The 571,707-nt window shown below is 39.3% G+C and overlaps 38 protein-coding genes, 4 long non-coding RNA genes and 9 pseudogenes across 61 annotated transcripts in view; 25 read left to right on the top strand and 26 right to left on the bottom strand.

Annotated features, from left to right (window-relative positions):
• Positions 1-52,062, bottom strand: part of LOC110062436 (uncharacterized) — an 88,721-nt gene extending 36,659 nt beyond the window's left edge. For 2 of the 4 annotated variants that reach the window (XR_016208552.1, XM_089294009.1), the window contains exon 1: positions 34,765-34,785. The gene's annotated coding sequence lies outside the window, so the exon portion shown is untranslated. Of the gene's footprint in view, positions 1-34,764; positions 34,786-50,287; positions 50,343-52,035 lie in introns of those variants that run through there. The other 2 variants (XM_089294011.1, XM_089294010.1) reach the window with 2 other exon arrangements.
• On the top strand, positions 8,444-11,245 carry LOC149109722 (uncharacterized). The gene has a single exon (XM_089294037.1). It carries the CDS (start codon positions 8,459-8,461, stop codon positions 10,853-10,855), a length of 2,397 nt encoding a protein of 798 aa, XP_089150163.1. The 5' UTR covers positions 8,444-8,458; the 3' UTR covers positions 10,856-11,245.
• On the bottom strand, positions 14,234-16,012 carry LOC149109721 (uncharacterized). Its single transcript, XR_016208556.1, has 2 exons — positions 15,887-16,012; positions 14,234-15,090 (listed from the first exon to the last, which is right to left on the bottom strand). It is a non-coding gene; the product is annotated as an uncharacterized LOC149109721 (long non-coding RNA).
• On the bottom strand, positions 19,789-34,852 carry LOC149109719 (uncharacterized). 2 transcript variants are annotated; one of them, XM_089294017.1, is made up of 10 exons: positions 34,765-34,852; positions 34,041-34,080; positions 33,105-33,302; positions 29,760-30,035; positions 28,249-28,404; positions 27,259-27,327; positions 26,899-26,985; positions 24,126-24,215; positions 23,438-23,551; positions 19,789-22,529 (listed from the first exon to the last, which is right to left on the bottom strand). In XM_089294017.1, the coding sequence occupies exons 3-10, from the start codon at positions 33,160-33,162 to the stop codon at positions 20,092-20,094; spliced, it is 3,288 nt and encodes a 1,095-aa protein (XP_089150143.1). In that variant the 5' UTR covers positions 33,163-33,302; positions 34,041-34,080; positions 34,765-34,852; the 3' UTR covers positions 19,789-20,091. The 2 variants fall into 2 exon arrangements, with proteins under 2 accessions (XP_089150143.1, XP_089150142.1); XM_089294016.1 differs by having other exon boundaries at positions 34,041-34,112; positions 34,765-34,850.
• LOC149109720 (uncharacterized) lies at positions 24,136-26,497 on the bottom strand (annotated as a pseudogene).
• On the top strand, positions 41,610-44,703 carry LOC149109718 (uncharacterized). Its single transcript, XM_089294021.1, has one exon. It carries the CDS (start codon positions 41,623-41,625, stop codon positions 44,695-44,697), a length of 3,075 nt encoding a protein of 1,024 aa, XP_089150147.1. The 5' UTR covers positions 41,610-41,622; the 3' UTR covers positions 44,698-44,703.
• Positions 44,896-47,305, top strand: LOC149109717 (uncharacterized; annotated as a pseudogene).
• Positions 49,279-66,802, bottom strand: LOC149109716 (protein maelstrom homolog). Its single transcript, XM_089294038.1, has 17 exons — positions 66,339-66,802; positions 62,453-62,569; positions 62,243-62,327; positions 60,835-60,981; positions 60,420-60,461; positions 59,185-59,315; positions 59,045-59,099; positions 58,438-58,597; positions 57,567-57,629; positions 57,215-57,438; positions 56,541-56,840; positions 53,281-56,064; positions 53,037-53,111; positions 52,036-52,120; positions 50,967-51,005; positions 50,288-50,362; positions 49,279-49,375 (listed from the first exon to the last, which is right to left on the bottom strand). The coding sequence occupies exons 1-12, from the start codon at positions 66,480-66,482 to the stop codon at positions 55,793-55,795; spliced, it is 1,740 nt and encodes a 579-aa protein (XP_089150164.1). The 5' UTR covers positions 66,483-66,802; the 3' UTR covers positions 49,279-49,375; positions 50,288-50,362; positions 50,967-51,005; positions 52,036-52,120; positions 53,037-53,111; positions 53,281-55,792.
• Positions 66,803-67,459: 657 nt separating this feature from the next.
• On the bottom strand, positions 67,460-71,103 carry LOC110043567 (beta-1,3-galactosyltransferase 6-like). The gene is made up of 2 exons (XM_020749036.2): positions 70,320-71,103; positions 67,460-69,839 (listed from the first exon to the last, which is right to left on the bottom strand). The coding sequence occupies exons 1-2, from the start codon at positions 71,083-71,085 to the stop codon at positions 69,586-69,588; spliced, it is 1,020 nt and encodes a 339-aa protein (XP_020604695.2). The 5' UTR covers positions 71,086-71,103; the 3' UTR covers positions 67,460-69,585.
• A 71-nt stretch (positions 71,104-71,174) lies between these two features.
• Positions 71,175-80,756, top strand: LOC110043659 (FMR1-interacting protein NUFIP1-like). Its single transcript, XM_089294040.1, has 10 exons — positions 71,175-71,676; positions 73,068-73,196; positions 74,021-74,083; positions 74,457-74,533; positions 75,018-75,110; positions 75,712-75,959; positions 77,413-77,565; positions 78,065-78,246; positions 79,049-79,096; positions 80,578-80,756. Exons 1-10 carry the CDS (start codon positions 71,362-71,364, stop codon positions 80,731-80,733), a joined length of 1,464 nt encoding a protein of 487 aa, XP_089150166.1. The 5' UTR covers positions 71,175-71,361; the 3' UTR covers positions 80,734-80,756.
• A 421-nt stretch (positions 80,757-81,177) lies between these two features.
• Positions 81,178-87,517, bottom strand: LOC149109715 (nuclear cap-binding protein subunit 2-like). Its single transcript, XM_089294052.1, has 4 exons — positions 87,430-87,517; positions 87,159-87,340; positions 83,890-84,028; positions 81,178-82,975 (listed from the first exon to the last, which is right to left on the bottom strand). Exons 1-4 carry the CDS (start codon positions 87,466-87,468, stop codon positions 82,862-82,864), a joined length of 474 nt encoding a protein of 157 aa, XP_089150178.1. The 5' UTR covers positions 87,469-87,517; the 3' UTR covers positions 81,178-82,861.
• A 195-nt stretch (positions 87,518-87,712) lies between these two features.
• On the top strand, positions 87,713-100,222 carry LOC110043660 (uncharacterized). The gene is made up of 13 exons (XM_089294039.1): positions 87,713-88,716; positions 89,271-89,410; positions 90,227-90,321; positions 91,873-91,946; positions 92,103-92,181; positions 92,909-93,015; positions 93,389-93,506; positions 94,492-94,550; positions 95,217-95,280; positions 96,425-96,568; positions 97,113-97,243; positions 98,320-98,437; positions 98,876-100,222. Exons 1-13 carry the CDS (start codon positions 88,430-88,432, stop codon positions 98,990-98,992), a joined length of 1,533 nt encoding a protein of 510 aa, XP_089150165.1. The 5' UTR covers positions 87,713-88,429; the 3' UTR covers positions 98,993-100,222.
• An 8-nt stretch (positions 100,223-100,230) lies between these two features.
• On the bottom strand, positions 100,231-114,461 carry LOC110043661 (uncharacterized). The gene is made up of 16 exons (XM_089294033.1): positions 114,162-114,461; positions 111,897-111,961; positions 110,132-111,010; positions 109,462-109,585; positions 108,712-108,739; positions 108,342-108,430; positions 107,292-107,498; positions 106,169-106,373; positions 105,188-105,325; positions 103,862-104,134; positions 103,108-103,196; positions 102,680-102,802; positions 102,304-102,407; positions 102,103-102,225; positions 101,866-101,931; positions 100,231-101,301 (listed from the first exon to the last, which is right to left on the bottom strand). The coding sequence occupies exons 1-16, from the start codon at positions 114,277-114,279 to the stop codon at positions 101,221-101,223; spliced, it is 2,712 nt and encodes a 903-aa protein (XP_089150159.1). The 5' UTR covers positions 114,280-114,461; the 3' UTR covers positions 100,231-101,220.
• A 156-nt stretch (positions 114,462-114,617) lies between these two features.
• LOC110043662 (selenoprotein T2-like) lies at positions 114,618-121,879 on the top strand (annotated as a pseudogene). Its single transcript, XR_016208555.1, has 5 exons — positions 114,618-114,816; positions 117,491-117,734; positions 119,142-119,229; positions 119,349-119,449; positions 121,449-121,879. The product of XR_016208555.1 is annotated as a selenoprotein T2-like (transcript).
• On the bottom strand, positions 121,577-127,000 carry LOC110043738 (uncharacterized). 2 transcript variants are annotated; one of them, XM_089294048.1, is made up of 7 exons: positions 126,342-127,000; positions 126,147-126,205; positions 124,761-124,924; positions 124,258-124,341; positions 123,491-123,564; positions 122,860-122,909; positions 121,577-122,255 (listed from the first exon to the last, which is right to left on the bottom strand). In XM_089294048.1, the coding sequence occupies exons 1-7, from the start codon at positions 126,497-126,499 to the stop codon at positions 122,248-122,250; spliced, it is 597 nt and encodes a 198-aa protein (XP_089150174.1). In that variant the 5' UTR covers positions 126,500-127,000; the 3' UTR covers positions 121,577-122,247. The 2 variants fall into 2 exon arrangements, with proteins under 2 accessions (XP_089150174.1, XP_089150175.1); XM_089294049.1 differs by having other exon boundaries at positions 126,585-126,996.
• A 423-nt stretch (positions 127,001-127,423) lies between these two features.
• LOC110043768 (uncharacterized) lies at positions 127,424-147,091 on the top strand. 2 transcript variants are annotated; one of them, XM_089294008.1, is made up of 7 exons: positions 127,424-127,711; positions 127,824-127,909; positions 137,467-137,531; positions 138,260-139,000; positions 141,712-141,894; positions 142,265-142,327; positions 143,683-147,091. In XM_089294008.1, exons 4-7 carry the CDS (start codon positions 138,286-138,288, stop codon positions 146,331-146,333), a joined length of 3,612 nt encoding a protein of 1,203 aa, XP_089150134.1. In that variant the 5' UTR covers positions 127,424-127,711; positions 127,824-127,909; positions 137,467-137,531; positions 138,260-138,285; the 3' UTR covers positions 146,334-147,091. The 2 variants fall into 2 exon arrangements, with proteins under 2 accessions (XP_089150134.1, XP_089150133.1); XM_089294007.1 differs by having other exon boundaries at positions 137,467-137,553.
• Positions 147,092-147,400: 309 nt separating this feature from the next.
• LOC110043664 (uncharacterized) lies at positions 147,401-159,203 on the bottom strand. Its single transcript, XM_089294034.1, has 10 exons — positions 159,028-159,203; positions 157,454-157,570; positions 156,153-156,249; positions 154,927-154,966; positions 154,293-154,387; positions 152,950-153,048; positions 152,033-152,106; positions 151,312-151,345; positions 150,612-150,762; positions 147,401-149,822 (listed from the first exon to the last, which is right to left on the bottom strand). The coding sequence occupies exons 1-10, from the start codon at positions 159,081-159,083 to the stop codon at positions 148,276-148,278; spliced, it is 2,310 nt and encodes a 769-aa protein (XP_089150160.1). The 5' UTR covers positions 159,084-159,203; the 3' UTR covers positions 147,401-148,275.
• A 1,502-nt stretch (positions 159,204-160,705) lies between these two features.
• LOC149109714 (cilia- and flagella-associated protein HOATZ-like) lies at positions 160,706-163,278 on the bottom strand. The gene is made up of 6 exons (XM_089294825.1): positions 163,086-163,278; positions 162,905-162,967; positions 162,729-162,799; positions 162,450-162,509; positions 161,430-161,479; positions 160,706-160,913 (listed from the first exon to the last, which is right to left on the bottom strand). Exons 1-6 carry the CDS (start codon positions 163,246-163,248, stop codon positions 160,808-160,810), a joined length of 513 nt encoding a protein of 170 aa, XP_089150951.1. The 5' UTR covers positions 163,249-163,278; the 3' UTR covers positions 160,706-160,807.
• A 1,778-nt stretch (positions 163,279-165,056) lies between these two features.
• On the bottom strand, positions 165,057-167,374 carry LOC110043600 (uncharacterized). The gene is made up of 3 exons (XR_002296012.2): positions 167,274-167,374; positions 166,511-166,607; positions 165,057-165,406 (listed from the first exon to the last, which is right to left on the bottom strand). It is a non-coding gene; the product is annotated as an uncharacterized LOC110043600 (long non-coding RNA).
• A 4,193-nt stretch (positions 167,375-171,567) lies between these two features.
• On the bottom strand, positions 171,568-177,001 carry LOC110043599 (BAG family molecular chaperone regulator 1-like). Its single transcript, XM_020749071.2, has 7 exons — positions 176,912-177,001; positions 176,686-176,817; positions 175,982-176,064; positions 174,558-174,671; positions 173,853-173,960; positions 172,693-172,755; positions 171,568-172,084 (listed from the first exon to the last, which is right to left on the bottom strand). Exons 1-7 carry the CDS (start codon positions 176,958-176,960, stop codon positions 172,022-172,024), a joined length of 612 nt encoding a protein of 203 aa, XP_020604730.2. The 5' UTR covers positions 176,961-177,001; the 3' UTR covers positions 171,568-172,021.
• Positions 177,002-177,030: 29 nt separating this feature from the next.
• On the top strand, positions 177,031-188,682 carry LOC110043597 (endonuclease G, mitochondrial-like). The gene is made up of 9 exons (XM_089293496.1): positions 177,031-177,183; positions 179,443-179,552; positions 181,085-181,164; positions 182,484-182,593; positions 182,677-182,783; positions 183,587-183,695; positions 184,422-184,458; positions 185,430-185,516; positions 187,022-188,682. The coding sequence occupies exons 1-9, from the start codon at positions 177,068-177,070 to the stop codon at positions 187,181-187,183; spliced, it is 918 nt and encodes a 305-aa protein (XP_089149622.1). The 5' UTR covers positions 177,031-177,067; the 3' UTR covers positions 187,184-188,682.
• On the bottom strand, positions 188,557-197,106 carry LOC110043598 (uncharacterized). 4 transcript variants are annotated; one of them, XM_089293498.1, is made up of 3 exons: positions 196,974-197,106; positions 190,164-190,350; positions 188,557-189,382 (listed from the first exon to the last, which is right to left on the bottom strand). In XM_089293498.1, the coding sequence occupies exons 1-3, from the start codon at positions 197,034-197,036 to the stop codon at positions 188,826-188,828; spliced, it is 807 nt and encodes a 268-aa protein (XP_089149624.1). In that variant the 5' UTR covers positions 197,037-197,106; the 3' UTR covers positions 188,557-188,825. The 4 variants fall into 4 exon arrangements, with proteins under 4 accessions (XP_089149624.1, XP_089149623.1, XP_020604728.1 ...); XM_089293497.1 differs by having other exon boundaries at positions 190,164-190,365; positions 196,974-197,090; XM_020749069.2 differs by lacking the exon at positions 196,974-197,106 and adding an exon at positions 193,605-195,746 and having other exon boundaries at positions 190,164-190,365.
• A 9,541-nt stretch (positions 197,107-206,647) lies between these two features.
• On the bottom strand, positions 206,648-216,013 carry LOC110043721 (uncharacterized). Its single transcript, XM_089293963.1, has 4 exons — positions 215,814-216,013; positions 214,209-214,307; positions 211,313-211,424; positions 206,648-207,575 (listed from the first exon to the last, which is right to left on the bottom strand). The coding sequence occupies exons 1-4, from the start codon at positions 215,874-215,876 to the stop codon at positions 206,911-206,913; spliced, it is 939 nt and encodes a 312-aa protein (XP_089150089.1). The 5' UTR covers positions 215,877-216,013; the 3' UTR covers positions 206,648-206,910.
• A 3,813-nt stretch (positions 216,014-219,826) lies between these two features.
• LOC149109713 (renin receptor-like) lies at positions 219,827-229,627 on the top strand (annotated as a pseudogene). The gene is made up of 14 exons (XR_016208757.1): positions 219,827-219,973; positions 222,846-223,019; positions 223,433-223,520; positions 223,702-223,751; positions 224,894-225,022; positions 225,513-225,644; positions 226,029-226,065; positions 226,473-226,503; positions 226,694-226,767; positions 227,276-227,346; positions 227,715-227,795; positions 228,209-228,283; positions 228,459-228,518; positions 229,109-229,627. The product of XR_016208757.1 is annotated as a renin receptor-like (transcript).
• A 7,013-nt stretch (positions 229,628-236,640) lies between these two features.
• On the top strand, positions 236,641-250,284 carry LOC110043552 (uncharacterized). The gene is made up of 11 exons (XM_089293066.1): positions 236,641-236,899; positions 239,379-239,492; positions 240,514-240,612; positions 241,792-241,890; positions 242,259-242,357; positions 242,992-243,102; positions 243,778-243,840; positions 244,782-245,417; positions 246,004-246,189; positions 246,891-247,869; positions 248,591-250,284. The coding sequence occupies exons 1-11, from the start codon at positions 236,849-236,851 to the stop codon at positions 249,811-249,813; spliced, it is 3,660 nt and encodes a 1,219-aa protein (XP_089149192.1). The 5' UTR covers positions 236,641-236,848; the 3' UTR covers positions 249,814-250,284.
• LOC110043732 (acid-sensing ion channel 1-like) lies at positions 239,489-267,797 on the bottom strand. 2 transcript variants are annotated; one of them, XR_016208230.1, is made up of 8 exons: positions 266,927-267,797; positions 263,929-264,149; positions 263,389-263,545; positions 260,666-260,734; positions 259,795-259,984; positions 258,839-258,930; positions 255,910-258,043; positions 239,489-240,121 (listed from the first exon to the last, which is right to left on the bottom strand). XR_016208230.1 is itself a non-coding variant. In XM_020749232.2 (7 exons), the coding sequence occupies exons 1-7, from the start codon at positions 267,498-267,500 to the stop codon at positions 257,868-257,870; spliced, it is 1,479 nt and encodes a 492-aa protein (XP_020604891.2). In that variant the 5' UTR covers positions 267,501-267,797; the 3' UTR covers positions 254,831-257,867. The 2 variants fall into 2 exon arrangements, 1 of the variants encoding a protein (XP_020604891.2); XM_020749232.2 differs by lacking the exon at positions 239,489-240,121 and having other exon boundaries at positions 254,831-258,043.
• Positions 251,891-254,872, top strand: LOC149109712 (uncharacterized). Its single transcript, XM_089293067.1, has 2 exons — positions 251,891-251,920; positions 253,623-254,872. Exons 1-2 carry the CDS (start codon positions 251,891-251,893, stop codon positions 254,814-254,816), a joined length of 1,224 nt encoding a protein of 407 aa, XP_089149193.1. The 3' UTR covers positions 254,817-254,872.
• A 736-nt stretch (positions 267,798-268,533) lies between the features above and the next one.
• Positions 268,534-282,362, bottom strand: LOC110043669 (acid-sensing ion channel 2-like). The gene is made up of 7 exons (XM_089293068.1): positions 281,465-282,362; positions 279,756-279,976; positions 278,296-278,452; positions 276,334-276,396; positions 275,390-275,570; positions 271,284-271,375; positions 268,534-270,439 (listed from the first exon to the last, which is right to left on the bottom strand). Exons 1-7 carry the CDS (start codon positions 282,039-282,041, stop codon positions 270,327-270,329), a joined length of 1,404 nt encoding a protein of 467 aa, XP_089149194.1. The 5' UTR covers positions 282,042-282,362; the 3' UTR covers positions 268,534-270,326.
• A 3,737-nt stretch (positions 282,363-286,099) lies between these two features.
• On the top strand, positions 286,100-293,744 carry LOC110043670 (acid-sensing ion channel 2-like). The gene is made up of 7 exons (XM_089294962.1): positions 286,100-287,200; positions 289,163-289,383; positions 289,993-290,149; positions 290,682-290,744; positions 290,890-291,082; positions 292,024-292,115; positions 292,690-293,744. The coding sequence occupies exons 1-7, from the start codon at positions 286,555-286,557 to the stop codon at positions 292,797-292,799; spliced, it is 1,482 nt and encodes a 493-aa protein (XP_089151088.1). The 5' UTR covers positions 286,100-286,554; the 3' UTR covers positions 292,800-293,744.
• Positions 293,745-295,315: 1,571 nt separating this feature from the next.
• LOC110043572 (acid-sensing ion channel 4-A-like) lies at positions 295,316-303,659 on the bottom strand. The gene is made up of 7 exons (XM_020749041.2): positions 302,643-303,659; positions 299,961-300,178; positions 298,932-299,088; positions 297,805-297,867; positions 297,055-297,244; positions 296,524-296,615; positions 295,316-295,926 (listed from the first exon to the last, which is right to left on the bottom strand). Exons 1-7 carry the CDS (start codon positions 303,274-303,276, stop codon positions 295,817-295,819), a joined length of 1,464 nt encoding a protein of 487 aa, XP_020604700.2. The 5' UTR covers positions 303,277-303,659; the 3' UTR covers positions 295,316-295,816.
• Positions 303,660-306,617: 2,958 nt separating this feature from the next.
• Positions 306,618-312,222, top strand: LOC149109711 (uncharacterized). Its single transcript, XM_089294663.1, has one exon. It carries the CDS (start codon positions 306,913-306,915, stop codon positions 312,220-312,222), a length of 5,310 nt encoding a protein of 1,769 aa, XP_089150789.1. The 5' UTR covers positions 306,618-306,912.
• Positions 312,223-314,043: 1,821 nt separating this feature from the next.
• Positions 314,044-314,788, bottom strand: LOC149109710 (uncharacterized; annotated as a pseudogene).
• Positions 314,789-315,547: 759 nt separating this feature from the next.
• On the bottom strand, positions 315,548-317,636 carry LOC110043619 (uncharacterized). The gene has a single exon (XM_020749097.2). The coding sequence runs from the start codon at positions 317,549-317,551 to the stop codon at positions 316,175-316,177; it is 1,377 nt and encodes a 458-aa protein (XP_020604756.2). The 5' UTR covers positions 317,552-317,636; the 3' UTR covers positions 315,548-316,174.
• Positions 317,637-317,719: 83 nt separating this feature from the next.
• LOC149109709 (multidrug resistance-associated protein 1-like) lies at positions 317,720-346,358 on the top strand. Its single transcript, XM_089294837.1, has 27 exons — positions 317,720-317,909; positions 320,181-320,341; positions 320,869-320,930; positions 321,762-321,896; positions 323,618-323,860; positions 324,395-324,587; positions 325,579-325,833; positions 326,859-326,924; positions 327,446-327,583; positions 328,470-328,610; positions 329,484-329,562; positions 330,242-330,314; positions 330,539-330,665; positions 331,214-331,390; positions 332,591-332,758; positions 334,165-334,248; positions 334,587-334,680; positions 335,418-335,569; positions 336,791-337,303; positions 338,977-339,176; positions 339,788-339,914; positions 340,514-340,615; positions 341,237-341,383; positions 341,789-341,947; positions 343,483-343,649; positions 344,315-344,509; positions 344,964-346,358. Exons 2-27 carry the CDS (start codon positions 320,228-320,230, stop codon positions 345,070-345,072), a joined length of 4,020 nt encoding a protein of 1,339 aa, XP_089150963.1. The 5' UTR covers positions 317,720-317,909; positions 320,181-320,227; the 3' UTR covers positions 345,073-346,358.
• A 978-nt stretch (positions 346,359-347,336) lies between these two features.
• LOC110043671 (multidrug resistance-associated protein 1-like) lies at positions 347,337-375,781 on the top strand. 2 transcript variants are annotated; one of them, XM_089294838.1, is made up of 27 exons: positions 347,337-347,576; positions 349,558-349,719; positions 351,396-351,457; positions 352,231-352,365; positions 353,165-353,407; positions 353,996-354,188; positions 359,093-359,347; positions 360,345-360,410; positions 360,977-361,114; positions 361,913-362,053; positions 362,892-362,970; positions 363,384-363,456; positions 363,872-363,998; positions 364,174-364,350; positions 364,830-364,997; positions 365,584-365,667; positions 366,029-366,122; positions 366,339-366,490; positions 367,141-367,653; positions 368,292-368,491; positions 368,957-369,083; positions 369,670-369,771; positions 370,416-370,562; positions 371,610-371,768; positions 372,470-372,636; positions 373,394-373,588; positions 374,895-375,781. In XM_089294838.1, the coding sequence occupies exons 2-27, from the start codon at positions 349,606-349,608 to the stop codon at positions 375,001-375,003; spliced, it is 4,020 nt and encodes a 1,339-aa protein (XP_089150964.1). In that variant the 5' UTR covers positions 347,337-347,576; positions 349,558-349,605; the 3' UTR covers positions 375,004-375,781. The 2 variants fall into 2 exon arrangements, with proteins under 2 accessions (XP_089150964.1, XP_089150965.1); XM_089294839.1 differs by lacking the exon at positions 347,337-347,576 and having other exon boundaries at positions 348,965-349,719.
• On the bottom strand, positions 355,456-356,789 carry LOC149109708 (uncharacterized). The gene is made up of 2 exons (XR_016208805.1): positions 356,460-356,789; positions 355,456-355,694 (listed from the first exon to the last, which is right to left on the bottom strand). It is a non-coding gene; the product is annotated as an uncharacterized LOC149109708 (long non-coding RNA).
• Positions 356,824-358,622, top strand: LOC149109707 (uncharacterized). Its single transcript, XR_016208806.1, has 2 exons — positions 356,824-357,061; positions 357,502-358,622. It is a non-coding gene; the product is annotated as an uncharacterized LOC149109707 (long non-coding RNA).
• Positions 375,782-386,817: 11,036 nt separating the features above from the next.
• On the bottom strand, positions 386,818-387,945 carry LOC110043672 (alpha-1A adrenergic receptor-like). The gene has a single exon (XM_020749151.2). The coding sequence runs from the start codon at positions 387,943-387,945 to the stop codon at positions 386,818-386,820; it is 1,128 nt and encodes a 375-aa protein (XP_020604810.1).
• A 3,572-nt stretch (positions 387,946-391,517) lies between these two features.
• On the top strand, positions 391,518-393,617 carry LOC149109706 (uncharacterized). The gene is made up of 2 exons (XM_089293076.1): positions 391,518-391,981; positions 392,437-393,617. Exons 1-2 carry the CDS (start codon positions 391,626-391,628, stop codon positions 392,513-392,515), a joined length of 435 nt encoding a protein of 144 aa, XP_089149202.1. The 5' UTR covers positions 391,518-391,625; the 3' UTR covers positions 392,516-393,617.
• A 1,154-nt stretch (positions 393,618-394,771) lies between these two features.
• On the bottom strand, positions 394,772-412,628 carry LOC110043673 (UV radiation resistance-associated protein-like). Its single transcript, XM_089293075.1, has 19 exons — positions 412,490-412,628; positions 410,931-411,063; positions 410,424-410,458; positions 409,972-410,035; positions 408,118-408,215; positions 407,331-407,420; positions 407,070-407,135; positions 406,200-406,234; positions 405,278-405,383; positions 404,700-404,781; positions 404,515-404,559; positions 403,291-403,375; positions 402,772-402,859; positions 401,897-401,966; positions 401,441-401,606; positions 401,287-401,365; positions 398,012-398,100; positions 396,587-397,248; positions 394,772-395,431 (listed from the first exon to the last, which is right to left on the bottom strand). Exons 1-19 carry the CDS (start codon positions 412,544-412,546, stop codon positions 395,235-395,237), a joined length of 2,247 nt encoding a protein of 748 aa, XP_089149201.1. The 5' UTR covers positions 412,547-412,628; the 3' UTR covers positions 394,772-395,234.
• LOC110043769 (mediator of RNA polymerase II transcription subunit 14-like) lies at positions 412,620-443,840 on the top strand. 4 transcript variants are annotated; one of them, XM_089293072.1, is made up of 38 exons: positions 412,620-412,816; positions 414,961-414,987; positions 415,191-415,296; positions 416,225-416,319; positions 417,087-417,165; positions 417,534-417,663; positions 417,816-417,856; positions 418,270-418,357; positions 419,451-419,479; positions 419,638-419,716; positions 421,166-421,202; positions 421,475-421,570; positions 422,362-422,396; positions 422,782-422,894; positions 423,748-423,816; positions 424,962-425,007; positions 425,159-425,287; positions 425,682-425,760; positions 426,080-426,239; positions 427,330-427,651; positions 428,370-428,413; positions 428,824-428,982; positions 429,417-429,837; positions 430,054-430,145; positions 430,951-431,100; positions 431,708-431,785; positions 432,376-432,452; positions 432,982-433,031; positions 433,511-433,578; positions 434,159-434,438; positions 436,424-436,664; positions 437,801-438,074; positions 438,655-438,790; positions 439,767-439,819; positions 440,227-440,334; positions 440,951-441,073; positions 442,384-442,600; positions 443,625-443,840. In XM_089293072.1, the coding sequence occupies exons 1-38, from the start codon at positions 412,620-412,622 to the stop codon at positions 443,684-443,686; spliced, it is 4,590 nt and encodes a 1,529-aa protein (XP_089149198.1). In that variant the 3' UTR covers positions 443,687-443,840. The 4 variants fall into 4 exon arrangements, with proteins under 4 accessions (XP_089149198.1, XP_089149200.1, XP_089149199.1 ...); XM_089293074.1 differs by having other exon boundaries at positions 421,166-421,209; positions 421,482-421,570; positions 436,610-436,664; XM_089293073.1 differs by having other exon boundaries at positions 421,166-421,209; positions 421,482-421,570; positions 436,439-436,664.
• Positions 443,841-452,359: 8,519 nt separating this feature from the next.
• LOC110043674 (collagenase 3-like) lies at positions 452,360-457,677 on the bottom strand. The gene is made up of 4 exons (XM_089294501.1): positions 457,520-457,677; positions 456,880-457,265; positions 455,603-455,937; positions 452,360-452,445 (listed from the first exon to the last, which is right to left on the bottom strand). Exons 1-4 carry the CDS (start codon positions 457,616-457,618, stop codon positions 452,441-452,443), a joined length of 825 nt encoding a protein of 274 aa, XP_089150627.1. The 5' UTR covers positions 457,619-457,677; the 3' UTR covers positions 452,360-452,440.
• A 9,034-nt stretch (positions 457,678-466,711) lies between these two features.
• On the bottom strand, positions 466,712-475,961 carry LOC110043676 (ryncolin-1-like). The gene is made up of 3 exons (XM_089295032.1): positions 475,652-475,961; positions 467,846-468,232; positions 466,712-467,016 (listed from the first exon to the last, which is right to left on the bottom strand). The coding sequence occupies exons 1-3, from the start codon at positions 475,827-475,829 to the stop codon at positions 466,754-466,756; spliced, it is 828 nt and encodes a 275-aa protein (XP_089151158.1). The 5' UTR covers positions 475,830-475,961; the 3' UTR covers positions 466,712-466,753.
• Positions 475,962-491,887: 15,926 nt separating this feature from the next.
• LOC149109705 (uncharacterized) lies at positions 491,888-493,522 on the top strand. The gene has a single exon (XM_089294508.1). It carries the CDS (start codon positions 492,049-492,051, stop codon positions 492,937-492,939), a length of 891 nt encoding a protein of 296 aa, XP_089150634.1. The 5' UTR covers positions 491,888-492,048; the 3' UTR covers positions 492,940-493,522.
• Positions 493,523-512,916: 19,394 nt separating this feature from the next.
• LOC149109704 (uncharacterized) lies at positions 512,917-514,587 on the top strand. Its single transcript, XM_089295015.1, has one exon. It carries the CDS (start codon positions 513,196-513,198, stop codon positions 514,162-514,164), a length of 969 nt encoding a protein of 322 aa, XP_089151141.1. The 5' UTR covers positions 512,917-513,195; the 3' UTR covers positions 514,165-514,587.
• Positions 514,588-520,106: 5,519 nt separating this feature from the next.
• Positions 520,107-521,549, top strand: LOC149109703 (ryncolin-1-like; annotated as a pseudogene). Its single transcript, XR_016208605.1, has 3 exons — positions 520,107-520,396; positions 520,692-521,075; positions 521,225-521,549. The product of XR_016208605.1 is annotated as a ryncolin-1-like (transcript).
• Positions 521,550-532,812: 11,263 nt separating this feature from the next.
• Positions 532,813-536,191, top strand: LOC110043742 (microfibril-associated glycoprotein 4-like). Its single transcript, XM_020749240.2, has 3 exons — positions 532,813-533,443; positions 534,348-534,731; positions 535,205-536,191. Exons 1-3 carry the CDS (start codon positions 533,158-533,160, stop codon positions 535,486-535,488), a joined length of 954 nt encoding a protein of 317 aa, XP_020604899.2. The 5' UTR covers positions 532,813-533,157; the 3' UTR covers positions 535,489-536,191.
• A 3,161-nt stretch (positions 536,192-539,352) lies between these two features.
• LOC110043677 (techylectin-5A pseudogene) lies at positions 539,353-540,840 on the top strand (annotated as a pseudogene).
• A 1,455-nt stretch (positions 540,841-542,295) lies between these two features.
• Positions 542,296-546,872, top strand: LOC149109702 (fibrinogen C domain-containing protein 1-B-like; annotated as a pseudogene). The gene is made up of 4 exons (XR_016208756.1): positions 542,296-543,517; positions 543,983-544,366; positions 544,568-544,847; positions 546,473-546,872. The product of XR_016208756.1 is annotated as a fibrinogen C domain-containing protein 1-B-like (transcript).
• Positions 546,873-551,394: 4,522 nt separating this feature from the next.
• LOC110043678 (ryncolin-2 pseudogene) lies at positions 551,395-555,743 on the top strand (annotated as a pseudogene).
• Positions 555,744-558,200: 2,457 nt separating this feature from the next.
• LOC110043698 (UDP-glucose:glycoprotein glucosyltransferase 1-like) overlaps positions 558,201-571,707 on the bottom strand; it is a 43,747-nt gene continuing 30,240 nt past the window's right edge. The window contains exons 32-47 of one of the 2 annotated variants that reach the window (XM_089293492.1): positions 570,842-570,893; positions 570,103-570,209; positions 569,080-569,165; positions 567,679-567,760; positions 566,903-566,991; positions 566,354-566,473; positions 565,152-565,236; positions 564,162-564,271; positions 563,887-563,959; positions 562,815-562,918; positions 562,279-562,335; positions 561,817-561,889; positions 560,653-560,694; positions 560,171-560,287; positions 559,384-559,531; positions 558,201-558,579 (exon numbers count right to left, since the gene is read on the bottom strand). In XM_089293492.1, coding sequence (XP_089149618.1) covers positions 558,548-558,579; positions 559,384-559,531; positions 560,171-560,287; positions 560,653-560,694; positions 561,817-561,889; positions 562,279-562,335; positions 562,815-562,918; positions 563,887-563,959; positions 564,162-564,271; positions 565,152-565,236; positions 566,354-566,473; positions 566,903-566,991; positions 567,679-567,760; positions 569,080-569,165; positions 570,103-570,209; positions 570,842-570,893 — 1,377 coding nt within the window. In that variant the 3' untranslated portion in view covers positions 558,201-558,547. The remainder of the gene's footprint in view (positions 558,580-559,383; positions 559,532-560,170; positions 560,288-560,652; positions 560,695-561,816; positions 561,890-562,278; positions 562,336-562,814; positions 562,919-563,886; positions 563,960-564,161; positions 564,272-565,151; positions 565,237-566,353; positions 566,474-566,902; positions 566,992-567,678; positions 567,761-569,079; positions 569,166-570,102; positions 570,210-570,841; positions 570,894-571,707) is intronic. The other variant, XM_089293493.1, reaches the window with a different exon arrangement.

Genomic DNA, 571,707 nt, shown 5'->3' with positions numbered 1-571,707 from the left:
GTGTGCCGCATCGCTAAAGGCGCGAAAACACGTCAGTGAAAAAAAGATATAAATGGGCAAGAATCTTTAACCCAGGCATTGTCTAAAGCGACAGACTTCTACAAGTAAAATACACGAGTGTAGATTTGACAAACGGTCAAATGTAGCATCTTTAAAAAGTCCAGTAAACATAGTTTCAGATCACGACACCAAAATCGCGAGTGTGGCGCATCGCTAAACGCGCAAAAACACGCGAGAATAAAAAAATATAAATGGGCGAGAATCTCCATCCCAAGCATTGTCCAAAGCGACAAACTTCCACAAGTGAAATACACGTGTGTAGATTTGGGGGAGGGCCAAATCTAGCCTTTTTAAAGAGCCCCGTAAGCATACTTAGGGATCCCCACACCAAGAACGCGAGTGTGGCGCATCTTTAATCGCGCGAGAAGGTACGAGAGAAAACAAAGTTGACATGGGCGAGAAAGTCTCATCCAAGCAGTGTCTAAATCGAAAGACTCCCACAAGTAAAACATACACGTGTACATTTAAGAGAGGGCCAAAACTAGCATCTTTAAAAGCCCGGTGAGCATAGTTTAAGATCCCGACACCAAAAGTTAGAGTGTGCCATACAGCTAAACGCGCATGAAAAGACAAGGGAAAAGTAATTTGACATCGTTAAAAATATCCACCCAAGCACTGTTCAAATCGATAGACTTCCACAAGTGAAATATACGTTGGAGATTTGGAACAGGGCTAAGTCTAGCATCTTTAAAAAGCGAGGAAAGCAAAGTTTAGAATCCCATATCTAAAGGCGAGTGTGCTGACTCGCTTAACGTGCGAGAAACACGCGGGAGAAAAGAAAACTGACATGGGAAAGAATATCTTACCCAAGCACTGTCAATATCGATAGACTTCCACAAGTAAAAGACACTAGTGTAGATTTGGGAGAGGGCCAAAACTAGCATTTTTAAAGAGCCCCGTAAGCATAGTTTAGGATCCCCACACAAAAAACGCGAGTGTGCCGCTTCGCTAAACGCGCGAAAAGACGCGAATGAAAAAAAATATATAAATGGGCGAGAATCTTTAACCCAAGCATTGTCCAAAGCGACAGACTTCCACAAGTGAAATACACGTGTGTGATTTGGATCAAGGCTAAAAGTAGCATCTTTAAAAGGTTAGGTAAGCATTGCTTGGGATTCAAGCACCTAAACCGCGAGTTTTGTGCATCTCTAAACGCGCGAGAACTTACGAGAGAAAAGAAAGTTAATATAGGCAGGAATGTCCAACTCAAACAGTGTTCAAATCGATAGTTTTCCACAAGTTAAATACACGTGTGTAGATTTGGGGGAGGGCTAAAAGTAGCATCTTTAAAAAGTTAGGTAGGCACTGGTTGGGATCCCCGCACCTAAAACGCGAGTGTGACGCATCTCTAAACACGCGATAACTTACCAGAGAAAAGAAAGTTGATAGGGGCGAGAATCTCTCACCCAAGCACTGTCCAAATCGAAAGACTTCCACAAGTGAAATACACGTGTGTAGATTTGGGGGAGGGCTAGAAGAAGCGTCTTTAAAAGGTTAGGTAAGCATTGCTTGGGTTGCCTGCACCTAAAACGCGAGTGTGGCTCATCTCTAAACGCGCGAGAACTAACGAGAGAAGAGAAAGGTGATATGGGCGAGAATCTCCAACCCAAACACTGTGCAAATCAATAGTTTTCTACAAGTGAAATACACGTGTGTAGATTTGGGGGAGGGCTTAAAGTAGCATCTTTATAAAGTTAGGTAAGCATTGCTTGGGATCCCTGCACCTAAAAACGCGAGTGTGGTTCATCTCTAAACGCGCGTGAACTTACGAGAGAAAGAAAGTTGATATGGGCGAGAATCTCTCACCCCACGAGGGAACGCAAATGACTTCTAGTGTAAGTATATCTTCCTGGTGTTTTTTTTTTTGTTTTTTGTTGTTGTTGTTGTTGTTGATGATGATTCTTTGAGAACAGGGCTGTATTCCTCTAAGGCTGTGGGTCTAATTCGTAAAAACACTAGGTTCTTATAAATCGTTTAGAAATGACTCGATCCAGTTCAAATTGATGTTGCTGGCACACGGGTTGGCACTTAATATGTAGACCGCGATGTAAGATACCTTAAACTATTTTTACTGTTCATGATGCACTGCTACGTTAGTCTGCTTTATAAATATTTAACTGCTCTTGTCGAGTTTTTACTTTCAATATGATTAAACGTTCTTTTCATGCGTTCCTGTTAAAAATGATGCAAAGTTGTCAATTTTAGTAATTTCAATTTGAAGAAAAGGTCCTGTTAGTACCTTCTTGATACTTGATGAAAATTTTGCGGGGTTTGTTTTACCAGGGCGCTTCATGACGCATCCTGGAATAAGCCATACCTTCCCTAGTTGAATCGTTATCAGTTTGTCGTACGTTATTCAGGTTATTGATTGGAAAAATAATTATACTTTTGACCTTAGTTCCTCTATTTTCAGGGGATGGGGGGTGGGCTGACTTCTTGCGGAGGTCGTTACTTACGGACTTTTACGATTCGTTGCGTGTACGAGCCATTGGCCAAGCGATTGGCCAAGCGATTGGTAGCCGTGCATGGTCACTTAAAGCACTGACAATCTATCTTAGCTTCGTTTCTCCTCGCGCTTTTATTATTTTTTTTTGCCCTCAGCTGTGTGATTGTGCGATATTTTCTACACAATAACTTCAATTGCCGAGCATAATAATACTGCACGTGGCTCCCACTGCCAACGACATACTCAAACAAGTATTCCAGATCATCTGGGTTTTTATTCCTTAAGATCTGTGTTAGATTGATTAATCAAAGGCTCCTTTACGTCCGGACAAGCATCTCGATGCAAGTTCAGAGTTTATTGTGATGGCTTTCATTGGGTAAACAAGACATTTACGTCTGCTCGCCGCGCTCAACACCCATTTGTAGGCACTTTGGTATCTTTAAGTTCAGTTCGTAGATCTGAACTTGGTTCAGGGGGAGAAGCAGAGGAAGGTTCATGTGTAATTCGTTCATCATTGCGGGATTACTTGATTTATTGGCATTCCCCGGTTTGTCCGCTCACGTTTTTTTCCTGCCCAAGTCTTTCTTCACGTGTGTTTAGACGTGATCCGATATATAATGACCTTGTTTTGTTCCAGATTATTGGCGTCGGTGGAGTCCGCCATCATTTGAAAGCATCGGGAATGACTCGAACGCACTATTTACTTTTAAAGCACTATTAATATCGTGACTTCATTTTAAAGCTTGTCTCATATTCCATCGGCCCTTTCTGGTTTATTTTTTATTTAATATCATCGACATATCACTGAAACAGATTATGACGCCTTCCCTGGCCGCAAGACGAAGAACCCTGGTGAGTATGTAAGGAATGCTGGGAACATTTCCTACCATTTTTCTGCGGTACTTACAGTAGAAGCCCCGTGCTTCCCGTCATACTTCCCCGCCCCTCGAGATCCAATTTGCACCCCATCCGCAATTTTTGGCTTGTTACATTTGTAAATGCCAAATCCATCATGTAAGAAACTTAAAGTGCATTTTTCTCAAACGTCTACTTTTGTACCGACTGACTTCACGCTATTGTAAGATAATGGTTTGGCATTGACTGTTTCGTTCAAGACGTTTCTTCATCAGTTGAAATATTAGCGTTAGTACGCGTGATTCAAAATATTCAAAAAGCAGCACGTCGAACGCACGCTGAGGAAAATTCCGGGTGAAGTTTCAAGGAAATGTAGCGTGAGACTTACGCGCGTGCCAAAGACTTGCAGACTTCTGGGATGGCGATGTGCTCATTTCCAGGTTGCGGATCCTTTATTGACATCCAGGCTTCCATGAAGAGTCGCTCGTGAAAGTTAGTTAGTAGTTAGCCTCATTTTTTGAAGTGTCAGAGTTGTTGGATATCAGGCTAACTTTCACGAGTGACTCTTCTTGGAAGCCTGGATATCAGTAAAGGATCCGCAATCTGGAAATGACCTCATCGCCATCCCAGAGGTCTACAGCGTGTATGCTGAACCTTGCTTTTCTCTTTGTCACGTGGCCCAGCAAACTCTTCCCTCGCGCACGAACCTCCAACACGTGATCTTTATTATCCGTGGAGTAAGGTCCAGTTCAGACGCCGAACTTAATTCTAATTTGGACCGACCCAAATGATTAAAAGTACGCCTGTTGATTCGATCAGACGTCGAACTTAATTTGCGGAACTCAATTTAATTTGAACTAAAACACATCAAAATGTCAGCCGTTCTCAGGGGAAGTGTAAACCGCTTGTAAAATAAGTTATATTATGATATAGTTAGGATCCTGCGCGCGCTTTGATTGGTCAAAAACCCAGAAATGTAGAAAACACTCGCCTACGGCTCGTGTTTTCTACATTTCCCTCATAAAATGTCCGTCGTGTTTTATCACAGTGTAATACACGGCTTAGGCTTCTTTATTTGTTAAATAATTGGTGCATTAGGCCCGGTACATGACAAGTTCGACGTCTGAATCAAAGCCGTTCCTAAGTCGAAATTCCTGGCTGAGCATGCGCAAGGCAGGAAGAACGCTGAGCCGTTCCAAATTCAAATAGTCGTTCTTAACTGATTCAGACACCAAACTTTTCATTTACTTAATTCAAAGTATTAGGTTCTGCACGTGAAAACGTTCGGTGTCTGAAGTTGGCCCAAGTCCCTGTTTACAAGCAGGTAGGGTCAGAATTCTCCGTTTCATCTTGGACCAGTTTTCCATGCAATAAAAGCCTGAGCCAAGAAACAACAATGCAATAACAAAAAGCTCTCCGCACAGCGATGTAAACTTAAAGAGAGCGCTGATTCGAATCACTTGCGAGTAAAACTTGATCAGCACGGAGTTTGCAGTCGATAGCGGATGTACGTGCTTTAGTTCAGAACACTGTATGTAGATATAGCACACTTTATTTAAACTGGCTCTTTAGCAAACATTACCGGTAAACGTGAAATAGTTTCGCGAGAATTTTTTTTAAATGTAACGCAAATATAAATAATAATCATAACAGTAACAATAATGATAATGATAATGATAATGATAATGATAATAAGAAGGTCTCCCTGATTCATAGTTTCAAAGAGACGTTAAAACGTATAAGGTAATTATAGAGTTAAAAGCTGTGCCAATATTAAAAACTAACAATACAATCTATCCTATACTGAAAACTAACAATACAATCTATTTGAAATCAAAGAGACATCTACTTACAAGGCATTTCTTGAACCTCTCTGTATTAACATATGGTACCTGGTAAGGATGCGACCTATCGCGTAGGGTCCTGTGGTAGGAGAAGATCCTAAAGAGGATGCGAAGGAGTGTCCACAAGACTATTCCACAGCCTCAAATCCCTTTCTTTAACTATCTGTTGGATCGGCGTCACTTGCTGAATGTACCCGAATCTAAATTCCCTTTTCTGTAGCCTATCAATTTGACTCAAGTATTTAGTATAAGGAGCCACACGCCACACCCCACACATTGATACAATAAGTAAAGAGTGACATAATGAAAGAATCGAAAAGATAATGAAGCTCAGATAAACTATAATCATTGCTTTTACACATTCTAAGTATATACATACCTTTAAGGGTTCTTTCCATCAAATCATTAAAATGCATGTCTCAGTTGGTAGGACTATCCTGAAATGTCACTCGTAGAAGCTTCACAAGATTGTTCTTTCCTTTATACTAAGTTCCTTGGCTTTAATCAGGTTTAATTTCATCAAATAGACTCAAATATTATCTACCTACTCAGAGGCATTGTCATTGACATTAGGCCCAACGAGTACACAAAACGTAATGTCATCCGCATATTTAGTTTTCAAAGTATCCTGGGAGGTGGGACTTAATCATTGACCATGATGGTAAAAAGTGCAGTTGACAGAGTAGTGCCCTGCGGCACACCTCGATTGACAAGCAGGAATGGAGCAATGACATTGTCTACACACCCTTTGCTGCCGATCTTTTAAAAACTGAAGTTAATAACCCAATTAACAATAGAAGGGTTAATGTCGATCACTTTCTTAAGTTTATCAATTGCTATTCTATGGGAAACTGAATCAACGGCTTGACAAAACTCTGACAAAGTTCGCTAGGCCATCAAGCCATCTCATCCAAAAATGCTGAGTATATAATAGGGCAGTCTCAATTCCACAATTTTTCTTATAGGAAGACTGATTTGAATGGATAAAGTGAGAAACCGGTTTTAGAATTCGAAATCCAGGACTAATCTCTAAGAAGGTCTCATTAAAATGTCAGTGATTGATATCGATCAAAGCTGGTTAAAAGTAAAGATATTTGTTTCCTTAGGAATAGGTCGCACATTTACAGTCTTTCAAATCTTTGGCACATACTGTGTAGCCAAGGAAACATTCAAAATATGTGTCATTAGAGGTGTGCGTTACGTTCCAAGGCATACTCTTTCCAAAACCAAAAAGGTAATTTATCCGAGCCAGAAGAAGTCTTTTTCACATGCAATAATGCCTTAAAGACAGATATTCCGTGAAACACAGGAACTTTATGATACTCCATACTTAAAGGGCGTCCTAAAAGAAGGGTCTTTTGATGACATTTTGACGCATATAAAGGAAAAGTTGTTCTTGGACTCTTTGGCTGCGTTTTCATTAGGCCAATTAACTAGCTGAACATTCTTTCTAGGTGTTGGTTTACAGACCAACATTTGCTAGTTAAACGTCACATCTGTTTTCACTGGAGATTTAACGCAAGAGATTCAAATCACGAAAGCGCGCAACTTTCAAAAAAGGCTGAGAGAGGAAGCGCTTTTCTAGCTATCTTTATCCGAAGGACAAGGCATTTCTTCCAGAGGATGCGGTTAATGTACTCAGAAATGAGGGCTGCGGATGCGACGAAATATTGTAATGCAGGAACTCGCTGCGCATGGCGACTCACTGTCATAAGTAGGGTCCTGGCTGAGGAACTGAAGAATCTAACGGGACCGTTGGAATGGTAAACCGAAATAAATGAGAGCGACTGTTGAACTCTTCTGCCGTTTTAAAAGTTCAGTTTCGCAAACTGACCAAACTGAACCGTACAGTACGAGCGTCTGGTAAATACTATTGCCAGATTCTTTGGCAGTTATGCAAGCGTCTGACACTACGCAGAATGTCATTGGCTGCGGCATTTACCAGGACAATTTATACCATCTCACGAGGTAGTATAACTTGGCGTGAATTTACGGTCATATTGGCGAGAAAATTGCTTGTTTTTTCCGGTGAAAACAGCGTGCATTTTTAACTCGCTTAACTCAAGACGAGCTGTTTTCACTAAATTTCCGGACTTTTTCGACTTTACCTAACCAAAATTCACTGTACTAGTGAAAACAAAACCTTTGTAGACCACACAATAAAACGTGTCATTAACGATGGCGATGACATCATCTTCGGCAAGGACAGCAGATCAGTCAATGGCCTTTAGTTTCAGCAACATTAAGCTCAGGACTCCTAAAGACCTAAAAATCATCTAGAGTAATGAAAAGAAAAACAAGGGAGAAAAGAAAAAAGAGTGGAGGAGAAAAAGACTGACATTGCTTTGAATTTTCAGTATTGGCTACTTTCTATGGCAAGAGAGGAAATAACGGGCCTAACGCCAGGGTGAAATTTCATTAGCGCTCTTTTCACAAGTTCAGACTTTTATACAGCCACAAATATCATGTACACTTCATTGTCCCCCATCTTCCACCCCTAATTTAAGTTACGCCACCCCTTCATAAATAGTTATTGATCAAGCGTGAGGTCAAGATGTCTTGATATTGGCCAAGTTCTTTTTTGCGTGTTCATGATGTGAATAAAACAGGTTCTTGCTGGCGGTAGAAGGTCTGTATGTTTTCAGGGTAACTTGGAAATGGCCTACCACATTGTAACTTACCTGTAACGAACCCATTTTCTCTTTTGTGCTAATTCTTTTGGCCTTCCTTTTTTTTCGAGAATTTCAAAAGTGAGTAAACGCGAATCTCAGAATTGTCCGCGGGAACCTCATGGTGTCTTCCTAGTAAATGATGTTTAATTTCTTTTCAAAAGAAAGGCACTGTGAGAGGAAAGTGTCTTACCCAAGAACATAATGCAATGATCCCGGCCCGGACCGCTCGATCCGGAGACGAGCGCAAAAACCATGAGGTCACCGCGCTTCCCGCATTCCTCTTGTCAGCGCCCCCGTACATATTGCCATTGAGCCCAAACCTCTCGCTCATCCCTACCTGTGATGTCGTTTATTGTTTCCCATATTTTTTTTCTCTTCTAGCTCAAGAAATTCAGCTATTAAAAACTCGACTTGGAACGACTACTAAAGAAAACAAGCTGTTGAGAGATTTATTAAAGAAAAATAGCATAGCTATTGCAGGAAAGATCCCCACAACAAAAACAACATCATCAACAACAACAACAACAGATTCTACCTCATCTGGGACAGTCGCCACAGATACAGCTGATGATGCTATTGCTATGACGACAACAGAGGTCACAAAATCGAGGGAATCACCGACTGCAGCAGTGACAACTGCGTCGATACCACCACAGGTTACCAGCCAAACAACAGTGATCAGTAATGCGACTCAGCCCACTACTGCAACCACTGCTGTGCTTAATCATTTGCCAATCACTTCGGCTTCTGTCGCGAAGGAGCAATCGAAGAGAGAATCAATTGCTTATGTGGCCCCTTTTATTATAACAACTAATCCAGTTTCTGCAGCAAGTAGCACAGCGTCTGTTTTTACTCCAGTGACAACATGCTCAACAACATCTGTCGTGCACAATAGTGCAAACAACCTTGGCCAACTTGAATTAAACCAGTCACAGGGAAACATTAGCAGTTTGTCGAATCCTAATCCATCCTTTAATCCCCCTGTTGTACAGTTTGGAAATAACGTGCCCTGCTCTATAACACAGCAACCGTTACAGACTGTTAGCACGCCAGTCAGCTCTGCTTCTCAAGTGTTGCAGTCTCAAGCAGGCTACTCAAGACACAGTGTAGCAGCCATCATGAAAGTTGCACTACAACCGGGTACATCAATTTCACCGATAAGTGTGGTGAATGCTGTCCCACTTGTTGCTCCTGCAACGGGGCATAACACTGCCGCTATCCTGAACCTCCAACCAGCTGTGATTAACTCATGTGCTGTTGTTCCCACTGTAGTTCAGATGCCAACTCCTCTTGTCGCTGCGCCAGTTCCAAACAGCCTGGGTAATCCACACACCGCAGCTGGAGTCAGCAACACTGTTGTGACACAGAGCACCAGCTTGCCGGCATTCTATGTGACTGCTACTCCAAACCAGAGTATAACTGTGTCCAAAATTAGTCAGAACAACGAGAGTACTCCTCGTCCAAAGGCGTCGACAGATGCGAGCAAAAACCAAGGGGGTTGTAAAGCGAAAAAAGGAGGGCCTGCCAACAAGGGTCAGAAAAAATCGGCGGTTAATACAAGCCGAACTCAAAACACGAATAGAAATTCCCAAAACAAACCTTTGTTAGAAAATAAAGCGACGTCAGCCTCAAACAAACGTGGAGCAGCACACTTAACTGTGAGAGACAACACCAGGATGGCAAAGAGAGCGAGCACTTGCGGCTCCCAGGAACCACCAGGAAATATTAGTATTTGTCAGCCTCAACCGGAGATAATGACAATACAGACTTTTAACGTCAATTCTCTGATCCCAGGTATTACCACTCAGGTGTCAGTTCCAGCTAATACCATGCCAACTCGAGTAGATTGTGGTAAACCAACTGTACAAGTTTCTAGTATAGGAATGAGTCAGGCTGGCCAGATACCACGCCTTTCTCACAGTATTGCATCTTTAGCTGGTTTACCTCAGAGCATGGAGCAAACACAAACGTCAGATTTGCAGCAACACCAACAAGTTTCGCAGCTTGGCTCTGGCAGCCTTAGCTTCTCTGCCGAATCTCTGCTTGCCTCAAGTGAAGTGGTTCTGCCGAACATTCCACACATAACGACCGCATCTGTTAATTCTGACAGCAATCCAAACCAACAGAGCAGTTTAACAATGGCCGTGGCCCCGTCAATTCACAGTACACCCAGTGAACAAGGCCATGCTCAGAGTTTTTCGAATTACTCGGCAGAGGCGCTGATTGGAGGAAACGAACTGATGGGAGATTCAGTTATGACACAGGAATCCCAACTTCAAACACGGCCATCCAGGACTACTTACTCGGATTTCTCGGCCGAGTCTCTAATCGGCTCTAGTGATTTGAACTCAAGTCTTTCCTATGCCATTGATAATCTCATCTCGTCGCGCTCAGATGCAAACTACAACAGCACCGCTATGGTGTCTGTGAATCCAAACTTACTTCACTCTGTTAAGTCGAATGTCAGCCATGATGCCAGCACAAACAACCCATTGCGCGCACTTGCAGCCATGCCAGATCTTGTAGAACAGAAGGCAACTGCCCCCAGTAGTCAGTCAGCGATGCTCTTTAGCGGGCCTACAGGAAACAGTGCTTACAGAATGTCCCCGCCAAATTCTGCAGCTTCGCAGTTCACATTCGTAACTCATAACTCCGCCAGACGGCAAACAGATGGCGTAACACCACAGCAAGGAACAGGGCAAGCTGTAAATTCAACAAACAATGTTTCTGTTCCATCTACCAGCTTTCTAAAACATTCGGTGGACAGTATTACATCTTCGTTTTATGCAGTCAGTAATGCTGGCTCAAGTTTCTCATTGGGATCAAACTCAGCGCCTGGGATTGCATTCCAGGGACAGGCTCCATTTGGTTTAGAGCCTTTTTCAAGCAGCCAGCTTTCTTTTGGTTCAATGACAAACCCGTTTTCACCCACAAGATCGTTTTTCAATCATGGCTCGACCATGGGAAGTTTTGTTTGACTTTTACGTAATTTCAAGTTCAAAGTAATGACTAACGTAAAGTTACGAAAGTGTAGTAGTCTTTCAATGGATGCCACTTTCTAGTAGCTAAGTCGGCGGTCGTATTTTTACCAATCTAACGTAATAAAACGGTTATGTTCTCAGGTTAAAGAGAGCTAAAGTTTAGTACTTGTTCAAGAGCGTTTGCGCGAAAATCTTCCAAGACACCACACGGTGATTGAGTTACTCTTGTTAGAAATGTAAACAAATATGGGCGTCAGGGAATTCGGTGCGGAGATACAATGTCCGAAAGACCACCCTTACTCTGAAAAAAGTGGTCTTCGTTCTTGAATATGGCTCCAAAGTCTGCCAGTCAAAAATATCACAAATAAAACGCTGATATGCAACTTACTCCGCCAATAATTGTGTTCCTGGGTCTACAAGGCAAATCTATTCAACCGGTAACGTTACTTAAAGTAAGGGTAAAGTCTGCATACGAGCCAAGTGGTCAATCAGGCCAGTACTTATCTCCGGTTTCTGTAGAATGAAGCGACTAGGAGTAAACCCCTAGGTGGAGAGAGGCACTGTGGGAGTAAAGTGTCTCGCCCAAGAACACAACACAATGGCTACGGCTTGAACCCGAACCGCTCGATCCGGAGTCAAGCGCACTAACCATGAGACAAGCATTTAGCGACCACACTTCCAGCGACCTGACAGCGATGCCGCGTGGGTGGAAAAATTGGAAATTCTTGAACTTTCCCAAACTTTCTTTTTGTTCAGTCTTTTAAAGTCTGTCGATAATTGGAAAAGGAAGTTATTTTCCGAATAATTAGGGGGTACCAACCATTTAAGAGGGTAAACTGCGGGCGAAGTTGACGTAGCCGGTACCAACCCTATTCTCGTGTACTTCTCATTTCAAGTGTAATTTGTCCTTTCTACACTTCTAATCTTTCACCCCTCCCCTCTCCCTTTTCCAATGTTGTTACCTAGTAACAGCATCGCTAAAGCCTGTTTCAACATTGATTGGGCGTGTGGGGGGGGGGGGGAGGGGGGAGGGAGGGGTGGCTATTGACGTACTTAAGGTGTTTTTTTCTATCACGGAAGTACGGATCTCTAACCAAAACATTTCAATTAGCAAACATATCTCAACGCTTTTGTCCCTGATTGTAGGTGTCGAGAAAATTGCCTATTTGTAAACACCTTGTTTTCACTGCCATGATAACACAGATAGCAATCAGGCAAACGTTTTTGAAGACTCCCTACTATCTCTAGTATCTTTAAATGAGCCTGTCCGAACAGACAGTTATCGAGTTTTGAAAGTTAGGATGGTGTACGTCTGAAAGGTCGACGATGGATCTAAAAGCTCTTAGTCTTACCTTATCTGTATTCTTTGCAGATGTTTGCTTCTTGTTTTGAAAAAAAAAGCCCTCCATTGATGGACTGTGCTGTGTCTTAGAGGACTTGCAATAAAGTAATAGCTTAAGTAATTTGAATAAAACCAAATTCTCGAACCTGATTGGTTTTCAGTACATCCTATCTTTTTATTTACCAAATTGGAGCTTGACTAGCTCAGGTGTCCAATCAGTCGAAAGATCTCTATTAACAGTTTCCATTAAAGTGCAAACAAAAATCGTTCGTAAAGCGCGCTTTATTGGAATGATGATTTCCTCTATATCATTTAAACTTTTCAGAAATGGCCCTTTCCCAGCGCGTCATAGTATTCGTTTACTTGAACTCTTGTAAAGAATACTTCCTTTTTTAAATATTAATTTTTTAGAGTATCTACATTTCTATCACTGCTCGTGCTATCAGTGAATGTTACGCTACAGTGTTGGATGTTAAATCACAACTCCGAGGACCTTTTAAAAAAATCTTTCATTATTTCAGTTCCTGCTTTTAATACGATGTCGACTGGTGGAAAAGCCGAATACAGAAACACGCGAACGGAGTGAGCCGAGCAGGGTCTAGTGCGAGCGGTTTGGGGACGAAAAGCCCATTAAAGGAAAAGCTCGGACATCCTGGGGTGGCTTAGCTCGCCGAATGTTTTCTGCCTCAATTTTCGGGAGCCTGATTAATGGCCAGCGCAGACAAAAATATTTACCCCTTAAAAATTAAAAACCTTGGGAGAGTTAGGAAAAACTCGAAACAGATGTGGGAAAAAATAGGTTGTTCATTCCTGTTCTTCCAACTTCCACATGTGTTCCTATTTTACAATTCCATTACGAGACCGAATTTTCTGAGTGAGCACTTTGCCTCATGTTTTAATAAATTCTCTTAGGAACAGTTAAGTTATCTCGAGAACAAGGTGCTGTTCCTACAAGAACTATTAACCCTTTACCCCCTTAGGCCAACGACAGTTTATCCTAAATCAGCAAAAAAAGGCTCTCTGCCTGTGTACAATATACCATTTGAAAGCCACTGATCAGCTTATTTAAGAACTGACATCAGCAGTTATGAAAGAGGTAGTCATGTTCAGAGAAATTGTTTTGAAATGTGAAAATAAAAAGCTTCCAACACGTATCAGTTCTCAAATATCATAGGTATGCTCCCGATCCGTGGCTTATTTAGCAGGTCTTGGTACAATAGTACAAAGCTTAATGTGAAACAAGTCTTGCATTCCATGTGCATCTCAAAAAAGAAATTGTAAAATTATGGGGGTGGTCAACCATATCTTAGATAGGAGGGGGTCACAATTTTAAGCCTTCAATGAGCAGATCTTTACAAGACAATTTTCATGGCAAAACTTCATAAAAATATCTCAAATATTCACAACGTTTTTAAGTTGTGTGCCAAATGGCACTCTTAGAGAGTAAAGGGCTAAATGGTAGCTGGCTCTATGAATCTTCGTTCACAATTCAGCAAGTGCATAAATTATGCAACACGTGCCTAGCGCGGGAAAACGCGCAAAAGCCAATTTAAGATTGCTTCTGATTGGTTGAAATAAGAGCACCTTCTCTTCCCTTTCTGCGTTAAGATCCAGAGGCCATCAGGTCGGCGCATATCCCAAGTTTCTGTAGCATGAAGTGATTAAGAGTATTTCCCCACCCCACCCTGGATGGGACACGAGTCCTCTAAAGGGTTACTCAAAGCATAGTTAATAGAGGGGAATGGTTATGAAACCCGACAAAGTTCTTTGTTGTATGTTTTTGTTCGCTTTTTTGGCCTTGACGGTGCACAAAACACAATAGTTGTTTACACCGTTCTGAGGAACTAACTAATAGAAACGTGTTGGTTATGTAATTCATGCATAGTGCATGAGCGCAAAACAAAAGATTGTGCACTGTCGTGGACCTTCCAACATAAATCTTGGCGTCTTCGTTTGCTCCTTTGATGTTTGCCGGGCTTCATAACCAGTCCCCTCTATTAACTATTCCCAAAGCATTAAATTTGCTGGTAAAATACATACAAATTAATTTATTAGGTTATGAACAATACACAGTTAAAGATATCAGGCAAATATATGAACTATAATCATTTGTAATAATTTGAACTCGAATATGAATTTCTTTACAACTTGAACCTTAAACATTGTAACAGAAACGCTCGATTTTACACGGGAACATTAGAAGTTGCAGTTACAACTTAATCGAAGTTAATTTGACGACAGAAAATGTCGACTTAACTTCTCTTGAATTAGATCAAAACGAGAATTCTAAATACTGTAACCTTGTGATGTCACTCATTAACTCAATCCCGAAATGCCCAGTGGCACATAGGGCCTAACGTTCTGATGTAAAACGCAGTAATTTGATATCACGAAGGCTTTCATGATCAATAGTTTCAACAAAAACGACCGAACAGTAGAGCTGGAAAAAACATTTAAGTTCTTAGCTTGCACTGCTAACATGATAGAGTCCCTTAGGACAAATCTACTGAAAGTTTCAGATTGTTAAAAGTCAATATGAATATCTACAGAATGTGCCTCTTTGTCTTCGCTCCACAACACTAGTTACTGGTGGCTTGGTTTGGATTGCACGCTTTCATGTGCTGTCTGAAGAGCGTCTTCTTATCAAGCCTGACAGGGTGCTATGAGTCACAGTTGTTCGCAGATTACTTTTCAAGTGATCCTCTCTCACACTTTGCTGCTGAGGGAGACAAAGTGAGAATCAAGTCCAGTAAAATAGGACAGTCCCTGACGTCATCTAGCCTTGAAGCAAGGAGGTTGGTAAACGCCTTATTTGGGTTGATAATCTTCTGCCTTAGTAGACTTGTACGCAGGACAGGCCACTGAATAATAACGCTTGTCTTCTCTGCTTCTATAAGATAATAACTGAAATATGCAAATCTCACAAATATACCCCTTCCCTCCCTACCACACACAGTGTTGGTTTGTTTTACTCATCCATGTCATCCATGTTTGCCGAAGCTATACGATATTGATGATGGGGGAGGGATAGGGGTAGGAAGGAAGTATAAGATTTGTTTTGCCAATAAAGTGACATCCACGTCTTCACAGCAATGTCCAAAAAAGCCTCTCTTCCATTTTCTGATTATCCCCCCTCTCCCAAAAAAAAAAAACAAACAAAATTGAATTTTCTCAAGTTTTCAGGGCATGAATACTTTAGTTCTTAGTCATTTAATTCTGGGAACATAGGACAGACCCATAGTTTCTAGATTTCATTGCTTGAGAATCACAACCGCACGTAATCTCTCACAGTAATGGCACAGCCAAGCAATCCAGCAGCCTTATAATGATCTAGAACGCCTTAAATATAGAAAACCTCTCTCGCTGAAAATGTTTATAAGATAATATGTGACAAAAGGAACCAACGCCCACGTACATTTTCTCTTGACCACTCATCACGCATTGTTAAAATAAAAAAATCAAAAGTTTCTTGACAAGGCAACCACTAGGATGTCACGCTCTTAAACGTAAACGAGGTCCTTTGTCCAGTCCCAGCACCCTCCCCCACGTGATTTCTGCAAGAAACTGATGTCGTTTAGAACACTTAATCACAATATCAAACGATAACCCGAGAAAAGACACTTGGTATTCGTATAATAAAAGTTCTTTGCTAAATTAATTTCCACGAGCGTAAATTAAATTCCTACCTCTCCTCATCTCGCATAGCATCCTGGAAGCGCAGTCAACCAGCAACTTCGGCACGCGTCTCATCTCGGTCGAGAAGGTGGTGCGTCCGGGTTCAGATCTGATGATTGTTGAGTTCTTGTGGGACTGTTGCACGATAGCTTTAGTGGCAGATGGGCTGGACGGGTCTCTCAAAGAAAGATTTCGCTGCACGGGGTTTCACGGAACGCATGACTCCATCACGACCATTAAACAGGTGCACTGCCATCCCAATCAACCACTTGCCACGATTGCTTTCGTCTTCACACAGATTGACTACATCACCGATCCTCAGGGTTTCTGGCCAGCAGACTCCGATGCAGTTGTAGCGTACGCACAAGTCCAGCGTTTCCCCAGCACTTGGCGGGAATTATGTATAAACCCTGCGATCCAGGCGCAGGCCCCACGGGCCTTTAGTAGATCATGCCGTTCAAGTGAATGGTCATATTCATCTGGTCACCAATCCACCGTAGCTGCTTCTATCATCTCGTGTACTATTTTGGACTTGACTTTGCATTCTCTACTGGTTCTAGTCACAGGGTTTGGCCGCCACGCATTTGTAGCAGTAGCCACTCGGGTCTACTCCACAAAATGCTGCATCGGTTACGGAATCTCCACGCCTGCTGAGATAAGCAGTATTCTGATGAGACGGAACATGTCTCCACTTATCAATCGTATGTTCCTTGATTTTCCTCGCGTGCAAGACATGCTTTTGTGATTATCATTACCTGTTCTTTTCGCGTCATGTCACACGTATGCGGTTACCTTATGGTTAGTGCGCTTGTCTCCGGTATCGAACCCTGACCGGGGACATTGCGTTGTGTTCTTGGGCAAGAAACTTCGCTTTCACACTACCTCTCTCCACCCAGGTATATAAATGAGTACCGGCGAATTTAATGCTGGGGGGTAAGCCTGCGATGGACTAACATCTCATCCAAGGGCAGTAGAAATACTTCTAGCCGCTTCGTGCTACAGAAACCGGTATAAGCTCCGGCCTGATGGGGCACTTGGCTCATATGTGTCCATGTGTCCTACACCATGTCACGCAGAAAGCCTGCACAGTATCCCTCCACCTTGTCCTTGTCCTATGGCTCCTTTTGAGATTCTCTCCCAGAGAGAGGAGTTGAAGCCCGCTCTTTTCCTGTGGTTCTTCGCCAGGTTATTTTGAGTCTTCACGGCTTTTTGACAATCACCATACCACATGTTTTCCAAGAATCTTGATAAGTAAAGGCGTAAACTGCTGCGGCAATACAACCCATTTGCGTCTCCGAAGACATTGAGTTCTACTGCGCTGATAGGACGCTACCGTGCGCTTTACCACCATGTTCACGAGCAGGTCAGTCTCGCATCGCTTCATTTTGCTGTAAGCTCATGAGGTAGAGGAGCGTCCCAGGCTTGTTGTTATTTCAGCTCACAAGCATTTCAAGAGTAGTAGTTCCTTGTAGTCATGTGTGGCAAACCAGACCGAGGAATTCATTGGTGCGACATAGTATTCCTAGAATCCTCCTTTTCATCAGTTCAGCATTTTCGTGAGGAAACGAATGGAACACCTTTACAGACTGCCTGGCGTTTGTAAGGCCAAAAACTCCCGTCTCTGGAAGCAGCAGTTCCTAACGGCTACTTAGCGAAGGCGGCTTGATTGTCGCTAGAATCCGCTCGAGTGATTTCTTCCAGCTCCAGTACCTAAGATTGCTATTTATGCAACTGCAAAAATGCCACTAGAGAAAATTGCATCTCTTAACAGAAAGGAGAAGGAGTGAGACAAGAAAGTGCTCTGGTGAACCTCAAGATCTATATTTCGAATTCTGTGGAGTGCAAATCCCACAACCAGTTTATCGCAGAACATCAGGCTCACCCTCCCTAACGCGCGTTCGCAGGGATGTCTTTTTCATGTTACAGCAAACGCAACAGAATGAAATCTAGCAAGAACCGAGACGTGGTGAATCTTGTTCTTGAGGGCGAGTCCAGTCGCAAGGCAATCATTCAGAGAGGGCGTTTTCTTTCCTCCCGCATAGTGCAGTCATAGACTACACGCATCTCAGCAGGCTGTGCTGTTTCCCTGATGACATGCTCAAAGCGGCATGTAGAACTCTCGGTGGGCTGTCGACTCAACCACGTCTTCATTAAGCTAATCATGGATTATTTCATCGCATCCCGATAGCTTTTCCATGCTGAGTAATTTGGATACCAGCCTTCTTGACGATGTCGTGCCAGGTGCTAGCGAAACTCTTTCTGGACTCCTTGTTGATCACGAGCGAGAGTATCTACCAACCCCTGAAGATGTAGAGCGCATAGATGATCATAATTGTTGATCGAATTGACCGCGAGAAAGCCAGCAGCCATATCAGTTTTGATCCTGGTGCAATAAGAGCCCAGCCAAACAGGTAAATTCAGAAACAGGTTCTTTACGACGCGCAGAACGCGCTTTCTCGTAGGGATCTGCGCGTACCCTTTGCACGTAGGATGATGTGACACCGGTAGAGGGTCTTCCAATCACTGATCTCCTGACTTGACTCCTAACAGATGAGATATCTTGGCAATTCGCGACCGCTCTACATAATGAGGGCTGTCTAGCATCAATAATTATCTCCTTTCTGTCAATTTCCCTGGCACGCGTGCTCAACGCGAAGTCTCTTCTAATCGCTCGCAAGCACAAGTCGTACTCCAGTAGCGTTCGTGTTCTGAGCCACGCGACGCGTTATATTTTTTGACTGCGCGCAACTGAGTGAGATCAACCTGGACGGCACTTAAGAGTGACTCGCCCCACCCCAGAGGAGAGCAGGGACTTTTCTGACCATTGACGTCAACCATGACTAGCGGATGAAGGTTCCTAGGATTGATGGTAAAGGGAAGTATGATGTCTCCAACGATAAACGCGACATGAGAACTTTCGAGGACATTTGCTAACGCTATGCTGACCCACTATCCACTTAAAACACAACCTTTTTCCCCGCCAGAAATGCATTACGTTCAGCACGAGTAGAAACTTGATTACAGTCTGAAGAAACATGTCCCCGGTGCTAACAAATAGATGCAATCGTTGACAAGTTGATCCTACCAGTGAAATTACGATCATTTGGAAGTGTAGAACGCTAAGGGCCGTTACTTTTGTCACCTGCTTTAACCATCGCATTTGTATCTGTCCACTTACGTTCACCTTCCAGTAAATTCCGCGAAGGGCCACGGAAACTAATCACAAGATCCGAGCTTGCATCGACGAAACTACTCTACAATAACATAATAGCGTTTTATAAGACCAGTTTTATAAGGCCACGTTTCTCTCCATTATTGCCGGCATCTCGAGAAGATTGATTAGATAAGTTCCCGCTACTTTCAGGAGTCTGAATGGCCGTACTTCTTGCGTAAGATATTTCACAGCTCCCTTATAACCCTCTTGATTGAATGGCGCACCATGCGAACTCCATGAACCATTAGTTCCTTGAAATCTGACAATTTAATTGTGTTACCGCCGAATTCCACCGTCGCATGGAACCGATTATCAATACGCACCCAGGCTATCACGACCCTTTTAGACGGTGTGACAGAAGGATTGGGAAGTCTTCTCTCCTAGCTCCTTTGGTTTCAGGGCTACTTGTAGCTTGTTCTTTGTAATCCAGATCCTTTTTATGTGTTTCTTTGGTACTTCACATAGGGTTGACCTCACTGCGTCTTTCCACCTTGGACAGAATTGTCCAGGAAAATTGTTATGTTTTCCCGATCGTGATCTAACCCAATAAGAGCACGCGACAGCCAAGGAATCCATCACCTTAATCTCATTCGCTGGAAATGTTTAGCATATAATTCGTGAGATAATGAAGCAATGCCCACACATATCCATTCATGGCGCATAAAATATTCACTTGACGATACAATCAATATGACATGCTTTCAAGGTCTTGAACGTAGTAGAATTTTCTTTATTATACAGTTCCGACGCCACTTAAGATAAAGAGGTGATATATACTGATAGAAAAAATACGACGGACTCGTATAACATCGGACAATGACAATCAAAAAGAACTTGAAATGAAATTATCAGTAATGCAGTACACATCAGAAAAAACCCGATAATGAAAACAACCCATCTATTTACATCAGTTATAATACGTAAAAAAAACTTGATTAAAAAAGACAGCCATAGCTGTTTTCACTCAGAACAACAAGCAAGTCTTCATCATATGACGATTGTTTACCAAACGATGATGACATGATCATCGTGTTGCAAGCGGAGGAGTTCAGTGAGTACCATTTCACCAATGTTATTGCGATACAAATTCAACTTTGTCAGCGTTGAATTTACTTTGAGTGCTTCAGCAAGACTAGTAGCACCTTGATCACCAATGAGATTGCCATCCAAATCCAACACTTCCAGCGTTGAATTTACTTTAATTGCTTCAGCAAGACCAGTAGCACCTTGATCACCAATGCCATTGTCATACAAATGTAACTCTGTCAGCGTTGAATTTACTTTGAGTGCTTCAGCAAGACCAGTAGCACCTTGATCACCAATGCCATTGCCATCCAAATTCAACTCTGTCAGCGTTGAATTTACTTTGAGTGCTTCAGCAAGACCAGTAGCACCTTGATCACCAATGCCATTGCCATCCAAATTCAACTCTGTCAGCGTTGAATTTACTTTGAGTGCTTCAGCAAGACCAGTAGCACCTTGAGCACCAATGCCATTGCCATCCAAATTCAACTCTGTCAGCGTTGAATTTACTTTGAGTGCTTCAGCAAGAGTAGTAGCACCTTGATCACCAATGCCATTGCCATACAAATTCAACTCTGTCAGCATTGAGTTTACTTTGAGTGCTTCAGCAAGACCAGTAGCACCTTGATCACCAATGTCATTGGCATCCAAATTCAACTCTGTCAGCGTTGAATTTACTTTGAGTGCTTCAGCAAGACCAGTAGCACCTTGATCACCAATGCGATTGAAAGCCAAATTCAACTCTGTCAGCGTTGAATTTACTTTGAGCGCTTCAGCAAGACCAGTAGCACCTTGAGCACCAATGCCATTGCGATACAAATTCAACTCTATCAGCGTTGAATTTACTTTGAGTGCTTCAGCAAGACCAGTAGCACCTTGAACACCAATGCCATTGCCATCCAAATTCAACTCTGTCAGCGTTGCATTTACTTTGAGTGCTTCAGCTAGAAGACCAACGTCACCCTCACTAGGTAATCGATATCCGAGATCAAGACTTTGAAGTTTGAGAAATGAGCCAGAAACACGTGCCATTTTAAGATGAAAACTGCTGTCTTCTCTTCTACATTCGGAAATGCACCCAAGCAAGGTAAGAAAGAATTCTTTGTCATTCACTTGAACCGTTATACTCTTGATAAGGGCTTCTGCTGTTTCCTCGCAACGTGCCGCTACCATACCACATGTAAATGAAAGGACCTCTTCAAGCTCTTCAAGGTATCTTCTATCAGCAGCGAACTCGTCGACACTGATCTCTTTATTGAGAAGCTGACTACACAGATAGATTGCCGCGAAGCATTCTTGAAAACTCTTGTGTAGAAAACTGTAGTGTCGACGGGGTCTTAGTTTACTGCCTCCGGTCTGAACTGACAAAAATCCGAATCCAGGTAATTCATCTGTATGACTTTTCAGCTCACTTTCCTCAAAGTCCAAGTTGTCTTCAAGCAAACCATTCAAAGCTATCTGGCCAAGATGTTTCAGTTGAGCGTCGTATACTTGGACGAGGTCCTCGTTGGTTTCTGGTAATCCTTTCTTGTTTCTGTATCTTCTAAGGATACATTCTATGATTTCCACGTACAGTTGGGTCCTACTTTCTGGGAAAACACCTTCACATTCTTCACAAATGAGGCAAAGGAGCACAGTGTTAAGAGGATTTTCCGCCATGTCTGTCAGGTTTGCATCATATTCCAACTTGAACAGGAGCTTCTCGGCCAAATTCGTCATGTTTTGAAAGTACTTAAAGATAAACTCTTCTGCGTCTTCTGTGGTAAATCCTTCAATTTGCAGCAGGGTGTCACAGTGTATTCGTAACTTAATCCCAGCCCCGTGCCGTGCCGTAGCAACCACGCGACACTTTAAAAGTTCTCTGCGACCCTGAATGATTTCTTTGAACACTGGCAATTTACTTGTGGGAACCTCATCCAATCCATCAAGTACAAGCAAAACGTTAGACTGATTCTGGCGGATGAAGTTGAAGAATCTCTCTCTAACGTCTTGTTCAACATCTCGAGGGAGAAGTTGATCATCAATGGCCTCCCATAGGTTAGACTTCATATCACGACACTTCAGCAACAACACTGTTTCGAACCTTGGAAAGCAATCTTCTACTTCTTGTTTTCCTGTAGCCCAGTCATATACCATCTTCTTGCAGTAAGTGGTTTTCCCCATGCCAGGTTTTCCTTCAATTAATACTGTTCTTGGTTGTGGACATTCTTCATTTGGTTTAAAGATCCCAGACATGTTGACGATGTTGTCTGTCACTGTTCCTCTTGTTTTTTTCCTGCTGACCACTTTGAGTCTGGTAAAAATACTATCAAGATGAAAGTGAAACTCTTCACACCAAGGAAACGGTGTGAGCCATCCCTCGCGGACTCTGTACAGTTGGCGAATTGCGTCGATAATCTCAGCTGGATCAAAATCATCTAGAGGTAATCAAAGAGAAGCTACTTCAAGTAACTTTTCTGTCCAGACAGATAAAATAAGGCGGCCTAAAACCGATCTATTTCTTAAATTAAGGCGAAAATGCAAACAATCATTATCACATAGATAAAAGAAGGAAACGGGAATTAATTTGTAATTGATAATTTTTGTAATATATCTGTTAATTTCTATCTCGATATTTTCCATATTCAAGAAACATATTGAGCATTAACTATCTTGGGACATTTACAAGAGAAACATCTGTTACTAGTTTTTTTTCAATTTTGTTAAAGAAATTCTCTGATATGTTTCTGATTTCACAAATTGAGTTTCTAGTTTTCACGGAGAAAGGCTATAATATTGTCAGTTTCAGTTGAAAATCTTAGGTCACCTTCACCATAAAGCACAGTGCAAAACAGCCTTAATTTTCATAATAAAGATCGGAAACTTTTAAAACCTTTTAATCTTTTGCCATTTCGCACCGAATGATAGGAAGTCTTTCAAGCCTCCTGACATCTTTATATGCATATATGTGAAACAATACTTTGGCAAAACGAAAACGGAAAAGCAGAAGATAGAAGAAGATCTCTTATAATTTAAAGGAGTTTCTGTCACAACAACAGTTACTAGTTTTTACTTCAGGGCGATCGTGATAAGAAAACAAACAACTACTGTCATTGGTAAGGTAACATTTTCTATGGGCAGATTGATAACCACTCTGTCCCAAAAAAACCAGCAAAACAGTGGGGCTCATAAGCGTAATATAGAACCAAGGCGATAACTTGAATAACTTAATGAGTCCTTTATCCTCTTAATAGAAAGTTACACTTATACACAACCCTGAACCGAACGAGAACCACAACAGCTGTCCAATTGTCCGCCACGCTCCCGCTAAAAAAGTAGATCTTACCTTCCATCTTCAGTTTCTTTTCTTCCAGAGGAAGTCGGTTCAATAAAGTGTCCAACTTTTCTTTGATGTCTACAATTTCCTCTTTCACCTGCTCAAGGTTGTCTCCGCTGTTTCCTAAAAATAAACATTCTATAGTCTTATCAATCCTTAATTCACACTTTTATGTAACCAGCAACATATTCCTGGGTGTTTTTTTTTATTCAAAGAGTGGTTTGTATAGTTACAATACGCGATATAAATATCACAATATAAAATATAATTTGCCGGCAACTACTATTTTATTTTAACTTTAACAAATACCACGCCATGAAATGACGATATGACGCAAAGTGACACAGGAAACAACGGACTAAGGTTGAGTTGTCACTGTCTTTTTCCTATTTCCCAGTATTTTTTAATGGTGCGGTAATAAAGCAGAGTTGGGGAAAAATTAAGACGGACGTTGATTTGGCTAATAGAAAATTTCTTTCCGCACGTTAGATCGAAGGCATCAATCACCCACCCAGCAAATGATAGAACCTGGCATATATGGGTAAGAATATCAGTTTTCCATCTTGAGTAGATGATATAAGTGTTATCACTTAATTTTTCTTTCATTCCGACAAAAGAGCTCCGTACAGTTCTACACATTATCAACTTGTTTCACTTTTTCGAGAGGATCAATAAAATCGCCATATAAAATCTATACCTTCTTCTCCTGATGTCACTTGACTTTTCAGTTTTTCAATGATGGTTCGCATGTCCCTTGTCATCTCCTTGAAATCATCTCTCGTATTGTCTGAGAATAAAGCGTTGTACATTAGCTTGAGTTGAAATATACAATCAAGCCAATCCATACAAACAAGAGAGTCATGTAGTAAATGGTTTGAACCCAGGAGTATCAGTAGTTCGTATGGTGTAATTGTCCGGGTGAGTGTAGTTCTGAAAAGAACTGTTGTTGGTGACTGACGTCTCTACAACCTGAGCGGAAATCATCTGCAGAGTCAAGTGAATAGTGTTTGTCAGTCGACGATGTTATGAGTCTGGTCCGTTGAACGTAATTGGTCAGTTTAGCCATGATGGTATTGGCTGTAAGACTAGTGTAAAGTTTGTCATCAGTCATTGGTCGGTTTCGATCCGTCTATTGTCAGTCAAATTGGTCGGTTTTTGGTCCGTCTATTGTTAGTCAAATTAAGTCGGCCTGTTAGAAGTCCGTTTGTCGGTTTCGTTTCCCTCGTGGATAAGCCTTTTATAAGGCGCTGGTAGTTGTTGACATCTATTAAGAGGCGTTTGTTCTGGGTTAGTGTAGTAGCTTTCCAGAGTCAGTCATTGAAAATAGTTTGTACTGTAGGTTAAGCACCGAGCAGAGTCCCAGTCACTGTTGTGGTTTGTCAGTTGATGATGTACAGCAATGTGATTGTTGGCATCACGATTTCTCGTGGCTCTTTTGTGTTCAGTCAGTCTTGTGTTAAGGTTTCTGCCAGTCTCGCCAATGTAGGAAGCCTGGCAGTCGGAGCATTTGATCTTGTAAACCGCTCCCTGTCTGTTGCTGGGTTTGTCCCTGTCTTTAGCGTTGGTCAGTAAGTCTCGTAACGTAGTTGTAGGTTTGTGGGCTACACGGATGTTGTAGGGCGGTAGGATCCGTGAGTGCCCCTAATGTAAGGTATAGTCACTGTAGTAACAGGTGTTGAGTTCCTGTTATCAACCTTCATAATCTTTCAGAACAGACAAATTCATTCATAAGCCCATGAAATACCTCCATTCACGACATTTCAATAACAATTATTATTTTTTTCAGTTAGTACGCGCGCTGTGATTGGTCAATTTAGCGGACCGTATTCTCCTGTACGGCCCGCTAAAATTTAAAGCTGTTTTTGTTGCCAAAATGTTTCGTGATTTATCGCCAAGTGTTCTTGACATTTTTAACAAGTAAAAGTTTAAAACTTTCTTTTACTTCTAAAATTGTGTATTGAAACCTGCTAACGACGTAAGAGTCACTTAACAATGATTTGAAATTGAGTCGTTTTGCTTTCGAGGTGCGTCAGAAATTTGAAGCCGTTCCGCGTGAATAGAAATCGTTCCCGAGCCCGTCAGACACACAGTAGAGATATAAAAAATATCTTATTAACCTCGTTTTCTCGGTCCGTTCTGTAAGTTACGGATCCTCGTTTTCCCCTTCGATTTATGGCCGGCGCACTCGGTCCGTAACTTACAGTACGGCCCTCGAACTCGCTTAGTAAGAGGTATTACGAATCGCTCAAAATTGAGTTTGACGTGGCTCAAAACAGTAATATTTCCGGGAGACACCTGGGCTCTAGCATGCACTTCGGTATGAGGCATCACGCGATCATTCGAGGGTTTGCGAGATAGCGCGCGAGATTTAAAGTTCACAAAAATAAAAAAAAAACACGGCGGCTCGAGGCCTACTTCGTAAAGCTTTGTTTCTGCCAGGTTTAGTAAGCTGTTTGCGTGATCACTTATTTTTAACTTGGAAAACATCCATCCTTCAGGCAATTTCAAAGGAAAACATCCTTTTAAACCGCTGTGCTGCAACGTAAACGATCGATCGTGCCGGCTATCAATCCAAAAAACTGCAGGAAAAAAACTACTCTTCAGGTTTTCTTCGTTCTTTTGACTTTGCTAGTCTCACCTCCGGGTATTTATGATACTCTTCTTCGACCGCTTAGGCTGCTAACGACAACAGCTAAAAAAACACTTTTCGCGGACTATTCCCGTTAATTCGCGTGGAATTGCGGGCTCTACTGATCAGCGGACCGCCTTCTCGCATGCGCAAGGGGCGATCTTGCATAGTCGAGATTTTAATTTTGCGCCTAGAAATAAACTACCTTATCCACGAAGCTAATATCTCAAAAACCGATCCGGTGACCCTGCTTTTTTAATGCAAAAAAATATTCAACAGCAAAAGCGGAATGCACATGCGAAATTGTAAGAAAAAACTGTGGAAGCCTTGGAAATTTCCATTTTTCTTAATTTAAGAAAAATCCACTCCACAGAATTTTGTATAATTTTGTCTGTTTCTTCTTCTGTGTTTAATAAAAAGATTTTTATAAAAAAAATATGGGGTCACTGGCTTAGTTTCTAAGATAGATGCAACTGATGGTAAAAAGTGGGTTAGGTTTGTTGCTATGCAACCGGACAGTCCAACCTTAATTTATGACAATGAAAGGCACAGTGGAGAGTTACCTTAAAAAATAGCACATCCATTCAAAACAGTACAGTTCCAAGCCTGAAAAATCACACCTAGTTCTAGAAATCTCAAAAAAACAGAAAACTGGTTTGAGCCACCTTAAGCCAAATTATTTCCTTTTTCACTTTCGTCAGAAATGTGTCTCTTGCTAGCCTGTATAACAGCCTCCCTCTCCAAAAGAGAAAGGGCGGCTGTGTCACAGGCTAGTCTTTCGCTGGATAAGCTGTTCTTTTACTGTTCAAAAACTGCATGACAGTTTTTATTCAGAACTGACCTTCATCGTCGGTCTCTCTTCGTGCTACCAAAGTGTCTAACTTCTCACTCATGTTCGCTATCTCACTTTTCATCTGTTGAAGTTTGTCTGAAAATTAACATCAGCTTTCGCTATCATTGCCATAGCTATGTCAAAATATATAGATAGACAAATATCGACGTTGGAAATTATCAAATTTCTGCCAGTTTGAACATGCAATAATTTACCAACATTAGTTGCTCAACAGTCATCCTGTCGCTTTTTCCGTTTGTTTATTAATGTATTAGTTGCTGTTTACTGCTGAAGTTACAGGAGAACCTTTTTTTCTTGCCAGTGATAGAATCTTTATAACTCCAAATATCTCAATTGACAACTACTGACCTTCATCTAGGAGTGATCCCAACTTTATCACTTGATTTCCTATTTGCTCAAGAGTCTCTTTGAGGTTTTCTGCGGTGGAGCAAAAGTCAGACTTAGTTTCAAGCTTATACAAGTTGCTCTTTGCACTCACGTTCAGTTTAACCATAACTTTATTTTTTCGTTTCCTTTATTTTCGGAACCGTTGAAAACGTTGCTTAGTATTTAAAGCGATCATCATACAGGAGACAGATAAGCTGCCAGGAAATTATTATCAATTTACACTTCTTACTTTTGGTACAGGCTGTTAAGTAACCTTAAGAGAAACTTGATTAGTGGCATGAAAACAATTGTTTATTGGTGCCTGGCATTACCCTGTCAGTTAACACCCGGATGAAGAGAAAGCAGCCACCTTTCGTTTTTAAAAAGTACCAATTATTTAAAACTCTCTGTACTTGACTAAATTGTCAAATTCCCCATCCTCAGGCAACCCTTTGCGATCAAATGCCCCCATGGTGGGGACCTACTACCAGTCAAATGCCTCCCGGAGGGGTGTGGCATGGGCGGGCTTGGAATTAACAGAGCCATTATTGTTTTGAGTGACTGATTACTATCAAGTTATAATGGAGCTCTGCTTTTACACATAAGGCTTAGCTAAATCTATTTGCACAATGCCATAGAAAATACAGCCAAACAGGATACAGGAAAGCTGTGGTATATTTGACGATAACAAATTCGACCTTCCCATCATGCGCCGCGCATATGTCACATTGATTGTGTTGGGCACTGTATTTTCAATGGCGTGGTATAAAATAGTTACGCAAAGCTCTCTCCTGGTATAACATGGAAGTCATGGAACATCCCACTAATGTAACTTGTATTTTCTTGGTATATTACACGCTCGTCCGTCTTAATTATAAGACTCGTGTGTATACCAAGAAAATGCAAGTGACTCGTGGGATATTCCATGGTATACCATTCAAAAACACTGCATAACTAATATATATTACATACCTCGTTCAGGATCTGGATCCGAATGTTTCCGTTTAAGAGTACTTCTCGCTCCAGTGGAATCTCCACTGTCATGTGTACTTGCAGTGGCACTAGAGACTTCTGCTGTTACTCTTCCTGCTGGTATTGCACCAGCGGGCTGCTGAATGGCGAAAGGTCCTATAAAGATACGCAAAACGACTTAAATGAAATGAATCATCAAAGGGACCTAATGGTCCAAATGGGTTCCAGTGGATATTATACACTTACTGGTCCCAACGGTAATGGATAGTTTTGTTTTACCGAGAATCTTGATGTTCCCTGAGACGAAGTCAAGGAAAACATCGAACCCCATTAATCCAGTCAACAACAGGCCATAAAACCCCGTATGAGGGGTTCTTTAAATAAGAAAATGACTGACTCAGAGCTTCTGTTCAGGCCACTTCAAAGTGGACACAATACAGAGGTGGCTGTATTAATGGGGTGGCTGTGAGGCAGGGTTCCATTCTAAAACTGCAAAAATCTATGCTAATTTAATCCAAACACCATCTGGTCATGATTTCCTTGTTCAAACTTAAAGAATTATTAATGACATGGAGAAGGATTTATCCCAAAATCCTTACTTCAATCATCAATTATTTGTCTTGTTTCTAAAATTCTTTACATTTCCTCTGATGTTATTGAAACCAATTTTGGAGCTGTTCTGACAGTTCTCAGAACAAAGTTTAAATCCAAGATGATAGAAATTTGCAAATGTGGCATTTACGTGCTATGTGATATCATGAAAAACAATTGATTTAATCACTTAAGTAGACAAGTATGAATGCTTAACATGCGATTTAGGTTAGGTAACTATTGAGGGACCAGGGAGGGGGAGGGGCATAAAATTACCTATCTTACAAAAGGGCAAAAGGCTAAGTTAAGTAGGGTATTTTTTTAATATTTTTAAAACTTCAATTTTAGGTTACTATATTTATAGCACTGCCCATTTAAAGTAGCCATTTTCTTTAAAGGAATGTTACTTTGTACTGGCAACAGTGTAATCTTTGGTGAAACACGTCAGTGTGACTCAGACAGGAAAACCTTTGAAAAGTAATTGAAATCTTTGGACATCTTGAGAAATATTTGAGTTACCTTCATAAGGCCTGGCACTCACAAGCTTAAAATCTCATGCATGTGAGACAAAAGGAAAAAAGTTGGCAGGTATATTACGCTGCAAGTGAGTGATATCTTGACTTGAGCTACTAAATTTTCATGCAACTGATAAATTCCTTCAAATTAAGTTGTCACTGAAAATAGTAACCTTAAGGGAAACTTGATTAGTGATGAAAAAAATTGTATGTTGGTGCCTTGCATACAACACCCTGTCAATTAACCTTTAATTTGCACCTGGATGAAGAGAGGTGCTGTAAGAGCAAATTTTGTTGCCTGAGAACATGACAAATTAACCCCATCCAGACTTCTTGATCTGGAGTACATCACACTTAAACCATTAGACTACTGGAACAGCACTTAACATTGTAAAAAATACTTACCATTAACGTAACAAAACTGCTCTGCCAAGTCTTGGCGCTGCACAAGTTCGTGGCTTAATGCATCACACAAGGCCTTGTAGGTTGCTGCTGAAGAACCTTTTCCTTGTTTCCAGTGCTTTAACATCTGGTATACCTTTTCAGACAGTTGGTTGTGAGCTTGATTTATTTGTTCAAGCTGTGGATCACTGAGCCCAAGGCGACGCCCAAGCCTTTTCCAGTTTACAATTTTATCACCCAGTACTTCTAATTCATAATCTGTGGGTGTGCCATCTCTTACTACAAAGAGAAATAATGGTTCAAATTTATAGCTGAACTGCTGTTGTTACTCACAATACTTAAAATTAAGGCTTTGACCTATTTCAAGTGATTAAATATTTTTATCATCACACAGCTACCTCAGTGTTTTTACAGAATTTAACTAGGAAAACCTGAATATATATATTTGGCTGAAGAAGAAAACAAAATCTTTGTGATGTCAGAATTAGTTGCCATGACAACAAACGGTACCATGTTTAAGCTATCACAACTTTAAAATTAGTAGGTGAAAGTTTATTTTTACATATGTAAACATTTTCATCAAGTTGACTTGTGAGCTTCTCTTCCAAGTCCAATATTGGCTTAAAGCAACAAATCACAACCTCCCAGATGAAACCACCGAAACAACCAAAACGAAATTACTGAAACAAGCCACACAACCAACACAAAACCATGAGCTAGCCAAAGGAGAAAAGTCAAGAAAAGGTTGATTTCACTTTCTCTTAGATTTATGAATTTAGTCAGAAATTATTGACTATGTTATATTTTTATATCTTTTATTGTAAGCAATCATTTTAATTTTGTGTGCTTACACTTTAACTAGTTCATATTTTTTTTGTTTACTTGTTTATAAATTAATGTATATTCATGTTATCTTAATAGTGGGCTTTCTGCAAGGACGCTTTTTAGCTAAGCGGAATTTGTCAGTCTAAATAAAGAATTTCCCTTTTTTACCTTCAAATATAACCTGTCCAGTATCAGCCCTAACTTTAATATTAATAACACCTTAGGTTCCTAAAGTATAATAACCTAAACGCTGAACAACATCCACATCATGCAACAACATTTAATTTAACTATTAATATAAATAAAATAGAAACAAAAACAAAAATGTTTCAACCTTTAAATAACTTAAGCATTGTTAACTGTAACACATTGGTTCTGACGTATTTCTATCTTTGGATCAATTTACATGGTAGGCCCTTTGCAGCTAAGCTATCAGTGTGACCTATTTTTCACAAAATTACAGGCTATATCACTGAACAAATGCCAGAAATGGAAAAAGCATGTCGAAAATATCAAAATGGCCAAGTTTGAGGGCCCTGTCAAGAGAGATTGAGATTTTATAATGGTCTGAAGATTTGTATGGAAAAAGCTGTTGGAGAGAAAGGCCTTGCTCTCCAGCAACATTTTCCATACAAATCCTCTAAATCCTTTTGAAAATTCGAACAGTCATATAAACTTTAAATACTCTTTAATTCCAGGGGCCTCAAACTTGGCCACTTTGTTATTTTTGATATGCTCTTTCTAGACTATTCCATTTCTGGCAATCTGAAATTTACAGTCCATAATATAGATTTTTTTTTTTCAGGGAAAATGTGGTCATGCGATTTCAGCTGCATTAAGGGCCTATTGCAATGGCGGGATATCTTGCTTGACTCTCAATTGCAAGGTAATTTGAAAACCTCAATAAGAAACTACAGTACCACTAAGCTAGTATACGTAATCATACGGTTTCAAGTTCAATTTGGAATTAATTTGCACTTGTGAGTTTTTCAAAAAGCTGAAATTCCACTAGCCGTCTCGGCGAGTGCAATTTCAGCCTTTTGAAAAACTCACAAGTGCAAATTAATTCCAAATTGAACGAGAAAAACCGTATGATTACTTAGTAATAATATAAACATGAAAAAATTCGCGTGGAGTAAGTGACGGAAGATCTTTCTGAAAATCATTTTTTCTCTTTCAAAGTTTCCACACAAAATATTCATCATCATTTTACGTGATATCATTTGCTTAGAAAATTTCCTATTGTCTTTCAGCCAATCATTATCCAGAATTACGATGTGTAATTTGCACTGGTGTTACACCTTTTGCACTGGTTTTACACTTGAACTGCACTGCTCTCAGCCAGTCAGAATCGAGTAATTTTTTCATGTATATTTAATATTAACAAAGAAATGAACTTAAAAGAAATTAAAAGGGACGGTATCAGTAAGTTGTGCATATGCGAGCTTTCAATCCAGAGTTTGAAAACGTCCAACAATGATTAATTCTCAATCTCATATGCAAAATTCAAAATGGTGTCCACAAGTGGAGACTATGCAGTAAATGTACCTTGGCCAGTTGAGCTACTCAGTGCATCTTTACCAAAAAAATCATAAATTTCTTAAGAACCTGCATTCACTTAGCTTTCTACCGACGAATTGAACGTGAAAACAAGTATTTATTAATTAAACTAACGTTGGAAAGATGCGTGGATCATGTTGGAATTTGATGGCAATTTTGGTTTAAGACAGCATGCATTTTTGGTTATTTATTGTATCAATTCGCCTCTAAATCTTAACATACTGCGGAATCTGCACTAAGTTAGCTTTCAAATGGGGTAAATTAACTTCGCAATTTTCAAAGATGTTATGGAGAAAAAATTCTTTACACGAGGTGGTTAGCCCTGTGAAGTTGACAGATAAATGGATTGTGTTATAATTCAATGGAAAGTAGGATGAAATACAGCATGATTTTTTAGCTGTTTAATGTATCATGGCTGCTGAATCATTACGTACTGAGAAATTAACATTCATGGCTAGCTTTCAAATGGCGCATTTAACTTAGAAATCTGTATAGTGGAGAAAAAAATTACTTACATGAGTTGGTTAGCACTGGTAAATTTAGGAACCTGTCTTGATCACGCCGCGATCCGATAGGTCAGAAACACGGCCCGTCATTATAAGTTATTTTTAAAAAACTCAAACAGACCTAGAAAAAACTTAGTTTTGACAAATCTGCTTTCCCTTCGCTACAAAATAAAACAATTTACATTAAAAATACCCTCTAAAAGCAAATATTTTAGCCAATATGAAAAATCAATTTCACACTGATGTGCAGCTCATGATACTGTCCCTTTAAATAATTGAATAATTTTTTTCTGTTGGGGACATGTGGAAATCTTACTTGAAATACCTCTTTCCCTTCCAACTCCTTGTGCATATTACTACGTGTGACTCTCCTTGGTGGCCACTCAGACCCCCAATAAAATCTAAAACAACTATTATGAACAAACATTAATTAAAAATAATACAAATTCATACTTACATGTACTTGTTCCAGGTACAGCTTCCATTGAGGATTGGAGAGGACAAATTTCATCCATGTCTACAGCTGCGCAGGTATACAATTGATCAGAAGTGCTAATGAAGTCGTTGAACAAACTGAAAGTTATTTATGCACCATCTTTCAGGAAACGCTGTCCTTCTTCTCGTGTCAACTTCAAAGACCTCACATCAACTTGACCTGTCCCAATGTCACCAATAAAAGTATATAGACCATTAAGAATAAGAAAAACAAGTAAATAAACCTCATTTGCCTGTAACATTTAAGCATGGAGCTTTAAAACAAACATGATAATAATGGGTTTAAGGCAAAGCTGAAGATTCAACATACAATTGTCTGGCAAACAGGCATGATAAGGAGGATGTAATGCACAAGTACTAGTGAACACCGAATCCTTTAAGCCTGCAGTGACCATGACTGATCACCGATAATACACCACAAATGTACATAAAAAGCTTGAGCTGCAATTTTTCTTCTCATGTCTGTCCGGATACATTCGTTGTGTAATGAAGTCTAAATAGGGAGATTAGTTACAAACTCTTTCTATCGCATTTTGCAAGTTACAGTCTTTCAAATACACTTGACAACTGCTGGTCTGTTTATATCGTCAGTGTTTAAAAGCTTTCTGTGCTTAAACAGTGAAGCTTTAAAATGCCTTTGCTTAGTCTTGTAATTGTCTCATTAAAAATAGCTTAGAACTGTGTTGAATATAGCGAAAGTCAGAGAGTACTGCATCAAAAACACAACTTTGTTAAAAAAGGTATCCAAATTGAGTGAAAAGCTTTCCACCTTTGTTGTTTTAGACCAATTAACATAATGCAGACAAACACTCCTAAATGAAACCTACCGTAATAATCACACAAACTACTAAATACATGCCATGTGATATGAGAATTTTTGTTTTCACAATTTTCTTACCTAGAGAAGTTGTGAAGTCGTGGAGTTAATTTTTTAAAATCTGTTGGAAATGACACAGTATCAGTCAGTCACCTGAAGGAGTTAATACAACAGTAGAAATAAATAGGTTGTCTATCATTTATGCATACTTAATTGGCCATCTTTGGTTTAGTATTTCTACAACAAGAAAAGTCATGTGAAAATGAAATCCACTGGATCAGTTGTTTTACAACTATCAGTCTATTAAAGAACAAATATTCATTTCAACTGGGCAATTCGATTTCTCTCCGAGGCTTTAAATCATCTGAAGTAAGGTGCATATTTCGTAGTGTTCAGTGAATATCACATTTTGCAAGTTATATTCTTTCAAATGTGCGTGATAATTACTGCTTGACTCTGTTGATATCTTAAGCCTTCGGCGCACTACAGTGATTAGCTACTGTTGTTGCTCAGTTGTTGCTTAGTTGTTGCTTCAGGCTCACTGAAACAGCTAGAACTCTCTCGGTGAACATAAAGTCACACTTATACATAATCACAAAACAGGATTATTTCATTGGCCAGTTAACAAGCATAGCAAATCAAGTTTTCGACAAATTGTTTTCTCCAACAAATTGTCAAAAGCAAGTGAGTAAAACAACATCCAACTTTGCTGTTTTAGACCCATACATAGGCAGACAAACACTGCTTAATATAACCTGTTTAAATCACACATATTATAATTGTTTCCATAATTGATTTTTCTTACCTTACAGAGAAGTTCTGTAGTTGCGCAGTTGTTTTGAATTCTCAGGGTTGAAAATGGCTATGTGTTAGTCAGTCACCAAGGAGTAACAACTGTAGAAACAACAGGTTGGCTCTTAAATCTCTTAGGTAACATATAAAACACTTGCTCTATTAAAACAGCACAACACTTAATCGAGAATAACTCTGGAAATATTAAAGCAGTGTTCTTCAAACTTGGCACCAGCAATGTACATCACAAATCAAACAGAATGGCACCTGCTATGTTGTTGCCATGGCAACACTCTTGGCTTCAGTCTCTTCCTGTGAAAAACCAAATATCCCCATTTGCAGCCTTTTAAAGTGGGACAGAGGGTCTTGCTCAGAACACACATGGTTCCCATGTTGTTTTAACTCTCCCCATTAGATTGTTGGGAGTGGATGATCCTTGTTTAAGATAAAATCTGGGAATTTAGTCTTAATTAAAACAGAACCAGTGGCATAATTGTTGTCATGGCAATGGCATGACGGGTGTCATTATGTTTCTTTAGTGATGTACATTTCTCGTGCCAAGTTTGAAGAACACTGCTTTAATATTTCTAGAGTTATTCTTGATTAAGTGTTGTGCTGTTTGAGTAGAACCACCTATGATGTCATCACTTTCCTCATCTGCATAATACAAAAATGTGAATATCCCTAAGACGCAAAAAGATATTCTGAAAAGGAAAATGCCATTCTTCTTTACTTTGAAAAGCCTTTCAAATAAGCAGCAATTATTTTTTACTTCATAGGCACTTTAAGTAAAACCAAGAGAGCCTCCAGCAATGCAAATTACTTTTAATGAACATGCTGACAGGCATAAACTATTTCAAAGGAAAAGATAATTTGTCAAGAAACAAGTGCAGTGCCGTTGTCAAACTTTCTAACACACAATTAAATGCTACGATCTGTTAAAGTAAAAGCAATAACGTTTGAGAGGACATTACCCAAATACAATCAATATTCATGAAGAAGAAAGTTATTCTGCAATTTATTGTGTGCATATGTTAACAAAAATCCCCTGGGCTCCGAAATAAACAGGAATACAGCTTGCTGACATTTGAAAACATTATAATTATTTTATTATATAACTAGCACATTATGAACTTCAAAGATAACACTACTTACTACAAGCATTAACTGTATAGTTTGCCGGACTACATCCGAGAGCTAAAGTTAGCGTTGTTCGACTTTCTAATGGTTTCCAAGTGTAATGTTTTCCTGTTAGTGCTGTAGTTAACTATATTTTGTTGAAAAAATATCTCAGGATTTATTTGAAACAAATCGGTCTTTCATACTGTAAAATACTCTTTCCTCGATGAAATAATTGTTTATCAAACTTTCTAAAGTGCGTCACTCATGTTTAGTTTATGCTTTTGCAAGGAACTAGTTCTGTGTTTCAACACGCATTGGCAAGTTGCTTGCCCAGTGTTTATTGTCTGAAGCGTTTCGTAGATCCTAGTCGAAAAAATGATAACTCCAGTTTTATTTGACACAAATCTTTCATTCAAACAGTAAAATACTCTTTCATTAATAAAAGGATGGTTTATCAAAGTTTCTAAACACATGCCCACTTTCAATTAGAGTTCGTACCCTTTTTCAGAAACAAATTTCCAGGACTTTTCCAGGACTTTTCCAGGACTCAGATTGATTTTTCCAGGACTCTAAAATTCACATTAACCCTTTCACTCCCATTATCTTAATGTTAATTCTCCTTACTGTCTGCAATACATTACATGTTTTTTTACTTGAGCTTAAGAGATTTCCAGGACTTTCCAGGACCAGTAGCCCTTTTCCAGGACTTTCCAATCTTGGAAAATGCCACAATAAAATTTCAGGACTTTCCAGGTTTTCCAGCACCCATACAAACCCTGTTAATTAATTTTTCTTCAAGGGAAAGCTTGGTGTTTCAGCACGTGTCGGCAAGTCGCTTAATTGAACCAAGTTTACTCTCTATCGGAAAATGTTATCTGTCAGTTGTGTTTGGTCTATGAAGATGGGATTGTTGAAGCAATTATCCCCGGTTCTTCTTGACAGAAAGCAGTATTTTTTATTCAATGGCCAATGTTAAGTAAAAAGGTTTTACAAGCAGCCCATATTGCACAGGGTAAAAAGCCATGGCTGGTTTTTTAAGTTTTACAAATATGATCGGCCATCGATCAACTGAGCCCATTATGGCAACATGGCGTGGGGAAAGAGAGATTGGGGAGAGTGAAATGAACAATTACAAAAGACACAAGCCTATAACAAACACCCATCATCCATGCCATCCTAGATCAAAGGTGACATTATTTTTATTCCTCTGGCAATTTGTAAATACATTTCAGACCTTTTTGAAAAGAGTATTTCGGAAAGTGGTGAACTGACAATTATAAGCATTGGCGAACTGATCCAGGACATTGGCAAATCAACTTCATCAATAATTCACTGGGCAAAAACGATTAATCGCTAGGCTGTATTGATATTTCATTGGGTGAAAATAATATATCACCTGCAACAAATGATAAATCGCTTGGTGGAAACAATAAATCGCTTGCTGCAAACAAAATGTTGCTTGGTGCAAACCATATATCGCTCGGTTCAAATGATAAATCACTTGGTGCAAACGATTAATCACTCGGTGCAAATGATAAATCACTTGGTGCAAACGATTAACCGCTCTGGGCAAATGATAAATCACTTGGTACAAACGATTTATCACTTGGTGCAAATGAAAAATCACTCGGTGCAAACAAATAATCACTTGGTGCAAACGATAAATCACTTGGCGCAAACGATTAATCACTCGGTGCAAATGATAAATCACTTGGTGCAAACGATTAATCACTCGGTGCAAATGATTAATCACTTGGTGCAAATGATAAATTGCTTGGTGCAAATGATAAATCACTCGGTACAAACGATTAATCACTCGGTGCAAACGATTAATCACTTGGTGCAAATGATAAATCACTTGGTGCAAATGATAAATTGTTTGGTGCAAACGATTAATCGCTCGGTGCAAATGATTGTTGGTGTAAACAATATATCGCACAAGACTCAGTGAAATATCGTAACAGCTACAACAATAGCTCCACGATATCTCCGCGATATATCATTTCAAGCTAATCATCGTTCAAATATCGCCGATAAATCGAAATTATTGCGATATTCATTGATTGTCATTTGCATTAGTTTTGCACAATACTGTACAATTACCGTATACAGACATACACTTCTAAAGAAAACCAATAATCACATAAACTACTGAATGCGCATATCAGAATTTTGTTTTCATAATTTTCTTACCTAGAGAAGTTCTGCAGTCGTGGAGTTGTTTTCAAATCCGTTGAAAATGGCACAGTGTCAATCGGTCACCAAGGAGTTAATACAACTGTAGATATAAACAGGTTGGCTCTAATCTCAAGTGATATATAAAATGTTTGCTTATGGTCAAAATTGAAAACGTTCTGTGAACAAAGCAGCAATAAGAGAGATATTGTGCTTTTTTGCATTGGGTTTATCGCTCTAAAGCACACAAGAATAATAATTCCTTACACAGAAATCGTATCTACCAACATTTCAATCAAGCTTCTTGCTTTCACCAAGGACAGGAGCTGAGTCATTCAGTGTTTACGAGTCAATATTGATGTGCTAGAAGCCATTATGAATTTCATATTTACTAGTAAAAGAAACGCAAATGCAAACCAAACTGTAATGCATTAGGGAATATCGACTTTTTAAAGCCTAATCATTACTGATAATCGGCAGAAACATAAAAAGAGCTAGTTAATTTTCTTCTCCATCCAGATACATTTATTGTCTATTGAAGTCTGTGGAAATTGCCTACAAACTCTTTCTATCGCATTTAATTTTGCAAGTTATTCTTTCAAATGTGCGTGATAACTGCTTGTCTGTTTATATCTTTAGCGTTGAAGCTTTCCACACTACAGTGACATGAAGCTATTGTTTTTGCTTAGTCATGTATGGCTCCCTGAAACAGTTACAACTCTTTTGAATATAAAGAAAATCTCAGTGTACAGAATCCCCCCCCCCCAAAAAAAGGATTATTTTATTGGCCAGTCAAAGTGGTACTATGATCAAATTTTTCTTCCTTGATTTTTTAGGTGTATCACATAGAATTCCATGAAAGATTAAAAACGCCATTTACCATTTGCAAATATCTGCACTAGTTCCGGAGATATTTAACTTTGAAAAATGTGTAAAATATGCAAATGAGATGACTGATGACGTCATACACTCAACCCAATTTTCTATCAAGTATATAAATAGAGCTATCTTGGTAAATTTGCAGCGCAGACCATTGAAACTTGGTAGGCTAATAGTTCTACAGGAAACACACCTACTGATGTAAAAAATTCTGTTCCCATGGCAACTCACGCTCTTCCAGTCCCCACCCACTTGATTTCAATATGTTAGTGATTTTCAGCTCGCAAAACATTACACGAGGCCACAAACTTGAGCTAACATATTTATATGCTTGCTGGATCAAGCATATGAGGCACCATTTGCAAATATCAAAATGGAACACCAAAGGTGGCAAGAAATGCCTTTAATATTGGGGAGGTCTGGAACCCAGTATGTTGCCATGGTAACCAAACTGTTAAGCTCATATTGTGGAGCACATTTAGTAGAATCTTACTACAAAGAATCAAACATTTCTGATTCAAATTGGCTGAGATACCTTTTTTCATTATCTTTGATGAAAATTTGGTGAGTGTATGACATCATCACTGGCCTAATTTGCCTATTTTAAAAACTTGAATATCTCTGGAACGAAAAGAGATATTTGAATATAGTAAATAGCATTTTTCTTCTCACACAGGCTACTTATTTATGTTTTAAAATGGCTGCGATAGGAAAGATGCGATTTTCGTCATAGTACCACTTTAACAATCATACGCTGTAAATGAAGTGTTCGACAAAATTAATTGAGAAAAGCAAGCGAGCAAAAGCTCTCCAACTTTGTTGTTTTAGACTCATACAGATAAAGACGAACACTAGCTGCTAAATATCACCTTTAAATATACTTGCACAGACTAGAATGCACATATCAGATTTTTTTCATAGTATTCTTACCTTGCAGAGAAGTCGCTATGCACTTGAAGACGATCGAGCCAAAGTCAGTCAGTCACCAAGGAGTTTATACAACTGTAGAAACAAACAGGTTGGCTCGCATCTGATGTAATATTTATGTCCTTAGCAAGACTGTGCTCTAGCAGCACCCGTTGCCGCATGCGACCGGCTTCCACCTTCGGGTGACAAGAAAAACATACCTGGTCGCCCAGCCGGGCGACCTCCTTTTACAGGTGTAACTTGGAGATGACATCAGTCTTACAATAATTTGTCTTTTACTTTTTGATTTCTTGTGTTGTATTGAAGTTTACAAGGCAAAATGGCTCAATTCACAATGCTTAAATTCATCTGTGAAGTGCTCAAAACATCGCTCGTTCAGTGACTTGGTTCCATACGCTTAACTTAACACTGGCCTGTAGTCATACGGACAGCAGTTTCCTTTATAACTCATATAGCGTCAACAAAAAGTCTTCTTAGTTCTTATGGTTTGTATAATGTCCATGAAAAGTCCCTAATAGACCAATTTCGATATATCAAAACTCAGCCTAAAACAATAGACCTCAGTACGAGGCTCTGGGGAATAACTACAGAGTTTGTGGGTTTATTCCCTAGAGCCTCGTACTGAGGTCTATTGTTTTAGGCTGAATTTTAATATATCGAAAGTGGTCTATTGAAGGAGAATGTGAACTGAATTATCAGAAGCAACAGGCTAGGGTAAAGAGGGAAAAAGGACTAAATTTTTCTACATATATCAACCATTCTAACTCAAAAAAACATGTAAATTTTGTCTCTCTTTGTGGACTCTTGACAACAGTATAACAAAAAGTTACATGTGAACAAAATTTATCTTTGGCATCTGTAAATAGGATAAATGCCCTAGAAACAATGTAAGACAATTTTATTTGAGGGTCAATCAGTTATCATATATATATCAATTAATAATGTTATTAGATAATTATAATTAATCAATTAATTAACTATTTATTTATTTATTTTTCATTCAGGGTACCAAGCTTGACTTCTGGGCACCTTAGCCTACATATAGTTGGGTGCCTGAAGGGCTCCCTAGAATTTTTCTTAGAGCACAGCCTTGATTAGTCTAAATTGAAAATATTGATGTAAGCAAAGCAATGAGATCGAAAATTTAACGGTATAAGTTCACCTATAAGAAAGATTTGCTTTTCCGTGTTGGGTTTATCGCAGTAATGCGTCAAGAGAAACCTTTAACAACTTGAGCCAGGCAAAAAACCAGCAATACTGATTACTACCAAGTTATTGCTTAACTTACTGCTCATTAGTACATCCTGATTACTGATGAATAGTCCATACTCCCCGGTTTTAGGACGTTGTAACATAAATTACGATAAGGAAACCCTATTATAAATCACAACAGCAGATCATGTGTCTTCAATCTATAATTATTTTTTTTAATTTAAATCTAAGAATCGAGTATGTCTGAAACCTGTAGTTGCGTTACATGTCACGTATCTTGTCACATGCTTCAAGTTGATTGACAGATAAGTCATGTGAGAGAGGGTGAGAAGGTGCTAGATTTTTTATTGTAAACTGTGATAGAGAACACGAACTCGTGTGTTGAAAAGATTGTCAAGATTGTGAAAGTACAGAAAGTATACAGTCCTCTGAAGGAAATAAAGATTTGTGAAGTCCTAAGTTGTGTGGATTTCTATCACAGTGGTCCTTCGAGCCGGATAATCGAGTTTGAAGACGTCGACAAGATTGAACACGTGCGCGGACTGAAAATGCTAGTATGTCGGACGCCGAAGCCATAGCAAAGAAAGTTAAAATCAGAGCTGCCCGTAGAGGATCTGCGACGAAACTTCTTAATCGTTTGAAAGACAGGCTGAGTGATGAAGAAAATCCAGTGGATAAATTCTGGTTGAAAGAATCAATTCAGTCGATGCGACTGAAGACAGAGTCGCTCAAAACATTGGATGACCAAATTATTGACCTTATTGCAAGTACAACGGCCGAAGGTGTCGAAGAGTATATCAAGAAAGAAATTGAGAACAGTGATGGAGTGAGAGCAGAATTGAACGATATCGTGATGGGAATGGAAGAAATGATGAGTAAATTTGATCCGCCACCGCCAATAGTTCAGCCAAGTGCCTTGTCACCGCCAGCTCAAGTTCATTCAAACATGGCGTCAGGAATCCCTCCGCAAAGCAAGGCAAAAGCAAGACTCCCCAAGCTCGAAGTATGGAAATTTCACGGGAAGATCCAAGAATGGCAAGAATTTTGGGACGCTTTCGAAAGTGCCATCGACAAAAACGAAAGTCTAACAGCCGCCGACAAATGCTCCTACTTGCGAAGTTTAGTCACTGAACCGGCCAGAGCCACCATCGCGGGTTTCTCCCTGACAGCAGCAAACTATGCGGACGCCGTTGACATTCTGAAGAAGAAGTACGGTAAAGAAACTGCCATACAGCGTGCTCATGTGAATGACTTTCTAAATTTAGCGCCGGTGTTCAGCGATAAAGATACATCTCGTTTGAGGAAACTATACGACAGTTGTGGCGCTCATTTTAGAGCCCTGAAGGTGCTTGGAGTAGACGAAACTACCTTCGCAGCAGTGGTAGTTCCCGCCATTTTGCAAAAGTTGCCTGAAGCATTTCGCTTGACCATCACGAGGGGAGCCGACTTTCTGAACTGGTCAATGGAGGAGTTGTTGAGCGCGTTCTTAAAAGAGTTAGAACTGAGGGAAGACCATTACTATGCAGTGTCTTCAGGTGGAAATACGCAGAAAAGGAAGGAGAGCAACACCTTTTACACGAAGCAGGAAGTTGAGAACTGCGCGTTTTGCCTTGGGAGACACGCACCAGCGAACTGTAAGAAAGTGAGCGATGTGAATGCACGTAAGAACATTTTAGTTAAGTATGGTAGATGTTTCAAATGTGTGCAAAGGGGACACCGAGCCCAAGATTGTAAGTCGATTGAATTATGTAACAAGTGTGGGCAGTCCCACCACATTTCAATTTGTGATAAGCAGGATAAGCCAGCAGTCAGTGAATTTGAAGTTAGACCAGAGGCTAACCCTACCACTACTAGCCCCAGTAGTTTTCATGTTGGTGCGGGGGATCGTGTAGCCCTACAGACTGCCCGTGCAGTCATCACTGGGGAGGGTCAGCCAGAGAGGGTTAGAGTTTTATTTGATGCCGGCAGTCATCGTTCCTTTGTCACAGCCAGAGCTGCTCGGCTTGTGCGGCTTCCCGTAACCAGGCAAGATTGGCTTGCAATTAGTACGTTTGGGCAACGCTCAAGGGATATGAAGCTAAGGGATGTCGTCCAAGTCAAGGTGAGTCCTATAGGGGGGGGGGGGGGGGGGGAGAGTTTCATTAACATGGAGGCATATGTAGTTCCAGAAATTTCTAGTATACCAAATACCCATGTAGAATTAGTAAAATCTGATTACCCCCACTTGAAAGGGCTGTGGTTCTCCAATGTGAGTAAGGAAAGGGATGAGATGGTTATGGATGTATTGATTGGGGCAGACTACTTGTGGCAATTTCAGAAAGGGTGCACAATTAGGGGTAAGTTTGATGAGCCTGTTGCTGTAGAAACGGAGTTGGGATGGGTCTTGTCAGGACCCATGAAGGGCCATGACACATGCAGTGATGTACACTTCACCCAGGTAAATTTCATTGCAAGCTCTGTTGAAGAACAAGAAAGTCTAGAAGATGTTCGAAGATTGTGGGATCTGGAGACACTGGGTATTAGAGAGATTACTGACCAGGTTCATGAGTCATTTGAAAATAGCATCTCATTCGATGGGACCAGACACTCTGTTCGCTTACCTTGGAAGGAGGGGCACCCGGAACTACCCAGTAATTATCAGTATCGTCTTAAAACTCAGATGCGAAGACTAGAAAAGGATCCTGAGATTCTCAAAGAGTATGGGAACATCATACAGGACCAGCTACGAGTGGAAGTGATAGAAAAGGTAGCAGAGTTGGAAAAGGCCCCCAGGATTCACTACTTGCCTCACCAAGCAGTTTTTCGCCAAGAGTCAGCTACTACAAAGGTAAGAGTGGTATATGATGCTTCCTCGAAAGAGAGTGAGAGTGTCGCATGTTTGAATGATTGTTTGCATGTTGGACCCCCTCTGACCCCCTTGTTTTACAACATTTCGCTTCAATTCAGGGAAAATAGAGTGGTCTTGGTAGGGGATATTGAAAAGGCCTTTTTAAATGTGGAAGTTGACTCAGAGGAGAGAGATTGTCTGCATTTCTTGCGGGTAGAGAAACCCTCTGATTTGTCCCAAGTTGTTGTCTACAGGTTTTGTAGAGTTGTATGTGGGCTGAATGCATCACCTTTTTTATTGAATGCTACACTTCGACATCATGTCAAAAGGTATGGAATTTCTGACCCAAGGTTTGAAGCGAAGTTGTTGGATTCGTTTTATGTTGATGATTTTGTTGGTGGTGGAGCAACAGCGCAGGAAAGTATGGAGTTGTACCAGAAGACTCGGAGTCGAATGGCTGAAGGAGGTTTCAAACTCAGGAAATGGCTGACAAATGATTCACAGGTAAGGGCCAAAATGGCAACTGAAACCCAGATTGGTGATAAACAAGATGTGGTGACAGAGGAAGACATTAGTTATGCTAAGTCTTCTGTGGGCATGAAGTTGGGAAGCAAGGGCCAGAAGGTGTTAGGGTGTGAGTGGGATTACGAAGCTGATGTCATCACTCGTGATCTGACGTCAATTGCGCAGCGTGCCGAAGGCTTAGCTGCCACTAAGCAGAATACATTAAGGCTACTAGCAGGAGTCTATGACCCCTTGGGACTAATTAGTCCAGTTACGGTGAGTGTCAAGGTTATATTTTAAGAGATCTGTCGTCAGAAGTGTGAATGGGACAAGCAGCTAGAGGGAGGGGCCAAGAAGGGCGTGGAAGATTGGATTAAGGGCCTCATTGACTGTCATAGGATTGATGTAAAGCACTGTGTTTATGACCGCCCTCATGAGGAGGTGGTGGAGTGCTCACTTCATGGTTTCGCAGATGCAAGCAAGAAGGCCTACTGTGGCATGGTTTACCTTGTTTATAGAACCCAGGTAGGTAGATATGTACGAATGTTGTCTTCAAAAACAAGAGTGGCACTGTTGAAGGAGCTGTCAATTCCAAGGCTAGAACTTATGGCGGCACTTATACTAGTGAAACTTATGGTCAATGTTGAAGATGCTCTTACCTCGCAGCAAAGTGTTAAGCGTTCGAAACTGTGGCTGGACAGTCGACTGCCTTGTTCTGGATTATGAACAGAGGGGAATGGAAACAATTTGTCAAGCACCGTGTGAACGAAATTTTGAAGCTGAGTGACAAAGGAGATTGGAGGTACTGTCCAAGTCGAGAGAACCCTGTGAACATTGGGTCGAGAGGAATGTCTGCATCCGAATTAAAGCAGAATGTATTGTGGTGGCAAGGTCCCGCTTGGTTAACAGAGTCAGAAGAGAGTTGGCCTTCAATGTCACCAACCACTGAAAGATCAATGTCACCAACCACTGAAAGTCGAGAAGAAGAGAGGACGACCAGCATCCTTGTGGCCCGAACTAACCTGGTTGTTGGGAATGACAAAGTCATTGAAATTGACAAGTATAGTTGCATAAGGATGGTTTTGAGAGTGACAGCGCGGCTTAAACGGTTTTGCTTCAATGTGGCCAAGAAGACAAGGTCAGAGAGGAGGCCTGGACCACTATCCTTGCAAGAGCTCACTGAGGCAGAGATCGACTGGATAAAAGCAGCACAAAGAGAGTTAAAGTGTCAAGAGAACTACAAGCAGCTTTTTAACAAGTTTGGTCTGACTGAAGACAGTAAGGGTGTGGTAAGATGCAAGGGACAGCTAGAGTATGCTGATTTGCCTGCGGAAGCAAAGGAGCCAATAATTTTACCCAAGGACCACCATGTGACATTCCTAGAAATTCAAAGATGTCACAAGAAGGTCCTTCACTGCAGAGTAAAGAGTACTCTTGCAGAACTGCGCACCAAATTCTGGGTCCCCAAGGGGAGACAAGTTGTGAAGAAGATATTGTCCCGGGGTGTGACATGCAAGAAGTGGGAGGGTACAGCATATACCCAACCAGCAACAGCAAGTTTACCAGAATTTAGGGTAAATCCGGCCCTGCCCGTCTCAAAGGTTGCGGTAGATTTTGCCAGGCCAATGTATGTCAAAGGCCAAGGGAAGCAGTTAAAGAAGGTTTATGTCTGCTTATTCTCATGCTGTGTTACTTGGGCACTGCACCTGGACTTAGTGGAAGATCTCTCGACTCCCACATTTTTGAGGTGTCTGAGGAAGTTCACCGCACGAAGAGGAACTCCCACCTTGATCGTGTCTGACAACACAAAGATGTTCAAATGGGCAGAGAGAGATACGCACACTTTTTGGACATCCTGAGGTAAGAGCAGAACTAGAAAACAAGGGTAGCGAGTGGCATTTTAACGTAGCAAAGGCCCCATGGTGGGGAGGCTTCTTCGAAAGGATGGTGAAAAGTGTTAAACAATGCTTGAAAAAGGTCATTGGAAATGCAAGACTTTCCTTTGACGAGATGTTGACAGTCCTTGTGGAGGTTGAAGGTACCCTTAATTCAAGGCCCCTGACTTACGATGACGACAACCCACCAGAGGAGGTTCTTACCCCATCCCATTTAATTCATGGAAGAAGGATTCAGTCATTGCCAGAGGTACTAGAATCAGAAGAAGAGTTTGGAGAAAGTAGTGTATCATATACCAGGAGGCACAAGTACCTGACTAAGAAGCTGCAGCATTTTTGGAAGAGGTGGCAGCGGGAATATTTAACTGCCATACAGGAAAGTCACGAAAGCAAAACTGCTGAGAAGGGAAGATCACCTAAGGAAGGAGATGTCGTGGTAGTACACGAAGATGGAGTGAAGAGAGGCCTCTGGAAGATGGGAGTGGTAGAAGGGTTGATTTGTGGACGCGACAAAGAGGTAAGAGGGGCACATGTGAGGGTAATCACCAAGGGGAGGGATGTTCATATAACTAGGCCTGTACAGAAATTGTATCCAATTGAAGTTCATGCTGGGCCGAATGCAGGTAAGAGACAAGACAGAAATCGAGTGCAACCAGCAGATCTGCAGGGGAGCAGTCGGCCTCGCGGAATGGCAGCTTTGGATGCTGCTAGAAGGATAAGCAGCCTGGCAAATCAAGAGAACGACTGACCTTGTGGTTGTATTCTTGACTCATACGAGTCAAGAGGGGGGAGAGTGTCTGAAACCCGTAGTTGCATTACACGTCACGTATCCGGTCACATGCTTCAAGTTGATTGACAGATAAGTCATGTGAGAGAGGGTGAGAAGGTGCTAGATTTTTGATTGTAAACTGTGAGAGAGAACACAAACTCGTGTGTCGAAAAGATTGTCAAGATTGTGAAAGTACAGAAAGTATACAGTTCTCTGAAGGAAATAAAGATTTGTGAAGTCCTAAGTTGTGTGGATTTCTATCAGAGTATCTGCAAAATTATGTGGCCCTCGTCTTTTGTTGTGAAGTAAACTTTTGCATTATTTTGAAAATGCAACTGAAATCACGATTTAGGTTGATTTGATTTTGCTAAAGTTCGCTGGCAATTGATCTACTAAGGTTCTACCCCTGGAGATGAAACTGTTTCCTGACAAATGCTGATGAGTTTGATTAGGATAACCGAATCAATGAAGATCAATGTTGAAGAAACGTAGAAACGGGTTAGATTTCACATTCCACGACCTCCCCTTTAAGTTCTTTGAGTACGTACGTGTTTCGTTGTATATAATCTTGGAACTAAACTGCTCATTATGAATGAAAGGCAGCTCACAAATTTTTGGATATTGAATTAAAATCATCTCAACAATTAACAAATGTGTGTGAAAATGTGTAAGGTGTTTACCGTCTTTGTTGCTAATGTTAGCGCTACCGAATTTTGCTCGTCCATCAAATGTGCTCACGTTTCATTATTTTATTTCACTCATCCTGCTTACCTGAAACGTTAAACCTTCTCTTCTGGCCAGAATCAGTCTCCTCTACGTATAACTGTGGCCATGAACACGAGATTCCTACATAGAATGAGAATCTACTTAGTAACTTAAATTAGAATCCCACTGTCGTTGTGTCTGCTCTAACGGTGAATCCGTCTAGTCACTCGAAATGAATTATTCTCAGAAGCAAATGTTCTTTTCCTGACCTGAAGTCCCTTCTAGAATCAGTTCATGTCCATTTTATCCACCGATAAAATAGAAAACCGTTCCTTCAGCAGACAAGGTGTTGTCTGAGCAGATCAAAGTCTGCAATGATCACGAGATCAGAAGCACTCAAGCGGAATCGAAGGTGTAATTTTACAATACGTTACGCCACCCCAAACTATCGACCATGATTGGTCAACCCTCAAAAATTTCGAAATCCGTGCGGCGGGTTAGGAATTGGATCAATTTGCTGACACATTCCTAGATAAATCAAATTTTAGAACTTAGAAATCTTCATAGAATGGTTACGTGGAAACACGAGGAAAGAGAAAAAATATGTCCTCGGCAACAAAGCATCGCTCGTGCCTCTCCAACACATGTACACGTAATGCCTACTACCTTTAGTCCACACTAGCAACAGATTGAAAACTTCCCTTGAATTGGATTGTTTTTAGTTGAAGAAATGTTGGAAGAATTCTTACCTTGCAGAGACGTTCTGTAGTCGTGCAGCTGTTTTTATTCTGTTGAAAATGACAGTGTCAGTCAGTCATCAAGGAGTTTACAATTGTAGAAATAACAAGTTGGCTCTAAACTCAAGTAACAGATAAAACATTTGCTCTTGGTCAAAACTGGAAATGTTGCTGCGACCAAAGCAGCAATAAGAGATCAAAAATAAGAAAGATATGCTTTTTCTCATTGGCTTCATCGCTCTAATGTGTCAGGAGAATATTCAATTCCTTACGTGCAAATTGTATCTGCTAACATTCTAATCAAGCTTATTAACTTTCACCAAGGAGAAAGCAGTCGTTCAGTGTTTACGAGTCGCAACATTGATGTGCTAGAAACCATTATGAATTTCATCTTACTAGTAAATAAAACAACGAGATTAAAAGACTTAAAACTGAAACGCAAATCGTCCAAATGCAAATCGAACTCTAAAAATTAAGAAGGTTCATTACAGACTACAGTTGTATTGCAAACAGGCATGATAACTCTTTTGAATATAAAGAAAGTTACACTGTACACAATAAAAAAATAATCAGGATTATTTTATTGGCCAGTTGACAAACATACACTGTAGTAAATTAAGTGTTCGACAGATTGGCGTCTACAACAAATTGAGAAAAGCAAGCGAGCTAAATCTTTCCACCTTTGTTATTTTATTGATCCATACATATACAGACAAACACAGCTAAAAACACAGACCGGAATGCACATATCAGATTTTTTTCATAATTTTCTTACCTTGCAGAGAGGTTCTATGGTCATGCAGTTGTTTCTCAACTCACTTGAAAACGAGCCAGTGTCAGTCAGTCAGTCAGTCACCAAGGAGTTTATACAACTGTAGAAACAAACAGCTTGGCTCAAACATAACCTGATTATATTTGCTCTTAGTCAAACTTGAAAGTATTGATGCTAACAAAGTAGCAATGAGATCGAAAATTTAACCGTATAAGTTAACCCATAAGAGAGATTTGCTTTTTCGCGCTGGGTTTATCGCAGTTGCGTCAAGAGAAACCTTTACAACTTGAGCCAGGCAAAAAGACATCAATATTGATTACAATCAAGTAACACATGCTTAACTTACTGCTTGCTAGTAAATGCTGACTACTGATGAATGGTAAATACTCTCCGGTTTAAGGAAGTACTGTACCATAAACTGAGATAAAGAACCCGATTATATATCACAACAGCAGATCATATATATATGTTTTCAATCTGTAATTAATCTAAGTATCAAGTATCTGGGAGTTAATGTGGCCCTTAGCTTTTGTTGCAAAGTAAACTTATGCGTTCACCGGTAAAAATACAAATAAAATCACAAGTTTAGGTTGATCTGATTTCGCTCAAGTTCGCTGGTAATTGAACTACTGGTATTACCACTGGTGACGAAATTGTTCCTGACAAACGCTAATGATTGAGTTTGTTTTCGACAACTGAGTCATTCATGATCAATCTTTGCGAAACGTAGAAACAGGCTAGATTTCACATTCCACAACTTCCTTCTTAATTGAGTTCTGCGAATGCGAACATGTCTGGTTAATTGTGTGTAAACTTGGGACTAAACTGTTCGTTATGAATGATAGTTAGCTCAAAAATTATTGGATATTGGATTAAAATCTTCTCAGTAATTAAATAACTGTGGAAATGACTAAGGTTTTTCCCGTGTCTGTTGCTTGTTAGCGCTATCGAATTTTGCTCTTCCCTCAAATGTGCTCACGTTTCATTATTTTATTTCACTCATCCTCCTTACCTGAAACGTTAAAGCTTCTCTTGTGGCCAGAATCAGTCTCTTCTACGTATAACTGTGGCCAAGAACAGGAGATTCCTACGTAGAGCGAAAATCTACTTAGTAACTTAAATTAGAATCCCACTGTCGTTGTGTCTGGCCTAACGGTGAATTCGTCTAGTCACGCGAACTGAATTATTCTCAAAAGCAATTGTTCTTTTCCTGACCTGAAGTCCCTTCTAGAATCAGTTCATGTCCATTTTATCCACCGATAAAATAGAAAACCGCTCCATCAGCAGACAGGTTGTTGTCTGAACAGATCAAAGTCTGCAATGATCACGAGATCAGAAGCACTCAAGCGGAATCGAAGGTTTTATCACACAAAATGTCACGCTCCCCCAAACTATCGTCCATGATTGGTCAACCCTCAAAAATTTCGAAATCCATGCGGTTAGGAATTGGATCAATTTGCTGACACATTCCTAGATAAATCAAATTTTAGAACTTAGAAATCTTCATAGAATGGTTACGTGGAAACACGAGGAAAGAGAAAAAATATGTCTCCGGCAACAAAGCATCTCTCGTGCCTCTCCAACACATCTACACGTAATGCCTACTACCTTTAGTCCACACTAGCAACAGATTAAAAACTTCCCTTGAATTGGATTGTTTTTAGTTGTAGAAATGTTGGAAGAGTTCTTACCTTGCAGAGACGTTCTGTAGTCGTGCAGCTGTTTTTATTCTGTTGAAAATGACAGTGTCAGTCAGTCATCAAGGAGTTTACAATTGTAGAAATAACAAGTTGGCTCTAAACTCAAGTGACAGATAAAACATTTGCTCTTGGTCAAAATTGAAAATGTTGCTGCGACCAAAGCAGCAATAAGAGACCAAAAATAAGAAAGATATGCTTTTTCTCATTGGCTTCATCGCTCTAATGTGTCAGGAGAATATTTAATTCCTTACATGCAAATTGTATCTGCTAACATGTTAATCTAGCTTCTTACTTTCACCAAGGAGAAAGCAGTCGTTCAGTGTTTCTTACGAGTCAACATTGATGTGCTAGAAACCATTATGAATTTCATCTTACTAGTAAATAAAACAGCGAGATTAAAAGACTTTAAAGAGAAACGCAAATCGTCCAAATGCAAATCAACTCTAAAAAATTCAAAAGATTCAACAGACTACAGTTGTTTTGCAAACAGGCATGGTAACTCTTTTGGATATAAAGAAAGTCACACTGTACTCAGCAAAAAAAAAAAAATAATAATAATAATAAGCAGAATTGTTTCATTGGCCAGTTATAATTAACAAGCATAAGGTAGGTAAGGTAAAGTCTGCATGCGAGCCAAGTGGCCCATCAGGCCGGAGCTTATCCCGGTTTCTGTAGCATGAAGCGACTAGGAGTATTTCTACTCCCCCCTGGATGGGATGCTAGTCCATCGCAGGGTTACCCCCAGCATTAAGTTCGCCGGTACCCATTTATACACCTCGGTGGAGAGAGGCACTGTGAGAGTAAAGTGTCTTGCCCAAGAACACAACACAATGTCCCCGGCCAGGGCTCGAACCCGGACCGCTCGATCCGGAGACGAGCGCCCTAACCATGAGGCCACCGCGCCTCCCTACTACACTGTAGTAAATTAACAGATTGACGTCTACAACAAATTGAGAAACGCAAGCAAGCAAAAGCTTTCCACCTTTTTATTGATCAGACAAACACAGCTAAAAACACAGACCGGAATGCACATATCAGATTTTTTTCATAATTTTCTTACCTTGCAGAGAAGTTCTATGGTACTGCAGTTTCTTTTTAACTCACTTAAAAACGAGCCAGTGTCAGTCACCAAGGAGTTTATACAACTGTAGAAACAAACAGGTTGGCTCGAATCTGACGTTACATTTACTAATTACATTTTCTCTTACTCAAAATTGAAAGTATTGATGCTAACAAAGCAGCAATGAGATCGAAAATTTAAACTTACAAGTTAACCCATAAGAGAGATTTGCTTTTTCTCGCTGGGTTTATCGCAGTTGCGTCAAGAGAAACCTTTACAACTTGCGCCAGGCAAAAAGACATCAATACTGATTACTATCAAGTAACATGCTTAACTTACTGCTTGCTAGTAAATACTGATTACTGATGAATAGTAAAACCTCTCCGGTTTAGGGAAGTAATGTACCATAAACTAAGATAAAGAACCCGATTATAAATCACAACAGCAGATCATATATATATGTCTTCAATCTGTAATTAGTCTAAGAATCAAGTATCTGGGAGTTTATGTGGCCCTCAGCTTTTGTTGTAAAGTAAACTTATGCGTTCACCGGTAAAAGAGCAAATAAAATCACGAGTTTAGGTTGATCTGATTTCGCTTAAGTTCGCTGGTAATTGAACTACTGGTTTTACCTCTGGCGACGAAATTGTTCCTGACAAACGCTGATGATTGAGTTTGTTTAGGACAACTGAGTCATTCATGATCAATCTTTGCGAAACGTAGAAACAGGCTAGATTTCACATTCCACGACTTCCTTTTTAATGAAGTTCTTCGAATGCGAACGTGTCTCGTTGTATATAAACTTGGGACTAAACTATTCGTTATGAATGATAGTAAGCTCAAAAATTATTGGACATTAAATTAAAATCTTCTCAATAATTAAATAACTGTAGAAATGACTAAGGTTTTCCCCGTGTCTGTTGCTTGTTAGCGCTACCGAATTTTCCTCATCCCGCAAATGTGCTTACGTTTCATTATTTTATTTCACTCATCCTCCTTACCTGAAAAGTTAAAGCTTCTCTTGTGGCCAGAATCAGTCTCTTCTACGTATAACTGTGGCCATGAACAGGAAATTCCTACATAGAACGAAAATCTACTTAGTAACCTAAATTAGAATCCTAATCGCCGTGTCTGGCCTAACGGTGAATCCGTCCAGTAACTCGAACTGAATTACTAGTTTTTTCAGTAGGAAATGTTCTTTTCCTGACCGAAGTTTTGTTTAAAGCATTTCTTCTATACACTAACCTTCTAGAATCAGTTCATGTCCATTTTATCCACAGATAAAATAGAAAACCGCTCCTTCAGCAGACAGGGTGTTGTCTGAACAGATCGAAGTCTGCAATTATCACGAGATCAGAAGCACTCGAGCGGAATCGAAGGTTTCATTTTACAAAATGTCACGCCACCCCAAGATTTGTCAACCCTCCAAAATTTCTAAATCCCTGCGTCGGGTAAAGGAGTTGAATCGATTTGCTGACACCGTCCGAGTTAAATCAAATTTTAGGACTTAGAAGTCTTCATAGAATGGGTTTTTGCTTGGTAACACGAGGAAAGAGAAACAATAAGAGTTCTTAGTAACTAATCCTCGCACGCGCCACTCTCGCACGCGCCTCTCCAACACGCGTGTACGTAATTGCCTGCTACCTCAAGTCCATATCAGCAATAGAATGAAAACTGTTGTTTTGCTTGCCCTGCTAGGTTTTCTTTTTTTTTTTTTTCTAGGTTTTCTTCCTTCTGTGATTTCTTCTTTTTTTTACCCAAAATAGAGGGGGGGGGAGGCCGGGGGCCCCCTGGGCCCCTCCCTTAGATCTGCCACTGAACTATATTTTGGCAATGAAAACAATAATTCTCGAGATTGCAGTTGTAAAAATTTTGAGCAACATTTCAGAATTAACCAGGAGTCCGGGAACCAGCCAATACTCGTACCCAAACCCTAAGGCTAGAACAATATAATAACCTTTAATAATCTATTTACCAAAGTTGAAATTAAATGTAGCACTAAAGTAAGGCATTCACTAGTGTAGACTGCACAACAACGCTTACATTGGTTTCAATAATTTCTTAAATTTTGTAAATAATTGTGATCAATCGTTTTTGATCCAACAATAACATAGTCAATGGCTAAATAACAGCAACATACCATACGTATTCTGTTACGCCCTCAGCAGGCATAGTCCTTTTAAAGATTTTAAAGAGGTTTTCCCAAACTTAAAAAATATCTCATCTTGTCTAGCAATTTCCCAGAAGCAAAACTTTGGTTTCTGTCTTTATGTGATAAAAATCGTAGCATGTTTGTGGCCGCTCCCTTGAATGTCTACCGGTAGAACAATGATAGACAGCTACTAGTTTATTATATTTGGCTGATTGAAACTATGACTGTGGCTCTGAGCTCTCTCCACACCTTGCCTTGATTTAAAAAGTCTGAACATGATCTTAATTGTATCAATAACAACATTCTTGATTGTGATTCGTTCTCCATGCGAGCAGGGAGTAGTTGTGCTCTTAATCTTAAATCAGCTTCACGCTGTGCGATTGCCCAATTTTGAAACTGCTCTCCTGTTTACCCCGGAATTGTACTCAACTCGGTCCAATTACTTTTACTTGTCACAGCAAAAAGATAAACAAATAGAGGTTTTATTCCCTAATGTCCACCAAAAATGAGAAACAGTAGTAGAAATGGTGGACTTGTAACACTTAAGACATTTCAGCAATAACTGTGTTCTTGTCTGTTAAATGATTTGTCTTTTGGTTTGCTACGTTGGGGATGGGCCAAGTTTACTCTACTAAAATTCCAACTTAGCTCCAAGACTTAGCACTGAGAATAATGCAAAAGAAATCACATTGACACAGAGGAATGAAAGCAGAATTGGTTTTGTTTGACTAAGTGCGACCTAAGAGCTAAGTTAGAATTCTGCCATAGTGGAAGGAGGAACCTCACAGAGAAGGAGAGGTATGCAAACAACTAGAAGTTCTAAACAGCTTGCTTATGAGTCGGAATAGAGAGTAGACCTTAAAATGAGTAATGTTTATCAGAGCTGTTATGGTAGATAAAACTTAGTAATTGCAAACTGGTAATAAAGTAAGGCTTATCAACTAATAAATATATTAATTAAATCAATAAATCATTTTACAGTTTGTGTAAGGGAACATTGCACGATACAAACGGAAACATCTCTAAATATTACAGCATCAATAATTACTATTAATCAAGGAGAGCTGTGGTTTTAGGGATATGAAATAATACTTATTTTAAAATACATCTGTCTTCTTTACTAGTGGCATAGTCACTGTAACAATGTTATTGACACAACTTAAAAAACAATATTGCTCAGAGACGGCGAACACAATAAAATGCCAACATAAGTAAAATAAATATGTCGTTGTGCCAACTTGAAGGAAGTCTACAGCTGACCCTTCAAGCCTTGTTGTCAACATAAAAACTCACCTAATTTCTAAGGACAATTCAGAGATGAAAATTAGAAGTGATCCATTCATCTAGGTAATTAAGTCTCTGAATGCTTTAAAGCAAGCACATTTTTTGGCATTTAAGATCACTCAGCCAGATGATGGGCACTGTAAAAATTACGTTCCAGTCCCATCTCTGAGATTTTGGTCACACAAGTAAATAAAGGCATTTCTCTTTGTTGAACAATTCCTAAGTCTTCTTCTTGGAGTGTATTCTTGGCCAAGAGGAGAAATGAGTTCAGAGCTTAAAAGATTAACCACGTGATGATTCAGCGACTACAGCATATCAATGTTAGCTATTCAGATTAAGAGAATTCATCTGTGATGCTATGCCACTTCCCCCTTGCCAGGTGGCCTGCTGTTGCCAAGCAGATGGAGGCATTGGGGCATTTCCTGGGGCTGGAGGATTCATCGCCCCAGCATAAACCTTTGGTCTGGTGGCAGGGGCTCTTAATGCCCCTCGTCCAGCAGAGTGGGATTTAGAATCTGCTCTGGCCCATGCTGGAATATTGCCTGTAGAGGCTGATGGCTGCTCAGAAGCAGCAATACTGCTCCAAGATGTATCTAAGGTTTAAAAAGCACACAAGGTTAAAGCATTAGGATTTCACCTACTGCTGGCAATGATGACAGTATTGATAACTACAATTAAATCATAGACAGTTTGCATTATGTTATGTTCATTTGCATTATTTGTTTCATCAGTTGGTTTCAATGGCCCTGAAAAGTCCCATTAGGGGAGTGGTCAATTAAGATATTTATTTCATTTATTTATGGTGAAAAATGAAAAAACCTAAGTGTACACTTTCAGTGCATGACCAAGCTCTTTTAAAAGTCGCAGGGTGCTTAACACCTATTAGTCAATGAGAATGCAGTAGATAGGGTTGGTTTTAAGGAACACTAACCTTATATAAGCAACGGTACCTTAAAAACATAAGTGTTTACTTTAAACTCATTCTTGTTGACCCAGTATTTATTTGGGGCCTGGTATTTAATTAACTGAAGCAAAAACTGATATGGCAAAATGGTCTTTCACAACTCACCTGGAAAAACAGAACCTGTCCCACCTCCGGACATACCAGGAAGGTTTGGTCGCCGAAGAGGTTGACTGAGCTGACTGCCTCGCCCTCTACCCCGTCCTCTCCCCACTCCAAAGCCTGACACAGATTGTGGAGGTTGAGATGATCGTTGAGACACCTGCCAGGCTGCAGCCTGTGGTGGTGCTTGTGCTTGTGCTTTGCTGTTATATTCAGTGTCGTCATCTTGTGCACTGTACAGACTCTGTTGATCATAGGTGGGTCCTGAGCGAGTATAGGCACCTGGATTGCTACTGGAAATGGGACCTTCAAGGAAAAGAAACACACTATAACCAATTATTTTATAAACAAATCTCTACAGAAAATCATCTTAAATTTCTGTGCAAAATTGATTAATGTGGTCTTGAACTTGAGAGCTTTGGATATAATACTTGTAGTTTTTGACAAGCTTTCAGCTATAGCTACTGCTGCTGGTTGTGGTTGTGGTTGTGGTTGTTGTTTTTGTTCTTGTTGTTTCACATGCTTTCAGCTACTGCTGCTGGTGACTCTTCTTTATGTGACCAATTCTCAGAAGAAGCTAAGAGTTTGTGAAAAGAAAAAGTTTTTTCTTTTTAACTCAAACACATCAAGACATACATGACTTGGACAGAAGACATTTGCTATAAATATAGGTACTGCACCTTGATTACTAGCCTCTTGGTTGTAGTAACGATAATCTCTTGAGGCAAAAGGTCCATTATCCGGTATGGGCCTTCTCATCCCAGGCTGAGTTTCTTCCTGCAAAGACCGGCTACTCTCTACTGGCTTGATTACAGTGCAGAATATTCCATCTGGTCTCTCAGGAAGATGGTTTGGAGTCAAGGGGATCCCGTAAACTGAGCATAGGAAATCTGACATACAGTAGCTGGAAAAAAATTTTAATAACTAAAGGGAAATAACTGAATCTGAGTCAAACATTATTTTGCTGATCAAGCTAATTCCTAAACTGACATTAAAATGTAGGAAGTGATGACAAAAGCAGTAATTTCTTACCAGTAGCGGAGGACTGTTCCCAGAGCACAAAATTTTACCTCTTCTTTTTCATGCCAGTCACACCTGAAAATGTTTCAGAACATCAAACAATTTTTTTCTTAAGTTCCCTCATGCATTCATATATTGACCAGAAAAATGGTTTTCAACTAGTGGTAATGGTGATAGGCCACTCTGGATGAGGTTATTAACCAAATTTATTATGAAACCTAACATCCACCGCGACAAAAAAAATCAATGACCTTAATTATTGCCACTTTTTGCAGATTTGTAACAGCTCTCACAAGCTTGCAATTCTATTTGTCATCGTACCAGCTGTTATCGTTTTAAGGAAGGGACATTGTTTCTGTTGTTTGTTCTATTGGTCTCTCAAAGGGTATCAAGCCATTCACGTGAGACCTTGCAAGAGCTACTGGCTGACCAATTTTTCTGTGCATGCATCTAAAACAGCAGGGGGTGGGGGAAAGGGGGGGGAGTCAGGTCTAAGTGCGACAAAGGAGGATCAGAGGTGGTCCAAGCACAGATTGGGTATGTCTGACATCAAGGTGTTTGATCATGGATACAAGTATTTTTGCAGGGTAGTGGTAAGGAGCCAGCTGCTGAAAACCACCATCCACTTTAAGATCTACTCTACTGTGTGACTCATCTAATTCTTTAGAAAAAGATGGCCCTATCAGATGCCTACTATGTACAGCAAATAAAGCTCCCTACTGCAGAACTCCATGAAAACTCTATTTAGGGAGGTGTTGAATATAACCTTGGACACCTAGACCACATTTTTCTGAGTTGAAGTAACCTCTTGGATGTCTGTCTACAATTTAATCAAAAAGTTGTAAAAACCCTAATGAGGAAAGATCAATATGTCAAAACATACCTTGAGTTAGGCTCATAGTCAAATATGGTACTGGAGAGAAGCTCTGTGGCCTTTGATTTTGAAATTCCTAAGGTACTTCCAGAAGCAGCCGTAAAATGAGCATGTAAATCACACACTAGTCCCTCTAGTTCATACACCTTCTTCAGTTTATTTGGCATTTCTAAATAACAAAAAAATGGCAGCACTTTCTCAATTCATAGATTAACTCTTTAAGTCTTTCCTAAGGCAAATGTCTTTTCTCCTGATATTTCACTCCCCTTTGAAGTTGTACAGGGCTGGAAAGCCAGCGAAGCTTTTTTATGACCATGGTTAATTCTTTCTCCATTGTGTCCCTGTCCCTATAATACTGTTCGAGTTGATCTGTACTGTTAAGAGTGCATTTTAAAATGGCAATTTCATACACCAGTAAAGTGAAACCTTGAACAGCCAAGGGACTGGCAAACTACCCCTAACAGGGTTTTGTTATATTGGGGTTCTTTTCCATATGTTAACTACTATTGGGGCAAAGAATATCGTTCATTATATGGAAGACTTTGTTATATAGAGATTCATTATATCAAGGTTTCGATGTATTACTCAAACCTTTTAGTCTTTCTAGTTCTCTAACCTGCATTTCGAGCCAACCACTGCAGACAGTACTCAGTTTGTTTTGTTTCTGAAATCTGAGAAGCAACAGACAAGAAGTTAATTAGTTTTTAATCTTGCAAATAATGATAATATCAAAATTCTTGGTCCTACAATACAAACCCTGGAATACACAGGAGGGAAAATGGCAGTCTGTTCTGGATTGACAAAGCGCAAGAGGTCTAGCCAGATCTTGCGATATGTGTCATCTTTCTTAGCCAAACCCTCTACCGGTATCTTATGAGTTCTCTCACCTAGAAATTAAAAAAAAAAATGTTACGTATTATCCATAGCAGTTATTATCGGAATTCAAGATATGAAAGGTGGATACATGTTCAATCTTCTTGGATGAAGGAGTGGCTGAAAGTCAATAGGCCAAATCATGCTTCTCGGCACCATCTTGACAGGTAGGCAAAGTGGTCAGAAATTACAGTGTTTGTATGGGAATCTGAAGGCAAATAACTTTTTTCAAAAATTGAATTTTACACAATTTGTGAATCACAGCATTAAAATACTAAGTAGAAGATTGTATTCACCAAGTTTGAATGATGTAGCTTAGCTAGAAGACACTCAGTTAATTTTTCTAATTTGCCATACATTTGCCTGTAAATTTGGCTACATTTGTATGTGAATTTGCTTAAAAGTAAAACACAGTACAACACTGAACATGGAAGTCTATTTCAATATTATTGCCCTAAGCAATAATGACGCCAAGGGGTTTTGTTAATTAAAATAAATCTTATACCAAGAACAAGGACTTTCCTGTAGCAGGGCTGTGTCAGAGGAGCAAATTTCTGCCTTGCTCTGAGGAGTGGCTGAAGACCAGTTATCTCATTTGAATCTACATGTATAACCAGTAACACCCATGAGGGGTGTCACTAGTCTGCGCTTACTGTTAAAGCTGCACAATAAGGGGACAAAACACAGAGCAAGGTAGGTCCTCGTAGCCATGTTACAGGGCTTGAAAAAAGTGCTGTCCAGTTATCCGGGACAAGTAGGTTTTCCTACCAGGCAAGTAACTTTTCATTCTCACTTGCCGAATGGGCAAGCAAGTTGTCTAACTAAATGAAAAAAGAGTAAACTAATACTTGCCTAGGGCAAGTTGGAATTCAAGTTTTTTTTCAAGCCCTGTGTAATACTCATTATACCTGAGCACTGAAATGCAACGGCTGACGAAAAAGTTATTGAGAGCCTCGGTAAGTTTACAACTGCTGAGCTACTCTATAAAAGATTTTAATTATTCCCTCAGGACCTTAGAGAGAAGTCCAAGATTCAAGTTGAGACACCATAAGAAATTAAGATGCAAAAAAGTCTCACAGAGAATCAACCATTTGCAGCAGTTTTTAAACAATACTCACTTGTACTCATGGCTGTATATCGAAGGCCTACCTTAATGTCACCTAAAAAAAAAAAAAACAGAAAAGCACCATTATACCAATATTTTAGTTTTGTACTCTAAAAGTGGACCTTCACAAACTTTCTGGAAAAAAACCTCAGGGCCAGCTGTTTTCAGATTTAGTCACCAGCAAAAGTATTTCAGTGAAAAGCGTGAAAAGTTAGTCGCCAGTTAAAAAAAAAGTTGGTCACACTGGCGACCCCAGCAGTTGCAACATTGAGCTTTGCTTCAAATTATAACTTGATATTATTTTCACTTACACTGGTCCCTATTTGAGAAATTCATGTTCACAAAAATTGCAGAACTGTAAGTTCTAATAGTAGAGTGTAGTACACCTGCTACACACATAATTAGTTTGTTGTTACATTTGGACAAACCTGGTTTGATAAAGTAATGCATCTTTCTTAAGATTCCCCCATTGAGAGAATACTCCACGGCACCAATTTCACAAGGGAGGAATCCTTCATCAGGAAGATTGTAACATGACATGAAGCCAACCATGTAGAATCTTTCATCACATACAGCTAAAAAATGTAAAAAATATCTAAATTCACACAACTGTTATTTAAGGGAAAAAGAACACATTTTCAGTGTGGGTTATCTTAAGATTCTGACTAACTAAGTTACATGTAGTAAGGTTCGACAGGAAATATTTTGTTAGGTACTTGGGACCACACCTATGGGCAAAACTTCCAAGAAAGTAAGAGAATCACCGTCCTTTACTGTCTTTTGAAGAAACATTCTTACAATGGGTCTAACATTATTAGAGTTAAGCGGATGTCGATCATGACTTGAATGCAACAACTAGCAGTATATACATATCAAACACACAGTTTTCGTTTTAATTTTATAGAATAATTGTTAGCATTCATTTGTTTCATATTTTAATTTTTTTTATAATGGTGTGTGTTGAAGTATTTTTATTATTAGAATCTTTATTAACTATCTACTGTAGTAGCTAGTGTAAGTTTTTAGTAAATATTTTTAATAATTTCTAGTTTATGTTGTGTCTCCAATTAGCGTCTATCATGCTAGATTAGAGCTTTGGCACATAAAGAAAGTTTCTCACTTACTTACTTGCTTGAAAGAATATAACTAGTGTAGGTTATCCACACACAATTAGACAATTTTATGTCTCTCATCACTAATCAAACCAAAAAATAGATCTTGTGCAAAAACAAAACCTGTTTTTTAACATCACCAATTCAATTTGAATTCAATGTGAATTCAAACTACATTTGAAAGTGAAGAATGATCATCGCAGTTAATTTTCCAATTTAAGCAATTGGAAAGAAGAAGCCTGAAAAAATCAGGGCTTCAACGGGATTCGAACCCGTGACCTCCGCGATACCGGTGCAATGCCCTACCAACTGAGCTATGAAGCCACACATTGGGAGCGAGGTCAATTAAATGAGTTCATATCTTCCCATGAGGAGTGAAATGATGTGAAGTTTATATGAAATAATTCATATATGAACTGCGGTAGTAGATGAAAGTGAAGAATGATCATCGCAGTTAATTTTCCAATTTAAGCAATTGGAAAGAAGAAGCCTGAAAAAATCAGGTGATGCTCTAGAGCATCGCACCGGTATTGCGGAGGTCACGGGTTCGAATCCCGTTGAAGCCCTGATTTTTTCAGGCTTCTTCTTTCCAATTGCTTAAATTGGAAAATTAACTGCAATGATCATTCTTCACTTTCATCTACTACCGCAGTTCATATATGAATTATTTCATATAAACTTCACATCAAACTACTTTTATTTACTAAATAGCTTGGGTTCAAACCTCGCCCAGGCAGCCATCCCCTCTTCACCTCCTCTCTCTCCTCCTTTCGTCGTTTCTCATTCAAGCTGACGGTATCCACACGTTTCTGTAAATTACAAGTCATATACAGAGTAGCTGTTGGTATCCTTTCTGATTGGCCAGAGTGAACACTGTGGTTTTGGCTTTACAACACTCAATTAAAAGCCCTTCTCTTGCAAAGAGAAAACTTACTGAAATGTACTCTCCAGTGCAGTCCATCCTATCATTCCGAGCAGGTCTATATCTCTTGTTTGCTTTATCCTGACGGGCCATTTCTTGATAAACTTCTTTTTCATGTTCAGGTAGTTCCTGAAACATGAAGGATAATAACTGGTACATTAACACATATCATTAACTAGTACTTTAAAGGTACAGTGAAAACCTACTCTCTGGACACCCACTTATTAGGGACAATTTTCTATGTTCTGACAAAAACTGATATACTTCTATGAACTCAAAGGAAAGAAGAACTGAGGGTGCAAATATTCCTTAAATGACCATGAAGGGTTAACTGTGACTGGACCAGCAGGACAACGGTTGGGTATTGTCACTTTGGAAGGGAGAGTGATTATTATAGTAATTTAGAAAACAGCCCTAAGAAAATATGCACGTCGATTAGTTAAAAATTGTGTTTCTATAACTTGATAGAAACACAGACCTAGCATGAGCTGTTGACGCAATGATGGTGTGAGCAAAGAGAATTTACATTTTGATGATCAAAGCAAACAAGCTGCTTTCCTTTTTTTGACGTGGTGTTTGGGAGAACTCGAAAAAGCTGTGGAAACACTTGCCTACAGCTTGTGTTCCCACAGCATTCCACGTTCTCCCAAACTTCCACTCGTGTTTCTATAACTCCATAGAAACATGGTATGTGTTTTCTATTTCTTAAATATTACATAGTATGCCTTCACTCGTAAGATGTTAAGTTGAACACAGAAAGAGATATTCTATATCTACACATTCAAGTTACCATGTATTACTTTGTTTATTACATAGACATACTGATAATGACATCTTTGACAATTTTCCAAAGATTTCTGACCACTTTCTGAAGATTTCTGGAGATTCTTTAAAAATCATCCAAGGGCCACATGAATGCTTCTGAACATTTTACAAAAATTTCCAAAGATAATTGACGAAGATTCCCGAAGATAACCAAAGGATGCTGAAGAATTTCAAGAAGACCCAAAGATGTTTCAATCATACATCAACAAATTTAAGTACATTTTAAACCCACTTTCAGTGTTATGTGCAAAGGTGACGTCTTTCGACATGCCATCTTTTGACATGCTATGTAACCTGGCCTATGTCAAAAATGTCAGCACAAGTGACTTCCTTAAGGTCCAACTCGAATTTTAGTGCTGAAAGATAGATTTATTTGACATCTAACTTAAGTTAGGAGTATCAAAAGTTATTACAGGAGAAATAAATCAACTGTTTTGAATGTTTACACCTTCCAAATATCAAAAGTGGCGACCGTCCAATTCTACAGAAAGTCACTGATGAGAACTGATCGACTACACTAAAATATTTTGAATTGTTCCATAAATCAGGAAATTCGCAAAGTCTGCAATCTTCTTCAACCATTTGGGGTCAGTAATTATCAGTTGTAATTTCTTCTACCAATAACTGGAAATATTGCCAGTTTCACAGTGAAATGGTCTTTCAGCCGTTTATATAGCATGATAAAAGATGGCATGTTGAAAGATGTTGCCTACGCACGTAACACTGAAAGTGGGTGTAAGGTTCAAACATGATATCAGTGAAGTCATCAATATCTTCAGAGGTGAAGCCTCATTAGTGAGGATATGGAAAATACGCCACCCAAGTCCCGGATGTGGTTTTGTTTGAATTTTACGCGTGGTGTATTTTCCAGCAAAACACTCAAGTTTATATAATAAAAGGGGTTAATCAACTTGACCTTTGAAATACACAATTTATTGACATAACAATATATTACAATGTCACTATTGAGGGTCCCCTATACTTTTTTCGTGATGCGTGAATGGGCGTTTTTTCTTTGCGTGAAGCGTGAATGAGGATTTTTTCCCCTGTGATTTGTGAATCTATATTTTTCCGTCCTCAGGAAACTAGTTTTCGATTTTTTCGTGATCCGTGAAAAATGCATTTACTTTCGTGTGATTTGTGAACTATCGACTTTTGTGGGAATAATTTTTCACATTTTTGGAGATTTTAGCATCATAAAAGCTTGTAAACTACACCAAACTGGATGTAAAAAGCATGACGGCCTGCCTTTCTTGACATCTCTCGACACGTGTGAGGATGGAGGACTGAGAACTAATCACAGCAACAATGAACCAGGAGGGCCTAGAATTTAGTCTGTCAAGCTGTGTCACACACGCGGGGTATCACGCCATTTCGATCGAGAAAAGGCAGAAAATGGAGGGTTCTGCAGAAAAGGTGAGTTAATCTGTCAGTATCCACACTCTATCCAGCCTTAACTGATGTCTGCTCAACCATCGCTTCGATGTCATAACCAAAATATGTCAACAAAGTGTTAATATGTCTTTTGGATTCTTTATTTTGTATTCACGAAGATAGCATTTGCATATTTTATTCATATTGTCATCTTTATTGCTTGGTGACCTCGTGAATGACCTAGCTGTGGTCTGCATTGTCAACCTTTATAGTTAAATGACCATAAGGTTTCCATAGTTTAATTTTACAGTTACATTGCAATCAAAACAACGTTTTGTTGCTGTAAAAAATGTCTGCCCTAGTCTTGGCATCAACAAAACATGTGTCCGTGACTTTTTATCTGAGAGCCCACTTAAGGTGGCTCCCTATAGTTTTACGATCGCACGCACGCTGAGGATGAAAGCTCAAGTAATCTGCGCGCTTGAAGGAAAACGTCACTGTTTTTCGATATTTTATTACGTCAACATGAGCACATCAAGCAAACCTGACAGTGAATTTTCTCGCGTTTCCTTTGGTGAAATTCCGTAAAACTTGACAGATTGGTACATTTCAGTATTGCCAGATACATTTTTGTAATGATTGTATTTGTATGTTTTGCGAAACGTGAATTGAATTTGCATTTTTACGTGAAACATGATTTAGCCTTCGCATTTTCGCGTGAAACGTGATTGCTTACTTTTTTCTGTGAACGTGAAGCTGTTTTTCGAATTTTTCGTGATGCGTGAAAAGGCCAATTACTTTTGCATTAAACTGTTTTCAGAAGAGGTATAGGGGACCCTCACTATTGTTCCACGGTTCATTCAACTTAGCCTGCGAACGCAGACGTATTTCCAGCTGTCGCTTGTCTCCGCCGAAAATGAGCCAGGAAACGATTTCTGTGATGTAACGACTTTTGTTTTCTCTTTGGCCAATCAGATTCCACGTGCTCCTCGCAGCGAATACCTCACGCAACAGTTCTGGGGCTATTTGAGCTAAACTGTGATTGGCTTAGAATTCCGACCTCACAGAAATCGTTTCCTGGCTCGGGTTTGCAGACGCTATTTTTCGGCGGAGACAAGCGACAGCCTGAAATACGTCTGCATTCGCATTCTGTTTATCAAGCTGTTTAATTCAATGTACAAAGTCTTCGTCGACCCTAATTTTGTACCTTTAACTTAAACGTGACTTCATTTTTTTTATGACCATATATAAAAAAAATGGCGGTCACAACAAAAAGATAAAAATGCAAACGCTTAAATGTTTTGAACAATCTTGCAAAACCTTCCGATCAAATACAAGCTTACATAAAAGCACTCCACTGAGTTTTTTGATTGAGAGAGCCATTGAAGAAACATAATACCGCCAAACGTAGAAAGAGGTTTTGAACTGTCTCCGAACCTTGCAACCGAGAAAGCGAAATCCCTTTCAATGAGGAACGATAATTGCTCAAAAAGTGCGCATTAACATTCAGACTTCGATCAGTTAAAGGTTACTTTATTTACTTATTTCCAGAAAATAAGTTTTACCACGTCACTGCCCTTTACAATATTACAGAAGGACTCAATCCTCTTTCAAACACAAATTCAACTCGCTTATTTTAGCTCCTGTACATGTAGAACCAAAGAGTTCAATATGGATTAATTAATTCGCACTGTCCTACCTTCCAACGAGGACCCGCTATTTCCGCCAATGACTGCATTCCATTTTCTAAAACCACTCCTTGTCTTTCTAGCTGAGGTCTTAGAGATATCATAAAAAAGTAAAAAGGATTCCTCGCTTGATTGTTTTTCTTCTTGTTGGGCATTTTGTCCTTGCAGTTGTACAGTCACTGACTCAGATAAGAAGGAAACGGACCGAAACGACCTCGGCTCGTTCCAGGACCGCAGCTGAGTATGCTGAAAAACGCTTGGAAACGAGGCCCAGCCGATGGCGGGAAAAAGAAAAACCTTCGAGAAATCAGGAATGAGGACAATTTCTTTTTTAACGAAATCTGAAGACATTTTGGGATATTGACGTCATCATTATTGGGATGCAGGGCTACAAATAATTTACTGAAAGCCCCATGCACAGGGACAGGGGCTACCTAGACCAGCATCAAAATTTCCAACCCTAAATCTCCCCCCCCCCCCCCCCCGCTCTGGAGGGGCAGACTCCCATATAAAAAGGACAGGGGTGCTCGTTGGAAATTTTGAAAAGAATGCCTAAGAGGTGCCAAGATCCTGTTTAGTGGGCACGGCTTGTATTTTTTTCTCCCCTAAGAGATACCAATTCTAAAACGACACATCTCCTGTCATATTTTTTTGGCCAGGAGCATGCTCCTGTTTGAGCTCAATACCCTAAAATGTACCACAAAAACTCCCACCATGGACCTTTTGAGGCTAAACACCCTGAGAGGTACCAAAACCGCTTTTCAAACCCCTAAAATGTACGACAAGTAGCACCCCCATCCTATCTATGTGAGAGTCCTCCCAACAGGGCTTCCCCCCACTACATGTTTGGCCTCCTTATTTACCGTTCGTCCAACCTTCCCTCCAACTCTAAATCACCCCATCCTGATTATTAGGCCTTCTAATTTGGTCCAAGACTTGTAAGTGTGCACTGTGGATGTTTTTTCATGTTCTAAATAAAATAGTTTCTGCTACCTGAGAAGGCAGACAACACTGAAACTCTTGGTTCTTTTGTTGGAAAAAGTTGGGAGGGGATGCTCGTCAGAAAATTTGAATTAAACCAATGAAGAGACCAATAAAGCTTTATGCAACCCCCAAAAGACGCCACTTAAAATTGAAATAAGGCGATTTTTTATTATTTCTTCAAGTGCATCCTAAAAGATACTTTGACAGCTAAAAATAGTGCCATTTCATCCTGAACATCCTGAGTGCGACCAAAAATCCGTGATTTACACCTGTAAGGGTGATGACAAACATCGCTGACCTTTTCATAAGGGATTCACCCTCTCCCTCAGGGAAAATATGTATATAATGGAAGCAGTGCTTAATTTATAGCCTTAATTCTACAAATTACAATCCGGTATAAATATATATCTATATAATATACAGCGAAATTTTAAATTAATATTCCATATATATTTAATAATATATGTCCACTCAAATTTCATTATATTTTGTCAGCAGTTACCATTCTTTTCGAAATAGTGATTACATGTAAATGATTGTATTTTCCTCTTTTTATATCATGATTCATCTTAGCTGACTTCTCATGAACTGGAGTTTGTTTTTACGGGTTACAGTGTGACTACTCAAACAGGACCATCTAGAAGAAAAGTAACCAATCAAAACGTAAACTGACGGCAAGTAACGGTCTGTTTGACATGAAGACATCAACACTATTGACTCCTCTGTGTTGTTTACACTCTCAGAGATTCATTCCTTGACAGCAAATTATCATGTTATAAAACTCATTCGAAAAAGTTAGCTTTTGTGACAACTAAACTGAAACTATTGAAAAGCACACAAAATTTAGGATCGAAACTAACCAATCAACAAATGGCAAAGTTTCCTGAGAGGTTTGCAACACTTTGATGGGTTTTCAATTTTGTTAAGAACTATTGCTTGTATTCTTCAATGCTATTGGTTTATTTGTTCTCAGTAACTTTCTGATTGGTTAACTCTTTGGTATGTGGCACGGCTCAAGTAGTCACACTGTTAAAGCTCACATCTGTGCATTATAATTGGTAGAATTCAGACTGACCTGTAGCCATTCCCTATTTATCTAGTTGAAAAAACGACAATGCTCTAGCTGAGGGCATCTTGTGCAAGATCATTTTGTCTCTTCCCAGAATGCCCATCACTTTGCAAAGTATGACCTCGCTCCAGGCACGCTAAGCTATATCAGCTGATACAATTGCAGTTTGTTGTATTATTCATTGCTTAATTCATTTTGTCAGTGACCATTGGACAGTGTCAAGACAAACATTAAGCAAAAGTTCTAACTCCATGGTGATGGCTGTTAAAGTTGAAAACATCAGTTTTTAAAACTCTTACCGTTCATTTAGCCCAATAACTTATTTGTAGAGTAGCATGGAAATTAAAAGTAATATATACAATTTGCACTGTGTACAATGTACAATGCACATGAAAACTGGAAGACAAATATTCAGTATTCTAATTTTAATAGGCAAAAAATAATCTTACTAAATAGGGGATAAATACCCTGGCGGGGGGGTGAGCCACAAATATTGAGGATGGGGTTACTCGTTGAACCTTTTAGGGCTTAGAAAAGAGGTTTTGGTACCTCTTGGAGTGTTCAGCCTAAGGAGGTCAGCAGTGGGAGCTTTCATGGTATTGAGCCGAAAAAAATATGACAGGAGAAATGTGTTGTTTTAGAATTGGTTCCCCTTAGGGGTGAAAAACATTTCAAGTCATACCCACAAAACAGGATCTTAATACCTTTTACGACAGGTTTTTTTTTTTTCAAAAATAATTCAGACAAGCACCCCCCATCCTTTTTACAAGGGAATCCCCCAGGGATAAATACTGGTATAGCTGTTATAGTTTTAATACCTGCAGGCAGAGTATACGATCATTTGGGAGAGTATTGTGACAATTTGTTGAATAACAGAGCAGTTTTCAATTGATTGCCACAATCTCAAAACCAAAGCAATCGCTCTGGCCACTCACAAAGGTCACCTACAATTCCAGTGAACCAATCAAACTTGACACAAATAGGTTTAGATGGCGTGAAGCATACCGAGCAAGTCACGATCAGTTTTGCTTTATTTCTGATTGGATGACAAATTGGACTGTAATGAAAAACCAACGAAATGCTGAAGACTTTTGATTCAAACTGAAAACTGTTCCAACTAGAAGTGCATTGAACAACTTTTTACATAGCTTTCTAAATTTTGCAGAATAAAATTTGGAAAATTTTTTCAATTATTATTTGTAAGCCTAAGGTATTCCACCAATTCTTTTACAACACTGTGTGGGTGGTAAATCCCAGTTGTAAATGAATGAATTCCGTAGATGAGTTTCTTGAAGACAAAGTTTTCCATTCTCCTTGAGCTGAGTGTGTTTTTGGTACATGTCAGCAGTTGACTGTTTGTGACTCACTATGTGAAGGTTGTTACATCCCCGTGAGCGGTATTCAGTGTCAAACCTGTAGTCATGAATGCGATTCACTTGAAGAGGAGCCAGCCATGTTCCTAAAATCAAGTTCAATGATTTAATGTTCTTGCACAACATAAAAAAGATAATTTAAAAAAATATCATTGTTATCAAGTCACATGGTGAATGTACCTTGTTACATAATGTAAAGGTAAAGTCTGCATACATCTCAAGCAACCCATCAGGCTGGAGCTTATTTCTGGTTTCCGTAGCATGAAGTGACTAGGAGAATTTCTACTCTCCCTGGATGGGAGGCTAGTTCATTGCATGGTTACCCCCAGCATTAAATTTGCCAGCACCCATTTATACACCTGGGTGAAGAGAGGCCCTGTACGGGTTAAGTGTTTTGCCCAAGAACACAACAAAATTTCCCCAGCCAGGGCTTGAACACAACACAGTGTCCCCGACAAGGGCTTGAACCCAGAATGCCCAATCCAGAGGCAAGCACACTAACCCTGAGGCCACCGTGCCTCTAACTGACCCGTGTTTTTTTGGTACAATGTGTGTTAACCACTTACCTACAGAAACATCTTCACTGTTGAATTTTTGCAAGAGATCAGCATTTCTTGCGATAAAATTTACCAAATCACTGGACAGTGTATAGCCACCACCTTGAGCATACGGCAAGTACCTATCACAGAGATGCCAGCTCTTTTCAGACCATGGTCCAGCGAATTTGACATGTGCATCCCCACGAAAGAAACCCCAATATAATCTCCTTGTGGAATAAGTGCTTTTGAGTTCAGAGATGATAAGATCAAGCCGAACAAAGCTGTCATCGTCCACTTTCAGAATGTATGAAGAATTCACATTTTGATCAATCCACTTGAATGTTTGCAATACTTTACTAGGAAGCTCTTTATAGGCATCTTTGAGTTCTGGAAGAAACAGAATATCATGATAGATGTTGTTTTCATCTTCCAAGTTTTTCATGTGTTCCGGAGTTAATTCCTTCACGCCAATTATAAACTTTGCAACTACTGGAGGACCAAGAGTTTCTACGTTAGACAGCCACGTTTCTCGTATGGCATTTCTTCTATCTTTGCCGTTTGGTGAAGTTAAAATCACAATGAAGAGAAAAGTCTCCATTTCTAGCGATATTGACTGCTCATTTCTTTTGATGTCAAATCGACGAAATGATTCCTCTTTGACATCACAGCCGACTTTCTGGTACATAAAGAATATAAACAAAAACGCAACTATTACAACAAGCAGCAGAAAACTCTCATTTCTTCGAAAAATTTGTCTTTTTACCAGTCGGCGACACGCAGATAAATCCGCCATACTTGAGCCCACGGTCAATTCATTATTGAAGTTACTTTGTAGGACAGTTAAAGTAAGTTATTTGAAGCACTACATAGCTGCCGAAGTTTTTCTCGGAGAGTTTCGTGATGAATCGCAACTTTTACGAAGTATTTCGATTCCGACTTGAAAGAAACAATCTAATGGGGCCAAGCATTTCGCTCTAGCAAGGTAGCAGATCAAAGTTTCTTGCGAAAAGTTTCATGTCCTCCTTGTTTATTGTCATTTAGGAGCTAGCAGCTACTCTCAGCAGTCAAGATGTCGCAGTTGCCTCCTCCAAACTTTGGAAACTTTCCGCCAGCTTTCAACACGAATGGATTTCCAGGATGGCCGATGGTTGGGGCGACAGCTCCATCGATCTTTGGAAGGCCACAAATTCCTTCACCAGGTTTTCCACCTAGATTACCCATGAACTCTTTTACTGGCTATCCAGGTTCTCAGTTTAGGCCGGGAATATGGCCGAATGTAAATCCTTTAGGTCCTCAGCTTAACCACGTGGTTGCTCAGGAAAGAACCGACGTTCACCCACCTTCCAAACAACAACAACGGAAACTGCGGGTCACCAATTTCCAGGTACATTGTAATGCCTGCTGACTAACTTGTAGTAACTGGAAATAAGCTTAATTTGGAGTTTTTTTCTCAGATCTCTGGAAAAAACATTCCTAACTCCTAGCTGGAAATACAGGGGAAGAGGGGTGGGGATTACACAGGGGGAGGGGGGCAGTTCTTCCTGAAAAATTGGGTCAGGGTTTGCGACCCTGCTTCCCAAAACCCTTACCTTACTGGTGACCGTTGCAGCTGGCAATGCTGCCCTAGACATAATTTATGAAGGGCTTTTGATGATGATCTTATCAATAATGATGAAAAAGTAGCTATAAAAGACTAAAGTGCAAAAACCATACCCCTACTGATGACCAAAATGGCTGAAAAACCATAACCTTTGGGGCCACACATACCTATATAGCCCATATAAGGGAATACCCGGTGGTGGATCTAGGAGAGGGGCCCCCCTGGCCCCCCTTATTTTAGGTAAAAAGAAAAAAAAAGAAATCGCAGAAGGAAGAAAAGCTGGTAGGGTTAGCAAAAAAAAAATGCCCCCCCCCCCTCCCTTTAGCTCAAGGTCTAGGTTCGCCACTGGTACCTCCTCCTGGATAACATTGGTTTGAAATCTTCATTTCAGTCGTGGGTTGGTAGGAATTCAAGACTGGGACAGGGGAGGGAGGGAGCATTGGTTACAACATAGTGGGGATTAAGGTGGACATTTGTTTATCTGTGAAAGAGATTGGAGTGATTTAACAATACCAGGCCACTTTTACATGTAAGAATGAGGCGCATAGAAAGAAACAGTTCCAACCATTCATATTCAGTGAGATGCAAATGATTGGCCTGGCATTCTACAATCTAGCCAGAAGATTTTGTCTGATCATAGGATCATTGGATTTACTGATAATTTCCTCTTACCCCTAGGGAAGATCATAGAGTTGCTTAACACATTTTAAGTCCCTCTGGCCAACAAGAGATTGACCTCCAGGGGAATTGAGCCACTGATATCTATTTGGAGGGTGATACACTTCATACATTGTACATTACACATGTTACTATGCACAGGCAGTGCAGAGAGTTTTGGTGGTAATTAGTCCCCAACTTCATTACTGTGACATAATTACTGATAAAAACGCTCTCATCTTTGGTCAAATCACCCTTCATGGATATTAACTATACAGCATCTACTTCTTCATGTAGATATATATATACAGTCACTTTTGCCACATCAAATTTCTTGTTACATATGGTCTGTTCACAAACCTGCAGCAAGACAGACTGATTGGCAGAGATTTTTCAATCCCTGATTGAGAATCTGAAAAGTTTTTTAATTACATGTAAACCAATTTATTCAGTTTATATTGTTCTATTTACATACCATTTCTGTAATGTACTTCTTACCTCTTGGCTTTGTTATGTAGGGAAAAACAAATGGAACGTCAGAGAATGGACAAACCTACCCTTTGAATAAAGACTATCGCTGTGATGCTTGCCAGAAAGATTTTACCAGTAAAGAGACACTAAATGCCCACTTAGGCTCCCATGTCCAGGTATGACCTTGGGTCAAAGTGCATAATACGTTGTGTACAGTGTAACATGACGCACATCATAGTAAGCTTTATTTTCTGTGTTTCTCTCGAGTTACTGAAACACGTGTAAGTTTAGGAGAATAAGAAAATGTTGTGTTAACATGAGCCAAGTTCTCCTCAACTTCCATGAGTGTAGATCTATTTAACAATTAGATTTATGAGCTTGAAATTTCTATCATATCATAGTTCTTGTGGGTGCAGCACGAGTCAACTATCACACAAAGAAATCATGAGCGAATAAATTATAATCTACATGTAACTGTCTTAGTATTAATCTACTAACTACATGTATCATCAGATAGACATCTTGAGCTCATAATCTAATTGTTTAATAGGAGAACCGCTTTTAGTGGGGGTTTCTTACAGGGTGTTTTCTACATGATGCTTTATTCTCTGCATGTGGTAGTTTTCATTGGTATGGTTCAGACAAGCAAACCTTTGTAAGTACATGTACAGGCAAGCTCTCGGAACATAACCCTTTGGGCTGGAGGAATGGGATTTCCAGACATAATACATGTTTTGATCTTGGAAGGTTGGTCTCAGATCTCGTACATCTCTCTCACATTAGGAATAGAAATTTTGGGCTTAAAGTGAGATGCGAAGTTAACTTAATGGTTATTTTAACTTTTAGGTTACAAAATGAGCCAACAATAATTATTAAATTTCTTCTACTTTGTGTCCGCTCTCTCTTCAGCAACCACTTGTTAACTTGATAATTTAATTATCATATCACTTTAAATTATTATGGCAGTTATATATGTTGTGTTTTAATTTTTTTCCAACAGTGTAGTTACGAAGGTTGTACTTTCAAAGCTGGAAGGAAGGTTCTCAAACTGCACTGGATACAGGTTATAACCCATGCAAATTATTTGTTCCTCATAATTTTACAGTAGCATATTTGTACTGCTACAAAATATTGTTACTTGAAACTACATATTATTAGTACTTTTATGTTAATGTCAGTTGGTAGCTGTGTACTGACACTTGCCTGAATAAACAACTATTTATTAACCATAGATATCTAGAACAATATCCATATTTTGTAGAGGTACAGTGGTCTTATGGTTAGTGTTTTTTCACCTCTGGATCGAGCAGTCCAGGTTTGAGCCCTGGCTGGAGACATTATGTTGTTCTCTTGGGCAAGACACTTTATTCTCACAGTGCCTTTCTTTCTAAGTGGATACTAACAGGTCTAATGGGAGTTTTCCATGCTATTTCCAGACTCATGAAACAGGCAGGATGAAGATCAAGCTTGATACAGATGAAGAAATAGCAAAGTGGAGAGAAGAACGAAAAAGGTAACTTGTTGTTATTTGCATTTTTAAGGGTTGTAGGCCATGTTGCTCTTTTATGAATACCTGAGGAGTGGTTCACTATCTTCCAGTAAAGGATTTGTTCCCCCACCCCTGCCCCCCCCCCCCCCCCCCAAAGCTCATTTAGTACACAGTGATTTAGAGACAATTGACAGCTCATCTGATTTACTCTGCTAGAAAATAGTCTTTTTCAAGTTGTAGTCGTTGGGTGAATTTCATTCCTTCCTCCACTTCGTGTTGGACCCTTTTTTGTCCATCCGCTGAACAATGCATGAGGCTTTTACACTCGTACTGGAATTTATTTCAAGTTATTCAATGTGGAAATGGCTGCCCTATATGCTGTCCTACATGCCAGCAGGCATAAGGGCAGTAAGAAAGTAATGTGGAAGTGAAATGATTTTGATTTGTCACTGTCTGACCAGTACTAATTTGTCACTGACTATTATTTGTTACCATCTGATAATAAAAGGAAGTATCCAACTGTTGCTAATGTGGAAAGAAAGATGGCAGAAGAAGCTAAGAGAAAAGCATCTGGCCATGTTTTGAAGACCAAGAATTTCAGGTAGTGAGATGTGCAATGTAGATGTGAACATAGACAAACCATGATCAACTACTGTAAACTTTAGTGTTTATTCTGCTTGTACATGAGGTGCCTTGAGAAAACTCTACTTCCGTAAGAACATTACACAGATGGGCCTTGATAAAAGTTAAGTAGAACTTAAGTAGAACTTAAGTAGTGAACTCAGGTTTGGGGTGGCCCTTATGGTCTACGTTCGAATAAAGGGGCCACCCATGCACGCACTCAAGACTAAAATAATAAATGACCTGTGCAGGGTACTCAGCTGGGTCACACAAAGCCCAGCAGTAACATACAATGCTATACTAAAACTGATGCTTGATAGAGGTCTTTGGTACTTGTACTAATAAGGCACTAAACTATCACATCCTGGCATGTACTATCAAGAATCTGGTTTGCATCATTTTACTTTCATTGTTAACTAGTTTTAGAGCAGTAGGTCTGGGCATTGTCGACTTGCTTTTATCAATCAAGAACTTAATTAGACCTGCAAGTCTGATGCTTTTTGCTTTTGCTGACAATGTTCACTTCAGCATTTCATCTATTTACACCGTTACTTAGGGAAATTTTGTACTTGTTTTCAAAGATACCGCAGAGGCCAGCGAGGTGGCAGAACTTTTCAAAGAGGTGGCAACAAACACTTCAACGATAGAGTTCAAACAAGGAATGATACTGAGAGTTCAAATACCACGGACACAGCAAAAAATCTTACTAAAGAACAGAGCCATGATGGAGACAATGAAAGCAAATCAGAAGATCCTACAACACTGGAAAATGGGGCAGATCCTCTTTCATTGGTACTTGATGGTTCTTATAAAGAAGAGGATGATGCAGGTATGTCCTGTATCTGATAGAACATGAAGGTGTTTCTTTCTGAAAACTTCTGCCAATTAACTGAGAGTCTTATCACAGTTGACCTTCTCTTATATTTAGTGGAAGTACTTTGGACTAGAAAATGTGTCCTCTAAAGAGTGGTTCTTTAATGATCACCATGATTGCTGCAAAAAATTCAGCAATCATCATCAGTGATAATATGGAAACCTCTCTCCAGGGATAGAAATGATCACTGTAATAATAGACCTTTTTACCAATGTCACACAAAATCAACAATTTCTTGTAATAATTTTTCAAATAAACAAAAAAACACCTTGGTCCATAGTTCAATTTACCATGATGCTGAATTTAGTAAAGTTTCATAACAATCCATGCATTGCAAACTCAGAAAAATATGGGACCCCAAACTTACAAAGAAATCATTGCCCCCTTGGCATACACTTCTTTGTAAAAATTAGCAAGTTGGGGTCCCATGTTTTTATGAGTTGGCAACAGATTCTAATGAAAGTAAGCATATTTACTAAATTTGGGACAATAAATCAAGAGGTGAGGTTTATTTTTTGTTTGAGCGAGAAGATCGGAAAACAGGGATCGAAAAAAACTTGAATTTCAGCTTGCCCTTGGGACAAGAAGCTCTCAAATTTTGCCTGCCCTGGACAACTCCTAGCTTTCTCTTTTAATGATTTAGTTGGCAGACGACACTCCTGATCCCTTGTCCACTGGGCAAGTAAGAATGAAAAGTTACATGTACTTGCTCAGGAGGAAAATTACTTGTCCTTGATGATGGGGTGGCACTTTTTTCTAGCCCTGGGAAATGCATGACATCGATAAAAATGTCCATTACTGAGATTTGGCTGTAAGGATTGCTCAACTTCTTTTGCAGTAATCACAGTGATCATAGCAATTGTAGTGAAACCAGCCTAAGAAGTGGAGTCTACTTATGGGCAGTTAAAAAATTAGAGCATTTGTAATGGATTGGACCATGACCAAGTGCTGCTTTTATGTTCATTATAGAACTAGTATAGAGAAGTCCGTTAAATCGTTTAAGGCTAAATTATGTAATACTATTCTTAATTCTCAGAAAACTAATGGAATTTTTTAACTCTTGTTATTTGTAGTATGTTTGAAATTGTAAGTCCAGTTTATTATTTGTAACCATTTTTAATAGTAGCTTAATTAAGTATTTTATTGTAAATAATATCATATTTTAGCATTTTATTGTAAATAATATATTTTTAGCATTCTGATTATTTTAAGCTGAGGGCCCCAAGTTTATCAGTAACTTAAGTTACTGTCACGGGTCACCCTCATTAAATAAAGTCTTTCACTTCACTTCACTTCACTCAGTTTTTTTGTTGCTTTGTTCCTGAATGAATTATTGTTTTTAAATGTACCACATGATCATTTTTTCTTGTTTGTAAGGTTTATAAACTATCTATTTTTGTGATTCCAGGGAGTGAAATTAAAGAGAGGTTACCTGCCCCAAAGATATTACCCAGCCCAACATCAGAAGCAGTTCCTTCCACTGCAATGTCTGGATTCTCTGGATTAGGTTCACTCTGTTCAGCATATGCTAGCGAATCTGAGGATGACCAAGCACCAGCAGGTATATTCAAATATGATCTACTTAAGGGTTAAAATTCTAATTTATTTTTTCCAATCCAATGGAAGGTCTCTTTCTTGCCTTCTTTTGTCCATGCCATTGGCCAAATTTATACCAGAGGTGAATTATCCGTCATATATAGATGAATATTATTCTTTGTCTGAAATGGATAATTTGTCTTTCAGTGGGAAGACAAATTATAGAGTAAAATTTCTCTGTGGCTGATACATCTGTCAGCATGCCTTCAAGATGAATAATTTGTCTAAGATGGATAATTCATCTCTAAACGGAAAGCGATTTTCCAAGAATGAAATGAAAGGTGTGTCAATTAACTCAAAGTCTTTCCTTGAGCTGTGATTCCAACAAGTTTTGAAGTCTGTCCTCCCACCATTTCTTGCTTCTGATCTCATCTCTACTTATTGTTTTCCTATCTTGGGCAAGATTAGCTATGGAAAATGGCAATATGAAGTTTTTTAAGTTAAAATAAATGTTCAACCAACAGAAATTAACAACAACAAACACAAAGATTGTTCCCTGAAGGAGAAACTCGACAAAAATTCAACAAATGAGCCTGAAGTTGGAAAAGCTGAGAGCAGTACACCTCATTCACGACATGACGTGAAACAAGGTGCACACGGCAGAACAAAGAGAACATGCAGGAGATCAAAGAAATGTATCACAAAGGTGAATGAAATTTCATTTTGTTATCAAGTCTTTGCGTTGTCAATGTTAACTTAAATATGATCTTGGTGATAGTCCAAGTTAAAGGGGAAACCAGTTGTTTTACCTGACAGCCAGTTGGCCCGAACTTTTAGTCTGTTTGCCCAGACTGAAAGTTCAAAGAAGGATGTGTTAAATCTTTTTTCAACAAAATGAATGAAAAAGACAACATTGTGGGTGTTATGAAACAAAACTACACAAAACATGTTTGTTTCTCATTCTTTAATCTGTTGACCTTGAGCTAACAGTCCAGGCAAACCAACTCACAGTTTGGGCGAACTGGCTTACGGGCAGAACCACCATGGTTCCTTAAAGGTACTCAAAAATACTCCAGACTTACTCCATTTTAAGTGATGTAAATAATGGTTTTGTGTTAGATGTGAATCCTTGTTTATTTTGTTAAAGGACTTTAAAAAGGACTTTTTTGAGACAGGTTTGTCAAATAGGTTTAATGCAAGTGAAATTACGTCAAATGCATATTTTTATCTGCTGGAGAAAAATTTGTAGCAGAAAAATCACAGTTATATGCACAACTTAATAGGCGACATTGCCAAAACAGACTTGAATGAGATTCAAATGCATAATGGTGCAAGTTTGGTGGTGCTCAATCGAAACTATCAAGCCAACTGGGAGTTGATCTTGGTGTGAGTTCGTAAAATACCCATAGCTGGCAAAGATATGCAAGTCAATACACTGCAAACAGCTGCCTTAAGTGTATTTAGTTACAAAGTTTGCACATAAAAATAGCTGCAGTTATGTCTTTCAGGCAAACTCTAAATCCATGGGAATAAGGAAATCAACTCTCTTAGAAAAGGTAATTAAAACCTATAGCTAATGTATTATTCTATACTTTCTTAGAAGAATTTTAAAGGCTGGTTTTCCCCAGCAACAGTGTTGTAGTCAGAGTCGTAATCAGAAGCATAGAATGATACGATCTAGTCAAAATCAAACTGATGGAGTCGGAAGCAGAACACCCTTTGTGATTATGACTCTGTCACTTTTGATCTAGGGAAAACTAATTGTTGGAGTCAGAAGCAGAAGCGGAATAAACCAATCACCATCTTGATTCCGGGCCTTGTGATTGGTTGGTGCTTCTGCTTCTGACTCCGACAATCTTGTTTTCACTGGATCATAGACAATGGAGTGGTAAACAGAATTGGAAGAAATGGAAATGTGCTGATTCTTCTGACTCCAATTTGGACATTCCGTCAAGCTTACGACTCCGATTACTAGTCAAATTTTTGATTTTCACAAGGTTGTAAGCTCTCTTACGACTCTGACTACAACCCTGTCACTAGTGAAAACCAGCCTTTACATACTTATGCAAATGCTGCAATCTCATTAGCTGAGCTTCCATCCAAGTTTCCTTGTTTTTCCAAAGTTTCAAAGCAACACTTTGAAACATCACTGGATAATTCAATTGTGAAGAAGACTAAATGAAGATCAATCACCAAATTGTTCTCACCTTTGAAAACCCAAAATATGTTGGATGATGCATATAATGCATACAAAGTCACTGAATATTTGTTCTGATACAGTGATTTGGTAAGTTGGATCAGGGCTTTCTGTGTTCAAAGTTACATCTTGAGTTTATTTCCCTTCTAAATTAGCATTTTTCAAGCATGAACCAAACAGAATGATTGTCAAACTTCCACAAATGGTCTCCCACGCATAGTGGCCACCTCTCTATGATGACCAAGATGTTTTGTCCTTACCATGTGCCAATCATACACTTAACTCAACTCAGCTTCCTTGAGGCTGATTACAAATTATGTAATTCAGCCACAGGATGGCAGCTGTAGAGAGTTTCAACTGTAATTCATGTGATCAAGCTGTTTAAAAACCATGCACTAGAAACATAGTTTCTGATAATTTCTTTTCAATAAAAATTTTATACCTGTGGAGTGTAAACCCATAAAATAATTTGCAAAAATGGCCTCTATCCACTTCCTTATTGCAACATTAGTACCTACTTGTGAAGCAAACAGGTAATGAGAATAAAACAATGATCAACTAGGGGACTATTCTCTTGATGTAACTGCAAATTCTCAACTGGCTGTTGTGGAGAGGTTATTTTCAATTGGTAGTTTGAGACATGCATTAGTAACTGTTACCATTGTGGAGAGGTGGTGGTTAAAATAAGAGCGAATGTATGGGCTGTCTGCCAGGATGAAAAAAAGTGGTCATTATAGGGAGGTGGCTGTTAGTGGATGTTCCACTGTGCAACAATCAATGGGGTGAAGAAACTGGCAAAGATTTAGTTTAATCAACTGATTTTCACTTTTTTCAACACAGCTTTTGGCCCCAGAAATCCGTCATGAAAGAAATGTGATTCTTCAGTGTTTGCGGCACATTGTGAAGAGGAACTTCTTTGATGTTGGAGACACTAAACTGCCTGCAGAAAATATTGTTAAAAATGAAATTTGTGATGACTTTGTAAATAAATCATGAAAAATAAATTACCACAGCAATAACTGTGAGCATGAAGTTACTGTACTATAATATTTAATTTTATAATCCGTCAAACATTTCATTTGTACTTGCTCATGCTTGGCCTAAGTGTGTCTTGTGACTGAATATGCTCCAGCTACACCCGGGGAATATCTGAGTGACATTCCCCAAGTTTCAAAAGATCCTCTGTGTTGCAAAAAATATTTCAAGGATTATAAATACAATAGCCTCCATTTGACTTTTCAGGTATTTGTACTAGGACATCATTTGTTCCTCAAAGCTCACAGTTTTCCTCAAGCTTTGTTCTTGGTGCAAATAATGTCTGCGAACAAAATATCCAAGCATATTTTTACACCACATGGAGGCTATTATTTATCTAGTCATTAACTAAGATAACTATTTTTTAATCTTATACTAACAGTAAGTTTACTCCACAGTCCAACATTAGCAATGCCAAAATTTTATTGAAAAGAAATGGTAGAAAAAAAAACTTAATACATAAAATGGTTATTTTAAAGTGGTTACTACAGCTGTGAGACTTTAACAATTCCTGATTAAAATATTACGCCGTACTAAACAATGTATTGATGCTTCAGCATGCTTTATGGAGTAATAACGCACGCGAGAAGTTTGGAGAACATGAAAGAAATCTAACAGTTGTTTGAGGTGCCGCTGAGAGCAACTCTTTTCTTCTTGAGTGATCTCTAAACTTCCCACATGCATCATAACTTGATGATGCACAGCCCAAAGCATAGCCTGCACTGCAGGTATTAATTTGGAATGGAACGCTCGATAGACCAGGTTTTTAATGCCACCATGTTGGATTGTAAATTGGACGCTTGACTGGTAGAGGGTTGGGGCAACCACAGATACCAAATCCAAGATGGTGGCCTAATACGAAAACTGCGCACTCACACACCAATAATACACCTGTGCTACAGGCTACCCAAAGCATGAATTGATTGTTTGAGAAGTAAAAGTATGACTAATCCAGTCATGCAAAAAAAAAAAAAAAATCTCTCTGGTGAAGCAAAGTTGACTTGGGTCACCCCATAAGCATGCATCACTTGGTTATGACACACACACTTACTTGCATTGAGTTTGATAGAGTGGGTTTGCTTGGTATGATGATTATGTTAAAAACAACCTTCAAGTTTAAGTGGAAATATAGCACATCAACTACACAACCAGCAATAATTTATGTCTAAGACAGGGATGGTGATTTAATGGACAGGCTCGGAGGCCACTATCACCAGAACCTAGTTTCCATGTCACAAAAAATACCAGAGAGTTGGGATTGTGACTTTTTCCCAACTGTCCCAGATGTACCCAATTGGCCATTTTGGAGTTGTGCAGGGAACTGGGGTGAGTATCAGATTTTAACAAATTGATAAACTTGACACTACCACCACATGAAAGATCACATTCTGATTGGTCACTTGACCAAGATCAATACTTTTAATGTGAACAGAGGCCAAGCTATGGACTTTGAAACATGGTTCAAAATCCATACAAACATCTCTCATTTTGAGACAGCAACCCAAGCGCCCCCCATCTCTTTTGGTTCATTTGTTGATTTTGGAAAATAATATTTTGACTTTGGAAAATACTATTTAATTTTGGTTCTGGTTCTGGCTGGTAATGGTAAGCTCTCCTGGCCTATTCCCGACATACCAGATGATTTTGGAAATCTTTAGGAGTCAGGATTGTCTGTGACAATCAAGAAACAAATATGTAAAGCCTAACCCAACATCATGGATGATTTTCCCAAAATGAAAACCAGCTTTAGCTGAGACACTGTCTGCCAAGCTAGTGAGCGATTATCGATGTAAACACGACAAGCCTGGGTTCCCTTTAAGGGATCTTCGCAAGTATTAAATTTCACTATTCTAAACCTGTTCAGTTAAAACTTGTGTCTGACCAAAGCACGCAACATAATCTCCCCTTAGAATCTTATACTGATAGTTCTTATGTTGATAGTCATTCTTGTAGTGGCCACATCATTACATCTTAAGCAGACAGCATGAGCAACATCAAGAATCCATTCCTGCCTACACATGCTTGAACAACACAGGTATCCAGATCTTGCGTTAACCGTCAGGTTACATTGAAACAACAGTGTATCAAGTCATCGTTTTGAGTAAGCGACTGGGGGACTAGTTATAATTCCTGAGGATTGCTGGGCCTTCTTACCAAAGCCTCCTCTGCCAGGGTCGTAATCACTCCGATACTCATCTCGCACCTAAAATGTAACGATTTCAGGATACGCAGTAACTCCATTTGTTAGTGGGCCCATGTCCTGTGCATCACAGCATTTTTGAGCTGTCATTACTCCCACAGTGCCTCTCTTCATCCAGGCGTGTACAAGGGTAACTGTGAATTTAAATAATGCTGGGGGATAACCGGGCGATGGACTAGCATCCCATCCTGAGGGGAGTAGAAATAGTCCTTGTTGCCTCTTCCTTCTGAGATGGGAGATAAGTGCTGGCCTGATGGGGCCACTACTCCTTTAGATTTGATACTAGACTATCATATACATGTATTCCCAACAAGCATTACATATAGGTTATTGACCGAGATGAGTGGATATTGGAAAAGTTCTTTTTTTGCATGTTAATGGACCAAGAAGGAGTCAGAGTCCAAAAACTTCTAAAAAAAAAGAACAAGGCCAATATCCAGCATCTTGACTGAACAGGCTTGGTCGATGAAAGGATTTACTACATGGCTTTTGCCATAATTTTTCTTGTGGGATACAACAGGTAGTCTATTAAAGGCTTATACTGTGGTAAGAATTTGAAGTGCTTTTTGTTTCACTGTTGTTCAGTACATTAGAAAGGCTTTATTATCAATTTTGTCAACAGTTGAAATTTCCACATAATCCAGTGTCTTTTCTGCAAAATTGACGCATATTCCACATTTCCCCTGAAAGAGTTCTGCATAATATTTTTTATTTTTTCCCGCAACTTGTCAGACGGCATGCAAATAATAAGATGGTGTATTACCCCAAAAGTTTGCCTGGATGGATCCACTTAATATACATTGTACCTGGGAAGAAAGAGAAACTATGGCTGCTAGGCCATTGTGGAACTTAAGGATGCAGCAGTCAGCCTAGCATAGCCCCAAGTGGTTTGTGAGAAAGGACCTAGAAGTTCTCACCTGCCCTCCACTCTTTCCTCGTCCAAACTGACGTCCCTCTACAAAACCAGCATCCCAATCTGTACGTATAATGCGGTCATCAAGTCTTGTGCCATTAATGTACCACATGGCATTTTGCGCATCTTCACGTGCATAATATCTACAGCAAAGCTAAGATTTTGTGTTTTTACTTGTACAAGTGCTTTGAAATACATGTAAATACTTTCTACTTCTAAAGTAAACAAGAAGCTGTAGAAATTCTGGATCATGTGTACTTATGGCATCTGTCAGCCGAGTATCAGTCAATATAATTGGCCGATATGTCGACCAAGCATCGGAAAACATATTGACTGAGCATCGGAAGACATATCGGCCAAGTATCAGCAGGTATATCGACAGAAACTCAGTCGACATATCGACCAACTCGCAAGTCGGGCGACACTTGGCCAATACTTTACCAACACTCAGCTGACACTTGGCCAACACTATGCTCATTTGGTCAGCTCTTGTTACTGAGTTCTATCTTCTCTACTCAAATCCTGGGGAGGGGGGGGGGCACTTTGCATATGAAAGGGTGGGGATGCTTGTCTGAAATTTTGAATTAAACCCCTACAGGACACCAATCATGGTGTGGCCCAGAAAAAAGACCATATTTAAAACATATTAAATATATATTTTTATACTTCTTTGCGTGAAACCTTAAACAAGACAGTCATGGTTACATATGGGTTACATACTGTAATGAAACTGATATAGTGATTGCACGAGCTATGATGCGCGTGCTAAGAGGTATAACGGTTGTATTTGAACGTATACTCGCAAGAGTTCCAAGACTAAGAGACGGTTATATGGTGAGTACGGGATGCGCAATGTACTCGTAATACAGCATATATAAGGGACTCATGTTATGGAGTGGCCTGTGTGTGTTAGTAGACTTGCCATGTACAAGTAAGCTAAACGTTGAGAGACGAGTAATTAAACCGTTGGCTGTTGGACTCCTTGACTGGAAGTTGTTGTCGCCCGCGCACGTTACAATATGATGACATTTTGCTAAGAGCACCCTAAGTGAAACCAAAATCCAAACTTGACACCCCTAAGCCAGACGAAGAGCATCTCCACTCCTTTCATATGCAAGTCCCCCCCCCCCCTTAACTCAAATATTGGATATCACAAATATTAAATAATCCTTACACCTTTGAGAGGGTCTTTTGGTGGCCGTCATCCGTTTTTAACATTTCATGCCAGCAACATCTATGTCAAAGACTCTTGATGGAAGTTTGAGCTGCATCCTTGCTCTATAAAATTTTATATATGAGCATAGGCGATAGAGACTCTTCTTTTGCGTCCCCTGTGGGTAAGGAGATGACTGCTATTTCAGCAAAACAACAGTTAACGATACACTGATACTACCAACAATTGACTGATACAGCACCAACTGTTGATCACAACATATCAGTCAAGGTGTCAGCTGAGTGTTGACTGACATACCGACCAAGTGTCAACTGATGATGTCGACCGACAGTCTATAGATCAACTTGAATAACATGCTGACCGATACTCGGCCGACTCTTGGCCGACTCTTGGCTGATATGCCAGCTGATATGTTGACTGACAGCAACAAAAATGCAGCTATTAGTGTTTGATAAGCTTATTGAAAAGCCACGTTTAACCAAAATTATAATAAAGTTTCCATATAATGTGCACTCTGATTGGCTGAAAGAGTGTGCTTTATCAGAAAACAGAGCACGGGTTGATTACAGTAAGTTGGCTTTCAAATTTTTGCTTCGGAATTTTGACAAATTTGCCAAATTAAGCATCCCTGTGATTCAGACAAACGCAATGGAAACGAGCTATTTGTCTGTAGTAAATATGCTCACAAAGACCATTGCTAGCAACAGTAGTGTCAAAACTGTACTAAAATAACAGGTTTTGCTAGGTTCCCGCTGACAAAACATAGTGAAATAAACAAATTCTCAGCCTAAACAGTGCTTCGATAAAAGACACTATATTTGTTATGAAGGCGGAAATTATACTTAAGAAGTAAAACAGCGACAGAAAACAACAATTGAACTGTCTCTGTTTATGACGAGAAGCTTTATTTTTGTGAAAATGCTCAATTGCTCAAACAACACTCACATGCAGTGTAGTAATACTCGTTCTCCAGTCATCTCAGCGAAGTGAACCGACGAGTGGTCAGTGCAAAGCTTGCTCTGGTATTCTCTTCTGTGCTCAGAGTAGAACCAGTGGGAGCCATTTAGTCTTTCTAACTTTTACCCCAGTTCAGGCAATCTTGCTGCATGCGGCTACAAGCTGTAAATAACTGTAGCTCCTTTCAAATTCAACTTGACATTTCGCATTTTCATCCGCAAGCTTTGAGCTCCGCGTTTCATAATTTCCACTGGAAAAGTGCATGTTTTCATGGGCCACAATACGGCCGGATTCCTCTGGACTATAAACCTTCACCTGCCTTTAGATCTATATCTAAAAATTAACTTAAAAGCAAACTTTGAAGGCATCGTTCTTCTCTTGAAAGCCACTCAAACTACTTGAAACTGAAAGCTTAGCAGAAGTCCAGTTTGTGATTGACAGTTGTTGCTTCGTTAGCCAATCAAATTATTTGAACAATTCTAACAAGGATTGTAATTGGCCTACTTTAGCGTGCTTTATTAGAGAACAGTGCAAGGCTTACGCCACTTTCGTTCGTTTGGAAAATAAAGTTTGGTTTGAAAATTAAGCCAAATGCGTGGGGAAATTATTGAATTCTTTATCATAAAGCAAATAAAGAAGCCTCAACTGTGCTCTGTTCTGTTGTAAAGCACTTACGAAGCGGTAGAGCACTCAAGAAGTAGGGAAAAGCACTCGACTACATCTTGTATTTTCCCCTACACTTCTTTCGTGCTCTACCGCTTCCTGTGTGCTTTACAACAGAACAGAGCACAGTCGAGGCTTCTTTATTGTTAAGCAATGGGCCATTCCTTTTAATATCTGCACCCCCTCCCCCCTAGTGATGACCTTTGAATTTCTTTCCTCAGAAAAGTAAATTTCCCCCGCAAAGAAAGGAAGATCAAAGTGCCGACACAGTTCCCCCTTTCTGAATTGAAAAAAGATCAAAGGCACCGACACAGTTACCACCTCAGAAGCGGCGTTTAAAGGCCTCCCGTTCCCCTCAGATTTCCTTAACAATGGCGGGGGGGGGGGGGGGGGGAACGGATAAAATCATGATAAAGTGTAAAAAAAACCACAAACTTTCATAGGCCATAAACAAACCTTATTTCAACAGAAAAGGATACTCAACAAAGCAGAATCCACAGGGAGTCTTCTTAACCTTATCCAGTCCCATAACAATCCTTTTTAAGTCTCCTGCACGCGAAAACAGCTCGTATATTTGTTCTTCAGTAGTGTAAAATGATAGATTTCCAACATATAATGTGCAACTTGTTTCTAGCATCCTTTCGAGCTCATTACGTGTGCCCTGGAAAAAGAAAGGACGAAAAAGAAACCCTTCATCCATTAGGAGAGTCCACTTGTTTAATGAAAAGGTAAAGGAAACAAGATTATTACCTTAAAATGCTGATCCCGATAAGCGCTTAGTTCCGCCATCTTGTTTCGGGAAGACAAAGAAGTAAATCCTTGATATATGGTGATTGTTTTGTCCTGGCAATGTTAGAGGGGAAACCGCTGACCACTCTTTGACATTGATTCTGATCATTGCGTTCGCAGGCTAGATCGCTGAGGTCAATAAGTGTAATTTCGTAGTTTGTTGTTGGTTCTCGCCTTGCTCCGAGGGTTTTTCTGCGAGTTCTCCGGCTTTCCTCCTTCCACAAAAACCATCGTCTCCAAATTCCAATTCGACCAGGATAGAGCACCCGCATGAAAAACAACGAAGGCTGGTGTGGCTTCCTACCTAGATATTGTTTTTTCTTTTCTTTTTTTTTTTTTTAATTTATCCAGCCCAGAATTGCCTATGAATGTAAGCCAAACTCCAATTTTTTTTTCCATTTAAAAATGATTAATTTAAATAGACAAGGTTGCGTAAAAGGATTTTTTAAACTACATTGTCTTCTATTTCAAATTCTTAGAATGCTCATTCAGCCTTTTATTTAATTTATTTTCTTTATTATTTTATTTTTACGCACTCTTAGGCCAGCTAGACAAGCTGAATTATAAGGGATTAATTTCGAGTGAAATGCTCGCAAACACAGTGGGTCACCGGTGGCGAACTATTCCTGTGGTTTGTTTTCAATTCAGCTAATAAATAATGCATACAATGAAAGTCAAATGTAAAGTCGTATTATTTTAACTGTAGCCGTAGTTTCAAAGCCTGAACGTTTCATTCACACAAAATTAAAATAAACTTTTTGTTTTATGAGGGAAATTCCTTCTCCGGGAAAGCCACTATTTTTGGCGGGAACGTTCCGACCAATCACGTCTTATAAATAACGTCATTTACAATTGCGGGACATGCGTGGCTGCGCGTTATCGAAACGAGGAATTCCTGTTTTTCGCATTTCACCTGCTTGAAGATAAATTTAAGGAAAATTTCCGTAAAAGTTTAGTCATAATGCCTTCAAATGGGATTTTAAATAGTTTGTGTATTATTGTAGGGATTTTAATTTCGTCAAAGCTCTGCTCTTCCGTTGCTGAAGTCGACGACGAAGATTGTTTATCTCGAGGACGAAATTGCACTTGGTGTTTGAGTGATGGAAATTGTGGATTTTGCGACAAATGCGGTGATCATTGCCACAAACCAGGAGCGATCCATTCGCTAGAGAACTGTACGAACTGTGCTTCTTGTATTCCTGGCAATCTTGCAGGTTCGAAGAAGGGCTATGATTGCAGGGCAGAATGGTGAGGAATATAAACTGGGCTAGGTTAATGTCGTTTACATTTCAAACTTCAACGCGGAAATTAAAGTTTATACTATCACGCTTGACTGGAAATCACATTGCGTGGTTTTCGTTTTTTTCTAAACTTCATCTTTATGTTCATGTGTCATTTAGAACAGTTTTCGTGACCTTACCACTTTGCCCCTCTCGGTTTGTTAGTGATGGCGTGAGTTCATCTCACGCCGTTTTCGAGTCTTTATTTATTTTACCGGTAGAGTTGTGATTTTCTTTCCGTGGGATTTAAGCTTAATATTTTAACACTGAACATTTCATGCCTGACTGAAACGTACCCAAAAATCAATTCTGGTGAAATCTTTCACTTTCTTTTTTTTCACAAAACCCCAATTCACATGACTCTTCATGTATTTTGACAGTAAGGTCCTTTGTTATTGTTGCAATATTCGTCACAGTATGGCATGGCTTGTATATCCTAAATAAATTCAGTTCCCAGAGTTTCAGGCATTAGTGAATAAAAAAAATGCACCATCTAGCCATTATTATTCATTTTCTTGCCAGGTATTATTATGAGAAATGCCCTGAGGTTGTCAGCGAGCAGAAGACAGTGTATGTAGAGATTGCTCTTTATCTTATCAATCTCCACTCTGTGGATCTGAAAGCTGGTACCTTCCATGCTGATTTTTATTTAAACTTCAAAGGTATGAAAATTATTTAAGAAATAGAAAACATGAAAATGTGTTTCAAGTTTTAGTATAAATCTACTAGCATTCTATCATGAATACCGTTCTCTGGTTGGCTATGCCACTCACTATCTATTCTGTGATAGATACTGAGTAGCGTAGCAGTGTGCGCTTGTTAACAAAATGACGGACGCTTCTGGGAGTTTTTGAAGTGTCTGTAAAGAGGATTTAGATAGAGTTTTAAACAGCTAGTAGATTTATACTGAAAGAATTAGATTATTCACTCTTGATTTCTATGTGTAATAGTTGACTTGGGCTGTGCCCTAGTCAACTATCACATGATAGAAATCTTGAGTTCATAATCTAATTGTTTAATAGAAACACCAGTGGAAGTCTGAAGAGAAGGAGAAATGCTGCGGGAACAGGAGCCAACAGGAAAGCATAATTTCCACAGCGTTTTTGAGTTCTTCCAAAATTCCAAAATAGAGAAACACGATTTTAAACCTGATCAGTATGCATGTTTTCTTTGGGCTATTCTCTAATCATAAATAAAAATATCTTCCTAATATTGATAGCTTAACTAAGGGTCATTACAGCCATCAGTGACAGACGCACTCAAAAGAAGAAGGGCCCTAGTTAGAAACAATGCTTTTTGGAAAAGGGGTCCTAATGTCTTACTCATAAGGGAGGTCCAGTTCTCCTGGACCCCTCTCTGGATTCTCCACTGCATGGCTGGCTCTACTGAACAGGGAAATAATAATTTAACAGCTGGGGTGATTTGACACAATCAAGCTAAGTATAAATTATTAGAAGACTTCTCTTTTGTGTACACAGTTCCTGAAGGTCAAACAATGTACACAAAACAGAAATGTAAAGATGGCCTTCGAGGAGCTTGCTTTGAGCTTGTTAATGCTGCAGGCCAAGCTGAGGTTAGTAGATGGAACGCTTATATTTTTCTTCTTTGCTCATCCTAAGCCTAGAAATTTAAACTCTTTGCTAATTTGGGTATATAAGGTACATTTCCTTAACGAACTTAAGATAAGAAAAGTGTAACATGTAGAATTAACAAAAAGGTTTGCAATATGTACATGTGACAACTGCATCTCTGCTTCAGACTCCCTGCTATTGTATGGTAATGGAAAGTAAATTCTTAGAGTCTACATTTGATTGACCTTACTCTGGAGCAATGTAACTCCATATAGCTCTTCAAGTGGGTATACTCTTTGATTTTGGATTATGCAGAATAAGTTGTTTTGGGAAATATCCATACCCCCTATCTCCCTTCCAGAAAAATCCCTCTGGAAATTCCAGTTTTTATTAATACTTAATCCTTTGCAAAAATTTGGTTTTTAAGACCCCCTCCCCTTTGGTATTTCCAAAACCGTTGGGGTGGGTATGGATATTTTCTGGAACCACACACTGTGTGCTAAACATTGACCACAACAAGTGGAAACAGAATAAATGATCTGGAATAAGGAGTCACAAAGACTTCTTTTTTGCATTAACCATTTTACAAAAACAATAAAAAAGGTAACCGTTGAATGGTTTATGGTAGTTCATGGTGAAACTAACAGTCAAACCTGCACAGAAAACAAACTGCTTTGCAAGACGTGTGGCACTCTATCTTAGACACTGAAATTAATGCAAAAAAGAGGAGATTTGTTTAGCTAAGAGAAGGCGCTGCCCAGATGCAGCTGAAAAGCAGACTTGTGTCTCAAAAGTTGCCCACATTCAAATTTAGTTGGTGTAAAGTCACCTTATCAGAATTTAAGCTAGAACTAGGAATTTTATTGTCTACCCTGAAAATGCAGATGTATTTCTGGTTGTTGCTATGTATGTATGTAATTTGTTTACCCATGGAGCACCAAGGAGTTCACAAGAACTCGTTCAGAAATGCCAGTGCATTCCCGGATCGAATTGGAACTTGGATATGTTGGTTTTTGAGGAGAGGGGAAACTGGAGTATCTAGAGAAAAACCTCTCAGAGCTGAGAAGAAAACCAACAATGAACTCAACCCACATATGATGCTGGGTCAGGGAATTGAATGCGGGACACATTGGTTGGAGGCAAGCGCTCTCACCACTGCGCCATGCCTGCTCCTTGTCTCTGCTGAAAGCAACAGCCAGAAATGTATCTGCACTTGTGAGCAAGGAATTGTCTCAATGCACGCTAATTTGAACTAATAATCAGTGTTAGCCTGTTCAAGGCTCTTGATTGTTCTGTGGGGAAGGTCAAAAAAGCGAGTGGGTGACAAGCGTGATCTGGCAGAGAAAAGGAGAAGGCAGGAGTGTGCAGAATAAGGTTTATAAAACAATGTTTACAGGCTCTTCCACCCTTTCTTTTCCTGTCCCAGACCCCGCTCGCTGCCTGTGCACTTTCTCAATTATCCCATTGACCGAAAGCCTGGAACAGGTTAGGTCAAAGTAAAATCACAGTTAAATAATATGAAATAGTGACAATGATGATTGAATTTCTTTCAGGTGTCTAGTCATGAAGGAAAGTATTTTAGGGTGAAATCAGCTTTTAACTTTGCTGCAGATCTTCAAGACTATCCGTGAGTGCACTAAATATCTTGCTTATCAGAAGACAACAACAGCTTTATTTATCCCTTATTTTTTTATTTATTTATATAAATTAAATTAAGATCAGGACAAGAGATAGTAGCTTTAAAAAAACCTGAAAATAATAGTATATTTGATTTTTGCATTAGCTATGACAACCAAACATTGAAAATTGTCATCCAGGACATGGAAATGACTGCAAAGGAGCTCAGGTGGAAAGTAATGCAGGTAAAAAATCTTAAATTTATGATTTATTTTCTCCATTGTCGTATATTGTAAACTGCCGCTTATAAGCCCTGGGCCTATACAACTACATAAGGGCTTTTAGATCAGCAAGTATGAACAGAGGGGCTTACATCCAAGGGAGGCTGATAATGGAATAAAAAACCCGATTGGAAACGAGCTATAGCAGAACATGTTGATCAAAATAGGTTTTTCATTTACTGCTAATTAAGCTTTAAAACATCATAATACAACGAATTCAAAACAAGGAAAGTTAGAGGAGGACTTATATCCGCGGGGGCTTGTAACCGGATGTAATTTCTGGTTTACACGTAGATAGGTCAATAACCAGCGGGGCTTATAAGTGGACGGGTCTATAAGCGCTAGTCTTCTTGCCTTTTTACAAAATGTCTAGCACAATGTTTTTGTTTTCTTCTCTAATTCTGTCTCGTTTTAATAGCTGCATGGGAAATAATTTTTTCAAAAGTACATCTTGTTTTAGAAAAGAGGAATTGAAATAATTTTTTTGTGCGCAATGTTGCACGAGAATGCTAGTTTTCACTGCTCAAGCTAACCTGTGATCAGGCGTTCTTTTTTTTTTTTTGATGAACGAAAGAACCCTTGATTGCAGGTCACCACATGCTCAATCCTATAGACACATGGTTCAGCAAACACTGTGAATTCCTGCGCCGAACGTATATGCCCTGTTAATGTCTTTTTAATTCCTTATTAGGGCTCCGATGACAGCGATTTCAAATATCGCGGTGGTGTATCTCCTACTCTTAACTACACTGGCTGGTTGTTTGACACTAACTCTTGGTCACAGATGGTGTATGAAAGGTACCTCTCTTTCAGCCCCTACCCACAAGAAACCTACAAAAGTTATCATACACAAAAATTCTATGATCTAAGATTTGTGGCGAATTTGTAACGTTTCGTTACCTTGGTTTTGTTTTGTCTTGTATACACGACTCGTGAATCCGTCACTCAAAATGTATCGTTAAAGTAAAAACATCGCAAAACTGACAGACGAAAACTTTAACACTTAAGATATTTTAAGATGTACCTTTGTTGTAAATCAAAACGTTGTAAACTGTAACAAAGGCTTCAAACGTCCCCAAAATGTCGAAAACCTCGTTGAATTCCCATAAGAATCTGAAAACTATGCTTAACGTTGACTTTACGTTTGTGTTTTTTTTTTATTGTTTTACAGATATAATCCATTTTTGGATCAAGGCGTTTCTCGTTACGAATTTCTCTTTCACATGAGAAGACACAAGCGAGCCGCGTTTTTCAAGATATTTTTACCGCCATTGTTTATAGTACTTGTGGTAAGTGTAGTAAAAACGTTGGTTAAGGCCCTTCTCTGCTCGCACGCGTGTGTCATAAAGTTGTGTATATTTATTTTGGGATAACCTGCAGAAAACACAACATTAAGTAGACAGATAGTTATTTACCTTCAAGCCCAAAGATCTTGAAATTTTGTGGAAGTAAAATCCAGAACAGAAATGTTTAGCACCGACTCTTTCGGTTGGTCGCGACTGATTCCGGTAAAATTCTACCATTATTCGGTGAAGGTCGTCTTTCTCATCTCATCTAAACCACATGCGAGTTGCAAAAAACTATGTTAGACCGTTTGGCATATTTCGTTCTTCAAGAGAACAGTTTTCTCTCAAATGCTTTAAAAAACGCCGTTTTGGGCCGTCTAGAGTGCTTTTTAAAGCTCTGTAGGCTAATTTTAGGCTGCGCTATGAATTTTATTATTTGTTTGGTGTCTTTGGTCATTCTAGGGAACTGAGTCCCCTCTCTTTTCTGTCCATTTCCCGAAAACCTTACCAACTGTGTCACCACCCCTACCCACGGGAATTTTATACTCTCTCCAGTTTCGCTCGCATCAAGAGATCAAGATGGCGGCCCGTCGAGCTCAACGATCGACATCTACGATCTCACGGAAAAATAGGGGACTGTGAACAGTCCATTGTCTTTCCAAAAATCATCGCTGACCTTTTTTCGGTCATTTTGATCAATCCGAAAACAACAACATATCACAAAAGTTCGAGGTGACAATTCTCTTAAGAAAATCTGAGGGGATTTAAGGCCTTCCGAACAGAGAATTTACCGAAACTATTCGCAGGGTGCCCCTGGAAGTCCAATTTCACTGAATGAATTTTACAGTGCGGAACATACAAGGGCGGAAAGATTTTTAATGAGTTGAGATATCCCATTTCTGTCACCGAATCAATGGCGAATTGTGTTACTTGTGTGGCTGCTGAAAGTTATATCCACTCTCGGTTTTTTTTCTCCTTTACTCTACAGGTGTGTTTTTCATTTTCTATTCCACCAAACGACGCTTCTATGCGACTGTGGATTGATGGGTAAGTTCAGTTGGATTTGGGTTTTTTTTTCTACTGGAAGTATCTGAAACGATTTGTCTCAGAAACAATTCTACGCTTTTTCTGTGGCTGAGCAAAAACATAGCAAACCTTCGGAAAACGGGAAATTGTTTTGCCACTATTTTAGGTGAACCACGAATATTTTACTGGAAACAAGGGCTGTAAAACGCGCCAAATTACAGCAGTTTTCAAGTGTTGAATGTAATTTAATAGGGTTTTGCTTTGTGTTACTGACACTCTATTGGTTCAAAGAAAAACTCGTGCACCATACTCAGTCTCTACCCAATCACAGCCATCATGCTCTTTTCTCGACCAATCCGGAGCAAAATCAAAGCCAACGTTGAATTGGCTTCCACCCGTGGCACGGATTGCATGTTTTCGCTTCGAGGCCTGATTGGTTCATTTCGTTTTCTCGGCGGACAAACGAGGAAAGCATTTGTTGCGGAAGAAATTTCTGAAACACTTTTGCTCATCGAAAACAATTGCGGCGTCCCGAACAAACCTTGTGTCAGAATTAAGATAAACAGAAACGCCATTGTACCTTAGTTAATCGCAGATATTCCCACAGCGATGTTTTCTTTTTCAGTTTAACGGTGACTCATTTGTCAATTGTTTATTCGTTGTTTTGTTTTCTTTTTTTTTTCGCAGTTCCTTGTTAGTGTCCGCCGTTATGTTTCATGCCACTGTCAGTGAACAAACTCCTGATACCCCGGTGAGTTTTCTCGTAGTGTTATATCTAAAAAATTGGAGTTACAACAATTGATAATTAAAAGGTATTACACGTGCGCCATTCGGATATGAGACCCCATCCACACTACACCGGAGAAATTTGAAAACACAGCTTTATTTCCACGGTTAAGCCTACCGTCTACACTAATCCGTCACGAAAACGGAATGTCTTCGAAAACACTCTTCAAAGCAGACGAATATGAAAACGCGGGCTTTACGTTTTGGTGTGGACGGAAAACATTTTGAAAACAGAGCTTTTCGAAAACGCTGACGTCGCGATAATCACGTGATTTTCCTGCCCGAGTTTTCCAGGACGCAAATCCAGAATGGCAGGTGATTGTTACGTTTTCAAATTTCTCCGGCGTAGTGTGGACGGAAAACATTCGATGTGCTTTCGGAATGAAAACACCGTTTTCAAATTTCTCCGGCGTAGTGTGAACGGAGCCTTAGGTGATAGATAGCCAACAAGTCGCGTAGCACCGAACTGGCTATAACATCTGACTTGATCCAACAAGGGCCGGTGGAATGACTGTTTTATTAAAAACTCCCCCAAAATATAGAAAACAAAATAAAAATGAAAACGGCTCCAGAAATTTCGCGCACGCTTACCATATTTGTAGAGCATGGTGTTATTACCAGAGAAATTATAAGAAACGCTGTTGATTATCAGTCTATTTTGCTCGCAGCAGAAAAGAAATCCCACAATAAGTATAGGTGGTATTATATTGTACGCGTAATGTTTGAAAATCTCTCACAATTGCAACCAATGTCGAAGAAATTGGAGAACATATTACGTCGATCACTGATATATCGAAAAAATTTGAACATGATAACATTTTAGTATAAATCTACTAGCGTTCTATCACGAATGCCGTTCTCTGGCTACGCTACACACTATCTATTCTGTTGAAGATAGTGAGCAGTGTAGCAGTGTGCGTTGGAGGCCGCTTCTTTGCGTTTTCTAAGAGTCTTTGAAGAGGATTTAGATTAAAGTTTTCTATCGCGTGATAATTGACGAGGGCGCAGCCCGAGTCAATTATCACGCGATAGAAATCTCGAGTTCGTAATCTAATTGATAAAAACATCTTCCCAGGCAAATGCGTGTTTTTGTGTTTTCTCATTTGCAGGAGCTGACTTTAGCTGACCGTTTTATGGTTGGAGTTTATAGCTTTATCTTCGCGTCGTTCATTGTGACAATAGTTATGTTGAGACTCCAACGAGAAAACTACTACTACTTTGCCGATGTATTTTATAGTTACACAGAATGGCTGGTAAGAATCATTTTGAATTGAATAGCTAAAGGTCGACAAGGGCTCAATTAACACTGCCTGAATTCGTAGTTAAAACGGAAAGTCAAGCCAGGGTTTTATTCCTGTCTTTTTTAAGCGTTCAGTTAAAGCTAGTATCAGGGGAAAGTCAGGGAATTTTGAAAAGTTATGTCTGTGGAAACCATGTCATTTGCGAGGTCTGGACCGATGCTGGCAGTCCGCCAAGGCTGCCCTATGGGCTTAGGTTACTGGTGCCCATTCTTCCTCTTTGGTGGTGAGAAAGTGACCAAAACGCATCAAAAAGTCCCTATTGAGCGCTCAGACTAAAGTTTTCCATCTTGAGTCCATCGTGTTATTTTAAGCATTAGTTTCCGCTTCTCAAACGGCTGACAAGTGAAAAATGATAAGATATCATCTGCTGGTAGACCGATTATCGGTTTGTCTTTTTTGAATGGCCAATTATATCAGAAGCACCCGACTGGCTCCCAATTCTTTTTTACAGAAGCTTGTTTCTGATATTTGTGTGTTGTTGTTGTTTTGTTTGCAGGTCTGGTTTACCGCGCCGACATTCTTCTTCTTTCTCTACTACGTGAATTTATCTCTGTACCATGTACTGCTTTATGAACTTCTTGTCGCTGTCTTGTCGCTCACACTTAACAGATTCGTCTCTTGTCTCAAGTAAGAACTTTGATCCAGTCGGGAGGGGTGAGGAAGCGGGGGGGGGGGGGGCGGGAGGAAGTGGTCGGTAATGGGGGAAGGAGGATGGAAAAAGAAAAGAGACAGTTTTCTGTTTCCGTTGTCGTGTGTAGTCTATTTTTGTTTTAAGGGATGGTTTCACGGCTTAGCCATTCGATTTCATTTCTTGAGGAAAAACCAAAAGCCTGCGAAAATTTTCCTTTGAAAATTTTATGGTCGGTCGAAAAAAAAAAACGCCGCAATGGATGTGATATCACTCATAGGAGCTCCGTTAACATGTCTTCCATTCACTACCCAATTCCATAGTTTGTGAGCCAATCAGGTGCGAATGATAAATTCGGCGTGCAATACTAACTGCGAAAATTCCTGCCTAAATCCACTGACATTTTCTGTGAAATCTGGGCATCAGTCATTCTGCGTCCAAGGTGACCTGCACCTCTTTAAAACCTAATTTTTTGTTGTTGTTAATCTTCACTTCTTTTGTTCTTGTGGCTAGAGGCGTTGTTTGTATTGGTTACTTATTGTTTCGTTTGGCCAATTATAACAAACCTTGTAAACGGTACAGGTCGCCCCCTGCGCGCGTCGACAGATTATAGTCTGTGCTTGGTAGACTACATATGATTCCGCAACAAACCGATAAAGGCACTTCATGCTCACGCAATAGCTTGCTTATGCATTGAACGGTGAAGCCATTCCTATAAGTGAAAGCATGTTGATGTTTTGAATGGATCGAAAAGGGACGAAAGAAGTCCAGACACGAATTCTGTCACCCCTCAAAAGGTACCTATTCTAAACCAAAAAGTTCCCGTGCGAGCGATGTTCTCTCTAAATTTCTTGAGTCATAGCTATGTAATTAATCTTTTATAACCAAGCTTGCTCGGAGCCGACAAGGGAGAATATCGGTCTTTGGTCTTTTCATGCTTGGCAAGTTGTCGCTGTGCTCGATCTCTCCTGTCAAGATGGCCGATGCTCTCCCAAAGTGGCCCTCGTGCTTGGTCAATGCTATATACACAAAACAGCTTGTCTTTTAATTCAGGATTGTTTATTTTTGTTCGCAGATCCCGTTTGTTCAGGTTACTAAGGTTTGACAGATCATCTGGTACGAGTTGTCAAACGCCACTGGAAGAAACTGCTAATACGCGAGGCGATGGGTATTTTCAACTAACACAAGATGAGGTGAGAAAGAAAGAAAAAAGAAAGAATCATTGCAAAGCTTTCTTGTAGAATGTAGATCCTGCAGCCAGGCTATCTTAGAATGTCATAATTGTGAAGGTGAGATAATTATCTGTTTGCCACCACCTCAAAGCGCCAACCCACTCGGATCCCGCCCAAAAAAGCCTCTGGCGCTCGTTTCCCGCCAAAAAAGCGCCTGCTGCTGATTCCCTGACAAATACTTTGTCCAATTAGAGAGTAGATAGTGCTAGCCGCAGTAAATTTGCTAGCAGCACTGCTGACGATACAATGTCAGCTTTTCTCGAGTTTAAGTCTGAAAATGGCCCTTACTTGCCCTGTATTTTTACGGTGAGATCTAATAAGCATTTCTCCCGTTACCACTTTATTAACATTACACGGAAACGCTCACCACTGTATTCTCTTTTTGGTGTTGTTTCATAGGAGTCGGAACTGTCATTAAATTCGGCGGCGTGTAAACCGTGTTTCCCTGGTAACCGTGACAACACGTGCGAATCTCCTTGTCCGAAACAGCAACCCACACCAAATAAGAAAGCTTGACAAACTGGACTGCGTCGAACAAAGGACGATTTAATTTCAATTTTCTTTCCTATTTTGGCTGGATGTGCCCCAATAAAGAACATCGAAAAATTAGCAATGGACACGAAGACTCTGAAAATTTGCAATGAGTATATTGGGAGAAACAAACAGGAAAGAAGAGAGGAGAGAATTTTCTCGCAACCCTTTGGTATTAACGAGAAGAGCGAGAAAATGGTCCTGATTTCTTTCTCTTCGCATCAGTGAACAACACAACTTTGAACTTTGAATGGAGAGGATCTTAATGTTATATAAAATCGAGTTGCCATTGTCTTTAATGTACGGAAACATGGCGGAGAACTTTGAACCGCGATGAAATATACGACCGAAAGTTTCTAGCTTCTTCATGTTGCAGGTGCTCTCACTTTTACCTTGTGCCACACCCCTGCAAACTGTCCTCACCTTGCACTTTACGGGTACAGGTTCGTTTTCAGTTTAAAGCGATGTGCTAGGTTTTGGTTCAACTATTACTAGCATGTGAATTAGATGATTTTGTTTATTGTGAAGCGACTTGGAGTAGTATTCCTACTTCCCCTGGGTGGGATACTAGTCGAACACAGGGAAACCCCCTCCTCTCTCCCCACATTTTTTGTCAAGTAGCCATGTTAGTTCGTAATTGCCTGATTTTAAGCCGAAAAGGACTAGGTACGAGTCTACAAATTATGGGATTGGCAGTTATTGATCCACATAGTCATAAAGTGCACACCAAACTTTAGAAAATCCCCAAGTTTGGTGCAAATAGACCCAATAGTGAGCAAGATACAACCATTTGAAAACATCAAAATTTACAAAAAATGTATCGCCATCCCGACGCTGTGTCCGGAGGACCAAATATTTGTGTAATTTTGGCGTTTTTAAATGGCTGTATCACAGTCAAAACTAGCCTGATTAACACTAAACTTGGGGATTTTGTGAATCTCGGTGTGCTCTTTCTGACTATGTGGATCAATAGTTGCTAATCACATAATTTACAGACTCGTACCTAGTCGTTTTCTGCTTGAAATCAGGCAATGACAACCAAATCCGATTAGTCCAATTCATGCAGTTCGTTCCCTTCTTTCTTTTTCTGCCAGAAAAAGTAGACCAGCGTCCTCTTTAACTTATCGACAGTTCAAGGAGGGTAGTCTGCGATTTTTGTTCCATTTCAGGAAAGATCTTAATTCTTTAAATAAAGATACACTTTTAAAAGAACAACTGAAACGTCCATTTTATCTTTTGTTTAATCACGTATAAATGATATCTTACATTTCTGTTTCTTACAATCGCAATCCGCTATCATAACTAAACATACTAGATACTATATACAAAGTGGCACAGGTACGGTGGGGTGGGGGTTACGAGTGCATGGAGTCGCAAGATGAGCTGTGGGAAAAATCTCATACAACCGAAGCTAGCAGATAATGAGTGAAATGTCCCCGACAGGAGAAACGTTAGACTTTGTTCTAGGAGTTAGCCCAAGTTCAAATGACGTCTCAAATCACGTGATCGTTCAAGACCGAAAAAACTGAACACCAGACAGATCACGTGTTTTTACAGTCCCATGCAGCGTTTCTGATTGGTTCTTTAATTCTCGTGCGCAAGTAACGACCAATCAGAAAGGAAAGGGATTTCTGTAGAGTTACGTCATCAGTATGGAATGTTTGAGGCCCAGTCCCAGATCTCTCTCAAGGGGAGAAAGAATTGAGTCCAGGCAGGCACCTGTTGTTTACTCAAAGTAGTTGAAAGGGAGCTTAGCAGAGTCAAAGTGAAGTAAGATGTCACGCAGGGTTTACTCCAAGCTTATTCTATTGGCGCGCTGATCTCCTTACGTAACAAAGCAATCAAATCTTAAGCCTTTATTTGCGGTGTCACGCAACGGTTTCCTCGGAAAATCGCTTCGTGACCATGGAAATAATTACTTCAAAGTTGCTCACACTTCCCATTTCACAGCCAATAAATATTCTAGTACCTAGGTATAAAGGAAGTTAAGAGGAATCCAACACCAGCCGATTCATTTGATAAACCGTAAAAGAAGTCTCTCTTTTCTTTAAAGTAATAAGCATTTCCATTCTCCATTTTGAAGAGCAATAGTGCGATGATCCTCCATGTTGAACTGTTACACCATTAATACGATGTTGAAGTGCTCTGTTTTGCAATTCACATTTTATATAAAAATACTGTCTGCGGTGTTTATCGCTATAAAATGACTACTTTTATTGGCTTTTCTTCTTGGGATTTCGTTTGTTCATCTGCTTTTGAATTATTTCCATGACGCGCTGCCTGTGATCCAGCACCTGAAGGAAAAAGAAAGAACAATTACAGTGGAACCCCGCCACCCTGTTAATACGGTCACCTTGTTATTACGGCTACTTTACTCTGGCCCGGAAAAAAGCTCAGTCAGTCATTTTTTTTTTTATTTACAGAACCCCTTTAATATAGCCACCCCGTTAATGCGGCCAGATTTTTGTGGCCCGTTGGTGACCGGATTAACAGGGTTCCACTGTAGTTTCGAGACCAAGTCTTCATTTATGAACGGTAATCAACAGTATTCTAGACAGTGTCTCTTCTCGCGCGCTCAAAAAAAATTTCTGCGCTCGAAAGTCTGGGAACGAGTCAAACATTCCGTTCTGATGAGGTAATTCTCGTCGTGTCTGTGATTGGTTGTTGCCGAGTTTTGAATAATCCCGCGCAAAAAACAACCAATTAGATACGTTGTTTTCTCTGATATGTTCAATACCGTCGATTTAGGACTGAACTTCTGAAACATCCTTATCTAATCCTTCCCCGCTGATAGCATTAGAAATAGCACGATAAACAACAGAAATGATACTCAGGAAAGTAAAGACGTTTCTTCTTACTTTGACCATAGATTTTCTTGAGTCTCCAAGCTGCTCAACAACCAGCTGTGATCTTTGAATATTACCCTGTAAAAAAAAAAAAGAAAAACAATCTTCTTCACAAGATCAAGAATATTGAAACGATTATGAATAACTGAGCTCAAATGAACAGATGTTGGGGGACAACTTCCGGTGTTCGAAGCTCAATTGACTTCCGGTTTAAAATTGACGGACCGTTCCAGTGTTTGAAATCCTCACCTGAAGAAGTTCGTTTAACATCACTAAATCATCCTGGAATTTTGTTTTCTGTCCAGGTTTAACCTTCGGGATTTTCTCTCTGAGTTCTCCCATCTTTTTCAGCACTTCTTGTTCAGCAGAGATCTGAAAAGTGTAAAAATGTAAGGTTAGGTTAAAGTTTCAATGGCCCAAAGGAGATTCTCGACCCAGTTTCCCTCTTACCAGCTCATCCACTTGCCCGGCAATGTGTTGGACCCGCCAGCCGTTTGCTCTCTGTACAATTCCCTTCTGACTGGCTATCTCTTGTATTGAGGGCTTTCTCTCCTCTGAAGAACAACAAATACAAACCGCACATTCAGATATCAAACGGAGTAAAAATTTCCTGGGGTAACTTTTGCTAAAAGGCAATTTTTGGGACTTATTTCGGGAGAAAGTGAAGGGAGAGGGGGTAGTGAGGGAAGGGCGGGAGTAAGGGGAAATGGGGCGTATCGTTGGGCGCTTTGCGTCTGAACTAAAGCGAGAAAAAAACTCGTGACGGCATTTCTTTACTCTTACGTAACGGTCTCTAAAGTGTAAATTGTACTTAGCTGCCCCTGACCTTTGACCTTGACATCAGAATACCGCTGGAAATGATTATGAGCCGCCTTTGTATTTATCTTGTAGTTAGCAACGATGGAGATCTTCGGTCTTTTCCGTAATATGAACTTCAAATCCTCGTCCGCTGTTAGAAACAAAATGAGAAATATTCACTTAAAGCATTCAGTGCAAAGAATTATTTGACAAGGATAAAATTTTGTCCAAAAGGGCAAGAACGCAAAACTCTTAGGAATCAAAACAGCGTTAACCGTGTCAAGGTTCTGTGTAATGTAAGTCGGCGCATTTTGTTGAAAGTAATGACGCCATTGCAAATTAGATCATTTTGATTGGGGGAATCACGACCATACATAGAGTTTATCAGGAACTGGAAAGTACAATGTTGATGAATTTGAGCACGGAGTGATTAGGTCAGGAAGTAAATTATTTTACCTTCATCTTGTTTCGCTTTCTTATCTTCGTCTGTCGGCGAATCGGGTTCCATGTTGACATTACTGCCATACTTGTCTTCTGTAGCGACCCTGAAAACAGGAGCATCCAAGATTTACGAGAAGTTAAAAATCGTACCAAGATTATAAAAAAACCAACAATAATGCTTTGATTTTGTAGGGGAAAGCTCCATAGATGAGACAAACCCATCAAGAAGTGACAACGGGTAACGTTCGCGAGGATGGTAATGGTCAGAATTAAAATGCGACGCTCGCGTTTTTACGTTTTATGAGGTTCCCTTAAAATTTGACGTAAGTCTTGTCGCAACGCAAAATCTAATCGTGAAAATATTGCTTTCAACGTTTGAGTAGAGTTTATAAAATTAGATAGAGTAACGGTTCAGTACATGCACTTTTTTACAGTCTTTGGAACAGAAGAGAAACAAAACGCCGAACAAATTGTCTCTCTTTCTTCTTCTCAAAGATTAAACCAATTCTAACTTCTCTCAATAAAGAACCACCGAATAGAACTGAACAGTCATTCGAACAAGCGGAAAACCGTCGCTTGAGCAGTCCTAGGATTTCCGAATCTTCTGATCCAATCACAAAACAGCGCGACTAGCCGAGCGCTCACGAAGTACACCGACGACAGCTGTCACAAAAGCACACGTTATGTTACTAAGCAACTGGTACAAACACCGCGGGCTCAATTTTCTACAACAACGTAACGCTATCTGAGTCATAACGTACACACTTACATATTCTGCTTCCGTGGTTTCTTTCTTGGCGAGGCCGCATCACTGCTCGTCGTGGTGACGTTGGCAAGCAAAGGCGCAGCAGGGGCCGATGAAGCGTTTCCATTCATCACAGCACTGGTGGTTACGCTCGACGTGGGCGCCGCCTCGCTGGAAGGTTCTCTCTTGATTTTGTTCGGTGACACCGGCGCAGATTGACTGACAGCTGGTGGTTCTGCTGTAGTGACGCTGGTCGTTGTGACTGCAGCAGGCTCGTTCGACTGACTTCCAGAATCACTGAAGGGTAAATCTCAAGTCACAAATGAAGAACTTAGCATTTAACACGTTGGGTGCTGAATTGTGTAGATACGTCCCAACTTATGTAGACCTGGTTTATACGAGAGGCAGCCTAAGGTATTGTACTATTGTATTTTATTGTTCAAAAGAACAGTCCTTTAATTTGTGCTTAACAGAGACGACAATTTTCATCTATTTTCCTCTAGTCAGACTTTGTGTACATCTGTGCAGCGTAAGTAAATGTACTCTGGAAGCATATTGTAAAGGCGCTCATTAAGAAGCTCTTTTCACGGAAGTAGTTGCATAACGACGTTTATGCTTTCTCCGGTTGGAAACCTTATATTCACTTTATTCCATAGCCACTAATTTGAGTTGCACTGGCTGCAAAAATCATCCTTATCCGGGAGGTGGTGTTTACTTTAGGGAGGTTAGGTAATTCTCGCGTAAGTTATTCAAGCGTCCTGTAAGCCTTCAGCTTTTATTGGGAAAGTTGCTATGCAACTAACTTCAACGCGTCAATTTATTAAATTACTCCTGAAACAATAAAAACTATACTAAGGCAAAGTCTGCGTCAGGCCAGTGGTCCATACAGTTGGAGCTTATCCCGGTTTCTGCAGCATGAAGCGACTAGGAGTATTTCTACTCCCCCCGTCCCTGGATGTGATGCTAGTCCATCGCAGGGTTATCCGGTACCCATTTATACACCTGGGTGGAGAGAGGCACTGTGAGAGAAAAGTGTCTTGCCCAAGAACGCAATGCAATAACCCTGGCTACGACTCGAACCCGGACTGCTCAATCCGGCTTACCGTACGTTAATCATAAGGCCAATGCGCCCCCCCCCCCCCAAAAAAAAAAAAATTGTACTAACAGCCCTAAAAAAGGTAAAAACCCACATTGACATCAACAACTCTAATTTATATACAAAACTAATCTAGCCTTTCAATACTATTTTAGAAACCTTATATAGTAAATAAATAAGTGAATAAATAGCTAGTGTGGTCTCAGAGGACAAAATCAACTATCAACTCGAAATTGTTCTTAGCTGGTACTTACCTTGCAGGCTTTGGAGAATTTTGTGTCGAGTGTGGCGCTGATAGTGTACTGTCGGATCTGGGACTGGCTGCCGCTTCAGTCTGAGTGGTGACTAGCATCTCAGCAGTGAATGGCAGTTGGCTTGGAGGTTTGCGTAACCTTACAAGAGAACAAACAACGTCAGGCCACGACCATAATAGTGAGTTCTGAAAGTATCTGTTTTCTTCTCAACCAAAATGAAGCAAAATATTTTGGCCCACACTAGCGTTTTCGTTTTGTTTTCACCTGTCCACACTGATGCTTTTTCATTCGAAAGCGGAGACGGTTTGATGCGTTTTCCGCTATCGTCCATACTAAAAACGCCTGAAAACGCTGATGGAAGCGACAGCATATGACGCTTTTTTTCATCACCATTTCCAAAAGCCTCGGTTTTCACACTAGAAACGGAACGTTTTCAAAACGCTCCACTTTCGAAACCGTTTCATCAGCGTTTTCAAGCGTTTTGGTGTGGACGATAGGCGAAAACGCATCAAAAAGTATGCATTAATGTGGTCGGGGCCTTAGTCTGAGACAAAGATTTCCAGTTCCCTTTCATACAGATATTATATCAGTTCACAGCTGGTTTAGCATGGTTCATGGTCATTTTCCACAGCCCGAATGAAGTAAGGTCCATACCCCATGATCACGGGCCAAATATTTCCCTGTCTAACCCTCCTATTCAGTCAATAAGCTAGTCTGATGCTCCTCCCTTGAACCCTCTTCTCAGAGAGGACAATAGACCGGACTAGAGAGAGCGGAGGAATTCAAGCCTATCAATAAGCTCAAAGTGTTCAGTCTGTCGCGGGGGATGAACAGACAAAAATTCGATTCCCTGAGGGAAACAGACCCACGACCTTCGCGTGCCGGTTGATTCTGGTCAGTTGACTAGACTTGGCCCTGAGTGCCAACTAGACTTGGTCTTGTCATAAAAAAAGTCAGTTTGTAATGTAGTTTTCAATATACCCTTCTGAGGTTCTTTTGCGCAGGATACTTGGCCTCGGAGATGTCGCATTCGGATTTGGAGCAGTAAGCTGGGCGGCCTGCATTCCAGCTGATTGAGGAACGTTAAAGATTGGCACGCTGTAGATGCCAGCTGTCGCACCACTGATGTCCATAATGCCTGCTGTCGCTGGAGTGTCTGTCCCAGTCAGGTTGGCTATCCCTGATGCTGAACACAGAAAATGAAAATAAAATGATTTTACAGCCTGAACCAGAAAAACTCTGAACTCTACCAATAATGGAAAGGTAAAGTCTGTATTCAACCTAAAGTCCCCCATGCTGCCAGAGCTTATCCTGGTTCCTGACGCATAAAGCAACTAGAAATGTTTCTATTCTCCCTGGATGGGATATTAGTCTATTGCGGGCTTACCCCTCCCCCTTACACAATGCAATGACTCCAGCTACAGCTCAAGCCTAAAATCACTTGATTCAGAGTCGACCACTCTTACTATTACACCACTGCATGTCCCACTACAGACAATGCAAGTAACTGCTATTAGGGGAATGTTTATCATGTTACTTGTCTACGTTTAGTGAAACAGCACAGACCAGGGGCACTTACCATTTACATGGGAAAACCGGAAATTACAGTTGGAAAATCAAATGGTTTGCGCCATTCCGTTTGGGAAGCTTCAGAAAATATGGGCTGTGATTTGAGTTGATGCTATTTTTCTGCTGTTTTAAGTCTCTCTAGCTGATGTGGATATGCTTTATAGTGATTCCCTCTCCCGTGACGTCGAATTTAATTGTTTAATGTTTACGCCTAAAATTTCCAACCGCATGGTTTTTGTAAATGGTAAGCACCCCAGATCAACAATGAAGCAAGACTTTCCTGGGGATGCATGGTCAAAACAATCACTGAGGCCTTACTAGACTGACTTTCATGCAACTCATCCCGGGCCAACCGAGTGGTTCACCATATTTGTATTCAGTGTATAAGATGGTCAACTTTCGTGAACAATAAACAGGTGCTTAATAAGATCGCCAACTATCAATTCCATTGGTTGCACAACTTCTTGCACGGTAACTCCACTTTATAAAAGTCCTAGCACATAGAGAAATGAACATTAGTCACACCAAAACATACCTCCCACACCTAGTGCAGCGGCTGAAGGCTGAAAAATGAGTCTTGGGTGATCCATTATCTGCATGGGATTTACTCCAGCTGCCGCTGCCGCCGCGACTTGAGCTGCAGCTGCTGCTGCTGCCGAGGTAGCAACACTCTGCGACCTAGCAAGAGACTGCATTGGACCAAAGGCTGGTGGGTGGTACTGTGCATGAAGACCTGGGTGTACTGTGGTATACAAAGAGAAAGACAGCATGCAAACAGTTCTTAGGAATTCTGTGTGTAGATATACATCTAATTTCTGTTTGCAAAATGGGGATCTTTGCTGACATTGAACATAGTTTACAACTTTTCATAGAGAAGGCATCATAAAAGATTCAAATTGACTTCAAAAATTTGAACAGAGAGGCTTGTGAAACCTGATAATTGGTTAAACTTTCTCCTCTTTGGGTGTAATATTGAAGGAGATACTGGCTTTTGAAGACTGCAACATTTCTGGTGGCAAAACTGCTGATGAGCTTATACATTTTTCCTAAAATTTCCAGTGTTAAACCCAAATCACAAAGGTTGTAGCTGAGCAAATAGTCTCTCGGCTAAGATTCTCATTGAGCCAGTGATCATTTTTGACAAGATACCTGGAGCAAAATTTTCATCCCCAATCTTTTGCAATGCCTTGAATGCCGGGCTACCAAGCTTCGCATTCCCAAGATGGCAGATGCAGTACACAGAAAGAGACCACCCTGAACAAGTGCTCAAAACAAGATTTTATTTCAATTACTTTACTCTTTATAGTGGCACCGATACTCAAGGTAGTCAGGAATTGATTCCAAACTTGTCATTTAGACGGTTCAACATGGTTCAGAAATGGAATGATTGTACGTGCATAACCTAAAAACCCTTTGTTGTTCTTTACCAAGTGACCACCCACCAAAATCCAGCCGGCAATCAACTCTTTCTCAGCCGGCATGTTTCACCACCAGCCAGTGCTTAGTGACAACCCTGAATCAATCACTATGGAGAATTGCTTTTTTAACCAGGCACTGAAAGTCTGAACCACCTTATGCGACAAACCTAATGCATCCTGATAAAACAGACCAGCCATTCCTGCCATGCCAGCCATTCCAGGGTGATATGGAAACTGTGGTATTGCTTGATGTGCTCTGAAGTTTAGAAAAAGGTTTTGTTGACAGAGATGTCACCACAAATCACAGTCATATTAAAGAGATCCTGACTGATCAATAAGATGAGATGAAATGAGATACAATTGCAGATGAGCTGCCATAGCCCTGACAAAGAGGGTGAAGGCTGCAACAGCTCACCAGCTACTTTACAGTAACATGTACATGTATTACACATATAAAAATATAAAAATAAAAATAGACAAATAGATAACATTATACAACATCAATGGTTTTGAAACAAACTGAATCTAATCCCTTACCTGTCCATTCGACTTTCATTTCCAACAACTGCAAATGAAAAAAAAACAAAACAAAAAAAACACAGCATTTACACGTACTTGAAAGTATTAAACAATTATTGTGTATAACTCTCTTCTGCTAAGAGTGTACTGTCAAGTCCACAGCAAGACTTGAAACATCACTTATCATAAAACATTATATATAAGTGCCATTTCCATTTCGTCCTGCGGAGGGAATAGTTTCTTGCTACAACAATTATGGCTGAAATCCACCAATTGCAGCTGAACATGATACAAATGCTGTCAAGAACCCAGTGAAGCTCATTGTCACATTAAGACTAGCAGCAAGCAGTCATGCTGTCATAATTCACATCCCAAATGACCACATCATGAGCTAAACAATAACAGGAATTATTATTAATTAATTATATAAGTTTTTAAGGCTGGAGCCTACAATAGTGAGAAGTGCAGTGGCCTAATGGTTAGTGCCCTCGTCTCCGAATCGAGTGGTCAGAGTTTGAGCCCTGACCATGGACATTGTGTTGTGTTCTTGGGCAAGACACTTTACTATCACAGCACCTCTCTCCACCCAGGTGTATAAATGGGTAATGGCAATATTACTGCTGGGGTAACCTTGCGATGGAATAGAGGGGGAGTAGAAATACTCCTAGTTCCTTCATGCTACAGAAGCCACGATAAGCTTCGGCTTGATGGGCCACTTGGCTTGTATGCAGACTTTACCAACAACAACAACAACATGACATGAAGTACCTGAGTTAAGTGATGGTCCTCCCATGTGTGAAACTGTGGAAATAGTGCTGGTATGGAGCGACGATACCGTTGCCGGGGATGCTGACCCACTGGGTTTATTTAATCTTGCGTGATCTGCAGGGTTCTATAAACAAAATAAATATTACAAGGAAACATTAGCACTTTAGAAGCTTGGAGTTACTGACTGGAGTTACTGACATGAGTCTCTCAGATACAAATTAAATCTCCTTGTCTCCTGTATAGGTCACCAGAAGGGAAGTGCTTGGAGTAAATTTTTCACATCATTTTATTTTGCTAATTTTAGACACTTTTTGATACAAATTTTGGAATATTCTAGATGCATTTTTTGAGATTAAATCAGTTGAGTTTTAATTTCAACAATGTTTTCTCCAGGTCAAGAAGATAAAATTGGCAATCTTCTGGATTTAGTCTACGTTGAGCTGTTACTTGCACATGAAAGTCCAAAATCATTCAAGAACAGTAACTGAGATCTTGATAGAGCCGCATGTATGTGGGTATTGGCATGGCCATTTTCACCAGCTTCATAAAAATAACAGCTCATAAAGGTATTTAGTAAAACTGTACATGTAGTTTTGTTACACATGGAAATCATAATATAATTTGTACCATAAAAAACATGCAAAAAAAAAAAAAATGTGGAGGCACATACCATGATAGAGTCAGAACTTGAAATGGGAGGTTGTCTTGGAGCAGTAAAAGCCAGATGATGAGGTGGAGTGTAGACTTTTGCCGTGGTTGTCAACAAAGCTGGTGTCACACTGACAGTATTGGATGGAAGCATCTTTGACTGCTGAGAAAGACCAGACAGACCAACGGCAGCTGACGGTGGCAGGTGAGACATGCTGCTGCTGACAGACGCCCCGACACCTGTAGCAGGTCCACTGGCATGTACAGAGCTGGGATGATGCGGTGGTAAAGTGGGAACCGATGGTTTTTGCCCTGGATGGCTTTGAGGAAGAGAAGCTGATGGCACAATGGAAATGACTTTGTTACTGACAGAAGCAGGAGGGTGGGTTGCAGCTAAAGGCTGGACGGTTGGTGATGCCCCTCTCCTTGCCAAATCAGACATCAAATTTGGTCTCGGCTCACGCATTTCACCAGCCTTGTGTTCTGTTCCTGGCTGATGCATGGATGTAGCTACTGCTACAGTAGCCACATGAGAAGTAGATGTCCCGGAAGAAGACGGACATGAAGAGCTTGTTGTCACAGGTGCATGTGCTTGTGATTGACCTCCACTGCCATGAGCTTGACTGGTTAGTCCTGCAGGTTTCACAGTAGGGGGCATTGCTGGGTTGCGTAAAGAAGTATTCCTGGGTGTCACCCCAGCAAGTGCACCAGCAGCAGCCCCTGCAGGAACATGAGAGAATGCAGGTGGCGGAAACCTCATCATTGAAGCTATAAGAGGATGGCCTGCACTAAAGCCTTGCATGCTATTTGCTACAAGACTCGGTGCCAGATGACTAGGAAGCATTCCAGTAAGTGAACCAGAAGCTGGAGCTATTGGGCGATTCTGAAGAGGCTTTCCAACCTAACAATTTGAGATAAAACAGAGCAAATCAATGATGCTATGTAATCAATGTCAAGCATGAGGTGGAATATTATTTAGTCAGCTGTCATGCTGCTTTCCGTAAAAATTGACCTTGCTACCTAAATTAGCAACCTTGCCTACATTCCTACACTTTCTACATACATTACCAAACTTACACCTACACATACATTACTGATTTTACCAACTACATTACCACCTATATTACAGGGCTCAAAAAGAAATTGAATTCCAGCTTGCTCTTAGGACAAGTAGGACTCAAATTTTGCTTGCCCTTGGCAATAGACTGTTTTCGGTATGTTAAAATTCAGCTTGGCAGTGAGGCCTAAAGGACACAAACGAAAGGAATTGAATGAGATGCTTATTCCTTTCTTTTGTTTGTGTCCTCTAGACTTATTGAAAGTGACCTATTTCTAAGTTTGCTGTTTTATTGATTTAGTTGGTAGATGGTTTGCCTAATCCCTTGCCCTTCGGGCAATTGAGAATGAAAAGTTGCCCAGGAGGAGAATCTAGTTGTCCCCAACAAGACAGCACTTTTTTTGAGCCTGTATTACTTACCATGCAAACTACATCACTGGCCTTCCCACCAACTTACCCAACTTACTGGTAACAAATATACAAGGTGTACAATCTACAATAACCAACCTTGCCATCCATATGCCCTTACATTTTTTGTTTTTTTTTTTGTTACAGTCATGGAAATTGACTGATGCAATTACAATCACCTTAAAAGACTGCTTTTCTCTCCTTTTGACTGTAAAGGATGATCTTTACATCATGGCATGACCTTATTTACTACCAGTACAACATAGCGCCTGCGTGATTGGATCTTGTAATAAAAGAAGGAAAAAAAGACTGTGGTCCTCACCTTTAGATTGGCTTGGTCAATTTGTGGCCTGTAAAAACTTCCACTCTCTGGGCCAGACATTGGAACTACATCATAGGAAAAACATAGCTGACAATGGTTATTGACACTCAAGAAACATGACGTACTGCAGAACTTACTACAGTTGTTATTTACCTGGTGTGAAGTCCTGATATGGATTATAAGGGAAGTTAAGCAATGACGATGGTGAAGGCAAGGACGATGCCTATTCAAAAGTGAATTTATATTTTACCTAAAAAATTTGCAATTGTTAGATCTGTTCAGTTTGCCAATGGCTCTCAAAAGGTGGCTAACTATGCAATAACAGTGTTCAATTCTAAATGCACATACAAAAACTTAGCTGCCAGTGTCAGCATTCCTCAGACTACACAGAGCTTGGTCATTTCACATTCTTGTTTTGCAGAGGACAGCAAAGAAATGTACAAAGATTTATAACCCATGTGCACAGCAACCGTTTTGCTCATTAAACCTTTTGTTTGGTGATGTTCTCATTGCTATCATCGTCATGGTTTTCTTGCGTTCCCTACTAACTGAGTCATTTTTTCTGTCCATGTGGGCCAAGGCAAAGTTGAGGTCCAATAATGCACAAAAATAATTACCAAATGAAACTTTTTAGTAAAAGGCAAGTTAAAACAGCCAGCCAGTACAGAGCTTTCCAAGTGATAATGAAGCAGGCACAGTTCAAAACCCTTATCAGTAAGGGGTTTTTAAAACATCTGACAATAAAAATAAACGGTAAAAGTTTGCAACATTTTGACCGCTCTTCGGTCATTATCAAGCAAAAAAAAAAAAAAAAAAATACAATAAAATAATTTAAATAGTAATAATTAATAATAATTTAAATTTAAATAATAATTTTAAATAATCTCTTTTTTTTGTTAATTAGTTTTACATGTTTTTTATTGTTTTAAGCACTACTTTGTAAATTCTTTTACATACTTTTTACATATTTTTACTTCATTAATAATTTTCACACATTCTTACCTCTTTGTAGCTATATATATCTATGCAAATTTTACTTCTTACATCTTGCTTGATAATGACCGAAGAGCGGTCGAAACGTCGCAAACTTTTACCGTTTATTTTTATTGTCAAACAGTTCAAAACATCTGGGATAATTTTCAAATGATCAGATTGCACATTCAATCCATATGGACCTCAAAAATTTACACCTCTCAGTGATAAAAACTGCATTAAGGCTAAAATAAGGAATCTGAAACAGTTCCTCTGAATTATAAATATCTGATAAATGTATGATCAACAGATTAGAATGTTACAAACTGAATCAAAGTAGACTGGTATTTGAACTTCCTTTAGTTGGGTAAAGTAAGAGCAATATAAACTGAGTACAGCCCTTTGTAATTAATTTAATAGCAATGACCAGTGTCATTGAGGTTTAATATGAACAACTTATTAACCAAAAGTGAGTTCTTTACAGGAAAATCTCAAACCAAAACCTTGCCATATTGACCGAGTGATAGCAAGGTCAACAAGGTAAGGCCGGGTTTTGAGATTTTTTTGTGGAGACCAAATGTTTGAGGTTAACAAGTTTTTACAGGCCTCTGATCAGCCCTTGGGTATTACAGGAGAATAATACCCTAGAATTAGCTAATCAGGGCATGCGTCATATCAGCTACAAACATAAGCCATATTACAATGAAATTTATTTCTTCTAAACACATGTAAAAGAGCTGATTTATATTCATTACAAAGACCACAAAAGGAAATACAATGTAACAGTGTTTTTAGGTAAACTTGCTGAAAGGTTTTGATTTTACTGACATATATTGATGTGCGAAAGAACAAGTCTTGGAAGAAATATTGCTGTAAGGTTGTCTTCAGATAACATACACTGCCGAAATATTTCATTTGCGGAAATATGCATGTATCAGCTTGGTTAAAAATTTTGGGTCGTGGAACTACAGTAATGAGTATAGTTAGTACCTGGCCGGTTATTCGACAAGAAGTACAACAAAAAGAAAACTTACCGCACAGATTGCCACACTGGCATATTAGAAAGCGAAGGGTGCATTAGAGTAATGAAGAAGCGTTTATTAGTGAATTTATCACACTATGTTCCTGATCTTGTCGGATCGGAGAAAATTCAAACATTACAAACCATATGGATGTTATGAAGTCTGCTTGGGCAAATTAACTGTCGGGCAAATGCCTCGAACGAATTGGATTTAATGAACTACAGCAAATGAGAAAAATTTAAAGGAAGGGAGTAAAAGCTAAGCAAAATACCTCCAGGATTAGCGCTCAAAACTTTAGATTTGTCGTGCTTTTCCATGTCTTGAGAAGGATTCCGTGCTGGGCCGCCAACTACATCGCGTTCGTGTCGATCTTCAGCTGGGTAACTCATCGTTTTTCATTAAAAGGTATCACATTGGGTGAATCTCAACGGCAGCGGTTCTCAATTTCCAGTAAAATCGGAAACAGGATCATGAAAACATTGAACAGTTTTGAAATTCGGGGGCAAAACGAGAAACCCAGTGATTTTTTCGCGAACGCTTCCTAGCGCATGTCATAGGAGTAACATTTCAGCGTAAAATTCGTAGGCTCAAAATATTTGAGTGTTTGGATGGAGAGTGGGGCGAACGTCTCTCTTTTTTTGGATGACGTCACATTCTCGTCCCCAGAGCCTCCGTTTCTTTTGACGAGATGGCGTCGATGACGTCACGACAAAGTCTTGACCTGCGTCGACCTGCGCAAGTCAATCCGACGGCTTCAACATGGCGTCGAATTTGTATCTTATCGCTGCAGTTTTATCGATTTTCTCCTTCATGACGGTAAAAGAGATTATTTTCCCCACCAACGTTCAAGCATCAAACCCGGACAAAATGGACAGACTACAGAAAGCCGCCGTTTTCACAGGACCAACAATCAAATTTTTGTATTGGTAAGTTTTTGCTTAGCAAGCTAGCTTTAAGCTTAATATTCGAACTGATTTGTTCAACTATCGAGCACGTTAAAACGCAGGCAACTGTACCATTCGAACTCGACTGTTGTTAGAAACCGTCATTTGCGAATGTTCACTCTCTCCGCTGATCTACGTTTGAGAGAAACTCTTAAACCACTAAGGTCTTTTGTCACAACTTCCCTCAAACAGGGAAGTAGTCTAGCCATTTTCCGGATGTTTGGCTTCCAGCGAAATCTGGAAATCTTAAAAAACCAGGACATCTTAAAATTTCTACTCCTGACGAAGCTATTTTCGAATTTGACCCAAGATTAGGAAGGAAAATATTTGGTCTGAACACCAACTCAGATGAAAACAAAATGTCGGTAGACTCACGTGGGTTGATTTACTGCGCCTTTCAATAACATGGGGACTCTAAAATTCAAAGCTCAATGGACAAATGCGTTTTTCACTACCGTCAATCAAATGTTTGGCAGCCCCCTCAGCTTTTGACCACTCCTGAGCGCGTGGTAATCAAATCATTGAGCACAGTTGAGACAATGATACAGTGCTCGGCAGTAGTCGGAAGCTGTGAGGAGCCGTGGAACATTTTATTGATGATAGCAAAAAAATGCATTCGTGGGTTGAGCTTTAAAGGTGCAATAATTTCACAAAACTTGATATTAGGGACCAATGGTTTATTACATCTCAGAGGGGCCTGGTGGTTTTCAAAAAAGTCTACCCCCCATTTTTTTCAGACAAAAATTATACCCCCTTCCCAATTCTTATTTTAAAAATGCCCCCTCTCCTGACAAGGCCATAATTCTCTTCTTCCGTCCTTACACCTGCAGATTTTTTAACTTGTTTATTCTATATCTTGGTTATTTTTTCTCTCATGTATTGTTTGTTATTCCTTTTAGCATTTTTCTTGTTTTTGGATACAGAATTCCTATCTCTGCCTTTATTTTTTAAAATGTTAGTAAACTTCTTAGCTGCTTGTTCAACTCTTGATAGTAATGAGGACATTTCGTTACTCATATCTGATAGTGATTCAAGCAGTCTGGCATTACTGATGTGATGAAACATTTGCCACTCATGCTTAGGATTCTCCCATTTGTATTAAACAATGACTGATCATGTGCCTTTATTTCATGAATTTGGCTTTCTACTTGATCTAACAAGTGATGTATTTTTTCAACCACACCAGCTAAAACATTCCCATCATTAGGGCGAGGGATGTAGCCTGTGAGTTACAAGGACAGAATATAGCAGGCTAAAAATCCAAGTAATCACATGCGTAGAACAGTGCGTAGTGTTAAAACGAACTCAACAAGAACTTCTGACTACGATGTAAACAGAGTTTAATTGACAGAGATCAATGTTCCATACAGACTCAAATGAAATGAATCACGTGCCAAGACGAAGGTAGAATTAAACCACGTGCTGTAAGCTTAGCCGTAAGTCGTATGATGTAAACCGTATGCCGGTTCGAACTGAAATACAATAACGAAAATAGGAGCTAACGTAACTAACATACCAAAGCATAAAGATAAAATAACACAAATGAAGAAACTATTGCTAGCATTCTCAATAATGTCCGTAACATGGAAGTGTAACATAATCGGCACTTATACTGATCGTACGGAAGGCTGGAAAACGATTAATAGGCTACACGGTGTGTAACTTGGACGGTACCTTTATGGCAAAATAACCCTATATTGGAGATATGGACCTAATCAAGCGCGATTCCGAGCATACAGAACTAACTAACCGATTTAGTAACGATAAAAGGAAACTCAACCGAAACAAATAACAATAGAAAACCTAAGAACTAACCCTAAAGAACAAGGAATAGATTACTCACTTTGCTTTGCACACGCACTGAACTTGACTTGATAGAATAGACAAGTAACAGTGTATAGAGAAACTATGGCCCAATGCCGAGTAGAAGTTGACGCAGTGAAATCTGCATTTGAACTGACCTAACCGAGGAAAACCTCGTGGATATATCTAACTGGAGAACACGTACGCAAAACCTAGCGGTTATGACTATTTCCCTAACGGACATAGCAGCTGAAGGCTGGTCAACCACAGTAGATTAAGTAAGTAAGTAAGGCCTTGTTTGAAAGTGACAATTACTTGATAACATCTACGGTAAAGTAAGTTCCTGCGACAAAAAAATGAATTAACATCACGTTTCAAAACCAACATAGCCTTCTTCCAGCTGATTACCAACAGCTGCCATATTTTCCGATTTTAGAAAAAAATAACTTTTAAACAAATCCCATTGCCTTAATTTTTCCTGTGTAAATTACTTGCAATAAAGTGGTCACTGAATGGCCTTTCAGGTTAAATAAAGTCTTTTATTATTTTTTTTTATTTTTTACCAAAAAACTATCTTCTTTGAGATTTTACTTGGAGGTACATTTAGAGGTCTGTAGGCAAGATAAGATTGGCCTTACTGTTACTTACCAACTTTTGTTAGAGGTGCAAGTAACCCACATTTTAAATAAGTAATGTAAGTACTTTATTGTAAATAGATTATTGTTAGTGGTGTAAGTTGCCCGAAATCTGTCAATGATCTGTCAGCAAGATCCTGTTTTTGAAATTTGAAATTTAATTGCATAGTTCATTGTTCAAATTTAACCCAGTCTGTTCACTTCTCTCTTTTTTTCAGTTATTCCTGAGGCTACAGAAAGGTGTTTGAAGAGTATGCACAATTCATTCACCAAAACTTTCCTATGGTTCGCATAGAAGGCGACAATTACCCCCCGCCCCGTCCCCGTCAAATGCTGGCCAGTGTTATCAGTGTGGTGAAGTTAGCAGTTATGGCTGTCGTTCTCCTTGGTGAGCGGTTACAGATTTGGGAAAACCTTAATATTGACCCCCCTCAAGCTTACATTTGGGCCACACAAAATAAGGTACGAAGAGAGTGTTTTTTGCCTTTTTTGTACATGTACTAGTTAATCTTTTGAAATCTCATGAGCAAGATAAGTCATGCTTAAAACTAAAAATGTTCTAAGAAGTTTTTTTAGTGGTTTCATTAAGTGCCAGCCACCGGGCAAAGTGAACAGCTGTGAGGACAATTTGGCTTAGTTGGTTTGACCATCTGGGGAAAGTTTTCCCATAAAAATGTTCAGTTCAAATAGTTTTGAAAACCAGTTAGCCTCCTGCTGAAATCATTAATGAACCCCGCTTTTTCTTAATTTTCTAATTACTCTTCGCTGAAGTCTCTAACCATTGTATCAATAAAACCAATGAAATAAAATTTGGGCTACATGTACTTTTTAAAAAAGGCAAAACTTCACATTTTACTAGTGTGCAAAACACTGTTCTGTAGCTTGTTTCGCATACCCAGGTCTTATACATGTTTCCTGTGCCACTAAAACTGATAAACTATTTTGTTAAATCATGATTGTATCTGCCTTTCCTTGATTATTTCATCTGGCTCTATGTAAAACCGTCGTGATCAGGGTTTGACAGTCATTAAAGCTGATAGAATTAAGTTTTGTACATAATTGCATCGACCTGAAAAAGAACCTTAATATACTTTTAAGAAATAGAAAACATGTACTGTGTTTTTTCGAGTTATAGAAACACAACTGGAAGTTTGGGAGAACAAGAAACGCTGTGGGAACACAAGCCAACAGGCCAGTGTTTCCACAACTTTTTCGAGTTCTCTCAAACTTCCACAATTGTTTCTATTTAGCAATTAGGTTATGAGCTTGAGATTTCCATCGCGTGATGCATGTAGCTGATGAGGGTACAGCCTGAGTCAACTATCATGCATGGAAATCGGGAGCGAATAATCTAATTGTTTTAGTATAAAACAGACACTTTGAAAAGGCCAGAAAGTGGCTGTCACTTTGTCAACAAGGACACACTGCCATGCTACTCACTATCTATTACAGAATAGATAGTGAGTAGCGTGGCCAATCAGAGAATGGCATTCTTGATAGAACACTAGAAGATTTATAGTAAAAAAGGACGGAGAACATCTTTTCTATTTCTTTTAGAAAACAGCACCTTGAAAAAAAGAAAACAACTTAAACCAACTAAATTCTCTTTACTTGCACCATCATTATGTCAGTTGACAGCTTGTAGTTCTGTGTTTCTATCAAGTAATATTAAAAAAAAACCCACGATTTTAAACCAATCAGCATGCATCTTATCGTAGGGATGTTTTCTAAACAATAATAATATTGAGCACTACTTGAAAACATAACTTTTACCAAAGTGGCATACATGTATATACATATCAATAATCACTAACCTTTACTTCAAAGTATTAAGCTTTTAAGTGTGGAATTATTTTGCTCTTTACCCAGATGTACGCCTGTATTCTTATATTTTTTGTTACAAACATGGTTGAAGGACAGCTAATATCCACAGGAGCTTTCGAAGTTTCACTTAATGGTATGTACATCTAATCACGGGTAAAGAGATTCTGACTTGAGACAATTTTGTTTAAAAAATTTAATCTTACAGTCATTTTGAAGCCTTTGTTAAGCGTGTTACTTTGCTTGTTTTCTTAGACATGCCAATTTGGTCTAAACTAGAATCTGGTCGCCTTCCAAACCCAAATGAGCTTCATCAGATCATTGAAAATCAGCTCAAGTTTAGTCCTGGACATTAAGTAGGTATTTTTTAACCATGACTGATAGCCTACAAAACCTGTAAATGAAGGGGAGTCAGGGAAGTGAGTTCAATGTACTGAAAGGTAGAAGTCAAAAGTAGGCTGGGTGTAACAGGACTCAAGAAAAGTGCTGCCTGGTGATTCAGGCCAGTTAGGTTTTCCTGCTGGGCTAGTAACTTTTCATTCCCACTTGCCAGATGGACAAGGGATCAGGCATGTCGTCTGCCTTGGACTAAATCATTAAAAGAGCAAATTAAGACTTGCCCGGGGCCAGCAAAATTTGAGACTACTTTTCCCAAGAGCAAGCTTGAATTTGAGTTTTTTGGAGCCGTGTGTGAGGTACAAGGGAAGAAAGTTTGAGAGAGGAATAGAAGAGGAGGTGGTGAGTTGGGGAAAATAAGAAGGAAGTTGGAAGGAGGAATGGTATGGAAGCTACAGAGGAGAAAAGAGAAGAAAGTTAGACAGGACAGAGAAGAGGAATGAGAAATGGAGGAGGAGAGGACACATTTAGCATATCATGACACATGTACATGTTCTGACTTTAGGAACTAGCTCTATTGCTCCCCCCAGGATGGGGTTTTAACCCATGACAGGTACCCAAGAATTTTGCGCATCTAGTTTCCATGCATTTAGCTTCCGTACATTACTTTCATATGAACAGTCGCGCAAATCAAACATTTAAAAGTTTCACACTGAAGATCAGCAATGTCCGAAATGTTAGTGATTTTTCACAAGATGACACTTTGACACATTTTTCTATGTTATCAGTTCTCAATTTTTGTTTTCTTTTTAAAGTTTATGTAATGTTTAAAAAACAAGCAGCACTGTTTTATCGGATTTAAAACACAAGGCTTCAAACTCATGCAGTGAGTTTTTTGAACAGCTTCAAAAATGTTTCTGGTAGATTTACTCATTTGTAGAATAATCCTTGGGTTTATTATTTTTCTGGAAAAAATTGGCTGCAATCACTCATTAAACATTCATTTCTTTTGTATTTCCTTTATGAATTATTAATGAGTTTTTGAAATCCATTTAAGTGTGACACATCAACCGTGGGTAACAATTTCTTTCATTTTTGTTCGTCTACACATTTGTCCACCCAAGAATTTTGTCCAGTTGTCAAAGTTTGCTAGTATTCCTTTTAGGGAATGTCCTTGATAAGGATAAATAAGCAATGGCCTCCATTTGGTGCAAAACTATGCTAGGATATTTGTCCGCGGACATTATCTGCTCTGAGAAGCAAGCAGTTTTCCAAGAGCATAACTTTGAACTGGTAATGTCCAAGGACAAATATCCAAGCATATTTTCATGTCAAATGGAGGATATTGTGTTTATTATCTTTCAAATATTTTTCGCAACTGACATAGTTTTGAAAATTGGGAATATCACTTGGATATTTATCAGTTTTAGCTGGTGTGTTTAGACCATTCGTGTGAGTGAAAATATTTGATGGATTGTAACCTCGTACATTTCTTTCTAACAATAAGCCTGTTGTCTTGCATTGTCTTTTGGGAAGAACTATAATTAACTCTTATTAACCAAACAGGAGGTCTGTGTGGGAGAATCTTGACTGAGGTCAAGATTCTCCCATACAGACTGACTGAGCTCGATTAACAAGATGTTTATTAAATGGCAAACAAGAAAAATTTAATTTGTTTAATGTAACTGGTTTGTGCTAGTGGACATTTTGCTTGTGAACGGTGATGCACTGAACTTAAATCTGCCAAAAACCGCCCGTTCTCTTTACTTTTGTTTTTCTTGTCAAGCTTTTTGGCACTTCTACTAATATTTTTGGAGGAAAATATTCAATATATTTGTATTTTAGTTTGCAACTTTTTCACCACAAAATGTAAATGGTCTAGATGCCAGTCTAGATGGGAAAATCTAGACCACAGTCAATATCAATTTCAGCCAATCAAATTCATAAATTCTGTAGCTCCCAGTCCTTGTGAGACACAGCCATATAATAATATCTGATAATTCTGTACTCTTTTAACAGAACTACGACTTTCAAGAAGAGGATCTCTGTATTATGATGTTTAGAGCACAAAGTGGATTTACCACTGGCCCTAAACTGATGCTTTTTGGGAGAATCATCTACTGAAAGACGAAGAATAATGACCAGGATTAAAACCCAGCTGCTGTATTATTTTATTCACATGTCAAGTGACCTACTGTAAATGTTTTTATTCATCTCAGAGACTAAACATTACCCTTAGTTAGGTAGTTAGGATATCACAGTGCTTGGTTTTCTTTCTTTTTTTTTTTTTATCATATTTGTAAAAGTTCACCCTTCACCATAATACAAATAGGTGATAAGCTAAAAACAAGTAATGTTTTTCTACTACCTAGCTTGTATGAATTACAATATTATTAGCCTTTAGTAATTTAAGTGAAAAATGCAAAATAAAAATGTGCTAACTTATAAAATATGTTTGCTATGTTTTGTGTTGCACTTGACTATTTTCCTTAACACATGCAGTCCAAGTGCGTTTTAGATTTTTGTGCCAAAAGTACAGGATATAAGTGCTGTTTCAACTCTCCTGAAGATGGAGAACATTTATCGTTATTCCTTTTGTCACAGTACCAATGCAGATGGACACACAGTAATAATAACAGAAAATTACACATCTACTGACAGTAGATTCTTTGTCTTTGATTTACTAACAAATTCTTGTATCTAATATGCACAGAAATATATAGCAGTGAGTAGGGAGAATTATTATTTTAAGTTTGATTGATTTCATAGAGAATTGGAGTCATTCTTGGATGCCTTTCACCTCCGCACCAAGTACTGTTTAATAACCTGTAAAAGCAATAGAAATTAAAGGAGGAAACATTGTTTTTAAGCAAAACATCACCAAAAAGTATTAACAGTTGGGAATGTCGTCTCCATTTGTATTATGGAAAGTTCTTATTGTGGCACGAGGGTAATGCAGAAATAGCTGATCTCCCAAGCTTGCGTGATCAGTTTTAATCCTGCCGATCTCAAGACAAAACCGATTTGGTCACTGCGTAAAGAGCTTTCTTTAAATCTAGTGTATGTGTTTAATTTCCATGGTTATTTGGCCGTTATTGTCATGTTCAGCACAAAATGATACATTCAAACAGAGGTGGTATGCCAAGAAATGCGTACATGCAACATGTCACCCCATACCACAATTGCCCACACAAAAACACCGAGTCTTGTCTTGACAGTTGCTTTCTTGTTACTCATAAATTGTGTGCACCCTGAACTGCAGTTGAAAGAGGGCATTGAAGAAAAGGGGGAGGGGGGGGACAGGTCATTGCGTATGGTGGTTGCTTTGAATGTGCATCTGGTGTTTGATGGAGGGGTGGGTAAGGATAAGGCTGTCACTGCAGCAACATGATGCCTGAGATTTAAAGCTTCCCAGTGTTATGTTACTTACGACTGTAGCTGTTTCTTTTCTCTAATTTGTCCAGAAACTCTTGGTTTTTCCTGTAAGCAAAATAAATGAAAACTTAATGCTGGTTTATGCTCTTTCTATAAGATGGGGCTTTGATTTAATACCTCTAAAAAATACTTCACATCACACATCATAAATACATCTTATCACATGGCATGACTGACAAACAAAATTATACACGATACTCATTGCCAACATTTAATTTTTTTCCCTTGGTGTGCATTGCTGATGTATTGTGTACTTCTGATCCCCTACTCCCATCAATCTACATTCCCTATCCTTAAACTCAATCAAACTGTATTATAAGTACACAAGCTAAATGCATTGTGAGTACAATTTCTTATTTTTCATTTTTTGACCTTGTATGGTCAAAAGTTCTGAAAAAAAAATGTTATTGTGAATTTTAATCCCAAAAGCTCTCTCTATCAAGAAAATAACCCCCAAAACCAAGTCTAATAATAACTGTTTATATGGCAATTCCTGATTTTTTTTTTCCTGATATAGTCTCATCATAATAGTACTATACTATTGTAAAATTTATGGTCAATTAACATAACTTTTACAGTGTAAATTTGTAGTTTTTCATTTCTTATTAACAATTTATGTGTATTACCATCTTTGGGCTTCTCTGTGTTTTTCCATCATCTCCTGAGCTCTCACAGCCTGCAAAACCTCATTCCTCTCTGCCTTTATTGGAGATATGTTTGAAAAATGAACTTCATTTAAGAAATAGAAAACATGTACCGTGTTTCTATTGAGTTATAGAAACACAAGTGGAAGTTTGGGAGAACAAGAAATGCTGTGGGAACTTGAGCCACAAGCAATGTTTCCACAGCTTTTTCGAGGTCTCCCAAACTTTCACAAGTGTTTCAATCTATAACTTGACAGAAACACGGAGAACATGTTTCTATTTCTTTCAGAAAACACCGCGACAAAAAAAAGGAAAACAACTAGTTCCCTTTCATTATCAAAATGTAAATTCTCTTTGCTCACGCCATCATTACGTCAACAGCTCATGCTAGTTCTGAGTTTTTATCGAGTTATAGGAACACGATTTTTAACCAATCAGCATGCATATTTTCTTAGGATTGTTTTCTAAAACTTAATGATATGGACGGGATTCTGCACATGCTCTGATAACATGGTGAAAAGGCTACTGTTTTGTGAGAGTATTTACTTATTTTTAAAATGGTGTGTTATTGTTTTGCAAGTGTTATGTTTAATAAAGCCTGCATGTATGATGTTGTGTTTGAGAGCACTTGAGTGATGTAGAAACATTTGCTGCAGATTGTACACGATGATTTGAACTGGTCAGTAGCTGTCAGTGTTTGCCATACAAATGAGACAAATGTCATTTAACAGTTCACATCATGCACTAACCTGTGCTCTTGCTTTTGTTTTCTTTTCTTGAAGTTCTTTTTCTTCCCTTTGCCTCTTTTCTTGTTGCCATTTTTGCCTCTTTTTCTAAACTCATGCAAAAGAGAGAACAATAATAAGACATTCATATCACACTGTTTCCCAGTGGTTCAACAGCACTTTACAGATATACAAATTCACTAAAGATTAACTAAAACCATGTAATTAACGTTTCAAAAGAACATATTGCAAAGACAATTTGCATTGCAGCTCCTGGCATCATGCAATAATAACAACTTTTCATGCTCTTTTGTGCATTTACAAACCTAAACTTTTCCTGGTAGCAAGGAGTTTCTGTGAAACCGCTAGAGAATAGTAGAGAGGTAACATGAAGTACTATTTCAACCCTCCCCACTCTTTTTTCAACCCTCCCCCACCCTCCTTAAGCTCACTCCCTCCTCAACCCAAGGCCTCAGCCCTGTTGTATGTACCCAATCAGACAATAACAGATTGTCTGAGAAGTTCACCTGAATTTCTAGCCCTTTGCTTGCTGCTGTAACAGCCTTCTGTTTCTTTGTTATTGTTGCAGAGTAATCTGCTGTCCCACCCACTCTGCGAGGTCTTTCATGAATGGGTTGAGACCGTCTTGCTTCACTGCGAGCCTGTGCAGCTTCACTTTCCCTCTTTGCCACTATAAAGAAAGCGAAGAAACGTCAAGTCTGAAAAACTTGGCACAATATAGAAGTAACTATCCTGGGGTACACAACTGTAAAGGAGTTCTTACTGGCTTGTGGAGGGGGTAGGGGAAAGGTCCACAAGGCATTTATAGAAACTGGAATACATTTTGTATTGCCTGCATGTCAATATTTGGTTAATAACATGCTGTTTTGGGGGTTTGGTGTACAAGCTCAGTTATTCAATATTTATACCTTAATCGGATCTTTTCTGGTATGCTTCAGTGACAAACCAGGCTCGTTTGTTCTCACCATGGGTATTTTGGCTCCACTGCATCTTATCAAAATACGAACCATGATCAACTCCAGGGGGGTACTCCCTTAAGTGGGCTATAATGGTATGTGCAGCCTCAAAGGATATATGGCTTTTTAGCTGTGTTGGTGAGAAATAGCGCATCAATTTTGGCTATTTTGGTCTTAAATAGGGTATTGTTTTTGCACTCAAGTTTTGAACTGGACATGTTTTGAGCAAAAGGCTATTTTTTCATCATTATCGACAACACCATCACAAAAGCCCTTCACAATGTCTTTAACATCAGTTTTTGATATATAGTGGGAGGCGTGGTGGCGTTATGGTTAGTGCGCTCGTCTCTGGATTGAGTGGTCCAGGTTCAAGCCCAGGCCGAGGATATTGTGTTATGTTCTTGGGCAAGACACTTCACTCTCACATTGCCTCTCTTCACCCAGGTGTATAAATGGGTACCAGCGAACCTAATGCTAAGGGTAACCCTGCGATGGACTAGCATCCCATCCAGAGGGGAGTAGAAATACTCCTAGTCGCTTCATGCTACAGAAACCGGGATAAGCTCTGGCCTGGTGGGCCACTTGGCTCGTATGAAGACTTTTTACCTTTTGATATAAGGATCAGGTCTCCAATATGGTATCAAATTTCGGTCAGGTGGCAAATAGGGTCAAGAAAATCGCAGATTTTGGTTGGCCTTAAATAGGGTAAGAGTTTTGGGAAGTGAGCCATACTCCCCCACCAAATTTTTCTGGGAGTACCACCCCCCCCCCCCACCCCACCCCCCTCCACCTCTCTCCGGACCAACCATGGCTCAACAGAGCTCCCGAAAACTCGCTTGATTAATGCCCCCGAAAACTCATTGAAACTAAGCTAAACTAGAATAATATTGTAGAGATAAGTTAGTGTCTATCAGCAAAAGTGTAAGTATTAAATACCTTCCAGTAACTGAGTTCGTTTTCTTTCGTCCGGTCTGAACATGGTAAGCCCATCTCTCCTGCAAGAAGTATCCATAAATCAACCGTAAACTCGGAAATTTTTCCAGGGAAGTTGCGAACAGGCAGATCGACAACGCTGATCTGATCTGTTTGCAATCAGGTTATAAGATATTATAGACTCTATAGCAATCTTGCCTCTCTTGCTTCGATATTTCTGTATGTATTTGATCTACTTCTTCATTGCTTCCTTCCCCGGTCTCGGTTCCTCCATGGCCTGCTCTCTGCCTTGCATTTATGTTCGTTTGGTTCATGTCAACACCATTTGAACGTCTGTACGTTCTTGAATAACTCATGGCAGGTACAAAATAAAAGCGATTGATGTTGCTTAGATCGGTTTCCTTGCAGTTTACGGCAGTAATGTCACTATCTTCTGTTTACCTCTATCCAGGCGCTTTCGTTTTCTGCGAAACCAAAATTGATTTTTCCGGGAAAACTCCCGCTCATCATCAAAACGAGGCAGGACCGCCGAAGCGGCTCGTGTAATTTCACCTTTTGAAAAACTCACTCGTGCAAATTAATTCCAAATTGAACTCGAAACCAATACTAATTTAAATAATCTGGTCAAAATGGTTAAAGGATTTCTTTTGCTATAAATTCATGGAAAACAAACCCGAAACTATGACGTGAAAGGCGTGCAACAGATTAATATCGGTATTTATCTAAGGACTAGAGCCCGCCTTAGCTTTATAATTATACTATTCTGTCCACAGACCCTCAATTTTGTCTTGAATTTGTCGAGATCGCAAAAACAAAATATTAACCGCGAGGTACAGGAACATGGCAAAATGCAAGGTGGTGGTCGCTCTTCGAGCTCTTCTTCGCTCGCGCTTGAAAAAAAACTCGAGGAAATAATAAAACAAATAGCCTGCGAACGCAGACGTATTTCCGGCTGTCACTTGGTTCCGCCGAAAAATAACGTCTGCAAACCCGAGCCAGGAAACGATTTCTGTGACGTAATGACTTTTGTTTCTCCTTGGCCAATCAGATTCCATGATAGAATGAAACTCAAGTGCTCCTCGCAGCGAATACCTCGCGCAGTAGTTCTGGGGTTATTTGAGGTAAACTGTGATTGGCTCAGAATTCCTGCGTCACAGAAATCGTTTTCTGGCTCGGGATCGCAGACGTTTTTTTTTCGGCGGAACCAAGTGACAGCCGGAAATACGTCTGCGTTCGCAGGCTATAAAACAAACGGTTGTGGACAGAATGTAATTATCCTGGCAAGGGCTTGAATAAGGACAATAAGCGTGCAATCTGAGAATTTTAGAGTGACATTTGACGGTAGCCCGGATCTTAGTTGTCATGATCTGTTAACTGTCCACTTGAGTGATTCTGATCTCGTGAAGCAGCTGCTGTCTCGTGATCATTTCAGAAACTGTATCTTCAGAATACGCCTTTCTGCTCGGATTTCGCTTTTCAGTGCATGGATAGATATGAGTTGATTCTAGAAGATCCTTGAATCGTTTCTGTTTGCATAAAAACATTTAACGAAACCAAACAGACCATAGGTAAGGAAAGACCGCTTTAACATTGAGAATTGTTCGCGTGATTAGACGGGATTCGCAGTGATGGGTCCCGGTGATGGGTCAACCTTTTGACTATCTGTTTCGTTCCATGCAGGGATACTGAAAAACATCTCTTCAGTGGACCACTGTTGATTTGTATTAACTGCGAATCGACTGCAAACGTAGAACAGGGTTTTACAGGTATGGTTATAGGATAAACTTTAATGTTGAAGTAAGCGGGATACGAAGAGAAATTACAAAACGCAATCTTATAAGCACATTCATATGACAAACGGAATTCTGTAGCGCTGTAAAGCCCCCGTAGCAGGAAAGAAGTTCTTTAATTTAAATTTTATAGTGGTCTTTAATTTGTCAGTAGGCTTTACTTCAATGTAGATGATCTGAAACATGGCTGATCAGTCATTCAGGGGCACCCAACGACCGTTTTCTCTCGAATGCTTTTAAACGCTGTTTTAGGCTATCTGGAGTACTCAGTCTTAAAGCTCTTTAGGTTAATGCTATATTGCGCTAAAAAAATTTATCTGTTCAGTTATTCTAGGGGGACTTGAGTATTCTCAAATTTATTAGGGCTTTTTTGTCCATTTCCCGAAAATCTTAGGTCTTATCCAGTCTTTATATCGCCTTTCCGAAAATGATAGCTGACCTATTTTCGGTACTCAAAACGACATTTTGAACAATCCGAAAACAACAGACGTTAAATCTCTCGTATCACGAAAGTTCTAGATGACAATTCTCGTAAGAAAATCAGAGGGGATTAAAGGTCTTTCGAACAGATAATTTACCGAAACGATCCGTTTTGCTGCCCCTGGTCATTCATAGCGAGCAGTTGTGTTCTGAGACATGAGTGCATTCGCGGAAGAACGGAAAGCGGAAGTCGTGGAATAACTATCCTGTTTGAAAACTTTCTGTTGATTCTATTCGTTCGCGTGTCGCTGAATCACTTACAATCGTCGAGCAAACGTATTCTGAGTGCGCTTCTCTGCCAAATTTGTGAAAATCTAAACACCCCTCAACACTATTCAGTACATTGTCGACGACTTTGAGGCCACTGTAGACATTGTAATGTTCGTTTCATGTCACACTTGTGCTTCGGATCAAGAAAAAACTAGTGAGACAGTCTCAGATAGTGCAGAGTGCAATGATGGTCACAGACGTCGCGTTCACTCCCGGTTTGTATTTACTTTGGTACTTAGGGCTTTTCCCCTTGCAGAATATGATCGGACAGAGACCTTGATAAGACAAAATCTAGTCACAATCCTTGTAGAGCGTATGTTTCATGTCTGTACTTTCATTCGATGTTCAATAATAGCGTACAGTTATTACTGTTTGTCAAGAGAGCGTTTAAATTTTACGTTGGTGGTTTACGTCTGGGCTCGAAATTGACTTTTGCGTTCGGGAGTCAGCTGGCGACTAACGGAAAAAGTTTGGTCGCCAGATCGTAAATTTTGGTCGCCAACTTATTTTATATAATTATAAGTTACACAAGAACACGATTTTATACGTTACTTTGCATGTAAGAAAAATGACAGTTGAAGAGCGAAAACAACTAAAAACAACACGAGTAACAGTTATAAAGCTACTGTTGTTCTCAGGTGATATGTCTCTGGTCCGAAGGTGATGGTTGTCTCCACAGTCATTTTAAATGAAGCGAAGCATAAAACGTTTTAAGAGTCCCTGTCCATAAAAATGGAAAATAACTCGGCATGAGTCGAAAATTCGATTTCGCTCATATTTTCATGGTAGATAGGCTAGGGCATGACAAAAACTACTGGATAGTTTTTTTGGCAAAATATCCTTTATGCTCTATGTTATTGCGTCTATTTGTAACTCCTTTACCATACAATGCAGTGGCTGCGCGTGGTTTGCTGGGAAGAACTGACAAAAACATCATTTGCCATTTTTTGGTCACCGAGGTGGCCGTTTATTTTTATAACAATAAACTTTTACTCTGAGAAACATTAAACAATCAAAATCATTCCCAGCAAAGGTGGGGGAGTACCCGCACAAATATTCAAAAAATACCATTTTCCCTATCCGAAGGGAGGGTGGTTGGGAAATTACGAACTGCGTGTAAAGCACGAGTGTTTGGGAAAAGAGGACAGTAGCCTGGTCTCGTCTGCTTAAATATAGGTTTTCCAAGGACCCGGATGTCCCCCCAACCCTTTGCTGGGAGACTGGCACTAACCAGATGCATAAAACCATTTATTCCCCGGTGGGGTGAATAAATCTCCCCTTATTTCAAAGAAATATGCAAATTACCAAATTCTGTTAAAATCGTCATTTGACGCACCATTTTATTGAGCAAGTTTGAGAGCCTCGCATGCAAAACCACATCATTCTTCCGTCTTTAAAACACTCAAATATTTTTGTGCAATGTTTAAATACGTACTGGGTTGATTTTAGGGAATGTTGCGTTGTCTTTTTGGGTGTAAAATAATTAAATTTCGAAGACATGTATTTCATTCAATTAAAAGTACCTCGTGAATATAATTAATTTTCACCATGTGCGAAACCTTCAAATTGATTAAGCTTCTGGTGGTTGAATCGCAGAAGGATGGTCTACAGATTCCTGTAAAAATTTCTTTGGGCAAATGATTGTGAGCGACGCGAGAGCTTTTCAAAGTACGTTAAAAATGCAAATATTTGACCATTCCTCGTCAAATTTCAATTTATGGGTTAGACGTATATTTTAGCATGCGCCACATGACTTGACCTATGTTAAGTTGAAATAGACACAGAGATGATAATTTCGAGTTGTTCTAACCTCATTTGCTATAAAACACAGGTCCAAAGCCGATTTGTCGTGTTTCTCTCACCATTCGTCGCACATAAAGCAGAAGTTTGCTTTTGTAACGTCCGATGTACATCGCCAACTGTCAACGTATTTAATGGTCGAATACCATGAATCTGTTACCCTCTTTCGACACATATGATCACCACTGCATCTAAGTTAAAAGCGGCTAAGTCATTTGTTGATAGTTGCTTGCTTTGCACTACACCAAAAGATTACGTTTGATCATCATGTTTTGATGGCTTGAATCCTTGCTTGCAGCGATTCCTTGTTCGTCACGCAATGCTGTCATCCCATTTTAGGGGGTAGGGGTAGGACAATTTCTATCCTAATACTTAAGGCTCCGTAAGGCTTGGAACCACTGGGAGCACACAATCGTGTTGAGTAGGAAGATATTAAATTAAGAAATGAAAAGAATGGATAGTTTACCATTGCCCCTGTTGTTATTAATCGCGCGGCTATAGGCCGAGCGCGGTTCATGATTTACCCGTGGTTTATTTATTTATTTTTTTTTAGTTTTTTTAACCGCGCGGCCATGGGCCGAGCGCGGTTCATGGTTTACCCGTGCTTTTTTTTTCGATTTGTAGGCGACCAGACCCAAGCTTTCACTCGGCCAAATTTTGAGTCACGCAACCTGTGATGTTTACTCGCCAAAAGCTGCTGAAACATTAATAAATCTGATCTCCGATACTGACTTTCACGGGAAAAAAATTAAAAACCCAGCGTTCGTCAAAAATTATATTTTTTTAGCAGAAATTTCGCTCAGAACATATATATATTTATATTCGTTTGAATCATCGATGAAATGACCTTTTCCGGATATTTTTTCCTTCGGGGTCAACAAAAACCACCGATAACAAAATCACGCCGAACCCACACGTTGCAAAAAAATCTTGTCAAAACCCTGATTTCGAAGCGATATATCACTTAAGCGTTAACAGCTACCACACATTGGCAGGCGGTAAATCTATTCCTGAACAATCCAGCTTTATCGTGTTAAAATTTCAGCGAAATCGAACAAAACCAGAATTAATTAGAATTTTTTTGTGACCTCACTCCCCAGACTTGACCTCACAAAGGAAGCCACGGTCGCCCATAGCAACCGAAAAACACGAACATAACAAAGCCGACGTTTCGGCCAAAAAACTCCAGAATTATCGCCTGAGAGCTTAAACTTGAATGGGAACATCTTTTTCGAACTTTTTTCAACTGATTTAGACGAAAGACTGGCCTCGGCGGGCTACAAAAAAGACCAAGAGAAAAAACAGAACAAGACAGCAGAACAAACCGATAATATTTCATCGCGTGGCTTTCGGCACGAAAACGAAAATACAGCTTACTTCTGGATAAATTCAGCCTTAGAAGCCAGCAACTGGTCCCAGATTACTTTCTGTATCCTTACAAATGTCCTGATTTCCATCGGCTTTTCACAACGGCTACGACTGATGGTGCAATAATAGAGTTTGTGTTGATCAAGTGATGTGATGTCTACTAGAAGAAAAGAATCATCAAGGACTGCTTTGGAATGTGCACTGCGTTGCGACTGTAGTGGTAAGCAAACAGTTAAATTTGAAAAGCGCGGTTATAAGATCTAACAGATCTTCTTGTTTTTTTGTTTTAGTTGTGTCGGTGACCAGACCCAAACTTCCACTCGGCCAAATTTTGAATGACGCAACCTGTGATGTTTACTCGCTAAAAGCTGTTGAAACATTAATACAAGGACAATGCTACGGATATTGGTTTCTTTACTTTAGGTAAAATATATTTTCTTTTGGTTTCAACGAAGCGTTGGATTCGAAGGGAAATAATAAATACGCTAAAAAAGACATTACGTCAGCCATGGAATGCGCTGACGTTGCAGCTTTCACTTTCGCTACGTGACGAAGGTCGTGTTTACTTTGCAAGTTTATTTCGGCAGAAGCGACGGTCATCAATTTATTTGCAATTTTGCGAGTATTTCTTGTGGTTTTTAGGCAAATGAAGTAAATTCTTGGGCTGTTTCATGGCAGCGAGTTCAGTGATGAGAAGGAAAATTAAATATTTGCAAGCCAAGCAAAGAACATGTCAGAACATGCAAGGATTACGTCATTGCTAGGGAAATAACCACCGTACTAAAGGTAGCGGTGGATAACGGAAGTCTTGAATTATGTGACTCGTGTGACTACTTTGCTATCCCTTTACTCGTGGAAAACACCAATTAAATTTAATCAAGACTTTTAAGAAAGAAAGCTGTTGTTAATAGTGTTATTATCGTATCGTTCATATCATTCATGCCCATACATATCCGAAAGAAAGTTCCAGATTAAGACCATTACGTCACGGGAGATTTCACAACGGCTACGACTGATGGTGCAATAATAGACTTTGTGTTGATCAAGTGATGTGATGTCTACAGTAACAAAAGAATCATCAAGGACTGCTTTGGAATGTGCACTGCGTTGCGACTGTAGTGGTAAGCAAACAGTTAAATTTGAAAAGCGCGGTTATAAGATCTAACAGATCTTCTTGTCTTTTACTCGACCACCGCTACCTACATGCCCTGAGTAATACTGTAACGCTAAACTCATCGCGATGTGCAATAATTTTTGGTTTACATGTAATACAGTGGGCTACCCTCGGGGAAATGGGTGGTGACCGCTTAAATAGAGGTTGGTGTACCTTGAATATTTAATTTTCTCTATCGGGCTATAAATTTCTCGGTGAACATGGAGTCAATTCAAGACAGTCATGATAGATGTGTGTTTGAATTATCACTCGTCGTGCACCTTCAATTTCAGACTCTTATCTGTCATCGCCCTTTCCAAAACAAAGTTTTTACATTTTGGGTGACCGCTTAATAAGGGTAAAGACAACAATGAAACCCTTATCGGAACGACAAATGGTGGCCGCGGAGGTAACCGGTCAATAGGTGTTTCATTTACAATATTTTACTGACAATAATTTTGGACTGTATTGACAACAGTCCTCTATTTTCTGTTACAAACATACCAATGCCTCGCCACTAAACAAACAAAATACGCCAAATAAAATGGTACGGCCAGGGCTATTTACTCACGAAATTACTAATTAAATTTAGTCTGTTTTTCTCACGATGGTCAAATATTTACATTTTTAACGTACTTTGAAAAGCTCTCGCGTCGTTGACAATCATTGGCCCAAAGAAATTTTTACAGGAATCTGTAGACCATAAAAAATAAAATGGTGCGTCAAATGACGATTTTAACAGAATTTGGTAATTTGCATATTTCTTTGAAATAAAAGGATATTTTGCCAAAAAACTATCCAGTAGTTTTTGTCATGCCCTAGCCTATCTACCATAAGAATAAGAATATGAGAGAAATCGAATTTTCAGCCCTTGCCGCGAAATTAAGAATTTGTCTGATTTTTACAGGCCCGCACTCTTAAGTCCGTGGTTTTCATTGTGAGACAAACACGGGTCCTTGCGTATATTCCCTTTGCTACTTCTTCGAAATGCCGTTCTTTATTTTCGACTTGCTTTCCTCGACGCCTTTCGCAGCCAACAAACAACGCCATGCTTGAATCTTCATTCCCCGCACGTAAAAACTCACGTATATTCCTTCAACTGATTGGTATCTGCCGCTATTTTCGCGGCAAATGAAAAGCACATGGTGTTGAAGTGCGCCTGCGATCCCAGTTTCGGAAGAAGCCGCTGAAACAATGTGGCGCGCCGCGAACGCAGTATATTACGCAGTATCGACGTGTCGAAATACATTCAGTTTTTTCGATTATCTTGTAATATTCAGACATTATTTTACTGGGGGCGGAAAGGTGAGTTGTGTACTAGCAATCATATCCGATTGATTTCCCAATATAAAGATTTAAAAACAAAAGTTGTGTCGTGGTTTTCTTTAGTTATTGGACAAAACGCGAGTCGCCAGTGCTCAATTTTTGGTCGCATTGGCGACCAGTGAGTCGCAATTTCGAGTCCTGATAATTTACGTTGATTTTTTTCACTTCAAAATTCAATAATACGTTGAAGTAGCAAATGTGACATTTTACTTTTTAACGCCAACGTTTGTAACTTGATACTTTTGTTTTCCTCGCAAAGGTACGTAACTTAAAACCCTTGTTTTCTTGAAAATTTAAGAGATAAATGGAAGAAAGTAAATATCTTATGAGGAAATGGAACAAAATTAAAATATCTTATGAGGAAACGAAAGAAGAACGATTTTGTTTTGTTCAAAACTTTTCACCGATAAACAGGAAGTAATTTAATTATCAAATAGTCACGGAATACCACGTTCTTATACAGTTGCCACCTCAGTGATATTGATTAATACAACTGAGAAGCGTTAGCGTTTCAACAAAAACTATTGAAGGTCTGCGCTACTCAGTTGACCGAGATTATATATCCTACATCGTGAAGACTGATTTACGCTTTCATGACGTGCCACGGAGTCTGCAGCAATATTTAAACACTTTCCTGGTTTCTTTTGTCGCAAATTTACAATTTGACAAGTTTTAATGCCACTAAATCGGGAAAGTTAGGCCAGATGTGAACTTCTTGGTCTCTTTCATAGAGACAATTGAAACAGAAATAAATAAGCCGCTAGGGAGAAGCAAAACGTTTCCATTCTTAATTTGAACTCTGGCAAAGTTTGATAATAGCAGATGATATTTGTTGAACCGAGCTAGGGGTAATTCTAAGAGATACTCAGTCACAGTAGCGTTTTTTGCACTAAAACGGAAAAGTGACGTTACCCGAAAAATAACTGCTGTCCTCGGTCATATCACATGACACATAAAAAACCACATGGCTCTGGGGATGAAAACGGCGTATATCACGCTAACAGTGCTGGAACGCATGCGCTTTACTTGTTGGGTTCTACCAAAAGGAAAAGCACTCAACATTTTCACTTCTTGTGATCTCAAATGAAACGCATCTTTCACCAAATATATAGTTCGTATAGTGTGATCGTCCGGGTGAGTGTAGTTCTGAAAAGAACTGTTGTTGGTGACTGACGTTTCGACAACCTGAGCGGAAGTCATCTTCAGAGTCAAGTGAATAGTGTTTGTCAGTCGATGATCTTATAAGTCTGGTCCGTTGAACGTGATTGGTCAGTATAGCCATGATGGTATTGGCTGAAAGACTCGTGTAAAGTTTGTCATCAGTCATTGGTGGGTTTCGATCCGTCTATTGTTAGTGAAGTAGGTCGGTTTTGGTCCGTGTATTGTTAAGTCGGTCTGTTAGAAGTCCGTTTGTCGGTTTCGTTCCTGTCGTGGATAAGTCGTTTGTAAGGCGCCGGTAGTTGTTGACATCTCTGTTAAGAGGCGTTTGTTCTAGGTTAGTGTACCAGCTTTCCAGAGTCAGTCGTTGAAAATAGTTTGTACTGTAGGTTAAGCACTGAGCAGAGTCCCAGTCAATGTTGTGGTTTGTCAGTTGATGAGGCTGCCAGGCTTCCTACATTGGTGAGACTGGCAGAAACCGTAACACGAGACTGACTGAACACAAACGAGCCACGAGAAATGGTGATGCCAACAATCACATTGCTGTACATCATCAACTGACAAACCACAACATTGACTGGGACTCTGCTCAGTGCTTAACCTACAGTACAAACTATTTTCAACGACTGACTCTGGAAAGCTGGTACACTAACCTAGAACAAACGCCTCTTAACAGAGATGTCAACAACTACCGGCGCCTTACAAACGACTTATCCACGACAGGAACGAAACCGACAAACGGACTTCTAACAGACCGACTTAACAATACACGGACCAAAACCGACCTACTTCACTAACAATAGACGGATCGAAACCCACCAATGACTGATGACAAACTTTACACGAGTCTTTCAGCCAATACCATCATGGCTATACTGACCAATCACGTTCAACGGACCAGACTTATAAGATCATCGACTGACAAACACTATTCACTTGACTCTGAAGATGACTTCCGCTCAGGTTGTCGAAACGTCAGTCACCAACAACAGTTCTTTTCAGAACTACACTCACCCGGACAATCACACTATACGAACTACTGATACTCCTGGGTTCAAACCATTTACCAAATAGATAGTCGGCACGAACGCTGACTAATCTGCGCATGCGGTTAGGGAAACTTGGTTTTGTTCTGAAGAGAATAATACCATAAGGAGGACAAGAGGTTTCCTACATCAAATATATAGCTTTGTGATATTGTAAGTACGCTAAGGTAGAGGATACACGTGTGTACGCAGTGCACATATGCACCTACCCTCCACTACCACGTTCTTGCCTAAAAACTAAGTAATTACTTAATGTTAATTAATCACACAAACGTTAATGTTTACCCCTTACTGCCATAGCTGCCATAGCCCCCAAACCATCCCAATAGTGTACTCTGCACTAAAAATTGCCATCCTATCGATGAAATGCTTATGTGCTTAATGCGTTCAAGTTCGGCTTTCAATTGTTTTCTGATCTCTCATTCTCCAAGCTGGTTTCGCTGTTTGCGGTTTCGTGTAAGCGGTGATAACTAGCACCAATGAGTCACTTCAAAATAAGATTTCAGGGTGCTAAAACTGACTTGGAAACAGCAGAATTGATGACATGAGGTTCTGCCCCCTAAGCAAAACAGGAAAATTTGAAAACAATCTTTGTTGAAAAATATCAATAGTGATGGTTCACGTTGTGCATGTGTTTTTGACACCTGGCGCTATTACTCAAACATTATTGTTCTCCTAAGTAAATGCATAGCTGTCCTTTTTTTGTTGTCCTTGTACAACCAGTACTTTAACTTTAATCGATATTAGTAATCTATTGTTGCAAATATTGTCGTCATTGCTGTTGTAGCGTACAGTGTTGATACGTTCGGCCTTGCTACTCAAGTCACACTGCAAACAAAACCGGGGCGTGCTCGCTAAGGCTTCTGTTTACATCTGGTTATGTAAACATGGGTGCCCTTTTCCTAAACTAATCTCGTGTTTGTTCTTTTCAGTTCCTCTTGAAACGAACTTTTTGCATTATTTCAGTCGCTGCCAGAACTCTTCAGTTGATACCAAGGTAGCCTATCTTGTAGTTCCAGGTGAGGTCTATTAAATATTTTGTTTTACAATAATTGTCTAATTTCTCGCGCGCTGATTGGCTCTTTTTTATCATCAATAAGAGTACAGACGGATAAAAGTTCCGCAGTAAACTTTGACAATGTTATGACGAAATTTATCATCAATAAGAGGACAGACGCATAAAAAACTGACGTCAATTTGTTTTTTATAATAACAAGACCCCAAAATGGTTAAATGCCGGGGATAAATGAGGGGAAAAGACGCCGTAAACTTGCCGTAAACAAAGATAAGCGAATTTTATTCAAAATGACGCGAACATCGTCAATAGCTTCTCTCGCTTTTTGATTGGCTACTTAAAAAAGTCCATAAAATCTCATTGGTTAAAAAGTTGACAGCTGAAAGTTTAACTTAAAAGCTTGCATAAATTAACATTTTATGATGAAAATGAGCCAATCATTGCGCGAGAAATTAGACAGTCGTTGTAAAAAAAAACCTTTGAAGCATTTGATGTTTTATACAGTGCAGCTATTGTGCGCATATGGGCAAAAAGAGCCAGGGTTTTTTCGTGGTGATAGCCGCGAAGATCTGCAAAGGATTCCTACTGTACGATGTACTGTTCAAAGCTGTAACTAACATTTGCAATCGCTCCACTGTTTGACTGTGTCAGTCATTTAATAATAATTATTACAATCATTGTAACTCTTTTTCCAATCTCTTTGCTTGTAGAAAATGCCTGAACACTGTTGACCACTATGTCCAGGGCAACAAAAAAAAGTGGTAAGAGATCAAAGGATAGTAAAGGCGATCCACCTGAGCTTAATATTGTTATTCCAAACCTAGGTGATCTTCCAAAAGCCACAAAGTGTCCAAGCCCTGAGCTCCCCATAGACATTCTGTTACTGACTGTCAAAGATTGTGAGTTTTTAAGTTGCTATGCACACTTAAAAAACCCATTGAAATGCCATATTTCTAGTCTCGGAACTTATGTTTACTTTGGTGATGTGGCCGACGACCAAGATGCAAAACTGAAAATTGGATTGATGAGATGCCATGAGGGTTCCACCGGTCCTGGCAGCTCTTTGATCACAGTGGAAAATGCCATCACGATCCTGCGGCCCAAGGGAGCCATTTCTGTGGGGTATTGTAGTGGTCTTAACAAGATCAAAACCAAACTCGGAGATGTCGTAGTTTCTGCAAAGCTAACAACATATGCCCCCAAAATCGTCATAGATGGCCAAGAACAATCCACTGGCACAAGAAATGTTGTGAGCCGACGTTTTCTTCGACTCATCAAACACGTAGCGGATGGTTGGGAAGCACCGTTGAAAAGTCCTGAAGTACGAGAAGTGAAAGTACACAGCGATGGTGAGATTTTGAGTGGCCCTGAGAAGGTTAGTGATGGTGGGCGACGTGACGAACTGGTTAAGTTGTGCCCCCAAGCGATGGCATTGGAAATGGAGGGAGAAGGTACGGTTGATGTATAATTTATTTTGCAATAAATTTAATTAATTAGCTGAAACAGCTGACAACTGCACTCACGTTCATGTATACATATTCACGTGGATCGTTACAAAGGGCACTAGTCAGCCACACCTTTGTTTTTGTTTACATGCGAGAGTGTGGTCGTTATATTTTACTCGGAGCATGTCGAAAGGAAGGAAATCACTGTGCAACTACGAAAGATCAATCATGTCTTCACCTCGAAGTTCGTCAAAAATACTCCGCTGCGCGTCACATTTTCAGCTCTCTTCTCGGTGTTTGGAAATGTGGTCAAACACTGTCCTTCGTGTTTGATATATTACAAGCAATATCAATAATTTCGATGGCATCGAAAATGACGGGGGCCTGTCTAGGGTCCTTTAATAGTAATACCGTTGGAACTGGTTAACTGGTGTTACCGTTGGAACTGGCTAACTAATTAAGGTCGACGGTGCCTACTGAATACAAAGGTTTTTGCGCCAGGTTAGGAACATGCGAAAAAAGTAGATCTTTGCAAGGGCTATTGGACTCCACAAAGAAAAATGGGGGTAGCCACGCATTTTATTGAGATAATTAGCCTTGAATCTTAAAAAAATGCTGACATCAGCATTTTTCTGAAAAAAGAAGGAAAGGAAATTTCTTCACAGATTTCTTTAGAATTCGCCTTTACATACAAAAAAGCAAACACATTTATAAAGATCTTAAAACTACATGGTAAATGGTAATCCAAAACCTTTTTGGTATGTTTTTAGTACCAAAATCGTTGCGACAGCGCTTGTAGCGTCTCTGACAGCCTTCCTCTGGTTCAGCTAAAATATAGTCTAAATACCTTTCGCTCACAACCAGAAACTAACCACATGTTGAATAGGTTTGCCACTTCCATTTCATAACATAAAATGTAGGGGTAACCACGCGTTTTATAAGTCTTTGATCTTTTCTGAAAACTTTTACGGTGCCCGTTACAATTTTTCCTGTCACCTTCCCAGTAAGTAAACATTTGCGTATCTCGCACTTCTTTTGCGCGCGCAAATATAATTTTCGACAGATAACAGCTAGTTTTTTAGCTGGAAGACGTTAACAGTTAGTGGTTAGCAATATGCTGCTATTTTGGTGTTTCTGGTTTAAGTACAGGTTCATTAAACTTGATTTGGTTACAGAAGAAAATTTTGCTTTCATTTTAGCCGTGTACTTGGTAGCGTAGTTGATTGCGTCAATGTCAACCCAGGGGCTCCGTTTAGTTTTACGATTGCGAGCGCGCATAGGACGAAAGGTAATCTGCTCGCGCTCAAAGGAAAACGTTTAGTGTTTTTCGATTTTCATGACGTCAAGTGGAGCCCAAAAACCAAGACTGACAGTGAATTTTCTCGCGTTTCCTTCGGTGAAGTTTTTTAAATTTGGTTCAGTTGTAACCACATACAATTCCTATAAAATACCCTGTTTTTGTTAAAACCTGTCAGAGCTAATCTAATATATTCACAAGATTGACAAATTACAGAATACTGGAAAAACCGTCTGAAGAACCTTGACTTTTTACCAATTCAAAATGTCAGGCAATATCATTTCCATGATGTGGCAAAGTATGAAAAAATTTCACCAAAGGAAAGTATAAATATTAAGGAGTTTAGGCCAAAATCAGGAATATATCTGCCTGTCATTAGATGATATGTTCCCATAGTAACGGCCTTAATCCAAAAATTGACAACCAAAAAATAAGCCTTATTTTAACAGTACCCATACTGGTAAATCTCTACAGGGAAAACTTTAAGAGGAATTAACTAAGTTTCCTTTTCTAACTCGCGCTCTATAGGGATGGTGTTCGTAAATACTCTAGGGAGCCACCTTAAACCATGCCTCGCGTGATGCACAGAGCGTGTGCGCACTAACAGAAGTAGACACCGTCCTTTTAAAAACTTCTAACTTGCCGAAACGACTCAAAACATTTCCCCATTTTCGTCAAATGTTACTTAACGCAGTGTTTGTTACCTCGAAAACGATCCTCAGAGCTAGTCACTTGACAGACTGAACTCACTTGAGCATCACTATACATCATTGTCCACCATTGTGAGTTTTTAAAGGGAACCCACCCATCACTGACCACCTAATGCCGTGTCCTCATTGAAAACGTAGCACTGAAGGAAGGCCAGGCTCGAAGGTCCCGAAAAGTTTTCGCACCTGGAAAGCTGTAGCAAGATCTCAAACCTTATGACTACAGAGCTGTTTTATTCACATATTCTTACTATGAACAGATGTTCTCTTCATACGAGACGTTTCAGGCGTATACACTTCCCTGTTTTTGGATACAGATTAACTGAAAATGGCGTTGCGGACCTGAAAAGTTTCCGGGACTTTCGACAAACGGGACCCAGGTCCGAAATGTGCGTAGAATTCAGCAATGCACTGAGTGGCATTAACTAGAGTAACCATTACTATAGTAATGAACTCAAACTACACAAACATATTCCAAAAATAATTTTTTTTCTTAATTCAGTGACTCTTGACTTGTACTCAAGCTGTTAACACGTCAGTCACCAACAGCAGTTCTTTTTTAGAAAGAAAGGCTATGATTGTCAAACTGACTGTGAGTAACAAGAAATAATATAGCTCCATTCTCTTCTGGCTTGCATAGCTGACTGAGTTATCAACGCACTGATCAGAAGCACTGTAATGCATTGTGTTCAAAAATTGCCTTTCTATTGCAGGTCTCTATGGGGCCGCATTTGACCAAGGCATAGAATGGCTTGTCGTCAAAGGCATTGCAGATTTTGCCGATAAATCGCCAACTGTTCCCTGCTGGCAAAGTTTTGCCAGTGTTATGGCAGCGTCTGTTGTTTTCAATTTTTTGAGTGATGCAAACGTTTTCAGTGACTGGCCCCACTACCAAGGTGATGACATAAAATAAGTTTTACTACATAAGAAATTTTAGTCTGGGGAAAGAAACTAACTTTACAAGCAGATGCGGTAAATCCTTTTGATACCCAATCCCTCTCCTAGAGTGACCGAAATAACAAGCATTTGCAAGATCAGCGTTTCGAAGGAATAATGTTATAGTACGAAAAACGTCTCTCCACAGAAGAGAAGTAAAATAGATGTTTCATCTCGAAAAGGAACTTTCTTGTTATTGAATACCACGAGTTATTCGCCCTTTTTGAACAAAGAAAGCCTGTGATTAGCTTCGTGGGATTAAATAGCGGTAATGTAAAGGTTGGGTGTGGATCAGTTTCGCTTAATCAAACTACGCCTTTTGGTTCATAGACAGCACCAGAGAAAAAGGCGAGCAGATGAGTACTCCTGTAAAAAAGATCCCCAGCATGGAAGGTAAGGTCTGTGCCTAGTACAGTCTGACCACCTGTTCTCCTAAATTAGAAAATCACAGACTTGTACACCGGTTAAACTGTAGTTAGATGTTGTGGTACAGGTCGGATTGAAATCTCCCTCAGTGCCGTCCCTGGTTCATTTGATGGTAGCCCCTGGATTGCAAATCAGCTTGAGAAGAAGCAATATAAATGATCTGCAGTAGTAAAAGCTATCAAAAGTGTTCTTAGCTGACAATGCCTCAAAATTGACAAGACGATAGGCTTTGGATGTTGCTTTCAGTACTTTCACTATTGCAAATAAACTGAAAATAAATAGTTGAAATTCTAAAGTCAAAACTGACAAACTGTCCTCTTGACATAAATTGGTTTCCAAGGTTTTCTACAGCTACCAAGAAAGTATTCCACGTGCTCTTTAGTTCAGTTAAGGATGGGGTATTTTCTTGTTCTAAAAGAATGGTGCAGTTACACCAAAGTCAGCCCAAGCTCGCAAATGAGCGTCCCTGTACATACAGCAGTACTCAGGCTACGCAACAGTCGAAATATAAGAATTTGTCCGTGAAAAACGGTTATATTCTTGAGCTTAACAAATACGAAGGGGTGTTGCAGAATAAAGGTAACTTTACCTTGCTCCAGGTGTGTCTTTCCTTGGTTTTTGTGAGGTTTCTAGCCCGATTTATGGCAATTTAGGTGGTTTTGGACAGATGAGTGAAGCTAAAAACTGCCTAAAGTGCCATGAATCGGCCTAGAAACCTCACAAGAACCAAGGAAATACATACCTGAAGAAAGGTATAGTTTTACCTTCATTAGGTACCCCGCCGTATTTTTTGTCTAGTGGTTTCATCCATACAAATCTTTGTATTTCGACTGTTACGTACCTGCGTACTACTGTATGTTCAGGGACGCTCATTTGCATGCGCAAGCTTGGGTAAATCTCCGTGTCGATTCAGTATTCCAATTTTTATTCGCTTGTGCAAACCAGCCTTTACAGTTCATTGGGAAGCGACAGAAGGATTTAAACCCTTTTGTTTGTAATTACGAGTGCACGTTACTATATCACGCTTTTCAAAACTTGCGATATTCTTGACTTGCTCTTTTCCTTAGTTCCAAAGGTTTTCCTCAGTCTATTTCTCAGTTCAATATCGTTGGCGAAAACGAGTTGGGAAGCTACCTGCTGACGACGTATTCGCTTCAGTAGTAGAAATAGGAAAATAAATCCTTGGACCATGATACTTTCCAGTTTTATTTTTAAATCTATGTCTAGCCGATTGTTTTGCATATCTCTTACTTCAGATAGATAAGGTACTTGAAGTAACCTTTATCTAATTAATTTATTGCTTCTCGATGTTTTAAATCCAGCTGAGCTTATTGACCAGATTCGCCAACTGTACAAAGTCCGCGAGGGATGGCTCGCACCGTTTCCTTGGTTTGAAGAGCTTCAGTTTCATCTTGGTAGTATTTTTACCAGACTCAAAGTGGTCAGCAGGGAAAAAACAAGAGGAACAGCCACAGACGACATCGTCAGCATGTCTGGGATCTTTAAACCACATAAAGAATGTCCACAACCAAGAACAGTGTTAATTGAAGGGAAGCCTGGCATGGGGAAAACAACTTACTGCAGAAAGCTTGCCTATGACTGGGCTACAGAGAAGTCGTGGAGTACAGAGAAGCCATGTAGCACAGGAAAGCAGGAAGAAGAAGATTGCTTTCCAAGGTTTGAAACAGTGTTGTTGCTGACGTGTCGTGATATGAAGTCTAACCTGAGGGAAGCCATTGATGATCAACTTCTCCCTCGAGAGGTTGGAGAAGATGTTAGAGAGAGATTCTTTAACTTCATCCGCCAGAATCAGTCCAACGTTTTGCTAGTACTCGATGGATTGGATGAGGTTCCCACTAGTAAATTGCCAGAGTTCACGGAAATCATTCAGGGCCGCAGAGAATTTCCAAAGTGTCGCGTGGTTGCTACGGCAAGGCACGAGGTTGGAATGAAAGTACGAATACACTGTGACACCCTGCTAGAAATTGAAGGATTTCCCGAAGAAGATGCGAGGAAGTTTATCTTCAGATACTTCGATACAACGAACTATTCCGCCGAAAAGCTCTTGTCAGAACTTGGAAGTGATAAAAACCTTAAAGACATGGTTGCAAATCCTCTGCACACTGCGCTCCTTTGCCTCGATTTTGAAGAAAATAAAGGTAGTTTACCAGAAAGCAGAAGTCAACTGTACCTGGATATAACACGATGTATCCTCAGAAGATACAGAAAGAAGAATGGATTGTCAGAGACCAAAGAGGACCTCATTGAGGTATACGACGTTCAACTGAAACATCTCGGCCAGATAGCATTGAATGGCTTGCTTGAAGACAAGTTGGACTTTGAGAAACGTGAGCTTGAAAGTCATGCAGATGAGTTACCTGGGTTCGGATTTTTGTCAGTTCAGGCCAGAGGCAGCAAGCTAGAACCGAGTGTGCGTTATAGCTTTCAACACAAGAGTTTCCAAGAATGGTTCGCAGCGTTTTTTCTTTCCTGTCAACTGAACGAGAAGAAAACCAGTCCTGAAAGCTTAGTTGCCAACATAAGATATGCTCATGAGTTGAAAGAGGTGCTTCCGTACACGTGTGGGTGGTTAGCAGTAAGATGCAAGGAAGACGTAGCAGCCCTTACCAAATGTATGATGAAAGAAGTGAACCAGGGAGATAAGGATGGTTGGTTGACTGTTGTGTTGGAGTGCACAAAAGAATGTAAACAAACACACAGCAGTTTCCAAGCAAACTTGGCTCGTGAGCTTGGCTCATTTCTTAAACTTCCAACTCTGGAGGTACGTGGTGGAAAACTCTGTGCTGCAAACGTTGTTGTTCTAGCTGATGTGCTTAAATACAACACAACAGTGACAGAGTTAAATTTGTATGGCAATGACATTGGTGATGCTGGTGCAGCAAGTCTTGCCGGTGAGCTTCAATCCATTACAACACTGAAGGTGCTGAAATTGTCTCGCAATGGCATTGGTGATGCTGGTGTAGCAGGTCTGGCTGGTGCGCTTGAATCCAACACAACGCTAACGGAGTTGTATGTCTCTGAAAATTGCATTGGTGAGGCTGGTGCAAAAGGTGTGGCTGATGCGCTTAAATCCAACAAAACACTGACAGACTTGGATCTGTCTTTCAATGAAATTGGTGATGCGGGTGCAGCAGCTCTGGCGGATGGTCTTAAATCCAACACAACACTGCTAGTGTTGTATTTGTCTTCCAATGGCATTAGTAATGGTGCAACAGGTCTGGCTGATGGGCTTAAATGGAACAAAACACTGTCGACGTTAAATTTGTCTCGCAATGCCATCGGTGATGCTGGTGCAGCAGGTCTGGCTGATCTTCTTAAATCCACCACAACACTGTCAGCTTTGAATTTATCTCGCAATGGCATTGGCGATGCCGGTGCAGCAGGCCTGGCTGATGCGCTTAAATCCAACGCAACACCGACAGTATTGAATTTGTCTGAAAATTCCATTGGTGTTGCTGGTATAGCGGGTGTCGCTGTTGGGCTCAAATCTAACACAACACTGTCAGAGTTAAACTTGTGTCGCAATTCCATTGGTGATGATGGTGCAGCAAAGCTGGCTGATGGGCTTGAATTCAACACAAAATTGACAGTGTTGAATTTGTCTGGCAATCAAATTGGTGATGCTGGTGCAGCAAATCTGGCTGATGGGCTTAAATATAACAAAAAACTCACAGTGTTGCATTTATCTGACAATGGCATTGGCGATGATGGTGCAGTATGTCTGGCTGATGTGCTCAGGGAATCCAACAAAACACTAACAATGTTGTATTTGTGCGACAATAGCATTTGTGATGCTGGTGCAGCAGGTCTGGCTGATGCGCTGAAATCATCCAACTCGACACTGAACAAATTATGTTTGTCTGGCAATAAAATTGGTGAATATGGTTTAGATGGTCTAAAAAGTACGCTTAAAACCAACAAAGAACTGACAGTGGATTTGCTTCCTCCATAATCAATTTCTAGCTGTTTTAGTTTTTTCGTTTTTGAAGGAACACTGACAGATCGTGTATGAAATAATTCGAAACCAACTGGTATCGAGGGTGAGTCACTTGAGTGAATTACCGCCTTGGTACCACTAGAAAGTCCAAGAAGTAATTATTTTTGTTAATCTTCACTACAGTGTTGAAGTGTATAATATTTCCTTCTTTTCTTAAATCAGGACAAAATGAATGCTGACTTGTGTTTATTGGCAAAATTACACGAGTATCAATTTAATTTCAGTGAATCGCTGAAAATTTCGCAATTATTGACCAAAAGAAAAACGTTCTAGGGCTAAAAATAAGAATTAGTACACTGGAGATCAGTCTCCTCTCTCGGAGTCTCTTTTTCCAGACGGAACTGTGCCGAGGGACTAATCGACTAGCTAAAGAAAATACTTTAAGAGAGATGCTAGAATTTCTGTATTGGTAATGTGCTTCATTGTTTAATGTAAAAACTTTTACAGAATTGTACCTGCTTCTGATAGTTTATCATGTTTAATGAATGTAAATTAATGATCATGCTTATCCGAGTTCGGTTGTAATAATCTTTATTTACTTAATAATTATACGTTAATTACTAGCTGTGGCTGCAAAATACACAAGCCCTGTTGCGTAAAGTAAATTACTACATTGGGCTATATTCGGAACGGTTGTTAGACGTAGATGTTGCAAAAGATGTAATGTATGAATGAAAGTGAATTGTTGTAATAGAGTTATTTTGAATCTGGAAGAGTTGAGCGCTTTTCAGCGACACGCTCAACACTTTAACGTTTCGGCCAGCCGTCAACTACACACTGCGCCGGAGAAATTTGATAAGGCAACAATCACAGGGGGTTGAAACTTTTGAGTGTGTTTTTAAGCATGCGCATAATAAGGGTTTGATTGAAGCCACGTGGCTATGTACCGGCTGGGTCACATGATTACATCACGTGATTATCTTGACGTCATCTTGAAAGTCGAGGAGTTGACACGGGTTCTTTCATCATGGAAACACGTATCGTAGATACAAAGTAGCATCAAAAATGGAAACCACTAAACATTTTCATGAATACTCGCTAGGTTTAATAGTTTCCCCATGAGAAACAGACTAACACATAACTTTTGTTCACCTCATAGACAACAAATCAGCGCTACATACAAGACAACAAATCTGTGTTAACAAACAACGTTCGTTACAAACAAGCAATGAAGTACTTCATTGTTTCTCAGCCATGCAGTATTAAAAAAGCCATTTCCTGTCTTACTCTCACTGTAACCGTAAAGGATAAAAGAAAAGAGCACAATATCTGACAAGAGTTTGACAGAAAAGAATTTTTTATATAGCGAAGCTTAACAAAGTACTAGACTTTCTAATCCTAGATTAGAAGTTTTATGCCCGCAGTGCGATGAACCTTGTCTTAGATTTATACACTACCGGGTCAAAATACGAAATGTAACTGAATAGGCCACTTCCAAATTACCTTGTGCCTCTGTTTCAAAACGAATCTTCGAGCAAGACCTTTCACATGAAAATGAGTTTGATTTGCATGAAAGTGAACCTGTAGGCGGAACACATTTTCATATGAATGGTTTCGCACGGAGACAGGCAAAAGGCAACTCGGAAGTGGCCTATTTGTCATGATCTAAGATCGTAATTCCAAGTGGCTCTTCACAGTCGACTGTGCTTATCGTTTCTGTCTGAACAGTTCACATAGTACCAAAACGAATTTTGATTTCTTCTGGAAGAACCCACTTTCTTAACAGTGCCAGAGAATCTTCAAGGAAATGATACTAATCGTCTTCTTTCAATGCAGCAAACATACACTAGTGAATCATCTTTCAGTGACAGATTTCAAAAGCTCTGCCATATCACGAATGGATATCAATGTTCCAATCTATGGTCTTGCTGTTACTAACGGGAGAAAGAAGAAAACGTCATTTCAAAGCATGGACTTCCTTTTCCGCAAGCGTGTTCTCGTCTGTCTCTTTGATTCTATTAATATTTGCGCTGTAGGTGTCGACTGCGTTATTGTCTTCTTCGCTTGAGCTCAGACCTGAGCCAAAGTCATTGGTCTCGATACTATCCTCGTCAAATTCCTCCTCACCCTCCCCTTCCTCGTCATCTAATTCACACTGAGTCAACCGGCCTGTAGTCGAGGCTAGTTCCCAGGCCAGGTCAGTCAATGTCGCCCGGTCATCCTCATCTTGGTCGGCCCTCTGGTCATCTTGCACGCTTTGGGTGCAGAGTTGCGCTAAGAAGTCGTCATCGCTGTCATCTGACCAGTGAAAGCTCGGAGGATTTGGGCTCAGGGTCAGGGGGGACACTGTAGACACGCGGTGTACTTGACTGTAGTCTTCATAGCCTTTGGGCATGTACGGCTGGGCTTTTAGGAAATCCACGATGCCGAAATCATGAATCTGGGCATCGTGAACAGTCTGGGCTTCACCTTCTGCTGGGGTAAAGATGGCGTTGGATTGCGAGTCTGGTCTATCACTGTTCTTATCTGACAAGCTTGGTTCGTGTAATAGAGGGATAATAGGGCGGGGGCTATCTTTAGGTCCCTCGCTCTGTTGTTGTTGTTGTTGTTGTTGTTGTTGTTGTTGTTGTTGTTGTTGCTGTTGTTGTTCTTGTCTATTGATCGTATCATCATTAGCAAAGACGCTTTCATGAGGTTTCCACACATTTTGTGACAGAAGACGCGTATTCAACTTATCGGGTTTCACTGAGGTCAGGTCAAACGAGGCGTCTCTCTCGCGAGACACTCTCCCCGAAGCCGATCCGTCCTGAACACCGGCGAGGAAAAACTCTGACAGACCTACATGACGTGGTTGTGGACTCCACACCCTTGCCGTCGACCCGCCGGCTTGGTCTTGAAGTTGGCCCACACGGGAATGCCCCCCTCTAGTATTCAGCCTTGACAAAGCTGCATGTTCTAAAGCGGGGCTGTTCGTGGATACTGGTGAAACATTCTCCAACACCAACGCGTCACTATCAGCCTGGAATCTTCCCGTGGGGGTCATACACATGATGTTGATTCTCCCGGAGCGTGACAAGGGTCTCGCCTGGGGGTGGGGGTGAGTGTCCTCTTCCTCTATAATACAAGTGGTTGTTTCCTCCCCATCCGAATCATCGTCGTTGACTTCTTCGATAGATATAACACTCTTGGATGGGGCCATGTTATTTCCTTTACTAGTTTTTCGGTTTGAGGCTCCAAGACTTTGAAAGATTTCTCTGTAGTTCATTCCTAGCCGGTCTTCAGTTGTTGGGCTGTTCGAAGCATCATTTGCGTTTGGTAACATTTCAGTTCCCTCACTCTTTGCCCCCTTAGGAGGTGTCTGTGGGGAGGTGAACGTTGGATCGCCATGGTGTTTCTTGAGTAACATGCGGTCAAGATAACTTAGTGACTTGTTTGGTCCAAAGTTCAGTTTCAGCTCTTGATACCTGGATGGCTCTGGGGTGGTGCTTGTGTCACGAGAATTACCTACAACGAAACGGACGAGATATTACATTAGTAACCCTTACTCGACCAACACCACCTGTAAAACAAGCTTCAAACCACAAATACTCACTCCAACGTCTCTCTCAAATTCTCGTGGTACCAGTTAGAGAGGTAGAGACAAGTGGCAGGGGTCATAAGTAAAAGCTCTACTGTTATCTTCTGTACAAGAAATAGAAAACATGTACCGTGTTTCTATCGAGTTATAGAAACACGAGTGGAAGTTTGGGAGAACGAGAAATGCTGTGGGAACACGAGCCGCAGGCGAGTGTTTCCACAGCTTTTTCGAGTTCTCCCAAACTTTCACGAGTGTTTCTATAGCTCAATAAAAAGACGGAGAACATGTTTTCTATTTCTTTTAGAAGATACCGCGACGAGAAAAGGAAAACAACTTGTTAACTTTGATTATCAAAATATAAATTCTCTTTGCTCGTGCCATCATTACGTCAACAGCTCGTACTAGTTATGTGTTTCTATCGAGTTATAGAAACACGATTTTTAACCAATCAGCGCGAGTGTTTTCAAAGGACTGTTTTCTTAAAACCAGTATTAAGAGGCTCACTTTCGCCCTTTCAATCTGAGAATGAGCATATGGATAAAGCGCTAGTAAGCCTGACCCCTCCCCACTTGGAAGTTTCTTTCCAAGCGAAAGAATAAGATGTGCTTATTTGTTTTAATAACAAAAAAAAAAACAAAACAAAACAAAAAAAAAATACTCTCCTCATTGACTAATTACTGGACTGTGAAAGAATTACTACATTCAAATTCACCTACCTTTTGTATCTGTAGGATTTGTCCACAGCTTCCCTTCTTTGCCAGAATTCCGCCAGGCCATAAGTGCCTCCGCAAAGGACTGTGCACTTTCCTGTTCATCGTATGAACCCTGTAGCAATGCACCACCATGCTGTCCAGTGGAATCACCCCCCTACAAACAAAAAAAGGGACTATTATTGATATAACAAACTTGGTCAGATAATTTCTATCCATATTGTCAATCATCCACAGAGACTGCGACCTGCGCTTTTAGTGTATAAATAACTTATAATACTTAGAGAGGAAGCTACATCGGCCCTGACTGGTTTGCGCGCGGGTCCTCTATCCTACTATCCTGATTACATTGGAATTTGGAGATGTTGGTTTTTCAGAAGGAGGAAAACCAGAGTACCCGGGGGAAACCCTCAGAGCAAAGCGAGAACCAACGACACTGGCCGGAATCAAACCCGGGCTATATTGATGGGAGGCGAGTGCCCTCACCACTGCACCAACTCTGCATGTCTGATACCTGTACACACTGATCAATTTTTCTCTGGACGGTTCTGATGAAACATTAGAAATTTGTACTGTTTGTTGAGCCATGCAATTTTAACTTCACATGAATATGACTTTGTGAGGTTTGGGTCACGTCTGAAATAATTATTATTACAACTTTGAAAAGAAAAAGAACCTTTAATACACAAATAATTAGAGTTCTTACCTGTGGAGACCTTGATTGAATACGGTTAGTTAACCTGTCAAAAAACAGATGAAAAAGATTTTGAATTTTGGCTCCAACTCAAGGAAAGAAAATTATAAAACCTATATTTTTACACTGACAGTGATTTTGGTCTCTTCATACTGAACCACTTGCCTTTTAGAATGATCACGTCAAAATGGACACTTTTTCTGGTAAATTCTGTAAATGTACAGTGTGTATACAGGGTTCAACTGTTGTAGTGTTGTTTGATGTCAAACTCTTAACAGGATTCTGAATGGCAACCAGCAGGGTCTGTCAGAGAGAAGTTGCTGACAAGACAAGTGGTGTCCAATAAAAACTTCAAAGAAAAGGTCTTGGCATGTCCGTGGGTTTCAATTTTACCATGCAATTCACATCCCTGTGGAATGGCTAGCTCCATGAACAGGCAACGTGAACCAAATCCTGTGCTGTGATTGGCTACCCGAGCAGGCAAGATGGTGCTATTTTACCCACTGTGTCCCACACGAAAATATTGCCCTTTTTCCATATAATAAATCCTTTATTGACCAAGCCTTTTCAGTCAAGATGGCTGGATATTGGCCTCATTCTTTTTTTGCAAGTTCATGGACCAACCTTGACTCCATCTCAGTCCATAAACATGCATAAAAGAACTTGGCCAATATACAGGGATCTTGACCTCACGCTTAGTCTATAAACCATATATACCGCATGGATTTTGTACCTTGAAGTATTTCTTGAAGGTGACATTCCAGGATTAGCATAACTCTCCTTTTCCTGTAATTTGTCTGCCTCATACTGTACAATGAGCAGAAAACACAGAATGCAGTCAGTTTTTAAACATCCTATCAAATCTAAATACAAATTATAAATTATTGGAATACTACCCATTGGAGCTTTTCAGCATCAAATAACAAAACTATAACCTCAACTGTTAAAGTTACTTATCAACCATGTACCCATGAAAGTTTTAAGTGTTTCCATTTCCTTCCACATCCAAAGCTATTCACGGGAATTGTTACAACCAAGTGGTTTTTTTTTATTCTCTCTGAGCCCAACACAGGAGTTTGAGGCTCAGCGAACAACACCTCTATACACATGTATAAAGCGACCGAGTAAATTCTTTGAATCATTATTAACCAATAGCATCTGAGTGTAAAAAAGATAGAAATGGTCGCAAATTTATGACTCTGTAGTGTGCAGCTTGTTTAGATTGATCTGAAAACTACTGTAAACACGAGTTTTCTTTTGTCAATGTGTGCAGAATTTTGCCCAGTAACATTGATTTGAGTAGTTCTCCTGTTATAGTTTATCTGGTGCATGGCAAGCAAGTCAAAATGGCTGAGAAGTAGCATGCTTACATGTTCTTATCCTTAAAGTACTGGTGCATTCATTTGAACACCAATATATTACAGTCAAACTAAGTGAAGCGTACCCCTCAAGATTACATCCATGATTTGACTATACGAATATTGAATCCGCTAGTTTTTCCAGATAGGACTAATGGGTTCAATAATCAAATAATCAATTCATTAATGTAATCTTGAAGGGTACGCTTCACTTGGTTTGACAGTAGACCTGCATACCTCCCCCCTCCCACCCCCATTACCACATGAGGAAAAAAAACATGACAGTTCTTACCTGTTCAAGTGTCAGGGTGCTGTGTTTCTTGAGTGCACCCTTTTGATGAAATGACATAAAGCAACTCACACAGTACTTTTCAGCACATTCAATGCACACCTACAGGTATAAATCAAACACAGTAATTTTAGTCATGTATCAGGTTCCGAAATTAACTTTTTTCAGTAGGCGCCAACTGGCGACTGAAATTTTTTTCGCAGTCGCCATATGGAAAAATGTGGTCGCCAAAAAGTGTCAATAAAATTTTTCCTTCACAGCAAAAAACAAACCAAAATTTTGGGTCACCACAGGCTTGCTGGCAAAATATTTGCATTCAATGTAATCAGGAATCAAACCAGTGCTGAAATCATCTTTTGACCACTTTGACAGATCTACATTTCCACCATTTGATGCCCACAGAATATCTAAAGTAAATCTTCATCTAATTTCTTCGCGGATGTTCCGTCTCCACTTTGTAATAAATTACGGAAACATTTCAGAACATCTTTGGACACCACATCGCCTGAATAAATATTCATGGCGAAAGAATGCATGAGGCCTCCTTTGCTCCCGCAGTATGTTATGTTATGGGAAACTGCTGAAAAAACATGGCAGCGAAGCTTCGCACTGCTTGCAGCTGTAAAATGTGTGGTAGATTTATGATAACAGGAAAATCGGTTTTATACTTCAAAAGCAGCGGCAAGGTAAAAAGGAAGTGACCAATTGGCGGGTGGCTTTGAATTTTATTTTTAATCGATTTGGCTGGAAATCAAAGTTCTTGTTTGTGCAATTATCGTAGCATGAAATAGTTAATCGCCTGCTGGTGACCAGTTGTAAAATTCTGGTTGCCAGTGCAAAATTTTTAGTCGCATTGACGACCAGGAAAGCACAATTTTGGACCCTGTGTATACCTGTATACACATTATGACCTGACAATTTGCCAGTGCCCATTTACTGCGGGTGGAGACAAACTGTGAAAGTGAGGTATCTTCCCACTTGCTAGCCCAAGAATAAGACACAGTAAGCTAAATGTTGAATTAAGTTAGGAAGAAGAGCAGTGTATAAATCAGCTTGGATCAGCAGTTTAGCTGGCCATGGTAAATGAAATGATCATTGGTTCACCAAGGGTTGTTTTATAGTCTTCTACAGTCAAATTTATATGTAACATGCCTTAGTTGTGGCTGCATACATGAGTGGTGCAGTATTTGAACTAAGCCTGGCACAGTTAATAAGGAAGCCAAAAGAAAATCTGAGACTTGCTATACTTAGTACTCATGATTTAGTTTTCAAACAAGCTTGTCAAACAACATTGACGCAACTCAGATATCAATACTGGGGCAAGGAAATAAAGTACAATATTTTACCAAAGTTGCTTTCACCCTCTCGCACTGACCACACCCTGAAGCACCAATGTTATCCGTTTGCTCAGCCCTTGGTGTTGCTTTCTTCTTGTAAGATTCTGAAATCAAGACAATCCATGTTGTAAGCATTTCCCATTACCTTAATTTTTTTTTTCACTTTGATGGAAAATTCCCAGATAATTATGGCTGACATTGCTTCCCAACAGTTGTATATGTCCTAAATTTTGGGTAAACGTGTAGGCAGCTACATTGTATTCTTGGTGACAAGGAAAACTTACAGAAAAATTGAGATAGTTCACCAGCAATCAACAAAGTCAGAAATGCCTATAGTTTAATTCATGGTCTATCTTCAATATGTTTGTTAAAGTTAAGATTGTCTGAGGCAGTTTGGAAATGAAATCCTCAACTGTCTGGGATCTTTAACATTGGCTTGTGAGAAATCCCAGCTTTACATGTCTTTGTTCACATGGAAACGTAGTCTGGAATGGGTTTAATTCATAAATGCCCTTAACTCCTTTTCGAAAATTTTTGCCTCTTAGATCTTGCTCTCAGAACTAACAAGGCTTTCCAATGGACCCACAGGAAGCTACTATGAATGATTTTACTCAAAAATACATCACACACATTATATACTCACGTAAAGGTTCATCTCCAAGAATCTTTATTTTCCTTGGAGCCTGTAAATGAACAAAACAAGACAATGCAATATGGTCAGACCATAACTACATTAATTAACTGTACCCAAAGTTGCAATTAGTCAATCAGAAGGTGTGTCTGCTGTTCTGATATCCTGTGATATCAAGTCACTGACCTGATATGGCTACGATATTGAGCTCACTTAGCCAAATCTGGGTACGGTAAATACCTAATGGTACCTTTTTGGTTTGTGTCAACGACATAACAGCCCTGTTTGGTCTTGCTAGGGGGTATTTTGGCTCAACTACATTTCGCCAAAATATAAACCATGGCTCAAACAAAGTCAGCTGATATGCCGCCAAAGTATAAAGAGGGAAGATTAGGCATAGGTTTCAAACATAACACACAGGCCTTCAGTGAAAAAAAGCCCATTTATAACTTTGTGATTATAGAACAGTGCAGGAAAAATGCATTCTTTCAATAACTTTTCATGCAGCAAACTTAGCAAAAAAAGTAGGACAACACCCCTCCCCCCGCCCCTAAGAATTTTATTCAATCATGATACACATTGAATAAAAATCTCTTTTGTTTCTCTCATAATCAAAACTTGCAGAAAGCCAATTTGAAATGCAGTGTTAGCATCATCTTATAGACATTTTTCATAAATGGCTGCCAATTTAAAATTCTTTTGTATGCATTTAAATTAGCCTCACTAAACTCGTTTGCGAGTGTAAATTCTTTTGAATTATCAACTCAAGAACGAGGTTAGTCAGGCTAATTTTAACACTTACAAAACAATTTATAATTGGCAGCCATTTATGACAAGGATCTATTGTGTGCTATCAGAAAAGGCTGTCTTGTTTGTCAAATATTTCTTTCAATATCATAACATGTTCAGTTCCCCGTTTACGTATCACACAGCGAAAAGTAGACAAACTTGAATTTACATATGTGCTGGACAGCACATGCCTGGTAACATGATATGTCCACAATGAAATTCTGACCTTGTTTCCAAGAAAAGTGCTTGTGTTTGTCTTCCCTGAGGAAGACAGAAACTAGTTCAGCCAATTTCATTCTGTGTACTAGCCAAAGTGGCTAGTGAAAATCAAAAACCTACCAGCCAAAACTAAATTTCTACTAGTCTGTGGCTAGCTGGCTACCGTTAGTGTCAAGCCCTGCTATCCCTTTTACAATAGAGTTTTCCTCTTGACTGATGGCTCAGCCTACCTTGTCAGCTTTTGCACTCTTCTTCTTTAGCACATCCTGAGCATGGCTGTTTAGTGGGCCAGACTTCCCTGATGCCCACCTTGTTCCACCTTGCTTTCTACAAAAAAACAAAAAAACAACAACCATATTACTCAGTACACTTTAACAATTATATCTGTGCAACAAACACAGCATATATGCTCAAGGGTTATACTGATGGAATGTCAGCCCTAGGTCTTTTCGAACAGATAGAACACAGCAAGGTTTTCACAAAAAGACCACAGGCAGATATTTTGCCAGTACAGTCCTGAGCATGTTATTATGTAAAGCCTGAATTGTAAGAAAAAGTATCACCATCAATTGCCTGGAATGACAAGTAAACTTCAAGGGTTAGCATAACCTCTGATTGAGAACTGACTTAGTATTTACTCACGACTGATGTTTCTAACACAAGAGAAAAGGGTGCAAAGAAAAATAATTTACAGGCTTTGCCCTTCAGGAAAGCTCTAACTATAGATGATGTACTAACCCGAAAATCATTCTCACTAGCCCTCAAAAAATTCATATCTTACAGTGCTTTACTCTGTAATTCAAATTTCTTGAAAAAATTTCCCCAAGAAACTTCACTTGCAAGTGACAGATAGAATGTACTAGTCTGACTGGAAAATTCACAAACCCTTGGCTATGGGGAGACTCTCTTTTCACATTGGAGTAGGATTGGGAAGTTGACGGGAAAAAAAAAGGAACCTTTCAGTGGTACCGTAAATCGTTGAATTAGCGTCCCCCCCCCCCCCCCACCTCGAACAAGCGCCCCTTTCAAATAAACATCCCTCCTATCGGCCAAAATTTGAAATAAGCTTCCCCCTGTCCAATAAGTGCCCCCTCCCCTTCCTTCATTTTGTGGACACGTAATTAGACAACAAAGGATGTATAATTTCACTCTCATTCAGCCTTTTTTCATACAGTCATTAGTAATTTACATCTTTACAATACAGGAAACATGTTTCTTTTCTTCTAAGTTGCATCCTACAACTTCTTGTTTCAGTACTTTGTGAACATGTTAAGTTTAGAAAAAAATTACAAGTACTAACGGTGCTGCAATTTAAACTGTAGGACCAGATTTTATGTCTATAAACAGGTTATGTTGTTATTCACATGCTGATGTTGTAGTAAAAAATGAAATTAAATAAGCACTCCCCCTTGAATAAGCGCCTGCCGTCTTCTCCAAAATTGATTCAAGGATTTAAGGTAAGTTATTCTTTTAGCAAAGTAAGCCATAAAATTACAAGGAAACTGCACAAGATCATTTTGATCAAACTTACTCTCTCTCTTCTTTTTCCTTGAACATTTGTTCCTTCAAAGCTCGTATCCTGTCCTCCATTTTCTTGGTTTCGATCTCCAGTTGTTGTGCATTACTGGTTTTGAGCTGCTTGACAGCCCTTATATTGACAGAAGAGAATGAAAATTATAACAGCAAATAAAAAATAAATTTTGCTACCATTTACACATGGCCAGTAATGCCAGAAGGCTTGTGTGGTCAAGATGGCTGGATATTGGCCTCGTTCTTTTTTTGTGTGTTTTTGGACCTCGACTCTGTCTCGGTCCATAAACATGCAAAAAAAGAACTTAACCAATACCCAGCCATCTCGACCTCACACTTGGTCAATAACCCATATTTGTTAGCATCTGCACACTCCTTTGGTTGTCACTATCTACAACAGAATAGATGGTGAGTAAATTGCAACAGTGGCTACCATTTTGTTGACAACGGCACAGTGCTTGGCTACTCACTATCTATTTAATTTGATAATGAGCTTGAGATCTCTATTGCATGATACTTGACGAGGGCACAGCTTGAGTCAGCTATCACGCATAGAAATCAAGAGCGAATAATCTTATTGTTTTGGTACAAATCTACTAGTCATTCAAAACTTTATCTAAATCCTCTTCACAGACACCTTGAAAATGCAAAAAAGGCGTCATTTTGTTAACAAGGGTATATACTGCTACTCTACTCACTACCTACAACAGAATAGATAATGAGTAGCATAGCCAAAGAGAGAATAGCATTCATGATAGAATGCTAGTAGATTTATACTAAAACAGAATTGATAGTGAGTAGCGTAGCCAATAAGAGAACGGCATTCATGATAGAACACTGATAGATTAATACTTAACTTCAAATACAGAAACACATAAAATGTTTTCAGTTTCTTAAATGGAATGCCTCACGAGCAATGACGGACTAAAATGAAATTAAAATAGGGACAATCAAATTTTAAATAACATAATCAACTTCATTTCGATGATATCAAGGTGACCCAAAACCGAAAGATTAGTTCAATTTCAATAACTGATCTTAAAACTGCGACAGAAATTTTAATAGGCTACAAGCTTGTAAAAAAACTTAAGCTTATACATGTGGCACAACGCTTGAGAGACAAGACACTTTTGAAGTGTACTTGACGCCAAAAATCTTTGTCATACAAACATTGATAACAGTTTTTCTAAATCATGCCGAGATTACTGAAAATTTCAGCTTGAATAAAATTGGTGATTTAAAACTTCAGCGTTAAATCCTACTAAGCTTAAACATGACCTTAAATATTAGCTAAAATCACGTTGAAGACAATTTAATTAATGGTAGAAAATCTGCTAATAATGGGCATAGGAGATTGGCGAACCAAAGCCTTTCCATTAAATTCTGAATGAACTCAAACACAAGACTTCTAGTGAATCCTAGTGAGCTACAAACTAAAACCTTTCTTATTAAATTCTGTATTGATTTCAAAGCTAAGCCTGTCTGAAAGACTGCAGATTCTATAAAGACTACATAACCTAATTATTAAGCTTTGAGTCTAAAAGACTTCTTCGATCAATGCAATAGACCACTTACTTTTTCCTTGCCTTCACGTAAGAGGCTTCGTATGACATCCTCGAAGCAATTGTCATTCCAATCAATGAATCCAAAAATCAAAGAAACTCTGACTTAAAAAAGTGGTATGGAAAGAAATAAATTTCCAGAATGAGCACTGTTTTGAACGACGGTCATGGCCGCGTATAGACAAAAAGTCACGTGACTTATGTGATGATGCTATGGCAACGGGTAGAAGACGGAAATGGCGGGAAAACTGAAGGTGGGAAGCGGGAAGCAGGAAGCGGGCCGGGAACCGGAAGCGCTTGGCTTGCAACCTCAACTCTTTTAGTTTGCTTTCAACTGGAAAACGATATTTTAAAAACCCACCTCCAATTCACCATGCCAAATTTGGTAAATATGCGAATTTTTGAAAGACTCTGTCGCAAACTGATGAAAATATGGGACCCCAAACTTGCATACATTTCTATATTTTTACAAAGAAATGTACGCCTGGAGACAAGCAGCAGTTTTCGCGCAAAAGAAGGTAGAAAGAGCACCTAATCATAGCGCGTGCGCACGTTTGCATTCTCGCACATTTTAAAATGAGTAGCAATGGAGATGAGAATGATTTCTTTGTTTAATTGCCTTTGCTTGAGGATCACAATGGGAATAGCTGTAGTAAGGAAAAATAGTCTGTTGTCTTGACTTGTTTAAGTGTTTTTTTCCTTAGTAATGGATGGTTAAGTATGTGTACTACAGTAAAAAACCTACACGTCAATGGTACTTTTTCTTTCCTCACATTTCCTTTGTTAGATGATCTGTATTAAGCTTTATATTTTAACTCAGTTGTTGTTCCATGTTTTTTCAGTTATGTTCAATTCACTTGTTACTCGCTGTTCATCTCCTAATCCACCGTGTTACATCAGAGGCTCCACAATTAATTTTGGTCAGCAGTGACCAAACGCCCTGTCCTCTGGGCAAATCAAAAAACGGAATCAATAATAAGCTAGAAAAACAATAGAACAATCACACCTTGTTGGTATGTTTCTGTAGCATCTCAAGCGAGTTCAGTCGATACCCTTGTTATAAAGACCAAACAAGTGTGATACACCACCAAATTATATTTAAACAGGTCTTGTAAGAAGTTATTCACCATACCTACACCGGACCTTAATTCTAACCATATTGAATCACAGACTTGATATCACAGGAATATAGGGCGGTGAGTAAAGCTTCTAATTGGTTAATTGCTAATTTGGGTGTGGTAGCTGTGTTTTACACCAGGCACCGAGGCCTGTTCGCCTATCATGTGCAAACAAGACTTAGTATAGATCAGGGCAGCCCACTGGCAGGGGTTGGGTGCACTAACGCACTTGACCCATGTTTGGGTGTGCAGTATTGCCAGAGTTTAAACGCTGCCAGTGATTTTGGTGAAAACAGCAACCCTATGTATGACAACATTCCCTATGCTACTGACTTGTCTCAAAGAAAGGTAAGGTAAGGTAAGGTAAAGTCTGCATACAAGCCAAGTGGCCCATCAGGCTGGTGCTTATCCCAGTTTCTGTAGCATGAAGCAGCTAGGAATATTTCTTCTTCCTCCTAGATGGGATGCCAGTCATTGGAGAGTCACCCCCAGCATTAAATTCCAAAAAAAAAAACCCAAAAGCCCAAAAAACTGATGCCAGCTGTGGTTACATATAGAAATTTAGAGGATTGATACTGTTGAAAACTAATATTGCCTTTTATTACAGTTTGAAATATTTACAAGATGCTATTGGATCCAAAAAATTGAATCTTAAATAATAACAGCGAGTTAACTTTAAAACTGTTCTGTTTTGATGGATTCCCTCTGTTTGAGAGTTTCTTCAAATTTATCAATCTCTGCCATGGCTTCTGCTATCTCCTCATCCTCATCGCTTGATTCTCTAAAGATTAAAATCAAATTAAATTACCAGTAAGTTGAAAATATATGGTGGAAAAATGTTACATGTGCAACACATTATTACATTTGCAGGGTTTGCACAAGTCTTGGAAAACCTGGAAAGTCCTGCTTACTGGTTGCAGGTCACTCCCCCACAATTTGTTAGGTTTCCCCAACAATTCACTGGTACTCATTTATACTCCTGGGTGTAGAAAGGCGCTGTGAGAGTTAAGTGTCTTGCCCAAGAACACAACACAGTGTCCCCAGCCAGGCCTTGAACCTGGACTGCTTGATCCAGGAACGAGTGCACTAACCATGAGACCACCATGCCTCCATGTTTTCCTGGTAAACCCCTCATAAAAGGTACCATATGCAGATTTGTGGAGTTTGAATGCATTATGAAGGATCTTGCATGACTTTTGTCTAGAAAAAAATTTACGAAAAGAAAAGATTGAACATGTATGTATTTTACAAGCAATTTTATATTGAAGTCACTGGATGGAAATTGTTTTGCACTTACGATATATTAAAAACTGGATCTCTGGGCTGGCGATGTGAAATTTCTTCTTTCTGTAAGAGAAGGAACAAACAACATTGTAATTTTGTTTGATTTGGCACTCTTTCAGTGCCTCTTTTCACTTAAGACTCTAAAAGACCTTCTACTGATCCTTAAAGATAAGGACCTATCAAGGATTCTTAAATGATTTCTGACAGATCTTGTAAAGGTCCTTAAATTAAAAAAAAAATGTAAATATTTCGGCAAGGATCCTCCAAGATCTTCAAAGATCTTAATAAGAGAAATTTCTTTGAAGATCCTTAGGATCCCAAAGTGGCCAGGATTATTGAGGATCTTGATCAAGATCCTTAATAACAACTTGTGAAGATCCTCAAGGAACCTCAAGGACCTTGCAAGATTTTCACTATGCATGTCTCTGTACGGTACCCTACATGCAAATTATGTTGAAAATTATTATGTTGTGATCAAGAATCTCAAAGCTGTTTACTTTTTCTTGTAATGGTCCCAATAATACTACAGCCGAACGTCCAGTTGCAACCACCTCTCATAAACGAAAACCTCTCCTCAGCAACCAGTTTTCCAAAATACCAAAAGTTGCCAAGTCACATCATTATACATGTATTTGGAACCTCTTGTAAGCAAACACCTCTCATAAATGGCTGTGACCACTTTTATAGCTAAAAGTTTGAACTTTTCTTTTGTTTTTAACTCCCTGTAATAGACCACTTGAGAGATAATAGAGCAGAAATTGAATAATAAGGTGTTGTAACATTACCGTATTCCTGAGTAGTGTAAGAGATGGAAATTTCTCAATGGGAAGAACCGGATTTTTTTCTCGAAAATTGACTTTTCACATGAATAAAACATTTAAAATGTGGGGTCTGCAATTCTGTAAGTCTGGTCTGCAGTTACCATATACTAAATGAGGCGAAATTTTGACTCAATATGGTCTAAGCTCTCGTAAGCGACAATCTTCCGTAAGCAACCACCTAGGCTCGACATTTTGGGTGGTCCCGTACTCACTTTAAATCTCTCAGCCTTTCTTTGGGCCAGGCTTTGCTGTGCTTCTTGCCTGAATAAAGTCTGCAAGATACAAACCCAGCAATAAGATGTTCGTGTTTCCCAATCCATTACAGTAGGAAATAACCTTACTGCAAGCTTATGATTCCGCTTGATCAGTAAGCTTAACTATCCGGCCGGATATTAAAGAGAGACATAAACAGGGAAGAAAGTTAGGATAAGTCTTTCAGAAATCGAATAACATCATAGAAATTTAAATTTATTACAATAAGATTAACTCACCATTCTCTGTATGTAATCTGCTTCTTCCTGTTCTTTCCTTTTTTGTCCATCCTCCAGATGTTTTTTCAATCCTGAAATCGAATTAATCAAGTGTCATTCATAGAAAGAAAAGCCTCAATAAACTTTTAATTAAAATTGCAAAATAAAATAAAATAATGGAGGTGAAGTGTACTCACTTGGGTCGTTTTCCTTTTCATGGAAATCTCCCTGAGTCCTATTAGTATCATTACATTTGTTCCCTGAAAGAAAATCACAACGGTCAATCAGTTTAAAAACGATCGATCGCGACGCAAGCAGAAGCTAAGCTAAGCATCGATAAGCAAGTTATTTTGCTCGGAATCGACACTGTTTACAAACCGTTCGGAACTTTAGCCGCTGTTTGAAGGCGATGATTTATTCCACTGACGACTAATGTAGATTTCGGCTCTGGAAGCGGTTCTATAGACTTCCAGAAAGCCTTGGCATGTTCGATAGTTTCTGCAGAGCTCCCTGAGAACATTACAGTTGACACATCCGCCATTTTGTTTTTGTCGTTTCCAGGGATACACGGCTAGCGATTAGCGAAGCACAGGACGACACTGTGATCTCAACGATGCCCTCAGTTATAACTTTTTCTCCAAAAAAAGACATTTTTTCGAAACATGAAGATTCAACATGCCTTACCATTTGCAAATCGTATTTTGAAACGATTTTGCCGTAATAACTCCTTGATTTACATTTAAATTAAGAAATATGCACATTGGTAGCTATATTTCAACTTAACAACACCAGTAGCAACACAGGCAGCCCAAGTTCCCTCTATGAACTATACGGGTTTATATGCGATTTTCTACAAGATATCCATGGAGGTAGTTAAAAGTGAAAAGTCTCAATAAAAATGGCTCACCTTATTCCATACGTGTGTTGTTTGCTCCTGGTGTGGTTATTTTGCCGATTTAACTTGATTTTTTGAATTCCGGTTGAAGGAAAAACCGGAATTCAAAAAAGTCGCTTAAATCAAGTTAAATCGGCAAAATAACCACACCTTGAAACTGTTACTAGCTGCTACTTTATCTCAAATTTTGTAATTATTTTGTCAGGAAAATTTAATGTTTATCAGGGAAACGTAAGTGAAATCTGCGACGTCCATGTTAGTCGGTACAGCGCATGCTCACAGGCTGTTGGCGTTTAATTTAGTTTTAATCAGCGATTATGGAAGTGGATAGATGAAAAATCTATATTATGATTAACGGACTGGCAATAACTTGTTGTTTTCTCCTCTAAAACTACCGCGAAGATCATTATTAAAGGACTACAAATTTCTCTGATCCAGTGGCTGTCACGAAACGTGGTTTCAATCCGGTCCAATTTTTGCCTTGTTTTTTTTTTTTTGTTGGGGAGGGGAAGAGGCTACTCTCTGGCCTATATAGTCGGGGAGGCTCCTCCCGAATGGTTCAGATTTCACAAGTTGAGTTATATGAAAGGGTACGCAACTGGTGGAGTATCTTGACTTCCGCCACAACATGAACTGAATTAATAATACTTGTTTTGGTTAACATCTCTTCTGATATTGCTTGGCGTTCTCCTATAATGTGATTCCTAACTTCATTCCAAGGGTTTAGAAAAGGTGTATGTAAGAGGTGCCTTTTTCACTAAAAGGTATACGAAAGGGGTATTTTTTCTGTCAAAGTGGAATACAAAACCAAAGGGGTTGAACCTCGGGGCGGAGTTTCCCCGTATAAAACTTTCTTGAGTATTGTGTTTAAAAAAGGAAAGTGAAGCCATTCATTGTTTCAGATGAATTCTGAATTAAACAGGCACGTTTTACGTGTTTGAAGAGGAACTTTGGATGAGTAAGTTATGAATCAGAGAAGACTATAATAATAATAATAATAATAATAATAATAATAATAATAATAATAATAATAATAATAATAATACGACGGTTAGTGAGAAAAACGTGGCGTTTATTTCAACTTCGTACCGACAGGAAGTTCAAACACATTGCTTGGTGTTCTCCTATAATATTTTTCCTAACTTCATTCCAAGGGTTTAGAAAAGGGATGCAGTGTTCTAAAGTAGGTATGTGAAAGAGGTACCTTTTTCAATAAATGGTATACGAAAGGGGTATTTTTTCTGCCAGTCAAAGTGGAATACAAAAGGGTAAGGGGTTGAACCTCGGGGCGGAGAGTCCCTGTATAAAACCTTCGAGAGTAGTCCCCTGGGGAGGTAAGGGTGTTTAAAAAAGTAAAGTGAAACCATTTTTTTCAGATGAATTCTGTATTAAACGGGCACGTTTTACATGTTTGAAGAGGAACTTTGGATGATTCAGTTATGAATCAGAGACGGTTAGTGAGAAAAACGTGGCGTTTATTTCAACTTCGTACACAGGACGTTCAAATACAATGAACATAAATCATTTAGTGGATTCTTCTGCAAGAAGCCTTCAGCTATTGTTTACTTCATTTGGCTACTTTACGGTTGGAATCTGGGTCCTCCTTGCTCCGTTTTACACAGGCCTCTTTGCATTCACTGAACGTGTCATCACAGTACTTGAAGCAACGTCGTAAAAAGCAATTTTGTGAGCAATGCTTGACTTCATAGTGACAAAGGCTCTCGCAGTCACTTAAGGAAAAGAAAGCAGTTGCCACTGGTACTAAAAACAGTACCATCACCACTAGAATGAAGTTCGTCTTCATCTGAAATGAAATCCATACATACAGTCTACATTAGCAGGGAGTGTCATCCGCCATTGGTACCTCAATCCCTTCTCATTTTGCTAAAGAGCAGGATGAGAGAAGCTACATTGCATGGTTACCTTTTAAGCTCGGTTTAAGGGTTTTCTCGGTTTCACTCCACCTGGACAAAAATCCTCCGAAAAAGGCGAGAACCACCAACAACAAACTCAACCTACAAATGGCACCTGGCCAGAATCGAGCCCTCAAAACTGCACCATCCCTGCTCCCCCAAAAAGTGTTTTGAAAAAGACTCTATGGAGCTTACGTACAGATTCAATATAGTTCAAACGTGAGTTTCTTAAAATTCAACGTAACGTCACTTATAAAAGAATGCAGTGAAGCCTTACGACTAAATCCTTCACTGATCTAGTTAGCATCCAGCTATAGAATATTTGAGGACGAAGTCCAAGAATTTTAATCAGTGGCTTAGCACTCTTCCATCTTTCCAGTAAATTCATTTCTAGCGCAGCCGGCTCAATGTTTTTTGAGGAATTTGTCTAACTCTCTACTCCCAGATCAACAATGTAATAGGGGTCCACCCCTTCGCTACTGGATACAGTTTTTTTTTTCTGGTGTCAGCATTTCAGTTTTCAGTGCAGGTCTTACAGAATAAACCTCAAATATACCAACGGCTGTTTTTCCGGAGGGGAGGGTTTCCCATATAAAAAAGGACGGACGGGGATGCTCGTCGAAAAGTTGAAAAGAGCCCTTAAAAGGTACCAAACTCCTCTTTTGTGGGATTGGCTTGAAACTTTTTTACCCTAAGATGTACCAATTCTAAAACGACGCATTATCTCCTGTCATATTTTTCTTCAGCTCAATACGCTAAAAGGTATAGCAAAAGCTCCTGCTGTGGACGTTTTGCGTTTTAACACCCTAAGAGTTACCAAAACTGCTTTTTTAACCACTGAAAGGTACGAAGAGCACCCCCTTCCTTTTTATATGGGAGACTCCCCCCCGGGCTTTTTTGTCCCTCCTTCGTCGAACTAGTAACTGAATGTCTAAAATTTTAACTAATACTTCGTGAAGAGGTGAAACAACAAAATTCAGCTGCAGAAAGCTTACCGTTTGGGTGTTCAGTGTAGAAACTGTGCAGGTGTGAAAAATTGTCGTCTTGTCTTGAACAGTTGACCAATCGAGCACGGGGCTTTCGAGATTGTCACTGGGTTGAATGTAAAAAAAGTAATTCTAACTTTGCTAGTACACTTTTATTTTATTGCACTATAAGTACAAATATGTAACTAATTAACAGCATGTGCAATTTAAATACCCCGTCAAAAGATCTTTCCCATTGTAGAGAAACGTACATTGGGACGGTCCATCTTAAAAAAAAGGTTTTGAATATATAGGACTTCGCGGAAGGAATCACTCTTTGTTTCACATATAGATATAAAAAGGGCGGAAGTTTTTAAAAATAATTTTTAGTATGTCATATCAGAGCAACACGCTACAGCCTATTGTATCTGCTTTAGGAGTGTCGCTATTATCGGAAGTGCTAACATCCATGAAATTAACGCCTCTTTGAGAAGTCGCTACATTCAAGGGAGGGAAGGAAGGTATTGCTTCCAAAAGTTGCTGTAATATTATGAAGTATAGATCCAATCAGAAAAGCAAAGAGGGCACGATGGTTGGAAGTCGTCCAAAATGCCATTTTGCTACTAATTAGAATGTTTCGTGCCTCTCTTTATGTCCCATAATAAGTTGGACTAAAGTTTGCATAGAAAATGGTTGCATGGAATTTTTTGATGATTGTTTCCACATGCAATCCACTGCAATTTCTGAAAAGTGAAGTTACAATGATACAGTGAACAAAATAACTGCTACTTACATTGTTTGTTAAACACGTATCGCAAATTGATGCAGCACAAATTGCTCTAAAATGGTTGCCACCCAGTAGCTGTGGTCCAAACTGAAGCAACGAAACTTATTGGGAAGGACACTCTCTTATAAAGCAAAAAAAGTTACCCAGGAGGTAAAATTACTGACACTGACGTCTTATTGCATCTCGTTTTGCGCATTTCCGAGTGACGATCCTCTTGTTTATCATAATATAATCGCGTTAAAAATAACTACTTAATCAATTTGCAATGGCTGTAGCGGAAACATTGTAAGTAGGGTTTACTTTAACTTCCCGAACCACCCTCATACTCACTTATGGATAACGAATAAGCCTTCTTGAATCAACACGTCGAAAGGCAAAAGTCCAAGATATATGTATGACATTGAAAAACGAAACGTAATTAAGGGTCTAGTGTTGGGATTTTTTCGAGTTCGCGGGAACAAATTTCCGGAAATTCCAGTTGGAAAATCAAATGGCCATTCCGTTTGGGAAGCTTCAGAAAATATGGGCTGTGATTTGAGGTGATGCTATTTTTCTGCTCTTTTAAGTTTCTCTAGCTGATGTGGATATACTTTATAGCGATTCCCTCGATCCCCCGCAACGTGGCATTCACTTGTTTAATGTTTATGCCTGAAATTTCCAACCGGATGGTTTTTGTAAATGGTAAGCACCCTAGATCCCACGAAAATTTCATGCCACACGGTACCTTTCTTCTTCGTGCTGAACCCCATGCTTTCCCGGGGGACTCCTATGTAAGAAGGACAGGGGTACTTCGCAAACATTTTGTAAAAACCCCCTAAGAGGTACCAAGATTCTGTTTTGTGGGCGTGTCTTGAAATTTTTTTCACCCCTAAGAAGTACCAATTCTAAAAAAAACCACATTATATTATCTCCTGTCAATTCTTTCTTTTCGGGTTCAATCCCGTAAAATTTACCGCGAAAGCTCCCGCTGTGGACCTTTTAAGGTTACAGTATACCTTCAGATCGGCAATTTTCTTCAAATTTGGATTTTTGGTTCAAACTAATGGTCGAAGAGTAATCTCTAATTTCTGAAAACAAAATTGAAAAAAACCTAATATTGGCGGAGAAATGGATGTTTTACGTTATGGCCGGAAGTAAAAGTTCCCTCTTGATTGACAGCCCTATAACGTGTATGCAATCAACCGAGACTACTTTCGCGGGAGTATTACCGATATGGATACCACGAATTGGCTGGCTACTCAGTTAATCAGCATTGTTAATCCTAGCATTTTTCGTATTAGATGTAATTCTGTTAAGTTATAAGTAAACATGGACCACGGAAAACTCCGTTTACCAGTTCGAAAAAGCGAAGAATGAATGAAAATACATCAATGAGTGAAGAAGCGAAAGTTGGCCTCGCGGATGAAGCTACGGACGTATCAAGCGGGCAAAAAGATCGAGTCAAGAGAAGAGAAAGGTTGTGTAAAATTTGGGAACTCGACAGCGATAACAGCGATGTTTACAGTGACTCTTTTGTTGAGTTCGATACCGATGAATCGTCCAACTCATTGAGATCCATTGGAATATTATCCATGCACATTTGCTCTGCCGCGCTTTCTTTTGTTTGTTCTCGTCGCCCAGCTACTCTGGCGTTCGTGTCCTTTTTCGTCTTCCCCATTTTGCCAAACCAGCTTCAAGAAAAACCCAGCTGCAGAAAAATTATCTCTCCGCCTTGAGCGCATTGCGAAACGCAAAGTTTTTTTGCAGATTCACGCGTAAATTTCACCGCCAGTTAATGGTAGTAAATTTTCCAAGCGCTGATTGGCTCAGTGATCTGAGAACCCAGTTGAAGGCGTTTGTGGGCGGAGTTTGTTTGCGAAGCAAGATATTTTTCTTAGCGCTGTTTTCTCGGATAAATTTTTTCGCTTGAAGCAGACACTTTAAAGAGTTACAACTCAAACGGAATTTGTTTGTTTGCCCTCAAATTTGGACAGTAGCTAGATTAACATATAAGAAACAAAAACGTGTCTGCGAATTGTTTATTTCGTAATATTTTTTCTCCGAGAGCGATTTTTGTACGATCACTTCACATTTTTTAAATCCTATTTCGAAAATGTTCTGTAACTTTTTATTACAATTGAATATGGAAAAACGCAGACACGCTTTTTTAGCGCTTTTTGTCCTGAAACCGAGGAAAAATATAAATTGGCGAAAAACAAAATTCGCTTTGACTTGTAGCTTCCAAAAGGTGATTAGGACGCTTGCATTTAGTGGCCGTGAAAAAATTGGCAATTCATTTTATTTCAAAATTTTTGGTATGGTTTGATAGCCAGCTCTTTAAGCTTTAATTTGATATGGGGGCTTAGGTATCTACAGCTTAAACCGGACGCGCTACATCGCTTGGACGCGAGACACCCCTGAAGGTATACGGTAACCTTAAGGCTGAACACCGCTAAGAGGTACCAAGACCACTTAATTAACTCCTAAAAGGTACCACGAGCACTCCCGTGCTTTTTATGTGGGAGTCCCCCCTGGCTTGCTTATGGGAGAGAGGGACCCTGAGAGCGTAACGTTGCGGGACAGTTACAGGCATGCATGAGGTTTTGATTTCCAAGTTCAGCTTAGCCGTTGTTATGGAAAAACCGCTACAAATTCAAAATAATTAAAGCTCTATTTCAAATACCTTCCTCTTGGTGTTCTAGGCATGTTCCGTGTTTGAGGACAGGAACTTATCAAATTTTAGCACTTGGTGGCAGAATGCAGGAAAACCCGCTTGAGTAGTTGACATGAGTGCTAGTTTATAGGAAGGAAAAAGGACTCCTCTGATTTCCTGCCCTCCCGCCTGTGTTAATTAAGTGGATATGCTTCAGTAATGAAAAATCGAATGATAGCTTCACTTCTCCCCCTTCTGTTACAAAGACGTTTGGTCAAACAAGAAATTCAGAAATTCAATGTCATGAAAGGTTGAAACTTAGTAAATGATGGTTTTACCTCTTTTGTTTCAACATTGAAAGGGACATTGACTTTCAAAACTGTAATATTTTTAAGTGGCAAAAGCACTCAAGAGCCCGGCTATACGGCTATACCTGACTTTCTGTTATGGTATTTCTGAATTCCATTTCAGTTATTCTTGCAGCTGTTTTTTGTTCTTCGAAATTTACAAGATTACATTGTCTATATATCTTCCGCATCAAGACGGTGAACCAAATTCTAAGCTCTAACATTGAAAAGAATGCATGCCGATCAATAACTAAAGAGATGTTTTACTTTGACCTTCTCTCTAAAAGATTGAGTTTCCACTTTTTACCAACAGTAAGAGGTCGAACGAAAACAAAAACATGTCTGAAGTTACAACTGAAAAAGAAATGCCACCAGAACTAAGTCAGTATTATTTTCAACCCCTGTAAAGTCGTTTGCAAGGCCCAAATTTGCAGGTCTTTGGCATGTTTAGTTCGTAGTGTAGTTTCAGGGGGAAAAAGATCAAGCTAGGTTTTTTCCTCCCTTCGAATTCTTTGGTGGTTCGGACGTTTGCGTTTTAGTTTGTGTTTTTGCTTTTGTTAATTTGTTCGGGCCCTCGACGATGTTTGAGAAAGTGCCGGAGAGAAAGAAGAAGTTCTTTGAAGAGAAATACGACAATGCATTGCATTGCATGAACGGGACAATAGCTATTAGAACTAAAATCAATGTTTCCTAAAAGAACTCCTGCGTTAGCACTACTTAGGATCCAAAAAGACCTCTATCTTCGATTTTTCAGTCGTAATTCGTTCATTACGTTGTTGCGTACGTGCTCCACATGAGCTTACACTGGTGCCAACAAACCATGCTACCACAAACTCAAAGACGCCCGACCTCATATACCGCAAAATTCCAAATGTAAGCCGTTGCAAAAACAAGGTCAACCCCGGACGCCCCACTAATATCCTTCCGGTAATAACGCCCTGCCCTCCCCCAAGAAGACAACCTCAGTGTCGCATTTGAGTTACAAAATTCGGTTGTAAAGATATTCGCCGCCGTGGTTCACATTCTCCAGGCTAAAGTACCGGTCAAAATAATAAGCATCATTAACATCCCCCCCCCGGGCATACCCCGGGAACTTGACTTGTCGATGTGCTCCCTGAGTACAAGAGTTTGGCGTTAGTGGTTGTTATGAAAGGGGGGGGGGGGGTGCACAGAATATGGGACGGGCAGAGGTAATTTGTGCAAGTTACCTCGAAATGATGACTTTTTCGCTTCTGTTGGGGAAAGTTTCCTGAAACAAGAGTGTAATTACTCAACATAGTAAATAGTGTAAAAAGAAGATATCATAAGCTGGTCAATGAGATTGTACATTGGAAGGTGCTATATTTTATTTTTTCAATAATCCGATCTTTCAGAGATCACTTCACAAAAACAATAGTTTGGTATTATTCTTTATCTGTATTTTAAAAATATGTACTTTCAAATTAGGCTTTACTAAATAAGTACGTAGTGGAAAAACCATTATATTAAACGTTCCAAATTCATCCTGCAAACAGTACTGCAAAAGGAAACAATTCGGCATTCCGGGCAATAAATAATTTCTCTTAAAATACAAGTTTCTTCCGACCATTCTCCTGTTATAACTTCCAAGGTGTTCTCCAACCTTGGTAAATGATGTTTTGGCTTTCCTTTCAAAATGTGGGTAATTTTTCGCGTAGCAAAAGAGAAACTAATGTAACAGTGACATAACTGCCTAAGGAAAGTGAAAGTTGTTCTTTTTAAATCTTTTCAAAATAAACTGAGTTTTCCAGCATTGGCTAAGAATTCTCTTTGAGGGATTCGATTCTAGTTGATGTTCTATCAGTCTTGTCCAGTAAAAGCTGAAAAAAAATAAACTAAACGTGAGAAAACCACATGACGTCTTTACATTTAGACTGCTTTGGAATTAACAGGAAATGTAACTGTGGATTAGTCATAACAGTAATACATGTACATACACACAGTTTGTGACAAGAACAGTAAACGTTGTCAACTATAGGGCACTCTCTATCACTTAATTGTCAAGGGTAAAGGAGAAGTCTGCTTCTGACCGTGTGTTCCATTAAAACACCAGAGTTTGTGGGCAAGACACTTGCTCTCACAGTGCATCTCTCCACCCTTATGAATAAATAGGTGAGAGCGATTTAAAGCTGGGGGGAGGGAGGGTTTGATCCTGCAGTGGACTAGCATTCCATCGAGATCGGAGTAGAAAGATTGCACCGTATTGAAAACTGGTATTACATCTGGCTATATGAAATTCTTTGGCTGGACGCAGACTATAGAGATACCAGATTGAGCTGATGCGATAAAGAGATGAACCAAATAAAACAAAAAACGTTGACTCTGTAATAATGTTATCACCCATCATCAGACAGAATTAGCAGGTTAAAATACACATAGATCTGCTATTTATAACAAAACTACCACTTATCATTGAAATGATACTGACCTGAATCCGCTGAACCAATGATTTCTTTTTTCCTCTTGCTTGCTGTAGACTGGGATCTATGAGCTGAAATTGTTGAGCATTAAATCAAAAGCTATTTCTGGTACTTTTTATTGACTCCAGACAGACAGACAAACAGAAAGACAGACACGCACACAGACGAATTGTATCTGTTAACTTTTTGGTGTTTAGAGTTGTACCCTGTGTGTCTTTTCTGGTCCATTTTTCTTAGTTATGTTTAACATAGCATTCAGTTCTGTGTCAGGTATCTGGTAGAACCTCCAACAAGCAACTCAGGACACTTTGCAGCTAGTGACCAGTCACAACATAAATTGAAGTAGATCACCAATACCCCCTCACATGATAATTACGTAGTAAATTGAGTGATTGTTCACCTTGGTGTGCACCTCGTTGTGGTGGTACAGCTTGTGTGCAACTAGTCCCCTGAAGAGTTTACATGAAGGGTCTGGTCGCAGGGACTTGTCCCAAGAACAGTTCACATGAAGCGTTTTGAGGAACAAGTCACAGGAACTTGTCCCAAAAATTCAAACTGGTTTGAATTTGTGGGACTAGTCGCAGGGACCAAATTTTAGTCCCTGCAATTAGATTTTGTGGTAAAAATGTCCAGTTCACACGATGGGACTTGTCCCCTGCGACTTGTTGCAGGGACCAGTTGCAGGGACTTGTCCCCTCATGTGTGCCGATCTTAAGAGCTCGGGGCTTTCATTAGGGGCTGGGAACCGTTCAAATTGACCAACTGTGAGGATGTTTTTGCCCACTTGCTTTGACCATCAAGAGGTAAGTTTTTCTTATAACGAAGTTCACCTCAAAACGTTTTGGCCACCTGTGAAAACCAGCTGAAAATGTTAATGAAACCCCTGAGAGCTATGCTGGCTGGGTCTTCCGTCCCTGGCAGGTCTAACCTTGCTAGATTACAGTCTGTAGTCAAGGGGTTGAGACCTGACAAAGATTAGCCCTTGATCCACCAAGTTGGGGATTGAGGTATGAGCTAATCACCCATTCCTTTAAAACAGCAATTAAATATGGAAACCTTGAGGTCTTATGTATCACTTGGCTTGATAGGGAAAGGTGCGAAGGTGAATTAAGTGACTGTTAAATGTTTGCAACATTATTGACGATTCCTCAACTAAGATTCCACTAACCAAGGCATCCAGGCCCTCAAGAGTTTTCATAAAGTCCTCACTAACTGCTTGTATTTTTCTTGATAGCTTATCCAGTGCCTGGGTGACCAGCTCTGGTTGAAGAAATCCCTGTTGAAGATATCAATTTGTAACAGAACAAGGCAATTAAAACTGAATAATTCTAAATACAGAAACTGAGAGAATAGGCCATATTTGTACGCTTGGTATCGGACTAGAACTAGCTTGGAATGGAGACTCATGCCAAATATAAATAACATTCATCTCTTTTAAATGATGTTCCCAGTGTTAGCTGTGTAGTGTAACAGATTTCTGAGGAGCTTCTGCTTATTTGGTCTATGTTTTCAGCCCCCAGTCCCTGCCCTTTACCCATGTGGAGGGTTCGGTTGCTGGGTTTGCCAGCTGTGGTTCAAGTGGTTTCCTGTCTGGGGATGGGCTGGTCTCAATGGGCCCCCAGACGTCCCAGGTTACCATCTTCAATACAGATTGATGCAGTCAGTATGGTTGTTAATCAGAAACTGCCAAATGTTGTAATTTGAAGGACATGGGAAGATCATAACAACCAGGTACAGGGGTTTCACAACTTGTCATCATTTTAGGGACAGCATTAATTTAACTATTAAAGAAATTATGAGTAATTAAATATTAATAAAGAAATAATAGTTATCTATTTCATTTAATTATCACAAATATGTTCAGTATTTTGACCTTTTCTATTCCTTGGAGTTCTTCTAGATTTTCGTTGAGTCTTTTCTCAATATCATCCACCTTCTTTTCAGCTGCCAGAATTGCTTTCATGTTTTCTTCAGCTAAAGGATCAAACTGTGCCAAGATGAACCAGAAATAACATCAAAATGACAGGAACAAAATAAATTCACTTGGCAACTTCAAAATACTTGGAAACAGTGTTTCTTAAAAATGACAGGGTATGCCACTTATTATTAACTTAACCATGAATCCTGCATAGGTTCTAAAACTGGAAGAATGACAATTGATCTATCATGTTGCTGAACTACAGGGTTGTCGCTAAGTGCAGGCTGCCGGTGAAATTCGCCGGCTGAGAAAGAGGTGATCACTGGCAGGATTTTGATGGGCAATCACTCAGTAAAGGACAACGAACGGTTTTTAGGTTACGCATGTACAATGATTCAATATCTGAACCACATTGAACCATCTAAAGGAAAAGTTTGGAATCAATTCCTGACTACCTTGAGTATCCGTGCCAGTATAACAAGTAAAGTAATTGAGGGAAAATCTTATTTTGGGCACTTGTTTAGTGTGTTGTCTTTCTGTGTACTGCATCCACCATCTTGTAAACATGAAGCTTGGTAGCCCTGCATTCAAGGTGTTGCAAAAGATTGGGGACAAAAATTGTGTTCCAGGTGACCAGCTCAATGAAAATCTGAGCCAGAACACTATTTTCTTATCTTGTATCTAGTACTTTTTAAATTTTATCTTCTATTTTTAAATTATCATGATGTCTTGTAATTTTAATTACCGGTATTACATTTTTAGTCCAGGGCCCCTCTGGATATCAGCCTCGTTGCTGAATGGGCCACCCTGGCTAAATAAAGTTTACCTTTACATTTACCTTTACAACCCTCCATCTATTAGATCAGTTTGATTGATATTTTTGTCTTGTAAATGCAACTTATCACTGCAAAGCTTTTGTAATGGTAAAGTCTGCAGCAGACCAAGTGGTCTAAACCCATAGAGCTTAATATCCAGGTTTCTGTAGTACAAAGTGACTGTTTCTACTCCTCCCTGGAGGGATGCTAGTCTATCAAAGGACTACCCCCAGCACTAATTCATTGGCACCCATTGGAGGGAGAGTGGAGTGGAGACTGAGACACTGTTAGAACAAAGTGTTTTGCCCAAGAACACATCACAATGTCCCCGGCCAGGGCTGGAACCTGGACTACATGACCCAGAGTATCCTACCCATTAGGCCATGGTACCTTCTGCTTTTGTAGGGAGTAGTTAATTGGGGAGTGGTTAATTGAGCACTGTACACCGTAGTGTACCGTACCTTCCAAAATTAAATCAGAACCAGGGAACTACACGTAAATATAATGAATAAAATGTAGAATCTTAAGATTCTCAAATGAAGGTTAAATGTGTGGCAGTCTGACCTTTTTGCCAATTAACATTATCCTACTTCCCTTCTTCACTCCAAGCAATTTTAATGGCTGTGGAAATTCTGTTAAAGACTGCCCTAAAACAAAGAAAACTTACCTTAATATTTGTACTAAACAATACTTACATACTCTATCATTGAGAAGGGGGGATTTTTTCTCCATCCAGTTTAAAATTATTCAAGTTGAGTCAAAGAGACCAGCAGAGGTTTTTGGATTTAATGCTATTGAATTCAGTCTGTCTTGCCTTTTAAAGCAGTGCTTTTGTAATATAAACTTATCTGAGGCAACTATTTGACCTGCATAAAATTAAACTCTTTATATTAGTTCTCATCTCCAGACATTTATCATGATAGAAATTACATCATTTCAACCATAGTCATTTATGAGGTCTTTTTGAGCTAATTATTATCCAAAATGTTTTTCACTGATATAACACTACAGTTGACCATATTTCTTAAAGGAGATACAGAAACTCAAGGTTTTTTGCTTTTCTATAGACCCCCTCATCATTTATATTGCGAAAATCAGTTTAAATTTCAAACAATAGAAATAATACAATAGTGTATTTCGAGATCGAAGAAATAAAGTTGAAAGCTGAATTAGGCTGCCTCGCCACTTACATGCAAGCTTACTACGAGTGAATTATATAAGGATTTTGTACAATGAGACAGAAATATTACATAGTATATGAACAGTACCTTTGAAAATTAGTCTCTGCGATCCTCGTGGAACGTCAGTCAGCTGAGCTGCAAGATTTGCCAAATCTTCCACAGTGGGTCCCTCACCATCACTGCCTTCCATCGGCAGCTCAACCGGGTACTTCTTTGCACCTAAAAGCAACGCGAAACGACCGACGAATGATCCAATTTTGATCAGGTATTGCCTGATGGAGAAATCAGCCGATGATTAATAAGCTTTTCTTACCATGAACCAACGTAAACTTTAGCATGTCTTCGTCGTTTCCGTCCGCCATCTTGAAATTTATCTCAATCTGCGCACACTCCGCAAATTATACCGCTACGCTATCGTTGACTGACTGCGGATTCATAGGTCTAGACGGAATGGACGGATCAAGCGAAGATGAAAGCAAAGCATTTTGTTGAATTTTTGAGAACGTCAATGCATCGTCTAGCCGTACCTGTGGTTTCAGTCGTAGCTGTTGGGATTGGAGGAACTCTTGGAGTTCTCTTTGAAAGGTAAAAAGCTTCGCCATGCGCTTTTTCATAATTTGTGGAAATATCGATCACTTATTTTTTCAGTCATTTCTTGCGTGGTACAAATTAAGTTTGTACCACACATGAAAATTATTTCGTTACTGGTCAAAATTTCAACTTCAGTTAACTTTGCATACTGTTGTCAATTGAAATGCAACCCTTGTTTTCTTTAAAATAATGTTTTTTTCAGAAACAGTTTTTTTTAATATAATAATATAATTTTGCAGGCTTAACACAATGAGAAGGGGGGGGGGGGGTGCTCCCATATGAAAAGAACGGGGGTGCTTGTCGTACCTTTAGGGGGTTAAAACGGCAGTTTTGGTACCTCTTAGGGCGTTCAGCCTCGAAAGGTCCACAGCATGAGCTTTTGCGGTACCTTTTAGGGTATTGAACAAAAAGAAAATATGCCTTGATATACAATGGGCACGATTCATTCGAACAAAATTCTAAATTTTGGTCTAAAACTAAATGGATTGGTTTGGTCCAACCGGAAAAGTTTTAACAATTGGTCTACCTTTTGAGGTGGACCACCTCCCTGTTTGGTATTTTCCTTGTACACTACAACATGGAGGAAAACACTTATCATTGCAGCTTTTACGGATTGTCAACAGCAGATTTATTAGTGTTACTCGAACATCCATGAGCAGTGACAACAGGTCTGTAGCTGCTTCGCAAACCAATGTATGTTTTGGCTGTTAACGGCTCTTAAAGACAATTTATTTCCCGAGAGAATTTGGAATGTTCTTTCCGTCATTCAAAAGTGGTGTTTGAACTCATGTGGCAAATATCCGGGAATGGTCTGCTCAAAATAACCCGTTATACTGGTTAAATTACTAAGCATGAAACAGCTCACACAACATCATTGATATCAACGTCAAATTCGTCATCTAGCTCTAACATGACCAATAGTGATCCTCCATTTTAAATGAGTGTGAAACTCATTTTCGGAGTGGAATGGGAGGAGACCCTCCAGACCTGTCCCAATCCATTTGACACCAGGAAATTTTTGAACCTCAACCCGTAAAATTTTGGTTGAATGGATCGCGCCCAATGTGTTGTTTTAGAATTGGTAAGAAATGTGTCACACATTTCTCTATCATACAAAAACTGCACTTTATTCCCTGGGTTTATTCTCAGTCTGCATCTTGTACCTAGTCTACCATCAGCATTTGTTACCTTGTCTGCTAATGTGTAACTGCAGACCAGGTAAAAAATGCTGTTGCCTAGCAACACTGGTGAAAGCCTTGCTGAGTACGAGTTATCATGACAGCTGTAGCTTTCCCCTTGCAACTTCAAAGTTCCCTTTGTCTGAGAGTTATCCATTTTTTAAATACGTAGTTGACTTCACTTGCCAATGGAAACACTTTGTTGTGGACCCAGCCACATACAAACACCCACTAGCAGTGTTTAAACCTCCACTAAGTGAACACTTTTTCTAATAAACAGATACTTTTTTCTGGTTCCTATGGTAAGGAAGTCATTGTATAACAGGTTTCAACTGTGTTCTAAGGACCATCATTTTGTGTAAGGTGTCAGTGCACTACCGTTAATTTAAAAGTCTCAACTATAAAATTTATAGTTGATAATTTTTATATCAAGGCATGCATTCAAAACAAGGCCCAACATTGCGTGAGCTGAGCTTGCATTCACGGTTATGTACTTTCTGATAAGGAACAGATTTAAAATATAAACAAACAGCCGTGTTGGATAAATCTGGCCATGGTTGTAGCAGGTTTAATGAAATCAAAGCTAACAGAATCACAACACATCAATATATGTAAACCGATTACAGTGGAACCTCGATTGAACAAAGTCGCTGGGGACCGGCCAAATTTGTTTGTTAAATTGAGGGTTCGTTATATTGAAAACCTTGATATAACAAATTTGAGGGGAAACGACCAAAATGTTCGTTATATCGAGGTCATAGTTAATGATTAATTTGTAACACAGGTGACTTGTGTCACGCAATTCAATGCAGTTTTTGTCACCCAGAAGTGCCGCGTTCTGAGATGCAATTCATTAAGCATGGTGGCTTTCAATATCAATTATTTTCACTTTTAAGCAGACGCGCAGCTTTTGTTTACAAAAGAACGACACTTTCAGAGTAGCGATTTAAGGCATGCATTCAAAACTAGGCCCAACACTGATAAGGAACAGATTTAAAATAATTATAAACAAACAACTGTGTTGGATAAATCTGGCCACGGTTGTATAGTTAATAATTTTTATTTTGTTTCACAGAAAGAGGCTTCAACACGGTGTACTTTCTGCAGTGCATGCAAAACCAAAACAAGATGTTGTTGATGGTCCAGGATCCAGATTGTCAGAAATAATGAGATTTGGATTTCCTGGTAGTTGAAATATAATAATTAATATTTATATGAGAAATTTTTATTCATTGATCACCAAAGAGTGTCAATTAAATTGTTGGTGAGATAGGGAGGTTTTTGACTGAGTGTTGTAAAACCAAAATCAAAGTCAAAGTAATCACTCTGGATAATCACAGTGACTATAAGAGGGGGTGGGGGGGGGGGGGGTGAATAGGGGTATGCAAATCCGTCGATCCATGCCTTTTTTTCACCAAATCCATCGATCTGCCAATATTTTTGTTCAAATCCGAAACCACAACCACATCTGAAAACAGAAGTGTAAAAGTTCAAATGTAAACTGGTAAATATGAATGCCATCGTTAGTTTCGCACAAATAGTAAAGAATGCAGCATGCTTGATGACTATAACACAGTACAATTCCAATTATTATAACAGTCTCACACCTGAGTTTAAATGAGCTTTCTTCGAAAAAAGAAATAATTTGGACAAGTTCATTAACATACTGACCAAGGCTGAAGAAAGATTTATAATCCAAATTTCATTGAGGACCCAAGATCCAAACATCAAGACAGGCAGAATCTGGAATCCGCCCCAAAATTCACAGCTGATCCACGATCCACTGTGTTTTCAGAATCTGCGAATCGGCCTGATTTACCACAAAAATCCACAATCTGTGCGCTTTTTAAGGCCAAATCTGTTGATCTGAAAACCTATTCAGCTCCCTCCTATGAGGACAAAATAGTGAAAAAAAAAACCCTGAAGGTAAATACATGTAGCCAGTGTGAAGTATCACGAAATGTATGCTATCACGTCACAATAATATTGCTTTTGGGATGAGTAAGTGGTGCAAGATTCTTCTACCAATGAGAAGTAACACAAGACCAAAGCACATGGAAATATGTTGGGCACTCAAGTAAAAACTGTTCCTTTGAAATCTTGTATTGTCACTTTGTTGTTGTAGAAAGTGTCCACATACCCCTTGTGTGGAAGGTTATTGGTTTGAACTACCCCTCCCCTATGGAAACTCTCAACAGTTCAGCTTCATATTTTGTTGTAGAAATGTTGGCTTTTGACACCCTCTTCCAGGACCTTGAGATTTCCATTATCTTTGCAATGGATTATTGCGTTCAAAAGATGATCAGCAGCAGTAATTATAGTGCAAGCATTTTACTCCTATAGGTAGTCGTATTAGAGTGGTTTTTCCTTGAGTGTTGAAAAGTAATTAATAGTTTTGCCTAACTATGCGACTTCACATCAGCTACATGCATTAAGTTCGAGTTTTGTATTATCTGTGCATGTGTCCCTTGTGATTGGCTAAAGTGATTGCTTTGGTTTTTGCTCCAAAAAGTTTTTTATTATAATTTTCTTTGTTAATTTTCGTGGCTCTGTAAAATGAACCCTGTGGGTAAATAAAGATTTTATTATTTAACATATATTATTACTTCATGACTGATTACTGTTACCACAGTTGTAGGAAAAACTCCAAACCTAGTACCAGTTGTCTGTCTCCAGTTTATAGATTAATTTTTCTATAAAATGTTAATCTTCCATAGGTTTTGATAATGTCAAGGCCAAGGATGATTATGTTCTTTCATACAACCGCCGTCTAAGACTCGCAAACTGGGTAGCGGAGGTAATGTTTTCGCTAATCAAATTTCTTTCCATGTTAGCCATTGTTCATGATACTTCTGGTGGTCCTATAAACAATAATTGTTTATAATTATTGTTTTTCTATTAAAAGATTTTGATTCACACGTACATGAGTAAATAGTTATTTTTGGTTTGATTTTTCTGATGTCAGTTTGTTACTATATTTTTTCTGATTCAACACTGCTAGTCCCCAAATAAACGTCGCGTTTGATTGATCTCCAAGGCATAGTTGTAAATACCCCCATCAAGCATTACTTTATTCATGGTATAATGAGATAGAGCTACAATCGCGACAAAAGTAGTCGAGATGGTTCCAACATTGCATTGTCAGACAAATTTGAAATTCATGATTATTATCAATATTGTGGGGTACTCAACTCTTCCCCCACTCCCCCTTTCAATGTTGTTTTAAGTTATCAACAGGATCTGAGTTCTGCATAACAACATTGATTAGGGGGTGGTGAGGGGGGCAAACTGGGCAGAATTACAATCAAAGCAATGGAAAAGTACTCTGAAGAAGTGAAATGTCTCAACACTTTTGTCACCGATTATAGGTATGGCTAATGAATAATTTTCTTTGTGTAATGAACACAAGGCTTAAATAAACTGTTGCTGTCAAATAAATGCTGGGTTCACAAGACCAAGTTTGAAATTATTGTTGGGGGCATTTGATTAATCAAGAAGATAACATGGTATTATCCACTTTTTTTTCATTCTGCTAACAATATTGGGCAAAGAAACACACACACAAATCAAACTGGTTTTAAAATTCCATTTGAACCCAAACCTTCTAACCAACAGCTGATGACGTAAGCCGTAAGTTTTATTTGGTAAGAAAGCAGAAAGCCGGTATGACAGACCAAAATATACTTTTACTGAGTGATGTAATATACCATAACAAATAACAGAAATCACATACACCTTAGGATTATTGACTTTTCTTAATAATCTTTTATGTGCCCCTATACAGAACAGTATAATTAGTTTAACCTGGTTATCTTAACCAGGTTAACCTGGTTAACCTGGCAGTAGCAGTAATTAAAATTAAGGGTGTGAATTAAAACACGGGGGTTTCATAAGGGCCACGTATTTGGGCAAATTGACCAGCTCTGTGGACAATTTTGCCCCCCTGGTTTTGACCATCTCAGTTCAAAAAGGTTTGCCTGCCTGTGAAAACCAGTTGCCCTCCCGCTGAAAATGAAATGAAATCCCTGAAAACATGGTTAATATTTTGAGTTGTGTTGCTGGGCAAACCCAAGTTACACCTCTAAGCAATGTTGTTTTCATACACCTTTTTTTCAGCACTTGACAGCTGTAAATGTGTACAACAGAGATCTTGACAGAGGGCGTTGTGAGTTTGTGGGTGATCCGTCAGTTCATCCCTTGTTTGCGACAACAAATGACGACTACAGGTTTGTGGTAATTAGGTAAATAGTACTGTTGTATTTTTAGAGTGAACATTAATTGTGCTAAATTTGGTTGTGGGTGTTTTCAGGAAGAGTGGATATGATAGGGGACATCTTGCTGCAGCAGCCAATCACAGGTCTTCCCAGAACTCGATGTGTGCCACGTTCTTCCTGAGTAACATGAGTCCACAAGTTGGTGAGCAAAGATAAATCATCAGCAATGTTGTGTCAGCAATGAGATGCCTGTTGAACCCAACATCTACAAATTCATCAAGTTAAAACTAAGGAAATCAAAACTGTGATGTTGGTTCAGCTTTGCGATATACATTTTATACCATGCCATAGGAAACACAGCCAATCAGAATACAGGAAAGCCGTTGTATATTTGACGGTATTACATACAACCTTCCCATCATGCGCCGTGCTTATGGCGCATTGATTGTGTGTTCATCACTGTATTTTTCTATGGCGTGGTATAAAACAGTTATACAACTCTCTCTCATGGTATACCATGAAATATCCCACTTGTCACTTGTATTTTCTTGGTATAAACAAACTCACCTAAAAGTTCCTGTGTATACTGGCAAAATACAAGTGACTTGTGAGATGTTACGTTGTATACCATGACAGAGTAATGCATAGCTATATGCAACATAGTTTCCAGTTCCATTAAGTTACCATGGTTTTCCCAGAGAAAAGAACTTGGAGCAAGGCAAGAACCAACAACAAACTCAACCCACATGGGGCACTCCTGGATTCAAACCTGGGCCACATTGGCGGAAGGCAAGGGCTCTCATCACTGCACCATCTTGGCTGCACATGTATTTTCAGATTTTATCTCTGCGTGTGCCATTTCATTATTATTGACAGTAATCTGAGTCCTAAAAACTATTTATCTCAAGGAATACACCTGATAAATCATCAATTAATGTACCTCATATCATTTAGTCTTTTTAAAAGGTGTTTAATTTTTGACACAAATTTCTTTTCTTAAGGCAGGTTCAGGATTTAACCGTGATGCTTGGGAACACCTTGAAAAGTATTCACGCCATCTGACGAAGTTATACAAGAATGTTTATGTTATCACTGGTCCTCTCTTCTTACCAAAGTAAGTCGAAAAAAGAAAAACAGAAAAAAAAAAAAACACTAAGTCCTCTTCCGCATTTCCTTCCATATTGGGGCTGGTCACCTTGCACCAGGAAGTCTCGCCACCAACGAACTAGCCAGCAAGCGAAGTCCCCTCGCCAACAAATTTCCAATGATCTAATAACGTTAACAACGGAACACATATCGTATCACGTCACCGACAACATGTTGACATCGAAGTTTGCAAACAGACAAGCTAACGAACTTACGAGTCGACTGACATTGTAGTCGCTCGAACAGGTGATACACTTTGACTACTTTACTCTAGTTTATCTTTTTGTTGGTGTTTGGTGGGGAGGAGACTTCTCTCGGTTTTTTTTTTTTTTTTGCTTGCCCTCCCGGCTTTTTGTCCTTCTGCGATTTTTGCTCGTCCTCTAGATTAGCACGTCGTTGGTCTCTGTTGCTGTTTGGTTTCTGTTTTGTTGATATATTTAATTGGATCGTGTTACTTATTTTTATTCTACAACAAGCATTTTTTTAAAATAAAAATGTTGCACGCCCTGAAAAAACAGTTGTCACATTTACACCCTTACCTCCCCACCTCCCCACATAACAGCCAGCTCTCTATAACAGCCACTTTTCTCTGTCCCCAAGGTGACCATTGTGGAGAGGTTCGACTGCATTATGCCTGTTCGGAAGGCACCACTATCATGGTCAATTTTTGTTAACTTATGCTGTTTCTCCACAGACTGGAAGCTGACAATCAACTTTATGTGAAATATAAGGTTAGTCTTAATAAAAATTACTATCGGCTATTGTAGCGTTTTGTTTTTTACGCGAGTAGAAAGGAAAAAGTGAATCGTTTGAAACACAGCCGAATATGCTCAACTTGTGATCGGTAATGGCTGAACAATCCACTCTGCTTTTTGAGCTATTTTGTGAGGAGAAAAAAGGAAACTGACCCTGTCCCCCCTACTTTTACTTGTTTTTGTGTACAGCACCTAACTATATACCAGAATACGTCGGCTTCTTTGTGAAATTTTCAAGAACGGAGAAGATGAGAAAATCCTTTACAAGAATTGGCGTCTCAGTCTGGAATTCCATCCTACATTGTGAAATTACTAATTAAATCCAAATTCCGAAATAACCTTAAGGAACTACTTGCTTCGATGCGTTTCAATGTGAAGATGATTACATTGAACTCTCCTAACTTCACTCTCTAACTCTACTGATAACAGTTTTCTAGTCGCTTGTGTATGTGTGCATTTATTTAACAAATAAAGAAGTCTAAGCCGTGTATTACACTGTGATAAAACACGACGCATTTGAGAACACAAGGGAAATGTGCGGCTCGTGTTTTCTACATTTCTCAAGAACATTTCTACATTTCTCTTTTCTACATTTCACGGCTTTAGCTCCTTTATGATATAGATTTTACACGCCGCGAGTGGTACAAAGATGGACAAACTGACGGAATTTAACACCAGTTAAGTGCTACGTGCCTCGTCTTCAAAACTTTCTGCTGCTTCGCAGAGAACTCCACCACAAATTTCTTCGAAAAGAAATGTTTTTCGCCGTCTCTAACAAAGATGTTGACTAGAGGTAATGGGGCGAAAAACAATAAAACACGCTTTTTCTATGTTTTCGTATACTCTGATGAAACATGGGTTTTTGACCAATCAGAGCGCGTGCAGGGTCCTATCTATATTGTAATTACTAATGCTCCATTTTCTTTGTTTGCATTGTTACATCTTAGTTGATTGGGCAGAATCGCATAGCTGTTCCCACACATTACTTCAAAGTGATCCTGGGCGAGACAAGGAATGACCAGTTAGAACTGCAGGTTGGTCTCTCTTCTGTGACAAGTCGGTGAAAATTCCCGAGTTCATAATGCCATCGAGAATTAACGCTCTGTGCTATTGTGGCGTTACACAGTACCTCACTGTTATTTATTTTCGCGGGAACTTAATTTCGTGAAAATGAAAGAGGCATATTTCGCGGGACTTAAATCTCGTAAATTGCCGAAAAAAAATACGTTAACAGGAACTAAATTTCGTGAAAATTGTCAAAACACCGATCTTCATTACTAGTATCAAACAGTTAGTCTCAGAATTGTCAGAACTGATTTTTATCTTCCAAAGCAATAGTTTCAAATAACACTGAACAAAACCATATAGCTATATATAGTTATACAGAGTACATGATACCAACTATTTGCGCTTACAGCTGGGGAGTGGTGGGGGAGGGGGAAAGAGCTGACTCATCCGGCCTTTATTACCCCAGCAACTCCTGCTTTCTCCCCTCTTGGCAATGTAGCGCGCTGATCAAAGAATTATATAGCAGAATATTAAATTTCGCGTAGTTAATTTTGGCGAAAACCTTTTTTAGACGGGTCGTAAGTCTCGGGAAATAAGTAACAATAAAGTAGGTCTTTGTTAAGGCTTATGCACTGGGATGATCTTGTCTGAAGCCCCCGGGGGAGGTGTTTCCCTTTATATCATGCATGCCATAGAAAAGACATCCAATCAGAATGCGGAAAAGCCGTTATTTACTCGACGGTATTTCACGACACCTTCCCACACCTTTCCACCGTACGCGTAGTATTTTGACCATTTTAGTCTGCAGTGGATCGTGGTTTTCACTCAACCATGGAATTGGGATTGAAGTGTAGATGAAACTTATTTTTGTGCCGTAAACATCGCGGAATTTGAAGCTCTTCTCAAATCTGTATGCAAATTCGTGATTAGCTGAGATCACGTATCAGGGAAATGCAGCAATTCTAGTGATCTGCAATAGGGTATCGATTTTGCGTAAAGTCTGAAATGGAGTATCGACAATCATATTTTGGTCTGAAATCTTGGAGAGTACCCACCAGGTTTGCAAGACACGTAGACTCTTTTCCCCAGATCTGACGTCTATGCGGATATTTACGTAGTAAATTTACATAGCAGTAACGTGTACATCACTTTCAAGTCCTACTTCACATTAAACTTTATGAGCACTGGACGTTTCATCAAACTCGGAGACCAAGGAAAGCTAGTCGGGACGACGCGATATTTTCGGGCGAAAGTTTGTAACAAGAGCGGGAGAGCTCCTGAGCACTTTTTCTTACCGAACCAGTTACAGAAGCGTTTGAATTCCCGCTGATCTAAACATCCGCCCGAAAATGTCGTCCCGACTAGCTGCCCCTGGGTCGCCGAGGATGACTTTTTACCAGCCCCCTGTGTAACATAACATCCCAGCCGGTAAATTTATCGTTTCTTGGACTTATGCCACTTGTGGTAATGCACATGTTGATCATATGTCAAGCACACACTGATCACGTGTTTACATGTCTTTTCGTTCCAGTCCTACATACTGCCTAACCAACCAATCAACGAGAAGACACCGCTACATATGTTTCAAGTCCCGGTGGAAACGATCGAGAAGGCCTCGGGCCTAATTTTTTTCGACAAGGTTCCGCGCCATGCTATTAATCAGATTCGGCCGACGATTGCCTTAAGCAGCTGACGTTGGTATTGCTAGATTCGACTTAGGTGAATATGGTGGCCATGATGGTTTTCGAGTTATAATGCTATTTAGCCATAAGGTCAGCGGAAGGGGGAAGGGAGGGGGCAAAGTGAAACTCTGGAAAGAAGACCGTTTTTGGAAAATCAGCTCGTCCCAATAGTCAAGCATCTCTGCCAGAATCATATTTCTGGGGCGGATACAGGAATTCAGAGAAGGGGTTCCGGTGGCATTCTCCCCCGGAAAATTTTTAAAATTGAGGTCCTTGGAAATGGGAAGTCCGGCATTCTGAGGTCACGTAAGCGTGTTATAATATCCCATTTCTTTTAATTTAGGGGTTTCAACAGAACCCCCCTAACCAACCCCTCAGATCCGCCCCAGTATTTGAGAAACACGTTATGAATAGGTAAAGTAAAATTAGGATCGACCTACGTAAGATGGACACCTGATGATAAATTATACCACGTAGTTTAGTTGTAGCGATAAGCATGTGATGAAAGGTTCGGTTAGCCTAGCTGGCATTTCGGTAAGCCTAAAAGCTCTCTGGGTAGCCTTAAATAGCACAACGATTAGCCTAAGCTAGCTGTGGAAGCTTGCGGTTAACCTGTGTATTGGGGTTAGGAAAAAGGAAGACAGCACGAACAATAACCATGTAAATTTTCGAAAATTTCTTCCCGGGAATTTCCGTTCCATGTAATTTTCCTCCAATTTCCAGAATTTTCGGTCGAATGGTTCAGATTTCGAAAAAAATGCAACATCTTTTCTCAGCACCAGTTGTCCTCGTTTTGGAAAGTTTCGGAATTTTTGATTGAATGGAAAACTCCCTTTGTGTCAACTACGGAGTGATCGTTGGTTTGGAATATATAGATACCCGACATCTTGACCACCAGTCTTGTGTCTTTTATAAAACCACCAAAATGGCCTAAAAAGCATGCTTCCTTCCCGGGGGGGGGGGGGACTTCCATATAAGAAGGACAGAGGTCCTCGTCGTACCTGTTGGGAGATAATGTGTTGTTTTAGAATTGCTACCTTTTATGAGCGAAAAAAAAAATTCAAGCCACGCCCACGACGCTTACCTCTTAAGGATTTCCGACGAGTACCCCTGTCGTTTTTGTATGGGAGTTCCCCCCCGGGGCTTCCATATGCAATACAGAAAGCATAATTATCATAGCTACAAAAAACGTATCAGGAATTTGTCGATTTTATCTTGTTTGCTCCTCCCCCCTCCCTCTCCCCCACCTCACAAATCACCAGCGCAACTTGCATAGACTTGAAAACAAACATGGCGGATGGCTAGCTGTTTGTGTAAGAAATTATTGCATTGTCAACGGCCCAGTTCCGGTTTCATCTCAATTTGCAGTCAACAAAACCGGTCATCATGAAATTTTCTTATCATTTAATTTGTTTGTAGTTGTAGAGCGGAAAATATACTTTGTTAAATTGTCACAATTTTGTCATTTGTACGAAACTTTCACATGAAAATTAAATGTCTTTTACTACAATATGCCTATTTGTTTTTTCTTTTCCTAAGCCCCTTATGTAAGTTAAATTTCTGAAAGTGCGGTCCTTGCGTGACTACGTCATACTGCCGTAAAATCCTTCCGTCAAGTGACGTTGCGTGACACAAATGAAGTCGCGCAAAACGTTACAGTACGTTTACATCAAGGCACTGACAAGTATTTATGTCGATGTTTTGGTTATTTGCCTTGCATTTGTCCTGGAGTATCTTTTTGCAATGACAGCCGCAGTTTTCAGCATCCCACTCTTTGTTGTGAGCGCAGATCTGTGGAGCTGTGTCACACTTGCAGGCACAAGTCTTGATATCCCAGCTTTGAGTTGCTCCGTCACACTGCGATCCATCCTCAATGCAGTTGCATTTACAATGGTCTGCGTTCCAAATCTGTATCTGCGGATCGCAATCACTGGCTGTCTGGATACAATCGCAACTGCATTGGGTGTGGCTATACAACTTCATACTCTTAAAATCCCACTGTTTGTAGATTATTTCCAAAACTTCAACATTGATGGCGTCTTGCGCCGTGACAGCGCAGTGTTGGGCGTCCTGCAACGAGCAACTTCCACCGCAACGATAAAGGATGACGAAGCTGGGATATAGGGAAGTACCAAATACCCTGGGTAACTCAATGATTGCTGGTCTTGGTTTACAGGTGGCGTCTTCCGGTATGACCGGTAGGTTATTTACTGTAAAAGAAACAGTTAGCACCAAAACCCGCTATCAGTTCAAACTTAAAGTGAGGTACTGGTAACGAGTTATTTAACGAGTTAATTAACCTAAACTTAACGTTGAAAAAAAAAAACAAATGGCGACTGCGTGACAGAAAGGCCGAACAGATAAAGCACTCACTCAAATGTGTCACGCTTTTACGGTTCCGCCGTTGCTGATCGGCCAACCTCTACTGGTCACAACATTAAACGGGACTTTTGAAATGGACAATCCGACTTACTTTGTAGAATAAAGGCCGAGGGCAGGGGATTAATTCCATATATAAGCTTTTTAGGTATGTGCCGCTGTGACGGGTATGGGTTTTAGGCAGTTTAGTCTGGGAAAGGGTAGAGAAATTAGACAGATTTGCTCTAGAATAGGGTATAATTTCAAGAACAGGGTTCTTTACCCAGGAAACTCGGAAGAGACCCTGAAATATTAGTTTAGCATATGGTAGACTACGATAGTGATAAAGTTTCGTCATGGAAAATGGTTAGTCTCGGATAGGATAGGGGTTTTTGGTGGCTGGCTAGTTTGGAATAGGATTGCAAAATCAAGCTGATCGTGGTCTAGTATAGCGTAAGGGTTCCAGTGTCCCAGCCGCACACCCCCACCCAAAGATTTACTGAGTACCCCCCTCCCCGCGGTAATGGAAACACTGTTAATACGAGAATTATGTACCACAAGAGAGCGGCGTCTAGTGCCCACGCGAAAAAAGAAAAAGGTATCCGTAGCCATCTGTCTAGCTAACATACTTACGTTCTGTAGTGTTAACTCCTCCAGAATGCTCCGGCACGTCACTGGAGGTCTGAGAGCTAGTCGATGCGTCATGCCGTATTACAGATATAGGGGAGGCGCCTGCTTTATAAGCCTGGTATCTCCTCATAAATTCGTCTCGTGGAATTTCCATCTTCTCAAGAAATACTGCAAGGCCTCTCGGCAGAGCCTGTTGATAAATGTGCTATTCAACCATTAGATTATTCGCACCCGATTCCTATCATTCTTAGAAATCGAGAGCGAATAATCTAATTGTTTTAGTATATTTCTACTAGTCCTTCAAACTTTATCTAAATCCTCTTCACAGGCACTTCTAATTCGAAAACGCGAAGAAGCGGCCGTCTTGTTGACAAGCTCACACTGCTACACCACTCACTATCTACAACAGAATAGATAGTAGCGTAGCCAATCAGAGAACGGCATTCGTTATAGAACGCTAGCAGATTTATACTTAAATTTGAGAGAAATTTTCATTGCTGAAAGGGATACCGGTAATTTCGCAAATCTATTTGACGGATTAGTGCCTAAATATGAATTCTGGAATTCTCAATTATAGAATAATGAATATATGAAAACCCTTGATTAGTTAAGTTCTTAGAAACCTGAACTAAGACAATGATAATAACTTAAGAATAATGAAGGCCAGTGGGATTCTTTTTATCAGTCATAAATGGAGGACGACTGGACGAATCTTCAAGGTTATCTGCTTGTTGTTTCTTGCGATTTCGCTCCTCGATACCCGGTCTTAATTAGCATAGATTTTGACGATTTTACTTCTCCCTTTACTCCTTAGTTTTTGTTTCGATTGAGAAGATATATCAAACACTCGAGATAATGTTTCATTGGCTATCCAAACACCTTGAATTTCGTCAAAAATACTCCGTTGCGCGTCGTATTTTTAGCTTTCTTCTCGGTGTTTGGATATCCCGATGAAACATTGTCTCGAGTGTTTGATAAATTGCCGCGGTCAATCGTTTTCGGGTCACGTGGTCAGGTGGGCGAAAAGTGTTATCCGGGCCATCTGTCTCGGATACGTCAACGAAATCGATTGTCTCTGAAGGCCTGGGAGAAAGCCGTGCAAGGTGGATTGGAAAGAACGTCCTGGTGCATAAATGGAATCTAAACCGTGTAAAATTGTGGTAAATGTAGTTGCTAACCGTCAAACATTGAAAGTTCAATAATACCGCCTCCGTCAACGGAAAGTAAGGTAACGTCATAGTGTAATCAGCGAAATGAGCCCCACCTTTTTTGTTGTCTAGGGGTAAATAAAAAATACGTTCGAACTTGATTTATGGCTCAAAAATGCACGTTCATCGTTGAAACTTGGTAAATAATGTTCGCACTTAGATCGAATTAGAAATTAACGATCGCAGGTGAATTAAAAAAACGGGAAGTCATCAATTTCGGACAATGCTTGGTGTCAAGATAACACTGACACAACTGATCTATCTAATCTAAAATTTAACAATCAACCTTCCAAGAAAAGTTCTCTTAAGATATCGGTCAAAGCTAACTCCGAATTTTAATGCGATTCATAGGTTTGCCTGAATAGAGTCGTTTGCGAGTTCAGACACCAATGAAGTAGATTTGCCAAAAGTCAACCTTTTCTTAATCCTTGACTTATACTTATCTTCCTCGAGCGAAGAGAGAGGGGAATCTTCGCGCGACGAAGTCAGGAGGGCAATCTCTCGCTGGTGCGAGCTCGAAACTAACAATGGAAATATTATTGGAAAGGACTTTTAGAAAGTCTACCAATAAAGCTGCTTTGGGCGACAAAGTCCTCAAAGAGCAAATAAAGTAAACATGACTACTGAGCCCTGCTGTGCTGGATATCATCAAAAAGGGGTGGAAGGGTAACAGAGTTCATCTCCCATATAGGCCTTATGCCTTAGGTAATCCATCTCAAGATATTTTTTTGTGTAATTTTTTGTTACCTAGTTCTTCTGCGCGCGGATAATAGAAGAACGCGCTTTGCGTGGATGTCTTCGTGGACCATGTATAAAATGCACGTGGAGCCGCTTGTGGTGTAAAAGTCCGCATCATAAGATTGACAATTTTTAGACTCTCCTGGGATTTCCAAAGCCGCGAGTGATCTAAATACAACTTAACCAACTTTAATAGTAGAGAAACATTTCGTTGTTTGAATTGTTGCCAATTTGCATCGTTTGAATAATTCTTCTTTTTTTGTACGCAATCATTTGACTTAGAAAGGTTTCTGCGAGATTTCTGTTTATGACAAGACTACAGTGATCGATATCTCCACCCAAAAGCGACGCACAACATTTGAACACTGGTATATAAACAGGAACTAGCTAGAGGCATTAGAGTTTTTTTTTGGGGGGGGGGGGGAGGGGGCGGTGGGCGGCCTAATCGACCTGTGCAATTCTAGAGTTTGTTCCATAGGCCACATTCGATATATCATCATTCTAGCATGGCTCCGAGGTCTTCAGGATAAACCTCTACATTTGGTGGTGTTTTCTTTGTATGCAAGTCTCTTTTGGGAACTGAAGGACAAAAGAAACTTTAAAAATTTGCAATTTTGACCCGAAAGCGTCGGCGCCATATATCGAACGTGGCGTATTCTCGACGAGAATAAATAATAATATCTGGAAAATATTTCGCATCTTTCAATCTCTTGCCGAAACATACACTTACGACAATGCTTGTATAGATATTTTGAATTAAAATTCAATGTTTCTTTACAATCCTTCATTGCTACGTGACGATAAAACGGCAAATAATTGTAAATTGTATTTTACATTTCCAAAAACAAACAATGCACCGCTTAATGTGTATGGAACTTGAAATTTTAATTAAAAATGTATCAAGCTTCCCAACCTATCAGTGAAAAATTAGGCAAGATTTACCTTCCGAGAAAAACAAACAATGTACCGGCAACACGACGCACGAAAGTCGGATATCGTAACTGTTTAAGTCAGTAATAGGGGTTAATTTTTTTTTTTTTGACTAAAACTTTCAAATGCTATTTAGTACATCTAATATTGTATGTGAGAAAAACTTCTCGATACTTTGTATTCAGCTGTGATGCAATTTCATTTTTGCTTCCGATTGTGGAAGTTACATGTTGGCTTTCTACGGGCTGTAGAAGAGATAAGAAGTTTTCAAACAATCAGGGAAGGGTTTAAATCCGCATTATGTTATTAAAAGGAAAATAGTTGAGATAAACGAAGAATGACAATTTTGCCTGAAAGTCGAAATCGTAAACTACTGCTCTTCGGTTAGAATGGGATTGTACTCACCCTCGAGTCTTTTAAATACTATTTATTCAGCTTAGGAGCGAAAGTCTGAAACTTGTCATAAATAAAGGAGAATTTTCTGTCACAAACCCAACCTAAACCATCAGAAATGATAATGTATTTAAGTTAATCGAAAGAGACGAGCGTATTGCCCAAATTTACTCACCATTGGGTCTGAAAACGAACACGACATGTGAACGGTGACGAAGATAATGAAGACTATGGAAACCATTGTTATTGATACTTGTGTGAGAGCAAAATATGACGGTGAGGGCTTGAACGGTGCTTTTAAACATTGTTGTTTCGCTCAACGCGCGGCGGAAAAGCGTCGTGGTCTATGATTGGCTTAAATCCTCGTGACGTCACGATATTTGATTGTTTCCCTTGCAATGGCATCACTTGACATTTGAAAAATGGTTCTTCAACCACTTCGTTTACAGCTAAGCAATACAACAGACCGAGAGCAATATCAATTCCGAGGTATATTTGTGGATAGGATAGTTGACTTATTACGGGTTAAATAAAATTAGCTCCATTCTACCGTATCCGGAAACAGCTTCATCTCGCTCACCAGCACAGGACAGTTACGGTCCAAAAGAACAACTTAGTTTATATTTAAACAGAAACCTTCAACTAATTATTCTTATTTTGTGTTGTATCACACTTCTACTAAAAGATCTGTCCACAGTAAGTTTTTTTTGTTACAGGCAACAATACAAACATGGACAATAAGATGTAAACAAGCAAGGTGAAGTCACTTTAACGAGAGGAAGAGAGTGTGAAAAACGAAATAACAACGGAAAACAAAAGAGTTAACTGTGGCTGTTACGTTTCCATTCTCAAGCAGATTGGTCTGACACTTTGATTGACAGTGCTTTAAAATGGGTTTAGAATAAAGTTGACTCCCTTTCAATCCAAAGCTGTCGAAAATTACAGTTCGTTCGGCTCCGTGAGTGGTCAGTTACGACGCAAAAGGAATGGAAAACAAAAGGAAAAGAAAAGAAAGGAAATTTCCATTTGGATTGACAAAAGGGCTTTATAGTTAACACTAATTTGTTTACTTAGCTGGACGTTTGTTCAAAGAATCGAATATCTGAAATGTTGGTGTCGTAAAAACTGAACAATATAAGATTATTACAGACTGAATTTCTGTTACAAAGGTTTTTCAAAGTCAACACCGTCTACTATAGTTCAGTTACAACTCTATTATTTGTTCATTGCCCTCTGTTCCTCTTTGAGACAACAACAGACTCAGCTAGCTATAGTTTACAATGAGAGACGGTTTAGAAAAGTCGTCGCATTACTAGCGGTTGTATTACAGTCTTGCGAAAATTATTCCCGAAATGTTACTTATTGTGCAAGTTTTTTATCCCCGGCCGGGGGTTCGATGTTCATTGCGGCTTATTGCATCACACCGGTAAAATATTCCCTGGGAGGAAAAAAAAAAATCCCCTTAATTTTACTCTGAAGACGAAGTTCTTTTATGGTATACTGTATAAAGAAGACTGAGAAGGTTACTCGGCCCTGATTTCGGTTGTTTTGAACTGTATGTTGCGTTGTTTTTAACTTTTCGTTTTATCAACTTTTCCGCGATATTAAACATATGGTAGAGATGAGTATTAAACAATGCAGTAATTCCGACCTGCTTACTTGTTAAAACTCACAAAAATTGCTTCCTCGTAGGAAATGTGAAGCGCAAAAACAAGAAAAAAAAAGAAAGTGCTTCTTAAAATTAAACTCATGTAAACATTTTGTTCTACCCTCCATCGTTAACCAGAAAACCGGTCAGAAGTTGACTTGATTCTCAAAATTATTTCTCGACGGAAAAAGTTCCCAGAAGACCACTTTTCCAGTGAAAGTTTCTTGGATACGACATTTATACCTAATATAACAAATTGGCTGAGCTGGGTTTCTGTTAATGCATACCTAATCTCGAAAACTGACTGCAATTAAGATTTTCTCCGCTACATCAATGTTCAGCTAAGTATCAAAAGTTACAAAAGTATTATTGACACAGTTTCAGTGTTCGTCAGTGGGAAATAAGGGCGGTTAAACCGCCCGGTGATCAATATATTTTCGATATTTTTTTAGGATCGCAGGGATAAAAAAGTTTTATCAGCCAGTGGTTTCTTTGCATTCCGCTGTTCTTTTTCCTGTTAAGTTGAATTCAAAATGTTTTCAAAGATAGTTTTCATATTTCAAATTGTACCGGATGCCACAAACCTTTCCGGGATAGCATTATTACGTAATCGATGCTTTTATAGGTTTTAAATGTTTTGTTTTGCCATTAGACAATGATTAGAAATATGTTAAATCGAAGAAGAACGCAACTGAAAGATCCTTGGTAGTAATTCGCCATTAGCCAATCAGAAGCCGTGCCTACTGTCCTGATATCCTGAGAAATGACGTCACTGACTTGATATGGCTACGATATCACATTTGGGTGTGGTAAATACTTATGTCGTACCTGTTTTTGGTGTGCTTCGGCGGCATATCAGACGCGTATGGGTCTTTTGGGTCAACCATGTCTCGCCAAAATACGAACCATGGCGAGACCAAACTCGCCAGATATGTCGACGACGATTTCATAGGTATAAATATTGGTCATAAGTGTCACGTTTTTTCCGCATTTTCGGACTCGATTATTTGGCAGATAAAACATCAGACACGAAAGGGCTTACTTAATTAAGACCTGCCCAGAACAATAAAGCAAAAGTGTGCAATAATCAGCTTCTCTTGCAAGTAAAAAAAAAAAAAAAAAAAATTATAATAACCCATAGATCTGAAAATTGATCAAGTTGAAATATCTGAACCGTTGAATTCGAATCTTGGCCGGAAGGAAGAGAAAACCTTTTCTAGTTGAAATTCGTGCTCAGATTCTCGGTAAAACAAAAAGAATTTAAAGTCCAGCTAAATATTTGTGCGGGGATTATTCAGTGCCATTGTGAGTCCCTGAGGGATAAAACTCTCACCAGAACAACAGATCCTTTCAACCTTTTCAATAACTTTTCTAAGAAAATGAGGATTAAATCGACAATTTTAGAGTAAAACCGTACACAAAAATTTGTGGAATTTTTGGTGTTGGTGGTAAAAGCCTGGAGTAAGATTTTCGTCTATACAAAACGCGATTCTTCAAAAATCACTGTTTCTCGAAATGGTGAACCGTTAAAACACGCGCCGCTCTTGAATAAGTCAATGACTGCTTTGTTCCTTCTGTTGGAATGCCATGGTTATCAAAACATCGCAACAGCGTTGGCAAACTTTGATTTGTCGTCTCCTGTCGTTTTTACTATCTTTTAAAATTATATAACTTTTGTAACGTTCAATTTATTTTTCAAGCCTGATTTTATGCAAAGAATCGTAACAGTTCAAAACCTTTTCCCCGGTTTGTTCACTATTATGCCTATGTACTGTCAAACGGCAAGTTGTTCAAAACGGTCACTTGTTTCAGCGCTTTCAATTACGCCATTTCTTTGAGCAGTTTTAGCTGAAAAGAACAGAAAATTTCTTTGGTATGGTTATCGGTGTGACATACCTTGGAGTCCACAGATGGAGCTTGAAAGAGGAGCGGAGATAACAGCAAAAGTATAACCAGCATACTTCAATCTTAAACTGAGTTATTCGAATTCGTGAAGAGTTTTATGCAAATCACAATTCAAATCACTGATCCGTGACATAATTCGGACGCAGTGATGACGTGGAGTGCGTGACGCTGCTCTCTGGTCGGCCATGTGTGACCGTATGGCACCTTCTCTCGACACGTTCGCCGGAGATTGTGGAATCTGCGAAGACTCTGCGAAGCAAAGAAATACTCTCCCTCGTTTAATTCTTCATCGGGCAAACAAAGGTAGTTAAAGCACACTTTTGCGGCTGATTGCGCCTCAGTTATTCACGTGAGCGGCAGGAGTAATAGTCAACTTTAGTCCCGTGAAAAATCGATCGCATAAAGACCTTTAGAAATCTTGACCTTGCAACCAACCGTGTCTAATTTTAAGCCTTCTCTGAGCACGTTCAGGGAAATAAAATACTCCTCCTCGATTTATTTTCACGTTTTCGCATTTCACATATATTTCAACGCTTTTTTTCTTTTTTTTTTAAACCGCGTTCTTCGCCACTGCAAATGAGCGCGCGCTCTTGTTATGCACCGTACTATTTACGGGGGAGGATAAAGTAGGTACGCAAAGCCTGCATTTCGTGGATTGTCGATTTATGCGTTTTGGGTGTTTTTTGGTTGTTGCTGTTGATATTCGTGTAAGTGGGAGAGAGCGACTTGTCATACAGACATGTTCTTCAAGCTGCGTACAACTCGCATTTCAAACGAGCAGTGGAATCCCGACTTTGCCACCACCTGGGTGAACAGAAATCAGTTATAAAATCAGTAGGGGGAGTAGGAACAAAGTGCCTCTGGGAAAATCTATTATAGTGAGAGTCCGTGATACAAAAATTTGCTTCTAAAATATATTTCATGAAATACACGATTCCAAAGTTTGAGACGCCTATTAGGAGGAAACTGACATTTTTACGTGTCCTTTAAATCAGTTGTGCCTTTTTTCCCGAGGGGAGGGGTACTTTGGGAATTTCTGAGTGGGGATGTGCCGCTGGGACCCTGGAACCCTTCATCACGAGCCAGAGCTAACCGGAAGCTCAAAAATTCGCCAGGTCCGGTTGCTATGGGGTGATGTCATTTATCTGTCAGGTTGCTGTCATCGCAAGACTTTTGCGGTTCTATTGTGGTTAGCGATAATTGCTTTCAGTGAGATTGTGTACAAAATTAACCTGGTTATTTTCAGATATGATCTGGCCACATAATTGATGTTTTAAAATAAATTTTCATAACGCGGGAATATTGCGCGGTCATATATAAAAAAAAGACTTCGACTTCGAATGAACCCGTCATCGGTCGTTAAAAACGGACACAAAACGAGATGTGCCTCTGAGTTAGAAGATATGGTGTCTCTCTGACGCATTTGTGCGAAATTGAGCCAGTTTCCAATCGAATTTGCCTTGAGGAGTTAAAGAAGGCGCGTGGGATTTCTTTTCACGGGAAGGGAAACAAAGGAGCTGCCCTGACTATACATTTGGATTGGTTTTCGCTTAAACCATAAAACAGTTGTTGAAAACCAAACGAAATCGCCAGCCACGATTGATTTATACGTGAATTCATTCACCCAAGAACGACGGAGAGAACCAGAAAGTGTTTTCAGCTTGCGCTGCCCGTGACCAACCTCCCAGAGAATCGAATCAAGACAACAGCTTCAAAACTCAACAAGTCAAACGCACCAAGTTAAGTCTTCCGATTAATATTCTATTTATATCATAACTTACACCCATTGTCATGCTTTTAGATTGTATGGGGTCTAGATAGCTACTAAAATGTTAAATCACTATTTTCATTCGTGGGTTAGACCCTAGACTGAAGTCCATGGTACACTAGTTTTCTGAAAGACGAATCCAGATGTATAGTAAAATCACCATGTAGCCACACATTATAAATCCGCTCTGGTTTTCCCACGCAAATGTCCTCGCAGTATTTCTACGTTACCGAGTGCTACAGGATATTTTACAAAAACCACATTATTTTTCAGTAATGCGTGACACTATAGGAAACAAAAACAACAACAAAATCGTCATTTTCCCTCGCTCGTTCATATCATACGAACATGTCACATATCCTTTCTGGTTCATCCAGGCTGAAGTCCATGCAATACAGTTGCTGAATACTTCGGGATAAGTAACAAAATCGTCATAGTTATTTTTCCGTCGTGCATGACATTATAGGAACATGTTACATATCCTTTTCTGGTTCACCCAGGCTGAAGTCCATGCAATACAGTTGCTGAGCACTTCGGGATATGTAACAAAATCGTCATAGTTATTTTTCCGTCGTGCGTGACATTATGGGAAAATGTTACATATCCTTTTCTGGTTCACCCAGGCTGAAGTCCATGCAATACAGTTGCTGAGTGCTTCGGGATATGTAACAAAATCGTGATATTGATTTTTCCGTCGTACGTGACATTATAGGAATCTGTTACTTATCCTTTTCTGGTTCACCCAGGCTGAAGTCCATGCAATACAGTTGCTGAGTGCTTCGGGATATGTAACAAAATCGTGATATTGATTTTTCCGTCGTACGTGATGTTATAGGAATCTGTTACTTATCCTTTTCTGGTTCACCCAGGCTGAAGTCCATGCAATACAGTTGCTGAGTACTTCGGGATATGTAACAAAATCGTCATAGTTATTTTTCCGTCGTGCATGACATTATAGGAACATGTTACATATCCTTTCTGGTTCACCCAGGCTGAAGTCCATGCAATAGAGTTGCTGAGTACTTCGGGATATGTAACAAAATCGTCATAGTTATTTTTCCGTCGTGCGTGACGTTATAGGAACATGTTACATATCCTTTTCTGGTTCACCTATGCTGAAGTCCATGCAATACAGTTGCTGAGTACTTCGGGATATGTAACAAAATCGTGATATTGATTTTTCCGTCGTACGTGACATTATAGGAATCTGTTACTTATCCTTTTCTGGTTCACCCAGGCTGAAGTCCATGCAATACAGTTGCTGAGTACTTCGGGATATGTAACAAAATCGTGATAGTTATTTTTCCGTCGTGCGTGACGTTATAGGAACATGTTACATATCCTTTTCTGGTTCACCTATGCTGAAGTCCATGCAATACAGTTGCTGAGTACTTCGGGATATGTAACAAAATCGTGATATTGATTTTTCCGTCGTGCATGACATTATAGGAACATGTTACATATCCTTTTCTGGTTCACCCAGGCTGAAGTCCATGCAATACCGTTGCTGAGTGCTTCGGGATATATAACAAAATCGTCATAGTTATTTTACCGTCGTGCATGACATTATAGGAAAATGTTACATATCCTTTTCTGGTTCACCCAGGCTGAAGTCCATGCAATACAGTTGCTGAGTGCTTCGGGATATGTAACAAAATCGTGATATTGATTTTTCCGTCGTACGTGACATTATAGGAATCTGTTACTTATCCTTTTCTGGTTCACCCAGGCTGAAGTCCATGCAATACAGTTGCTGAGTACTTCGGGATATGTAACAAAATCGTCATAGTTATTTTTCCGTCGTGCATGACATTACAGGAACATGTTACATATCCTTTCTGGTTCATCCAGGCTGAAGTCCATGCAATACAGTTGCTGAGTACTTCGGGATATGTAACAAAATCGTGATAGTTATTTTTCCGTCGTGCGTGACGTTATAGGAACATGTTACATATCCTTTTCTGGTTCACCTATGCTGAAGTCCATGCAATACAGTTGCTGAGTACTTCGGGATATGTAACAAAATCGTCATAGTTATTTTTCCGTCGTGCATGGCATTATAGGAACATGTTACATATCCTTTTCTGGTTCACCCAGGCTGAAGTCCATGCAATACAGTTGCTGAGTGCTTCGGGGTATATAACAAAATCGTCATAGTTATTTTACCGTCGTGCATGACATTATAGGAAAATGTTACATATCCTTTTCTGGTTCACCCAGGCTGAAGTCCATGCAATACAGTTGCTGAGTGCTTCGGGATATGTAACAAAATCGCCATAGTTATTTTTCTGTCGTGCGTGAAATTATAGGAACATGTTACATATCCTTTCTGGTTCATCCAGGCTGAAGTCCATGCAATACAGTTGCTGAGTGCTTCGGGATATGTAACAAAATCGTGATATTGATTTTTCCGTCGTACGTGATGTTATAGGAATCTGTTACTTATCCTTTTCTGGTTCACCCAGGCTGAAGTCCATGCAATACAGTTGCTGAGTGCTTCGGGATATGTAACAAAATCGTGATATTGATTTTTCCGTCGTACGTGACATTATAGGAATCTGTTACTTATCCTTTTCTGGTTCACCCAGGCTGAAGTCCATGCAATACAGTTGCTGAGTGCTTCGGGATATGTAACAAAATCGTGATATTGATTTTTCCGTCGTACGTGATGTTATAGGAATCTGTTACTTATCCTTTTCTGGTTCACCCAGGCTGAAGTCCATGCAATACAGTTGCTGAGTACTTCGGGATATGTAACAAAATCGTCATAGTTATTTTTCCGTCGTGCATGACATTATAGGAACATGTTACATATCCTTTCTGGTTCACCCAGGCTGAAGTCCATGCAATAGAGTTGCTGAGTACTTCGGGATATGTAACAAAATCGTCATAGTTATTTTTCCGTCGTGCGTGACGTTATAGGAACATGTTACATATCCTTTTCTGGTTCACCTATGCTGAAGTCCATGCAATACAGTTGCTGAGTACTTCGGGATATGTAACAAAATCGTGATATTGATTTTTCCGTCGTACGTGACATTATAGGAATCTGTTACTTATCCTTTTCTGGTTCACCCAGGCTGAAGTCCATGCAATACAGTTGCTGAGTACTTCGGGATATGTAACAAAATCGTGATAGTTATTTTTCCGTCGTGCGTGACGTTATAGGAACATGTTACATATCCTTTTCTGGTTCACCTATGCTGAAGTCCATGCAATACAGTTGCTGAGTACTTCGGGATATGTAACAAAATCGTGATATTGATTTTTCCGTCGTGCATGACATTATAGGAACATGTTACATCTCCTTTTCTGGTTCACCCAGGCTGAAGTCCATGCAATACCGTTGCTGAGTGCTTCGGGATATATAACAAAATCGTCATAGTTATTTTACCGTCGTGCATGACATTATAGGAAAATGTTACATGTCCTTTTCTGGTTCACCCAGGCTGAAGTCCATGCAATACAGTTGCTGAGTGCTTCGGGATATGTAACAAAATCGTGATATTGATTTTTCCGTCGTACGTGACATTATAGGAATCTGTTACTTATCCTTTTCTGGTTCACCCAGGCTGAAGTCCATGCAATACAGTTGCTGAGTACGTCGGGATATGTAACAAAATCGTGATAGTTATTTTTCCGTCGTGCATGACATTACAGGAACATGTTACATATCCTTTCTGGTTCATCCAGGCTGACGTCCATGCAATACAGTTGCTGAGTACTTCGGGATATGTAACAAAATCGTCATAGTTATTTTTCCGTCGTGCGTGACGTTATAGGAACATGTTACATATCCTTTTCTGGTTCACCTATGCTGAAGTCCATGCAATATAGTTGCTGAGTGCTTCGGGATATGTAACAAAATCGTCATAGTTATTTTTCCGTCGTGCATGGCATTATAGGAAAATGTTACATATCCTTTTCTGGTTCACCCAGGCTGAAGTCCATGCAATACAGTTGCTGAGTGCCTCGGGATATGTAACAAAATCGTGATATTGATTTTTCCGTCGTACGTGACATTATAGGAATCTGTTACTTATCCTTTTCTGGTTCACCCAGGCTGAAGTCCATGCAATAGAGTTGCTGAGTACTTCGGGATATGTAACAAAATCGTGATAGTTATTTTTCCGTCGTGCATGACATTACAGGAACATGTTACATATCCTTTCTGGTTCATCCAGGCTGAAGTCCATGCAATACAGTTGCTGAGTACTTCGGGATATGTAACAAAATCGTGATATTGATTTTTCCGTCGTACGTGACATTATAGGAATCTGTTACTTATCCTTTTCTGGTTCACCCAGGCTGAAGTCCATGCAATACAGTTGCTGAGTGCTTCGGGATATGTAACAAAATCGTCATAGTTATTTTTCCGTCGTGCGTGACGTTATAGGAACATGTTACATATCCTTTTCTGGTTCACCTATGCTGAAGTCCATGCAATACAGTTGCTGAGTACTTCGGGATATGTAACAAAATCGTGATATTGATTTTTCCGTCGTGCATGACATTATAGGAACATGTTACATATCCTTTTCTGGTTCACCCAGGCTGAAGTCCATGCAATACCGTTGCTGAGTGCTTCGGGATATATAACACAATCATCATAGTTATTTTACCGTCGTGCATGACATTATAGGAAAATGTTACATATCCTTTTCTGGTTCACCCATGCTGAAGTCCATGCAATACAGTTGCTGAGCGCTTCGGGATATGTAACAAAATCGTCATAGTTATTTTTCCGTCGTGCGTGACATTATGGGAAAATGTTACATATCCTTTTCTGGTTCACCCAGGCTGAAGTCCATGCAATACAGTTGCTGAGTGCTTCGGAATATGTAACAAAATCGTGATATTGATTTTTCCGTCGTACGTGACATTATAGGAATCTGTTACTTATCCTTTTCTGGTTCACCCAGGCTGAAGTCCATGCAATACAGTTGCTGAGTACTTCGGGATATGTAACAAAATCGTCATAGTTATTTTTCCGTCGTGCATGACATTATAGGAACATGTTACATATCCTTTCTGGTTCATCCAGGCTGAAGTCCATGCAATAGAGTTGCTGAGTACTTCGGGATATGTAACAAAATCGTGATAGTTATTTTTCCGTCGTGCATGACATTATAGGAAAATGTTACATATCCTTTTCTGGTTCACCCAGGCTGAAGTCCATGCAATACAGTTGCTGAGTACTTCGGGATATGTAACAAAATCGTGATATTGATTTTTCCGTCGTACGTGACATTATAGGAATCTGTTACTTATCCTTTTCTGGTTCACCCAGGCTGACGTCCATGCAATACAGTTGCTGAGTACTTCGGGATATGTAACAAAATCGTGATAGTTATTTTTCCGTCGTGCATGACATTACAGGAACATGTTACATATCCTTTCTGGTTCATCCAGGCTGACGTCCATGCAATACAGTTGCTGAGTGCTTCGGGATATGTAACAAAATCGTCATAGTTATTTTTCCGTCGTGCATGACATTATAGGAACATGTTACATCTCCTTTTCTGGTTCACCCAGGCTGAAGTCCATGCAATACAGTTGCTGAGTGCTTCGGGATATGTAACAAAATCGTGATATTGATTTTTCCGTCGTACGTGACATTATAGGAATCTGTTACTTATCCTTTTCTGGTTCACCCAGGCTGAAGTCCATGCAATACAGTTGCTGAGTACTTCGGGATATGTAACAAAATCGTGATAGTTATTTTTCCGTCGTGCATGACATTACAGGAACATGTTACATATCCTTTCTGGTTCATCCAGGCTGAAGTCCATGCAATACAGTTGCTGAGTGCTTCGGGATATGTAACAAAATCGTGATAGTTATTTTTCCGTCGTGCGTGACGTTATAGGAACATGTTACATATCCTTTTCTGGTTCACCTATGCTGAAGTCCATGCAATACAGTTGCTGAGTACTTCGGGATATGTAACAAAATCGTCATAGTTATTTTTCCGTCGTGCATGGCATTATAGGAACATGTTACATATCCTTTTCTGGTTCACCCAGGCTGAAGTCCATGCAATACAGTTGCTGAGTGCTTCGGGGTATATAACAAAATCGTCATAGTTATTTTACCGTCGTGCATGACATTATAGGAAAATGTTACATATCCTTTTCTGGTTCACCCAGGCTGAAGTCCATGCAATACAGTTGCTGAGCGCTTCGGGATATGTAACAAAATCGCCATAGTTATTTTTCTGTCGTGCGTGAAATTATAGGAACATGTTACATATCCTTTCTGGTTCATCCAGGCTGAAGTCCATGCAATACAGTTGCTGAGTACTTCGGGATATGTAACAAAATCGCCACAGTTATTTTTCCGTTGTGCGTGACATTATAGGAACATGTGACATATCCTTTCTAGTTCATCCAGGCTGAAGTCCATGCAATACCGTTGCTGAGTGCTTCGGGATATGTAACAAAATCGTCATAGTTATTTTTTCCGTCGTGCGTGACATTATAGGAACATGTTACATATCCTTTCTGGTTCATCCAAGCTGAAGTCCATGCAGTACAGTTGCTGAGTGCTTCGGGATATGTAACAAAATCGTAATAGTGATTTTTCCGTCGTGCTCTTTCCAGAATCGCTCGGCATTTCTCGAAAAGAATTACATCATGTACTCGAGATTTCTATCGCTCTTGAGAGCTTTGACATAATTTTTGAGATGATTTCCTGACTGCCCATAACATTAACTGATTTTCAAAGTGTCGGTGTACATGATCTTCGAATTCGAATACTAGAAAATTCAGATTATTTTTGGAATCGCTAAGCAACAAACATGTATACAAAGAATACCCTAAACAGGTTTCAATCAGGCTTTCCGCGGAAAATCTGAGAACATTTCTGACTCTCGGGCATTTCTGGGCTGCTGCGCATAGTCACTTCGCTTACTGAATAACAGTGATAACTGAGATTAGCGAAAACATTTCATCTATACGTGCTCCGTAGCTTTACAAGAGTAAGAAATGTATCAAAAATTCTAAGTTTTAAACTGGCGTTTGCGCCCCAACCTAGAAAACACATTGTTTCAACGTTATTTTTTCTTTTCCCGTATCGCCGACTATTAAAATGTTTTGTATCTTTCTGACACGATGGAATTGTCTTACAGTAAATATAATTTCACGCTTTAGGATTATGACACATTCGTGCAAAACTTGACGCGTTTTGTGGAACATAAACGATCACCGACAGGGATATGATTACACTGGAATGTTGTAAGCCACTGGATATCCCGTGGAGATGTAGGACTAAAAGTTGTACATCTCCACGGGATCCCAGGTCTGTTTTTTGGTTGCTAAGAACGTCTGGCTCGTTATGGCCTATACCAGAGCTAGTTCAGCTGAATTTTGCTACCCTATACTAGAGTAAACTCCCCAAATCCCCCCATCTATCGACACTGTTGAGGCTGATTTGCGTAAATTTAAACTTGCCGATTTGATTTTTTTATATTTTTGAGTGGCAATTCCTGGTTTCCTTAGTTTAGATAAAATCTTCAACCAACTAGTCAGTTTTGTGAAAAATTATACCCTATTCTAGACCCAAACGCTCTGATTTATATACCCTATCATAGAGTAAACTGCTTGAAAACCATACTCTTCACAGCGGCACATACCTATATAGCCCATATATGGCAGTGCCCCCCTCCCCGGGCTTTTTTCCCTCAGGAAATGTTCAGGGTAATGAGTCGAGTTAACATGTGTCGTCAGTTTGGCGAGAAAATTTTGTTTAAGCAGAACAATTTCTGAAGCTCCCGCGGGAAGTAAAAGTTGCAGTTAACAGGATGTCCGCACAGTGAGAGTTTGGCGGACTGGAAAAAAAACGCCCCTGATGTCCCTGAAAGAGTTTACAATGCATTATCAACTTAAAAAACACAACGTTAATGGTGAAGATCACACTTTTATTTTAAGTCTTGTTCTGGGATATAAGGTACTGACCGATGACAAACTAGATATACGTCTAATGATATACAACAGTAAAGATAGAATGCTCTTTTTCAAAGGAAACCGTGCGCGTTACATATTTTCACGGAACCTATTAATCAATATTGTGTCCTTTGCCTTAAAAATCACCCCTACTTCCCTTCACCGAAAATATATATTTAATTGTTTCACTTTGAAGTTTTCATTTTTGACCTCCACTTCACTTAGTACTCACGGAAGTGTCTATACAGGTGCAGTTGTACTTCAGGAAGGAGGTGCCAGCAGGGCATGCTGGTAATGGCTTTGGACACTCACACTCACATTTGGATTTGTTGAGCACTTTGCCCTTGCGATTACAGCGATCTTTTATTTTTTCCCTGCAGTCGCAGTCACAGATGTCTCGGTTCCATTCTTCATTATTATTGCGGCTGTCGCAATGCTTCGGTGCGCTGTTGCACTCACACTGGCAGGTCTTGTCGTTGAACCACTGTATACTGGTGTTACACGACTTGCTCAAGGCTTGTTTGCATTTACATTCGCAGGTCCCGTTTAAGTAGTCGTGGACGGCTGTGTTGCAGTCAGACTTGCGAGTTCTGCATGCGCATCCGCACTTTGTGTGATTATAGACTGTGATGTCTTTGATTGATGTGTTGGGAGGATTGGAATTTGTTATTTCAATCACCTTCAGCATAACCTCCTCCTGTTCCATGACTGTACAGTTCTGAATGTTGTGCTTTCCTAAACATTCACCCACGCAACGGTGAAGCAGCACTATTGAGGGTATAAGTTTAACGCTATCATCCGGCCAGTCCAATTCAACCATAGTCGGGTACGGGTCGGCGCATGCATGCTGTGTAGCCAGTGCTACCGTATTTTTCTTATCCCCTGATCATGTAAACAAAAAAAGAGGTTAAATAATCATTCTTTTGTTCCTTAAGTTTTTTCCCTAACACAATTTCTGTAAAAAAGTTGAATAGCCTACCTGCATAATTATACTCTATAAGCATTTACAAGCATTAAGTGACTATGTGCATAAGTAATGGTAAATTAATGTTTAAATGATAGTAATGTGTACATTCTAGGCAATTCCTACTCTACATTTCCCTCTTTTTAACAGAGGAAAGAATAAATGTCGTCGAAATGGCCATTGAACTAGTTTTCCTTCTTCTCCTTCTTTTTCTTCATGTCATTTTCTCTCCCATAATGCGAATACTTCAACAAAGACCACCCGATAAAATTTTTGTACAAATTTAACGAAAAAAACCCTTGGACGTTAATAGTTTTTCAACAAATTATTGCACATTACAAAGGCAATTTATGGTCATGTTTATTCGTTTTACACTTTAATGTCATTGGTCAATTTGCCAAAATTTGCTTGGTTAACCTAATGGGAAGTACTCTCACTGTAACGATTTTTTTGTGAGTTGAATGAAATTGTCTTAGCATTGACTTAATTGCTCAGTGGCATAGCCAATCCCAGGTTACCCTGAGCAGAGAGGCACTATGAAACGGTTGAAGGTCTTGTTCATAAACGCACGAGGGAAAGGCCGATGACAAGACGGAAAGACGGAAGAGTTTTCGTAATAGCCAACTGGAGCCATAATCAGGCATGGACACTGTAAGGTGGGAACCGTTCTTGGAGTGGTGGAACAAATTGCATTGTCCTTATAATTTGCATTTTTTTTTGCGAAAATAGGTTCACAGTACTTATAACTTCTGTATTGTTCTTCCCTGTTCTGGAATGATTGATTAGAATATTTCTAAATCAATGTTAGGCTTCCAAGCAGGCTCCTTGAAAAAAAAGTCGCCCACATTCATAACTTAGTTGCGACCGATGACCGGACTTCTGTCAGTCAGCAACCTTGATTTTATTTGTCTGTATTTGCGAATAAAGTTCTTAAAGTTACATCGATAGAAAATTAAATTTTACAGTCATTGCTACCTCGCATGCGTTGGTGTACTAAAGAGAATGTAAGGTGTTGTGTGTTTTTTGTTTCATAACTAAATGTAGCTGTATTTTGTCTGAGGAAGCAAAGAATACGACAGAGAATTCTGATGAGAGCTAACAGATTTTTCTCTCTGTTTTCTAGAATGTCTTGTAGTGTCATCCCAAAGCTTTATGCCTTAATAAACGGCACGCAATGCATGCAGAAGCGATGACGTTTAAAAATTAAAATTGTTCCTAGAAGATTGGAACATGAGCAGACAAACGGATTCTTAAACTTTTAGGTTAGACATTTTAGGGGTTTACATTTAGGGTAGTCCATTGGTGGTTCATTCAAGTAGTTCATGTACCAGGTCCATCTTGTTAGTCCATGTACTAGGGGTCAGCGAAATGTACCAACCCAAATAAAAAGCACTCCGCTGAAAAGTTCCTCTCTCTGAAATCAACACCTTATTATCTTTAAAGATATTTGGCAAAGCTAATTAATTACCTCACCGGAAATTAATTTGTTGTTTTAACCTTCCTTGTCCAAGAGAAGATCATTTTCTCTTGACTTGTCATATCGCGTGTTTGACCCGCTTGTCTATCTAAAATTGTATGTATCGAAGATATGTTATTATGAGTTTGCCCGTTATAGCAAATTTATCCGACACTGTATAAACCAAAATCCACCCCCAAATCTTCGTTTAAAAGCTGAAATTAAAAGCACTCCGCTGATCCTACAAACAACAAGGGAAAGCCGCGAAGTACAAGTTTCTCTCTTTGAAATCGACACCTTATTATCTTTAAAGATATTTGGCAACGGTAATTACCTCACAGAAAATTAATTTGTTGTTAACCGTATACTTGTCATCAATGAACATTCGTATTGTCTTTACCCTGACAAAACGATTATCGATTGTTTAATCACAACCACTTTTTCGTTGACAGAAAATATAAAACAGCACATTTCCAAAACTTCATAAAAAACTGAAAACTGCAAATGAATCGTACCCTGACTTCATTCTCACTACTGTAAACTGTATATTTCAGTGCTCATACAATGCTCATTCAATTCACTTCAAGACTGGCAAAAGTACAACTGCGCTACCAATCCGTAAATTTTATGTAGACCCTTCAGCTATTGCGTGTGCGACTTGCTTGTCTATCTAAATTTGTATGTATGTACGATATGTTCTTATTACGAGTTTGCCAGTGAGCGCAAATTTATCCGACACTGTATAAACCAAAATCAACCCCCCAAATCTTCGTTTAAAAGCTGAAATTAAAAGCACTCCTCTGATCCTGCAAACAGCAAAGGAAAGCCGCAAAGGCAACGCGCAAAGGAATGTTACTCTCTCTGAAATCGACACCTTATCATCTTTAAAAATATTTGGCACACTAATTACCTCAACGGAAATTAAGTTGTTGTTTTAACTGTATACTTGTCATATCGATTAAAAGCAGTCTACTGATCCTACAAACAGCAAAGGAAAGCCGCAAAGCCTTCACCTATCGCCTGTGCGACTTACTTGTCTATCTAAACTTGTATGTATGGAGGATTTGTCCTTATTATGAGTTTGCCCGTGAACGCAAATTTATCCGATACTGTTTAAACCAAATCCACCCCTAAATCTTCTTTTAAAAGCTCCAATTAAAAGCACTCCGCTGAACCTACAAACAGCAAAGGAAAGCATGCAGCAAAGGAACTCCCAGGGGATAAAAAGTGCGCGACATAAGCGCACGGACATAAGCGCGACAAACTATGCGAAATCACTATCCAAAGAAATGCATGTATGCCAGCATAAAGCGATGACGTCACACAATACGTCATCGCTTAAAAATACCTTACGCTTTTTCGTTTCAACGGACAGCTCGAAACGTTAAGGTGGCTCTGAACCCCATGTATATATTTTTTTAACTTTGCCAAAAGTTGCCTCTTATCCTGTTTATCAAAATTCCATAATAAGAAAAGGGTGCCCGAGCTCGTTTTTGAGTTATTTGCAGTTAAAGCTAAAATTAAGGGTGCTTTTTACAAGTCATACTGTTGCTATGGTAACCTATTGTGTCACGAAAATGATAACATGTTGCCCAATGATTGGACAGCTTTTTGATGCCATAGTTGTAGAATTAACTGATAAAAAATGGTTATAATGACCCATTAGAATCTAAGTCTTTTAGAGTGTAGGAAAACGCTTAGAGCCACCTTAATTTTATGTATAGATTGGAATTAACTCGGAAAAGAATCTCATAATGAGGTACAACATGTAACGGCAGTCTGCCATGTTTTTAGAACGTCTTGTAGCATTTGAATTGTTTGCTGTTCTGATTCACCAACGTTGTTGACATTTACAGTCTTACCTTAAAAAAAGTGAATTTTCTTCAAAGTAAGTTAAAACCATTGCTTAGTGCGCTCATCTCCGGATCGAGCGGTCCGGGTTTGAGCCCTGGCCGGGGACATTGTGTTGTGTTCTTGGACACTTTACTCTCACATTGCCTCTCTCCACCCAGGTGCACAAATAAATACCGGCGAACTTAATGCTGGGGGTAACCCAGCGATGGACTACCACCCCTTCCAGGGAGGAAATACTTCTAGTCACTTCATGTTGCGCAAATCGGGATAAGCTCCGGCCTCATGAGCCAGTTGGTTCGTATACAGACTTTATTGCTTACGTGACTTTTAAGACATTTATCTTACATTTAGCGGTAGTAGTCCCTTGAGGAGATGCAGCCACGTCACAGATAATAGATGTAGCTGTAATGGCGTCATCTAGCGCGACTCTTTTCAAATCGTCGGCAAATGCAAAGTCCTGCAAACAAATATATTGCTTATATGCTGTTAAATTGTCTTCAACGTGTTAGCGCTAAAAATGATAAACAAAATATGAAATTACATGAGGTAGTTTCAACTTTTGGTGCACATACAATGATTCTATTCAAACGTTAAAATACCCTGCAAGTATTTAGCCCGATGTAATCTTGCTTATTCTTGCTTTTTAAATTGGCTCGACCCTCACTGAGGGGGGCGTAAGGGTTTGCGGTGATGCGGTTTTGCGTTATTTTTGGTGCGGTTTTGCGGTAATTTTCGTTTTAACTCGCGGTATTGCGGTTTCAAAACACTAAGCGGTTTGCGGTTATTACAACATTTAAGTCACGGTTTTCGGTGAAAAAAAAATGTGTGCGGTGATAACACGCTTTAGAACAGTCGGCAGGCGGTCGGCATGCGGTTGTTTTGCAAGCGCGAGCCAAGTGTTTTGTTTTACAACGCATCAGGGTTCATTACATCAGCTTACAAGTTAACTCTGTGGTTTGCAATTAACAATCGTCTTCTCCACTGAACGTGAACTCTTTAGGAGACAAGAAGGTCACAATTCCAGAAGTAACATTTATTCCGCGTTCCACAACTAGCACAGGGTCGTCCAAGGTAATCAGTCACCCAATGCAAGATGTACAGGATCAGTGACAGAGTTTTTCAAAGTCAAGGAGATATCAGTACTTGTTCAAGTACATGACCCACATACTTGGCATTTGGTTAGTAGTAAACAGAGTATAATAGTGTAGTACAATATACCGTCAGCGTTATGATGGTATGTTTAATATTAACGTACAATGTTATCAGAATATATCACAAGTCTTTCTGACGTCAGCTTTCATATTGTGGCCTCCATGTACGTGCGGTTTCGGTATTCGGGAAAAAATCCGATGCGGTTTGCGGTTTTTTGGCGTATATCTGTGCGGTTTTGCGGTTTTCGGACTCCCCTTACGCCCCCTCCTCACTGTGGCCTTCTACCGGGCGTGATGTAGTCCAGTTCTGGTTCCCTCTCTGGCACGCAACGCTACGCTCTCGGGACAAAAGGACCCGCTCTCCCGAGAGCGTAACGTTGCATGACAGAGAGAGGGTCAAGGCGTGACGTTGCAAACGTTAACTAATGAAGTAATTAATCACCCAACACGGCTAAACTGACCCCTCAGTTTCAACGGACCAGAACTACTTTTGAGGCCATGGACAGACAAACATGCAAACTTTTCACTTAAAATGTCAGTCACTGACCAAAAACAGGTCATTTCAGAACGATCACAAAAGATGAACTACTTAACATCTACACGAACTCTGCTTATTCCAAAATGCGAAAGAAAAACGCCTTAGACTCTTGCTGAAGTTGAACAATCTGATTTCAAAACAGACACATTTGTTCGAGCTCTGTTCTAGCACGACCTAGTACTATTTTAACACCCCATGTCTTAAGTTAAAAAAATTATCCTCGCCAACTGTTATGGATGACTTTTAATTTAAGTTCTAAGAATTACATAGAAGATTAAGCGAGACTACGAGACAGTGTAGGACTGGAAAGGAGAAAGCACCATTCAAGGTCTCTTCCCAGTCACGCTAGCAACTTTTTCCTCGCCCTCGTCCCAGATTTTCTTCGGATCGGAGCTGTGTTTCGTCAAATTAACTCTAAACTCTGGCGGTAGTTTACTTGTTTTGCATTCTTTAGATAACTTCGTTGTTCTCATTGCCACTCTACTTAATAATGCAACAATGTTGTAAAGAGAAGATAAATAGAAGTTGTTGACACGAGAAGCAGCCAAGAGAAGATGAAGGGTGAGACAGTCGATCAATCATAAAGGTCTTATTATCAAGCTATTTTTAGATCACTCCCAGTAGCTGAAATCCAGGAGGGTCTCAAAATAGTCAATTTACGTGGATAGCCCAAGTGGCTTTACAAGCATTTTCATCGATAATGTTGTATGGATCGTGTGCATGAAGTGTTGCATCGGAAGAAAATGTAAAAAAAGTGTTCAAATTGCAAAAACGAGCAGCTCGTGTTATCGTGAATGCAGACATGGAAGAGAGAAGAGTATAATTTGAAAGACTTAATTGGTTGCCGCTGAAAGATGAAATAAATCTCTTAAAGTGGAATTTGATATTTAGGCGTATCATAGAGGCTGACCGTCCGAGTTACATAACAGAGCTACTATATGGAAATTCAGACTCGCATAGTAGGGTTAGTCGTTGAGCGAATTATAATTTAATGTGTCCTCTGTACGTTATTAGAGAAACGGATGGAGGCAGGACATTTCAAGTTCATGGCGCAAAGCTGTGGAATAGAATCCCTCTAGAAATAAGTGAAAAGGACACCATCGGTTCCTTTAGCTCAGCGATGAAAAAACAATTCTTAGCATAGTATTGTGAACAGAGATATATTCATATGCTTTGAATTAATTTTTATATACATTTGAACTGTAGATGGGTAGATGTTTTGCAATTAATATTCATACTTTGTACTATTCACCTCCACTTCGGTGAATAATTGTTAATTACTATATAACTGGTCGTAGATGTTTAGCACGCAGGGCCACTAGTTTATCAGTTCATACTGTCATTTGTCACCCTCTCTAAATAAATTTGATTATCATCATCATCAGCATCATTATTATTATTATTATTATTATTAATATTATTATTATCCTCCATATTATCTGGACTAGAACTGGGCACCATGTCTAAAAGTAGTTTGGAGGAGATTGCCTTGGAAATAAGGCGTACATGGGGGTCTCGTACCCGTCCTTCCCTCTTGAAGCAGCAGACTTACGTTAATAGCGTCCAGTTCCTCACTATCCTCTTGGATTTCTTCCTCGGCTCCTCTCAGGAATTTTGGCCCATCGACGTCATCGAGCCACGACTCCTGCAACTGAATTTTTAATTTAGAATTTTCAATCTGCATCTTGATGATAAACAGTAAGTTAAAACTTGAATAATGTGCTCAGCCTCCTTCGATTGGGATCGTTTTCTTGGGCCGTGATTTTAAAGCTTTTATTAAATATCATGTGAATAAATTCTATATTTACCTTTCGCGTACTAAACATGGAACCTTATGAACAGTAATGCATGGTATTATTTCACAGCCCTATTCTCAATGAAAACTATTCACATGCAGTCATGATCAACTTTTTCAAAGCGGACACCCACTGTATGAGCTATCGATAAACACCACTGATGTTAAGGAGCAGTAGTCACATGCGCACGTATTAAAGCTATTTTTAATACTCATTGATTATCGTGAAAGTGAACACCGAGAAAATTCAATGTGGCTTGTAACAGTCCCTGCACTCGGTCACTTCTCAAGGAGCTATTTTAAAACTGCGAAGCTCTTGTGGTTATGTGTGTCGTCGTGGAAACGGGATACTCCTTGACAGCGCTAAACTTTCGATCGCCTTTGTAACAGCGCGCACCAGGGAAGGGTCAGTCTGGGTAAAAGAAACTGAAGGACTAAAATTCTTTTCTTCACAAAGATTTATAATTATAAGCTTTAACAAAAAAATAGTTCGTGGTTATTTTGAAGGTCTTTTCGTGCCCGTGCGGAGAGGCAGGTCTAACACGTCTTTTGTCATTCAAATGACGTTCTAAAATTGTTGTAAGCATAGATACATCGATCCATGTAGTCAGTTTGTAGTTTTTAATAGCATAGAATTATATGATATTACATTATTCACATTCATAAACAACGGGATGAGAGAAAAATTAACATAAACGAAGTGTAGTCAAGTGTCAAATAGTTGATATTTTGCCTTCTTTCACCAAGAAACAGTCGCAGTGTTGGAAGATAGATCAAGGTAGGTTTCAAAACTGATGTAAAATTCTTACGTACATTCAGCCGTTTATAAAAACAACTGAAATGTTAAAATAACAATGACAGAAGGTAATAAATCGTATTACACAGAACCACCACATTCTTTGAAAGGTATACGGCTCTACTCTTTTAATAATTTTTATGTTAAAATCTGTCCCAGACCAATTCTAAAATTTATTCGAAATTTACTCAATTTTCTGCACTCAGTATTTTGGAAAAACTTGACTTTTTACAACTGTTCTCATTTGATTTAATTCGAATTATTTTTACAAAAATTATGCAATTTAAAGAAATTATGTTTGGAGTAACATGTAATGGTTTTACACACAAAACCACGAATTCATTCGATCGATCTTCAATTGAATGTCAAAATTATATATTTTATTTGTCACGTGACCGAGCTTAATGTGTTCCTTCAACAGATCTTATTTCTATGAATTTATATGCTAAACGAATTTTATGTCGCAAACCGCCTTTGTTTAGACCAAGGACTAGTCTTAAGTCTTGAAAAGAGCTACTGGATCGTCAATGAGTTCGGATTCGAATTGTTTAACTGTGCTATCTTACCTGATGTAAGCCTGATATAGTTGCGTGGAAAAGGAAGGCGGCAATAAACACGTATTTTAACATGTTGGCAAGACTTTGAAATTATCGCTCAACTGCTGCTAGCTTCCAGGGTAGTGAGTCCAAACCTGGACCATGTGAGGCTCTTTTTATGCATGCAAAGAGAAATTGATACTAAACAAGTGTAGCTTTTAAAGCTAATGACGTCACTAAATCTTATGACATCGGCTTTTTTTGTAAGTGATGGCCGTTGCCAAGAGCACTTCAATTTAAATTGTTACTTGTACGAATCCTCGATACAAAGAAGCGCGAATGGTTTCCCGTCGCACTTCGCGAACTGAAGCTTATCCTGTGACTCAAAATACGTAGATATGCTTCTGTGATGAATAAAATCATAAATTAGTTGGGTTCATTTTCATGCAGTAAGCGGGAAAAAAAAAATAAAAAAAAAAAATACAATAAAATAAAATAAAATAAAATAAAAAAAATAACAACACCTGGCCCATTGCGGTTTAATTTTTATTTCTCTTTGATAAGGAATACTTGTAACAAAAATACCATTAATAGAAGAACAATCTCTACTCAAATTGTTTATTTTAACGCAACTACAAAATGGAAAGGAACACTTTAACTACTAAGGAAACTATTTACTAATTACTACTATTTACTCTCGGCTTGTTACTGTAACTTAGAAATCAAAGTGATCCACGTTTTATGCAATCAAACTTAAGTGCAAACCATATTGTTTACAAGAGGAAATGCCGTGGAAATTTTTAAGCTCAAAAAGACAAGGAAAGGAGAGCCCAGCAAACTAAGGATACAGAGATTTTTAACAAACAATATCTGGCAATTGATAGTAAGCAATGTTGTCTTACAAGAAGTAGTATTTTGCGGTCACATAAACAGGATGTAAAATGATTTTGACATAATACACGTTTTATTTGAGAGGTAAACAAGTTCATTACGTCAAATCAAATGGTTGCCGGGAACCTCTTATTCTTCGTCGGATGTTACAAAGAGCCTTTTTGGGAAATCTAAGTTAAAACTCCTTCTGTCCCTTAATTATTATACAAACATTAAATGGGAAGAAGGTCACGTTTAAAGTTGTTAAAATACGCTCTCGCTAACGACAAAACACGCACTGTCTTTTCATAAATCCTGACCAGTTTTCGGTAAACATTTTATCTATCACATTGCCTTCAATCGTTTCTTGTGATTTAATAAACTTCTCACCTAATGTATTTACTAATTTTTTTTTTTATCATGTATTGCTTTTTTCTTACTTGTGAAACTTGATAATGAGCACGTTCCGGTGAAACATTAATATCAACTTCTTCCAAACATTCTGTAAACATCCTTTTTAGAATAGCTTTGTAATGCAGGTACAAGTTTACAATATAAAATTTATGTCTTCCTGCTTTTATCAGATTTAAATACTATAATAACTTCTTCCATATTTCCGTACGACTAATTCACTTCCAAAACATTTCTAAAAGTGAAATGATTAAGAAGGAATCCACCGCAAGTTCGAGTAAGAAGTGGACAAAAACTTTGTACAGAGTTTATTTACATGGTATTGCAAACTTCTGTGTGACTCTTTTAAATATCTTGTCAAAAAAAAAAAAATCATTTCTGAGAGCACCAAATGTCGAAAACATATCTTGAAGTTCATATGAAACACAAGATAGTACTGGTGAAATGAATCTGATGGTGAAATTTTACCTGTGTTTGAACGATTTCTCCGAACTTCGAAATTCATTTTCTCGAGTGCTAGTTCCCATAGGAAATTATTTTGGTGTTATTTCAGGCAACTATTCATATCTTAATCTTCTAGAAAATGCAAAAAGGGCTGTAATATACTTTAAATTATTCTGGTACAAGGTTTTTGCCCATTAAAAACGTAAATTGCTCGATTTCCTATCGGACTTTGTCTTATATTTTGGTCCTTCCTTTGTAGAGGTTTCTCGTATCAATAACAAATGCAATGGCAATTCTGATGACCGTAAAACTCCTCCAAATTTAAGAAAACGAGCTTCAAAATGAACTTGCCGGTATAACACGCTTTCTAGTTTTCCAGCTGGTACAGAGAAGCAAGGTTTATTTAAGAAATATAATTCTTGTACGACTATGCTCATTGTGATATTTATGACGAAACAAATAGAAAAAGTCAGGCTATCCCTATAAAAAAGGTAGTTTCGTTTCCCATCATCTGCTCTGCCCAATATTTGCTGTTGATCATGGCCTGGTCTCTTTTCTCGAGCGTTTCCCAGCTTAATATTCTTTGTATGTAGTTAAGCTTCTGGTACACTCTTTGACATGTAATATATTTTATAAGAATATCGATCGAGGCTAAAATTTACGAAATTTTAAGAATAAACCGGAGGCTGACATTTTGAAAAGAATGTAAATTTGTGTGTTGAAAATTTGTTAATGCAATACCAACATACGTTTTTAATGTGGCTGAAAATACTAAGCCGTATAAAATTTTTCCTTTCTCTAAACGGCAAAATTAGCCAAAAAGCGACAAAAACAGCTCTAGCCGTATGTTTGATGCTAATAACATTGCTGTAAGAGGCAACATTCATGCCTGATATGAAGAATGAAGAATGTCCTACCTCGAGGGCAAGTAACAGCTTGGAAAAAGTAGGTAACACTTGGACAAATAGGTAACACTTGGAAAAATGGGTCACACTCAGAAAAGTGGGTCACACTTGAAAAAATGGATCAGAATTGAAAACAAGAAGTTTATACTTGAAAAAAGGTTCACACTTGGAAAAATCGGTCACTCTTTGAAAAATGGGTCACACTTGGAAAAATGGATCAAACTTAGAAAAAAGGGTCACTCTCGGAAAAATGGGCCATACTTGAAAAAATGCGTCACACTTAAAAATTAGTAACACTTGAAAAAATCGGTTACAGTTGGACAAAAAGGTAACACTTGGAAAAACGGGTCAAACACAGAAAAGAAGGTCACACTTGAAAAAAATGTACCCCATTTAAAAAAAAAGGGTTCACACTTCCTAAAATGGGTCACACTTGAAAAAATGGGTCATATAGGGAGAAATGGGTCACACTTGGAAAACTGGGTCACACGTGGAAAAATGGCTCACACTTGGAGAAATAGGTCATACTTAAAACAAATGGGGTCACACTTGGAAATATGGGAACACTCGAAAAACTGGGTCACACTTGCAAAAATCTGTGACACTAGGAAGAATGGGTCAAAGTTGGAAAAATGGGTCACAATTGGAAAAATGGGTCACACTTGGAAAAATAGGTCACACTTGGAAAAATGGGTCACACCTGGAAAAATAAGTGACACCTGGAAAAATGGGTCACACCTTGAAAAATAGGTCACACTTGGAAAAATGGGTCACACCTAAAAAAATTGGGTCACACCTGGAAAACTGGGTCACTATTGGAAAAATGGGTCACACCTTAAAAAATGTGTCACACTTGGAAAAATGGGTCACTCTTGGTATAATGAATGACACTTGGAAAAATGGGTCACACCTGGAAAAATGGGTTATACTTGAAAAAATGCGGCACACTTGGGAAAATGTGTCACAATTGGAAAAATGGGTCAACCTTGGAAAAATGGGTCACACTTGGAAAAATACGTAGCACTTGGAAAAATAAGTCACACTTGGTAAAAGGCGGCAGACTTAAAAAAAAATGGGTCACACGTGGAAAAATGGGTGACACCTGGAAAAATGGGTGACACCTGGAAAACTGGGTCACACCTGGAAAAATAGGCCACAGCTGGAAAAATGGGTTACACGTTGAAAAATGGGTCACATCTGGAAAAATGGATCACACTTGGAGAAATGCGCGCATTTGTAAAAACGCGGCGCACTTGGTAAAATGGATCAAACTTAGTAAAATGGGTCACACTTGGTTAAATGAATGACACTTGGTAAAATGGGTCCCACTTAGAAAAATGCGGCAAACTTGAAAAAATGTTACATACCTGGAAAAATGCGGCACATTTGGCAAAATGCGGCGCACTTGAAAAAATGCGGGACACCTGGAAAAATACTACACTCTTGGAAAAATGCGGCGGACTTCAAAATATGCGTCGCACTTTAAAAGATGTGGGGGACTTGGAAAAATGCGGCACACTTGAAGAAATGGGGGACACTTGGCAAAATGGATCACACTTGGTAAAATAGGTCAACCTTGGTAAAATAGATAACAATTGGTAAAATTGGTCACACTTGGAAAAATGAGGCACACTTGGAAAAATGGGGCACACTTGGAAAAATGCGGCGCACTTAAAAAAAATACGGCGCACTTGGAAAAATGCAGCACACTTAAAAAAAAGGCGGCACACTTGGAAAAATGCGGCGCAGTTGGAAAAATATGGCGCAGTTGCAAAAATGCGGCGCACTTGAAAAAATGCGGGACACCTGGAAAAATACTACACTCTTGGAAAAATGCGGCGGACTTCAAAATATGCGTCGCACTTTAAAAAATGTGGGGGACTTGGAAAAATGCGGCACACTTGAAGAAATGGGGGACACTTGGCAAAATGGATCACACTTGGTAAAATAGGTCAACCTTGGTAAAATAGATAACAATTGGTAAAATTGGTCACACTTGGAAAAATGCGGCACACTTGGAAAAATGGGGCACACTTGGAAAAATGCGGCGCACTTAAAAAAAATACGGCGCACTTGGAAAAATGCAGCACACTTAAAAAAAAGGCGGCACACTTGGAAAAATGCGGCGCAGTTGGAAAAATATGGCGCAGTTGCAAAAATGCGGCACACTTGGAAAAATGCGGCGCACTAAGTAAAATGTGGCGCACTTGGAAAAATGCGGCGCACTTGGAAAAATGCGGCACACATGGAAAAATGCGGGACACGTGTAAAAATGCGACGCAGTTGGAAAAATGCGGCACACTTGGAAAAATGCCGGCGCACTAGGCAAAATGTGGCGCACTTGGAAAAACTTAATACACTTGGAAAAATGCGGCGCAGTTGAAAAAATGCGGCGCAATTGGAAAAATGTGGCGCACTTGGAAAAATGGGGCACACTTGGAAAAATGCAGCGCAGTTAGAAAAATGCGGCGCACTTGGAAAAATGCGGCACACTTGGAAAAATGGGGCGCGCGTGGAAAAATGCGGCGCAGTTAGAAAAATGCGGCGCACGTGGAAAAATACGGCGCACTTGGAAAAATGCAGCACACTTAAAAATATGCGGCACACTTGGAAAAATGCGGCGCACTTGGAAAAATAGGGCGTAGTTGCAAAAATGCGGCACACTTGGAAATATGGGGCACACTTGGAAAAATGCGGCACACTTGGTAAAATGCGGTGCACTAAGTAAAATGCGGCGCACTTGGAAAAATGCGGCACACATGGAAAAATGCGGGACACGTGGAAAAATGCGACGCAGTTGGAAAAATGCGGTACACTTGGAAAAATGCCGGCGCACTTGAAAAAATTTTAGACACTTGGAAAAATGCGGCGCAGTTGGAAAAATGTGGCGCACTTGGAAATATGCGGCGCACTTGGAAAAATGCGGTGGACATGGAAAAATGCGGCACACTTGAAAAATGTGGCGCAGTTGGAAAAATGCGGCGAAGTTGGAAAAATGTGACGCAGTTGGAAAAATGTGGCGCACTTGGAAAAATGGGGCACACTTGGAAAAATGCGGCACACTTGGAAAAATGCGGCACATTTGAAAACATGTGGCGCACTTGGAAAAATGCGGCGCACTTGGAAAAATGGGGCGCACATGGAAAAATGCGGCACACTTGGAAAAATGCGGCGCAGTTGGAAAAATGCGGCGAAATTGGAAAAATGCGGCGCGGTTGGAAAAATACGGCGCACTATGTAAAATGGTGGGCACTTGAAAAAATGCGGCCTATTTGGAAAAATGGGGCGCACTTGAAAAAATTGTGACGCACTTGGAAAAATGGGGCGCACTTGAAAAAATGGGGCGCACTATATAAAATGCGGCGCATTTGGAAAAATGCGCATAATTTGGAAAAATGCGGCGCACTTGGAAAAATGCGGCGCACTTGGGAAAACGCAGCGCACTTGGAAAAATGCGGCGCACTCTCAAAAGTGCGGCGCACTTGGAAAAATGCGGCGCACTTGACAAAATGCGGCACACTTGGAAAAATGCAGCACACTTGGAAAAATGCGGCGCGGAGGTTTGGTGACACCCTGGACTGTTTTTCGAAACCAAAAAGAACATTAAGGTGGTACTATGAAGGCACGTTTTTATAATATACATGCACAATTAATGAAAGCTGTTGAGCAGTACTTTCATGTGGTACTGTTTATTATATATGCTGTACAGGTGGTTCTAACTTTAAGGCTGTGGATGAAACCTTAGTGTGTGACCATTCAAATGAAAACTACTGAGCAGTACTTCCATGTGGTACTGCTTAAATTTTATTACAATGCACAAGTTGGTTCGAACTTTTACGTACGTCTAGGTGAAGCGCTAGAGTGTCATCGGGATTTTTCGATGAAAATGTGTTGATAATGACGTTGGTTAATGATGTTCTTTGTCACTGTCGTTTGTTCGTTTGTACCTGCCATGTTCGTAATCACTTAAAGTACATGTGTGTCACCTTTTACATACTACACGGCACACTGATTCTCGAGAGAAATGAAACGTGAATCGTTCTTAGTGAGATACGTCACGTTTCTCGCGAGAATTGTCTCGTTTCTCGCGAGGCGATATCAGTTTCCCTGCACAAAACCGCGCTTTTATAACTGAGTGAATTAAACAATAAATTGTAGGATGGGTCTTCTGCTTTCAAGTAAACTTCTAAAATTTCCATTTCAACGTCTTAGGAACTAGGAGACATGCCAGCTAGTCATGTGTTGCAAAATTGTCACTTCATTGGTTCTCGCAAGATACACTTCTCGTTTTACGAAAAACGAGGCGTGTATCGCAAACAAGAAGAGGGCAAAGTGGTCACCATTTAATCGGTAATTTAGAAATACCAGTAGGAACGTGAGGATTATTCTCAGCATACACTGAAAACTTTTCTTCGTCGTTGTATTTTTTAAGGATGGCGCGTACGTCGACGCGAGATTGTTTCTTTCTGTGCAGACTTCTGACGCTTCCAAGTTTATTGTCGCTCACAGTTCAAGCTATGTGACTTTTCTTCCAAATGCTGGCGCCTTTCCTTCGGATGAAATTTCCAATGTGATAGGGCTCGCGATGGGTTTCTCATCCACAAAGGTAGGCCGCTCTATTGAAGAGCGAGGAAATTTTGACCAGAAAACCCACGGCAGCACTTTACAGTGCTAATTTAGCTTCTTTTAAAAGAAATCTGATAAAGTTTTTAGTATAGCATATACTATAAATTTTATTATCATCATTTCTAGGTTAGTATACCTTAAATCCTTTTTCATTATTATCTTATATATAACTTATGATTTGTGGTGGCTCTCCAAGTATTGGGTCATGGGCTCCTTTGCGGGCCTCCAATAGCTACTTTTATCAAAGATATTTTTACACACTTTTTACTTAGTTATTATTATTGTCTTTTTTTTTCTGTTTGTACATTTTTGCGTTTTACCCTTCATTTCATATGTACATCTCTAACCTACCATGAATTGTAGTGAATAAGCTGTGCTTTACATAATCTTTAGGAGCTGAACTGGGCTGGCTTGTTAGCAGGAAATGTATTTCGCCGACCCAAAGCCAATGTTTTGATTACAATTGATGGCGTTACAAAAGGTAACTGTCATGAACCCTTTGGTGTCCTTTAGTCGTTTTATATTATGGCGTGACGAGCCAAAATGAAGGGCTGCTTCCTCTTCAGCGTTCTTTTGCGTCTTAGGCATTTTCGCAGCACCTTATGAGGCTGGAGCGCTCTGGCAAAACTTTTTTCAACGGACGTATTTTTTTGTCGTTTTAGATGACAAATCTGATGTACCCGGCAAAGCAGCGTCATATCCTGTCGCAGAGGTGAGTGGAAATTATTTTTATAAAACGAAACTATCTATACTTGTTGCAAACTACCACAAATTTGATGAACGATAGACTTTTGCGAGGAAAAAACGTCCATAGATAGTTTTAAATCAAAGTTAGTTAATAGTTATTAATATTCCATTGTTTTATTGTTATTCAGATCTTAACAGCTGGTGTGGTATCTCTCGATTTTCACCGACTTAACTAAGTGTAGATGTAAATGTAGATGAAGAAAAACTGTCGCACATCAATTGTCCGAGACCTCACTTAATTATGCCAGTTAAACTTTTAAAACTGAATGTTCATTTACAGTGTTTGAATTGTACTGTAATCAAAGACTCTTGGAGGTTCATGCTTGTAATCCTTTTTCACATTCGTCTACTTTACCATCAATGGTACCTTTTAACGACAATAAAAGTAATCTGTTTTTCTAGCAAACGTTCGTTTGCTTCCTCGTCTTGCCTCAAAGAGGAAGGACTCGAACCGTCTCAACTCTGATAATAAAACACGCATAAGTAGATTTAGTCCTATGAAACTGGTTAAAGGAGCTAGTCAAGATCTGGGAAATTACTGTTTTTCCGATAAACAAAGCTGCCTTCAAAATGGAACAAAAATCAAAATACCGTACTGGTCCACTCAGGTATAAATGCACGCGAGTGGTGATAATTAACCAAAACGTTAATTAAGACTGGACAAGATTGAGACAGATTATAAACGAGGAACTGGAAATGTTTAGTCTAATGTTTTCAAAATGAGCCATACCTGACCCGGGACCCGACAATGTTATAATTGTATTGTCTCTACGGTGTGCGTGTTAACAAGGATTTGAACTGAACAGCTTATTCAACCATCTCCATGCTAGGATGAGGATCGAAATGCACCAATAGCAGCGAACCAAGGTGCTACAAATAGCGACACGCAACAATGTGACCTCATTGCCTGATGAAGGCTAGCAGTATAGCAGTCGAAACGTCGCGATCTATATCTTAAAGTGACTCCATCGAGAGACAAACGAGTGAAAATTCATCTATCCTATCTTACACCACGATGAATAATGTACACATCTTTAATGACATATTCATGCTGTTTTGTTAAAATTAATCTCGCTTGTGTTCTTACGCCTCTCCTCGCCGTTTCAGTCCGAAGGTGCCTCCAGTTTGGGTGGAATTCTGTCCACGTCCAGTGTCACGCAAGAAAACCTTCCTACGCGCGTGACAGATGTTTTTGGCGGCAAATCGCTGACCGTGTCTGTCTCCGGAAGTGACCTCGTAAGTCACCTTGCATTTGACAACTGGGTAGGAAGAGGAGGTGGGGGACTGGGGGTATTTCAAAGAAAAGTTAAAAAGGAAAATAACACCAGCAAATACACTGTCATGTCAGCTACACGAGAGTACTTCAGCTTTGAGGTAGCATATTTTGGTGTCCATTTGTCAATTGTGAACTAAAAGGTCTAATTCTAAATCTTCATGAAATCCTCAGTTTTTCCTATCTTCTAAAACTCCACTTATCCCCCATGATTTTCTCCTCCTTTTCAGAGAACTTCTAATAAGATCATCATAATCTATTTTTTAACTATGACGGCATTTTCAGATTGAGACAATATCGTTAAAACGTTTGAAACATATAGCAATCAGGTATATTGCCTCCTAAAGATGGCCTTTGATCAGCATTGCCGAGGTTAAAGATTTTTTAAACCCAAAAACCTTTTGCGTTTATTGTTAATCCAGGTCCATGATCTGTTTTATTTCGAAATTCCAGTTGGCAGCGGGCGGTCATGCCGTAAGGACCAATAGTCACACCTCGTTTTGGAATCAGGTCGAGGAAAAGTTTGAGCAGATTGAGGAAAACAGTGTATAAGGTCTTGGAGACTTGACTGTTACCAAGGAGGAGGTAAGGTCTTGATTGAACGCTCAGCAATTTTAAGGATTTGGTAGCCGACTTTATGACATGCAGCGCAATTGCTTCTCACGACGTTAAGCCTCTGTTTAAGGTTATTTTGAAGGTTCTGGTTGTTTGTTTGTTTGTTTGTTTTTGTTTCTGCTCAGTGGAAACTCAGGGAATTTTTGTTCCCCTCGTAGTGTAGAGACCATTGATAATAGATTTAATGACCGAAATCAACAGCCCTCTGTGGTTATGTCCGACAAAAGGACGATTTTTCTTTACGACTACAAAATGAATGATCAAGAAAAATGCTTCAGTCTGTCAGTGTAGACACATATTTATATATATTTGGCCTGGTCATTTACAATGCTATCTACTGTTCTTCCCTTATAGATTTTAACGAGGTTGGAGAAAGTTGATTTTGGAAAAGGTAGCTTTTGTTTAAAGTAACATACATATACATAATTTGGAGAAAATCCCAGTGGACAGCGTTGTCTTTTCCTCCTCAACTAGTCTCTAGTTTTTGTTGTTCTCCACTTTAAAAACGAGAAAGAAATTTGGGTGAAGTCGCTTGTGGAACCATGTTGTTCTCAGTACAGCCATTTAAAACAACCAATGAATATGATGTAATGTTTTGTTTTTTTCAGTATTTTCCATTTATACTTTGTGTTCTACCTGTTGACTACGGTAGTTGGTATGACCTTCAGACGTGATTTATCAAGTCTAGAATTGCACCTATTGCGCTCCATTCTATTGCATCAGCAATAGAATGGCCTTTGTGTGAAAGCGCTAGACAGATGTTATAATATTATTATATTTATTTTTCATTGCTTTCAGCTGAACGCCAACCCCAGTGGTACCCAAGATGGTGTGCCTGATATGTTTATCTTAACCCCCTCCTCTGTCAAGGTTGGATTTTGTTTGCAACTGAGAAATTTACTACGAGATACGAATCAGTCAGTAGTTCAAGCTACTTAGAAAAACAGGAGAGAGTAGACAACTGACTGGAACGTATTAGTGCTTTTGTACTCCTAGTGTTTTCGCCATTTGTTTACCAGTTGTTTCGCTCAATGTTTCTTCAGGGCTTGCATCGTCGCTATGGTGACAGCTCCTTACAGGCTGAGGGTGCCGTGTAATTTTTGAAGGACGCGATTCGTATGGTGACAATCCTTTAATTTTTTCTGTCTTTTTGATTTTTTGGTTTGGTTGGGTTTGGTTTGCTCGTCTATTTCTTTGCTTGTTTGATGAATAGCTACAGTCATCTACAAAGGTCTTGGGCCAAATTTACACTTACGGCACTTTTGTACACACGCTACTCCCAGGTGCGAATACAACTTCGCCTGCCTAGCCTCTCCTCCCCCCACCCCACATACAGTGTTTGTACAATGTTGAAAACTAGTACCTACAATTTCTCCTAAGTTTCAACATTGTATTGGCTGGGAGGGGCACAGCAGGACAGCAGTGCTTTTTCAAAGTTCAGTTGTATAACACAGATGATTCGTTGCATTGTATCAGTGTCCCAATAACTTTTGTTCACGATTGTAGATTGGTTGTTCTTCTACGGTAGCTGTTGATAAAGGTTTTGTCGTTACATTTTCTTAGTATCTTGTTATTTATTGCCCGATTTTATTTCTTTTCAGATTGTAAAGAAGTTCGTCGATTTATACGACGGAAATATCCTTGTGGAAGTGTTGACTTTGGAGTGGTTTGGGTAAATCTGGCTTTTCTTTGTAAATTCTTAAGCATTGTAGCAAAGCATTTTGCAAATTTTCAAAAACCTTCCAATTAGCGAAGAGTCGTTGAAATCATTGATCTGTTACACCAAGAATTTTATTATTAACAAGCTGGTATAAAACGAAACGTATTGAAGGAAACCACTAATCATTAGCCACAGAAAGGCGCTTCAACTCAAATCCAAAAAGTTCTTCTGATTTTTTGCTGAAACGTTTTCTTACACAAGTGGTTATGTGTGAACCAAGAGAACTTTATCATTACTAACTAGTTGCTTCCCCCCCCCCCACCCCCCTGGACAGTGATCTTCATACCAAGTACCCACAGGAATTGCATGTTGTCTATCAGGAGGTCCAGCCTCATTTGTTGTCACAGTCAACGGACAGGTTTCATGATCACCTGCCTTCTGTTACACTCAGGCATGATCTGGTAAGTGTTCGGTTTATTTACACTTTCTAGGACTTTCATTGAAAGAAGTCGTAGAATAAGCTGCCTTTATTTTCAGGTTTGACGCAAGAACGCTTCTCTCCTCTAATCTCCTCTTCTCTTCTCTCCTCTCCTCTCTCTGCCCACCCTTCTCGTCTCCTCTCTCCTCTCCTCTACTCCCCTGTGCTGCCCTCTCCTGTTTTTCCCCCTCCCCCTCCCCTCCCTCCCCTCCCTTCCCCTCCCCTCCCTTCCCTTATTACTGTTTTCTTTTCTCTCTCTCTCTCCTAGTAAGAATTCAAGTATTTGTGTAGCAAAGAACAAGAAGAATTTGAAGTCAACACTAATTAGTTGTTAAAGTAAAAGACTAAAAGGATGAGGTTAAGTTCTTATTCACTTTCATTGTTACCGTTTTTTAACACGAAGAAACCGTGAAGCAGTCGTTGTGCGAGTCGCTGCAGAATAAACTTCTCTCCATACAGTCGCCATTACGGGTTTGTGTTTGTCAACTCTTTATCTATTTGTATCCGTTTGACGGCCATTTACATGTCACGTAATTACGTCAGCGTCGAAAGAAAAATGATATTTCCTACTTCAAGAAATTTCTGGGTACAGGAGACGATGAGTTGGTCTGTGCTCATTCTTTGCTTATCATTATTTTTTGCGTAGGTGTCCTGTATTGGAAAGCACAGAGAAGGGCGTGAAGCAGGCAAACAGGCCCAAGTCAAGGTACGAACGTAATAGTTCAACAAATTGTGAACGTGACAGAACGTAGTTAGGAGAATTTTAAAATATGCTATGATCCCTCAATAAAGTTCAGAAGTATGGGAGCAGTGGGATGTTATCCATAAACTGTGAACAACCTTGCACATCACGATAAACAGTACCAAATGAAATTACTATAGCTTTCATTTGAATGGTCACACACTAGGTTTTCATCCACAGACTTAAAAGTTGACAACACCGTGTACAGCATAATGAACATTACCACATGAAAGTACTGCTCAATAGCTTTCATTTGAATGGTCACACACTAGGGTTTCATCCACAGACTTATAAGTTCGAACCACCTTGTACAGCATAATAAACAATACCACATGAAAGTACTGCTCAACAACTTTTATTTGAATGGTCACACACTAGGGTTTCATCCAAGGACATCAAAGCTAGAATTACCTTGTGCAGCAATAATAATACCACGTGAAACTAGTAGCTTAGGGTTTCATCCACAGACTGAAAAGTTAAAACCACGCTAATTGACATGGAGGTTTACTAAAAAAGTTTTGTTAATTCCTGTTTGCGTTTTTTTTTTTTACCAGGCTGATCCAAACGTCGACTTAAACAAGGCGAACCTGGCACCAGAATACTCCGAGGACTATCCCATAATATTCAACTTCTGGCTGTGGTTGGTCATCGTCTTAGTCCTTTCTATATATGCGGTGTGCGTGATCATGTGGTACATGGACCCAGGCCGGGACAGCATTATTTACCGCATGACAAGTTAGAGAATCAAGACGGATTGACTCGCGGATCTCAGTCGAAAGGAGTTCGACAATTACAGAGTAAAACTGATTGATGCATGAATTATAACAAGTTGTAACTTGTAAGCGCTTGCAGGGCAAAAGTTTTTGCATCCCGGCAACGGATTTAATTTTTGCTAAGCGCAGTAGTTTTGTTGAAAGTAATCATAATTTCCTTGTGTTGGTAACGAGATCTTTTCAAGGATTTAAATTGTATTCGTTCGTAAATGGAGTACATTACTTCTCTTTTCTTGTTGCGTTTTGTTTTGATAAGAATCATGTGTGAAAATTCATTAAATTACATTTTTGTTTGGTTTACATTTGATTCTTTCATATACTCTTGATGCTTTATAGTAGTAATTGCCCTGTCAGCAACGGCTGGTTTTGTATTACAACTCAGTTATTTCTTAAAATTTCTTTTAGGCCACGCACTGCTGGATGATATGTCGTGACAAATGGCAAAACGTTCGTTTGAGTCTTTTTTCTTTGTTGGAGAGCCAACCTTCTGTATTTGGAAAAATGGGGCGCACTTGGAAAAATTCGGTCCATTTCGAGAAATGCGGCGCACTTGGAAAAATGCGGCGCCCTTGGAAAAATGCGGCACACTTGGAAGAATGAGGCACATTTGGAAAAATGCGGGGCAGTTGGAAAAGTGCGGAGGAGTTGGAAAAAGGGGCGCACTTGGAAAAATGGGCCACACTTGGAGAAATGCGGCACACTTGGAAAAATGCGGCACGCTAGAAAAAATAAGGGCACACTTGGAAAAATGCGGCACACTTTAAAAAAAGCGGCGCAGTTGGAAAAATGCGACGCAGTTGGAAAAATACGGCGCACTTGGAAAAATGCGGCACACTTGGAAAAATGCGGCGCAGTTGGAAAAGTGCGGCGGAGTTGGAAAAATGGGGCGCACTTGGAAAAACGCGGCACACTTGGAAAAATGCGGCGCAGTTGCAAAAATACGGCGCACTTGGAAAAATGCGGCAGACTTGGAAAAATGCGGCGCAGTTGGAAAAATACGGCGTACTTGGAAAAATGCGGCACACTTGGAAAAATGCGGAACGCTTGTAAAAATGCGGCAAACTTGGAAAAATGCGGCGCAGTTGGAAAAGTGCGGCGGAGTTGGAAAAATGGGGCGTACTTGGAAAAATGCGGCGCAGTTGCAAAAATGCGGCGCAGTTGAAAAAATAAGGCGCACTTGGAAAAATGCGGCACACTTGGAAAAATGCGGCGCAGTTGGAAAAATGCGGCACACTTGGAAAAATGCGGCGCAGTTGGAAAAGTGCGGCGGAGTTGGAAAAATGGGGCGCACTTGGAAAAACGCGGCACACTTGGAAAAATGCGGCGCAGTTGCAAAAATACGGCGCACTTGGAAAAATGCGGGACACTTGGAAAAATGCGGCGCAGTTGGAAAAATACGGCGCACTTGGAAAATACGGCGCACTTGGAAAAATGCGACGCAGTTGGAAAAATACGGCGCACTTGGAAAAATGCGGCACACTTGGAAAAATGCGGCGCAGTTGGAAAAGTGCGGCGGAGTTGGAAAAATGCGGCGCACTTGGAAAAATGCGGCGCAGTTGGAAAAGTGCGGCGCACTTGGAAAAATGCGGCACACTTGTAAAAATGCGGCGTACTTGTAAAAATGCGGCAGACTTGGAAAAATGCGGTGCAGTTGGAAAAGTGCGGAGGAGTTGGAAAAATGGGGCGCACTTAAAAAAATGTGGCACACTTAGAAAAATGCGGCACACTTAGAAAAATGTGGCACACTTAAAAAAGTGCGGCACACTTGGAAAAATGCAGAACCCTTGAAAAAATAAGGGCACACTTGGAAAAATGCGGCGCACTTAGAAAAATGCGGCGCAGTTGGAAAAATGCGGCGCAGTTGGAAAAATACGGCGCAGTTGGAAAAATGCGGCGCACTTGGAAAAATGCAGAACACTTGGAAAAATGGGGCACACTTGGAAAAATGCGGCGCACTATAGAAAAATGCGACTCACTTGGAAAAATGCGGCACATTTGGAAAAGTGCGGCGCACTTGGAATAATGCGGCGCACTTGGAAAAATGTGGCGCACTATATAAAATGCGGCTGACTTGGAAAAATGCGGCACACTTGGAAAAATGCGGGGTATTTGGAATAATGCAGCGCAATTGCTGGTTTTCAGTGTCACGCAATTCAAAATAGATCAAAATCAAAATCAAAACCGGTCAATAGATAAAGTTCAGAATCTGGGAAATGAAAGAAGGTAAATATGCAAAGACTCTCGCCAAAATTCTGGTCACAGCAATTTTTCTTATGCGAGATATGCGCAGAAATTTTTGTACCCAAATTTATAGAGATTTGTATGGAGACGCCATGCTGGTGCCCATCCGTATGGGAAAAAGGGGACACACTTGGAAATAAGTGTCAAACTTGTAAAAAAGGGACACACTTGGAAATAGGTTCACAATTATAAAAATGAGTCACACAGAAGTAACAGGTCATTTTCTAAAGAAAACATGATCACGTTCGTTCACTTGTTTACGTTAATATTTATTTTACAGTTCTTAAAGTAGGCAGAGGCCATGAACTGATCACAAGAACTCTTCGTATTACGAATTTCAACAGTACAGTCTGTGTCTTTAGTCATTTCTTCATTGCCAGTACTGACTGCTCTTAGGCGCCAACACCTCCGAAACCTCAGCAGACTTAACTTCAATCATCTTTTCATACTTAAATAAAGCCGTTTGACCGATGACTAGTCCGGTCCCTAAGTAGCTTCTCTTCTACACCTGCGTTAAATAAGCTAGATGCACAAGTTACTCTAAGACAGTGGCTAGTCTTGCGCTTAAAGCCTGCTTCTTTGCACAGCGAGGGTAGTATGTTATTGAGCGTGTTAATTCCCACAGGTTGTTTGTCAAAAGCAAAACGCTTAGAATTTGGCTTAAAGTAAAACGCTGTTAAGGTTACTTCATTCGAGAAAGCTTGCATTAAACCGAGATACATATGATATATTTCAACAAGACAACATTCGTGTTTCCCGTTTAAAGGATGACAAACGTGCTTTACTGCACGTGGCTAGTATTTCAAATCGGGAAGACCACCGTGAAAAGTTTTCACTACGTTTTCTTCGAAACGGATGAAATTCGAACCAACATCAAAATTTGCTACAGTTATATTTCTATGTTCTATGCTTTGGTAAATCACTGCCACCGCCATCCGGTGTGGCCATCCTGGCCAAAACAAGCCAAGCGCTCTGGGAAAGGTCGAAACTGGCTAAAAAACTAGAAAGGATCGGGGCCTCAGGATTACAGACGCAAGCGTCGAAAATGTCGCTACAGTTTTACGATGCTAACATAGTCAAGCGATAATGGATACGTTTGACAGAACCTGACCTGACAGGGTACAGGGCCGTTGCTATTCATTACTTGAAACCTGACACAGCTATACGCACAAAGATTCCTTTCTGTCCGGGTTTCTGCCAGCTTGCGGTTTCTGCGCTGCTTAATTTATCAGGTCACGAAAGAATTGAAATCCCGTATCCCCCTCCGTTCCCCTTGCGAATCTCACATCCCAACCCCATAACAACACGAAATCCCTCTCCCGCTTGTATTTGTAATTCCCGCTTCCCGCCCCCATTTTCTGCTCAAATCCCAAATATCACGGCGAAAAGAAGCCAAATCCCGCATCCCGCCACACCTATTGGGGACCCTCTTTTTAGGTAGATTTTGTGACTCACGTGCTGCCTTTCAGATTCACACGATGAAACAAGCCAGTTTTGGAACGTAGTAATAAATGGATCGATTCCGTCCGGGAATCAAAGTAATTTGAACTTAGTTTAAGATTGTTAGTTGTTTCGCTTTCTATTTTGGTTAGTTCAAAACTCTAATATGAAACAATGAGCTGTCCTTGTTTCAGGGAACTGACTGAATCTGCTCGACTTGTCAGTTCGTTTCCCAATGGTATCGAAAATTCATCAACGTCGTAGAAGGAAAATCAGCGCGAAAGCGCGCGTGTGAGATGACGTTTCCGTTATTGAAGACCATATGTTCTTCGAAAAAAATTACTTCTTGCCGGTTTCGGTTTCTTAGAAAAGTCGGGACAATTCGTTAAGTTTTCCGAAACTTTCTGTTCGTCGTGTTAGAGGTTATCTGAGGTCATTTTCTTGGTCTATACTCTCATCGACCATAGCACTTGGGAAATCAGCACGCTGATGTATTCCCTTAGGTATTGGAAACAAGAAAAAAAAAAAAAAAAAGAAAAAAAGAAAAAAAAAAAAGAAACAACATTAAAAACGCATTCGTGTGGTCGAGGTCTAAAAGTATTCGTTTTTGTTTTCGCAAAATATATATTTTTGCCCATACCAGTGTTTTCGTATCGTTTTCACCTCTCCACACTAATGTGTTTTCATTCAAAAACGCATGCTTTGCTTATCGTCCGCAATAAAACGGCCGAAAACGCTGATGGAAGCGACCGTATCGGACGATTTTTTCCTCACCATTTTCTAAAGCCTTCGTTTTCATCTATCTACAACAGAAACGGAGCGTTTTCAAAATGATGCGTTTTCGAAAGACTCCACTTTTGAAACCGTTTTCGAAAGTCTCCGGTTTCATCAGCGTTTCCCGGCGCTTTACGAAAGGCGAAAACGCATTTAGAAGTATGCGTTTTTAAACGGGAACGCATTAGTGTAGACGCGCAGAAGGTTTTCTCACTCCTGTATGCCGAGAAACTACTAGTTTCTCGGCAAAAAATCATGGCCAATATGGGCAAAGTGGATTTCCTCTATTCCTGACCCGACTACAGTGATACGACACGGATGCAAGGTGGTGAAAGATTTAGGAAGCTGTGATGCTTAAGATGTGTCGCCCTTTGCCAGCCTGTATGTTTCACATATTACACTGTGGAATGAAAACTAGCCTTCGTAGCATGCTAGCGATCCCGTACTTAGAGCCCTTTGCGCATTCTGGCAAATTGGAAAGGGAGCAAAGATATCGGTAAAGCAGGGAGTGGTGGATACTCCGGCCTTGTTTCGTCGATTTTTTTTCGCTTTCGCTCCAATTTGCGCACAGCCAGAATGGTGGAAAAGGCTCTAAAAAAAGTACCCGTTTCCGTCACAAAATATTTTGGACAACACTAGCGTTTTCGTTTTGTTTTCGCCTGCCAGTACACTAATCCATTTTCGTATGGAAACGCATACTTTTTGATGCGTTTTCGACTATCGTCCACAACGACTGATGGGAACGACAGCACGTGACGATCTTTTTTCGTCACCTTTTTTAAATGCCTTCAACACTGGAAACGGAGCGTTTCCAAAACGATACGTTTTCAAAAGACTCCACTTTTAAAATCATTTTCTAAAGTCTCCGTTTTCATCAGCGTTTTCGGCCGTTTTAATGTGGACGATAGGCGAAAACGCATCAAAAAGTAGGCGTTTTCTTGGCAAAACGTATCATTGCGTCTCCAAATTCCTCCAATTTTTTTTTTGTATGTGAGGTCAAACAATGAAAAACAAATCGGAATAATTTCACAGTGTAAACAACGAAACATATTTTTAACACCACCTGAACTGCCTCCGTAATTATTTTGACGGGTTAGCGCAGTGGCGGATCTAGGGTAGGGGCCCGGGGGTCCGCCCCCCCTATTTTGGGTAAAAAAAGAAGAAATCACAGAAGGAAGAAAAACCGGCAGGGCAAACAAAACAAACCGCCCTCATTCGCCTTCCCCCCCCCTCTTCCCACCCCCCGCTTAGCTCAAGATCGGATCTACATGAGGCTGGATATATAAGTAGAAACAATTTTTAGGCCTGATGCGTTTAGAAATGTACATGACTTTGTACGTCTTCTGAGCATCTAAAATTTCTACTTAAGTTTAATTAGATGACCTACATGTACCCTTGAAACATTTTATTCCATGTATGAGCAAGTTTTCATATTGATTGACAAGCTGTGGTCACAGTACGTACTTTTGCCCTCGAGAAACTGAAATTTGGATAAACATTTTGCTTACGGAGCTTAAATAAGTCAAGAGATTAATACAATTTCCCAGCCAAAAGCAGATAGCTATTTACATTGCTGATGATTCTTGTTGAATTAATCAGATTAATGCGCTGATGAGTCATGACAGATCCGAAATTAGCAAGTTGCAAAGTTCAAGAGTCGGCGGGCGACTCGTTGCGCTGTTTGTTTTTTCCGGTCTGGAAAAAAAAAAAGAAAGAAATATTCCTAAAAGGATATATTTGAAGGAGTAGTTTTCAACTGAAACGAAAATGGCTGCTGTCATCATAACCACTTGTACTTTGTACTTGAACAATTTTGTATGTAAATTACTTCCCGTTCTTCCGAGAAGCTAGGCGGCGGCTTTTTACACTTCCGGTATATTTCCGACTCGCTCTTTGGCATCCCCACGACTGACCTTATTACATGAAATTTTCGCGACACGTTAATTTCGCGAATTTCGTGATTTAAAAAAAATCGCGAAATTTAAGTGACGCGAAAATTAAATGTCGCGAAATTAACAGGGCGCGAAAATTAAGTGACTCACATTATGTCAATAATGAAAAGAGCGACTTTATCACCATTACACACGTTTATAACAATCATTTTCAACTATTCTGTGGTAATGTTCTGGTCCTCTTCATCACTACTGCTTTGCGTCTCCACTCCAGGTAGCACTTCTTTTGTACAATCCTCAAACTGTCCATTTACTGGCTCCTTGTGGTGCTGTTCCACCAGTTGCTTAAATTTCAATTGCTTCAACGTTCTTGGTAGATGCCTCCATTCTTACTGTCGCCTCTGGAAAAGAAGTGCTACCGGCTGTTGATCCGTATCAAGACATTTACGTAAACAATTAAACAGCATCAGTCAGGAAACTAAAAGGCAACATTTTCTCTTTGGAGTCTGCAGAAAGGAATATTTAATGTACATGGATAATGAGGTCAGTTGACCACTAAATGTCAAGCATGAACTACAAACGTTGACCACTAAAAACGTGACTTGAATTCAAGCATGAACTACAAACCGTGCCTTGTAGACACTGTGAAAACATCTTTCTTGTTATTGTTTACATAATCAGTTGCGTTTCTGTTTATTTGGACATTAAGTTGTTTGATCAAATTCAGGGACATGTTAAATAACATTGAAAAAGAAATAAAGTGTGTCTCACTCGCGAAAATTTCATGTAATAAGGTAGCTGGATTTTACCGACAATATTCGTGTAATGGTTCTATTTATTCTTTCACTACCCCGACGGCTCAAGATAGATTTTAAAGGCATTTTCTTTCCGCGTATTTATTTTACTCCTCAGCACATATGTGCTGTCAATTTCTAAAAATAGACGTTACGTACAGTACTATTGGGGTGTCCCAGTTTCCCATTCGTGCTGTACAAAAGCAATAACAATGCAAATTAAGGGACGGTGGAAGGCGAAGCAGCGTTGAATTTTGCGATTTCTTCTTGCTAACTGTTGATGATCTTCAGAAATAACTGTGATTGTTTATGGAATTTTGAAAAGCTGCTGGCTGTCTGAATGCGGGAAAGTGAAATAGTCTGAATAGTGCGAATCAGCGATGCAGTTCAACCGTCAAGGGTCGCACGAGTGCCCAGATTCAGAGAGAAAGGTAAGTAGCTTATAATGGCAAAGCTGACATAATTATTTTAAAGCTTCTTCAAAAGTGAGCTTCTGGCTTAGGATGTTATGATGCAGTTGTTTTCTCCTCGTAACATGTTCCTCTTTGGAAATATTGGGCTGGAATTTAGCTGTGAAATACTTTAATTGTTTTACAAATTTGTAATGTTTGAATATTTGAGAGTAGTACAATACGCATGTTGAATCGAAATGCTTTTCGCGTGGATGTCTCGATAGCTAGAACCTGACATGTACGCATCTCCCGTTGATCGAGCTATAGCCTGCGAACAGGCTCCCGGTGAGCCACAATAAAGCGAGAGAGCCCGCACAGGGGGTAACGCAAACACTGTATCAGCAGTAGAAATAAATGTGCTGTTATTTACCTGTGTTCCTGTGTCGTTTTGAGTCGTTTAGAAGGGATTTGAATGAAGCGAAGGCGGTTTACATTTCCGAATATTATCTCGCCTGCCGCTTTGTAATTAAGACGCTCCGATTACGCCTCAAGTCTCGATCAACGCCGTTAACTATTAACGCGCGACCGTTATGAAACCTGTGAATCTCTCCCCTCGCTAAAAACTTGCGACTTAATCGGAGCGTCATGATTACAAAGTGGCAGACGAGATAATATTCGGAAATATAAACTGCTGTCGCTTCATTCAAATTCCTTCTAAACGACTCAAAAAGACACAGGAACACAGGTAAATAACAGCACATTTATTCTTAAAGCTGATAATAGTGTTCGCATCCCCTGTGGATCCCCTGCCCCATTCCGATTGCTTCGCTCTCCGAATTCTTCTGTTTTGCACTCGCCAAATTTTTTTTCATCCTCGCCGGGAGCCTGTTCCTACAGGTTTCACCTGCTGTGTGACCGATACTATATCCCCCCTCCCGGGGGAAGGGGGGGGGGGACGGGGGTACTGCCAGAAAAATGGGGTATTTATGACAAAATCTGCGATTTTCTCTACCCTATTTATGACCTGGCAGGCACTGGGTGATTCCAGAAAATATCCATACCTTACAATGGGTGGCATGAACATTTTGACCTCCCTTGCCTTAGGAAATTCCAAAATGCTCTACCCTCCCATGCCCTCTGAATTCCAAAATCTCCTCCTCCCCTTTCAAATTTCCAATTTTTTTTTCATACCCTTTGGAATTCCTGTTTGACTGCCTAGAACTTCCAGCAAATGGGAAACTTTTTTCTCTCTCCAAGACAATTCTGCTCACAATTTTCGGTCAAGCAAACAAGCAACTCAAGTTTGTTAACGTTAAATAAAGTACACTGTAGCTTTCCCTTCTAAGTGTTATCTATAAGTTGGTTACCACCAAATAAAATTTTACAGCTCTTTTAAGCTTCATATTTTCAGGAGAGTAGATCATATTGATACCATTGGAAGACAAAAGTAAAGTTCACTATGTGCTGTCACCCGCCATCTTGAAAATTGCGTTCATTGAGTAATTGCTGACTGCTAGTAAATGCAGCATACAAATCTGTCAGATGTTCTATTTGGAAACAAGAGACTAGCGCGAGTTTTTCTCTCGGAACAAGATTGTTGATCGACAATTTTAGATTGGAAAGAAACACAGACTTGTGTTATGTTTTACTAATCTATCAACTGTAAGGCCTCTTCGATGTGGAGCTTCCTGTACCACCCATCTGCTCACTTTTCTGCATGATCCCTGACACCATCCTGATCGATCTTTATCCTCCTTCCATGGTCGGTTCGTGCTTGATGATTTATAAACTGGAACAGTTATCAGATCAACGATTTCAGGCGAAGCTTTCACCGTCTTCCCCCTCTGGAAATTCAGGGTTGAACGCCCCCCCCCCCCCCCCCCAATGAGTTTGGAATTCCAAACTGTGAGTGCCCTCCATGCCTTCAGAATTTCAGTCCAAGAAACCCCCCTCTCTCTTGGAATTCTAAGATGCCACCTGTGGTATATGGTACGGATATTTTCTGGAATCACCCATTGTGAAGGGCTTTTGTTCATGGTCTTATCGATGATGGTGAAAAAGAAGCTTCTTATAAGAAAACATACCAGCATTTCAAGACTAGAGTGCAAAAACCATCCCTTATGACCAAAATGGCCAAAATTGATGCCCTATTTATGACCAAAACAACTAAAAAACCATACCCTTTGGGGCCGCACATACCTATATAGCGAGATCGATATATAAGGGAGTACTCCCCCCCCCCCCCAGTATTGTTCTTGCTATTTTTTTCCTGAATCACTGGCTTGGGATTTGTATCATGAGGGAGGGTTTTGATTTGTGAAGAAGACAGCAGATCATAACTGAAGATGCCCAGAGATTTCTGAGTAAAGAAAGTAATTTGCATAATCAAATTGAAATATTTGTATTCAAAAGGCCATAATGGAAACCCTATTCAAATTGAAGATGAACACCCCTACTGGTAATTAATATATTGATTGTTCTCGAGAATATAGTCGTAATATAATTCTGTTCTCAACAGGGTCAGTTATTGAGTGAGAAGCTGTTTTATTCTGGAGAGAAAGGAGATGTGAACAGATGTTGGGAATTAATAAGAAATGGGGCAGATGTCAACTGGAGAGCAGGCAGTGATTTAGTAAGCTGATATATTTAAATTTTTAATTATCTCTGTCTGACTTTAGAATCATTAATTATCACTTTTTATGATATGGAGACAAGTATTTTATTGGAAAATATACTTTCTACTCACAAAAATTCATACAAAACTACATCCGGAACCTGAATGGTGTATTTCCATATCCTTACTAGTAGGGACATTGATGACATCATTTCCCGCTTTTTCACACTCAGTTGTTTGTGCTAAAAGACAGTAATTGTCTGTGTAATAAAAAGAAAATTATGTGGTGGCTGAAGATATGAATTTTATTTTCTCATATTTAAACAATGTTTTACTCACTCGCTGTGCCTTTTTGTAAAATAAAATTCATATCCTCACACCTCCCTAAGATATCCTCCATGACTCTATCTTATTATGTATATAGAAAATACACCACTTGTAAAATTCATACAAAACCACATCTGGGACTCAAGTGGCGTGTTTTCCATATCCTCACTAGTGAAGATGTCGATGATTTCACTGATATCAAGTTTGTCTCTTAAATGATGTACTTAATTTGGTGTATGATCAAAAAATCTTCGGGTCTTCCGTGAAAGTCTTTGGCAATCTTTGGCAGTCTTCGGCAATCTTCGGAAATCTTCATTAATCTTTGGAATAATAGAAAGAACGTTACATGTTAGCTCGAAGATATGAACTTTATGTTCCTGTGGCAAGAACAATATCTCACTTGTTCACTGCACTCACTTATGAGATATTGTACATGTTCTTGCCACTCGAACATAAAATTCATATCTTCTTGCCACCGTGTAATATCCTCTTGACTATGGAAACAAGATGTAATTTTTTTGCTGTTGTTGTAGACCCACGAAATAAATTAATATGACTTGTGATAATGCTAAAAAGTGTTCTCAGTAGAGGGGCAGGGAGGAGCGGGGGGAGGGGGGGGGGGAGAGAAAAAGTCTTTTGAGTGCTTCATGATGTATACAATGTCACTGGTAGACAAGACTTAATCCAACTTTGCATTCTTTTTTATTTTTAGTGGTTCAGGACTCCACTGATGCAAGCAGCAAAAAGTGGAATGACTGATGTATGCAAGCTGTATATAGAACATGGTGCTGACGTTGATGTCTGCACAGTGGTAGGTGGTTGTTGTTTTTTGGGGGTGGGGGGCTGGGCAGCCATGCAGGAGGGGGTGGGGATAGTAGGAGGAAGAAGACAGAGTCTTGAGCAAATTGGTCATGATCGATACAATGATCAAATGGTAATTGATCCTGGAAGTTTATTCTAACAGATTGCAGTCAAACCTCTGGTTCTGACCACTTCTCATAAGTGACTACCTCTCCTCAGCAACCAGTTTTCCTGAATACCGAAAGTTTTCAAGTCAAATTATGTTAATATTAATGAAACCTCTTGTAAGCGACAATTTCTCGTAAGCAACTGCAACCACTTTTAGAGCTAAAAGTTTGAAATTGTTTGTTTTTAACCTCTCATAAGTGAGCACTTGGCAGATAAGTAAACAGAGCAGAATGAACTTGTGGTGTAATTATTTAATATGTTTTAGATATACATTCCTTAATAACAATAGTTTAAAAGCATGTAAAAAATGTTATTGTTTTCCTTTAACTTATAACTTTCAAGTCAAGTCCGTAAACTCTACAAAACACTTGACCGTAAAAACCTTGCACACTCAGCCTCCGGCTTCACTTTGTGTGGCACAATGATCCGTCTAGAATTAAAGACAATCAAAGGAAAATTTTGTGTAGAAACTTTGAAAAAAGTGAATGAGAATGAGAAAAAATGGCTTCAAGAAAGGTCTTCCGGCACTTCCTCCACGCAAAGTTTTTCATGTTTATATTATTAATAAGTAATCATACGGTTTTCTTGTTCAATTTGGAATTTAAATTAGCACTTGTGAGTTTTTCAAAAAGCTGAAACTGCACTTGCCAAAGTGGCTCATGCAATTTCAGTTTCTTGAAAAACTCGCTCATGCAAATTAATTCCAAATTCAACTCGAAACCATATGATTACCGGTACAAACAATTATTTTTTAAATGTGTGGCAATTCCTGTAAGCAGTTATAAAATAGATTGACCCACCCTTCGTGGGTAGCTAAAAATGGAATAACCCACCTAATACCAGGGGCTCAAAAACTGATGACCCACCCTCTTACTGCTCCGACCCACCCCTCCAGTACTTTTTGACTGGTCCCCAAGAACACGGATGCTAAATAATTGAATAGTTAATTATTACAAGGTGTTCATTAATAGATTTTTCTATGCTTGCTGTGTAATGATAATTAATTATCTTTCATTTTCAGAGTAAGTACACAGCATTAATATTAGGAGCACGATATGGCAAGACTGAAGTATGTCAACTGCTGTTATCCAAAGGGGCTAATGTCAATAGTCAAACAAAGGTAAGTAAATGGCTAGACTAACATTTTTTGTTCTAATGAAATGTTGTAAGTAACTTAAAGATTCTGTATTCTTGTTGTTAGCAATAAGTTTTTTTTCAGTTTTTTTTTTCTTGTCAATGTTTACTTAGTAACTAGTATGATTTTTTTCCTTGCTGGTGGTAACTTTTTTGTTCAGGAGAAAACCTTCCAAGAATCCTTGTGGATCTTCTTTGGGATGTTATCAAGAATTTTCAGTGGGGTGGGGAAGGGCAAGAGCAAGGGGATTTTAAACCAAGATCCTTTTGTTTGTGGTGGAGTATGGATGATTCAGTCCAAAACAATACAGTGTGAAGAATTAATTGTCACTTTAGAAATTTGTTTTGTCACAGGAAGGTGAGACTGCGTTGATGTGGGCAGCCCATAATGGTCACTGTAACACCTGCAAGTTGCTCTTGGAGTCTGGAGCCAAAATTGACCTCCAGGATGTTGTGAGTACATGGCATCAACACCAGCCATGCATCCCCTCATCTGTGTATCCAACCCCTACAAGTGATTTAAATTATAATTCTCTGGGAATGGAAGTAAATTAAGGCCAATATATGATTAGTCAATTTTAATGAGTGACATTATTCTCTTTAAAATATTACTTGCTATAAAATTATCCTTGATCAATACACTGACAGGCATTCTATAGATACAGGAGCTTGCATTCATTTACCTGAATTGAGTGAAATATTACAGCCATTTCTATTCTTTGATTTATGATTAACTGTTAACAATCAAGAAGTGTAAGCTTTCTATAATTGTTTTGTTGGTGTTAGTTCATACTGGAATTAGTGTTGTACTTGAGTTATTTTCTGCAGTGTTAAGTGCTTTGTTAAAAAAAAGTCTAGAAAATCACGTAGTTAATATCAGTTTGGTGATTGCATGGAAATTTGGGCCATCAGTCCTGGCCAGGTTATTATTATTGTAATAAATAAAATTTAAAGCTATGTTGACCAGTGTTGCAGCTGCTAGTGGATGATGTTTTTTGTTGTTGTGAATATTTGATTCCCAACGGTAACCCCATCTTACATCCCAATTAATGTCTCATGCAGAATTTTGATCATTTTCAAACTGTAGTATGGCTTCACAGCACTGATTCATGCTGCTAGAGATGGTCATATGGACACTTGCATTGTTCTTTTGGACTTTGGAGTAGATGTGAATGCTGTATCCAAGCTTGGGAACATGGTATTACTAACAGTACTTTTGATATGAAACCTGAGTTAGTGGCCACTTTGGGATACTAAAGCCCTTACCAGGCAGTGTACTTAAGATCACAATAAACTTGATTTCGCAACCCCGTTCTAGACTTGGTGTTAAAAACGCCTAATGTAATCACCCAATCTGCCCATTATCCCTTCCCCCTATTTTCCATAAAGAAACTTTTTCACTGTTAATAGAAGTCCAACATAAGCTAACCAAACTAGTATCTTACTTGTCACTTGACTTCTGAGTTTCAATTTCAGAATAGAGCCCTGGGTAAAGAACCCTGTTCTAGAATTGTTTATGTACTGGCCACTTTATTGGTACATTATACCCTATTCGAGACCAAAACTGTCTGATTTCTATACCCTATCCTAGACTAAACTGCCTGAAAACCCCTTCACAGGAGCACATGCCCATATAGTTTGTATATTGGATTACCCTTCCCCCCCCCCCCCCTCCGTCCCCCACTCAACCCAGACCACCCTGCATTTTATATTTAGGATACCACAAATGTAATAGAATGATGATTTGCTTATAGAACATGAACACGGAAAAATGCTCCTGAGAGCAAAATGTATTCTGATATTGTTATGGAAAGTAATGGGGATTTAGAAGTTGATCATATCTATGGCTTAAAATGGTGTATTTGACTGACAGGTGTGGGATGCAGAGGACTGGGCAAAAGCCAACAAGCACCGGGACATTGTAAAGCTAATACAGGTATGATTCCCAAACAATCCTTGACGTCAGTTGTTCAGGCTCGACAGGTTATTTTTTTGTTTGTTCTTTGAATTGTAATGAACAAGAATTACTCACATTCATGTATACATGTATGCATAAATAATTAAGAATTAAAATCATCACATTAACAAACAAACAAACAAACAAACAAACAAACAAACAAACATTAAACGAACAGACACACGTAACAAGAGTCGAAATCACTAGGGGGAATGGGCTGGGTAGCAACGCTGATATATATACCTTTTTTGAGATCTTGTTTCAAAGTGAAGCTAACGTTTCCTTCCCCGGGTAGCCTGCGTAGAAGGCGTACATTTCCAAAAGCGCGCAAAAGAAAAGAAACTGTGAGCGAGTGAGATAAAATAATGAGCTGGAAATGCACCCCCTAACCCTTCTCCTCCTTCTTTTTTTGCTAACTCACTCCCCATTTCTAACCCCCCCCCCTTTTTTTTTGTTCACGTTCGGCGCGCTCATTTGCTCGCTCGTCGTCTCGTTTTTCCCGCTTGGAAAATGGAAAGGAAACGTCTGCCAGGCGGGGTACAGTCTACCTTCATCCCCAAACGGGCCGTTCGCAGCATTTGGCTTTTTTTAAGCAATGAACTGTAATTTTGCACTCTTGCGTCGTCGTTTTTGATGTTCATGTGACGCAAAGGTCACGATGCCTCATTTGACTAGCCATGAGGCCTCATGTGACAGATACGGGAGACGAGGGACCACGTGAACTTAATTTCCGTGCGCGTTTTTTTTTTTGCTATTGTACCTAAAAGCTATCCAAGACAGTAGTTAATGGACGTAATTTTGGGAGTTTTTGCTGACAGTGTTGCTTTTTGTTATTCTATGTTTTTTTTAAACTGGCGTTTCTCTTCAATACCTGTGTTCACTAGATAACTGTGCTTTTCCATTTTTTTTTTACCGTAAAGAGTTACAAGGTCCGTTGCTCCCTTCTCAAGGACGGATCAGACCCGCCTTCCTACGTCACTCTGAACGTCTGCGGCGCCGTCAACGCGGGAAAGACGACCCTCGTGGAAAAACTGCAAATGAGATCCATTCAGCTCCGATTCAGGCACGAACAACCGGACACAAGCCAAGATATGGCATCAAGAACTGCAGGGATAGAAGTTGGCATCATCAACGTACCAGGGGCTGGCAAGTTCCGTAAAATGGACATGGCGGGACATACATGGGCCTTCACAAGTAACGAATACTTCATTGGAAAGAAAACGTCAATTTCTCTGGTCTTATTCGACTTGAGTAAAAAGGACAGTGAAGTCGAGGATGATTTGTTTCATCATCTAGGATCCTTGAAGGCAAGGGAGACAAAATGCGGAGTTCTTCGTTATCGACCGGAGGTCGTCCTGATCGCGTCACACGCTGACAAGGTGGACGGTGATCCTCAGCTTCGAGCCAAAGCTTATTTCAGAATGGCAATGGATGGCTTCCAGGCGTACCTGAATTTTTATCCCAAAGTTATGGTGCTGGATTGCACCAACCCGGGTGGCCATGAATTCAGTGCGCTGCGTGACTGCCTCGGAGAACTCCGTGCGAAAATAATCAAGGTGATGTTTCTCTCTTGATTCATTAGCTAGGGCTTTTAACCAAACCACGAGGGCAACGGCAACGAGAACGCCACCAAACAAAAGGTTAACTGAGCAGATCAATGGCTGTGCACGTGCGTTATAAGTCTTTGTACATTTCTTAGCCGTTCTCTATAACATAACAACGTGAAATGACTAACTTCTGCGTCATTTTGAGAGCGCGAACGACGGCGGCTAATTTTTCGAATTTTCATTTTGTACTGAACGCTGGCATTACATTTTTCTTACACCGATGTGATAGGGTTCAACGTTTTCGTTATCACGTGCTTCCCTGCCAATCTGTCCATCGGATCCCTACATGAAAACATTGGTCAAATTTTATATTTCGTATCAATATTACGTATTTATTTCAAATTTCAGGGATCACGCCTTCTTGACATCTTCTCAAAGTGTCGATGTCTTATACAAGGGTAAAAGAGGCTCGGTCTTGAAGAAAAGACATAAATCTCGCGGTCTGACAACTTATCGAAATTATTGAATTCGCCACCTTTACACCCAAATGTGATTGATATCTTTTCATATTGTGGTTCTTTTGATCTCTCTCCAGACCTCTGAACGCGTACCTCGTTTGTGTGCCCAGCTGTTGCCTCATATTCGTGCGTGGGCAAAGGAGAGGGCCTCGTTCCCCGTAATATCTTGGCAGGATTTTGTCAAGAAAGTAAAAGAAATCAACAAAACGGCTGATGAGGAGGGTGCCAGAAACGTTGCTTTCTACCTTAATGAGAGTGCAGAGGTAAGAGAAAAGATAACTTCACAAACGACTACAAACAGCATTGTACTTGCAGTACCTTGGTTTAAAGAGGGTTTGCTATACACGTAATGATAGATAAGAGCATCATAATAGAAAATTATTTGATCAATTAATTAATTAATTTATTTATTCACTAGAGTTGTTAAATTAATAAGACTGTTTTGAAGGTAAATGAGTTCACTAGTGTTCAGCAAAGTAAAGCTCAAAATCAATTCTAAGACAAAGGGGTGATCTTTTGGCTAATGTAGCGGATATCAACATAGATATTCTGATTCTCCTTTGCATAGTGTATATTTTTTCGTTTTCTATGATGTTGGTTGTCCTTTTGAAACCTTTTCGACTTTCTATTTAATCGTGTAGTGACACTCAACTTACAAACACCAACAATGTTTAAAAACCACTCGAAGGCATTCCATTATAGTTGGAAGTTTAAAATAGCAGAATCACCTACAATATTATACCGTAGCACTACTTCGCACATAGCCATATCTTAGAAAGTGTAACGTAACCTTTTCAACTTCTTAACTCGTCTTCTTATTCCTGAATAATGACCGTCCTTCAATAGGTACTTTAGTATATCATACGTTTGCGATTAAAGTAATTCTGTCAATCAAAAAACAGAGAAATTAAACAGAACATGCGGCATACATCCTTTGACCCGAATACCGAACGTTTTCCGACAGATTGTGAATGACAACTCGCCAGAGCTTCGTGACAAAGTCGTCCTTGACGTCAATTGGCTGACGTCTCATATTTTTGGAATTGCTTTGGCGCCAGCCAACTTCCCCCGTTCTCTGCGGTTCGACAGAGTAAACGGCATGGTAGAAAAACAGGAACTGCAGGTCACGTTTCCCGAGTGCCCTTTGGAGCAACTTATTGAGCTGTTTGGACGTTTTGAGGTTTGTCTTCCCTGGGACGAACAACACCTGATCTGTGACAACTACCTCTTTCCGAGCCATTTGGAGCAGAATCGCTTCAATCTGGACGATGTTTGGCCGCAGTTTGGTACTTCAGGTGACAGCCTCTGCGTTGTTGGTCGTATTGTGGAATGCAAAAACAGAGTAGACACCCTTCCATGCAGCTTCTTTCCAAAGTTCCAGATTCGATTACTAAGGCGGTTTGGACACAAAAGTCCCGTTTGGCACGGTGGCATCAAGATTGCGGATGACGCGGTGGAGATCCTTGCTACGCTTTCTTCAAGCCTTAAAGCTGTGAATTGCTGTGTGTGGGCTCCCAAAGGATGCGAAGAGCGTTGCTATGACTACTTGAAATTCATCGAAAGCATAAGGGATGGACTACTCGACGAGGTTGCCGGAGGAGTCGAGGTTGTGCACAAAGCCGTCAGCATTAAGATGTTGCGCCAGAAGAAATTCGAGGGTTACCCATTGGAAGAAGTTGATCAAAAGCTGCATGAAGTCGGCCCAAACGCCAGAGTCGTTCTTGAAAGCTGTGGGATAAACGAAATGGCGGTTGTTGTGAGGTATTGCGGAATCAGGAGATATACAATGCCGCATGATCACATAAGCCACTTGAGCCTGAGAGAAAGAAAAGAGTTAGTCCAATTGCTTGACACCGGTACCGATTCAAACAACTTGGAGTCATTGTCAGAGCAGCTGGGGATCAGATCTCTACCAGTGGAACATGAAGACGTGGAAGTACCCGGTAATTTGCTACAAGCAGACAAGTCAGTCAGTCAGTTAGTCAGTCAGTGAATCAGTCAGTCGGTCAGTCGGTCAGTCAGTCAGTCAGTCAGTCCGTCCGTCAGTTAGTCAGTCAGTCAGTCAGTTAGTCAGTCAGTCAGTCAGTCAGCCAGTCCGTCGGTCGGTCGGTCGGTCAGTCAGTCAGTCTGTGTCACTCAGTCACTCACTCAGTCAGTCGGTCAGACAATCAGTCACTCAGTGACATAGTCATCACTCAGTCAATCAGTCAGTCGGTCTGTCAGTCTGTCTGTCAGTCAGTCAGTCAGTCAATCAGTCAGTCAGTCATTCAGCCAGCCAGTCAATCAGTCAGTCAGTCAGTCAGTCCGTCCGTCCGTCAGTTAGTCAGTCAGTCAGTTAGTCAGTCAGTCAGTCAGTCAGCCAGTCCGTCGGTCGGTCGGTCAGTCAGTCAGTCTGTGTCACTCAGTCACTCACTCAGTCAGTCAGTCAGACAATCAGTCACTCAGTGACATAGTCATCACTCAGTCAATCAGTCAGTCGGTCAGCCAATCAGTCACTCAGTCATTCAGTCATCAATCAGTCAGTCAGTCTGTCTGTTTGTGTTTCTGTCTGTCCGTTTGTCCGTCCGTCCATCCGTCTGTTCATCCGTCTGTTCATCCGTCTGTCCTACTGTGAGTCAGTCACATGTGTGGCGTTAACATCGAGCCCTTCTTTCTTTATTTCAGGTTTTACTAATGTTATTTCACAAAGTGAAGTTGATCGCTACCTTTCACGGTGTGCTCTAGAAAGTGACCTGAGAGCGAGAGACTTGGTTGAAGCTCTGGAACGCATCAACCGATTCGACGCTGCTACAGTTATTGGCAAATGGTTGTCAAGTGTCGACAGAATTCAACAGAATCTGACAATGCACAAAACAAGAGGAGAAAGCAGCGCCTCCGAAAGCAGCTGCTCCTTCAGCTCACGATCACGTGGAGCCAGCGGCCCGTCCGAACATTCTAGGAGTATGGGAGGAAGCAGTGCCTCTGAAGGAAGCCCTCTGTTGGCAACGCGGCATAGCTCAAGTCATGGAAGAGGACCGTGTTCGTGTGCCTGTTCACGGCACAGTTTTGACACGGGCACCAGGAAAGAAAGTGGCGCATCGGAGCATAGCCTTCCGCATGAGGACATAACTGGGGCTACGTCCAGAGGTGCGTATGATGTATCCCATGGCAGTTTCCCTGATGTTGGCTCTCAGCACTGGAATATCGATTTGCGACACGGCTGGAGGAGTGCAAGCTCGACATCTGCGCATAGCCACGCAACTGAGGAGTCGTACGCTGGATCTGGAGAGAGGTTCTCATGTGAAGAATCTCAGGTAATTCAGCCAACAGAACAAATTGTACCCCAGCCTCGTCTCCACATTCATCCGTGTAGCGACTGTGAATATTGTGGACCAAAACTTTCTGTGGAAGAAACTGGTGATAAAAAAGTATGTGTTAGCGTGGAAGAAACTTCAAAAGATACTCATGCACAGACGAGAGATGCAGAACTTAGCGTAATTTCGAGTCCTGTCCAAGTGTCTAAAAGTGATATCAAGGAGGACGTCTCAAGTCAGTCGACTGACGAATTGTTTCCAACGATGGAGACGGGCGTTACGGACGATAGAAAGTCTTTACCAGTAAGCAGTTTTCTTCCTGAACTTTCGTCGAGGTTGAGTCTTAGCTGGAGGCCGGTAGCATTTGATCTTGGGTTCAGAAGCTCTGAACTTGGATGCTTTGAACAGGCCAGCTTGCTTCGTGTTCAGGCAAGCGATATGTTGCACTCTTGGTTGTCTAAGAACAAGTGTACCCTCGAGTGTGAGTACTGCCAGAGGGTCATCTTGGAAAGACTTGAGGACGCGTTTGAAAACGCTCATCGATCGGATCTGAAGGATTTCCTACGGCATTCCAGGGAAGATTCCCAAATTTAGATTGGAAGCCAGTTGCGTAATAATACTATGAGAAAACGTTATCATCTGTACTGGCTATGAGATCAGTGTGAAATCCGACTAGATACGAGTCATAACTAGTCATAAATTCCGTACTTCTGAGTTATTCCACGTACCATTCTTTACGAGGACCTATGGATTGGTTTTGGGCTTTATCAATATCTGACAATGAACTACTGATGAACTACCAATCAAATAGAAATGCAGTGATCTAACAATGAACTAACTATGTCATTTATTGATATTTTTTCTTAAAGTATGCTGCTACATTTTCTTACTTGGTCAGCTTTATATTACGTGAAATCTTACACAGAATTCATATTTTAGACTGCGAGAAATAATCTTTGTCACGAAAGAGACAAATATCAAGGTTCTCGGCAAGCTCCAACACAGCTGGAAAAATTAACTGTACAATCACCTAATAAAGAGAAAGAGACCCTGTTCGACCCGAAATTTGGATGTTATTGTGAAGCCCTTTCTGAAATACCGCCTTCGAAGGCCGCGTGACAATCACAGCCATCATTCGTCTTGTCACGTCATAGTCGATCACAGAAACAGTGGTCCGAGGCAGTCCGAGAAGCGTTACTTTGAAAATAAAAAAAGAAACGGCCGTGTAACGTCATGAGATTGGTTTCCAGTAACGAAAATTATCAGCTGTCAGTCGTGAATGTCTAGCTTTAGCTCAAGATATCTCAGCGTCCACACAAGATTCTACCTTGTCATCAGTCTACGTCACTACGGAGTCACATGAGAAGCGCATGCGCGTTGCTGATCAGTGTGCTTTGCGTTTCGCTGGCAGTTTCACGCTGTGAGTATTTTTAATCCTTTAATCTTTGCAAATCTAAACCATCGCCGGGGTTTTCCACCTTTTACATACCTGGAGAGGAAGGTAAGGCTAAAATTGGATACTTATTGTACTTTTTCTTCTACAGCTCGAGCGATTCCTTTCCAAAATGTCTAATGAAAACACAGAAGCGTCGGGCACCTCCGACGGCTCTCCAAGCATGGTAGATTCACCTAATCTCAATAACCGAGATCTTGCGTTATCTCTAGATAACATAAACAGCAACATGGGGAAAATGGCTAGTCTTTTAGCTAAATTGTGTGAAAAGCCAGTCCCTGACGAACGCCCACAGGGCTTAAAGCGACAGTCAACATCCGCCGTATCGGATAATTCAGACTCTGAGTCTGAAGAAAACTCCCACAGACGACGGCGTCATACTAGTCTCTCGGATGATAATATTAGTCTTCACGCTAGTGATGATCTGGACGACGCAGATGACATTAAAATGCTCACCGAGTGTTCAAAGGCCACCGGCCAAAAAGAGCGGGAAATTCCCGCCAAGGAGACAAAGCTCCTTCAAGACTTTGCTAACAGTCTTGACGAGGATGACGCCACCGGCGACAAAATCCAGCAAGAGCTGGCTGATATTGCACTAAAACGATGGGGCAAGAAGCTGTCTTCTGACAAAATTAAAAGTTTCTCAGACAAATATAAACAGCCTCAGAACTGCTCTGACATAAAGGGTATAAAAGTCAACCCCGAGATATGGAGCCAATTAAATGCCAAGAAAAAGAAAACAGACCTGAAGATCTCAAATTCGCAGCAGGTTATCCGCAAAATCACTTTTGCGACGTTACAAATGACCAATGTGCTTATTCAAAATCCCTCTGGTTTAGAAAACAACAAAATAATGGCTAAACTAGTTGACACCATTGCAATGCTGGGACATGTAAATACGCAGTTGGCCCAGCTGCGAAGAGATGAAATCAAACCATCAATGAAAGCGGAGTACTCTGCTATTTGCTCGGCTGAAGTGCCCATCACTAGCCAATACCTTTTTGGGGACGACTTGGCGAAGCAATTGCGAGATGCCAAAGAAGCGAGCAAAATTAGCCATTCCTTTACATCCTCATCTAAGAATGGTCTCTTCAAAGGCAAACAGCAAAGTTCAAAACAACATGCCCATCATTCTAAAGGTCCTAGAAGAGATTTTTTATGGAAAGGCCAAAACCGGCACTACAACAAGAAAAAATCACCAACCACCGACAAGAAATAATGGAACAATTGCTTCAAATAAAGAACAGGGTAAGTGGCTTTGGAAATTTCTTGCCCAACCTGGTGAATTATTTACAAATGTTATGCAATACATTTCAGGCTGGGCAGGTGGCTGCTCATTTTGCAGCTTGGAGGACCCTTACTAATGACAAAATCCTATTATCGGATGTGTTGGGAGCAGCAATTGAGTGTACTGCCACCCCTGTTCAACACAAGTTACCTAAGCAAATCTTCTCAGAACATGAATATCCCATTGTTTGTCAAGAAGTGCATAAATTACTTGAGAAACGTGTCATCACAAAGGTGTCACCTGTATCTGGGCAAATTTTGTCCAATGTATTCCTTCGTCCGAAGAAGGATGAGACTTATCGACTCATACTAAATCTCAAAAGGTTTAATGAGTCAGTTAGTCATTATCATTTTAAAATGGATTCACTTTCTACCATAACAAAACTAGTTACCCAAAATTGTTATATGGCTTCTGTTGACATGAAAGATGCCTATTACTCTGTCCCCATTCGATCTTCAGATAGAAAGTTTTTACGCTTTATCTGGGAGGGGGAGTTATATGAATTTACCTGCCTTCCTAATGGGTTGTCGTGTGCTCCCCGTATATTTACTAAAATTCTTAAGCCCCCTCTGTCTACTCTGCACAAACAAGGACACATAGCTGTGGCACATCTTGATGACCTTTACCTGCAAGGGCAAACCTATGAGAAATGTGTCCAAAATGTTATAGACACTACCGTCTTGCTGGACAAATTAGGCTTGGTTGTGCATCCAGAGAAGTCTACTCTCATACCCACACAAGTGCTTACTATCCTAGGGTTTGTAATAGACTCAGTAGAAATGACAATACAACTGACCAGTGAGAAAGCCACTAGTTTACAAAATGTCTGTACTGAGTTATTAGAAAACTCTTCCCCTTCTATTAGGGAAGTAGCAAGTGTTATTGGGAAAATAGTTGCTAGCTTCCCTGGGGTGATGTATGGAGCTCTTTACTACCGATACCTGGAAAAAGATAAATCCCAGGCCCTTATTAGAACAAAGGGTAACTTTGATGACTTGATGTCTTTGTCCCCTCATGCTAAATCTGAATTACAGTGGTGGATTCAACATGTGGGAGACATGTACAATGTAATCAACCACCCACAACCCCAGCATCAAATAACAACAGATGCTTCCCTTATGGGTTGGGGGGCAGAATCTGCAGGGGTGTCCTTGGGAGGAAATTGGTCCCATTCAGAGTCTAAACACCACATCAACTATCTGGAAATGTTGGCTATTTTGTTGGGGCTCCAAACCTTTGCTAAAGACAAGAGCAACACACATATCAGAATAATGTGTGACAACACTACAGCAGTTAATGTGATTAATCACATGGGAACAAGCCACTCAGATTCTTGCAATTCGGTCGCTAAGAGATCTGGGAGTGGTGTATAGATCGCAAGATCTGGCTTAGTGCTGCACATATTCCTGGAAAACAAAATCTTATTGCAGATTTTGAATCCAGAAGAAACCAAAGAGAATCTGAATGGAGGCTTGACAAGGCATCACTAATTTGTGCTCTTGAGAGGCTAGACTTCAAACCTGATATAGATTTGTTTGCCTCTCGTATAAATCACCAGTTCCCAGATTATGTGTCTTACAGACCAGACCCCGAGGCTATTGCCATCGATGCGTTTAGCCTGAGTTGGTCCAACCTTAATTTTTATGCTTTTCCTCCGTTTAGTGTTATTCCAACAGTGCTGAACAAGTTGATGACCGAGGGAGCACAGGGGATTTGTGTGTTGCCAGATTGGCCCACACAACCATGGTACCCAACAGCTCTCCAGCTACTCAAACAGAAACCAGTGTATCTAAAAGCCAGGAAAGACCTACTCCAGCTGCCAAGCCATCCCAAGGAAAATCATCCAATCTGGCACAAGCTGAATCTCCTCGTGTGTCACTTATCAGGGAGGGACTAAACAAGTATGCTTTATCACCTGCGGCAAAAGATGTGCTAATGGCTTCATGGAGGGAAGGCACCTCCAAGCAATACCACACTTACCTTAGCAAATGGAATCAATACTGTCAGGACAATAGCATCAATGTTTTTCAGCCTGGAGTAACAAATGGCATTGAATTTCTCGTTTTTCTTTACAAATCAGGCTTAGGATACAGTGCTGTAAACACCGCACGTTCTGCGCTCTCTTCAATATTTGTTTTGGAAGACGGAGTAAAATTCGGAGAGCACCCGTTAGTAGCTCGCTGCATGAAAGGGATTTTTGAGTTAAAACCAGCTTTGCCCAAATATACTGAAATTTGGGACGTTCATATTGTGTTAGATTATTTGAGAGCTGCTGCACCCTTGAGATCCTTATCTCTTAAGCAGCTTACTCTAAATTTGACTATGTTACTCTGTCTCACTACGGGACAGCGTGGACAGACTATACATAAGTTTGATGTTAATTACATCCAAGAAATGGATGACCGCTACAGAATAACTATTTGTGAGAAACTGAAACAGAGTAAGCCTGGGCGACATCTAGCACCCATTGATTTAATTTCTTTCCAAAGTGACAAGAAACTTTGTGTGGTTGAGCATCTTAAGGAATACTTACAGCGCACAAAACAGTTGCGAGAGGAGCACTCACAGTTACTGATAAGTTATGTTAAACCATTTAAACCGGTATCCAAAGATACCATCTCCAGATGGGTTAAGCAAGTGTTAGAGTCAGCCGGGATTGACATTAACAAATACTCTGCTCATAGCAGCAGACCTGCATCAACGTCCAGTTGTAAGGCCAAAGGTTTAAGCCTAGCAAACATCATGAAGAGTGCAGGGTGGTCTAATTCTAGTACTTTTGCGAAGTTTTATGATAAGCCTGTCGTCACTGCCTCAGCTAATTTTGGCTCCGTGCTGCTGAATCCAGACACACTTTGATCTGTGAAACTGTATTTTCTTTTTCCTTGTTTGGGAATAAAGTTTGTTCACTGTTATGAGTTGCTCGTGATGCAGGACTTTGAAGTCTCATGTGACTCCGTAGTGACGTAGACTGATGACAAGGTAGAATTATCAGATTAAACGAGACTTACCTGTAAGTTGAAGTTTGATCAAGATTCTATCTTGTCATCAGTCCGGAACGAAGGAGTCACATGCCCTTATGTACCCCCCCTCCCATGTCCTTCGTTCCTATTTTCTCCTGCACCACTCACGTTGAATACTGATCAGCAACGCGCATGCGCTTCTCATGTGACTCCTTCGTTCCGGACTGATGACAAGATAGAATCTTGATCAAACTTCAACTTACAGGTAAGTCTCGTTTAATCTGATAATTAAATACGGGACGAGTTCTTAACGACACCTATAAATAAGCAATTTCCAATTTTAGTCGTTGATTGCCATCAGTTAATTTAAGGTATCATGGTAGGTGGATTTTTACGAAAAATGCGAAAAATCTTGTTTTGGCTGTTCAAATTGAGAAGACTGAGACAAATAATTTGCCAAAAAAATGGGGAAGAAAGGCTTTTTTACTTTTTAAGTTAAAGCATAAAAGCTATTTTTGAATATCATTAACCCCTTACAGCGCGTTGACATTTCAAATTAAAATTCACCGCCAGTTGTCACATGTAATGCGAATTGCGGTGTGATATTTCATTTGTGCACGCAACTACAAACTTAACTCATGGCAAGACAATGTTATCTGACGGCAAAACAAAATTAACTCACGGCAGTACACCATTAATTCACGGCAAAACAAAATTAACTCACGGCACAACACCATTAATTCACGGCAAAACAAAATTAACTCACGGCAGAACACCCCCAATTCACGGCAAAACAAAGTTAGCTCACGGCAAAACAAAGAAAACGAGTTGGCCAGCTCGGTCAGTAATTCAAGAAATATATTAGATTTTGACCGTCTAACACAGTGTGAAACGGGTTCACGGAGTGCTATGACGTAAGCAGTGTCTTCTCACGCGCCTATCGTTATTCGGAACTAAAAGAGATGCAAATACGAGATTAAGAAACGTACCTTTACCACAGTCTCTGCAAAAGTTGGCATTTTGATCGACTAACGAACCACAAGCGCTGCAAAACATCATGAGCTCGAGATAAGGAACACTGCACTAAAAATGGCGGTTTCCGAGCGAGCAGTGTGTTACTGTTACACGACATACCATTTGAAAAGCAAATGACAACCGCAGACCAACCGCTGACCAACTCGTTTTCTCTGTTTTGCCGTGAACAGGGGGTGTTGTGCCGTGAGTTAATTTCGTTTTGCCGTGAATTAATGGTGTGTTGCCGTGAGTTAATTTCGTTTTGCCGTGAATTAATGGTGTGTTGCCGTGAGTTAATTTTTTTTGCCCTCAGATAACATTGTCTTGCCGTGAGTTAAGTTTGTAGTGCCGTGACTTTTTGTTTTGCCGTGACAGTTGTGGGCTACCGATCTGGTTGTTTCATCGCAAGTTAGCTTTCGTTCTTGTTAAATTTTCTATATGTCAGGACGAAAAATTCTTGCCCATTTTCGGCACTGTAACCAAGAAGAATGGTTGAAGGAACTCGAGGACAATAGTCCCGCCAATGAAGCTAAAGGACAAAATACAACAAGTGCTAGTCGCACGAAATTGTTTTAGAACGGACACGATTCCGAAACTTCCAGAACGAGAGAGCCAAGCGCAGATGTAGATGTAGACAATGCAGATCTCGAGATTTCCTCTTTTTCATGCTTTTTGGCTTCACGTGGCATGGTTTCAAAAAATGTCTAGAGAACGAAGGAGCCTAAACTCAAGCAACATAATACCAATGCCGCCGACGAAATCTTTTAAGTAAAAGTAAACACGGCAGTTTAACTTGTAGTTTGTTGCTTCTCAGACGATTTCACTGCAACGGGTTTCCGCGCCAGAATATTAGTCGTCTGTTTATTTCAAGCTGTCATAACCCATTGTTGTGGTAAACTGACCCATGCCGACATCTGTCAGTGCAGAGGGGATTTTTAACACCTATTCATACCAATCTCATAAAAGGTTTTTCGTATTTTTCTCGATAAAATAAAACTGCATATAAGGATGAACATTTTTAGTTCGTTTAGCGCGTCTTCCGATGGAATTGGCTGAAAATCGGCAGGTATGTTCTAGGATACCCCCTTCGAAAAAGTGTGTCGGGCTTTGTTTAATTTCGCTTCCGTTTCAAAGTTATGGCCTCTTTAGTAGAAGGAAACGCCCGCATTGAAAATATCAAAGTTTGGGAGGGTGTAGAAAAAAAACTAAACCACATCTGGAAAATCGTTGACATGATTTTTGAGGGTGATGTGTGAGAAAACATTTCCGATGTAAATCACGCCGCTCCGATGATTCACGCGCGGAAGCGAACCAGTTTTAGCGAAGCCGTGTTTCTGAGTATTTCTTTCAATGTCACTGCGACAATAACTTTTTAGAAAATATCAAAGATATGATTGTACTCTATTACTATTAAGCTTTCAGAAAATGTATAGGTTGATGGGGTTTTCTTTCAAAGCGCCAGCGTAAGAGCGCGATTTCCAAACACCGTCAACCTACCTACCATGATACCTTAAAAGATATCAAACAGCGAATAGCAAATAATGAACTATCGACAAATTTAAAGATAACAAACATCAAGCAAATATGAAATATCAATCATCAAAACTAGCAAAATGACAAATTTCAATAATCAATTTAGTCTTCAAACAAACTCAACTCAACATAACCCAACACGATGGAGGGGAGGGCATTTACGAGTTGCTTTTTACCTCGGTTTCAAAGCGAGTCCGTGTGAACCTTTCAATGTCAAAAATGAGTTTGATTTGCACGAAAATAGACACTCAGATAAAACACATTTTCATATGAATGGTTTCGTGCGTAATAACACACTTGAAAAGATTACTCGATTCTGATTGGCTAAGAGCAGTGCAGTTCAAGTGTAACAGCAGTGCAATAAGTTAGAAAATCAACTGAGTACTATTTACAAATGTTGCTATTTAGCAGACATCGTTTTCTTTTTCATTGCTTTTCTTCGCTTTACTTTACGGTCTAGGAAGGCGTCTGCTGGTCCAAATCGTATCTTTAAAATCGTGAATATGACGTCACAAAACTCCACCACGGTCAGAAGACTGGCACCAATACAGAGGCCGAGCAGCCCGCCTATCTCACCTGTAAAGAAACGATCAAGAGACTGGATATATGACTTGCTAGCAAACATGTTGGGAAAGCTTTTTATGTGTTGACAATTAACAGAGAAGCTAAACAAATAGATCAAAGTGCAAGCAAAATTCAAACCATTAAAATGGGCTTTTTGCAAGCAGGTTACGTTTCTATTTGATTAATACGTTTTGTTATTCTAAAAATATATATTTTGTGAAAGCAAAAAAAAGGCCTAATTGGCAAAAAAAGTTTAAAACAACAATATACTAGGTCTAAACTATTGATTTTTGCCTTCAGTTCTCCTTTAAAGTCACAGAGTCTTCAGGGTGTCCGAGGGGTTTTGGGAACAGGTATACATTATCATCTATGTAAGAGAACAGGGGATATCTGCACATTAACTTGAACCTTTAGTGAGCGAGACAGTAAAACGAAATTTTTGAGGGATCAGGGGACATGTATACCCCCCCCCCCAAAAAAAATTAAAAATTAGGAGACCCTCAATCGCGTTCCATCTGTTCAACTCAGTGCAGTGAAGTAAAAACTTGGTCCATACAGAGAAAGTCCGTTTCAATACTAATGATCGAGGAAGTCGTGGCATCGATGCCAGCGCGAAATCTAATCGAAGCAAAGCCACAAGCATTTCTTCTTTCCATTGCAGGAAGCCCCCCCTGTCCTCCCGTCCCTTTTCTCGTCTTTCAAAAAAATAATTTGAAGGTTACTGTTTATACTCCTGGACCTGGAGAGACGCTGTGAGATTGCAATAAAGCGCTTTGCCTAACATAATAAGGTGAGATTAACACTTACCTAAAAGGCTTTGGAAATCGTACGCTGGTTGCTGTTTGATCAGCTCGTAGCTCATTTGTTGGAAATACACGTTTAGTTCAAGCCGGTTCTCACTTTCAAAAATGGGAGAAAAACGTAAAGAAAACAAAGAAGAAGAAAGAAACAAATTGATTTTTTTTGTCAATATATTCAACTAAGGTTAAACAATCTCAGATACCAGTTAATTGTTGAGATTTGTTTGCTATACTGTGAGAAATTATGAAAGATAGGAAACCTGTAGAGCAGAGCAATACGCCACCGAGAGTTCCTGCGTCATAAGCTGCTACTCAAGCGTTAATAATTTGTTCGTACTAGGTTTAAATGTGCCTGAGACTTCGAGATAAAAATTGCATTTATTTGTGACAACGTAGACCAGCAGGGATTCTTGTTATCTTTACAAGCAATATATCAAACACGAAAGACCGTGCTTGACCACATTTCTAAACACACGGAGAGAGAGAGTTGAAAATACGCCGAGTAGCACCTCGAGATGTTTTTAAATGAGGTCAAACACGGTCTTGAGAGTTTGAAATATCTTCTCAATCGAAACTAAAATTGTGAGAAAAGGGAGAAATAAAATTGTAAAATCTATTCTAATTAAAATCAGACGTCCATGGCCAAGCGCCGTCAGAGTTCAGTATATGGTTTCCTTCGTTTAAACTTGTAGAATTATTAATGAGTTTGAGAAAGTAAAAAGTAAAATAGCGTTTCAACCCGAGGACACTAAATAACTTAAGAGCCAACAAGTAACATGAATTAAGCGGCTTGGCGGCATATTCCAGGTATTAATTTATGTTCTTCTCCACGCTGAATAAAATGCTAAGCTATGATATGTGGTTACCTAACTCCATGTTTCATGACTGGAATTTTACGGCAAGTGGATTTGGGGACTGAATATAAACAGAGCCCAAGAGGTGACGGTCACTTGCAACACACACCTGTAGTTTTCATGTAGCGCATCAGCTATTCCATCGAGTCCTTCTTCAGTGTTTGGAAAATCTTGTCGTGCCTTGTCATAAGCGAAGCTTTTGCTAGGAAATGCACCGTAGGACAGGCTGGGTTTGTAAGAAATTGTCTCACAGGGCACTTGGCAATCACAGTCATCACCTTCGAACTTGAAAAAATTTTCTGAGAAAAAAAAGCGATTGATTTTTTGAGAATGGCATTAAGATAATGGCAGAAAAAAAAACCAACTATTTAGGAGTTCACCACAGTGTTAGTTAAGAAAGCGGTGAATAGAGATGGCGCCGTAAGAGCGCTCATCTCCCACAAAAATGTGGCCCAGGTTCGATTCAAGCCCGGTGCCATATGTGGGTTGAGTTTGTTGTTGGTTTTCATCCTTGCTCTGAGTATTTTTCCCCAAAGTGCTTCGGTTGCCTCCCTCGACAAAAACCAATATCTCCAAACTCCAATTCCACCAGGATAGAGGACAAACATGAATACCAGCCAAGGCTGATGTGGTTTCCTCGCTAAATATTGTAATTTAAAGTACATGATCACCTGCATCCCTGCACCCCACTTTTACGTTTAGACTTCAGTATTTTTCTTTGGCTCTTGGAGAAATGGTGAGCGGTTGTCCAATCTATCTCCATTCAAAACAATATCGCTAAAGTCGGCACGAAACCTTCAGTCGAAGACGGACACTTCAACTAGAATCTTGACTAGAGTCTAGAATCTTAATAAATCATCAGAGTATATTGCTTGAAATGAAATAAAACTCGAAGAGGACAGTGGTAAAACATTGCTGAGACGTGTTAAAAACGTAGCGTATGACCGGAAAGGCTCCTTATGTGCATTGTGGTCACCTACCCATTTCTCGAAAAACGCATGTCGCCGTATCATTCAGATCACATACTTGTACTTCATTATCTGTCAGGGCTTAAAAAAAATCAACAAGTAAATTAAACAAAGTTAAAAATATTTGAAGAATGGAGCTATTAAGTCTTGTACTTAAATTACTTTCCTTTGCTCGGATAACAGACTTGTTATGAAGCTAGTTCTCAAATGGAGAACTGGGTCCCATTTTGATAAGTTAATAAAGATGGTGAATTTTAAGCTCGGTAATGAAATGTGAAGGTGAATTAATCAACATGACACGAGCGTGGGACAAAGAAAAATTCTGAGTCCCCGACAGGAATCAAACCCATGACCTCCCGAACACCGGGCGGGCGCTCTATCCACTGAGCTACGAGAACTCATGGAGAGCAAGGTCATTTAACTGAGTTCATATATGATAGGTGTCCTGCATACTGCTAGGATCAACGCTATCGAATTCATCGTGAGTAGTGATAAGTTAATAAAGATGGTGAATTTTAAGCTCGGTAATGAAATGTGAAGGTGAGTTAATCAACATGACACGAGCGTGGGACAAAGAAAAATTCTGAGTCCCCGACAGGAATCAAACCCATGACCTCCCGAACACCGGGCGGGCGCTCTATCCACTGAGCTACGAGAACTCATGGAGAGCAAGGTCATTTAACTGAGTTCATATATGATAGGTGTCCTGCATACTGCTAGGATCAACGCTATCGAATTCATCGTGAGTAGTGATAAGTTAATAAAGATGGTGAATTTTAAGCTCGGTAATGAAATGTGAAGGTGAGTTAATCAACATGACACGAGCGTGGGACAAAGAAAAATTCTGAGTCCCCGACAGGAATCAAACCCATGACCTCCCGAACACCGGGCGGGCGCTCTATCCACTGAGCTACGAGAACTCATGGAGAGCAAGGTCATTTAACTGAGTTCATATATGATAGGTGTCCTGCATACTGCTAGGATCAACGCTATCGAATTCATCGTGAGTAGTGATAAGTTAATAAAGATGGTGAATTTTAAGCTCGGTAATGAAATGTGAAGGTGAGTTAATCAACATGACACGAGCGTGGGACAAAGAAAAATTCTGAGTCCCCGACAGGAATCAAACCCATGACCTCCCGAACACCGGGCGGGCGCTCTATCCACTGAGCTACGAGAACTCATGGAGAGCAAGGTCATTTAACTGAGTTCATATATGATAGGTGTCCTGCATACTGCTAGGATCAACGCTATCGAATTCATCGTGAGTAGTGATAAGTTAATAAAGATGGTGAAATTTTCCCGTAGCTCAGTGGATAGAGCGCCCGCCCGGTGTTCGGGAGGTCATGGGTTCGATTCCTGTCGGGGACTCAGAATTTTTCTTTGTCCCACGCTCGTGTCATGTTGATTAATTCACCTTCACATTTCATTACCGAGCTTAAAATTCACCATCTTTATTAACTTATCACTACTCACGATGAATTCGATAGCGTTGATCCTAGCAGTATGCAGGACACCTATCATATATGAACTCAGTTAAACGACCTTGCTCTCCATGAGTTCTCGTAGCTCAGTGGATAGAGTGCCCGCCCGGTGTTCGGGAGGTCATGGGTTCGATTCCTGTCGGGGACTCAGAATTTTTCTTTGTCCCACACTGGGTCCCATTTTGTAGAAAGAGTGATAAATTTCCGCTGCTTTTCAGAAAGTGACGAGAAAAAAAAAATGTTCCTGGTTAATTGGAACCTCTAACTTTCTACAACGTGTATGACACTAATGGGAATTTTTAGTTTTAATTCGTACACTGTACTGTTTTAAGTTTTAATATTTCTAATGTAATATGTATTTACCTTTTAGCTAGTCTGTCATGCATTTTCAACTTTTATTTACCAGAAGGTTCAAAATAATTTTACATATAGGTTTTTATATATTTTTAATAACAGCTGTATATTTAAGAGGGCCACAAGTTTATTAATTGTGTAACTATTAGGTGTTACCCTGTATAAATAAAGACTGAATTGATAGCATAGTTGATTGATTGATTGATTGATTGATTGATTAACGTTTTCCTTTTTCCGGCAAAGTCACATGACAACATTGGGCGATGGAAAGAATGCCGTCGTTTTAACATCGACCCTTCGGGTGAAATCGGTTTTGTTCGTTTTTGATCGGAAGCAACAATCGTAAAGCAAAATACAAAACTAAATCTTTGATAGCATGTATCGAAATATTACTGCAAGGGTAATTTGCACTTTTTAACTGAGAAACTCTTGTATTGATGGTTGAGGTTACTTGTTTGCTTAGGAAATTTACTTTCAGGTCATTTTTTTTGACTAGATATCGTTTGAAACCACCATAGTAAACCAAATCTTGTGCACCGCATTTTCAGCAATTCTTTTTTCTAACAGCAAACATGTCATTTGCCAGTGGCTTGCTGGTCAATTGAATTCGCTTGACCTCACCCAATAATTGCTTGCCGCTATATTTGTTCGCGGAAATGGGACATCACGACTTTTGTTTAGTTTTCAGATCCAGTAGGAAACGCTTGCTATAGTGGCCTCCTAGGAAAAAATTATTTTATGTTTGTCTTCATGCCACCCCTTGCTCGTCAGAAAGATACATGTTGTATACAGAGGAATCGTTAACTAGTTTTTAATCCTGACACTAGCGGGGTACCAGAATCTAGCTGTTATATTATCTTCTTTCGTTTAGTTAACTAACAAACACCCATTCCTTACCGGGCAATGTGATGTCTCTGCAGCCACACTTCTCCACTATATACTTTGAATGGCACGTCAGCATACAAGAAGAAGTCGTGTACTTAGAGAAACCAGGAATATTGCTGATGGTAGACATGGAACAGTTGGTTTCATATGGTGCCTCGAGGTTAATGACCTAGGAGTTAAGGTAATTTAAGGCTTACACATTCTACTTGAAAAATGAACTTATAAGGTGCGAGTGATAACCCGAAAAGAGTATAAAATTGGCTTCGGCGATCTTCACCCAACATAAAAGATAAAGTCAGCTTACGAAGCAACTCGCTCATCAGGCCGAAGCTTATCCCGGTTTCTGTATAGCAGGAAGCGACTAGGAGTATTTCTATTCCCCCTGGATGGGATGCTAGTCCATCGCAGGGTTACCCCCAACATGATATTCGCCGGTACCTATTTACACACCTGGGTGCGATACTATTTTATTTTGTTCGGCGCATGTCAACTCGTTTGTTCATGGAAAGTCCACCGGGAAATAAAATGTAAATGCTCTATACCAACAACTACCTTTTGTTTGCTGAGCGCGGCAAAAGTGGTCGTACCCGGGCCGACCGCGAAACCTAGTTCTTCAACCATAGGTGGTGTCTCTTGATCATGTATGAGGACCATGAAGCCAGCTTGATCCGCCACCAAACTAACATACTCATCTTGCTGTACATCAAGCACTAGGTTTAGTCCAAACTTGGATCCAGCATTCCTCACTCTTAATATATCTCGACCTTCCTTGCCTGGTGATGTTAATAAATAAATTATAAATGAATATATAAATTACAAATTACAAATTACAGCCTTAGCTGGTTTTCGCGCGCTTTTCACGCGCTGGTCGAGTTTGAATTTGGAGACGTTTTTCGGTGGAGGGCGGAGAACCGGGCGGCGGAGAACCTGGCTCTGGGAGCAAGGCGAGAACCAACAACAAACTGAACCACAAGTGACTCCGGGTCGAAATCGAGCCTGGGCCAGATTAAGGTTACCTAATACCTTTCAGGGGTGTTTCGCGTGAGAGCGATGTAGCGCGTCCGGTTTAAGATGTAGATACCAAAACCCCTATATCAAATTAAAGCTTATAGAGTTGGCTATCAAACTATACCAAGAAATTTGAAATAAAATGAATTGTCGAATTTTTCACGACCACTGAATGCGAGCGCCCGAATCACATTTTGAAAGCTACAAATCAAAGCGAATTTTGTTTTTCTCCAATTTGGTTTTTTCTTCGGTTTCAGGACCCAAAGCACTAAAAAAAATGTGTCTGCGTTTTGCCATATTCAATTGCAGTAAAAAGTTACAGAACATTTTCAAAATAAGATTTAAAAAATGTGAAGTGATCATACAAAAATCGGTCTCGGAGAAAAAGTATTTATAAACTATATAACCGGGGTTATAACCCCAGTTTGGTTTCACAACAGTTTGAGAAAGCCTAGTCTATTTCTAGAGAAACGTTGCTTCAACCTCAGCCTAAGGAGTCCAAACAAATTTTTCCACTGGTGCTTGATTTCAACCCTCGCTTACCCACCATTGGAAAAATTATGACGAAGAACAAGCACTTAATTTATGATTCACCATCTCTAAAAAAGATTTTTCCGGTAGGGTCCATCATTCCTGCTTTTCGTAGAACCAAAACCATGAAAGAAATCTTGAGCAGTAAACCTCGTGAGCAACATCGCGCGCCCGATAATCAGCGGGGTTGCTTTAAGGACGGTGCCTACTTTTTTTACTGCGCATACTTTCTGCGCATCACACAAGGCATGGTTTACGTGCCATGCGCGCGCTGGGGTTGACACTGACGCAATCAACTACGCTACCAAGTACACGACTAAAAGAAAGCAAAATTTTCCAACTGTGACCAAATCAAGGTTAATGAACCCGTACTTAGACCAGGAACACCAAAATAGCAGCATACCACTAACCACTAACTGTTAACGTCTTCCAGCTGAAAAACTAGCTAGCTGTTATTTGGCGAAAATTAAATTGAAATCCAACTGTAAACAAGTACCTGCAGATGGCGTAGTGCGCGTGCAAAGCAAGTGCGAAATACGCAAATGTTTTACTTACTGGGGAGGTGAGAGGAAAAAATGTAACGGGCACCGTAAAAGTTTTCAAAAAAAGATCAATAACTTTAAAAAACGCATGGTTACCCCCACATTTTATGTTATGAAATGGAAGTGGCAAGCCTATTCAACACGTGATTAGTTTCTGGTTGTGAGAAAAAGGTATTTAGACTGTATTTTGGCTGAACCAGAGGAAGGCTGTCAGAGACGCTAAAAGCGCTGTTACAACGATTTTGTTATTAAAAGCATACAAAAAATGGATTTTATGTTACCATTTACCATGCAGTTTTAAGATCTTTATAAATGTGTTTGCTTTTCTGTTTGTAAAGGAGAATTCGAAGGAAATTTGTGAAGAAATATCCTTTCCTTCTTTTTTCAGAAAATGCTGATGTCAGCTTTTTTGCTGAGATTCAAGGCTGATTATCTCGGAAAAATGCGTGGCTATCCCAATTTTTCTTTGTGGATTCCAATAGCCCTTGCAAAGATCTACTTTTTCGGCGTGCTCCTAACCAGGCGCAAAAACCTTTGTATTTAGTAGGCACCGTTCTTAAGTGCACAGCCATTAAAAAATGTGATCTGTGACGCAATTATTTAAAGGAAAGTAATTGCTTTACTAGCACTAGCACTAGCAGGACGTATCCAATTACGCAGATTCTTGGTTGTAAATCTAAAAATGTCATCTACTTGGTTACGTGCAAGAAATGCAATGTGCAATATGTTGGTTCCACAAGTAATGAATTTAAATTCGTTTCCGCAACCACAAGTCTTCTATGATCACTAAAAAACGTACTTGTGAAGTTGACATTCATTTTAACAAAGAACCTCATGCTCTAGCAGATTTTTAATTTTTAATTATTGAACAGTTATGTAACCTTAGCGTCAGCAATAATAGTCTTGATGATCGTCTACTCACAAGAGAGGCTTTTTGGTGTGCTCAATTATGCATCCTCAAACCACATGGACTTAACAAAAGGTGCGAGTTAAATTCCAGGAATAGGATTCGTTACAATTAACACCATCTTGCTGCTGTATTTTATTGTATTTTATTGTATTTTATTTGCTTTTTAGCGGGTGTTTTTACTATTTTTAATTATTACGTAATTCTTATGGGATTTTATGTAAAATATTTTAATTTCATTGTTCTCTTTGTTAGCTAGTGTTTTGTAATTTAAAGCTTTTTCACTTTTTGTAAATTTTATTCCGAGTATTGATATTTTTAGGGCTGAAGAAGCCCGAATGGGCGAAACGTCGATCTGAATTAAAGACCACAAACGAGAAAAGTTGGCATCTTCTTCTGTTTATTCAACCTATGATTTTTTAAAGAAGAAGCGTTGTGTATCCACTGGCCATGGATCCTTTTCTCCAAGGCATCATCGTGGGCAAACCAACATCGTTCACACATCTATATATATACATATATAGATATATTTATCTCAGAAACAAAGAATTACGGAACTTACCCGAATTGAAAGTGTGGCAAAGACCCATCGGCGTTAAAATTCTGGTGAAGTTTCTGGCATCGCATTCTTCTCCGCTCCACGAACATGTTTTCATCATTTCCTTGATTTGATGGCCTCCTTTCTCGTACACGTCCTTCATGCTGAGATTGCCAAATTCTTTCCAATTTACCACGCTCCGGTTTATGTTGGTCCTTAATGAAAACCATAAAGCTTGCTCTAACACCTTTTCAGCCTTATGCTCTTTCACGAAAGACTCCCTCAGCATGTTGAAATGACAAATGGTGACCGCGGGAAACTCAGGTGATTTCTCGTATTTCAGAGTTACCTTGGAGGTAACTTCGTAACTGTAGTATGTTTTCAGGAGCAGCGAAGACTTAAGTACAAAGAGCGCTGTAGCCATGAGGAGGAATACAGCCCATATTACACTTCCAAACTTCGTCTGGCTGTTAAACACGTATTGCAAGCCATGAAGAGTTGAGTTTCCGAGGAAGTGCCTCCATTTTCTATTTATAGCAGCGGCCCTAATAGTCTTTTCTTTCGGCAGAAAGCTTTCCTCGGGAGTCCCTTTTCCCATGTCTATTTTCTGCAGTACTTGCACATTCAGCCGCGTTTTTTATGACAGAAAGGAAGCCTTGGTCGATCCATATGTTCCCGCATCTAATTAAGGAAGTGATTGTATTACGAATTTAGATTGGACGATTTTGACAGAAAGCTTGCAAATGGTTATGTTATATGAAAATGCTGGACGTTTAAAATAGCGAATCGCTAGAAATGGTAAATCCTGGATTGTAAAACCAGATGTGACAAAAGCGCTCAAGGAAAACGGCCTGCTGACATTGTTTTAATAGCAATATGGTAAATGCGCAGTAAAAGGAGCTTGTCATGTTTTCAACATTTCATTATTTATTTGCAAACATCATTTATAAGAAACAATACATATTGTTATATAAAAAAGTGTATTGAAAATGTGACAGACGTTCCTTTCATTTTGTTAATTTATACGTACAGATGTCTTGACAATACCAGGAGGTTTAACGCTATATAGATGTGCATCCGGTTAGCTGCATGTAGAACCGATTAGTTCCAAACTCAAAATGCGCTACTTTGAAAAATATGGGATTTTCTGTCGTTACAGTACGTGCAATTTTATTTTTACAGAAACGTTGTAGCATTCTTGCACTATAAGGGCGAAGAAATAGAATGGCATCGGAAGCCGTTTTAAGGATAAAATGAGAGTAATTTCTGAAGCGAGTCGAACGCTGGAAGACCCTGAAATCCCGTGTCTTTTTCTTGCTTTGCTTCTATTAAACACAAGCTAGTACAGTAACAGCAGTGAGGACGCCCACAACACAGGCAAAAGCACTTTATAATGTGTACAATGGATAAATGCCTTATTTTCGGTTCCGTAACTCCTCGATACAGTAAAATCAATACTGAGGTCCTTTTGGCCCGCTTCGTGTCACTTGTTTGTCACTTGTCCACTGCTAAACCAAACAAGTGTAATATAAAAAATTGGTCTGTTACAATCAACATAATTCAAATCATCTCTTTTGAAAACTGAAAGCTACAAGTACAAAATCTTTTAACAAAATGGATCTCAAATGGTATAGGTTTAAATTACATTGTATTTAGAATAACAGCACGTTTAATCTAGATGTGATGTTTATTGTAATAATGTGAGTCATATCTTGGGAACTGTATGCACCATGCAGATAACTCTACGAGTGGAGGGAGTGCGCTTATTAACAGAATCTTATAACCAGGACTCTCATATTATACATCAGAAATGTAGTGCCCTACATTTTCATGTATACAGTTGACTCCCGATAACTCGAACCCTCGCTAACTCGAACCTCCCGCTAACTCGAAGTAATTTTCATTTCCCTTCAGGCCATTTTCTATATAATTTTACCCTCGATAACTCGAACTTCCGATAACTCGAACCTTTTACTATTTCTCCTGAAGGTTTGAGCTATCGGGAGTCGACTGTACATGGGAAATTACTAAAATTACGCCTATTTATTCTTACAGCATAGGTACATGTGCACTATAGCTCTGGTGGCTTGCGTTCCGACAAAGATTTCTGAAAATTGTTGTTATCCAAGTGTAACTGAATATTATCATTCAATACATTTTTTTCCATCCTTTTGATTTGCCGAGAGCCACTACGTGACCTGCGAAGAAATGGTCTGCTCATTCGTAGCACCGTCTTAATATTAATGTGTTTTGTTGCAAATAATGTTCTGCTCACGCGTAATTGTAACCACGCGGTCGTGTGAAAAATTGCGGATCGCTTCAATGAGCTGTCAGAGAGTGATTTATAGATAAAATCAAACTTGGTGATCGAATAATAAAACAATTCTTGAAGTCGGTTTTTGCAAAGTATCATGATTTGTTTGTGTCTCAAAATTCAATTATTTTTAAATAATACACTGACATATCACGATATTTTGCTCAACCTTGTCGAAAAACAGCTCATGTTGTTATTGTGCTTGACCATTTGGGTAAACACAACTGATAGCTGTACTGTTGTGTATAAATTAATGCTTAAGTTCTGGCAAAATTGTCATTAATAATTAAAGCATAGTTAACCAGAAGCCAACCAAATCTCTGAAAGCACCAACTAAAACATCAAGGAAAATTGATGCGGGTGATAGGTTAATATTATTTTTTACAATAACTGCAGAAATTCTCGCGCGCTCATTGGCTAATTGTTATTGTCAATAAGCGGACAGACACATGAATTAATAATTTATGCGATGCGTCAACCAGCGGATCCACTCGGCTATCGCCTCGTGGATCCACAGCTACTTTAACAATGTTATGAAGAAATTCATGATCAATAACCGGACAGACGCATGAAAAACTGACGTCAATTTGTTAAATTGATTGCGGCCACTCCCTATGGAAAAACATGCAATCACTTACGAAGTACACCGGAATTAAGATCTTACAATCAATTTCCTAAAAATCACAACTACTGACTATTGAAATGAAAATTTCAAGGAAGTTTGCCTGTAGTAATTGTCCAATTATTAGAGACCTTTAGATTGGACTACGAGTACGAGTAAGATTTTCGAATTTCAAACCAGTGACGTTTCCAGAGCCCTCGCGATGTCTGTTTGTTTGCCTGTTTGTTTTGTTTTGCTGTTTCTGTTGTTGTTGTTGTTGTTGTTTCATGTCGGTCACCATTTAGCAATTAGATTATTCGCTCTCGAGTTCTATTACGCATAGAACGGCATTCGTTAATGTAGAACGCAAGTAGATTTATCCTAATTGAGAATATATCTATCTTATCACGCTGCGAAAACTTTCGTGAAATTTTAATAACTGAGAGGATGCGGCGATTGAGTGCTCTTTACAGAAGGGCTACAGCTAATATAAAATTGGTGTGAGAACGTTATCCAGCTCTTCCAAACCGTATTTTCAAAATGGTGAATATAACGTCACAGAACTCCAAAATGGTCAAAATACTGGCACCAATGCAAAGGCCAAGTTGTCCGCCTATTTCACCTGACAAACAGAAAAAATAAATAAATAAATCCACTTGTGCAACTTATTCCGAACTAAAAACGGACAGATAAGCGTTAGTATTAATAGTGTCTCTTAAATTAACCTTTTCGTAGCTTGAGTATCTTTTTTGTCGTTTAATTCACGACATGTGTCGACTCATCTAGAATGGACTGTCCACGTATGTCTAAAGCCCGCTTAACAGTGCCGGCCATTCTTAGACCCTAGTGGGGTTTTGACCTAAAAACTAACTTAAAAGGAGTTACCTAAATTATTATACATTGAACTCACTATCTCTTTTCTGAATGGCTGAAAGCGTACAGTGAATTTTCGAAATCAGCGCCTGTGACGTCATCTAGCTGCAGATTATACAATAATTATGTCAAGGACACTCAAGGTCACGGGTAATCGTGTCGTGTATGACCGCGGTGCATAATTTCTGAGGGTAATCATGTCAAGTTCGCGCGTTTTGTGTTGCTTTCCGTCAGTGAAGAAACAAATACATGACTTAGATTCGGTTTTTGTGATATCCAGAATAAGCAAGGGCTCGGTAAAGGTTATCAGCCTTAGCCCTCGGCTTCGGCTGATCACACCTACCTCGACCTTGATATTATTCTGGATATCAAAAGAAAAACCTCATTCAATAACTGTTTAGAATAAGGCCAATATGGAGGACTAACTCCTTTACACTTTATGCCCTCTTGGTACATCTTAACTGATTCTAATTACCACGTGGTGCAGCCATGGAGTCATGAAAGAGTATACTTTTCTTTATCTGCATCTGGATTTATGTTTGCAGAACTTCCGTTTGGCTGGAAGTCAGAAACTATTCGTTCCCAACACTTACCAAGCAGACTTTCTTTACTGTAAGCGGGTTGTTGTTCGAGCACAAACATGTTCAGGTCTTGAAAATGCACGTTAAGTTCTAAGAAGTTTCCACTGTTGCGAAACAAAAGAAAGAAAATATGTCATAACGTGATGAAAATTAGAGAGGGAAGACGCGCTTCGAAGTTACTTACGGTAGCCTAACTTTATAGGGACCTTTAAAGGAATTACGTCACGGTTTGTGCTCCTTGAAACGTTAAGCCTAAATTTTTCAAGTTCTTCGTTTGTGATCTGTTTCAATCTTCTCCATCCTTGACTATCTTTGTTTCTTTGTGGTTTATCATTACCTGTTTGATGTGTTCTTCTATCTTAGAAAACTTCTTTTCCAGGGTTCCTTTAATTTAAAACTAATTTTGTACGTGACAAAAGTAACTCAAAATGCCGTGACTGAGCTCTCTAGTTATCAACTTCAGATTCATTAATTTAATCCTGGAAATGCCTGTTTTAAAAAAACGAAAACATGATATCTCCAGAAATGATAAATAGGGCACTTAGGGAATCGTTAAGACAACAGGAAAAAAAGCCTAGAATAAGCCTTTTGTGGTGAAAGTATCTATTCAAGGTTTGACGATTTATCAAATAGACAGGCGCTTATATCTGGCTTTCCATAGCATAGTCACTGCATGAAGTGACTACGAGGATTTAGCTCCTGTGAGGGATACCGTACATCCTAGGTAATCCTATCCTAGCAACTGGTATGCTGTTCTGACAATAAGCCATATTCGTTTTCTCGGTATTGGACTGGAACTAGCTTGCAACTGAGGCTAACGCGGGCAGTCTTTTCAAATGCAAATCATATTTATCTCTCTTTTTTTGAAAAAAAAAAGAGATAAAAACGATATAACCCATGCATAAACCTCCGCTGCAAGCTAGTTCCAGTCTAATACCGAAAATACTAATATATTCTATTCGTCTTCACTCTTTTAATGCGTTCGAAGAACGCAAGCCTAATTTTGACCTGTGGCTTTCCAGAGTTGTTTTTCCTGTGCACGGTTATAGGCCGAAAAAAAAACCACAATCCTGTAAGGACACCAAAATTGCCACCCCGCTTGATTTTTGCAGGGACATGTGCAGACATGTGATTACACGTGATGAGACATGGGGCGAACATGTGAGCATGTAAGCAGGCCATGCGAGCTCGTCTTTGCGCTGGATCTTTCTTTGACTATTCAGTCGCCGTGGGCTTCGCTATTTTGTGCTCTCAGCGTTGGATATTGGTGAATATAAACGCTTCGACGGTAGCATTTATCGAAATCTGAGGGAATTGTCCTTGTTTAGTTTCTATGTTAACGAGCACGACTTTGAATCGGCTTGGCTTTGGAATGTTTATAATTATAGGAAACCAGCTATATTTTGTTGATTAGTTCCAGTCGCGACAGATACATGTAGCTCAGTCTTTATCCGGTGAGTGTGCCTGAACCAAGGAACGGCAAATTATGTAAATGCTGTTTACTTTATTCATCAGGCGAAATACTCGAATAAGTCGCACGGAGTTTGTTTTACGCTGACGATAAACGAGCACACGATTGCAAATCTTTGCTTATATTTGTGCTTCCAGCTTAGAATAATGTATATAAAATATACTTTTTCAAATTAACTCTTACGCTTAAACATTACCAGTTATGTGAGAATACTTAGCACGAAATTAGCACGAAATTTGAGTCGACGGAAACTGGTGCTGTCACGCAACCAATCAACAAATCATAGTTAGCACAGGGACCTCTTAAACGGGCATGAATGGATGGATGGATGGATGGATGGATGGATGGATGGATTGAATGAATCAATGAATGGACTTTGACACTATGATATATCTGTCAGTAAAACCTCGGTTGTCTATTTTTGGCAATAGACAGAGAAAGTCAGCTAGTGTAACCATTTATTATATATATATATATATATATATATATATATATATATATATATGTATATATATATATATATATATATATATATATATATATATATATATATATATATGTCTGGATTTATGAAAACGGTGTTAAAGACTGAATCAGGTGTTTTTTGATTTTTTTTTTTTTTTTTTCATTTCTTTGTTTTTGTTTTCTGCTTTCGCTATGACAGCAGCTTGTAAATCTTACCTAGCATGAAATGTAGGAACTCCTTGCCGCATGTTTCATTTATTTAGGTATTTTTTTTCATTATTTATCGACCCTCCCCCCCCCCCCCCCCTTTTTCAATTTGCGTTAAGTTTAGCCCAGGCTACACTCGCCTGAATTCAGTTCGCGCGGTGACTCTGACAAGGAGCGACCGATTAGCGTTCTGTATTTGCTGTCTAAAGGAAGTCTGCCCGAGGACATCATTAAGTCCAATGAAGGCCCAAGTCTAACGATTTGCTAGTAAGCGTCGTCCATTATCGTACCTGAGGCGGGCCTGAGGACATGTGTAAACTGTACGGGTCACATTTAGTCCCGTAACAGAAGGCCGTTTGCCCTGTGGCGATAATGTTGTGCTTGCTTTAGACAGCAAAAATCTTTCGCCACATCAATTTAGGGCTTAGACGTGCAATGGACTAGACATTTCTAGCTGCTGTTGGCGTCATTTGCTTTGAACTTTGATGTAGCTAAAGACTTCGAAAAAAAATCTGTTGAAATCTGGATGTGCCATTCCGCGCTCGACAAAATTGAAGTACATCCGGGACATTGCTATTTGCGAGCAAAACATGGCCACGAGGAGAGAGAAGAACATGAGTTCAAGCGCTGATCGTGAGTAGAATTTCCTTGTTTTATCAATTTTAGGCGTTCTCGGCTTAGCTAAGTATCAGAACTGTCTGTGATTCGCTAGCGCGGAAGAAATTTATTTGCGTGGCTTCCGGGCGATAATTGACGTAACGACAACATGTTGAGTGTTCGCTTACTGCTAACTATGGCCTAGTTTGTCTGAAGTTCAATCGATTCTCGATGTAGGAAGCTCTTGTTCAGTCCATTTAGGACGATGCAGGCCTTTAGAAAGCGATAGATTAGCTCTCCGCCGCGGTTTTGATATCTGTACGTTCGTGTTGATTTAGACTCCAATTTCATGTTAAAAGCACTCTTAATTAAATTGTACAATTCATGATTCAACGAAAAGACGGTGAATTTAGTCTTCCTGGCTTCAAAAGGCATACAGGAGAGTTACTTGCTGTTATTTGAGCTACGATAAGCCTCGTGGAAAGCTAGCTCTAGGACAGAATTGTAGCAAGTTAGATTATCAGTGACAAGTCAAATTCTATGGCTATGTTTTTGCGAATCCGGTCAGATATTGAAATGAAATGTCACGTAACGGCTACTTTTTGGCTGAAATATAGAGGTAAATAACCGATTCCACTGCTTACCATGCTCTTGTTAGCGTGACTGGCTAATTTAACCCACAGTAAAGACATAGTGAGGTCATTTAGGTGAAATCGCAGAGGTTAAGCCTGTCTAAATTAGTGCCGCGGCGAACCAAATGATCAATTTAGCTCTAATTTAGTTTTGTTTGGCTCGTTCGACTCATTTTGCAGCGACTTTAAAGACTTGTATAGGCATGGTATGGACTCTATTAAGAGTACACGAGGTAGATAGCACTCTCGGTGCGACATGGCCATATTTATGTACATTTTCTAACCGTTTTTTCAAAAACATGCCCGCTATTTTGGTGCAAAGTCTTTAACACGGTTTTCATAAATTCAGACATATATATATATATATTAAAGTGACGGCGTCGAACGCACTCTCATAATCTTTGATTACCACTAGTATTTATTTATAGAAAGGGGCACAGTGAGAGTAAAGTGATCCCAGCCTATCACTCGATACTGACTTAGACTAATGCGCTAAGATTACTCCTCTGTGCCTCTTGTAGTCTCAGAACCCTTCAGGGGCCTGGGTAACGAATAATGTCCACTGGAATTTTTTATTAGCCAATAAAAATCAACAAATCAAAACCACGTGCAGCCCGGGACTATTTACCTTTGCCCCGTACCCTCTGTGGAAACACCAATTTTCCGTGTTTTACTCTTAGTATGGAACGAGGCGCTTTCTTACCATGCAGGCCCTTTAACATGATAAAATTATTTATAATACTTACGAGACCATCGAAATGAAATCTTTTATCTCTTCTTCTGTAGCATTTTTGACATTCACTCTTATCATTTCCTCTAGAAAGATATGGCTTGGGAAGGCAGCGTAAGACAGGACAGCTTTAAAAGACGTTATCTCACAGGGAACCGGACACTTGCAGCGTTCCCCAAAGACCTTATAGAAATCTTCTGCAAAAGAAAGCGAGATCAAAAACATATCATTCCAGTGTTTCTTTCTGCAAGTTGAACTAGTCTACTTTGATCATACTACTCCCCCCCAACCTCCCCCCCCCTGCCCCCTGGGTACTATGGCTTTCAACTGATAGAATTGTGTGAGCGAGGCCGCACGGGTCATATCGACCAAAACAATTATTCGAACAGGTTTTTCGTAATGAATAACCAAGGTATACCTGTACGTGTTATCAGCCGAAGAAGAACGCTCGACTAATGAAAAAAAGTCCCTGTAGATATGGACCAAGTTAGAGAGAGATATATAGGGATTGAGACTTCAATGTATAATAAGACAAGTTTTGTAGTCTCCCGGGCTAAGTGAGGTAGACACTTGTAGATTATCTGTTTTGAAAGTGTTATCGTTGATATAACACTGACCACCAGCAAATCCGCAAGCATACATTTCCTTACACATTTTTGCTCGAATTCTTGGGCTGTGTAATTATGGAGATAAAGGCAAGAAATAAACATGGCGACTGGTTTATTTACCCATAATTCTTAGCGCACGAAGACACAATGCTCATAAGACACGATGCTCATAAAAACGTACATAAAAATCTCTAAATCTAGCACACACAGTGTCGTTAGCACAGGGACAAATATGCAAAAATTTGGCTTTCCTTGTACTTTATAGGCTGTGTAAGGCTCATTGTGGTAAAATGTACATCCACCATCTTTTTTTCCTGCAAAGGATTGTTTTGTGTGAAACGATGCAACCTACCGTATTCACGAAAGAGGCAGGTTGCCATTTTGTGTATACCACATACTTCGGCGTTCGTTTCAGCTAAAAAAAAACAAAAAAACTGTTCAACACAACTCAATAGCATTCAACAGGAGAGCTTTAGCTTGCTTTTGACCACACAATAGCTGTTCATGTAATATATCAAACATGAAAGATCGTGGTTGACCACATTTCCAAACACCAAGAGAAGAGTTGAAAATACGACGCGCAGCGGAGTACTTTTGACGAACTTCGAGGTGTTTGGAAATGTGGTCAAACTCTGACGTCTTGAGAATTTGTTATATCTTCTCAATCGAAACCAATACTAAGGAGAAAACGGAGAAATAAAATCGCAAAAATCTATGCTGATTAAGATTAGATATCCAAACACTGTCACGGTCATGATTTACTTTGTTTAAACATGATAAATTACTAATGATTTTGAGAAGATGAGTTCCGGAACGGCTTAAAATCAATGTATCTTCTTTGACTCCTGCGTAGAATTGGCACCTGTCTTCCCTGATAAACAATGTTTGCTTCAACTTGAAGAAAAATCGGGAAATTAAACACCGCTAAAAGTATCTTTCAAATTCCCGGACATTATCCGTGACTTAAGCAAAATGTGCAATGATGGGGAAATCTAGAGCATGTTCATGAGAAAACCAGACAGAACTGGGCAACAGGTGATACAGCTTAAATCACCGATTTCGCTCAAACTTGCAGAAATGTTGGGTTTAGTGAGTGAATGATTACCGCGAAAAAGTAAGTCAAAAGGCTTTATTTCCATCAAGTTAGAGGGGACCCGTGCAAAAATGGCCATTTCTCATTAATTTATGCATATTTAATTAGCTCTCTTTGGTTTATAGTTTCTCTTCTACAAGAAAGGTTATATTATGTGAAAATAAAATCCATTGAATCATATTCTACAATTGTCAGTCTCAAAGCACAGATATTCATTTGAACAAGACAATTTGATTTCTCTCAAAATACACGTTATTCTAACATGGATAGTGAGAGCAATCACTAAAATTCTCAAAAAAGCCATTAAATGTTTGAGGACTTCAATTTTTTTTTCTGTGCTGGCGTAATCTTTACATAGAACATTACGAACTTTGATGCCCTTTCAAAGTGTTCTGTTTTAGTCATCTTTTCGTTTGATCGACGCGCGTCAATGAAAAACAAAACAAAACAAAACAAAAAACAATATCCATTGCCGTCCCGCTTTCACCATTAGAGATGTCAACAGGTTTTTCAACTGAAAGCTACTTAAAAGGCCGGCCAAAATCAAGAGCGAGCCGTAGCTGCTGCTTTTTATACAGATTTCGTCCAAACCCAACCTCGGAACATTCCGCCATCTTTGAGAATCATATTTCTATACAATTTGTATCACCATACATGACGTGCCTATTGAATTAAAGGAAGATCACCACTAACTTTTCAACGTCAAAGATGGCGGAGTGTCGGCGAAGTGTTTTATGGTGGGTTTTCACATGGCCTTTCTTGTTGTACAAATACTAAACTAAAGACCGGCAATTAATTAAATAAGCATAAATTAGTGTAAACTGGTTATTTTTGTTAACTTGAAGGGAATATAATCTTTTGACTTACATTTTATCCATAATCACTCGCCAAAGCCAACATTTGTACCAAGTTTGAGCGAAACCGTTGATTTCAACTGTATTACCATCTGCATGGTTTTCTCATGGACACAGTCTTAAATCCTTCATGGGTAAGGAAACCATTTTAACAGCTCCGAGCGCCAAGGATACAAACATATATATTTGTTATACTATACTCTTTGTTGTTTATGTTTTTGTTGTGGTTGTTCTTTGTGTTGTGATTGTTGTTGTTATTGTTGTGGTTGGTGTTTTCGTTGCTGTTTGTACTGCTCACTTTATCGTTGTAGTTATCGATGGGATTTTTGTCGATGTCGTTGTTCTAAGTCGACAAGCTGGTACTTACCAAGAATCCTCACGTCCCTGCAGCTACATTTTTCAACCAGGTATTTTGAGTGGCACGCCAGCATACACGCAGGCGTTGTATATTTACTGTAACCAGGAAGGTGTTCGATGGCATGGTCTGAACAATTCGTTTCATAGGGATGCCTCAGGTTATGAACCTTAAACATTGAATCAATATAGACAATCATTCAACAGTACTTGTATTTCCTGAAGCATGTAAAGAGAGCATCTAAAGTGTAAGGTGCTTCTCACATACAAAGGAAGTACGTCGAAAGAAACAAGCGAGAGAGGAGAGACCGGGAAAGGGTTGGAGGGAGAGAAGGGGAGACTGAGGTCGGAAGGAAAAAAGGCAGGAAGAGAGACAAAGAAGGTTGGAAGGAAGGAAAGAAGATTAATATGGTTGGCCATTTGTTTCAAAATTACGACAGGGTATACGCGGGTTTCTCTGCTGCTTATACTTGTTAACAAACCTTACGTATGGAATTTGGAGCAGAAGCAGATAGACCAGGACAAGACGTTTTGCACATGCAGCTAAAGACAGGAATTGCACCTTATTAAAGTTAGAGCTAACCATTTCCAAGTCAGCGCTAACTTAAGCTAACCGAAACGCTACTTAGGCTAACCGGAGTGCTGTTCAGGCTAACCAAAGTGGTATTTAGGCTAACCGGAGTGCTGCCTAACCTAACCGTAGTGATACATAGGCTAACCGGAACACATTTTAGTGTGATGCAATTCCTGTCTTTAGCCGCAAATCATTTTAACACTGCCGCCATATTGATGATTTCGAGTTAAAGTAATTTTCGTTGCCACCAAACATGAACAAGCCATTCCGATAAAAGTCACTTTCCGTTCTGGCATACACAATGTAATTTGCGTATTTTAGTACGCGTAGATATGGGTCCTTGTTGGACGCGTATATTTGGGCATTTATTTCGTGTGCATATCCCCGCGCTTGGGTTTACGACAATATATGACCATATAAAAATGCGTAAATACGCGATCTAAATAGCCGTGTATATGAGCTTAGAGCCCATACGTAATGTATGTAAACAAGTATACGCGGCAGAGAAACCCTCGTACACCCTGTCGTAATAGAATTCGAGTCTTAAAAGAAATAATACTCTGATACGAGTAGTTTACATTCAGACCACTTAGTCGCTTATCAACTTTGAAACAACTTGAAGATGTTAGAGGTAAATTAAACGTTGATGTGGGTTTGGGAAAAGTTAACGTTTTGGGCGTAAGCCCTTCGTTGAAGCAAAATGTTCCAGCGAGAGGCTAAACCAAAGTACGAAACACCGGCTTTTCGCAAATTCGCTTCAGTGGTTAGTTTACTAAATCAAATTCAGAATGATAATCAAATTGGTATTATCTTGCCCTACGACATAGATCAGAGCTTTCTTTAAGAACAATTCATTTTGTTATTTTGGCACTTTGAAATGAAGTGTTAGGGACTCGTACCTTTTCTTTTCTGATTGCTGCAAGGGTGCTTGTTCCTGGAGCCAAAGAGAAACCGAGCTCCTCAACCGTCGGTGGTGTCTCGTGATGATGAATAAGAACCTTAAGGCCTGCTTGAGAGGTCCAAGATCCATAATAGTCAAACTGTTGAATATTTAACTTCAGGTTCAAGCCAAACTTGGCGCCTGCATGGTTGACTGTTAAGATTTGTCGACCATCTTTACCTAGAAAGAAAAGGTTTGTATTATGACGTCGCTTTAATTCAAATAGTTTCAACAAGCTCCTACAATTGATGAATTAACGAATCAGCTGGTCAATCTTAAAATTTGACGCTTACCTAGTTTGCATGCACCTTGACCGGCAGTTTACGGTCAGGTTTGCCCGCACTTGCTTTTAAAATTTCATACATCCCAATTTTATAACTTAAAATTTTATACATACAAAATTTTATAAAATGTAAAATTTTACGCATCGAAAACTTGTGATGTTAGTATTATGTGTAACGAAACCGTAACAGTGATGATGACGGATTTACCGTCAGAACATATGTGATTAATAAGTTTTACGTTTTATGTTCTTACTTTAGAACAATTTTAACATGTGTACAAATTTATGTATCTTATGTAATTATCTATTCATTTATTATTATTATTATAATCATTACCGTTGTCGTTGTCATTGTCATTGCCATTGCCATTGTCATTGTCATTGTCATTGCCATTGTCATTGTCATTGTTATTATTATTATTATTTGAGTGTTCACAATTAGTTTTCCAAGCTAAATTCTCAGACTTTTAAATAAAGTTCATTCATTCATGCCCAGATTTTTTAACAAAGTTGTTTTCTTTTTAAGAATTTGTAGAGGTCCTCGGACATTTTCCCAGACAATCTACGATGACAAAATTAGCCCAGCAAAACGAATGCCATACTGATGTCATACCACACACACAAAAAAAATCAGTGCAACATGCAGTTTTTGCTTGAGCAAGGAAATTTTACGAATATCATGGACTATAGCAGATGCTGACATAACCTAAACATAATAACTTAAGATTGTTGAGAGTCAGAGCTGTGCTAGACATTTTAATAAGCAAACAGAATTGATAGGTCGTTATCACCTGCAATTTTTGGCCGACTTTGAATTGTAATTACAAATCTAGCCCCATACAGAGAGCTACATTGTTTTCTTTTCTTCAAGAAAAATACAAATAATTTAAATTTGGCATGCTTATCAGGTGTATTTAGCAACTAACTAAGCTTAATCAGTGTGGGAAAAAAACACAGTTAACGAAAAAAGAAGCGTTGACCTTTTTCGGTTAAAGACATATACATATATGTACACTGTATATTACTTAAATTTCACAGATTAGAATTGACGTATATAGAGGCAAATCTTTAAATGCATCCACAAATGGTATTAATAATTGATTGAGAAATTACTGCTCCGAGAGAAGTAATGAAATAAAAAAAAACTTCGATTTTTCGTTCAACATATTTAAAGAAAATCAGAAAATTGTTACATTTGTCTTCTCTGGAATATTTTATAATCTACCCGATCACGTTCATCTACATTTCATGTTGAAGTTGACAACGGGATATGTTTAACTTATTTAGTATGGAGGAAAACGTTAGAAACAGACAAACAAAAAAAGCAGTTCTTGACTCCTGGAATGCGTTAGTAGAAAATGTGTGAGTTGCGATTGTTATCTTACCTGAGTTAAATGTGTGACACAGCCCCATAGTTGTTAAAATGGGTGTGAAATTTTGATGGCCACATCTTTCGCCTTTCCACGAACAGTCAAATAACATATCTTGGATTCCATGTCCAGCTTTCAGGTAAATTTCGAAGACGTCTAGGTCCTTGTAACGACTCCAGTCAGTGGTGTCGTTAATTTTTTCTCCAGCTTTGCTCATCAACACCTGATCTGTGATTTCTGTAAAATTGTGCTTCTCTACCAAAGACTTCCTCAGCATGTTAAAATTGCAAATAGTGACAGCTGGAAACTCGGGTTCCTGTTCGAATACAAGCGTTGTCTTTGTCGTGACACGGAAACTGAGATATTTCGTCAAAAGCACCGAGGACTGATATGAAAAGTACCCAACTCCAACCAAAAGGAACAAAGTCCATATAATGCGGCGAAAGGTTGTTTGACTCGAAATTATACAATGCATGCCGTGGAGAGTGGAGTTTTCGACGAAGTCCCTCCATTTTTGCTTTATAACTGCAGATTTGGAAGGCTTTTCGGTCCAATTAACGCCTTCCTTATACAAAGGAAGGATTTTGCTCATGGCGGTTTTCAAGAGTGGATTTGATTCATATATCTTTGCTTTGGAATTACTTTTGACGCACGAGCGGCCTTTTGCGATATTAATACGATAGTTTGTTATCACTCTCTGGCGTCACTTGTGTTAATTGGATTCTTAAGTGAAATCAACGTAGGAAGGCAGATGCCTGCAGATTCGTCGTTATTTTTTAATAACCCATTTTAATTAAGGCCACCGTACATGCAGGTGGAAAAATGTCTTCAGGTTCTTGGTTAACTCCGTTAACTTTACGTTGGTTTTGGCGAGAACGTAACCGCGAATAGGTGGGAAAAAAGCGAAAAAAAAAAAAAACATTCCAGTTAGATTTACTTATCAGCATGCCACGTCGACTGTGTGCTTAAGCTTCTTAATTTAGACGTGCCTCAATGAAGATTGCTATTTAAACAACAGACTTGTTAAATGCAAATTCTTAATGTCTTATAATTCTGTCATGGAACTGGCATAAAATCCAGAGGTAGGGAAGATGTCCTTACTAGCATATGCACGATCTGTGAAGAATATCTTCTTTTTAAACAAATTTGACTGATGGATTTCAACTTACTTGTGGCAATAGTTTTGCGTTAACTAATTATAATAGCCTGGGTCGAAAATGAAAAAGACCCTGCTGCAAGTCTTGAAGTAAGTAATTAAGAGCCAATTCCTCTAAATATCGAGAATGAGATGACAGTCGTAAAATTTCGGATTTCTTCATATTTTGCCCAAATAACCTCTATAGCGAGTTGATATCGAAAATACCATTCAAAGGTCCCGAAGCGCTTTAGTGTTTTCGAAATCGAGGAAAATTCGAAAATCGCCATTTTAGCTGCCTGCCGCAGCCGAAAATGGCTGAAAATTGTGCATTTTCTTTTCTCTCGTACAGATCAACGCCATTTTTATCTATCAATATACTTTGGATAGCTCATAGGGCATGTCTTGCTGTTTCTAAAGCAGTAATTTGATTAGCAAAAGCTCCAAGTGTTACAATATTTTAGGCCGATACAAGTACCTTCATCGAAGCTGTGAGCGAGAGGGCAAACTTTAGCTAATTTCGATACCATCAAAAGCTCACTGGTACATTGAATTTGAAGTCGAAACTAAAATTTTCTGATAACCCATATTTCTATATTCTGTAGTGCGAAAGTCTTTTCCGCGGCCCGAAAAAAGCACCCCGTCGAGAGACATAAACGTGGGATATATTTTATTAAATTCGTCATTCATGAAACCAACATGGAACTTGGTCAGCGATCCTCATCAAGAACAAAAAATAAGCGAATGGAAACATTTTTTGTCAATAAAGATGCTTGAAATTTGTTTTTCACAAGGCTATATTCCTTTTAAATTGACAACATGATTAACTTTGGCAAACATTTAGTTAAATTAAAATACACGCTGCTTTTGGTACATTGTAATGTTATGCAAATTTAGTTCGATCACCGCCACGTGCATATTCCCCGAAAGTGATTTTCCTTCCGCCTATGTTTTCTTTTTTGAAGGTGACAACTGTAACACATATTAATCGTTCATTATCGGCAGTTTTAATTTTTGTGGAAGACCCACAGCCGAACCTGACTTCAAGAAGAAGACATTCTGAAACGTGTAGCTTGGGTAAAAAATCGATTACAGTTGCATCCATCATGTTTGGCGTAAATATTCGAGCACAACCATTTCATGTAAACAGTACACTCTACTTTAAAAATAATAACAGTCTTATCGCAGCATTTCTTGAAATCCTAGCCTGAGATCAAGCAATAATAACAAAGCGCGAGCAGTTGGCGAAACTTCATGATCAACTGTGGAAAAGTTCTGGCATAAACAAGATGATTCAACCTTTATATTTCTTGCCCGCGTCCCTGCTTCTTCACTGTGCATGCATGGATTCGGATGAAGACTCGGCCTGCAAATAAAGTCATGTTGCCTATGTTGCAACCAATAGCTGTAGTTGAGGTTGTATAAAACTGTAGTTTGCTTCTCTTGACCCAATTAAGTCAACCACCCTATGGGGCGTTTTAACATGGCGTCAAGGCAGCCATATTGGTGTTCCAAAACAATGACACGGCGGCCATCTTGGTGTACAAAACCAATCCTGTGGGAGTTCAACTCTTTTCTCATGTAAAAACTTCCCTTTGTTCCAATAAATTTGCACAAGTGCTGGCCACGTGAGTGAAAACGCTCTATAATGTAAAGTACAATCTTAAAAGTACAGAACTATTGATTCTTAACAATCAGATGGCGGGATCGACTTTTCGAGTTTTTTTTTTTAGCAGTATTGCAGAATAATGTCTTTCTAGCTTTCTGAGAAAATTGTGAAATCCAAACTGGCGGATCCAAGATGGGCGACGCAATGACGCCACTTGACATAACAAACCTTTTCAACTCGTGTAGAGCACACTAAAGGCTTTCTGTTGAGCATAAAAATATTTTGAAAAGCCGTCATTTTACCGAATCGAAAATTACGTCGCAAGAAGGATATTATGAAATTTGGATGATATCGATTTACCACTATAACGAAATAAATTCTATATGTTCCTTGATACACTTTTTCTTTATAAGAACATTGTTTTTCTGGCCGACGCTGAATATGCTTATTTTTCTGCCGATTTTCGGTTGAAAATATTCTTGTGAATATTCTTAATTATAGCATATGACATTTCTGTTTTCGATTGTATTTTGCTGTCTGAGGGGTGTTAAAGTAATTTTGGAGCCACATTACAGTCATCTTATTTGATATGACGCACATAACTTCTTTCAGAAATGTTATACACGTTATTCCAAAATGGCCGCCATTTAAGTATTCTTTTGTTTACTTGCAAATTAGCCCTTTTTACCTCCTTTTAACTCGAAATATTTTCCCTTAAATGAGGCATCAAGGGTTCATTTTCAAGTAAACAAAAGAGTACTAAAATGACGGCCATTTTGGAATAAGGTGTATTAGTATCGAACACACGGCTGGTGCTGGTTTTGTTGATTTTTGGCTAGTTTTGCAGTTTAGAGGGAATAATTTTATAGGATTTAGTTTATATCATATTCTTTTCGCAATCTTAGCCTCGGGTTTATTCTTAAAATTTTCTTAATATTTCACAAATTTCAGCCTCGATATTGTTATAAAACATATTCTTATAAACAAGAAAAAGTGTACCGCCAATTTTCTACTGTGATGCTGATTATGTCCTAAATTTATTGCAATATTTCAGCCCGGTAGTAAATTAATATCAAGATATATAACTTATTGCATCATAGAAATAAACTGATATCAAAGTAGAATTTACTTCATCATGGTAGTCTGAATAATCTACTAACTGTAATGATGATGTTAATTTACTACCCCGCAGTAAATTACTCCTTGATATCAATTAATAATGCAGTGAAGTAAATTTTATCTTGATGTTAATTTTCTGCCATGATGATGTAAATTTTACCTTGATATCAATTACTACCCTATTGAGTTTTTCTACCGTGATCACAGATGGCCCAAGCTCGCAACTGAGCGTCCTTCCCTGTACATAAAGTGGTTCTCAGCTTATGCAACAGTAGAAATATAAGGATTTGTATGGGAAAACAGTTATATTCTTACGCCTAAAAGAGTAAGAAAGGGTATGTATAAAAATAAACCTACCTTTCTTCAGGTGAGTATTTCCTCGTTTCGAGTAGGTTTCTAGGTCGATTTATGGAAATTTAGGAGGTTTGTAGTTTCACTGCTTTCTAACCATGATGCCGCCGCGCAAAGAAGGTAACCGTGCAAAGGAAACATTAATTCGTTGATAAACAATTATCTTGGCGTGGGGTTGCGTTAAGAAGTTGCTCCACATGAGATCATTATTTGCTGTTAACTGCAGTCTGTGAGCCAAACAGAAAGCCAAAACTACAATAGCCTAATTTGTGAATTCAACAAGTCATTTATTTTGAAGTCATCATTTTTTTTTTTAACTCTAGCTTTTAACATGGTCGATACAGAATGGAAAATTGTCGAGCACTTAATTTATTGAATTAAAAGAACGCAAGAAAAAGAGTGAAAATGCACTTTTTTGTTCTGATTTTTGTTTGGTTTTTTTTAAAATCATTTCCAGTTTTAAGAACTCATCCATTAACAGCTTGACAGTTATATGACTTGGAAAATTATTTCACTGTGACTTGCCGAGAGCAGGTTAGTTGTTCGTTAAGTTTTAAATTTGCTCTGCAGAGCAAATTAACGTGCGCCAGTTGGTAATTTTCTCAGTCTTACTATATATTTGTAACCGTATGAAATCTTGAGCAATTAGTTAAGGATTTACACTTCGACTGATTTTTGAAAATTATTTGATAAGCGAATTTTCAAATATCACTCGGGGTGTAAATCCTTCAATAATTGCCCTCGGCTATGCTTTTATCATGAAATAACTTGCGCAAATATCTCGCCTGGCAGGGTATTATTTAAAAGGGTTGCATTTAAATAATAATACCATAGGTTGTACCTTGGGATTTGGTGAAGATAAACAGTCCGGTAGGTGAAGAGGGCGCTAAAATGGAATCAGAAATAACACAAATCGAGCTAGACAGAACTGATGAAGAGAAAGAAACTAACAAGGCAATAAAATCCAACAAAGTTGAACCCGAGAGTAGAGAGACGGCATCTCAAGACCCAACTACGTCAGTTGCAATAACAAAGACCTGGCGCGTGTTTGTTGGATCTTCCACCCTTCACGGTCTTCAGTATGTGTTCACCAGCCGAACGCTGGTACGTCGCATTCTCTGGGCTCTGTTCCTTGTTGCCGCAATTGTGTGGTTTTCGTTTCAGTCATCCAAGCTTTTAAGGAAGTATTTCAGTCATCCTGTGACTACAAAAGTTTCGTTAGTGTACGAAGGTTCTCCGGAATTTCCAGCGGTCAGTATTTGTAACTTTAACCGATTCAAAAGGTCTGTTATTATGGCAAAAGGGTACGACCAGCTTTTGAATCAATATGAGAGGAAAGTATTCGGATTGAACACCGAAAATTACACCGTAGACTTCGGTGAGCACCATAACTTTAACTTTACGGAATTCGATTGGCTTGCGGGGCATCAAATTAACGACACTTTACAGGTTTGTGTCTGGAGCGGATCGTTTTGTGATTACAGGAATTTCACGCCCGTACTGACTTCTATGGGCCTTTGCCATACCTTCAATTCAGGTAGGTCTGCAAGCCGTAACTTCCTAGATCAGTATTCTGTTAGAAATTGCATGAATTACATATTAAATGAAACGTTTCTTTATTGGTTAGATGGTCAGGCAAAAGTTAACATCTACAGTGTATTGTGTTTTGTGTACTGTCAAGGAAAAATAGTGAACGAAACGACCAAACACAGAAATGGTCAAAATAATGTTCAAATGTTGCTGTTTATAGTGGTTATAGTTTATAGCGCTTAGCTACACCTAGCTAGCTCACAGGCATGCCACTTAGACTGAAAGTAACAAATACATCAACTAAATATAATAGGCTTCAAAATCTCAACTGGCTGGAGGCAAGACCAGTTGACTATTTACAAGCATGACCGAGAAGTTGAACTAGGGTCTACCGGGAAACAACTCAAGCTTAGCTAGTGGTCTCCCGGATTTCAAGTCCTTAACCACTCAAGGGTTTTGTCGCACTACATAACCGTTTCCCTCTATAACTATGATTTCATCCAATTTTGAAATACGTGTTTCTAACAGTTTCCCTATAGGGATAAATAGCAGGGTAATTGCATATAACTTTCCTTTTATTATAAATAAGCCATCTTTTTGAACGACGTCAAGATTAACACGAAAGTTTGATGTACAGTGTTTTATCAAAAAAAAAAGCAATTATGGAGAAACAAAACGTTCCTTGTCCCATTTTCAGTGCACAAAGGATTCACTTTGGCAGTGAGCATAAAAAAGACAGATTGTGTTTGCCTTTCACTTTTGTTTTGTTTTTGTTATTAATGAGTTGACTCCGGCTGAATAAACAAAAAATAAGGTTCTACATGTATGCTGACATTTTAATTTGGCTACAGAAGATCTAAATGGAAACTTTCCATTTAGACGTTTGAAACATGACAGCACAACATAAAAGTTATAATAAGTTACTTTCTAAAATGTTACTTACGCAGAGGATATTGCATGTCCGCGCGTGGACACGAATTTTATCTTCGAGCGTTCAGCTCGATATCTCACGAGTGAGCGCAGCGAACTCGTGAGATATCGAGTTGAACACGAGAAGATAAAATTCGTAACCACAAGCGGGCATGTAATATTTTGTTTATTATATAAACATGCTAATGACGAATATTTTACGATTTTCCGAAGATTTCCGAACACTTTCCGAAGATTTCCGAAGATTCTCCAAAAGTTGTGCGAAGGCCAGACAAACGTTTCCGAACATTTTCCGAAGATTACCGAAGATATCCGAGGAAGATCAGATGATGTTTCGATCACAGCAACACATCTAAGTTCAGTTTAAGCGATTATCATGTTAGTAACCATGGCGACACTAATATCCTCACACGTGAAAGATAAAAATAGTATCTTCATTGCGCGCGGTGAAGATATGAGTTTTTAGTAAAAGGAGAAATCTTGGTATTTCACTAGTGTTTATATAATAAAATGAGTTACTTTTTAAAATGTATCTTGGTTTCAAAACCAGGAGGGCAACACTCAGGGAAAGTAAATAATCATGAGTGATGGGAACGTTTCCTCTCCAATAGAGAGAAGAGTGACCAAAATCGCGTACTTTAGCGTCATCTCCAGCTGAATTTGAACTCACGTAGGCCACGTGTAATCAGCATATTAAGGACAAACACTTTGGTGAACATTACAAAGTAATCGACTGAGCTTAATTCAGACTTAGATGGTCTGGCAGCTACTGAGCAGTTGTGCGAGTGGATGAGCTATTGATGCACTCGCCGATTAATTCTCTGTAACTTAACACCTTACCATTGAAAATTACTTCGGAAAAGTAACTGACTGAGCCAGAGCACTTTCTGTTCAATTTTATCCCACAATTTCTAAGATTCCCTAAAACCCACTCATTAGGGGGAAGTCCATTTAAAAGTAACAACCTGTTGAACAAACGGCCTGCTACAAAAGTTTGGTTGATTTAAAACCGTACATTGGTATTTTCATTTTTTTTAAGGGAAGGATGGTGAGAGCATATTGAAAGTGAGGCAGGCTGGCTCGGCATTTGGACTTCAGGTCACATTAAACGTACATCGACAAGAATATTATGGTGTAACTTCGTCTCAAACAGGATTCAAGATTCTCATTCATCACCAGGGAACACCACCTATGGTTTCTCAGCTTGGTTTTGCAGTGGGTCCCGGTACGAGCACATTTGCCGCAATACGTAAACAAAGGGTGAGGAATTATGTAACATTAGATCGGTTTTCAATTCAGTGTCGTAAAACCAAAACCAAAGTAATCACTCTGGCCAATCATAAAAGACACAGACAATACAATGAACCAATCAACACTCGAAGCAATTACATGTAGTTGACGCAAAGCGCGGGAAAAGAAAACACGTGCCAGGTAGTCATGATTGGTTTTGGTGTTATACTTCTGATTGGATGAAAAAGTGGCGCGAGTTTTTTAAGCCAATCGTGTAGCGTAGCAAATGCAAAACCAATTACTTTTGACACTCAATTGCTCTATTGCATGACCAGCTCTTTATTTCTAACTATTACAAACTACTTTTTCAGTTCTGCAATCGCTAATGAAAATCGAAGTTCTATTGCTATAACATTTTTTTGAAGTTTTATTTGCGTTTATGACCTCTAAAATCGATTGGAACAATCTTGCTTTGCAAAGCTATTTGTGTCTTAGGTAGAGGTTTGTGTTCACGTTCAAGGTCTAAGTACTTGCTAGCCACAAATCGATGCAAGAAAACGACAGATGCAAAGGTCCTTTTTAAGATAAGGCTTTACTGATTGGAAGTAAATCTTCTCACAGTTTTCCTTCTTTTTTTAGGTTCTCAACCTTCCTAACCCTTACGAGAGCAATTGCTTTAACGAAACTTTCAGCATTATTCCCGGTTATCCGAAATACACAATTCCTTCCTGCATGTTGATTTGCCAGACTAAGTTTGTGATTGAAAAGTGTGGATGCAGAGAAGCAGGAATGCCTGGTAAGTTTCTCAGAAGGTTGCTCGTATCCCATGTTAAAAATCTAACACAGACTTTAAGGATGTAATGTAACTTTCAAAGTGTTTGGTGGTACAAGATAAGACGATACAAATCTCCTCTCTTCGAGTTATTGTACGTTGTCCTCTCGATTCCTTCCTTCTTCCCTCCTTCCTTGATCTAAATCTAGCTAGCACGTTAAATTGGCAATGGTACATACATACATACACTTTATTTCCTCTCGAACTTTTACTGAAGTAGCTAAAATTAGCTAATATCTTCGATAATCTAAATATAACAAAATGCAATACAATACAATACAATACAATACAATACTATACAATACTGTAATATCTTTCGCTTAAAATCCGCAAAAGTAGAAGTTCTAAGCGAGTCCGGATTTGAAGAGAGTTCCATAATTTGGCAGTTAAAAATTAAAAAGAATGCAGTTGGTGTGAAATGATGACGCGTCTTTTTCTCTTTTTGTTTTTTTGTTTGTTTGTTTTTTTAATTTTCAATCTTTTTGTTTTTGACCAGATTTAAACAATACCAAAGTGTGTGATATCAACGAAGCAGCAGATTGCTTAGTGAAAGAAAAAAGTACGTAATAAGAGTAATTGTTTGTTTCTTTGTTCTGTGTCAACTTTCGGAAATCCAAAGATACTTCGATGTAATCAAAAAAAGATATGTCTCCGATGTTCAATATATGCTGTCAGTTGCCATCTTCGCGTACTGTATCTTTCAGATAACTTTTACATGCTGAAAGACTACCAGTGCGACTGCCCAGTGCCATGTGATTCGATAACTTTCAAGCCCGCCCTTTCCTACGCTGCTTTTCCGAGCAGCAGCCTTGTATCAAGTGTGGTTAAAAACCTCTACCCGCCGAACTCACCGATGATAACACCAGAAGTCATCAAAGGTGCAGAAGAATATATGAGGTACGTGCTCGAGTCCAGGAAAAGTGGGTGAATTATTCCACTAGAACTTTCAATGGGCACATGAAACAACCCATTATTACTCCGAGAGACCACTTTTGGCTTTTAAAATCTACATATCTACGCATGCCGACAACCATGCAGTCACCGACGCTGCTACCTGCTACTGCTACCACTAGTACTACTAATCCTATCTCCCTCATGTCGGAGCATTTTTTACTTCGCTTTTATAAACATTGTTCCCATGATCTGCATTTAACCAGTCTTTCAAATATCGCTGGTTAAAAACAATTCCACATCATTTTTTTTTGGTTTTATAAAGGTCCGTTTACATTTTTGTCGCGCATTTTTGTCGTGCCGACTTTGCAGCTTTCAAATTGCGCTTATCAATGAGTGCGATTTATCTCCGCGACTCGCCGAAATCGGAAAGCAACCTACGAAACGCGTTCACTTTGAGCAGCAGTTTCGCTTCGTTTTCGACAAATCTTATAAAAATCGCAAAGAAACTCAGGTGAATTACAATTTCGGCGCGTCAAAAGTTGCATTCAGTTGCGCGACAAGAATCGCCCGTGTACAGGATTGCTCTCTTTCCTAAAACTACATGCGCTGCGAAGACGTTTTGCATAACGCAGCCGAAAACCGAAACGATAGCGTAGTGTTCTTCTTGCACGTCATAAAGTCACTGGTGAAAAGAAGGCAAGCCTCCAGTCTCACAATATATTTGTGGAACACAGGAGCTCGGTGTTGAAATAATCGAGCCTAGATCCTCGTTTATTTTGGAACAGGAAGCTAGGAAGCTAGGTGAAATTTTTAGCAATGTGAATTTGGTCAAGCGGTAAGAGCTCTGGTCTAGAAATACAGAGGTTAAGCCTGGGCTGTTACGAACAGTATAAGATTACCATCAACTAGTGTTTTCAGTTTTCCTTGTTACTTTATTTCAATAGTCAGAACAATGTACAACTCCATATATACTTCCAAGAACTGAATTACCAGCTTATTCAAGAGATACCAGCTTATGATTCAGAAAGTCTGTTAGGTAAGTGGGTTCATTTTAAATAAGCCTTGTTAGTGGATTCATTGTATGTGAGTAAAACTCATCAAGAGATTCCTCTATACGAGCTGAGCTTACGTCATTGCTTAGTCATATGTCTTACTGCCCCATACTGGCCTTACTAATGAGATTGAGCTCTTGGATTGCGTCATCCGTTGATTCTCTGATTTCACTTGGCTTCTTGCATGTCGAATTAAGAGATTATTTACAACACATTATGAGCCGATAAAGTGCTCTACCAGATGAGCTATCAAGTCAAATGGGAACTGGTCATGCTGTGAGTTTGTAATATACCCGTAGATCATGACGACACAAGTGGATATATGAAATATCATATATTTGAACTGCGGACAAAGATATGAAGACATGATTGATTTTTCAGGTTTTAATTTCACAACGTACTGCCTAAGTTGTGTGTATAACTGCGATGATCAACAATGTCTTCATATCTTTCTCCACAGTTCAGATATATGATATTTCATATATTCACTTGAAACTATATAACTCTTACTAATTTAATTAGAATTTAAGGCCTTCTCTTGTATGTTTTAAATTTTAGGTGAAATCGGTGGTCAAGTTGGCCTCTGTGTTGGCGCCAGTCTGCTAACGGTGCTAGAGTTCATTGACGTCATATTTTCTATGATTAAAATACGACTGGGATTCAGGTGAATTTGCAAGAAGTTCGGTGGCTGGTGTTCAAATATAGCATGATAGTACAGTCAAACCTGTATTAGGCGGACACCCTCGGGACCCGGGCTAGTGTCCGCTAATAGAGGGTGTCCGCTGAAAACAGGTTCCCTCAGAATTCGTCTTAAACGGGTCATTAATATCCGTCAGTATTGAAAGACTTTGGAAGGGTTTAAATAGCATTCTCGTGAACGGTCGATAACTCTGAAATACCGTACCATATTTCCATAAACAATGACAAGTAGATGAGGTAAGGCGATTTAAGTATACAGCAACAGTATCTAAATTAATCGAGTCATGTGAAGGTTCACAAAATCAAACAAGAACGAGAAAAGTACTGTAGAAACAAGCCTGAATAATAAAATATTGCATTTCTGTGAAGCTGAGTTTGTTGGCAAATTTAAATGACCGATCTATTAAAACGTGGACAAAAAAATCATGCCTTCTCTTTGCAGTGTCCGTTTAATACAGGTTTCTAACAATAGACCATAAAAGCCAAGTTTAAGGTGTTCGCGACCTCTTAATAGAGGTGTCCGTTGAGTACAGGTATTTTTTACAGTGAATGTGCGAAAGAAAAAATGGGACTTGCATCGCTGTCCGTTAAATAGAGGGTAGCCGCTTAATATGGGGTCAACTTAATACAGGTTTGACTGTATATAGAAAACGCAAATGCAAAGGAAATTTTTTTTTTTCATTTGTGGGCTTGAAATCAGCATGAAATATTTCACTAGTTACAGTTGGTTTTCTAGTGTCTCTACTGACACTACAAAGTTTTAGTAAAAGCGGGATTCTAGCACTCAACCCAGATCCCTAAATATGCTTGTGGTTGTGGAGACAATGAGAAATGACAGAACAGCATTTTGTTTTAGCACGAAAAACTTAAAATACTCCCATTCTCAAAGAGTAATAAATGCTAGATCAGACTCCAAGTTGCTGTTCGACTTGTACCTCTATATTCATTTGCCTCTCCCTCGTTTTGTGAAAGCGCAATGGCCCAATGGTTAGCGGGCTGCACGACTATGGATTCAAGTCCTAGCCTAAGTCCTTGGCGGAGACATATTACTCTCACAGTGTGTCTCTCAACCTGGGTGATAAATGGGTGCGGGGAGAGGGGGGTAACCCTGCGATGGACTACCGTCCCATCCAGGAGGGAGAACAATTACTCCTATTCGCTTCATGCTACAGAAACTGGTATAAGCTCCGGCTTTATGAGCCACTGGTCCGACGTAAAAGTTACCTTTTAGTTACCTTAACTTCCCACCCGGGTTTACCAACCACTTATTCAACGATAGTGAGGTCTTTGCAGGAGAAGGCCAAGGTTTGAGATTTTCCCGGAAGGACTGAACTTTGAAATCAGTTGAAATAACATGATCATTTGCTAACGCTTTCGTTGTTAGTAAAGACCACTTTCACAAAATGCAGACGATATCTGATCTTCGGTGATTTTTTATTGAAATGTAACCGGCTGCAATTTTAGCGCGATTTGAGTGTATTATCGCTAGAATTTCTTTATATTTAAGCCCAGTAATATGAACCGAGGATTTTGTTTTAGCAGATCACAAGGGTAATAAACAAGGATTGTGATCCAAACTCCCGGCGATATCACTTAGAAATTACGACCAAATCTCACGAAAATCACGACTGGTTTAATTCTCACATTCCCAAAATATCGCCTGAACAATGTACTTGTAGTGGGCCTGGGCTGTAAGAAATCTTACCCAGATATGAGGCGTCAATCTCTCACCTACCCCTCCCGTCTGTCTCCTTCAGTCCGTCAACTCAACCCCCCGTTCCCCTTCGACCCTGCAGGAAAGGCAGCAGTGCGCAGCACTAGCGCAAGAAAGAAACAAAGAAACTTTGAAACCCGTGAATCTACTGTACATGAGCGGGTACGTACCCAAAAATAACACAACAATAATAGACCAATTTCGATATATTAAAATTTAGCCTAAAACAATAGACCTCAGCACGAGGTTCCGGGGAATAAATACAGAGTTTGTGGGGTTTATTCCCCGGAGCCTCGTGCTGAGGTCTGTTGTTTTAGGCTGAATTTTAATATATCGAAATTGGTCTATTGACGCCAGGTGACGGGGTGTCCTCCCCGCAAGGCTTTGTTTGTAACAGAGGTGAGGTTACCAAACAGCTGGGTTTGTTGTGTTCAATGCGTACGCAGCTCTTAACCATCTTGTTATCTGGAATTAGAGAAAGCAGACTGCCGCTCGTCCTTGGTTTCAGGGCCAAGATTGTGTTGCTAGCGGACTAAAATGAAACTAGAAGATACATGTTTGGATTCTGCAGTGTAAGTGTGGCCCTGCAATCATTTTGAGCCACAGGGATCGAGCCGGACTGCAATCCTTGTCCATCGCACTGGAGTAGAAAACCTAGCAAAAGATCATTCGTTAAAATGGCCTTGAGTCAGCAAAACAAACAAACAAACAAACAAACAAACAAACAAGCCAACAATAAACAAGACACCGTGGAAGCAAGGTAAAGCAATATTTTTTTTGGTTAAGCACTTTCCAGTATTTTAATTTAAAATGAATGGAATAATGACAATCTAACATCCCAGTGACTAATTACAACATGGGAATGATAAAATGTGAAACAAACAAATGACTGAAAGCAATATGCTAATCACAAAACAAAGCGAACAATAATCAAAGCGATATATTAACATGCTAATTTTCAGGCAAAGAAGAAAACATTAAAAGGCTAGAAGATACCAAATGTTTACCAAACACCAAATTCACTCGAGCATACAGTCAGTCACCTTCTAAATTTAGTAAAAAATTTTATCAAAATGCTTCATACATTTTTCTGGTTTCTTTTGCCTTTTACACAAGTTTTTAGATTTTAGAATATTTTTGTACATGATAAGAATTTAGACATGGGGCTGCCATGTAAAGCCAGTTTTGGTATAACGCAATTGTCTAAAGTAAATAAACCTTTGAATAAGAGGTAAGATTATTTTCAAGGTTGAGATAAATATTTTCAAGTGTTTATCGGAACCCTAAACGGATACCAATAATGGCGAGCATGACGTCACAAAACTCAAGCACGGTCAAGAGACTGGCACCAACACAGAGGCCAACTTGTCCGCCTATTTCGGCTGTGGAAAAATACGAAATAACAAAAAAATCAATAAGGCTAGAGTTGAAAGAATATCCCTTATAAGCTACTACACTAATCCGTCACGAAAACGGAGCTTTTCGAAAACGCTCCTCAAACCGGAGGAATTTGAAAACGCTGGCTTTTCGTTTTCGTGTAGACGTGTAGTCAAATAGGTACTGAAAAGGCCATCCATATTGCACAAAAGAGCGCGCAATGGTCCCCGTTTTTTTTTTTTTAATTGCATTCTTGTACTATTCATAACATCTCTGCGAGCCAAACCTTAGGAAACTTAGGGAAAATAGTCTTTTTTCGATGCAATCACTTGAACTTATATTGCGATAGAGAGATAAGTTTATAGAAGCTTTAAAATCACAGCTCTAGAGCTGAATTAGATAAAACATTACAAGTGAATTTAAATTGAGTACACAATAGAATGTACAATATTCAATATTTGAAACTCTTGAAATCGAGAGTACAATAGCAACTCTTCATCACAAATATCAAAGACCTGGTTTTGAAAATATCCAAAACGGGGCAAACTTCGTCTGTCTTCTTTCTCTTCGATTGATATTTTCTGTAAATAGCATTCACTCACCCCACAGACTTCCTGAATCGTAGGCAGGTTTCTGTTCAATGGCCGTGTAGCCTAATTCTTGGAAGTATATAGTGAGTTCCAGTATGTTCTGGCTGTTGAAAGAAATATGCCAACTTCAAGAACATAACATAGGTCCAGTTGCTAACTTTGTCTGCGAAGTGCATGATTAGGAATCATACATTGCAAATTTATTATCTTTATTAAATTCCAGTAAAACTTTTGAATAATTTTGTCAGTTCACGACCTTTCCTGGTTTATGGAGAAAATAATGAAATCCAATATGGCGGCCTGATGCAAGAAGATGAATTGAATAATGTGCTAAACACGTCATTTTGTAGAGTAAGTATATCCAGCGAGCGAAAATAATTTTGACGTGTCCTATTCAAACAAAAACCCAGGAGTCAAGTTGCAACAACCCCTTGAAACCCTACCCACCTCCTGTCATATCACGCTTGAAGTATAGTATCTTTTACACCGTAGGTCGAAGGAATAATATTGGTCTTGACAATGATCAATTACAAGTTGTAATACCTTATGTATTCTTGGATGTAATGAAGAGTTATCTCTGACACGTTTGAACCGTATTCTCCGTTTAATTCCTGTGTAAGTCTCACGTAATTGTCGTTGGGAAACAGTGCATAGGACAGGACTGGTTTGAAGGAGATTGTATCACATGGCACTGGGCAGTCGCACTGGTTACCCTTCAGCTTCTGAAAGTTTCCTAGAAAATAACGCAAACAAGTCACGCTTTAAGACACCTGACAGTTTAGAAACCTTTGGACACCACCACACTACAACGTCATGACCACACTATAACTCACTTAAGCAATCATAGCGTTATATAACTGTAGCAACGGCTCGAGAAAGCTAGGTTAGTAAGTACATTGTTACATGGCGCTCGGGCCAAAATACACGGCTAATGACCGTCTACATGGACACGGTCCGTTAGCAAAGTCCCTATCGAGAAAGAACCAATCAGATCGTTCGGATTTACCTCAAGACTCATACATTGCCACGTAGGAGAAATACTTGGAAATCTTTATTTAAAAAAAAATTCGTCAAAAGCTACTAAAATAATTAAATCAGTCGCTCTCTGATTTCTATGAGGAGATAGCTGATGCGGCCAAAGGTTTAATCAAAAGGTTAAGTCTCTCCGCACCTGCTAAGCTCACGCCATGCCCCTATAGAAAGCTGTTTTGCAGTGTTCTGAGCTAACCTCTTGCATCTGTCTACCTAAACAGCAGTAAATGCCTGGCAAACAAAGTAAATGGTCAATTTTACCTTGCTCTCTCGCCGCGCAACCTACTGCCTCCAAAGGTTTGCAAACACTGGAGTTACCCACGTCTGTTTCAAAAATTGTGGTAAAGAAAAAATAAAATGAATAACTCTAAATAAATTTTACCAATACCCGTGCTGCTTCTGTTGTTGGTTTTAGTCTGGTTCACATATGCAATACCATGCCACACAAGCTAGGTTAACCTGTGGATTGCAGCGTTGAAAACTACAGATTTGGACTATACTAACCCAAGACATTCACTGTGAATAGTCTGTTGAGGGTGCGTCACGGTCTGTAATCTGATATAGATGTATTCTGTGTTACAACGCAATCTGTATCCTTGCAAATTATAAATATCTTTTCTAACAATCAGAACCTGTATGATATACTGCGCCAGACACGAAAGACCACTAAAAAGAACACCCTTAAGATGTGGCCAAGATATGCGTGGAAACGTATTCGTCATCTAAATGCAGCGGCACGAGACCCCGACGAAAGGGTACCAAATCAATAACGTAGAACATTTGCAATTATACACACAAGCTGCTATAACAAAAGGTTAATAATAAAAGAAGAGGACGAACACGAAGACTGACTAACCTAGAATGACCTAAATCCCCCGATAAAAGCCTAAATAGTCCACAAACGTTCCAGAGTCTCTCCATTGTGCCGTCAGAATTATAATTTCTGACTAATTCGTCTCTTAATCGTCAGAAATTAAATAATGTAATGATAGAGGGAGCAAAGAAAATTCACACTTTTATTGTCGAAATACATTCAAAAGAATGAATTTTTTTCACATTATCTTCTAAATGAAACAGGAAACATCTCTGGATCTCTGTGTTTCTATGAGGATATGGAAACACTCGTGAAAGTTTGGTAGAGGTCAAAAGAGTTGTGGAAAGATTAGCTGCGACTTTTTGCCTGCAACATTCAGTGGCGGATCTAGGATCTAATATTTTGGGTAAAAAAGAAAAAATCACAGTAGGAAGAAAAGGCGGCAGGGCAAGCAAAACAAAACATAAATCGATAGAAAATGTTCTCTATTTCTAAAACTACTTTAGCTTAACTGTTTAATTGACCAACGACTTGGAAGAGGAACACTGAACATTCGGAAAAAAAATCAACTTACCTGGCATTCCAACGTCCCTGCATCCACATTTTTCAACCACAAATTTCGTCTTACAAGTCAACATACAGGCTAGGGTTGTGTATTTGGGGTAACCAGGCACATTAGTCTCATTCTTATCCAAACACTTGCTTTCGTAAGGCTCTGGAAGGTTGATAACCTTGCAACAAAAAGGAAAAATGACCTTGTGACATGGATAGATAGGTAAATGGGTCAGTCGGTCGATAGGTAGGTAGGTTGGTAGATAGGAACCAAATATGGTAGGTAAACTCTGTAAATTTCAGAATTAACACCTAGCGTGGTAAGACATTACAGTTTCTACTTATTCGTTACAGTAATACCAACAGGCCATGAAAGGTCATGAAAATTTGGTCGTATTAACGGGATGGTCGTATTAACGTGGTGGGGTCAAATTTCATGACTGGTCTAAATTGACCGACGTCTTAACAGATAATCATTACAAGTGCATTTCTCTGCAACTGTTCTTTAATAAGCATCCGAAATACAGGTAAAATTTTGCAAGAAATACAATTTCAATCAGCACATTATATTTAGTGTTAAGGATGGACAGATGAACAGAGCTGGTTCGGGAAGCCGTATAAACGGGGTAAAATAATAAGGGATGACACAGATTAGGACTTCAAAATGTGGCCGTTGGCCGTATTAATGGGATGGCCGCATCAACAGGGTTTTGTTATTTGAGAAAAAAGTGGCCGTAATAACGAGGTTACCGTAAGACGGTATTCGACTGTATCTCGTGCGATTCCTCTGAACACTAACAAAACTTTTCAGGCATATTTTGTTCATCAACTTAGTTGTAACACTATGTAGAATCGATCATGCCAGGACATGGAAGTGAAAAACAAGCACAATATCAGGTGCTTTTACATAGTGCAGTTTTTTTATAGGACATTATTCAGAAGGCCTCAGGGTGTCAAAAGGCGAAAAGAACTTTGGTCTAATATGGTGGAATTAAAACTCCCAGATTTAACGCTTTGTTTCTTGAAGACTGGTATTAATCTTAAGCCTCACCCTTTGTTTATTTATGGCTGCAAATGTGCTCGTCCCAGGACCAACTGCAAAACCAAGCTGAGAGACTAATGGAGGTGTCTCGTGATGATGAATAAGAACTCTGAGGCCTGCGCGATATCCTATGGCGGAATAGTCATGTTGGTGAACATCTAACACAAGATGAAGTCCAAAGTTCGTCCCAGCCTGCTTCACCTTTAAAATCTGCTGACCATCTTTACCTAGACACAAAGACAATGTTGCGTAAAAATAAGTTGGCTTAGTTGTGGGAATCTTTCAGCTCGTTTATAAGTAAATTTAAATACCGTGGAACTCCGTCTTACGGTCACCCAGTTAATACGGTCACCTCATCATTACAGTCAATTATTTATGTCCCCACGAAAACCCTCTATATTTCCTTATAAGAAAACCCCGTTAATGCGACCACCCCGTTAACACGGCCAACGGCCACATTCTGAAACCCAGCCTGTATAATCCTTTATAGTTTTTTCCCCTTAATACAACCACTTGAACCAAAGACATTCAAAGTGCTTGTAACATGTCAAGTCAATGCCATTTTTCCATAGCCTCCATTAGGCGAGAAAATATGCTCGGATATTTGTGCGTGGACATTATTTGTTCCGGGAAGCGAACAGTTTTCCGAGAGCGTAGTTCGAGGAAAACTGTGAGCTTCCCCGAACAGATAATGTCCGCGGACAAATGTCCGAGCATACTTTCAAAGTCAAATGCATATGGAGGCTATTGGGTTTATTATCCTTCAAATAATTTTCGCAACACGCGCAGTTTTGAAAATTGGGGAATATTCTCAGATATTCTCCAATTTAAGGTGGGGAATATTCGGTCACCTGACGCGTTTAGACCAATCGTGCGCGAGCGAAGATGTTTGATGGATTATTTAACACTTAATGACTGGTTCCGAGGGGAACAGTGAATTTTGTTTCTCGAGAATCTTAATGTTTAAACATTGAGACTCGAGGGAAACAAAATTCACAATTCCCCAAGGGACCGGTTATTAAGTGATTTGTTATATGACAAAACAAATTGGTCAAACCGCTGGAAAACGTAATCACTTTATTGACAAATGACGTGTAACAGCGGTCAACATTTCGCAAGTAACAGTGAACTGTTTCCCGTTAGACGTCATAGTTTTCGCAGTGTTCCCCGCTCATGGCATTTAGCGGGAAACAGCTTCGTTGCTAGATGTAATGTGACTATGAACTAGCCAATGAATGGGCGCGCTGTACCGGGAAAAACGCCAGTTATGTAACAAAATGCTGTTCGTACTGATTTGAGGTTTAATTTGTAAGATTATATCTACATTCCTGTTGCTTATTCAGTTGTTTGGAAGTGCAATTGCAATACATAGGTATATCCATCAAGACGTCACTTAAAATAGACCAGCCATGCAATTTGACTCCACCCAGTTAATACAGTCAAATTTCCATGGCCCATTGGTGACCGTATTAACGGGGTTCCACTATATGTATTTTTATTTTTATTTTTATGTTCATTATGTTATTGCTCGTAGGCAAGGTAAACATTAAAATATAACTTTTGTTTGAGCGTTTGAGCTACTTAATCACTTTCCTTTACATGCCTTCCAGACAATTTGTGCTTTGTAATTTAAATCGGTTACCTCAGCTCATGTCACTCATTGTTCGAAATTAAAAACTACAGTGTTTGCTTTAGAAATCATCACAACGTCCAGCATGTTGATTTTTATCGCCCCCTCACACTGTTATCCGATGAAGCAGGAACAAAAAATGTCTTCTCAAAAGGGATTGTGATTTGTTTAGGACAAGAGTTTATTTCTAAACGCTGAACAAGGCAATTCTTAATCCATGTGCGATAATATAATTTAAATTACAATTCTGCAGTTTAAGTAGATGACTATTGCAAGACTTCCAAAGAGATAGTATGAACGTTAATTTTTTTTTTGATTTTAATTAGCTGCAGCTGATGTGTCCAGTATCTTATCCACTTGTTACCTATTTTTTTCCCCCTTTTAATATCGAAATCGCGACAATAACATTTGGTTAACGCGTTTTATTCTTGAGGTTGGTTTACGAAAAATATATATGTATATGTTTAAAAAACAACACACGATACAAGCGAACACCTTTTAAACCATGCGATGTCGAATTAATATAAAACACATGCAAAGTGTTGCAATTAATTAAAAACTTACAAAAGACCCCGACAAAGCAATATCTAAACTTTTAGACGTCAGCAATTATAGCGCATGACTGGAAGCCTTCCATTAGCTATTACGAGTACGCAAATATACTTAAGCTGGTTACAAAGAAGTCATCAAAACAGGCAGCTGGAATTTAAAATCAAAGTAAAGTATATTTTGGTCCCTTAGCAAACATTACCTCCGCATATAAACAAAGGACTTCCTTTTTTGAAATTAATCATGAAGTCTGGGAAATACGTGATAATTTCATTTTATTTTTCTGCGCAGATTTTCCCTGCTAATCCCTAATACAATATTAAAGTTTATAGCGTATGCACATGTGAAAGTCATTTTTTTTTTTCAGCTGTGAGTTTAAAAATGGGTTTCTGAAATCGAAAGGAGGTATTAAACAAATTAGAACGATGTACTACGAATTTATTCTACATTTAATAGTATACACTGTAGAAAGCAGTTGTAGAGAGATAGTTTGTATCACCTGAAAAACTTACCTGAATTAAATGTGTAACAAAGACCCATAGAAGTTAAAACGGCGGTGAAATTTTTCCCAGTGCAATGCTCTCCGTTGAAAGTACAAGTACTCAAAGTGTCTTCAATTTGATGTCCCGCGAGTAAAGTGAATTCGGTCATGTTAGTGCTTTCGTATTTACTCCAGTCCACTGTGTCATTCGAAACATCGATTCCCCTTGACTGCCTCAACACGTACGTAAAAAGGTCTGCGTATCCGCTTGCCTGAACAGCAGAACTTCTGAACATGTTAAAGTTGCAAATGGTGATAGCTGGAAACGCTGGTGCGTCTTCGTAAACCTGGGTTACTTTTGTGGCAACTGGGTAGCTGTAGTATTTTGACACTAGCTTGGACGACTGAAAAGAGAACCACGCCATTCCTAACAGAAGAAACACGGCCCAGATAATGCGCCGACAGGGAGATCGACTAGTGAACACATGTTGCAAACCATGGAGAGTGGACGATTCCACGAAGCCATTCCACTTGCGTTTCACGGCGATTAACTTACTTGGCTCTGACGATTCAGACGCGCTGCTCTCGACATTAACCTTATTGGATTTTGACGGCATCCAAGAGTTTGGCTTGATGTGTGGGATTACTGACATTTCGGAATCCATTTTAAAATCGAGGGACCAACTGCACAGTCTCACCCAACTATTAAAATTAACTTTAGTACGGCTTTTCTTCTTTCGCCACTGTTTTCATTGGTTTTCAATGTTTCCAGTCCCTCTTTTGTTCCCTGAGCAAGTAGGGTCAAGGCTAGTTGCAAATCAACTTTTATGCAGTTAATAACCTTTTTCACGGCTAGGTTCTCTCATTTGCTTTACAATGCAATCCAATGTCGTGATGCGAGGTAATTTCGGGCAGAAACTAAAAAGTTGCCCGAAATTGCCTCACATACATGTTGGGATTATATTGTAATACAAATAAGCAAAGTTAGCTATGAAAAGAACTGTTGCATCTGTTCAGCTCTCACGGCTGTTTCAATAAAACAGTGCAAATGACAAGATGACTCGCATATAAATTTCAAGTGTTTGTTTACTTTCCTTCGTATTTAAATCTTTAATGAAATACAATGCTAATAGTTCATCGTCCTAGAGATGTTATGTTACCTATGAACGACGCGTGCACAAAGACCGCTGGTTAAAAAAAAAAAATCATAAAATATGAACCATATATGTCACATATCATACTTAGCCAAATTTTTAGCCTCTCATGAGCAATGGACTCCTTTTAAATTAATTATGAAGTTGTGACAATATGCGAACATTATAGTTATTTTTTTTTTGTTGATCTGCCTTATATGTTATTAGCATATGCGTGCAAAACTAAGTTCAAATTTTATTCAAAATTTAAAGTGCTACTATGACGAAAATCGCATCCTTCAAATCTGAGCCATTTTAAGACATAAACAAGTAGTCTGTACAAGAGTAAAAGTGCTGTTTACTGTTTTCCATTATCTCTTTCCGCTCCAGAGATATTCAAATTTTTAAAATATGCAAATTAGCCAAGTGATGACGTCATACACTCAACCGCATTTTGATCAATATGATAAACAAGGATATCTCAGTCAATTTGTATCAGAAATGTTTGATTTTTTACAGTAAGATTCTACTAGAGGTGCTCTACAATGTGAACTTAATAATTTGTTACTATGGCAACATACTGGGTTCCAGACCTCCACAATATTAAAGGCTTTTCTGACCACTTTTACCATTCTATATAGATATTTGCCAATGGTGCTTCATCTGCATAATTCAGCAAGCATATAAATACGTTAGGTTGAGTTCATGGCCTTGTTTAATGTTTTCCAAACTTAAAATCACTAAAATATTGAAATCAGGCTAGAGGGGACTGGAATAGAGTAGTTTGCCATGGGAATGGAAATTGTTATAGCTGTAGGTTTGTTGCATTTAGAACTATTAGCCTACCAAGTTTCAATGGTTTCTGCTGCAAATTGACCAAGATAGCGATATTTATATACTTGATGTAATATTTGGTTGAGTGTATGACGTCATCAGTCATCTCATTTGCATATTTTACTCATTTTTCAAACTTGAATATCTCCGGAACCAATGCAGATATTTGTAAACGGTAAACGGCATCTTTAATCTTTCCTAAAATTCTATGTGATTAACCTGAAAAATCAAGGGGTAAAAATTTGATCATAGTACCACTTTAAAGTTATTTAAAAATAATAATGTGAAATGAATAAACTATTGCCGTGAGATGCTGGGGTGGTATTGAATTTTTCACCCATCTGCCATTATTGACTTTAGTAACATGTTCCTTTTTAAAACTCTTTATTTTTTCGATTTCTCAGTGTTAATGTCTTTGTTGTAGTTTTCCTCTTTTGTTTCGTAAACCAGTGGGGTAGCACGTTGAAAAAAGTGGTAAGCAATACAGATGTAATCAGAATGTCATATGTTTAGCTCTTGTTTCTGTTTGCATAAAATGAAACACGGCAAATTTCAAGATGACTTGCCTATAATTAGTGAGAAGTTTTTGTTTTATTTTATTTTATTTCGTTGCTGTTGTTTTCGTTTCCGTCGTACTAATTTTTGATAAAAAAAAATTGATCATATACGTTATTGAAATTATGGAGATATAAGTTACAATTTGTCTTAGTTTATTATAGAAATTACGAACGGGAAATTATGGTTTATATATATGCATGTATATGGTAATTGTGACGAGGGAAAATTAGACAATTAAGTGCGTTTTACATAATCGCTTTCCTTGCCGGAAAATATAGAAATCCAACATAGATATATTTGTTTTAGTTCGTATTGCATTTCTGAGTTACAGGTTGTTGTTCCAGTTCATGGACCGTAACAGACACCTGCTAGTTTGTTGTGGGATCATAACTGTAATAAGCATTGAACTGTAATTGCTACCTGCGATAGTCTTTTGTTAAACTGTTATCTACCTGTATTGTTTTGAAAGTTATTAATGTTGTAAACGATGAATTCCGTTACAGCCAATCGAGCTTCCTGAAATGTATTAGATAATGTTTAGTTAGGAATTTTTAATGGCTTTACGTAATCTTTTAGAATTGCGCTTTCGGCTTAAATAGTCGTGCCTTGTAAAATATTCTTTGGTTACATTCTGGTTATATTCGGGTACGTTCCGAGTACCTTAGTGGATTAAACTCCACTGTTGGACCCAAGAACTGTGTATTCTCTGTCTTCCCGTTGGATTGTTTTGCTGTAACAGATCCCTAGTCCTCTAGGAGTCTGACAAACTCCGTCGCTGCAAGCGTGTTTCCCTCTGGATTGTTGTAACAAGGAAAACAACTTAAGCGGCCCAAAAACCTGTTATCACATAATCGATGCTATACATTTTTAGTATATTCTCAGCTCCGACTATTGCATTTCTAGCTCTCTGATTGGCTCAAAAACTCCGACTATGAGCCATTAGTCGGAGTTTTACCTTATATGGAAAACAGTGCGCCAAGTTTAAAAATTTTCCGCTCTGTAAAATTGTTGAAATAAAAATCGGCGGCAAAAACCCGATTAAGAATATACTAAAACAATTATTCCATTCGACCTTGTTGGATATGAAGTGATCATAACCAACTCGCGCTACGCGCTCGTTGGTTATTTATCACTTCATATCCAACGCGGTTTCATGGAATAATTGTTAAATAGTAATTAAAAAGAATTAAAATCTGAAATTACTTTTTTGTGGTTACTGGCTTAAGCCATTAACCACTGGCTTAAGCCAATAACCTGTATGTCACCGCGGGGTCTGTAAGTAAGACATTCCATGATTTTTCGGAAGCCTCACGAAGCGAGGCCAAAAAGACCTCAATATTTGATCGAATTCGTTTAATCAATTTTCATCTTTAAAACGTGAGTTTTAATCAAAATAACTGCTTTTACTGTTTACAATTGGTTTTTATAATTGGTTCCCTTTAATTTAATATCACGTTTGGAGAGAAACAATGGGAGTGTTGAAAACTGGGACCGAGCTTGTCACGTGACTTACACGATTTGACCCCCCTCGAACACTGAACTGAAAGGGAACGAATGCAAAACTAATGCGAAGTCGTTGTTCTTGAATTGTATTCTGGAGTTTTTTTGTCTTTGAATGGAGTCTTTATCTACGAAAGTGTCGTTTGAATACGTTTTCTACATTTGGTGCCGGGACCCGGGAATTGAAACTGGGATTCTAGCGTTGTGAAGAACGTCTCAAAGGAAGCTGTTGTGAAGTCAAAGCTGCACTAGCTGAAAGCACGTGGGCGACCAATTATGCCGCCGAAATTGAGGAATTTGAAAAAATTTCGCGATGGTCACCGAAAGTTCGTCCAGAAAACTATCGAACAAGCCAAAGGGCTAATCTCTGAAGGCAATTCCATCGAAGTGAAAAGGCTGAAATTTCTTCGAACCGCCCTTGAAACAAAAATGTCGGAGCTTCAATCGCTCGACCGCGAAATTGTGGAGCTGGTGGACGACGTAAAAACCATCGATACCGAAGTCTCTGAGAGCTGTGAGATAATGAGTTCCATTCAGGAGTGTATTGTTGAGTTAGAATCTGTTTTGGAAGCTCAAGAAATGCAGGGTAAGAGTCAGGAATTCCCTTCTGTGGCGCAACTTCCTCCTTCCGAAAGCGCGGGAACTTCTCAAGATCACGTTTCGAAGGCAAAGTTGCCGAAGCTCGAGCTTAAGAAGTTTCACGGAAATCCCATACACTGGTATCCCTTTTGGGAATCTTTCGAGACTGCGGTTCATAAGAACCCAAATTTGTCTTCAGTGGATAAATTCAATTATTTGCAGTCACTTCTTACTGGCACCGCGCGTAGTACGATCGCTGGTCTGGCCCTGACGAGTGCAAACTACGAAAAGGCAGTTGGACTGCTTAAACAAAGATTCGGAAATCGACAGATAGTGATCTCCAGCCACATGGAAGTGCTCACTAAACTCCCCAAGGTGGAATCGATAAGCGAAGTAAAGAAACTCCGAAGCTTGTACGACACAGTGGAATCTCATGTTCGTGGATTGGAAAGTATGGAAATCTCATCTGAAATGTATGGTTGCTTCTTGACACCAATCGTTATGCAGAAATTACCGGAGGAATTTCGGATCGCTATCACACGAAATTTGGAATCGGAGACATGGAATCTGAAAGATATTTTGGGTGAATTTCACAAGGAACTGCAACTGAGAGAACAATGTCTTGTCAATAACAAGGATTCCAGGCCTTCACATCAGAGAGGTGAGTCGCCATTTTCTACATCAGCTTTGTACACTGACAGTTCTGAGAATAAACAGTCTCCTCGTGTTTGGTGCTCATTCTGTAATCAAAATCATCAGAGCTCTAAATGTAATGTTGTCACAAGTACTGAATCTAGAAGGGAAGTTCTTAAAAGGAAGGGCAAGTGTTTTCTCTGTCTCAAGCAAGGACATTTGGCACGTAACTGTCAAGCACCTATGAAGTGTCTTAAATGTCAAGGTGCCCATCATGTAGCAATTTGTGGTAACCCTGATCCAACCCTGGGTGGGCAAGATCGAGAACATGTGGTCAGTGTCTCTACTAGTATGTATGTGGATCAGTCTAGAGGGTCGGTGTTGTTGCAAACCGCAACCGCTGAAGTTGTGCGTCCGGATAATGACAGTTTTCCACTAAGTGTTCGTCTGGTTTTTGACTCATGCAGTCAGCGATCATACATGACTAAGGACCTTAAAGACAAACTGGGGTTATCAGTAATTGGTAGAGAGTCACCTCTAATCAAAACCTTTGGTGAGTCTAACGCCAGGCTACGAACATGTGAAATTGTTCAAGTGGGTATCAAAACCAGATGCGATGCAATTGTGTACATTCAAGCCTATGTGGTGCCAGTCATATGTGGCCCTCTGACCCAACAACCCACAGAGCTTGCTCAGTCTAGCTACGAACATCTGCATGACCTCAGTTTAGCCGACAGGTGTGCCGGCAGAGATTTGCCCATCAGCATTCTCATTGGTGCTGATTATTATTGGTCATTGGTCGAAGGTACTATTGTGAGAGGTGCACCGTGGGAACCTGTTGCTCTTGCTACAAAGCTAGGATATGTCCTCTCCGGACCCACTATGATTGTGTCTAACCGTGACAATGGTAACACTGTGAATCTTACTGCGACGCATGTACTGAAAGTGGAAGCAAGTGTCGTCGGTCAAGATGAACTTGCCTCTGAACTTGGAAAATTCTGGGACTATGAGTCACTTGGCATTCGAGATAAAGGTTCGTCTCTGTATGACAAATTTGTTAGCGAAGTTGAATTCACTGAAGGAAGATATCAAGTACAGCTACCTTTCAAAGAGGACCATGAGCTGCTTCCAGATAATTTTGCTTTGTGCAAATCAAGGTTGGTCTCACTACTGAAACGTCTGAAATTAAAGCCCGAGATGTTAAAGCACTATGATGATGTCATCCAAGATCAGCAACAACAAGGAATTGTGGAACCTGTGGATCAAGGTGTCAACAATGGTGTGGGAAAAGTACATTACATTCCTCATCATGAAGTGATTCGCGTGGACAAGGACACCACAAAACTTCGTATTGTTTATGATGTCAGTGCACGATCAGGAAAGAACACATCAAGTCTCAATGACTGTTTGTATGCTGGTCCACCACCATCTCCCCTCATCTATGACATCCTCCTGAGGTTCCGGGCTCACAAGACAGCCCTCATAGGAGACATTGAGAAAGCTTTTCTAAATGTTTCAGTTCAAGATCGTGACTATCTTCGTTTCCTGTGGGTTGATGATGTCACAAGCAGCCACCCGAACCTACAAGTTTATCGATTTGCAAGAGTTGCATTTGGCGTCTCCGCAAGTCCGTTCCTATTGAATGCAACAATTCGTCATCACTTGACTTCTGCTGACATCCCCAAAGAATTTGCTGAGAGAGTTCTGAAAAGTCTGTATGTGGATGACTTTGTTGGTGGAGATGATTCTGACAATTCTGTTTTCGAGATGTATGAGAATCTGAAGTCATCCTTCAAGAGCGGAGGCTTCAATATGAGAAAATGGGTCTCCAACTCTGAAGCCCTTCAGGAAAGAATTGAACAATCTGAAAGCCAGTCTTCTCAAGTTACAAGCAAGTCTGTCAAGGAGCACCCTGTTCAAGAGGAAGATCAAACCTTCTCGAGTTCCCTGTTTGAGACGTCAAAGAACCCCAGCACAGCAAAACTGAAAGTACTGGGAGTTGGATGGGATAGACGAAATGATTTGTTACTCTTGGATCTGGCCTCTCCACTAGAAACTAGCAATACTTGTCCAGTTACGAAGAGAGCAATTCTTGGTACAACAAGCAAGTTGTATGATCCTCTGGGACTAATTAGTCCAGTCATCATTCTACTGAAGATCATCTTTCAATCTATTTGCAAGACAAGAGTGGGTTGGGATGACCCCGTGGATTCATTCATCCATGAACAGTGGTTAAAGCTTGTTCAAGATGCTAAGAAGGTGGGGGTGGTGGAAGTGAGGAGACACTACCACCTTGGCTTGTCATCAGGAGATTTACAAAGCATTCAACTCCATGGTTTTGCGGATGCAAGTGAGAAAGCCTATGGAGCAGTTGTGTATTTACGCCTTGAAACAACTACTGGAACTGTCTTCACCCAGCTTTTATCGTCAAAAACCAGAGTTGCTCCGATAAATGGAGAAACCATACCTCGACTGGAGTTACTAGGTGCTCTTGTTCTGGCCCGACTGGTCAATACTGTGTTGACAGCATTTGACGGAGCATTGGAAGTTGATGCTGTGTTCTTCTGGTCAGATTCGCAAATTGTTCTGTGGTGGATTTGGGGTGTAAACAGAGAATTCAAGCAATTCATTCAAAACAGAGTGGTTGAGATCCGTCGACTTACAAAGCCAACTCAGTGGAATTATTGCCCCACAGAATCCAATCCAGCTGACATCTGCTCACGTGGTACGATGACCTCGAAACTGATCACCAACCAATTGTGGTGGAGTGGTCCTGAGTTCCTTAGAAAGGAAAAGCAGTGGTGGCCAAGTCTTGCAATGAACTCTGCTGAAGTCACAAGTGACGATTCAGATCCTTGCCTAGAACTGAAGAAGGGAAGCTGTAACAGCCACACAAAGCAGCATGATGGTACAGTTCTTGCAAACATTGCCTCTGGAGAGGTGACGTCAGAAAAGTCACCAAATCTTGATTGCATCATTCCCTTGGAAAGGTTCAGTAGTCTTCAAAGACTTGTGCGAGTCACTGCATATGTTGTGCGATTTGTTTCTAATCTCAAGCAAAGTAAAATGAAGAAGAGGTTAGTGGATGGAGTAATAAGGCATGAAGAGGTGGATTGTGCAAGAGAGCTTTGGATCAAGGAGGTTCAGAAATCTGTATACAACAACAAGAACTTTGACCAGGTCAAGATCTCATTATCACTGTTTACAGATGACAAGGGAATTCTGAGGTGTGGTGGTCGTCTTAAAAATGCCCCGATTCCGTATGATGCTCGTTTTCCAATATTCCTTCCAAGATGTTCACGACTAACTTACCTAGTGATAAATGATTGTCATCTCAAGGTTCTTCACAATGGTGTGAGGGACACTCTCACAGAGCTAAGGTCAAGATTCTGGGTAACAAAAGGAAGGCAGACTGTGAAAACTGCGATAGGAAAATGTTCTGTTTGTAAGAAGTTAGAGGGCAGAAGCTATGCAGTTCCTCCTCCCCCACCTCTTCCTGAATTTCGATTGAGCGATGACTTTGCTTTTACTCGAGTAGGACTGGACTTCGCTGGGCCCATGTATGTCAAGGATGTATTCTCAAAGAATGGAGATTTGAACAAGGTCTATATAGCTTTGTTCACGTGCGCTGCAACCCGAGCTGTTCATCTGGAACTTGTCCCAAATCTGAGTGCGGAAAGTTTTATCAGAGCCCTTACTCGCTTTAAAGGGAGACGAGGAATTCCTGTCTTGATTGTCAGTGACAATGGGAAAACATTTAAGGATTCAAGAGTGCAGGCATATTGTCAGTGCGACGGTACACAGTGGAGGTTCAATGTCGAAGCGGCCCCTTGGTGGGGTGGTTTCTTTGAACGTCTAGTAAAATCAGTCAAGTTGAGTTTGAAGAAGGTCATACGAAATGCCCGGTTAAACTATGACGAGCTGTCTACTGTCCTTGTAGAAGTGGAAGCAGCCTTGAATTCACGACCCTTGACATATGTCTTCGATGAAATGGAGGAACCATTAACACCTTCACACCTGATTGTGGGCCGCAGAATTTTGTCAGTACCATCAAAGAACTCATCGAACGAAGTTGATCAAACTGAGGGAACACTTACAAGAAGAGCCAAATTCTTACAGCGAACACTGGATCATTTTTGGAACCGATGGAAGTCTGAGTATCTCACACAACTTAGAGAGTACCATCGCTACTCAAAGAGAGCAAATTCTGTCCGTAAAGTGCAAGTGGGAGATATTGTGTGTCTACATGAGAACAAAACCCCGAGACAGCAGTGGCGGCTTGGGAAGATCGAACGATTACTTCCTGGTCGAGATGGTCATGTTCGAAGTGCAGTGGTGAGAGTCAAGTCTGGTAATTCGCCAACCGCGGAATGAAGACGCCCATTGCAGAGGCTCTATCCCCTGGAAGTGAGGTTGGATAATGGAACTGCCAACCCTGTGCCCCGAGTGGCAAATGTTCCTGTTACAGTAGTGAGGGACGAGGATGTCCCAGTTGTCGTCGTGAATTCTGACTAAGATAGATGTATTGAGTTCATTCTGTTATATAGAGTTTATGCTCGTAAGATTGCTTCAACTTTAAATGAACTTTGAACTTTGATTGATGACGTCAATCAACGCGGGGGAGTGTGTTGAAAACTGGGACCGAGCTTGTCACGTGACTTACACGATTTGACCCCCCTCGAACACTGAACTGTAAGGAAACGAATGCAAAACTAATGCGAAGTCGTTGTTCTTGAATTGTATTCTGGAGTTTTTTTTGTCTTTGAATAGAGCCTTTATCTACGAAAGTGTCGTTTGAATACGTTTTCTACAGGGAGTTTACTTGCAGAAACATAGTGTTACGGAGTGTTACGAACGTCTACGATCACTAACCGGTAACAGTTTTCGCCAAATGTCCCAAAATATTGTTGTCGAAGACTCTTGCAGAAATTTGAGCGTTTTCCGAGAGCTTTTGATTGGAAATACGATATTGTTACGTGCCTTAAAAATCATCTATCCAGCAAATAGAATGCACATTTGCAAATTGATGTTTATTTCGTTTTTTCATGCTACCCGGAGCTTGATATAATGTTTGTTTTATAATAAACACTTGATTCGATTACAAATGGAAATTGAAATATTCAACTTAAGCCAGGATTCCTCGACAGCCTTCTCAAACGCTCCGCTGGCAAAAGGCCATCTGAACCAGGTCGATAAGATCACCTGTATTATTTTTTCATACGTAAATACTGGATTCTTTATTAAAGGTCAAATGCAACGAAATTTGGACAATTTTCCTTTTCTCGAAAAATCTTTTTAAACAAGTCAGTGCACACTGTGGCGCTCAAGACAGGAAAATCCGACGATTTCCGAGAGCTTTACGGAAACGAACCCGAAATGGCCGCGCTTGGAGTCGAAACGAATATGCGGTATTTGGGACTTCATATTTGGTGAGCTTCCAAAATAGATCAAGACCTTGATTTCTAATTTGGAAATGTCCAAATACAGCCATGTAAGTTCGAACCATTGGAATCAGGTCTCAATAAGAAACGCGATCAAGAGATGTACAAAACAAAAATTATTCTGACAGAAAAGATATGAATTAACCCGTTGTTACCTGAAGGGTTATGGCACACCAATCCCAGCATGTTCCACAGAGGAGCCTGATAGAAATCCAGGCAGTAACTTCAGTAACTTCTTCAGTTTCAGCTAGACATACTTAAAGACATAAATAGCTTTTTTTAGGTTTTCAAAAGAGCTTATTGGCCTTCAAAAATTGATTGCAAACTCCCAGTGGAGGAACTTCCATGTGAAAGGGCTTGTGGATGCTTGTCTCTTTGGGTAGTAACAAGAGGATTGTGGTATTATCATTCGACTCATGATGAGGTCACTAGAGATGTAGATTGCGATGCATCAACTGCTCACTGCTAGTCTTCACCATGTGATGAAGTCGACTGATGATTAGGCAGTACCATTTATATCACAAGGGGGCTTGTGATTGCCGGTGCATTCAATCCTTCGTTCCCAAGCGAGAAGTTGATTTACCAGCTGCGCGCTTTTGAACAGTTAAACTTCACACAACAAAATTATAGCATAACTTGCGGGGCGGAAGCCCGGCAGAAAAAAAAAAAACTTAAAAAGGAAAAACAGAGACAGGCCTGCACGGACTCCCAATCTGGTTTTTGTGGTTGCGTCGCATTATCAAAAGCCTTCAAATTATGGTTTTGCTCTTACAAGCATGTCTTTTAGAGATTTACCTCTTTTGTAAGATATGATCGGAGGCTTTTTAAAAATTATTTTCAGCAGAGGCTGATTTTCTATGAAACTCCAGCTCCATCGCGATTTTGTTAAGTTTCGTTACTGCAGGGTGGTATGTAATGACAAAAGGTAATAGTCTCTCTGCCGTTTTTTGTTTTTGCGGGTTAAGAGGCGATTGTCTTGAGTCAAAGATGACCTCTGACAGGGACCTTTCTATATATTTCTTCGGATACCCGCGTGCTTCGAGGCGTCGTTTGAAGTTTGCAAGGCACTCTTCAAATGTTGTTTTTGAAGAGTTTGTTCTAAGCAGTCTTATTGCTTCGCCTTTGATAAAACCTCTTTTTACCCCCGGAGGGTGGCACGAGGTAAAGTGGGTATATTGAAAGGTTTCGGTCGGCTTGTAGTGCGTTTTGATGTCCAGGAGGGATTTTTCTGTGAATCTCTTTCCTTTGAACACCACTGTATCAAGAAAAGTTATTTCGTTCTCTGATATTTCGGCCGTGAATTTTATTGTTGGGTGGAATGTGTTAGCTTGTTCAATGAACGATCCACTTCATTTCTTTTACAGTCCCAAAGGTAGAAAACGCGATCAATGTAACGTCTCCATTCTCTTGGCTTGGTATTGTTTTGTTGAATTAAATTTCTTTCGATCTCCGCCATGAATATATTTGCAAAAGACATGCACTGCTGTCTTTGTGCCCATGTCTTTGGGGTTTTTCTATCTTATTAAACTGTTATTTTCAGGTTTCCTTCAATTTAAAGGTAATTTTGTATGTGGCCAAAATAACTCAAAATACCGTGACTGAGTTATTTTAAAATGGGAGTCCCCTCCGCATGCAATCCAACATGACCATTTACTTCATCGCGGCAAATCACGACTGAAAACAAAAAAATACACTAGTATACTCTTGTAAAAAGTATGTTTTCATTTTGTTCAACTAATTACAATGTTGGTGCAGACGCTTTTTTCTAAAAGAAAATCTTAAGTACAAACCGCAAGGCGTGAAATTGTTTTATTGAATTCTCCAACCACTGAGTTTAGAAAATTAGATTTTGTAACTGAAGTTAAACTTAATATAATAAAACACAGCAATAGTCTTTTTACATACGACTTAACCTCGCTTTCTGCTCCTCGGCAATGGCTGCCGAACAACACCATTCCTTGGTAGAGCGTTTGTTTGTAGGATGTTCGTTGCCAATGTTTGGCTTTAGGAACAGCTTCGAGGGATTTTGGGCTTGAACTCGAAACCCAGCTTAGCCATAACAAAAGATACTGTTCCAAGAGGTTTCTGCTGAAAAGTTTGCTGGGAACATGAAGACGAGATGAATCTAGATGAAACAGTCGGTCAAAATCCCTTCTTGTATCAATACTTTCCTTCTTTTTATGAATATGATCTATTCTCTACATTGCTTGTAATCTTCTAAAGGGATGTAACGAGGCTCATAACACAGAATGCTACAATTTGGATGCGAAGACAACAAAATTTATTGATAATTTTTACTACAGATCAGAATAGTTAAAATTGTTTTCCAGTCTGTACTGTGCAGTCTCAGCACCCTAATGTTTATAAATATTATAAGGCTCACTCGATGGAATGCAAATCGATGTTACAGTATTCCTTATGAACCACATGCATGTACCTTTATCTTTGAGGCCTTTCAAATTCTTTTTCCAACAGTTTTATTGATTTTTAAAGCTGCAAAGTTGTTTCATCAAGTGATATGAGAAAGGATGAAGCATAAAGGTTTGACTGCTTCGCATCCATATAAAGGCATAATAACGGTCACTTTGACACTTTGAATTTACTTCATCTAAGCAGGTGCAAAATGTTTACATTTTGTGATGTCTTACATGAAACAAAACAAAAAACGCAAACAAACTCTAGAGAGTGTGCTGTATGGACTGGAAATCATCTTTTAAGCACTTAAATAATCACATTTCTTAATGCTTTTTGCCTTAGGTTTTTTTCCTTAAATGTTCTCCAATAATTAAAGTTCAATATTGTAGTAGGCAATTTGGAATAAGTTGATAGCTCTTGCTAAGAGATGGCTACTTACATGTAAATCCATTACATGCTTAGTAAGTTGTCTAATAAGCTTTAAACAAGTACTGGTGAAGCATTTTTTCTTTCCATGATCTACGAGACCGAAACAAAATGTCAAATAAGGAATTGCAAACATGTGGGTCCAACACACGCTCAATTATTTTCACTAAGACTGCTAAATGAAGCTCACTGTTCTTGAGGAGATCATGCATTTCTTGCAAGTGATCCTCCACAACTGTCTCTTTGTAGTCTCTCCTTTTCACCATTACAGTTTCTAACAGTTTAAATAGTATGGGATGAAGTTTTTGAACTCTACCAAAGGCCAAAACAAGCATCACTAAATCATTTGTAGCAAAAGGTGTCAGATCTTCACGCTGAAACAGCTCTTCCTCGACAACCTTTAACACTTCAGCATTCAACGTCGCTACGGTAGAATATGCAAATGCAAAGGATGCCACCATCCATGGCTGGAATTGGTTGAGATCACGGGTTAAAATCTCATTACCCATCACCTGGTAGAACTGACCAGTGTCTGAGAAACCATACTCAGAAAATGACCAGACTATGGACAACATTTCTTCAGAAGTAAAATCAGATAGTTCCCTCGAGAATATCTCTTCGTTCAAAGCATGGAAGATTTGATCAACATTTGTATATCGACAGTACTTTGCAAATGCCCAGCTCAACTGTGAGAGTTGTTTGGTCGAGTATCCTGCCAGTTTGTAATATAAAATTCCTCTTTCAAGATCTTTATAAACTGGGGGATCTTTTACGCACAACGTTGCCATGCAGATGGCAACTGTGTATAACTGGTTAGCATCCAACTCATTGACATTTGACCTTATGTCCTGCACCAGCATCTGAAAAAGCCTCTGCTGCAATTCTTGTACCAGAAACACGTCTCTCATTTGAACGTTTTTGTTGAAATACTTCACAATACATTCAAGAATTGTGACTTTATGCAACGGAGTCAGTTCTTGCTTTCTTTTCACTGCAACCCAGTAAGACGTAACTAGTTTCTTGATGGACTCTAACTTTTCTATTTGCTTAATGATCTTTTCGTCACGTGACAACAAAGGCCTTGGATTAGCAAGGCCTTCGAGACGTGTCTTCCGTAAACTTTCTAAGAGCTGCGCTGATTTTTCTCTTGATTTCTCCATCCTTTCAGCCCTTTTGTTCACAGCAACCATTGCAGATGTGTGGAACAGGAGGGTCCTCGGATAGTTCAAAGGAAACATTCTTTGCAAGGATCTATCTTTGCCAGAGTTCCAAAAAAGCCCATTGATCCCAAGCACATGAACAGGTCGGAAATTTGTGGACAGTGACCTCATTGTCCTCATTAACACCACATTTCGCCCGCCTGATAAATTACATTGAAGTCTCTTGAATTTCCGTGCACTACATATCATACTGCAAGGCATTTTCTGCTAGTATACGGGTGTAAACTGTACGATGTCATAACGTCTGAAAACAGCCGCCATTTTGGTCTCGTTGTTAGATCCCAGTCTACCCGGTTATTTTCATCGTTCAAGCTTCGGGAAGCTCGGAATTCTTCCGGAGAACTTCGGATTTCGATCGTACTCATAGTAGTCTGGGACGGAGAAACAAGTGGACCCCGGCGTCTGTGTAATAATGATTTCTCATTCTACAAGTACGATTTGCATTTAAACTGTTCGGTTTAAAGTTACACATGTACCTCATCAACTTGCACTTGCTTTTAATGAAAGTATTTTAACATACGAGATAACGATATTTCATCCTTACCGGCCTCGATTTTGGGTAAGTTTATCAGTTTTCTCTGTACATGCATAAGACCTGGATCTTTCAGTAAACAAGAACCCGAGCTTTTTGCCGAGTCATGAATTTATGGGTTAGGTGTGCCGTAAAATTTTGCTTATTCCATAACAACAACAACAACAACAATAACTTTATTAATGTGTCAAATACATTCTAGCCGAGGACAAAAAACCCTCTACTAATAGGGGACACATAAAATAAATAAAATAGATTATAAAGTTTAAAAACCTAAATTTGATATTTACAATAAAAAGAGACTAAAATTTACCGGTAACTACATTATTTACAGTAATTCCAACAATTCTAAAATAATTCATTCGTAAGTAGATCATGTGCTACATAAAACACAGTTCTCGCATTCATGTTCAATTTTCTGTGAAAGATTAGTTAACGTGATCTGTCTTTTAAAAGATTGTAGAGACGGTAAGTACTCCAGTAACATAATGGGAAATATCTGTACTGACAAGTTAATAACGTGTACATGTGTCACATTAGTTATGCACCTACTGTATTTAAATTAGCTAGCGTGTAGCCGGTGCGAAGTTCTTTCTCGGCATGCAGGAGATAGGCGAAGTCACGTCAATATTTATAGAAGGAGTTTTCATTTATCTGAGGCTATTATTGTATTAGGTGCAGTAATAAAGTCGAGTTGGAATAGTTTTTTCTCTTTGGGACGATATAACAAGTATGCGCTATGCTTTAGTTTTACAGCACGTACAGTGTATTGTACACATCATGGATTTTTGGAAGTGGGATGATCAAAACCTCATAATTGAGTTCCACTGATTTAACTATAACAAAATGGGTCAGATAACTAACATCTCCCAAAATATAAGTGTGCAAATATGTGGTTAAAACTCTTTAATTTATTGGAAGATTTGGTGACCTGTACAGGAGACCAAGGGATGGGTTTCAACAAAATGCTGACCCCCTACTCACTCCCTACTGATTTCCCCCCCCCCCCCCTACTGGCCCACTATAAAAAAAAAATTGAGCTAGGAATAAGTTGAGATATATCATCGAGAGTGGTATTTGTACATGTACCCATCAGAAAATAAAGTAATGGAAGTAACAAAGAAACGCTGGTAGTATGAACACACTCGTGATTTACCGTGAGCAACACGAACACTGATAAACATCACTGGGAAGTCCATTTTTGAGTGGTACTGTAGTTCTAGGTATCTTACCAATTTTCCCAAAGCCACTATTCATATTTAAACATGGTTTTGGATAATGTTCTCCTTGGTGCATGTGGTTGGCAGAAAGGCCATGAATTCTCAAGTAACTCAGTCTAATTTAATCAAGTTGAACGCTTTCTTATAAACTTTATACTTAAAAATTAGATTATGAGCTTGAGATTTCTATGAGGTGATAGTTGATGAGGCCAAAGGCTGAATAAACTACCTCATAGAAATCGAGAGCGAATAATCTAATTGTTTTAGTAGAATTGTTACTAAAATTTACTTCAAATAATGGTTTTCAATTATTTCTTGACATATTATCAAGCTTTGCCCCAGAAAAAGGCCTCCAGTCACTGCACACTAATGGCTGATAGTGTTCAATGGTTCAGCCAATCAGATTACAGCATTTACATTAGTATACAAGTACTAGTAGAATTCTACTAATAATAAGTGAAAAATTGCTTTTACACATGCTCACCATGCCTATATTTACAATTATTGTAAATATAGGCATGGTGAGCATGTGTAAAAGCAATTTTTCAATAATTTATTATTTCACTTGATCGTACTGAGGGTGTTGACATTTTTTGTTGGGTGGTCATAAAGGGTCGGTTATTAACTTATTTGTAACGATTTTTTCATTGTGAAAAATCATTTAATGAGTGACTTCCTGTTGATGTATGGTGTGTGTGTTGCCCATGGTCACTCACGAACCCATTCACTTGCCAGCGTTTCTTCATTACTTTTAACATGCTTAATTTTCTAAAATGTAATGGGTACGAATACTATGCATACTTGATGATATTCCAACATATTCCTTGCTCAATTTTCCATATTAATTAAAACCTGCACCTAAAAATCTGCAAAATCAATCAGAAATCTGCAACTTGTCTGCTATCCTGGAAATTTCAGGCGAGATAAATTTATTAGTGAACTTGAATCAGTCCTATTGATGATTCTCAGGGGTTTTTAAAATTTTATTTTCCTGTTGATTTTATAAGGGGTCATTAGCGGGTCAGTGTTTCGTTGAAAACCCCACACGATGTGGCTTTGTTTTAATTTTGTTCATCAGGTCACAGTGATCTTAATAAACGAAAGAAAGGATTTTGAATTGTACTCATGGAAGGGCATATTCAAGAAGGTTCAAACAGCTCCACAGATCAACCAGAGAATTTCAATGATGTTGGGTGGGCTTCATTTCCTGAGATCAACGAGAAAGAACCTGTGAGAAGGGTAAGCCTTTGTTAAGGTTGTTATTTAACCAGGTGTTTATCATATAGCTAGGTTATTTGTGTTATCAATTAAGAGTGATTGTACTGTGGTGTTAAATAATGACATGGCATTTGTGGAATAAACACAGAATAGAATAAATGGTGCAAGTTGCACAATTTGATCGGTCGCAAGAACAAAGAAGGTAGTATTCAAATTGTAATATTTCTATGTTTTATAAAAGGCTTAGATAATCAATAAAAATCGCATATCTGAGTTGTTGGAGACATTGCCCTAATAATCCTATTAGAAGTTTTTGATTGTGTGTACTAAAGGCATCCACAGTTGAGTGTTGATCGATATCCTCAATCGATACCCTTGATCGACCCTTGATGGACACTTGATTAATACTGGATCAACACATCGGTTGACACTCGATTGACATTTGATCGACATCCCAGTCAGTCGAGAGTTAGCTGAATTTTGCAGGCATGCCATTGAATGTTGATCGATATTTTCTGTTTATCTTGTTTTTTTTTCTTTCAATGCAGAAGCAAAATCCTGAAGATAGAACCAATTTTCTCTCAAGGCTTACATTCTGGTGGTTTAATTGGTGAGAATTTCCTTAAATAATAATGGGTAAAATGAAGAAGCAGGTAGTGGATATAAATCGATATTGATAATTATTGAATGCTCAAATTGTCAAAAGAATGCATGTTACACTGTACACATTAAATGACCAGTAATGAACAAACAAATCAACAAATGTATCCATGGACAGACAGACAAATAACAGAATGAACAAATAAAGAAATGAAGTCTGAACAAGGTGTTACTAGGAAGTAAATGACCGAACTAACAACTACATGTAGCTGACAAACAAAGGAATGGAGCAATGAATAAATGAACAAAAGAATGACTGGATGAGCAGATGAACTGTACTGATGAATGGACAAACGAATGGATGGGGCAGACAGAATGGATAAAGGAATGAATGAACATTTAAAGGAATGAACTTATAATAATTTAACTATCGTAAGTTAAAATAGTTCAATGTATAAAACAAATAAAATAGCTCCCAAGGTTGATGTCGTGGAAATGGCCTTTATAAAGGTAGTCTTCTTAGGCTGCCAGCTTTTTTTGAAAATTAAGAGCTTCTTCGGTTCAGGAGCCTCAGCCTGCAAATATGTGGCAGGTATAGACCATTATCTTGAAGAAGGTGAAGGGTTAAGTAGGAAGCATTTTTAATAAAAACATTTCACCATTACTGATTTACAATTATGGTGGCCACTTAAGGTAAGTAGCAGTAAGTGCTGCTTTATACCGGGGTGATCTTCTCAGGTCTATGGATAGAGACTCAGCAATCCCATATAATAACAGTTGTAAATAATTATTTATAACCATTTAGTTGGTAAATTTGCACCTTATATGATTTTTATACCAGGATAATTTACACTGGGTACAAAAGACCTCTAGAAGACAAGGATTTATGGGCACTGAGAAGAAGTAACCAAGCCTCTTACATTGTGCCAAAACTGAGGCAAAAATGGGCTGATCAACAGAGGAAATGCAGACAATTGTAAGTTACTGGCAATAGAAACTAATTAATGGCTCAGTGGATATAGAGGTAGTGTCTGAGTGGCCTATCAGGCTGGAGCTTATGCCAGTTTCTGTAGCAGGAAGCGACTAGGAATATTTCTACTCCCTTCTGAATGGGATACTAGTCCATTTCAGGGTTACATGTACTTGCAGCATTAAATTTACTGGTACCCATTGATACTCCTGGGTGGAGGGAGGCTCTGAAAGTATGACCAGTACTAAATTGTGTCTTGCCCAAAAACTTAACACAATGTCCTCGGCATGGGCTTGAACCTGGACATCTTGAACTGGAGTCGAGTGCACATTAACCACGAGGCCACTGTGCCTCCACAGCTCAGCAGATGTAGACTTGATTATTTATCATATTTAAAGTACACTAGTTACACATACGACAGTATGCTATACTTCACGATATGTCCACTCAGGCTATGATATTGCAAAAGGGGGCATGCATGCTTGTAGTAACAACTGTCTGCCTAAGGGAGTTAACATTATCTTGCATTCCAAAAAGAGGAGTACATGTAGAATAAAATTATTAGTTGATTATTTTATGTCCATTCATAGCTCTGGCGATTGGACTGTGTGATTGGTACATTTTATTAAAATTAATGTTAACAATGGGAGAACATAGTTATGTCCACACTTTTAAAATTTAACTGTTTTCTTAGCACTATAGTTGCAATATTGCAGTGCACATTCCAAAGCAGTCCTTGATGATTCATTGATTACTGTAGACACCACATCACTTCATCAACACAAACTGTATGATTGCACCATCGCTCTTAGCCTTTGTGAACTCCCCAAATTTTCAAATTATGGTCTTAATCTGGAACTTTCTTCAAGATATGTATGGGCATGAAGGTTACGAATGTCACGGTAATAACACTATTAACGACAGCTTGCTACATGTCTCTTAAAAGTCATGATTAAATTTAATTGGTTTTGCAATAAGTAAAGGGCTAGCAAAGTAGTCACACGAGTCACACAATTCAAGAATTACGTTATCCATGGCTATCTTTAGTATGGTGGTTATTTCCCTACCCATGACGTAATCCTTGTATGTTCTGACATGTTCTTTGCTTGGCTGGCAAATATTTAATTTTTCTTCCAATCTCTGAACTCGCTTCAATAAAACAGCATGACAATTCACTTCTCTAGTCTGAAAATACGAAAAATACTCGGAAAATTACAGTTAGATCAATGTTTATCACTCCTGGTGAAATAAAAGATTAAAACAAGCACGATCTTAATCAACACGCTGCCCAAGAGAAAGTTGCAACGTCAACACATTCCATGAATGACGTAATTGCTTTTTATGTATTCAATACTCATTTCAAATCAAGCACTTCAGTAACACAAAAAGGCAATATATTCTTAACTAAATAAAGAGTTGAATATTCATAAAATTTTCAGTACAGTAATGTTTTAACAGCTTTTGGCGAACAAACATCATAAGTTGCCGGATTTGAAATTTGGCCGAGCAGAGGTCTGCGTCTGGTCACCGACAAAACAAAAAATAAACCCTGGGTAGAACATGAACCATGCTCGACCCATGGCCGCGTAGTTAATAATCAATTTGTGCATAGAAAAACGGTGATCATACATGTAGCATTACATTGTGTGTTAACTGATTAGTATTCTTGTAAACATATATTTTTTCTGAATCAGCTATTTTTTGATGTTTTTGTATCTATTTTTAAGGAATGCACCAAAAGAGAGTTATGAATATGAAGATGATTACAAAGAAACAGACCAGCTGTTAGATGACGAGAGCAGAACTGAAGAGTCTGAAAGAAATTCGTCAACACAGAAGAAACAGAAGAAGAAAAAGAAGCCCTCTCTCTCAAAAATACTTTGGAGCCTGTTTGGAATCAACTTTGCTATAGCTGTCCTCTGCAAGCTCTTAAATGACATGTTGTTATTTGTTCAACCTCAACTGCTGAAGTAATCATGCAAGATTTACTTTTGATATGTGTAAACTATATGTTTTTTCAGTCTGGACAACTGTTATCTTTTTTTAATGTATTGTTTGAAAATTGAGACTCATCAAAAATTAAGTATGTACAACATCATACACTGTAAATTAAAAACACCAAGCTAGATGAACCAGACCTACACTTAGGCAGACTGTTACCTGGGCCAAGGGAGTGTTGTAGGTGACAGTCTAGAGGTATTCAGACAGTACCTACAGTAACTTTGTATATTATTGAATTGTATAGTAATTATACTGTCTAGTACTGTGCCAAAATTGGGTGGAGCTGTGTTGCACACCTCTCAAATCAGGACTATTTTTTGTAAAAACACTGAAAATACCTTTTGGAATCTTACTCCAAATTTCTGCTTGCCAGTACTCAAAGTAATGTATGATGTTAACTGGTATACCCTACTCTCAAGTTTTGGCTACTTTTTACAACATTTAATAAAATTTTCATTATTTTAATATTTACTGATTAATTTATTGTTGTTGTGTATTTTTAGGTTGCTTATTGGCTACACTGAAGACAAGGATGATATGTTTGGTGAATGGAAGGAATGGAAAGGCTATGCCTACGCTGGTGGAATGTTTATCACAGCAGTCATACAGTCTCTTGCTCTTCATCAGTACTTCCACAAAATGATGACAATTGGAATGAGAATGCGTACAGGAATTATTGGCTTAGTTTACGAAAAGGTAATTTATAAGTAAAATAATACTGATTATTATGACAACGGCTGAGGAATTAAGATGTGCAGTACAGGGAACATCCTTGATCATAACCTGAATGCCATGTGAACTAATAGAAATTCTTGCCAACTGAACAACGAGAGCAATGGAAGTAGGTGTGATGCAGTGGCAAGAGTGTCCACCTTGAGTGTTGCCCTGCATCATACACTGGAACTAGGTTGAGTTTGTTGTTGATTTTCATCTTGCTTTAAGGGTTTCTCTCCGGGGTCTTTGGTTTCTCTCCCTCCACAAAAACCAACACCTCTAAATTCCAATTCAATCTGGAAACAGAGAAAAAACTCTCTCCGAGGGAAGTGCTACTGCAACTTCTTGCCTTACTCTGAGGGTTTTCTCCTGGTTCTCCAGTTTTCCTCCCTCCACAAAAACAAAGATCTCCAAATTTATCCTGTCAGTAATTTAATTTGTCTTGCAATATTTTGGGACTGAGATTAAGTTCTGGAAGTGCAGTGTTTCCCTCTTTTATATCTATTTTATTTACTTTTGTGCTTGCTTTCATATATTTTAGAAAATTAAAGGACATTATTACTTGATTTTGATGTGAAATAAAAGAAAAATAAAAGAAAATAAATGAAATAATTTAATCTTAATTGACCACTCCCCCAATGGGGTTTTTCAGGGCCCATGGAAGCAAATAATGAAACAAATGCAATGTAAATGAACATAACATGGTTAAAAATCCCAACTGGCAGGAAGCAGACCAGTTGGCTATTTACAAGCATGACCAAGGAGGTGAACTTGGGATTACCAAGAACAAGGAATGTAGATTTTCCCTTTTAAAATACCTTTTTTTATGGCCTAAGAAACTCAGGTACTGCGACCAGCTGGTGTGGTCAGAGTGGGACTTGAACCTGTGACCTCCAGATTTCAAGTCCGGCACCCAGTAACCACTCGGTCACACTGCTTCCACTAAATGTCTGTTTAATTTACTCTCTTGAAGGCTTTGGTGTTGAACAGTACATCCAAGGGGAAGACAACAGCAGGCGAGCTGGTGAACTTGATGTCTGTGGATGCCCAGCGCATCATGGAGCTTACAACGTACATCAACTCATTGTGGTCAAGCCCACTTCAAATCGGTGTGTCACTGTACTTCCTCTATGACACGTTAGGACTGCCTATTCTGGCTGGGTTAGGAGTCATGGTGCTCATTATTCCATTAAACATGTGTCTTGGAAGTAGAATGCGTTCTTATCAGGTACAGTGAGTCAGTCAGCTTAGTTTATATTTTAAGAGTTCTACTTTAAACACTTCAGAATCTGTCATTAACAACTGCATTGCTAAATGAAGGTTGGCTGCCTGAGATACAGTATCCAGGAGCTTCCACTATTGGCAACCAGTTCCTAGATGGAGACTGCTCTCAATCCAAGAGCACATGGAATCCTGGTGCATACACATATCAAAAACACTGCTGACTACCATGGGAATGCAGGATCTCTTTGTTGTGAACTCTGTTCAATTGCATTTAACTGCATTAAAAAGGGACCTCAAATTTGAGCATTGTTTTTGTTTTAAACTGGCTTGTCACGCACTGTACAATGACAAAGATGTGTATTATTATTGAATATTAATTTGTAATCATGATTTGAATTCCTGAGGTGCAGAAAACTATGTGGGCTTTTTCCACTTATAATGTCTAGTATCTTAGTTCTTGACATTATTTGTGATAATTAAGACCAGTTTTGGTCTTATTCATGTAGCTGATCAGATTCTTGCGTTATTTAACCAGCTGCCCTACTTAAATTGAAGGTGGGTGCCTGGGGAAGGGGTGGGGGAACGCTTGAAAAAAAATGCTACAAATTAAAGCACCCAGGACTGCTGTCAAACATGCTCTACAAAACTGCTTAAGAACTCAAAGATCCAGGGTATTGCTTGTGTCTTGCCATCTTATATCCTAGCCTTTATCTTGTCTGATCCAGCCTGTGCTGTGCTGGAGAGATAACAAAGGCTCAGCCAATACTCTTGTTCTATTCCCACGTTAGTGGGGGAATAAGTGAGGCTTTTAGTTTGTGTACCTATCATGAAGTTGCGTCAAACCTGCCACAGGGCTGTGTCCCTCAATTACGCCATATGTATTGTTGTTTGCGTATTGTGTTTTAATGTTACCTTTTACCTGGTTGTGTTACATCTACATGTACTCTTAGTTTGAATATAATGGAATAGTGACATTAAGTTAACTTAAATTTATTGAAATGATTGTTTCTCTGCATTATTGAATTGTAGATAAAGCAAATGAGTGAGAAAGATGAAAGAATCAAAGTCATGAATGAAGTTCTTGGTGGAATGAAGGTACATGTACAGTATACAGTGTATGTGGAAATGCAATTTGCTAGAAATAACTTCTGCCTACATGTACAGGTAGCTTTCTGATAATCATTTGAAACTTTCTATGTATATGGTACTATTAGGAGATACATGTACATGTATGAACTATAATTATACACCCTGTATATATCATCTTGCATTAGTCCAATTTTTCATAATATACGTATTTTAATATATTCAAAAAGTCCATATACCTACATGTGTGTCTAACATCTTCCTTGAAATATCATGCAGCCCTCTCCCATCACATGTATATGGCCTTCATGGAATGAATAATCTGGAAGAAGCATTTTTAACCCTTATGGTTTCTTACTTATCTTTTTAATATATTTAGAAAGTGCATAACCTACATGGGTGTGTAACATCTTCCTCAAAATACATGTATCATGCAGCCCTCAAGCTCTTTTATGTATTGCCTTCAAGGAATGACTTTCTAATCTAGAAGAAGCATTCTTAACCGTTATGGTTTCTACTTTGTTTTGTAGGTCCTTAAGCTTTATGCATGGGAAGAGTCCTTTATGAAAGAAATCAAAAGAATACGCAATAGGGAATTGAAGTATGAAAGGAATTCTGGCCTCTGGGCCTCAGGTTTCATGTTCACGTTTGGCTGTGCACCTACATTAGTAAGTGACAGATCAAAATAATGGATTATAAACTTCATACTCAAGGAAGTTTGAAAACATTTAGGGACCTACATATACAAGACATCCTCCATATTTTAACGTAGAACTACCAAAACATTGTCATTGTTGATCAGATTTTTGCATTGTGGACCTTTGTTACTTGTACATCTATCAGTCTGCACCATTGTGAATCCAGTGTGAGCCCATGCTATTCAATAAGCAATCAATTTGCATATGTTGTGTAGTTCCAAAACATATCCATACCTACCCAATGGAAGGGATTTTTTTCTAAGACCCCCTACCCCTCTGGAAATTCACAGTAAGCTTCATACATTTCTTTAAAACTTCTGGCCTCTAGAACCCCCACCGTCCCCCTCCCTAGGAAATTCCAATCCCTTCTGTGGGGGGAGTATGGATATTTTGCACATTGCAAATCTATGCTATTCTACAAACCGTCTCTCTGCATACATTGCAAATCTATATTGCTCTATGAACAATCTCTCAGCATGCATTGCGGACCTATGTCTCTTGGTAAGAAATCTCTTTGCTCTCGCCAAGGGCCTATGCTTCTCAATAAAGAAAAGCAAATGTCTTAAAATTCCCAATGGAATGTGCTTACCGTTTTCAAGCTATATACATGTATGTGGTTACCCAGTTCTAGGTACCTAGACGAGTAAATTCTGGTTTATGGGAAACGTCTAAATCCCTGAACGTCCGTTATTGTTGATCACTTATAATTTGCCCAAGCCATCTATCAACTGGTTTCCCTAAAGTGTAAATAGTAAACAACCGCAGATACCGAGAAGTTTGCTAGCAAGATATTTATGTAATGTTCTTTGACCTTTTAAAATTTTTTATAGATGCAAATACTTTTCATTTTTTTCAGGTTGCGGCCACCTCATTTGCTATTTTCGTGTTTACAGGGAATGTGTTGACAGCCAGTAAGGCATTTGTTGCCTTGTCACTTTTCAATGTGATGCGCTTCCCTCTTGTTATGCTTCCTGATGTCATTGTAACTTGCATCCAGGTGGGTACATGCTGATTATATTTTTATGGCCATCTGCACTCCCACACGGAACCTGGTTGGTGTGGGGTTGGTTGGAGGTTAAGGGGATTGTGGAACCCATTCTCAAGTGCTGCCTAAGAAGAGAGGTTTTCAACACCTTGCTGAATTTCTCCAGTGCAGACTGGAATAGTTCCTGAAAGACATTAATCACAGAATCGCATAGCTCAGAGAATTACCGCACCCTGATTGGTTACCTAGGCGAAGTATTCAGCGTGGAATTGCGACTTTTGAAAGCGAGGCTTTGCGTGGTATTGCGCCATTCGCACAGACGTAAATGAAACGAGGTTTTTTTTCATTTAAAGAGAAGGCTATGCGATTCAAGGAAAACTCGTCGGTTTTTCGTGTGAAATTTAACGTGGAATTCCCACGTCAGGTAATAAATTTTCCTATAAAATATACCCATGAAAAGACCATGATATTTATAGACTTCTGATTGGGTTTATATTTACTGCATTTGTTTGTTATTGAGAGTCTGTATCATCCTTTAGTTCAAATCTACATTTTGCGTTCTATCAGGAATGCTGTTCTCTGATTGGCTACACTACTCACTATCTGTTCTGTTGTAGATAGTGAGTAGCCTAGCAGTGTGCGCTTGTTAACGAACACGCGTTCGTTTCTTTGCGTTTTCTAATTTTCTGTGAAGAGGATTTAAATAAAATTTTGAACGACTAGGAGATTTATACTAAAACAATTCGCTCCTGATTTCTATGCGTGATTGTTGACTCAGGTTGCGCCCTCGTCAACTATTGCACGATAGATATCCGAGCTCATCATCTAATTGTTAAATCGAGTGTTACATTGCTGACATTTTCCCGTCGTCTTTGGTTTCAAAAGGCCAGGGTATCTTTAAAAAGACTACAAGAGTTTCTAGACTTGGAGGAGCTGGATCTCAACAGTGTGCAAAGGACTACATGTAAGAGTTAAGAGTAAAAACCATCGAGAGTTGAATCATTGTCTTACGTATATACAGTACAATACAATACATTAACTTAAAGGTAAAAAAAAGGTAAAGTCTGCATACGAGCCAAGTTGCCCATCAGGCCGGAGCTTATCCCGGTTTCTGTAGCGTGAAGCGACTAGGAGTATTTCTACTCCCCCCCAGGATGGGCTGCTAGTCCATCGCAGGGTTACCCCCAGCATTAAGTTCGCCGGTACCCATTTATATACCTGGGTGGAGAGAGACACTGTGAGAGTAAAGTGTCTTGCCCAAGAACACAACACAGTGTCCCCGGCCAGGGCTCGAACTCGAACCGCTCGATCCGGAGACGAGCGCACTAACCATGAGGCCATCGCGCCTCCCACATTAACTTAGTATAAACTGAAATTTACGTAGCAGCTTTGTTCACTGATCTAGTTGAGGAAAAGAAAAAAAATAATTGTCCGGCAAATTAAATTCATCTTGATTGAGAAGACTCGGAGCTGTTCTTTCTTTCTTTTCGTCACGTCACTAAAATGAAACAAGAAAAGTGGATTAAATATGACATCTGCGTGTTGTAACCGATACTAAAAAAAAAACAATTTAAAAAACACAAAAAAAGCCTGGATAGCATGGAATACGTGGCTAGCACCAACCTGTTTTAATTTTTTCACAGTGTCCTCGTCGGCAGTAGCAATAGAGAATGGTACGTTTACTTGGAGCAGTAGAGATGCGCCCGTGTTAAGAGAGTAAGTTTGCTAGTAACTTACCCACAACTAAAGTTATAAGACAATTTTACAGTGTTGGTGGTGAATAGAACGCTGACAGATACTGTTTCTACACTGTTAATAATGAACTTTCAAAAACACCGCAGTGATTGAGTTCGGTTTCTTTGTAATGGAAAATCATAACTTCAAGATAAGTACTATCACAGTTTGTACATGTGGTCAAATTGTTTTTGTGCTTTTTGTAGGATTTCACTAAGGATTCCAGCTGGTTCACTGGTTGCAGTGGTTGGTCAGGTTGGATGTGGAAAATCTACCCTGCTTTCTGCTCTTCTTGGAGAAACCGTGAAATTGAATGGGAATGTTTCTGTAGAGGTTAGAATTTGATTATAATCACGTTACCATTAATAGTTAACACACCGATTAATTTGATGATTACGTTATCAATGAAGCCATTTTGCGGCATAGCTTTTGCGTAATTTATTAAACACGAAAGACCGTGTTTGACCACATTTCCAAACACCGAGAAGAGAGTTGAAAATAAGACGCGCAGCGGAGTATTTTTGACGAACTTCGAGGTGTTTGGAAATGTGGTCAAACACTGTCTTAAGTGTGTGATATATCTTCTCAGTCGAAACTAAAACTAAGGAGAAAATGGAGAAATAAAATCGCAAAAATCTATGCTAATTAAGATCAGATATCCAAACACCGTCACGGTCCTGATTTCCTCTGTTTAAACTTGATGAATTATTAATGAGTTTGAGAAGTTTATTTACCATTAATAACACACTGATTAATTTGATGATCATGTTATCAATGAAGCCATAGCTTTTTACCTTTGTTTCAAAATGAATCTTTGAGGACGCATTTTGATATTGAACAATACTTATTAACTTATTAATTATGTCATGAATATCTTGCAGGGTTCTGTAGCTTATGTATCCCAGCAAGCCTGGATTCAGAACATGACTCTACGAAATAACATCCTGTTCAGCAGAGCTTTTGATTCCGCGCGTTATGAGCACGTGATTGACTCGTGCGATCTGAGAACAGATCTTGAAATTCTTCCTGCTGGTGACTCCACAGAAATTGGAGAAAGAGTATGAAACACTTAATTACTTTTCGGTGTTTGAATTTAAATACAGCAGGGAAAGAACGGGTGGGGGAGAAGAAAAGCGTGAAATTTCTATAGATTTTTATTCCACATGAATATAAACGTTTTGTCTTTGTTGTTTGTTGTTTTTCTGTTTTTGTTTGCTTGTTTTGGAATCTACTCTACAATCCGTGTTAGAAATTAGGTCGATTTGTTTTTGTTTTTTTTTCCTTCATGGTAGTCGCAAATTGTAACGCAAGTTGTTATTGGCTACAGGTAATTATATTGTAGCCAATGGTAGCTCCTGTTTTTTTTTTATCCGGATTCAAGGTTGATTTTGTCGCAACATGAAAGGCTTCATGTGGTACGCTCCGAGAGGACTTCACGAGATACACAAACCCTCAACCTGTCGCGAAATATGAGCAAATCTTATGCGTGACAAGTTGTGAGTTTGATGAACGAGCAGTAAAGCCAAACTTTGATGCTCAAAGTAGACCCGCTCTCTACTATTCACAACAAAAAGTTGATCACTCAAGGTGAAAAACTCGAAAAATCAGCTAAGTTGAGAGTTTTTGTATAGAACATATCGTCTCCGCCTTTGAAGCTGTAATATACGAGATAGCGATTTTAGTTCTCGTATTTTGCCGCCTTAAGAACACAGCGCAACATATTCATTTTTTTTTGTAGTGCACGTTAGGTGGACTGCATGTGTTCAAAGAAAATTTGAAGATGTATATTTAAAAGAACCATCGCAAAAAACCTCTTGTTTAGTTGTTATATAATAAGATAATAAGAATTAGAAAAAAGATTCACCATTTTCACTTAATTTCGTTACCGGGCCTCACTCTTTGCACAGAAACTAATGATGCTCACTGCAAACTTAAAAAACCCATCCGCGTTAAGGTCTCTAGGCCTTTTGTTATTGACATGTTAACTTTGTTAAACAATGATGTAATTTTGCAAATAACAAGTTTTTCTTTATTTCAAACTTTTCGTTGTACTATGAATAAAGTGTCTTAATTCTAAAATTAAATTCTGAGTTCAGAAATTACTCAGCTTTGACTGAAATTGTAAATTATATACGTCGTCAACTGAACTCAGTGCCTTTGGAAATGAACTCACATTATGTCAGGGTTGTTTTCATAATCCAGGCTGCTATTTTCTTTGTGTTAATGAAACTTTACCGTGTTTTAAACAATATTTGTAGGGTATAAACCTCAGTGGTGGACAGAAACAGCGAGTCAGCTTAGCTCGTGCTGTGTATTTCAACGCTGATGTGTACTTGTTGGATGATCCACTCAGTGCTGTGGACTCACATGTTGGAAAACACATCTTTGACAATGTCATTGGTCCCAGAGGAATGCTACAACATAAGGTTTGTTCGCATAATGATAGCCTCGCAAAAGTTTACTGTCATTCATAGACAATGTATATGAAATAAGATAGCTGTGCAGATCTTTTATGTACACCGATTTTTAAGCCTGCATTGAGTTGAACAGTAATGTCAAACACCGACACACAATCATCCATAGTCCTTTGTTTTACTCTGAAGGTGGGATTTAACGCTCACTAGTCTTCGTTGAATAAATTAAGAAATTTAAAAAAAAAAATTAAAAAATTCCAATAACCTTCCAAGCAGATGGGCTTGGAGGATAGATCGTGGATCGCAGAGCGTAGATCGAAGAGAGTTGCTGGTAGAACGTAGAGAGTAGAGCGTAGATGGGCTTGAGGGTAGATGGTAGATGGTAGAGCGTAGATCGAAGAGAGTAGCTGGTTGAACATAGAGAGTAGAGCGTAGATGGGCTTAGAGGGTGAACCATGGGCTAAGAGGGTGAACCCTCTTACGGACTCATTAAGTAGTATTTAAAGAAATTTACTTTCCTAAGCCAGTTCCTAACGCGGTTTTTAACTGAAAAAATAGGTAGCAAATTCTCTTGATAATCTCTTGTACAGTCGAACGTCCAGTTGCGACCACCTCTCGTAAGCGACCACCTCTCCTCGGTGACCAGTTTTCCAAAATACCAAACGTTTCCTAGTCAAATCACTATCTTTGGGACCTCTTGTAAGCGACCACCTCTCGTAAGCGTCCGCGACCACTTTTAGAGCCAAAAGTTTGAAAAATTCTTTTGTTTTCAACCTCCTGTACGCGACCACTTGACAAATAATAGAGCCAAAATTGGATAATAAGGTGTTGAAACATTAACGCAATACTCGATAGTACAAGAGACTGATATTTCTTAATGGCAAGCACAGTATTAAGTTAATAAAGATGGGGAATTTTAAGCTCGGTAATGAAATGTGAAGATAAATTAATCAATATGACACAAGCGTGGGACAAAGAAAAATTCTGAGTCCCCGACAGGAATCGAACCCATGACCTCCCGAACACCAGGCGGGCGCTCTGTCCACTGAGCTACGAGAACTCATGGAGAGCAAAGTCTTTTAACTGAGTTCATATATGACAGGTGTCCTGCATACTGCTAGGATCAACGCTATCGAAGTCATCGTGAGTAGTGATAAGTTAATAAAGATGGTGAATTTCATTACCGAGCTTAAAATTCACCATCACCATCAGTATTGTTTCTCGAAATTGACTTTTCACATCAATAAAACATTGAAAACATTGGGTAAGTCTCTGCAGTAACATATGCTAATGAGGCAAATTTTTCACCCAATATGGTCTTAGCTCTCATAAGCGGCTACCTCCCGTAAGCGACCACCTTGGCTTGACATTTTGGGTGGTCGACTGTATTTTTCGACTGTATTTTTATTTCCTTGTAGACTCGTCTGCTTGTCACTCATGGTATTCATTTTCTGCCCCAAATGGATCAAATTATTGTGCTGAAAGACGGAAGAATTTCCGAGGTTTGTTTTGTGTCTTAACTATGGTCATAAAAAAAATAAGTTGGACTTTTTCTTTCAAAAGAATAGCCTTTAGAAATTACAAGGAAAAGTTCCGCGCTATTATTAGTTTCCGCTTCCTTTTTAACCCAGATCTACTGTGCAGAGGACAAGTGTTATTTCAGTATTCTTTGTCAGTTAATCGGCAAAGATTTTCATGTTAATACTAGGGTGTTTATCTTGTCTTGGCATTGATTCAAAAAGCATCTTCTGATATGAGCCGTGATGAAACACTTATCGACTCTACTGGCTAGCATGAACTTTTGCCGCGTGTTCTCTAATACTTGTCATATTCTCTCCAGTGTGGGACCTACTCGGAGTTGTTGGCCAACTCGGGAGCCTTTGCTGAATTTCTTCAAACTTACGCCTCAGAAAACCATTCATCAAACACACCAGGTAACGTGCACTGCTAGACTGGATACAAGGAGTTGAACATTTGACTTTTGAGGGAGGGGTGGGTGATTTCGAAATAAAATGTCCTGAAAGCTTACGTGTACCAACTTGAAAAAATCATGTGCAGTACGAACACTGCCGGAAAAAAAATTCACTCACGTTCAGTGAGCCAAAAAAAGCATGTTGTACGGAGAAAAAGCTGTTATATATACACCAGCCCGAATATTATAGGCACCAGAAAAAAGGGTTTGTTCTTTGGACAAGACATGGGAAAGATTTGTCCAAATCAATTTTGGCTTTTCCTCGTGGACAATCGGACAGAGGTCTTAGTACAACTTATTACATGACATCAGAATATAACACATCAATAGGTTTACGCATATGTATTTGTTGATAAATGCTATATTGTGATAACATGTCATAACGTGCCCCTAAACATCTGTCCAATTGTCCAGAACGAGAAGAAATTTGATTTAGGCAGGTCTTTCCCATGACTTGTTGTATAAGTAACCTCTTTTGAAGTTTTTTCTTTCTCAACATCGGAAGAATACTTTCAAAACGATGAACGAGTCCTGTTGTATTCTGCGTCTAATATTGCGTTCTATGATTGCCCCCATTCCAAGGATTGAAATTTTCCTAGTTAAAATTTCAGAAATCATGTAGCACACCAGTCTATGAATTAGCTACGTTTTAGAACTGTTTTTTATTAGCATCAGCTTCATTTCCAATTGTCTGTCTAGGAGAGACTGCTCTGTCTTCTGCGCAAGACAACTCTAAGTCAAACCCTCCTGCTGATACTGAAGAGGTTAAAAAGGATGTAAAGGATTTTGAGACGGATGATGCAAGTGAAACAGGAAAGATGATTGAAGAAGAGCGGGCAGAGACTGGAAGGGTAAGAGCACCGAAATGGAGGTTGATTTGTTAGTTTATTTCTTACCAATTACCATTATTTGGCAAAGTAGTCTTGAGAAAAATCCGAGCATTCTGATTTAAGATTGGTTATTTCTTGGTTGGGATAAGCCGTATATTTGATTCTAGTGCCTAACTTACCTTGCTCGAGCCGTACTGGGGAATGTTGGCCCACGATCATTTTTGTACTGACCTTGCTGCGCTCGGTCCGTACGGTAGGTACTTCATGTATGATACCTTATAATGTACCGATATAATTGTATATTCATCTTACTCTCTTGTACCTTCTAATGCCTTTACTACTTGAGGTTCTTGGACTACTTAACGTACTTGGACTACTTGAGGTTCTTTGGCTTCTTGAGGTACTTGGGCTACTTGAGGGTCTTGAACCACTTGACGTTTTCTGGCTACTTGAGGTTCTGTGGCTTCTTGATGTTCTTGAGCTACTTGAGCTATTTGGACAAGTTGAGTTACTTAAGCTACTTGGGGCTCTTGGGCTACTTAAGGTTCTTGAACTACTTGAGGTTCTTGGACTACTTGAGCTACTTGGACTACAGCAGAGATACAAGAAACTGTCGGAGTTGATGACTTCTTCTACATAAGGTCGAAGAGTAATCCCGCTGACGCACTCACAAGAGGAACCAAACTATCACGACTTACAGATTGGCTAGAGGAACCGTCTTTCCTCCAATTTCCCGAAGCAATTAGAATTGCATTAGAAGCTAGACATTAAGATGAGTATGTATAACAGTACATTATAAGGTATCATATATGAAGTACCTACTTGTCCGTACTGACACGACCTCGGGCCAATGTACCTTGCTCTCAATAAGAGACTAATATTTAGTTAGATTACACTGGCTGTAGAAGAAAAATTTTGCTCACATAAAAATACCTGCAAAATTTGGGATAGCCAATTCGAACAAGCATCCATGTCTCCTTTGGTCAATGCATCTTAAAGAAAAACGATTTTGCATTTGGTTTTTGCCCCACCTTTCCTGTGCTTGCATTTGTTGCAAAGTTTTACAATGAACAATCTAGTGACGTTTTGTAAGCCTCATGTGATGATCGTATTGGAATATTTTGTTACTGCAATTTAATTTGCCTCTTGATGTGGGTTTTGTTCCTCTCTAATCTTATAACGAATAGCTGCAGTTAAAATGTACTAGAAATGACCAAATGAATGAGTTTTTGCTTGTTTCAGGTCAAATTCTCTGTGCTTCTTTCGTACATCAAGTCGGTCGGTCTCTGCGCTACAGTCTTCACCATAATCTTCCTAATCCTAATGGAATCTTGCACAGTAGCCACTGGAGTGTGGCTTGCCTACTGGAGCTCAGCAAATGTTACTACAGACAAACAGCGAGACATGTACATCGGAATTTACGGTGGCATCGCACTGGGCCAAGGAGTGTTCTCCTTTCTTCTCTCCATCTGTACCACATTGGGATCAATAGTCGCTTCACGTAGACTACATCATCGCCTCTTGGTCAACATAATGCATTCGCCAATGAGCTTTTTCGATACTACTCCACTAGGAAGAATTGTAAACAGGTTCTCCAAGGACTTGTACATTGTAGATGACACTATACCCCGATGCATAACGAATTTCCTCTGGTGTATCATCGATGTCATCGGGAATATTGTTGCCATAAGTTACGCCACTCCGTTGTTTTTGGTGGTGATACCTGTTCTGGGAGTACTTTATCTTTATATTCAGGTTAGTGAGACAACTACAGGAGGTGTTTAATTAAAGAAATTCGGGTCTTTTTACAGTTGAATCTCGCTATTTCGAGCTCTCAAGGGTAGCAAAAAGTGTTCGGAATAAGAGCAAGCCGAGTTCTGTCGCCGATAGTAAATGCTTGCAAAGTGTGTTTACATGTAAGGGAGAGTCGTGCGGGTTCGACATAACCGAGTTCGAAATAGCGAAAGTCTACTGTGTAATACATAATATATAGATTTAGGCCAGCCTAAAAGCGTAGCTCCTGGGCCGGGTTGTTCTGAGCCAGATTAAGCTAACCAGGAAAAGATAGAATTTTAATTTGGGTTTTCCAACTTTGCGGTGAGGTTTTCTGTATATTGTTTGGCCTTCTGTTTTGAGTTTTAGTAATCGCCATATACACAAAACAAAGCAGCATAAAACATTTGTATAGAAGAAAAAGTTATAATTCGGTTAACTTTTAATCCTGGGTTTGTGTTAACCGGCTTCCGAACAATCCTGCCCTGTTTTCAACAAGTCAACCAGGCGTGAGCCCGCGATCCAATCGAAAACCAGCACTTGATCAGCGGTCAACTTCAAAAAAATACGTGACCTCAATGAGCTGTAAACATGAGCCCGCGATATGGTCACGTGATACTGGTCAGCGGATACCTTGTTTTGACAGGTGTCAATTGATGATAACATGGTTGTCCAATATCAGAAGTACACGGTAAACCAAGGCTACAGGTCTCTGCCAGCCTATTATTTAGAGTTTGGCCGCCATGTTGCGCGACTCTGTCGCCGTCGCCGTCACCGTCGCCGTCGTGCGTACGCGCCCACGAGCAATACTCAACTCATGGGTTTCCTTTTCTTTTCGATATGAGTATGGGGCTCCGCTATTATTAAAGACAATTCAATGTAATTCAAGAGTTTTGATTGGCTTGGCCATCATGGTATATGAGCCATCGTACCATGCTCTACAAATGTGGTAAGAGTACGCGTGATTTTTGAGGGCGTTTTTATTTTTATTTTAATCTAGTTTTGTATACTTTGGGGGCGTTTTTAAGGACACAATTATTCCACTCGCCCTTGTGGGATATGAGATGACTATACTGTGTATAGCCAACTCGGTGGTACGCGCTTCGTTGGCTATCTACCATCTCATGTCCAAGGCGCGCTCGTGGAAAATTGTTAAACACTAAATGACCGTCATGTCTACATTTAATTGCTACTGTTGGACATCTATTAAAACAATGGAATTTACATACTTTAACTGAGTATTACGTCCACTGAACGTTAAGGGCCAATCCACACACGACTGCTCTCATGCGGCTTTGGAGGCTCAGTTGGGAGAGCATTGCACTGGTATCGTAAAGGTCGTGGGTTCGAATCCCGTTCAAAGCCTGAAATTTTTTTGGTCTTTTTTCCAGTAGTGTTATGGCTGCATTTGCATCTATCATCATGACTAAATGACTGAAAAGTGTATTAAAGAGAAAGTAATTTGAGTTTGAAATGGGAAGGATTTACACTGTACTGTGTTTGATTGTTGTGCAACTAGTTTCAGGGTCTCCACATGTCAGGAAAACGGCATCTGGATATTAAAAAAAAATGTTCTTTAGGTTAGGGAAAAGCCTTTTTATGATCAACGGAAAATAACAGAAAACCATTAAAACCTTTCCCCCATCTTCCCACAGAGAGTTTATGTGGCAACGTCACGTCAGTTGAAAAGGATCGAGTCCGTGAGCCGATCACCAATCTACAGTCATTTCCTAGAAACGATCAACGGTGTTAGCACCATCCGAGCATATTCACAACAGCAGCGCTTCATCCGGGATAATTACTACAGGACAGACGAGAATCAAGTGGCATACTACTCCACTATATCCTCTAATAGGTAAGGAAAAGTACATTTTGTCCAAGCAACTAAGGTCCGTCCACACTACGCGGGAGAAATTTGAAAACGCAGATTTGTTTCTCCGGTTAGGCCTACCGTCCACACTAATCCGTCACGAAAACGGAACTTTTCGAAAATGCTCTTCAAACTGGAGGAATTTGAAAACGCCGATTTTGCGTTTTAGCGTGGACGGAAAACATTTTGAAAACGAAGCGTTTCGTAAACGATGACGTTACGATAATGATATGATTTCCCTGCTCGAGTTTTACACAAACACAAATCCAAAATGACCGGTGATTGTTGCGTTTTCAAATTCCTCCGGCGTAGTGTGGAGGGAAAACATTTGATGCGTTTTCAGAGTGAAACCTCTGTTTTCAAATTCTTGCGTGGTGGTATGGACGAGTCCTACCAATGATAACTGCCATTTTCTGATTTGCACAGTGGAAAATTCTGGGAAATGAAGGACAAACGTTGCAAAAACATTTTTATTAAAACCATTGGTATCTGGATAAGGGGAAGGGGCTATAGAAAGAGACAGTAGTCTCAAGTTATTCTAGTGGGTCCATTACATGTATAATAGTTTTGACCACTTCCCTAATTGCTTTTCATAGGTGGCTCGCAGTTCGTCTTGAATTCCTTGGAAACTGCCTGATATTCTTCGCTGGGATGTTTGCTGTGATAAGCAGGGACAAAATTATTAGTGGACTTGTGGGCATGTCATTGACGTATTCATTAGAGGTGAGTGCAGAGTGAAGCCTGGCTATTGCTTGATCTTTAGAAGGGAAGTTATGTTTTTATTGCCATTTTTGTTAGCTTGTAGAGTAGATGGTTTGATTGATAGAAGGTACAGGTGATATAGAGCGGCAGAATGCTGTTTGCAATACACGAGCGCGAAACGCGAAGGTGAGCGCGGAGCCTGGAAAAATGAACTGCCTGAAAACACGCCATCGATGCGTGCTCTTGTAAACGCCTGCATGGCGCAGCGTCATTTCTGATTGGTTGCATTAAAATCATTTGACTAAAAGGGACATGGACTCCGAACCTACTCCTTGGGAATTTGTTTATTAGAACTTGTCATCTATTAGTTCAGTCGACCTTACTCTGCTTTAAGTTTGCTTGTAAAGGACTTTACATGCTCTATATGCTGCACCATTAGAAAACACTTGCGGACCAAACTATGGACTTTGTGTTCAACGTATTCTAATGCGGGACAGTTACGAAATACGTATCATTTTCTTCCTGCAGTGTTAACTTGCAGAAATTTAATTGTAGTTATCATTTAAGCCTGATTTGAGCGAGTGAGTACCAGATACCTAACACTCTGTTATGTTCTTTAGATTACAGATACACTCAACTGGTTGGTTCGCATGACAAGTGAGTTAGAGACTCATCTTGTTTCTGTCGAAAGGGTGAAGGAATATTCAGAAACAGCCACTGAGGTAAACAATAAACTAGAATAAAAGAGACTTCTTGTAACTGCGTTTCACAATGTACTTAGAAGCTATCTAACTATACCCTAGAATTCCTTGGCTTGGATCGGTGTATGCTTATCTGGAGAAATATAATTAACGAAAAAAAAACATTGAAGGATTTTCAAATCAAATCTTACTCATTTTATTTTAATGCAAATTATTTATCACCACTGAATCATGCTAAACATCAGGACGTGACATGACATCTTATTATGTGGCACGACATGACATGAAGAGACACGACTTGAGATTACGTGACATAAAATAAGATGACTAGAAATGGCATGGCATGACATGACGATCTTCACCAATCACATGGTGTATAGTGACCCATTAGAACAGCTTTTTACAAGATAGATCGCAGACACGGAATTACTATACAATGTGATACTATAGAATCTTTTGAAACAAACACTTCAGTCTGTTTTCCCACGAAAAGCTGTTAATGTTGTTTTTCTTCGTTACATACGATCGTGTTTGTTGTTTCTTTGGATTTTTCAAGTCCTTTTAGTAATACTTTCTCAAATATTGAAAGATCATTCAAAAAGAAAAGATACTGATAACACCATTTGCAATCCCAATTTATAGGCTGACTGGATCATTCCGAACCGTCGCCCTCCAGATGAGTGGCCTTACTCAGGGAAAATTGTAATGGAAGAGTTTGATCTGAAATACAGAGAAGGATTACCTCTTGCACTGAAACAGATCACCTGTGATATAAGACCAGGAGAAAAGGTACATTGATGAGAACTATGTAATTAAACTTCAGAAGGCAGAAATGAATTACACCTTGTTCTAACGGAACAATTCTTGAAAACGGAGCTTTATTGCTCCGGCTAGGCTTACCGTCCACACTAATCCGTCACGAAAACGGAGCTTTTCGAACACGGTCTTCAAACCGGGGAAATTTGAAAACGTCTGCTTTGCCTTTTAGTGTAGAGGGAAAACATTTTGAAAACGATGACTTTTGATCATCATGATATTTTTCTGCCCGAGTTTTACTCAAACTTAAATCCAAAATGACCGGTTATTGTTGCATTTTCAAATTCCTCCGGCGTAGTGTGGACGGAAAACATTGCATGTGTTTTCAGAGTGAAACCTCTGTTTTCAAATTCCCTTCTATTGTTCTCTTCCCGACAGATCGGCATTGTAGGTCGTACAGGAGCTGGTAAATCGTCGTTAGCTTTGGCCTTGTTTCGTATTCTTGAGAGAGCTGGTGGACGGATTATCATTGATGGTGTTGATATCGCCACCATTGGACTTCAGGATCTTCGGTCACGCCTCACTATTATTCCACAAGTAAGGGATTGTTGCTTTGTGTAGGCACGTCAGGGCTCGAAATTAACTTTTTCGTTCGGGAGCCAGCTGGCCACTAACGGGAAAAATTTGGTCGCCAGATCATAAATTTTGGTCGCCAACTTATTTTATATATAACTCACATGAGAACACTAACATGATTTTGTACGTTACTTTGCATGCAAGAAAGTCACAAATGAAGAGCTAAAACTTTTGAAAACAGCACGAGTAAGACTTATAAACTGTTATAAAGCTACCGTTGTTCTCAGATTATAGGGAGCTTAAGCACGCGCGTTTTTGAGAGGCGGACGGCAACCGGAAGAGAAGATTTCGCATGCTTGGACCGTATTGTCCCCCAGATTTTTATACTACTCATCTCTAATGAAGAAAAGATACTTAGCAATGTGAATATGGTTGTGTGAGGACAAGTTTAAAGTGAAAAAAGCTCACTTCCGGTTACCGTCCGCGTCTCAAAAACGTGCGTGCTTAAGTTCCCTGATGTCTCTGGTTCGCAGGTGATGGTTTTCGTCTAAGTTATTTTAAATGGAGCGAAGCACAAAAACTTTTACGTCCGTGGTTTTCGTAATGACACAAACACGATCCTTTCGTATTTCTTCAAAACGCAGTTCTTTATTTTCGTCGCCTTTCGCCGCTGATAAACAACACTGTGCTTGGTCTAGGCTCCTACACAACTGATCACATATGCCGCCATTGTTCTCGCGTCAACTGAAAAGCGCACGGTGTTGTAGTGTGCCCGCGATCCCAGTTTTGGAAGAGGCCGCTAAAATAATATGACGGAAGTGGGGACGGAAAGGTGAATTGTTTACTAGCTACCAGATCCGAATAATTTCCCTATCTAAAGATTTAAAAACAAAAGTTGTGTTGTGGTCATCTTTACTTATCGTACAAATCGCGAGTCGCCAGCTGGCGACCAGTTCTGAAAATTTAGTCACCAGTGCTCAATTTTTGGTCGCATTGGCGACCAGTGAGTCGCAATTTCGAGCCCTGCACGTACAACGTGCTCATTCTAGATTAGTCCACTTTTGTTTACTACTTTTGTTTCGTGTTCAAAGTGCCACCATTGGATTGCAGAATATACGGTCACGGATTCCTACAGCTTTGGCGTGACGCAGAGCAAATAAAGTCATCCTTTAATAATATCGCATAAACATGGTGTTGTCAGTGCATTTCAAATGCAATAGATGTGACATGTACTCAAACAGCGCCAACACAAAGCAAGAAAATTAGTCCAAAAGAAACAAACAAACAAACAACAACAACAAACAATAGAGAACCTAAAACCGGTTTCTTTCCTGCGAGGACTTCATTTTTTTAAGTGGCCAAATAGTGTGAAGCAGGCTGCCTGTTTTTCTGTGGTCTTTTGTTAATTGGTAGTCGTTCTGACTCTCCTGACCTTGTCCCTGGCAACAAGTTTTATTTATTGTCTTAATTGAAGAGTTCATCAACTGTACCCACTCTGCGAGTGATAATGTTATATTCGGCATAGCCTTAGTGATTTCCAAACCTTCTTCCTACAGGACCCCGTACTGTTTTCTGGAAACCTTCGGCTAAACCTGGACCCATTTAATAAACACACTGATGAAGAACTGTGGCAGGCATTGGATGTGAGCCACTTGAAGAACTTTGTTTCAGGGCTGAACGAAGGACTGCAGTACATAATAGCAGAAGGAGGAGAAAATTTAAGGTAATTTCTTCAAAAAGAGGAGGAAAAAACACACACACTGTGGTTTTCGTGGAGGTTTAGCAGTTTCTCGTTCTTTTGTGAGTTAAAGATTTGCCTCGGTAACCTAGAACAGAGCCTTTAGCAGGGCTGTAGAAAACTGAGGCACTTGTCTTTTCTTTTTCTTTTTTTTTTTTGTTTCGTTTTTCTTTGTTAATAGTCATCATAAACACCCTAAATACCAAGGAAGAAAATTTAATTATAGACATTGCTTTAGTCATGATTTTTTTGTGGCTGTCTCTGCTTGGTGTGAGATTTCGTTTCAATAGTGCAGTAATGGGAACTGAGATCGGCCTCGAATTGGATTTGTTTTTGTGTTGTTATATAAGACCATTATGTGATTATAGGTACTTTATTTTGGTCCTCTTTTCTCTATATGTACTTTGTCTTATTTTTGTACGCATTATCCTTCCCCACAACGGGCATACTTTCTACCTTAAGCACTTTTCTTCCTTTCCACTTCCCATCTCCGTCCTAACGACCCATTCTTCATCCACTCATTCACAAATAGTAAACATATACCATACAACGTGTCACCCTTAATAATGAGTCAAATGCCCAGTGGTCAGGTCCAATATTTTGTGTTGCCGCTTTTTTGCAAGCAATTCAATGCAGCCTTTCTTCCGCAGTGTTGGTCAGCGGCAGTTGGTGTGTTTAGCACGCGCGCTGCTCCGTAAAAGTAAGATCCTGGTTCTCGATGAAGCCACGGCCGCGGTGGACCTGGAAACGGATGAGTTCATTCAGCAAACGATTCGGCGTGAATTCGCTGACCGCACAGTGTTCACCATTGCGCACAGGCTCAACACTATCATGGATTATGATAGGTAGGGGTGAATTATCACGGAGGTCCCTTTTGAGGTGTAATTTCAGGTGTAATTTGAGGCTAAGCCAGATTATGTTAAGATTTTAAGCAATGGAGACCTACCTGTAAAAGAAGTGATCTGGCTTCATTTTTTGTTTTCTTTTGTTTTTTTGTTTGTTTTGTGTTTTGTGTTTTTCGTTTTAGCTACTATGATCTTGGTGCATGGATTGAAACTTCAAATGGGTGTTATATGGGGGTAATGTTGGCATTCGATGGGGGAACGCAGACACTAAGTTTTTGATCTCGAATTGTGCCCTCGTTTTTTGGAAAATAACCTAAAACTAATTACATTTTACTGTCCCTTCATTCACAGTATTGTGGAATAAAGTGTTAAAGTATAATGGTAATAATGCATCAAATTATACGGGCTGTGAAACTTAATTGGTTACTAATGAACTGCTCTGTTCTGACTGCAGGGTCTTGGTTCTCGATAGTGGCTCCATTGTTGAGTTTGACTCGCCTGCAAACTTATTGAGTCGTGACGGACTGTTCAAGAAACTGGCACAAGATGCAAGACTGGCATAAGTAATGAGACAGCAGCATTGTGACACGCTATTGTAAGATAGACTGCAAACATTACAAACACCTTGCGGAAGAACGCGAAGCAACGGGAGCCACACGTGTTTACCTTCTTGATGGAGGCAAAAGATGACAGTGTGGGTCATCCAAAGTTTCACTTTCTCCATAAATTAACCTTTTGGATCCCAGTATCCGATATATCGGACAGCAGCGTAGCCTGCACTTCCTTTAATCAACACTCTGTCCCTTAGTCATTACCACTCCTCAAACGGCTAATTTCGCAAAAACGTAATTGGAATCGCCATCCTGATCGTCGAGATTTGAAAGTTTCGTAACTTGATCCAAGAAGAATGGAACTTGTCTTTCCAGTAACATGCATGGCATAATTATGAGTTGTTCAAACAGTCAACAAGCAAACAAGCAAACAAACAAACAAAAGAGCAACAATAGGTCAAAATTTCTTCTGTCAAGCATCTCCATACTGTGCACCCATCTGCACTATGGACAAATATCTTTGTCCCAGAGAAACTAGAGTTCATTCAAAAATGAATTCCAATTAAACTTCCACGACCTCCGCATCCATAACGTTAATTTTTTACGGACTCTCATCTCTGCCCCTTTTAGTGTTCATATTTAAAAGGTTTCACTGTACTACTTTTTTATAAATGTATAAAGGTATAGTTTGTTCCGGGTGTTTGGTTTTGAACCAATCCGGCTTTTGTAAGTACAGTGTAATTTGTATTTTAGTTACCCGATAAAGAACCGAGATGGCGCATTCTCTGGTTGGGTTGTGCAGTCATCAAGTTGTTCTTGTGTTACCAATAAAAAATGACAGAAAAAAGCCTTGCGAAATGTGTTGTTTCACCGGTATCGGCTTCAACCAGTTTCAACAGAAACCAAGAGATGACATATTGCCAAAGTGTTACAACACACCTAAACCATAAATTCATGACTCGGCAAAAAGCTCGGACATGCAGAGACATATTTCACAATGACTTTGTCTGGTCATATTACTTGAGTGTTCTTTTGTTTTCTTTCTCAAGTTCTTAAGAATTTAGTGTCTTGAAATACGTTCTAACTTAGGCCCACATCCACACGTATCCATGCAGATATTTTTGAATCCACAACTTTTTCTTCCCAGATGCGGCTTCCGTCCACACGGATCCGGTGAATTCGGCAGTGAATCCGGTTATTATTTTTTGCTACGTGTGGGCGGGGAAAGTTTTGAATCCAGAAAGAAAAAGTTGCGGATTAAAAAATATCCGGATAAGTGCGGATAATGTACTTTAAAATGTTAAATATAATTATGTTGCCGTTCCAAACTTTAACAAGCCAGGATCAAAATGTGCGATCCGGACCTGATCCAAATATCCAAGAACAGCTTGTGCTTGCGTGAACATATGAGGAAAAACATTCAGCGCGGTAAATTTTCATCTTTAATTAAACCACACTTCTTCAAGAGATGAATGACGATTTTATAAAACTGGTTATCTTGGTAGACTTATCTGCCATATTTTTGGCATCTCCACTTTCAATTTTGGTATGGGAGTTTGGCAAATGCAATGGCTTTCCCAGGAACCCGTCTCTCATTTGGACGCTTTTGTTGAAATACTTCACAATAGATTCAAGAATTGTACCTTTACGCAACGGAGTCAGTTCTTGCTTTCTTTTCACTGCAACCCAGTAAGACGTAACTAGTTTCTTAATGGACTCTAACTTTTCTATTTGCTTCACGATCTTTTCGGGACGTGACAACAAAGGCTGAGCAAGGCCTTCGAGACGTTTCTTACGTAAGCTTTCTAAGAGCTGTACTGATTTTTCTCTTGATTTCTCCATCTTTTCAGCCCTTTTGTTAACAGCAGCCATTGCAGATGTGTGGAACAGGAAAGACCTCGCATAGTTCAAAGGAAACATTCTTTGCAAGGATCTATCTTTGCCAGAGTTCGTACATGTACATGTATAAAGCCGGTAAAGCCCATTGATTCCCAGCACGTGAACAGGTCGGAAATTTGTAAACAGTGACCTCGTTGTCCTTTTTAGCATCAAATTTCGCCCGCCCGATCAATTACATTGAAGTTTCTTGATTTCCCGTACACTACATACCATACTGAAAGGCATTTTCTGCTAGTATACGGGTGTAAACTGTACAATATCATAACGTCCGAAACCCGGGGTCCGAAAACAGCCGCCATTTTGGTCTAGATCTCAGTCTAGCCGGTTATGTTCGTCGTTTAAGCTCCGGGAGCTCGGAATTCTTCCGGAGAACTTCGGATTTCGATCGTGCTCATAGTAGTCTGGGACGGAGAAATTGCACCACAACACAGGTGGGACGTCGCAACACGCGACCGGCGCCTGAGTGAGAATGATTTCTCACTCTACAAGTACGATGCTCGGAAACTGTTCGGTTTAAAGATGCACATGTACCTCATCAACTTGCAGTTGCTTTTAATGAAAGTATTTTAACATACGAGATAAATAAGATATTTCATCCTTGACGGCCTCGATTTTGGGTAAGTTTATCAACTTTCTCTGTACACTCGTAAGACTTCGATCTTACAGTAAACAAGAACCCGAGCTTTTTGCCGAGTCATGAATTTATGGTTTAGGTGTGTTGTAACACTTTGCTTGTTCCATAACACCAGTAACATAATGGGAAATATCTGTACTCAGCAGTCGAATGGCAAGTAAATAACGTGCACATGTTGTACATTAGTTATGCAACTTTAATTAGCTAGGGTTTAGCCGGTGCGAAGTTTCTTTCTCGGCATGCATATGTAGCAGATGGGCGAAGTCACGTCAATATTAATTTTATAGGCGGAGCTATCAGTTATCTGGTGCTGTTAAGTGCAGTAATAAGTTGATTTGAAATAATGTTTTCTCTTTGGGGCGTATAACAAGTATGCACTATGCTTTTGAAAGAATGAAAGATGCGAATGCAGCCATGCATAACACTACTGGAAAAATGACCTGAGTGACTATGCTTGTTTTACAGCATGTGCAGAGTTTTGTATGCATCATGGTTTTTTGCGAGTGGGATGATCAAAACCTAAAAAAAAAGAAATCACCGATTTTCCCTTGTTGTTAATACCTCCCAACATGTACTACATAACTGAGTTCCACCGATTCAACCATAACGAAATACGCCAAATAACTAACATCTCCAAAAATATAAGTGTGCAAATATGTGGTTAAAACTGCCCCTTATATCTGGGAGATTTGGTGACCTGTACAGGAGACCATGAGATGGGTTTCAACAAAACACTTACTCCTGGTTAGGCAGTCAGCTGACCCCCCCTACTGACGCCCCCCCCCTGACCCACTATAAAATCAATGGAAAAATACAATTTAATAAAGGCCAGAACTATCAATGAGACCAATTCAAGTTCACAAATAAATTTAGCTCACTTGAAATTTCTAGGATGGTGGATGAGTTGCAGACTTTCAAACCTCTCTTCTCCTTTGATTGTAAGTGAAGGTTTTGCTTACGAAAAAAATTGAGCATTTGAATAAGTTGAAATAATAATCATCGAGAGTGGTATTTGAAAATAAAGAAAATAAAGAAAAAAAAATAAAAGCAAAATAAAGCAATGGAAGACACAAAGAAACGCTGGCAGTATGAACACACTTGTGATTTACTGCGAGCGACATGAACACTGATAAACATCACTGGGAAGTCGGTTTTTGCGTGGTACTGTAGTTCTAGGTATCTCACCAATTGTCCCCAAGCCACTATTCAAATTTAAAAGTGGTTTTGGATAACGTTCTCCTTGATGCATCTGGTTGGCAAACAAGACCATGAATTCTCAAGTAACTCAGTTTAATTTAATCAACACTTTATACCTGTAAATACATGTATAGGCATGGTGAGCAACTTCAAAGGAACAACAGGGGATCAAGCTTCATTGGGAATGAGCCTATCTTCCTAATGTTAAAGCAATTTTTCAGTAATTTATTATTTCACTGGATTGTACTGAGAGTGTTGACATTGTTTTGTTGGGTGGTCGTATAGGGTCGGTTATTAACTCATTTGTAGCGATTTTTCCATTGTGAAAAAGCACTTGAAATGTGTGACTTCCCCTTGACATATCATATGTGCGTGTTGCCCATGGTCACTCACGAATACATTCACTTGCCAGCATTTCTTCATTTATTTACTTTTGATATGTTTAATTTTCTAAAATGTAATGGGCACAAATACCATTCTTGATACATGATATTCCAACATGTTCCTTGCTTGATTTTCGGTAAATAAAACCTACACTTAAAAATCTGCAAAATCAATAGGAAATCTGCAACTCATCGGTTATCTTGAAAATTTCATGTGAGATAAATTTATTAGTGAACTTGAATCAGTCCTATTGATAGTTAATCCTCAGGGCTTTTTAATATTTTATTTTCCTGTTGATTTTATAGGGGGTCATTAGAGAGTCAGTGTTTTGTCGAGAGCCCCATGGCCACAAGATGTGGCTTTGTTTTAATTTTGTTCATCAGGTCACAGTGATTTTAAATAAACAAAGGAAAGGATTTTAAATTGTACTCATGGAAGGGCATATTCAAGAAGGTTCAAACAGCTCCACAGATCAACCAGAGAATTTCAATGATGTTGGGTGGGCTTCATTTCCTGAGATCAACGAGAAAGAACCCGTGAGAAGGGTAAGCCATTGTTAAGGTTGTTATTTAACCAGGTGGTTATCATACATGTGTGTTATCAATTAAGAGTGATTGTACTGTTGTGTTAAATAGTGACATGATTTAGTAGAGTGAACACATAATAGAATAAATGGTGTAAGTTGCACAATTTGATAGGTTGCAAGGACTAAGAAGGTAGCATTCAAATTGTAATATTCCTATGTTTTACAAAAGGCTTAGATAAAAATCAGATATCTGAGTGGTTGAAGACATTGCCCTTATCATTCTATTAGAAGTTCTGATCATGTGTACTAAAGGCATCCACTGCTGAGTGTTGATCGATACCCTTAATCAATGCCCTTGATCTACCCTTGATCTACCCTCAATCGACTAGTACTGGATCAACACATCGCTTGACACTTGATTAACACTTGATCGACGTCCCAGTCAGTCTAGAGTTCGCTGAATTTTGCAGGCACATGATTGAGTGTGGATCGATACATATGAGTCAGTTGACACTTGCTGTATATCAACTGACACTCGCGCCAATCGGGTGTCAATTGAGATGTTGTTCAAGTGTCAACCTAGTGTCAACCGAGTATCGATCAAGATGTTCATCAAGTGTTGATTGAGATCCAATCAAGTGTTGATGGAAGGCTGATCAAGGGTATATCGATCAACACTCGACTGCAGATGCCTTTAGTACAAATATAATGATCCCAAGTTTTTTCTATTTATCTTGTTTTTTAACCGCGCGGCCATGGGCCGAGCGCGGTTCTAGGTTTACCCGTGGTTTATTATTTTTTTTTTTGTCGGTGACCAGACACAGACCTCCGCTCGGGCAAACTTTGAGTCACGGAACGTGTGATGTTTTTCCGCCAGAAGCTGTTAAAACATAAATACACGGACAATTTTACGGATATTGTTTTCTTTTTTGTGGGTAAAATATATTTTCTTTTCTTTTTTTATCAAAGCGTTGGATTTAAAGGGAATAATAAATACGCTGAAAAAAGGTATTATGTCAGCCATGGAATGCGCTGACGTTGCAGCTTTCACTTTCGCTACGTGACAAATAAGATCGTGTTTACTTTGCAAGTTTATTTCGGCAGAAGCGATGGTCATTAATTTATTTGTAATTTTGCCAGTATTTCTTGCGGTTTTAGGCAAATGAAGTAAATCCTTTGACTGTTTCATCGCAGCGAGTTCATAGATCGGAAGCAAAATTAAATATTTGCAAGCCAAGCAAAGAACGTGTCAGAACGTGCGAAGATTACGTCATTGATAGGGAAATAACCACCGTACTAAAGATAGCCGTAGATAACGCAATTCTTGAATTATGTGACTCGTGTGACTTCTTTGCTAACCCTTAACTCAAGGGAAAAAAACAGTTAAATTTAATCGTGACTTTAAAGAAAGAAAGCGGTTTGTAATAGTGTTCGTATCTTCATGCCCATACATATCCCGAAGAAAGTTCCAGATTAAGACTATTACGTCATCGGAGATGTCACAACGGCTACGACTGATGGTGCGATAATAGAGTTTGTGTTGATCAAGTGCTGTGATGTCTACAGTAATCAATGAATCATCAAAGATTGCTTTGGAATATGCACTGCGGTGCGACTGTAGTACTAAGAAAACAGTTAAATTTTAAAAGCGCGGTTATAAGATCTAACAGATCTTCTTGTTTTCTTTCAATGCAGAGGCAAAATCCTGAGGATAGAACCAATTTTCTCTCAAAGCTTACATTCTGGTGGTTTAATTGGTGAGAATTTCGTAAATAATATGTGCAAAATGAAGAAGCATGTTACACTGTACATATTAAATGACCAGTAATGAACAAACAAATCAACAAATGTATCCATGGACAGACAGACAAATAACAGTATGGGAAAATAAAGAAATGAAGTCTGTACAAGGTGGGAAGTGAAATAATGATTGAACTAACCAGCTACATGTAGCTGACAAACAAAGGAATGGAGCAATGAATAAATGAGCAAAGGAATGACTGGATAAGCAGATGAACTATACTAATGAATGGACAAACAAATGGATGAGTCTAGACAGAATGGATAAAGGAATGAATGAACATTTAAAGGAATGAACTTATAATGATTTAACTAAGTTAAAATATTTCAATTTATAAAACAAATAAAATAGCTCCCAAGCTAGGTTGATGTCGTGGAAATGGCCTTTATAAAGGTAGTCTTCTAGGCTGCCAGCTTTTTTTGAGAATTAAATTAGAGCTTTTTCGGTTCAAGAGCCCTAGCCTGCAAGTATGTGGCAGGTATAAACCATGATGTTGAAGAAGGTGAAGTCAAGTAGGAACCATTAATAAAAACATTTCGCCATACTGATTTACAATATGGTGGCCATTTAAGGTAAGTACTGGTAAGTGCTGTTTCATACCCGGGTGGACTTCCCATGTCTATGGATAGAGTTTTCTAAGACTCAGCAGTTCTACATAGTCACAGTTGTAAATAACTATTTATAACTGTTCAGCTGGTAAATTTGTGCGTCGTATGATTTTTATACCAGGATAATTTACACTGGGTACAAAAGACCTCTAGAAGACAAGGATTTATGGGCATTGAGAAGAAATAACCAAGCGTCTTATATTGTGCCAAAACTGAGGCAAAAATGGGCTGATCAACAGAGGAAATGCAGACAATTGTAAGTTACTGGCAATATAAACTAATTAATGGCTCAGTGGATATAGAGGTAATGTCTGGGTGGCCTATCAGGCTGGATCTTATGCCAGTTTTTGTAGCATGAAGCGACTAGGAATATTTCTACTCCCCTCTGGATGGGATAGTAGTTCATTGCAGGGTTACATGTACTTGTAGCATTAAATTTACTGGTACCCATTGATACTCCTGGGTGGAGGGAGGCACTGAGAGAATGGTTAGTACTAAACTGTGTCTTGCCAGAGAACACAACACAATGTCTGCGGCAAGGGCTTGAACCTGGACTGCTTAATCTGGGGTCGAGTATACTAACCATGAGGCCTGTGACTGTGCCTCCACAGCTCAGTGGATGTAGACTTTATTATTAATTTATCATATTTAAAGTACACTACACATACAACAATAAGCTTAATTCTTTATAATTTGTCCACTCAGGCTATGATAATTGTGAAAGGGGGTATGCTTGTCAAGATCTGTCATCTGCCTTAGGGACTAACATTATCTTGTGCAAGTTGCATATTACACCGTAGAGGAGTAGAACAGAAACATTATTAGTTGATTATTTTATGTCCATTCAGAGATCTGGGGAATTGACTATTGTGGTGTAAAATTATAATATTATAAATATATGTTAACAGTGGGAGCAGGACATACTGTAACAGTCATGTAGTTATGTGGACCAGAAATAATCAATTTGTGTATAGAAAAACAGTGATCATAGCATCACATTAAATGTTAAACGGTTGGTATTCTTGTAACATTTCTTTTTGTATCCTTTTTTTAAGGAATGCACCAAAAGAAAGTTATGAATATGAAGATGATTACAAAGAAACAGACCAGCTGCTAGATGACGAGGGCAGAACTGAAGAGTCTGAGGGAAATTCGTCAGCACAGAAGAAACAGAAGAAGAAAAAGAAGCCCTCTCTCTCAAAAATACTTTGGAGCCTGTTTGGAATCAACTTTGCTATAGCTGTCCTCTGCAAACTCTTAAATGACATGTTGTTATTTGTTCAACCTCAGCTGCTGAAGTAATCATTCAAGATTTACTTTTAATATTTGTAAACTATATATTTTTTCAGTCTGGACAACTGGTTTTTTTTTTAATGTATTGTTTGAAAATTCAAAATTGTCAAAAATTGTACAGCAATATGTCATAAATTAAAATAACAAAACTAGATGAACCAGACCTTATTTAACTCTTGGGTGCACTGTTACCTGGGCCAAGGGAGTGTTGTAGGTGCAATAGTCTAGAGGTATTCAGACAGTCCCTAACTTTGGGTATTTACGCAGTATATAATAATTATACTAGCACTGTTACATGGACCGTCTAAAGAACACAAAGGAGTGGACACTGTTTACACAAGGTGCCAAAATTGGGTGGTGTGCTGCACACCTCTCAGATCTTATTTTTTTTTTAAATACTGAAAATACCTTTTGCAATTCTTACTCCAAATTTGTGCTTGCCAGTACTCAAATTAATGTACAACGTTGACTGCTATATCTGACTTTCAAGTTTCAGCTACTTTTTACAACCTGTATTTTTTTATTTCTTTATTTAGTAATATTTATTTATTTTAATATTTACTCATTTATTTATTGTTGTTGTGTATTTTTAGGTTGCTTATTGGCTACACTGAAGACAAGGATGATATGTTTGGTGAATGGAGGGAATGGAAAGGCTACGCCTACGCTGGTGGGATGTTTATCACAGCGGTCATACAGTCTCTTGCTCTTCATCAGTACTTCCACAAAATGATGACAATTGGTATGAGAATGCGTACAGGAATTATTGGCTTAGTTTATGAAAAGGTAATTTATAAATAAACACTGACTTAATTAGTAAGTCAGAGCGATTTTCAATCGGGTGTCATGAAACCAAAACCAAATGAATTACAGTGTACAAACCAATTAGACTACTCAGCCAAACTCAAACAGAAGTAAATAAAACACAGTTTTTATTTAGTTTGTTATTTTTTTGCAACTTTCAGTAATTTGTTTTACAATATTTTGTGACTGAGATTGAGTTCTGGTATAGTGCAATGTTTTCCCTTATGTATTATTAATGTATTTCATTTGCTGTTATTTTAGAAAATTATAGGACAGAATTATTTGATTTTGATGTCTGTGTAATGGCTCAACTTCAAGGGTAGTGAAATAGACACAGACTTGTAGAAATTCAGTTTTGGCTTGTAAGTTTTCACTGTTCACTATCGAACCACTTTGGAAATAAAGTTGGTGGAAGTAGTTTTTGTTTTATTCAAACAAGGTAATTGTAAGCAATATATATGGTTGTATAAATGGATAATTTTCACTACCAGTATTGTCAACATTATACATCCAAGAGAGCGTCCCAAACTGAATGGGTTTTCAAGTCTTGCTAGTAATCCTGCTGTTATTGGACCTTATAGCCCACATCAACGTTTGGCTAGTAAAACAATTTTTTTGGCTACAGTAGTTAAATCTAAGTTGTACCCTTGTGAGATGACTTTAAGAATTCCTAGGAATTCCTAGGAATTTCCTAAGAATTCCTAGGAAAAAATTCCTAGGAATTCCTAAGAATTCCTAGGAATTCCTAGGAATCTAAGGTGTGAATTTTCACGGTAATTCGGACTCGGAATTCCTAGGAATTCCAAGGAATTCCAAGTTTACATAGAGCTGACTTGGAATTCCTAGGAATTCCTAGGAATTCCAACTGAAATATACTCACCTTGAAAATTCCTTAAAATTCCCAAAAATTCCTAGGAATTTCTGAGAATAACTTGGAATTTGTAGGATTTTTTGAGAATAGGTTGGAATTTTTGGGAAAATCTGAGAAAAACTGGGAATTTTGTATCATTTGTAGGCCAGACAAAATTTTGATGATAAATGCCTAGCATTAAAATAACAAATAAAGTCACTCATATCACATCAAACAGGTTTTAAATGAATGGTTTATCACATTGGCTCTCATGAATTTAAACATAAGAATAATCATCCTGTTTCTTTTTCATTACATCAAGAATCAAAAGTAAAACTGAAAACAGATATGAAGGTCAAACTTTTACATGTTTGATAAAAAGAGAACTTTTTCAGATAATTTACTTTTTTAGTTTACAAATCCAACAATTTTCCATACACAAGATTTTACCTTAAATTATTGTTATTGTGTGGAACATATCTGGATTTTCATGATCGTAAGGAATCAATGATAAGAACAAAACTGAGACATTCCTTAAAATTAAAAAAAGGCTGAGTTTGGGCAAACTTAGCTGCTGTTCAGTTATTTCTGTTGATTCTGCAGCTAGCCTCTTCATCTTCATCTTTGTTGTATGACACCTAAAACAAAATTTAAAAAAATACATTACACTGCGATATATATGAGGTACTGTAAGACTAAGATCCAAATATTTATGTGCTCACAGTTTAATACATGCAGCTAATTAAGGCCTGACTGTAAGCTGGTTGAAATGTTAAAAGAGAAGACTTGATAATTGTGAAGGTGCTTGTATACTATTGATAAATATGTTACATAAATCTTGAGCTTACAGTAGACTAAATCAAGGTTTTCCTTCTTCTATAAGTGTATCAACAACTCTCGAATTGGAGGATATATATCACGGTTTTTAGCCAAATTTAGACATTAGAAATATTAAAAAAGACACTTAAAACATTAAAGGAACATTGAAATAATAGAGTAAACGCAAAAGAATATACGGATGGACAAAATTGAAGATCAACACGGATTGCCATACAGTCAGGCTGAAACACACAGGAGACATATCAAACTCATGCAGACTGTGGCTGCCTCGTTGGAGTTTTTGTCAAGAACTTTGACTGGGATCAGCGAGAACTGCTATATTTGTTTCGTTTGAACAAGTGTGGCGAGAGAAACGACTTGTTATTCGCAAATCAAATTGTTTAGGTATGCCCTCTGGGCAACCTAAATTGTTTCAACCTTGCTTTAGCCAGAATTCATTTCATGCCATGACTGAGTGACCCACTCGTGTATGATTCGTGATGACAAAGTTCATTCAAAAGCTTTCGTCTAAATAAAAGAAGTTACTTTGTATAATATAGGGTTACTTGAATTTGATTACTCACCAAATAATTTTGTATACAGCTAATCTGCCCTTTGAATTTTTCCCTGTTGAAACATCCACAGTAAGACTTTCTTTTAGCTCCAAATCTTCGCCAAGAATAACATGTTTCTCATTAATGACACTCACGCTGTTTTCTTCTAGTCACAGGACCGCAGAAAAAACCATTTTGATATAATTTTGGAAGTGAAATCTACTAATACGCACGAGCGATCAACCGTTAACGCTAAATTCAAAGATGGGCGCCAAAAGAGAATGACTAACGCGATCTTTGTCACGCTCAGTCACGAGGATAGTCACGTGAAAATTCGCGTGCTGTGATTGGTTCAGTTGATCAGTTGAGAGAATGGAAACTGGAGAAGAAGGAGAGAGAGATTGGCAACAAGGTTGCCAGACCAGTCGCTTTCGATAGTAACTCTGCTTCCCTTTCCACGCTGTGTTGGTGGTCTTTTGAAAGATGGGTCTTGCTTCAAAAGGAAAAAACTACAAAAACTTTTTACGAAGAAATCGATGAAACTGGAACGTACTTTAACTAGTTGATCTGTTCCCGACGGTTGTCAAGATAACAAAGGATCGTGAGGCACTTAAATCAAGTTCACTGCAAAGGTAAGGAATCCAATTTTATAGGGATTTTCTGTTATGATAAGCTATAATTCTAAATAAATCAAACTAAGCAATGCATTGTGTACTCTTTAAAAACCCCAAAAGCCGAAATTCACCTAAAAGGTTTCAGATCGACCTGAGAAAACGAGATAAATTCTGCAAAATAAGCTTAAGCTTGTTGTAAGTCCACCAAATCTATTTTGAGAGCCCACATGTTTCAACACCCAGTCAGCACGATGCAGCAAGTAGAAATTTGCAATGCTTATCATTTTTTCCTTTGAATTATTTATAAGGATTAACATTATATGAGATCTATAGTCTTTTCAATACATCAAGATGTAGGTTTTTTTTATTTGTCATTTATTTATGTCAGTTATTTATTTGTTTCCCACTAACTCATAATCTTTTTTATTCTTTTGATTTTGTTGTGTCATGAATTAAAGTGACCGCGAGGACAAGGAAATACAAGAAACATATTGATGATCCCACTATACCCATACCAAAATCTACAAGATTTGACCAGTTGATGTCATCTCCCTCTCTTGCATCACGTTTTCCTGGAGATCATTTCCAGCACCATGAACAGAACACCTCAGAGTTTTCGGCTCGCATGAGTGAGATGGCTGTTGACAGAAATGTTGTGGATGACTTTGATGGACTATGGAGTCAACCTTTATGCAAGAATTGAAGCTTCACAGAAGCATTTGATGAAATTGAGTTGCCTATACACTGTACCTGAAAAGACCACAGAAATACCAATTGATGTAATACACACAACAACTCAGATTTGTCCACAGACAGTGATTCAGATAATGATGTTGAAGTTTCTAGTTCTGACTCCTCTGAAGAAATTGAGAACTCTGACACTGACGGCCATTCACTGGACTCCCCTGATGAAAGTGAAACTAATTGTTCACAAGAAAAGAACATTTTCTGCCAAAGAATATGCCTGTATGGCTATTCTGGCCTTAATTTCAAGACATTGTATGACAATGAGAGGCTGCTAAAGATATCCTTGTTTTAATGAAACTACGGGTAATTTGTCCAGAGAATGTCACAGTACAGTTTTGCAAATTTACAGCAAGTGTGTGGAAACTGGGAGCTTTTCATTTCTGACATCTGTGAGAGATGTCTTCCTCTTTTTCCTAAAGTCATAAAGGATCAAGTCAAAAATTGTTCAACAGTGGGCTGTGATGGGTATGTGTGTGAATCTACAATTATATTAAATATATACATGCATATATATATATACTTTTGGTTTTATTGAAATTGTAAATAATATATATACATTTATGCTGACAGGAATTTTTTACCTAATCTATTTATCAGATCTGAGAGCATCCATTTTTCTATCAGTTAAACTCTGGGTGTTTGATTTAAGGGTCCATACGGGCACATATACTGTACACTAACAAATCAGGTTGGATCTAAAAAGCAATGTTATGAGTGCTATAGTTTTATGTTGAGTTGTCAGACTTAAACTGGAATTAATATAGTAACATTTGTTTGGAAATAATTACCTTGGAGCTTGACAACAATAAAAAGGTATGGAACTCCAGGGAAATGATCCTGTTGAGTTTTACTAATTCACAGAAACTGATTCATGTACTGAGTTCATCTTTAATTTTGACATTTTGGGAAATTTATAGAAATTTCAAACACAATATTTCATGTGTTTTAGCTGTTCCCAAAAATTCCCAGTCATACTTTTCACTATTCCCAAATATTCCCAGAAATTCCAAGGTCTTGGATTAAGCATAATTTGCATGGCTTGGAATAACTTGGAATTCCTAGGAATTCCCAATAATTCCCAGTCATACTTCCACTATTCCCAAACATTCCCAGAAATTCCAAGGTCTTGGATAAAGCATAATTTGCATGTCTTGGAATAACTTGGAATTCCTAAGAATTCCTAGGAATTCCTAGGAATTCCCAGACTACTGGGAATTTATTTCGCAGGGGTAACTAGCCACTTAGGCTACTTAAGTTGAAACGTTAATGTCAAGCTCTGGTTTATCACTCTCTTAAACTTAGGCTTTGGTGTTGAACAGTAAGTCCAAGGGAAAGACAACAGCAGGTGAACTGGTAAACTTGATGTCTGTGGATGCCCAGCGCCTCATGGAGCTTACAACATACATCAACTCATTGTGGTCAAGCCCACTTCAAATTGGTGTGTCACTGTACTTCCTCTATAACACCTTAGGACTGCCTATTCTGGCTGGGTTAGGAGTCATGGTGCTCATTATTCCATTGAACATGTTTCTTGGAAGTAGAATGGGTTCTTATCAGGTACAGTGAATCAGTCAGCTTAATATTTTTAAGACTTCTACTTTAAACACTTCTGTCATTAACAATTGCATTGCTAAATGAAGTTTGGCTGCCTGAGATATCCAGAAGCTTCCACTATTGGTAGCCAGCTCCTAGATGAAGACAGCTCCTATGGCTGGCAAATCGTGGAAACCAAGCCACTCATGAACCCCCACACAGAAGCTAACGGGGAGACAGGCACCCATCACACTGAATTGATAGTGGAAAGAGGGAAGGAAGGGAGGGGGGACGCTTGAAGATGTGCTCCCATGCAAAACAATGCTCACTTTAAGTGCTACCACTGTGAACGCTGCCAAAACGTCTCAGTCCAGGAGCACATGGAATCCTGGTGTATGCACATATCAAAAACAGCTCTGACTACCACGGGAATGTAGGCACCCTTTAATTTGTTGTTAACTCCATTAAATTGCATTTAGCCGCATTAAAAAGGGACCTTAAATTTGAGCATTGTTTTTGTTTTTAACTGGTTTGTCATGCACTGTACAATGACATAGATATGTGTTGATTAACATTAATTTGTAATCATAAAATGCATGTAGGTTGAATTCACAAGGTGTAGACACTTTGTTGGCTTTTTCTACCAGTATCTAGTTCTTGACATTATTAGCGATAATTAAGACCAGTTTTGCTCAACTGCCCTGCTTAGATTGACGGTGGGTGCCTGGGGAAGGGGTGGGGGAACGCTTGAAAATAAATGCTACAAATTAAAGCACTCAGGACTGCTGTCAAACAAGCTCTACAAAACTGCTTATACTAAGAACTCGAAGATCCAGGGTAACATAGATTAGATAGGTGCAACGTTGCACAGGTATTTGTGAGATACACCACTGACTGGAAGAGCATGGATTGCTAAGCTCATGGCAGTTAATGTTGTTAAATTGTCATTTATTACATTACATTTTAGTAAATTGAAATTTATTGAAATGATTACAAGTTTCTTTGCATTATTAAATTGTAGATGAAGCAAATGAGTGAGAAAGATGAAAGAATCAAAGTCATGAATGAAGTTCTTGGTGGAATGAAGGTACAGTATACCATGTATGTGGAAATGCAATTTGCTCTAGAAATAACTTCTACATACATGTACTGTACAGGTAGCTTTCCGATAATCATTTGAAACTGGCTATGTACTTAACAATTAGACGCGTAGCCTGCAAGGGCTATGGGTCAATAGCCCATGAGGCGAAGCCTAGTCGGACAGAAAAGGCAATAATAAGCTAAGTTAACAAATGTAAGTTGACGAAATATTTATTTGCGAATAACACATAACAAAGTGTCATGCTCAATTGCACCAATTTCACTACTCAAGGTCTATTACTTATAGTCCTCTGGTAGCGTAGCCAATTAAAATGCAGGATTTGCGTTGTTCCACTAGTTGGGTGATACTAAATGTATATAGTACAATCAGGAGATGCATGTATGAACTACATTGTACATACACCCTGTATATATATAACCTTGGTCCAAGAGTTTTTCAAAAGATACATGTTCAATATATTTAAAAAGTGCTATATGTATGGCTTTCAAGGAGTGACTTTCTAGTCTGGAAGAAACATTTTTAACCCTTATGGTGTCTGCTTTGTTTTGTAGGTCCTTAAGCTTTATGCATGGGAAGAGTCCTTTATGAAAGAAATCAAAAGAATACGCAATACAGAATTGAAGTATCAAAGGAATTCTGGCCTCTGGGCCTCAGGGTTCATGTTCACGTTTGGCTGTGCACCTACAGTAGTAAGTGACAGATCAAAGTGATTAGTTGGGAAAGTTTCAGAACAACAGACCTTCATTTACCAGACATACAGTAATATACAGTAGAATCAAAACATTGTCATTGTTGATCTGGATGCATTGTGGATCTTTGTTACTTGTATACCTATCAATCTGCACCATTGTGGGCCTATTTCTTTGCATACAGTGTGAACCCATGCTATTAAAAAAAAGTCTCTTTGCATGCATTATGTATTACCAGAACATATCCATACCTCCCCCATGGAAGGAATTTTTTCCTAAGAAACCCCTACCCCTCTGGAAATTTTAGTTAAGCTTCACATATTTCGTTACATATGCTATGCTACTCCATAAACCATCTCTCTGCATGCATTGTGAATCTATATTACTCTATAAACCATCTGTCTGCCTGCATTGCAGACCTATGCCTCTCGGTAAGTAATCTCTCTGCTATCACCAAGGACCTATGCTACTAATGATAAAGGAAAGTAAATGTCTTAAGATTCCCGATGGAATGTGCTTACCGTTTTCAAGCTATATACATGAATGTAGATACTCAATTCCAGGTTCTTAGATGAGTAAATTCTGATTTATGAGAAAGGCCAAATATCTGTTATTGTTGATGTTGTTGTTTTTGCTTATATTTTGCCCAAGCTGTCTATCAGCTGGTTTCCCTACAGTGTAAATAGTAAACCACTGCAGATACTGAAAAGTTTGCCAGCATGATATTTACGTAATGTTCTTTGACCTTTTTTTAAAATTTTTTATAGATATATATTATATATTTTTTATTTTTTGCAGGTTGCGGCCACTTCATTTGCAATTTTTGTGTTTACCGGGAATGTGTTGACAGCCAGTAAGGCATTTGTTGCCTTGTCGCTATTCAATGTGATGCGCTTCCCTCTTGTTATGCTCCCTGATGTCATTGTAACTTGCATCCAGGTGGGTACATGCTGATTATATTTTTATGGCCATCTGCACTCCCATACGGACTGGTCTGGGGTGGGGTTGGTTGGAGGTTAAGGGGATTGTGGAACCCATTCTCAAGTGCTGCCCAAGAAGAGGGGTTTTCAACACCATGCTGAATTCCTCCAGTGCAGGCTGGAAACGTTCCGGAAAAGAGACGTTAATCACAGAATCGCATAACTCAGAAAATTCTCGCACCCTGATTGGTTACCTAGGCGAGGTATTCAGCGTAGAATTGCGACTCTTGAAAGCGAGGCTTTGCGTGAAATTGCACCATTCACACAGACGTAAATGAAACGAGGTTTTCTTTCATTTAAAAAGAAGGCTATGCGATTCAAGGAAAATTCATCGGTTTTTCGCGTGAAATTTAACGTGGAATTCCCTAGTCAGGTAATGAATTTTCCTATAAAATATACCCATGAAAAGACCATAATGTTTATACAGTGTAGACTTCTGACTACGTTTATATTTAGTGGATTTGTTTGCTACTGAGAGTTTGCATCATCCTTTAGCATCAATCTACTTGACTCCTATCACGAATGCCATTCTCTGATTGCGTACGCTACTCTCTATCTGTTCTGTTGTAGATAGTGAGTAGCCTAGCAGTGTGCACTTGTTAAGTGTCTGTGAAGAGGATTTAGATAAAGTTTTGAACGACTAGTAGATTTATACTAAAACACATTTCTATGCGTGATTGTTGACTCAGGTTGCGCCCTCGTCAACTATCACGCGACAGAAATCTCGAGCTCATAATCTAATTGTTAAATAGAGTTTTACATTGCTGAAATTTTTCTGTCGTCTTTGGTTTCAAAAGGCCAGGGTATCTTTGAAAAGACTACAAGAGTTTCTAGACTTGGAGGAGCTGGATCTCAACACTGTTCAAAGGACAACATGTAAGAGTTAAGAATAAAAAACGTCAAGAGTTATTGTCTTACTTACATACCATACATAAATTTTGTTAAACTGAAATTTACATAGTAGCTTTGGCAAGTAATCTAGCTGAGGAAAGGAAACATATTAATTGTATGGCAAATTAAATTCTTCTTCATTGAGAGGACTCGGATCCGTTCTTTCTTTTCTTCACGCCACTCAAAGGAAACAAGAAAAGTGGATTAAATAGCTAAAATCCGTCTTCAGAGAGTGACCCCCAAGAACCTGGACCGTCTCGAATGGGCGCGAACAAAGCAAGGAATTTAGCGCACAATTTACATGAGTTTGTCAATAAACATTTTATGACAGCCCTCCTGTGTGTTGTAACCGATACTCAATGTGTGTTTAGCACCAACCTGTTTTAAATTTTTCACAGTGTCGTCGTCGGCAGTAGCAATAGAGAGCGGTACGTTTACTTGGAGCAGCAGAGATGCGCCCGTGTTAAGAGAGTAAGTTTGCTAGTAATTTACCCACAACTTAAGTACTGTTATGTAGGATAATTTTGCAGTGTTGGTGGTGAATGTTAACACGTACGACTTCTAAGATGGAGCCAAGAGCTGATTCTAGCAGAAGAATGGTAAAGTATGATATGAAACAATGAATTTTCCTGGGGAGAAAGCCAGCTGTGTAATGAGTGCGTAACCAGGCAAGACACTCCAGTGCTTAATTATTATACTAAAACAGTAGAAACGACTGGAACGATTCGTAACAAGAACCAAAACGCTGACAGATTCTGTTTTTACACTGTTAATAATGAACTTTCCAAAATATCGCAGTGATCTTTGTAATGGAAATCATAACTTCAGGATAAGTACCATCACAGTCTGTACACGTGGTCAAATTGCTTTTGTGCTTTTGTTTTAGGATTTCACTAAGGATTCCAGCTGGTTCACTTGTTGCAGTGGTTGGTCAGGTTGGATGTGGAAAATCTACCCTGCTTTCTGCTCTTCTTGGAGAAACCGTGAAATTGGATGGGAACGTTTCTGTAGAGGTTAGAATTTGATTTTAATCACGTTACCATCAACAACATACACTGATTAATTTGATGATCATGTTATCAATTACGCCATAGCTTTTTACCTTTATTTCAAAATGAGTCTTTAGGATGCATTTTGGTATTGAACAATACTTATTAACTTATTAATTATGTCATAAATATTTTGCAGGGTTCTGTAGCTTATGTATCCCAGCAGGCCTGGATTCAGAACGTCACTCTACGAGATAACATCCTGTTTAGCAGAGCTTTTGATTCCGCGCGTTATGAGCACGTGATTGACTCGTGCGCTCTGAGAACAGATCTGGAAATTCTTCCTGCTGGTGACTCAACAGAAATTGGAGAAAGAGTATGAAACACTTTCTTTATTACTTTTCGGTGTTTGAATTTATATACAGCAAGGAAATAACGGGTGGGGGAGGAGAAAAGCTTGAAATTTCCATAGATTTTTATACCAGATAAATATAAACGTTTCGTCTTTGTGGTTTGTTGTTTTTTTGTTTTTGTTTGCTTGTTTTGGAATCTACTCTCTATTATTATTAACATGCCAAGTTTGTAAAACAAATGTAATTTTTCAAATAACAAGTTGTTCTTCGTTTCCAACTTTTCATTATGTACTATGAATGAAGTGTCTTCTAAAATTACATTCTGAGTTGATAAATTACTCAGCTTTGACTGGAATTATTATACATGTATACCTGTACATCGTTAACTTAAGTCGACGTCTTTGGAAATGAAGTCACATTATGTCAGGGTTGTTTTCATAATCCAGGCTGCTATTTTCTTTGTGTTAATGAGACTTTACCATGTTTTAAACAATATTTGTAGGGTATAAACCTCAGCGGAGGACAGAAACAGCGAGTCAGCTTAGCTCGTGCTGTGTATTTCAACGCTGATGTGTACTTGTTGGATGATCCACTCAGTGCTGTGGACTCACATGTTGGAAAACACATCTTTGACAATGTTATTGGTCCCAGAGGAATGCTACAACATAAGGTTTGTTCGCATAATGATAGCCTTGCAAAGGTTTACTGTCATTCATAGACAATGTGTATGAAATAAGATAGCTGTGCAGATCTTTAATGTACACCGATTTCTAAGCCTGCATTTAGTGGAACAGTAATGTCTTAAATTAAAACACCCACACACAATCCACAGTCCTTTGCTTGCTCTGAGGAAGGGATTTAACGCTCGAAAAGTCAGCTTCCCAAACTCACTATAGCGGTTAATTTCAAGTTGATAAATAGCCTAGTTTTTGACTCAGTTGTCTGCCGACGCAGCCAAGCAATTTCTTAAGAGACATTTAGTCCACTGAACGTAAATCAGGAGTTGGAAAAGTACATGTCAGTTCGGAATTAACCGAGTTAGGAGCAATGGTTTCCACGCATTGACGACACGCATTTTGTTTCCTCATCAACGAGTCAATTCTAGTGCCTTCTAGTGATCAGTGAACCCTCTTACGGACTCATTAAGTAGTATTTAAAGAAATTTACTTTCCTAAGCCAGTTCCTAACTCGGTTTTTAACTGAAAAATAGGTAGCAAATTCTCTTGATAATCTCTTGTATTTTTATTTCCTTGTAGACTCGTCTGCTTGTCACTCATGGTATTCATTTTCTGCCCCAAATGGATCAAATTATTGTGCTTAAAGATGGAAGAATTTCCGAGGTTTGTTTTGTGTTATCACTATAATCATAAAAATTAAGTTGAACTTTTTCTTTCGAAAGAGCAGCCCTAATAAAGTGAATAATACTCAATAGCAATACTCAATAGCATGCAATGAAAAGTTTCGCGCTATCGTATATCATTTTCCGCTTCTATTTTAACCCAGATTTGCCGTGCAGAGGGCTAGTGTTATTTATGTATTCTTTGTCAGTTGGAAAAGATTTTCATGTTAATACTGGGGTGTTGATCTTGTGTTGGCTATAAAACTTCTAATAATTTTAGCCCTGATGAAACACTTATCGATTCAACTGACTAGCGTGAACTTTTGCCGCGTGTTCTGTAATACTTGTCATGTTCTTTTCAGTGTGGGACCTACTCGGAGTTGTTGGACAACTCAGGAGCCTTTGCTGAATTTCTGCAAACTTACGCCTCAGAAAACCATTCATCAAACACTCCAGGTAACATGCACTGCCAGACTGGATACAAGGAGTTGAACCAGTCCTCTTGTATTCTGCGTCTAATATTGCGTTCTATGACTGCCCCTATTCCAAGTTCTCCTACTTAAAATTTCAGAAATCATGAAGCACACCACTCTATTATTTAGCTGAGTTTTAGAACTGTTTCTTTTTAACCATAGTCTTTTGCGTCAGCTTCATTTTCAATTTTCTTTCTAGGAGAGACTGCTCCATCCTCTGCACAAGACAACTCTAAGTCAAGCACTCCTGCTGATACTGAAGAGGTTAAAAAGGATGCAAAGAAGTTTGAGACGGACGATGCGAGTGAAACAGGAAAGATGATTGAAGAAGAGCGGGCAGAGACTGGAAGGGTAAGAATACTGAATTGGAGTCAGATTATTACCAAATATCATTATATGGCAAGGTAGTCTTGGGATAAATCCGAGCATTCTGATAAGATTGGTTATTTCTTGGTTGGGATAAGCCGTGTATTTGATTCTGCTTTCGAAATCCGGCAAATTTCAGGCCTGAGTGCCTAAACTTTGCTCGTGCGATACTGGGAGTATTGGCCCTCGATCGTTTTTGTACCGACCTCACTGCGATCAGTCCGTACTGGTACGACCTCTGGTCAATGAACCTCGCGCTCGATTAGTAAGAAGCTAATATTTAGTTAGAGTACATTGGCTGTAGAAGAAAAAGTTTACTCGCATAAATATACTTGCAAAATCTGGGTAGCCAATTCGAACAAGCATCCATGTCTACTTTGGTCAATGCATTCTAAAGAAAATCGTTTTTGCATTTGGTTTGTGCCCCACCTTTCTTGTGCTTGCATTTGTTGCAAAGTTTTACAATGAACAATCTAGTAACGTTTTGTATCCCTCATGTGATGATCTTATCGAAATATTTTGTTATTGCAATTTGCCTCTTGATTTGGGTTTTGTTCGTCTCTAATCTTATAACGAATAGCTGCAGTTAAAATGTACCAGAAATGACCAAATCATTGAGTTTTTGCCTGTTTCAGGTCAAATTCTCTGTGCTTCTTTCGTACATCAAGTCGGTCGGTCCTTGCGCTACAGTCTTCACCATAATCTTCTTGATCCTAATGGAATCTTGCACAGTAGGCACTGGAGTGTGGCTTGCCTACTGGAGCTCAGCAAATGTTACCACAGACGAGCAACGAAACATGTACATCGGAATTTACGGTGGCATCGCACTGGGCCAAGGATTGTTCACCTTTCTTCTCTCCATCTGTATCACACTGGGATCAATGGTCGCTTCACGTAGACTTCATCATCGCCTCTTGGTCAACATAATGCATTCGCCAATGAGCTTTTTCGATACTACTCCATTAGGAAGAATTGTAAACAGGTTCTCCAAGGACTTGTACATCGTAGATGACACTATACCCCGATGCATAACAGATTTTCTCTGGTGTGTTCTCGATGTCATCGGGAATATTGTTGCCATAAGTTACGCCACTCCGTTGTTTTTGGTGGTGATACCTGTTCTGGGATTATTGTATCTTTATATTCAGGTTAGTGAGACAACTGCAGGTCTTTAATAAGAGAAGTTCAGGTCATTTTACTGTTGAATCCCGCCATTTCGAGCCCTCAACGAAACGTGTTCAAGACAACAGGAAGCCAAGTTGTGTCGCCGATAGTAAATGACTGAAAAGTATGTTTACATGTAAGGGAAAGTCATTTTGGTTCGAGATAACCGAATTCGAAACTGGCTTGGCCATCATGGTATATGAGCCATTATATCATGCTCTACAAATATGTGAAGAGTAAGCGTGATTTTTGAGAGCTTTTTTTAATTTTTATTTATTTATTTATTTTTTAGTCTAGTTTTGTATATTTTGGGGGCGTTTTCAATTAAACAATTATTCCTTCGCACTTATAATCAACGGGGACGGATTTACTGTATTCGATGGTGTGGTAACTATTTCTTTCAGGGTCTCCATATGTCAGGAAATCAACGTTTGGATTAAAAAAAAAATGTTTTTTAGGTTAGGAAAAAGCCAGAGTATTTTACTGCGAGGTTGCTTCTCTGCTGGCAGTCTATTTCTCTCTGCCAAAACGTTTATATCGCTATCTTCCTGTGCACGTCTCTATTATGATCAACGGAAAATAACTGGAAACCAATTTAAACCATTTCCCCATCTTCCCACAGAGAGTTTATGTGGCGACATCACGTCAGTTGAAGAGGATCGAATCCGTGAGCCGATCACCAATCTACAGTCATTTCCTAGAAACGATCAACGGCGCTAGCACCATCCGGGCATATTCACAACAGCAGCGCTTCATCCGGGATAATTACTACAGGACAGACGAGAATCAAGTGGCGTACTACTCCACTATATCCTCTAATAGGTAAGGAAAAGTACATTTTGTCCAAGCAACTAAGGTCCGTCCACACTACGCCGGAGAAATTTGAAAACGCAGATTTGTTTCTCCGGTTAGGCCTACCGTCCACACTAATCCGTCACGAAAACGGAACTTTTCGAAAACACTCTTCAGTGTGGACGGAAAACATTTTGAAAACGAAGCTTTTCGTAAACGATGACGTTACGATAGTCATATGATTTCCCTGCTCGAGTTTTACACAAACACAAATGCAAAATGGCCTGTGATTGTTGCGTTTCCAAATTCCTCCGGCGTAGTGTGGACAGAAAACATTTGATGCGTTTTCAGAGTGAAACCTCTGTTTTGAAATTCTTACGGGGTAGTATGGACGAGTTCTACCAATGATAACTGCCATTTCATGATTTGCACAATGGAAAATTCTGGGAAATGAAGGACAAACTTGGCGAAAACGTTTTCAATTGCTTTTCATAGGTGGCTTGCAGTTCGTCTTGAATTCCTTGGAAACTGCCTGATATTCTTCGCTGGGATGTTTGCTGTGATAAGCAGGGACAAGATCATGAGTGGGCTTGTGGGCATGTCATTGACGTATTCATTAGAGGTGGGTAAAGAGCGAAGTCTGGTTACAGCTGGAACTTTAGAAGGGAACGTTGATATGATTTTATTGCCACTTTTGTTAGCTTGTAGAGTAGATGGTTTGAATGATAGGAGGTACAGGTGATTTAGAGTGGCAGAACGCTGTTTGCAATACACGAGCGCGAAACGCGAAGGTGAGCGCGGAGCCTGGAAAAATGAACCTCTTGTAAACACGCGGTCGATATGCGCTCTTTTAATTTTTGGCAGGGCGAAAGGTAATTTCTGAAAGGTTGCTTTAAAATCGTGTGACTAAAAGGGTCATCGACTCCGGACCTACTCCTTTGTGTGTGATCTGTTATTTTAGTCGACCTTACTCTGCTTTAAGTTTGTTTGTAAAGGACATTACATGCTCTATATGCTGCACATTAGAAAACACTTGCGGACAAAACTATGGACTTTGTGTTCAACGTTTTGTAATGCGGCTCAGTTACGAAAATACGTATCATTTTCTTCCTGCAGTGTTAACTTGCAGAAGTTTAGCTGTAGTTATCATTTAAGCCTGATTTGAGCGTGTGACTACCGGATACCTAACACTCTATTACATTCTTTAGATTACAGATACACTCAACTGGTTGGTTCGCATGACAAGTGAATTAGAGACTCACCTTGTTTCTGTCGAAAGGGTGAAGGAATATTCAGAAACAGCTACTGAGGTAAACAACAAACTAGAAGAAAAGAGACTTTTTATAACTGGATTTCACAATGTACTTAGAAGCTACCTAACTATACCCTAGAACTCCTTCGCTTGGATCTATATATGAGTAATTAACTTCAAATAAAGGCACACATAAGAAAAAACCTTGTCAAGACGTTTTTAAAAAATAAACTTCGAGGATTTTCAAATCAAATCTTACTCATTTTATTATAACGCAAATTGTTTATCACCACTGAATCATGCTAAACATGATGACTTGACATGACATCTTATTACGTGGCACGACATGACATGAAGAGACACGACTTGAGATTACGTGACATAAAATAACATAACTAGAAATGACATGGCGTGACATGACGATCTCCACCAGTCACATGCTGTATAGTGACGCATTGAAACAACTGTTTCACAAGATAAATCGCAGACCCGGAATTACTGTACAATGTGATACCGTAGAATCTTCTGAAACACTACTGTTTTGCCACGAAAAGCTATTGATGTGTGTTTTTCTTTGTTATACAGGCTTGCGCTAGTTGTTTCTTTGCATTTTTAAGTATTTTTAGTGAAACTTTGTCATGCATTAAAAGATCATTGTAAAAGAAAAGAACTGATAACACCATTTGCAATCCCAATTTATAGGCTGACTGGATCATTCCGAACCGTCGCCCTCCAGATGAGTGGCCTTACTCAGGGAAAATTGTAATGGAAGAGTTTGATCTGAAATACAGAGAAGGATTACCTCTTGCACTGAAACAGATCACCTGTGATATAAGACCAGGAGAAAAGGTACATTGATGAGAACTATGTAATTAAACTTCAGAAGGCAGAAATGAATTACACCTTGTTCTAACGGAACAATTCTTGAAAACGGAGCTTTATTGCTCCGGCTAGGCTTACCGTCCACACTAATCCGTCACGAAAACGGAGCTTTTCGAACACGGTCTTCAAACCGGGGGAATTTGAAAACGTCTGCTTTGCCTTTTAGTGTAGAGGGAAAACATTTTGAAAACAGAGCTTTTCGAAAACGATGAAGCTACGGTAATCATATTTCCTTGTCCAAGTTTTCCCTAAACACAAATCCAAAATGACCGGTGATTGTGGCGTTTTCAAATTCCTCCGGCGTTTTGTGAACGGAAAACATTTGATGCGTTTTCAGAGTGAAACCTCCGTTTTCAAATTCCTCCGGCGTATTGTGGACGGGGCACAATACAGATTGACTGTGCTGCAGTATTAAGTCAGATGAAAGAAAAATGCTTCTTTTTGCTTCTATTTCACCCGTTCAGTGGCCTCCACATTCACAACGCTACCATTTATTATATTTATTTATTGTAGCACATGATTTCGGCCATCAATAGGTATTGGGCAAAAACATATTAATTCTTCACGTTTAGCCAGGCGAAAACGGGGAAGGGGAAAGAATAGGGGGGCAAAAAAATCCCCCTCCTTCCATCCGAACTTGCCCCCCTCCCCCCCCCCCCCTCCCCACCCCCTTCTCCTTTGAACGCTTGTTATGCAGGTTATTCACGTTTTGAAACTTGCAAGGTATTTTTACCGTTTGTTTCTTTGTCTTGTTTGTTTACCTTATCTGCATGTAGCCAAATGGTTTGTGTGCTTCACTTTAAACTTTAGAACGTTAAACCAGGAGTGATTTTCAAACCACTTTGTAAGTAGGAGGGGGCGTTAAGATTTTCGGTTTTGCCGATTTGGCCAATTTTTGGTTCGGTTTTTCGCTTTTCGCTCTTAAAAACTGCGGTTTTTCGGTTTTGGTGTCTTGTCTTGTAATCATAAGCTCGTTATTTGTTGTAATTTGCTATAATGTTTTCTTCCCGACAGATCGGCATTGTAGGTCGTACAGGAGCTGGTAAATCGTCTTTAGCTTTAGCCTTGTTTCGTATTCTTGAGGGAGCTGGTGGTCGGATTGTCATTGATGGTGTTGATATCGCCACCATTGGACTCCAGGATCTTCGGTCACGCCTCACTATTATTCCACAAGTAAGGGACAGTTGCTTTGTGTAGACACGTACAGCGTGCTTACACTAGATTAGTTCACTTTCGTTACCTTTTGTGTCGTGTTTAAAGCGCTATCATATACGGTCACGGATTTCTACAGCTTTGGCGTGACACAAAACGAATAAAGCCATTCTTTTGTAATATCACATATTTGTGTAGGCACGTACAGCGTGCTGATACTAGATTAGTCCACTATTGTTTACTTTTGTTTCGTGTTCAAAGCGCCACCATTGAATTGCAGGATATACGGTCACGGCTTTCTACTGCTTTGGCGTGACGCAAAGCCTATAAAGTCATCCTTTGATGATATCACATAGACAGGGTGTTGCCATACATTTCAAATGCAATAGATGTGACATGTACTCAAACAGCGCCAACACAAAGCAAGAAATTAGTTCAAAACAAACAAACAAACAAACAACAACAACAAACAATAGAGAACCTAAAACCGGTTTCTTTCCTGCAAGAATTTCATTTTTTTATGGCCAAAGGTTGTGAAGTAGTATGCTAGTTTTTCTGTGGTCTTTTGTTAATTGGTATTTGTTCTGACTCCCCTGACCTTGTCCCTGGCAACAAGTTTTATTTATTGTGTTAATTAAAGAGTTCATCAATTGTACCCACTCCACGAGTGACAAAGTTATATTCGGCATAGCCTTAGTAATTTCAAGAACTTCTCCCAACAGGACCCCGTACTGTTTTCCGGAAACCTTCGGCTAAACCTGGACCCATTCAATAAGCACACTGATGAAGAACTGTGGCACGTATTGGATGTGAGCCACTTGAAGAACTTTGTTTCAGGGCTGAGCGAAGGACTGCAGTATGCAATAGCAGAAGGGGGAGAGAATTTAAGGTAATTTCTTAAAAAAGAGAAGGAAAAAACACACACACGCATTCATGGAGGTTTGGCAATTTCTTGTTCTTTGGTGAGTTGAAGATTTGCCTCGATAACCTAGAACAGAGCCTTTAGTAGGAACCGAGGCACTTTTCTATTTTTTTTTTTTTTCGTTTTTCTCTGTTTATAGTCATTATAAACACCCTAAATACCAAGGAAGAGAATTTAACCATGGACATTGCCTCATTCATGATTTTTTTTGTGGCTATGTCTCTGCTTTGTATGAGATTTCCTTTCAATAGTGCAGTAATGGGAACTGAGGTCGGCCTCGAATTGGATTTTTTTTGTATGTGTTGTTGGAACCAGTATGTGCTTACTTTATTTTGGTACTCTTTTCTCCATATTTTATGCATGTACTTTAGTATTTTATTTTTGTACGTATATACATAATTGTTTACTTTTATGTTTTCCTATTTATCTCCAATTTTGCTGAATTGATTTATTTATCGTTTCTTGCTACTGTCATTCTTTTCAACCTTTGCTTCTTTGCTTCTAACTTTGCATTATCCTTCTCCGCAACGGGCATACTTTCTACCTCAAGCACTTTGCTCCCTTTCAAGCCCCCTCCTTATGACCCATTCTTCATCCTCTCGTTCACAAATAGTAAAAGTTTACGATACAACGTCACACCCATTATAATGAGTCAAACGCTCAGTGGTCAGTTCCAATATCGCGCTTCTTTAGCAAGCAACTCAATGCAGCCTTTCCTCCACAGTGTTGGTCAGCGGCAGTTGGTGTGTTTAGCGCGTGCGCTGCTCCGTAAAAGTAAGATCCTGGTTCTCGATGAAGCCACGGCCGCGGTGGACCTGGAAACGGATGAGTTCATTCAGCAAACGATTCGGCGTGAATTCGCTGACCGCACAGTGTTTACCATTGCGCACAGGCTCAACACTATCATGGATTATGATAGGTAGGGATGAACTATCGTGGAGGTCCCTTTTGAGATGTAATTTGAGGCTAAGCCAGATTATGTTAAGAGACACTATTTAAAGCAATGGAAACCTACCTGTAAAAGAAGTGATCTGGCTTGTTTTTTGTTTTGTTTTGTTTTGTTTTTTTGTTTTATTTTTGGCTTTTTTTGGTTACTATCTTGGTGCATTGATTGAAGCTGCAAATGGGTGTTATATGGGAGAATGCAGGCGTTATTTGGGGGAACGCAGGCACTAAGTTTTTGATCTCGAATTGTGTCCTCGTTTTTTGGAAAATCACTAAACACTAATTACATTTTACTGTCCCTTCATTCACTTAATATCATCATTTTAGTATCCTAGGAGCAGTTCGTTAGTAAACGAAGATACGTAGTCATAATTTTATTACCATTCTGGTAATTCTGGTAGCTTACTCCGAAATCTCTGATGGTTGAATGACGTATTGTCCATAAAACCTGTCAGATTGCAGTAAACCAAATGTTCGAATTAGTGTCAGGCAAAATTCTCTCTCTGCCGCGGAGTGAGACTGGAAAAATGCTTACAGTTATATCTGCAGTTGAAAAGAATTCAATCATTGAGGAGTATTAATACTTGCTAAGAAAAGCGGAGTTAGTCCCCAGCGTAAAAAGCGACTAAACTGACGAGTTTCCCGCATGTTCTATTACTTACATTCGGACTGGTCAGCACCGCCACCCTTTGACAGTAAGGAGTTTTAGCGATGACGAAGGCGACGGCGGAGGTTACGTCTTGTAAAAAATGAATTTATGTTTTACCTTCGAATGTCCCAGCTGTGAAGATCTGTTCAGTACGCCTATCGGTCTAAAATCTTGCTCAGGCTAACATGCACCGACAGCGTTCAATTCCAAAAGAAGATACGAAAAATTAGCCATTGCGGTTCTCGTTCTCCAAAATACGTAGAATTTTGTCATTTCACGTTGTTGTTTTGCAGAGGACGGCAAAGAAATGTACAAAGATTCAAACGCACGTGCACAGCTATTGTTTTGCTCGTTAAACCTTTTGTTTGGTGACAGTCTCGCCGCCGTCGCCGTCGTGGTTTGCTAAAACTCCCTAGTTTGTCCGGTAAGGGTGTTTGTAGCAGGTTATCCTGTTGCCAAGGTAACCTGTTATGTCAAGAAGACTTCCAAAACATGTTCACCAATGATTGGGCATTCGGGTGATACCAGTATATTTATATAATAAAGTAATAAAGTATGATGGTAATAATGTGTCAAATTATATGGATTATAAAACTGCAGTAATCACTAATTAACTATGTTCTAACTGCAGGGTCTTGGTTCTGGATAGTGGCTCCATCGTTGAGTTTGACTCGCCTACAAACTTACTGAGTCGTGACGGACTGTTCAAGAAACTGGCACAAGATGCACGACTGGCATGAAACACGCCTCAGCTTCTGTTGAGTGATGAGGACAGCAACATTGTAACACGCCATTGTATGATAGACTACAAGCATTACAAATAACTTGCGGAAGAACGCGAAGCAACGGGAGCCACACGTGTTTACCTTCTTGATGGAGGAAAAAGATGACAGTGAGGGTCATCCTAAGTTTCGCTTTCTCAGTATAATAACCCTTTGGAGCCCAGTGTCCGATATATCAGACGGCAGGGTAGCCTACAGTTCCTTTAATCAGCAGTCTGCCCCTTAGTCATTACCATTCCCTAAACGGCTATTTTCACAAAAAACACAAATGGAATATCGCCATCCTGATTGTTTCCAATACCGTGGCGTAATTACGAGGTGTTCAAACAGTCGGACCTCTCCCGACTTAAAAACAAAACAAAACAAAACAAAACAAAACAAAACAAAACAAAACAAAACAAAACAAAACAAAACAAAACAAAACAAAACAAAACAAAACAAAACAAAACAAAACAGAACACACACATACAAAAAAAACAAGCAAACAAACAAACAAACAAAACAACAATATGTCAAAACCTCTTCTGACAAGCGTCTCCATACTTTGCACTCCTCTGTACTACGGACAGTTATCTTTGTCCCAGAGAAACCAGAGTTCATTCAAAGTGAATTCGAATTAAAATCATTACTACCTCCATATATATTGGAACACTCATCTCTGCCCTTTAAGTGTTCGTATTGAAAAGGTTTCACTGTACTACTTTCTTATAAATATATAAAGGTATAGTTTGTTCCAGTTGTTTGGTTTTGAACCGATCCGGCTTTTGTAAGTACAGTATAAGTTGTATTTTATTTACCCGATAAAGAACCCAGACGGCTCGTACTCTGGTTGGAACAGTCGGTTGCGCAGTCATCAAGTCATTCTCATGTTACCAATAAAAAAAAGAAAGAAAAAAGCTTGGCGAAATGCGTGTTGTTTCCCCGGTGTCGGCTTCAACCAGAGTTTAAACAGAGACCAAGAGATTATGATCCTTGCAGAGACCCATGTAACAATGACTTTGTCTTGTCATATTACTTGAGCGTTTTTTTTTTCTTTCTTTCTTTCTCAAGTTCTTAAGAACGGCTGACTGTTAGGATCGAGAACCGCCGCTCAACGACCCATTTGGCAAATCGCTCATATTTTGCCCAAAGATACCCTTAGGTGACCTAATTCTAAAAATCATATTTCAAGGTTCCAGCGAATTTTTATTTTTCAGAAATTCGCGAAAATTTGAAAGCGCGGTCAAAGTGCGGTTTTTCGTGTAATAAAATGACCGAAATAAGGTGCGAGGACGAAGCGCTGGTAAAGTCTTAAAATAAATTCAATTGACTTCAAACTTCACACAAATGTGGAACAACCACTCTAATTTATTCCTCGTTTTAAACTAATCTCAGAGATGTTGATATAGTGGTTTTCCGAACCATTTTAAAAACACCTATGAAGCGTGTGAAAAATAACGGCAAAATATAGGTCATGTTTAACAGCGTAAAAATGCATCTGGTACCTCACTTTCCGATTATTTTACTTTACAGCCTAGAAATATCATTATTAAACATATATCATGCCAAGTTTCATGCTCGAACTCGCAGTATTTCCCTTTGAGAAAAACGAAAATCTATGTCAATGTGTCGGGCGCAAATAACACAATAATTATACACGAACAAGAGACAAATCAGTTTCAACGGCGAAAGTAAAAGGCCATCATTCATTAAAATCCCGTCAATTCACTGCTATCAGTAGAAACATAATGTCCACTACATAGAAACTGTTTTTAGACGTTTTCGAAACATTGCGCGTTAACTTTGTTTAATTTCCTGTCCGCCGTCATGTCTAGTCTGTCATCGCGTGTATTTCATTAATGTAAACAACACTCTGAATGGTTTTCACGACAAACGCAAGAGATTTCCTGTAACCTTAATGTTTTCGGTTCACCAAAACGCTTTAAGTTCGTTATGACACAATAATGGGTCAACTTGGAATGCTGTTTAGCATTAAGGACGTTAAAGGACTGTAAATTAATCGAGTTGAAATATCTTGAAGCAAATCAAAATCGCGCCCTTATTCTAATTTGGCAAACAGCCGACCTCCGTTCAAGTTCAAGAAGTCGAGAGGTTAATTCGGCAATGTATTACCGGTACAACAACAAAATCAAACCGCGGTCATCAAAAGTGTAAGTTTAAAAGTGTAGTGGCAAGTCCCAAATAAATTTCGCCTTTCTAAAATGGAAACAAGAAGTGAAACGCTCTGACCCGAAACAAATAAACAAAATATTAATACGACTAATTTAATCCGAAAATGTTACAGGAAACATACCTAAAAGCCGTCGATTCCCCTCAATACCACTCCACACTGCCTTAAAGAGCCCAAGCTTTCTGCTGTAAGAATCAGGGGCCTCAGGAATCTGTTTTTATCATATCGGCAACCATGCTGCGTGGCTGATATTCGAGACTCAGTAAAAGTTGTCACACAACCGTACGAGCAGCCCAGTCACGCTTTCACTGCTCTTGCGCAAATGTTCCACATTTCGCAATTTACATAAACCGATTACAAGTTTAAAGTAGTGACAGTAGATTGAAATGCGCTTCTTAAAGCTGACCTATCCAGGAGCAATTATTTCTCGTTCTTGAATGGCTCTTAGTTGTAGCTACAGTCGGAAGGGGAGGGGGGGGGGGGGGGGGGGGGGGGGGGGAGGGGGTACTCCTGGAAATTTCGGATATCTGTACGCCGTGGAAGATTAAGTGGTCTCCAGCTCTTAACGCCAACACTGACACACCAGATGATTCTCGAAGTATCACAGGGATCACTAAGCTAAATAATTTTGAGTTTAGCTCCGCTGAGTCAATTACCTGTTGGCGCGCATATTGCATTGACCGTGGACAGGTGGAAAAACAGTTAAACAGGAAAAGCCTGGTGCACATTGTAATTTAGCGTTGTTCAACACGCAATCGGTCAGGTTGTAATGCTAATCGTATTTGACAGAATCTCAAGTTTTCTTTCGACACATACTGGGGTGACATACTCCTAGATGGGTGTGACCGGGAGCCATGAGTCAAGTCAGTCAACTCGCAAAGCTTAACAGAAGAGTGATAGTGAACCACTGGTGGAAGGACTGCAGATTGTCCCTACGCTTTACCCTGATAGGCCTCTGTTTTATTCTAATGAACTGATGCTGTGACAATAATACTATTTAGCTTTACGAACATACTAATTGTCAAGGGTTTCTTTTGCAATGTAGTCAGACATCGCTCTTTCTTTATTTCTGCTGGAAACATCATTCTCTAAAGGAGACTTCAGGTCATTTTCTAAAAAGGCACGAACACTGCGACCCCAACATCGGTGCCATTATCAACGGGTGTGACCGAGAAAGCGTCTGGTGATGCTTCCATGGATAGTAACCATGCATGGCAGGGGTGTATTAATGTCTTCAAGGCAGCTGCATTCGTGTCTTTCATAGCCTGTCCACTTTAGAGAGGCACTTGTCTCTGGAGAAATATACTCAGTCACTGGAGAGACATTCCCTTATGGACTTAGCCAAAATGTGCTACAAACCCTGCTTGGAGCAAGCGTTGGCGCGTTACTCAAAGCCACAATAGGTCACCAAGAAGCCCTTGTTGTTTCAAAAGAGGGTTGGGCTCTCAGGGCTGTCAGTGACAAGCAGCAATCGTATCTTATGGCAAAATTCCGCACTGGTCAAACGACAGGCCGAAAGCTTGACGCCGAAATGGTGGCGCGGGAAATGCGCAGAGCCCAGGATCCTTATAATATTCGTCTTTTTCAGGTGCTAGTTTTTAGGGGCGGGGAGGATCGTTAAATTTTTGTAGAGAGGGAGAGGGAGTAGAGGAGGAAGACCCTTTAGAGGAAAAACTCATGGCCGAATCGTCTCAACCTCGTTCCCAGGGTCTCTCATCTTACCGCACCCTGGAGCGTACTCCAGTCGGGTGGTAAGATGAGAGACTCTAGGAACGAGGTTTGAATCACCCTTTTGATTTGAGTCACCCTTTCCAAATTCGCTGCAACGATTAATTTACCTTTATCGACTTAAAATTAGATGATCTAATGCATTTTGTTTCCGACACTGCGCGTAGACGCAGCGCAACAGTGCCTTAACAAACTAATCACTCTAGAAAATCTGAAAACATAGATCTCCCAAACAGCTTACTTTCCTGAAAATAGTTTTTCACAAAGAACTACTTATTTATGATTATTTTATACTGCAAAAGAAACCCTTGACCATTAGCATGTTCATAAAGCTAAATGGCATCATTGTCACAGCATCAGTTCATTAGAATAAAACAGAGGCCTATCAGGGTAAAGCGTAGGGACAATCTGCAGTCCTTCCACCAGTGGTTCACTATCACTCTTCTGTTAAGCTTTGCGAGTTGACTGACTTGACTCATGGCTCCCGGTCACACCCATCTAGGAGTATGTCACCCCAGTATGTGTCGAAAGAAAACTTGAGATTCTGTCAAATACGATTAGCATTACAACCTGACCGATTGCGTGTTGAACAACGCTAAATTACAATGTGCACCAGGCTTTTCCTGTTTAACTGTTTTTCCACCTGTCCACGGTCAATGCAATATGCGCGCCAACAGGTAATTGACTCAGCGGAGCTAAACTCAAAATTATTTAGCTTAGTGATCCCTGTGATACTTCGAGAATCATCTGGTGTGTCAGTGTTGGCGTTAAGAGCTGGAGACCACTTAATCTTCCACGGCGTACAGATATCCGAAATTTCCAGGAGTACCCCCTCCCCCCCCCCCCCCCCCTCCCCTTCCGACTGTAGCTACAACTAAGAGCCATTCAAGAACGAGAAATAATTGCTCCTGGATAGGTCAGCTTTAAGAAGCGCATTTCAATCTACTGTCACTACTTTAAACTTGTAATCGGTTTATGTAAATTGCGAAATGTGGAACATTTGCGCAAGAGCAGTGAAAGCGTGACTGGGCTGCTCGTACGGTTGTGTGACAACTTTTACTGAGTCTCGAATATCAGCCACGCAGCATGGTTGCTGATATGATAAAAACAGATTCCTGAGGCCCCTGATTCTTACAGCAGAAAGCTTGGGCTCTTTAAGGCAGTGTGGAGTGGTATTGAGGGGAATCGACGGCTTTTAGGTATGTTTCCTGTAACATTTTCGGATTAAATTAGTCGTATTAATATTTTGTTTATTTGTTTCGGGTCAGAGCGTTTCACTTCTTGTTTCCATTTTAGAAAGGCGAAATTTATTTGGAACTTGCCACTACACTTTTAAACTTACACTTTTGATGACCGCGGTTTGATTTTGTTGTTGTACCGGTAATACATTGCCGAATTAACCTCTCGACTTCTTGAACTTGAACGGAGGTCGGCTGTTTGCCAAATTAGAATAAGGGCGCGATTTTGATTTGCTTCAAGATATTTCAACTCGATTAATTTACAGTCCTTTAACGTCCTTAATGCTAAACAGCATTCCAAGTTGACCCATTATTGTGTCATAACGAACTTAAAGCGTTTTGGTGAACCGAAAACATTAAGGTTACAGGAAATCTCTTGCGTTTGTCGTGAAAACCATTCAGAGTGTTGTTTACATTAATGAAATACACGCGATGACAGACTAGACATGACGGCGGACAGGAAATTAAACAAAGTTAACGCGCAATGTTTCGAAAACGTCTAAAAACAGTTTCTATGTAGTGGACATTATGTTTCTACTGATAGCAGTGAATTGACGGGATTTTAATGAATGATGGCCTTTTACTTTCGCCGTTGAAACTGATTTGTCTCTTGTTCGTGTATAATTATTGTGTTATTTGCGCCCGACACATTGACATAGATTTTCGTTTTTCTCAAAGGGAAATACTGCGAGTTCGAGCATGAAACTTGGCATGATATATGTTTAATAATGATATTTCTAGGCTGTAAAGTAAAATAATCGGAAAGTGAGGTACCAGATGCATTTTTACGCTGTTAAACATGACCTATATTTTGCCGTTATTTTTCACACGCTTCATAGGTGTTTTTAAAATGGTTCGGAAAACCACTATATCAACATCTCTGAGATTAGTTTAAAACGAGGAATAAATTAGAGTGGTTGTTCCACATTTGTGTGAAGTTTGAAGTCAATTGAATTTATTTTAAGACTTTACCAGCGCTTCGTCCTCGCACCTTATTTCGGTCATTTTATCACACGAAAAACCGCACTTTGACCGCGCTTTCAAATTTTCGCGAATTTCTGAAAAATAAAAATTCGCTGGAACCTTGAAATATGATTTTTAGAATTAGGTCACCTAAGGGTATCTTTGGGCAAAATATGAGCGATTTGCCCAATGGGTCGTTGACCGGCGGTTCTCGATCCTAACAGTCAGCCATTCTTAAGGGTAAACGGGGGTTATTGAATGTAGTATCTTTGGAGTATGTTCTCACTCATTCTCGAAGTTATAGCTAATGTTTAAAATGTTAAGTATAATTATGTTGCCGTTCCAAACTTTAACAAGCCAGGATCAAAATATGCGATGTCTTTTTCCCTATTTCAGACCTGACCCAAATAACCAAGACCAGCTTGTGCTTGCGTGAACATCTGAGGAAAAAAATTTCAGCGCGTTAAATTTCCGTCGTTAATTAAACCACACTTCTTCAAGAGATAAATAATGACTTTTTTTTTAACCTTAGTTTTAACCTTAGTTTAGAGAGTTGTGCCTATGGGCTAAAGAGCAGAAACCACTCCCTGTTTCAGACCAAAACAGCTTAAAAACCAAAAGCATTGGCACCACACAAATTTATAACTAATTTAAGGGGAGTACTTGCTCCATTCGATCGACCTAGAGGTTCTTATAAAATCGCAGCAGTAAGGATTCTTGTCAGAAACGTACTAGCTAGGCACCTTACTTTCTCTAAAAAGAAGAAAGTGCTGGCGTTTTTAAGGTCCATCTTAGAGGACGAAGTAAATTCCATAGTGGAATATGATCGTACGATGTCATTTTGAGTATAATCGTCCAAATATTACAGAAATTTCTGACGTTTCGCTCCAAACGGGAAAAGAGGAGCAGCTCTTAAGTCACTCCGCAAATTCCGAACGTAGGTGAATGAGGATTCCACCAGGACCAAGAAAACTGCGGTATCTTGAAGTGGCTGCTAAGGTGCCCTTAAAGCGGGTACAGTTTGTTAGCCTATGCAATTCACTCTGCAGAAATTTGTATCTTCTCTTCTCTGTATTTGCATTTGTTTTCCAGTCACCTTTCCTTGCATCCTTTCTTTTGTATTTCTCCTTCCCCCTCCCCCCGCCCCACCCCCATCACTTTTCTGATTGTCCGTTCATAATCAGCCTTAGGAAAGCTGCGAAAACCCGCCGTCATGACAATCCGGTTCAACAGGAATTAAGTAACTTGATAACAAACCACACACGGGCGATACAAACAGCACGCGACTTAAACAGCAATCACGATCGGATTTGGACAAGCAAAGAAGTGGATCGATTTTGGAGTGTATAACAACCGTACCTGGTTAAGCTAATGAGCCATGAAATGCTGTCACCAGATTCAAGCATCGATTTCGCCTTCCCGAACCCGGCGAACGAGAAGCGGAAATTTTGGTTGAATGGATCGCACCTAAAGTCTCCAGATCTCTTGCCAAGACATTTTAGTGCATTGTCTTGTGGCCTGGTAGTACAGGAAGAGCTGACAGACTTAATAGTGAACTATATTAGTCTACAATTATTATAATATTATGCTGTTTTCCATCCCAGTAAGGTCCAAGGAAATTTAAATGTGTTTTGTAGTTATCAAAATAAATTTTGAACTTTTTTTAAGCAATGAAAATTTATTTTGAACATTTTGTAACAATGGTAATTACTCTCTAAGATTTCTGTTAATTAACCGTAAAGAAAATATAATGATCGTTAGTCGCCAAAACACCAAAATATTAACCGTTAACCGTCAAACCACCACACTATGTTGAGACCCTCTTCTGAAATGCTGGGAATAAATGGGGGTTGTTATAAGGGCTATGAATCTAACTTCCGGTTCATTGGAAGCCTGAAAAATAATTCGGGGAGCGCGAAACTGAAGACTTTGGAGAGTGAAGCGATCGGGTCGGGACGTGCTCTCCGGGAGCCTGTTTGCAGGCTAGTTCATTGTTTCATTACTACTCACTTTTCCCTTCTTTCTGCATAGTTGCCTGAAAGGGATGCGTTAGACATCTGTACTTGAGCTCAATGAAGAAGAGTCTTACATAGAAAGAAATGTTTTATTGAGAGAGAAGCGAACAAATACAGCCTTTTTAATGAGCCAGAATAAAGGGTTTATAGTTAATATATATTGTATAAAATAAAGCGAGTGGAAATTGGACGTAATTTTTTTTTTCTATCAGTAAAACACTTTCATTAACCCTTTGAATACCAACTACGCATATATGCGTAATTAATGGTCGTGCTCTTTGTACCACTTGTGACGTCATCAATTTAACTGTCATCAGATATTCTTGATCTGCAGATAGTAATACTAGGCCAGGCCTTTCCGTACAATGGTCAGGTTAAGATATCGACGACATTCCGACGTCACAAATCGAAAAACCAAGTTATCAGTTGTGGTGCAAAAACGGTGGTAAAATGGTCCACTACGCCTATGATTGATTAGGTCCATTTCTAGGCTTTGCCCGTAATTAACATCCAGCTTTTCACGGCAGTCCAAATTTTGGCTTATGAGTATGCCCGGAATTGAAATATTGCTCAATTTTGTACCTAATCCTCGAAAATTCTCTCCTTTTAGTAAAAAAAAAGCTTTCTTAGCAAAACTTAGGCTTAGTTAGCGTCATGGCAGCTAAAAAACCTGACTAAACTGTTAAAAACGGTATTTTTTGGCCAAAGTTTGGTATTCAAAGGGTTAAAGTTATTTTTGTAAGCTAGAAGCTTGCTTATAAAAAGATGTTTTACGATGCAGAAAACTCCTGGAAATACTACTGGTATTTTACAGCTTTGCGCTGCATAGAGTGGTTAATGCTTGTGTACTTATTTAATAACTGTTAAGTTTAATATCCTTCTGGTAATAAAGAAGGAAAATTTTAAAGAATTCAAGAGTAATCTACTTCCGACTTTTTCAAAGAGCGCACAATGCCAATGAAATAATCGAAAAAATAAAGAGCTAATCGATTTGAATACGCAACGTGTGGGCGGGGAAATTTTTGAATCCGAAAAGAAAAAATTGCGGATTCAAAAATATCCAGATACGTGTGGACGGGGCCTGAGTTCACGATGTTTAAAGGAGCTCAGTCACAGTTTGCACATTTTGAAAAGTTTAGCCTAAATTTTTCAAATTCGTCGTTTGCAATCCGTGTCAATCTTCGTCATCCTTGACCATCTTTGTTCCTTTATGGTTTATTATTATCTCTTTGATGTTTTTCTATCTTAGTAAACCATTATTTTCAGATTTCCTTCCATTTAAAGGAGATTTTGTACGTGGCCAAAAAAAGGCAAAACACTCTGACTGAGCTCCTTTAAGCCTAAAGGAAGGAGAAACCTCGAGTACAAGTATTTTTTAAACGGTATTACCTTCTATTTATGCTAAAATATTGAGAACTTCTACCAAACAGCAGAAATTAAATTAACACCTCCAATAATTCGTTTTTGCACTGTCGCCTACTCTTTAACGCTTTTGTGGGATAACGTTTCTCGCAGCAGCTGCATTTGCATTGTTTGCAAGTCAGTGTTTTGTTCGTTGTAGTGTAAGCCTTAGTTCTTCGTGCCTGTTCTTGTGCACCGATCAATACACGTATTTACCTAGAATTTGCGACAAGCACGGAAACCTTCTAAAAACGCAAAATTCCCTTGTCATCTTAAGTAACTCGTGCTAAAATGTTTTAGATGAACTTCAAATGCCTGACAATCGACTTTTAGCAAACTTTTCAGTAGATTTTCAAGTCGCAAATGTCTGTCGCTTTCCCCAAAACCGGTCGCTCACAATATTCGCATTTCCAACAAGAACAAAAAGATTCAGTATTTCCTGTAAAGCAAACGTGCGAGGAACTAAGACTACAATTAATTGAAGAGGAAATTAAAAGTGTATTTAAAGTCATTAAATATAACTTTAGAAAACCATCATGATTACTAAAGAAAACAGAATAATTCTTCTCAGTCAAACATTTAAATCAGCATACATTTATTAATCGCTATATATGTTTATCACAAACTCAATTCTACAAGATGATACAAATTGGACATTCACCTAACCGGACGTCAATGTGCGCCAGAAAAGCAAAACCTCTGTCTTACATTGTAGGAGTTTTACGCAGTATTTACATATTGTCAACAAAACAGTTGCCAAGCAAACCATTTTTGCACTTTGCCTACAAAGTCTTTCCTTCTTGCATCGGTTTAATTACTATGCTAAAATTTTCTTGTGAGAAGAAAAAAAATCCCTTAATAAACATTCTAAAATGCCACAATTTCTGTGCCAACAAATAAAACCAAAAATCTCTTTTTGGTATCAAAGGGCCGACACCGAAATGTATATTTACACACGATAAGCTATTTTTTTTTGTTGTTTACATGGGAACATATTTTATACGAATATCGAGTCTGAAACTTGGGAAATTTAAGAATATTTTTAGAATTAGTCCGAGGCTAAGATTTTGAAAAGAATACAATTTGTGCACCTGAAAATTTGCAAATTCAATAAAATTGTATTTTTTCAATTAAACAGCAGAACTAGCCAAAAAGAAAAAAGCACTAAGCGTATATTTCGGATTCTAATAACCCTGACTTTTGCAAGAAGTTATGTGTGTCATATTAGGTTCTAATCTTAGAAATTCACAGGAATAATTTCAGCTTAAAATCGGCGGAAAAATCAGAATATTCAGTCTGGGCCGGAAAAGAAATATTATTATAAAAGAAGAGTGTAGCCAATGAACTTTTAAGTATTTACAACTGTAAATTCGCGCCAGACGTATTTTGTACATAGCCCCAGCCCGACGAAATCAGTTTCTTCTTTATAACTCCACTACGAGAAACTTTAAAGATTTTCCCCAGTTCCAACTTTAATTTCTTCCTCGTTATTTGCAAATTTTCATATAGTTTCAATACATACATTATCTTTTAGCTCCAAGAATAGCAAAGATGCACGATAATCGGTACATTCGTAAATGGACGGGATTTTTTCTTTCAAACCGGGGAAACCACAGGAAACCATAATAACGATAACACTTAAGTTTCGGACGGACTTTCAACCAAGAAAGTTAAAAGGAGTGACTTAGCTTCTCGGCCGCCTATTCGCGAAGAATGATATAATTATATTTTGGTACCTTTTTGCACAGGTACAATTTGCTGAAATTCTTTGTGTTGCAGGCATGATTCAGGAGACAGTAAATTAAAATAACACTTAATCTTCCAAGTGTCCGCCTGGAGGGTTAATGTCATTTATACGTTGATTCTCGTGTGGATCACGCAGGAGGCTGTGATGAGTATCGTATAAAATAGTTTGTCTCGCGTTTGGACAGCCTTTAGCAAAGTTCACGGAATGTTGTAGAATCGCAGTATTTCGATTTTGACGTACTACCAAGGCCATGCTTCTTCTTCTTCTTCTTCTTCTTCTTCTTCTTCTTTTTTTTTTTTTTTTGGCCATGCTCGCTGAACCTTGATCCAAATTCACATCGTTCGGCCCTTCGAATCTACCTTACTTTATTGTATATCCCTGGCCACTTTCACCGAGGATTGTTACGGTTTCTAAAGAGATAAACGAGGATGGTTTCTGCAGAGGAAAATCGAGGAGGTTGTTGTCGTGGCATCACGTGTGGGAGCCGACAGGGATCGTGTAAACATTATTTCATGACATATTCCGGGACCACCTGAAGCCACTGCTAGACCACAGGATTTTGTTCTTGCCAACAAGCGGGTCGGTCTGATCGCGTTGTGTAGCCCCGGAGTGTCTTCCACTATATATGCACCAAGCGCTTCGTCTGACATATCCCACTGCACCAACTGTCGGATGCCTCGCTGGAGGTTTTCGTATTCGTAATAGTTCTAACATAGCGTTCCTGAAGCGGAGATCTCTACAGCAGTAGAGCAAAGGATTCACCAGAGAATTTAACTGAATCAGTGTCTCCCACAACAGGAAAGAGGTACTTGTGTGAAGGACTGGGAAAACCTCACCTAAGCTAAACAGAACAACTGCTGGGAGAAACGAGAAAACTAATGCACCTGTTAGCATGGCAGCCGTCTTAGCAATTTTGGCTTCGAGTTTGGCTTTTATTAGTGAGGTGACTCGGCTGATTTCGCTTATGTTACGTTTGCGTATACCACGGTACACCGTGAAGTAGAAAGAAAAGATAAGAATTAAGGCAACTGCTGCACATACGCACCACACCACGTAAGTCTTTTCGGAGGTCATAACGTCCACATTCAACATTTCCATTATGAGAGCAGGAACTGTTAGAAATATTGCCAAGAACCATGCGATTATCACTAGTCTTTTGACCAGGCTTTTGGAGACCAAAACATTGTACTCCCTCCATTTTGTCACCGCCACGTACCTATCCCAGGCAATCGCAGTCAAATGATACAAGGATCGCATCGAGAGACAATACATCGAGTAAACATTAAATATGTCTAACAAACAAACATGGTCAAGCCAAACCTGGTGGACAACTAACAAGCCAATGGCGGCTGATAAGGGAAGATTTACAGCGCCTACCAGAAGATCAGCAATCGCTAGGCTAAACAACAGGGTGGTCCAGGGATTTTGCAGCTCTTTCCTCTGCTTTACTGCTATGATGACAGAGATGTTCAAGATTACGGTCGGGGGGGAAGTAATGCATGTGATGCCGAGCAAAATCCAAGGAAACGTTGTACCATCGAGGTCCCACAGTAAGTTGGGTGCGTACGGGCAAGAAAAGAACATTGACCTGAACTCAGTAGCCAGAATAGAGGTTGTTTCTGTGTCATTTAAGGCCATGTTGATGCAAAATAACTTGCAAAATGTATACGAGAGAATTGGTGCGTTTTCATCTGCCACTGAAGAATTGGCTTTGATTACGGATGAGCTCTTTAAGCTTTTTTTGTATGCGTTAGCCAGTGTTTCCGTCACAGCCTAAATGATCTTTTATACTCGCACGATCGTTCCAATAACCGTATAGAAATTTTTTAGTCTTTCTTGAGCAAGATTATCGCTTTTAACCAATCACAAGGCGTTCTTTCTTTAGCAATTTACTGCCATTTCCTGTAACTGCTCATGGCACACTTGTCCCAAATTTGCTCTTTTGTACTGCTCACTAGTCTTTGTTAAAAAATTTAAAAAAGTAGGATTTGGTGACGTATAGCATGACAAAGGGCAGCCCTTACTTAGCTTCCCTCCTCGACCGTTACTTCATTCGTATTTCATTTCCCCTTGGCTATCAACAATTTGGAATAAGTGATGAGTTGTCGGAAGTCTTAGCGGCGTAGGTTCTGTTTTACAAAAGTTACTAGAACACCGTGAATGATTTACGTCTACTAATGTTATGGAAAATTGTCCTTCAATTGAAAAATGGCAGAGAGAATTCGGAAAAATTGTCACTCGATCTGAAGAAAGTCTGAAAATAAGAACACACTTCAAATGGGGGTGACTCGAAATAGAAATAGGTTTGAAATAGAAAACTTTAGGCTATCGGACATAGGAAAACGAGTTATGCTTTGAACGCTTTCGAGAATGGCGAAGGGGTTACATATCCCTGGCTGTGAACAATAACTCCCTGCCGAAGGGCCAAAGATAGAAGACCCTAGCTCCCTGTATCAACTTTCTGTAGACAATTCTACCAGACGTTTACAGAGCATAAACTTTTTATCTTAACGAAATTCCTAGGAGACGTGATTTAAAATTTGAAAACTTGTTCTATTCTTCTGTATATCAATATGCAAGCGAAACTCATTAGGCTTTTCAGGTACCAGGTCTCGTTCGCAGCTCTCAGGTCGCGCAATGGCTGAAGCCTGGAGGAGACTGTCTTGCACCAAGCCTCATATTGATGTAGAGGCAATTGTCAACTGGTCAGCGGGAGACGATATGGAGAGCTCAACCCTTATAATGGGTATAGGCAACACAGCGGTCAAACGTCTGCGCATGTGCGAGCAATGGAGCGACTAAAAGGCCATTCTCGTCCCCAGTGCTACTCGTCTTAAAATGTCGTTTCTCCGACCATGTGACCAAAAGAAACGGAGGCTCTGGGGACGAGAATGCTAAAAGGCGGTCAAAATATTTTCATGACATTGTTCTTTTCGTGGGTCATCGGCATCCTATAAATGACATTTTCCTCGTTATTTATATATTTGCTTATGTTTTAGCCTGTACAACGAGAGCTAACAGAAATAAGAGTTAAAAATTGTGCTACCTTCTGCTTGTTGCAGTTCTTTTTTTTCCGCGGTATGTATTTTCCGTGCTCCTTGAATTTTTTGTCCGCCTACACTTTGCATTTAGTGCACCAGTTTTTTCCAGGTTTGTAGTTTAGAAAAGATTTTCCCACTTGGTCAAAGACCAGGTACAGGCGGTTTGGGATCGGTATTTTGGCCAGTTATGCCCCAATGACGATGGACATGAACATCGTTTGTCGTTTCGATTCATCTCGTTCCTGTGCTTCAGACAAATCCTGGATCCAGATGGAATCCCCACAGTCCTTGCCAAAATTTTTCCAGCTCGTCTGAGCGAGGCCGAATCACTGCAATTGTCTTTTTCTTCTTCCATTTTTCCTTCTTTTACACACCGTTTGTCGTCCGTTTCCGGCGTCATGCATCGTATGATTAATAAAAACAAATAAAAATATACTACGCCGTCGGTTCGTATGACACGGGTTTTCAAGACTTATAAACTTTTTTGGTAAAGCTCAAAACAAAATGGTAAATCAGCAGAATACCGGTAACTCAATAAACTTGGTGTCGTTTTCGAAAAGCTCCATTTTCGTGACGGATTAGTGTGGACGGTTGGGCTAACCGCAGAAATAAAGCCAAATTTTCAAATTTTTCCGGCGTAGAGCGGACCTTGCACTTTGACGTGGGATTTAGTTGTGCTCGTGCAAAACTTTACAGCTTCAAAAATTAACTTCTGTTAAAAATTTAGCATCGCTTCTTCAAGAGATTGTTACACCAGTTATTTTTGTCTCGATAAAGACACTGTTACGTATTGTAATTATTATATTGACATTTTATTGTTGGCCAGTGTAATGTTTGTTGACCGAGTTCTCTATAAGTTCTAAAAACGGTTGCAAATTTGAATGACAAAAAGACGTTAACGTCATTCTTGGAATAAACAGAACTCGCTTTGCAGTCGTACACCTTGTCTCGGAATGACACATGTTTATTGTAACGTTTTTTTAACCTTTTAATCCACAAGACAACGCTCAGAATGTCGGCTGTTCTTATGCACTTAAAGTGACTTTCTTAACTCGCAAATTACTTATGTGAGTCCAAAATGCTATCAACAGGCATCCACGGGTTAAGGATGAAGGTCAGTTGTCTTGCTGTAGCTGGCACTTGTTACCCAATATAAATAAGAGGGTTTAAGGGATTTTTTTTCTCTCCCCTTTCATACAAGGCGGTTCAAAGGCTTGATGTTCGATATTTACGTATTGGTTCCAAACAACGCCGGGCATCCGATTTGATCACAGTAGTACATGTATTCGTCATATCGATCCGAGATTTAGACTAGCTGTTTACAAACATGCAACTATTACATTTTAATACAATGACTTAATCTCTGTAAACCGGCCACGCATTTTCATAAACCGGTTTTCGCCAATTGCTTATCTTCAAATTCTATCCCCAAGTTCATTAGATTAGAAAATTTAATTTTACAAAATTTAGTACGAGAGCAGAGATGAATCTCTGTACTATTAAGGCAGAGACTTTAAGAATTTCTAGTTTCACTATGACCAAGGAATCCCTCGGGTTTATAAATGCCCTTAAAATGGATGTTTCCGCAAAGTTTGCGATGCACTGTGAAATAAAAACACGTTTGTTATACGTGTCTGTTATTAACGTGGAGATCGCAGTCCAGTTAACAATTTTACAAATAATGTAAGGAGGCAAAAGTCGCTAGTCATTCCACAAAACTGGTTCGTCACATCCGGAAATCTTTGCTATTTCCGAGCTGTTTACCTACTAAGCAGTCACTGGTCGCGAGATACGAAGCACGAAGCGCTTTACTCGTAACTGTCGTGACAACTTCCTGCAACTTCTAAATTTACCGTCACTGCTGTGAATAAAAAACGAATCTTTCTTCCTTACATCTTCAAATACATGCTGGGACAAACTTGTCGAGAAAAGAGGAAGATATATACTCACTCTTGACACTCCAATCAAGTTTTTGGCGAGATATGCTCCCCGAAAAATTGTTACTCGCGTATCGGAGTCTGTTTAACTTTCAAGACCTGACTTGGTTTTCCAATATCCGTATGTTTACCGGCGAACAAAGACGCAAAAGCTAAGCCAATCAAGTCGCTCAGTTTTCATAATGCTTAAATTCAGTGTAAACAAGTAGTGATTAGTAAAGCTGCTGCAGGTTCGTGCTCCGTAACATACACAGAGCAAAGAGTCCCGGTAAAAATACAGATTCGTCACTGCAATAAATGAAAACATTGCAACTCGTGATTAGTCAGTAAACGTGGAAAAATGGCTATCTACGATTGTCTGAAACGGCATCAAGATCCACTTTGGACTGAGCTCGAGGTGGAAAAATTTTGGAACGTCATGCGGCCGTACCTGGTGCATCTGCTTGGAGACGAGATGCCGCTTCCAGACTTTAACATTGACTTTTCATGTCTTGACTCAAACAATGTCAAGGACAAACAACTTTGCATGAATGTAGTGCATGGCTGTTTGTGGAAAGGAAAATATTCGCTAGCTGTAGCGAATCTGAAGGCCGTGGAAACCTTTTTTGACGGTGAAAACAAAGGCCGGCAATATCATACAATTGCAGAAGAGCTTCGTACTTTGGAAGATGTTTTCAAACGCAGCCGCTTCGACCGGTAAGGTGTAATATGCGCAAGTTTGCGTTATATTTACGTAGAACTCTATCAGTTGCGGGGAACAAAACAACACAAAAAATAAAGAAACACAAATAATATCTGGCAATGCATAATTTAAAAATTTTCGAGTTTTACTTTTTTACACTGAAATGCATATTGCTACATAAATAATTAAATATATCTCATTTTCTCAGGTGCGTATTGATGAACTGATAGTAGAAGTGGAAAAAATCTGAATATTATTCAAATGCGTATGTTTTTTTCGGAAAATGAGTTTTATGATTGTAGTAACCGATTAAAATTGAGTGGTTTTATTTTTACCTAAACGGCTGTTGCGATATATCCAAGCCGCGAGAAAAGGAGAAATTGTGCTATATATGACAACAGTTGTCTCTCTAATTAAGAAAATTCGACAGGAACGCGCAACTCATATGATGCATTTTTTCCCCTTGCAGCCGCCATGTTTTGCCTCAATGTTCAATGTACATGGGGAAGAGCATTGCACCTTATAACATGTCCTCTGGAGTCACATAACAACCGAGATGCTGAAGGAACAAGGCTTGTTTACATCTGCAGCGCTATTGAACTCGGAAGTTGAACGCAAATCGGATTACATAACGCAACATATCGTAACGTAGGTTAGCGTAACGTAGCGATTGCGCAAGGTAACACACGTAACACGCTGAAGTAACTTACAAACCGATGGTGTATCACTCGAACCGACGAAAAGATGCGTTTGCTACATCCAAAATGGTCTCTGGTCTAAATATAAGCCTTGTGTAAAAAAAAAAAAAAGCGGCCCTGTTTTGCAATTGTAATTTAGCTCGACACTCGGTGAGCACTTTCAATCGCTTTATAAATACAAAGAGACCTAATATGCCTGTCTATCTATTCTCTATTACACCTGTATGCATGAGTAAACCTAAACGTTTATCAGGCTAAATATGTACAATGAAAAAAACTTTCCTCGCTTCTTTACTTTTAATCCCAAAATATCTTTTGTTCTTTCATTGTGGGTAATCTATGTTCGATCGTTATCCACCAAACAGGAAACGTTACCTTTTTTTGCAGCAAATATTTGTGCATGGAAAAGCGAAAAAGCTCATAGATTCTGAAAATAATTGTGAATTTTATGTTGTATCACTTTTGAGCATTTAAGAACGTAGACTGTTTTTATCTATTCACATCAGTGTAAGATAGTTTCCCCTATTAAACAAAGTAACAAAGTGCTAATCAAGTCCTTCTGCAAAGATGTATATAATGACTCGGGGGGCGAGGGGGTACTCCCTTATATGGGCTATATAGGTACGTGCGGACCCAAAGGGTAGGGTTATTCACCCGTTTTGGTAATAAATAATGTATCAATTTTGGCCATTTCGGTTGAAAATAAGGTATGGTTTTTGCACTCTGGTCTTGAATTGGGTATGCTTCTTAGTCAATAAGACCGTCAACAAAAGCCCTTCACAACTTATGTTTAGGGCAACTGTGTCAGCTGCAACGGTCATAAATAGGGTATCGAATTTTTGGTCAGGTCTAAATAGGGTAGCAAAAAAAAGGAGATTTTGGTCATAACTAGGGTAAGGGTTTTGGGAAGTGGGCCGCACAACTCCACCCAACTTTTCTGGAAGTACCCCCCCCCCCCCCCCCCCCCAGGATAATGATCAAATAGACCTTTTATCTATAAGAGGAAATCAAGTTACGACGACTCAAGCTAGTTGGCATTATAAGCCTTGTAATTCCTCCATTGAATGTGTGATGTAAAATAAATCATATAGTGACGCAGTTTCAAACTTTGTAGCGAATGCAGGAAACATGCATTCCTGGATTTCTAGAATAAAAACGTAATGACCCTCATTATAATAAAGTAATTTGCGATTTATTTGTTCGCCCATCTGCTTCTGTCATTTTTATCTCCTTACCTTCCATAAAAAAGAACCAGCTTGCTGTCTTTCTCGGCTTGTCATTGACTACGATCGACTAGATTCTTAAAATTATTCACTCCCCCTTTAAATACTGTAAGCCAACAACGATGAATTCAGCCTCGTCCTGGCGCACTTGTTGACCTTTCCTCTATATGTATCTAATCCCGTTCACAGACGCCTCGATTCTCTTGGTTCGCACCGAGAATCAGAAATCAGACCGCAGGATACAGGACTGGACTGGATAAGCCGCATGACCCCTGTTTTCTTGGACCTTCTAACAAGGAACCACAGTGAAAGACTATATGATCCCGAACACATAAATGAGCCTACTTTCATTTCATGTGCGCATTCCAAATCGTCGAACTATTTTACTACGAGCTCGAGCGACGACGACCCATTTTTGGCGCCAAATTAAAAGGGAGACACTGAACGTTTCATATTTTTCGTTTTACAATCCGATATGGTTTTTGAAACTATAAATCCCTTTTCGTGAATATTCAATGTCGCACAGTTATGCCGTACCCAGTGAGAAAAGTTGCCCGACTTCAATGCCTGTCCTGTTTTAATACATAGACTGACGTTAGGACAGTGAAGGTTTTCCCGTCTACTGAATCATGATTGGTCTATTCAAATTTCAGGTGCGCCAGTCGTACTTTTTCGAGGTGGAGAGAAGACCCTGGACACGAGGTTGTTCTGATGGATGTATTTAATCAGTCAGGAAGTCGTAGGCAACAAAACAGAATCTAAAGAAACCTGACGCAAGTAGCTTACCTTTAAAACGAAGTCCTTTTACTCCCTGTGTAAAAGGGGAAATGAAAGGGAGGCAAATAATAATAAAAAGGAAACCCGATCGATAGATCTGGTCGTGTTACTTTTCATATATTTTAATTTTTTAAACTTAACACGGTACGTGTTAAAACTCCATACTCCAGAAGGAAAATATCAGTAAGAAATCCTAGAATACTTGTACCTAAGACATGACAATTATAAAGAAACACCACTGGGAATCATTTCATTTTTTTTAAACTTCCATTTTTTTTTAACTGGAATTTATTCAACGCCTCCTTAGAAGGCGTTAGAATTTACCTACAAAATAAGAACATTTTAAGAATTCAAAAATCGTAAGAATGTAACGTACGCAGAATTCAATTGTTATCTCGAAAAAAAAAAATAACAACAACAACAATCGAGGAGTGCACAGATTAACTTGTTTAGTCCACGATTTACTAATTTTCAAAATACAACATCGTATTTTAAGGCTAATTTTATCAAATAAAATCTTCGAATAACTTTGCTTCATACACCTTTTTTGTACCATTTAGTACATGAATTCATCTTAAATCTATGTCGCCATTTTCACAGAAATCGAAGTCAATTGTTCCCTCGACATCGAAGAGATTTTTTGAGCGAATTCTCTCATTACCAATCGGTTGTTTGTCTGGCGCACCAGGATTTTCTGAGGGAGCGGTTTTTTCATTACTGTCTCTATTCACAGAAGAGCTTTCGCCATTGGTTGTAGATGTAACATCTGAAACGAGAAAACAAAATGCGTTAACTGAACGGAATGTTATGTTCTTATGTTACGTTACGTTACGTTACGTTACGTAACAAAATACCGTACAGTCCAATCCATTGCAATTTATTGATGGTTTCCAACCAATCCGGAGAGATTAGGCCTGGCGGCCATATTGGATGACACAAACAATGTTTATGTCAACCAATATGGCGACGATGACGTCATATGAAAACAAAGATGTTAGAGCCATTGGAGGAAGCCGACTTTTCAACGTTCAGTTGGCCATTTGCAAGTTGCCTTTTGCCTCTGTGTTAAAAGGAGTCTTCGTACAAAACCATTCATATGAAAATGTGTTCCCCTTACAGGTTCTCTTTCATGCAAATCAAACTCATTATTGCACGAGGACCCGACCTGAAACAGAGGCAAAAGGTAGCTGGGAAATAAAGAAAGAAAGAAAGAAAGAGAAAATCTGTGTCGAATCTCTGATTTTGTTGCTTCTTAGTTGCGCGAGTGAATGAACGCGTGGCAAGAGAGCTCTGTTCTTGTAAATAGCTAACTGGTTTGCCTCCAGCCAGCTTGGATTCTTACAATGTTATGTTGAATTTGAATTATTTTTTTCAGTTATTTGTTGCCGAGGGTAAATAAAGGTTACTTATTTATTTAGTTATTTGTTTGTTTATATATTTATTTTTTGTTAGTGTTGACACCGACTACACACTACACAAGTCAGCTGAACGAACAGGATTCACTGAACTTGCAGCAAGCCAATTTCGATATATTAAATTTCCAACTCGGCTCCGAGGCCTAGGGGAACAAAACAAACTAGAAGAAATCGAATCGAGGTTGAGGGATGAGTAATTTAATTTCCTTTGTTCTATTGCCCCAAGTCTCGGAGCCAGGCGGCGGGCGGGCAAAATTCACCGGTGCCCATTTATACTCCTGAATGGAGAGAAGTGTCATGCCCAAGAACACGACACTGTGAGCCCGGTCAGCTTTCAGATTCGTAAGCCTTGCGACTTGCAATTTATTTCTGCAATTATCATCTCGACTCTGACTCTTTGCAAAGGGCAGAACACACCATAATTTTTGTAGCTTTCATAGTTCAACGCGTCGTATTTAAAAAGCATTTTGTCCTCACTAACCTCCAAAATGATTTTCTAGACTTACCTTGGTTTAAACTTGAAGCTTTTTCAAGACTAGGGCGATCACGTTTTACGTCAACTTTAATCCAGTCATTAACAGTACTTTCCGCAACTTTCGGTCGAGCTCCTTTCCCTACATGACTTCCATCAACACTTTTATTTCGTCTGAGTAACTTGTTTCTCTCTGAACTGGTGTTCTTACGCGACTTAAAAGATAGTGTTCTGGGGGCTTTAGCATTCACGCTAACATCGTCCTCGTGTTTAATAGCTTTTCTAATTCGTTGTTGTTCCAGAAACTTGTGGCTTGTTCCTTGCGAAGGAATGTGCAACTGGGCGGTGTCTACAGGCGGCGCTGAAACAGGTCTGTCTGTTTGATCCACTGCAATAGTTTCTTCTGGCAAGTCACCTAAACTACGCTGACTAAGCGAGTTCGAATTGTCTCCCTTGTTACCCGGATTTTCTACATTCTGCATTTGATTAAGTTGCGCGGCAGTCACTGGCGTTGGTGCGGCAGATTTCGCATCGGATGTCGAGGCATTCATCGTCTTTAGAAGCACGTCGTCTAGTTTAGGATTAGAAGGAGAGGATTCGGAGGATCCGCCAGATCCTGAAGTGGAAGGTCGCTTCTTCTCGCGTTTTAAAGGAGACTTCCTTATTATTGTAAGAGGTGCGGATTTATGCGAGTCACTAGAAGAATAGGACACCATAATGATTAACCAAGTTCATAGGATTAGGTAAATCTTAATCCACAGTCTATGATGATACGAGATATTACAGAGACCTTACGCAATATTCGATGGCGACAGCCACGACGACGCCAAGTAGACAATGTATTACTAATTAACCTCAGAGTTTCGTATTTATCTAGAAATCTATTCAGTGTCTGCTGAATTTGCTGCAAATGCATTAAGTTCCAAATAGAAATACGACAAATTAGCCTGCGTAGTGGTTCACGTTCTCGAAAATAAAACAAACAATAACAACAACAACAACAAAAATAACAAACCAAAAACAAACAAACAAACAAACAACAACAACAAAAAACTGCAACAACAACGACCAAAAAAAGGAAATTGGTCATTTCACGTTGTTGATTTGTAAAGGACGGCCACGAAATGTACCGAGACTCATTTTGATCATTAAGCTTTTTGTTTGGCGAGCGTTCTCGTTACCGTTGCCGTCGTGTTTTGCGTAAGGTTTCCTACAAATATAAATCGAGCGACCACAAAACAGGAGTCCCAGTTGTTCCATCGCAACTATGATTAGTTGCACAACAGTATATTATTTCAAAAAGATAAGCAAGCGTTCCCGTACGATCGAAAGAGATTTTAATGCAGACCTTGAAGCTCAAAGGTTTGGTTGCATGTACCTGTACATGAAGAGGGTATTAAAAATGACCTTTTCATATCATTTCTACCAATGTTCAACTTTGCTTTCGTTACTCACTTACCTTGTTCGGAATTTCGTTTCAAGTAAGTCTTTTAGGTTTGGTAGGGTGTTACGTAAGTTAGGTGTCCCCAGGCTGTTAGTCTGCCGAAGCTAAGAACACAGAAGAGAAAATTATTGTGCACAACCATTATGAAATGTGGCTAAATATCATTTAGGCAAGGTTAAACTTGAGCTAATGCAGCCAGCTAGCGTGCCCATTCAGCTAATATCATTTAGGCAAGTTAAATATGAGCTTATGCAGCCAGCGGTTTCCCTGTTTGGGAGTAGGTGACCTGTGGGGCGGCCTTCAGGGGTTTTGCAGGGGCTCATGGTTCATTGCATAATTGTTGTAGTGTATTCAGCTGATTGTTGCGGATCAGTTGCACTGCTTTGCTCGCGAATCATTGTGGATTCTTGCACCCTCTCCTCCCTCCCGTTTTGGTCTTGGTCAGGGTAGGTATTCTTCAGGTAAGTAGTTTCCACTGAATTTCTTTCAGTGTGACGGTGCCGGTTAGCGGACGCTCATTGGGTGGTTCCTGCTTTCCAGGGTTGCCATGGATACCTCCTAGCGGCTTATGGCTTTGGCACCCTGCTAACCTCAGCTCATCTATTTGTGATGAGTTTAAGTAAAGTTAGAAGTACAATAAACAGGAGAGCTTTCCTCGAATTGCCCAATTCCATAGAAACCAAGATCGATGAAACCTTAACGGCAATGTTTTGATTTGGCAGAACAGCAAGCTAGTAAGATTTCAATACAGACAAACTTGAAACACATGAAGTTCAATTTTGTTCCGATACTGTCGCAGGTGGCCCAAACTCGGTATATGAGCGTCATTATCACTTTACAAAAAGCGACATCACACACAGTAATAAAAGTTCAACCCTAATAAATCACACGGGGCATTAGTCACGTTATCCTTTGTAAGAACCCGTATGGGTCGCTTTTGACTCTACAAAATTAGCAATAAAATTTTCCTTGAAGCTCACCTACAGACCTACCGTACTGTAGGCGTCTTAGCGACAAGTTCAGGCTTTTTCTGAGCAGCGTGGTATTCCACCCCAAGAAACGCTACCTGCTACTTAGGGACCGTTCATTTTTTATAAGGTAGGGGGGGCTGGTGGGATTTGGGGGGGGGGGGGCCATGCGAAAAAAAATGGCTTTCGAGGGGGGGCCATCCCAAAAAAATAAGGGAAAAAGGGGGGGTCACGTGAAATATTTTAGTAAAACTTTAAAATGGCATAATGTTTGAATATCAAAAAAAATTGCTATAGAATAAACATAGAAGGCAGGATACAAATTTATTACAGACTTTCCTTCTGCTTTAAAAAAACGTTTAGCGACAAAAAGCATTTGTAGCTACTGAAAAGAAGTATTTAACACTGTTATTTTCGAATGCAACTTTCACTGGCACTCATCTTCATCTCCGCTGTTGTCGAGTTCTTCGTCGCCGCTTGTGCTGCTATGGGAGTCTCTTTCACCAATGCTGCAAGAAGCAGCACTGCTTTCCGTCAGAGTGTACTCTTCAGGGTACATGAAGGTGTAAACATAATCTCTGACTTCCCGCTCAAGGTTGGTGGTGATTCTGCTTCTTGCAGCATTGGTGAAATAATTCCCTTCCAAGAGCTGTGCGATGTATGGCCCATCTCTTCTAAATATCGACGTGGCAACATCCTCAACTTTAAGACACTCTATCGGGACGGCCGTTCTAGGAGGGTACACAGGGCATTGTGGAAGATCATTTCCTAGCGGGTTTCCAACACAGATTCCATAAACTCGTTGGACGTTGTTTTCAGTCCGCTTCCTCTTTCTTTCATTTGACTTTCTGCGGTTTTCTTTTTTCCTTCTCCTTTTGTTGATGTGCTGTTTGAGTATGCCTTTGAATATGCTGTTATAATTGCTCTTCTTATTTTCTAGTGCTTCCATGTCCTGCGTGACCTTCGTCAACTTAGCTTCTGTACATTTGATCTGTTTTACATTAAAACTGTGGGCAAATTCTTCGCCCTGCTTTAAAGCAAGCCCATTGGACTGAAAGAGTGTGGAATCGTGTTCCTTTACATCTTTCAATATGACATTCAACTTTTCCACCATTGCTCTGTGCTCTTTGATGGAGAAGTTCAGTTTTCTTCCATCACTGGGCTTCAACTGGTACCCTTGCATGGAAAACTCACTCGCCCTTTCTGAACAGCCATCCGCACCTAGAAAAATAGCTTCTTTTGCTTGTAAGATGTCAAACTGCCTGGATCGTTCAGCTGTAAACCTTTTCTTAAACGACTCGTCGCTTTCGCCATTATTGCGCATTTTGGAATGAGCCTCTTTCATGATGCTCATGTAGTAATGCGCTCTTTCCCCGATTGGATTAACAATATAAAGAAGAACGAGCATGGAAGTGGCAGGCTGGTTTTATCTGACCCAGAGAACGTTGCTCTATTTGCAGATAAGTTTATTGTCAAATCGAAGTTTGTGGTGGATTATCTTCAGCATCTTGAAGTGCTGGAATTTAAAAGGAAAAAGAGAGCAGAAGAAAAGGCAAAGTTAAGTGGGGAGGAGGATTATCCTTGGGTTGAGTTGTGCGAAGATCTAACCAAGCTTAAAAAGCTACGTGTTCCAGAACTAAACAAGTACTCAAACCACCACGGGCTGAAGCAGCATTTGAAAAGTAGCAAGAGTGAGAAAGTAAAGGCAATTGTAAGACATTCATGCTTGCAGCAGAAGAGTCCTCTCAGAGCTGGCCAACCAACACTGAGAAATGCCAGGACATTGACACAAAATGACAACAGGGCAAGTGCTGACCGGACAGCAGCGAAACGGATGAAAGTGACCATGATGAGCATGACAGTGATGCCATTGACTCTGGGGGAGAAGATGACTCAAGTGACGTCACTCTTGCATTCATCAATTCAGATGAGGAAGATGCCAATTAGAGGCCAAATGCCACACGCTCAGGGCGAGCCATAACTAGGAGATCCGAAATTGACTTCTCTTTCTTTTGATTTGTTTTTTAAATAACAGCTCTCTGTCGTATAGAGATTGTAAATATTGTCTTCATAGTGAGCACAATAACGTGAAGTAGGGGGATAAAAGAGAAATATTAAAAAAGTTGAAATCTAAATATTGTTTGTTCAAATTTTTTTTTTTTTGGGGGGGGGGTCATCCCAAAAAATGTCCGCTATAAGGGGGGGCCATGTGAAAAAATTGGTAAGCTGAGGGGGGGTCATGCGATTTTTAAATGGTGCTTCCCAAATCCCACCAGCCCCCCCTCCCTCATAAAAAATGAACGGTCCCTTACAAAATCTTACCTGGGCTATATTCTTGTTCAAAAGGAAAGTGCCGTAATAAAATTGGATTCTTTCTTTACCTTTATTGTACAACGGGAATCTGAAAAGCAAAAGGGCAGTATTTACTACGCAATTCTTCAAGCGTGTAAAGTCAAAGATTTCTGTTCTTACTTACTGTCTGTCTTTCTCCGCAACTTTTTCTATCGCAAAATCCATAATGGTGGATCTCGAGCCGCGGGAGTTCATGGGATATCTCAAAGGTAGATCCAGAAACTGAGCTATCATACTGACCAGGTGACACGTGTAACCAAGGGCAACCGACAGGGTCTCGTCGTCCATAGCTGGAAAAAAGATATACATCACGTAAACTGCATCAAAAGTAACCTCCTGATGGATGTTATTTAAATTGGCGTATTGATGAATAAGAGGTAAGCTAGAGAGCCGGAGAGAGGAAGCGATATCACAACATGCACCACTGACCCAGTGCCCGTGAAACTTCCTTTATTAACACTTCCCCACCTCCAACGGTTTACCCAGACACAAATCCTTCAATATTTATTTGTCAAATTAAACTGAATTCAGATTGTGCACTTCGATAATACATCGAGAAACTAGTGTAATGTTGACTTACCTTGAAATTCGTCTGACTCACAATTAGGAAGCCGCACACCACAAATAAGAAACTCTTTCGAAGTTTGTAGCTGCAAGAGAAAGCCATTTAATTATAGCAAAGTTCAACTGGCTTGAGAAGGCGCAACCCGAGTCAAATATCACACAGAAATCGAGAGCGACTAATCTTTTCAGTATAAATGTACTAGTCGTTCAAAACTTTATCTAAAACAGATTAGTAGAATTCACCTTGAACACTACCGTAAATGCTGTAATCTGATTGAGTGATCGCACACTATCAGCCATTAGTATGCAGCGGCTAGAGGTCGTCTACGAAATAGCGACGTTTTATTCATTTTTCCAAAGTTTTGGAGGAACCTTTTGATGCAAATGGTAATTAAATTCCTAAGAAGGCTAAAAGAAGGACATTTACGGTTTCTTGACTTTAAAAAGTTCGAAATTATTGAAAAAATGATGGCACACACACACAATTGTAATTTTTAAAGACAATTCAATCCGAGCGATCTTTCTAAATTTCAGTTAGAATTCTACTAAAACAATTAGATTATTCGCTCTCAATTTCTATGACGTGATAGCCTCTCAAAGAAATTTCGAGCTCATAATCTAATTATTAATTTAGAATATATTAAACTTTCTCCAACAAGTTGCAACAAGCGACTTACTAGACCCAGTGAAAGTTACTGGGAATTCGAGTAAATGCGTAACCATACGATTTTCTATTCTACAGTACGCGAATCCGACAAGTGCAATAAAAGGAAACGATGCCTTTGCGTGCGCAACCTGTGATCACGATTGTGCATAAACTTTCCTATCCTGTTTACACCAAGTTGGATAATGACAAACTGAAAACCTTGCACGCTATTTTCTGTTTCTTACCTCAACTATAGGGTAAATATTCATTAGTTCAGAGATGAGCTGCCTTCGTCTAAAATTCAGGTGAGCAGTCAACTTTACGAAAGATTCTCTGCAAGACAAAGAAAAAAGATAGTTACGATAATCTCATCACCAATAAACTGTGCTTGCCAATTATGAATTGTTACTGAAACAAGATTTCAAATGCTGATCACTGTTGCAAATGAAAAAGTCTGCATACAAGCCAAGTGGCCCATGAGGGCGGTGCTTATCCCACTGTCTGTAGCATGAAACGATTAGGAGTATTTTTACTCCTCCCTAAATGGGATGCTAGTCCATCGCAAGGTTACCCCCAGCATCAAGTTCGCCAGTACCCATTTATACACCTGGGTGGAGAGAGGCATTGTGAGAGTCAAGTGTTTTGTCCAAGGACACGACAAAATGTCCCTGGCCAGGACTGGAACCCGGACTGTTCGATTTGGAGATGAGCACACTAACCACGAGGCCACCATGCCTCCAAAGGGTTGACATAAATCGACGTACCTTTTCACTACATGTGCTTGTTTGTGTTCTCGCAAAGATGCTCTGTTAGAGTCAAGCTTTTCTTTGTTCCGTCCAAGGTTTTTTTCTGTGAGGTATTGAAAATGAGAAGAGTTTGGAGTGAATTTAATAAGGTGCACTAAAATTCGAACATTTCAGTAATACACAGACAACTCACAGATATATATGTTGAGACACACTAGGGGACATGTTGCCGACATTCGACCGACAGTCAACCAACGGTCGACTGACAGTGGGCCGACAGTTGAGCAACAGTCGGCCCACTGTTGGCCGACCCAACAGTTGGGCGACAGTTAGCCGACAGGGAACTGTTCTTCACTTTTACCGGGACACGAGGCATGGAAATGATGCAGTGACAATTTTCGCCACGTGACATGCCAATTTTTACGAAGTTCTGTCTGGGAGACAAGATTTGTCCCCGCAACATGTTGCATGAAATTCAGGTGGTTTGTATTTGTGCAAAACAACCTTATTTTTCATTGTCCCATCGTGTACACTGCTCTTGCACCTATCCCCATGGCAACATAGAAATGAACCAATATCTGCTTTGTGTGTAGCAGCTTGCTTAATGTCCTTCAGTAACATCCATCATATATGTACACAGGAAGCCACTTAACATCCCCACAACATAACCCTTAACATGTGCTGACCTTGAAACTTATGTGCATTATCAATGCATACAAAGGGCTGTAGATACCACACATTACTATATGGCTGTGTCTCACAAGGACTAGGAACTACTGGATTCACAAATTTTATTGGCTGAAATCGATATTGAAAGCAGTCTAGATTTTCCCGTCTAGACCGGCAACTAGACCGGCAATGTTTTGCGGTGAAAAAGCTGTAAACTAAAATGCAAAAATGTTTTCTTCTAACAATATTTATTAATAGAAGTGCCAAAAAGCCTGATAAGAAAAAAAAGTAAAGAAGACTAGCAAACTTTGGTAGGATTAAGTTTGGCTCATCGCTATTCGCAAGCAAAATGTCGGCTAGTACAAACCGGTTACATTCAACAAATTAAAATGTTCTTGTTTGCACCATATAATAAACATCTTATTAATAGAGCTTAGTCGGTCTGTATGGGAGAATCTTGACCTCAGTCGTATGTACAGACCTCATTACGTTCGGTCTGTACTCATGACCTCGGTCAAGATTCTCCTACACAGACCTCCTGCTCGGTTAATAAGAGCCAAGTAATGATCTCACCTCGTTCTCTGAGCTTTTTTAAGACACTCTGCTCTTCTTCTCCTTCTGTTGTTCAACAATAATAATAATAATAATAATAATAATAATAATACAACTATTTTAATCATGGCTTAATTAAAACGTAAGGGTGGAATGCTGTTTCAATATCAATCACAAAAGTGAAGTTACAAAACAATAAAAAACACCTTTCAGCAAAAGTTTCTGCTTTGACAGGCACTCCTCTCTTAGAAGTTTGAGCTTCAATTTCAGCATCTCCTCTTCTGATAACTGCAGTACAGAGGTGGGAGAAAATTACAATTATAATTATATAAACTTGATAATTTGAGATGTATGTCACAACTACAGGAATGCAACAATGGATGACTGTGATTGTAAAAAAAATTAGCTCAGTACTTTCACAGATAATGCCATGGAAACAAACCAAAAAACTCCTATGAAATTGGCCATTTCTTACCCATAGATTTTCGGTGAAATTTGCCCTGAAAATTCCCATGAAATCGCTTGTTTTATTTTCCCACAAATTTGTCTCCGAAAATCATGTGAAATTTGACTTTTTTTTTGCAACCTATCAAAAGCCCTGTATTAAGGATTAAGCGATCTTTTCACCACTGGTGGTTCACTAGCCTAGCTCCATGAAAAATAAGGAAGCTGCTGAGAGCTTAATTTCCAAATGGACAGATGCTCATAAATAAATATTTTAAATCAGTATAATTAAAGGACAGTATTAAAAATCATTGATTTTTTTTTCTGAAGTAGCACTTACTTGTGATGTGCACTTCATATCAGATTCAACTTTGCTCTGGATGGACTGACGCACATCTTTAACTGACAGCTGAGAACGTAGGATGGCTTTCTGTATTGATTGTAGCCTATCGACAAGAGGACAAACTCAACTTTAAAATACATGTGGTAGGGACAACTTTGCAGTTGTAAGTAGAAAAGCTTGAATGTAAATTTAACAATAGAATATTGAAGTTTAATTGTGCATCATTGAGTTATAATGGAAGACATGTGGAAAGTTTGGAGAGTGCAAAAAAGTCTAAGAGTTGCTCGAGGCACAGCCAGTATTTAGTAAAGAACTAAAAGAATATAATGTACAACAAAGTTATAAAAAATGAGAAAACTGGAACTAAATTTTATTAGCTAAATTTTTCTCATTTTAAATAATTATGTAGCTAGAATCATCTGCTGAAATGCCCAGGTAACGGCTTGGCGTTGTTTACGCCTGCTTCATTGGTATTGGCAGTGTGATATGAGTCCAGTCAGAGTTCTTAGCAAACGGCGATCACCTTTATTGATCCCTCTTTTTGTTTGGAAGTCAATAGGGTGATTATTTGTACATACAGTGCACATGTAGTCTTTATTTTCCCCATTCTCCAAACACGATTATGCCACGTGAAAATTGTAAACTATGTAGAAAATGATGGGTAGAGAAAGAGATGACAACTTCCAACACAGACTTGTGTACACTTTCGGAAACATCTTTTGCCTTGTTCATTAGTGACTGGCTGGATGAACCTCTCGCAACTTTCAAACAGCCCCTTTGCAGCCTAAAACCTCACATCTTGCTTTGCTTGCTTACACTATTTTACCCTGAGACTCATGAGGTTGACTTGTGGTAAACCTAGTATATGTACAGTATTGAACAGTGCTAACTTCTCATAAGAATTCTACTAATAACCTACCTTTGAACAGAAGAGAGTTTACATGATGTATGAACCTATAAAATGAAATAAATATTAATAATTAATAAGTATAACTAAGATTATTTGTAATTTTTTATTGTTGGTCGTGGTGATGATGGCTAGCATCTTTCATTTCTTGGAAATATTTATTTTTACATCGAAAATTACTGAGCTGTTCTTTGAAACGTTAGAACTATAATAAAGTTCATAACTGTGTGCTTAAATAAAGTGTTAGGTTACGTTAATGTTATGTATTTATTCATTGATTGATTCAGATTGTTCACTTTCACACACCAAGAGCAAATTAAAAGTAGCAACAAATGCCTACTGGGGTGGGGGGGGGGGGGGGAGGGGAGGGGAGTGGTGGTTGAGGAGGATGGGGCGTTGGACACTAACAGTTCACATGATTTTCTGTCAGTGCCTTTGAGAGGCAGCAGCAAGGAAGATTAAAAGAAGAAGAGGCTTATATGTACTTCAAAATCATTAACAAAGAATGATCTACTTGGATAAAATGTGGTGATTCAGAATGAAAAAGGAACCAGTTGCCTACATGTACAAAATAATGTACATGTATTTGAACTTCACGTTTAAGTTTTTTGAAGATGGACCCCTTGATTCTCTCCTGCATTCACCACAGTCCATGGATTAATTAGCTAACAGGGACCCCGAAGACCATTTTAAAGTGGTAAGGGTAAAAAAATCTGGCCAACACAAACAAATGTTAAGGCTACTTTCAAGTAGAAAAATCCATATTTAATCCATGTCAACTGGAGCCCTAGAGAATACAATAAATCCCAGCAATAAAAGTGATAGGGCTGCAAGCCACGTATTTCCCAATCTGGGCTTCTGACTACACAGTAGTAGCTGTACCTGATCCGAGTCAACCTTAATGATGTCAGTCCTTTGTGAAACTGGCATTTCACCACTGTTCCCAACCTAAAATGACAAAGAAAAAGCACATTATACCACACTATCAGCCTTGAAATATCAACTTACAGCACAATTGAAAAGCCCGGATGGCAGTGTGATTAATTCTATGAGACACCAGTAAAAAGATCCACAGACAGATTTGTTTAACAGTTCATTAACAAATTTGGTTATGATTTAGTTTGACATTCACTACCCTCTCACCTTGTCTGACGACAGGACAGCAGGTGCACCATAGTACCCATCAATAAGACCAAAGATTACAGTGTTGTGTCCGTACTTACTGGACCTCACCTGAATAATAGATGAATAATAAAATACCAGTAAAATAACTTGGTGCACAACAGCAACTGTATAATTTACAAATTAATAACAACAGCAAAAAATTACAATTTGTTCCAATTACAATTTGAATTAAGTACATGTATTTTAATTTACCAGAGTATGGAAAGAGATCTAGACTACACTTTTGATGAGCAAACATTTAGTCCTGTCTTATAACCTTTTTACACCTGGCTTCTAAACCTTTGTTTTAAATATAAATCTAAGTTCTTACTATTAACCTAGTTTGAAACAAACTGACCTAAAGAACAAATTGACCTACAACATAAATATACCTATTGGGGCACAACTAATATATCAATGATACTCTACTATACTTTACATGTATGCTGTCTGTACTGTGTTGTACTCTACTCTACTGTGCTGTAGGGTGCAGATAGGGTTCTACTTAAGACAACCTACAGTTACTGTAGTATATATTAATTCATCTTATTTCTAATCAGTTACTACGAAAGGTTACGACTGAGTTTCTCTTTCTTTTTCCTGCACCATTCAGAAAACAGAACAAAATGAAACCAAAGCAAAAAAACTAATGAAATATTCTGGTACATTAAAATAGAATTATCATTTGGCTTAATACCCTGTTACTTTATTTCATTTTTATTCACTGAAAGGTATTTTTATTATTTTTTTTTACAGTCAAAATTACCTGATCTCCAAGATACTGCAGGGAAGGGAAATGAACTTCCCAATCAATAATGAGTCTGAACTTGTCATTTTGTCCTCCCCATATCTTTAGCACCACCGCTAAATCTGGAGTCAAGGAAGAATTAAGTGTAACATAGGCTTTGACAAAGTACATTTGAATGTACATGTACATACATGTATGTTGTGCATTGTATTAAAACATACATGTACGGTACCATACTTGTCACTTGGGCAATCAGTATAATGTGTGTTAGACATAATTGCAAGCCTGCAAATAATTTTTGTCTATAAGCAGGTCATTTGTCAGGCCAAAGACAAGTTTTGACCAGACAACAAGCCAGTCTGGTGGGACAATTTGTTTTCTGTTGTTAGAAATTAAAAATAAGAGACATTTGAGACATTTTGGTATGTCAGTGTAGACCCTTTGCCAAAATGTTGCAAAGTCAATTGAGTGTAAAATTGATACTAGCAACAGAAAGGGGACCTTTACATTAGGTCAGGTATTCTTTCACCATTAAAAATTGACAAATTTACAAACATTTGTACCCCTAGTTTGCCTTCACTCACTTAATCACACATGTATTCCGTAGTTTCCCACATAACAAGTTTCCCAGAAAACCACGGGAAAATCCCGCGCAGACAGCTTGTCAGTATGAAAACTCACAATAGCATTCAGAGACTTGGAAATTGGCTGAAATGAATTCTTCGACTTTTTCCGAAGGCAAGTTTCCCCTGAAAAGTTTTGGGGTCAATTGAACAAAAAATTTGCGCGATTACATGAAATTCAAATTGGAAGTAGTCGTGACTGGTGACTAGTCTACAAAGCATGACGTTTACAATTCGACGTGACATTTGGGACGATGCACTGCGCACGATAGAATTATTTCTCAGAAATGGAATAAAAATGAAACTGTGATAACAAAGCTTTTTTCTCTAGTATTGTGTGGCAGTATAATAAAATAACTTGTTTCATATTCGGTCACAAATTTCCAGTTAAAATATTTTTCGTTTTAGCAGAAAAGTCTGGTCAGACTGTCTGACCAGACTAAGCCTTTACCTGTCAAAACCTCAAATTTACCGGACAATTGTCTGATGACCGACTGTTATTTGCAGGCTTGTAATTGTTTAAAAACAACCAACCAAACAAACAAAAACTAAATTCAAACTTTCCTAAAAAATAAATTTTTGACAGCTGTCTGTAGTATTTGTCTGAGTTTGACAAAAGCAACAAAAAGTTGCTGAAAATTTAGGTCTTTAAAGGTTCTTTCACTTCAATTTTATTCTTTCACTTTCAAATCAATTTTTAATAAGGTATGGTACATGTGTATGGTACATGTGCATATATACTGTACATGTAATGATTGTAAAACACTTACATGTAAAATGGTAAAATTCAATTATTTTTACCACAGAAAACACACACAATTAATATAATTTATGCAATTTAATGGAGTTAACAACAAGGGGCGAAAGTCTTTTCTTTGCAGTCAGTGGCGTTTAGATCTGTGCATGCACCAGGATTCCATGTGTTCTTGGGCCATACTCTTGGTGTTTAAGTAGTTTTAGCTGGTCAGCGTATTCCTTGAGTGTCTGAGTCTCAAGCGCGGGCACTCCACTCAGAGGTTGTTTCCCCTCCCCTGTTTGCCCCTTCTCTTTCCACTATTTTATCAGTGTGACAGGTGGCCACTTTCTCCCTTCTGTGTGGAGACTCATGGCTGGGTTGCCAGGATTTGCCAGCCATGGGAGCAGTCTCCATCTAGGAGCTGGCTGCCCATGGTCGAAGCTCCTGGATGCCTCAGGCACCCAACCTCCACTTTGTGAGGCAGTTGTTAATATATGTAAATATAAAGGATACAAGACATGGCTGTGGATTGCTGTTCTGTCCATGCTGATGGCTCAAAACTTGCCCATGTTGGATTCTAAAATGGTAAAAAGGATTCTTAGGTAACACAATTACAATTAAAAATAATAATCCAAGCTTATGGTCACGGTGACAGCTGGAATGTCTCATTGTCTGCAAATACACAATGTGTGATGAAGAATAACGTATCGAATGAATGCATAATGAAAATCTTTGACTGATTCACATATTGTTGGCACTTCCTATGTGACCTAAAATGTTGTTAAAAATAATATTTAATAAACAAAAGAGGCACAACACACTAATTAAACAACACAGGTATACAGACAATAATTAATTATGCATTTAATAATTATTATTTATAATTAGTAATTATTTAGTATATATTCAGAATACTATTTAAACTAATATTTGTGAACATTATATACTTTATTCCATATACTCACTAATGAATACTTGATTTTCTCACTCGTGTAGATGGCTATAAAAGAATGAGCAAATAGGAATTAGCAATTACACATATACACATGTCATAAATGACAGTTATGTTTGGAACTTTTTGTCCTGGCAAAAACAAAAAACAAACAAACAAATAAACAAACAAAAAAACAAAAGCAAAAAATAAACAAACAAATAACAAAACCAAAACAATACAAAACAAAACAAATGACGAAAGTTCCAGTAAGTTCAGGCGATATGTTTGAATGATTTAAAGACAATATTCTCTCTGTGATCAGTGATGAAAACCATATATTTACAAATTGAGAACTTGAGAGATCTCAACTTGAAAGAAGAAAATCACTACTGAAAAATAAATTTCATATTAAACACTTTGTCCCAAACAAGTCTCACTTTTCTCAAATGAGTGCAAGCCTTTGAACTCAAAAAAAATCAATAAATTAAATCAAATCAAATCAAATGATAATAATCTTAATAGTACATTCCAGGCATACCTTCCTGAGATCCTCCGACACTGTGTAAAGTAAAGTAAGTTTCTAGCAAAGAATCAAGCAAACAATCCCCAGATAGAGCAAATTTTGGTACAATGTTCCGTACAGAGATACTTCTCAGGTGTCTTAGACGGAGCTGTGGAAAACATGGAGCCAAAGTACCATTACTGGATTTACGTGCAAGTGCCCCACTTATAAATAGGGGCAAGAAATTGACAGCTTAGAGATCCAACAAGAAGTTTAAAATTTGTTTAGCTGTGTTTTTTTTTTTTGTTCATATTTTTGGGCTGTTCTGTACTATTCTGCCTTATAATGAAACTACAAATGTGGAGGCAGGAGTTCAATTCATAAATGTTTACAGCAGGAGGCTAGGGCAGCTGGTTTTCACAGGTGGGCAAAGATATTAGAGCTGAACTTGTTTGTGAGAAAAACGTTCTGCTACATGTAGATGGTCAAACCAGGTGGGCAAAACTGTCCTCATAGCCAGTCAATTTGCCCGGAGCCCAGACCTTAATGAAACCCCCGCAGTGGAAGTAAAAAAAAAACAAACAAACAAACAAAAAAAAAACAATGTTCTGTGCAAGTTTTGACCTGTAGGTCAATACACACAAATAATTAAGACTGCTTGTTTTTGCATATCTTGCTGCTTTTGCAGTCAAAGAAATATTTACGAGGAAGAATGTTTGCATAATTCAATGCATACCGTGAGTGCACATCACTCTGTTTAATCCTTCAAGATTGGTAAAGCTGCCTATTATATGCAATATCTACAAATTACACGTTAAACAATATTCCATGCCATTTGACACACTGTTGGAAAACCCTTGAAACACCAAAACACCAAAAACACACAATAGAAATTAAAAAAAAAAAGTATATTAAAAAAAATAGAGAGAGATCAAAGTAAATTAACAACATAAATAATTAATGTTATGTGGATGCAGGAGGCCATGTTGAAATGAAGCAAATATGTAAGTGATCCAAATTAAAGTTTGCAATAAATTTATTGTAAATTGCCCCCTCCTTTCTAGCTTGTTCACTTTTCAGACAATTGACAACCCATTGGTAATGGAAGGTAGACAATACTTTAGTTATCTAGTTGCCGATAGCGCTAAATATTCACGGATATGTACCTCCACGTGGGTAAATAACAATTGATATTAATTTTATTCCATTGATCACAATTATGTTGTTTGTTTTGAGGGTGGTGACATAATATAATATTTGAACAGTTGACTGAATAAATCGCCTGGATTAAGTTACATTTGATTTTCTTTTATATGCAACCTAATTTAAGCTTACAAATGAAGATATCTTTAAAATATTATTCGTCCGATCGGAAATGTGTGCGCAAAAGCATTTAACAATTTTTTAATACTTAGCTCCAACAAAAAATTAACTTAGCTAATGACAACATTGATGGAGCCACTTTTATGAGACCGCAATCCGATCGAAGTCATTGAGTGGGACATGTATGCAGATCGTTCGATGTTCGTTGGAGCGAGGGCAAAAGGGATAATTGTGGAAAAAGAATAGATCCACAGGCAGAAAATAGCACATACCTGCTGCGAAATTAGATTAAAATGTCTAACTCTTCCAAGACTTTCTTTACTGGCCATTTCCGGCGTGCAAACTCCAAGTAGACTACATTCTGAAACAAGATCAGTTGATCAACAGAATCACCTGACCGCCATGTTGAAGACGGAATTACTGCAAGATTACGCATGTTATGTTGTTGGGAACGAGCCAGCGATCAAATCTTCCACTGGCGCAAAGATGGCGCCCATAGAAGGGCCTCCTGACCCAGGTGGCACGAAAATCAACCTCTCTATGCTGATAGATTTCCTTCTACAGAAGACTTATCACGATCTGACTGTGCTATCGGAACTGTGAGTATTCAGGATGTTTTAAATAGCATCATAGGTTTATTTACGCGTCGAAAAACAGCCATCTGTATTGCACTCAGGAAGGAATTTAGATTTCCACCGGATGTCGTTGCGTGTAGCTATTTGCCGTTTAACTAATTTAATTTTCAACTGATATTTCAGTGGTTAGTGTCTCGTTATATTTAACTTGCTCTGAGTGAGGTCCCTCAGTCGACTTATTTTTGGAACAAACACCTTTACTGTGTACAAACTAAAGAATCTTTGAAACATTTCTGTGACCACATATTGCTTATATTCCCGAACTCCGTTCACATACTCTTACTCTTAACAATTCCACCATACTCTTTAATGTGGGTTTCTGCTCGAGTTATATTATGTCATCATAAAGAGAGGTGTTTCTTAACCGAAGACCCCAAAAAGATCGGCCTAAGACCCTCATCTACTGGACTTAAACGAAGACCCACATGGCTAAAACGAATTTAGCGGTCTATAACGGAGACTCCTGTGACTAAAACGATGACCCGCTGGACTTAAACCTCATGTTACATGCACTGAAAAAGCAGCACTGTAAGTTAAACTGTTCCTTTTTCAATGTTTCTGTTGCATTAGGCCTTTCTTATTGTCCAGATGCATTTTGTTTTGTGATTTACAGTGTGATGCCTGTTCTATTTGGATTTTTTTCTCTAAGCATACATCTGTTTACAATGTGTGGAACAAAAATTTGCAGAATGAAAATCCCCATCCACCCAAAATCTTTCTGGCAAATAACCGATCGTCACTTACAGTGAGCTAATGGGCTGTGAGGTGAAGCCTTGGTCTACTCATGTACAACACTAAAGAGAAAGCCACGAGCAGAACCTGAACTGCACTTGGCCCTAGGTTGGCCCGGTTAAAAATAAATAAATAAATAAATAAATATATAAATAAATAAATAAATAAATAAATAAATACATAAATAAATGAATAAATAAATAAATAAATGAATAATTAAATATTAAATAAATAAATAGATAGATAAATAAATAAACAAATAAATAGATAAAATGGGGAAGGGGTAGTGAGAATAACTTCTTGGCTGGTACATGGACATCTTAATTGTGTGGTTCCTTAAAATATCCATACCTCCACCATGGAGGGAATTGGAAATTGCGGAAGGGGTTGGGGTAAAGGGGTCAAAGACACAGGAAATTCCGGAGGAGAGAGGGGTTGTATGGTTAATTTGGTTTCTAGATGCCATTACTTGTTACCAGTCTACATGGAGTCACCTTGTGGACTGAAAAGCACTGGTGACTAGCCTAGCTTGTTCTTGCATTGGTCTTCAAAGCTGTTGAGTGGCAGTCAATTTCTTTTGTGAAAATTTGGTTTCTTTATAAAGGTAGAAATGATGTTACAATTTCACACACTTGAGAATTTCTTATTCTGGCGAACTGGTGGTTGACTAAAATTGACTGAAATTGACTGAATCGACTGAAATTGACTAATTTTTTATGTAAAATTGTACAGAGAGAGACACACAGGATTACGCGTCACTACAGCGCCGAGCTACAAACAGCCAAACAAACTCTCACAACTTCAAAAAATTCAATTGAATTTACTTACAGTGTCTTTCCTTGCCATTTAAAGGTGAATAGAGATAAACTTGCATTGATTAATCGTCTATGGAAGTGTAAAATGGGCAAAAGATTTACGATTACCGCTAATTCGTTCACGAAAATAGATCAACTCACGGATTCCACCCGCTGTGGCAGTCTGGATGAGAAAATTCCGCCCGCTCCAGGAACCAATCAGATTGCAGTATTTGTTGAATTCCGCCCGCTCACGAGCGGAGAAAAAGATAATCAAATATATTAACCAACTTTCTTAAGATATTTATACCATTTTTTTTCTTCAGTTTTGTCAATTCATGTTTTCTTTCAGTTTCAGAATTACAAATAGAAAATGATCACTTTCTTTTTACAGTTGCCCACAGAGGTACTGTAACTTGGCTTAATTTGAAAGTGTAAACTTTCTGAATTGTCTCATGTTTGCATCAGACTGAGCATATCATTAACACTTATGCGCCATATGTTTGCATATTTATTGATAAATTGCAGTACAATTTTTTATGTATACTGTAAAAGGTAACTCCCTAATCCTTTCCTTTATAGATTACCAAGGAAATCTGATATAGAAAGGTTTGTACAGTGTAAGAATTTGCTACAAATTTGTTCTCATAGTAGATAAACCATTTTAATTGACTATTTTGACTGTCATTGCAATCGGTGAGCATATCAGGGGTGTTCAGTTGATGAGTGGAGTTATTATCTGATATCATTATTTTTTTTTTACAGTAAAAGGCTAATGAAATTCTTTTACTACTCTTTTCTGTTCCTTCTAGAAAAATTGAAATTGTACAGTTTGCTAGTCGAACTCGCCAACAGTTTGTTCGTCTTCTGGCATTAGTGAAATGGGCAGCAAGTGCAGACCGAGTGGACAAATGCCAGGTTAGTTGACTCAAGTGTATGAGTTGGAACAGATAAAATTGAACTTACTTTTCTGCACATCAACCACCAACCAGAGCTGTTGTGCTTTTCAATGTTTTCATCTGCTTTTCAAACTCATTAATAATTCATCAAGTTTCTGCCCTGCCTGTGGGAGAGGCTTCCTTGCCCGGATTGGTCTCATCAGCCACCTCCGGACACACCATAGAAATTTATTAACAAACTAGATGTCTTTGGTCATCTTCGACTACGAAGGACGAACAACAACAGTTTTGATTGAGAAGATATATCAAACACTCAAGACAGTGTTTGACCACATTTCCAAACACCTCAAAGTTTGTCAAAAATACTCTGCAACGTGTCGTATTTTCAACTCTCTTCTAGGCGTTTGGAAATGTGGTCAAACACAGTCTTTCGTGTTTGATATTTTACTTCTCAAACTGATTAATTGTTCATCAAGTTTAAACAAGGACAGTCATGACCATGATGGTGTTTGGATATCTGATCTTAATTAGCATAGATTTTTTCCTCTTTACTTCAAGTTGTGATTGAGAAGATATATCAAACAATCAATACAGTGTTTGATCACTTTTCTAAACTATATGTAAAACAACCCAAAGTTCTTCAAAAATACTCTGCTGTGCGCTATACATGTATTTTCAACTCTCTTCAAGGTGTTTGGAAATGTGGTCAAACATGGTCTATCATGTTTGATAATAATTATAACATTACTTGAAAGCCTTTCAAAACTCTAATATCATGGTAACTTTTAAAGTTAAATATTTTTTGCAGAGAATGTACTGTACAACCACATAGTAATTATTGTTTGTTGTTTGGTTACAGTAAAGTTCAGGGCTTGACACTAACTTTTTACACCACTTTCCACTTTAAAAAGTAGATTTCAAAGTTGACATTTTTTGTTTACTTTAAGGCCATCTCAACAATTTTGGACAAACAGTCTATGCTGTTTGTGGACACTGCAGATATGCTGGCTAGAATGTCCAGAGAAACTCTTGTAAAGGCAAGGTGGGTGAATTAAATGACTTCTCTTTATAGAGTAGCCTGCCTTAAGGTTCAAAGTAATAGTTTACAGACTTATAGAGTCAAACTGAGAATACTGCCATGCAGTTCGGATAGCTAATGAAATGTAAATTAAAGCAAACCAAAACTTAAAGTAATGGACAAACCAACAGTATTTTTGACAAATATATAACAATGTGTAAATTACTAACAGTATAAATAGTAAGTAAGATTTTATTCCTTTGTACATGTATACATGTGTACTAGTACATTTATGTACATATTGTTTACTGACAGTATGTGAACTCAAAGAGGAGAATTTCATTACTCATTATTACAAAAGTACATGAACATCATTACTTGTTCTCTTTGCTTGTTACTTACAATGTATGTTCAATTGCATTAGACACTATAGAACCAAGGCACATACATTGTAAATTTACTGTACTGTATCTTGTAGTACGCGAGTCTTACTGGTGATGCACAAGACTCATCTCGCGATACGAGAGTCTTCTCTAGTGAGTCTCCTCTTATCATGAGAGAGAGTGGTAACTGTCTTTTGAGTGGCAGAGTTTCCCTTGTTTTCTACAATCATTTTATCACTTTCTTTATTTAACTGTTGTTGTTCATTTTTTTTAAATCTGATGCTTTCCTTTCTGTCCTGCTTGTTTCTGATTTCAATGCATTGAAGATCCTTGGGGCTAGGTGATATTGAAATAGACAGGACAATGTTGTTAATTAAAAAAACCTGAACATTCACCTATGTTTTACAGATTACCGACTTTTTGTCTGCCGGCTGCTGTTGATGTCCTTACTGGTGGAACCTACCCCAGACTCCCAACATGCATTAGGGTAACAAGCACATCTAGAAATGATTAACTGTAAATTAATTATAAATTGTAATTTTTCTTTTCAAAGCCATACATGTACAGCCCATTTTCACACTACTTACCTTCTTCTTTTTTTCAAAACAAGTCTCGGTGTTTTTTTTTTCACATTGAGTTTTATTTGCATGAAAATGAGTTTGCTGGTAAAGTGCAAGTTTAATATTATTGTCCATATGAATGATTTTGCACAGGCTTGTCTTGTCACAGAGGTACATGTAAAACACCACTTGGAATTGACCTCTGCTGTTGATTGGAATTTGCCTATCAATACTGACATATTAAATTTTCAGGAATTTTTAATTTTCTTCTTTCCTCTAATTTTGATTCATGTAGGACAAGATTGTTCCTCCAGACCCTATAACTGCTGTGGAAAAGACAAAAACACTACAGAGACTAAATCAGGTCATTCAACACAGATTGGTGACTTCTGAACTTCCTCCTGAGATGGGAGACATGGCTATTGGTAAGAGAATTGACTGTTACCTGAACTCAACATGTACAGTCAAATATTTTGCTGTACTTACTTTACTGAACTCGAAATGTTATCTCACAAAGTGCCTTTTTAAGTTGATCATTGCATACAATGTGTGACTGAGACAGTATCTTTTCTTAAAGCTGATGGAAGAGTCAAGTTCAGAGTTGAACATGAATTTGAGGTAAATGCTATTATACAACTATTATGTATTGTATTTATTTAGTCTTTATCTCTGTCTTGAAATCAATAGGCAAGGACATTCAAGCAGTCAGTAATTCAACAGTCAGTCAGTCAGTTGGTTGGTCAGTTGGATAATCAGTCATTCAGTCAGTCAGTCAGTTGGTCGGTCGGTCAGTCGGTCGGTCGGTCAGTCAGTCAGTCAGTCCTGCAGTAAGTCAGTCAGTCAGTCAAATGGTCAGTCAGATAATCAGACAGTCACTCAGTAAGTTATTCAATCAATCAGTCAATCAATCAATCTGTCAATCAATCAATCAATCAATCAATCAATCAACCAATCAATCAGTTAATCAATCAGATATCAAGAACTTCTTCACTGCATTATGGACTCTTGTTTTCCTTCTAAAACTTGTACAGGTGATGTTGACTCTCATGGGCGATGAAGCTTCCATTCCGTGGAGGGTTTTATCCATTGACTTCTTGGTTCAGGATATGGAAAGTGGAGGTACATGCACATTTGCCGATAAATTGCAAAGCAATAACTTGGTTATTTTGTTATTTTCTCTTTATTTTTAAGCAGGAAGAAACAGATAAATGTTAAGTAAATTATATTTAGAGAGAAAGCAATATTAACTTTGCCTAGTTTCATGATGGAATACAATTTGGAAGTGTTGCTTTCAGGAGGTAGGAAAACACCCTTGGAGCAAGGCAACTAAACACCAACAAGACTCTTAAGCCACATTTGGTACATGTACCAGGCTGGAATTAAACCTGGGCCACATTGGTGAGAGACTAGCACTCTCGTCACTCTGCCATTGTTGCTCTAACCCCAAGGTCTTGTCTGCCTTTAGTCAGATTTTTTATGTACATGTACATGTAACCATGTACATATCTGAGGTACATTTTCACTCTAATGTCTCCAACAAAATGCTTACTTGTAACCTTTGAATGCTGTTTCAATTGATACATGATGTCAGTTTCTTCAAGTTTTTGTAAGAAGAGTTTTTGACAATAATTATTATACAGTTTAACCCTCAGACGTACAAGGAACGGGGAACCCCCCCCATAAGGTTTTTTCAAACTTTTGAAAAGACAATTTATCCTAAGGGGCTGAAACTTTCAGTAGCTGTTTCTTCATTCTCTGTGGAAAGTTTGACATGTCTATTGTGTGTCCATCATTTTTGACTTTGCCAGCCATCAAATTCCATGTAGGTCTGACCAAAAATTAGCTTTTTTTGAGGTAATTCTTCCAGTTTTCCTCATGAAATAACAGAGATTCATGAATCTGTATATTTCATAAACATTCTGCAGTCAAGCATTCTTGATTTTTTTAAAAAAAATAATGAAATCAAAGATGGCAGATCCAAGGTGGCAGGTCAAATGACATCATTACCAACAAAAATGGTATCAACTTGTAGAGCAAGCTCAGAGCTATCTAATCAATGTAAATTTATTTTGCTCTGCCTTAACAGAACAAAAACCAAGAGGGGGTGGGGGGAATGAGTTAGCTTGTACATTCAAGGGTTAAGTGAAAGTGATAACATTATTTTTTATGTTTTAACTAAACTGTAATAAACTGGTGGCTTTTTTGTTAACAGATGGGAAGTCACTTGTCCATGCCCTTCAGGTAAGGTGGCAGTTAACTTGCACAGGTAATAATAATTGAATGAGTTAATTTTACCTGTACTGGTACTCCGAATCTTTATCAGCTGAAATTTTATAACCTAATGTACAGCATGTCATAAACCTGTCTGTACAATCAAATACATTACGTTTTCACTACAGGTCCAATACATTCATCAACTTGTGCAATCACGACTATTTGCTGAAGAGAGTCCACTGGTTGATTTGTACAAGTGTTTGCGTATCCTTTGTTTTGTTGTTGCCACATTTCTTACATTGTGTATAAACAAATTGAAAGTTATTTAAAGAAAAGGCGTCATGAACTTAGAGCCATCTATAGTTTTGTTTTTCTTTTCTTTTCTCTCAACTTTTCTGTCATTGATTATGAAGTTGAATAAAATATGGGAATTCCTGAGTTCTGGACTTACCAGCTCTTTCAGGTAAAGGGCAGTGCAGTTATGAGACTACATGTATTTGTTGTTATTGTTGGTGTTCTTTTTGTTTTCATAACTTGCAGTTATGTAGTCATATATGCAATATTACTGTAAGTCTTACAAGAAGTTGTATCAAGTATAGATGGTTTTCACTAACACGCAATGAAAAAATAAATCAAAAACTATTCAGTCAATAAAGTCAAGAAAATGTAATGTTATAGGAGGTCTAAAGGTAAAGAAGACATTTCTCCACGTTTTAGGTCTCTGTGTTTGCCCAAATTTCAGATATTCGTCAAAATGCTTTGCGCAAATTTACAGAGCCCAGTATGGAGCTGCCATGTTGGTGGAGCTCTGTTCTCCAGCAACATGGCGGCAGGAAAATAGTGTAAACATCTGGAACTTACTTTGGCTATCTAGGTGACTGATTATCTGAACTGAACCAACAAATCTTTACACAAGCACTTTTCCTAACACTTTAACTCCTTAAAAAGACTAAAAATCACTATACAAGTGTATATTTTTACACAAACGCGATTGGAGCGGTATGTCATGCACCACCATAACTCAGAACTTCAAACTGCCCTTGTAGCAAGCAGGACAAGTGTAACTGGGACTAACTAAAAAGACGAGAGTAACTGGGACTAGCCTAAGTGATTATTATGAGATTAAGAAAAAGGATCCCACGAGGAAAAACAAGATAGTAAGAAACGACAGTCCAGGAGAACCGTTTTGTTAACATAGTTTAGTAGTACTGTTGTTTTCGCATGATTAAAGTAGTGTGCAACACCCTGGTTTCCAGACTAAGCATGCTATTGAGCTGGAAAGTTGTACACAGATATAAAAATTACTTTAGATCCTCTCATGCCTCATGAGGATAAAAACTTTAGTGGCTCTTTAGTTTTGGATTTTGGAATTTGATGACATCAAATGACAATGATCTATATAATATTTCTTGAAGTTTTTGCCATGGGTATTTTTTTTTATTTAGACACAACTACAGTGTCTGTAGACGTCTACATACAATATTAATGTGCACTGTACGTGGTACATGCATATATGAACAGTACAATCATTATGATAACTAAGGTTTAATGAACAGGTTCTTTGGTTGTCCATTTTGGGGAATAAGAAGAGACATTTTGGGGAAATTTAAGTCACTTGCAGTAATCTCTTGGTACATTACGTACATTCTTGTCTTTTGCTAAGAATCACTCTCAATTTTCTTTCTTTGTGCAATCCCTTAACAACATTTGTAGATTCATTTTGCCTTTCTCTTCAGTTGCAAGTTCTTCACTTTCAGGTCAGTTGCATCAGTTGCTCTTGTGATGTTGCAACTTAAGGGTGACGTAATGTAACATACTGGTGGTAACTTTTCCTGGAAATTAGTTGAATGTGCAATATCATTGTATGTGCAAATCAAGTTCTTTTTGTTGTCCAGTATTGTTGCTAGAAAGTAACTTGCCATTACTGTAATTATAAATGACAGCGTCATCTGCATCTATCATCAAAATATGAATTTATTATTTTGGTACTTTTAATCGCTGCATGTTGAAACACTATACAACATTTCAGGCTAAACAACTGATAACTGAACGATGGGGAGACAATGTTCGAGTTGAAGAGTATGCGGTTGGGAAGAAGCTTGTTATTTCATATTGGAGGTGATGATAATTATCTGTCAGTGAGCGTATGAACCCAAATGATTCTGCATGTGCTTGCAATTTGATGTTTTCCCTTGTTTCATATATACATTATTTAGTATATTTAAATTATTACGGCACATTAGGAGAAGGAAAGGTAAAATTGAAACCCAACATACATGTACATGTATGCATAACTATGATTTGATTGAAACATTTTGCATTAAACACAGCATCTGCACTTCTGTAGAGGGGCATGGTGCGAATTGAACCCAAATTTTCAACAGGTGGCTTACACTGTCCATTATAAAAAAAAAACACACTGTGAATATTTAATGGATCTGGAGTATAATTATAATTATCCATTCTTTATTCATTATCCATTCTCAGAAAACTGGGGCAAAGAGGGTAAGCAAGAGCAGGTTAAAGAAAAAGGAGGGGCCTCCCTCTCATTTCCTTAATTTTCCTCTTAAAGGATTATTAATAATAATAATTATTATTATTATAATTCCTCAGACATTCCGCAATGCTACCTCATAGTTATTATCAGCAGGTGTTGAGAAACGTCTGAGGGTTACAATTTTTCTTTTGTCTATTTTTTTCTTTTTCTTCTTTTCTTTTTCCTTCTTCTTTTTCTTTTCTTGATGGTCCATTTTACTAACTGGTACATGCTATTCAGTGTCTTTCTGTGTGCATGATTTGTGGTTTATTTTGTTCAGCAAGTACATTGTAATTTACTTATGAGCCTAGGATTTACACATGCATGAACACATACTATTTGCTAATATTCTCATTGTTTCTTTGATTAATAGAACAAGGAGTACTGTACAACAAGGCCAGCAAACAGGCAAGACTCACTGTTGCTCAACTTTTAAATTATGTAATATTATTTCTAAGTAGACTACAAGTAGTGCCTCTTTCACATAGTCCATTAAGCTTGGCCATAAAATAAACTGCAAGGAAAAAGGTTCCCCCTTGACCCCGAGATTTTGTGCATCCATGTTATTGTTTTCTTGTGGTTTTCTTTTGCGCCATGCACAACAGACTAAGAGAAAGAGGGGCTACTCATAGTTTTATTACTTAGTAATAATGAAAGATAATTAAAGATATGTAAAATTGTTTTTGTTTTGCTTTTTTGTTTTTTTTTCTCATTGTTTAACTGTTTTCTTTATTACCTAGTGTGTGGGTAATAAGGTACAAACTCACTCTAAACTGTTTTCATTTTGCCACAGCTCATAAAATAACAATCTGTGGAGATGCCACCGAGAATCCAACCTACCTTTGTGTTCAACACTCTCCACCCCTCCCTTACGAGTGCACTGTAGAGAGCATCTCTAAAGTAACTGTAAGTAAAAGCACAACCTATATTGAATTACAAGATCTGACCTAGGTCTGTGCTATATGATGGTTTTATTTCACAATAAGGTGGAAAAAGACATGATGGGAAAAAACATTATTTATGGACCTGTTTACAGGAAGGTGTGCTGCTTAATGCTCAATGTCTCAACTGGATTTGAGAAAATATCACTGAATTCAGGCTTTAAGCTCTGGCTCAGGTCACAGTATTGTGTTATTAGGTAAAGCATAAAGTCTTCATCGGCCAGAGTGACGCATCCTGTCAAAGCTTAATATACTGCTTGCCTCAGCATTAAGGAAGTATAGACCTGTTAGCTTTTTACTCCTCCCTGGATGGGATTCTAGTAAATCACGATATTTAAACGCCAGCATTAAATTCATCAGTTCCCATGAATATGCCTGGGTGGAGAGAGACACTGTGAGAGTGAAGTGTCTTGCCAGAGAACACAACACAATGACCCCGGCCAGGGCTCAAACCTGGACTACTTCATCAGAAGTGCAGCAAGCTGATCATAGATCAGTGCAAGAGATGTGTTAGACTTGTTAGAAGTCTACATCTTAGCGTGGATTGAGAATGACAACCAGAGTGAATGAAAACAGATTTTCAGAAAGTCTAGAGACTAGCAAATCTTCACTGTGGCATTCTCTGTAACTGTGTATTCAAAATGCGAAGGGAAAAGGGGGAAAAATGACTGTTATCTCCCTTTTTATTTTCAATTGAGAAAAAAACAACTACAACAACAGCAACAAGGGCAATAACAACAAAAATTCTGAGATTAATTTTAGTGAGCTTTATTTGTGCATTTTTTAAATCTCATTTGTGTGCTGTTTCTCTTGACCAGCCTGGTGATCTCTACATTGAGAAGCTTCTTACACACACCATAAAGGCTCAGTCTAACATCAAGCTAAAGGTACAGGAAAACAAAGCAAGGGGAAAAAATGTGCTTTAAAATACGGTTACCTTTTTTTCTTCATTGGATTGCCTATTTTTCCCCACTAAGAACCCTTCATCTTTGCCACCCTCTCATATATAAAAGTCATGTCATGATAATTCGGTGGCCCCACTGGTGGTCATATTACTTAAAATTAGAATTAGAATGAAAACTCATGTATGGAGTGCCATTAACTCCACTAATTATCTAAAACTGATTAAAAGTCGCAAGTTAGATTAACATATTCATAAACAATAGAAATTTAACAGGGCTTCAAATAATTTCCCGGCTGGCGCCGGTCAAATTGTGCGGTCAAACCTATTTTTTGCTCGGACATATCCCATTTTTGGCCGGACAAACATCGATTACGTCTTATCGCTATAAAAGTGCCCCCTCCCCTCTTCACATGATGTTGAAATATGAAACAAGTAAATTTTCAAAGCATTTATTGTACATGAGGATCGACCTCAATGCAGGAAAAGTGGAACGCATGGTACAGCAAAATCAGTAATCACTTTTGTGCAAAAATTTGCAACGATAGCCGGAAATTTTATGACTATTACGAATCATTTATTAAAAGTTCTTTGTCTGGTTTGTTAAATATCCGCCTTTTTCCCCTCCTTTTTCACAAACGCCAATAATATTGAACCTTTAAATATTTAAAACTTGAAACTCTGCATTTTTTCCTTACCAGCGTAAACGACCGGACAAATAGTCCGGCCATCTAAGGATTTGACCGGACAAAGCCTATTTTTGACCGGACATTATCCATTGAACGGCCGCTATTTGAAGCCCTGTTTAAATAGAAATATTGGTACAAGAAACTAAAAACCTATAGTCCTAAACCAACATGTAGTAGATGAATTACTGCTCTAACATCATTCTAGATACTGCTCTTAGAACTTTTTATTAATAAATATTCTTTGGTTTACAAAGATGGGCTTTTGTTATCATCACTGGAATTATTATTTAATTCTTCTGCCAGTTTCATTGGTCACTTTCTTCTGGAGACTAAGATCATATTGTTATACATATATTAACAGGGTTATCAATAGAAAAAATGCTTTATATACCCTGCAGGATCTTTAAATATGTCTGCAATGAATTTGTTGTTTTTATTAAAGGAATTGTCGCAGATTTTAACTCAGGACTCATCCTTGAAGTCAAAAGGTATTTTCTACAGCTAATTTGTCTTATAGATTTCTTGAATGTCCATAAAGGTAATGAAAGTGAGATCTTGCATAGAATGTTTATCACACCGTCTGCTAGTCACTAAAACGTTTTCCCGTTATTTTAACTTTCTATGCGTGTAATATTTCAGTGACAATGGATGACTTTTGTCCAAGTCTCGCCATTCAAGTATCACGCACCCCCACCCCTGCAGAGATCATAATAATCACAGTTGGCAAAAGGAATGGCATTTTCCAGGTGTCCTTGGGCAATGGTGAAGGTGCGTTCAGAGTTTTTGGTACTTTTATCTTTTTCCTGTAAATGTTCAAGTTCTGGAGGCGTGGTCTCATAGTTAGTGCGCTATTCTGGATCAAGCGGTCCGGATTCCTTCCGTGGCTGGGGACATTGTGTTGTGTTCTTGGGCAAGACACTTTACTCTCACAGTGCCTCTCTCCACTCAGGTGTACAGATGGGTATCGGCGAATTTAATGCTGGGGGGTAACCTTGTGATGGACCTGATGGGCCACTTGGCTCATACGCAGACTTAACCTACCTACATGTCTAAGTTCTAGATTTTTATGACTGATATTATTGTTACAAAATGAAAGCTACGTTGTGCATATAGCGATATCTACCTTGGTATTCAAATGATGGGGTGTTATCTTTCTTCGCAGAAAATACGGTTTGTTCAGAGCTGGAAAACACACTGAACTCCAACCTGGATCAGTTTCTTACTCTGTTAAGAGATGCAAGGTATGACATGCACATGTACCTTTTAGTTTAAAATTTCTCCAAGTGCGCTAATTAAGAAACCACTCTGTGCGTCTTTTTTCGACTCAAAAAGACGGCCAAAGATTGAATCAAAGTTGTAGCAATTTTAAGTTTCCAACCTTGCAGTGGTTTTATTAATGTTTTCAGCAAGAGAGCAACTGGTTTTCACAGGCGGGCAAAACCATTTGAACTGAACTTCTTTGTAAGAAAGACTTTCCACTAGGTGGTTAAACCACGCAGGCAAAATCATCTTCACTTACCTTGAGCAGTGCTGCTTGCTTCCTTTTCTGTGTCTGAACAGGTGTCAGTTGTGTGTAAAGAGATATCTGAAGTCTACTGTTCAGCTACCTGTGATAGCCTCGCTGTCTTTACCAGTTGTCAACTTGGCCGATCACAAGTTATCCCAGCTCAGTAAACACAGATTGTTCATCCAGTTCCGACGCCATCCATTATACTGTTTGGTCAGTATTCACAAGTTGGTTATTTACGGGGCTGGTGTGTCCTGTTTCCACGAGTCACAAAAGCTTTAATTTTAAACAGTAAAGCTTACATTAATAGTTTGTTAAGTAATATATCAAACGCGAAAGACCGTGTTTGACCACATTTCCAAACACCGAGAAGAGAGTTGAAAATACGACGCGCAGCGGAGTATTTTTGACGATCTTCGAGGTGTTTGGAAATGTGGTCAAACACTGTCTTGAGTGTTTGATACATCTTCTCAATCAAAACGAAAACTAAGGAGAAAACGGAGAAATAAAATCGTAAAAATCTATGCTAATTAAGATCAGATATCCAAACACCGTCACGGTCATGATTTCCTTTGTTCAAACTTGATGAATTGTTAATGAGTTTGTTAAAAGTGATTCAAGCACAAGATTCCGGAGTATTATTTTGAATTAAACACAATTTCGTGAACTGATCACAAATCCATTCATTTTGGAGCCATTTTGTAAAAAAAAAAAAATAATAAAATAATGAAATTGACGTATCTACTTTACTTTCATTTTCGTTTTTCGAAAAACAAAATCAGACACTGCTTTTCACTTTTGGATGAAATTTCATAGTTATGTTTCAATTTTCAAAAGCAGTGTGAACAGAATTTCCCTTCGTTTTCACGAGGTCATAGTGGTCGTTTCCAGACTACTGCACACGGAGATTTCAGAACACTTGAGTAGATTCGTAAACTGAACTTACATGTAAGTCTCTACGTTTTTTTTTGTTTTTTTTTTTTTACGTTAAAAGGGCATTTTGTTTTGCTCAGCAAATGCTTGTCAGCGAATTTTGAGTATTGGTTTTCTTTCCAAAGCCGAAATTGAAACTTGGCGTTTTCCCTAGAATAAGGAGTGACCCAGAAATATATATATGGGTTAGTGACCAAGCGTAAGGTCAAGATAGGTGGGTATTTGCCAACCTCTTGTGTACGTGTTTATTGGCCGAGACGGAGTCGTGGTCCATAAACACGCAAAATATAGTTGATACGAATTGTGAGCGTCTCTGTGAAGTTCGAAGACATATAATAAATTATCGTGTTTCATTTTGACTGTACCCTAGGTGGTTGAAGTGCGGTGTAATAATGACTCCGAAGAGGTTACCACCAAGTTTCACCTCTTGAAAGTCAAACCCTCATTTGGAGATGACACAAGTGAAGCAACCACATCAGCTGACTCGGCCAGTGGAGACCAGAAACCCAAACGGGTTGAGGTGAAGAAGGAAGGTCGACAGAGCCAAGGCCGTGCAAGGCAGAGCTGTGATGGAGCTCGGAACGCCGCGCGTGAAACCAATCAGAAAAGGCGAGCTTTTTTCTTGACGGCTGGTCATATTGTGACCTTGGATCCTCAGAAGATGACTGATTTTGCTGGGACACCGATTGAAGGTAACTTGTATAAAAATGGTTTACAAAGGCGTGCCTCTCAAAGGCGTGCCTCTCAAATAGAAGGAACAAATAGTTTAATTCAACATAACATCACTTTTTCAGTTGAGAATCCCAACTGTTAGCAGGCTGAATACATTGAAAGGCATTGTGTGCAAAATGACTTGTAGGACATGTTCTTTCACGTATGTCGGGGAAAGCAGAAGAAAATGGAAATCTCGGGGGGCCGAACACAAGCCCGGAACCAATGGAAATGTCAATTCCGCAATTAAACAGCATGCGGAAACCGGCCACGATATACATCCTAGTTACGCCAACATTCTTGAAACAGGTGTGAGCGGCAAGAACAAAAGACTGTTTCTGGAATCCTTGCACTCTTTCTTAGACAAAAACTCCGTAAATGAAAGAGCACCCTTCCCAAGGGTTTACGCGCCACTGGTTGCCTCCCTAGGGGGCAACGAACAATAACGTCCCAGCTTATTAAAATTCTGTGAATCGCGCGAAATCATCATTCTCTGAAGAAGACCGTAGAAGGCGGTCGAAAATTTAGAGACAATTTTACTTTTTTAGATCTGTTTTAAACGTTTTTTAAAGAAATACATTACAATGTTAACAAAATTGTAAGAATTTCGAAGCCATGTTTGTTTTTTTGTAATCCTTGTTCGCGCGCTTGGTAAGATGATAGCACAGTTCATTTGCACTCTTTGCATTTGTCAAGCAGGTTTTCCAACTTCCAGAGAAGAAGGGACGCAAAGGAAACGAAAGGTAAGCACAGATCCTACAGGCAGATTGTGCCTGTTGTAGCTTCAAAATACAGTTTTTCTTGTTGCTTTGTGGTATTTAAGTGAAATGACTCTTTTATTACGTTAATAAAAGTAAGATTTTTTTTTCCTTTTGTTGGCTGAAAGACTTCGGTGATTAAATTCCGTTTACATTTCATTGTATTTTGCTGCGGATTGGTTTGAAGATAAAGGCTTCTTTTGGTCAATTAAATTACGGTGGTTGTTTGACACCTTTCAATCGAGGCCGTGAGATGTGCAAAACTACATTTACATATTCTAACTGTAAGACTTTGAAAATCAAATTCGTTGGATTCTAGTAGATCCGAATGTCTCTTCCACCTGTTGAAAATAAATAGGGTGTCAATTGACATCACTTTGCTGTTGTTTTTGAAGGTCGAGGCTCCAGACGAAGATTACCAGAGTAACAAGAGACAGAAGACACTAAATGACGTTTTAAATGAAGGAAGAAATAACTCCTCTTACCACCCTACCATGGGGCACGTTGTCGCTATTTGTCACGCAAGAATACCTTTCATTCAGATCCGCGAAGAGGTAAATACGCAATGATGTAAGGCGCTCTGATACGATGTCATCTTTCACGAAACCTGTCCTACAACGTTAAAACAAAACCTGAGCAAGTTGTTGCAACGGTTTTAGAAAGAACAAATTACCGCTAGAACTCCGTGAGTGTTTTTTTTAATTGACTATCCCCGCCTCTTTCCTCCATTTTCGTCCAACTTGGTAATAAAAAGAAAACAAGCGGTTCCGATGGGAAAGTGCGAAGTTATCAAGATTCAGTTAACTGCAGCAATAAGGCTAATATTAACAAATAGGTGAACAATGAGAAGACCATATTCATAAGAGTAGTGAAATTTGATGCACGCGTTTTCAATAAGAAACTTCGCTTACTTGAAGTACTGCGCTCAATATTCTTTCGGACTTCGCACGAAAGAGGTCGTTAAATCTTTTGTTTGGTTGTTTGTTAGCTGAGTCGACACAGGATCATCTACCAAGATCTCACTTCAGAGGCTGGAGTGGGCCTTGCCGTTAGACTGTCCAACCTACCCCTTCCGAAGGACTGTGACCCTGCCTTAGTGTCCTCCCTTCAGCCAAGCGTCCTCGACTGTGTGTTGCGACTCCCTGATGAGTCACAACGCACCTGTCTACTGGAAATGATCATGGATAACTGCCCACTGGAGGGAGTGTCCGCCAAAGAGAAGGGCCCCACCCGGCATGTGTTCTTTGAGTATAGGATTCAGGAGGGGGAGAGGACCAGTGTTGTTGGCGACAAGGGAGGGGATGGTGAAAGTGACTGGGCGGAATCGGTGGTGACGAAAATGTTGAATGACTGGTGTAGCGTGTGCAAGCTCTATCGGCATGCTGTGGAACTAGATGCTTATCTCAAAGGTAAATCGCCATTAGCTTATTCTTTTCACTTGGATCCTCGTCCGCTCGTTCGCTCGTTCGTACCTTGTTAGTTTCCTCGTTTGCTTGTTCGCTCGTTCGCTTCTTCGTTTTAGTTCGCTCGTTCGTTCGCTCGTTTCATATGTTTATGTGCAATACAGTGAGTCAGTTTGTGAATAATACATGAATGACTTATTTTCTTTGTTGTGTCTCTATCAGACACACAAAGCCATTTTCGTCACATGTGTCGTGTTTATTCTTACAACTACAAACAGCTGACACTGCAGTACGACCCCGATAAACAAAGCTTGGTAAGTAATGCGTGCTGAAATGATAATACTCTGAAAACTTCTCTTAGTCCCTTACAGTACATGCAATGCTAGCTTAATTCGAGAAAGGAAGTCAACTGTTAAAATCTGGGTAAAATATTTAATTGGTTGTTGATCGGTTTTGAATTTTTCTGCTCTGGTTTGAACTAGTCAGAGATACAGTGTCGTTCCCAGGCTCCTGAAGAGACACTGCATGAATCTTTGTTCAGTTTCGTCGGTACCACTGAACTCTTCTGTTGGGAATTGCAGACATTTGACGAAGAGAGGAAGGATTGAGCGCGAGAATGACACATAACTTTATGTTCACCATTCTTCAAACTGTAGAAGCGGCACAGTCGACACTAAAGGGGCAGATCTGAGTGTCCTTATTACAAAGGAGGCCGTACTACAGTCAGACCTCACCTTACGGACACTGCCGCAATACATACATCTCTATAGCGAAACCAGGAATCATAAAATCTCTTCCTCTGTAATAGGTCACCTCTATAATAAGAACACTGAGGTCTGCCTCTTTAGTTTCCGTATTAAAGACGCTCGACTGTAAAAAAGAAGAAATTACTGCAAAGCTCAGTGTTTCTTAAGCAAGGATTTGTTCCCACAACTTGTGGCTGCCATATAATGTGGCATTATGCGTAGACGCTGTGACATCTCGTATAAACGTTTGAGGGGCTTATTTCATTCCGCCTTGGAGAGACGTCAGGCCCGGCGTTTAATGGAGAAAATAAGGTATTTCCAAAGTAGATTGTCATTTCTAACCCATGCGTTAATTTTTCGTTTTACTTTAAAGGTTACTTTTGAATGGTCTGTGGAGCAGTCGCAGTTCGTTTTAACATTTGGTTATTGTGGCTCGAATCTGAGTGCAAATCCTCAGTGCCTCACGTCCAGACTTCTTCAACAAGAGTTTAACAATCACCAGAATCTTCCATACACTGTACAGGTACTGCCACAGTTTCAACTGATCTTTCAGAAGCTGTCTCGATTCACTTTATAATAATAGTAACAAGCGCTAGTCTTAAGCTTGTGTTTATTCAACGGACTGTTTTATAGTGGGCTACAAGCAGAAACATGCACATCCAAAGCGAAACTGCCTGGTTTTTATTTAGAAGGAATTTTGCGCACAAGATAACTGCATAATGCCTTCTCATTAAAAATACGCCAAACTTAACGATTTTTTTTTTGTAAAAAATCAAAAACAACAACAAACAAACAAAGCAAAACAAAACAAACAAACGAAAGAAAGAAAGAAAGCAACCATCAAGCAAACAGAGACACACTCTAAAAAAATGGTATGCGGCCGTCAAATAAATGAAATAATAAAATTTATTTTTCCGGGCGTTGGTCGCTCCCGGATTCACGATCTAGCCCACGACTTTGACCGCTAGCTGCCGTTTACAACACCGTAATCCCTGAGTTAGCCAGCTGGTTAACCATCTGGTAAGCCTAAAAGCCAGCTGGAATTATACTTTTTGGGTGGACGCTATGTTAGCGAAGGTAATCAACTTGAAAGGTTTTATTTTGTTTCGTGTTTTGTTTTTCTTCTCCAGATCCTCCACGAAACGTTCCGACCTCTGTCTGCCATAGCAAAGCTCAGTACTAAACCCATCCTTGGCATTCATGTCCACGTAAGTACAAGAAGAATAATGACGACTAAATGTGGTACAGAGATGCTCAAAGATTTGTAATGTCTGTGTTGGAACCCAGTCCCACATCAGTCTAGCGCTTTTCTCCGTCTGCTGTAGCATGAAGCAACGGGCAGTATTTCTACTCCCCCGGATGGTATGCTAGTCCATCGCAGGGTTACCATCAGCATAACTGAAATTCGCCACTATCCATTGTACACCTGGGTGGAGAGAGGCACTGTGAGATTTAAGTATCTTGCCCAAGAAAACAACTCAATGTCCCCAACCGGGGCTTGAACTTCGACTGCTCGATCCGGAGTTAAGCGCGCTACTGTTAGGCCATCGCGCTCTCACTGATGTTAAAAATTGTTTGATTTTATAGAACAGCACTTGTCGTATGATACATCGTAGGCTGGTTGGGCGTTTAACAATGGCAAGGATTAAGCGGGTTACAATACGGACGACATGAAAACGCGAGGGTTACTTTTTTAAGCTTGGCTAAGCTCCCTTTTAATCTTACCAACGGGATCAAATTGCAAATTTGACTAATTGTGGGTTTTATTTTATTTATTTTGTTTTTTTCTGCTCACCAGAAACCTCTCATTGCTTTACGGAAGCTTGCTATTGCACCTCAATCTTCAACAGTTGTGCTGCTCATTTACAGACACTGGTATCCTTTAACGTTTTTTTTTTATTATTTTTGTATTTCGTGCAAGATGGATGACGTTCAATAGTTTTTCTCATTATTTTTTATAATTCTTTTTTTCTCACAATATGCATTTTTTTATTGACCGTAACAGCAAAGTAAGTCTGTTCTTATCCAATTGATTGTAGGAGCCAAAAAGCTCAGTGGCACCGGCGCCTGTAGCATAAATTGACTACGAGTGTTGAGACTACCCCTGGATGGTATGCTTCCCCCCACTCCCTCAGTTCTCGCTTTTATTTCTTTTTGTTGTTGTTTTGTTTGTTATTGATGTTGCCCCAACAAATTCACCGGTATCAATAGTACTGTTCAGGGGTTTTAAAGCGAGAAGTATACGTGTGCAAGTTTTATTTACTCTCATGTAACATGTTCACTGTTTCCTTTGAACGCCTTAGTTTTCTCTTCCTTTCAAAAAAACTTGCCATGTCTCTGTAGTGTTAAGGTTCATTTAGGTCCCTTTGTTGGTAGTTTCCCTTCCTTAACATGTTCCCCAAAGTAATGCACTAGAAGTTCGCTTCCGAGCGAAGAATCTTGTCGCTATAAGAGGTGAGTTAAGTCTTACGTAAATTTCTCTTGTATAGGCACGGTTAAATTTGGTCAATGCAATCTTTCACCCAATATCTGAACTTTGCTATTCATAAATTGCTCAGAATTCAAGTTTTAGGAAAATTATTTGCCATTGGATTCCCATACAAACACTGTTCCCCTACAGACACCTGTTGCCTCCCCATTAAGAGGGCTTCCAAATCCGTGATAAGTTTTATTTTTATTGTACAACACATTCATAGATGTTTAACGCTGGTAGAGTCGATGGACCACTTTGCGGTTATTCTGTGCATATTATTAGCAATCTGTTATAACGACCGCGGACATTTCACAGTTCTTGTAATTTGATTGGCCAGTTTTCAAACGAAAGCCATCAAAAAGTTGCGTCGTTAGACCCGGAGCCATATACGGTTGGTGGCTTTCATAACTTTGTACCCTTCGCTTACTAACTGTTCACTCGACTTGTCTTGTATTACCAGATGCTTCATACAGCATTGTGGACCCCAGCAAGAGTAGAACTGGGTTTTCCTCAATTCAAAACCTGAAGGTGCGTATATGTGAATCTATGTTTACAATATTTGCCTCATTAGCATGAGCGATTCACGTTCTGATCAAACTACAAAAAATATCAGTTCTGATTATTGACATGACACAGCACAAGTAACTGTCCCAATTTGAGCCCGATGTATTGAATTATTTTTGTGCAACGCGGTTTTAAAAATTTTACAAAGAATGTATGACTTCATTTAGCGCTTTTGCCACCCAAAAATTGTGCAGGTTATGAAAACCCTTTTCTCCTTGAATATTACAACCAAAGAGCCAAACATTTCACCATTTACTAAGTTTCACAAGCTCTTGAAATGTTTGGAATCATGATGCCTTCTCTGCGCAAAGTCGTATGTTAATGAGGAAAAATTTTAAAAAAAATGGCATCAGCAAAGCCCTATAAAAAAAAAAAACCAACATAAAAATTCCTTCGCCTGCTACTGTTATTGCTGTAATTCCTTCTTTTCTTCACTTAGCATTTATGCCGGTTCCTAAATAATAGAGTATCACTCCAACTCCTCGTTTATAAGCGAGATTTGACTGATATTTTGCACAAAAATTTCTGATTGCCTCCATTGAAGGCCTTTCTGCAACTTTACGTGGACGAAGTCGCCAAAGTCGGTGGAATAACTTCCCGACATGCCTCCACTGCGGACGACGAAGCACCTCCCTCACCTATCACCATGGAAACGGACACACCTGTCATTGATACGCAGTTTACGTCACCGCAGCCGATGCCCAGCGGAGCTAATCTCACTGTGTCACCGATAATCCCACGCACCTCGCCCCAAGCTCCTTCGCCGTTTTCTGCCTCGCCGAATGTGAACAGTCCGGGAGCTATCTACGGTGTTGGGTCTCCAGGTGAGTGTACCAGCCGAGTTTGTTAGTCAGGTTGTGGTTTGGTCAGGGGAAAAAATTCTTCAAGGTCAGGGAAAAGTCAGGGGATTTTATTTTAAGTCAGGGAAAATTGAAAAAAAATTAACGCGGGTGAATTAATGTCACTGAAAGCTATAAGAAACATTTGGGGTGACTGTGATCTCAACGATGTTTTTCCTTAAAGAAGAAGAAAAATTGTGGAAAACGTATTGGTGTTAATAAATTGGGTGGAAAGCATGGCTGTAAGGGGAGGCCAGAACCCGTTACTATACAGGGTATGTGACATTTTGTATTTATTTGGTTAGGGAAATTTTATTTTTATCAGGAAAAAGTTAGGGAAATTTGAAAATTGATGTCTGTGGTAGCCCTGAATCCAACTTAAACATCCATGGAGGGACCAAACTAGATCTAAAGGTTAAACCAGTGGCGGATCTAGGGAAGGGGGGGGGGGGGGGTGGGGGGTCAAGCAAAACAAAACCGACCCCCTCCCTTATCTCAAGTTCTGGATCCGCCACTGTAAACCCTACCCAAATTCGAAAATTTTAATCCGACCGACTTGATATCGCAGGATGTCAGGACAGTGTACCCGGTTGTGATTGGATAATTCTCTAGATTTCTAGTTTGGGTACGGTAATGTTGTAAATACATGCTAAGATAATACTGGATTACTGATACGTCCTTTTGAATTTCAAGGAGTTAGTTTGCTCAGGACGTTTGGAATTGGTTGGCAGTAGATTAAATTAATTTTTAATAAATACGCTCTGATTATATGCATTGTAAATTTGTTTTTAGTCTAACAGTAAATGGCGCCTTAAAAAAGCCGGTAAAGGGTTAAAGCTAAGCAATCCATGCTTATCTTCTTTTGTTTATTGATTTATACCAATAACATGCACATTGCCTCTTTTCTTCAGTGATCTTCAATTCTCTTTGCAGATTTTCTTGTTCCTTTCGTCTTCTGATTTCTTTGCTTACTTTATTCATTTGTCCTTCTGAACCCGGGCTGTGGATGAGTCACCAGCTTCGTGTAAACGGTAGAACAAATCGCTGGAAATCACGTGTTCAACACCCTTGTAACTTCTCAAATGATATCTTTTTCTAGGGGCAATAAATGAAGCAAAACTTTGATTGTTTCTTGCAACGACTCATTCATGTGGCGTGACGAAAACTGAATCAAACTGGAAAAAAATCACTGCAGAATGTCCCTTCCCATTAAGATACTCTTCTACTCTTTCGACCAGTAACTTTCGTGTACCCTGTAGGGTTTGTGCGTTTTGCATAAAAACATACATTTCTACTGCTTCTTTGGTCTTCTTTGTTTGGTTTTGTTTTGTTCCGTTTTGTTTTTCCTTGTTTTGTTTTGTTTGTGTGATTGTTTGTTTGTTTTTTTTTGTCATTCCTACATGTGATCGTTAACAGTTTTTCACTATCCAATATTCTTTTTTGTTGCTCGAGAACGCTTGCTTGTCTATTGCTCGGTGGCTTTCGTTTACCTCACTTCTTCCTGCATGTAATTTGTCACGTATTGTCGTCTTGATTATTTTCGCTAATAGACTAATTTCTCTCTGATGATTAAGCAAGCTGTTAAATTAAAGAGCACAGACAATACGCTGCAGAATTCAAATTAGGTCTGTTGTTTTAGCAGTTTCGAATTTGAAACGAGGTTTTTGTGGCAAATAAAGAAGGAATTAATCTTCTCCAACGTGAACGAGGATTTGACCACGGTGAAATGGCGAATTAAGAGTATGAACATTAATTTCTCCCTAGCGAAAGAGAATTCAGTCGTAGTTAGTAAGTTGCCACAAGAGCCACGATCAGTGGCAAATAAAAGAGAAGTTCGTGAAACGAGAAGTTCGTGCAACGAGAAGCTCGTGAAACGAGAAGTTTGTGAAACGAGAATTTTGTGAAACGAGAAATTAGTGTCTCATTTGTGTTCGTCTTTTGCACACTTGCAACTATTTTCTAAATCACAGTTCCTCAACTCTCAGCTCTTCTCCAGCCTTCTCCGGCAGCAGCTCAAGGCTTAGCCCAGTCTCCTGCCGGCTCTCTCGGTCTTCCAGTGCCGTCTCCGGCGACTAGTCACCAGTTTGTCACTCCGTCTCCTGCATTAGGCGGGTCCTCTCCAGCTCTCTCTCACAACATGCCTGTTACGTCACCAGGGTCGTGGCCCATGTCTCCGCAGTTCGCCGGTAGTGGCCAGGCTGCAAAGTACAGGTGCGTTTGAGAAAACATGAGAAATCTCCATGGCGTTAATTTAACTTTTGGTAAAATATTTAGTTCCTGTGCCAAAGAACTAAAAAAATTACCTATAAGAACAAAGATTTTTATTATAAAAATTATTTAATGGGCTTTTACACAATGTATACAAGCGTTCTGTCACGAATGCCGTTCTCTTAGTGGCTACGCTACTCACTATCTACACCTTTTGCTGTTCATTTACAGAAAATAAACATTCATTTGTGTCCAAGTTTCTTTCATTATGGTCATTAAACTCTCATTAACACCAATATGACCTTCATTTGCGCGTAAGGAAGGTTCAAGAAAAACATTGGCATATGCATTAACATTCAAAATCATCAAAAGAAAAACAATACCTTCATTTGACATTCATTGACGGTAAATGTACTTTCATTTTGGTCGAAAAAAAATTCGTTGTCACGAAACGACAATCATTTACACTTTACGACATTCAGTTTTCAACAAAAGACTTTCAATAACACAATTTGCATGAGAACTAACATTCAATTGCATTATTATGCAACCATATCCGTGAAGGTAACAATCTTTAATGCGGCGAGACAAATATTACAGCCATAATAAGATTTATTTTTGAAAGATAGAATATCAAATTCGCTGAACGATTTATCCTTCAATTGCCTCACTAGTAAATAGTAAATAGTCTTCGTTGACATCTTCAAAAGCCCTGACTATCCTTTCGCGGTGTTCAAATGCGATTCTATTTCTTCGTGGCATTTCTGGACAAATCGAACTGTCACTACATGTACATGTATGTCACACGGATACTGTAGTGCGCCCTCTGAGTTGTACGCAAAAAGTTTCGTAAGTGGCCGAATTTATATCTGCAAGGGGAGGATTGTGAAATTATGATTTGAAAAAAGTACATATGGTCCCTTGTTCTATAATCAAATTTTCGAGGAAAATTGGGCGAGATATCTCTGTTCAAAAGAATTACGCTAATGAGCGATTGTTTTCTCTTAACGTTAGGTGAAAACACGGTAATGTATGTCTCACCGCATTTCAATCAGTCAATCAATCAATCAATCAATCAATCAATCAATCAATCAATCAATCAATCAATCAATCAAATGTACTTAATCAATCATAACCAGGACAACGCAAACTCCCCAAGGGCCGTCCGGAACTGGACTGAAACAACCAACCACTCCACCTCGACCGATGACTGCTAGAACCTGGGCTGCTACTGTTCCAACCATTTTATCACACGCAGCATTCACCAAGCTATTCAGCCCAGCCCCCGTACTCACATCTGTCAGGCGTGGGCCCCCAGTCATGCTTTCTCCGCTGGAACGGTTTCTATGTTGCATGCATTTGAAACGTCATCTAACCAGAGTCATCCAGAGTGAGGACTCGGCCGACAAGAAGGTTGGTTGTTGTTGATCTTTGTTCTTTGTCGATGTTGTTGTTTTTTTCCCTTTGTAATGCATTTTTTGGGGGGGAGGGGGGATATACAAAGTCACTAACTGAACGAGAGTTCTGTTCGAATATTGCGTTTTATAACATGACAAAAGAAGGAACAAGCTTGGTTAGGTTAAGTGAAGATCGACACAGATTGCATCACGGAACGCAGTGTAGGTTATTTACTCGAGAACTGAAGACTTCCGCGAAGTTACAAATCTAAAGGGGGAACATATTGAGAGCAAAATTATATCTTTGATGAAAGGGCCAGGGGAGAGAATAAAGGGGCTTGCTTTGCATTACCCGAGCTTACAGTTTGACGCTCTGAAATTGGAAAAGCGGCCCCAGCAAAATACCGCTTAGCTAAATGTGATTGAGGCAATGATGGTGGGGATCTCGTATTTTAATCAGGGGATAAACATTGGCGAATGAATATGTAGATGCAGTTTTCTGTTGTGGTTTTCTTTCTTTTGTTTGTTTTCTATGCTCTGCTTCGGACCTGTTGATGTTATCGACTGAACTTTATTCATGTTTTGTTTTCTTGTAGCTCACGTTAGTGGGGAACGAGTTGAGTTGTGTGGTGTTCAAAGCCAACCATCCCACCACAAATCTAAAGTACATTGTTGGTGTAGACTCCTCATACACTGCGCTAAGACTCAGCGTCAAACCTCCACACGGCCAAGGTTTGTTTTAAATACTCATGAGTAACAAAATGTGGCTTACCAACAAAGTTTTTTACTGGTGTTCTAGTGGAGAGCTGTTCGTTCGTTCGTTCGTTCGTTCGTTCGTTCGTTCGTTTGTTCGTTCGTTCGTTCGTTCGTTCGTTTGTTCGTTCGTTCGTTTGTTCGTTCGTTCGTTTGCTCGTTCGTTCGTTCGTTCGTTCGTTCGTATGTTCGTTCAGTCGGTCGGTCGCTCTTCGTTCGGTCGGTCGGTCGTTCGTTCGTTCGTTCGTTCGTTCGTTCGTTTGCTCGCTAGTTCGTTCGTCCGCTCGTTCGTTCCTTAGATAGGAACTTTATTTATGTGTCAATGCCTTTTAGCCTGGGAAAATTCCATGCTAATCTGGGGACACAAAATAAATAGAGAAAAGAAGAAACAATTAGAAAAAATATTCACAGTTAAACTTCACAGTAGAACCTTCGTTCGCTCGCTCGTTCGCTCGCTCGTTCGTTCGTTCGTTCGTTCGTTCGTTTTGACTCAGCTGCGTCTTATAGAACGGTAGATTTCCCCCAATGTACGTTGACCTTCTACATCTTGCGAAACATTTTACCCTGAACGTGGTTAGCCTTGTCTCAGATTCGCTCAGAAGAAGATAGCATCTGTTCTACCCTGTACTTCTGTGCGTTGTAGTGCCTTGCGACTAGTTTTGCCAAGACTAGTTTTACAGTCTTTCTTATGTTCATAATTCCCATGCTGCTGACTGTGAAATCGTTACACGCTATTTCCGAATTACCTTTAGCCTTTTTCTCAGAGCGAGTCTTTATGTCCATTAGCCTTTCATATGAAAATGAGATTTCATTCACGTGCAAATTATACTCATTTTCATATGAATAGTTGTGCACCAGGCCTCGCTTTGATAGAGAGGCTTAAAGCAACTCGAAAATGTGCTATTGAATTTCACTTATTCTTGCTGCTAAACAAGAAACTTTTCTTCTCTCCCAGAGCCATCTTGGAAAGACGAACTGATTATCCTTGAAAGATTCTTTGAAACAAGGGTATGTTTAAGGATGTGCTTTGATGTTTCCTTCAAGTTTTGTTTGCGTTAATGCTTGAAGGTTACGTTAGAATTCGGATTTCGTTAAGAAGGCTTTACGATTAAGTTCCATTTGTGTTTGTGTTTGCATTGACATTTCGTTTGCGTTTGCTTTTTTTTCTTTGGATTCCGTTTGCGTTTAGAGTTTCACGTGTTGTTGTTGTTTTGTTTTTTTCGCATTTCCTCTTTGCGTTTGGGTTTTGTTCCTGTTTGAGTTTCGTTTTGCATTTAGCTTGGCATTTGTGTTCCGTTTCGGTTTTCATTTTGGTTCTTTGAACTTTGTTTAATTTTTTGTGTACAAATTGAACTAATGTAAGCTTGGGACTGTAGAGTTTCATCTTAACACATTTGTTTGCTGTTGTCTTCTAGGTGGCCTGTGCACCTTACAAGGCAAGCGCCATGTCGGCTTTTGCTCGACTACTTGGTGCGCCTGCCAACATTCTGCGCGACTGTATCAAGATTATGCAGCTGGAATTGGTGAGTCGTTTGTTGGTTCCACTACAAAAACCCAGGTCTGAACAAAGGGGCCGGGTTGTTCGAGATCTGGTTAACGCTAACCGCGCTTTAAAAGTTAACCGAAGTATCAATTTTACTGGTATAAAAATGTTTTTCACTTCTTATTTTTTGTGTTATTTGAGATAATTCAAGCTCAAAACTGAAGGGCAAGCAGTATAAACAGTAAACCTCACCGAGAAGTTACAAAACCGGGATCAAAATTCTCGCTAATCCTGGGTTAGCTTAATCCTGCTTTGAACAACCCGGCCTTCTGATTGGCTCCCTAACACTGGTATAACGAATTCAGAGTTCAGTGGATTAAACTTATAACTACCAAATTAGGCAACGCTAACAAATGAACAGAAAACAAAGTTCCTGCTGTACAGTCAGGTGCTTAATTGTATTTCTGCAGAAAAATATCTTCAGTTATTGCCCTGTAATGACTGTGCAATCTTGAAGGGAAAACTCTAGCTCTCCACCCCTGCCATTTATCTTTTACTGCGTTGTATACTGAGATTCTAATTGTTATTTTCTTGGTTCTTCTTTGTTTTATTTTTTGTTTGATTGTTCATTTGATGCGTTTGTTGTTGTTTTTTAGAATCACGAGGCGACCAAGTTCAAATGGCGTGTCGAATGGTGCCTCACCATACCCCCCAACGGGCCGGAGATCGCCCCTCCTGGAACCCCCGCCGTGGTCCTGAAGGGCAAAATGTTGTTTTTTGTAGGTTGAGTACACTTGACTGGTGTTTTAGATACTCGTGTAATTCTCTTAAACTCGATGCAGTGATCGTTTAAATGCTGAAAACAACGCCTTTGTTACTCAGCTTGTTAATGGCGCCAAAAACGACCACAATGCCAGGCAAAGCAAATTTTGAGCGAAATCTGAATTTCGCGGCAAAGTGCCATTGAAGGAGCTCGGCCACGGTATTTTGATTTATTTTCGCCACGTGCAAAATTACCTTTAAATTGAAGAAAATCTGAAGATAATAGTTTACTAAGATAGTAGAAAAGCAAGTAAGAGACAATAGTAAACCATAAAGGAACAAGAATGGAGAAGATTAACACGGATTACAAAGGTCAAACTTGAAAAATTTAGGCTAAACTTTTCAAGAAGCACAAGCAGTGAGGTAACTCCTTTAAAGACAGGTCTCAGTTTTGCTCGTAATCCGCTTGTAGTTTGTTTCTGCTAGAACTGGACCTGTCATGTATTGAAATTGTGTCTAATTTTGGAATTGGTCAATAAGTTACTATTTTTCTTTTTTATTGTATAAAAAGAGTCATTATCTTTTTGATAGAAAGTATCCGACTTTCTCTGTGTGGTGTGGTTTACACAGAGAAGGAGGCGTGCGGGTTCTGTGTGTGACGGCGGCGTTGTTCTTGTAATGGGGAGTTTACGAAACCACGATTTCAACGACAATGGGTACGCCACTGAATAAAAGAATTAATGAGCCATACAATGGTTGTGCACGTGCGTTATAATTCTTGGTGCATTTCTTTGCCGTCCTCTGCAAAGCAACAACGTGAAATGACCAAATTTTGCGTTGTCTGGAGAACGTGAAACTCGACGGCTAAGTTTTTGAATTTTTATTTCAAATTTATCGGTGTCCTAGATTCAGTTTCGTGATAGTTTTGACAGTGAGAAGCAAAGTAAATGACTTTAGAGTACCGCTAGATTCGTAGGTAAAATATAAATTAATTTTTAAATCGAGGTTGTCCTCGGCGTCGACGCCGTCGTGGTTTCGTAAACTCCCTATTCTGGCGGTCCCGGATTCAAGCCCTTCATGTGGTCATTTACTGGATAGGTCTCGGTATTACCGAGTCAAAATCCTTGACCACTCCATGCCAATAACCAGCTTGTCGTACGCTGTCTGTTGCATGAGTTTATTTGAATTATTTTGCGATGGCCCATTATGACTGTTAACTCTTTGGCACGCTAACATTAAATTGGGTTTTAGTAGTTCTAGTTGTTGCTATGAAATTACATTACATAGCCGTTCCTAAGTTACTGTCGTTCGTTTGTGTTTTTTCCAGATCCAACTCAGCAGGCCCATCCCGTCATCCCCCACTGGAGAGGAACAGGTTATAGTAGTTCCCATTCTCCATGACGTGCAGGAGAACACCACACAACAGGCGGAAATGCCGCGCCAGGCTCCCACCGCTGCGGCTCCGTCTGTGAGTTCGCCCCAGCCTCACGCAGCCATCGTCAATGCTACTTTGAGGCGGTGGAGTGAAATGAACTCTAGAACAGGCAAGTGAATTGAACCGTTATTTTTTTTTATTTTTTTTTTTTATCACTAACTCTTGTCACCCCCGCAACTGTGTTATTGTAGTCTCTGTATTAAAACGAGTCTTCGTGGAAAACCATTCATATGAAAATGAGTTTCAATGGGCGTTTATTTGCGTGCAAATTAACCTCAGGCAGCGTCCACACTACGCCGGAGAAATTTGAAATCGCAGCTTTCTTTCTACGGTTAGGCCCAACGTCCACACTAATCCGTCACGAAAACGGTTCTTTTCGAAAACGCTCTTCAAACCGGAGGAATTTGAAAACGCAGGCTTTGCGTTTTCGTGTGGAAGGAAAACATTTTGAAAACGGGGCTTTTCAAAACCGATGGCGTCACGATAATGATGTGATTTCCCAGACTGAGTTTTGCTCAAACGCAAATCCAAAGTGACCGGTGATTGTGGCGTTTAAAATTCCTCCGTGGTGAAACCTCCGTGTTCAAATTCCTCCCGCGTGGTGTGGACGGGGCCTCGTTTTGAAACGGAGGTAAAAAGCGACTCGAAAATGTCCTACTACTCTACATCGGGTTGAGCTGAGTTGAGTTAGGTTGAGCTGGGTCGAAGTCTAAGTTGATTTTATTTCTTTGATATTTGCCAGTTATGATGTTTGATATTTCATAGTTGTATATTTGCTGTTTGATATCTGTTTGAATTAATTGGTAAATGACAGTCAATAACTAAAATTTGGTATTTGCTTATTTATAAATATTGTTAGAAACTCGTCTCGTGTTCAGTCGTGGTGATGCTGAGATATCGTGAGTTTGAGCAAGCAATTCATGACTTACAGCTGATAATTTTCTTTAGAGACTCATCCCGTGACACTCCACCGTCACGTAAAGCTTCTCGGACCATTAAGATTGTATCTGTGAGACTTTTGTGTGACAAGCAAAATACAGGCTGTGATTGTCACGCAGCCTACGAAGGCGGTATTTGATAAAGCGCTTTGCGATAAAATTTCGTGCTGAATAGGGTTTCTTTCTCTTTTTCAGGTGATTGTACAATTTTTCCAGCTGTGTTGGAGCTTGCCCGGAACCTTGATATTCCTCCGTGAACACACTCTGGAATGACAACGATTATTTATCGCTGTATAAAAATGAATTCTGTGTAAGATTTAACTTAACGCAAAGCTGACTAAGTCAGAAGATGTAACAGCATATTTTAAGAAAAGTAAATAAATGGTAGCCTTTTTATGGTCGTATTAATAAGCGACTTCTGTAGTGTAAGTACCCCTCACAGATGCGATGTTACTCCGTTCAGAGATACGCTATCATCATGAGTTTAGCTGTCAGACCCTCTGTCAAACCTGGGATTTCTTTTCTTTTTTTTTTTTCTTTGTTTGTTTTTTTAAAGTTTACACTGCACACATGACATTAAAATTACAGAGTACTTACATAAAAAAGCTTACAATTTACCCCACAGTACTAAAATCGTCCCTACCTAGGGAGCGTGATAGCTGTTGATGGAGGAACAGAACGAGATGTGTTGGTGAGGATTTGCAAAGCCAGAACAGCATTCCTTCTGCTGAGACCTGTGTGGAGATATAAAGAGATATCCCTGAGAACCAAACTTAATACAAATGTAAAATCGGTCTTGATGTACGGAGCCGAAACTTGGAGAGTAACGAAGAAAATCTCAGGAAAAAGCCAAGCCTTCACAAATCGCTGCCTACGTAACATCCTTGGGGTAAGATGACCGAACACCATCAGGAACGAAGACCTTCTAGCAAATACCCAGGAAGAGAAGATGAAGACCCAAATCAGAAGAAAGAAGTGGAATTGGATAGGCCACACGCTAAGAAAACCACATAACAACGTAACTAAACAGGCACTCTTTTGGAATCCTCAAGGTAAACGAAACCGTGGTAGGCCGAAAAACAATTGGAGAAGATCAGCCGAACAAGAACTGCGGCAAATAGGCATGCGATGGACCCAAATTGAACGAGAGAGCAGTGGAAGAAAACTGTGGATGACCTATGCTCCACCTAGGAGCCAAGGGTTTGTATAAACTCACAAACATTACTTTCTATAACGACATTACCTACTTACAAAACGTTGCGTAAAATTACTGATTTACCTTACATTACCACACTTACAATACATTATATTACCTCACTTACAATACATTGTTACATTACTCACAACACGCTATATTGCTTAGTTGCACGAATCACTTGCACTAGGTTACAGAACGGCGCAAAACGTGGGATGACTTGGGTGCACGACTGTTTACTGAAACTAATTTCGCCCCGAGTTGTTTGCTTATGCCACTAAGCAAACGGAAGTCAGAGAGTCTAGCTGTTACACATTTAACAAACGTTCAGGGCTATTTTTGTTTGTTGTGAAGCTAAATGACGTGTAGCTAAATGAAACCCGCCATTTTAACCACTAAAAACCGAGCGCAAGAAAGGTCTGGGCAATTCAACATTTTTAAAGAATAGATTAAGCATAAATATTTCCAAGAAATTTCTCATACTCGTTAATAGTTCATCAAGTTTAAACAAAGGAAATCATGACCGTGACGGTGTTTGGATATCTGATCTAAATTAGGGACCGTTCATTTTTTATAAGGTAGGGGGGGCTGGTGGGATTTGGGGGGGGGACCATGGGGAAAAAAAAGGCTTTCGAGGGGGGGCCATCCCAAAAAAATAAGGGAAAAAGGGGGGGTCACGCGAAATATTTTAGTAAAACTTTAAAATGGCATAATGTTTGAATATCAAAAAAATTGCTATAGAATAAACATAGAAGGCAGGATACAAATTTATTACAAACTTTCCTTCTGCTTTAAAAAAACGTTTGGCGATAAAAAGCATTTGTAGCTACTGAAAAGAAGTATTTAACACTGTTATTTTCGAATGCAACTTTCACTGGCACTCATCTTCATCTTCGCTGTCATCGAGTTCTTCGTCGCCGCTTGTGCTGCTATGGAAGTCTGTTTCACCAATGCTGCAAGCCGCAGCAATGCTTTCCGTCAGAGTGTACTCTTCAGGGTACATGAAGGTGTAAACATAATCTTTGACTTCCTGCTCAAGGTTTGTGGTGAAATAATTCCCTTCCAAGAGCTGTGCAATGTATGGCCCATCTCTTCTAAATAACGACGTGGCAACATCCTCAACTTTAATACACTCTTCCGGGACGGCCGTTCTAGGAGGGTACACAAGGCATTGTGGAAGATCATTTCCTAGCGGGTTTCCAACACAGATTCCATAAACTCGTTGGACGTTGTTTTCAGTCCGCTTCCTCTTTCTTTCATTTGACTTTCTGCGATTTTCTTTTTTCCTTCTCCTTTTGTTGATGTGCTGTTTGAGTGTGCCCTTGAATATACTATTATAATTGCTCTTCTTATTTTCTAGTGCTTCCATGTCCTGCGTGACCTTCGTCAACTTAGCTTCTATACATTTGATCTGTTTTACATTAAAACTGTGGGCAAATTCTTCGCCCTGCTTTAAAGCAAGCCCATTGGACTGAAAGAGTGTGGAATCGTGTTCCTTTACATCTTTCAATATGACATTCAACTTTTCCACAATTGCTCTGAGCTCTTTGATGGAAAAGTTCAGTTTTCTTCCATCACTGGGCTTCAACTGGTACCCTGGCACGGAAAACTCACCCGCCCTTTCTGAACAGCCATCCGCACTTAGAAAGATTGCTTCTTTTGCTTGTAAGATGTCAAACTGCCTGGATCGTTCAGCTGTAAACCTTTTCTTAAACGACTCGTCGCTTTCGCCATTATTGCGCATTTTGGAATTTTGCGCATTTAAAAAGCAGCAAGAGTGAGAAAGTAAAGGCAATTGTAAGACATTCATGCTTGCAGCAGAAGAGGCCTCTCAAAGCTGGCCAACCAACACTGAGAAATGCCAGGACATTGACACAAAATGACAACAGGGCAAGTGCTGACAGCAGTGAAACGGATGAAAGTGACAATGATGAGTATGACAGTGATGCCATTGACTCTGGGGGAGAAGATGACTCAAATGACGTCATTCTTGCATTCATCAATTCAGATGAGGAAGATGCCAATGAAAGGCCAAATGCCACACGCTCAGGGCGAGCCATAACTAGGAGATCCGAAATTGACTTCTCTTTCTTTTGATTTGTTTTTTAAACAACAGCTCTCTGTCGTATAGGGATTGGAAATATTGTCTTCATAGTGAGCGCAATAACGTGAAGTAGGGGGATAATAGAGAAATATTAAAAAAGTTGAAATCTAAATATTGTTTGTTCAATTTTTTTTTTGGGGGGGGGGGTCATCCCAAAAAATGACCGCTATAAAGGGGGGGCCATGTGAAAAATTTGTTAAGCTGAGGGGGGGTCATGCGATTTTTAAATGGTGCTTCCCAAATCCCACCAGCCCCCCCTCCCTCATAAAAAATGAACGGTCCCTTAGCATAGATTTTTACGATTTTCTCAGTTTTCTCCTTAGTTTTAGTTTCGAGTGAGAAGATATATCAAACACGGTCTTTCGTGTTTGATATGATACGTATATCCCATTTCATCCCACAAGTCGACACAATCTACACCTTACACAGCCTGCAGTACAGGCGTCATTTCGGAACGTAACGCTTGATAGACCAGGCTTTTGATGCCGCCATCTTGGATTGTAATTGGATGCTTGACAGGTAAAGGTTGGGCCAGAGTACACCATCTAAGATGGCGGCCTAATATGCAAATGTGCACTCGTGCGCAAATAACGCGCCTGCACTGCAGGCTACACTTTATAGGGGAATCTTTGTTTACAATATTTGCTGTAGTAGTATAAGCGATTCAGTTTCTGATCAAGGTACAAAAATAATATCAGTACCGATTATTGTCCGTTGTATTGAATACGTTTTCGGCAACGCGGGTTTAAAAACTCAAAATTTCAAGTTCCAGTTTTTGAGAACCCATTTCTCCATGAATACTACACCCAAAGAGCCAAAACTTTCATCGCTTACTGAGTTTCACAAGCTCTGTAAATGTTTGAAGTCAATTTGCATCTGGTATGTGCCTTCTCTGTGGAGTGATCCAAATCAAAGGCGTGTCCCATAGAGCGGTTATCAGTTGAGTGTTTTAAAACCAAAGCAATCACCATAGCCAATCACAAAGGACACAAATGATGCAGTGAGCCAATCAAAACACGAAGTAAACACAATGGGCCAAATACAATGCACCTAACGCAAAGCGCGGGAAAACGTGTGCGAACAAGTTTCGGCAGGTTTTGATTTTCTTCTGATTGGACGAAAAAGTGGCGTGGGTTATTTAAGCCAATCGTGTAGCGCAGTGATAAAAAACCAATGACTTTTTGACACCCAAATAATAACCGCTCTTTTGGCAAGATAAGTACGCGTAAGTAGCCCCTTCCCGTTTTATAGTTGTATATAAATGCACGAAACAACAAAGATGAAAGAGGCAAAGAGAACAGTTGTTAAATCTTGTTTATTTTATAATATTTAATTTAAATTCTGACGTCGGTACGTGCTGGCAATTCAACGAATGTGAAAGCTTGAGCATGCACAGTTTTAACGATAGCGTTGCCGTAACAAATATCAGAATTCTAGCATAATTTATTTCTCTTCATCGACTTAAGTATTCGTCCGTCGCCATACATATTTTTAGATCGACTTTAACTCTTTCGTTCCATGGGACTGTCTTCAGGATCTCCGAGTTCCCTCTTCTCCAGGCCTGCACAATCCAAGGATCTTGCTGGTGCACGGAGCTGTCTCGTCATTCGCACCGTCTAGAAGACATCAAATGTATTCCTTTATGACTACATTTACGAGAAAATAGGACAACAGTGTAGTTGAAACGAAGGGGCAGAACAAGACCCTATAACAATTACGAAACTCCGTTCTCTCACGTCCATCTGGAAGGGTTGTTTTGTCAGCCATGTAATCACTGAACCGTTGGTCGCGAGCTGAGATAATTGAATTCCACTCCAAAAGAAATGAAAGCTTAAGGGTAGGGAGGGGTTTAAGGCCTTCTGGAGATGTCTAAATCAATGATGTTAACTTTTGCCATAAACGTTGGCTAAGTAATTCATAGTGGATAATCCACTGACAAACTGAGTGCTTCAAAATTGTTCCTTAAAGTGCACCTAACCCCAAAATTTTTTTTCGCTAAAACGAATCTAGGCTTTATTTGAAGCATTTGGGCGAAGAAATTTTTGAATTTGGTTGAATCCTCGATTTTCTATGCCCTTTCAAAGTCGCGCTTGAAGTGTTTCACGACCGCGTTTTAGGGAGTCTGGGGTGGCGGTTCCTGCTGACGTCTACCCAGGAACCAAACACAATGGCGCCTCAGTCAGCTCTCTGTATTTGCTGGAGAAAATGGAAAACAAAACTAATCGTTCCGATGTATTTTGGGACTAAAACGTCCAAGCTTTGTCTCAGAATCATTTTGTTTCGTCACTGGAGTCAGAGTTAAGTTTCGATTTGGAAGACACCAAAATTAACTTCGATCGAGCACGTTCGACAACTGTGAACTCACTGCTTAGAGCTTTGAGAGCAATTTACAATATTTCAAGCGACGAAGGGGAAGACTTCTTTGCCGACGAGCTGCTTGTATATTAGGAATGGAAAGCTAGATACGAAGTGGAGGAACAGGCAAACGAAAAGCAGGAAAGAAAACTCAAGGACTACTTTGGATGGTAATTTCGTCAAGTAAACATAAGATTCCCACTCGTGTTTATAGCCCGTTTACATTTGTCCTCAGCGAGAATGTATTTTGTCAAGGTATGATTGTTCTGTTAAATCCAGTTTGTGTTTTACTTTCTGTTGAATGCTTCATGTTTATAAGAGCGACGTACGTGTTGCAGTTTTCGAGACTTGATGACTTCCAAAACATTGGCTTCGATCGATTGAAAATCGTACTGTTTGGACCTGTATTTTTGAAGCTGCGCGAACAAGGTGGAAGGAAACATTTCATACAATTACCGATTTCACATTGTCACACGTTTTAAGTCGTAACTCCAAATAACCAATGTAAATTGTTCTCAAAGTTTGCAGTGAAATTCGTCGGATAAGCGAAAAGGATGTGTTCCCTAAGCGGTCCGCAGATAATGTTCCGCGGTCATATTTTCGACGCTATTGCACAGAATCTCTGTCGCACTGCTGATTTCCAAACCTTCGAAAAATTCTGTGAGTCTAACAATTTTTTTGTGATGTAATTCTAAAGGATTAATTTTCTACTTTTATCTAAATCGAAAGAGAAATAAGTGCTGGTTAGCGGCGTACAGTTGCGACCTATTTACATATCAGTTAATACGCTTCTTGATCATGATCGGATCACACAACTTTGCCGGTTATGTTATAAATACTGCGGGATTGTAAGATATAGGTTTTCGGTAGTGTTTCTAAAAATTTCTGGTTAGCTTTAAGCAGAAAATTTATGAAAATAGCGTTCGAAAGTCTGCGGAACAAATTCCAGTGAGAATTCTTTAATGGTTCTTACAGATTCAGTTCACTTGTTTCGGTTCGACAAAATCAACCGTCGTTTACGTCTTTATTGTACCATTAGCCGATCATCGTCAGTAAATTGTACAGTATATCTTTCTTTAAATCTGGAATATTACTGCAACAGCCGATAGCACCTCTGGAAGGCGTTTCTGCGCACTTTTCGAATGTGTATTGCACAATCCTGAAGGAAATGAGAGGACGTGAGATATCCAACCTTCCTGGGTAGACGTCACAAGAGCCGCTGGACCCATTCTCCTCAAACTCGGTCGTGAAACAAAATGGCGGTGTTTTGGAGCTATTTTCGAGATTTCGTCGGGGCACAGAAAATCGAGGATTTCACGGAATCCAAAAATTTTTTCGCAGAACTATTTCAAATAACAAGTAGATTCGTTTTAGCGAAAAAAAATTTTTGGGGTTAGGTGCACTTTAAAGTAGTGCATCATTTGGCCATCACGCTAACGCTTCACTTCGCCAACCAATCAAAACATGGCATTCCTTTGACTGTTAACATATTCTTAATGGCGCTTAGGCGGAAAATGACGTTAGTCAATACTATCCTTGAATTCTTGACAGACACTGAGAAAGGTTTCGTTCCGCTTATTAAATTCCGCTCTATAATATTTGCAGCTTTGTGTTATTTTTACTTAGCCAACCGCAAATCAATTTGATAACGAGGCCACTTAGAAGTCACTTCGAGCCGGGCGGAAATAGATGGGTGCGCTCTTTCAAATGAAATTGCTTGTGCACCGAAATACAGAGAAATTGAAACATGACGCGACATCTCCAAATGACATTTGGCTCAAAAATGTGGTTTTTCGGTATCATTACTGCGAGGACAAAAAGCCAATCTTGCTATGTATTTATATCTCACTGTATAATTTCGCATGGCGCCCTCTCCTTAAATTCCCTTTTGGCTTTCACATTATTGCCAAAACAATCTGTTCGACCAACCAACACCGTGGCCACGAAAAAAAATGCCAACTAAAACAGCAATTTCTTGGATCTTTGCCATTGGCCTTTGTTAATGCCTAGTTCAAAATAGCGTTTTAGTTGGATCACCTTTCAAGTTAAGAAACATTGTTGGTTTGCTTGGGAGAAGCTGTTTTTATACACTCGCAGATAATGATCTATTTGTGCATACATTATCTTTAAATTCAAGCTGAAGGTGTAGATGAATTTTTTACAAGATAAACTACATTTTTGATTAAGTGGCATTGGTTTCAAGGGATAGACCTTTTCTGTGCTGATGTTTTTTAGCCGTGGTCGTCCATTTAAGCCAACTTTACCACAGACTCTTGAGAATTTTGAAATTGCATTATCACGTTCGCACAAGTGTCCTAGCAATTCATGAAGACAGGATTTTCTTCAGTTTCTTGGGATCTTCGGTTGTGTTGTTACTACGTCTAACTGCCCCTATTTGAAGCTACTTGGTTAACGCAAAAGGAAAGTGTAGCGAGAGGTTATTTATTGAAATCTCCTCAGGGAATAGAGCAATTGGCACCAAAACCAAAAAAAAAAAAAAAAATCAAACAAAAATTGTTTGACTCAATCATGAATAATTTTTGGTTTTGGTGTCGATTGCTTTGATCCTGAGGTGATTTCGCTGCACTTCACTTTTGAGTGAATCAACTTTTTCATTAGTTAACCACTGATAAAAAAACTTTTTATGTTCTACTTTATACAAAAGTAGTCACAAAAAAATGTAATGACTAATGTCTAAAGTAGAACATAAAAAGTCCTTCTCAGTGGTTGAAAAAATACAAAAATTTGATGCGGTGAGATTTCTGCAAAAAGATGATTACCTCTGTTTAACGTAATTGATCGTTTTGTCTAATTTATTGAAATTCAGCCAGTTAGGTTACTTGATACTTCATTAATGAAAGACTTCTTTTGTTCTAGTTTGAACACTGGTTTTTGGTTTAAAATAAGAGTCTCATACCATCACGAAATTTGTTCTTTTGGTGCCGATTGTTAGATTCCCTGAGGTTTCAGTTAATATCTCTTACTGCCCTTCAATTTTGCGTTTTTTACCAAGTAGGTTCAAATTGATTTATCTTAAAAGGACCAATTAGACGTATTAACACCTAAACCAAAGATCCCAAGAATTTGAAGAAAACTCTGTTTTCGTAAGCTAAAGACGGCGCTACGGAAGTAGGCTTTTTTTCCCCATTCTCACCAGGAAAGGGGGGGGGGGGGGGCTTAATTAAAGATATTATTTCAATAATTTCTTTAAAAGTAACAGACAAAGTATGTAACATTACATCTTTTATTGACATCATTATATATTGACATAATCAACTCCTGTACTATTTCTTTCCGGCAAAGAATTCTTTTGCGAGCAGGTGAAGAAAATCTTCTTTACTAAAGGATGCTTACATTTTAATCTGCAATGAAGAATAGTTTAGATTTAGATTAGATTTTTATTGTTTTGTGCTATTTACAATAATTATAATATACATTCTTATAAGATTAAATTTGGAAATACAGTTAACGATAAAGATTAGCGAAAAAACTGAGCAACGACGTTTCGGTGTCATCCTGGCACCATTTTCAAGTTAAAAAATATTTGTGCGAAAAGTAAATTAATTTATACCAATGGTAGAGGTGCGAAATTGAATAAATTAAGATTAAGATAGCTGTTCAATGTTCATGTTCATTCCAATGAGGTGTCAAACACTGGTAATGAGTTCAGTGTCTGTTCAAAGCCTAAACAAATACTTTTGCGCGAATGGAGTCTGACTGTGTGTTAAGGCTCGGTTTCTTCTTGCGAATCCACAACATTTCGTGGATCAAGCAATCGAACTTTCCCTGACATTTCTTTAGGATCTTAAAGTTGTTAGTCAGGTCACCAACTGTATCAACTCGGTGTTCATTTTGAAGGTGTTTTCCGATGGCGGTAAATCGGTGTTCCTCAATGCGCTTGTAAAGATGACGGCTAGTGTAACCGACGTATTCTGCATCACACAGATCACATATATAGTTATAAACAACGCACTGTTGATTGATCAAAGGTGGTTTTGGCTCTTGTACTTTGAGATCATCGCCAATTTTACGGCTTCTGAACACCGGCTGTAGTTTGTGATCAAGTTTATTACTCAAGTCCGAGAGATGTTTCTTTACTATGTCCGCTGATTTCTGGTCTTTAAAAGGAAGGACAATGCGGTAGATATTCTCTGTTGGAGGCGTCGATCTTGTGTCTGGTGACATCACTGAATTAACGAAACGGGTGATTGTGGAGTTCACAAGAGAATCTGAGTACTTGAGGTTAGAAAAGATCAGTTTAAGGCGTTCGCATTCTGTTGAGAATAGTTCCCATGTTGAGGACAAGCGGTAAGCACGGTTTAACATGGTTTTAACTAAAGATCTTTTATAGCGGTTGTCGACATGACTTTGGTGGTGTAAGAGGAGACCAGTGTTTGTGGGTTTACGGTAAACACTTGTTACCAGCTTGCAGCCCTTCTTGCATATTTCAATGCCGACAAATGGTAGCTTACCGTTAGATGCGATCTCCATGGTGAAGGATATGGATGGATGACAGTTGTTCAGACTTCTACAGACGCTACGTGGATGATACACTAGCCACAATGAAAGACATACCAACCGCAGAAGCCTTTCTGAAGACTTTGAACAACTGTCATCCATCCATATCCTTCACCATGGAGATCGCATCTAACGGTAAGCTACCATTTGTCGGCATTGAAATATGCAAGAAGGGCTGCAAGCTGGTAACAAGTGTTTACCGTAAACCCACAAACACTGGTCTCCTCTTACACCACCAAAGTCATGTCGACAACCGCTATAAAAGATCTTTAGTTAAAACCATGTTAAACCGTGCTTACCGCTTGTCCTCAACATGGGAACTATTCTCAACAGAATGCGAACGCCTTAAACTGATCTTTTCTAACCTCAAGTACTCAGATTCTCTTGTGAACTCCACAATCACCCGTTTCGTTAATTCAGTGATGTCACCAGACACAAGATCGACGCCTCCAACAGAGAATATCTACCGCATTGTCCTTCCTTTTAAAGACCAGAAATCAGCGGACATAGTAAAGAAACATCTCTCGGACTTGAGTAATAAACTTGATCACAAACTACAGCCGGTGTTCAGAAGCCGTAAAATTGGCGATGATCTCAAAGTACAAGAGCCAAAACCACCTTTGATCAATCAACAGTGCGTTGTTTATAACTATATATGTGATCTGTGTGATGCAGAATACGTCGGTTACACTAGCCGTCATCTTTACAAGCGCATTGAGGAACACCGATTTACCGCCATCGGAAAACACCTTCAAAATGAACACCGAGTTGATACAGTTGGTGACCTGACTAACAACTTTAAGATCCTAAAGAAATGTCAGGGAAAGTTCGATTGCTTGATCCACGAAATGTTGTGGATTCGCAAGAAGAAACCGAGCCTTAACACACAGTCAGACTCCATTCGCGCAAAAGTATTTGTTTAGGCTTTGAACAGACACTGAACTCATTACCAGTGTTTGACACCTCATTGGAATGAACATGAACATTGAACAGCTATCTTAATCTTAATTTATTCAATTTCGCACCTCTACCATTGGTATAAATTAATTTACTTTTCGCACAAATATTTTTTAACTTGAAAATGGTGCCAGGATGACACCGAAACGTCGTTGCTCAGTTTTTTCGCTAATCTTTATCGTTAACTATAATATACATATTCAAATAAATCTCTAAAAAAATACAAGACGATCATATTGCAATGGCAGTGTAGTCAACAAACGTCTTGAAGGACAAGAAGAAATAATTCATTGGAAGCACTAAATTTTTATTGAAATATTTGAGCCTTTTGTTTATTTCTAAATTGTTTCTGAACAATGACATCCTCAATTTTACAAGGCAAACAAAACGCGATCACGTTAAGCTTACGTTCGAGAGTATTTTGTCGCTATCATCAAAATAAGACTTTAGTGGTTCAAATCCAAGCCTTCAATGCTATTTGCATTCCGAATGAATGAATGAATGAATGAAAACTTGTCAGTGTATAACGAATGAATGAATGAATGAATGAATGAATGAATGAAAACTAGTCAGTGTATAACGAATGAATGAATGAATGAAAACTTGTCAGTGTATAACGAATGAATGAATGAATGAAAACTTGTCAGTGTATAACGAACGAATGAATGGAAACTTGTCAGTGTATAACGAATGAATTAATGAATGTATGAATGTATGAATGAATGAATGAATGAATGTATGACTGAATGAATGAATGAATGAAAACTTGTCGGTGTATAACGAATGAATGAATGAATGAATGAATGAATGAATGAATGAATGAATGCATGAATGAATGAATGAAAACTTGTCAGTGTATAACGAATGAATGAATGAATGAGTGAATGAATGAATGAATGAATGAATGAATGAATGAATGAATGAATACTTGTTAGTGTATTTAGCCATAGATTATCTGTCTGGGGACACCTAGCTAAAGTCAATAGTTAATAACTAGTTTACATTCGTTAGAGAATGCGGATTCGTATCGGTACACACACTCACCATAGAGGGATTTTATTCCGTTAATGTCATCCTGATGTAATCTAGGCGTCCCTGTCTTTGCTGTGGGCCACATGACAGTACCTTGGACGTTGGAGTGCTTCAGACCCAACGCATGACCAATCTCATGAACAGCTACATACAGCAGCGATTGAGAGTTTCTCTTCCACCAAAACCACCCAGACGATCTACCAGTTTCAGTGTAATATTCTTCGTTATGGAAATGAATTCGTCCATCTGATGGCAAATACGCATGCGCTAAGACTTTGCCTGGTCCATCAAACGGATGAGCGCATTGTTGTTCACCAGGGACACCGGAATGAGTTCTTTTGCCAAAGCTGAAGAATAAAATCATATAGAAACTCCTGTTAAAAAAACATTTTAGCATTCTGCTAACATGCAACAATCTGATTGGCCGAGCTATTGCAGGCTATCAACTATTAGTATAAATCTACTAACGTTCTATCACGAATGTCGTTCTCTTACTGGCTACGCTACCCACTATTTATTCTGGAATAGATAGTGAATAGCGTAGCAGTGTGCCCTTGTTAACAAAATGACGGCCGCTTCTTGGCGTTTTCGAAGTGTCTGTGAGGAGAATTTCGATAAAGTTTTGAACGACTAGTAGATTCAAAATAGAACAATTATATTATTCGCTCTTGATTTCTATGCGTGATAGTTGGCTCGGGCTGAGCCCTTGTCAACTATCACGTGATAGGAATCTCGAGCTCATAATCTAATTGTTCATTGGTGTACAATTGCTTAATTAAAGGTTGCTCTCGTAATGGAAACGTTTTCTCCTTTCTCTGAACTTTCGGGAACGATTTAGAAGCATTACTAGAAAACTCAGTTTCCAAGAGAAAAGCATTTGGCTGTTACGCTACTTTTAAACCTTAAAAAAAATTGTTAAATTGTAGAGTCAGTTACTATTAAATATAGAGAAATACTTACAAGTCTATTTGATGAAAATTAGGCCAGAATTTTTCCAAAACAATTAGATTATTCGGCTTCGATTTCAGTCGAGGTAATATATGACACAACGTTTGGCTTCTTCAACTATCACGTCATAGAAATCTCGAGCTCATAATCTTATTGTTAAATACATGCACAGTATCAATCAGTATTTCATATGTAAGCATGCTCAAGTTGAAACTGACTAACAAACATCAAAAACTTCATTTTGCAAAAATACATCTTTCAATGATTGGTCACCTCATAGTCTTCCATTTAGACATTCAAATGAGTTTACTAGGTAACGACAATAGTATTAGCCTTAAAACATCATCCTTACCTTACTGAAGTCACCTTTGCTAAGGTCGTCAGTTTTTGCAAACTGCAGTCGTGGTGCCACGTCACTCCAGTATTTAAACGCTCTGGCCATAATCCTCGCTTGATGATCGTGTGACATATCGTCCCCGTAAGTCATGTAATACTTAAGATTGGTTTTCCTCCATTTTCCCGACGTAGCGTAACGCTTTTGGCGTCCTCCAGTGATGTCAACATCCGGGACTCCACAACGCGGTTTCTTCATCTCGTATATCGTGTCCTCGTCCAGTTCACCTGTCACTGGCAGACCAAAAAACTTCTGAAAGTTCTCATTTGCTACGGTGGTGTTATGATTCCCAGATCTGGCTGGTGAGATGTAGTGGTACTGTCTCAGATAATACTGTAAGAATGAAGTGGAAAGAGACATTAAACTTCCTAGAAACCTCATATCCATATAATAAAGAATTAATGTGTTTTTCCCTAAAAATATTGAAATGTAATAAAACCGCAAGTAGCTAAGTCTACTGAAGACGAAAAAAATGAAGAACCGTTATGACGACGCCTTGAGTACAGCTGAGGCCTCATCAAGTAAATCAAACCGCATCAGGGTGAAACTGTTAACAAACTCTAAAATCGCTTCATTGTAGCACATACCTTTGCAAAATCTTCTTCATCTTCCTCGTAATCTTCCAACTCATAAGAAACAGCTCTACCTACAAACATCAACGAGAAAATCACCAAGGAGACGAACATGATTGACCTGTTCAGCTTTCCAGCAAAACTGATTTTGTGTTTACAAGAATATTCCTTGCCCTTTATAAACTAGAAAGGTGTGATAAACCGTGTTTTCGTCGAATTAGTCACTTCTACTCAGTTGCAGAGGGAATAATTAACAAATATTGTGTTTCTGAAAATATCAGGAAAGTGTAACAATGTGAGTTTGATTAATAAGTGCTATCCTGGTAACGTGACAAGTTTCGTGGATGTCCATTATTCTGGAGTATTCCGAATTATTTTCTTTGTAGACACAGCCGTGCATTACGAACACCTTCATTTGGACGTGATGGAAATTTTGCAAACGCTCCAGTCGGCCTCTTGTTAATCTCCTATCTTTAACAGGGTACAACTGAATCTGGAAGTGTCAAAGATATTGCAGTGGGAACGACGTCAAAAACAAACTCAAAATTTTTTCCCTGTTAGATTAGTCCGCATTCGAGGGCGTAAGAAATTATATAACCTGTAAGACTGATAAGTTGTTGCTGACTCAAAACATGCAGATGAGCAAAATGTAACTATAGACAGACACTCTGGATAAGGAGAAGTGGAAGAAGTGGAACTTCGCTTCGTCGTCTCATGATTTTGACGTTTAAAACTTGGTTGTGTCCTGGTGTACCGGTACACAGAGGGAATAACCATTATACTCCTTTCTTTATAATTACGAACCTTTGTTTAGCTGTTGAACATTGTTGGGTCTTTTGTATCGGTTCTTGTGAACCGGTACACGAGGACAGAACCTAAAACTTTGTCAATGATCCGTTTGACTGAACGTACAGGAGGAGTTTAATAGAGTTGTAAACTCGCCGATGACATTAGAGAAAAGCACAATTTTTCAAAACGTTCTGTTTTCTCCATAATTCTGTCCAATTGACCTATCTAAGTCTCTAATGAGCAAAATTTGGGCTGATAAACTGATGGATTTATGGTTAAAGAAAGAAAATTATAAAGCATTGAAAACATTACCTGGCTGCTGTTTGCCGGAGAGGAACAATAAAATCTATGTTTTTTTGTTGATAGTTTTCCTGATTACATCCGTTTCTGGCACTTCCAATACAGAGTCTTAATTAACAATGTCAACGCATCGATGACCTTTAGAAAACTGTTGTTCATATATTGTTTTTCTTTTCATTAACGTCCTTGATGAGTTAGCAGCTTTATTAAACACGTTCAGTGCGATGAGTCAAAAACAGTTATAATAAAGTTTAATCATGATGCGGCTTGAGGAGCGACCAGACAAACTTATACTTCGCGTTTTTTGTTTTTGTTTTTGTTTTCCTCCATTTGGAGTAAGCATGTACAGTCATTTGTCAGATTGCCAGGTTACATAATTTCTTTCATCCTCCTTTATGGTAACAACTGGTCTGAATAACAGAGAAAAGAGTTGAATAGATCTTGTTTTTTACTGTGGTTCAGATTGCAGAGTTTGCAGATTTTAACTCTGACACTTCCTAATACAGACGTACCCTATTTATAATACGAGACAATTAGGGCACCGAACACAGGGTCGCCTCATAGGGGTTGGGTTTGCATATTTGTTTATCACGTCAACTGTTTGCAGTTCGAAAGTGTTCATATTGCACAGTTGTGTCTACCAAGAGAATACTCCATAATATTCCAGAATATGGAATATCCACGAAAACTTGTTACGGTACCAGGTTAGCACTTATTAATCAAACTCACCTTGATGCACTTTCCTTTTATTTTCAGAAACACAACATTAGCTAATTAATCCCTCTGCTGCCGGGCAGAGGTGACTAATTCGACGAAAACACGATGTTTTACGCCTTACCTCTCTATATAGCCGGGATGATTACGATTATTGACAACACGTAAGTCGTTTTGTTGGAAAGCTGAACAGGTCAATCGCCGTGTCTCGAAAATTGCAAATATGCATGGGTACCTGTAGAAAAAAAAAAACGATTACAACAAAGGCAGGACAAACCTTAAACAGGATTAAAGAAAAAACGAGGCAGTCCTTTATGCAAGTAGAGTATCATCATGAAAGCTTGAAAAAGCATAACTTGTAAATCTTCCAAACTTGAAGAATTCTCCTGCAGTAACTGCTCCCATTAAAGATGAAAATTAACACTAGCTTTCAAATCGGTTCTGTTACAACTTTTTTTGTTGCTCATCATGGCAAACATTGTGGCATCTTCTTCCTCTTTCACGTCATCAAAGAAAGCTCTACCTAGGAACAGCAGCAGGGAAAATCACCAAGTAAACAGACATGGTACGTCGACCGGTTTTACGCTCCTGCGAAATAAAATATGTATTGACATCAAATGATGTGAACCTTTATAAGGTGACTGCAAGTGAATTACAGATTATTAACGTACTAACATGCATGCAGTTAGGTGTCTTTACACAACCACAGAGCAACAACTTGGCAAATTGTCCTTTTGAAATTCACTTGAGAGCGCGTCAATGCTTTTGTTTACCAAAATGATACCCTTATAAGTCTTATATAAGCAATTGTGCATGCTCATTAGAAAAGAAGCGACCTTTTTAAGTTTATCATCTTGTGAACACCTAGAGTGGTTATTACAAACTCAAGACGTGATTTTTTTAAAAACAATCACAATCATCGTCTCAATGCCTTAGAGTCTCGGTTATGCTGAAGGCTTATAAGCATAAGTCCTGGCATTCGTTATCTCAGAAAGAAGATAACCTGTGGGCAACTTTCTTACAATGAAATTCATCATCGCTATCATATCCAACCGGAATGAGGACTTTTCCTAAAGGAATTGCAAAATAATTAGTGTCGCTTACAAATTATTTGACTAGATTCGGCCATATTCCTTTAGGTTTATCGGAGTGTTTTATCACTCAAAGAGAAAGCGAATGGCGATTGAGCTAATAAAGAAACAATAGTTTATTTTAAGTACACATTTATTATTTGTCCAGACTTTTTGAAAGAAAGGAAAATGTGCATCGCAATCAGCATTTTCAGCGTCATTGCGAACAAATGAGAGTTAATAACTGCAGCATTACCTTGTGTTTAATTGATGTCATAAAATTGCTTAGAAGTTTTTTTTGTCAGTCACAAGATCCTATATGAAAATTTTGTGTCGAACCTCAATAGCTCATTTGTATGTTTTCATGTGGTAACTGTTCTTTGTTTCACTTCTTATACACAGTGTAACTGTGACAAACATTATACCACAAGTAACTGTCACTTCGGTGGACAAGGCAGTTACAACAATGGTTCTAGAGACAGCTGGTTAACTTTCAAATATCAAGTAGCTATTAAAACGCATTCCAGTCACGCACAGAAAAGTCAGATTAACCACATTGTATTCTTTATTTAATATTTCACAAAGTATTTAAAGCAAGGAAGTTTATCATATCTCGTTTGAAAAGCCACAAAAGGTACTTTCCATAAAACAAAGGTTGCCTTTATGAAAACTAATATTACTTTTAAAAAATCAAATTAGCAAAAAAGGTTTACGTTAAGAGAACTTGATAAAATACTGCAGAACCACTCTGTTGTTCGAGTTTGATGCAGAAAAAAAAGCACTGGAATGCGGAAGGGCAAATACTTTCAGTGGAAGTGCAGAATACTTTTAGTGGAAGTGCAGAATACTTTTAATGGAAGTGCAAAATACATTTAGTAGAAATGTAAAATACTTTTAGTGGAAGTGCAAAATACTTTAACTGGAAGTGCAAAATATTTTTAGTGGAAGTGTAAAATACTTTTACTGGAAGTGCAAAATACTTTTAGTGGAAGCGTAAAATACTTTTAGTGGAAGTGCAAAATACTTTTAGTGTTTTTACGCCCGATACATTTCAAGCAAAAAGTAAAAAATTGATTGACCTTTAAATTGTAGTTCTCTAATCACAGCCTTAAGTTTCCAACTATTGTACTGAGAGTGTTGATAGTATGCTTATCTCCCTATCGTCTCCTTATAGCTTTGGCCTCTCAAATTAATATTCTATGTATATAATTATTGTTTCAAGAAAGGCAGCTAATTTAATGACTGAATGGTGTGAACTAAAGCAGGCTTGACCGAGGTAGATTTAATCATGAAGCTTCATTGTATATGCTGCATCTTCCTGCTCCTGTTCAGAATCTCGAGTTTTTTCTGTTTCTCTTTTTTCTTTGTAGGTAGTCGCGGTGGCCTCATGGTTAGTGCGCTCTTCTCCGGATCGAGCGGTCCGGGTTCGAGCCCTGGCCGGGGACATTGTGTTGTGTTCTTGGGCAAGACACTTTACTCTCACAGTGCCTCTCTCCACCCAGGTGTATAAATGGGTACTGGCGAACTTAATGCTGGGGGTAACCCTGCGATGGACTAGCATCCCATCTAGGGGGGAGTAGAAATACTCCTAGTCGCTTCATGCTACAGAAACCGGGATAAGCTTCGGCCTGATGGGCCACTTGGCTCGTACGCAGACTTTACCTTACCTTACCTTTTTCTTTGTATTTGTTTGTTAGCAGTTCCCAGGCCCTGCTGTGTAGAAATCTCGTGCTTTTCAAATCCAAAATGGAGTACAATATCGAACACTATCGAACGAACTTAAAGCGATATGCAAAGATCTTGAAGAACCTGATTTTGAGGAGGAAGAGGATCCGAAACGTATTTCAAGTCATTAAGAAGGTAATTTTTATAATAAGCTCAAACTTCAAAGCTAAAATCCAGGTGAGCAAACTTATGCGAAGCTTCCAACTGGCACCTATTTTGCATTGTGAACACATGTTTGGTTAAAATGCGTTGGGAACGCCGTTTCCATGCTTAGAATCTCGCTTAAAGTAATGAGAAGCAGGCTGCTTTTGGGAGCATAGAGCTCAGTAACTTCAGTAACATTGGGATCGCCCGTCAGGAGCCGGGTCCGCCTTATTTCCTATAAACGGACTCGGCTAACGCGTTTATATCTTTGTTGCCACCCAATAGACCATTTTACACTTGTCTGCTCAGTGACCTGGCCTTTGGATGGCAGCGAGGCTGGAGTTGACCTTGTTTTGGTACAGACCTCACCGCTTTTGTTGTGTAAAACAAGTTGTTCTGATGCTAACTAGGTGCATTTGCATAACAAAAGCAGTGAGGTCTGTATCAAAACAAGGTCTACTCCAGCCTTGCTGCCATCCAAAGGCCAGGCCACTGAGCAGACAACTGTAAAATCGCCGTGATAATTCATTTGGGAGGTTACAGTTGTGCAATTTGTCACACGCAACTGATTGAATAGGTACAAACAGAACAATTGCCGGTAAACCTCCTAGGTGAATAATCACATGATCTATATTGGGTAACAATATGTCTATTTTTGGCTTGCACTGTCACGCAATAAAAAAATATTTCGAAAACCATTCAGTGGATAAAGTTAGGAAATTGTGATGTTATAGAAGATTGGCAAAGAAGACTCTTCTCTAAGTTTTACGTCTGCGCGTTTTCCTAAACTTCAAATATTCGTCGAAATATTTTGCACAAATTTACAGAGCCCAGTATGGAGCCACCATGTTGGTGTACCTCCGTGGGACACCAACATGGCGGCCGGAAAATAGTGTAAACATCTGAAACTTACATTGTCTATCTAGGCGACTGATTATCCGTACTGAACAAAGAAGCATTCACATAAGCACTTTTCCTAATACTTTAACTTCTAAATAGGCTAGTATATATTTTTCGACAAACGCGTTCGTGGCTTTATGTCACGCACCGCCATAACTCTGAAATTCAAAATGCGCTGGTTTCCAGACGAAGCAAGCTACTGAGCTGAAAAGTTGTAAGCAAATATAAATTTACCCCCTCTTATGCCTGACGAGGATAAAAACTTTGGTGGCTCTTTAGTTTTAGATTTTAAAAAATGATGACGTCACGTGCAAGACAAAGAATAAGGGGTCGCTCTCCCTGTTGATTCGAGTTACAACTCTCGGAAGCCGTCGGTGGTGTTCGGACGATCCCAAGGTTTGGTCAACGCTAGAGAAATGGGTACAAGCTGTTCCATCGATTTCGTCCACCATATCAGAACTGCTTTGCACGTGTAATATTCATCTCATGGATTTAAAACAGATCTCCCTCCTGGGGTTTCCCCGAAGGTTAGTTATTTGTTTAGCTATTATCTTTTCATTATTATTTTTCACTTCTTCTGGTATTCTGTATTTCCTTGCCCTTACAATCGGTTAGCCCTGGTGTTGTTAAGATCGTCTATAAATGATAGATACATCACAAAGTTATCTGTAAGACTGTTCGAATAACTGTAGTAATACTTGTCTCATTTCTCATTGTTTTAAGGTTTCACCGTTAATCCCCTCTCTGGAAAGTCCAAGGTGAGTCTTTTTATTATTATTATTATTATTATTATTATTATTATTATTATTATTATTATCATTATTATTATCGTCCTCACGTAATGTTTGCTTAGAGTCCTTAGGGCCGAGACCAAACCATGGTCCTGGGGCACTAGGGGATAGCCAGTTTTTAGCTTGATAGCACCCTCCTCAAAATGTGTGCTGTACCTAGCAAAGTTATCTTTTGTAGTTCACTGATGCTTAATTGGCCGGGAATTCTTCCAAGATAAGTTTCTAGTCCCTTTTTGATAGCTCCAAGTGCTCCAATGATAACTGGTATCGTTTCCGTTCTCATGCCCCACATTCGGCTTGTTTCGATTTCCAAGTCCTTATATTTGGATAGTTTTTCACTGACTTTCACGGATGTGTTTCTGTCTGATGGTACTGCCATGTCAATAAATTTACAGGTTTTCGTTTTGTGGTCTTTAATCACTATATCGGGTCTGTTGGCTGTTATTTTCCTGTCTGTGTGTATTGGCATGTTCCATAATATCGTGACATCCTCGTTTTCTGTAACTGTTTGCGGCTCATGGTCATACCACGTTTCTGATGTCTTTATATTTTATTATTATTATTATTATTATTATTATTATTGTTGTTGTTATGTTTATTATTATTTTACGCTTCATCTGGTATTCTCTATTTGTTTGCATTCACAATCTGGTGGTCCTCTTGTTGTTGTGTGTTTTGATGCTGAGACAGTCAGAAACTTCTACCTAAATACAGTCAAACCTGTATATAACGGCCCTGTATAAAGCGGTCACCCTGTCTATAACGGTCACTGAACAACTTCCCAAAAATCGTTCCTTATATTTACTGTTAGGTTGACCTGCATATAGCGGTCACCTGTATATAACGGACGCGGTCACCCTTTAGACTTCCTGAATCCACAATTTCATTATCTTTTACCTGCATATAACGCTCACGAAATTGGGTTACGATTAACGAAGAATGACAAGCTTTATTCATCAGCGCGTTAAATAGCAGCCACCAAGGCAGGGGTTTCACAAAAATACAAATATTAGTACTAAACACAATTACTAATACATGAACATGAAGAACTTTCTTTCACACTGAGTAAAGTTAATGACATACTTCATGAAATCAAGCTTCGAGCTCCGAAATATCAGAAAACTATTACCGATTTTTTTTCTTCTTGAGATCCATATTGTTACGTTAAAAGCTTTTCCCTATAATTTTATGAGGTGATTTGTTTTTATATGGGGTCACGCAACTCTTTTACAAATTGTCCTTATGGCTTATTTTTTTTTTTGTTCGTTGTGCTGTATATCTGCCATTAAATTGTAATAAATACAAGGAAACGTAGACCCAAGTACACTGTACCTCCCTTAAAGTACATCACGGACATTTTGTGGGCCTTTTTTATCGTGTTTATTTCGTTGCTGTTACTCGTTATTTAGTTGTCAATAAAACGTAAATTGAGTGATTATTTGCACATAAAAATGCCATTTATTGACTTCCAGGGGAGTTTAAAGGAAACCTGTGTACAGCGTCACCCTGTATGTAACGGTCACCTGGCCATTTCCCCAGGGTGACCGTTATATACAGGTTTGACTGTATCCCTGCAAGCATGTGAAATTTAATTGACACAGTTGTAAACGGTCGCCACTAACAGCAAAACAATAGTTTAGCACGAAAAGCGAACAAGACTTACATTCACGAGCAAATTGTATATTTTTCGGTAACAATTATTCATACAGCTCTTGTTATGAGCAACCCGCGTGTATTCGATTAAATAGTAGCGTGAACGTGCTACACGTATGAGCATCTATAGAATAAAATACGAAGATATCTGTTCTACTCAAGAGTTCGTTCCTGAGATAAAAAAAAAAAAATGAAGTGAAAGAAATGTTTCCGGGCAATGACATGGAAATGGGCAATGGGCAATGGGCAATAGGCAATATAGGGAATGGGGAACGGGCACGGGCAATGGGACGGGGGGGATCAGTTTTTGTTTCTGGGCAACCGACCTCGGTTCTGAAAAACTGTCCTCGGAAAAAAATCTGAGAACGGATAATGGGGAACGGGGAACGGTGAACGGTGAACGGTGAACGGTGAACGGTGAACGGTGAACGGTGAACGGTGAACGGTGAACGGTGAACGGTGAACGGTGAACGGTGAACGGTGAACGGTGAACGGTGAACGGTGAACGGTGAACGGTGAACGGTGAACGGTGAACGGTGAACGGTGAACGGTGAACGGTGAACGGTGAACGGTGAACGGTGAACGGTGAACGGTGAACGGTGAACGGTGAACGGGGAACGGGGAACGGGGAACGGGGAACGGAATAAAAAAACTCTGATGTGTTAGCAACCAGTGGCATAAAGCTGCCTTAACTTTCAGCTCCTCACAGACCGCTTGAGAGGCCAAAATCATAATGCGTTAATGTCTCGAAGAGAAACGAACGCATGGACTACTTCAGTAAATGTCATGCATATGGTTGTGTATCTTTGTTGATAGCTTGTATACCTGCCCGGTTTTCTCTGACAATGACACTTAAACTTGACAAATTGTTAGTGAGTTTGCGAAGACCATTTCATTTATATTTAATTGCAGGGTAAAGCAAGGTTTTCTGTTCTCTCGCCTCTGTTTGCTTTTTCTTCTTCCTCCTCCTATAAAAATAGCGTAGAGGCTGCTTGTCTAAAAAGCGCGAGAAAAGATCTTAATTAATTCCTAACAATTAATTCCCAACAGAGTATTTCCGCCCCTTTTTTCAAGAGACCAAAGGAACTTCCATCAATACGTTTGAATAAAATCAATTTTACTCGTGATGAAGCAAAACCCAACGGGTTACAGACTGAAATTTTCTAAAAATCTGCTGGTCTTATTTTCATCTCAGATCTCTTGGCGGAGTAGTAGTCTCCCTTCCAATGATGCCAGTTGATGCCATCAGCGTGGGACTTGTGAGTACCGTGATGATAGAGACCGTTCAGGTTTGCTTGGTGGCAGGTACTGTACCACCATCCTCCTTTAAAGGTTACTGCACAGTGACGGGCATCCGGGTCATTGTCTTGATCTTTGGTTGAAAAAGGAGCGTCGCGCTGAAAGGAAAAAGAGTCGCCAGCAGTTCCTGGGTAAACAACAAAAATAAAAAAGAATGTCGCTTAGGTACATAATGCGGGTCTCCAGACGTCTATTACGGCGAGGCCATTTTAAAAAGGTCAAGCAGACATACGTTTTACCACAATAAGGGAATTATCTAATTTAAAGAGTGCAGTATCTGGGATTTTTAAAAAATAATGTATCAACGCTGTAACAGTGTAGATGATAAATTAGAGTCCAAAAGTTGAAAGTCTTATATCATGTTATATTAAACTGTGAAGGAGGCGGCGGTTGATACAAAAATCCAAAACTCATGTTAGTCAATTTAACCTTTCTGAGAGTGAACAGAATTCTTATTGATCTGGAAAAAATAAGCAGTAAAATCTATGCACTAAAATGTCTGATAAAATACAGGGAATGTGTTTTACTCTGTGATTCAAAGAGTATCGTTTAAACAAAATTAAACTTTGTGATTATTGGCGAGAGTGATTACTGAGTAATCACTTTCGCCAATGCTCACAAATGACACAGGCAATTCACTGAACCACTCAAAATTCAAAAAAAAAGGAAGGACAGTGCGGCTAGTGGGAAGCGCAGGAAAGCATGTGCAAGCCCGTCACGTCACAATTTTTTTTCACGCTTTGTGAGCGTAAAAATCCTAAACCAAATCAATTGCAAATTACAGTCGACAGTCAAACCGTGTTAGATCTCCATCGACAGCCGAAGATGGCTATTTCAATTTACTCTATTGGAGAGCTGTAAATGACAGCGCAAGATTAACACATGAAGCACATAGCATTTAAAATTTTACTTTCATGCCAGTTAGTGGTTGATCTTATTTAGTTTCATCCCCTTACCAGAGTAACTCCCCAGGCTTAGTCGATATTTGGCATTCTCACTTGCCACAGCAAACATGTCGTATTCAGCATAGGCAGTTTTTCCTTCGATGTCCTCAAGTTCTATTCGAATCCTGTTTCTTCCTTCCTTGGTCAGTCGGTGGATCTTGTCCAGTCCCAGCCAGAACTCGCCATTCAGGTTGCCGAACCCTCGTTTGTAGTCTGCCCAGCCTTGTTCGAAATCAACCGAGCCGTCCAATCTCTTTTGTATCACTGTCCACCCTCCACCGTCTGTTTTTTGGTCACAATAAACATAAAAAGGGTCGTCATCATCTGGATTGATGACGTACACACCACTGATCCCAGTTTCACCAGATTTTTGCAGATCGGTACAGTTTCTCTTGAGAGCTGCAGCAAAATAACTGAGATCAGTGTTACACCTGGTTATCAGAAATATTTTTTTTTACTCTTGATAATAATATATTTCCTAAAATAGTAAGATGCTAAGATATAGTGTAGAACAGAGAGGGGGGTGGAGAAAGTGCTAGTAGAGCTACAATGAACAATAAATACTGATGGTCACAAGGCTGTTAAACTTGATATAAGACCATGGGTGTGTCTGCGGTGGCGATCCACAATACCTTGCGAACCTAACAATGCCCATATGGCCCAAACAAAGCCAAATTTTTACAATATTTGTTCCTGTACTAAGGACATTGTGCAGCCTGGGTTTGAAGATTTTGTAACTTTTCTGTACGTTTTTATGAACGTTTTTAAGGTTTGCTTGCGCCAAGAACTATGGGTAAATGTACCAGTCGCCATCTTTTTTCCTACGGAGGATTGATCGTCTTTGTGTGACACCTAAAGAGGACCTTTGGACGGTTGTTTTCGCTGGCTAGCCCCTAAGCGGTAACGGCAAAATCACTACGTGTGAGATCGCGGCGAGGATCAAGAGACTTAGGAGAAGCATCATGACATTAGAAAGAATATAAACAAAAATGTGAATATCCTTGCGAAACTCTGCGTTAAAAATTTACGTAATGATGATGATTAAACTTGATAGTTCGTAAAACATGACGGAGCCAATTGAGAAATCCGCGACTCTGGCTCACACGTTTGGAGACAAAACTAACAGGCGATTTAACTGCCAGATTTTGTAGTCATATTCTCTGTGAGGCAGTGAGCTAAAAGAGACTCGAGTCCTGAGAGACCTTCATGGCAAACGAAAAGGGTCAGAGAAGTAGTGTCCAATTCTACTCCAAAGTAGACATCCTAGGATAAAGCCTGAACCGATTCAGCCAGGGAGGTAAGGTGTGATCGAGAGATTCTTAAGGGCCAAGATTTACACGTAACTCAAGATGGGAGAGAAAAATCCTCATCAACCCGTGCATCGGCTTCAGGAGCTGGAGCTACAGGACCCCGACAATCTTTGTCGAGTTTGCCATACGGGTGCTGAGACTTTGCTATTTTACATCCCGGGCAACTCAAGCAGTATGTTCCATAACGAGCAAAGAAAAGGGAAAATTTACATGTTCTGCTAAGATTTAAACTTCTTGCCGAGTAGGATAATATATAGATTTAGCCAAGCCTAAAATCGGAGCTCCTGATTGCAATAATTAACCATAAAGGAGAAAAGAAGATTTGTTTTTCTTGAGTCAGAAACTCACAAAAAAAAAGATCAATTGTGAGCATGTAATTATTCAGCGTGTGGTTTCGCTATTTTTTTCCAGTAAAATTTTAACAAACTATACCCAGTAACCAAGATTGTAGAAATTACGTACGCAATATATCAGGGACTTTCCAACTTCCAAGAGACAATTGTGAAAGGAATATGTCGGAAGAAAAGTCAAGAATGCGCCAGGGGTTAATTTGCCTCGACATTTAGCCTTTGCACGTATTCCCTCCTTCTCCCCCAAAGTAATAACCTGGTTTGAGCCTGCGATCCGATGGAAAATCAGTACCTGGTCAGCGGTCAACTTAACACAGCATGCGGCCTCATTGAACTCTAAACATGAGCCCACGATGTGGTCACGTGATACTGGTCAGATACCTTGTTTTGACAGCTGTCAATTAATCATAACATGGATGTCTCATCTCAAAGATGTACCTATTTTCATCACGAGCCAGAGCTAACCGGAAGCTCAAAAATTCGCCAGGTCCGGTTGCTATGGGGTGATGTCATTTATCTGTTAGGTTGCTGTCATCGCAAGACTTTTGCGGTTCTATTGTGGTTAGCGATAATTGCTTTCAGTGAGAGTAATTGTGTACAAAAGTAAGCTGGTTATTTTCAGATATGATCTGGCCACATAATTGATATTTTATAATAAATTTTCATAACGCGGGAATATTGCGCGGTCATACATATAAAAAAAAAAAGACTTCGACTTCGAATGAACCCGTCATCGGTCGCTGAAAACGGACACAAAACGAGATGTGCCTCTGAGTTAGAAGATATGGTGTCTCTCTGACGCATTTGTGCGAAATTGAGCCAGTTTCCAATCGAATTTGCCTTGAGGAGTTAAAGAGGGCGCGTGGGTTTTCTTTTCACGGGAAGGGAAACAAACGAGCTGCCCTGACTATACATGTGGATTGGTTTTCGCTTGAACCATAAAACAGTTGTTGAAAACCAAACGAAACCGCCAGCCACGATTGATTTATACATGAATTCATTCACCCAAAAACGACGGAGAGAACCAGAAAGTGTTTTCAGGTTGCGCTGCCCGTGACCAACCTCCCAGAGCATCGAATCAAGACAACAGCTTCAAAACTCAACAAGTCAAACGCACCAAGTTAAGTCTTCCGATTAATATTTTATTTGTATCATAACTTACACCCATTGTCATGCTTTTAGATTGAATGTGGACTAGATAGCTACTAAAATGTTAAATCACTATTTTCATTCGTGGGTTAGACCCTAAACTGAAGTCCATGGTACACCAGTTTTCTGAAAGACGAATCTAGATATATAGTAAAATCACCATGTAGCCACATATTATAAATCCGCTCTGGTTTTCCCACGCAAACGTCCTCGCAGTATTTCTACGTTACCGAGCGCTACAGGATATTTTACAAAAACCACATAATTTTTCAGTAATGCGTGACACTATAGGAAACAAAAACAACAACAAAATCGTCCTTTTTCCCTCGCTCGTTCATATCATACGAACATGTGACATATCCTTTTTCTGGTTCATCCAAGCTAAAGTCCATTCAATACAGTTGCTGAGAGCTTCGGGATATTTAACAAAATCGTCATAGTTATTTTTCCGTCGTACGTGACATTATAGGAAAATGTTACACATCCTTTTCTGGTTCACCCAGGCCGAAGTCCATGCAATACCGTTGCTGAGAGCTTCGGTATATGTAACAAAATCGCCATAGTTATTTTTCCGTCGTGCGTGAAATTATGGAAACATGTTCCATATCCTTTCTGGTTCACCCAGGCCGAAGTCCATGCAATACCGTTGCTGAGCGCTTCGGGATATGTAACAAAATCGCCATAGTTATTTTTCCGTTGTGCGTGACATTATAGGAACATGTTACATATCCTTTCTGGTTCATCCAGGCTGAAGTCCATGCAATACAGTTGCTGAGTGCTTCGGGATATGTAACAAAATCGCCATAGTTATTTTTCCGTCGTGTGTGACATTATAGACACATGTTACATATCCTTTCTGGTTCATCCAGGCTGAAGTCCATGCAATACAGTTGCTGAGTACTTCGGGATATGTAACAAAATCGCCATAGCTATTTTTCCGTTGTGCGTGACATTATAGGAACATGTTACATATCCTTTCTGGTTCATCCAGGCCGAAGTCCATGCAATACCGTTGCTGAGCGCTTCGGGATATGTAACAAAATCGTCATAGTTATTTTTTCCGTCGTGCGTGACATTATAGGAACATGTTACATATCCTTTCTGGTTCATCCAGGCTGAAGTCCATGCAATACAGTTGCTGAGTACTTCGGGATATGTAACAAAATCGCCATAGTTATTTTTCCGTCGTGTGTAACATTATAGACACATGTTACATATCCTTTCTGGTTCATCCAGGCTGAAGTCCATGCAATACAGTTGCTGAGTACTTCGGGATATGTAACAAAATCGCCATAGTTATTTTTCCGTTGTGCGTGACATTATAGGAACATGTTACATATCCTTTCTGGTTCATCCAGGCCGAAGTCCATGCAATACCGTTGCTGAGCGCTTCGGGATATGTAACAAAATCGCCATAGTTATTTTTCCGTTGTGCGTGACATTATAGGAACATGTTACATATCCTTTCTGGTTCATCCAGGCTGAAGTCCATGCAATACAGTTGCTGAGCGCTTCGGGATATGTAACAAAATCGCCATAGTTACTTTTCCGTCGTGTGTGACATTCTAGACACATGCTACATATCCTTTCTGGTTCATCCAGGCTGAAGTCCATGCAATACCGTTGCTGAGCGCTTCGGGATATGTAACAAAATCGCCACAGTTGTTTTTCCGTTCTGCGTGACATTATAGGAACATGTTACATATCCTTTCTGGTTCATCCAGGCTGAAGTCCATGCAATACAGTTGCTGAGTGCTTCGGGATATGTAACAAAATCGTGATAGTGATTTTTCCGTCGTGCTGTTTCCAGAATCGCTGGGCATTTCTCGTAAAGAATTACATCATGTACTCGAGATTTCTATCGCTCTTGAGAACTTTGACATAATTTTTGAGATAATTTCCTGACTGCCCATAACATTAACTGATTTTCAAAGTGTCGGTGCACATGATCTTCGAATTCGAATACTAGAAAATTCAGATTATTTTTGGAATCGCTAAGCAACAAACATGTATACAGAGAATACCCTAAACAGGTTTCAATTAGGCTTTCCGCGGAAAATCTGAGAACATTTCTGACTCTCGGACATTTCTGGCCGTCTGGGCATAGTCACTTCGCTTACTGAATAACAGTGATAACTGAGATTAGCGAAAACGTTTCATCTATACGTGCTCCGTAGCTTTACGAGAGTAAGAAATGTATCAAAAAGTCTAAGTTTTAAACTGGCGTTTGCGCCCCAACCTAGAAAACACATTGTTTCAACGTTATTTTTTCTTTTAATCCAAATTCTTCACGTCAGTCGCGCGATTTCCCGAATCGCCGACTAGTAAAATGTTTTGTATCTTTCTGACAAGATGGAATTGTCTTACAGTAAATATAATTTCACACTTTAGGATTATGACACATTCGTGCAAAACTTGACGCGTTTTGTGGAACATAAACGATCACCGACAGGGATATGATTACACTGGAATGTTGTAAGCCACTGGATACCCCGTGGAGATGTAGGACTAAAAGTTCTACATCTCCACGGGATCCCAGGTCTGTTTTTTGGTTGCTAAGAACGTCTGGCTCGTTATGATGATGCTGCTAACCTATTTTTCAAGGTTTTGGGTTTGCGTACCGACGTACGGACGGACGCACGAACAGTCATATGACAACCAAAATTTTTTCGATCGATGGGTTATCAAATTTTCTAAGGTATGGAGCTCCGCTCGCGAGCCTTCGACGCGCCGGAGCTCCGCTACAACAGCAGCAAGGCTTAAAAAATAACAGATTTTCAAAATCCGGTTGGCAGATTAACAGAAACATCTTTCTTATTCTCAATAACGTATTTCAGAGCGTTTTTCTGGTGGTCATTGAGAGTTTTAAACCCCCCCCCCCCCCCCCCAAATCGTAAAATTTACTGAATGTTGAGTTTTTATGGCTTTATTTGCGATTTTCATGAATTTCCTTAGGTGAAATCTTCCAAAATTTTTACATCACATCGCTTCCAGCAGGATACGAATTTTAAACACGAAAAAAAGTAGGGTTTGTAATGGCAGTTTTTTCGATATTTTCAAATTTATGTCTTTTACCGCTGCAAAAAATTTGGTCTTATAGATTTCCCTGAAAAACGAGCTCCGACTAAAGTAAAATATTTTCTACCAATCTGTTAAATTTTACGGAATTTCACCGAAGGAAACGCGAGAAAATTCACTGTCAGTTTTGCTTTTAGTGCTCATGTTGACGTAATAAAATATCGAAAAACACTGACGTTTTCCTCTGAGCGCGCGCAGATTACTTCCTCAGCGCTCGCGCGATCGTAAAACTATAGAGAGCCACCTTAAGGTGGCCGAACACAGTTTTTGCGCGCGCTTTTGCTGATACAATTCAGCGCGCACACAAGGATTGCAAAAAACAAACATGCCGTCAATAGAGCGATCATTTTATTTACTCAAAACCCGCAGTATCTGTGCTATTTCTCTCTATAATTTGACGCAGTGTATTGATGGCTTTAGTCTTTTATTACAAAGATATGTTAGAAAAGGTAACGATGCAAAGAACTCAGCAATTCTCAGCTTTTTCTTTGTTACCGAAAGAACCCAGTTAAATGCAGCGCATGCGTAGTAGGTCAAAAGATTGAATGAAAAATTGCACTCTCGGAAATACGCCTAATTCTCGAGAACCACTTATTAGAATTTCACGAAATTTGGCACGAAGATACTTTAGGAAATAAGTAACTGGAGTATTAGAAATAATTAAATTTTAACAAAGGAAATTTTAGATATTCCAGTGAACCTTCAACAAGGGATAAGTAAAGATCTCTCCGTTAAATTATTAGCAAAATGGCGTTAACTTGTGAGAATCGTTACAAGCTTGTTGCAGGCAAATTATAAAGAAAATCTAATGACTAGATTTTCTACAAATAAACAAAACCGATTTTAAAGGGCTGTTTATATTTATTCATGTTGCCATGGCAACGGCACATACGTCAGCTTAACCATCAAAAAACCAAAGTTTGTGTTATTAACTTGCTTGCTGCCATTTTTGGCGACCGACAGATCAAGGGTTTTAGAGAAAAATGTGAATGAAACACAGGTATCAAAAACTCTGTTCAGCCACCTTAATTGGTCACTGCTCTATTAGGCGAAAAGGTGAGATAAAGTCTGTGTTCGAGCCTAGTGGTTAATCATTCTATCCTGAGTGTCAGAGGGTTTTGTTTTTCGTGACGAAGCCGCTATAAGTGAGCAGCGAAAAAAGAAAACCCTCCGGCACCCAGGGTATGTTACTACAGGCTGGCGCTTATCTTCCGTTTCTGTAGAAATAGGCGACTAGGAGGTATATGTCTACCTTCTCCTCCCTCCGTCTCTTTCTAATCCCTCGCAGGGCTACCCCAGCTTTAAATTCGCCAGTGCCCATTTATATACATACACATCAGTGGGCCAGGGCTTAAACCTGGACCACTGCATCCCGAGTCCAACGTTTCAGCCGTTAGCTGCCAGTGCGCCAGTGTGCCAGAGCGTATCAAAATTTACTTTATTGACGAGAAGAAACCATTTTTTTTTCACAACATACACTAATGCTCAGTTGACTGGAAAAGCCTTTTTCGCGGTTAGCTGTTTTCGTTTGCATTACAATATAATCCAAGGTAGATGCCAGGCAATTTAGGACAGAAAGCACAAAATTGCCCGAAATTTCCTTACCATGATGTTGGGTCATATTGCCATGTAAATAAGAAAAGATGATAACCGTGGACATGGGTATACTCGAGATAAATGCGAAACCATACGTTACAAGCCAAAACCTAGTTTTGTGTGAAAGATACTTCTTTATCACTCTTTAAATGTCAAGCTGAATTCGAAAAGGAAATGATAATGTTCTGGGTCGCTGGTAAAAGTTGATGCATGGTGTTTGCCCGCTTGCGTGTGTATAACACGAGTATCTAAATCAAGGAGACCTTTTCTATGAGAAACTTTGTGAAAGCGTAGTTCGTCTCGTCTCCGTTTCACAGGACAACTAGGTGACTTACCGCTATAAGTAACGTTTTCAAGAGCGATGAGAGTTTCCTCTAATTGTTGAATCACTTCCTCTAGACAGGTCGGAGAACTTCTTACTTTCGCCATAAAAGTAAACAGCGACAGAAAAGCGCACAACACGATCCACTTTTGAGAAGCCATTTCTGAAAAAATGTAACCAACAAAGAACATATATACTGAGTTATTATTGTTCGCTAGAGTGGAACTTGGTTGAGGTCTGGGTTGATATTAATACAGTCAAGTATTCAAATGGTTGCTGATAGGAAAGAAGAATGCAGGCGTTGAATATTTCATGTAAATCACGAGTGTTATAAGAGGGAATGCCCCCGAAGACCGTATGAATTTAAAAAAATATGGCGCATGATTGAAAAATGAAAAACCTTTATATGAGTTTAGGAATCTGATATGATTTTGTTGCTTAAGTCTGCTTTTATTTTCCAGAAATTGCGCAAAAAAACTACAAACGACGCCGATGGCCACAAAATGGCGGACGTTATTAACAACACCAGATTTTCGGTTTTGAAAATTCCAAAAGGAAGCAGGCTCCTTAACTTTGGATATTTGTGTGAGAGCGCTATTAGGCATTGGCAAATTATTTAAGAGTAAAACCAGTAGTTCGGAATTCACAGTGCGCGTGGTTAAAAAATATCAGTCTGGAACAGTTTTTCATAAAATATTTTCCTATGCGGTATAGCCCAAAATCACTTGAGATTAACGTGGTGATCAGTCGAAATGTTGTTCTTTTCAAGGTTGTAAAATATTATTCTGGGGCTTTTTATTACTGTATGAAAAAAGCACGCTCTATTTCGAGTTAAGTACAACCTCGACTTGTCAGCAACCGCAAATGATCGAATTAGAGTCGCTATTATCGACAGAAAAATTCAAAAAAAACCTAGTGAAATGAAATGTAACAACCAAATAAAGTACCCGAACAAAATTAGGCTTCAAGGTTGGTTTTCTCTAGAGACGGAGTCGCAATTAGCTCTTATTAACCAAGTAGGAGGTCTGTATGGGAAAATCTTGACCGAGGTCGTGAGTACAGACCGAACGCAGTGAGTTCTGTACTCACCACCTCGGTCAAGACTCTCCCATAAATACTGACTAAGCTCGGTTAATAAGATGTTTATTATATGGCGCAAACAAAAACAATTTAATTCGTTTAATGTAACTGGCTTGTACTAACTGACATTTTGCTTGCGAACGGCGATGAGCTCAATTTAATTCTGCCAAAGTTTGCTTGTCTTCTTTACTTTTTTTTCCCATCAGACTTTTTGGCACTTCCATAAATAAATATTGTTAGATGAAAACAGTCAATGATTTTGTGTTTTAGTTTGAAACTTTTTTACTGCAAAACATTACCGATCTAGATGGCGGTCTAGATGGGAAAATCTAGACCGCTTTTAATATCGATTTCACGAAATCAAATTCATCAATTTGGTAGTTCCCTGTCCTTGTGAGACAGAGCCATATAGTAATCACCCTGAAAGAACGGCATCAAATTTCTGAGGCACCTCCAAAGCAAAACGAGTCAATTTGAAATCGTTGTTAAGTCACTCTTAAGTCGTTAGCAGGTTTTAATACACGATTTCAGAAGTAAAAGGAAATTATAAACTTTTACTTGCTAAAAAAAAGTTAAGAACATTTGGTGATAAATCACGAAAAATTTTGGCGACAAAAACAGCTTTGACTTTTAGCTAGCCGTACAGTAGAATACGGCCCGCTAAAATGACCAATCACAGCGCGCGTACTAACTGAGAAATATAATTGGAGCGTTTATGACCTAGTGAAAATCGAAAATCGGAGTCATAACAGAAGTCATACGCTCGACGGAATCGGAATCGGAAGAATCAGAACGATTCCATTTCTTCCGATTCCGTTTACGACTCCGTCGCTTATGATCCAATAAAAACTAGGATGTCAGAGTCGGAAGCAGAAGCAGAAGAACCAACCAATCACAAGGACCGGAATCGAGTATTGCGATTGGTTTATTCTTCCGCTTCTGCTTCCGACTCCCGACAATCTAGTTCTCACTAGATCGTAAGCGACAGAGTCATAAACAGAATCGGTTTTCTGCTTCCGACTCCGTTGGTTTGATTATCTCTAGATCTTATCACTTTACACTTCTGATTACGACTCCAACTACAACTCCGTCGCTAGTGAAAACCAGCCTTAGAGATTTTTTCAAAGCACCAAAAGCAGAACCCGATTACTGTAATTCTGTCGGAAGTTTTCAAATTAAAAACTCGAAACTAGTTCGTGTATGCGGTCTAACTCCGCGGTTAAGTCTGTACCGCGATCGTTTTAGCTTTTAATAGATATAGGTATGTCTTTACTAATGCAGTTGGATTGTCCTGCAGGTGAAACTTTCCGAATATCTTTACAGCAAAGATTTTGTTTCACAACAACATACTAGCATCGTCTCTTGCTGGCGAAAAATAGTAAAAGGCATTTGCAGAAAAATATACAGAAGATAAGCATTACAATAATTGAGACTATTTACCTGCAAATCTTCGCTTTGACCTGAATATATTCTATCACCAATTATTTGCAGCACACCTGGATTTCAACTGCCTAATGCGATCTTCATTAGGGTAAATACGCTGTTAAAACTACACGCGTCATCCTGCTTTTAAAAGTTTCAAATTTAACTTTCGCGCGCGCATGATCACTCTGCCGTAGGCGCTTAGACAAGTAGTCAAAAGTAGGATGGCGCGTGCAGTTGTAACCAAGCATTTACACTGATGATAAATGCTTCGTTACTTCTTCCTTGGTAATCTCTTTTTATCAATTCTCTCATTTTCTTTAATAAAAGAGGGAACAAATCCCAACCGAAACGATAAATTGTTTGCCGGTAACGAAAACTTTAGTGTAACGTTATTATTTCTAAATTGGTCTCTTTGCTACGGTGTCACGCCATGCAATTCTCCGGTAACATATCTACCTCGCTGCCTAACCAGATCGCAGTTTTAAACTGCTACATTTGAATTTTTTGCTTTCCGTTGTTTTAGAAAAAGATACAGAGTGGGGAAAAATAGCCAAAAAAGAAGAAGCGAAACTTTCTCTGGTATAACTGTCAAATTTAAGGAAATTTTGGGTTGCAAAGCTGCGGTTCATCACTTGATGGTGGCCAATTAAGGACGCTGCCGACTAAACATGCTAAATAAAAAGGTTTTTGCGCCAGATTAGAACCATGCGGAAAAAGTAGATCTTTGCAAGGGCTGCTGCGAGGATTTTCGCGGATGTAGCGCGGGGAAATGTTTGATGCTTATGGCCCACAACTCAAAACGTTCATGTCTGTTGGAATTTTACTTCAGTATTTTCGTCGTAAGCTGGTCCAGTTTGGGTGAAGTAAGCTTTATGATGTCACTGACAAAGTTGTGTTCCGCTACTTCTTTTACAAGAACTCCACATTACTCCACTCTAAGTTTCACATACGTTGAAGATTAACAGCCTGTCCATAACACAGCAAAAAACTGGTTGAATATATTTGGATATAGCAGCGTTTCGGGACTTCAAAGTTTCCCTCCTCTTGCCACACACTTGCGAGGATTTCGCCAGTCTATCTCGACCGAAAAGTAAACACAAAATTAATTGGAAGTTTGAGTTTCGCTTGAATTGTAAGCAACGCTTGATGTTTTATCAAGGCCCGATAAGTGACAATTAAGTTTATGTCTGTCGATACTGCTCAGTTTTGTTTGTGTAAAACTCCAATAAATTGTCTGTTGTCGATGAATAAGAGCGCCCGCCGATGCGTGTTTTGTACAGTCAGTAAAACATGACAAATTGGACTTCCTCGCTTTCGTATGAAAACGTACATCGAACTCATATAATATCCCTAGTTTTTAAATATGTTTAAGGTTGATAAATGTTTGAGAACATATTAAAAGCTTGGCTGAAAATATGTGAATACAGCAGAAATAATCAGCAAAAGCTTAGCTGAAAATATGTGAATACAGCAGAAATAATCAGCAAAATTACGATGACGCTTCCTTTAATCAACTCGAATAACGATTTCGATTTTGTTGGTTGAGTTATCAAAACTCCTTGTCTATTTTATTTTCGCAGCGTAAAATTTCACGATGTTAAAGAAACACACATGATGATAGCAGCCTTTTGGCGTTGGTGAAAATTGTTGCAGCATCTCAGCACAAAAGACAACGAAAGAAATCTCTGTCAAGATTTGTTGACTGGTGAAAACACCGACTCGGATTTGAAAATGCACGCGCTGCACTATGCAAATAAGCTACTTAATGCACGGGTTAGACTTTCCTTTCAAAAACTTTTGCAAACTTGCCAAACAAACAGAAACAATAAGAAACTATCAAAACAGGGTTTGGTTGTAATTAAACATTGTTTGGGAAACCTCACAAATTAAGGACGGTGCCTACTAAATACAAAGGTTTTTGCGCTACGTAAGGACCACGTGGGAAAAGTAGACCTTTGCAAGGGCTATTGGAATCCACAAAGAAAAACTGGGGTAGCCACGCATTTTTTCGAGATAGTTAGCCTTGAATCTCAACAAAAATGCTGAAACCAGCATTTTCTGGAAAAAAGAAGGCAAGGATATTTCTTCGCAGATTTCCTTTCGAATTCGCCTGTACAAACAGAAAAGCAAACACATTTACAAAGATCTTAAAACTGCATGGTAAATGGTAACATAAAATCCATTTTTTGTATGTTTTTAATATCAAAATCGTTGCAACATTGCTTTTAGCGTCTCCAACAGCCTTCCTCTGGTTCAGATAAAATATAGTCTAAATACCTTTTGCTCACAACCAGAAACTAGTCACGTGTTGAATAGGCTTGCCACTTCCATTTCATAACAAAATGTGGGGGTAACCACGCGTTTTCTTTTTTAAGTTATTGATCTTTTTTCAAAACTTTTACGGTGCCCGGTGCATTTTTTTCCTGTCACCTCCCCAGTAAGTAAAACATTTGCGTATTTCGCACTTGTTTTGCGCGCGCACTACGCCATCTGCAGGTACATGTTTACAGTTGGACTTCACTACAATTTTCCACAGAAAACAACTAGTTTTTCAGCTGGATGACGTTAAACGTTAGTGGTTAGCGATATGCTGCTATTTTGGTGTTCCTGAATTTAGTACGGGTTCATTAAACTTGATTTGGTCACAGTAAGAAACTTTTGCTTTCTTTTAGTCGTGTACTTGGTAGCGTAGTTGATTGCATCAATGTCAATCCCAGTGCGCGCGTGGCGCTTAAACCATGCCTTGTGCAATGCAATCTCGTTCCAAGAGCCCAAGTGTCTTTTGGTCAGCGCCAAGACACGGAGCTCTGGAATAATCAATTTCCAGACTCCAAGATTTTAGGAGTTCCCGTTTCACGGCGCATGCGTGCCTTGGTTTAAAACATGGCAATCTCGTTCCCAGAGTCCACGTGTCTTTTGGTCAGGTGCTGACCAAAGGCGTAGCACATTTTCCAAAGCAAAATGAAGCTGTCAATAAAAAATACATTTCATGTGCATATAGATAGCGTTGAATTGGCTACCCAATTCAAGGAGTCTCGCAGTAGCCCAATGGTTACATTTCCGAACTTCGGTTCGGAAGGGCATGGCGTTCAGCCCCCGCGGGGAGACTCCGTTATTTTATTTTACTATTATAATTTTTTTTTTCGCGCACAACACGATCCACTTGTGAGAAGCCATTTCTGAAAAAATGTAACCAACAAAGAACATATATACTGAGTTATTATTGTTCGCTGGAGTGGAACTTGGTTGAGGTCTGGGTTGAGATTAATACAGTCAAGTATTCAAATGGCTGCTGATAGGAAAGAAGAATGCAGGCGTTGAATATTTCATGTAAATCACGAGCGTTAAGAGAGAATGCCCCCGAAGACCGCGTGAAATCAAAAAAAAATGTGGCGCATGATTGAAAAATGAAAAACCGTTACATTTCGCTCAGAGATACCCTATGATGAGTTTAGAGATGTGATATGATTTTTTGCTTAGGTCTGCTTTTATTTTCCAGAAATTTCGCCAAAAACTACAAACGACGCCGATGGCCACAAAATGGCGGACATTATTAACAACACAAGATTTTCGGTTTTGAAAATTCCAAAAAGAAGCAGGCTCCTTAACTTTGGATATTTGTGTAGTAGCGCTATTAGGCATTGGCAAATTATTTAAGAGTGAAACCAATAGTTCAGAATTCGCAGTGCGCGTGGTTAAAAAATCTCATTCTGGAACAGTTTTTCATAAAATATTTTCCAATGCGGCATAGCCCAAAATCACTTGAGATTAACGTCGTGATTAGTCGAAATGTTTTGCTTCTCAAGGTTGTAAAATATTATTCTGGGGCTTTTTATTAATGTATGAAAAAAGCACGCTCTATTTCGAGTTAAGTACAGTACAGCCCAAAAATAATGCACGCGCAAGAACTTCTTTTTGCGTCTTCTTGCGGCTTCTTGCGGGTCGCTTGCGCTTGGATCCTGCAAGACGCAAGAACTTCTTTGCGGTTAGGAGTTAAAACCGCAAGAACTTCTTTGCGGTTGGATTTTCGATACGCAAGAACTTCTTTGCGGTAGGATTTTCAACCCGCAAGAACTTCTTTGCGCTAACGCTCTTAGCACGCGAAAATCCGTATCAAGACAGTACCGTCTTGGCGACGGGTTCTAAAAAACACAACTAACAGGCACAACGAAAAAAACATAACTAGCGCCGCGCTTACCGTAAGAAGCATTAAAACGACAAATTCTTAACTCTTGACAATTTAAACTCTAAAGTTCAGTTCAGGCAACGAACTTTTCATGAGTCTAACTTAATTCGAATTTGGACCGATCCCCGGGAACGACCAAAGAAAAAGTAATGAACGGATGCGCGTTTGATGAAACTTCGAATTCGTTGATCGGCGTGAGCTGCTGTTTACATGTTCCACAAAGCTGTATTTCAATCCATCAAAACGTAAACAAATATAACAGAAGAAGAAGTTGATTCTCAGCCGTACCGACTAACAAACAAATCGTCGACCTTACTACGTATACGGCTACCGTTACACAAGAGATCTTCGGAAGCTTCTTAATGATGTGACTAATATTATAAGTTCTAAAGTGTAAGCCATATAAAGTCTAAACGCTGTTGAGGTCGTCCTTGGAGAGAGTTTTCGTTCGCGAATAAATCAGTTGGTAGATTTTATCTCTGACAGTGGGAAGATTTTCGTCACGTGCTAAGCAACCTGTGAATCGAGAGTGTCTCAAAATAACTTTACAGATTGAGACAGAGATAAGGCCTTTGGCTTTTTGTTGGTCTATAATTATTTTCATCAGTTTAGTAACAGTACATGTTTTATCGGTTGGTTCTGAATTAGATACTGGGTTCACTTTGTTTTGCTTTCCGGCTACATGGAGGAAATTTTACTGTTTACAATGTTATTACGATGTGTCCCGGAGTCCCGGGCCCGCGGTGTGATAGCGGCGCGAAATGAGTTTATTTGAAATGGCTTTTTCTGTCCGGAACAAAGGTTAAAAAAACACACATTTACTGGGAAGTAACTTCCAAGTATAACCCAAATTTTGAAACAAGCAAGTTTCTCAGTCGGCGAAAACAAGCACAGGACTACATGCACGCATGACAAAAGCGTGACTTTTCACGCATCAGTAATGTTTGAAGAGTTTATGCAAATTCAAGGCGTCACAACAACATGATTGTTATCAGTGCATGCTGTCTTGAAAGATTTCGTTCAATGGGATTCTCTTCGAAATAAGAGGAATGCATAAGGCAAACTCATGAGATTTCGCTGTTCAGAAGATCATTTATGTGCTTATCACAACCATAGTTATACCGGTAATGTTTTACCGCATTGCAAACAGGGTAGAATTTACGAAGTTCGCTTCCATAGGCGACTTTCAAGTTTCCTTGATTACTGTTTGTTTAGAAACACAAAATATATTTTCTGCAAGGGCTTTTCGCCTGTAATACTAATTCTGCGAAAAGTTCTTAAAGAAACTTACAACATCGTAGTGCACACGCAGTCTTTGCGGTTCAGTGTGCGATTTGAACGAAAGTTGTCTTCGCTCACATATCCGCAAGGAGAAGACAACACTTCTGAATGATAATGAATTTTGCATTCAGAAGCAAAAAGAGTTGGACCCCAGACTAACTACATCGTAGTTCGATTTTTCTACGTGGACTGTTTCTTCATGAGCTTCATTACTTGGAGACGTTTTGTGATTGTCGCATAATCTGCCAGCAGACTGTTCAAGTGATCGAAGGGCTTCTTTCCCGTAGGTATCATGAACACGCGAGTGCGTTCGATATTATTTTCACAATATAAGCAAACATAAATCCAGATCTGGTCTCAGCTGTTGGAAATATATCTCTTCCCACTGCAGTGACATATCTTATGGATAACATTGCGAGCAAACGCTGAGCATTTCGACCACCAACATGGCACTTATAAACGAACAGACTGTTTGACTGCAACAACTTCTTGCGCCTTCTTGCGGCTTGCGGTAAGATTCATAAGTTCTTGCGGCTTCTTGCGGTTAGATTTTCAACTTCTTGCGGCTTCTTGCGGATAGACTTTCAACTTCTTGCGCTTCGAATGTTCTTGCGGGTAAACCGCAAAAACACGACATTTTTACTTCTTGCGGCGGTTTGCGTGTTCTTGCGCCACTTCTTGCGCGTGCATTATTTTTGGGTTGTACTGTACAACCTCGACTTGTCAGCAACCGCAAATGATCGAATTAGAGTCGCTATTTTCGACAGAAAAATTCAAAAAAAACCTAGTGAAATGAAATGTAACAACCAAATAAAGTACCCGAACAAAATTAGGCTTCAAGGTTGGTTTTCTCTAGAGACGGAGTCGTAATTAGCTCTTATTAACCAAGTAGGAGGTCTGTATGGGAAAATCTTGACCGAGGTCGTGAGTACAGACCGAATGCAGTGAGCTCTGTACTCACGACCTCGGTCAAGATTCTCCCATAAATACCGACTAAGCTCGGTTAATAAGATGTTTATTATATGGCGCAAACAAAAACAATTTAATTCGTTTAATGTAACTGGTTTGTTCTAACTGACATTTTGCTTGCGAACTGCGATGAGCTGAATTTAATTCTGCCAAAGTTTGCTTGTCTTCTTTCCTTTTTTTTCTCATCAGGCTTTTTGGCACTTCCATAAATAATTATTGTTAGATGAAAACAGTCAATGATTTTGCATTTTAGTTAGAAACTTTTTCACTGCAAAACATTACCGGTCTAGATGCCGGTCTAGATGGGAAAATCTAGACCGCTTTCAATATCGATTTTGAGGAAAGTCCCCAGTCCCTGTGAGACCGAGCCATACAATAATCACGCTGAAAGAACGGCATCAAATTTCTGAGGCACTCCAAAGCAAGACGAGTCAATTTGAAATCGTTGTTAAGTGACTCTTAAGTCGTTAGCAGGTTTTAATGCACGATTTCAGAAGTAAAAGGAAACTATAAACTTTTACTTGCTAAAAAATAGTTAAGAACACTAGGTGATAAATCACGAAACATTTTGGCGACAAAAACAGCTTTGACTTTTAGCTAGCCGTACAGTAGAATACGGCCCGCTAAAATGATCAATCACAGCGCGCGTACTAACTGAGAAATATAATTAGAGAGTTTATGACCTAGTGAAAATCGAAAATCGGAGTCATAACAGAAGTCATACGCTCGACGGAATCGGAGTCGGAAGAATCAGAACGATTCCATTTCTTCCGATTCCGTTTACGACTCCGTCGCTTATGATCCAATAAAAACTAGGATGTCAGAGTCGGAAGCAGAAGCAGAAGAACCAACCAATCACAAGGACCGGAATCGAGTATTGCGATTGGTTTATTCTTCCGCTTCTGCTTCCGACTCCCGACAATCTAGTTCTCACTAGATCGTAAGCGACAGAGTCATATGCAGAATCGGTTTTCTGCTTCCGACTCGGTTGGTTTGATTATCTCTAGATCTTATCACTTTACACTTCTGATTACGACTCCAACTACAACTCCGTCGCTAGTGAAAACCAGCCTTAGAGAGCACCAAACCAAAGCACCAAAAGCAGAACCCGATTACTGTAATTCTGTCGGAAGTTTTCAAATTAAAAACTCGAAACTAGTTCGTGTATGCGGTCTAACTCCGCGGTTAAGTCTGTACTGCGATCGTTTTGGCTTTTAATAGATATAGGTATGTCTTTACTAATGCAGTTGGATTGTCCTGCAAGTGAAACTTTCCGAATATCTTTACAGCAAAGATTTTGTTTCACAACAACATACTAGCATCGTCTCTTGATGGCGAAAAAAAGTAAAAGGCATTTGCAGAAAAATATACAGAAGATAAGCATTACAATAATTGAGACTATTTACCTGCAAATCTTCGCTTTGACCTGAATATATTCTATCACCAATTATTTGCAGCACACCTGGATTTCAACTGCCTAAAGCGATCGTCATTAGGGTAAATACGCTGTTAAAACTACACGCGTCATCCTGCTTTTAAAAAGTTTCAAATTTAACTTTTGCGCGCGCATGATCACTCTGCCGTAGGCGCTTAGACAAGTAGTCAAAAGTAGGATGGCGCGTGCAGTTGTAACAAAGCATTTACACTGATGATAAATGCTTCGTTACTTCTTCCTTGGTAATCTCTTTTTATCAGTTCTCTCATTTTCTTTAATAAAAGAGGGAACAAATCCCAACCGAAACGATAAATTGTTTGCCGGTAACGAAAACTTTAGTGTAACGTTATTATTTCTAAATTGGTCTCTTTGCTACGGTGTCACGCCATGCAATTCTCCGGTAACATATCTACCACGCTGCCTAACTAGATCGCAGTTTTAAACTGCTACATTTGAATTTTTTGCTTTCCATTGTTTTAGAAAAAGATACAGAGTGGGGAAAAATAGCCAAAAAAGAAGAAGCGAAACTTTCTCTGGTATAACTGTCAAATTTAAGGAAATTTTGGGTTGCAAAGCTGCGGTTCATCACTTGATGGTGGCCAATTAAGGACGCTGCCGACGAAACATGCTAAATAAAAAGGTTTTTGCGCCAGATTAGAGCCATGCGGAAAAAGTAGATCTTCGCAAGGGCCGCATCGAGGATTTTTGCGGATGTAGCGCGGGGAAATGGCGTCCGAAATTCCAAAAATGTTTGATGCTTATGGCCCACAACCCAAAACGTTCATGTCTGTTGGAATTTTACTTCAGTATTTTCGTCGTAGGTTGCTCCAGTTTGAGTGAAGTAAGCTTTATGATATTACTGACAAAGTTGTGTTCCGCTACTTCTTTTACAAGAACTCCACATTACTCCACTCTAAGTTTCACATACGTTGAAGATTAACAGCCTTTCCATAACACGGCAAAAAACTGGTTGGATATATTTGAATATAGCAGCGTTTCAGGACTTCAAAGTTTCCCTCCTCTTGCCACACACTTGCGAGGATTTCGCCAGTCTATCTCGACCGAAAAGTAAAAACAAAATTAATTGCAAGTTTGAGTTTCGCTTGAATTGTAAGCAACGCTTGATGTTTTATCAAGGCGCGATAAGTGACAATTAAGTTTATGTCTGTCGATACTGCTCAGTTTTGTTTGTGTAAAACTCCAATAAATTGTCTGTTGTCGATGAATAAGAGCGCCCGCCGATGCGTGTTTTGTACAGTCAGTAAAACATGACAAATTGGACTTCCCCGCTTTCGTGTGAAAACGTACATCGAACTCATATAATATCCCTAGTTTTTAAATATGTTTAAGGTTGATAAATGTTTGAGAACATATTAAAAGCTTGGCTGAAAATATGTGAACACAGCAGAAATAATCAGCAAAATTACGATGACGCTTTCTTTAATCAACTCGAATAACGATTTCGATTTTGTTGGTTGAGTTATCAAAACTCCTTGTCTATTTTATTTTCGCAGCGTAAAATTTCACAATGTTAAAGAAACACACATGATGATAGCAGCCTTTTGGCGTTGGTGAAAATTGTTGCAGCATCTCAGCACAAAAGACAACGAAAGAAATCTCTGTCAAGATTTGTTGACTGGTGAAAACACCGACTCGGATTTGAAAATGCACGCGCTGCACTATGCAAATAAGCTACTTAATGCACGGGTTAGACTTTCCTTTCAAAAACTTTTGCAAACTTGCCAAACAAACAGAAACAATAAGAAACTATCAAAACAGGGTTTGGTTGTAATTAAACATTGTTTGGGAAACCTCACAAATTAAGGACGGTGCCTACTAAATACAAAGGTTTTTGCGCTACGTAAGGACCACGTGGGAAAAGTAGACCTTTGCAAGGGCTATTGGAATCCACAAAGAAAAACTGGGGTAGCCACGCATTTTTTCGAGATAGTTAGCCTTGAATCTCAACAAAAATGCTGAAACCAGCATTTTCTGGAAAAAAGAAGGCAAGGATATTTCTTCGCAGATTTCCTTTCGAATTCGCCTGTACAAACAGAAAAGCAAACACATTTACAAAGATCTTAAAACTGCATGGTAAATGGTAACATAAAATCCATTTTTTGTATGTTTTTAATATCAAAATCGTTGCAACATTGCTTTTAGCGTCTCCAACAGCCTTCCTCTGGTTCAGATAAAATATAGTCTAAATACCTTTTGCTCACAACCAGAAACTAGTCACGTGTTGAATAGGCTTGCCACTTCCATTTCATAACAAAATGTGGGGGTAACCACGCGTTTTCTTTTTTAAGTTATTGATCTTTTTTCAAAACTTTTACGGTGCCCGGTGCATTTTTTTTCCTGTCACATCCCCAGTAAGTAAAACATTTGCGTATTTCGCACTTGTTTTGCGCGCGCACTACGCCATCTGCAGGTACATGTTTACAGTTGGACTTCACTACAATTTTCCACAGAAAACAACTAGTTTTTCAGCTGGATGACGTTAAACGTTAGTGGTTAGCGATATGCTGCTATTTTGGTGTTCCTGAATTTAGTACGGGTTCATTAAACTTGATTTGGTCACAGTAAGAAACTTTTGCTTTCTTTTAGTCGTGTACTTGGTAGCGTAGTTGATTGCGTCAATGTCAACCCCAGTGCGCGCGTGGCGCTTAAACCATGCCTTGTGCAATGCAATCTCGTTCCAAGAGCCCAAGTGTCTTTTGGTCAGCGCCAAGACACGGAGCTCTGGAATAATCAATTTCCAGACTCCAAGATTTTAGGAGTTCCCGTTTCACGGCGCATGCGTGCCTTGGTTTAAAACATGGCAATCTCGTTCTCAGAGCCCACGTGTCACATTTTCGAAAGCAAGATGAAGCTGTCAATAAAAAATACATTTCATGTGCATATAGGTAGCGTTGAATTTGCTACCCAATTCAAGGAGTCTCCCAGTAGCCCGGCCAATGGTTACATTTTCGAACTTCGGTTCGGAAGGGCATGGCGTTCAGCGGGGAGACTCCGTTATTTTATTTTATTATTATAATTTTTTTTTTTCGCGCACAACACGATCCACTTTTGAGAAGCCATTTCTGAAAAAATGTAACCAACAAAGAACATATATACTGAGTTATTATTGTTCGCTGGAGTGGAACTTGGTTGAGGTCTGGGTTGATATTAATACAGTCAAGTATTCAAATGGTTGCTGATAGGAAAGAAGAATGCAGGCGTTGAATATTTCATGTAAATCACGAGCGTTAAGAGGGAATGCCCCCGAAGACCGCGTGAAATCAAAAAAATGTGGCGCATGATTGAAAAATGAAAAACCTTTACATTTCGCTCAGAGATACCCTATGATGAGCTTAGAGATGTGATATGATTTTTTGCTTAGGTCTGCTTTTATTTTCCAGAAATTTCGCAAAAAAACTACAAACGACGCCGATGGCCACAAAATGGCGGACATTATTAACAACACAAGATTTTCGGTTTTGAAAATTCCAAAAGGAAGCAGGCTCCTTAACTTTGGATATTTGTGTGAGAGCGCTATTAGGCATTGGCAAATTATTTAAGAGTAAAACCAGTAGTTCAGAATTCGCAGTGCGCGTGGTTAAAAAATCTCATTCTGGAACAGTTTTTCATAAAATATATTCCAATGCGGCATAGCCCAAAATCACTTGAGATTAACGTTGTGATTAGTCGAAATGTTTTGCTTCTCAAGGTTGTAAAATATTATTCTGGGGCTTTTTATTACTGTTGAAAAAAGCACGCTCTATTTCGAGTAAAGTACAACCTCGACTTGTCAACAACCGCAAATGATCGCATTAGAGTCGCTATTATCGACAGAAAAATTCAAAAAAAAACTTAGTGCAATGAAATGTAACAACCAAAATAAAGTACCCAAACAAAATTAGGCTTCAAGGTTGGTTTTCACTAGTGACGGAGTCGTAATTTGCTCTTATTAACCAAGTAGGAGGTCTGTATGGGAGAATTTTGACCGAGGTCGTGAGTACAGACCGAACGCAGTGAGGTCTGTACACACGACCTCGGTCAAGATTCTCTCAAAGCAAAGACCGACTAAGCTCGGTTAATACGATGTTTATTATATGGCGCAAACAGAAACAATTTAATTTGTTTAATGTAACTGGTTTGTACTAACTGACATTTTGCTTGCGAACGGCGATGAGCTGAATTTAATTCTGCCAAAGTTTGCTAGTCTTCTTTCCTTTTTCTTCTCATCAGGCTTTTCGGCACTTCCATAAATAAATATTGTTAGATGAAAACAGTCAATGATTTTGCATTTTAGTTAGAAACTTTTTCACTGCAAAACATTACCGGTCTAGATGCCGGTCTAGATGGGAAAATCTAGACCGCTTTCAATATCGATTTCAGGAAAGTTCCCAGTCCTTGTGAGACCGAGCCATGTAATAATCACGCGGAAAGAACGGCATCAAATTTCTGAGGCACTCCAAAGCAAAACGAGTCAATCTGAAATCGTTGTTAAGTGACTCTTAAGTCGTTAGCAGGTTTTAATGCACAATTGCAGAAGAAAAAGGAAATTATAAACTTTTACTTGCTAAAAAAAGTTAAGAACACTTTGTGATAAATCACGAAACATTTTGGCGACAAAAACAGCTTTGACTTTTAGCTAGCCGTACAGTAGAATACGGCCCGCTAAAATGATCAATCACAGCGCGCGTACTAACTGAGAAGTATACTTAGAGCGTTTATGAACCTAGTGAAAATCGAAAATCGGAGTCATAACAGAAGTCATACGCTCGACGGAATCGGAGTCGGAAGAATCAGAACGATTCCATTTCTTCCGATTCCGTTTACGACTCCGTCGCTTATGATCCAGTGAAAACTAGGATGTCAGAGACGGAAGCAGAAGCAGAAGAACCAACCAATCACAAGGACCGGAATCGAGTATTGCGATTGGTTTATTCTTCCGCTTCTGCTTCCGACTCCCGACAATCTAGTTCTCACTAGATCGTAAGCGACAGAGTCATATGCAGAATCGGTTTTCTGCTTCCGACTCGGTTGGTTTGATTTTCTCTAGATCTTATCACTTTAGATTTCTGATTACGACTCCAACTACAACTCCGTCGCTAGTGAAAACCAGCCTTTAAAGAGTTTTACAAAGCACCAAAAGCAGAACCCGATTACTGTAATTCTGTCGGAAGTTTTCAAATTAAAAACTCGAAACTAGTTCGTGTATGCGGTCTAACTCCGCGGTTAAGTCTGTACTGCGATCGTTTTGGCTTTTAATAGATATAGGTATGTCTTTACTAATGCAGTTGGATTGTCCTGCAAGTCAAAATTTCCAAATTTCTTTACAGCGAAGATTTTGTTTCACAACAACATACTAGCATCGTCTCTTGCTGGCGAAAAATAGTAAAAGGCATTTGCAGCAAAATATACAGAAGATAAGCATTACAATAATTAAGACTATTCACCTGCAAATCTTCGCTTTGTGCTGAATATATTCTATCACCAATTATTTGCAGCACACCTGGATTTCAACTGCCTAATGCGGTCTTCGTTAGGGTAAATACGCTGTTAAAACTACACGCGTCATCCTGCTTTTAAAAAGTTTCGAATTTAACTTTCGCGCGCGCGTGATCACTCTGCCATGCGCGCCTGGACAAGTAGCCAAAAGTAGGATGGCGCGTGCAGTTGTAACAAAGCATTTACACTGACGATAAAGGCTTCGTTACTTCTTCCTTGGTAATCTCTTTTTATCAATTCTCTCATTTTTCTTTAATAAAAGAGGGAACAAATCCCAACCGAAACGATAAATTGTGTGCCTGTAACGAAAACGTAAGTGTAACGTTAATATTTCTAAATTGATCTCTTTGCTACGGTGTCACGCCATGCAATTCTCCGGTAACATATCTACCACGGAGGAGGGGAGGGCATGCGTGGACGTAGCGCGAGGCACGCGTTTTAATGCAGCAGTCTACGTCCCCAATATTTTTCCCTTCAATGTGAAAGTAATCAATCTTTTTAGTATTAACGAGCAGGGAATGACCCACGATACAATCATATGACTGGAAGAGGTCGAAAGCATAAACGTGGTGAACGTGGCTCCATTGAAGAAGGACAGTCAAATTCCAAGCGAACCAACATGGCGGCTGTCGAAGGCGAAACCTTCGCAACAGAACCTCCAACCACCGAAAACCACAACAAAGAACCTAGTCTAACGGACTTAAGCAAGATGTTGGTAGATATACAAATCACAGTCAATAATATTCTATTGGAAAACAAGAAAATCAGCGAAGACGTAAAAGAACTAAAATCCACTGTAAACAAACAGCAAAGTGAGATTGTGGACCTCAAGAAACAACTTACTAAAGCCAGGACACAGTTTGCAGCTACGGAGAAAGAGCTCGACGATGCGAAGAAACGAATAAATGAACAACAAGAGGAAATAGCAGAGCTTTACGACCTCCAAGACCGTTTAGAACAATATACCAGGAAAAACTCTCTTGAATTCCCTGGAATTCCAGAAAGCGCGTACAACTCCACAGAAGAGGCCATCCTAAAAGTAGCAGAAGTGCTAGAGGTTCCTGTCAACCCCGATGACATTGAAATTTCCCATAAATTAAATAATCGGGGCAACAAAGCAATAATTGCAAAATTTATTAGTCACAAAGCCAAGACGAATCTCTACAGAGCTAGAACAAAACTTAAACATGTCAAACTGGCCGACCTCTTCCCCGACTCCTCTTACGCAACGAAAGTACAGTCGACAAGGATCTTCATCAACGAAAATTTAACTTCCTATCGTCGCCGCATCATGTCGAGAGCTAACGAGAAACGTAGAGATTGCGAACTATTGAGCGCATGGTCGATGGACGGAATAATTTACGTGCAGACTTCACCGAACGGGAAACCCATCAAAATCATCGAATTAGAGGACCTCGAGAATCTGTAGCCTGCTTTTAGAATTATTTTGGGAGAGGGGACGGACTCTGTTTGGAACTGTGACTTATCTCTTTACCCTACTTGCAAAAAGGTTTAGTTGTTCTCTTTTGTGTTGTTGTGTGTATTTGTCTGTGAGCGTTGTCTGGATTGTTTATACTTTAGTGAGTTTTCTGTATTTTTTTTTCTCGTAATTTAATTCCTTTTTTTTCTTTTCTCTCGAGTAATATGAATACGGGTAGTTTGTCCAAATTTTACGTCTTATCATTGAACGTTCGGGGAATCAGAGATCAAATCAAGAGGAGGAGTATATTTTCATACCTAAAAGATCAAAAAGCAAACATTTATTTTTTACAAGAAACATATTCAGCTCGAGCCGGTGAAAATATTTGGAGAAAAGAATGGGGTGGCGAGCTATTTTTCTCACATGGCACCACGCATAGTAAAGGCGTGTGTATTTTAATTAATCCCTTTGTACAACCAAAAGTTGATTATTCTTATGCCGATGACTCGGGCAGAATAGTGCTTATTACAGTCACTCTTAATGGACAAAAACTATCACTGTGCAATATTTACGCACCTAATGACCAAGCCAATCAACTCCAATTCATGCAAGAGCTCAACAATTGCCTAATCGATAATTCAGAGCTCACCTCGCTAATTGTCGGGGGAGACTGGAATTGTACTTTATCAAAAAAAGATAAGATCGGAGGTGCACCGTGGAAACCGTCCAGTTACCGTAATCTCATTCTGACAACGATGGAAATGTTTGACTTAGTGGATATTCAAAGAATGCGACATCCAAAGTTACGCAAATTTACGTACGAATCAAAATCTCTTAAACTTAAATCTAGGATTGACCTTTTCTTAATTGCAAAAAATCTCTCTGGGGATGTAAAGAATTCGGAAATTTACCATGCTATCGCACCTGACCATAACGCAATTTATATTTTGCTATCTTGGCCCAACAAACTCCCTCGGGGACCAGGACTCTCGAAATTTAACAACACCCTATTGAATGACATGCAGTATGTGAGTAAGGTTCGTGATACATACGCTCACGCGTGCAGTTATTATAGCCATGTGACGGATAAGAGGCTCTTTTGGGAGTTAATGAAAATGGAAATCAGATCTGCGACTATTTCCTTTTCCAAAAATAAAGCAAAATGTATCAGCAACCGAGAACAGGAATTAAGACGTAGAATAGACCAACTTGATGTTATTATCTGCGATAATTTTTCTTCTCCTTACATCGATGGAGTACTACGGGAGTATGACGGACTGAAAACGGAACTTAAGTCAATTTACGAAGAAAAAGGAAAACAGGCAATGTTTAGAGCAAAATGTCGCTGGATAAAAAATGGTGAACGCCCAGCAAAGCATTTTTTCAATCTTGAAAAAAGTAATTACAACAAAAAAACTATCAGTGAACTTCGATTACAAAATGATTCTATTACGCGCAACGAGACACTGATTCTAGAGCAAATTGAAGATTATCATAGAAACCTATATACCTCGGATTTAACCTTTTCTGAAACTGCTTATGACACATTCAATGACAATGTTGAATCGCCTAAGCTTTCAGAGGACGTGCAAGGAACCTTGGAGGGTCCACTTACGTACGAAGAATGCAAAAAGATACTAGAAACCTTTCAGAATGATAAAGCACCGGGGGAAGATGGATTTACCGTTGAATTTTATACCTATTTTTTCGATCTTTTAGGAAACGATTTAATAGCAAGTTTTAACGAAGCGCACGAGAAAGGTGAACTCTCCATTTCACAACGAAGGGGAATAATTACTTTAGTTCCGAAAGAAGACGGGTCACTCCTAGATCTTTCAAACTGGAGACCGATTACTTTGCTTAATGCTGATCTTAAAATAGCGGCAAAAGCAATAGCCAAACGCATTGAACCGACACTACCAAACCTTATCCACTCTGACCAAACAGGCTTCGTAAAAGGGAGATACATTGGGGAAAATATCCGACTTATAAGTGACATAATGGAATATACGAGTCTACAAAACTTACCTGGCATTCTAACTTCCCTAGACTTCCGTAAAGCTTTTGATTCGATTGAATGGCCCTTTATAATGAAAACTCTAGACCATTTTAATTTTGGTAGTGACATCAAGCGCTGGATTAAGATATTCTACACGAACACGAAAGTGCGGTACAAAACAATGGTTTTATAACCAATTGGTTTAAACCATCAGAAGGAGTTCGACAAGGTTGCCCACTCTCCCCTTATTTGTTTATTCTTTCTGCAGAGGTACTCTCAAATAAGATACGTCAGGATTCCAACGTGAGAGGAATCAAAGTCTTCGGTAAGGAAATCAAGCTGTCCCAATTCGCTGATGATACAAATCTATTCAATGCGGACATAGAATCTTTAGAAATGGCCTTGAAAATTGTTGGGGATTTCGAACGAATTGCCGGCCTGTCCCTAAATGTAAAGAAAACGAAGGCGCTTTGGTTGGGGAAATGGAAAAGTAATAGAAGTAAGCCTCTGGATTTAAAATGGTTCCACAGCCCCGTTAAGATATTGGGGATATATTTTTCGTATAATATTAAGGAGAATAACGAGCTCAACTTCGACAAAAAGATCCAAAAGTTGCAAATTAAGCTGGATATGTGGAGTTCACGGGACTTGACGATATTTGAAAGAGCCATGTTAATTAAAACCTTGGGTATATCGCAACTTATTTATTCGGCCTCTAATCTGGATATTCCCAAAGGAATTGTGGAAATTGTAAGAACAAAATCTTTTAAGTTCCTCTGGAAAAACAAAAAAGATAAAATAAAAAGATCAGGCCTTTACCAAGATCCAGACAACGGTGGAATACGTATGACCGACTTTGATATTATGTTAAAAGCCCTAAAACTCGCCTGGATCCCGAGACTGTTGCGGACTTCGGACAATAGTAATTGGTGTATTATTCCAGAGCACTATTTCAGAAGAAAGGGAGGGTTAAACTTTCTACTAAGGTGCAACTACGACAAAAATTATTCTAAAGACCTCCCGCCCTTCTATAAGAAGATACTAGACTTCTTCAACGAATTAAAAACTCTTTACTCGTATGATCAAAAGCAGGAGTTTAGTATTGTTTAATAACAAAGATATATTGGTGGACGGGAAACCCATCTTCCTTAGTGAATGGTTTAAAAAGGGTATTCTATCAATTAATGACCTATTGAATGAGAGTGGCAATTTTTTAACATTCCGCGAGTTTTGAGATAAATATTCCTGTGAATCCAATTTTTTACAGTATCATCAAGTTGTTAGTGCTATTCCGGAACGCTTAAGGTCTCTAGCCAAGTGCTCCGACATCATCAACAAATCATTTTTTACCGGAAATAATAATATCTTTTCCCCAACGAATCGACACAAATTAATCTGCACAAGGCTAAGTCAAAGGACTTTTATAATTTGCTTAACGTTAAGATTCACACCGAAGATCAAACGGGCCCTAAACGTTGGAGCGAAAAACTCTCTTTAAAAAGGGACGTGTGGACTAAGATCTTTAAATCACTAAAAAATATTTGTAAGGAAACTAAACTCAAAGAGTTTCAATTTAAATTAATCCATAGAACGATAGTAACTAAGAAAGAATTATTCAGATTTGGTATTAAGGCGGACGATGAATGTCTATACTGCGGAGATAAAGATTCAATTGAGTACTCTTTTATCGAATGTCTGTTTACCAAATTGTTTACCCAAAAAGTCTTGAACTGGTTCAACCAAGTGAATGCGTGTCAAATTTCTCTTACCACAGAGGAGACCTTGTTCGGTATTACTGCAAGCTCCCACGACATAGCAATAATACGGAAATTCAACTACACCACCTTATTTATGCGCCATTATATTTATTCAAGCAAGTTAAATAGCCTGGCCATCTCCATTCAGGATTTTATCAGTAAGCTACACATTAAATATAATCTTGAAAATTTGTCTTAATTAAATGTTTTAGTGAGAAGTACTCCTCCCTCCTCAAAGTCAATATACAGTATAACGTATTGTAAGTAACTGTACGTACAGCAAGTAATGTAAGTAGAGTATTATATTGTTAGCAGTGTAAGTAGCCCATATTGCAAGTAATTGTATTTTCTGTAAGGAACTGTATTGAGTATTGTATTGCCAGCATAAGTGACCCGTATTGTAAGTAACGTAAGTAAGTATTGTAGAACTGTGTTTTGTAAATTAAAATTATTAAAAAAAAAAAAAAAAAAAAAAACATATCTACCACGCTGCCTAACCTGATGGCAGTTTTAAACTGCTACATTTAAATTTTTTTGCTTTCCGTTGTTTTAGAAAAAAATACAGAGTGGGGAAAAATGGGCAAAAAAGAAGAAGCGAAACTTTCTCTGGTACAACTGTCAAACTTAGGGAAATTTTGGATTGCAAAGCCGCGGTTCATCACTTAATTGTGGTCAATTAAGGACGCTGCCTACTAAACATGCTAAATAAAAAGGTTTTTGTGCCAGATTAGAACCATGCGGAAAAAGTAGATCTTGGCAAGGGCTGCTGGAATTCTTAAAGAAAACTGGGGATAGCCACGCATTTTTTCGAGATATTTAGCCCTGACGCTCAACAAAAATGCTGACATAAGCATTTCTCCGAAAAAAGGTGGAAAGGATATTTCTTCACAGATTTCCTTAGAATTCGCATAGAGAAAAGCAAACACATTTACAAAGATCTGAAGACTACATGGTAAATGATAACATAGAAACCATTTTTGGTATGTATCTCTTTTCCCCTTTCAACCAAGTTAGGTGTGAAAAGATCTTTTCAGGAAGGACATCAAACCTGGTGGAACGTAAAATATTTCCATCTTGCAAGGTTTTCTTTTTAACCTCTCTTCATTAGCTTCTATCCAATAGGTAAAGACCTACAAAAATATGGATATTAATTGAGAGGGCTTTTTTTTTTGGGGGGGGGGGGGGGAAGATTTATTAATGGATTTCAAAAAATATATATATACAACTTAAGAAAGGTCTTTATTTTTCTCATAGCACATTTTCCAAAGTAGAATGAGGCTATCAACAAGAACTGCATTTCATGTGCATAGGGGTACCGTTAAATTTGCTTTCCAATTCTCAACGAGCCGCCCTGTAGTCCAGTGGCTACATCTCCGAACTTCGGTCCCGAAGGGCGTGGCGTTTACACCCGTAAGGGGACATCGGTTTTTTATGTTTGTGTTGGACTTAATTTATTTTTTTTCGTAAAATATTGTTTTTTTTTTTTCCGTTTAAACCAAGTTAGGTGTAAAGAGACCTTTTAAGAAAGCACATCAAACCTGGCTGACCGTAAAATATATCCATCTTGCCATGTCGTTTTTCATTTGAGCCGATCTTTATTAGCTTGCTTTCAATAGGCAAAGATCTGCAAAGTGTGGATCTTAATTGGGAGTTTATTATTTTTTTTAATTTGGGAAAGATTTATTAATGGTTTCAGAAAAACTATATAACTTAAGCGAGGTATTTCATTTTTTCATAACACATTTTCCAAAACAAGATGAGGCTGTCAATAAAAACGACAGTTCATGTGCACATAGGTACCATTAAATCTGCCACTTAATTCAAGGAGTCCCCCTGTAGCCTAATGGTTACCTTTCAGAGCTTCGGTTCGGAAGGGCACGGCGTTCAGCCCCCGCGGGAGGACTCCGTTTTTTTTTTCATGTTTATGTTGAAGTTGTAGAAGCCGACAAAGATGTCATATACAGGACACGTTATGGGCGTGTAATCAGACGTCCCAAGAGACTGTATAACATTTAAATTATACGCGAGTGGGTGTGCGTGTGAGTGCTTGTTGCGTGTGTTTTTCTGTTGCTTGAAGAGTCGGATTACAAGTCTCGATGTAATACTACCGGATTAAACTGCTATGTCGAATTCTGCGAGTGTTCGTCGTTTTACTGGGCTCGTACATTGGTAGCAGAGCGAGGTTGTCTATTTTGTGGAGTTTAATACGTCGGCCGAAACACGTATACGAACATGGCAGGAGAAGGTCAAGAAGAAGTCCATTGATCTTTTTTATACAATTTTTTTTTCTGTTTCAACCAAGTTCGGTGTTTCGCACCTCGGATCAGGGTACTACTCGAATTGAAGACACACCAGGAAAATAAAGTCTACGGGATCTACCAGTTGTTTTGAACTAGTTTAATCAGCACAAGCTAGCTAGTCAACTGAAAGCAAAGGCATACATGTGGGTTGACTATAGCAATTCTAAAAAATCGGATCTAACCTAAAAAACGAAACAGCAAAAAACATTCTCCACCATATTGTCGATATACTCACAATTCTGTAAGGCGTAATCCCGTTTAAGACGCGCTATTTTCCTACTTTTGTACAGAGAGCACAAACACACTGTTTTCGATAAAAGGATTACTTTCTACTGATCTCTTGATATCCTACTAGTACCAGTCCACGAACGAGAGCCATAATCCGATTGGCTACTAAAGCAAAAATGGCGGGAATCTCGCGTGTTCGGTTTTATCACTAAGAAAACAAACATAATGTCTAAAAATAAACAAAACTCTCAACGAAGTGCAAAACATTCGGTGTGAAAAGATCTTTTAAGAAAGGATATTAAACCTGGGTCACCATAAATTGTACCCATCTTGCTATTTTTTTTTTTTTTTTTTTCATTTAAGCCGCTCTTTATAAACTTACAAACGCTGCCAAATGCATTAAAAATGAAGGAGAGGGATTGAAGTTGATCAAAAACTGTAAAAAAGTAAATAATATTTTAAAATGACGGGTTGTATTTATTTCACGTGAGCTCTATTTAAACAAAGAAAATGCAAAACTTTTTCAGAATAAAGCGTGCAAAGGGTATTGTCTTTAAAATTCGTGACGTGCCTGTTAGCTAATTGGTCTAATTTTATTTTGCATATTCATGACGATTATTGCTGACCTAAGGTGCTTGTTTGCCATTTTGAGATGTTTGCCGTCGGAATGAGATGATGTGTACAGTTCCCTTCTAGACGAGAAGCAAACTCTTACTTTGAAGAGGAAATGGCGGCCACGTTTGGGGATGGAGAGTTGGTTGACACCCATTTCTGTCAATGGTTAGTACCAATTTCTTTGCATTCTACCTTCGCAAGTAACATCTCTACCAAAAATACCGGCTCCAAGTCCTTGCCCCACGTGCGCTCTACGGACTCGGTTTACGTTTCGTCTCGAACTTCATAACAACCTCATTGCTTAAACAACGGAGTAAAACGTACGTTAGAAGCTAGTTTAGGAACCCTACAAGACGCTAAAGTTCGTAGCAGATATTTAAACGAGAGTTTGGCTTTCCTTACGAAAGTGGCGTTTCTTTGTCCAAATTTGTCTTGTGCTTGTCAACGCGCACTCGTGTTTAACAGCTCACTGTGAATTATTTTATTTTTCGTTTACTCTTTTCAGTTTCCACACTGGGGTTTGTTCCTTACTCAGTTTTTATCTCTTCTATTTTCAGGGTTTGTCAGCAAGACAGGAGGAGATCAAAAGGATTCAGGCAGGGAGGACAAAGTTAAGAATATCAAGTCAGAATTTGGTTAAATTGAAATCTTTCCGATACGAAATGGCAGTCTTGCAATTAGAAAGTTATATCCGAGGTCAAAACTTCGTAGTCTAAAATCATTTTGATTGTTTAATGTTTTAATTTTTTTTCTCGGCTGAAATATTTGCATTCGATTGACATTCGGGCGCGTAAAGCGTTTCAATTTGGTAGTGAAGTTTAATTAATTATTTCTGCCATTTTTGCTGGAAAGGTTTGAACCGCTTTTGAGTAATCATCTGTTATATGTTTTCAAATTGAGGGGAGTATTATTTCTTGGATCGAGCGATCATCAGTTTGATGAAATTAAATTTTATCGGTCGATATTTGCATGTTTTACTACATTTATTTTGTCAGATTCGAGTGCTTTTGTTTTTCTTTCGAAATTCAAATTGTTTTACAATCGCTCAACTCTCCTAAGTTTGAAAACATGTTACTTTACATGTAACTTAGCAATAAAAAGGTGGCACTGCAGGTTGAAATCAAACCGTGATAGTAATTGGACGTTAATAACTATAAGTTACGTGATCATGTCAATCATAACAAATTGTGTTGTGACAACAATTTAGCAAACAAGTCAATGCTGAATTTTTATTGGTTGTGTTCTCCAAAATCGCATTAAGCACTGAGGTTTTACGAAGGCCTAGTTTTAATTTATGATGCGAATTGCCTGTCGGAGGGCAATGCCCTTACTCCAAAACAATATCATATGACTGTTCAATAAAAATTGTTTCATTTTGGAAGCTTATCAAATGCTCTAAGTTATCGAAGAATCATTTCTACTTGTCAAATCTTAGCATTTCAGACAGGAAATTAAAAAGTCTCTTTTAAGATCGAATTCACGTGAACATATTGAGATTTCCAATTTTCGCCCCAAAAGGTGTCACAGAGCTTCTAAAAAAGAAACACATAGCTATTAATTTCTGTGAATTGTAAACGTTGAAAGAGCATGCAATTTCCTTGCTCAAAATTTATTAATGATCCAATTAATTTGAAATGCTATAGCTTGAAGCTGATTAAAATTGCTCACTACCACTATCACACAAGTTGTATTATTTCTTTCTACGTCAGTTGAAATTTTGAAACACTTCAACTTATCACAGGAATCGTTAGCGATTCGTTAGTAAATCCGAGTTTCGTGGCAACTTCTTTCAAGTTAATTTCTAAATATTTTAAGCATTTGTTGACATGATCACCTATTATTAAACGCTTTTTTTCTTATTTCACTCGACGTTTTATTTATTTTTTTATTTTTCTCGGTTTTTTTATGCACTTGCAGTAAAATGCGTGGACATTTCTTCTGACGTTTGTTGTGTATTGACATGCAGAGCCACTTTGAATGAATAATTTTAGAAGAGGTTATTGGGTTTCTGCATTGATCTTCGTATCAAGAAAGTATTTGATCTATCGACAGATATTGTTATAGACATTTCTGTGAGGAAAACGGTCGGTTTAAATTTTACCTCGGAGGGGACTAAGCATATGAACATCAATCGCAGCAACCAAATGTATCCTCTTGTTTAACTTCCAGCGAGGCTGTAATGAATTATGTCTGGTATCATGCAACTCTTTCCATTATCGCTTTTCGAAAAATTTAGGTGTAATTGTCTGAATTTCCAATTTTTTTGCTCTCATTACTGTCAGATCTATCAGTTTTTTTGAAATGTAACTTCAATTGACGGAATGTTCTAAAGAAAAAATGCAGCTCCGATTTAATTGCCTAATTGTTCTAAAATATTGCTTCCGTTCGCAATTGACCGAATTTTCACTATTTCAACTTTGATTTTCTAAACTTGGTTCCAACCGTATGATGCTTTGAAAATTTTGTCGTCATCGTTTGTATTTACTATAATTTATCATCATGAACGTAGCTCCAATTTTCTGATTGTTCTAAAATTCTTGCGTTATCGTTTGCTACGGACAAAAAATTCTCCAAACACTTGCTATTGCTCTATTGCTTTTCCAAACTGCAGTTTCAATTTTCTGATTCATCTAAAATGTTATTGCTTTCGTCCGCAACTGACAGACATTTTCACTAAAAGTATTGACTATTTCAGCTTTGATTTTCAAAACCTGGTTCCAATTGTCTGATTCTTTGAAAATTTTATCGTTATCGTTTGTATTCACTATTACATCTGTTGTCACGAACGTATCTCCAATTGTCTGATTGCTTTAAAATTTTATCGCTATTGTTTGCTACGGACAAAAATTTTCAAAGGACTTGCCATTAGCTCTATTGCTTTTCCAAACTAGCTTTAATTGTTTGATTGTGCTAAAAATGATTTTGCAGCTTTCGTCTGCAGCTGACAGACATTTAAACTAAAAGTAGTCACTATTTCATCTTTGATTTTTAAAACTTAGTTCCAATTGTCCGATAGTTCTAAAATTTTATTGTTACTGTTTGCTACGAAGAAAATTGCTCAAATCACTTGCTATATTGCTTTTCAATTTTCTGATTCATCTAAAATGATTTTGCTTTCGTTCGCAAATGACAAAGTTTTACAACAGAAGCCATAGGATGTATAGAGACATTTTAAAGCTTGATAACCAGACATTAACTTTTAACACCTCGCTGGAAGTGATTTCTAGAAGATAACGAAGCAAGCCATGAACAGTTTATCTTAAATTGGCCTATGATATGTCGGGTATTGGTTTTTCATCTCGGCTAAAAGTTATGGAAGTTCTAAAAATTTTCAAATTCTAGGTTTAGATTGAAGTTTTCGCGGTTTTTTAATGTTCGTTGGAGTAATCAGATTCGTGGCTTGCCTTTGCTATCTTCTTGAAATATATTACATGATGATATCACGTTAAATAGTTAAGCTGTGAATGACGGGCATCTAGAAACCTGTTTACAGAAACGGGAAGAGCAAAATTTGTACAACTGCAACACTTCTAAACAACATTGAGAAGTTGGCGACATTTTGGAATGGCTATAGTTAAGAGAGTTTATATAGTTGGGTCTCAATTTACCCGGCTATATGAACTTTCTTAAATATAACGATTTAGAAATGTTTTCACCCTCTCGATGTTGTGCGGAAACTTCTTTGTTGTACAAATTTTTAACTTGCTCTTCTCATTTCTGTAAATAGGTTTCTAGCTGCTCGTTGTCTTTCGGCTTACAATTTAGCGAAATGTCATCATGGAATATACCATATTGAACTAAAACAAATGTTCACCAGATTCAAAATCTTATTTTAATTTAAAAAACGAATAATTGGAATCAAAATTTTCCGTTAGTTTGTATTTTTGGCGGGAAAAATTCAAGGGGGTACCCCCTTAAAATTTTTGTCAAAAAAGTTGTCAGGGGAAACGCTGTGCAAATTTTTTCCAATTTTCCCGCCAAAAGTCTTAGTATATATAGGGCAAATTTTTTGATGACACCTTCGTAATCAATTTAATTGAATTTCACTTAACTAATTAACTATTGTAAGTAGAAAATTAAAGATGAATAAAACAATTGAAAGGAAACACTTGTTGTGAGTACTTTATTCTTTAAAATATTTTATTTAGTTAATAAAAAAGAAATATGGACAGCTGAATAAAAGATTGCATTTATTGACTATCAAGTTAAGCAATAATTTAGAATTAAATTACATCTTTGAAAAAGAAATTGGCGCATCCGTATTTTAGGCGCAGTTTTTTTCTAAGTCTTTTGGCGGGAAAATTAAGAATATTGAAACAGATGTTGACAAGAAGTAATTTTTTTTTTTTTTAAAGTTGGCGCATGCGTATTTTAAGCGCCCGTACTTTTTCTAAGTCTTTTGGCGGGAAAATTAAGAATATTTAAACAGATGTTGACAAGAAGTATTTTTTTTTAAAAAAAGTTGGCGCATGCGTATTTTAAGCGCCCGTATTCTTTCTAAGTTTTTTGGCGGGAAAATTAAAAATTTTGACAAGGGTTACCCTTAGAGTAAATTTAAGCAGTCAAAACAAGTTTTCAGAATATTTAATAAACAAGAGAAATTGATTTTGTACAAAGCTAACTCGGCAAAATACGCGTGAAATAGCTCTACAAAAACTTAGCAGCGAATTTTGTTCTAAATTCTGGTTAAGACAATTTTAAAACTTCTGGTTAAGACAATCCATTCCGAAATTAGTCCGTGAAAGAAAACTAGGAAAAAATTGTGATTCTAAACACGAAGGCTGACTATACAAATTTTCTTCTCGAGGAAAATAAAAGAATCACGAAGCTCACGATACGAGAACTCGGTGAGTCATATGATAGAAACGTGCGTGACTATTGATCAACATTGGTGTTGCGCTACACTAGCGACCGTTCAGAATATGTTAATAAAATTTTGCACAGGAATTATTCAAATCCAGGAAATGTTGCCGTATTTTAACTACTAACTCAGAAAATAAAGAAAATATAGTTTCGTTTGGTACCCTGCTGCCTTGCTCTTTATCTAAACAAGCCAGCAAAATATCAAAAGGCCCTTTACAATCTTCATTAGCTAAATTTAGAAACAGTTAAATCTCCTGTTGCAATGCCGTGTATTGAAATTTCCGCTGAAAACCTTACTAACATGTTCTCAATCGGCCGATAGGGTAACGCAACACCACTGATGCTCAAGAGTCACGTACGCGTCAGTCACATAATCCACCAAACTCTCGCATCGTGAACAAAGGCAAAAGATTAAAACTGGATGGAAATTTATTAACGAAACATTCCATACAAAACGTAATTGTAAATCATTTCTTGGGCCGGTCCTTTTTCATAGAAAGCCTTCGTGTTTTGCTTAATTGCGAGCTGAAACTTTTCCGATCCGAACGTTTAGTCCCAAGAAAAAATCCTATCTTACACGTCCTATTTTTTCGGCTTGAAAAACTCTCTCAATCGGTCTTACTTTGGTCCCCTCTGTATTATGCCTTGTCTTTAGTGCCCTGTCTTCTTAGTATTGCCTCCAGTGTCTTGTCTTTGCTTTCATCTTCCCTTAGTCGTATGGTCAGAAAACCTGAAAGAAAGAAAGAAAAATGTTTAATATATCAGTCATAGTAAAGCTTCGAGTTGTTTCACTTTTAATTTTTTAACTACGTCAAGCTTTCCTCATCCTATCCCATGAACCTTGTCTAGATATTCTCATCACCTGTTTGTTGACAATGTGCAGATTTTGCAGGGAGAAATTAGATTTAAATCACATTTTTTAAGCAAATAGATCAGAAAATCTCCATTAGCTAAATCAACATTATTTGCAAAATCGATTTAAATAGTAATTGTTACAAGATACTCATTGAATTTCGTTGTTCTTTAAACAGAGAGGAATTTAGTTAAATTTGCAGACTGGCTAGACCAGAGCACTGGTTTCGAACCCGAAAATTGAAACGCTTTAAAAACAAATTAACGGTAAAAATATTTCATTCAAGAATGGTCTTTTTGGTTGTAGCTGTTGTTGCTGTTGTTGCTGTTTAATAAATTTGTAGATTTTGTAACAGAAGCTCAGGTGAAGATTAACAGGATTAAGCAACAGTTACCATTGTAAACCTTCTTCTTTGGTTCCGCTAAATTTGCAATTTACGTACTGTACTAGGTTCACGTTATGTAAACTTAGGACGAGAGTTCTTTCGAACAGGAGGAAAAAAAAATATACTTTTGCTCGGCCGACCCAGTAAAACAAACAATCTTTTGATGATAACATGAACATCTTTAACTATAAGAAGTCTCAGTTAAATTTTCGAGGACATTTCAACGATTTGCAGCTGCTCTAATTTTGCCTAATTCGATAAAGAATAAACAGTTCACTTTTTGAATAAACAGAATAAACTCTGCGACTATTTGTCAACCAGTTTCTCTTTCACCATACGAAAAAATCGTTCATGTCTTTTGTCTCACTTAGGACCAAGAAAATTTCTTCCTTCTTCTATTTTAAAAAGAAAGCTATTTTTGTTTTTGATCAGAACATCTAAGTTCTAAGGATTTAAAGAAAGCTCTGCTTTTTAGCTGATTTCACGGGCGTAACCAGTCTGAGGCAAACCAAGACACTTGCCTCGATCAGATTTTTTGTTTTTGTTTTTGTTGTTGTTGTTGTTGTTGTTGTTGTTTTTTTGCCTTGTTGTAATATTAGCGTTTAACTTTGTTTTATAGGGCGGTTTTCATTTGAGTGTCGAAAAGTAACTGATTTTGTATTAAGTAGGCCACACGATTGGCTTAAAAAAACTCGTGCTACTTTTTCAACCAGCCAGAAGTAAAACCAAAACCAATCGTGACGCGTTCGCACACTTTTTCCCGCGCTTCGTGTCAGAGCGGCTACAGGTAATTACTTCGAGTTTTGATCGGTTCAGTTTATTGCCTGTGTCCCTTTTGATCGGCCAGAATGGTTACTTTGGTTTTGGGTTTACGACATTCAATTAAAAACTGCTCTATGTTTATATCTCTATTTAATAAGTTACTTTTGCTGTATATTTAATACACATGACCGTTATTTTTATTAATCGTATTTGTATAGATAGCTGCTTAATTTTTTCTAGCCACATGGTTGTTATGGGCAGCTAATGCCATATTTGTGAGCTTCATATTAATGTATCCTTCTTTCCTTTTTTTTTTTTTTGAGCAAATAAGTGTTGTTGTTGTTGTTATTTTCTTTTTGAATGAAGGAAGTGAAACACTGCTAAATACCTAGGAAGAGAATTAATCCGTAAACTTTGCCTCAGTCATATATTTTTTTTTTCTGTGTCTAGATAGATGTCTAGATAGATAAAGTTATTTCTCAGTTAATCTGTTAGTCGTGAGAAGGGTGCTGAGATCAAAACATGATTCATCGGTAAAATTTGGTAAAAACTGTCGATAAAGATACCGACATTAAAACATAAGATTTGTCATTTATAATTATCTGTAGACATCTGATCTACAAGTCATCAGAAAAAATGTTAAAACTCGGAACAATCTGTAAGCAATTACTTTCAAACCATCTGTGAGCTAAAGGTATCTGTCCCAGAAAACGTACAGCACAAGTTTCATTTTGTATTTATCTGTCAGTTTATCAGTAACGATGTTGAAATCAAAACATATTATTCATCCGTGAAATTTGGAGTAATCTGTTTGCTGCCAATAAGAATGTTGAGTTCGAAACATACTTTGAAGTAAAATTTGGAATTATCTCCGGCCAGTTATCGTTTATGATCTCGAGAAGAAAAAAATTATCTGTTACTGAAAATTTGAAATCATGCCGAGTTGTCAGTAACGATGCTGAGATCAAAACGGCATTTTGTCTTTTAAAATTTGGAATCATCTGTCAGTTGTCAGTAAGAACATTGAGATCAAAACATGATTTTTACAGTTCCCGAACAGTTGTTACGCCAGATGGTCGCCATGACGATGCGTTCAGGTACGTAGCAACAACCGTGCCTCTTTAAATTTGTTACTCGGTTTTAGATTACAAAAAATTAACTGACCTGCCATAGATACTTTTGACTCCACCATTGATCTTTCACTACTTCAATGCCATGACTATATGGGCGTCAACTTTATCTGAAAAGAGATACAAAAGTTTATTTAATTTGTTGAACAACTTGCTAGTGGCTCTAGTTACGTTTTTTTTCGGAAACCCTTGATCCTTTGGTCGCCAAACATCACAACACGCCAGTTAACAACCCAGACTTGTGTTTTTTTTTTGATAGCTTAGCTGAAGTATGTGCCGTTGCCATGGCAACATATATAAATATAAACAAGCTAATCAGTTTTTGTTTATTTGCAGAAAGTCTAGTAGTTATGTTCGGCCATTTTAACATAACGTGACTAAACGACATTTGCTTTTTTAGTGCAAAGAAAAAAATTCGCAGCAAAAATATGGATTTTGACTGTAACAAATAAACAAACAAAAGGCCAGTTACTTTTGGAACCTTATTCCAGGTAAAGTGAAACATCAACTGACCCTGCATCGTAGATGTCTTTGACTCCACCACTGATCTTTCACTGTAGCGATGTCATCCGTCTCCGTAATAGATGTCTACCTGCCGTCAAATACAAAAGACATCTCGATGAACAAAATTATTAATAGTAATAATCTCCTTAGGTAACGCAAAACGTACAGCAAAACATACCGCGTAACGTAACGCAAACTAAAAGCAATGCTCTTATTGGGCAAAGAAATTATAAACAAGAACAGGTTATTTGCCAAACCTGGTTACTCTTCTCTGTATTGTATATGTATATGACTAGCTATATAACTCCATTCAAAATTTAGGAAAACATGAACTGACCTGCTGGAGATGTATATAGGTCCATCTTAGATCTTCCTCTGTTCTAATTCTTCACTTGATGAGCAAGTCTGCCTGAATAACACAAAATACGATTTCATGAGCAAATTATAACTGGTTATGGTTTCGTTTCAGAGTAACATTAAGCAACAAAAAGTGATGCCAGTACATAAATAAATAATACATCAATCACAATATTTAGAGAGCAAGCCACATCAGCCTTAGACTTATAGGAGAATAGGGATTTAGACACGAGCAGGTCCCTCTTAACCCCATTGTAGATCATTGTACACCGTACGCACTTTCTAACTCCATGCAAGAGTAAGGGAAACGTGAACTGACCTGCCATAGCATTATTTTGCTCCATCAATGATCTTTCACTTTTCCAGTGTCTTCATCTTTGGTTTCATTGCCTGATAAGAAGTACAAATTAAAAGACAATATGATCTTATCGTAAGGAAACATGACGAATTTGACAAACATTATGAAGGAGAAAAGCTGCAAAATATGAACCAAAGCTGTATCGGGAACCGTTTCAATTCAGTCCTTCTCCTTGTTCGTTATTGATAACTACTAAGTATTTACATCTCAGCATCAGTATAAAATTAGTTGTGCTATACCGGCATGAATTGTTTATCCATTTTAGATAAATAAACGTATCGACTTTTTTGAAGTTATTTTAACGGTCTGACGTAAAATGAGTAATAAAGCGTAAAGTTTCTTACACATACCTTGAGCAAGTCAAAAGTATTTGTGAGCTCACTTCGCAACTTGAGCTCGCTTGCCGTTTCCGGCTCTCAAGTACCACATACGATCCACTTTCGTTCCAGAGGGTTTCTTTAACAAGGGTTTTTATCTGTTTGACATGTTTGGCAACGATTCTTCTAATTTAGAAAAGTCGCTGGGCAAATTTTGAACCAAGAGACCGAACTTCCAAACACTTCGTGCAAACGTGGCGAGCAACATGAATATCAAATGAGCGTAAAAAATATTTGCAATGCAAATAGAACAATTTTAAAAAAATTCTAACTTGGTTCCCAGGGGAAAAAAAGAAAAGAAATTTAAAATTATCTATCTCTAAACATCGATGCGATTTCTCTAGTTTTATTTCCCTAAAGCCCCTGCCAAACGATCGCGACATTTCAACGCAACATATCGCAACATTGTTGGCCGCAACAAGTTGCGCGCGTTTGGCCACCCTGTTATGTATTCTATGTATTGCGATGTGTTGCGACATGTTGGGTGTTGTTGGCTCAAGTTTGAAAATTGTCAAATTTTTCACGCTACATTTGTGGATATTGCATGATGTTGTACTCGTTTGGCCATGTTCGTGCAACAATGTTGCGCCAGGGCATGCGCACTAGTTCGATTTGCAGCACCCAAAATGTCGCAACACGTCGCAACAGAGTGGCGAAACGCACGCAATATGTTGCGCCCAACAATGTTGCGATATGCTGCGTTGAAATGTTGCGATCGATTGGCCAGGGCTTAAGCGCAAGCCTGATGGTTCACAAGGCTCGAACGCAGACTTTACGGGGGACCGGGAAAATTCGGTGACCTTTTTGATGGCGTTCAAAAATCGTCGGGAAGGTCTCGTTCTTCGTCGGTATTAGAAACTTTTAGATTCACGTTTCCCACGAACGGTTAACCGCTAAGGATCACGTGACCAGAGCCAGACGTCACATTTGAAGTTTTCGACTCGCGTTTTGAACGTCAAGAAGCAGGTTTTCACGTAAGTCATTTACCACAAGCTTTATTGCCTTGAATTGTATTTTATGCCACGTACAAATGCTGAAAGCGAATAAAGTGACCCTTTTTCTACAAATCGGATGAATGTTTCAGGCAAATAAGTAATTACCTAGCGTTTTGTTGTTATTTGAAGAAAGGCACTTATCCTAAGTGGAAATCCAATATGGCGGCGGCTTAAGTCGAATGTGTGTTTTAATGATGCTTTAGTTCTTTAGAAAACTACACATGCTAGAAAACATTTTTTTTTTTTCAAATTCGGTGCTATTTTGACAATTTCTACTGTATTGACAGGATGATTTCTATTTGCTCCAATTGACTTCAATCTAAATCTGTTTACGTCCAAATGCCGAGCGGCAAACGTCTAACCTCAAACCGCAGTTTGACGTTTGCGGTAAACGTGGATCTAAAGGTCTCTAATATGTTGCTTCAGAAAACAGCACTTTATCTAAACCAATCGGAATTCAGATATCTTGCCCTCTACGCTATAAATGAATGAAGATGTATTCTCAAGTAAACAAACAGCAAAACTGGGGGTTCAGATGCTAAATGCTAAAAGTTACCTTTACTCTGATCAGTAATTCCAACTGCGTCTGTGAGCTCTACACAGGCAGCACCAGGTCATTCTCGGCAGCTTCGAACGTTACCATGAGCTTCCTCGTGGAGGGCCTAAGCACGAGACTCTATCACGTGATACAGCCGACTTTGGCTTGGCCGGAGACTGGGTTTACTGTCAAGTCCAGGGCCTTGTTGTTAAAGGTGTACAAGAACCAAACAGCTCGGCTTGGCTGTGACCGTCAGGTGTGTCCTCGGGATCTCCCACGGACATACAGTCGAGTTCTGGCTGGAACCATTGGACACATATCTCAAAGTCGCCTGCTTTGGTGGACCTGTCTACGAAATCTATGGAAAATAAAAATAAAAACAAAAATAAAGACCAGTAAAATTCATGTCTCTTCATTTGGCAGGTCCCGAATCAGTGTTCAGTACCTTTACCTTAACCTACGCTAAGGTTTGCAAGCCAGTGAGAGACGGTAAATATCAGCAAAAGACTTATATTTGTTGTCAATACAGAGCATAAAGAACGAATTAATAACACATCGAGCTTTAATCTCTGGGGATTTTAGTTTCCTGCCTAACATATTTGCGTCACCACAGTTGTAAGGCGCGTAGTTTTATTCTGAGAATCCTTAAATCATTTGCTGTGCGAGCATCATTCCGCGACATTCTTGTTTACATCAAATTATTGTCTCACCGTCACGATCGACCCTCAATCGAGCACTAGAGCTTGTCTTTTGGATATTGGTAGAGTTAAGACTGGGACCAGTAAGGTATGATACTAAGAAAAGAGATGAGTGTTTTCAACAGAGTACGGTGTGGTGTAGTAGGTGAGGGGATTCGTTTGAGAACGGGAGGTTCGAGTCCAGGTAGGGAAAAGAAAATACAAAGAAGAAAAAATACGTAAGGGGACTAGTGCGCTGAAAATGGGGGGGCAGTCCATGGACAGTAGGGGCATTTGGAGTCAAAGGGGGTGTCCTTGGAAGACAACGGGGGGGAGAAATTTCGGGGTCAACGAGGGGAGTCCTTGGAAGTCTACGGGGAGGCGAACTTCGGAGACATAGGGAGGGGGGAGATGCTGGAAGCCAACAGAGGGGTAGTGAAGGAAATGAATCGTGACTTAAAGGGTTAAGAGGCATACTAGGGGTAAAGAAAAAAGGCTGGAAATGTTAGAGGACGGGATAAGGGAAAAAAGAGATAAGAATGGGTAGGGTTAGACAAAAGGGAGGCTAGTTTAAAAATAAATATTGTTAAAAATAACTTGATATCGGGAAATATAAATTTAACAAAAAAGAAAAGGAACTTTTTGTGTGTGTAGTACCGCTGTAAATTTTTACTCGTCATTTGTATTTTGACAAACCGAACAGGCTTGCCCAAATACTTCAAGGCTTTAAAAACATCCAACGATACTACACGCTATAGAATGTTTATTGACACCAAGAATCTTGCGGCAACTGCTGTGATTAATGCGGCAGACAAGCGCAGTTGTTTCTTTGCCACCGCAATATTAATCCCGAAGTTGTAAATAAAAGCAAAAATAAACCCTATAACTTCATGCATGGTGACGCATCGATGGCGAGGTGTGATAAGGGATCGTGACAAAAAAGCACATACTGATCTGAACTATGTTTCACATAACACGGTGCACATGAACGTCCCCTTTATCTGATCGCGAAAATTGAAAGATGTGGAAATTGTAGGAGCAGAATTCTATCTTATAAATTCTGTACTAGTACGCATTAAATGTCTCTAGAATGTTAACAGACTGCATGTGTAGAGGACGCGTCCTTCGCGATATGTGAAAATGCTAAAGCTTTGGCTCAAATTTATATTTGGATGAAAAGGAATAGATCACAGCATATATGAAATTCGCGTGTTCTTGCGTTTTGTAACCTGATTCTTCTTGCGCTTTTTCGTTTCAATCGTGTCACACGTGTCGGAAGAATCCCACCTGTAATATATTCGTAACCGGAAGTTGTGTTAAGCTGTTGTATTACCCAAGATGCTTAGAGAATAAAGTTGTTGTGTTGAGCAAGCCTCGTGAACTTGTGTTGTTATGTCACCAAGCCATACTTTTGCTAGTATGTTTCATTTTGGCGACGAGGATGGGATACTCTACATGCACGAAGACGCATGAGAAATCCAGTGAAGTTTTGATTTTCTCTGTATCAGGAAAAAGGTTTGTTTTCGACCGAGGCAACTTGATCAAAGTTTGAGCACGTGCTATCAAAATGGCGGGAATTGGATTGTTTGGTCGTGTCGGCGAGTTCAGCCCTGAGCGAGAGACTTTTCGTTCCTATGTGGAAAGAATGGAAATGTTCTTCATGGCAAATAATATCATAGAAGAAACAGGCGAGGGTAAAGAGGAAGCCAATCTCGCAGTTGCAAATAGAAAACGTGCTATCTTTCTGACTGAGATTGGACCCGAAGCATATTCTACCCTGAGCAATCTGCTGGCACCAGTGAAACCAAAAGACACTCCTTTTGCGGACATTGTCAAAGCATTGGAGAAACATTACAATCGTGCGCCATTGGAGATAGCAGAGAGTTTTCATTTTGGAACCCGCTATCAAAAACAAGACGAATCCATCAGTGACTTTATTGTGGCCTTGAAGAAGTTATCGATTCATTGTAACTATGGGGAGTTTCTCAACCGAGCTCTGAGAGACCGTTTTGTGTGCGGATTGAACAATCCCAAAATACAGAATAAACTTTTGAACACCGAGGATCTTTCTTTTGAGAAAGCGTGCCAGATTGCAAAGTCAATGGAGATGGCAGAGAAGAACACCCAAGAATTTCGTCCTGTCAGTGCAAGTGATGACAGCCAAGGCATAGTAAATAAACTGGAAACTGTAAACACTAAGGAACCCTCATGTTACCGTTGTGGTGGTAAGCATGCTGCACCTAAGTGTAAATTTAAGTCAACAAAATGCTACAAATGTAGCAAAGTAGGTCACCTTGCATCAGTTTGTCGCAGTAAAGATGTTGAGTCTAGCATGAAAACAAAACAACCAGGAGCTAAAGGTACTGTTCATAGTGTCTTAGAATCAAACACAGAAGGTTGTGATGATAATGATGAATTAGGTATTTATTCCATGTATGCAGTTGGTACAGATAATCCTACCAACAAAAGTTATACTGTAGAAATGACCACAAATGGTTCACCATGTGCAATGGAAGTAGACACTGCAGCTGATTAATCAATAATGAGTAAGAGCACACATTCTCAGAAATTCAGTAATTTTCCACTTCGTCCGTCAAAAGTTGAATTGAAAACCTATACGGGTGAAACCCTTACAGTGTGTTGTGAAATGCTGTGTGATGTAGTGTACAAGGGCCATGAATATGCATTGCCAATTATTGTAGCTGATTATGAGAAGAAGCCTACTTTGCTGGGAAGAAATTGGTTAAACCATATAAGGCTTGAGTGGGGTGAAATATTTAGTTTAACAAGATCCGAGTTGGAAAGTGCCGAAAGTCAACTTGATGGATTACTAGTTAAACACAGTGAGTTGTTCAAAGATAGCTATGAGGGCATGAAAGGGTTGGAAGCACGCATCACCATGAAAGATGGTGCAAAGCCCATATTTATTAAGCCACGTAGGGTTCCATATGCACAAAAAGATGAAGTTGAAAAGGAGTTGGATAAATTAGAGAAAAATGGGGTAATCGTTAAAACTGACAGATCAGACTGGGAAAGCCCAATAGTAGTTGTGCCAAAGGCTGACAAATCGGTTAGAATTTGTGGGGACTACAAAGTAACCATCAACTCAGCTGTTGAAGATTAGCTGTATCCCCTTCCCACTCAACAGGACTTGTATGCTGCCCTCTCGGGATCAAAATTTTTCAGCAAACTTGATTTGTCCCATGCATATGCTCAGCTAAGTGTTGACAAAGCAAGTCGTGAGTACCTGACAATTAGCACACACAAGGGACTCTATTCCTACACCAAATTACCATATGGGGTTAAATCAGCACCTAAAATATTCCAAGCTAAAATGGATATGATTTTGCAAGGAATAGAAAAATGTGTGTGTAAGCAGGATGACATTCTTATTGGTGGTGTCAGTTGGCAGGAGAATATCAAAATCCTGGCTGAGGTATTGGAGAGGTTGCATAAATACAACCTGCATTTGAAGATGGCAAAGTGTGAATTTCTGAAGAGGGAAGTTGTCTATTTGGGTTTGAAGATAGATGCTGAAGGTTTGCATCCAGTTGAGGAAAAAGTGGATGCTGTAAAAAGGGTACCAGTACCACAAAACGTCAGTGAGTTGAGATCTTTTTTGGGCATGGTCCAGTACTATCATCCATTTCTACCAGGTTTAGCAACCACACTAGCACCATTACATGAGCTCCTCAAAAAGGGTGTCCAGTGGACATGGACAAAAGAGTGTCAGCAAGCATACGAAGCTTGTAAACAAGGTCTCACCAGTGATGCACTGTTGGTGGATTATGATGGGGACCGTGAACTGAGACTTGCTTGTGATGCGTCCAGCTATGGAATTGGAGCAGTTATTAGCCATGTGATGGATGATGGCCAGGAGAGGCCAATAGCCTATCCCTCTCGGACACTGAGTTCAAGTGAAAGGAACTATGCACAAATTGAGCGTGAAGCATTATCAATTGTTTTTGGTGTAAAAAAATTTCACCAGTTTTTGTATGGGCGTAAATTTACCCTGATCACTGATCGCAAACCATTGTTGGCAATTTACAATCCAAAATCCGCTATCCCCACACTACCAGCAGCTCGAATGCAGAGGTGAGCTCTAGTACTTTCGGCGTATGACTATGAGATTGAATACAAAAGATTTGAAGACCATGCCAACTGTGATGCTCTCTCAAGGCTACCACATGAGGACTCCACAGTGGGAAGTGAGGGTGTGGTCTACAGTGTGAGTGTAATTGATGATGATTTTCCAATCACTGCAGAAGATATAGGAAAGGCAACCCTTGTAGATCCTGTACTTGGTAAGGTACATCAATTTGTGATGTCAGGTTGGCCAGAAGGGTGTCCTGATGAGACCCTCAAACCCTATCATAATAGAAGAAATGAGCTGTCCTGTGAACAGGATTGTGTCCTTTGGGGCTCTAGGGTGTTATTCCACCAATCTTTAGAGCCAAAATGCTGGGGCAGTTGCATTGGGAATACCCTGGTATATGTGGTATGAAAGCAATTGCTCGTACATGCATGTGGTGGCCAAAAATGGATCAGGAAATTGAGGAAGCAGTGAGAGTATGTACAGTATGCCAAAATGTTAGAAATGCCCCACCCAGTGCACCCCTGATCCCATGGAAGTGGCCAACTAGACCATTTCAACGGATCCATATTGATTTCTGTCAGAAGGGTAATGATTACTTCCTTGTTGTAATCGATAGCCACTCAAAGTGGATTGAAGTGAAACATATGAGCTCTACAACTACTGAACGGACTATTGATGAGCTCTGTTTAATTTTTGCTACTCATGGTTTATCTGAAGAGGTGGTGTCTGACAACGGACCACAGTTTACGTCCACTGAATTTGCCGAATTCAGGCGCAAAAACGGCATCAAGCACACGTTGGTTCCACCCTATCACCCTCAATCTAATGGGGCAGCGGAGAGGTCTGTGAGAGTTGTTAAGGATGCTTTAGTTAAACAAGTGCTTGAGGGTAAAAAGGGCATCTCTATGAAACACAGACTTGCTAATTTTCTATTTCGGTATCGCACAACCCCTCACAGTACAACTGGTGTGACCCCCGCTGAGTTGATGGTGAAGCGTTGCCTACGAACAAGGTTAAGTCTGATTAAGCCTAATCTGGCACAAGTTGTAGAGAATAAGCAAGAGAAACAGAAAATGTATAAGGATTTGAAATGTAAGAGGGAAAGACTGATAAGTGGATTCCAGGCACTATAATTAAAGTTTGTGGGCCCAGAACCTATGTAGTTACGACAGGACACAAAACCAGATATGTACACACTGATCACATGATAAGAGCACATGATAATGTACCAGATGATGTCAGTGAGCCAGATGTCGTGGTGCCTGAATCAAGTGGTCAGAAAATAAATGATGATAATGTGAATCCTCTCGATAGTACTTCTGAACCACATGTAGATCTGCCTGAGAACGAGGATACCGTTGTATCTCCTTTAGTTGTAAGTAGTCCACCTACAGTTTTGCGAAGATCTCAAAGGATTAGAAAACCAGTTGTTAAACTTAAACTGTAGCTGTAGGTTATCACTATGTCTTGGGTATAAGTGCATCCTGAAAATCTGGGGGAAAGCAGTGTAATATATTCGTAACCGGAAGTTGTGTTAAGCTGTTGTATTACCCAAGATGCTTAGAGAATAAAGTTGTTAGGTTGAGCAAACCTCGTGAACTTGTGTTCTTATGTCACCAAGCCATACTTTTGCTAGTATGTTTCACCACCAATCTTCAACATGTTTTTCGTTTCTTCCTCCTTTTAGCTCGCCTTGAATACTCGTTGCTGGCCTCGGAGGAAAACGAGGAAGATCGAGAAGTTTCACTGCTTGTGCTGCTATCAGAAACATGTTCAGAATCTCCACATTTATCCGACCCATCCGCCATTTTCCTACATGAGCCGGTCACTGGTCAGAGCCCGCACGATTTTGGCCAGCGGGAACCAATAGAAAGAGACGAACTGCACTTGTTTCTTAAGAGCGCTTCCCAAGCCCGCAATCCTTTTGTACAACAGCTTACCACGTAATACCCGATCGTTTAAAAAGTTTTCGTATAACAGAAACAAGAACGGAATTCCAAACTCGTGACTTTTTCTTGCAGGGGAGCACGCCTCACCAGGGAAACTAAGAGTCTACACCAGGGAGGAATAAAATTCACCAGGGAGTTTTCAAGAAAACACCAGGTGCCAGGGAAGTCAAAATTCCACCAGGGAGGGCAAAATAACCCACCAGGTCGGGCTTCACCAGGTCTGTTACAGAGGGGTGTCATCTTATGGGAACGCAACGGTTTTGCTTGAAAGGTCAATTATTCTTATATTTTGTGAATAAAATCTACTTATCCTGTTGCTGTGTTGTATTCTTTGTTGTTTGCCAGCTCCTCAGAGCGATCTAACGGCGAGATATCGTTCTATGGGTTTCAACTAGTACTAGTGATTTTTCAAGCAAAACCGTTGCGTTCCCATACAAACCTTTACAAATTCAAGCCTTTGTAACACAACACCTTCCGTAGGGCTACATGGCGAGAGTTACGTTTAGCTTAGTCAAATTCGGTCGTTGTGTAGTAGTATATACTGTATACATGTATGCCATAAACTTGTCACGTTTCACTGAGCGTTCGCATAAAAGTAACAAAAAAGCTAACTCCTCGCATTGTGAGCTTAGGCCGCCTGTGTTATATGTGACTTTCGTTTTCATGGCGTTAGGATAGAATGTTTTCTTAGTAGCGATCTCTGCTGGGAAGCCAGCTGTGCCTAATTCTAAACAGTTGGCGCAAAATAGCTAACACACGACATTATATATAGTAGCGGACAACAAACAGGGCGAATGCAGCATTGTGATTAATGGGTCTCCATTAACCACAATGCTGCATTCGTCATTATTCTGGTCCAAACAAGGAAATCTTGACCCCAATATATACAACAACTAGACGAAATCAAAGCAGTCGACGACGGCGAAACAGGCCAGCGGGAAGAAAAGTCCAAAACTGCAATTTTGTTTGGCTAATTTTTCGCGTATCTAATGAATCGCGACTTACTCATTGATCAAGTTCACGTAAAGTATTAGCATTGAACGTTTCAAGGCGACGACAAAGCCACGACGGTCGCGAACGACGCAAGTTTATGTTCCACCATTTTGGTTGTGTTTTCTGGATTTCATCCCGGTCGACCGGGCTGAAATTTCCCATATGAACAGACCACAAAATTGGTCCCGGTTACCGGGCTCATATGAAGAGGCCCTGACAGACTTAATAAGTGACAACAGGTTTTTCCGCTCTGAACTCTAACTAGGGGACTGACGGGCGTTAAGAGGCCTAACTGGCCGGAAGACTGTGCTTGACTCGGGAATTAGCTCAGAGCAACTCGCTTGCTGCGGGAAAGGAAACTGTCACGGGTTCCAAAGTACCGTTGGATCTGCTACAGTTGAGATCAGGACATTCAGAGAACTTGGACTTCACACGTTTATTCTTCGTACTTCGCTATACGTCTACGATGTACAACTCGTTGACGTAAAATCGACTCACAAGAGTGCGAGCACTGCTTTTGTATCACACAACTCAAATTAACATCATAGAAAACAACAAACATCAGAACAAATGGAAGGAGACTGGATAAAATCTTCTTCTTTTACAACTAAAACAAAACGAACGGATTCAGCTGGAAAGTTCGCAAACCAACGCCCAGCTAGACAACGTTAGCTTAAACGTTGAAAGGAGAACTAATGACAGCCTAGATGACATGAATAGAGTTGGGGGCATTGAAACGGGCGTTAACTAACTAAACTCAGTTTTACAAAATAAATGTGCCAACAAAACTCAACAAAAGATATATGCGTAGGCTGTATACTCAGCGTAGAAAGCTGCATAAAGATACATTATTTTTCGGCCAAGGTTAAAAAAAAAAAAAAAAAAAAAAAAAAACAACGTGAAACTAAAAGAAAATTACTTGTCCAATGTTTTTCTCATTTCACAATATTAAAATTTGAACAGCGAAGACCATTACGCGGGTGTATTGAAACTTATTTACTTAAAACGCAATATAGATTGCTTTATCGCAAGTCACTGCTTATCTAAGTCCTGAACACGAAAGAATTGTCGACGAATATACCAGCAAAACAATGCTCCAGCAAAATTAAATTAGAAGTCCTATTTTTTAATATTATTACTATATTTTTCCCTTGACAAGAAGATATCAGAAAGATGAACGAAGACGTTGTGATTATGTGTAAGATCGTGCATGAGAAATATATTACCTTATGATCTAAGAAGGAACATTGACATGTCATTTATTGCGTTCGGTAAATGTCCACAGACCTTGTCATCTGTAATGAGCACTCAGCTGAGAAATTGCAAGAAATGAATGAAAGTCTGTTCGTCTAAATACAGCCCTAGAAACACGAAAAGCATAATCCAAAGAGTTTATTATGATTGTCAGTTACCACTGAATAACAACAGACTTGACGACTGTTGATCTGAGAAGATGACTGTAACTGTTGCGGTGGTGTTTGGTTGGAATTTCTTGCTGACAGCGATCTCCGCCGCGAGCACTAATGTGTCTGTGTCTAAATCGTCGGTCCAAAATGGCCAAGGGACAACAGTGGCTCCAGCGGGTGACAAATGCGGTACTGTGGTTCATGGAAACTACTAAGCCGGGGTGAACAAGGAGGTCAAAGCCATTCTTCAGGGAATCCAAGCTCAGTTGTCCGAAATGCAAGAACAACTACTGGAAATTAAAATATGTAATGGCAACAAAACAGGTGAAGAAAAAGATCAGTGCTTCGCTCATTGAAGACCACCTTTTCAATCCTTCGTCAGCTAATTTCTGACCTATCTGATAACATTAAATATGCAATTCTAAATGACTTGCTTCGTGCTGGCTTAAGTTTGCGCAATATTTAATGTGAATTTTCGAGAATTTTAAGGATAAAAAATTGAGTCCGAATAGTGCTTATAAAACTTGCAGCGTAAATACTATTTGGCTTGTTAGTCTAGCACTTTCACAGCCCGAGACTGCTGGCAAAAAAGTTAAAGTGAGTTGATTCCTTTCCTTAGGCAACAACAGAAACTGTGCTGATCTGTACAAAGCCGGTGAAAGAATCAGTGGTGTGTACACGATCAACCCAGATGATGGCCACCCTTTTGATGTTTACTGTGACCAGAAAACAGCCGGTGGACGGTGGACAGTGATACAAAAGAGATTGGACGGCTCGGTTGATTTTTACTGAGGCTGGGCAGACTACAAACGAGGGTTCGGCAACCTGAATGGTGAGTTCTGGCTTGGACTGGACAAGATGCGCCGACTGACCAAGGAAGGAAGAAACAGGATTCAAGTAGATTTAGAGGACACTGAAGGAAAAACTGCCTATGCTGATTACGACATGTTCGCTGTGGCGAGTGAGAGAGCCAAGTATCAACTAAGCCTGGGGACTTACTCTGGTAAGGGAATGAAACTGATTAATTAGATCGATTACTAACTACAGTGACGGTAGAATTGACCTTTTTAAAATGGCCCCGCCGTATAAGAAGTCTGGAGACCTGCATTATCTACCTAAGCGACGTTCTTTTTTTTATTGTTTTTTACCCAGGAACTGCTGGCGACTCTTTTTCCTTTCAGCGCGGCGCTCCTTTTTCGACCAAAGATCAAGACAATGACCCGGATGCCCGTCACTGTGCAGTAACCTTTAAAGGAGGATGGTGGTACAGTACCTGCCGCCTAGCAAACCTGAATGGTCTCTATCATCACGGTACTCACGAGTCCCACGCTGATGGCATCAACTGGCATTCTTAGAAGGGAGACTATTACTCCGCCAAGAGATCTGAGATGAAAATAAGACCAGCAGATTTTTAGAAGTTTCAGTCTGTAACCCATTGGGTTTTGCTTCATCATGAATAAAAGTGATTTTATTCAAATTTTTTGATGAAAGTTGCTTTGGTCTCTCGAAAAAGAAGGGCGGAAATACTATGTTGGGAATTTATTGTTACGAATTAATTAAGATCTTTTCTTGCGCTTTTTAGTCAAGCAGCCTCTACGCTATCTTTATAAGAGGAGGAGGAAAAAGAAGAAAAAGCAAACAGAAGCGAGAGAACAGAAAACCTTGCTTTCCCCTAAACCGCTCAAAAATAATGCCTGCAATCAAGTTTAAATGAAATGGTCTTCGCAAACTCATTAATAATTTGTCAACTGTAAGTGTCATTGTCAGAGAAAAACCGGGCAGGTACACAAGCTATCAAAAAAGATAAACCGTGAACCATGACATTTGCTGAAGTATGCGTTCGTTTCTCTTCAGTCGAGACATTAACACATTATGATTTTGGCTTCGTCTGCAGCACCTGACATTTAGGGCACCTTTATGTGAATGGTGAGATATTCTAATCTACCGGCGTGTCGCGAATCGCAGTAAATTTTCGCGGGTCCGAAAAATTGAACTTTTAAAGTGGCTCTAAACAGTTTTCTTTGTTTTTTTTTTGTTTTTTTTTTTTTGAGACTTATAGAACTAGGTGCGATTTCTCGGGCTTGGAACTTAACTGTTTTGAATGGCTGTACTATATTCTTTTAAGGTAACTCTCCACTGGCCTTCCATTGTGTTTGAGTCCTAAATTAAGGTTGCACTGTTCTGTTGCATAACAACAAACCTGACCCACTTTTTACCATCAATTGCATCTATCTTAAAAACTACGTCGGTGACCCCATATTTATTTTCTAAATTTTTTTTTTTTAATAGCCACAGAAGAAGAAACAGGGCAAATTATGAAAAATTTTGTAGCGTGGATTTTGCTTACATTAAAAAATGGAGTTTTCCAAGTTGGAGAAATTCCACTCCACAATTTTCTTTATAATTTCGCACAGGCATTTCGCTTTTGCTGTTGAATATTTTTTTGCATTAAAAAGGTAGGGTCACCGGTTCAGTCTTTGAGATATTAGCCTCGTGGATAAGGAATTTTTGCACGCCTTCTGCACCCAAATTAAAATCCCGACTTTGCAAGATCGCCCCTTCCGCATGCGTGAAGGCGGTCCGCTGATCAATAAAGCCCGCAATCCCACGCGAATAAACGCGAATAGTGTTTGCAGTGGTTTTTTTTTGTTTTTTTGTTTTCGCTTTTTGTCGTTAGCACCATAAGAAGTAGAAGAAGAGTACCATAAATATCCGAAGGTGTGACTGGCCAAGTAAAAAGAACGAAGAAAATTTTAAGAGTAGTTATTTTCCTGCTGTTTTTTAGATTGATAGCTTGCGCGATCGATCACAACGTCAACATCGCAATTTTCGTTTACGTTCCGGTACAGCGGTTTAAAAGAGTGTTTTTCCTTTGAAATTGCCCGAAGGATGGATGTTTTCGAAGGTAAAAATAACTGATATCGCAAATAGCTTACTAAACTTCGTGGAAACAAAGTTTTACGAAGTAGGTCTCGCGCCGCCATGTTTGTTTTAAGTTTTGCAAACTTTAAATCTCGCGCGTGGTTTCGCGACCCCTCTGATGACCGCGTGATGCCTCGCACTGAAGCGCGCGTTAAAGCCCAGGCGTCTCACGGAAATATTATTGTTTTGAGCCACGGAAATTTCCCGGAAAAAATGTTCGAAAATTTGGGTATACCCCACGAGGTTGTCCTCTTTTTCGGAAATTACGCAAATTCGCAATTTTCCTATTTAGCGCTAGTTCTTTTGGCCGCGAGTTGGACATCTCACGCAAGGATGACGGCAACGCGCATTCGAAAATGGAAATACTGTAGAATCTTTCCACTTTTATGTCGATAAACAGTAGCTGCAGCTGAATTCGTCAAGAAAGCGTTTTATTAAAATAAGGCCCCGTGGTGTACTTGTTTGTTTTGCATAGGTTGGCTAGGAAATGTACAAAGATTTATAACGCATGCAGAACAATTGTTGGAGTCATTAAACCCTTTGTTTTGCGACGTTTTGGCTACATGTTAGTCCACACGCCCAACAAACGGCAAATTACAACAGAGCATCTAACTTTTCAATACGCACTCGTAGCGTTTCACGCCATCTTGGATTACATTCTTTTTCTAGTGCGAGTCCCCTATCGTTCTATAATAACTAGTTCCAGTTCTCTACACACCGTTGTAGTTTTTTAAGGTCTCTACTGTTGTGGTCTCTAAAAAGTAACGACGTCGACTTATCAGTGTTCTGTTTGCTTTGATAATTGCGATTAAACCTCGAAATCACTGAAAAATTCCAAGCGAACAAAACTGCGCGGCTTGTCGTTTTGCACACTGGAAAAGTCTGTACCATTCGCCCATGGAAATTTCCGGAAATTCACACCGGAATTTTCGGTCGAATGGAAAGCGCCCGTTGTTTCGGAAAAAAAATAAGTAATGTTCAGTAATGCCTGTGCCATATGTTTACATAATTCTTTTCCAGAATTCTTCACGAAATCTGCACAACCACAGGAGGGACTTTTTCCTATTTCTACTTTATGATTAGAATTTTTTCTTAGGTTTTCTACGATGTAGGCTCTTTGATGGGCTGTGGAGGAGTCCATTGATTTTATCTTGAGCTCTTCCTTCTCTCGTTTTGCCGTTTGTAGCCTATCGATAAAGGTTTTACAACGAGTAGGTCGGTACCGTCCTTCACGTGTTCCGGCAGACCTTGTCGTTTGACGGACACTAGCATTGTGGTGATCGCAGGGGTTGGTACTTCTAGGCGCATCTTGGTCTTGAGAAGCTGATATATGGTCTTCGTCACACAGATCCTCTCTGATCAGGTCCTCTCCGAGCCGTTGAGCCCTACCGATCTGATGCAAGGCTTTATTTAGTTTTTCTTGAAGAGATGGGCCTGTTCCACCCTTCCCTGTGCCGTCCCTACAGACTCTGGGGGAGGGGGAGGGAAGTCTCAAGGTAACTCTAAGGGGGGATTTCAAGAACTTCTTTCATTGCTATAATGTTATGTCAACAAACGATAGCGGGGTTGATATAATGTTCCAAGTCAAGGTTTAACTGAAGCAGAACGTGAGAGAGAAGAGTCGAGAGTAAGAATTAACAGGCAAAGAAGTAGCCAGGAAGATCGCGAAAGATAGCAGGCGCGGCAAGGGCTAGAGAAAGGAGGCGAAACAGTACTGAACAATGCCGTGAAGTAGAGCGGGTCAGGGCTGAGAGAAAGGAGATGAAACAATACCGAGCCATGCCATGAAGCAGAGCTAGCGAGAGCTTGAGAAAGGAGGCGAAATACCCGACAAATTGACTCAGAAGAACTTCCTAAGTTAATTCGCGCGTCGAGATCTGATGTGCAGTCGTGCAAGGAAAGTCACATTATTCATCAGCTAATCAACAAGGGAAATCAAACGCTTCCTCTGTTTAGAGAAATTACAGAACGCTAAATACAGCGAAAAAGGTGGTTGATTCGTCGATCTAACCATCGAAAAGATCAGTTCAGTTCAGTCTTCATAAGTTTCTGCTTGGAAGATTTACACTGGCCGACTGAGTGAATTGCCAACTTGCGGTAAGCGACATATATTTTGTTGTGGTTAAGTTGGTTAACCCTAAACCCTTCAAGTTGCCTCGGCGAGATAAGCTTATCTTCTATAGGTAGACTATAAGTATTTTTTTAAAAGTCTTCCTGATTTGAAGCCATGGTTCGAAACATTTTACAAATTACATCGTTTTAATTTCGCTCATTTCTAAACAGTACCATTTGAGTCGCTTTATTGTAAACAAATAGTTTCTCGTCGACTTTCGTCTTTAACCATTCGTCCAAAAATAAGAATGGCAAATTTTGAAGTTTTTTTGTGTTAGTATAGGCACAGTCGCTTCATAGACTGCTAAAACTTCCTCTTTGTTGTCAATAAACCATTTTAAGCCGAAGCGAAAAATTTGCTTGTTTTTGGTGATTTGCAAGTTGTGTTTACAAAGTATGGAAATTTCGGGTTTCGACCAAACACTGACCCCCTACTGACGCCCTCACTGATCCCCTGCTGACCCCTCTACTGACCCCCCTTTCACTTCATGATATGAGCCTGCAATCCTCGTGGTTGCAGTTGGCCGCCATGTTTTCTGTAATAAGAGATTTGGTGATTAAAGCCTAATATTCTACAGGCAAACGTCTAAAAAAGGCCAGAACTCTCAATGGGACCTATTCAAGTTCGTCAATAAATTTTGCTTACCTGAAAATTCCAAAATGGCGGACGCGTTGCAGATTTCTAACTCCCTTCCCATTTGACTGAAGGATTTGTCACGGAAAATCGAGCACAGAATAAGTTGGAATATCATCAAGTATGGTATTTGTACCCATTAGAAAATTAAACAATGAAAATAGCGAGGAAATTCTGGCAAATCAACACGCACGCGACTAACCGCGAGCGACATGCACACGATTACATCAACCGGAAGTTTATTTTGGCACCCCTGTAGCCCCAGGTCCCTCGCCTTCCGCATGCACAAACCACGTTGCACATGGCTTTAGTCATGGACGGTAAGTGGCATTACTGTTTTTCATCGATTTGCCTTTTATTTTGCACTTTGTATTATCCGAATTATGCTATGAACCCATATTATGAAATTTATTCTTGTTACTTTTCCTTGCAGACGATCTGGATGTGGTAGAGCTTGTAGAAAGTTATGTTGGTTACTTGCACAAACAAAGCTATCTAAGATTAGTATCACCCAACTAGTGGACTAATGCAAATCCTGCATTTTGATTGGCTACGCTACTAGGGAACTATTAGTAATAGTCCTCGAGTAGCGAAATTGGCGCCATCGAGCGTGACGTTTTCTTTCGTTTTATTTCCAAACAAATATTTCTTCAACTTGCATTTGCTAACTTTATTATTACCTTTCCTGTCCGACTAGTTGGGTGATACTAAAACAATTAGACCCTTCGCCCTCAAGGGCCACGGGTCAATAGCCCATTCGGCTTCGCCTCATGGGCTATTGACCCGTAGCCCGCAAGGTCTACGGGTCTAATTGTTAATTAAATGAGATTGAGTTACCTTGAGAATCCATGGTCTTTTTGACGACTTTGTACACCAAGGAGAAAGTAACCCACCGGGCTTGTCCAAATGGTTTATACTACTGACAGTTATAATTACTGCAATTCTTAAAATGCGAAAACAAGGCGAGAGGCCTGGAACTACCTTATGAAATTCGTCTTCCGGTTGAGGTTTACGCGCGTGTTCGTGTCGCTCGCACGAGCAGTCCATCACGAGCCTTTCGCGAGCCTGCTCATTTGTCAGCGTTTCTCTTGCTTCATTTTCCAATGCGTACGAAAACAATATTTGATGATATTCAAGCTTATTCTGTGCTCGATTTTCCGTCAACAAAATCTCACTAAACAGTCAAAGGAGAACAAGAGAGTCGGAAATCTGCAACGCGTCCGCCATCTTGGAAGTTTCAGGTAAGCTAAATTTATTGATTAACTCGAATCGGTCCCATTGAGAGTTCTGGGCTTTTTTAATTTTCATTTTCTCATTGATTTTATAGAGGGTTTGTAGGGGGGTCAGTAGAGGGGTCAGTGGGGGGTCAGTAGGGGGTCAGTAGGGGGTCAGTTGACCCTGGTCAGTGTTTTGTCGAAACCCGGATATTTCCTCGTTTTTGTGACTTTAATTTATTCGGTTTGATGAAATGCTTGGGTAAATTCTAGGTTTTAAGTTAAAGACTGGTACTGAGCTACCGCCATTAAAATGACTGCAAAGCCGTCATATAAATTATTAATGTGAATATAAATTATTGAACTTTAACACTGTAAGTCTTTGAACGTCTGGACGTTTTCAGGCTTGTAAATGCGTTTCATGGCTTTAACTTAAATGATAATGATGCTTAAACGAATTTTCTTTATCCTTTCTTTCACAATCATACTTCAGGCTTCAGGCTTCAGACTGTTTGATACTCAGATGTAGTGATATACATCATTAGTTGATATGTGTGTATGTAGATTTTCCCGTTTTATTTTATTGTTGTCCAGTTAATTTGGTTTGCTGAAATGCTTAGTTTAAATGTGGAGTTGAACATTGTGCATTTAAACCCTGTCTGTAAATAAAGCTCAACTTTGATTTGCTATTCGATTTCATTAGTGCCACATGGCCCCCATTTTCCTTATGAGAGGCTTTTTGTGTTTACATGTCAGGCTTTGGTGCATTACACTTATTTTCCATTAAAATGAGACAGTAATAATTAAAAAAAAAAAAGACGTGTAAAGAGTTATATTCGGTAATGAACAATGTAAATGAAAATATCATTTAATATTATATATTTATAAAACAGTTAGGGTGAATAAGTCCTCGCCCTGTCCATTTCTCTGTAATATTGTTGCGGAGCGAGCGGGGCGAGCGAGCAGCAACATATAGTTTGAGAAGAATGTATAGAAGAGAAGTAAATTCCCAAGCAGACTCTGTGATCCCCTTCAGCAGTATGATTTTATCATGTCAGCGGTCACCCCATCTTATTAATATTCAACTGGCTGAAAACAAAAGATAATGACAGGCCCACACGGACTCCACTCGTGAATTGTGATAGCGATGCATTTTAGCCTTTAATTAAATTTTCGCTCTAATGTATGGTTGGCGAAATGGTGCAAAATTCACAAAGTTTATATTCATTCACATTTAATGTTGTTATTATTATTCACGAATATATTTATTCACATTCAACAACTAAATTTATATTCAAGAAACATATTAATTCGCATTTAACGACGTATTTCGAATTCACGAATATATTTACTCACATTTACGGGATGTATTCATTCATATTCAACGGTTTATATTCATTCACATTCACGATCGAAATATTGGTTCAATATGGTGCAATATTCATTCAACATTTTTCTGCGCATCGCCACGTACTGCTGGGTGATATGTCGTAACAAATGACAAACTTTCGTTTGAGTCTTTTTTCTTTGTTGGAGAGTCAACCTTCCGTCTTCGAGGCGGCTAGTTGTACTTTGACATTTTCCGAGTTGCTTTCAAGGGCAACTGATGGTTGAACCGGTGGCATCCAGTTTGATTTAACATGGAACGGATGTGGTTCTTTGGTTTGACCGTGAAAAATATATTGAAAAACATATTGGCGCATTCGCCTTGCAAATTGTTCAAAATCTTGCAAGAGTTGATGCCTGATTTTTGTTCCGTCTCTTACGGGTGTTGGGATAAATTTGAGACCCTTTGATATCACGCTGACTTGGCTGCCAGTAAGTTGGTGGCTTGAAAAATTTTTGAGAAATTTTTCATTAGTCTCACCTGTTTGTGGCGTTTTTTTGGCGCGTTCTACGCCTTTGATTTTTGGATAGGCAAGCGCTCTTAAAATGGTTTGTGCTGGTTGCTGATGGCTCAGAGAATCCGGGGCGTATTCCCTTATATGGGCCATATAGGTATTTGCGGCCCCAAAGGGTATGGGTTTTCGGCCGTTTTGATCACAACTTGGGTATCGATTTGGGCATTTTGGTCTTAAATAGGGTATGGTTTTTGTGCTCTAGTCTTGAATTTGATATGTTTTTTTAGAAGAAGCAACTTTTTCATCATTATCGATAAGACCATGAACAAAAGCCCTTCACAATTATGTTTAGGGCAACTGTTTCAGCCGCAACGGCCATAAATAGTGTATATCCAATTTTTGTTCTGGTCATGAATAGGGTAGGGGAAAATCGCAGATTTTGAAGCGGGCCGCACAACCCCACCCAATTGAATGTTTTTCTGGGAGTACCCCCGGGCAGAGAAGACAATGTTGTAATTTTCAACATGTTTATTTGTGTTAATTACATGTGCTGACACAATAGTCGTGAGTGCCAAGATCTTTTTCTCCAATTCGGTAAGGTTTAAATTGTCGTTGTTTACAATGTTTGGCGCCGGTTGCACTCAAAACGACCATGCCTATTTTCATCAGTACGTCTTGGAGACGAAAGTGTAGGCCTAGTCTTTGATTTGTTTCTAATTTATGGCTGTCAAGCCTTAGTTTATGGAAGCGCGCGAGGGCGTTAACAAGCGCATGTTCGGCAGTTTGCTTTGATGTCTTTGATTTCCATTTGGGAAGCACTATGAGGCGCGATATTGGCCCGAGCAGAGTACTGCAATGATTTCGGACATGTCCGATTGTTCAAATGTCTTTCCAGGTTAAGGATCGAAACCTCTGTTTTGGCAATTTTTGTCTCCATTGAGTGTCGGGTCCAGATATTTTCGTTTGCCCGCTCCCTTTCAGAAAGCGAAATTACGTATTATTACTATTACCCTGTTTTAAAAGATAAGTACAGGATTATTGCTAGATGTTATAAACGTAGCGATTAGTCTGATTGCGTTTAGTCCAGGTTGCTCTTCGAGATCGAGTACCAGGTGCGTTTGAATTCTGTTCATAAAACATGAACAGTCGATCCCTTTGTATGCGTACTTATACGCGAAAAAGGAACTATGCATACCATGGATGCCTTTTTCAGTTGTGGTGTTTGCACCGCCTTCAGCGCGTAATTGTTTTCTGAATGCCTTTTTATGTATGCACTATTCATTAGATACGCAAATTATTGTACACATCATTGACACTGATTTATACTTTACCTAGTTCTTTTTAATTTTAATTTTTCTGCCCTGTACAAGCATAACTAATTGTAACGTTAATCAACCTCTTAATGACTTCGCTGGCAAAAAGTAAAAAGTATGTAACTTGATTGCATCAAATTAGTCGAACAAATAACGTGAAATAATTAGAACAATTACACGGATTCTCACTAAGGGTAACAAAACTTAGTGCGTAGTGCAAGTGGCCATGCAACAGCCCTTTCCCACCCAGTGATGTTTTCAAAGCCTAACAACTATAATAGAATTATCCTGTTGAAGCCAGGCCATATTGTTACTTTTTTTGGAACAAGAAAGTTGGATTCCACACAGCGAAATTTGTAAGGCCTTTAAATAGAAGTCCGGCCTTTCAGTTCCTTTCGGTTTTCCTTTTAGTTTCTTATGTTAGTTATTAAGATGAGCTATAATAATATAACTCAGTGTCTGTTTTAACAAAATTTCTACTTCAGGAATAGAAAATATGAAGTCTTCTTCTAGCGCCAAAGCAACCCACAGGTTTGGCAAAAAGTTTAATTCGGTGTAGCTCAGACTGCTATTGAATCATATAAGAATTACACAAGTCGAATTGCGATTTGAGTTCCCAGCTCTCGTCGTGGCTCCAGTGGTCTGAGGTTGCAAATAAATTAAATAAAAATCGATTTTTTTTCCTTATATTATATGATAAACCGGTCCAAGATGGAAAGGAAAATTTGTAACTCTTCTAGTGTAGGAATAACTCCACAAATAAGAGCTTCTAGAAAAGAGGGTTATGCTATGTGTATTCCTTATCTAAATGGTTTGTTTGGCCAGTGAAAATTAATTAGTGTGCTAGACGAAAACTGTGAAGGGCATTTTGAAAAATTGTGTCACTTATAAACCCTCACAAGTGAAAATTCCATTCTGTTGTCCCGTTTATAAACATAATTCAACATGTGACCTAGCCTAATCGGTTTTTTATAGGCAAAGTCCTTTAGAAAGCTGCGCGAGCTGACTACATTGAAGTATTATGGGCCATCGAGCCATTAAGTTCTAAATAGTAATAACCCATGAAGACATGATTGATCATCGCAGTTATACACACAACTTAAGCAGTTGTGAAATTAAAGCCTGAAAAAAAAAATTCACGCCTGAACGGGATTCGAACCCATGATCTCTGCGATACCGGTGGGATCTGGTCACATTGTGAGTTTCGTAATATACCTGTACATGTAGAAGGTGAAGAATACAAGTGAATATATGAATGACCATATATTTGAACTGCGGAGATAGATATGAAGATATCATTGATTATCGCAATTACACACACAACTTTAGCAGTTGTGAAATTAAAGCCTGAAAAATATTCAGGAACGAAATTTGTTGCTATATTCTCAATCAACTCTATTTTTGCGAGATCTTCGTTTACAAGGAAACCGAACAACCAAATTTGCCGTTTAGTCCACATAATTATTGACATGGGAGCACCTAACAGTGGAAGCTCCAACTTTGAATTCCAGCTGCAAACTTTGTTTACAAGAGCAGTAAGATGCAATTTGTTATTCTCCAGAAGAGAATCCAATACTGAGAAAAGTGCAAGATATACAGGTTATTAACCAAGCTTGAGGACAAGATGGCTGGATATTGGCAAGTTTATTTTTTTGCGTGTTATAAACCGACACGGCCTGGTCAATAAAGGATTTATTTTATGGCTTTCAGAGATATTTTTCTTGCGGGAGACCGCGGGTAGCCCAAGCGCGCAAGATAGAGCCATCTTGCCCTCTCGGGTAGCCAATCACAACGCAGGATTTGCTTCATTTTGCCAGCTCACGGAGCTAGCCATGTAAAGAAAAAGACCACCAACAAAAAGAATACACACACACAAAAAAATGCTCGATAAATCGTTATGTTCACTTCTCTAAGTAGTGATTTCTTTGCTCGGATGCGTAAACTGTTAAGCAATTGCCACATGCACGCTTTGCGAGCCTATCTTTATTGATGCTTTTATACCTGAGACGCTTGACTTTTCTTCTCTTATGGCATAATTGAAAATATACAACATCCGCAGATTTTTCATGGAGTCCACACGATTCCGAATTTTTTGCGGCATCATTTTTGTGGCATCATCCGTTCGTGGGATCGTTTGGGCTCCAAATGGGTGATCAAATCATTTGGGGGCCGGGATCATTTACGGGCCTGTACAACAGATGTTGTTCAAATGCGACTGAATACTCTTCGCATCGCCAGTTTCACGTTAGAATCTCGCCTATTTCTTCGAATTATGTGTATCGAGTCATCTTACGAGGCGTAGAGCTCAATAACTTTGGATAAAAGCTTTCTTTTGCATCCTTTATATTACTTTGAGGACGTGTATTACATAGCATTTCGGATTTCCTACGTTCTACTGATTGTACATTTTAACGCTTTCAAATGAGATATGGTACACAGCTCTGCTGCAAATACGTGTTGAAAATATATAAAAAAGAATGTAATGTGGTAAATTTGTTGTTTTTTTTAGCCGGAAAGAATGAGTCCTTATAAATAAAATAAAACGATCTTTTGATGTCTGAATACAGTCGGTTTATCATTCTTGTCTAGCTCCTCTCTGACCTTTTTGAACTTTTGGTGAGCATGGGTAACGGTTTTCTTTTCTACCCACGCTTTTCTCTTCTCTTCTTTTCTTTTCTTTTCTTCATTTTTATTTATTTATTTATTTATTTATTTTTTAACGCGAGCTGTCAAATTTTGCTAGACAGTATAGAGCAAACTATAACATTTTGACGTCTTTTCCTTATACTTATTTGCTAACCTGTTGTCATTCGCCTTTCTCTTTAACACCTATAGACAGTTTTCGTTTGCGGTTAACTGTACTTAAGATATCAAATATCTAGTCGTGTAAAAACGGCTAAATATAACGACACATGAATATGAAATTAGGAGTCTGACCCCAAATTACAAAGAACACTCACTGTAAAACAATGAGATGCTGTTATGACTTGCCACTGAGTTGATCCATTCGCCCGTTTAATCGACACAAGCTTTTTATTAATCTAAGAAGATGACTTCCCTTCTCTGGGCGGCGTTTGGATGGAGTGTTTTGTTCGTAGCGATCTCAGTTGCGAAACCAACCGATCCATCTCCTAGCCAATTGGCGCAAAAGAGCAAACACGCGCCATCTATGGCAGCGGACGACAAACAGGACAAAAGAAGCTTTGTGATTAATGGGAACTATTACGCTTGTCCAAACTGGGAAATGGAGACCCTTCTTCGAGGTATCCAAGCGCAGCTCTCTGAAATACAGAAACAACAACAGGACATTAAACCAGTGACCAAGAACGAAACAGGTGAGGGAGAGGAAGAGTTCAGAAAAGCAATTTTGTTTCGCTATTATTTTTTTTTTTCTTTTATCGAATGAATCGCGACGTACTCATTAATCAAGTCGTAAAGTACTAGGATAAAGCGTTTCAAGACGACCGCATTACAATTAGGGATGTTTTCATTGAAGAGAACATATTTCCTTATAAGTAGAGAACCCCAGCTTTTGGGAACACCAATCTCTGAGAAAACCTATTTGGCTGCCGTGAATTCATGTGAAAACGCCGAAAGCCAATTCTGAGTTTGACGGCGGCTGTTGTAACTCAATCATATGTATATATTAAGATATTTTTGCATAAAAAAGAGTTGGTTTGCCAAACGAAAGAAATTGAACACCCAATGACCTCCATGTCGTCACGAAAAATACCAACAGCTGCCGCAGCAGCCTTTACATTTAATATATTACCAATAGAAAAGGTAACGTTGCATTTGTTAAAAGTTAAAAAAGGCACGCAAAAACAATGAAGAATTTCGCACCTGCGCCGAGTCAAACCCCCGAAGGCAAAACTTCTCTGAAAAGAGATACCCAACAGCTCGCTTTAATACAATTTCCTCCCTGATTAGTGTCTGCTATACTTTTCCTAGTGAAACAGGTTGTTGTCCAGCTGATGTGGCACAATCCAAATTTCTAGATCAAATTACGTCACAGTTTTCACTTTAGTAGCTTTAAATGTTACCATAAACGGACGATATTTTAGTAAAAAAGAACAATCGTGACGTGACTCAGTGATGCTTCGCTCGGAATTGGCTCGTGCAAGCGTTCCCTTGAGGACGTTCTTGCCCTCGTGAAGTCGCGTGAAATTTAATTGAACATGGAAAATCTTTATCAGGAGTGAATTATTAGCAAGAATAACTCTAGTTATTTGATCGCAGCCGTCATGAGCGACTGTGCTGATGTGTTCAAAGCTGGTGAAACAATCAGTGGTGTATACACGATTAATCCAGATAATGGCGACTCGTTTGATGTTTATTGTGACCAAAAAACAACTGGTGGAGGGTGGACAGTGATACAAAAGCGATTGGACGGCTCGGTTGATTTTTATCGAGGCTGGGCAGACTACAAACGAGGCTTTGGCAACTTGAATGGCGAGTTTTGGCTTGGACTAGACAAGATGCACGGATTGACCAAGGAAGGAAGAAACAGGATTCGTTTCGATCTAGAGGACATTGAGGGAAACACTGCTTATGCTGAATACGACATGATCGCTGTGGCAAGTGAGAGAGCCAAGTATCAACTAAGCCTGGGGGCTTACACTGGTGAGGGAATATTCCCTTTTTTTTTTTAAACAACCGCCGCCATTTATTGTAGTAAACAAATGTATCCTCTTGTAAATATCTTCATCCCTATTCTTATTCATGTTTATGCCGGAATTCCAGAATGTGTGGGTTATGTAACCCTGTTTGTTGAATGTTATTTACGTAATAAAGCGATGAATTACCACGTGCAATATCTCCTTATTTAAAGATCCGTCTTCTTAGATTCGGGGCATTTCGAAAGAGATACGCAAGCCGGTAAGTCTGGAGGGATTTTCTACCCACCCCTCTTACCTTCGGCGACGTGATACACAATCAGTGCTTTCGCATCCAGCCGCTCATTGCCTTTAGGCCACAACGCCAGACAATGAGCGGATTAATTAATGAATGAAAATGGTTTACTATTAAACGCCTGGGTACCCAAATTACATTTTTTTTTTTTTTTTTTTTTTTTTTTGTCATTATTGTTTACCCAGGAACTGCTGGTGATTCTTTTGGCTATCAGCGAGGCGCTCCTTTTTCGACCAAAGATCAAGATAATGACCCGGATGCCCGTCACTGTGCAGTAACTTTTAAAGGAGGATGGTGGTACAGTACCTGTCGCCATTCAAACCTGAACGGTCTCTATCATCACGGTACTCACAAGTCCCGCGCTGATGGCATCAACTGGTATCATTGGAAGGGAGACTACTACTCCGCCAAGAGATCTGAAATAAAAATAAGATCGGCGGATTTTGAGAAATTTTTGTTACTTGCTTGATCATGAATAAATTTTTTTTATTCAAACCTTTAGATGAAAGTGCCTTTGGTTTCTTAACCCTTTAACCCCAGCCAGCCATAAAAAGTTCGGTGTTGATTATGTTTAAAGTCAGGAAATGGAACCTTGATCGATTTTAGGTGTAATGTGAATTTTACAACCAATTTTACGCCAAAAACTGCTCACTTTTTTTTTTTTTTTTTTTTTAGCTACGTCAGAATGCGGTTGATATCCAGAACGGACAGCGGTGCGGATGGATCTATCGTAGCTCTATTATCTGCTAATCAAGAATATCTAATGACGCCTAAATTGATGACGTCACAAGTGCACAAAGTGCATGACCCCACAGCGTACGAAAACGTACGCTTGGCGCTTAAAGGGTTAAGAGAGAACGGTTGAGATAAAATATTCCTTGCACAATCTTGTTGTAATCAAAATTGTGCAAGGAATTTAATTTTAGCCTTGGCTAAATCTATATATTATCTATGATTTCTATATTATTATTTATATATTATCTAATTTTTTAAAGGCAGTAATAGCGCGAGCAATTTCACACAAGAGCATGTATACAATAACAGATGTGCAGAATATTATTTTCAACAAAACGCAGTTAGATTGTAATACGAATGAGACCATTATTTGTCGGCAGTTATTTGCAGGTTACGTGGTGGTCTCCCGACAATAAACATGATGAAAAAGAAGAAAATGTGCATCGAATATAAATAGACCCTTTTCTCAAGCTTCTTTAACCTCTTTAATTCTTTAACCAAATTACAGCCTAAAAAGGAATTGTTGCTTTTAGGCTTAAACTATTTGCCAGACATTTTGTCTTTCCGCCCTTTTTTAAAAGCTACAGTCAGCGGTTCTTCAAATGATCGAGCGGTTACGTAAAACAGAAACGATCTTTTAAAAATGCTTTCACGCGGTTCTCAAGCATACTTGTTTTAAAACTCTCTCCGACCTTTCCGAACTTTTGGTGAGCGTAGCTGACGGTTTTCCTTTTTAATCTGTTTTTTGTTTGTTTGTTTTTTTTGTTTGTTTTAGTTTTTTTTTTTTTTTCTTTTTGTTAGTGTTTTTGTTTTTGGTTCCTTCTTTAATTTTTTTTTTAATCCGTGGGGTGCCGAATGCTGCAAGATAGCATTGAGGTACCTAAATCAGTTTGAGCTCTATTCCTTATACCTCTTTGCTAAATTGTGTTTTCATTCGCCCTCACACTTTAATAACTATAGGCAGCTTTCAGTTGTTGTTGATTTGGGAGGTTAAATATCTAGTCGTACTAGTTTAAACCGCTAGCGACACATACAGGAAACACGAGTCTTACCCCAAAGGACACTCAGTGTGAAACAATGATATGATATTATATTTGTCGCAGGATCGACTTACATGTCACCATTTACCATTCGATCGACGCAAGCTAGGAAGATGACTTTCCTCTCTTGACGTTTGGATTTAGTGTTTTGTTCGTAGCGATCTCTGTTGCAAAACCAACTGTTCCTAATTCTAAACAATTGGCGCCAAATAGCAAACAGACGACAACTGTTGCAGCGGATAGCCTGCAGTACACGCGGATTAGCGGGCTCTAGCGCGAAGCGCGAGAACGAGCGCGAAGCGCAAGGCGAGAAAAATCCGCGGATTTTTCTCGCCTCGCGCTTCTCTCTCGTTCTCGCGCTTCGCGCGCGCTTGTGTATCGTGCTAGAGCCCGCTCTCGCCTTGCGCTTCGCGCGCGCTCGTGTATCGCGCTAGAACCCGCTAAACCGCCTGTACTGCAGGCTAGCAGCGGACGACAAACAGGACAAATGCACCATTGTGGTTAATGGAGACTATTAATACCATGGTCCAAACAAGGAAATGGAGACCCTTCTTCGAAGTATCCAAGCGCAGCTCTCTGAAATGCAAAAACAACGACAGGAAATTAAAACCAGTTACCAGGCAAGAAACAGGCGAGGGAGAAAAACGTTTTAAACCATTTTTTGTTGTTGTTTCGCTAATTTTTCGCCAGTCCATAGAATCGCCACGTGCTCAGTAATCAAGTTCAGGTTAAGTTTTAGTACTGAGTGTCCCAAGCGACCACCTTGGTGTCCCCTCTCAATAAGATATGTTTTCATTGCGAAGAACATATTTCCTGCATATTTGGCTGCATGACATCACGTGAAGTTGCTATAAATCTGCATTGTGTTTAACGGCGGCCATTTTAACTCAAACATCAGTTTACATTTTTGCTTTGGAACCTGACTAATGAAAGGGAATTGCTGTCTAACTGATATGTAACGCTAGCCAGATGTATAAATCAAATAACGCCAGGACCTATAAATACATTAATAAACAACTCATACGGAATGGCAAACCGATATTATGGTTAATTTCCCTTTTGCGGTACCACACGCAAAGAGAATAATTGCCACCGCAGAAACACCCATGGTCGTATATTAGATTTCAGTATATCAGCGTTGTGACTAAGATATCAATATACATCATTCATTCTAGCTCTACTCGGCAAAAAGTTTAAATTTTAGCTGGACACGTAAATTTTCTTTTCTCTGTGTTCGTTATGGAACTTATTTCTCGTTCCCAAGGATGTAGAATTGCGAAGTCTCAAACCCGGCAAAGGCTGTCAGGGCCCTGTAACTCCAGCGCTTGAGGCCGATGCATGAGTTAATGAGGATTTTTTCGCCCATCTTGTGTCGCGGGTACAGCTTTATCTCAAGAATCTCTCCATCACACCTTAACTCCCTAGTGGAATCGGTTTAGGCTTTATCCCAGGATATCTGTTTTGGAGTAGAATTGGACACTACTTCTTTGACCCTCTTCGTTAGCCATGAGGGTCACTCAGAACTTGAGTCCCTTCAGCTCACTGACTCACGGAGAGAATGACCACTAAATCTTGCAGTTAAATTGGTAGTTAGCTTTTGTCTTCAAACGTGTGGGCCAGAGTCCCAGATTTCTCTCTCGGCTCCGTCATGTTCTACTCTGCTCTGGTCTACGCTATATTTTAGCATCGTAATATCTTAGGAAATATGTTATTATGAAGATTTAATCAAATTGGCTGTGAACCACTGAACTTGGATAATGATATTAATTCCTAAGCCATGGGGTTAACTTCCAAGAAATTTGTACAATGCTCTTTTTCTACTTTTGTTTTTATGAGCGCTCGGGCACTTTTTAAAAAAAAGTTTAAGAAAGTTTTATTTGAAACAACATATAATATTTTTATGATAAAAAAATAGGTCACCCAATTAAGCGTAATACAAGAGTTGCATGAAAAACTTTGCCTGAATTATAAGAGTTTGCATGGAGTTCAGAAGATGACATTTTTGCACATCGAGTGGCATCACTCCTTCTCATCCTGAGGCGCTTAAATGAGATTCAAGATTCGTCCTTATCTCATTTAAACTCATCAGGGGTCAGGATATATCTCCCCCATATCACTCGGTGCACTGGGCTGCGAACCATTTATATACAGGTCAGCGGATTGGCAAGTCGCTATTGTCTAACTGGAATCGAAGGATCGAGTGAACCTCACATCCATACCTATATCTCGGATTAACGACTACGTCTTTATCCGAGTTAAAAAGGAATTCCTGTATATTAACCAGGTGTGACACTAATCTCAGTTATTTTGCTGCAGCCGTCAGGAGAAACTGTGCTGATCTGTACAAATCTGGTGAAACTTGAATCAGTGGTGTGTACACGATCAACCCAGATGATGCCAACCCTTTTGATGTTTACTGTGACCAGAAAACAGCCAGTGGAGGGTGGACAGTGATCCAATAGAGATTAGACGGCTCTTTTCATTTCAACCGTGGTTGGGCAGACTACAAACAAGGGTTCGGTAACCTGAATGGTGAGTTCTGGCTTGGACTGGACAAGATGCATCGACTGATCAAGGAAGGAAGAAACAGGATTCCAGTAGAACTTGAAGACTCTGAAGGAAACACTGCCTATGCTGAATACGAAATGTTTGCTGTGGCGAGTGAGAGAGCTAAGTATCAACTAAGCCTGGGGACTTACACTGGTGAGGGAATGAAACTGAATTATATTAGATGCCATTGTTAAACTTTTGCTGCCATTTAAAGCTCTCCAAATGACCTCTCCAAAAGATTATATACAAGATAGCAATCTTCGGCTGTCGTTGGAGTGATTCATGCGAGACATACAACGGCTTTCACTTGACTGAAAATAATTCGCATTTTGGTTTTGGTTTGGTTTTGCATTATTACGTTTACTGCGCTGGATTGGCTTAAAATATCGCGCCTATCTCTTATCCAATCACATTGCCTGTGCTAACTGTGTGCATTGTGATAATTGGCCAAAGTGATTATTTAGACTCTCGTTTAACGACACCAAGAGACTCAGGAACTGATCTAATTCGTAAAGTAAAATATATATCCTGTATTTTAGTAAGAATTTTAGTGAAGTATTTTATTAGGCATTTTTAGCCGAGGAAAATGTGCTACCTTTGTACTGGACATCTGCAAAATAATAGGTTAGACATTCAATTCTTCTCTAGCTCGACTGAATAAGGACTACAAACCGAAGGCCCCGTTCCCTGCATCGTCAGTGCTACATGGTCAGCAGGGGACGTTAAAAACCTACACACTTATCGCAAAAAGTAGGGAACGGAGTTCCCGTTGTTCGTGTGTGGTCTGGCCTTATCTCACTGGTTGGTACTTCACGTAGGGTCAACCTCATTGTGCCTTCCCCCTTGGACAGAATTGTCCAAGAAAAATTGCTCTGTGCCTATTTCTTTTTATAGACCTCTCTGCTTTTCTTTCTTTCTTTTTTTTTTTTTTTTTTTTTCATTTGATTAGTAAGAATCCCTTTCATTCTGACATAAGACTGACGTAAGATTGGGAGTTTTTTCATAACTCATCAGTCGATATTTGAATCACAGTTTAATATAAACCGACACTGTCAAATTATTTGCGTCTAGTCTATTGTTTAAACTTCAATTTTGAGATATTCGTTCTCCACTGCAGCAGGAGAATTTCTTCTTGAGCGTTCATAAATTAATAGTTTCATCGCGAGTGAACACCTCTGTAAAACCCATAATATGTACGATATTCTCTCATCTTTTTTTACCCAGAAACTGCTGGTGATTCTTTTGCCTATCACCGTGGAGCTCCTTTTTCGACCAAAGATCGAGATAATGACGTGGTCGCCCATCACTGTGCAGTAACCTTTAAAGAAGGATGGTGGTACACCCGCTGTCATGACGCAAACCTGAATGGTCTCTATCATAATTATACTCACAAGTCCCGCGCTGATGGAATCAATTGGTATCATTGGAAGGGCGATTTCTACTCTGCAATGAGATCTGAGATGAAAAGAAGACCAGCAGAATTTTCTAATCTGTAGCCTGTTGGCTATAATTACTTGATTATGAATAACATTAACTGTGTTGAAATCTTTAGCCGAAAATTCCATTTATCTCTTGAGACGCGCTTTTGCTCCATGTGTTTTAGAGAAAAAGACAGGAAAAATAGAGGGGAAAGAAAACCTTTACACAAAACCCAGGACAAACGATGCATCCAAGCAAGTATAAAAGGGAATGGTCCTTAAAAAATATTGAGATGGTCCTTAGCAATATAAAATATAAAACACAAAAATTACACCAAAGAACTCTCAGTGTGTAACAATGAGATGACGTTATATCTGTAGCCGAGTTAACTTGCACAACACCAAGCCTAATCACTGAAAAGCGGAGCTCCCATAAAATACTAATCATTTACTCCAAACAATAACCTTATTCGATCGACGTAACGTTTATATGTGACTTTCGTTCTCATGGCGTTAGGATGGAATGTTTTGTTTGTAGCGATCTCTGCTGGGAAGCCAGCTGTGCCTAATTCTAAAAAGTTGGCGCAAAATAGCAAACACACGACATTGTAGTCGCGGACAACAAGCAGGGCGAATGTGGCATTGTGGTCAATGGTTCTCCATAAACCACAATGCTACATTCGTCATTACGCTGGTCCAAACAAGGAAATCTTGACCCTTCTTCGAGGAATCCAAGCGCACTCTCCGCAACACAACAACTACAGGAAATAAAACCAGTCGACGAGAGCGAAACAGGCTAGCGGGAAGAAAAGTCCAAACTACAATTTGCTTGGCTAATTTTTCGCTTATCTAGTGAATCGCGACTTACTCATAGATCATTTTCACGTGTTGTACGTTTCAAGGCAACGGCAAAGGTGCCCCATTGCAATAAGAAATGTTGTTATAAGGGAGAACATATCTCCCTATAGGGAAAGAAAGTTGGTTCTTTATGAACACCAATTTGGCTGCTGTGACGCCAAATGAAAACGAAATTCGTCACTGTTTCACGAACGCGATAAACGTTGCGTTGCAGTCTGCTTGTACGGAAAGCGCAAACTGCGTTTCGCGTAGAAGACATTTCAAGTTCATGACCAGACGTTACGAATTGGAAGTGAACTAAAAATAATAGCTGAAATATGATAATTGTACCCTGTGGACGAAGTCGCTCCGAATTTTATACCGACCACAAAGCGGCTTCTGGGATCTGCCGCCGCTTAACAGACTTAATAAGTGACAACAGGTTTTTCCGCTCTGAACTCTAACTAGGGGACTGACGGGCGTTGAGAGGCCTAACTGGCTGGAAGACTGTGCTTGACTCGGGAATTATCTCAGAGCAACTCGCTTGCTGCGGGAAAGGAAACTGTCACGGGTTCCAAAGTACCGTTGGATCTGCTACAGCTGAGATCAGGACACTCAGAGAACTTGGACTTCACACGTTTATTCTTCGTACTTCGCTATACGTCTACGATGTACAACTCGTTGACGTAAAATCGGCTCACAAGAGTGCGAGCACCGCTTTTGTATCACACAACTCAAATTAACATTATAGAAAACAACAAACATCAGAACAAATGGAAGGAGACTGAATAAAATCTTCTTACAACTAAAACAAAACGAACGGATTCAGCTGGAAAGTTCACAAACCAACGCACAGCTAGACAACGTCAGCTTAAACTATGAAAGGACAACCTAGATGACATGAATAGAGTTGGCTTCATTGAAATCGTCAGCTAACTAAACTCAGTTTTACAAAATAAATTTGCCAACAAAACTCAACAAAAGATATATACGTAGGCTGTATACTCAGCGTAGAAAGCTGCATAAAGATACATTATTTTTCGGCTCAGGTAAAAAAAACTTGAAACTAGAAGAAAATTACTTGTCCAATGTTTTTCTCATTTCACAATATTAAAATTTGAACAGCGAAGCCCATTACGCAAGTGTATTGAAACTTATTTACTTAAAATGCAATATAGATTGCTTTATCGCAAGTCACTGTTTATCTAAGTCCTGAACACGAAAGAATTGTCAACAAAATACCAGTAAAACAATGCTCCAACAAAGTAGAAGTCGTATTTTTTTAACATTGTTACTATATTTTTCCCTTGACAAGAAGATATCAGAAAGATGAACGAAGACGTGATTATGTGTAGGAAAGTGCTTCAGTCAACAGGTTGCAGTTTTAAAGTGTATGAGAAATGTATTGCCTTATGATCTAAGAAGGAATATCTACATGTCATTTATTGCGCTCGATAACCGTCCACAGACCTTGTCATCTGTAATGAGCACTCAGCTGAGAAATTGCAAGAAATGAATTAAAGGGCTGTTCGTCTAAATATAGCCCTAAAAACACGAAAAAACATAACCCATAGAGTTTATTATGATTGTCAGTTACCACTAAATAACAACAGACTTGACGACTGTTGATCTGAGAAGATGACTGTAACAGCTGTTGTGGTGGTGTTTGGTTGGAGTTTCTTGCTGACAGGGATCTCTGCCGCGAGCACTAATGTTTCTGTGTCTAAATCGTCGGCCCAAAATGGCCAAGGGACAACAGTGGCTCCAGCGGGTGACAAATGCGGCACTGTGGTTTATGGAAACTACTACGCCGGGGTGAACAAGGAGGTCAAAGCCATTCTTCAGGGAATCCAAGCTCAGTTGTCCGAAATGTAAGAACAACTACTGGAAATTAAAATATGTAATGGCAACAAAACAGGTGAAGAAAAAGATCAGTGCTTCGCTCATTGAAGACCACCTTTTCAATCCTTCGTCAGCTAATTTCTGACCTACCTGATAACATTAAATATGCAATTCTAAATGACTAGCTTCGTGCTAGCTTAAGTTAACTTGCGCAAAATTCAGTGTGAATTTTCGAGAATTTTAAGGATCAGGAAAATTGAGTCCGAATAGTGCTTTCAATTTTCGCTCGTAAGAAATCTCCGCAGTTCAGAACTGAATCGAATTTGATTTAGCCTTGCGGCTTAAAGGATTACATTTCTTTTTTTTTTTTCGCAAACCTCAAGCCATAAAGAAACCTGTTTCAAACTTGTGAAGCCTTGTGTAAAATTAACAAGTATGAAACTTACAGCGTAAATACTATTTGGCTTGTTAGTCTAGCACTTTCACAGCCCGAGACTGCGCGCTGGCAAAAATGTTAAAGTGAGTTAATTCCTTTCCGTAGGCAACAATAGACACTGTGCTGATCTGTACAAAGCTGGGGAAAGAATTAGTGGTGTGTACTCGATTAATCCAGATGATGGTGACCCTTTCGATGTTTACTGTGACCAGAAAACAGCCGGTGGAGGATGGACAGTGATACAAAAGAGATTGGACGGCTCGGTTGATTTTTACCGAGGCTGGGCAGACTACAAACGAGGGTTCGGCAACCTGAATGGTGAGTTCTGGCTTGGACTGGACAAGATGCACCGACTGACCAAGGAAGGAAGAAACAGGATTCGAGTAGATTTAGAGGACACTGAAGGAAAAACTGCCTATGCTGATTACGACATGTTCGCTGTGGCGAGTGAGAGAGCCAAGTATCAACTAAGCCTGGGGACTTACTCTGGTGAGGGAATGAAACTGAATTAGATGGAACCAGTAACTAACGTAAAATTAAAATTTTCTATATTCCTTTTTTTAGACTACCGTCGCCATTATATTTATCGTAGTAAACAAATGTCTCCTTTATCTCTTGTAAATATCTTTATCCCTATTAAACGCCTGGAAACCCAAATTACTTTTTTTTTTGTCATTATTGGTTATCCAGGAACTGCTGGTGATTCTTTTGCCTATCACCTTGGCGCTCCTTTTTCGACCAAAGATCGAGACAATGATGCAGATGACCGTAACTGTGCAGTAACCTTTAAAGGAGGATGGTGGTACATTGGCTGTCGCCATGCAAACCTGAATGGTCTCTATCATCACGGCCCTCACAAGTCCCACGCTGATGGTATCATCTGGCAGCAGTGGAAGGGAGACTACTACTCCGCCAAAAGATCTGAAATGAAAATAAGACCAGCAGATGTTTAGAAATTTCTACTGAATGTGTAGCCTGTTGGTCGCTTGTTTAATGGTGAATAAATTGATTTTATTCAAATCTTTAGCCGAAATTCCTTTGATCTAGTGAGAGAAAAGGTCGGAAAGAATATAAATTGCTAAGAATCAAGCAGGTTCTTTTCTTGCACCTTTTAGATGATCAGTTTCTCCACCATGTGTATGAATGAGATAAAAAGGCACAAAGAAGAAAGAGATAAGAAAGCCTTTACACTAAAACGAGAACAAAATTATGCATCCAATCAAATAGAGGAAGTGGTCGTTAAAAGATTCAGGGTTACAAGAGTGCTGCCCAAGATTAAGATTAAAAGTTTCATTTCATTTGAGCGGTCACTCACCAGGGTTTCATCTATAGAGACGGCAACTTTCTACAAAATAGTTAAACAAATCACAAAAAAAACACTGCTCACTAGTTTTCATTGTTTGGATTTTAAATGAAAGAAGATATCAATAAGATATCTTTATTTCATTTCGAAGCGAAAGCATGTCAACTTATAACAAAAGAGGATAATGGGTAAAAAAGTATATAGACCTTATTCCAAAGGTAGTTCCTCTTAAATTATTTTTAGATCAATGCTGTGCCTTGGACGTAAGTTTGTCTGATCACTTCTTTCTGCTTGCAGCGGACAAATTCCTTGAAAGTCTACCCCGACTGACATTTCACAACTCGATGGGTTCGATTTGTTCGAAATATCAGAAAAAATTTAGAAGTCCTCCGAAAGTTGCCCAAGTCTAAGTTATTTCCCTTTAATTCAGAAATGCAAGCAGTGACGAAATTGAGAGATTTGACGAAGTTTCGTCAAACGGAGTAAATAATATTCATGGATTAAACGATTATGGCGAATTTTAGTCAAATTTGTCAAAGCGAAAATAGCTTAGCGGAATGGACGAGTTTGCAATTTTTGGCCACCTGTGTAAATAACATGACGTGTGCATCTCAGTTTAGTTGCAAGCTTTCTGTCGAGCTTAGACGCGAGTTGCTTTTCTTAAAGTTTCGGCAATGTGAATATACTTCTTAACAATCAAAACCCTGTAATGATCAGCGATATTTCGTGTAAGTTCAGATATGCGCATCGTACCACGACTGGATAGCCATTTTGGAATAAAACTTGGATCTTGTTTACTAAAGCTGTTTTTATCCAAATCCATCGTGCTCTTGGAACAAGGAGAATATTACATGGTGTAAGCAGTAAAGTACGAAACAGAAATTCAGTCACCGTGGGGGAAAATCTCGACCAAATGGAAGAGGTTCAAACAGAAATACACAAGTTACCAAATTGCGACCAGAATAAGCTCGAAGGATAGTGCAACCAGGGTAGCAACACTTTTTATAGTCATCGGCAACGATGCTATCGAAGTTTCCCACACTCTAACCTGGGATGCAGAGGAACAAAAAAAAATGTCAGCTACGAGACATACAAATTCTTCTCAAGAGCCCAAGAAAGCGGCGAAAGTATCGACCAGTACGTGACGATATTATGTGAATTTGAAACATTGAAGAACTCTCTCATCAAGGACCGAATTGTACTTGGTGTAAACCACACAAAAACAAGAGAATGATTACTCGGGGTGCCAGACCTTACACTTGAAAAAGCATTAGATGTGGTACGATCTGCAGAAGCAACGAATTGGACAGCGACTCATCAGTGCATGGAATTGAAAGGGAGAAGAACAAGTCAACCTACAAGAAAACAGCCTCAGATAATGAAGGAAAAAACCTCCGAGCAACACGTTCAGTTGCTGGAACTGTGGAACCAGACATGGCGCAAGGGAGTGTCCTGCATATGGCCAAAACATGTAACTGTTGTCAGAGACGAAATCGCTTCCAGAGTGTGTACAGATCACTGAAAAAAGTCCATGGACTGGACGTAGAGCAACAAGAAGAAGAACATGATCTTGACTCAACCCTATCTGTAGGAGCCGTCACTGCAGAAGTTCAGATCCAGAATGAGGAGTGCTATGTGATGTTGCCAGTAAAAGGACAGACACCGGTTCTCAAATCAACATCGTACCATTAGAAAACCTAAAGAAGATAGTTGGAAGCACTCCACAGATAAATGCCTGCACCCATAATCTAGTCAGTTATTCTGAGGACAAGCTAACTGTACTTGGCACTGTTAAACTACCAGTGAAATCCAAAACAGATGTAGAACATGAGCTGACGTCATTCATTCCAGATAGTGGAAACAAATCAATCAGAATTTTTGGGACTCACATCATCTCAAGATCTGGGTCTAATCAAAGTAGTTCTGGCGGTCAAGACAGAGAAAAAAGCAAACCGAACCGGACAGAGGTGAGGAAGTCACGAAGTTGTCTGAAGAACTGAAAGAAGAAGTACTGCAGAAATACACACGAGTATTCACTGGGTTGGGACGTTTGGAGAAACCTTACCATATTGAAGTATACCCTACTGTGACACCTGTCGTTAGCCCGCCTAGAACCGTCCCAGCAGCTATTCGCGACATGGAAAAGCGAGGTGTTTTTCGCAAGGTAGAAGAACTCACTGATTGGATCAGTTCTTTGGCCATTGTTGAAAAGGCTAATGGTAGTTCTGAGTTTGCGGATCTGTTTAGATCCAAAGCACCTCAATAAAGCAATAAAGCGAGAACATTTTCCCCTACCCATCATCAAAGACATCACTACACGCATGGCAAATGCAAAATGGTTCGCCAAGCTAGATGCAAACCGAGGATACTGGCAGATGCCTCTTGACGAAGAAAGTCAACTTCTAACTACCCTCAATACACCGGTTGGGCGGTACTGCTATCAGGTCACTCCATTCGGAATCACATCTGCCCGAGAAGTCTTTCAAAAGCGGATGAGTCAACACTTTGGTGAATTGGAAGGAGTAGAAACCGACATCGATGACATAATAGTGCATGCAGAAACAGAAGTAAAACGTCACCATCGTCTACTAGCAGTCCTGGAAAGTGCCATCACCAACTGATAAGAAAGGATTAGAAAGACTCTTTGGAACAGTCAATTATCTGGGAAAGTTCATCCCAAATCTGGCAACTGTCACTGAACCTATCAGAGTTCTACTACGAAAGGACATTGGATTTCGGTGGTTTCGATCAGTAGACGTTTTTAACTAGCATCACTCCCTGAATTGTGCAACACGAGTTCCAATTACTAATGACTACTTTTGTTAGTGCGCACACGTTCTGTGCATCACGCAAGGCATGGTTTAACCGCCCCCCACGCGCTTGATCTGGCAATTGACGTAATCAGCTACGCTGCAAGTACACCACTAAAATGAAAGCAAAATTTTTATACTGTGACCAAATCAAGTTTATTGAACCTGTACTAACACCAGGAATACCAGAACAGCAGCGTATTGCTAACCACTAACTGTCGGCGGCTTCCAGCTGAAAACCTAGCTGCTATCTGTTGAAAATTATGCTGAAATCCAGCTGTAAGCATGTTTATTATATAGCTAGCTCCGCGAGCGGGCAAGATGAATCAAATCCTGTGCTGTGATTGGCTACCCGAGCGGGCAAGATGGAGCTATCTTGCCCGCTCGGGACTACCCGCCGTGTCCCGCGAGAAAAATTTCCCCGAAAGCAGTATAATAAATCCTTTATTGACCAAGCTTGTTCGGCCAAGATGGCTGGATATTGGCCTCGTTCTTTTTTTGCGAGTTTATGGACCTCGACTCCGTCTCGGTCCATAAACGCGCAAAAAAAGAACTTGGCCAATATCCAACCATCTTGACCTCACACTTGGTCAATAACCCATATACCTACAGATGGCGTAGTGCGCGCGCAAAACAAGTGCGACAGACGCAAATGTTATATCGGGGAGGTGACAGGAAGAAAAGTAACGGGCACCGTAAAAGTTTTCAAACTTTGAAAACTTTTACCATGCCCGTTACATTTAAAAAACGCATGGTTTCCCCTACATTTTAAGTTATCAAATGAAAGTGGCAAGTCTATTCAACACGTGATTAGTTTCTAGTGTTGATGAAAAGCTATTTAGACTGTATTTTAGCTAAACAAAGGGAAGGCTGTTAGCGACGCTAAAAGTTTTATTGCAACGATTTTGTTATTAAAAAGTTTTATGTTACCATTTAAGGTGTAGTCTTCAGATCTTTATAAATGTGTTTGCTTTTCTGTATGCGAATTCTAAGGAAATCTGTGAAGAAATATCCTTTCCTTCTTTTTTCAAAAAAAGGTTATTTCAAGACCAAAAATCTCAAAAAATGCGCTGCTACCCCCATTTTTCTTTGTGAATTCCAGTAGCCCTTGCAAAGATCTACTCTTTTCCCATGGTTCTAATCTGGCGCAGAAACCTTTTTCTTTAGCATGTTTAGTAGGCAGCGTCCTTAACTGGCCACTGTCAAGTGATGAATCTCAGCTTTGCAATACAAAATTGCCCTAAATTTGACAGAAACTTTCGCTTCTTCTTTTTTGACCATTTTACCCAACTCTGTATCTTTTTTCTAAAAAAACGGAGAGCAAAAAATTCAAATGTAGCGGTATAAAACTGCGATCTGGTTAGGCAGCGTGGTAGATGTGTTACCGAAGAATTGCATGGCGTGACACCGTGGAAAAGAGACTGATTTAGAAATATCAACGTTACACTTACGTCTTCGTTCCCGGCACACAATTTATCATTTCAAGCCTTTATCATCAGTGTCAATGCTCTGTTACAACTTCACGCGCCATCCTACTTTTGACTACTTGTCTAAGCGCGTGCGCCAGAGTGAACATGCGCGCGCGAAATTTAAATTTGATACTTTTAAAAGCAGGATGACGCGTGTAGTTTTAACAGCGTACTTACCGTAACGAAGACTGCATTAGACAGTTGAAATCCAGGTGTGCTGCAAATAATTGGTGATAGAATATATTCAGGACAAAGAGAAGATTTGCAGGTAAAGAGTCTCAATTATTGCAATGCTTTCCTTCTGTATATTTTTCTGCAAAAGCTTTTTACTTCTTTTTCGCCATCAAGAGACGATGCAAATGCGTTTTTGTCAAAAAAAATATCCTTGCTGTAAACATGGATAGTAAAGAAATTTGAAAAGTTTAACTTGCAGGACAATCCAACCGCATAAGTGAAAAGACATACCTATATCTATTGCAAGCTAAAACGATCGCAGTACAGACTTAATCGCTGAGTTAGACCGCATACACGAAGTAGTTTCGAGTATTTAGTTTGAAAACTTCCGACAGAATTACAGTAATCGGGTTCTGCTTTTGGTGCTTTGTAAAAATCTCTAAAGGCTGGTTTTCACTAGCGACGGAGTTGGAGTCGGAGTCGTAATCAGTCGGGAGTCGGAGGCAGAAGCGGAAGAATTATGTTTTTAACAGTTATTATATTGTATATTCCAAATTTGTATTCATAGAATTGTTTAGGTTTAATATGTAATTTTATTTTCCGAGGGCCACAAGTTTATTAGCCCTTGACTATTAGTGCGAACCGTTCTTAAATAAAGTCTAGTTTAGTTTATTATTATTATTATTATTATTATTAAAAAATAATTTAAAAATTTTGTTAATCGTATCTATTTAACAAATTGACGTCAGTTTTTCATGCGTCTGTTCTGTTATTGATGATGAATTTCGTCATAACATTGTCAAAGTAGCTGTGGATCCACGAGGCGATAGCATCATCAATTATAAATTCATGTGTCTGTCCGCATACTGACGATGAAAATTAGCCAATGAGCGTGCGAAAATTTCTGCAGTTATCGTAAAAAAAAAAATTCTCGATCGTGATTGGTTCTCCGCGCGCCTATTTGTCACGTAATTATAAACGGCTTTTTAGCAAGTAAAAGTTTGTAAATTCCTTTAACTTCTGAAATTGTGTATTAAAAACTGCTAATGACTTAAGGGTCGCTAAAAAACGATTTTAAATTGACTCGTTTTGCTTTCGAGGTGCCTCAGAAATTTAAGCCGGTCCGCGTGAATATAAATCGTTCCCGAACCCGTCAGATACACAATAGAGATATAACAGATATCTTACTAACTTCGTTTTCTCGGTGCGTACTAAGTTACGGATATTCGCTTTTCCCCTTCGAAGAGGGAAAAACAAGTGAATGAATTTCGAACGCTTAAATAATTTACCAATGCCTAATAGTGTTCTTACACAAATATCCAAAGTTAAGGAGCCTGCTTCCTTTTGGAATTTTCAAAACCGAAAATCTTGTGTTGTTATTAATGTCCGCCATTTTGTGGCCATTGTCGTCACTTATAGTTTTTTTGCGAAAATTTTGGAAAATAAAAGCAGACCTGAGCAAAAAATCATATCACGTTTATAAACTCATCATAGGGTATCTCTGAGCGAAATATAAAGGTTTTTCATTTTTCAATCATGTGCCACATTGTTTTTTTTATTTGACGCGGGCTTCGGGGGCATTCTCTCTTCACACTCGTGATTTACATGAAATATTCAACGCCTGTGTTTTTTTCCTATCAGGAACCAATTGAATACTTGATTGTATTGATAATGACCCAGACCTCGACCCAGTCCGGTCCCGCTCTAGCGAATAATAATGACTCAGTATATATGTTCTTTGCTGGTTAGACTTTTTCAGAAATGGCTTCTCAAAAGTGGATCGTATTGTTCGCTCTTCTCTCGCTGTTTACTTTCATGATGGAAATAAGAACTTCTTCGGCTTGTCTAGCGGAAGTGATTCTACAATTAGAAGACACTATCAGCGCTCTTCAAACATGTGAAAACTACAATCATAGCGGTAAGTCACCTAATTGTCCTGTGAAATCGAAACGGAGACGAGAGGAAGAACGCTTTCACAAAGTTATTAAAGGATCAAGGGTCTTGTCAAGGGAAAGGGTCTCCTTGTTTTAGATACTCTTGTTATACATACGCAAGCGGGCAAATACCATGCATCAAATTTTACCAGCGACCCAGAACATTATCATTTTCCTTTCCGAATTTAGCTTGACATCTAAAGAGTGATAAACAAGTATATTTAACACAAAACTAGGTTTTGGCTTGTAACGTATGGTTTTACATTTGTCACGATAATACCCATTTCCACGGTTAACTTTTCTTATTTACATGACGATATGATCCAACATCGTGGTAAGGCAATTTCGGGCAATTTTGAATTTTGCTTTCTGTCCGAAATTGCCTCGCATCTACCTTGGATTACATTGTAATGTAAACGAGAAAAGCTAACGGCGAAAACGGCTTTCCAGTCAACTGAGAATTAGTGTATGGAAGAAAGATGTTTCTGTTAATCTGCCAACTGGATTTAGAAAATCTGTTATTTTTTACGTCTTGCCGCTGTTGAAGCGGAGCTCCTGCGCGCCGAAAGCTCGGGAGCGGAGCTCCATACCTTAGAAAAATTTGATAACCCATCGATCGCAAAAATTTGGGTTGTCATATGAATGCCCGTACTTCCGTCCGTACGTCTGTACCCAAGCCCAAAACCTTGAAAAATAGGATAGTAGCACCATTACCATAGGTACATATTTGAGATTAGACATTCATGTTATGGTCAATTGACAGCTGTCATATCAAGGTATTCGCTGACCAGTATCACGTGACCACATTGCGGGCTCATGCTTAGAGTTTATTGAGGTCGCATACTGTTTTAAGTTGACCGCAAGTACTGGTTTTCCATTAGATCGCAGGCTCAAGTCAGGTTATTACTTTGGGGGAGTGGGAGAGAAGGAGGCAGTACGTGCAAAGGCAAACTTTCGTAACAAATTAACCCATGGCGCGTTGTTGACTTTTCTTCCGACATCTTCCTTGCACAATCATTTCTTGGAAAGTCCCTGAGATATTGCGTACATAATTTCTACAATCTTGGTTCAACTTATAAGTCTCATTGGGTACAGTTTGTTAAAATATTACTGGAAAAAAAAAATAGTGAAACCTCACGCTAAATAATTACATGCTCACAATTGATCTTGTTTTTTGAGTTTCTGATTCAAGAAAAACAAATCCTCTTTCTCCTTAATGGTTAGTTATTGCAATCAGGAGCTACGCTTTTAGGTTTGGCTAAATCTATGTATTATACTACTCGGCAAGAAGTTTAGATTTTAGCAGGACATGTAAATTTTTCTTTTTCTTTGTTCGTTATGGAACGTACTGCTTCAGTGAGTTAGGATGTAAAATTGCAAAGTCTCAGCACCCGTATGGCAAACCCGACAAAGATTGTCAGGGTCCTGTAGCTTCAGCTCCTGAGGCCGATCCACGGGTTGATGATAATTTTTCTCTCCCATCTTGAGTTACGTGTAAATCTCGGGTCTTAAGAATCTCTCCATCACACCTTACCTCCCTGGGTGAATCTGTTCAGGTTTTATCCCAGGATGTCTGCTTTGGAGTGGAATTGGACACTACTTCTCTGACCATTTTCCGAAGCCATGAAGGTCACTCAGAACTCACAGAGAGGATGACCACTAAATCTGGCGGTTAAATTGCCTGTTAATTAGTTTTTGTAACCAAACGTGTGGGCCGGAGTTTCGGATTTCTCAATGGGCTTCGTCATGTTTCACGAACTATCAGGTTTTATCATCATCATTACGTATATTTTAAACTACGAGTTTCGCGAGGATATTCACAATTCTGTTTATTTTCTTTCTCATGTCACGAGGCTTCTCCTAATTGTTTTGATCCTCCCCGCGATCTCACAAGTAGCGATTTTGCCGTTACCGCTTAGGGGCTAGCGTGCGAAAACATCCGTCCAAAGGCAGGGGCGGAATTTTCCTTCTTTGGTTGTCACACACAAAGCGATTAATTACCACCGCAGACACACCCATGGTCTTTCATCAGATTTCAGTTTAACAGCCTTGTGACCAGTATTCATTGTTCATTGTAGCTCTACTAGCACTTTTCCCACCCTCCCTCCCTGTTCTACGCTATATTTTAGCATCTTACTATTTCAGGAAACATATTATTATCAAGGCTAAAAAAAGAATTTCTGTTAACCAGGTGTAACACTAATCTCGGTTATTTTGCCGCAGTTGTCACGAGAAACTGTGCTGATCTGCAAAAATCTGGTGAAACTGGAATCAGTGGTGTGTACTCGATCAACCCAGATGATGACGACCCTTTTGATGTTTACTGTGACCAGCAAACAGACGGTGGAGGGTGGACAGTGATCCAAAAGAGATTGAACGGCTCGGTTAATTTTAAACGTGGCTGGAAATATTACAAACAAGGGTTCGGCAACCTGAATGGTGAGTTCTGGCTTGGACTGGACAAGATGCACCGACTGACCAAGGAAGGAAAAAATAGGCTTCGAGTAGAACTTGAGGACACTGAAGGAAACACTGCCTTTGCTGAATACGACATGTTTGCTGTGACGAGTGAGAGAGCCAAGTATCAGCTAAGCCTGGGGGCTTACTCTAACTCTGGTGAGGGAATCAAACTGATTCAGATGCCATTAGATTAGATGCCCAAAAAAAAGTCTTATGTCACTTTATTTGTTGAACTTGGGCTGCCATTTTACAGCTATCCAAAAGAGTTTATAAAAAATATCTTCGGCTGTCGTTGGAGTGATTGGTACGAGACATACAACGGCTTTCATTTGACTGAAAATGATTCGCGGTTTTTTTTGAATTATTGACCAACTTGATTACCGTATTTTCTTGATTAAACGCCGGGTCTCCCAGGTAGATTCGTAAATAAGACCCTAACGGAATTTGTATTCGAGTTATAGAAAGCTATAGGTATAGTTTTAAGATATTTTAAAGCTCCAAATATAATGAATAAAAACTCCAATAAAATCCAGGCTCGATTAAACTGCAAAAGTCCGCAAACACCTGATCCTTGAGTCAAGTTTACTGGGGGCGTTTAATCGAGAAAATGCAGTACTTTGGCTTGGGTTTACGACGATCAATTGCGAACCGATCTAACTCTTTGAGCAAAACACACTCGTTTACTGCTTGTTTTTTTTCTACTAGATAAATTAGAATCATTTACTTTCAAGTACATTAAAAGGTCTTAAGGACGTTCGCGCGAACATTTTCCAACATTGATTTTTTTTCTGAGACTTTTACCACTGTAAGATGACGAGTTAGTTATGTCAGAAATATAAAAAAAATCGGGGGTCACCGACTTCGTTTCGGAGAGAACATGCCCGGAAGAACACCCTCAATCTGAAAAAATCGGGCTTCGTTAGCGAATAAGGCCACAGTGTCTGTAAGCCCAAAAATATTATAATGAGATCTTTGAAGTGAAATGTCCTCTGCCAAATACTTATTAAGTGGATGTATTATGTGAATTTAGTCAACTGATGAGGTTCCTCAAAGAACAAGTTCGCATTTAGCGACCATGGTTTCACGCGCCTTGCAGCCGCAAGATGATGGGATTCGATGTCTCGTGGACAGAAATCTTGAAATTTTTTCGACTGTCCACATTGATTTTTTCTTCATTTTGGGCCAATGTGGAGACAATTGTTCATAAAATCTGTTTCTGGAAAGAAAGGTAGGGGTCACCGAACGTCCAAGATCTATAAATCAAAGCAAAGCTATAGCAATGGCCATCTGCCCTATCATTGTTCATTTTAATGCTCAGCGCGCGCGCTCGATGCATGACGTGGCGTGTGAATTTGCTTGCGCAGTGAGGATGCGCAGAAACAGTCAGCGCGAACGTCCTTAAACGCCTGGAGGCTTAAGTTACATTGTTTTGGCTTTCTCGTCTATCCAGGAACTGCTGGTGATTCTTTTACCTATCACCTTGGGGCTCCTTTTTCGACCAAGGATCAAGATAATGACGAAGATGACCGCCACTGTGCGGCTACCTTTAAAGGAGGATGGTGGTACCAGACCTGTCGCCGAGCAAACCTGAATGGTCTCTATCATCCTGGTCAACACGCTTCTCACGCTGATGGCATCAACTGGCGTGATTGGAAGGGCGACTACTACTCCGCCAAAAGATCTGAAATGAAAATAAGACCGGCAGATTTTCAGTAGAAATATAATCTGTAAGCTGCTCGCAAATTACTTAATGTTGAATAAAATTAGATTTCATTCAAATCTTTATCCGAATATATACATATATATAGATATCTATTTGCCTCTTGAGAGAGAATAAAGGAGCTTAGTCACAGTATTTTGAGTTATTTTGGCCACGTTCAAAATTTCTCCGCAAATTGAAGGAAACCTGAAAATAGTACTTTACCAAAATAAAGAAGAACACTAAACAGATAATAATAAACCATAAAGGAACAATGATGGCTGAGGATGGAGAAGATTAACACGGATTGCAAACGACAAACTTGAAACATTCATGCTAAACTTTTCAAAATGCACAAATAGCTTCGCAAGACGCGCGACTTTTATTCTATCCACGACAATGCACGTGAAGCGCACAACGCGGGGAGATCACGACGTAAAGAACGAGCAAACACATAAATATAAGGAGTCTACTACTAATTTACGATTAATGAACGACCTTTTAGATTAATGAACGACTCTTCGTTTTGCGGAAAGCGCAGGGATTAGAAGGAGAAACAGAAAGAGAAAGTTAAAATGAAATACACGAGGGAATACACGGTGAAAAGGATTACAATCCCGCAGGGGTGCGAACGGAAGAGAAATTAAAAGTAGGTGGGAACCCACATGGAAAACCGTGATTTCCAACGTAAATACCAACGTAAATACCTCGATACGATAGAAAACTTGTATCTGATCAGGGGGTCGACTTTAATATAGATCACGTGTTAATAAGATGCAATTCTCCGACCGTATGCGGATGGAAAACGGCCTTTTCCAATCGTACAAACCGTACGGATCGACAAGCTGTGTAACCCCTGGGGCCCGTTTCTCGAAGGTCCCGAAAAGCCGTAGCAAAATCTCAAACCTTTTGACTTCAGAGCTGTTTAATGAACATATTCTCAATGTGAACAGAGGTTCCTTTCATATAAGACGTTTCAGGTGTCTACACCTCTTTATCTTTAAATACCGATCATATAAAAATGGCTGTGCGGGTCCGAAAGGTTTCCGGGGCTTTCGAGAAACAGGCCCCTGAACTCTGGCAAGACGTGATTTATATTTTAAGTCCACCTAATTAGATGCAATTCTCCGATCGTATACGGATGGAAACGGCCTTTTCCATCCGTACAAGCTGCACGGACCGACAAGCTGTGTCACTCCTCGGCTCTAGCAGGACATGATTTATGTTTTAAGTCCCCCTAATGAGATGCAATTCTCCGACCGTACAAACCGTACGGACCGACAAGCTATGTCACCCCTTCGACTCTGGCAAGACGGGATTTATATTTTAAGTCTCTCTAATAAGATGCAATTCTCCGACCGTTTACGGATGGAAAACGCCTTTTCCAACCGTTCAAACCGTACGGATCGACAAGCCATGTCAGCTCCTCGACTCCGGAAAGACGCGATTTATATTCAAGTCCCCTCAATGAGATGCAGTTTTCCTACCGTTTACGGATCGAAAACTGTCTTTTACTGTCTGACAAACCGTACCGATCGAAAAGTTGTTTTTTTACGGATCGTATCAGATTATGTGTAGTGGACAACCCTAAAAAAAAGTATGTTCTTGTGTCGTCTTGAGCGGCGCAATGTAGCGGAGTTGGGTGTTGCTTGCATTCGCTGTACAGCTTTTCTTCGTAAGTTACTTTTGGTTATTTTAGACGAGCTTTTTATTATCATTTATTTTCTTAGTGTGACTAACGCGAGGAACAAATCTCGTTCCTTGGGTCTCCGTACTTTACTGCGCAAGCTTGACGAAACGAGGGACTCTCGAGAGTTCTGCTACAGGCTAGATTTTGCTTGGTTTCATAAACAATGGAAATGAGCGGAAGTAAAACACCAGCATGTTTGTCAGCTGGGTATGCGCAATTCAATAGGAATTCAGATCAGATCAATGCAGATTTTTCCAGAGTCGCTCGTTTCTCTACTGCTGGTCAAGACTCTGGATACGGCGTTGCCCGGAACTTTGTAGGAGTTCGTGTGAGTAGCAGGGGTTGCGGACATTAAAAGCCATGCGGGCGGTACAGGCATTCCCGGGCCACTAACGACGAATGCTTTTAATTCAAATTAAACAGCTTTTGAACTTGTTTGCATTTTGTTGGGAGAAAATGCATAATTTAGTTTTATCAGCTTATACAACAAGTATCCTTCATGGTTACTCCAAGTTAAGAGTGGTCAAGGGGAAGTATTGTCGTGATTTTCGGAAATACACCAATATCAAACTTCTTCAAAAGCCACGGGCATCGTGACCATTTTTTATCAAACGTTTTATTTACAACGCTTAGAGATTCGTAAAAACCTCTCTGATGCAATCGAAGGCGCGAGTACCAGCCGCTGGTTAGGAAAGGAGCCCGCGCTCCTTTCCGAATGAACGAAGACGGGACCCGATCGAGAAAGCGACAGAGAGAGTCATTGTCTAAAATATCGAACGCGTGATTAACTTATTTATTTATATATTTATTATTTATAAACAAGAAAATTCATAAAACATGGAACGTCACAAGTTACAACGTTGGGAGATAAAGGAAAATTATTGAAGAATACATGTATCAGTCTTCTATTCGTCAGGTTGTTTTTCTTCTTCCGGTATATAGCCCAGCTCGTTTTCGTAGGAGAGGCTGCTAATTGGACAGCGTACAGAGAGCGAGCAAGAACACATCTTGAAAACAATTCAGGTACAGCAAATCAGACTAAACTTTAAAAGCTTGCCATGTTTGCCGTAACGGGAATTCCAAACAAGACAACAGTTTCAGAACTTCGTCCAAGAAGGAAATTATCAGAAACTACAGCTCCTCTTTTGGTTTGACTGGAGAATCTGTGGGTAAGAAAAACAGAAGATACTTTTACTTATTGATTTAACAAAGACCACAATAGCATGATCGGCGTACAAATGTTGCTACTGATGTAAAGATACCTTTAGGGCTCTGTTCTATCTTGTGATCACCGCAGACCATATGTAGAGTTTTATGAGCCAGCCTCCTTCGCGGACGTTTTTTTTTAAGGTTTATGGGGGAAGAATACTGGCTCTCTGAAACATGACTCTAGCAGTGTCTCAAGAACGTTTCCCCTACCTGGTTCACACTAGCGACACAACGACATAAACGACATGATGACATAACGAGATAATCACTCAGGTCGACAAAGTGAGCATCGACATCAAGACATAGGGAAAAGATCAGTGTTTTCATTATGTCGCTATGTTGCTTTTATTTCATTATGTCAGCATGTTTACAATGCAAAAATAGGATAAAACGTCCTTCTACTGTCGTTAAATTTATGTCGCTATGTCTCCAGTGTGAACTAAGCTTAAAAATAATAACAAAAATATTTAAAAAAATATTGCACCATGCCCTTCTGTCCCTTCAGGAAAGAAAAGAGTCAGAAAACGATATGTTTTACGCAAACAGTCAAACCTGGTGGCTGCCAAAAACTTTCCATGACCTTTCCTCGATACAAAGACCATTTCGCACACCAAATAAATACAACATCATTTTCCTTCAAATTGTCAATTTTCCCTGGCTCAAAATAAAAGCCTCTGGTTTTTCCCGGAACCTTGAAGAATTTGTTTTCCTTGACCATTTCGCGACCTAAAACAACTCTAAAAAGTTGAACTAGTCACCTGGTTTAGCTGGTTCAGATTTTGACGAAGCCGCGTGCGTGGATACCCTTTCTTGTAGACTTCTCACTTCATTATCTAGGTCCGTCCACTCTTTCACTATCCTCACAGCGCTTTGTAGCTTAGGTTCTTTTGTCAACGGATTGTTACACTAGTAGGAATAAAAGAAAAAAATTCGTATAGAGATTAGTCGCGATATTTTGAGTTATTTTGGCCGCGTACAAAACCACCTTTTCAGGTGGTGAAGGAAACCTCAAAATAGTAGTTTACTAAGATAGGAAAAAACACCAAAGGGACAATAACAAACCACAAAGGAAAAAGGATGGATACAGATGGAAAAGATTAACATGGATTACAAACGACGAACTTGAAAATTTCAGGCTAAACTTTCCAAGATGCGAAAACCGTGACGTAGTTCCCATGAACAAATCGCATTCTTGCAGCAGTGTCTGGTCAAAACTTCGCATCGCCTTTATTATTTTAGCCTTCAAAACTTATACGATTCATTGTCATATCTACCACATTAACAGTCAAACGTTTAAAACTTTTTACCGGGGTTCTAGTTTTTAGTTTAGTTCTGCTGCCCCTCTACAGCTTCAAAGCATCTCTTCTTTTTTTTCTTTCACAGTGAAACTTGGTAATGAGCACTGCTAATATCGCAGAAATGTTGGAAACGAAGGATCAATCTCAGCTCATGAGCCAACGTTCACTGAACATCTGTTCCGAGTTTTACAGCTGGCGTACAGTTTTTAAAAACTTGGATAAAAATTTATTAAACGGATTACTATACCAGGTCAATAGCTTTGGCTCTGCTCTTTGATTCATCGTCACACCACGTTTCACACCACAGCCACTCCTGAGGGAGGGACCTGATAGGCACTTGATGGATCATGTTGTTGGGCAAGTCCTGAACAACACAACAAACAAATAAACCAATAAACAACCAACCAAACAAACAAACAAACACAAGATCAAGCGTTTCACTTTAGAAATACAGAAAACATTTGGATGACTTTGTCAAAAGAAAGTAAACTTAGTGAGAAATGAGTAAGAGTTTAAGACTCATCCTTTCGGTTCGGATCCTGCAGACTGTGACTGCCTAGCTCTCGTTCTCCAAGAAAAGATCAACTGGCCGAGTAAACGATAATTTGTAACGCACTTAAATTAAGCAGTCAAATTAAGCGTGGTCCATTTTTGTTTTGCAATTTTATTTACATTTTAAACTATTTGAAACTAAAATACTTTTAATAAGATTAATACGTTGCATCGTACCTGATCGAGGTTAGAGAGACTGTTTGGATCCTGACTCAAGCCCTGTAAGACAAATCAACAATTCATAATGAACATTTTGTAAGGATCAACACAACAACTGGCTTGATGACTCATTTTTGAAGACAAGCATTATTTCCATGCATGGCCGGCATTTGACTAAGAGGGGTTTCTTAGAAATATAACGCATTTCTTGATGTTAATGTTTGTGTGGTCGTGACTATTGGACACATTTTGCGATAGATTAATTATAAAAAACCAGAAACTCAACGGGTAATTTTGTGAACAGCCTCAGGACAAAGAACATTTTATTACAGAACTATTGGACTTTGGAACAATTTAGACCCCTTTTTAAAATCAAGCTGTTCAGTTCAAGTTTTTAAACGTATCTTAAAGAATAAGCTTTTAGACAATTTTGTAAATACTCCCTAAACTTCATTTATTTTTAGTATTTTTCGCGACTACAAAGTTTAGATAATGTTGTAAATGTTTCTTAAATTTGATTAATTTTGATTGTGTAGTTATTAGTAACTTAGTAATTTAAGTAATTGTTCCTGAAAAGCCCCATTGGGAAGGTAACAATAAAGTATATATATATATGAATATTAAACTAATGGTAAGAACAGTGGAACTCCGTTAATCCGCGGTCACCAACGGGCCACAAAAATCTGGCCGTATTAAAGGGGTTCTTAAAATATAAGAAAAGCACTGAATGAGCTTTCGTTCAGGTCAGAATAAAGTGGCCGTTGTCGTATTAACGGGATGGCCTCCACTCTAGTCACTTTGCGGTCAGCAAAAAGTCACTTTTTAGCTGTTTACAGCTGTTTCGAGAAAGAATGTCCTTCCAAAGCGTAAAATCTCACGTGACAATGTCGGTAGGTATTATGGTTAATGGTGGTTCACGGTTGCTTGATTGAAGTTCAAGGTGTTTCAGGGTAATATAGGGGAACAGGACAAACATATGTATTCAGGCTTCCTCCTTTCTTCTTGCTGAAACACCGTGAACTTCAATCAAGCAACGCCAAACTGTCACTACTCGTAATACCAATCGTCATTGATGGGTACGCTTTTACAATTTTGTGCGACAAACTTTGTTGAAACAGCTATATACATGTGTACGGCACGTGTCGTGTTTCCCTCCAGGTCCGTGGATAACTGTTTACTGACCTGATACTGTCCTCTTAACCTGTCGCCCGCAGCAAGTCGCCTGAATCGATCTAAATCCACGACGTAAATTGCACTTCAAAAAACAAAAGATTTAAAATGAACGAAACTTATAAATTTTTTAACAAAATGATGCTGAATTGGTAATGCCACACGCACACGAAGCTTAACTCGATAGTGGTAAGAAGTCGGAGTGACTTAGAAAAATGGATAAAAGGGTTCGGAACCGAAAGGGATTACCGGACTTGAATGAAGTAAAAAAAAAATTGCTTTGAAACAAAGCACAGACCACCGTTGTCACTTATTTTCCTTTTCTTACTTGTGGTGAAAGACAGGCATCTCGAATAGTTCATCTTACAAAAACCCGATCAATACGTAACCATGTCGAAAAGCCTTGGGAAAATATCCGTTCATTTTTTTCTTAAATTGTAATTCACGTGGTCACTATGGTATTATTTTACTTACCTGATGTGATATGGCCGTCCACCCAAGTGACTTCTCCAGTAACCAACATTCCAAAATCTGCAAGGAAAGGATAAATGAGATGACAGCTCTCAAAAGTGTTCCAAATGTATTTTACATACAAGTCTCAATCTCCATTCTGTGAGCTGCATATATTTCTGGATGTTTTGTCACCTGTTGGGTGTTGCTGCCTAGCTACAGGGGGTTATTTTGTAATTTGTGCATCAATGAAAAAATATCTATTACACGTAGGCTTTGACTCTTCAAAGCCTTGCGCATGATTATGCCCAACATCGTTTGATTTTAGCCAGCTGAGCCCACGTCATCGTCAGCTAGGTATTAGGAGATAACCAAAGAAACTTCGCAGGGTAATAGTTGTTGACTGCACTGCAAAAGCATATTGCACGCCTTGAATAGAAGGTAACATAACTTTCTCCACTTTTTCGTTTCTGTCCATGTCAAAAGAAAAAGGAAAGATGGAAAATAGGTATTTATGCATTGAAAAAATATTGTATTCTGCTTTATTACACATATCGCACCTAAACCCGTCCATCTCTTTGCGACTATCGCAGAATGGCGTGTAGGCGTAAGGAGCTCCATACAAGTCTAAGTCATTGAGTTCTTTCAAGTCCGCCCTCACAATCTGAAGAACAAAAAGATTTTATGACAAGGGTTAATAACGAGGAGAGACTATTCATGAAGTGAGAAACACCTGATGGCAAATTCTACCAAATGGCGGAGCAAGGTTCGTACTCTTTTGAGTTTTTGAAATTCCATGACTTTCCATGACCTTTTCCATGATCTTTCCGAGTTTTCCATGACCTATGTTAGGCAGTTGTTCTCAAAGTATTGTCGAAACAATCTATTATTTATGGTATTTTCCCACATTATGACGCATAAAATGCGTGCTAGTGTTCATTTTTTTACCGGAATTTACTGGCTTTCTGACTTGTCTGTTGTTATTTTCAACTTTTGGTGTTTTTTGGCCTGCTCATTCTCAGAAAGTTTATTACTTTTCCATGACTTTCCATGACCCACACTTTAATTTCAGGACTTTCCAGGCCTGGAAAATGAAATTATAAAATTCCATGACTTTCCAGGTTTTCCTTGACCCGTACGAACCCTGGAGCTTTTCGCATGGAAAAGAACAGATTTATTTCCCAAACAATAGGAAATGTTTTCTTAACAAAAAAAACCCCCTTAATTCTTAGGAAAGGATTGACGAATTTCCTCTATAAGTCACGCCTGCAGGGAATCATGGTCGTTCTTTTCATCAAAACAAATATGCAGTCCAAGATAATGCATACATGTACCATGATTACCCGCGGGCATGTCTCAAAGAGGGAATTGGTCATTCTGTTTTGGAGCAGCAACATGACCGTCGAGAGGTCAAGCGAAAACGCTCTATGCACATTTGCTTTTGTTTCACGTCACCGATTTCTTAGCATTAAAATAAACAAAGAAAAGGAAAAACTACTGAACACACGAACACACGAAATTCTCAGTTCGAAAACAATTAGGAAGTGTCTGAGACCCAAGAAAGCTAGGTTTAAAATCGTTTGAACTGAAATTCACTCTCCAAGTAAAGCATTAACTCTACAAAATACGTACTAAATCTGCATCGACGAAGATGATTTTCTTCACATGGAGCGGGAAAAGAACATCCAGAAACAAAATTTTGTATCTGTGAATCAAGGAATAAAGAAAAAAACAGTAATGAAAAAAAAAAAAAATGAACTCAAGATAATCACTAACATTTTTACTGTGAAGCTCGTAAATATAGTGGATCTTTGAGGCACAAACAGGAATCTCACCAAGTAGGGGAAAAGAGAATTTCGTTACTGATTTCAGTTCTATACAAATATCTCAGGCCACTTGACACTTACCCCCATATCACTCTCTGCTTCTCTGTTTGGGCGTGTAACCAATGAGGCCAGTGATACTGCACAAGCTCATACTGAAAACCGTACTCCTTGGCCATGTGAGGCAAGAAAGCCTTGTAAGAGAAAATAACAACATACAGGCTTTTTCAGCGTCTGAAAGAATGCGGTGTTTAATATACGCTCTTCTCGGCCGCCAAAAGACATTCAAAGCGATTTATGTTTAAACATAAATCGCTTTAAATGTTTTTTTTTTTTTGGCGGCCCATAAGAGCGTATATTAAAAACTGCAGTTTTCAGACGCTGAAAACGAAATAAATAGTTAGAAATAAGTAGTTAACACTACTTATTTCTGGCATGTGTAACAAGACCAGCTTCCTGGGGCTTGTAGCAATGATTTTAATAAAAGGCTTGGACGGTGTGGCGAGAAAAAGAGGTTTAATATGAACTCACTGCTTCGTGCTTAAAAGCAACCGGCTGCTGTCTGCACAACCATTGCTGGTGAACATTTCCTCGATTTAAAAGTTCAGATCCTTATTAAAGGGACAGCTCAACGAGCGGGGAAGCTATTGAGAGCGGGCAAGATGGGACTGTTTACGGCTTGTAGTGTTATTACCATTTAGTATCACCCAACTAGTGGACTAATGCAAATCCTGCATTTTGATTGGCTACGCTAATAGGGGACTATTAGTAATAGTCATCGAGTAGCGAAATTGGCGCAATCGAGCGTGACGTTTTCTTTCGTTTTATTCCCAAATAAATATTTCTTTAACTTGCATTTGCTAACTTTGTTATTACCTTTTCTGTCCGACTAGTTGGGTGATACTAAAACAATTAGACCCTTCGCCCTCAAGGGCTACGGGTCAATAGCCCATGAGGCGAAGCCGAATGGGCTATTGTTAAATAGTACTTTGACCGTATTTGTAAAGGAAATTATTATTCACCCATCAACTTTGGCAATTAATTAATAATGACCTAATTACTTAATCATCAAACCTTAATTGTAGGCGAGAGGTAGTTCTTAAGAAACCAAAACTTCACAGGGTTTTTAGTGTTCTTCATGACAGTCAACATCATAATCCTGAAAAGAAAAGAATACCAATACTAAAACAATTAGATTATTCGCTCTCGAATTCTATCGCGCGATTGTTGACTCGGGCTGCATTGCTTTAGTATAATTCTACCAGTCGTTCAAGACTTAATCTAGATCCTTTTCACAGACACTTCCACAAAAACGCTAAGAAGCGGCCTTCGTTTTGTTAACAAGGGCACACTGCTACGCTATCACAGATTATAAAATAACGGAGAAACTACGCACGCTCTGATTGGTCAATAGAGTTGCTAGACCTATGTTCTATTGTACCGGTAAACCACGATTCCCGATCTATGGCAGCTCTGCGCGGGAACTAGAGAACTCGGAACTCTAGCGATAACAAATGTAATGATCAGTTTTGCCTTTCACTGGCCGAGATATCAATGACACGAATATCTTTTCATTCAACATATACATGGAAATTTGCGAGGAAAAACAGGACCAGAAGTTGGTCGTCATATAGTCTTTTTATTTTTTTTTTTCCACTCAAAAAGCAGTTGTAAATCACTCGCCTAACGGCTCGTGATTTACAAGCTTTTCTCGTGTCCTCCCAACATCCCGCGTGGTTTATTGCGCCAGTAAAACCATAGAAAGAGTGGTCTATTGCTTAATTACATAATAATCCACGTTATTCTCGCATTTTGATTGGTTCTCGCCTATGATCTATTAGAGGACAGAAGCACGATTGACGTCATCATTTCAAAGTTTTTCCCTCTGTGTTTAAAATGGCGGAAAGTTTTAAGAATTTAGATACTATTTTGCGTGATAGTTGACGATGGCGCAACATAGAAATCGAGAGCGAATAATCTAATTGTTTTAGTATAAATCTACTAGTCGTTCAAAACTTTACCTAAATCCTCTTCACAGACACTTTGAAAACGCCAAGAAGCAGCCGTCGTTTTGTTAACAAGGGCACACTGCTACGTTACTCGCTATCTATCAACAGAATAGATAGTGAGTAGCGTAGCCAATCAGAGAACGGCATTCGTGATAGAACGCTAGTAGATTTATACTTAAAACTCGATAGAAACACGGTAAATGTTTTCCATTTCTTAAATAATACACAGACTAATACACTAGCGAAAATGATGATACGAAAAATTACCTTAAGAAACGTTCATAAAGATGACCAGATGCTACTGAGAACACGTTTATGGTTTCATCTTTCGGGATGTCTTCTTTTGTTTCACTTCCAACGATGCTAGGTAAATAGGTATGAAGAAAACTGCTTTTGGTTATTTACAACAGTGGTACAAAACATCAAAAAACAAGAAAAAGAAAAACAATAACAACACCAGAAATAACGACAACTGAAGGCGGGCATCCATACTGTGAAGCCCTCTTATCTATTTTGTGAAGTTGTGGGCGCTTTCCATTCAACCAGAAATTTTCGAATTTTCGACACGTAGGCAATTGGTGCGGAAGTTTACTTAGAAATGCGACAATCCGGGAGGAAAATCAAACAGGACGGAAATTCCCATTCAGACATTTTCGAACACTTGGATATAACTGGCGAGGTTGTCCTCTTTTCCGAATTCCGGAAAATGTTTTTTTTTTTTTCGCCAACGAGAAGTTTCCGGAAATGCAAGCCGGAATTTTTGATTCAATGGAAAGAGCCCTGTGTCTACATGAAATACAGCGCAGTTCAAATCACCTTGAGAGTGAATCCCATATTCCTCCGGAAGACTTGCTGTCAGAGTCACTTAGGAGATCTTTACCTTCCATGCCAGGCTTTCTCTTTACCTGAACAATGAATAATAGCTGATCAGTGACACAGTAAAGGAAAAATCGCCACAGGTAAAACTGGGAGGGTTATACAAACAGAGAGCTGGCGAAGTGAAATATTTTATATACCATGATGCATAATTATTCAAGCCTGATTCCTCCTCCCAATAGCAGAATTGTGACCCTGCTTTATTTCCCCCAGAAACTCAAAGTAGATGTTGATCGCATTCTCCGCAAGGAAAATTGCGTTTATCAAATGCACTTCAACATACATGAATGACCAACAAAATAGTTTTTAAATATGGTGTTCATGAAATTCTCATTTCCCCTCAACTTTCGTCAACTCAATAAAAAAGTTTCCAGCCATGTAAGTCAGAGTTAAAAGCGCTCCCCTTAAAACTTGTCCAAGATTGTCAAGAAAACATGTTTTCTAACGTCATTTTCATAATGGTGTCCTTTACAAAATTAAATTCAATTTGATCAAGAGAGCCTCTTACGCGGACCTTCTTATAGCTGGTCACGCACTCCTGGAAGATTGCGTGACGAGCCCAGGGAGCGTCTGCGCAATAACCAATGATCAAAGTAAAATCCCACCAGTTCAAACATGTGTACCAGACCAGGAAGAGATCAAACTCTCTTCAAGTGGAATAGGACTCTACTAAAGAATGAGGCTTAACACAAAACACTCGCTAGACCCAGTCTCACCTTTACTTTCATAAGTTTTCCAATAAAGCTGTCGACAACGACTGTAAAATGAGTGTCACCTTCCTTTACGCTTCCGGAAACACTAAAGGAATGAAAAAATAATACAACATCACTCAAAATAAAAACTACACGAGGTTGCAATAAATTGCTTATGGCAAAACACACAAGCAATGAAGTGCTTTCTTGCAAATGATCAGGAATAAAGCGCGCTTTCGTTTGACCGCCAACTATCATCAACTATCGTTAACTTTGAGCATGTTCAAATTCTTCATGACAGTAGATGATAGTTTTCCTGTTTGATCACGTGTGTGATAGTTCATGATAGTATGATAGATATCATGGACCATCACACATCGTTCAACCACGGCTCAATTTGTAAAAATAGCTTGAGACCTACTCGTCCAACAATAACTTATTATGAAACGTTTACGTTATATGACATAGCTAACAAATTACTAGAGGCCGAGACACACTAGGCGACAAGTCGCTGCAACGAGTCGGCTTGTGTGACATGGTGAAGTTATGTGAAAATCTTTGTCGCTGCGACAGAATTTTGTCGTTGCGATCAGTCGCACGTACGAATTCAAACTGGTTTGAATTAGAGCCACTAATCGCAGTGACAAAATGACTGAAAGCAGCGTTGTCGCAGCGTGTGTACCCTTCAGTGACGCGTCGCTGCGACAAAATATAAATTAACCAGTGAGAGAGCGTCATTTATTTCCCATGATCCCTCAGTAACCTGTTCAAAATGGCGGCTGAACATGTGGATGGGCAAAAATCTGAGCGATCCGAGGATTCTTCGCCTTCAGCATGGAACGTATCCGCAACTTAAGTGGTAATCCAGTTCTACAAAGACAATAGACTCTTATGGGATAAATCCTCCATAGCAGGTTCTTTAAAAGAGGGTAATAAGCCCCTCATTCTTCTCTTCTTGACACTCACTGTCGGGTTCAGTATCTTCTTTCAACGTGTTCATATTTTTCGTTATCTAACAGCATCGTTAACAGAACTAAAAGATTCTTTTTCTTTGACCTTCGCTATAGGTCCGCGATGTTGAATTAGAACTTCGTATTCCCCCTCATCCGAAATCACGGTGGCGCTTGGCAGGAACAAGCGTCTTGCCGCAGCGACTTGGTTTAGAAGCAGTACACACGGAGCGACTTATCGCAGAGACCTGTCGCAGCGACTTGTTGCCTAGTGTGTCTCGGCCTTAATGTGAAAAGCGTATACGCAGCAGCTGGACACAAGTTTTTTTCCAGTTGTGACACAACTTAAGCAAGAGCAGAGTTCATTTTCCCGTGATGTCGGTACAACACTATAGCATTCGAGTTGTGAAGTGACTGGTGGTTATACGGAGAGGTTACATTTGGTTACACAACACAGCTTAATTAACAGTGTTACCTTTCAATCTCGTAAATTTCAGATGACCTGCCTTCTCTTACCCTAAGTGACCAAGCACCTGGATAAGCTTTGAGCTGGAAATATCCCTACGCGTCATACAAAACAAAAAATAACATTCACTTGAACTTCTTCAAGACGCTAGGGTGCGCTATTTTATCTCTGATGGAATCGTAAAGATTATTTTTAATGCTCCCCGAGCCTTGCGCTTTTTTCCATTCCCGGGTTTTGCTCGCCAAGTCATTCAAGATGGCGACTCCGTGGATTGAAATTCACAGGTAGAGGGTGCAACGCAGAAAACAAAATTGGAGCGACTGCTCACAGAAATTTAAATCATGAATGAAATACCAGAAAGCCAAAAGCGGAATAGACTCCAACATTGACGCTCGATCGTTGAAAGAGAGCGCGTTAAGGGCATAAAAACGTCTACGTAGGAGGGGCTAAAAGCGGAACGGAATCCCGAAAACTAGGCAAGAATAAAATGCACTGCATTAGTTTAAGGTAATTTGTATGAACAGATTGTTTACAATGTCAAGAAGTTCTGGCAGCTGAAAATCGCTTTGTCAGTAATCTAACCTTTCATTGCATTATTTTAGTCTAGAGCTCGTTGTAAACGAGAATGAGAATAAGAAATAAACAATAGTACAAAAAAAAAAAAAAAGAAAAAAAAAACAGAAAGAAATTTCCTGTGGTAGACAAAATGTAGAGGGAAACTGAATATCCATTTCATTAACTTTTCTTATCAATAATACTAAATGACAGTATTAAAAATACTATTCCTTGATATGTACTAATGACGCTAACGTCGAGATACCCTTCTCAAGCAGGTAGTTTGTTCTCCCTTCCTCCCTTCTAAGAAATGTTTGTCATCGAGGCCTAAGTGGGACATCAGGTGTTTGTGGGCCCGGAGGGAGGAGAGGGAATGCATTTCTTCCTGTATATTACGGAATGTAACCGCCGCTGGAGGTGGGAGAACGGGACTTTAAACAGTGCCAGTAACAGATAAGGAAGTCCGCTTAATCTTACCAAATTCGCCATAACGATTGTATCAAACATGCCAGGATTCCTTGGTGTACCAAGAGTGAACTGAAGTCCTCTTGGTGGCTGTCTGGTATGAAAGTCCGAGCAATGGCCTGTCGGTTAAAGAAAAACATATATATTGTAGACAATTGCGGGAGTTTAAGTCTGAATTTGAGCCAAGTGGCCCATCAAGCTGGCGGCCTACGGTGACTCCTGCTTAAAGGAGCTCTGTCCCTATATATCTTTCAGACTTCAATAAAGAGTTAGACATTGGCTGTGGTCACATCAAGGCTACTAAATAAAGTTAAGATAGAGATAACTTCGGTTAACTACGCGGTAGTGTGACCTGTCCTTTATATATTTATACTCTAACTACGGTCAGGAAATTAACGCTTCGGTGTTCAAAAAACAATACAAACTAACGAAAGTTATAACCAACCAGGATGCGTTGTTAAGCCAAGGAAGCAACAACAAGAAAACAAATTGCTCGAGGAATTCTACGTTTCATCTGGGCAGTTCCTACATTTCAAACATTCGATGCCAAATCACACGTTCTGAAGACTGTCAAAATAGTAATATCATATGATGTTTCTAACATCGCTGTCGTTGGTCATTAGTATAACTTCAAAGTGGTTTCGCTCAATTGTCGAGTATTACTGCCCAAGAAAACAACCAAAATCAAATACCAAATAAAAACACATAAATGTAGAGATCATGTTAGAAAAAGAACACGTTATCGCTTTACCTTCGATAAAGATATATTCCAACTCAAATTTTCCCATGACTTGGTTTTCCACCTGCGAAGAAAAGTAAACATCAGTCGTATCTGAATATAAGAACACTTTTTTCACAAGCTTCTTCACATGTCAAATGTATAAAACCTAGTAAAAGCAGAAACAAATCAAAACAAACGTATATTTGGAATACTTTTCCAACAAAATTAAGTGATAACCAGACGCTACGCGAGTAATGTTCGTACACCATTCAAAGTCAGGCAAATATGCGAAGTCATGAGCCCCTTTTCATAAAAAGCTGCCAATTTAAAATTATTTTGTTTGCATTTAAATTACTTACTTAATCCTCTTCGTTCCTAAGTGGAACATAGGTCCTCAACTAGCGCGCGCCACCTAACCCTATTTTGTGCAGTGCCTTTTGCCTCATTCCACGTAACATGCTTCGCCGCCAACTCTGCCATTCTCGTGCGCCTCCAGCTGTTTTGGGGTCTCCCTCTCTTTCGCTTCCCCTGTGGGTTCCACTCTAGTGCCCTCTTGACTACGTGTCCATCTGGTTTCCTCAGTGTGTGGCCGATCCAGCCCCAAGCTCTCTGTCTTATCTCTTCCTCTATCGGTCGTTGCCCTGTTTGACTCCAAAGGTCCTTGTTGCTGATTTTTCTAGGCCACCAAATCCGCAAGATGTTCCTCAGGCTCTTATTGATAAACACTTGCAACTTCTGCTCCAATCCCTTGGTGAGCCTCCAAGTTTCAGAACCATACAAGAGCACCGCCTTCACATTTGTCCCAAAGACTCTCAGCTTGGTCTTGGTTGTTAGTGCCGTGGATCGCCATATTGGTCTCAGCATCGCAAATGCCTGTCTTGCCTTTCCAATTCGTG

Source organism: Orbicella faveolata, unplaced genomic scaffold (assembly GCF_042242905.1).
Source record: "Orbicella faveolata isolate gen_17 unplaced genomic scaffold, um_ofav_v1 contig_25, whole genome shotgun sequence".
NCBI lineage: Eukaryota > Metazoa > Cnidaria > Anthozoa > Scleractinia > Merulinidae > Orbicella > Orbicella faveolata.
Note: the sequence above shows the minus strand (reverse complement) of the source record. Positions and strands in the feature narration are given on the sequence as shown.

Excerpts from the sequence above, each read along its gene's own strand:
- LOC149109722 (XM_089294037.1), top strand. The coding sequence starts at position 8,459 with ATGACGACAACAGAGGTCACAAAATCGAGGGAATCACCGACTGCAGCA.
- LOC149109719 (XM_089294017.1), bottom strand. The coding sequence starts at position 33,162 with ATGGATGAAATTTGTCCTCTCCAATCCTCAATGGAAGCTGTACCTGGA. Across the intron at positions 28,405-29,759 it reads GCAGTTTTGTTACGTTAATG|GACCTTTCGCCATTCAGCAG; the intron begins GTAAGTATTTTT and ends GTATCTTTATAG. Across the intron at positions 27,328-28,248 it reads GGATCCAGATCCTGAACGAG|AAAACCTCAAAGAGACTCTT; the intron begins GTATGTAATATA and ends GCTCCACCGCAG.
- LOC149109718 (XM_089294021.1), top strand. The coding sequence starts at position 41,623 with ATGTCGGACGCCGAAGCCATAGCAAAGAAAGTTAAAATCAGAGCTGCC.
- LOC149109716 (XM_089294038.1), bottom strand. The coding sequence starts at position 66,482 with ATGCCCAACAAGAAGAAAAACAATCAAGCGAGGAATCCTTTTTACTTT. Across the intron at positions 58,598-59,044 it reads GTGGTTGGCTCGAAATGCAG|AAATGCCAAATAAACTGAAG; the intron begins GTTAGAGAACTA and ends TTTGTTATTTAG. Across the intron at positions 56,841-57,214 it reads CCAAGAGGCTAGTAATCAAG|GTCCCATTTCCAGTAGCAAT; the intron begins GTGCAGTACCTA and ends TTTTCCTTGAAG.
- LOC110043567 (XM_020749036.2), bottom strand. The coding sequence starts at position 71,085 with ATGGCGGATTTATCTGCGTGTCGCCGACTGGTAAAAAGACAAATTTTT. Across the intron at positions 69,840-70,319 it reads CAGTGAAGATGTTTCTGTAG|GAACATGGCTGGCTCCTCTT; the intron begins GTAAGTGGTTAA and ends ACTTGATTTTAG.
- LOC110043659 (XM_089294040.1), top strand. The coding sequence starts at position 71,362 with ATGTCGCAGTTGCCTCCTCCAAACTTTGGAAACTTTCCGCCAGCTTTC. Across the intron at positions 74,084-74,456 it reads TCAAACTGCACTGGATACAG|ACTCATGAAACAGGCAGGAT; the intron begins GTTATAACCCAT and ends TGCTATTTCCAG. Across the intron at positions 78,247-79,048 it reads CAAAGAAATGTATCACAAAG|GCAAACTCTAAATCCATGGG; the intron begins GTGAATGAAATT and ends TATGTCTTTCAG.
- LOC149109715 (XM_089294052.1), bottom strand. The coding sequence starts at position 87,468 with ATGGCGGAACTAAGCGCTTATCGGGATCAGCATTTTAAG. Across the intron at positions 87,341-87,429 it reads ATCGGGATCAGCATTTTAAG|GGCACACGTAATGAGCTCGA; the intron begins GTAATAATCTTG and ends TTCTTTTTCCAG. Across the intron at positions 82,976-83,889 it reads GAGGAAAGAGTGGAGGGCAG|GTGCGAGATGAGTATCGGAG; the intron begins GTGAGAACTTCT and ends GTTACATTTTAG.
- LOC110043660 (XM_089294039.1), top strand. The coding sequence starts at position 88,430 with ATGCCTTCAAATGGGATTTTAAATAGTTTGTGTATTATTGTAGGGATT. Across the intron at positions 89,411-90,226 it reads TTTTTATTTAAACTTCAAAG|TTCCTGAAGGTCAAACAATG; the intron begins GTATGAAAATTA and ends TTGTGTACACAG. Across the intron at positions 91,947-92,102 it reads GCAGATCTTCAAGACTATCC|CTATGACAACCAAACATTGA; the intron begins GTGAGTGCACTA and ends TTTTTGCATTAG.
- LOC110043661 (XM_089294033.1), bottom strand. The coding sequence starts at position 114,279 with ATGAGTTACCCAGCTGAAGATCGACACGAACGCGATGTAGTTGGCGGC. Across the intron at positions 111,011-111,896 it reads TTGACCAAGCCAATCTAAAG|GTTGGAAAGCCTCTTCAGAA; the intron begins GTGAGGACCACA and ends TCAAATTGTTAG. Across the intron at positions 106,374-107,291 it reads CGCTGCACTAGGTGTGGGAG|CATCAGGGATAGCCAACCTG; the intron begins GTATGTTTTGGT and ends TTCTGTGTTCAG.
- LOC110043738 (XM_089294048.1), bottom strand. The coding sequence starts at position 126,499 with ATGAGTTATTCAAGAACGTACAGACGTTCAAATGGTGTTGACATGAAC. Across the intron at positions 123,565-124,257 it reads AAACAAAAGCAAGAGCACAG|GCAGAGAGGAATGAGGTTTT; the intron begins GTTAGTGCATGA and ends TCTCCAATAAAG. Across the intron at positions 122,910-123,490 it reads CACAGAGAAGCCCAAAGATG|GAAAAACCAAGAGTTTCTGG; the intron begins GTAATACACATA and ends TTTTGCTTACAG.
- LOC110043768 (XM_089294008.1), top strand. The coding sequence starts at position 138,286 with ATGTCCAGGGCAACAAAAAAAAGTGGTAAGAGATCAAAGGATAGTAAA. Across the intron at positions 139,001-141,711 it reads ATTGGAAATGGAGGGAGAAG|GTCTCTATGGGGCCGCATTT; the intron begins GTACGGTTGATG and ends TTTCTATTGCAG. Across the intron at positions 141,895-142,264 it reads TGACTGGCCCCACTACCAAG|ACAGCACCAGAGAAAAAGGC; the intron begins GTGATGACATAA and ends TTTGGTTCATAG.
- LOC110043664 (XM_089294034.1), bottom strand. The coding sequence starts at position 159,083 with ATGACAATTGCTTCGAGGATGTCATACGAAGCCTCTTACGTGAAGGCA. Across the intron at positions 153,049-154,292 it reads AGAGGGTGAAAGCAACTTTG|GTGTGCATTGAATGTGCTGA; the intron begins GTAAAATATTGT and ends TTATACCTGTAG. Across the intron at positions 151,346-152,032 it reads CCTTCAAGAAATACTTCAAG|GTTAACTAACCGTATTCAAT; the intron begins GTACAAAATCCA and ends GTTTTTTGACAG.
- LOC149109714 (XM_089294825.1), bottom strand. The coding sequence starts at position 163,248 with ATGGCGGATGTGTCAACTGTAATGTTCTCAGGGAGCTCTGCAGAAACT. Across the intron at positions 162,800-162,904 it reads TGAAAAGGAAAACGACCCAA|GATTGAAAAAACATCTGGAG; the intron begins GTGAGTACACTT and ends ATTCGATTTCAG. Across the intron at positions 160,914-161,429 it reads GATCCAGTTTTTAATATATC|AGAATCAAGCGATGAGGATG; the intron begins GTAAGTGCAAAA and ends TTTAATCTTTAG.
- LOC110043599 (XM_020749071.2), bottom strand. The coding sequence starts at position 176,960 with ATGGCGGACGGAAACGACGAAGACATGCTAAAGTTTACGTTGGTTCAT. Across the intron at positions 173,961-174,557 it reads AACTCCAAGGAATAGAAAAG|GGATTTCTTCAACCAGAGCT; the intron begins GTCAAAATACTG and ends TATCTTCAACAG. Across the intron at positions 172,756-173,852 it reads TTGAGGGCCTGGATGCCTTG|CTCATAGATCCCAGTCTACA; the intron begins GTTAGTGGAATC and ends CAACAATTTCAG.
- LOC110043597 (XM_089293496.1), top strand. The coding sequence starts at position 177,068 with ATGAAAGCAAAGCATTTTGTTGAATTTTTGAGAACGTCAATGCATCGT. Across the intron at positions 182,594-182,676 it reads ACAACAAATGACGACTACAG|GAAGAGTGGATATGATAGGG; the intron begins GTTTGTGGTAAT and ends GGGTGTTTTCAG. Across the intron at positions 185,517-187,021 it reads ATGACCAGTTAGAACTGCAG|TCCTACATACTGCCTAACCA; the intron begins GTTGGTCTCTCT and ends TTTTCGTTCCAG.
- LOC110043598 (XM_020749069.2), bottom strand. The coding sequence starts at position 193,670 with ATGGTTTCCATAGTCTTCATTATCTTCGTCACCGTTCACATGTCGTGT. Across the intron at positions 190,366-193,604 it reads GTTCGTTTTCAGACCCAATG|CACATTTATCAACAGGCTCT; the intron begins GTGAGTAAATTT and ends ATGGTTGAATAG. Across the intron at positions 189,383-190,163 it reads AGGAGTTAACACTACAGAAC|TAAATAACCTACCGGTCATA; the intron begins GTAAGTATGTTA and ends TTTCTTTTACAG.
- LOC110043721 (XM_089293963.1), bottom strand. The coding sequence starts at position 215,876 with ATGTTAAAATACGTGTTTATTGCCGCCTTCCTTTTCCACGCAACTATA. Across the intron at positions 214,308-215,813 it reads CTATATCAGGCTTACATCAG|TTGCAGGAGTCGTGGCTCGA; the intron begins GTAAGATAGCAC and ends TTAAAAATTCAG. Across the intron at positions 207,576-211,312 it reads AGGGACTACTACCGCTAAAT|GGGATAAGAAAAATACGGTA; the intron begins GTAAGATAAATG and ends TTACATGATCAG.
- LOC110043552 (XM_089293066.1), top strand. The coding sequence starts at position 236,849 with ATGCAGTTCAACCGTCAAGGGTCGCACGAGTGCCCAGATTCAGAGAGA. Across the intron at positions 243,103-243,777 it reads TATCCAAGCTTGGGAACATG|GTGTGGGATGCAGAGGACTG; the intron begins GTATTACTAACA and ends TTTGACTGACAG. Across the intron at positions 246,190-246,890 it reads ACCTTAATGAGAGTGCAGAG|ATTGTGAATGACAACTCGCC; the intron begins GTAAGAGAAAAG and ends GTTTTCCGACAG.
- LOC149109712 (XM_089293067.1), top strand. The coding sequence starts at position 251,891 with ATGGAACAATTGCTTCAAATAAAGAACAGG. Across the intron at positions 251,921-253,622 it reads TGCTTCAAATAAAGAACAGG|TGTTATTCCAACAGTGCTGA; the intron begins GTAAGTGGCTTT and ends TCCTCCGTTTAG.
- LOC110043732 (XM_020749232.2), bottom strand. The coding sequence starts at position 267,500 with ATGGGAAAAGGGACTCCCGAGGAAAGCTTTCTGCCGAAAGAAAAGACT. Across the intron at positions 263,546-263,928 it reads CCGCGCTCAGCAAACAAAAG|GTCATTAACCTCGAGGCACC; the intron begins GTAGTTGTTGGT and ends CTTAACTCCTAG. Across the intron at positions 258,044-258,838 it reads CGATTTCCAAAGCCTTTTAG|GTGAGATAGGCGGGCTGCTC; the intron begins GTAAGTGTTAAT and ends GTTTCTTTACAG.
- LOC110043669 (XM_089293068.1), bottom strand. The coding sequence starts at position 282,041 with ATGAGCAAAATCCTTCCTTTGTATAAGGAAGGCGTTAATTGGACCGAA. Across the intron at positions 276,397-278,295 it reads CAGGGACGTGAGGATTCTTG|CTGAAACGAACGCCGAAGTA; the intron begins GTAAGTACCAGC and ends GTTTTTTTTTAG. Across the intron at positions 275,571-276,333 it reads CTGCCTCTTTCGTGAATACG|AAGATTTCTATAAGGTCTTT; the intron begins GTAGGTTGCATC and ends TTTCTTTTGCAG.
- LOC110043670 (XM_089294962.1), top strand. The coding sequence starts at position 286,555 with ATGGAATCAGAAATAACACAAATCGAGCTAGACAGAACTGATGAAGAG. Across the intron at positions 287,201-289,162 it reads TTGCCATACCTTCAATTCAG|GGAAGGATGGTGAGAGCATA; the intron begins GTAGGTCTGCAA and ends ATTTTTTTTAAG. Across the intron at positions 291,083-292,023 it reads GGTGCAGAAGAATATATGAG|TCAGAACAATGTACAACTCC; the intron begins GTACGTGCTCGA and ends TTATTTCAATAG.
- LOC110043572 (XM_020749041.2), bottom strand. The coding sequence starts at position 303,276 with ATGGATTCCGAAATGTCAGTAATCCCACACATCAAGCCAAACTCTTGG. Across the intron at positions 299,089-299,960 it reads CAGCCATAAATAAACAAAGG|GTTATCAACCTTCCAGAGCC; the intron begins GTGAGGCTTAAG and ends TTTTGTTGCAAG. Across the intron at positions 297,245-297,804 it reads TTGCGCGGCGAGAGAGCAAG|GAAACTTTCAGAAGCTGAAG; the intron begins GTAAAATTGACC and ends GTTATTTTCTAG.
- LOC149109711 (XM_089294663.1), top strand. The coding sequence starts at position 306,913 with ATGCCGCCGAAATTGAGGAATTTGAAAAAATTTCGCGATGGTCACCGA.
- LOC110043619 (XM_020749097.2), bottom strand. The coding sequence starts at position 317,551 with ATGCCTTGCAGTATGATATGTAGTGCACGGAAATTCAAGAGACTTCAA.
- LOC149109709 (XM_089294837.1), top strand. The coding sequence starts at position 320,228 with ATGGAAGGGCATATTCAAGAAGGTTCAAACAGCTCCACAGATCAACCA. Across the intron at positions 328,611-329,483 it reads TCATTGTAACTTGCATCCAG|GCCAGGGTATCTTTAAAAAG; the intron begins GTGGGTACATGC and ends TGGTTTCAAAAG. Across the intron at positions 330,666-331,213 it reads ATGGGAATGTTTCTGTAGAG|GGTTCTGTAGCTTATGTATC; the intron begins GTTAGAATTTGA and ends AATATCTTGCAG.
- LOC110043671 (XM_089294838.1), top strand. The coding sequence starts at position 349,606 with ATGGAAGGGCATATTCAAGAAGGTTCAAACAGCTCCACAGATCAACCA. Across the intron at positions 362,971-363,383 it reads CACTGTTCAAAGGACAACAT|TGTCGTCGTCGGCAGTAGCA; the intron begins GTAAGAGTTAAG and ends AATTTTTCACAG. Across the intron at positions 373,589-374,894 it reads ACTATCATGGATTATGATAG|GGTCTTGGTTCTGGATAGTG; the intron begins GTAGGGATGAAC and ends TTCTAACTGCAG.
- LOC110043672 (XM_020749151.2), bottom strand. The coding sequence starts at position 387,945 with ATGGCCTTAAATGACACAGAAACAACCTCTATTCTGGCTACTGAGTTC.
- LOC149109706 (XM_089293076.1), top strand. The coding sequence starts at position 391,626 with ATGGCTATCTACGATTGTCTGAAACGGCATCAAGATCCACTTTGGACT. Across the intron at positions 391,982-392,436 it reads AAACGCAGCCGCTTCGACCG|CCGCCATGTTTTGCCTCAAT; the intron begins GTAAGGTGTAAT and ends TTCCCCTTGCAG.
- LOC110043673 (XM_089293075.1), bottom strand. The coding sequence starts at position 412,546 with ATGGCCAGTAAAGAAAGTCTTGGAAGAGTTAGACATTTTAATCTAATT. Across the intron at positions 411,064-412,489 it reads TTAATCTAATTTCGCAGCAG|CTCCGTCTAAGACACCTGAG; the intron begins GTATGTGCTATT and ends TGTTTTCCACAG. Across the intron at positions 408,216-409,971 it reads GCAATCCACAGCCATGTCTT|CGGTGGTGCTAAAGATATGG; the intron begins GTATCCTTTATA and ends CTCCAGATTTAG.
- LOC110043769 (XM_089293072.1), top strand. The coding sequence starts at position 412,620 with ATGTTGAAGACGGAATTACTGCAAGATTACGCATGTTATGTTGTTGGG. Across the intron at positions 423,817-424,961 it reads AGTCTAACATCAAGCTAAAG|GAATTGTCGCAGATTTTAAC; the intron begins GTACAGGAAAAC and ends TTTTTATTAAAG. Across the intron at positions 427,652-428,369 it reads TGCTGGGACACCGATTGAAG|GTTTTCCAACTTCCAGAGAA; the intron begins GTAACTTGTATA and ends TTTGTCAAGCAG.
- LOC110043674 (XM_089294501.1), bottom strand. The coding sequence starts at position 457,618 with ATGTTCGTCTCCTTGGTGATTTTCTCGTTGATGTTTGTAGGTAGAGCT. Across the intron at positions 457,266-457,519 it reads ATGAAGAAGATTTTGCAAAG|TATTATCTGAGACAGTACCA; the intron begins GTATGTGCTACA and ends TCATTCTTACAG. Across the intron at positions 455,938-456,879 it reads TTCAGTAAGGTAAGGATGAT|CTTTGGCAAAAGAACTCATT; the intron begins GTTTTAAGGCTA and ends TTTATTCTTCAG.
- LOC110043676 (XM_089295032.1), bottom strand. The coding sequence starts at position 475,829 with ATGTTCTTTGTTGGTTACATTTTTTCAGAAATGGCTTCTCAAAAGTGG. Across the intron at positions 468,233-475,651 it reads TGAAAACGTTACTTATAGCG|CTCTCAAGAGAAACTGTACC; the intron begins GTAAGTCACCTA and ends ATTTTGCTGCAG. Across the intron at positions 467,017-467,845 it reads AAGCCTGGGGAGTTACTCTG|GAACTGCTGGCGACTCTTTT; the intron begins GTAAGGGGATGA and ends TTGTTTACCCAG.
- LOC149109705 (XM_089294508.1), top strand. The coding sequence starts at position 492,049 with ATGACTGGAAGAGGTCGAAAGCATAAACGTGGTGAACGTGGCTCCATT.
- LOC149109704 (XM_089295015.1), top strand. The coding sequence starts at position 513,196 with ATGGCGGGAATTGGATTGTTTGGTCGTGTCGGCGAGTTCAGCCCTGAG.
- LOC110043742 (XM_020749240.2), top strand. The coding sequence starts at position 533,158 with ATGACTTCCCTTCTCTGGGCGGCGTTTGGATGGAGTGTTTTGTTCGTA. Across the intron at positions 533,444-534,347 it reads AGTGACCAAGAACGAAACAG|CCGTCATGAGCGACTGTGCT; the intron begins GTGAGGGAGAGG and ends ATTTGATCGCAG. Across the intron at positions 534,732-535,204 it reads AAGCCTGGGGGCTTACACTG|GAACTGCTGGTGATTCTTTT; the intron begins GTGAGGGAATAT and ends TTGTTTACCCAG.